The sequence below is a fragment of the Semicossyphus pulcher genome, unplaced genomic scaffold, assembly GCF_022749685.1.
Source record: "Semicossyphus pulcher isolate SPU_LCO1_2020_fin unplaced genomic scaffold, fSemPul1.0.p SCAF_1, whole genome shotgun sequence".
Taxonomy (NCBI): domain Eukaryota; kingdom Metazoa; phylum Chordata; class Actinopteri; order Labriformes; family Labridae; genus Semicossyphus; species Semicossyphus pulcher.
In genome coordinates this window covers 31,753,988-32,330,703 of record NW_027211603.1, presented here as the reverse complement: position 1 = coordinate 32,330,703, position 576,716 = coordinate 31,753,988, and the positions used below count along the sequence as shown (strand labels likewise).

Here is a 576,716-nt window from a genome sequence, read left to right as displayed (position 1 = left end):
TCCTGCTGGTTGGTTAAGATTTTATCTATTTCTGCTCTTTAAAATATGTTAAGTTTAGAACTATTTAAGATACAGATTCAGTTTGTCATTTTCTTTATGTATCTGCATACATTAAAAAGATGAAATAGGCTCATGTTCTCCCAGCCCACAGCAGTGTCAGACTGAAACAGTTGCATATATTCTGTATATCTAAAAAAAATTGGAAACATTGGCCTTTACCTTTATTATATAGGACAGTGGATAGAGTCGGAAATGTGGGAGTGTGAGGTGCGATTTAACTGTTGAGCTAAACCATCGCCCCATCATTTAAAGACCACCTCAAGTGAAAATCCAGTGTTAAACCTTGTAAACATCACAACCTTGTGGTGTTTTTCATGTGCTATAAGACATATCAGGGACAACATCAGCAGTCATCTCCATGGCTGGGCCTGTCTGCTTTTAAACTGCAGTGTACCAAGGACAGGCTGAACAACACGTTTTCAGATTGGCAGGTTTGAGATGTCACAAACCTGAGGAGCCAATCCCGTTGGACGGGTGACGCTATGCAGTTCATTATGTGTAACCTATGGCAACCACTGATATACGTGATATGCGAGCCAGCTGTAACCGTCATCGTAATTTTTGCAAACTCACTACTGACTGCTAACGTTACGTTACTACTACTAATTACTACATTTCAAGCTAGCTAAGTTTCAACAAGTTGCCACTAAACGATGGCAGAGACGTGTTTTGTTTTCGTGACAGAGGGGGCGGTTAAAAAGTTGCATATTGGGCGGGGACTATGTAGGGTTTTTTTTTTTTAATTGAGGGAGAAGGAGGAGATGCCTTGGGGGGATTTTTACAAGGTAATTAGACGTATTTTACAGAAACAAAAAGAACATATCAGACACAATTTATTATTTCAACTAGAGCATTTTCTATGTCTTAAAACATGACTGGAGCTGCTCTTTAAGTAATTTTAAACTATACGCAGTTAAACAAAGTGTGCAACTTGAGTTGTAAAATTATCTCAGAATTGGTCACATCACTACGACCACTCAAGCTGATGAGTCAAACAAACCGGGACTTTCATCCTGTAGACCGGGGTTCATGTTTCGTGTGAGATCAAAAGTCGAACATGAATTGCTTCAACTGAATTAAATTACATTACTTCTGTAACATGACCTTATTTTGTTCTTTTAGAGTGCCTTTATAGATCCAATAGATTCATGTCATGTACACAAATCTTGTGGCTGTAAGCAACATGAACATTCCCATGTAAGAAACCTTCTTCCTCTCTGTATCACTCCGCTACACCAAATATGCACCGAATTTTACAACAGTTGTGCGGTGCATCTCTTTGCAGCACCGAGGCAAGGGGAGTGAGAGAGGAGAGATTCTGTTTACTCCAAAAAGTACACAATATTGCTGGCAAAATGTTCAAATACCAAAGTTATCATTATAGTTATGATTCTTGGTGTGGACCACCTTTTTACCTTTAGGTGTTGGAGCTTAGTGCTGCCGTTAGCTGTTACCGTAAGAGCTAACGGGAAGGAACAGGGCAACCTCTGCATCGCTTCGCTCTTCAGCCCCTCACACTCCCACTCATCTGATCCCTCTTTTTATTTAAGGCTCTCTTTGTGGCTTTTTTCTTTCCTTCTGTTTTGCTTCTTTAGCAGTATATGTCGTTGTCGGCACAGGAAATTTACCGCAAGTTGCCATAGGTCCTGACTGACACAACCTCTGCAAGCGCTGCTGACAGAAGTCACATGGAAGCCGGATAACACTAGTTTGTACAGAGTCGCTGTGATTGGCAAGATACGTGGAAAGCTAACCCTGATTGTTTTTTTTGATTCAGGCCGGACACATTTTTTAACAAACTAAATACAAAGGGGCGGGCGCTCACAGTCACAGATCAGCAATCAACATCATTTCAATGTAATGTTGTAAGGGAAATCATCTGTTATTTTAATCAAATTCTTATGAAATAATATCGCCTACTGTCGTAAAAATGCCGTTTGACTTTTGAGTTTCAAAATGTCCCTGAAAGTATAATTAATGTACACCTCAGCAAGACATGGCAACCCCAGCCAGCTTCATATACTTGAAAATATAATGAGTTTATTTTTCTAGTTGCAATAGGATGGGGTCTTGAGTAAAGACAAATTATGAATGAATGTACTCCTCTGGCTTAAGTTCCCCTACTTGTGTGTGATCAAATAGTAGATATGGCTGATACATGAATAAAATGAGCAAGGAGGTTTAAAAATGAAGAAATTGAAAATGATCCTCAACGTTGGACTTTAATCACCGTGATGTCCCTGTGAAAGGTGTAGACAGTTCTACTCACACGGGCTCCAAAGTCCTCACAGACGGGGGTCCTCGCAGCCCACTGTGAGCCTGTTTGAAGTCCTATGACATACTTGAGAACCAGTGTCTGTGAACATCTGTACATGCTAACGTTTCATGTGCTTACCGTTAAATGACAGACAAATGTTAGTTGAATCAGTGAGCGTGTGGAAGAAAGGGAGAAGAGCTGATGGGGATAGATAAGGGTCCTGATGTAAGGGGGAAAAATAAAAAAGGAAGAAAAAATGACTTTTCATCTCTCCCTTTGCTCTTTATCTCTCCGTCTCTCTCTCTCCCCCACCTCCCGTCTGTCGTCCTCCCTGTGATCATTAGGAGGTTTTAATTAAAGACTAGAGGATTATTCTAGTGGCCTGCAGTCTTTCACCTTCTCTCATCATCATTCCCACTCCTTCTCCTCCATTTCCCCCCTCGCTCTGTGCTTCTTCAGGTTATGGGTGGATGTATCTGAGAGCCTGTGTGTGTCTGAGTGGGTGTCAGGGAGCAGCATTTGTTGAAGAGTGGTGATCAAAGCCTTCCACCTACAGTGCCACTGATCTCTTCCTCCCTCTCTCTCTCTCTCTCTCTGTTGGCAGCAGATGTCTTAAGTCTCTTTGGTGATGGGAGTTGTGTGAGTTAGTTTCAATATTAAACACAAGAGGATGAACTGCAGGGTTTGTTCAAACGTTCGTTTCCCAACTCCAACTTAATAAAGAGACTTTGTTCAAACATACTTACAGTTCTTATAGTTTTTTTACTCACATTTCATATATTGATTTGTTTTGCTTCTGGATGTGTCTTTCTATTTTTGCATGCCTTGAATGCTTGTTTCTATTATCATATTTACACAGGTATGCATAATGTGTCATAGATTCAACTGCAAGGGTAAGGTGGATATAGAAAATGGAGTAGGTTGGACTAAATAAACCAGAATATAGTGTTATAAATCAGCATGATAATAACTAACTATAATGACAGAAACCATGTTTGAGAAAAATGTATTTGACGTGTATTTTGATTTTATATTTTGACTCATGTCCCATCTGATAACATGGAGGAGGCGGGCTTTATGACCTATACTGCAGCCAGTCAGCAGGGGGCGATAGAGAGGGTTTGGCTTCACTTTTAGGGAGCTGTCATGTCGTCCATCTTTATATACGCTCTTTGGTCCAGACACATCAGGCCTACAAAAAGTGCTGGCTGGAGATGATGAAGGAGTGAGGAGGCGGGGCCTTAAACACGATAAAAGAAAATATTATACAACATGCTGCAGTTTTTTCTGGGTTCAAATATTATCACACTGGTTGGTTTTTAATGCTTCCTTGTGTTCTCCTCTCTGTGAGCCAGAAATCGCTGCCCTTCTTCTGTATTGGAAGATCTTCCGATACCAATGCACCTCGAGCAGGCGAGGACCGAGAACTGTGGAGTCCTCTGATGGAGCGTAGAGTGAGGAAACAGGTATATCCTATGCAGAAGTCTTATATTAATTGCCGTGATAGGCTATGAATGCCTAACTGGCTAAAGCTGCTGTACAGGAGGGTTTGTATAATTGTGTTGAAGGTGTATGAAAGCTGCACACAGAGGCTGTCAGTTGTGTGACTGATCCCAGCAGCACACACACCGCAGGGAGTGGACACACTGTCCTGTTAATACACATCAGAGTTTATTACATTACATGTTACAGTTTAGTGACAGACACTACCTCAGCCCTCGTGATTTTTTATTACCCAAAAAGCAATCTTACCCTAAATCCAACTTGTTTCATCAAATAATGTCGCCTAGAAGGGGCAGCAATCATCAGGACAAGAAAAAGAACATACACTCTTTAATCCCTCACAGTCACTTCAGCTGTCCCAAAAAGTTTATTTTTGTCAATATCCCACTGCCCCCAAGCCCGCCATCTATCTGGACTTCCACCCTTCATCAATTATAGCGTCCACAGCATTAGGGGAAGAGTACAGCAGACACCTAACCACACACATTTTGGCCTGTATGCTTGTTTTGTCCCTGAAATAAAGGACAGAAAGGAAGCAGAGAACAATAGGACAAAGAGAAATACAAGGTAAGGGATGGGTGGTGGTGGGTTAGGGTGCTGTCAGACGCTCCCTAAGGTGCAGACATTATAACACTGTGTCTAGGGGTGTTCTTTAAGTCATATGGTGTAATGGAAAGAAGCCAACTTTAGTTTATGGTTTTACATCAATCCAGAGTGATTTTTTTGTTGTTAAAATGGCAGTAAAAAATGGCACTTTGTGTGTGTGGGAGAAGAGACAGCCATAGACAAGTGTGTCACTGTGCGCTTTAGTATGCACGCATGAGTTTCATGTCTCCACACATGGTTGCACCACACCCTCACACACTTCCATGGCCAGGAGGTGTTTGTTTCTCTTTTAAATGGGCGACGCGCCATATGTGTGGTCATTAGTCTAAAGAGCGTCCTTCAGCCGCACCAGAGGACGACGTGTCAATGAGTAGATTAACTAGCCACTGGTGTTCCCCCGCTTTACTAAAAGACCTTGAATTATAGGAACTTTCACTTTGTTTCACTGCCATCAATTTTACAGAAAAATATCTCACAAATCACAAATGCCATGACTGATGTGTGCCTTCAGGGGGAAATACCCGAGCATTTGTTTAGAACATGCAACAAAGAAGAAAACAGACGGAGGTGTGGTGACGTGTTACTGCCAGGCAAAGAGGGAATAATTGGAACCGGAGTTTCAGAGCACAGGATCAATTTGTATGTTTGCCTTAACTCATGTTGGGTCTTAACACAAACCAATGCAGCGCTCTCTCATCCACTGAAGGTTTTTAACCCCTATTATACTGAGGCCTGGCTGACACCGTGTCCCACTGTAGATACACTAAATTGCCAATTTGGAACCTTATGTCTGCCCCAGTCCTCTGTGTCCATTATAGAGAATCACTAGTTCAGTGCCTCATCGCTGTCACACACACACGAAGGCACACACATTCACACATTTACTCGTTATACATATGAAAGCACAATCACACTTGCATTGTATTGTAAAACAGACACAGATAGTGTTCAAAGACAGGAGCTCTTGTACTCTTAGGTTTGTAAACATGCATTCATAAATCTACATCATCATATTTTAAATTATGGTGCAACAGAAACACTATAAAAAGCTTTCATCCTTGTTTGAGGTAAAACAAATTAAATTTTTTGACAAAATCAAAATACAGACAGGCAAAAATCACAAGCGGCGCCCAGTTAGTGACGTGTTTTCCATCAGCCAGCAGTGGTTGGTCTGCCAGAGAGGGTAGGCGGAGCTAAGCAGCTGCTTTTCCAGTCTCTGCAAGTGTTGCGGCTAAACAGTAATCTACTATGGCTGAACAAACAAAGAACAGATCGATGACAACAGATACAATTTCAAAATAAGTGTAAATCCAAAGGAAAATGCTGATAATCATGTAAGTATTTATTTTATTCTGTGGTGACTTGTAGCCCACGTGGACAAGGCATTGTTGTGTGCATTACACATTAAAACCTTATCACCAGCAGCAGCACCAGCATCATCTATATCACTTCAAATACTCTCTCACACAAATACAACACACAGCTTCTAAATCACATGTCCAACACTCATTCATTGTTCACCCTCACAAATATCAAAAACAATCATTTCTGTGAGTATCCCTGTACACACAAGTGCTCTTTCATAAACACCCAATAATTGAAAATACACACTTTTTTAAACCCACACATGGTCTCTGTCTCACACACACACACACACACATACGTGTTTACAGGATATATCAGGACCTATGAAAAAAAGGTGACAAGTGGGGACGTACCTTTCCTGAGGTCCTAGAGACCTGAGAATCAGAGTGTTTCCCACCCATTCCTTTAAGAACACACCCATCTGTTGAGAATTTGTCTAAGGCTATATTTTGGTCAGACCTGATTTTAATGTTACTTGTGAGGACATTGTCAGGTTTATGTGACCTATTACGCCCATAGCAACACACACTGATGTTTCATGTTTAACTGAATTGTAAGGCCATAGATACACACTAAATTGTCGAGTTTATGTGACTTATAAAGACCTGGTAATACAAAAAATAAGGCCTGTATTTGTAAATTGGCTGTTTTTACATGTTTGAAATAACTGCATGAGACACACATGTCATATTGAAATTAACATAGTAAACTTAGCTATTCAGAAGCTTTACAGAAAATTAAACGTTAGTGTGAAAAAAAGGTGAAACACTATGCCTTTCTTTATTTTATTATTTGCTGGCAAAATATGTAGATTACAGCATTAACCAAAAAAGCAAGTATTACAATGATTAACTACAAGAGGGTGCCCTCGTGATTATTACTTAACTTGTCAGTTGTACCAGGGGCCACTGTAACAGGGGCTGCCTTAATGAAATAATTCTTAGTCAGCTAATTGTCACAGGATTCCATCAACTAGTTGATAAGTTGATCAACAAATCTGTAATAATGTTATATTAATGTCCAATATATAATCTCTCTGAAGATTAATGCAGTTGTGCAGATGTATATTAAAATGTATTGCTTTTTAAACCAAATTATTTTGTGTCTATTGTTGCCGGAGTTGGGCTTATTATTTCCCAGTTATGACTAATGACTTAATGCATTAACAACAAATCTTTTAAGTCAACTTTGGACCTATTGACCAATTAGTTGACTAAAATAAGAAAGGGCAGCCGAAATCACAAGTTAAATAACTTTTTTTTTTTTAACATTTAACATTTAACATTTAACATCCAGAATAGACCAACCATCACCCAGAAACTTGAAGTGACTCTTTTTCTCCTCTACATAAGGCAGTGCAGAGACTTAGTAGGCATGGTGGAAAAGAACAAGCAACTGCTTTTTATGCCTTTCTATACATATATAAAAAAAAAGAAACAAACAAATGAAAATATGTCAACACATGTCAACATCTGACCCTTTGGCAGCTACAGCCAAGCTTACGTGGCATGCTTGGAGCTAGATAATAAAAGAAGATCAAAACAAAACTCAGCAACTTCGCACAATCATTTACAAAAGGCAGGGAATACAAAAAACCCTCTTAAAATAAATTAAAATTAAATTACCTTAGCCACAGCTGGTATATTCTAGCTCTATCGATTCATCTTCCTTTTTAATGCTATGATTCTGTTGTGAATGTAATATTTGATCGCAGCCCAATCTCTGTCTTTCAGAGCTTCTGGCTCTGCCTGGATGCAGGACTCACAGTCCTTTTTACCTGGTACTCTGCAGCTTGTTATGAAATGCAACATGTGCCGCTCAACAGCCTTCACTTCGACAGCTGTCCACCTACTTCTCCCCTTCCCAGCTGTCATAAATGGAAACAAAATAAAGGGTATTAACAATAGAACAATGGTTCTGCTAATGTGGAAAATAGGGGATATGATAGAAAATATTGTACTTTGTAATTGTAAGATTGTATCAGGCATTTATCTATACATTTTTGTAATAGAGTAAATTCAGAAAGATTATTTACCTTGCTTTCCAATGGAGCTCTCTGAGGAACTCTGGGATGTAACTGCTTGAGGTGCTGTTTTCTGCTGGGAATCTGGAAGAATAAATACGTTTTTCTCATAATGTATAGATAAAAAACATATCCACACACTACCATCCCTGTGAAGGCAAGAATAAAGATTTGTTTTTTGTCATAGGTTTCTTTTACTTCAAAAATGTTGTATTTATTTGCCAATTATATTTTACCATGTCTCAGTTGAGTGTTGCTGATATTCAAGTTGTCCATGGTGGTTGACTCATAAGTGCCCTCCATGCTGTTCAAGTTGGTTGAGGCAGAATTGTCCTCCATGCTGTCCAGGGTGGTTGAGGCAGAATTGCCCCCCATGCTGTCCAGGGTGGTGGTGTCAGGTGGGTGATTCTGAAGTGTCCAATCCCCACAAATCTCAGTTCTTGAGTCTTAAAAAAAACAATGAAATATTAGCAATAATGATGGTAACTTGGTAACGTTTTTATTAATTGTAAACAACCTAAATGTTAGAAAACGCGCAATTTTACATTAGATATAAATACATATTTTAGATGTACACAATATCTAACTGCAAATTCATGAATGTAGAAGTACTCATCAAAAAGTGGGGACATAGTGCAGCCAATCATAATGTCTATCTCTAGTCCCTACGATGCAGTGGTAAAATGTTCAGTACTCATACACATTCTAAAAACTACACTGAAATATGCCTTCACCAAGTTTAAAATCATGCAAATAAATCAATAGCGCTCCAGATAAAGATGGTAAAAAACACATGAATACATCATGTAGATCTCCTTTCTCTATCTTAGCTGTCTGAATCTGGTGCCACATAATGTGTTTTGTTCCTCTTTAAGTTGCTCTGCCCTCCTGAGGACTGCTAACCAACTTACAAGCTTTTCTTGCAAAACATTAATTCCCTCTCATCTACTGTTGCCATTCTCCACTGCTCTCTAAGTTGTCTCCTCATCTTCACTAATTTATCTTTTTTTCTGTTGTCCAGAACTAATTGGGTTCAACCTGTCAACCTTCTTTCTATCAATAACATGAAATCTTTCAGCATCATATTCATAATGTCTCATCTTCTTTTATTTAGATACTACTTGTTCTTTAAACCCATCTAACACTAGTACCAGGTCCCTGTTAACTGGCTTCTGTCTCATAACTGAAAGATAATACAACAAACTGTAAGAGTCAGGATGCCTTTGTGTTGGTCAGCAAGGGTGTCTTCGCTGGAATCATCATCACTCATGTCTACTTCATCTGGTTGGAAAACAGAAAGAAACCAAGTATTTAAATCAAACACTCATAAATGTAATATTGAGTGATTGGAAACTATATTTCAAACTAAATTTCACCATCAGGATTGATCTCAATATCATCAAGTCCTTTCCCCTGCAGGTCAGACAGTCTTCCTTTTTCCATTGCTATCAACAGTTTGCTGACTTTTGCAAGCTGCAGGGTACTCTCTGGAAGACGGTAGAATTCTCTGTGGACACGGATGTCATGTCCTAGAAAGGTGGCAAGTTGGTCCATTTCGTTTTCTTTTAGGTTCAATACTGTAGACAACGTGGCAACTTGTTTCCGCAATCTTGTTGAGGTGAGTGCATCTGGGTTCTTTGCACCACATTGGTTTGCATACTTGCGAAAGCAGTCAGAGCCCCTGTAATGGGAAACAGCATTTGGGCGTGCAAACAAGTACACATTTTCTTTGTGGACTTGGCACTCATTCCTGTTTTTCACAAGGAGGTCCATTGCAGCGATCATGTCCGGTGTAAGAAGCACAGGTACCATTCTTGACCTTTTGCCTCGAATCTCAACTCTGTCAAAGTGCTGGGCAAGCTTCCTCTCAAACTCAGTAAGGCACATCATAATGTCAGGGTTCAACTCTGTACGATTCCTGGTTTTGAAACCCTGGAGTTCCATTTTGGAAACTTCGCCTTGCCTTTTCCTGTTAAATAGTACTACCTGTGTCAAAGTCACTTGAGCAAGATTTCCAAAGCTTTTGCTATTGGGTCCTTCCTCAAAGTCTTTCATGTACTTAGCATGCTCGGCAGCAAGAAACTTGTGCAGCAGCGACACATCCCGAGTAAAGGGTAAAACCTGTGGTTTATTCCATTTGGCTTGTTGAAGTGTACCCAATGCAGCAGCTGAAATTGACTCCGTCCATCTTTTCTCATATAGAGTGGCAAATTGCTTGGCAGACTCTGCAACAACATACCGATTTGCAATAATGGCATTGCACTGCACAATGCCTGCAACTTTGGCCAAACTATGCCCTAATTTCAAAGCCAACGATGGAATTTTGTATGAGTTGCTTTCCAACTCATAACCAGCAACCGCTCTAACTGCTTGAATCACGTAGGGAAAGTTACTGGGCATAACAAGGTCTTCGGTGTTCTTCAAAGGTGTTAAAGCTCTTGCTGTTATCAGTAGTCGTGCCATCTCTCTCATTTTTTGGCGTATGTAATCGTTCCTTTTCTCTTGTGGTTTCCTTGCATTATACAATGACTCACCGAGACTAAGGATATCACTTTCATTCCTTACAACCAAGGAGATCTCATCTTGGTTCATTTCACAAGCAATCTTCCAAACAGCTTCATGAACTCGATCAGGTCTTGGTAAATTGAGGCTGATCCGTTTTCTCCCAACTTGAGGCTCTTCCTCTACAGGCTTCTGAGGGCAGTTTCTCACATGTCTCCATAGGCAATCTCTTGCATACAGTCCTTGACAAAACTTGCAGTGACGATAGTTCTCAGATTGCTTTTGTGTAGTGGGTCTTCGACATGCAACCATTTCTCCAGCACCACGGCTTGCCACGGTAGCATTATGATCAAAGTTTCCCTTCTTCTTAAGGAAACGCAACAGATCTCTTCTTTTACGGGATTTTTTATTAAAACTGAAAGCCTTTGCAACATCAGGCTGGGTACTGTGGGCAGATTCCAGGTGTCTTGCTAATTTAGAAATTGCCTTTTTACAATATAAACAATATTGCTTTTTGTTGTACTTGCTTCGTTTTCCTGCGTTTGGCAATGGTGCCACATTTATGGAGCTGTTCTCGTGTGATGTGTTCTCTGATGAATTAGGAATGCTAATTATCTCTGAAGTACAATGATCGCTGCTCATAATTGAAGATCTAACTCTTTTAGGCTTCTCTGGACCGATGGTAGTATCTCCACTGTGTGCAGTAGCAATCTCAAATGACATGTCCTGTAACACTTTATGTGAGATCTTTTTTGTGATTTTGAGTTCCCCACTGCAAGTACTTGCGTCCGAGGCATTGCCACTTGATTCCGGAACATAGTCAGCATCATCATAGTCCGTAGTATCTGAAGATTCACCATTCATTATATCTTGAGAGATCTGAAGGAAAATTGATATAAAAAAAAAGACTATCAAAAAAGTAAGATTGTAAAGTCAAGTCAGATACACATTTATTAAAAGAATTGTCTCTACTGTACCATCAAAATGTGCATAACACATTTGCCTCACATACCTGTCTATGTCGTACTGTATCGACAGTTATCCCTAATTCACAACACTTTTTGGTGTTTGATATGATGTCATGATGTATGATACCAAATGGAAAATCCAATGCATAAGGTTATGTGTAGGTATTACTCATCCATCGTCTTAAATTTGAACAAATATTTTGGGAGAAAAAATCTGTTGTAATTTTCAACCAAGGTGCATGAACTGGAAACGACACTTAGAGTCTTAGAGTCTTAGCTTGTATTTAGATACTCACAGAAGTCTTCATTCTGGTCATCAGACTCAAAGTTTTCTGTCTTTCCCTCTCAACTATCTTTGCGTTGGCCTCTTCATAACGTTCCTCACACTGATCATGATGCCGCTTCAGATTGAGCAAACGACGTTTGGCTCTAAGCTGTTCAAATCAAAAATCATGTAAAATGTTACTTGAAATTCTAACATTTTTCTTGGATAGTTACTAATCCAAGTTTTAACCAAAAAAGATAAACTATTTAACATAATGAAAAGAATGCAGCTGTCTTACTTGCTCTGCAGCATTCTCCTGGTGCAAACTTACAATTCCAAAGGACTTGCTGGCCTTAAATGAAATGATGAAGAATTATTTGCAATAACATAATACTACAACTGAAAGTATCAGAAAAGATTTGGAAACAATGTTATATATATAAAAATATATATATATATAAATATATATATATATATATATATATATATATATATCATCATATTATGAATAAAAAACGGTTGTAAACTCAACCAAACAAAGAGGGGAATTTGACATGAAACCTGATATTTAACATTATACTGATTTATTTTACAGAGATAGTTCTATCAAGCAGTATAATAAATCTCTTTTCCAAATGAAATTTAAAAAAAAAGGTTAAGCTGTGAAAGTTTGACATAATTTTAATAATTTAAAGGTCTCAATTAGAAAAATCCAAAATAAATATGTAATCATTCGTGAATTGGACTTAACATAGACATCTATTTAATGTAAACAGAAACAATCTTCAATAAATGTGTAATAACCTGTTTGGAGCTTGGAGTGGATCCCTCACTCTGTTCTAGCTCTGCTGATGGTTCAGCTGACATACTTCCACTTGGTGTCTGAAACAAGATAGAAGAATGATCTGTCAGAAACATTCAACATTATAATATTGATTGTATTTAGTTATTAAGTAATGATCAAACTTATTTCAGGAAAAATTCATGGTCAATATCCAACAATATGAGGAAATTGTAACACACACACACACACTCTACAGTCGTTGGGTCATACAATATGGGGACGTCCTCCCAAACACACTTGAGTCTAACACAAGCCAGAACAAGATGAGGACATGATGACTGAACACATGCAGAGTGGGTGTTCCTGACTCCTAATTTATGTTGTTGTTGTTAAAGAAAGATCAAAACCCTGTCACTAACGTCAGTGGATCTACTTCAATTAAAATTAATCATGTAACATGATAAGCAGTAGGTTAAATGGACAAACATCAACAAATTGATAAAAAAAAAAAACATTGAATTTAGTAAGAATAAAGATTAATTTCATGTTCTGAGGAGTAGTTATAATAATGATCCTATGAAATTATTTACTAATGATCATGCATATTTGAGTAAGAACTGATTCCTTTCCCCTGTCCATCAAAATCACTACCCAACAATATGAGGACATTGTAACACACAAACACTCTACAGTCGTTGGGTCATACAATATGGGGACGTCCTCCCAAACACACTTGTGTCTAACACAAGCTAAAACAAAATGAGGACATGACGACTGAACACATGCAGAGTGGGTGTTCCTGACTCCTAAGTGATGTTGTTGTTGTTAAAGAAAGATCAAAACCCTGTCACTATTGTTAATGGATCTACTTCAATTAAAATTAATCATGTAACATGATAAGCAGTAGGTTACATGGACAAAAACATCAACAAATTGATAAAAAAAAACATTGAATTTAGTGAGAATAAAGATTAATGTCATGTTCTGAGAGGTAGTTATTTCTATAAAATGGTAGTGGTCATATATTTCCAGTAAGGTATTCATAAGTAAGTTATGGTTACATTGACATTGGAAATATTTGACAGTTACTGTTTGTTTTAATACAATGAAAAAGCATTTCATTCATGAATTGGACTTAACTTAGACATCTATTTAATGTAAATAGAAACAATCTTCAATAAATGTGTAATAACCTGTTTGGAGCTCGGAGTGGATCCCTCACTCTGTTCTAGCTCTGCTGATGGTTCAGCTGACATACTTCCACTTGGAGTCTGAAACAAGATAGAAGAATGATCTGTCAGAAACATTCAACATTACAATATTGATTGCATTTAGTTATTAAGTAATGATCAAACTTATTTTAGGGAAAATTCATGGTCAATATCCAACAATATGAGGACATTGTAACACACACACTCTCCAGTCATTGGGTCATACAATATGGGGACGTCCTCCCAAACACACTTGTGTCTAACACAAGCTAAAACAAAATGAGGACATGACGACTGAACACATGCAGAGTGGGTGTTCCTGACTCCTAAGTGATGTTGTTGTTGTTAAAGAAAGATCAAAACCCTGTCACTATTGTTAATGGATCTACTTCAATTAAAATTAATCATGTAACATGATAAGCAGTAGGTTACATGGACAAAAACATCAACAAATTGATAAAAAAAAACATTGAATTTAGTGAGAATAAAGATTAATGTCATGTTCTGAGAGGTAGTTATTTCTATAAAATGGTAGTGGTCATATATTTCCAGTAAGGTATTCATAAGTAAGTTATGGTTACATTGACATTGGAAATATTTGACAGTTACTGTTTGTTTTAATACAATGAAAAAGCATTTCATTCATGAATTGGACTTAACTTAGACATCTATTTAATGTAAATAGAAACAATCTTCAATAAATGTGTAATAACCTGTTTGGAGCTCGGAGTGGATCCCTCACTCTGTTCTAGCTCTGCTGATGGTTCAGCTGACATACTTCCACTTGGTGTCTGAAACAAGATAGAAGAATGATCTGTCAGAAACATTCAACATTATAATATTGATTGCATTTAGTTATTAAGTAATGATCAAACTTATTTCAGGGAAAATTCATAGTCAATATCCAACAATATGAGGACATTGTAACACACACACTCTCCAGTCATTGGGTCATACAATATGGGGACGTCCTCTCAAACACACTTGAGTCTAACACAAGCTTAAACAAAATGAGGACATGACGACTGAACACATGCAGAGTGGGTGTTCCTGACTCCTAATTTATGTTGTTGTTGTTAAAGAAAGATCAAAACCCTGTCACTAACGTCAGTGGATCTACTTCAATTAAAATTAATCATGTAACATGATAACAGTAGGTTAAATGGACAAACATCAACAAATTGATACAAAAAAACATTGAATTTAGTAAGAATAAAGATGAATTTCATGTTCTGAGGAGTAGTTATAATAATGATCCTATGGAATTATTTACTAATGATCATGCATATTTGAGAAAGAACTGATTCCTTTCCCCTGTCCATCAAAATCACTACCCAACAATATGAGGAAATTGTAACACGCAAACACTCTACAGTCGTTGGGTCATACAATATGGGGACGTCCTCCCAAACACACTTGTGTCTAACACAAGCTAAAACAAAATGAGGACATGACGACTGAACACATGCAGAGTGGGTGTTCCTGACTCCTAAGTTATGTTGTTGATGTTAAAGAAAGATCAAAACCCTGTCACTAATGTTAATGGATCTACTTCAATTAAAATTAATCATGTAACATGATAAGCAGTAGGTTACATGGACAAAAACATCAACAAATTGATAAAAAAAAAACATTGAATTTAGTGAGAATAAAGATTAATGTCATGTTCTGAGAGGTAGTTATTTCTATAAAATGGTAGTGGTCATATATTTCCAGTAAGGTATTCATAAGTAAGTTATGGTTACATTGACATTGGAAATATTTGACAGTTACTGTTTGTTTTAATACAATGAAAAAGCATTTCATTCATGAATTGGACTTAACTTAGACATCTATTTAATGTAAATAGAAACAATCTTCAATAAATGTGTAATAACCTGTTTGGAGCTCGGAGTGGATCCCTCACTCTGTTCTAGCTCTGCTGATGGTTCAGCTGACATACTTCCACTTGGTGTCTGAAACAAGATAGAAGAATGATCTGTCAGAAACATTCAACATTATAATATTGATTGTATTTAGTTATTAAGTAATGATCAAACTTATTTCAGGGAAAATTCATAGTCAATATCCAACAATATGAGGACATTGTAACACACACACACACACACACACTCTACAGTCGTTGGGTCATACAATATGGGGACGTCCTCCCAAACACACTTGAGTCTAACACAAGCTAAAACAAAATGAGGACATGACGACTGAACACATGCAGAGTGGGTGTTCCTGACTCCTAAGTTATGTTGTTGTTGTTAAAGAAAGATCAAAACCCTGTCACTAACGTCAGTGGATCTACTTCAATTAAAATTAATCATGTAACATGATAAGCAGTAGGTTAAATGGACAAACATCATCAAATTGATTAAAAAAAAAACATTGAATTTAGTAAGAATAAAAATTAATTTCATGTTCTGAGGAGTAGTTATAATAATCATCCTATGGAATTATTTACTAATGATCATGCATATTTGAGTAAGAACTGATTCCTTTCCCCTGTCCATCAAAATCACTACCCAACAATATGAGGAAATTGTAACACGCAAACACTCTACAGTCGTTGGGTCATACAATATGGGGACGTCCTCCCAAACACACTTGAGTCTAACACAAGCTAAAACAAAATGAGGACATGACGACTGAACACATGCAAAGTGGGTGTTCCTGACTCCTAAGTTATGTTGTTGATGTTAAAGAAAGATCAAAACCCTGTCACTAATGATAATGGATTTACTTCAATTAAAATTAATCATGTAACATGATAAGCAGTAGGTTAAATGGACAAACATCATCAAATTGATTAAAAAAAACATTGAATATAGTGAGAATAAAGATTAATGTCATGTTCTGAGAGGTAGTTATTTCTATAAAATGGTAGTGGTCATATATTTCCACTAAGGTATTCATAAGTAAGTTATGGTTACATTGACATTGGAAATATTTGACAGTAACTGTTTGTTTTAATACAGTGAAAAAGCATTTCATTCATGAATTGGACTTAACTTAGACATCTATTTAATGTAAATAGAAACAATCTTCAATAAATGTGTAATAACCTGTTTGGAGCTCGGAGTGGATCCCTCACTCTGTTCTAGCTCTGCTGATGGTTCAGCTGACATACTTCCACTTGGTGTCTGAAACAAGATAGAAGAATGATCTGTCAGAAACATTCAACATTATAATATTGATTGCATTTAGTTATTAAGTAATGATCAAACTTATTTTAGGGAAAATTCATCGTCAATATCCAACAATATGAGGACATTGTAACACACGCACACTCCACAGTCGTTGGGTCATACAATATGGGGACGTCCTCCCAAACACACTTGAGTCTAACACAAGCTAAAACAAAATGAGGACATGACGACTGAACACATGCAGAGTGGGTGTTCCTGACTCCTAATTTATGTTGTTGTTGTTAAAGAAAGATCAAAACCCTGTCACTAACGTCAGTGGATCTACTTCAATTAAAATTAATCATGTAACATGATAAGCAGTAGGTTAAATGGACAAACATCAACAAATTGATTAAAAAAAACCATTGAATTTAGTAAGAATAAAGATTAATTTCATGTTCTGAGGAGTAGTTATAATAATGATCCTATGGAATTATTTACTAATGATCATGCATATTTGAGAAAGAACTGATTCCTTTCCCCTGTCCATCAAAATCACTACCCAACAATATGAGGAAATTGTAACACGCAAACACTCTACAGTCGTTGGGTCATACAATATGAGGACATCCTCCCAAACACACTTGTGTCTAACACAAGCTAAAACAAAATGAGGACATGACGACTGAACACATGCAGAGTGGGTGTTCCTGACTCCTAAGTTATGTTGTTGATGTTAAAGAAAGATCAAAACCCTGTCACTAATGTTAATGGATCTAATTCAATTAAAATTAATCATGTAACATGATAAGCAGTAGGTTAAATGGACAAAAACATCAACAAAATCATCATTTAAAAACATGCAATTTAGTGAAAATAGAGATCAATGTCTTGTTCTGAGGAGTATTTATTTCTACAAAATGGTAGTGGTCATATATTTCCACTATGGTATAGTTGACATTGTAAATATTTTACACTGATTGTTTTAATACAATGAAAAAGCATTTCACTCATGAATTGGACTTAACTTAGACATCTATTTAATGTAAACAGAAACAATCTTCAATAAATGTGTAATAACCTGTTTGGAGCTCGGAGTGGATCCCTCACTCTGTTCTAGCTCTGCTGATGGTTCAGCTGACATACTTCCACTTGGTGTCTGAAACAAGATAGAAGAATGATCTGTCAGAAACATTCAACATTATAATATTGATTGCATTTAGTTATTAAGTAATGATCAAACTTATTTCAGGGAAAATTCATAGTCAATATCCAACAATATGAGGACATTGTAACACACACACACACACACTCTACAGTCGTTGGGTCATACAATATGGGGACGTCCTCCCAAACACACTTGAGTCTAACACAAGCTAAAACAAAATGAGGACATGATGACTGAACACATGCAGAGTGGGTGTTCCTGACTCCTAAGTTATGTTGTTGTTGTTAAAGAAAGATCAAAACCCTGTCACTAACGTCAGTGGATCTACTTCAATTAAAATTAATCATGTAACATGATAAGCAGTAGGTTAAATGGACAAACATCAACAAATTGATACAAAAAAACATTGAATTTAGTAAGAATAAAGATTAATTTCATGTTCTGAGGAGTAGTTATAATAATCATCCTATGGAATTATTTACTAATGATCATGCATATTTGAGTAAGAACTGATTCCTTTCCCCTGTCCATCAAAATCACTACCCAACAATATGAGGAAATTGTAACACGCAAACACTCTACAGTCGTTGGGTCATACAATATGGGGACGTCCTCCCAAACACACTTGAGTCTAACACAAGCTAAAACAAAATGAGGACATGACGACTGAACACATGCAAAGTGGGTGTTCCTGACTCCTAAGTTATGTTGTTGATGTTAAAGAAAGATCAAAACCCTGTCACTAATGATAATGGATTTACTTCAATTAAAATTAATCATGTAACATGATAGGCAGTAGGTTAAATGGACAAACATCACCAAATTGATTAAAAAAACCCATTGAATATAGTGAGAATAAAGATTAATGTCATGTTCTGAGAGGTAGTTATTTCTATAAAATGGTAGTGGTCATATATTTCCACTAAGGTATTCATAAGTAAGTTATGGTTACATTGACATTGGAAATATTTGACAGTAACTGTTTGTTTTAATACAGTGAAAAAGCATTTCATTCATGAATTGGACTTAACTTAGACATCTATTTAATGTAAACAGAAACAATCTTCAATAAATGTGTAATAACCTGTTTGACGCTCGGAGTGGATCCCTCACTCTGTTCTAGCTCTGCTGATGGTTCAGCTGACATACTTCCACTTGGTGTCTGAAACAAGATAGAAGAATGATCTGTCAGAAACATTCAACATTATAATATTGATTGCATTTAGTTATTAAGTAATGATCAAACTTATTTTAGGGAAAATTCATGGTCAATATCCAACAATATGAGGACATTGTAACACACACACACTCCACAGTCGTTGGGTCATACAATATGGGGACGTCCTCCCAAACACACTTGAGTCTAACACAAGCTAAAACAAAATGAGGACATGATGACTGAACAAGTGCAGAGTGGGTGTTCCTGACTCCTAATTTATGTTGTTGTTGTTAAAGAAAGATCAAAACCCTGTCACTAACGTCAGTGGATCTACTTCAATTAAAATTAATCATGTAACATGATAACAGTAGGTTAAATGGACAAACATCATCAAATTGATACAAAAAAAACATTGAATATAGTGAGAATAAAGATTAATTTCATGTTCTGAGGAGTAGTTATAATAATGATCCTATGAAATTATTTACTAATGATCATGCATATTTGAGAAAAAACTGATTCCTTTTCCCTGTCCATCAAAATCACTACCCAACAATATGAGGACATTGTAACACACACACACTCTATAGTTGTTGGGTCATACAATATGGGGACATCCTCCCAAACACACTTGTGTCTAACACAAGCTAAAACAAAATGAGGACATGACGACTGAACACATGCAGAGTGGGTGTTCCTGACTCCTAAGTTATGTTGTTGATGTTAAAGAAAGATCAAAACCCTGTCACTAATGTTAATGGATCTACTTCAATTAAAATTAATCATGTAACATGATAAGCAGTAGGTTAAATGGACAAACATCATCAAATTGATTAAAAAAAACATTGAATATAGTGAGAATAAAGATTAATGTCATGTTCTGAGAGGTAGTTATTTCTATAAAATGGTAGTGGTCATATATTTCCACTATGGTATAGTTGACATTGTAAATATTTTACACTGATTGTTTTAATACAATGAAAAAGCATTTCACTCATGAATTGGACTTAACTTAGACATCTATTTAATGTAAACAGAAACAATCTTCAATAAATGTGTAATAACCTGTTTGACGCTCGGAGTGGATCCCTCACTCTGTTCTAGCTCTGCTGATGGTTCAGCTGACATACTTCCACTTGGTGTCTGAAACAAGATAGAAGAATGATCTGTCAGAAACATTCAACATTATAATATTGATTGTATTTAGTTATTAAGTAATGATCAAACTTATTTCAGGGAAAATTCATAGTCAATATCCAACAATATGAGGACATTGTAACACACACACACTCTCCAGTCATTGGGTCATACAATATGGGGACGTCCTCCCAAACACACTTGAGTCTAACACAAGCTTAAACAAAATGAGGACATGATGACTGAACAAGTGCAGAGTGGGTGTTCCTGACTCCTAAGTTATGTTGTTGTTGTTAAAGAAAGATCAAAACCCTGTCACTAACGTCAGTGGATCTACTTCAATTAAAATTAATCATGTAACATGATAACAGTAGGTTAAATGGACAAACATCAACAAATTGATACAAAAAAACATTGAATTTAGTAAGAACAAAGATGAATTTCATGTTCTGAGGAGTAGTTATAATAATGATCATATGGAATTATTTACTAATGATCATGCATATTTGAGAAAGAACTGATTCCTTTTCCCTGTCCATCAAAATCACTACCCAACAATATGAGGACATCGTAACACACACACACTCTATAGTTGTTGGGTCATACAATATGGGGACATCCTCCCAAACACACTTGTGTCTAACACAAGCTAAAACAAAATGAGGACATGACGACTGAACACATGCAGAGTGGGTGTTCCTGACTCCTAAGTTATGTTGTTGATGTTAAAGAAAGATCAAAACCCTGTCACTAATGTTAATGGATCTACTTCAATTAAAATTAATCATGTAACATGATAGGCAGTAGGTTAAATGGACAAACATCATCAAATTGATTAAAAAAAACATTGAATATAGTGAGAATAAAGATTAATGTCATGTTCTGAGAGGTAGTTATTTCTATAAAATGGTAGTGGTCATATATTTCCACTAAGGTATTCATAAGTAAGTTATGGTTACATTGACATTGGAAATATTTGACAGTAACTGTTTGTTTTAATACAATGAAAAAGCATTTCACTCATGAATTGGACTTAACTTAGACATCTATTTAATGTAAACAGAAACAATCTTCAATAAATGTGTAATAACCTGTTTGGAGCTCGGAGTGGATCCCTCACTCTGTTCTGGCTCTGCTGATGGTTCAGCTGACATACTTCCACTTGGAGTCTGAAACAAGATAGAAGAATGATCTGTCAGAAACATTCAACATTATAATATTGATTGTATTTAGTTATTAAGTAATGATCAAACTTATTTCAGGGAAAATTCATAGTCAATATCCAACAATATGAGGACATTGTAACACACACACACTCTCCAGTCATTGGGTCATACAATATGGGGACGTCCTCCCAAACACACTTGAGTCTAACACAAGCTAAAACAAAATGAGGACATGACGACTGAACACATGCAGAGTGGGTGTTCCTGACTCCTAATTTATGTTGTTGTTGTTAAAGAAAGATCAAAACCCTGTCACTAACGTCAGTGGATCTACTTCAATTAAAATTAATCATGTAACATGATAACAGTAGGTTAAATGGACAAACATCAACAAATTGATACAAAAAACCATTGAATTTAGTAAGAATAAAGATGAATTTCATGTTCTGAGGAGTAGTTATAATAATGATCCTATGGAATTATTTACTAATGATCATGCATATTTGAGAAAGAACTGATTCCTTTCCCCTGTCCATCAAAATCACTACCCAACAATATGAGGAAATTGTAACACGCAAACACTCTACAGTCGTTGGGTCATACAATATGGGGACGTCCTCCCAAACACACTTGTGTCTAACACAAGCTAAAACAAAATGAGGACATGACGACTGAACACATGCAGAGTGGGTGTTCCTGACTCCTAAGTGATGTTGTTGATGTTAAAGAAATATCAAAACCCTGTCACTATTGTTAATGGATCTACTTCAATTAAAATTAATCATGTAACATGATAAGCAGTAGGTTAAATGGACAAAAACATCAACAAAATCATCATTTAAAAACATGCAATTTAGTGAAAATAGAGATCAATGTCTTGTTCTGAGGAGTATTTATTTCTACAAAATGGTAGTGGTCATATATTTCCACTATGGTATAGTTGACATTGTAAATATTTTACACTGATTGTTTTAATACAATGAAAAAGCATTTCATTCATGAATTGGACTTAACTTAGACATCTATTTAATGTAAACAGAAACAATCTTCAATAAATGTGTAATAACCTGTTTGGAGCTCGGAGTGGATCCCTCACTCTGTTCTAGCTCTGCTGATGGTTCAGCTGACATACTTCCACTTGGTGTCTGAAACAAGATAGAAGAATGATCTGTCAGAAACATTCAACATTATAACATTGATTGTATTTAGTTATTAAGTAATGATCAAACTTATTTCAGGGAAAATTCATGGTCAATATCCAACAATATGAGGACATTGTAACACATGCACACTCTACAGTCGTTGGGTCATACAATATGGGGACGTCCTCCCAAACACACTTGAGTCTAACACAAGCTAAAACAAAATGAGGACATGATGACTGAACAAGTGCAGAGTGGGTGTTCCTGACTCCTAAGTTATGATGTTGTTGTTAAAGAAAGATCAAAACCCTGTCACTAACGTCAGTGGATCTACTTCAATTAAAATTAATCATGTAACATGATAAGCAGTAGGTTAAATGGACAAACACCAACAAATTGATACAAAAAAACATTGAATTTAGTAAGAATAAAGATTAATTTCATGTTCTGAGGAGTAGTTATAATAATGATCCTATGAAATTATTTACTAATGATCATGCATATTTGAGAAAGAACTGATTCCTTTCCCCTGTCCATCAAAATCACTACCCAACAATATGAGGACATTGTAACACACACACACTCTACAGTCGTTGGGTCATACAATATGGGGACATCCTCCCAAACACACTTGTGTCTAACACAAGCTAAAACAAAATGAGGACATGACGACTGAACACATGCAGAGTGGGTGTTCCTGACTCCTAAGTGATGTTGTTGTTGTTAAAGAAATATCAAAACCCTGTCACTATTGTTAATGGATCTACTTCAATGAAAATTAATCATGTAACATGATAGGCAGTAGGTTAAATGGACAAACATCATCAAATTGATTAAAAAAAAACATTGAATTTAGTGAGAATAAAGATTAATGTCGTGTTCTGAGAGGTAGTTATTTCTTTAAAATGGTAGTGGTCATATATTTCCACTAAGGTATTCATAAGTAAGTTATGGTTATATTGACATTGGAAATATTTGACAGTAACTGTTTGTTTTAATACAATGAAAAAGCATTTCACTCATGAATTGGACTTAACTTAGACATCTATTTAATGTAAACAGAAACAATCTTCAATAAATGTGTAATAACCTGTTTGGAGCTCGGAGTGGATCCCTCACTCTGTTCTAGCTCTGCTGATGGTTCAGCTGACATACTTCCACTTGGTGTCTGAAACAAGATAGAAGAATGATCTGTCAGAAACATTCAACATTATAATATTGATTGCATTTAGTTATTAAGTAATGATCAAACTTATTTCAGGGAAAATTCATAGTCAATATCCAACAATATGAGGACATTGTAACACACACACTCTCCAGTCATTGGGTCATACAATATGGGGACGTCCTCCCAAACACACTTGTGTCTAACACAAGCTAAAACAAAATGAGGACATGACGACTGAACACATGCAGAGTGGGTGTTCCTGACTCCTAAGTGATGTTGTTGTTGTTAAAGAAATATCAAAACCCTGTCACTATTGTTAATGGATCTACTTCAATTAAAATTAATCATGTAACATGATAGGCAGTAGGTTAAATGGACAAACATCATCAAATTGATTAAAAAAAAACATTGAATTTAGTGAGAATAAAGATTAATGTCATGTTCTGAGAGGTAGTTATTTCTTTAAAATGGTAGTGGTCATATATTTCCACTAAGGTATTCATAAGTAAGTTATGGTTATATTGACATTGGAAATATTTGACAGTAACTGTTTGTTTTAATACAATGAAAAAGCATTTCACTCATGAATTGGACTTAACTTAGACATCTATTTAATGTAAACAGAAACAATCTTCAATAAATGTGTAATAACCTGTTTGGAGCTCGGAGTGGATCCCTCACTCTGTTCTAGCTCTGCTGATGGTTCAGCTGACATACTTCCACTTGGTGTCTGAAACAAGATAGAAGAATGATCTGTCAGAAACATTCAACATTATAATATTGATTGTATTTAGTTATTAAGTAATGATCAAACTTATTTTAGGGAAAATTCATGGTCAATATCCAACAATATGAGGACATTGTAACACACACACTCTCCAGTCATTGGGTCATACAATATGGGGACGTCCTCCCAAACACACTTGAGTCTAACACAAGCTAAAACAAAATGAGGACATGACGACTGAACACATGCAGAGTGGGTGTTCCTGACTCCTAATTTATGTTGTTGTTGTTAAAGAAAGATCAAAACCCTGTCACTAACGTCAGTGGATCTACTTCAATTAAAATTAATCATGTAACATGATAACAGTAGGTTAAATGGACAAACATCAACAAATTGATACAAAAAAACATTGAATTTAGTAAGAATAAAGATGAATTTCATGTTCTGAGGAGTAGTTATAATAATGATCCTATGGAATTATTTACTAATGATCATGCATATTTGAGAAAGAACTGATTCCTTTCCCCTGTCCATCAAAATCACTACCCAACAATATGAGGAAATTGTAACACGCAAACACTCTACAGTCGTTGGGTCATACAATATGGGGACGTCCTCTCAAACACACTTGAGTCTAACACAAGCTAAAACAAAATGAGGACATGACGACTGAACACATGCAGAGTGGGTGTTCCTGACTCCTAAGTTATGTTGTTGATGTTAAAGAAATATCAAAACCCTGTCACTATTGTTAATGGATCTACTTCAATGAAAATTAATCATGTAACATGATAAGAGGTAGGTTAAATGGACAAAAACATCCACAAAATGACAACAAAAAAACCCCCCATAGAATGTAGTGAGAATAAAAATTAATTTAATGTTCTGAAGAGTAGTTAATATTGATCCTATTCAGTTAACAACCAGTAATCATGATTATTTAAGTGAGGATAAATGTACCCCCATAATTATACAGAGAAAATCATTATTTTATTTAATATAGAAAAAGAAAGAAAGAGATTCCTCTGAGTGTTACATATTTCAGTGAAGTAGGGCCTGCATCCACCCCTCATTACAACAATAACGCATTATCTTGACATTACCTACATAAAGTGATTACTATCTCATCTGTTAACGATCGCCTCAGTGCAATGTGGAGGGGGAACATGCACAAGAAGAAATACGTTCAATCAAGTTATGTATCTAATAATAGCCTAAAGAGATCTTATATCACAGAATCCATGAAGAGGATTTACTTACCAGAGCACGCCACGGCCACTGAGATCTTCCATAATCATAGGTAATTTCACTCCCAGCTTGGATGTTTTCAATGGCAAACAAACAAAGATGAGGTTTTCCCTGGACTGTCAACTTCTTCATTTTGCAATTTGGGGACCTGTGGGCATCATTTACCAACCGGCCCAGTGAGCCATCTTCCCGGGATGCATCAATGCTAAAATTAAAGAAGGAAACAAATGTAAGCTTTCTCCATAAAAACCATAATGCTGTCAAGAAAAAAAAAAGATCTTATGTAGGCCTTTACTTACCACCACGTGTCATTGTTCCATTCAAATTCAAACAAGAAAGCATTTTGCTTTTCTGTGTATTTCTTCTGCCTTTTGTCGCGGTCATATTTTGATATTAACTCCCCACGGTACTCGGTGACAAAGGATCCCTTTTCAATTGGTGAACAGGCAAATAAACCACGGCCTGATACAAAAAGGTAAACAATTAGTTTCAAGAAATACAATCCAAACTCAGTTTAGTTGCTGTTTATCAGATATTGACAAACAACAACTATGTAGCACACAAACATGAACATAGTAGTAATGTTCCACACCAACAGGTTGATGCCGCTGACAATGTGGATAAGACGCTGCTTTAGCTCAGGCAAATAGCTCAGCAGAAAAAGTCTCAGCATGTAGGATAAACCTACAGAATGTAGCAGAAACTATCAAAATTTAGATTAAAGCTACTGAATGTATCAGAGACCTCCACCATAGGGCCAATAAAATCAAGTGATAAAGTGATCTTGCTTACATTCAGGCTATTATTGATGAATGCTTCCTGCATCACTCTAATATAGGCGCAAGATTCAATTTTCATAAACTTCATTCACTTTAAGTCAAAGATTGGAAAAAAACTAACTTTGTCTCACTCAGCCTGCACACCATAATTCAGTTCACTGTATTGTAGCCAGGTTCTGTTTTCGGGTAAGGGTTAGTGCCAGTGAACTGTATTATTCACTGTGAGCACTGTGGTGTATGTGATGGCTGGTGATGAGGACTGGATCCCTTGTAGGCAGCCTAACCTGCTCTGTCTTTGATGTAATGCAAATATATTAAATGAAGGTTTGGTGCGTTCATTAACTGATGATCACATCAAATAGGAAGGAAGCCTACATGCTCCAGCTTTGATTCAGTCAAACAGCCCTGGTATCACACCTGTCTGACTTGGACACTTATTTTACAGTTCCTCCTCCAGTCAATTTACAACGTTTGGAAATCGGGCTACTGTTTTGCTAAAGCTTCAGCCAGAGGGGATGATACAGCGCGGCTGAGGACTTTAATCATGCGCTAAAAGTCTGCATCAACGGCTGCACCTGGCACATATATTTCGCTTTAACCCTGCTTGTGCTGTAGTTTTGGAGTTTGTCCTGTCTGTATCTACACGCTGAGGCTGTTTAAATGCAGCTGGGTCTCTCCTGCCGGAGTCTCTCCACCCTGCGCTGTGATGACAGGGGATGACACAGCGCGGCTGAGGACTTTAATCATGCGCTAAAAGTCCGCATCAACGGCTGCACCTGGCACATATATTTCGCTTTAACCCTGCTTGTTCTGTAGTTTTGGAGTTTGTCCTGTCTGTATCTACACGCTGAGGCTGTTTAAATGCAGCTGGGTCTCTCCTGCCGTAGTCTCTCCACCCTGCGCTGTGATGAGTGAAATAATACATTATTTTATCGAGTGTAGTTCAAACAAATGCAGCGATCTCTCTGGAGCAGGATCGATGTCTGCGTCTCCACAGATGCTGTGCACCCTAATTCTTACAGTTTCACAGAGTGTGTGTGGCCTTTTGGATGAGCAAAAGAACATAGTTCAATAATAAAATATCAGATCCTGACCAATCTGTCGGCATGTCTGTAGATTTAAGTGATAAATAAACTTACGCTGCTTTGCCTCGTGCGTAAATGCGCACAGAGTCTCTCCTAATGGGGAGACCCACTCATCGTTTCTGTGGCAGTGGGATCCCTGCACCTGCAGCCACCCGCTTTTAATCAGAATGTTGACGTTAATGACCGGACCCGCCCGACATCACCGTGTGTCCGGTGACAGCGAAGGGAGGGGAGATTCGGGTTGGAGTAACCCCAGCGCAGCATTTAGACAGTCTCTGCATGTAAACCCAGACAGGGTAAAATACATCACTAATATAATTGATGACCTAAGGGAGCTCAAGCGAAGTATATCCGCCAGGTACAGCCGCGTAGCTATTTAAATGGCCCTTGAACCAAACTACAGGCTACATGCTCCGAATCGTTCCCCGCTGTCACCTGTCCATCCATAGGAAATTATATGAAACATACCTTTAAAGTTATTGATCCATTTGACCTTCAAACAAGGCTTCTCTCCTCCGGACAAAATAAAGTGAATGGCCTCAGCCTCAGGACTAAGTCTGGCTCTCCTTTTTGACATCCTCCTCACTCCACGTTTCCCTTAACTAGCAAACACGGGAAAATGACACAATCTCAGCGAGAGGTCTGTCATTAGCTTATCAAACTTAGGCTATTAAGCTTACCAGCAGTGCAGAACATGATTAACGGGAAATATCCTGTGCTTAAGTTAAATTTAAGATGAAAAAGAGGTAAATCTAACTATACATCTAACTATACATTAGACAATAACTGTCTTAGTCAATTAAAATTAAGAGAAAATAATGAATTACCTGCACTCTCTCGGCTCCGTTGGCAGAATCCTCCATGTGGCACGAGTTCCGATGTTGTTTACACTGCCTTTAGCTAATTAGCTAACATTAGCTTACCTGGCTTATCATTGTAAATTTAAGTAATTAATTGAAAAAGTGGTCCTTTAAATTAGCAGGCTGGTGACTTATATAAGCAGTGAGTCAGGGAAGGATTTAATTGACTCAGACAATAAATTATAAATTATAAATAAAGGGGGAGTTCTGGATAAAGTATAAGTTTTTGCAGTAACGCTAAAACTAGCTTTAAAGGTCTGAAAGTGTGTGTTTGACTTAAATAAGACATATGAGGACCTGTCACTTAGTCACGTGACTAAGTGTGTGAAAAGTGTGTGAAAGTTCCGAAACTGACCGTTAGTTGGCGTAACGGCAGACGAGCAAAAACCATAAACACACTCACACACTTCATTTCATAAAATTGTGATATTTTAGGACTATTGAGATTTTAAGTTTAGGGGCATGTTGGGAGTCTCTACAACACTGTAGTAAGCTCAGAAAAATGAGGACCCGAAAAATGTCCTCATTTTTCCGCACGTCCTGATATTGTAGGTGTGTTATCATAAAATTGTCCTGATTTGTGATGAAAACAAGTGCACATACACACACACACACACACACACACACACACACACACACACACACACACACACACACACACACACACGTGGAGGATGTGGTATCCAGCAGATGCAGGGCCTTACCTGGGCCCTGCTCACCCTGGGCCTGTCACTGTATATGGACCGAGCCATTTATCATGTAATCTGGTGTGGAGAATGGACGGGGCACTATCAGCAATCTGCTATTGATCTACGCCTGGGGCCCTAGCTATTGTTCATCTGTAGCCCTCGACTGGCACCCAGCATTAATGAAAGAAACTAAACAATGCATAGAAATCAGACACCCCCCAAATCACCCGTCTTCCCTCCCTCTGTCAGCAGGAAGAGGACAGGAGCTGGTGGGGGTTAAAGGAGGGAAACAGCAGGAAAAGAAACAAAAGTTTTTTCTCTGTTCAGAAGAAAACTTTTGTTATTATGTTTCTCTTTGAAAAGGTGTGAGCAGGGGGAGAAAAACCCATTTATCACGTCAGAGGCGGCTCATATCAGCCCTGACCCTGAGCACCAGACGACGCTGTTGATATTGAAGACGCCTATTGAATAATGCTCAACGCCATCCTAAGCCTAGGAAATAGAGACGTATGGTAAATCGGTACGATTGAGAGCTCCCATGACCGTGGCGACCGGATTTTTGGAAGTTTTCCCTGTGAAAACTGGCACAATAATTATGAAGGTGTGATGCTTAATATCTAAGTGAGACATTGATCATTGCTGTCCTCTTTACGATTGAATACAGACTTGGAACGGGTCAAGGAGTCTATTTTACTGAACATGCATTGGGTTTTCTCAACGAGACTGAAGCTTAATTTACTTCAAATTATGTGACTTAAGTTTGGCAAATAATTATAAATATTTAAACTTTAAACTTTATTATCCCAGAGGGGAAATTATTTTTCACAGACTGTACAAACATACATAGACTCCAAATAAACATTGACAAAGTAAACAACCACTGTGCAAAACAATGCAAAATAAAAACAAGACATGACACTCTCAGTGGGGCCTGTTGTTCAGGGCTGCTATCACTGCAGGAATCAGGCTTTTCCCAAACCGAGCTTTCCTGCACCTTAAAGTCCGGTACCTGGTACTTGAGGGCAGCGGGGTGAGGTGGTCGTGCAGTGGATGTGTAAAGTCCTGTTCTATTGTGTTTGCAATGCGTGTAATGGCCCTGTTATTGCAGTCTGTGAGGTTGGGTGTGGGTAAACCAATGATTTTTGCAGCAGTGTTGGTGATGCGTGTTGATGGATTTGATTGAAAAATACAAAAAAAAAAGTCAGAACACCAAGAATTTAAGCGCTTGACATGAACTCATGCTCATCTGATAATTGACATTGTTTCTTTTTTTAAGCTCTTCATTTACGTACAAAACAATTTGTTGTTGTTAGCAAAGTTGTTCTTGGCATTAAATCTGATTAAAATAGTCCTAAGCTTGTAAAACATAATGGTTAAGGGGCTATATGTAAGATTTTATATGTATTCATCAGTCAAATATAATTTTTTATTGCCAATGTGTGAAGGGACAGTAGAGGAACTGAAAAATTGAGACCTTCCCCAACTTCCTTCATTGCCTCTAACAGCCTTTGGGCTGATTTTTATGTAAAGCACTCGGGACGGTTTTTCCGCGAAAGGAAGAGGATGGGATGTATCTGCTCGCTTGCCAGTACCTCTGCCGAGAGCTCATTCTCTGCTACAGTCAACAGTGTAAAACACGAGACAACGCAAGCTGTGAAATGGAGACGAATAATGCCAACAAACGACCGGCTCCCACAACAACACCAACACAAACTACACACAAGAATAAAAACAAAAAAAAGTTTAATATAGTGAAGCACGTCTGACCAAACAGGAATGGGATCGACGTCAGGGGGAAAAGTGGAGTCAACATCAGCAGGGCATGTGAATCATGGAGACCTTCGATTGCTTTTGGGGATCAAAATAGACCCACAACTGGCTTCCTTGCTATGCGTTGTAAGCTTGTTGTTAGGTCTGTAGTAGGTAAAACTTAGAAACAGGTCATAGAAACAAAATCTGCATGCAGCGTTTTTTCTCTCACAGCACAAACTTCATCCCAGCTCTCTCCAGCTGCCCTGCCTTAGAGTCATAATTCATACAGTGTATTTATGTTAAGAGCTAGTTAGGCAACGTAGCAAAATACTGTATAGTGGATAACATCAGCTAACTGACGCAGTCTCCCGGTGCTGATCTGGCTGGCAATTGAGTAATTTGCCGGCTTTGTTGGTTACGAATCACAATGCCGGAATCATGCAGTGTAGTTATGTTAGAGCTAGTTTGCTAACCTTAGCATGCTCGCTAACGTTATGATAACCAAAATGCCATCTGAGTGTGTATGTCAGTGCTGTCAGTCTAGCTTGACAAATAACTTTTTTGACAACAAGATGCCGGTCAACATGATACCAGTGAATGAACACGCCTCGCCAGTGAAAAGTAAAGAGAGCCGATGAGTTTCCAAGTCAAGTCCAGACTATTAAAAGAAAAAATACATTGAATGGATTTTTGCTAATTTGATCAAAGCCATGTTGGGAGGAAGTTTAAAATATGACTCCAATGGCATTTCTGCAGATGCATCTCAGTCTGAACAGCACAAGGCTTTGGTTTGGAGCAAGGTTGTGGATCTCAGTTGCTCATGCCTGAAACGTTGTTACTAAAGCACCAATGCTGAGAAATCAGTGATGTCTGGACACAGACAGATCTGATCCAGCTCCTGCAATTAACAGTGCAGACAGTCTTAAGGATTAGATTTGGAAAACATATTTTCCTGTAGTCTGAAGTATTTAGTGTCCGCTTTAAATTTAGGCGAAGCATGTTTGCATCATCATGCACATTAAGAAGGCAAGTCCCTTTAGAGTGAATAACCCATCATACACATGTAGAGACCCAGCATTTCAGACATGCTGACATGTATGTCCATTACTGGTGAATAAAAAGATGTTGCACCTGCAAGATATAAAAGTGGACCTGATCTGGACCAATCAGAGTCCAGTGTGTAAGAATCTGGGCCATTTTCCAGGCTCCTGTTTCCAGGCAGAAGAGATACTGATTTATCTGTGGAGGCTCCATTGTCATGTTGCAGGAGGAAGTATGCCAGCTACTAAAGCACAAGACCCACAGGACTCTGGAGTTCATCTGTCGCCCCTGTCATGAAATAGCAACATAAGACGTGCACCAAAATATACACCAAAAAAGATACAATAAACATTCACACAGAGACCAACACATGTCCCAATACACAATCAGTTTGCATTGAAAGGTATTTGGCTTTTTGTGTGTTATGATCTAACCTCATGTTCACCAGCTTGCCTTGTTCAGAGCTTTCAAATGCATCACCTGTGAATTAGTGGACGGAGATTACTTTATTCTCATGGACATGGTTCACCCTCAATCAGGCGAACCAAATCACCTAATTAGTTCAAACAGATGATGAAGACCAGGAGAAGCAGTTGAAAGCCCTGAAAAAAGGTTGCACACATATATTTTTTTTATATAAACAATGAATTAAATGACTTTGGGACTTGAAGTGACAAATTTGACCTCACTCATTTATGAGGCCCAGCAGGAAGCTGTTTTCAGTCAGTTAGCTCAAACCAGCTGTAAGCTACCTATTAACCAGCAAACACACAAAGCTACATTTTCGTCAAACGTGGAACCCATTGTCTATAGTCTGACATCGATATAGCCTCTGGGGACAATGGCGAACATGTCGGGCATGTCCGGTTTAGCCAGCGGTTAGCGATAAACGACTTCCAGTCAACACTTCCTTTTCCGCACTGTATTGTTCACAGTCCAGTTAGTAGCTTGAGAAGTGATCGTGTATTCATATCTAAAGTGAAGCAAATTTCACCAGTGTTGCCAACTTGGCGACTTTCTCGCTAAATCTGGCGACTTTCCAAATCCTCTTAGTGACTTTTTTTTTCAAAAGTGACTAGCGACAAATCTAGCGACTTTTTCTGGTGTTATTGGAGACTCTAACGTGAAAGCACGTATCGTTCTGAAGTTACTGTCCTCAACGATCAGCAGGCCGACACCACTCCGCGTCTGCAATGAATCGCGCATGCGCAAAGCCGCCGCTGATCCCGCCCTGGCTTACAGAGCGGGATGCAAGAGTAAATGATTTTTTTACAAATTTGGTATTTCATTTAACAATACAGGACAAAATCGATACATGTAATGGGTCTAAACAAAGCAATAGTCATGAAGTTATTTTGAGAAGTGATGGCCTATTTCAATGGCAAAATAAAAAAACAAACAAACCAAGAATCAAAAGAAGAAAGTTCATTTATAGTTCTAAACATATTTAGGGTGTTTTTTACTCACCTTCTGTCTCTCCCACGACGTTATTCCTCTCTCCCACAGCATCCATTACAATTACATGCAAATTGTCAATCATGCAAATTAGGCGATAACGTCATTTAGCAACTTCTAGCGACTTTTAGGGCAGTCAGTAGCTACTTTTCTTACTGAGGAGTTGGCAACACTGAATTTCACCCCTCCAGATATATCTGCACAGTAAACGTCCTTATTTCTTGGTTCATTAAATCCCCCGGAGGAGCTCCCGTTTATCTGTTTCTGGTGAGTTTCTACATCATCATGATGCAGATTAATAAATAGTAAAAATGAAGCTTTGTAAGGTCTGTCCTCAAGAGGACTCATTTGTTGAACGGAGATTGGGTCGATCATTTCTGATGCATTCGAGGGGGTCAGGAAATCTGAATGCTGGAAGGCTTTCGTGACACCGCATCAGGGAATTCATCTCAAGTTCCATTTTAGATCTAGAACGGGTCGTTAGCTGTTAGCATGCAGATGTCTGTTTATAGAGATTAATAAGAAGCTAAATTATCGTCAGAAGGCGGCTGATGGGAGCCTGGGTGTCATCACGGCACATTGTGTTCTGCCTGCTTTTGCTCTCCACCCAGATTGTTTACCTGAATACGCCGCAGCCTGCTGATAGTGATTGGTCAATATTACTCGGACAAAAGCGTACTAGAAATAGACATCAGGAAACTTCCCCTACTAAGATTCGGGCCAAAAGATTCTACATGTTTATGTTAGCGAATGTCTTAACATGATGGAGCTTTAGCTGCTAATCCCTCAGGATTTGATTAAGAAAGGGCTAAAGGGACATTTAATCTTGATATTACATGTGTCAGGTGGACAGAAACCTAGAATCTATGTCATTTGAATATCACTTTGTTTTCCTCTTTTCCTCTTACATTGAGTGTTTTGTCATTACAAAGCTTCGTCTGTTTGTGTGGTTGTAAACAACTCTCTCTCTCTCTCTCTCTCTCTCTCTCTCTCTCTCTCTCTCTATCTGTCTCTCTCTCTCTCTCTCTCTCTCTCTCTCTCTCATAAAGCAGTGTGATTGCCCATAGCATCACCATCTGCCAGCTAGCACGAGGTGAAACACTAAGCACTCTAGTGGGATGAATGAGTGATAGGAGCATAAGTGCTGCGAGTGTCTGTGCTGCCATTTTACACACACACACCAGACACACACAAACACACACACACACACCTATCCTCATGGTTAACCCTGGTGTAAACAGCTCAGTCTTATCATTGCTGCTATGACAGTCTCTTGGCAGAATACAAGATTTAAACCACAATTTATCCATGAGTGAGTCAGATCTCAAACTGGTGCCAGTGTGCATCTTGGTGGTGGTGGGTAAGGGTTCAAACTTCCTGAACAATGATTTTTGAATTTGTTTGGTTTGGCATCCACAAATTGTGACAATGTGAGTCAGTCATTATGATAAAATGTAAGCTTTGTTTTCCCTGCCTTAGAGAAGACAGAACATATATTTTCTTAGAGCAGACGGAGCTTTCTTCCTGTTGCTTGACTGTGCTGGTTGAGTATCTTGGTCACTAAGTTGGTGCTAAAAACAAAGTATCTCATAAATGGACACCACTGGATTGCCCTTTTTCATTCTGCTTTTGCATTTTGTCTTCATTTCTCTGGTGTTGTTATTTAACCCAGAAATATTCTGGCTTGTTTTGACCAGATTTTTGTGTGTGTATTCAAGTACAAGTTTACATATATTGTTTAAGTTATTTTTTAAAACATCTGTAGAGATATTTGAGATATTAGTTTATTGGTTATTGCATTGAGTAGATGCAGTGATGAAGGCCTTATGAAAGCTGTCAGCAGAGGTGATAATGAGACCACAAGAATTAGACATTAGTGAACAATGGGAGCACATGGTGGAAGGAGGGAAAACAAAATAATAATTTGGAAGTCCAAAGCAAGTCATTTTAAATACTGGGAACAAGTGGAAGTCTTATACCCCTTTCCCATCTAAAATTAACGTGTTGACACAGGTTTTTATAGACCCGGGAAGACCTGATGCCGATTCTCTCTGTTCCCATTGCCAGTGGAGTATCCTCCTGTCGGTCTATTTTCTGCTGCGTCACTGTCTGAGGTCACAAACGCACCTGAGACAAGGTTAGTGAACAGTGAAGATGTTCGGTGGTTAGGTCTTTATTGTATCTATTCCTCATTCAGTCTGTTTATCAAACTCGCCGGCGACAAATTTGGAACGAATCATGCCGGAGAGGGGGGGGAGATTTGCCTGTCAACACTGGTTTTGTGTTCCCATCAATGCCGAGGCGATAATTAACCGGGTCATTTGGGTCACAATTACAGCAGAGTCATTTGACCCGGGTCTAAATGGCGATTGTAGCCTTTCCCACTAAGCAAAAAAGCCGGGTGACCAGTGGGAAAACGGCTTTAGTCTTTCCTCTGGTACTAATCTAAGACCAAATTGTTACAATGTTGCATTTTGCTTAAAGTTTGGTTTGTGTTCACGCAGCAGCTTTTACCAGCACGGACCAAATGTTTTGATGCACGTAGAAACTGATTGTTCAGAATTTCCACGTGGGAAAAATCACTGAAGAAAACTAAGAGAGAAAGCACACTCTTCAATCACACTCAACACGATCGCGGACTTTTATTTTACTTTAAACCAACATCGTGTCACAGTTCGATCAATTCTATTCTCTCTTCTATTCTTCAGTTATATCCTATTCTATCGCTCCTCTGTGTCTGTCCTCTACTCATCTGCTGCCTGGCTGTGTGGCTGTATTTGCAAGTGTCAACATTAATAAAAAAATCCCACAATGCATAGTTTTTTTTGTTTGCTTCCTGTATTAGTTCCTACATTAAGTCCCATTATGTTCTCACCTGAATCGAACCGGACTGTGGTTCTAATGGAAACAGACCTAGCCCCGTCTTTTCTGGCCGACCATGGTCCGGTGATTTGGTCCGCACAAATGTTCGAATGCGTGTTCTCACCCGTCCAAATGAACTGGACTCTCCAAGTCAAGTCAGGTCTGAATGCATCCTTAGATTTTGGGTCTGTGGATTAATAAGAGCCTTTCCATTAAGCATAACATTTGTATGAGGAAAAGTTTCAAAGTGGGTGAGAACAACATTAAATATTCTCTCTGTGAATCCCAGCCGGTCTAACTCCACAACCTTGAAAGCCTTGGCTGGTCAAAACTATTCCAAACAGCAGACATGTTTCATTGGATGCAACACATTCAAATGGACTTAATCAAGTCTAAATAAGTAGAAATAAATGACATTTATATAACACAATGAGACAATCTAATACCACCATTGGATTATTGAATTTTCACAAGGTTTCTCTTCAGAGTGTAAACTTTAATCTGGGACAGCCAAAATAAAACTATGTACAGAGGCCTGCAGTCAGTCAGTATGTCAGAGATAGACAGGCAAAGTGAAAGGTAGACAGTCAGGCAATGGATAAGTCAGACAGTCTGTTAGTAAGGCAGACAGGCAGTCAGGGGGTAAGTCAAATAGACATAGAGTCAGTGAGTAAGTCAGACAGACATGTATCCTCCCCCGAGGGCTCCAGGGAAAGGGGCTGTGGGAGAGGCAGCAGCCAGGAGATAAGGCTCTCACGTGGGGCTGCTGTCGTGTAATTCCCCCTTTAATACAGCCGGGCCCTGGTTCTCAGCTCAGCCCTGATCTGCACAACCTCTCCTGAGACTCAGCTGTCACAACCCAACCCTGCCACGACTTTGAGCAGCCACACACACACTCACACACACACACACACACACACACACACAGAGGAAGGTGCTTAAGCGTTTGCATGAGTGTGTGTGCGTCTGAGAGAACGAGAGTAAGTTCTGAGCCCTGTGTGTCATTTTCCATGAGAAGCTCAGGCAGGCTGAGGCTAAAGCCAGACAAGTTCCTAGAGGGAGAGAGGATCAAGGCACAGCGAGCGCTACTCAGATCTGTGTGCTTACAGTATATACAGCTGTATGTTGACTGTCTCCCTGTCTAGCTGTATGTGTGTTCATGTGTGTGTGTGTGTGTGTGTTCCACAACATAGAGAAGCAGACAGACGAGCGCTGTCGGCTGCAAAAAAAAAAGAAAAAGTCTGTCCCCAAAAAAATATTTTCACTTGAGTCTTGGGTTCTTTTTCTCTGCACATTCATGAAGTACTGCAGCTGCCCAGCAAACCAGTCTGGGGTCAAATGAGAGCGCGTTGCTAAAGGGAATTTTGAGTTTAGCATCAAACAACACTGACTATTTTTTAGAAAGTTTGGCACACCGTCAACTAAAATTTAAAACAGCTACAGTATGTGTAGATTTTTGCTGTGATAATATCAGCTTTCAAATTATTCTTCTGGCATGAATCTTCGTTAGAAAGACAATGTGGGAAAAGCTATGAGTGGATAAAGAGTTGTCTGTGGACCAAATGATGGATTTTAGTAAGAACAGGCTATGCAAAGTTGTCCTGACTTTCTTTTCCTTAGCAACATTTTCTAGCCCCTCCTTGTGGATGCCCAGGTCATTCCCAAGCAACATGATTATTTCTCCAGCTTGTTCTAGTTCTACCATTAGATCTCCTTCAGGTCGAATATACCCAGAAAAAAACTACATAGGAAGGTGCCCAGAAGGCACTGTGATCAGAAGCCTGAACAACCTCAACTGTGCTCCTTACCTCTAATGGTGTGTTCAGATCAAATGTGAAGCAAATATCTGCCTCCTTGGCATTGCCCCCGTAACACAACCAACGGATATTTGCCCTACAAGATATGACTGAGGTAATGTCATGGTTAATTCTGTTTTATTTTTACATATTTTCCAGAAACTGTGTTTGGATTAACTTTACCGATGCATGCAACTACTTGAGGCTGACCAGTGCTCAGTATGATGACCTGTGAGAAGCAGCTTGGCTCAATTCTGGGATTTCGTGGATGACCATCATTGTGGATGGACACCAATACCAATTTATGTGATGGTGTCATGTTTGCATCTTTGCATTGACCTTTGTGGCCCAGGAAAGATTTGCTTTGGTTTTAATCTGAACACACCATGAGGCTGAGCCCCCCTGCAGAGGTGACTCATTTTTGCTCCTTATATCTGCAACCATATTACCGCATCACCATCCACATATCATGACCATAAGAAGGGGTGCAATGTAGATTGACTGGAAAATCAAAACGTTTTTCATTCTTCTCCAGGAAAGTCCAGGAAAATTCTTCATTACTGAGGACCCTGTGTCAAACCACCTCTCTTTACCCAAAGTAGTGAATTAAACCCTGAAGAAGTTGAACTCTGAATCACTCACCTAGGCCATGGCCTAAGACTTGGAGGTTCTGACTCTCATTCCGACCACTTCATATTGACTGCAAATCGCCCCAGTGCATGCTGGAAGCCTTGGCGTGATAAAACCAACACAAGCACATCATCTGCAAAGAGCAGAGATGCAGAGCTGAGGTCCCCTAATGAACTCTCTGGAGTATGCCCGCCTTGAAGTCCTGTCCGCAAAAAGTGAATCAGAATCTGTCACAGGGTGCGGCCCTGATGGAGCCGGAGACTCGCTGATAACATACCTTATTATCTAATAATAAGCAATGCCACAAAATATGAAGAAGCATGTAAACTATGACTTCTGTAACACTCACTGCACCAGTTCATGCTGGTCCATCAGTGCATGGCGTTAGAATGATGTCTAATAAACCTGAAACATAGAGAAATTAATAAGACAAACCACAAGCTTTTTTAAAACAATTACAGTTTTTACAGTTGAGCATAAAGAAAGCAGATGTGTATGTGTTTTGTTTTATGTTTGTGTGTGTTGTTGTGTGTGACGTCTGGCCCATTGTTAGTTAAAAAACAAATATAAACTTTCCTGCTATGAAGTCAGTTTACAGACACATAAGGTATGACTTTCATTTGTGACTCATTGTGTGTCAGTTTGTTTTGGGAGAAGAAATATGTGTCTGCTGCTTCATCTGTATTACTTGCATGTTCCAGGTTATTAATATGTCCTACATTTATAATCATATGTGACCATATTTAATGTTACATAGCTCCCTCTGGTATGGAGATATTACAACTGGCCAAGTCATCTATCATCGTCTCTCTGTTCCCCCCCCACACACACACGTGTGTGTGATCCTTCTGGTCAGCACTCACTGCTGCAGCTCACCGTTTAATTATAAACAGATCATGAAACCATCTCACACTATTACGCACACACATGTTCTTACTGCTTGTCAAAGCAAGATCTTCAATAGAGAGAGTTTTAGAATACTTATATTATTAGTGTGTCTCTACTACCACTCGTAAAATCATCGTTGGCTCAGAGGGGATGATTTCTGACAGTGTCAAGAGGTGTTGCCAGTACAAAGTTACTGAGTCGTGAATGTGTTCGTTTTTTCTACCAGAAAGTTGACCAGGAATGTCACTGTTTTGTTCCAACTCAGAAAGCATTGCATCAAAATCAGAGGGAACCTAAAACATCAGTGAACTTCTTCTGCAATGTTTGTTTTTATCTCATTTTCATTGCTAAAAAAATGTATTTTCCTTCCTGGCAGACCAGGGCACTTGTAATATAGGAGACATAACGTGTAACATGAGATTATATTTATGAACAGGAAACTTAAAAAAGTAGAAGGGTGTCTTTAGCACTCAAACATTGTGATCTCATCTTTGCCCATTCCATCCTATATTTCACTTAACTCCACACCTTCCTACAACAGTAAGGTATCACTGAAGGGACTCAACTGAAACCTATGGAATATGTAACCACCAAACGTACTTGCGAACACCTGTGCACTTCTGTTTAAAAGTAAGGTCTGGTCAGCCACTTTGTTTGCGCATTACTGTCCTGAGGCAGCTAAGAGAATTTTCATAATTGACCGAAAAGCTGGTCTACACTCAATGGCCGAGTACTTTGATAGATGGTAAGATGAGTATACATAGGCCAGGTCATGTCACACTCTGCTTGTGACACACACAGGGACATACAGTGGTGCTCTTACACCTAAGGCGGGCCTACACTAAAATATTTTTTCAATAATAATAACCTTTAGTTAATCAGGTAAGTCCCATTGGGATCAAGATTTCAGTTTCAAGAGAGACCTGAGTATATAATAGTACAATAAAACATATAACACACAATTTAAATGTACCATATCAATCAATAAATCACAATAATAAATATTATACGATGAAAGCCATAAAAAATAATCAATATATAAAAATCTTAACAGATGTTGAAAATGTGAGACCCCACACATGACCACAAATAATGATTTTTAACAGTTTTGTTCCTATAGTGTGTGGAGAGCACCAATATGACCACACACTAACATTCATTCACCAACAATTCACAAGTCGGTGCATTCACAAAAAATACTACGAATGAAGTCGTGGAGACGGCGTGAACATGGGCTGTGCATGCTACAGTGCAAGCTGTGCTTCCTCCTTCAGTCAGTTTGCTTCCCAAATAGCTATCGTTTCATTTCACATGACAGTCATAGACTGTATAAAAAGATGGACAGCATGACAGCTCCCTAAAAGTGAAGCCAAACCCTCTCTATCGCCCCCTGCTGACTGGCTGCAGTATAGGTCATAAAGCCCGCCTCCTCCATGTTAACAGATGGGACATGAGTCAGACTATAAAATCAAAATACACGTCAAATACATTTTTCTCAAACATGGTTTCTGTCATTATAGTTAGTTCTTATCATGCTGATTTATGTCCAGTTTAGTTATTTTTGATTAGTTATTTGATGCTGTATAGAGTATGATTGACAGCTCTGTTGACAAATACAGCTCCTACAGCCGATCTGAACCTGAGTCGCAGAGTGGAGGACGAGCGGCGAGAGGAGACGTAACTAAAACAATCACTACAGTCATTGAAGTTTACATATCTGTGAATGTTTGCTTCAGACCAACACATGAAGCTGTTCTGCTGTTAAACACTCCGGCGTGCGGGATCCTTGCTGTTTTTTCAAGTAAGTGAAGTGTGTGTTTTGGTTAGCGGAAGTGGCTACAGCGGCTCCACCCGCCAATCTCTACTGCGCAACTCTGGCTCCAAATGACGTCACCAGCGCAAGATGGCAGCGCCTATTACAGAGGCTTTTTTGCCATCACTTTCATATGATGAGAGTAGATGGAGACACGTCATCCGTCTATACAGTCATTGTTGACAATCCACAGACTGCGTACTCGGCTTACCTCAGGGTTCCTCCAACACAGCAGGATGTTGGAAGTCATGGCTGCGCAATTTCAAATTGTAAATATTACACATCTTCAATATTTACGATTTGAAATTGGTGTGGCCACAACGTTCTTTCAAGCAGAGGGGGCAAAGTAAAATCACTCTTAACATACCTCACACCATAGGAACATCTGGCAAGATAATCACAAAATCAGGACTTTGCTTGTGCTTGTCTGAAGGAGGGAATCTGCCCGATTATCTTGTAGTGTGTACCCTGATTTAATTAATATCAGTGCATTTGGTCATATGCTGTCAAATGAGAGTTGTTAATAGGACAGGGGATTCTGGTGATGACGAATGACCAGGACACAGCTCTCCTACCTTCTTCTATCTGCTTTACGGGAAGGAGCTTAGCACATTTTTTGCCAAGCCCTTACATCAAGCTCTTTGTGACACACTTTCTCTAAAAACAGTCCAAACACACACACACACACACACACACACACACACACACACACACACACACATTAGGTAAATATCTTATAGCACTCTAAACCTCATTTCTATTACTACTATACCACTTTTAAAAACATGGCTGAAATCTACCATTTTCATAGAAATGTGATGTATACAGGCGCACCTGTTGTTTTTAGGTGAATGGGAGATGACACTGATTCGTTTAATTCTTTCTATGATTTTTTCAGAAACTACATATAACTCCTTTGCATCTTGTACCTTACTTTGGCTTCAGATTATGCACCATTTAACAAGCAGAAGGAGGGGGTAGCAAATCCTAAAGTCACTAGCACCATGCACTTTCGATCATGCGCTTTAGATCATTTAAATAGGGCCCATAGTCTTTGTGAGAGGATCTGACAGTCAACCTTATGGCTAACCTGAGTATAATCTGTCGTCTCCCAACACACAGCCAAGTAAAACAAGAGGGAAAAGGAAAACCTGAGAGTAAACAGAAGCAGACACAGACACAGACGGAGCTTCACAACAAGCAGGATTGCAGTGGATGGCATCACAGAGCCATTTCCTCTCCCATCAGCCTCCATTGCTGCACGGAGGAAAGACTTGATTTAAATCCTACATCACCTTCCATTGTCTAGTCCATCACTAACACTTAAGACTGTGCCCACATTCCCCGTTCTCCCTTCCCTGCCCCACCTTCTGTCTGCTCTCACCACCACCATGTCCTTTTATCCAGCAATGATGAGCCTGTTTCCAGCGCTCCACTCTGATGAAAGGAGGCACATGCAAAAGATGCACACACAAGGTGGAAACGTGAAACACACAACAAGGGACAAATGAGACGATAGATACAGTGGGTGTGGACACAAAAACATGCAGACAGAAGCACAACTGCAATCATTATATCCTGTTCACAAAGTGTGCATGTGTCTGAGCAAGAAGGGAACAAATGCCAAAAAGACCACGTATTAAAATATTAAACAGTGATATAGTATATGGTCATTGTTCTCATGGAAAATATTGGCATACATTGAATCTACTGTAGCAATCTGCTTTTCACAATTGTCCCTGTCCCAGATGGACCCACCCTCGTAAAACCAATTCATTCATTCACCTTACTTCTAAAAAAAAATCTAAATCCAAGATGGCACAGTGCAACAAGCAAGCTTGTTGTGTGTTCGGCTTCTGTCTTCTTTGATTTCTTGTTCAGAGTTTGTGTTGTCTCTGGGGCGGCTGTGGATCAAGGTTGGCGGTTTGATCCCTGACTGCCTCAGTCGCATGTCAAAGTGTCCTTGGGCAAGACACTGAACCCCAAATAGCTACCGGTGGCATAGCCATCTGTGTGTGAATGCATAGATCCTGATTGGAGATTGGCATTTAGGCCTTTGCCATCAGTGTGTGAATGAATGTGTGAATGGGTGAATGTGACATGTAGTGTAAAAGCAGTTTTGAGTGGTCAGAAGACTAGAAAAGTGCTATATAAGTACAGTCCTTTTACCATTTGTAAGGAAAACTGTTTTGCAATCTTCATGAAAGCACAGCGCAATCCATTCCTGTGTGTCCTTCAACCTTTCTATTGAGTTCCATGAAGAAACAGCTTTATATGACTGACCTGATGGAACACACAGACTTGAATTTACTGGACTCTCATGACTCAAAGGTAACTTTGTTAAAATCAGAAACATATTTTGTTTTTTAATTATTTCCAAGACTGAACTGTACTGAATTGATTGTTTTTCAAAAGTACTTAGAAGTGAATAAAGACCATTAGATCTTTGGGGGTTTACTGAGGTGGAAAATACAGCGTGCTTTATCGGATTGGGAAACCATTATTGTTTTTTGTTTTGTTAGGTTTTTTTTACACCTGCATACCTATACTTGAATTGACAGGTACTTGTCATAGTGCTTTAATTTTTCTGTTTTACTTTTGGTTGTGTATATTTTGGTTTCAAGTAGTGAGAGTGCAGTCCTGTCCTTAAACCTTTGTTATAATAACTTTATCTAGGGAGGAACAGGTGGTGTTGAAATCATTTACTTATTACTAAAATCAACTCAATCATGTACCCATCACACATAAATGCAAACAGCTTTTGTGTTTTAATCTTGTGAAATGTTGTTGTATCATGAATATGTACTGTCTGGTAACTGTGTTTTTTAAACTTGTAATTGTTCTTTGTTTCCTGCCCAGGGACTACAGATGCTAATTAGCTTAAAGCTAACTTTGGTACAGCTAAGAAGCTAAGAAGCTGTACACTGTCCCTGTCAAATAAACGCATAAAATAAAATTAAATAATTTAAATAATATTATATATATTTAAATAATTAATAAATATTTTTTTTCGAAAATTCACGTCCTTCTCAATAACTATTTATAGAGGAAACTACACACATCATTTTTCTCTGCTGTTAATCACGTAGTTGTTTTTCTGTCTTTCATCGCAATGCATGATGATATTCTGTGCTTAGTTAATGACCATTGGTTATACATTTCACCATGCATTGTGGGATACATTGATACACTATAGAGGGTATAAAAATACATTACGGCCTACTCACTCGTAGTGGACTATTTAGTGAGTAGTTAATGCAATGTTTGGTGATTGGTCGCTGAGTTACCTGGGCCAACTGCAGGCCCCAACTACCTGGAGACAGAGAGAGATATGCACAGGATTTAGCAAAATGTTTTCTTCAATTTTCAAACATTGCTCTGTGTTGCTATAGGTGTCAATGAAACTGCAACTGACAGATACCCAGAATAACTCATTTTTAATATATTTCTGTGTGATTCTCTTACTTTGTCTATCCCTTACATTTGTCCAAACACAAACAACAGTAAAATGGGCAGCTGAACGTGCCAGATATTACACTCCCAGAATTCTCAGCTGCAGCCGCATGAGCGTTTTCTTCCTGCTCCAGCCTCATTCTAAACAGCCCGCAGAGCGGTGGTCTTTCTCAATGCCGGGTCATTATGTTCACATCCTTTTATCATTTGCATATAGACAGTCTCCACAAATACCTGTAGTCACAACAGCACGCTCTCCTCAATTTGCTGCTATATTGGAGTACACATGCGCACACACAAACACACATGCAGTACAAGCTAGAATCGGTGATTTGTTTGTGACCTCCAAAACTTCCTCTGCTTTCCTTACTTCTGTCTCTTAAAATGAGTCAGCTCACTCACAGATACAACAAAAGAAGAACTCACACACTCATACACACACACACATAATATACACACACTCCTCTGTCCACACAAACCTCGGACAAGGTGAATGGGAATTACCCAGAGGACCTTGCCAGCAACCTTCAGGCTGACACCGATGCCCTATGCAGCTTCAATAAGTGTGTGTTTGAGTGGACATATTCATGTGTGTTTGTGTGCGTGATGACAATGTGTGTCCTTTGAAATGTAATAGTGCATTTCAAAATGTGCTACACAAAGCACATTGTAAAACTTTGGCTTGTCCATTTAAGAAACATTCGAGTGGGAGCCTACAGGTCAGGAGAGCTTTTTAAAAAACATCACCTCTCTCTCTCTCTCTCTCTCTCTCTCTCTCTCTCTCTCTCTCTCTCTCTCTCTCTCTCTGGACAGCACCGGGGTATCTGAAGGTTGACCCCCCGTCTTCTCTCTCTCCCCCCATCCTCCACTCTGTCCACCGGATAGGGTCACCATCTTTTTCTTTCACCCAAAGATATTAGCTGTTTGAAAATGATAAATGTGACACTGGGAGAGAATCTGTTCAGGCTTTAATAATCAGAGGAAATGCTCACACACATCCCATCGCAAAGCTTCCACCAAACTTGACGACCTTCCAGCAGGTAAAAACAAATTAAACGCACAATGCTGTCTTTGAGTCAGATCTGCAATCTGAGGTTGTCTCAAGGACAAGCTGGCTTCAGGCTACTGTACACACACACAAACACACACACACACACACACACACACACACAAGGACACACACATGCACTCTGATAGAGCCAAGCCACACAGGAAGATTCTTTTCTTGAAACGAAGTTGGGATTTACTCTACTTTTTTCTGCAAATGTGCCTAACAATGTTGATGCTGTTACAACTACATTTAAGAAAGTCATTTTTATGGATTGATTCCTGCAGATAAAAACATACAAAGCTTGTGACTAACAAAACTTGAATCTTGTTTGACAGATGGATGGAAATGCGGCTTGTTTTGGTGTTGAAATCTCCATCAGAGGCACAAATGCAGCACAAAACACTGCATTGTGGGTCCAAATCTAGATTTTTGTTACTAATCTAAAAAATGTTGAACATGCTGATTTTGCTTTGAATTGTACACAGTACATCCCCAAATCGTATGTGTGACAGCCAAAGGAATGCAGGATTGTGTGCGCACACACTCAGAGAGGTTGTTTGAAGATAAATAGCATTAAGAGCTGGAAATACACAGTCTGTTTACCTGTTTGCTGTGTTCACCCGCCGTTGCCAACAAGCCTGTTATTTATTCTTTCATGTTCCCCGCTCTTATTTCATCTGGAGAACTACACCTCAGATCAAAAAGACAAAAGAACCAACCGGCAGGTTTTGAGATATTTACACATGTTGCTTTGTGGAGAGGATGGGGTATTTAGCACATGAACATGCAAAAAAGAAATCTCTGTGGCAATAACTATTTTTGGTCACTTGGGGGCAGTGAAAAAAGACATGTGAACCTACCCTATATATATATATAACATATCAGCCCCTTCTTATTTGATATCATAAATGTATAACAGTTGCCTTTTGACACATCCAGCAACAAAAGAGTAACATTGAAAATAATTTAGACTTGTTTGGATTTTCTTTGTAGCTCTGTTTATGGTCTTCACCAACTCCCCAGAAAAAAATATCTGTCCCCTGAGCTGCCAAATGCTGTGCTATGTTCACCAGGTAATTCTAACTTCATATGGGAAGGGGTCAAAGGTCAGTGACCGGGGAAAGATCACAAAGGACAGATTTGACGAACCAGTTGAAACAATTACCGACTTAATCATGTGCTTGATGTTTCACAGTAAAAAACCCAGCAAGTACTTTCTTTCAAAGTGAAGGTATTCACATTTTTTTACCATAATTATATGCCTGGCTTAAAAGATCATTAAGAACATTATAGGGGGATAAACTTACAGGAAATATGATTGAATTTTGGAAAGCCACTATGATTAATATCTGTTTTCCGAAATTGGAGCTCATGACTAGTTGTATGTTAAAGGGTTTGCTCACATGTAAAACCACTTGTAAAGCTTTGTCACAGACAGCCGATGATTGTTTTCAATGTTTGATTCAATCTGCCGTCAAAAGCATAGACTTAATAAAAGAAGAGAATAAAGCATCTTTGGTTTAAAAAGGAAACCAATGCAAAGTTGCCTTTAATCTGCATTCTTTTTAATTCCTAATCCTGGGTCTTCTCCACTGGTTTCAGATTCTATGTGAGTCTATCAGAAAATTAGCCTTCTACTTTCTTTTTTATTGTCTCAATTGCTAAAGTCAAGAATTCTTGTTTTTGTAAATTATGGTCCCTTTTATAATAAAATTGATGATTAAGCAGGTTATGCTTCAGGGCGTGGCTACCTGTGATTTACAAGTCCCTGCCAAAGCAACATAGTCAACTTTAATGTAACAATACACTAGAAATATAGTAGCTCCAGGCTCCAAAAAACTAAGATGGTCAAGATGTCAAACTCCAAGCGGTAGTCAACTAACCAACAGGAGAAAGTCTTTGGTTTAAATGTCCTTGACATTAGAAGAGTTGTCCCCCTCAGGTGTCCACAGGAGGGCCTGTCTTTGGGGTTTACCAGTTCAGCTTTTGGCAAGTGTTGACTCCATGTGACATAAAGACTTCTGTTGGTATTTCAGATCAACCACTGGCATTTTATGTGGGCAGCTCTTAGTCTGGTATTTCTAAAGAAAATATGAGTCTATATTTGTAGTAGAATATGTTTTTTGATTCTTTCCCAAAGTAATCAGTTTTATCTTTGGCCCCCTTTGGCGCCCTTGACGCTATTGTTGCATCTTAATTTTGTCTAATTAAAGAATCGAAACACCTCCTCAAGTCATTAAGAATCTTTACACATGTAAGCAAATAATAAATTCCAATTTTGTCAAGAAAGACCATGACCCAGTTTTGTGTACTGTCATGTGTATATTTGCTGGTATTGGTGAGGGCTGAGGGGGGATACTCCCTGTAATATTAAGCCTCACACTGAGGGATGGTGAGATGTTTCCTAATGAAAAGCTGCAGAAGAAGAGGTGGGAGTGTGTTTCTGTTTCCCACCCCAACCACCCACCTTCCACCCGCCTCCACCGCAATCAAAGACAAAGCGTGTAATAATTACAAGACCGAGACACAATGCGGTGTCGGTTGTGGCGCGGGGAGAGCTGAGCTGTAGCTATCACACTGGCAGATAAATTCAACGCACAATTATTCATCCGGGGACTATGGCATGTAGATTAATGAGTTTGATAACCCGGAGCTTTGCACTGAGCTCAGGCCTGCTGTCGTCATCATCCTCGCTTTGCTTTCTCTTCCTTACTCCCTCCAGCTCACTAGCACTGATAGAAAGAACAGAATGGAGAGGTGGTCATCAGGTGTCCACCAGGACACACAGATAAGAGAAGTCCTTTAAAAAACGGTTTGGTCCTCACTTCTACAGTGTGTTTGTATAGGGAGAGAACGTGACACATCAAATTGATCTGTTTATTTTTTATTTTTTTGCAGATGCTATGTACTTAATTTGATTGTAAAAGAATTTCTGGTTTACCTAATATAAGCTTCTGATCTGATACAAAATTTACATCACCAGCTGATCAGAAATACAATTACAATAATTCAATTTAGCAAACTCACTCTGTCAGTGACACAGAAATATCGACCTATATAATTTTTAAATCTAAAATGATATAAAACATGAGTCAAGATTAGCCATGATGAGCTATTGGTCACACCAGACAAAGTAAGGATGTAACAACAAAAGTGCATTAAATTGGGCATTGGTTGCTGGTGTACAGAGTCTAAAGTCCTCCACGCACTGATCGCAGGTTTGACTCCTGGTCTGCTGGTCATTTGGTGCATGTCATCCCCCACTCACTACTCCCCACATTTCCTGTCTCTTTTCGGCTGTCCTATAAATAAAGGCAGTGTGCATAACTTGTTGGTGGTTAGTATGTGTTGCTTGGATTTAAGTGTACATGTTTCTTTGTTGGTATGAAGTGTGTGTGTCTGTGTGTGTGTGTGTGTGTGTGTGTGCGTGTGTGTGTGTGTGTGCGTGTGTGTGTGTGTGTGTGTGTGTGTGTGTGTGTGTGTGTGTGTGTGTGTGTGTGTGTGTGGTGTGTGTGTGCGTGTGTGTGCGTGTGTGTGCGTGTGTTTGTGTGTCTGTCTACATGTTTATGTGTGTGGGGGGATTACCTTGGCACAATGGTGTTGAAGGGTTTCTGTCCCAGGACGGCCATAATGGATGGAGAGAGAGAGACTTCCCAGATGGCAGACAGAGGAGGGGATGACCTACACAACAAGCAACAACAAGAGAAAAACAAGGATCCACATGGGGAGCTGTGTGTGTGTGTGTGTGTGTGTGTGTGTGTGTGTGTGTTTAGTCGGGGGCTACCAGCAAAAGAAGCCAGCAGTAACTCCTTGTCTGACAGACAACGCACTGACAGTTTTCCACAATTGAAATCTCATACAAACACAGCTTTAGCCTCTCTGCCATCTCCCCATCACCCACTGACAACTTATTGTGGCTACTAATGTAGTTTCTTGCACATCACAGGTGTTGTCATTGGCCTGTATTTAGGTTTATGCTTGCAGACGACTTCACGCTCATTGGATCAAACTCTCAGATTAGATATGCAGGAATCAGACTTGGTTAGCAGTTAGCATTTATCAATCTAAGTTCAAATCACTGTTTTGTAATTGCTTAAGGTCTGAGAACAGTAAAAGAAAAGTATGTGAAATAAAATTATGTAATAAGATCGTCATTTTTTGTTTGGCTCTAACTGGAGCTGGATATACTGAGGAGCCCAATGAAGCTCCAGTGTGACCTTGAACTCTGAGTGGCTCAGGCACCCTGTAGCCCTCTGTACACCTCTTGCCTCAGTTTTTAATATGCAGGTCAGGTTAATAAATGTTCAACATCTAGCTGTGAAGAAAGCGTTCAAATTAGCGCTGATGAATACGCAATGTCCGGTTGGACTTTAACAATAAAGCATGCAAAGAAACATTTTAAATTTAAAGAGTTTTTGACCTGCAAAGATAACTGTCACGTGGATAATGTGTGCTTAAGCTTAGGTACAAAAAACATGTTGATTGGTTAAAAGTTTTGTGTGTGTTTGAACCATCACATGAAGTGGACGTTTGCACTGTTTATATGGTGGCACCTTAACAGTACAAGAAAACAATAGGATAGATGACTGCGTCTACATTTAAGCTTGAGGGGTTTAAGAGCATCTTATTTTGGCATATAGCTCCTGTCCAAGCTGCCGGATTTGACAAGGTGGGAGTGGGAATGGGCAGTTCTGTCACACTTTGCAAGAGGAAAAACCCTTCAACAAATAAATAAATAAATGTGTTTTTGTTCAGAAGCACACCGCTGAGGGAAACATGCAGTGGAGAAATTAAGATAATTGTATTTAAAAAGGAGGGTCAGGTTTAAAACTGACCTGGTGCTAATGGACTAGAAGGATTATTTCTTTCTGACAACTGCATTTGTGCCGGAGAGACCAAGGCAAACACACATGAATCAGTATGCATGTACACACACATAAGCAGCCACACTCAAACACACACCTCCTGTCAAACACACACACCATTTAAAGCAGTAAAGTGCAGTCTCATCGGAGTGGCAGGCAGACATCCTGAATAAAATGGAGTGGCATTAATATTAATACCAGTAAAGTGCCTTTATAATCAGACAGTGGCCTGTCAGCTGGCCAAGTGGGGCTGCTAGCATGTCACACACACACACACACACACACACACACACACACATACACACATAGCTACAAAGAAGTGTCGCTGACTTGGAGATGCACTCATAAAACCACACATATAACATGCAAACAAATAGACACACCATGTATTTCCATACCTTTCATTCTAAACACTGTATACTGGATACACAGCAACTTGAAAGTTATGCAGCTTTTCATGTGCATGAAAACACAAACATGCACACACACACATAGCACACACACACACACACACAATGTCATACCATCAGGGATGTATCAGGTCATTTGTGGATTTCTGCAAGGGCTGAAACTGATGCAGGTATTTTCTAAAGAAATACATAAAATTCTGACTTTATTACCTCAGTTTCTGCTGCTGTACTCTCATTCAAGTATAAAAATCAGGGTTTTCCTCTGAAATGTTACCTGTATTTGGGTACGCAAGAGGTAATAGGTCATCTAAATCAAGACAGAAAAACTGGGGTGAAGAAGCCAAAGCCAAAACATGTCCTACGCAACACAACAAATGCAAATGTAAACAAATGCAGTACAATCAGCAGCATATTTATACCGTAATTGCTACTGACTGTATGAACCAAACACAAATGGTGTCAAATAACAGGAATGTGTCAGATGGTTAGGTACTGAAACAAAGATTCCAAATACATAAAAAAAAGTCAAAATAAATGCATGAAAATGATCAACATGTCATAGAACGCAATCTAAACCAGAGATCAGAAAGTAGCGCCATCTGGGTTTCTTACCTTTTTCCAAAAAATGATCTCACAAAAGGATGAAAAAAAGCATCATTACTTAAAGTGTAAATTAAATACGTAAATTAAACTAATAATCTCAAAGATTTTCATTTGAATAAATGTCTGTTAAGTCACTATCTATCGCTGAATGAGGTAACACAATGGTGATTGAGCCTATGGCTCACTGATGAAAGCCTTTGCATTTACAGAATTATGGACTGGGTGTCTGTAGTGACTTTTGTGGAAAAAATCACAAGCGGCGCCCAGTTAGTGACGTGTTTTCCATCACCCAGCAGGGGTTGGTCTGCCAGAGAGGGTAGGCGGAGCTCTGCAACATATATTGCAAAAGTTAATATTGCTTCTGACTAACAAAACATGACCTCAGTGTAAAAACCTCAGAATATACTTTTCAGATCTTGCTAATGTTCTTTACTTCTTTTTTTTAGCATGGGGTATGACAGGAAAATGGGTGGGTAGTTTAACACAACATGAGGCAACAGTTTAATATCATGGACATTCAGGCGGGGTCTTTTATGTAAGTAGGAATCTGTGTGGCCAACAGGTACCCTCATGGAGTTGGGCTCAATCTATTTGTTGAATCACTAAATCTCATCTCATTACTTATTCCGTGCAGGAATGACTTTGGCGCTATAAGAAGAGATACAGTTTAAGAGTTATCAGAAGGTCAAGTGATAAAACAATTTTAACGAGGACTAGTTCATCCACACAGGATGCTTTAACACCTCACAGCTTTAGATTTAGAATCAGTTACAACATATTGTGCTCAAGATAAATAACACAACCAGACAAAATAAAATGTCAGATTTCCACACTGCGTCCCATTAAAAGGAGGGAAATGTTCAGTCATGAAAAAGCTCTAGCATTAAATGTAAAGTAAATTTACACCGAGGCCAGGGGGCCCTCTGACATGTTAAAGCTCCGCACACAGGTCCATGGATTCAGCAGTCAAACATGCGTTCCTACTAAATCTGTGAGCTGATATGCCTGAAACATAGCATATTCACTACGCACATACCTCCCACAGTAGGGACCAGACCTGGCTCCGAGGTTGTAAATAAAAGGCCGGCTGATGTTTCCAAAGAAGCTCCAAAGGGAGGCAGAGAGCTCCAGAGCTGGTGGTGTCCATAAAACAGTGAAATACTGTGAGAGGTGATGGCAGCAGCTATGAGACAGGACGCTCTGAGCATTTCCAGATGGACCTCACCACCAGCAGGCAGGAACACCCACCATACTGTGGAAAGCAGGAGAACAGGAGGATTTCAGGTATGCACTCCCTCTGGAAGACATCTTGTAAGGAGGTCATACACTATCTGTGCAATGAAACATTTTGTGGCCAAAGATAAAAGTGTAGAAACAGATTTGAAGCAAGTTGTTTGTAAAACGACTGTTTTGACACAAAACAGACCAGAACTAAAAGGACCATCAATCATTTCCTGACCAGCTGAACCAAACTACAAGGGTGGAAGTGTCCTTATATCACTATACTTACCATACCTTTACCATAAAGGTGGTAATAAGAAATCTTTAACATGAATCATTGTTAGCCATGCTAGCAGCGAGGCTCCAGGGATGTGAATCTGTCTGCTGGGTGCCCCTTTAGTCAAGACTGAAATATCTCCACAACTATGAAATACATTGCAATAAAATGTTGTGCAGACATTCTTGGTCCCCACTGGATGAATCCTGCTGACTTTGATGAACCACTAACCTTTTCTCTTGCACCACCATGAGGTTAACATCGGTGCCTTAGAGAGAAATAACTCTCAAGAGACGGATTAACATGGAATATATAATATCATATTTAAGGCCCCTGGTGGATACTTTATAGCAACACCCATTGTCTGTAGATGTTTAGCCTTGTTCAGTCATAAGCCTTGGAGGGCACTCAAATATACCTGTTTTGATGTTGCTGTAGGGTTTATCATCTTGACACATGACAAAATACAGTGTCTGTATTGGACTGGAAAATTCTACCACTCTATACCTGTCAAATCATCTGTCTGTGTATAAAACTGCACACTCCAAGAGTCCAACAACCTCAGCATTCAGCATTCATGTTCACTTTGGTTTGGACTGTTATTGTCTGCTGAGCATTTAGCTTCAGCTTGTTGCGTGTTGCTGTCATGACTTCTCTGCTCTGTGAGCCACAGCATGCTCAGTGCTGGCCACACCTGTATGTGTGAACATTTTGAACATGTTACCTATGGCTGGATTTGGGTTTGAACGTGCAGACATACAGTATAATATGTTTGTCCTTTTTCTTACGTGTTTAGCAAAACACAGCTGTAGTGATAAAGTTGTGTCTAGTATAAATGAAAGGCAAAGAGGAAGAAAAGAGGAGGGAGGGAGATGATGAGCATGTATTAGAGAAAGGGAGAGAGAGAGCATTTAAGTGCCGTGCTACTGATAGAATGTCAGCTCCAAAATGGTGCCATGTGAGCGAAGCACTCTGTCACTCTGTCTTTCTGTTACATGAAACAGATCACACTTAAACACTCATGCAAATGCAGGTCAAGTCTTTACACACACACTCACATGAACACACACCTGCAGGCCCACTCACACACAGTCATGCATAAGGTTTTAAAGAGCAGGTGCACATCAGCTGTGATGTGTTCCTGCTAAATGTCTCCTCAGGAGGCTGTAAATATTCTATCAGCCTGCCTGTCACTGGCCAGAAGTGAGAAATCATAATGAAGCATGAAGAAAAGATCATTCTCTATTCATGTGACAACATTAGCCTCTTTCATAAGCAAACTCAAATATTTATCAGAAGTGAAACACTGTTAAATATCATCAGTGGCGATGAAAAACGGACCCAAAAGATGACAAAGGAAGAAGAAAGAGAGCACACATGAAGAGAACGTTCCTAATATCAGCGCTCAGACTGGGTGTGGTGGCAGCATCCTGGTTGGCTGGTTTTTATTGCTTGTTATTAGATCCCGGCAAAACAATTATTAATCTTATATTTTTTTCCTTCTGCTTTTGCTGCTAACACAAAAGAATTAAAACAGTGCCCTTGGGCTGCACAGTCCTACTGTAGTGATTAAAAACAGGAAATTGTGATGCATAAACTATTAGACAAAGGCGTAATCAGATTCATTAATTTCCTTCATTTCGCAGGGCTAACGGGTTTTTCTTAAAGTCACACAGCCTTTAAAATAGAGACGCATGTTGAAGTGTGAACCAACAACAGGCCTGTGCAGAAAAGATTGATTTGATTCTCATGATTTCTCTCAATACTGATTACACAACATGATAGTGTGCAAACCACTGATCTTTCTGCAGCTTTGACCTGATGACCTCAGAGTCAGCTCCATTCAGTCCAACAAATGTTGTGAGTATTAGAGCTCTTATACAGTTTCAGTACAGTGTCCTAAAATGTTTATTATAATTTATTTTTATTTATAGAAGCTTTCAATGCATTTGAATAGTTTAACTTGCTTTGAGCAACCCAAACCGTCGTCCTGAAAAACAGGCCTCTGAAATGTTACCTTTGACTTTGGAAAAATATAATTCACTTGTAAACTGAAACATTTTGCATGTGGGTGCAAGTTGTAAATCAAGACACAGTTTTCAAAAATAATAAGAAAGAAAAAAATGCTGTATCCAGGCAGTTTCAAATAAGAAAGGGATAAGAGATGCATTCACATGGGATGAAAGACATCTTTTCAGCTTTGTAGTTTCACTGCAACCTTGAGATTTTAAAAAGATTATTTCACAAGTAAACTGAGACATTGTTGAAATGTCATTTCAGATGTGATAAAAGACAACATGATTTTTAACTGAATGACAATTACTTATGTGAAGCGAAGGATATCACATGGAACATTTTGATTATCATATATACTATTTGCTTCCCCCTTACATTAATTATGTAATTGTATTAATCTGAAAAATGCTGGAAACTACAGTCTTCATTTTGTGACCCCCTCGAAAGACTTAATTTTGCTATCTGTCCCCAAAGTGCATCTTGAAATGTCGGGAAAGGGTTTCAGGCCACTGCTCCTGCAGCTTGGAATCTGCTGCAGGAGGTTGAAGGTGTTGGAGGAAGATGCATCAGGTTGTAGATACTTTGATTGATGACTTTACGCCATGTGAGACTTGTGTTTGTAATTGTTGTGTGCTGTATGTCTGAAGCTTTGTTCAAATGTGCTGCTGCTGTCTTGGCCAGGACACTCTTGTAAAAGACATTTTTAATCCCAATGAGACTTTTCCTGGTTGAATACAATTTAAATAAATGAAATGTGTTGTAAACATCAGAACACAAAACAACATGTGGATCTTAATTACATGTGATTCATCTGGAAACCACACATGCTAATTTCATGAATTAATCATGTTACATTATAGGTCGCGTGTGTTTTTTCTATAGGGGCCAGCCATCTCATTATGAATTCTTGATTGCTTTATTTCTTAACAGCAGATATATCACCTTTTTGTTTTAGCATTAGAGTGCAATGCAACAGGAGGTGGGATTATTTGATGGTTTGTTTTATTGAAACTAAAAACTGTGTCCGGTCCGGGGATACATGCAGGCACTCAGGTGAGCATCAGCAAACAAAACGTGTCCAATCAGATCTGTTATAATTAATGTGAGTTCATTTTGATACAGTAACACACTCTCACTGTTAAGAGGAATACAGATGAGTGTGAATGACAGAAAGAAGGAAGCCCTCGAAAACCAGATGAAAAATTAGAGCTAAGAATGACCACAATCAATTCTGAAACACTGCACAAAATTAATTAGGTTTCTGCATTGAGAGCATGTGTGTGTGTGTGTGTGTGTGTGTGTGTGTGTGTGTGTGTGTGTGTGTGTGTGTGTGTGTGTGTATACGTGAGTATCATTTGTCTCTGTGCGTCTCCACTGCCACTCTGTTGAAAAGCAGGGAGGGGGTGTTCAGCCTGCTTTCTCACCCCACCTCATCCCTCTTCAGCCCAAATGATTAACTACAAATTACCGTGTGCGTGTGTGTGTGCGTGTGTGTGTGTTTGCGGCAGTGCATGGTTGAGAACCATACATGTATAAGTCATATGCACAGATGCAGACAGCTACATACTTGTAGGTGAGGTGTCAAATCCGTCACTGAAATCCGTTAACTTCTACCGAAGAGGCCTGATAAGTGACTTTGGGCACAGAGACAAACTATTCATTCAGTCCTTGTTTTAGTGCTGTAAACTCTCAGTGCTGACCTTCAAGGGAACAGAGAGCAGATAGTCAAAAGAAGAAACCGACAATCATAAGCTTTGTCTCACTATTGACTTGTCTCCTTTTAACCCCACTGAACTTCGTACTGCAAAGAGTCATGGTTTGTGACGTGACACAGGAGTCAATGGTGCTTAGATGTCCATAGGTCAACCATTTTGAATTTAAAAAGTCTTTGTGAGTGATTCAGGAAGAAGAAAATGTATGCTACATGTTTGTAAGGCTTGAAGATAGACACAATGCAAAACACTGCTTGTACAGGAAAAGTCGTATGACTGTAAATTCAGCCAGTTACAGGAGCGAGGACCACGAGCTAGCCAGCAGATTAGCATCCCATGCCTACTAACTCTCCTGATTTTCCTGCCCCTCTTCCTTCTGTTCTCCTGAATTTTTGTTTTGTCAGTGTTTCGCTCCCACATGAGTTAAAAATCTGCCCACAAATATATTTTTATTAGACCTAGTTTTACTTTTTGTGATGGTGTTCTTGTGACGAGGGGAGCCACTCACTCTCTCTACATGGCCTCACAGCAGTAGAAGCTTCAGCTCGCATTTATTGTTTGTTTCCTGATGGAACCATTAGTCAAGTTTTCGCGGCTTCATTTTTGTTAGGGTTTAGCTTGGGGTTTAGGTTAGAGGAAAGCACCCAGATCCTACGGCCTTTTGAGGGTTGGTATGAGAGTCTTCCCTTCTTTTTGTTTAGTTTGGCCCATCAGCTCTTTGTTTGGTTTTGGTTTGGGTATGGGTTTTTTTTGTGGGCTCATCTGACTCTTGTGTTGTGCTTCTGTGTTGTGTTTATGTTTGGCCTCTTTGTTTTGGGCCTAGATGAGGTCATAACTGTTGGCAACCACGCAAGTAGAGCTGCAAACCATTGATTTATTGTTAAGACCTGGGTACGGCGAAGCGGCTCAGTCTTGCTTAAAATTTTGCCCAGAGGGCCACACACAGTATTGCAGCAAAATATTAACTTGACAGAAGAGTTCTCTCCACAGGCCAGCGTTATAAGGGAGACATTTATAAAACTTTAGGAATGACACCTCAAACTGCAACAAGCTAAACTGTGACTCTTTCTATTAAGAATTTTGATCCATTAAGGTTCATGTGTGACGTCATCCCAATGTAAAGTCAGTGGGCCAATGGGAACTCGCAACTGGGGCCCATACAATGGGAGAAACACATACAGTATTACTGCATAGAACACATTCAGTGGGCTGCATACTCAAAAGGTAAACTCAGAAGCCAGAAGCTCTTTGCCGCTTGCCAGAAAGGAGATTCTTATTGGACTGTTTAGGTTCATCTCTGGGTCCAGTGTGCAGCTCATTATAATACTGAACATCCATGCTGCCAGAAAAACCTAAAGCTACACGTCCCGATGTTAATGAAAGTGACACGCACGCTTACACACACACATGGACAGGATAAGTAACTGACATGAACCTTCGTCTTTTTTGTTAAATGACTACACATGTATAGGCTGCACACACATTTACTAATACTTGCATACCCACACTCACTCTTTTCATTGCCATGTGCACACACACACACGCACGCACACACACACACACACACACACACACACACACACACACACACGCACGCACACACACACACACACTCAAAGTAGAAGGTAGTGTTCTCAGTGTCTCTCGTTCAGCACTTTGCTCTGTCAGTAAAGATATGCCACTTAAAACGTTGAACCTTCTGAAGTCCTCATCAGAGGAGAAGTCCACACTTTCATAAAGCTGAGACGCAATTAAATACAAAAAGATGCTTTTATTAACACAGCTCTTCAACACACACACACACACACACACACACACACACACCAGTCTCCTACCCTGTGAACTTCAATCCATCGCTGTAACTTGCGGACAAAAGGGACCAGAATTTCTTTGGAGTGTGTACGGACAAGAAAAAAAAACATGATGTCTCGACTTGTCGGGACGCGAGGGCCCAGACGGTTCCAGCGCTCAGGGGGCCTCTATGATCTGATATCTTTTTAATTAACGGTATCCCATTCAGCCACTTGAAGGAACAAAATAAAAAGGGAAAGAGGGAGAGACTTAAGTTTTGACAGCTCTAATTAATGTGCACGGAGGCTAAAAAAGAACAAAAAAAAGGGAAACAGGAAAAGACGAGCTCATCTCAGAGCGGACTGCTGAAGGATTCATTAGACAGGCCGGCCCGTCTGAAAGACATCAAACACTCCTCTCGCTCCCTCCTCCACTTTTTATCATTTTTTCTCTTTTCAGAGACTCATAAGACTTCATATTTCGGCAAAAAAGTGATGGAAGAAAATAGAAAAGGAGGAGATAAAAGGAGAGACGGAGGACAAGTTTGTGAGCGGGTAGGAGAAATGAAAGAAGAGGAGAGGAAACAGAGATGGGAGGATAAGAAAGACGGAGAGTTGGAGGTGAAGGAGGAGGTGGGGGGAGTGAGGGACGGAGCACAGAGCTGCCACTTCACAACAGGGGAGATGAATGACTTTTTACCTCTGGACACTGGGCCTTAATGAAACCTCCAGAGGCCAAACAATGGCATCTCTTACACACACACACACACACACACACACACACACACACACACACACAGGCACACACACTCACAAACGCAGACACTATTTGTAGGTATTCTCGCATGCACACTGCTAGACAAACAGAGACCCTTACTACATGCATAAACACACACACACACACACACTGGACCTGTAAACACTTGTGGTTGTACACACACAAGCTTTATCACACAAAAAACACACAAACATCTTCACAGACACACAAAAAAATACAAACAATAAATAACGACAAAAAGCACAGACATTCAAACACACACTTAGCGCAGAAAACACAATCAAACCTTAACAAATCTCTTTCTCTTTCTCTCTCTCTCACACACACACACGCACACACACTCTGGGTGGAGCAGTCAGACAGCAGTGGTTGGTGCTGGTGGTACTCAGAGTCAGGGGGCCACCTCTGGTTAAAAAGGTCAAAGAAACCCTCCCTTCATGAGTACAGTCTATACCTGCTCTTTTTGTAAAGTGTCCTGAGCTAACTTTTGTAATGATCTAGCACTATATCAATAAACATTCATTCATTCATTCATTGATCCCATAATAGCATCAAAGCTGCGTCCTTCTAGCTGTCTTAAGTATTGTTGCTGGTAATGATTTCTTTGTCTCAGAAATATTATTAGTTTGTATGTATTATACTATGTAGGTATAGTGGAGGATGCTTTAGAGTTTCCTTGTTGGATTCAAAGGATCCAGTGATTTGGGGTTTTGACCAACGTGAGACTTAAATCGTGAAATCTCTTCTTCTTGGATATTAAAGGAATAATCTCAAAGATTTTCATTTAAATAAATGTCTGTTAAGTCTCTATCGCCAAATGAGGTAACACAATGGTGATTGAGCATATGGCCCACTGATGAAAGCCTTTGCATTTGCGGTATTACAGACACCCAGTCTTTGACTTTTGCGGAAAAAATCCCAAGCGGCGCCCAGTTAGTGACTCATTTTCCCTCACCCAGCAGTGGTTGGTCTGCCAGAGAGGGTAGGCGGAGCTAAGCGGCTGCTTTTCCGGTCTCTGCAAGTGTTGCAAGTAAACAGTAATCTACTATGGCTGAACAAACAAAGAAAAGATCGATGACTACAGATACAACTTCAAAAATAAGTGAAAATCCAAAGAAAAAGAAACAAATTGGCGCTCAGATGAAGTCTAAAGAGGAAAGCGACCGTCAGCCAGGAAAATCAAGAGTTACAACGTGTGCTCCCGCAATTTCCATTTATCGCCATAGGTGCCGCCAAAGAGAATGAAACTGAGATCTTCAAGATTATAACTTTAACTGATCTTTTGATCTCTTTCCTGGCTTTACAGAAATGCAACATCAGATTACTTGAGTGGATTTTGTAACTAAAGGAATATTTTCTTTTTTTTTTCTCCAAAATGTAGCCTTACAGAAAGCAACGAAGGCCGACCTTATTAAACTGTTATTTTGTATTAACATTTCATGACACAGGTGGAGCGTTTTTCATTTTCGATGGAGTTACATTTTAATCCCAAACCCATGAGTTGAGTCTTAATTTTTATAATGTCTCCGTATTTATATATTTATCACACAAGGAATTTGCAGTATTTACATTTTCTTTTTAGTTCTAGTAGTGTATGTAATTGAACATTGTGTCTTGATTAACTGTACTTGTACTGTTTTGTAAATTATGTTTTATATCAAGTGATCACATGTAACAATAACAAAGAAACGATCTTATCTCTTTTACCATCTCATCTAATATTGTCCTGTGGATATTTCCCATGAAGTTGGTATCATAATTTGAATACTGTTGATCAATATAATTTGTTAAAAACAATATTTCTTTATTCCTTAAATCACCTCACAGTGCACTCCCATGGTACCTTCAATGCTCAAACTGTAGAAATAGATGGTCCTTTCAAAGTTCAGTCTCCAGGTCTCAGCCTGTCCCGCTCAGTTACGATGATAACCTTTTATCCATCGTGCTTCTTCAGAAGTGAGACAGCTGAAAAGTTTTGGGACGGCCGTGATTGATTCCTTCTAACTTCGCCAGCGTTCCTCAGACTACATTTGCAGAGTCAATCACCGGCCTAGATGATTTATTGGCACTGCTGGCATTTCCGTGGTATGCTGCCACCACCCGCCCACCACCACCACCTCCCAGTCCATCCATCCCTCCTTCTAATACCCTCAATTAATGCATCAAGGCAAGCGCCGGGTTATCGTTCCCCATCCTCCTCCACCCTCCTCTCCTGCACTCCGACGTCCCTCCATCCCTCTCCATCATTCTCAATTAAAGGCAGCTGCATGGGTAGCTCTTATCTGCTCTTATGAATATGCAGGCGCCTCTTATCCGCTCGGCAAGCGGCAGGTAAAATGGTTACAGGGCTCCACGCGCTGCATAGAAATGAGTTGTGTTTGTGGTTTGGACGGTGACGTGGTTTAGACAGGAAATACATTTCGTTTGTTTGATCCCTTCATCTGTGTTACGCAGCGATGCATCATGCAGTAAAGTTTCTTCTAACTGTGCTGATGGAAAGGGCAAAAGACAACTGTTCCTGTTTTCTTTCTGGTATCGTGGGGTGCACTTGTAACTCAGTTCTGCAGTTTGACACAGAGACAGAGAATGATGATTTTGCAGTATGTTTCTTATCACCTTTATTTCTGTTCATGTACAAACAAACCTGTATATGTTTTCACTACAGATCACTCTTTCTCAGTGCAAAATTACTAAAAGTACTCGAACATCATGCGAAACCAAGTGTGTATCAACTTTTGCATAATATAAACAGAAATGTACCGAGCTGTGTGACAGCGCTCTTTCCAGATAAACAAATCAGGGTTTTAGTTTTGCATTTAGCTAAAAAAGAGTAAGTCTTTTCTAAACCCAGAAATACTGATGAAAGCAGCTCTTAATTTTGATCCATAATTTTCAAACAAAATTGAAATATTAAAAGCAGTAATGGATTTACAGTTTGTTCAGTTTTACTCATTATTCCTCTTTTTTTCAGGCATAGATCATGTACAGATTTGTTGCCGGTGCATCCTGTGAGCATTTCTTTTGGTCACATGACGCATGTTTAAATGTTGTAAGTGGTCCGATGTGGGTGAAAGAGCTTCATGTACAGTTACACAACAACTAAAGTAAAACTGAAATAAACATAAAGTAATTGTCATTTGATTGTTCACAATGAACTGAGATGAAAAGACTTTCACATAGAAATGTAGAATAAAGATTTAGAAAAATGCAACTGGAAATAAATAAACTGGAGTTAATAATTTATAGAAAATGCCGTCTTTAAAATGTTTCATCTTCCTGCACTTATCCAAAAAAAAAAACATCTAAAGAGAGAAGACTGACATACTGTAGTTTCAAGCACAGATGTTGTAATCTGGTATCACTTCTCGCACACAGAGGACAAAGTGTTTATTTTGATCTTCACTTCACATGATCATAAAAAGCTGATTTCAAGGAAATTATAAATAAACATTTCATACGAACTGGCCTGTTTTTCCTTCTGAGAGATGAAAGCATCATCTGTGATTAGTTAAGATCTTTGTTGGATGAACATCCAGCATTCAGAGGTGCAGTAAAGTAAGCAAATGAAAGACAGAGATTTCCCCTTCAACAAAAGAGAAAGACGGCTGGCAACATAACTGACAACTCACAGTCATGGGCAACAGCACCATCTATAGGAAGATACAGCAACAGCAACAGAGATGAATATATATCTGTACATTCACACCTTCTACAATCATTAAAAAGACCTGATTGTGCAGTGGAGGAAGCAAGGAACAGATGCAGAGTGCAGAGAGTATGGGAGAAAACAGAGGAAAAGGAGAAGATCAGACGAGAGGACAGAAATTGCATGAAAAGGAAAGAAAGAAAAGAGGAAAAAAGAAAGAGAGCGAGGGAAGGGGGATGTTGAAGGGACAAAAATGAGGGGTGGAGAGCAAGGAAAGGAGGAACGTGAGAGGGGAACAACTAAGAAAATATGACCAAATGCTCAGAAGCAAGGAGGTAACAGATTAAAAACGTATGTTATATAAGGAAGAAGGAGCACATTGTGAAAGGAAAGGAGGGAGGAATATTAGAAAAAAGGAAGCTTGCAGGGGAGATAGGTCAATGGGGAAAGTAAGACAAGGGGAGGAAGTAGGAATAAAGAGACGGAAGAGGAGAAGGAAGGTGATGTGAAAGAGGAAGAAGGAAAGACAACAAGGAGAATAAATGCAAGAAATGGAGAAGTGGGACGTATGAAAATTGAAAGAGGAGTGAAGAAGGCAGGAAGGAATCCAGGAGGTGTTTTCACTTTGATTAAATAAAAACTTGGAGTAACTGTTCAATAATAAAGATATCAATGATCTGTATTAGTTGTATTATTAGCTCATGTTCTGTAGTTAGGACTCAGTCGGTGTGACACCTGAGTGAACCTCTGGCCCCCCTCTGTCTCATCCGTTTGCCTCATTACCCTGCAGACCACACGGAGGACTGTTCCACGTCAGGGGGAATACGGGAGGGAGGAGGCGGATGGAGAGGGCCTGCAGGCTCACTGTCACTCACATCAGCAGATGTGTCAGTGGATTTGACGTATGTCTGATCTGTATGTGACACACACACATCCATAAACACACGCACACACAGCCCTCAATGCTACTTCGTAGCCAAGGGCCCACCGTCGGCTACTCCCTCATTTCACACTGTTCACAGCTGTAGCCTCAGGCAGCCAACGAGCCGACCCCCTGCCTCAAAGCACGCACACACACACGCACACACACACGCACACACACACGCACACACACACACACACACACACACACACACACACACACACACACACACACACTTACAAACACTGGATCCCAATCCCACTAACACGCTGCGTTTAATGAGCAGCACACAGATATGTATGGACATGTTTGTGTGTTTGTTTGGAATATAGGCCAACGTGTTTCCTCTGAATCACACAAATGAGTAGTGAGTCCATCAGTGTGAATATACACATGCAGCAGTATGTTTGTTGTTTGCCGTCTGATCCACATGGTTCTGAGATCAGTGCTGACACATGAACATGCTGAAATATGATGATTCTATCGAAAAATCCTAATATTGCTGTGGAAATATATATGAGTGAGCTGCACTAATGGTTTACTACTACTTCTTGCTGTTGAAGTCTCAGAGATGAACTGATCTCACTAAAGAGCAGTTAGAGGTTAAAGGAAAAGTTTGACACTGTGGGAAATATTCTTATTCACATAGTTTGGTAAATAATTCCCCATAAAATGACAAACTGAAAGTCTTCGGTGTTTGAACTGATTTTTACAAACAAGATTCAACAATTGGGCTGGTGAGGAGCTTGTAGGTGGATCAGTGCTGATAACTGACCTTTATTGTCAATATTTTAATTATGTTAATTATTTTCACTATTTATCAATTCATTCAGCCACAAAATGTGACAATAAAAAAGACATCCCAATTTCAATGGGCCCAAAGTGAATTTTTAAAACTGCTTTATACATACAAAAAACAGTTTGATGCTACTGCTAATAAAATGCAGCTAGCTGATGACACAAATGACTTTGGATCAAAGATAATCCATTTGTGATGAAAACATGTTTTTGAATATCATTGCAGTGCTTGGCAAAGTTTATATAATGAAGACAGTCCAAAAAAAATGTCTTTGAGAACCTTTATTTTAAGGAGTAAGGATTATTATCTTCAGGAAAAACTGATTTTGAATAGTGAAAAATGCAATAAAAATAAATGGGATATCCTGACATTATCAAAAGCCTGGGGTACAGAGCAATGATTCTTATGATAATCTTATGCTATCCATAATGTAATAATATTTGATTTCTTTTGATGTTAAAAGAGTGAAGAAACTTTAGACCTGCATTAAGGTACAAAATATATTTTTTTATTTTATTTGTATTTTTTTTATGTAGAAAATGTATGTAGATATGTAGACACATGTATATGCTGTTTGATAATTTGTTTCTGTAAAAGAAATAAATACATGAATAAAAGATCATCCATTTGTTGCAGCTCTAAGGTGAATTTTCTTACCTTCAGACAGAGACTGGCTGTTTAAACCTGCTTCTGGTATTTAAGCTTAGCTAACTAGCTATTGCTGTAGCTTCATATTTACCATATATACAGGATATGGTCAATATATATCTATGGTCATGTCTATAGACATAACAGGGGTATACATTTTCGTATCTTACTAGTAAAGAAAATCACAAAGTGCAGTTCAATAGTTGGCGGTAAAGAAGAGGCAAACACATGCATTCTGCCAGTACAGATCCTTTCCGAAACATTACCTTTATTATCGCAAGATTAGAACCCAAATTCTCTCTGTGTCGTTAGCTGTGCATATTGAGCATGCCTACACTTTACATTCTGTTGAAGTTATTTATCAATTATGTAGTGCTTGCTCCTGAGAAATAACTAAGCTCTGCACTCTGGCAGAAGCTAGGAGCACAACACAGACATACAGTTGTCTGACAATTAAAGTTAACATGGTCTAAGACAAAGTATGTAATGTATATGTCCAGCCAATGTACTTGTCAAATACTTAGCTGTGTTCAACATCGAGTTTGTGCACACACAAAAAACTGCCATCAACACCATGATACCACTCTCAGATAACTTTAACCAGTGAAGTCTTAAAAACGAAATGAGTCATTTTCAGAGACAAACCTGGTAAAGTTTCCAGGTGTTGCAGATATTTTTTCGAGCATCCGTCTCCTCATTTAGGAACTGAACAAACTTTGTTCACACTTTCTGCTGGCTGACCTTTCTGTCCATCACCCCTTTCTCTCTTTTTCATCCAGCTAATAAGCTAATTATAAGCTAACTTTTGGAAAACTCTAATGAAAAGTGCGAGCAATAGTAGGAACAGGTTTCTTGGACAAACTTGTTGTTTTATTTATTTTTTAGCTTTGTTATGTCAGCTATCAGAGGTGAAAAAGGCAACATGAACTTTGTGATGTTCTTTTATTTCAGAGCTGCATTAAAACTTGCCGTGCCATTACTCCAAACATTTGTTTTGTTATACCTTCTTCTTTACAGAAGTGTGAAAAAGTTTAACATGTGCATTCTCATTTCTCAACTCAGTATACTGTATCATAATTTGCCCAGCAGTATATATTCATCTTCTTATACCCATCCACCCATTGTATATTCAGGGTCGGGGGGGGTGGGGGGGTGGAGCCTATCCCAGCTGTCATTGGGCGAGAGGCGGGGTACACCCTGGACTGATCGCCAGTCAATCACAGGGCTGACACACAGAGACAGGTAACCTTTCATGTTCACACTCACACCTACGGGCAATTTTAGAGTCACCAACAAACCTAAGGAGCATGTCTTTGGACTGTGGGAGGAAGCTGATTAAAACCACTAACTGAACCGGAATTCAGACCAGGAACCTTCTTGCTGTTAGGCGACCACTGTGCAGCCCCTCCTTATACAGTAACTATCATATCCAAATTCTTTACCTCATGGTTGATCACATTTGATGCCTTCTATTTTGTGGTAAATAAAAATACAATATTGCACACCCTCACTGCTCCTCCCACTCATTATTAGCTTCATTTTTCACCCCAATTAAACAGGCTGCCCTTTATGAAACGTAACCTTCCTCATGACGAATTTAACATCACTATTAAAGCTAAAGATGGAATCAAAAGAACCTCCCACCTTTTTTGTTTACGCATCCTCTCTCTGTCTTTCTCTCTCTCGCTCTCCCTCTTAAACTGTTCGTCCAGTCAGCAGTAACCTGGCTCTAATTAGCAGCAGGACTGAATCTCTAGACTGATTTCGTTCAGGACAATTTGTCCGTATTACTCAGGTGACATTCAGCAGTGTTTATTTACTAATTCAGGAAACAAATCCAGTTTCTTTCCCACCTTTCTCATATCAACCAGATACGAAACGTGGGACAACCCGAGCCCGTCGACACGATACCTTCTGTGTGTGAAGCAGAGAAAGTGTGTATAGTGACCGGGTTGTTTTCAGGACTGCTGCCAACAGTCTGGTTAAACAAAGGCTTTGACGTCATGCGTTAGCTTCTGTTAGCACTGCTTTTTACCTACACACAAGGTGAGTTAAACAATAACAAACAGTTAAGCTCCGACTTATAAAACCTCATTCGTACTTGTCCATTAAATCTAAACAAGGCCTACGTCTTGCACATCCTTCTAACATACAGAAAATGTGTGTGAACTAAAGTTATGAAGTGCGAAAAATTGTCCGGATGTCCTATTAGCAGTACTGCTGGTGCTGCTTGAGATTTGTAACTCTGCAATTGCTCCACCTGTTTGCGTGGTGCAGGCTAGGATATCCTCTTTGTTGATAAAGTTATATGATGTCCACTAGTCCTCTGGAGCGACAGCCAATTTTCGGGGCTTCCGGTGTAGCCAGCAATTAGCGACAAAATACGTCCAGCAAAGGATTAGGGTTTTCTTTTCCGTGCATCTTTTACAGTCTAACTAGTAACTTGAGAAAGAGAATTGAGTTCAGGTTAAGATACAAAGTCTAAAAGCAGATTGTAAGCTCCACTTGCAAGCAGATGTCTGTTTATACAGATAAATAAAAAGCTATATGGTTGTCAGCTGGCCTGCAGATGGGAGCGGAGAAGGCATTATTTGAGTTCCGCCACTTTTGCTCTCCACACGGACTGTTTTTCCCTACATACACCAAAGCCTGCTAACACATGATTAGCCAATACTACGCGGAGCCAATACAAGCACACTACAAACTGAAACACTTCCAATACCAAAATCTGGTCCCACGCCTACTGATGCATTTTAATGCAGAACCTGTAAATAGAGATTAGGTGGGAAATGTATGAAGCTTTCAGGAGTGGGGACAGGGACGGGTTTAAAGAGGTTTAAATACAGTTTTATCAAGGCAGTGAGAGAGGCTTAAAGACTTTACACTGAGAGACTTCAACAGCATTTCTTGCAAACAACTCTGCTTGGGCCTGCAAGGGTCTCACACAGATCACCAACTATAAACCTAAAGCTCCTCTACTGCATTAATGACTTGTGCTCAGCCAATGACCAGGGTTTGGGGAGTGGCCTGTAGATCAGGTCTACAAGCCATTTGAGAGACAAAGTACTTTGTACAGGATCTCTTGAAACCAGACTACAGCCAGCTATGTTAGAGGCTTTATGAGGCTAAACTTAGGCAAATTGTTGCCTTGAGCTTAATTCTAACTAATTTTAATTTGGCAGGTTTGGCTAACAATTGCTATGTAGCACTACAGCAGGATGATGGGAATGTCATTACTTTTGCAGGTAATCATTAATGTAACATAAGTTTCTGTGAGTGGCATTAAGTTAAGGGATAACCAAAATAATTCATCCTGAAGGGCACACGGATGTCTGTAAGTGTGGTGGCCATCCATTCAGAAGTTGTTTAAGTCTATAGGACTACACTGAAGTTCTGATGTGTTAGTGGTACTAGATAAATAAGACCAGGTCAAAACCTAGTACGTGGCTGACCGCTTCAGGTCAATGTGCGCTTTTGTGGGCAACACTGGAAGCGTGGTGTGTGCGTGACAGCCTCGGGACGTGTTCATTTTCATTTTAAATGCATGAAAACAGATGAGCGTCTTCACGCTGCTGGTGTGACATGGACGTATCTCGTGCGACTTACGCGCCGAAAATGTAGAGAATAGGAGGCTCGCCCATTTTTACCGCGAGCTGCACGTGCATGCATGGTTCTCGGCCAAAATACACGGTGAAAATGAATTGTGATGGATCCTACTAATTCTGACAGCATTATTAACATCTCTTACTCTTGTAAAAGTCACAGACCTGAAGAGAAAAGTAGGTCAATATTTCCGCTATGCTTTTTTCAAAGTAAAAGCCTGATCTGGAAGTCTGACTCCTCTCGTTTGTACCAATGACAGAGGCTGTGTCCGAAACCACATACTAACATACTGCCTACTACATACTGCCTACTACTTACTCAAACAGTATGTACTGCATACTGCCTACTAACCTGACTATTAGGATGCCGTTCGCATCATACTCAGAGCCGTCTTCTCCGTATCACGTGACTTAATCGTTTAAGTATGTCCAGTCTGATCTCTGGTCCATCTCCGCCATAGTAGAAGCTGAATAGCCGCAATGCATTTTGGGGCGGTTGAGTACAACCAGTGAGCTCCTGTCTCATACTCAAATATCCGAGCCGATCTAGTATACATCCGGGCATTTCTACTATGAGATGGGAACGCATGACATACTCATTTTGACATCATGGTTAGTAGTATGATAGTAGCTCTCTCTCTCTGTGGCTCTGAAAGTACCGTCACTCAATCATTCACTCACTCAGTTACTCAGTCAGTCAGTCACATGTGAAGGGCTGACCCCGGCAGTCAGCCAAAAAAAAAAAAAAACAGGGAATCACTAAAGTCTCAAGAATGTATCCTCTGCACCATGAACATATTTATCCAATATCAAATAATTTACTTATAGTTGTCAAAATATTTAAGCTTTTTTCACGTTTTAAATTTCAGCATTAAAATACTGGATTTAAAATACAAATAAACTAATACTATACAAATAAATGCAATTATGTCCTTTCAATCACAAAAAGGGGAATTGTTTTGTCCTCTCGAAAAAGAAAGCAGTTGTGGTGAAATGGTCAGTGAGGTCTGATAAACAGCTCTAACCTGGTCTGAAAATGGGCCCCATATTTCCTCAGCTTTTGAACTCAGAACACATAATCATACAGCCTTATTGAGCCATTAATTCAAAAATTGTCATCTAGCCTGTAACATAAAAGCCTGGGCCCCTGACCTGCCCACCTATGCCTCCATCCCCGGCTTTCACAGCACCTTGAAATATCAAATGCATATTTCACATTTCTGCACAATGACCATGTAAGCAACACACTCCATCTGAAGCTGTTATTGCTTATACTAAATCACACACGGCTGTGCAGACAAATTGGTCCAACCAGGATGGGCCGAACTGGGCAGAAGAAATAGTCTCTCAATGCTCGACAAACACACCACAGACAGGATATATCATCGCACACGCATCGCTCTGGTTTAAAAGCTGCAGAGGTTTTTTTTCTGAGGCCTAATGGAGTGTTTGCCACTATGTTTACTAGTCTTAAACATGTCATAAACATCGCTAATAGGGTCATCTCTGCATGTCTGGGGTCAGTGCCAACATCAGAGAGAGCGAGCGAGGAGGAGAGTCACAGCGTAGAGTGATAAAATCTTCACCACCTCGCAGCTTATGCACTTAGCGTCCTCAGTTTAAGCTGCGTACATATTGTATATCACGGATAATACACTCTGTGAAGGGGAAATATTGGCTGTATGTCACCTGGTAAATGTCAAATATTGACATTTATAAGGACAATTATGGGAATAGAGGAACGGACATTCCTTACAAGTGTCGCACTGCAATAACGTTCAAGGTCAAGGTTCAGGTTTCCCTTGGATACACAGCTGGGGTGATTATAGGATGTTAAAAAGGAAGGAAAATGAATGCATTCAATATTCACCTTCAGTGGTTATTATCAAGACTGTATAAGAAGTTTATTGAGACACCTCATCTCCTTTCGTGCTCTGTCATCAAGCTTGTTGCAATTACAGCCGTGTGCATGTTCCCTCTCTGTGTGCACATGCCTCTCCTCCAGCTCGTGTAGTGTGTCTAGACATGAATCCAAGTGGCCAGCGTGCGCGTCAGTGTGCCTGACTCATTAGGACACATTAACAGTGATTTCATTGGGGCTGACGCCAACGTCTCCGTCTCATCCCAAATGAGAAGGGACGCGCTGACAGCGTGCGCACACGAGAGAGAGGGATAGCTCCTTTGAAAGACGGAAAAAATAGTCCAAGCTGAAGAAACAAGATTGTGTGTGTTTTTTCTTCCTTTTTTCATCTCTAGATAACAGAATTGCAGTGTGACAAACTCAAACCCCTCGCTTTCTGCCCAAGGCCACGTTAATTGCATTAATTTGCTCTGACAATTGCACAACAGGAAAAGAAAAGACAAGGGAGTGGGAGTGTGCCTGGCCTGAGTGTGAGTGTGTGTGTGTGTGTGTGTGTGTGTGCGTGTGTGCGTGTGCGTGCGTGCGTGCGTGTGTGTGCGTGCGTGTGTGCGTGTGTGTGTGTGTTTGTTGCAGAACTGCTCTTGTCATTTCTCAGCGATGATTAAATTAGCAACAAGAGTTCTGTCTGGCTATAATCAATCATTACCCTCTCTCCCGTGTCACCCAATATCACCAAAACCATATTTCCCCCACTTGAGGACAGAATGTTTCTTGATTGTGTGACACACTGTCTATAAATATATCAGACGGGGCAGTCGCTCTGTGCGCTATTGAGTTTGAGGGTTTGTGTGTTTGTAGGGGGGAAACCTTTGTGTAAATGTGTTTATTGGGTTGTATTGTTTGGTTTGTGTGTGTCCAGTGTGTGTGTGTGTGTGTGTGTGTGTGTGTGTGTGTGTGTGGTCATCCAGGCTTCTTTAAAGAGCAAATATCTGTTTCAGCCTTTCCAGACACAGATCAGTGACCTGAGCACAGCGAGGCCTCAGCTGACCTGCAGAGCATTTAGAAGTGTCTTCAGCACAATATACATTCTAAGCACACAATGATTAATACCTGCAAATATCTAGATGCCTCACAGTCTCTTCGTCCTTTAAACTTATTTTTTCAAGGAAAAACTGGAGAACATACTATAGGTGATGCATGTAGAAAGGCAAGAAACAAACTTGAGCCCCTTTTACACTGCCAGTTCAGGATTATTACGCCTGTTACATTCCGACTTCTATGTAAAACGCACAGAGTCAGAATGGTGGGGCAAAGTTGCTCTGCCTCTGAGCTGGCATCGGAGGTACTATTGCTTGGTCCAATGTAAAATGGCGAAGGCGGCATGACGGCGGAGCTTTGTTATGGCGCTGTGGCGGAACTGCAGTGTAAAAAGGTTCTTTACATTAATTTAACGCTAAGTAAAGCCTTAATTTCTATCCATGCACGATTTTGGGGGCATGTTCCAACTCCAAAATCGGATAATAGGCTACCGGGATATACAGAGGACCAACCTTATTGTCCTACACTATGATTGGCTATCTGCCAGGTGAGAGGCGGGACACACAAAGTAACACTTTGACTAAAGGTCCTATAATCTGTATTTTATATTGACAATGGATTATTTGAAAGTGATCGGTTATTGTTATGTACCCACAGATAATTCTCACATGACTCTGTTTAGTGTTGACTCATGTAAAATGCTCTCATCAGCAACGTTTCCACCACAGCAGGCAGCTGCTGTTTTTAGTGAAAAATGCTAAATTAAACCTCTGTACACTTCCTGCCAGGCAGAGCAGACAGACAACGCTGACACCTCGCTGATGAAGCTACAGAGCCAGAATTTGGTGGAGACCAAAACATAGCTCAAAGAAATATGTGTATTGGACACCTTGGATGTTTACAGCCCGTAATGCTTCCTTTAAGTGGTAAAAAACAATTATTGAATGTTCACAGCAGGGGTTGTAACAATTCAGGACCAAACTGGGACTAGGACGCAGAGGAAAGTCCAGGACAGAAAAATAAAAACAGTAAGAAAAAGCTCTTTACTTAAACTTTTGCAGGTGATACACTGTTAGGAAGTCAGCGAGGGCAGAATAATCCAGCCAGGGCAAATCCACAAAAACGAAAATCCAAAACCGGGCAGGCAAACTCGAGGAAAACAAGGCTGGAGAGCATGAGCACACTGAGGCAGCAATGACTATCTGTCAGAGGGTGGTGGAAACACATGGTATACAGGTGAGATCAATTACAAATGAGACACAAGTGTGTAGGGGAAAATGGCGGGAAACTCAAAAAATGACAACAAGTACACAAAACACATAAAACATCATGACAGGCTGAACAGAATATCACAGGGGTACAGTAAGGATTTGGTTTTTTTAGGTATTGAAACATGTATGTGTCCTGTCCACTAGTTTGCTGTCTTTGCTTTGAGTTTTTAAAACAATACATTATGCAGTAAAGGCTGCATGTGGTTATTGAAAAATGTAATATGTAGGCTAGTTAATAGATGTTTTGCATATTTATTCCATATAAATATTTTTCAGATTTTTAGGATGCAATAATTGAAAAGGTGACATATTTCAAAATGCCTTTGTGGTTCTTTGAGGACATCTTTTCTATAAATAATCATTTTTAGACAGGGTTGTTTAATCCCAGGTAAACCTCATGGATGAGTATGAAAGTTACGACCATCGTACATTCCTGAGAAAATGTTCAGGTTCAAATAAATACAAATATATAAAGGTGGTCCAAGTGTCAAAATGATTTGAGACCTGGTCAAACGGGTTTAATATGGTTTGGATCACATATGGTATATTCCATCTCTTATAGATTGTATAGTTCGGGTCTTGTGTTTGTCATATTTTTTCTTAACTTGAACCCAAATCATTTAGTGCAACTAGTGCGTCCCTGCCAGCACCAGTGAGCTCCTTCCTGCTGAACCTGAACACGATGTCACATCAGAGCCGTATCCACTTGATCGCTGTGTTCGGGGTCATTGCTGGTGGTGCTGGGATAGTCAGACAGGGGCCATTGCTCGCCATGGTGCCGTGGTGCCGTGGTGATTTGTAAGCCGATTTGTTCCTTTATTTCCCCTGGCCATACACACGCAGTCACAGGGCCTTCACAGTCACAAACACAACCTCACACACACATAAAGCACGCAAAACACACAAAGGCCCTCCCAGAGGACAATCTGTTCTGAATCGCATTACAGCCATTTCCCATTCTGTAGGTGGGGACCGGCCCCAGCAGAAATCAAATATTTATCATGTTGTATTAACCCCCACTGCTGCCCTGCACGCACACACACAAACACACACACCATCGGCCCTTACATTGCCTCTACACACTGAATTCATTATCCTATTAGGCCATAGCTCAGGCACTGCGGCTGGTGTGTGTGCAAACAGATGCACATACAGGAGAATGAGTGTGAGCTGGATGTACACACACACACACACACACACACACACACACACACACACACACACACACACAGAAATTCTCATATCACCAGTGGCCTGCTGTTGTTGGGTCAGTTAGCTTTAATGCAGTATAAATAATATAAATCACATCTAGTTCTTCTATTGATTTCACATTACTGTCAATCTACTGAAGCGCTGATATTTTTTTCCCTCCTGTCTGTCAGCACGACTAAAAACACAGAGCGATTCAAGGACTTCTGCCTGTTTGGTCAAAATAAAAATGAGAATAAAGTGACCAGCAGTTCTTAATCATCCATGATCTCTGGTTTGACTGTTCTCAAAGTTAGATTCTGGGATTTATTCAACTAAAGTTTTCTTTCATTGGAATTGGAATTGTGTTCTTGTGTTTTTTATATTGTTAATGTGTGACTCCCTGTAACTACTGCATGTCGTGGTTACTTGAAAACATTAATTTATTTAAGGTTGAATAATGAATTTAATTAAATGTTTAATTTATTTATTGTCAGAGAGAGGCATAGAAATAAAGACACTTATGGTGGTGACAAAAAGATCCAAGACTTTTTTTAGTGCTGGAGAACGGCTTTATTAAGCATTGGGCAGTGGGACATCAGTCCACTGGGGACGTGTGGCTGATTTCAGTGTCATTACTTTCAATTTATTATCAATTAAGTGATAACTCTACAAATAGGGACCAAAAACACTTTCTGTTTATTAATTGCCTTTTAAAGTTGTCTGCTTCAGCTGTTGAACTCATCTGAATGTCTGGATTCAGCTGACTGTGACTTCCTCTCAGAGTCCCCGTCTGGACTGAGGAGGAGTCTGACATGAACAACTGTGAGAGAAAGAAGATACATGCACACCCAGGTTGCGCATAAGCAAACACACTCACCACTCTCTCTCTCTCACACACACACACACACACACACACACACACACACACACAATCACAACTGTCCTCTTTCTCTGGCTCTCCTGCCGGTCTTCCTCTCCCGCTCACCTTCCCTCTGCAGGAGCCGTGTGAGTGTTGGATACATGACCCAGCCACACATTGTTATAATCAATAAGCTGGTTGTTATGGTGATCAAACTGCATCCGTTTCTCCCCCCCCTGTGGCAGGTCAAGACTAATGTACCCTGTCAGTACATGTGATGATAAAGTGTCTTATTACCCAACAAGCAGGAATTTTAAGATTACTATGAATATCTTAAGGAATCAATCTGACTGTGTGCACTCTGCGCTGCTTTTGACCCAGTTGGCTGAATGTTTGTTTGATTGTGTGCAGGATGCCTGTGCTGCACACATGCATACATACAGTGTGTGTGTGTGTGTGTGTGTGTGTGTGTGTGTGTGTGTGTGTGTGTGTGTGTGTGTGTAGGTGTGTGCGCGCGTGTGTGTGTGTGTGTGCGTGTGCATGTTCTTTTGCGTGCATATTCCTGTGTGAAATGTGTTTGTGACCTGGAGGTTGTGTTCTTTTTTTGTTGTCTGCTGAATGAAACAAGCAGAATGGGGGGATGTTTGTGTACCTCTGCATGTATGACTATTTGTGTGTTAGTGCAGTTGGGGAACTTTCCTCCTCTTTGTCCTAAACTCTCCATACTGGAGGGTAAAAAGGCAATTAGAAGCAGTGAAAAACAACAGCGGCGTCTCCCGCCAACATCCATCTCCGTCGCACTGCTGCAGCAGCCAACTGGTCGGGCCGTCCACCCCTGTTAGCTGCGAGGTGTTAAGGACAGATTTATCGATGTAAATATTTTGACTCTTTGACTTTGCAGATAACTCCGACTTTACGACGCAATATTTCCACCCGTTCTTTTTTTACATTAGGTGAATATTGCACTTAAAACTCCACCATTTAATTATTTGCACCGGCCCAATAAACATGACTTTATAGCGTCCATAAATCAAGCAAACAAAAACACACTTCACACTGTTAATCTCACATATTCCACCATAAAGCAGCGTCTATAAAAAAGATGAGTTTTACACCAAATGTGCATCGCTGAATACCTTAAGTAAATGTAATAAATGTGGCAAGCATGTTGTGTAAATCTCCCACGCTGCATGTTGTTAATTTGATACATTAGGCAATAATTTGTTATAAATAATTGTTTATTAGCCGGACCGTGCTGTACTAAGGCCTAATGATGTGTACTTAGAAAGTTTTCAGGGAGGTTCCAATCAGCGCACAACTTTCCAGCAGGGACGTTTATTAAAGGGGAGGATGAAATTATTGCCATTTAACTATTCGTATAATTTAAAACAACTAATCGTTAAAAGGGGGAAATTAAGCCTTTTAATTGCTCCTTTAAACATGCGTTTAATGTGGTCGTGCAGGATTTTTCACATGTCTAAAATATGATTTTCTCCCCACAAAACGTAACATTAGCATGAAGGCCTGCATACAGGCTGCCTTTTTTTATAATCTCACAAATGAACTCTGAGCTCCTCTGTGCGTACGGCCGCGTTGGGTCGTAATGAAATGGAAAACAAATGGAATCTGCCAACCATGATGTTTGCAAATGTGAACAAGTAGCCCACCTATGGCCCGCGCTCTGCTATCTATTCACTTATTTATTAATTCACTTCATTTTATTCACCTGCTTTCGTGATCAATAAGTAATTAATTTCCCTGGCTGCGGGATAACAGGACCTATAATGTCGCTAATGTCGCTCCGGCCTCTGACTTTTCTGTTTCTGTTTGAAAACTTCAAATTTAAATTAGAAGCGGGAGAGGAAAGGCGATTAATAGAAGTCTCTCGCCTCGGTTTCTCTCAGAAGAGGAATGAACGTTGCTTCTGTTCTTGCTCACTGATAGCAGACAGCGTCTCATGATAATCTTGCATTGGTTTAGTTGGACAGGAGCCAAGCAGAGACGAGTGCAAGCGCAACTTTAAACTGAGTGAGTGCACAGTTGAGTTACTGTTAATCGCAGAGTCCTTTTTTCCTCTTCCACTCTTAAACGTCTCTATCTCTTCTCTCCTGAGCCTGAGATTTAACTTGAAGTAAAGATGAAATATAAGTATTCAATTTTAGATTACACCATTACTGCAATAAAAACCATTGTTTCTCTTGTCACTCATTTTGTGCATTTTCTAGCATTTATTTCATCCTCATTTTAAGCTCACTGAATACACCTTAAAAAGCTGCCAGTACAAACATTATAGACATGGTTACCATCAAAGAAACACTTTGTCACCAGTTGCACATGGCTTACCGATATAACCAGCAGGACCAAGGATTTTTTTTATCTGTGTTTAAAAAAACAGAGAGACCTGAAGGCATATGGACAGGAATATGTATTCCTTTACTGTTTAGAGTCCTTCTGACCCCCGAAACTCTTCAAGGCTGCTTTGGGCTGAAAAAAGTTAGGCAACCTCTTTCACCTTGGCTTACAGGATAAAGCCGACAAAAACCAACAATGTGTACGTCCATCTATCCGTACTCTCTGACTGCTCTGTCTGTGGCTCTCAGCCCCCAACCCATTGATAGCTACTCAAGGCATTGTGTTTTTTAAAAACTGCCCTTAAAAATCTTCTTTTATTATTTAAAGAGGCTCAGTAATTTCCTTAAACAACTGGACACTGGAGGTTTCAGCAAACATTGCTCAAACTAAAGAAGGTTCATTTGTTGGGGACTATTTTCATCGGTGGATGAATGCACAGTATGTGTGTTCAAATGAGTTTATTGCAAGCAGGGGATATGTTCCTCAGTGTGACCGGGTGAATCACTAAAGCTGTTTTTTAAAAAGTATTTGGACACCAGCGGAGCTCTGTGGCACAGAGAAACAAGTAGTTGGATAAATTATAAAAAGTGAATAGATGGTTTTAGTCTTTTCATATTATTTGTGGAGAGTAAGAAATGTACTAAATACTGTTGACATTGTTTATTTCATCTCTATGTATGTTTAGAAAACTGTATTACACATTAGAGGTAAATGGAGAGAGAACCAGCAGTTACACCACCATTCAAAACACACCGGCTAACACACACCGGCGATCCCCTCCACCGCAGCCCCACAGAGCGCCTCCACTCCTCCTTAATAACATGATTCATATATTTGATATGGCCCAGATAGATCATGAAGACACATTATTCTCATTCCTCAAGTGAAAGCATTATTATGCCATGTTGTTGTTGGTATGTTGTTGTGAGCGTGTGTTGGTGTGGAGGTCACAACATTTTTCTTCTCCAGGTGAACCGTGGCTGTGAGATCGGCCGGGGCAGCAGAAAGAGAAATCACACCGGAGAGGGAGGGAAATCGGATCAGCGAACACAATAAAGCAGCAACTCCAGAGAAAATGACCCGGGAAGCCGAGCCACATGCCCACCTCTCAGACCGAGTGTGTTTGTGTGTGTGTGTGTGTGCGTGTGTGTGTGTGTGTGTGTGTTAGAGAGTGGAATATATTTTAGGGGAAGAAGGAGTGCGATACATATAACTACAGGCTGTCGTTTTGTTTGCTCACTGCCGTGCTAAAATGGAGAACATACATCGTCTCTTATTGCCTTAAAAAAAAGAAAAGAGCAGAAAAAAAGGGGACCCACAATGCAATTCCAGTTGCCCTTGGGTGTGGCGTGGCGCTGGTCACTCAGGGAGTGTGCTGCAGGAGTCACATGGTTCAGATGGATCGCATCAATTTGCCACAAAAACAATAACCCCCCTCTTCTCTCCCTCCTTTATATTATATATTCTCCCTTCTTTCTCCCTCTTTCTTTACCTCCTTGTCGCCCTCAGTCCATCATCACATAATATAAGAGAGGAAGCAAATCCACGGCTTGACCTCTTTCTTCATCCCCTTTTCTTCTCGGCTACTCTCTTCTTTGAGCGTTCATAATTTTTTTTACATCTTCCTCCCCTTTTTTAGTTTTCTTTCTCTCGCTTTTCAAAAATTATACATTTTAAGTAATATAAAATCTATTTATTGATCCCTCCTTCAGGAACTTACCTTACCTCTCTGTTTCTTTATATGATGTTTCTCTAAAATGTCCTCTGGTATGTTAAAGGGGAGGTTAATATTTTCTCGTATGATTGATGTTAATTAATTTAGTAAAAAAAAAATCTAATATTATTTTTGCATCAATAATATGAAAACAATAATGTTCTATTCAAATGTTCTCTCTGTGTCTTTCTGTGCTGCACCTGTATCTACTACCAGCCAGAAGGTCACCACTGCCACCCTGTGGTCATCTTTGGAACAGCACCAGAGAGGTGCGGACTGTAAAACTGGTGCAGACGCAACAGTGCAAGTGAAGTTGTGACAGTTGTTTGCAATGCACCTGAAAAGTGAGGGAAACTATAAATTACACTCATTTATAGTATGCTCTTTGTACTTTGCTCCAGTTCTCACAATTTCTAATTAAAAGGCCATGGAAATGCATCCTGTCAGTCAGCTTGTTCCTCCACTATAGTGTGAATGCAACATATATAGTTTGGAAATTTCAATTTGATTGCCATATTTCTGAATTTGTTCTTTCTTTTTGAAATGTTTTCAATACATGTTTCTTATCACAGTTGTTGTGTTTTTGCTTGTATCCCTCTCAATTAAATAAAGTCAAACCAACACGTCTACAGTCGTCACAGAACGTTAGAGGTTTGAGCTCCTCATAAATCTGAAGATATTTTATTTCTGACCTTTAACTTTGATTATTGCTTATTAATTTACTAAGAATTTATATTGTGGGTATATCCCTAAGATTTCAGGGGCATGCAATAGAAATGCATTTACATGTGCTTTGTATGCAATTAGGAGCCTGTCTCCTGTGTTTATCTTAATGTACACTATAATACAACACTAATGATCTCGCCTTTAGCTTGGAAAACACACCAACTGTTGGATGGATTCAAATTTTTGTCTTGACTTTTAATATAGTCCTGTACCAAACTACCTGTCAGGTTTCTTATTCCAAACCAAGATCTTTTCATCAACCTAACTAAATATTATAGTTAACTAAACCTGACCAAGTAGTGCTGGGGCCTAAGCTCGCAAGTTCGTGGCTGGCTGGTTGAGGACACAAAACTACTTGGTTAGGTTTCGTTAAAGATCTTGGTTTGGATTACAAAGTTAACAATTAGTTTCACACAGGACTTTAACAGGAGTTTTCCTGGGTGAAGGTCCTGTGTTTGACCTATTGGCCTTCCTAGCGTTCAGCACTGTAGTACTAGCCAATCACAGCCCAGGAAGACAGGATCAGGAAAAGCTCCATAAGGAGAAAAACACAACTTTACTGGGACATGCTGGTGCCTAAACCTCACCAAACTGTGACTGTTTCATAACCATTACAGTAACAAGCACAGGAATTTAATGTGTCAAAATATCAGGTTTACACATGTGCTGAAGGTCATGTGAACCAATGACTGTATATATAGATGTACAACGCGTCTCCATCTGCTCCCATTGTGCGCAAGTGATGCCAAAATAGCCCCAGTGATAGACAGCTTCTTTGTGTTGGTCTGAGGTTAACATTCACAGGTATGGAAACTTCAAATGACTGTACTGATTGTTCTTGTTACTTTTTCTCTCGCCGATCGTCCTCCACTCTGCTAATTCTGAACTGATCAGCCGTATCTGTCAACAGAGCTGTCAATCAAACCATGTTTGAGAAAAATTTATTTAGCGTGTATTTTGATTTTATAGTTTGACTCATGTCGCACCTGTTAACATGGAGGAGGCGGGCTTTATGACCTATACTGCAGCCAGTCAGCAGGGGGCGCTTGAAATGTTTTGGTTTCACCTTTAGGGAGCTGTCATGTCGTCTTTCTATATATATACAGTCTTTGATGTGAACACGTGAAGTATGTGGAGTACGTGTGTCTACACATGTGAAACATTTATTTTACACATTGGAAACGTGAACATTTTCGCTGTGTGAGGCTTCACACCTCACATGTCTGTTCATATGAGGTTTGACCATTTCCAGAGTTGGAAGAGTCCAGCGGCACACTCAGAGGGAACAGTTGAGCATGGCTTTCCCGAGGTCCGGTTTTTGCACACCGAAAAAAATATGCCAATCCCAGAGGGGGGAACGCTGGTGATTGTCGGTGACTTAACCTGTTTTCCTCTGAAGTGTGTGAGGCTTCACATAGAAGGGAGCCAGTCAACAGCAGCTCAATTTTTACTTTGTTTCAAGGTCGATTCATAACCTCCTATTTCTGAACCTGTGACGTCATCTGTGAGGTTCCTACCGCAAAATCAGTGTACGACATAACATTAATTTTCTCCCAAAAAATGCAGGCAAACATCATGATTTTCAGCCTGTGTTGTCTCAAAGACGAAGTGTCAGAACACACAGGAAGTGGAGTTTGTGATGTGGTAGAGAGGAATGTTTATTATTATTTCGTTATGTTGTTGTTAAATAAATGTTTGATAAACACTGAACAGGATAACAAGGCAGGTATGGTGAGCACAGTATACCTGCTACTTAGTGCCAAAAATATATCAATACAATAATATTGCATTTAACTGACCGAAAAGCTGGAGCACAGACTTTTTGCACAGCCAGAAAGTTCCATAAATCCCACAGAGAGACATATTATTTGTCCAAATTTTGAATGAAAAAATCCCCAAAAGGCTCCAACAACACCAACAGGAGAACTTAAGTTCAGTGACTGTGTGTCTGTGTTGACCTCTAGCAGACAGCCTGCAGGAACCACCTGTCAATCAAGTGAGCTGGCCCCTATGATTTAAGACTTAAAGCTACTTCTGGTTTGTGTTGAATTTGGAGCCCCCTGTGGACAAAGCCATACCGCTAATCTCTTTGCGTACATGCTTAAAGTTATATGTAGGATTTTTCCTTGCATTTTGTGAACAACACATTCAAACTGGGCCCCTCCTCCTGGGCTCTTCGTCACCAGAAACTAATTCTCACTCTCTCGTACGAGGACACGCCCACTCTGCCGAGCTAACACTAACAGCATCACGGTTAGCTTTGCGCTAACATGGTTAGCTTTGCGCTAGCATGTTAACCGCTGATTTCCTTTGCGCTAGCATGCTAACCGCCTGTTAGCTTGTCCTACCCGGTTTGAGGCACCTACCTGTCCAACAGAAAGAAGGCCAACTCTGCATCGCTCTTTCGCCATGTTCGCCGGTCTGAATGGGGCCCAGTTACTAATTTGAACCACTCCCACACTCACCTATACGCTGTGATTGGCTCAGGGAACCACAACAGCGCCCCTCCTGAAAACGTCCCGTGCAAAGCAAACAACAGAATAGATGCAGAGAGAAGGGTCTCACAAGGGTCTGCACACACACTCACCAACACACATGTATAGAGGCCCAAAAGTGTTGATTTATATTATATTTGTTTAAGTCTATATTTTTTTATTTTTTTAGGAAGATCCTACTTATTATAGCTTTAAGAGGCGTTTTTTAACAAAACATCTCATCCTGCTTTCTTTAACAGTGATATGTATCACTCACTTTAAATGTTTGCCCTGGAAAATGTAAACAAAGGCAGCATGCAGTTAATCACTTTGTCTGACACTTACCCCCCATCAGCTGTGTCAGACATTAAAAATGACTTTATAGAAATAATCAATCTTGTCGCTGATGGTCTGCTTTGCTTTAGTAGGTCATACTGAGTCACCAGAATTAATTCCAGTCTGTTTCATAACCAGTGAAAAACTCCTCACAGGAGCTTTAATATAATTAAAACGAGTGCTGTAAAAATGGGCATTTTCCTACCTGCTGTAATTTGTGTTATTTCTTGGTTTATGGAGTCAGACACAAGTGGCCACTCGTGGAACTGCAGTTTTTTGCACTTCCGCACTGGCTTCATTTTTCAACACCAGAGGTTGAGCGCAACGACAGACGGCTCAACCAGGGAGGTGCCGCACCCTTGTGGCTCATTTGAGAATCACACCTTAAAATCACTGCTTTTACATAAACACAGATATTTGTATAAAATTCACACAAAATAAATAAATACAACTAACAAAATGGCAACAGGTTACTGTGTGTCACATAAAGATAAATCAAACATTATGGAAGAGCACAAATCTCTGGAGTAAAATCTTCATTAATTTTTCTATTAACAAGAAGTTACACGCACGGCTTTCATGACATCTCACAGCCTTCTTCTGCAGATGTCATACGTATATCTCAGTTATCATCAGGTGACCCAAGTAAAGGTTTTAAGAGTTTGTTGTACAGTTTGCACAGATAAAACTGTCGGAAAAGCTGCTAAGTGGACCTTAAGTTATTTTTTATTATATTCCTGTCATTTTGCTCTGTCCTACAACCCAGGGGCCTCCCAGACACACATCTTCTAGTAACACTTCCAATGCTTGAACAGACATGCAAACAGGTAAATAAACCTTTAAACAGGACATAAAGTGGCCAAAGATTTTTCTGTTTACTCTCCACATTTCCTCATTTCAGCCTGTACAGTGCGTCCTCTCTCGCCCTCATTCACATTCAATCAGTCCCCCCTCAGCCCTGTAGTTGGACAAAATAACAAACCCTGAAATAAGAACTTAAACTGAAGTATGACTTTAATACTTCAATAGAAATAACCTGGTTGAACATTTTGAAAGGAGCAGGCTCAGAGGCCCGAGGCTACACTGTAATGTGTGAGTGAGAGTGTATGGGCTGTCACTTCAGATTAGAGAACGGCCTTAGTGTGCCTTTGACAGAGAGGCAGCTGGGTAATAGGAGGTGGAGGGGCTCACAGTTCATACAAATCACATGTGAATGGAGGTAGCACACAGTGAAAGATGTCATTTTCTGTACAGGCTTGTTTTATACCAAAACGGCCTGAATTACAGTGTGTGTGTGTGTGTGTGTAAATGTGTGTGTGTCCATGTCGACCTGTACATTTCCTACAGTATATTTAACTTAGAAATTGTCATATATCAACTGAATTCCTTTGCTTTGTCTAATTTATTCATCAACATGTATGACAACCAGACAATCCTTTCTCCAAAATAATGAAGTTAAGTTTGTCCGATTAAAGTAATCAAATTTACTTTTATTGTTAGGCCACAACATCACGTCATTAAGATGGTAAAAAGGAAATGTAAATGTCTTTGTTTGTTCAGCCATAGTAGATTACTGTTTACTCACAACACTTGCACAGACCGGAAAAGCAGGCGTGTAGCTCCGCCTACCCTCTCTGGCAGACCAACCACTGCTGGGTGAAACGCGTCACTAACTGGGCACCGCTTGTGATTCTTTCCGTGAAAGTTGCCACAGACACCCAGTCTGTAATACTGCAAACGCAAAGTCTTTCATCAGTGGGCCATAGGCTCAATCACCATTATGTTACCTCATTTGGCGATGGATAGTGACTTAACTTTTATTTAAAAGAAAATCTTTAATAATCTTCATTATTACTTTAATATACATGTATGCTAGAGGAAACTACGCTGAAGTCAGTCTGAAATGAAACATGTTACAACATTTCAAAAATGCATGAAAACTGCAAGAGAGCAGTAATTTATTTAGTATTCTTGTAACATTGTTTTTAGAAAGAAGGAACTGTGGTAAAGGGGTGTGGTTATTACCTTGAGATACAGTACCTGTGCAAATTCATCAACAAGCAGAACCACCGCAGGCCATAATCTCCTCTCTACTCTCACCATCTTTCTATGTCACTGTAATCCTGTCTGTATCAGGTGGAAATATGTCGACTTCTGCCATTGATCAGGGTTAATGTGAAAAAGACTTTTGTTAGTGATCACAGTGCAATGACAACATGTGTTTGCTTCATTTTTGCTTTCAGTGCCTGATTCAGGGAAAATGCCTTTTCCTCAGTAATTACAAACAATAACATATTTTCAGTTTTAATGTTTTGTAAGCAGTGAAGTTACAGCTGTTTTAAGCCAAACACCTGTCTGTCTGACTGAGCTTTATCTCTGACTCCTGTAAGACAGGAGGATCCAGACACCTGCTGCTGCTGCTGGGAAAAACACTTTCACTGTCTCTCCCCCTGTGATGAAAGTGATAATCAGCTTCTTCCCAGGCACTGCTGCAGGATGGCCTTGGCTCGCACCATGTTGGTGCGCTGCTTTCTAAAATAAACACATCTAGGTTATAACATAGATCATTTAAATAAGACCTTCAACAACATTGCACTATTGACCAAATTTTCTGGCCTTCATTAATATTCACTTGTTGTGTGAATATCTTAATATGAGATAAAAGTAATTATGTACATAGAAGAACAAGAAAATATGAACGCATAGCACACACTATGCTCAGTCCCAGTTCCTTTCAAAATAAAACACAAAAACTGAATAATCTCTCTCACTTCAGGGGAAAATAATGTTAGTATACTGTATATGTGTAAAATTAATATAAATTCAACACTCAACTTTAATTAAGAGGCAGTGCTTTTCATCAGAGCTATTATGACTAAAATTAATTGTATAAAAGTCTCCCATATTTCCCTGAATTTTTTCAATCTCTCTCTGGTCATTATGTTAACTAAATTAAAGCAAGGCAGGACACTATTTCTTGTAACTACATTGCAGGTGTAGGGCAGTCCATACTTTCTTATCTCAGAGCAATGATTCTTCTAAACAAGGCACATACTAATCAAACACGCTGCTTTGCAGGCTGGTGTAAAGTGATCAGGATGGATATCCAGAATGCAGAGCTTTGCCTCATGAGGGATCTTTATAGCAGCTTTACGTGAGACCAGGCTGACTTCGTCTTTCCAGAACAGCTGGACCTTTTGGCATTCCCACATACAGTGTAGTACCAATATCATCAAGACACTTAGTGCAGTTGTCAGAAGTACATCATACTGATGAAGATGTATAGGTTTAGGTATAGGAAGGTGTCAGTTTCATTGTTGTGTCGTTAGTCCCTGTGTGTGTGCTTTTAGACATTTCCCACTTATTCTCTGTGATATCTGCTTTAAGATCATCTCTCCAAGAGCTGGGTCATGAGTGTGAGCTGTCCTTTGATTTTGACTGCAACATGACATAAATTACTGACAGTGGGCTTACGAGTGACTTACCCCTGTGTTTTCATCTTGTTGGACACTGTAATAGACCTGCATGACTTGTCTCTGCAGGTGCTTGTAAGGGTAACTGAGCACACCTGAAGGCCCAGGGTGTGGTCAGGTTAAAGTCCAGGCTGCAGCTACAGCAGTCTTTCACCCTCTGGCTGGCACTCATCCCTGCTACTGTGCTGCCATTTAGTTTTCATTATGAATCCTACAACATCGACAAGCATCCATCCTTCACCCATGCACCACTGACTCCGTTTCCACAGCTCAGGCATCAAATATTGAGATCTGTTCTGTTCTGTGATTTGGTTCATTTGATTTTAAAAAATGTTTTTGGTTATTGTTTGTGATGCTGTCACTCCCTTTTGATGTTCCCCTTCGAGCCAGGTCACAGAAGACCTGTTCCATCAACACCAAGGCAGATTGAAGCTGTTCTGGCAGCACGTGCGGCCCTTCACCTTAGTTTAGTATTTCCTATAATTGTTCACCTGTCTGCACATGAACTGTGTCATGGCATGGTGGGTCAGTGGTATCTTTACTCCAACAGGTTTGGCTAGAACATGAAAGTCCCCTGAGTAACACAGTTTGCAAAACACTTGGAAAAAATATTTCAAGGCAAAGATACTCAAACCCAACACCAGTAATATTTTTAATGTTTAATGTTTTTTCATGCTTCATGAAACATTTTTTTGTTTAGTATTTTTTCTTCCACTGAAACAAACACCTGATGATGAACACAAAATCATCTAAAGCCGCCCAGTGTACAGCACTGTAAATGGATACACCTGGGCCACACTGCACACCTGAGTAATGGCTTTGGGCCCCACAGTGTACAGGTTTGAGCAGCCACACAGTCCATGTTGCAGTTTTGTTGGGATTAGGCACAAATAAATACTAGGTTAGGTTTAGGAAAATAAGAGGCCTAGTGGTTTTCATTAAAATACAGTAAAACTTTTAAACTTTTTCTGCAGTATATTTTTTAGTGTACATATACAGTCTGTATTTTAATAAAGCTGCATAACCATGGTTCAATTAAAACTTTTTGCTCTGGTTAGACATTTGGACTGCAGTGAGGGTTTCTCTTTGTGGACACATGAGGTGCATACATAAAACCATATTATACTGTATAATATACTGTATATTATATGTTTAATGTTATTATTAAAGCAATTGTATAATTATGTAAGAATTTATGAAATTAGATCTTCAATGAATCAAAAAATGTCTCTCCTGTTAAAATAACTTTATTCACATATTGTCACTTACAACAGGTTTCAACAACAGCAATGACAAGGCACTAAAAGCACCAGGTAGACCACAGAAAAGTTGAGTACATTTAAAAAACAGAAATACAATAAGGAAAATAACAAAGTTAAGTTAAAAGAACAACAAATCAAATTCATTTGGGACAGCTCCAGCTATAGTTATTTAAGTGTTCCCGGTAAAAGCTCACGCACACGCACACATGTGTTAGTTAAGGAAGCGTAATGATGTGTTAGTCTGGCAGGAGAAATAGGTTCCCCATGTTCCCGCATGGTATTTTTTTGTAACCTGTTTTTTAGGACCCTAATGATGTCTAGTTAAGAGTTTTTCATGTTGCCGAGGTCAACTAAAGGCCAACAGGGTTCGTTTGGCGGCCATTTTTAAATTGGTGTCCATGTGAGTGGTGAAAAGCGTCGTTTTTCTCCTCCTCCTGAACTCTCCTCCTGAACTCCTGAACCAGACAACAAACAAAGACAAATTAACCCATTTTTTGGAAAGGTCATTGACAAGGACAACCAGTCTTTACTGGTGAGAAACAGGAAAATAACCATTTTTAGGCACATATATATATATAATATAACCTTTGCTATTTTGTTTCCCAATTGTCCCCGAATTAATTATTCTCTTATATTAATTCCAAGGTTAATAACTGGATGGCAATCACTCTAAGTGACATATGGCATCCTGCTTATACTAGCTAACTGAAAGCGAAAGTCATCAAAAACCCATGTTTCACTGATCATCATCCATACATCCATCGGACCGTCTCATCATCAAGCTCCACCTCATCAGAAGTGACCCAGCTGGATTGTTTTTTTGCAATATCTTTGCAATGAAAGTACAATCAAAACAAATACTTATATATTACACAAAAACACCCAGGTGAATCTGATGACAGCTTAACTTGCTTCAGTTCTATAAAAGGTGATCAATTGTCTCATTTACCACTAACAGAAGACTTACTGAGCCAGCTGAATCGCCTTATCGTATAAAGCCTATTTGTGATCTGCTGCCAGAAACACTAGATTGTGTCGAGTTGGAAACAACTGTATCATAGAAATTGCTACCTGAACTTCACATCAAAGCTAGATCGATTGAAAAACTCAAGAAATGCTATTTCAGACCAGCCCTCTGCAACACAGAAGTATTCTCCTTGAAAGTCAAAAACTGCATGCAGTGCATATTAAACCAGCTGAGAGGACTCTTTCTTCTTCATCAGCATCTGTACATCACACCACAGAAGAGGAATGAAGGTTAAAAGTTTAATGGAGGACAGCAGCTCCCTCTTCTCCCGGCCTCCGCTCCTCCTCAAAGAGGAGCAGCAAAGAGGGCTGAGAGGAGGTAGGTACAAAGGGGCCCAATGGGTTTAATGATGAAGACTCCGCTAAGAGGCAGAGGAATTCTTGTTGTCATCTTTTTTATATTTTAAATTCAAATTCCATCAAATTTGAAATTCAGTGATTTTTTGTTTTTCTCCCCCTGATGTACATCTTTCTTAAATGTTCTATAAAGTGAGAAGATATAAATAAGATTTTAAAAAAGGGAAAAAAGGGAATAACCTTAAAATAACCTTAAAATAATACCCCACCACAAAAAAACCCATACGAAACTAAAGTACCACCAAGTAAGAAGATATGATAAAAACTAGAAAATAACCAGCAAAACCAGAAAGTAATTACAGTCAAATCAAAAATGATTAGTACATAACTCATCACACTTATAACCAACTAACAACAAACAAAAGTTGGTACCGGGATAGTTTGCTCAGGCAAGTCAGAGGATGTTAGATGAAGGGGATATGAGGGGGGTGCATGAGGTTAAATGAAAGACAAGTAAATAAATATAAATAAAAATAGTATAAATCAAAGAAGTATAAATCAGGATTGTAGCAGTTTAGGAACCATTCTCGTCTTCAGAGCGGTTGCTGTGTGCTCCAAGTAAAAGCATAAAAGGAATATAAAAAATAAAAAACATTTTCAATAAGGTAATTAAATAAGTAAATTAAATTAGAAAGGACAGGAGAAAGAGAAAAAATATATATAGTCAAGTCAGTATTCATTTTAATATATAACGTAACTCATGTAATCATACTACCTAGCAAACTATATTAATTGTAGTATTTGTAGAAAATTATAATACAATAATAATAATAATACTATGAATAATAATGATGATAATAATAAGGATGATGAAGTTTATGTAGATGAATTGATTACTTCACATTTTATGAGTAGTACAAGAAGTGCCAAAAAATGGCAGATTCCTGAATCATCTCAGCCTGGAACTGATTTCCACGACTGGTTTGATGTTAAAGTCAATAAAAGAAAAACATCCAACTTGATTTCTTTGACTTTCAGTGTTATGAGGTTACCATATACATAATAATTATTCAGTCATGCTAATCATGCTAAATACTTGAGCTCCTTGGCATTTGAGTCACATGGTGACTCCCGCAACAACAAGAGGAAATTGACAATGATCTCAGCACAAGTCCAGAAAATCAGTTGTAGTAGTAATTTCCAACCGCAGCACAGTCGAGCAGGAATCAGCAGGCAGCAGCACTCAAGCTGCAGTTGATCTGACAGCTTATTGTGTCTTTTCTTGTCAGTTTAAAACATATATGTTTATTTCTTTTACTATATTGATTGCACAGATTAGATTTATTCTATAAAGATTTTAATTTGTCAGCAGTGTAAGTGTAAGTGTAAAAACCTGGAACATAATTGGACAATAATCCATACTTGCTAAACATTAGCATGTTAGTATGCTTCCATTAGCCTCATAGGGCCTAGCAAGGCTGAAGACTAATTTGTTTTGTGTAATAACTGCAGAAAAAGCTTTGTAAAATTCCATCTGTGCAGCTCCTCCAGTATCAGCTGTGGTTACATGTACATCAGTAATACACTGTAGCTCTGTTTAATGAAGTCGGCCTCAGATCTTCAGTGATAGCAACATTCAAGTCATGCACCCTGGTGACTGTCACAGGTAGAGCCATACCAACATGAGAATGAAAGACATTCAGCTACACCACTTATTAGCAAATATTTTCAGTTCACCAACACCAAAAGTCAGGTCAGCATTTTTCAGTGAGCCTCAGCAGGAGATCTTCCATTGTATCTCCAGTTCATTGTTCTTCTGCTAGTGACAACATGCGATGAAAGCATAACCTGGAAATACAATCGTCATTGATATGGGTCGTTGTAATAATATGACATTGCAGGGCAGTAAGGGTGAGTGTTACGACTATACCGTATGTGTATTAATGGTGAATGTGTAGATGGAAAAGGAAACAAGCTTCAAACTTGACCACCTATCAAATAGCTTTACACTAGAAGGGGGCTTGAGACAGACATGTGCATGGTCACACTAGCTGTGTCACAGTCCAGGGGCTGCAGCCTTCGAAGGAGGCAGTCCACAGAGGATGCTCCGTTCATAACCTGCGTAGACCGTTAAAGCCGGACTGAAATGAGACCGTCTGGTCTACCCTTGCGTCATCAAATGCTGCTCCTGTGGCCTAGCAACAGGTAGCTAGCAGGCTAACTAGCTAGCATAACTAACATTGCGTAAGTAAACCTATTATTTTAAAGATAATTTGTTTCAAGAGCCCTTGAAAAGCTAGCTATTTGATTGAGTAGAAACTTTTACATTTTAAAGTCCGCCATTTTCTTTGAATTGGCACATGATGCATCTTGTGATACGGTGGGCCGCGAAGGATGCACCCGATAGATCCTTCGTGGCTGGGGAAATGACATGCATTTGTCGGCCGCATCTGAAGGAGCCTTCGAATTGAGACAGTCTTTGACACACTTCTGTGATGCAATCGGCTTCAAATATGTCCTTCGAAGGCTGCAGCCCCTGGATTGGGACGAAGCTTATGCTTCACACTATATTTGGAACCACTAGCTCAATATATTAGACAAAAAAAGATATTAGCTGAATTACCATTAAAGGGGAAGAACATAAACTGGCCTGTTATGCAGACGACATTTTGATTTATCTCGGAGAACCAACACACTCTTTACCATAATTGATGCAATTATTTGGAAACTTTGTTAAACTATCGGTTAGTTACAAGATCAATATTGGCAAAACCCTAATCGTGTCCAATAATTATATCCCACCGGGAGAAATTGAGAGTAGCAAACAAAGCAAACTGAGTCTTTCAAATATCTAGGCATCAACATGGCTAAAGATTTGGCAAAACTATCAGAATACAACTATTCATCTATATATTAAAAAAATTAAGGAAGACATTTCGCAAGATGGAATTTAATTCCTTTCTTTAGACTCAGCAAAAGGGTTGAACCCAGACTGTTATATATCTATTTCAGACCCTACCCATAGAAGTCAACAAAAACCACCTCAATGAATTAGATAAAATATTATCAAGGTAAATATGGAGGTAAAAGATCTACGGTCCTTCTCAAAATGTTGCAGTTCTCTAAAGAAAAGGGGGTGTTGGGGTCTACCTTCCTTTAGAGATTATTATTTTGCAGCACAGATAAATTATAAATGCATTGTACTTATGTACGCTTTTCTAGTCTTTGAGACCACTCAAAGCTGCTTTTGCACTACATGTCACATTCACACACATATTCATACCTTGATGGCAGAAGCTGCAACGTAAAGTGCCAAACTGTCAATTACGACATTCATACCCGTTGGCTATGCCATTCGGAGCAATTGGGGGTTCAGTGTCTTGCCCAAGGACACTTCAACATCTAGCCTGAAGGAGCTGTGGATCGAACCTCCAACCTTCCGATTGAAAGATGACTGACTCTACCACTGAGCCACGGCAGCCCCAGAACCACCAGATGAGAGCTATGATTTGCTGGTGCAACCCATCATATAGTATAATGCTCAATGGAAACACATTGAAGAGAGAATATCTGGCATCCCCACGCAGGCAATCCTAGCTGATCATTTACAGACTTGCATAAATACTATAACCCACGGGTGAAACAGACTCTTCAAGTATGAAACACTATCACTTCAATAACATGACAATGTAAATTAGAGGGAGATATTGTAATGCTTAAATGGTGTGCATACGATTCAGACTTTACACAGAATCAACTCGATTTTAGATTTAAAGACTGGACAACTAAAGGAATGACAGCTCTATGCACAATGATGACAAAAGGAACACGGCTTAGTTTACTGCTTATTAGAGAAACAAGACTTATACCTGCTGATAAAAAATTGAGTTAATATGAAGGTGAGAAATGTATCCCAGACTAATGTACATCTAATAGAGCTGTTCAGTGTATTTTATTTTGTTTTATTTTATGTTATTTTATTTCAGCCTGTGGTTCAGTTTCCCACAAAGTGCATAGGAAGTGGGTTGAGATGTACAAACATATAGTAGCCACTAGAGGGCAGTGCTGAGCTAAAGAAACAGTTGCGGGCTTCCACTAAAACAAACACCTGCTATTTGTTAAGTGATGAACACAAAACCATGTAAAGCCGCCTAGTGTACAGCACTGTAAATACTAGCTCTAATGATAATAATTTGTGGCAATGTTTTGGATTTATTTTAAACATTACTTGGTATGAGACAGAGGTGTTATTGAAATGATTAGATAAAATAAGAGGTACCTGATTTTTTTCCTCATCTTTTCTCACACTTATTTTCTAAATTTAATTTCAGTCAGTCAGTGATATTCATATTTCAACTTTAGTTGTTGTTTTTTTTATTCTTTTAACTATAAGCTGAAATAAAAGCTATAAGCTATAAGATATGAAATGAAGGTGCACTGAGAACTCAGAACAAAACAGGCTAATCTAAAATAAAAAGTTGAGAGATGATGGCCTACATCTGTTTTGACAATGGAATGTTTAAGGCCACTTACACTTCTAATTGCAGTCACACAAAGCTGATGTTACTTCATTTTCTAATAAATAACATATTTTTGCATGCCAAAGTTCAACCATGTCTCATAGAAAAAAAATCCCTAAGAAATATCTGATACAGCCTACAGTATTTCACAGTTGGCTCCTCAATACTGCCAGAATGATTAAAACTTGTGTAAATAATCTAAAGCATTAAAGTCTGGTGCATTATTTTTCTTTTTAATGTGTCTTTATGAATGTTATTTGTCTTTGTCTTTTAAATTTCACTTCAACACCTGAATTAAGCTACCGTTTTTCGAAAATGCGACATCGTGTTTTGCACTTGAAGGCAGCATCAGGCCACCCTGTCAGTCAACGCTCCGCTTTGGTCACCTGACCCAAACTCCAAATCACGTGACTGATATTCCATCCTCGCCATTTTGCAATGTGGGAGACAGGGAGGCCACTTTTTCATGGCTAACGAATAAAACTAAGCAGTTTTATGTGTTGAGGACAAAGAGCGTCGAGATTTCCACGTGTCAGTGAGTATATTGTCATTAAAATACCGCCACGCGCTCCTCCGTCTCTCATTAACCCGAGAAGCTAATTAAAATGCCCTTGTGAATTCATGTGAGCAACTGCTAGCACTGTGTGAGACTCGTGTGTTTGTCTGTGGGAGTGTTTGCATAGCAGGCAGCAGGCTGTGAAGCTAACAGTGTGTGTCCTGCTGTCTATTATTCCATAGTCGCTTATTTCTCCATGGCAACGTCTTTGTAGAGTCTAAATGGCTGCGGCATGTTAGCTAGCATTAGCCTGTAGATTTAGCCAAGTGGCTCCTCGATGTTTCAGTGTGATTGAGAAGGCTGTGTCCAACTTCTTTCCACTGGGGAGTGAAAGTGGCTGAAATATTTTTAGACCCTGACATAGCAGGGGCTCATCTGAGACTGGACAAGGCACATGATGGTGACGAGAGGGTGCACTGAACACTGTCACATTTAAACTCATGATAATGTATCAAGTGTGCTAAAGATGTGCCTAGCTGTTATCTTAGCAAAAGACAAACGTTAAAGAGGGGGTATTATGATGTTTCACATTTTAAGACACATATAATTTTACAATTTTGGATGTCCATACTAAACGTGGGTGAAGCTTCAAATCTGTAGGTAAAAGTAGGTTCGAGTAATCCCCAGTCTCCGCAGCTCAGTCTGCAGACTGCTGTGAATGCCAGGTTTCACACAGTTTTTTCTATACCTGGCCAGTCTGAAAAAAATGGGCTTGTAGGGGCGGGGTTTCTAGGTGCAGCACAACTATAGTCCGTTTGGCTAGCCCAAATTGAAGTGAAATTGATACTTTTGGTTCAGTTTCCATTTAGTCTGGTTTGGTTTCACCGTGCACATATTAGGGCTGAACAAATAAAAATAGAAATTTGCTGAGGGGCGTGTTCGAAGGAGCAGGTCCGGAAATGTATTTGCGGAAGTGTTTCTTAGTGGTCAGGCATTTGGCATTGGGAAATGTAAACATGGAAATTGACACATTCAGAGATTGAAAGCGCCTCTCCCACTCATGTGTTACACCTGTCCTGTATCTGTGTACATCTCAACAAATGCCTGCGCAGTCAGCCTTTAATCCACTGTGGTTTGGTTCACTTCACTGCAATTGGGTCAGATTATGTTTTCACTGCAATCGAACCACACTAAGGTTTGCTTGGAAATGGTCCAGTTGTTTTGGTCCGCACCAGAATACTATTACTGCTTTCACAACTGCCCAACCAAACCGCACCAGGGGTTGAATCTCATCAGAGTTTGATTAAAACGGGCTAAATGCTGTGCTTATGAAAGCGCCCTTAAAGGGACAGAGCTGACCGAGTCGTTTCAGGCAGAGGCTGTATGAGGGCCTGCACAGAGCGTGAGAAAAATTATACTCCACAGGTATCACAGAGTGAAATATGAAGCTTGAAATTGAAAAAAAAAAAAACACCCCCGCCTTTAAGATATTTGACGTCAATCTGTTTATTTTAACTTTTCCGTTGTTATGATGAGAAGTTCATAAAAGAAGAAGCCTATTACTGTTGACTAAATTATTCATGGCTCCAGTCTTAATAACTCTAGTTTTCATAGAACTAAGCAGAGTAAAAACCATCACTACTGGCATGTGGTAACCGTCCACCAAACATGCGTCCTACTGTTTTGATTCAGTCATACAGATGCAGAAGTGGGGAAAAGAGGAAGGTGAATTGTGGTCAGAAAGTGAGAAATAGGAAAGAGTTGGACTTTCACAGATCAAAGGATTGAAACCACAGGATTTATGACCATTTGCCTCAAACTTAGTTTGTAAATACAAGCACATGGCCCTTCTGTCTGGAAGGCCTTATCAGGTCTTATCATGAAAGTGTTAAGCTATCACACTTATCAGGGTGTGATAGCTTTTTCTTCAACAAATATAAATAGGTTTCATTTCCCGAGGAATACCACATACTCATATAACTAATAAGAACAGTGGTCACTGTTAAACATACTTTCACAGTGCAATAGTAGCCTATTTACTATAAAGAGCCAGATTAGCTTGCGATAGTCTCACTTTTTAACACATAATGCTTACAAACAGCATAACTGTTAAAATAGACATGCCTATATATCAGTACAGTTTCAGTTCCTATTACTAAGGCAAAAAAACGTATATTATTTTAAACACAAGGCAATGTTGAAAAAATGGAAAAATATATAATTAATGCAATGTGGGTTACTGTCAAAATATGTCAGTGTACATTACTTGAAATTGTGGCACATTAAGATGATACTCAGTCACATTTAATATTTGTTATATATGCAGTAAGGATTTACAGGTTTTAGATATTGTCATTATTATTTATAATAATACAAAATAATACAAAATATTCATGAATCATAAGTTGCTTCTCAAAAGTATTTTTACTCTATATCACTTTATTGACTTCTGCATGAAAGTTTCCTATCACTGGCGCTTCTTTTTAGATGGAAATTAAATGCTGATCTAAAGCATTACCTTACAAACATTATTTTATTTCAAAATGCAAGAATTCTTCAAATTCAGGGAAGAAGACATTTATGTATTGTGGCAGCCTCCTCAACGTACTTGGTGATGTATTTACCCAGGAGTACAGCATTTTGTGATTGAAAGGTTTGCAATTTGTACCTGTTGTGAAAATTGATCCAAAGCTGTTGTAAAGCTGTTGTCTTTTTTATAAGCTTTTACTCCTGTATTATATTTATAATATCCATTATCAGTAGCATTTAACTGATGATGAGGTTAATATAAAAATAAGAAAACAAATGTATTGACCACTTTCTTGATACTGAGAACAGACAAACTACAACATCCATTCATTCCAGCTCCTAAAATGGAAAGACTGCATCTTTCAATGTAGTGTAATTAAAAAATGGAATAACTTTGAGTTTTGGAGTAGAGAAAAAAAAAAAAAGTCATAAATTATGGGCATTTTTCACTGGTATGTAGTAATTATTTTTTTCAAGATTATTTTTTGGGCTTTTTGCCTTTAATTGATAGGACAGCTGAAGATAGACAGGAAATGTTGGGAGGAGAGAGTGGGGGACGACATGCACCAAATGATCGGCAGACCGGGAGTCGAAACCTGCGATCAGTGCGATGAGGACTGTAGCCTCTGTATATGGGGCGCGTGCTCTCATGCAACTGAGCTAAACCAGTGCCCCAGTATGTAGTAAATTGAATAGGAATGGAAAATATGTATGCAAACTGTAGACAGACTGTTTATATTGACAAAAAAACAAATATCACTCTTAAATGTTGTTGGCCTCTGAGCAAACAGTTAGAATGTTTATGGCTAAACAGGTAGGCAGTCCTTGTGAATGCCACTCTGCTCCAACGCAGATTTAATCTGAAACATGCCTCCCTTCTTAAAAAAACAAGCCATCCCATGCCTGTTTGCGGTTGCGTTCAGCTTCTTCCCAGGCGCCTGGCATAGATATAATTCTGGAGGAATATTATATATAAGTTTTAAAAATGAGGTTTCCATTTTTAGACATACAGAATAATATCTGTTTAAATCTAGAGTACTGTATAGCAACAACAAGTAAACTCTCATTTCTTTGTTCCCTGTTGTCTGCCAGGTCATGGAGGAGACCAGCAATGGTGCTGTACTCGTCACACACTCCTCATCTGCCTCTCCTTCCTCCTCCACTCCCTCAGCACTGGGACCCCTCCCTCAAACACAATCCCAGCAGGCAGTAGAGGAGGACACCTCCCAGAGCTTTCAGCAGAAACAAGCTGCAGATTCTCTCATCCAGGTCATCGAGAAGCTCAGCAAAATCGTGGAGAAGCGGCCCCAGCGACGCTGCACCTTGGCAGGACAGAAAAGGGCGCTCCATGCCCTCTCTGCAGGGTTAGAAGGTGGTGCGGAGGGGACAAGGGGGAGCAGAGCAGGCTCTCCCTTAAGAAAAACAAAGAGGAACTGTAAAGAGCAGGAGGGCTTAGTGGATGTCAGAGTAGATGGCAGCATGGCTGACGGTACTCAATCTTCACCTGGGTCAGGTGACAGTAACAACAACAACATCACCTCCATGGTAACAGAAATAGGCGAGAACCCTAACAACAGCGACAACAAGCGAACAGTGACGTGCTATCAGTGCAGCCTGTGTCCCTATCTCTCCCAAACGCTGCCCCTGCTGAAGGAGCACCTGAAGCAGCACAATGAGCAGCACAGTGACCTGATCCTCATGTGCTCCGAGTGTCATTTCACCTCCAGGGACCAGAGGCAGCTGGAACAACATGTCAGGATGCACTTTGACAATGGTGGCAACCTGAAGGGAAATTCCCCTCTTTCTGATACCTACAGCGAGGACAAGGAAGAGGCTTTAAGAAATCAGGATGTGGACTTGACTGGGAACGGAGGCACAGAGCTAATCAAAAGCTCGATGGATGGTCCCAAGGAGCTACCACAGAAGAAAAAATGGTATAGCTACGAGGAGTATGGATTGTATCGCTGCCTGATCTGCAGCTATGTGTGCAGCCAGCAGCGAATGCTCAAGACCCATGCGTGGAAGCACGCCGGTCTGGTCGACTGCTCTTACCCCATCTTTGAAGATGAAGAAGAGGCTCCCACAAGGAGAGACACCCAGGCTGAAATAGTGGTTCTTTCCCCAGTTCTTCAAGAGAAAGGCCTGCCCACTGCCTTCAAGCTCCAGCTGTTTTCTGCTCCACAGGCTGTTGAGAACAAACAGGAAGATTTCACTCCGGTTTCTGATCTCAATGAAAGTCCAAAGACAGAGGAAGAGGAGGAAAGTGTGTTCCCCATCAAAGATCTGACCTCCGAGGAGCCCCTGGTTGAGGTTCAGGTGACAACAGAGGCAGAGTCTGAGATGGAGATTGATAGTCACCATGATACCACCTCTACAACAGACAGCCTACTGTCCTCAGCTCAGAAGATTATCAATAGTAGTCCCAACAGTGCTGGCCATATTAACGTGATTGTAGAGCGCCTTCCTTCAGCCGAGGATTCAGTCATGGCAGCTAACCCGCTTCTTCTCAGCCCAGACGTGGACAGGGGAAAGAGCTTACTGGAAGCAGAGGAGCAAAACCACGTGGTAACTGTGAAGGAAGAGGTGGATGTTGGTTGCAGTGCAGATTGCACTGGAGATATCCAGCCTTCACGAGATGATATTAAACCCTCTGTCACTAAAAGTAGTGACTCTCCCAGGGATGAAAACATCCCCCCAGCTGGTCGCAAGAGAACGCACTCTGAGTCTCTCCGACTGCACTCTCTGGCTGCTGAGGCCCTGGTAGCTATGCCTATGAGGACCCCTGAACTCACCACCTCTTGTGCCAAGGTAAATCTGAAGACCATTGCGACCCAGACACAGAGCCCAAAACTCTTAGAGGTGACTACAGCTGGATCGAAGGCTTCTGACATGGGGACAACAGCAAGTCTATTGGACTTAGAGCTTCATAGCAAGGGCAAGGAGGAAGATTTGGGGTCCCTGGGTCTGGGGGAGGGAGACGAGGAGGGACCTGCCGCTAAGGCTGGCATCAGTCTGTCACTGCTCACTGTCATTGAACGACTCAGAGAGCGGTCGGACCAGAACGCTTCAGATGAGGATATCCTAAAGGAGCTTCAGGACAATGCACAATTTCAAAACGGAGGTGTGGCCAGTGTGGTTACAGGGACCGGAGCTGGGGGCTACATGTGCACGATCCCAGGAGTGGATGGACTGGTTGCCTCTCCTGATGGTAGCCTGGTGGACTACATCCCAGGCAGTGACAGGCCATACCGCTGCCGCCTGTGTCACTACAGCAGCGGGAATAAGGGCTACATTAAACAGCACCTACGGGTGCACAGACAGAGGCAGCCGTATCAGTGTCCCATCTGTGAGCACATTGCCTTGGACAGTAAGGACCTGGAGAGCCACATGATTCACCACTGCAAGACCAGGATGTACCAGTGCAAGCTGTGCCCAGATGCCTTCCACTACAAGGTAAGAGGCCATCAGTGCTAACATGCAGCATTTTAATCCTCTGATTTTATGTTATTATTTATTATAATGAGTTTTTGAATTCAAAGAGACCAGATTAGAAAACAATTCAACAACAAATGCATCACTTTTGATTGACTGGACATCTTGTGGATGGTAGAGCCATGCTGAGCCACAGACTGTGTTGGAACATTGTTTTACCAGTGAATATAACACTAGCTTCAGGCTCATGCATACCTCTTTTAAATCAGTGTTTACCCACACTAAATTTCTGGACTCCTACAGTTCTTGTTATCATTGATAGTAATAGTCAATATTTTTCTAAACAGACTTTTTAAAGAAGCCGCAACTGAAATGTTTACATTAAGATTGAATGTGAATAGACAATATAGCCATGTTTTATATGAAACAATATAGACGCTTCTAATATCAGGGATTTTTCATATAATGCTGCTGTTTCAGTTATTTTAATATCTTTGGTGGTTCCTGACTATTTTTGAACATGTTTAAAATCAGTAAGAAGGCTTTCTTTTTTTTTAGTCATTAATTTCTAAGGAATTGAAAATCCAGTAGTTTAAAGTTTCTCAATAACCCAAAAAGAAAAGATGAGTCGACTTTACTCACCTGTGTGAAGTGATAGACAAGAGATGAAAGTTAAAGGAGCCTGGTGCAGCGCTGCAGTGAAAGTTTGCCTCAGTCTGATGAAACAGGCTGAGGAGGAAAAACTATTGATTATTCCGCTATCATGGGACTCCAGGGCCGATCTGCCGCAGAGATTATTCATCCTTCATCAAGTTCATCGTGTTATCCTCCAGATTTGTGAGTTAGGCTGAGAAAGTTTGTAGTTGTGAAGGGTAAAGGCTGGCCCGCTGATATGATATCTGCTCCAGAGGTGACAATAGTGGGTTAGAGGACATATTCAATCTTTCACTGCTCATCAGTCTGTTTTAGTATTTTGCTGAGACTGAGCATTTCTTGTTGGATATTTCAATTGAAGACAGAGAGTTTCAATATGAGTTCTTCTAAATGTATTTTATTTTGATGGGCTATTTAATTCACCTTGTCTAAATGAGCAGCTTTATTTACTCACATTTATCCACTTCATATATCAGTGAAGACAGACATCAGATTCCTTTGTTTTGTTAGCAGGCCCTACGTTTGAAAAGCACTTTTGTGTGTGTTGTCATTTCTTTGTGTAGCAACCCTATTGAATATTTCTGTTTTCTCCCTTTACTCAGAGCCAGTTAAGAAATCATGAAAGGGAGCACCACAGCTTCAGCGGTGATATAGCAGCTCTTACGCCCGTCAGTGAAACAGTGGCCATGGTGGAGGAGGCCGATCGGGTAACAGATGAAGGTAAGAAATGTTTTTATGTCTTCTGTGTGTCTTAAGTTTGGAAGATAGACAGATATTTAATAGACCAGCTGACACGTCATCATCCTCCCTTATCAGAGCTTTCCCTACATGCCGCTGTTCTTCAGTTATCACATATGATTTCTCTCAGTGTTTTCAGAAAGTTGATGTGTTTTCCTTGTCCTCTATCACAGAATGTGGTACACAGAAGATGTATAAGTGCGATGTGTGCGACTACACCAGCTCTACGTATGTTGGAGTGAGGAACCACCGGCGGATTCATAACTCTGACAAGCCTTATCGGTGAGTGCCTGTTTAAAGTTATTCTTGCCACTGTTGCCAAATGTTGCTAAGTACGGCTCATGGTGGATTCATGTTGGGTCTCTCTCTGAATCATATAAAAAAAAGAGTACAGTCTAGACCTGCTCTTTTTCTAAAGTTTTTCTTGAGTTAACTGCTCTAGGATCGGCATTATTCGGTCTTATATGTACGAGCCAGAATCGCTAGGAGGTATCGGAATGGTGAGTTGAAATCTTGACAACGACTTGACTACAAGCTGGTGCAAGAAGGCAGCCTGAGGTGAATGATGGCGAAAGCAAGGTTCTACGTAGAGACCTGCAGCTGTTCTGAAAGGCCCATTTCAGAGGCGACCTTTTTAAACATGGAATTCTGGAAAAACATGGAATTATGCAGTTTTCACTTTTTCACTGTGAACAATAAACAATAAACCCATGAAAATATGAGAATATCCATTCAAAAGATATGGCCCCTTTAATGAAAAGCTCAAATGACGACGTCACCTTAATAAGTCAACAGTGAGTTTCATGATTTCATAGATAAGATGTCTATAATATCAAAGACAACCACAGCAACAAAGCCTTGTGCTGTAGTTTATTATAGCAATACTCAAATATGGCACACACTGTAATGGCAACAGAAGAATCACACAGCTCAAAACAGAAAGACTGGGATAAGCCCTCAATGATCACAACTCTGAATAACCTTAATTTTAATGCACAGATCCACTCAACAACTCGATGATTAAACAAGCTTGACATTGCCCTCTGTGTATTTGCCATTTGCCTACAAAAGCTGTAACAGTAAAAGGTGCATGTGACAAATATATGTATCACTTCAATTTTATTATTTATTAGAAAAAAACTCACCTATTTCTGAGCTCTAACCTCGTGAACCAAACTGTTTACAGTTTGTTTTCATCCAATTCTCACTCAAATTCATGCTGCACATGAACAATGTTTTTTTTTCTCCTTCAACCTGGGCTCCATGTCAGAAGGTATAATCAGTATACTTAACTAAGCTGCCATAGTTTTAGTAGTTTCAGTGCATAATTTAACTTTATTTTAGACATTTGTTTTTCCCACTTAAAACTTGACTTTGTAGTTGTAGAAAACAAAATCTGAAACTGTGAAAGTGTCTTTGATTGTTTGAATATGTAAATTGTGGCACATGATATTTAGCACATTCATGAGGCAGATGGCAATCACTTTGCTTTGAGACTCATTGCGTCTTTCTTATCTGGTGTAAATTGTAAATCAATTAAACTGTTGATTATTTAGCTAACTTTATCCAGCCTAAACAGGGCTTTACATCTGCAATGCTGTGGGTCCAAATAATAGAAGTAATGTGAGTTATGTTATTTTGGCACCAGCTTGAAGTGTTTCTGTGCCTCCTTTATGTCCTGTGTAGTAGTGAAAGTGCAGGAAAATTAGCATTTTCAGTTTTCAGTTCCTGTTTCAGGCAGAGAGAGCTCACCAATTAACTCACACAGTAAGCTTTGCTTATTATGTGCTGCTTCCTCTGCAAGTCCCTTTTTCTTTAAAATGTGCAAGTACTGTACCTGTCATTTCAGAAATGTGCATTAGATGGCAGTACACCCCTGTTAATGCTCCAACTGGCAGAGCGATCTCGGTGTGCAGCCACACTCACAGTTACTCACTGTGTCTCTCTGTTAGCACTCAGCCTTTGTGTTAACACAAAGCTGCCATGAGGTGTGAACACATACGGGTGTTTACGTCAGCTTTCCTAACAGTATGGTGTCGTCTGTGCTCTAGGGTCAGATATACTAAAATACACACAGACACACACACACACACGAATATCAGGATTTCTCTCTGCTCTGGAAAGGTCAGTTGGCATTTAATTGCTGTTTCTCGGCAGAATAGACAACCCTTCTGTTAGCCAAAGGCACTGTATGAGAGCAAGTGGGAAGGTGGGAAAGGGAAGGAGATGAAAATATTTCTTAGTACGTCTTTGTGTGTGCTAAGGACATTGAAATAGGTAAATAACAGAACCGATTTTTATGTGGCCAATTGTCTTAAGGCCACAAAGAAAAGGGTTGTAGTTGCCTTTGACCAATAAATCTATGTCTGTTTATACTGTAATGTACGGTAACATGTGATCAATGCAGTAACATAAAAGAAACCTTTAATAAGAGTGCAGTGTAATATCTTTCAGAACAGCTGTGGGCTCTGTAGGTGTTTTTGAAATGAAACAAAGTCTCTGAGGATAAAGTGCTGACTGTTAGCTTTAAGTGCACTGCAGAAGGATAATGACAAGATGAGTGCTCTACATTGTTCAGCATCCAGTCTAGATGTAAACACCCTCAAATTAAAGCACAAAGTTAGCACTTTACCCTTATAGTCATTGTTTCACATCTGATGTGCTGCAGTGCAACATGAAAACAATGCACCATTGAAGCAGCTGTGAGAAGCATACAGCTACATAAAACACCTATGCAATGCTTAATTAGGAGATTGTAATTAGAAGAATTAGAGTAAAGGCCCCCAATGGGCAACAATTTATGTAATACTGATTGTCTCTGTTAGCACTTTAAATTTGGACAACATAACATGATGACAAAACCAAACCACAGACTGGACTAATGCTCATTTTTCACCATCTGTTGCAGCTCTGTCATTAGTAAAGAGTGCGTAATTGCCCATTAAGACTATGTTACAGGGACTAAAGCTCAATTTATATTCATTCCTCTATTACTAAAATCTAAAAGCTAAACATTTCCATTTAAAGTTCCCACTACACTGTGATCTCTGTGCTGTGTTAGTGTGCTGCTGAAACACTAAACACTATGATTCTCTTAGTGTCAGGTTAATTTTTGAAAACTTCATAGCTGACAGGAATCATGAACCTTTTCTCAGGTGAAGATGTGGCTTTTTGTATACAAAAAACGTTAATTTAGATGTTTAAAAAGCGAGGCTATCACATTTAATTTCAGAAGATGTATGACACACTTTTACAGGTTGTTAGTATACACTCTAGAATTTCCAGACCAGTAGCACAAGCAAATTTCTATTAGTGTAGCTGCCTTTGTTTTTATGGTAGTTGAAATCCTAATTTTTAACATCACCAACATTTGGCACATATGTTCAACACTCAGGTGAAAGTAGAGATTTCTAAGTAGGGCGGCTGTAGCTCAGTGTTAGAGTTAGTCATCTCTCAATCAGAAGGTTGGGGGTTTGATCCCTGACTGCTACAGTCACATGTCGAAGTGTCCTTGGGCAAGACACTGAACCCAGAATTGCTCCCAGTGGCATAGCCATCGGGTATGAATGGGCATAGATCTGTTTGGAGATTGGCACTTAGGCCTTTGCCATCAGTGTGTGAATGTGATGGCATTGCTGTGCAAAGTTAGAATACATTTTTAACGTTTACTCAGCTTCCCCATGGATATAAGCATTCTGTCAGACTGTTTGTTTACTTTTCCTGTGCTGCTGTCAATCATCTCTCCTGACTCCATGTGCATGAGTTTGGGCTTTTAGGGAGTTGCAAAAGCTCACTGCTCTCAAGATGAACTTGACCATCTGATCATTTTGCTTTGCTTCACTCCCCCAATACACCTGCACCTCTGCTCTCTGCACAGCTGCTGGCCCCGCCCCCCTCTTTCTGTCTGTCTTTCTGTCTGCTTTGTTGACTGCCTTCATCAGCAGTCTGTTTAATTAAGTTACAATAGTTAAATATTGTCTCTCGCAATTCAAAACAGCACGTGAGCCGCGTGTGCATGAGGGATGTTATTAATAACGATCGATCGATTGTTACCACATGTCATCTACACCTTTTTATAAGCTTTATAAACAGCGACAATCAATGCATTTACAAGAGGGACGTACGGAGATACACAATGTGATTATTTAGATTGCCTAACAGAAATGCATATGATTGTGTCCGGACAGAGAGGGTCCGATGTCGGACCCTCTTTTGCCGTTAGAACACTGTGTAAGGATTAAACGGGTCCCGCTGTTGTTTATTCAGTTGCCACGACTTCACGTGTGATTGATGTCCTGTGACTCCTGTCACTGTTTCAGTGCTCTTCCTCAACGAGGAGAGCGGGCGAATGACTGTTTATTTGGAGCGGATATCTCCATTGTTTAATTGCAAGTTCAGGACACATTATAGAAATCTGAAGCAGCGGCGGCAATACTTTTGCAGCGTGGGCCGCCCTTGCAAAATGAATGTAGCGGAAACTCTGTATTAACGGGTCTTACCTTTGCTGAACTTTAAACAGGAATCAGGATGCAGATTAGTAAGAAGTAAATATACAAGCTTTGTCGGGTCTGTCCTCAAGAGGAGAAGAAAACTACTTTTAAAATGCTCGTTTGTTGAACGGAGGTTGGTCGATCATGATGCATTAGAGGAAGTCGGGAATCTTAAGTTGCATTTTAGATCTAGTTTAGAGCTTTAACACTGATCCAAAAAGAATCAGGTTCTGGAAAGAACAACGCAAACAATAATAGAACATAGAACATGGAACAATAAGGCTTCATACTTAAATATGACCACATGTACAGAGGTAGAAATAACGGCCTGTCTCTAACATAAGCCTGCTTCATGTAAAGGCCTGGTACCCTCTGCAGCTGAGGTAAATAAAGGCCCCCTACACTGTTTGAGAATTAACGGTATGTAACTTGACCCGAAACAGGCAAGGCACAGGAACTAACAACATGCATATAAATGTTATTATAAATGGCTAATAAAAAATAACCCCCCTCATATTTCTGTTTCATATCTGCTGAAGTAATGCATGATCCCTTAAAATAAGTCTAAACAATAATTTCTTATTGCAACAATGCTGCAACTTTTCTATTTTTCTTCGGTCAAATTAGTCCCTTTGATATTCCAGCCTCAGCAAACCTCGCAGCATAAAGTGCACCTCTGTGTTTTGTGTGAAACTTTATTTTAATGCAGAGCAAATGGCCGCGAGTTGAGTGCAGCCTTTGTCTGCAGACCTTGTTCGGTATTTGCCTCACTGTAAACAACTACAAAGCCAGTTTCATCTTCCAACCGCAGCATCCACAGAGCAACGAGCAAGTCGAAGAGACTGTGATTTATCCTTTTTCTTAAAGTGGCAATTTCCTCTCTCTGTTGCTGTAAATCCGTTCTCTCCCTCCAGGCTGTAAAGAAGCAACACAGGCTGAAGAGGCAGCTTGTTAAACTAGCCGCTCTATCTCCATGTTCTTCTCATCTCACGTCTCCTTCCTTTCTCCATCTGCCAGGTGTTGTAGCTGTGATTTTGCCACCACCAACATGAACAGTTTGAAGAGTCACATGAGGAGGCACCCTCAGGAGCATCAGGCTGTGCAGCTACTGGAGCAGTACAGGTGAGAAAGATCAAACTTGCATCCATTACAGAGAGGGGTGATAAGTATGAGCCCTGGACTTCAGAGGTGAGGATGGAGAGCTGTACCTGTCCAAAAGAACCGGGGGTTATCTTAGTCTGTGTTGGTCTGACCACGTGCTCTCTGGTGATGCTGACAGCCTGTAGACTTTAAAAACAAGTTTCTGATTGCAGTGTTAGTGGATGGTGGGTGGAGAGAGTGATTGAGGGTGAATGCTCTGTCCTCTTTAAAATGTTAAACATCCTGAACCCTGAGCCGGGCTCCGATTGCTGATTTCCACTTCATGGGATACTTGTGCTTTATTATACAGGCATCAGTAACTGCTGGGCTGAAGTACCCATGTTTCTATATAGTATGAAGGGCCCAGGCAACGCGTTGCTGTGTCTTTAAAGGGGGACCTCAAGTTATTCAGCACAGCACTTTCATAAGACATTGTGACTTCAGAGAAACCGATTTACTATTAAATTACCAGAGGACATTTTCTCTTCAACTAAAGCTCAGTTCTTTTGGTCCCTGCCAAGGAAAAAGTGTCCTTGGAGTAGGGCTGCACAATATATCATTTTGCAAATGTGATGTGTGCACGTGCAATAGTCACATGGCAGGACGTGCAATAGCGAAGCAAATTAAGTGAAACGCGGTGCAAAACGAAAACTTGCCAGTTATTCGTGTCCCACTAATCCACATGAAAAGCCCATCTGATATCACATTAGTGCAGCTCTTCGTCAGAGCACAGAGTGATCACAGATCATGTGCGGGATGATCAAGGCAGACGCTCCATTACATGACGTGTCTTATAAGTGAGAGTATTCCCGTTAGGAACGGCACCTCGTCTCGGTGCTGTTTACGTTGTGGCTACGCCTGTTCACGGAGCGGACGTGCTGCGGAGTGTTTACTTTTAGCAGCTGCACATACAGCGCACACACGGCGTGAGGTTGTGTCTGCCGACAGGAAATAGGAGATGTGCGTTTAGTTTCAAAAAGTGACCTTCATCGACCTGATCACGCTGATTAAGTATACATTTGAACGCTGATAGACTTGTGGGCCACAGTTGCGTTACTTATACAGTATTTCATCCACCATTTCTGTTTGTATTTATTTTATAAAGAAAGGTGTTGCTCCACCTGAACTCTCTTCTTTGTCATAAGGCTGTCAGTCTCTGAACCAAGTGTGGAAAGAGTAGGAGGAGGGTTTTGTTTTGTTTGAAGAAAATGTGCTTAAAAGTCCCAAATAATAAACAGTATGATTGTTAATTGAAAACATGCTGTGCTTATCAGGTATAATTCACTTTTGTAATATCACAATAAACAAAACAATATTGCAATGTACGTTTCTTCCAATATCATGCAGCCCTACCTTGGAATGACCTTTTTGAAGGTTCTGTATTGACAGTGGCTCAATATAAACATGAACCATGGACTACATGTAACTCATTCACTCAATTCATCCTTTACATAGACCAGTGTTACCAGTAGTAGTAGCAGCATTAGAACTAGTAGTAGTAGTAGTAGTAGTAGTAGCAGTAGTTGAAGTACACCCCTGACAAGTAAATTGTTTAAAACAGTGCCGTTCCTCATAAGAGGTTTAATGTTGAACTCATCTACAGCAGGGATTTGTTGCCTAAACCTCTTAACTCCTCTCTTCCTCTCACTTAATACGTTCACTTAATACATTTGCTTAAAATTCACTGTAAATGTAAAAACTGTTGAATGATGGCAAAAGTGACGAATAACTGACTTTTTTTTTTCTAATTTGCTGTACATTTTGTGGCTTAGAGTCCCAGAATCCAGACAACAGACAATATGACTGCCAGTAGTGATTTCCTTACTTCTTTGTGGCCATTGATTGTTCTTTTAATTTGTTTAATACTGACTCTATGAAAAAAAAAAATACTTCTTTTAATTTCTTTACAAATACAGAGAGTAAATTGGATATGCATATTTTTTTAATTACACCAATTGTGAGTCTGACCCTTATTTAAGTCATATTTAGCTTCCTGTCCACCCCAAAAAGCCTTATCACATCTTAAAGATGGGAACTAATGGGGAATCTACACAGGTCCCGGGACAGGTCCTGGTAGAGCCGTGAAGACCTCTACTTGAGGCTCATCTTAAATCACAGCCAGTGTAGATTAAAAAATAGATGCTGCCGTGACGCTTGCGTGTTGCACATGTTCGTCTGACGCTACAGTGTTGGTGTAGATTCCCAGTAAGTATTTTCCTGCTGGACAAAAGTCTCTTTTGGATTTTTGCTCAATGGGATCAAGTCTCAGCTCTGCTTCGATGTCTGAAGTTGCTAGTATACCAAGAATATGACGGCACATTTGGAAGTATTGCAGCAGTATGATACAGCAGTCTGATGCGATATCATCCGCATATTCCCACTGTTCGGTTGAAAACTGAATTTTCCCTTCACATTTCTTCAATAAAACGGCTTGTTTTATGAATCACCTGTTCTCACAACAGTCAGCTGTGATGCCGTATGCTTGAGTATTTTATCCTCTATGATGTTCGCAACTTGAAGCATTAGAATCGTTCATGATGACACGACCCATAATGCTTTTCATCATGCTGTAAATCCAGTCTCCCCTCTCCACTCTCTGTCTCTCTCTTGAGCTCAGTGTCCCATGTGTAGTCTTGAGTCAGGATGATTCCTCGTGATAGAAAGTATGAGAAGGATTAGTAAAACCTCAGCACACATATTAAATCAACCTCGACTTGATCCGCTCTCACTCTGCTGCTCAACTTATCTCTTTTTTTGTCTCTTATTTTTCTCCTCTCTTTTAGGTGCTCCCTATGTGGTTATGTGTGCAGTCACCCCCCGTCACTCAAATCCCACATGTGGAAGCATGCCGGAGACCAAAACTACAACTACGAGCAAGTTAACAAAGCCATCAACGAGGCCATCTCCCAGAGCAGCCGGTAAACACATGAATTTCATCACCACTTCTATAAAGTGTCAGTTCTGTGTTTGCAAATTTCTACATAATAGCCACTGTACAACCCTTTTTAATATTAACTATCTAACCTCAAGGGCTTTAGAGTAGAGGTCTTCACAGGTCCAAAATGTCATACCCTGACCCAAATAGACCCGGAACCGAACGGGACCCGTCTTTTATTTGAAAGCTGGGACCCATGCGGAACCGAGAAATGTCGGACCCGACCCAAGCCGGGTGAAACAGACCTGATCAGCACCGACTTCACAGCTGATTGTTATTTACAAGTTACCGTTAGTCAGTTGTCAAAAGAAAACTTTTTGTCCTACCTAATGTGATGTAGCTTTCTCCCCTGTGCTTGGCCGTACATATAATCCATCATCCTTGCCAAAAAAAGTTCATAAAACGCATCGAGGTTAACTGTTATCCATGTCGTGTTGATAAAAACAACCAAGCTAATCCACTAGTTATTTCTTCGACCTCGACTATTCGTCCTTTTGAACAATGATAACAATTCTTTGCCATGGCTGCTAACATTAGCATTTGTAGTTTGCTATCATCCCTGTTGTCCGAGTCTGACCTGTGATCTGACCATTCACCTCCTGCACAAACCCAGCTGGAGCACTCGCTCGGACAGGTCATTGGTGCCACCTTGTGGCCAAAGCTGCACTTTGCTTTCACTTTGTCTTTCATCATGACCAGCGCTTTCTAATCATGTCCAGGTCTTCCCGGATCCACCTGGGTATTACACATAATGTTGAACAGACCCGGAACCCGGGGTTATAGAACGATTCCCGACCTGGAACCGGTTGCCCACATAAAACGTGGACCTGTGAAGACTTCTGCTTTAGAGCTTAAGCGGCATTGTTGTGTGCAGGGGCAACAGGTGGTTGCACAGGTTGACAAACCAGAAATGAATTTTTGCATAACCGTAATCACTCTGCATGTCCACATTCTGTCAGACGTTTAAACGAAGAAGGACTTCCTATGTGGTGTAAGCAATCATATGTGTACTCTTCTCTTTTTTCCTTTCCTCACTGTCTTTCTTTCACTCAGAGCTCCTCAGAAGTTGTCTGCAGTGTTGGAGCCGGTAGCTGAGCGCCCTGCGGTGGTCCAGCCGTCAAAGGACAAAGCAAAGGGCCCAGTGGAACCACTGCCAACTCCCACATTGACCACAGCAGCCGGCCTCCCCACTCCCACCACAGACCCTTCACAGTGGCCTGGTGACTCCCCGAGCCCCCAGGGTAAGGACCCTGCACAGCTCCAGTCTCAGTCCCAGAGCCAGACCCCTGCCCCCGGCCCTGGCATGGAGTACTGTGTGCTGTTGTTCTGCTGCTGCATCTGCGGCTTTGAGTCCACCAGTAAAGAGCGACTGATGGAGCACATGAAGGAGCATGAGGGAGACATCATCAGTATCATCCTCAACAAGGAGCAGCAGCAGCAGCAGCAGCCAGAAGCCCAGACAGCAGAGTGAGAGCTGCCGTGTCTCCCTCTCTTTATATTAACTCTGACCCTGCGCTCTCACAGCGATGTGCTGCACACACAAGTATTTCATTATGTTGTCTTTACCTCAAGGTGGCTGTTGTGGATATCAAGTTCTAATCATTTCATGTCTACTATATCATAGTAGTTATTCCTCAGAGTGGTCAGGCAGATACCTTTAACAGGGACTGAGGAAAATGATGAAATGATTTTCTGAGTAGCATATCCTGCAAAGAAAGATTTAGAAATAAACAAGAACCGTTAGTCGTTACTTAGTGTCAAATAATTTGACATTAAAAGACACAGAAAGGGACGAGTCCGAGCTCTAAACCAAGTAAAATTTGTCACGAGACAGGGACAAGTTCATACCTCACAAAACCAAGCAATCCCTCACCAGAAATGGGAAAACAGTTTGACATAATTTCCAGCCTAATTCATTTATTGACCACAAGGCAGCTCTTTTATTGCTACTGTAATATTTAATATATTTAATCCGACACAGTGGAGGCTCTCACCTAGTTAGGGAGGTACATGTGCCTAAAGGCATGTATCGCAGCTTGAATATGATTGAATATTTATCAGTTTATTTTTATGCATGTTAGTTTCTGTTGTGCCAATTTAAAGAGGCAGATGTTTAGTAGTTTTTGCAATTTATTTGTTTGTATGACTGACTGTAATTATTTCTGGATCATTTATAAAGTCTGGAGAGAAAGTAGTGCCAAGAGAGGTGGAAGGTGACCAGAGCAAAGTAGATATGGGACTCATATGACTGTCGTCAGGAGACAGGTTTTGGTTTAAGGCATGCCGACAAAAGGAATGGTACAAAGGGAAGTTAGCATAGTTACGGCTTTTAATTTAATGATACTTGAAAACAGGCTGTGTTGTATTGCATCTCACACGCCTGTTTTTCACCTGTGATTGTGGTGCTACGCTCACTTCAAGAGTTGTCATTGAAGGAAAAGATTGTTTTTTTTATAGCCCATGCAATTTATGTTGTACATAATAACATTTTATAACCTTTTTTCAGTGTTTTTAAAATATAAAAGTGTCAAATGTAACTTTAGATGATGACTGTCTTAGCTGACACACAGCTCTGAAATAAGGAGACAGATGTAAAAATAAAGTTTGGAAGGCGACACATTTTTGTGTGGAAGCAGGATTGTATTATAATTACTGATATCAAGTTATTTTTCATACAAAAAGTATCAAATTTAACACCAAAATCTCAATCTGTGCAGAAAACATTGGGGAAAATGTCACAGATCTAACTATCTAGTTATCCAGCGTCAAGTAGGGAACAACTAAAATGCTTCTTGCATTTTAATAAGTCAGATCAGCAGAACTCACTATACCAAGTAAATTCATCAGTATGCCGTCCCTTTCCGGCATCCACACAGACAGGCGCTGAAGAAATTAAGATAAAATGAAATATCCATAATTCATGCCCCCCTCCCTCCTGTGCCTGACATCACAGCTCGAAATTGTGTCTGCGTGTGTGAATCGTAGAGGATAAAACAAAATTAAATCTCTATCTCAAAGACTTGTTACCTGGCTGGGAATTCTCATTATCAAAGCCGGTCATTATTGCCTGGCTTTCAATTTACAATTCTACGCGTCAGAATGAAGGGAGATGGTAACATTCAGACTTCAGAGGCCCTCCTGTTTGACGAACAACATGCATGTGAATGAGCTGTGAGAAGACACACCCCAGTTCACAGGGACCTGCTAATAATCTGACTTCTTGTAATTATTCAACTCTCGACCTGAAGTCTGGTTAAACGTTCCCCATCGAGCTCATGACCTCTAGTCGCGCTATGAGCTATTTTCCTCATTTTAATGACCAACAGTGTACCACAGCATGTGCTAGAACTCCCGCATGTTGTATTTATATGCAATGCCTCCACTGCCTCAAGTTTGTGACAAGTTAACATTTACTTTAAGTCTATTGGGTTTAATCAAATCTGCAACAACCTGTTCTTTTGTCCACCTTTTCAAATTGTCAATCAGTTCACAGCCAGACGTCCTGTTTCAACTTATACCTACTTTTGCCAAAGCTGTTGGTGTAACATTTCCCTTTACAATAAGAAATGAATACCAGTATTTCAGGTGCACTCATTTTTCAGTTAATTCTGGTAGAAATAACTTATCTAGCTAATTTCTTTTAATAAGCTAATCTAAAACTTTTCTGATCTTGCTTTGTGGTGGCCATGTACTCATTTTTTTTACTTTAGCAGTTTTTGATGGGACTATTTTTTTTGTTATCAACAAAATGCATGAAAAAAAAAAAACAATACAAAAAATGCATTTGTTCATGTAGACTGTTTCCAGTCTCGTATACCTGTCTGTGCCACTGAGCTCAGGCGCAATGAAGACATACATTCATAAAAAACATGTCATAAATATCTAAATACATTTTTAAAACAGTTCGAATCATTTGTTATACAGTTTGTCATTGTTGGTTTTAGCAATTGTTGCTCTTCACAAGCCCTGCATCTAAATTTATTGGACTAAATTTATGGGATTGACATTCAGTGCACCAGTGTGGCTCACTAATGTGTCTTTAATAGATATAAGATAAATCAGTTATTTGGTGTCAAAGATAATATTTGTTTGTGGTTAGATAATTCTTTAATAATATATCCATGAGAGATATTATTTAATTAATCAGACTTACAATCTGGGGTCTAAGTGCTATCATGACAAATAGGATAGATGGCCAAAGCTACAAAGAACATTATCCATGTAGTTGAAACTTGCTGAACTCAATGACTGAACAGTATTACACTAGATGTTTTAGTTGGTAATAACATAGTAGCTTGACAACAATTAGTTCCAGTTGATGTTTTACAGCTTGCACTGCAGTTTCAGGCACATCTGGACAAATTAGTTAAACTATTATTAAACATGATTACAGAAAACAACAACAATAACAAAACTTAAAAAAATAATAATGTTTGTTTGTTTATCGGTTAAGAAAAAATCAACTTGAATGAATTTTGGATGAAAATACTGTTCAGGCGACAGCTCTAAGTGCATCTTGGGTCTTTCCCCTGGTGGTAAATGCATGTAGGTCAGGTGGGACTTTGCAGGCAGTGATACATCCAGTTTAGTGTCACAAATTGCAAAAGTGTGTCAACACAGGCAGCAGAGGATGCAAAAAGTGTGTGTTCACTATTTTCAGAGCATGCAGATCTCCTGTTCACCGCTCCATTTCCCTCATTCAGGTTTAATTTACACCACAAATACAGATTTGTGCCATATTTTAATTTATTGTGCCTTTTAGTTCAAGGTTATTTGTGTTAGAACTAGATTATTTTCCCTTTTTACAAAAACTTCAAATATCTTTATTTATAAATCCACAATTTATTTGATTAGGTCCCAAAATAGTCACTCTGTGAAATATTAAAGTGGAAACAAAAATGTGAATTATAATGGCAATGCTGGGTATGATCATGTGAACACATCAGTATGTTTTCCTTAGGCAAATCCACATTTGTGTTGTATTCAGCTGTTTGTTGGACAAAGAAACATCCATAAACTAAGAATGTGAATCAGCCCTTTCTTACATACTACCTTTTACCTTGTAATCAGCTCAGACTCTTGGTACTGTATTTTACTGTGTACATACTGCAGATGAATACTGCAGAAACTGACAACTGACTTTTTAAAAGATAAAATCTATTTTTTATTAATAATCTTGTAATGAAAAATAATTAGACAAAAAATCTAGTTTTAAATTTAATTTAGGCTCCGATCTTATTTACTCCCAGTGTTTTAAAGGGACTGACAGTTGTAAGCTAAATGTACCTGACTGAGCTGCGTACATTGAAACCAAAGGAGGAGAATTATAACATGTCTGTCCTGATCAGTGTGTCTATGCTCATTTTGTAATGCAGGTTCAATGTGAAATTATTTCAGACAGCAGTGTGACGGTTGCTTTATGTTTATTTATTATTAGAACATCACAGGCTTTATTATGTCACCACTTTGCCATTGTATTTTTGGAAATAAAGTCTGAAAAATAAAAGACTGTTTTCTGTCTGTCGTCATTTTTGTGAGATGCTTCTGACGGTTTAAAAGCTTTAGTCAAAATATTTTAATAATAAAAAAAAATCTGAATGTATTTATGTAAATATTTAACATCGTTAGAATAAGAATCAGAACTGACCTTTTTTATTCTAACATAGAAAAAAGTTATTAAAGCAGTAGATTCCATCCTTTCTTTCATGCAAGGCCGGTTTGTTCTTCACCTGCTTCGTCCCACCATAGAGGAAAGATCATTTGTGTTGTCGAAGGGCATGCAGACAGTTGACCTCTGGCAGAGACACAGTGTTTATTGACCCTTACAAGCTGTGAAAGGGTCTGGGTCAATGTTGGCTTATTCACCTGCAGGAAACTGCTTCCTGCCTTCCTCAGGGCACTGACTCTGTCATCTGATTGACAGAAGGAATGGGATATTTAATCTGCTCCTGAACTGCACATAATGTTAATGTCAAGGTAAAACTGTAACCGTCTCCTGTGAGAACAGTGTGAGAGCATAGAGCATGGTTCTCCTTGACAATTCTTTACACAATATAACAGCAGCAGTGAGGTCATTGTGTATTTTGATAAAGCCTTCACCTTTTAACCGTACTTTTTAAACACCTAATTTCACTGTTATGCAGCTCAAATTCATTAACTTATTTATTGATAGTCAGACAAAGTATATAAGAACAAAAAATAAAAAAGGACAAAAAAAATGTGAAAGGAGCAACAATAAAAAAATGAATTACAGTAGTATTAATCAATGGTCAATGCCCTTATATAATGCTTCTCTAGTTGTCTGACCATGCAGGGCGCTTTACACTGCTCATACACTAATTTAGCGCCATGGAAGGCAAGTAATAATCATTCACACGCATTTTTAGTGTTTGGTTCCACTGACACATGTAGTACTGAAATGTGAGTGTTTTTGTACTGCTTGAGAGAGGGGTTGATATATCATAGACTTTATCTTGTAGAGAGTTAATATAAAGTCAGATGAACTACAGAATGGATATGATCATGACCTTGATTATGTACCTGGACTCAAATTAACTGTGAGTATTCCACTTTAAGGATTCAAGTGATTTTTTTCCACTTCTGTCTTAGATGAAGTCGAATAATTTCAAGTATCATGCTCTTCAATAAACCTGCCAGATCCGGATTAACTGCGGACGGTATGTACTTGTCTAACCGGAAGCACTTTGGCAAATCATTTAAAATGTCACTTGAGGATTGAAAAGGGTCTACAGCTGGAGCAGTGTGAAGGGTCTGATTATAGATATTTCTGTTCTCTTTGGAAAGAGCATGTGACTAAATAAATTGTTTGAAATTAAGAACTGTGGGGCCTATTAATATTGAGGCCAGCAGATTTGCTGGGATCAGGAGCATCCTTCAAATGTTCCGACTTTCTAAGACTCAAAACAACATTTCTGCTTGGCCTCAAATATCATGCTTTCTCTCAGGAAGACTTTGGGCGAGATTCAAAGTATGTTCTTTGTTTCTATTGTTTAAATGAGGTTGTTAGTAGCAGGGTTATTATAGTTAACAAAAACTAAGACTAAAACTAGCAGTAGAAAAAGTAATTGTGTTAAGTGAAATAGAAATGAAAATAAAAACGAAGAAACAAAAACTAAATAACTACAATAAACAGTGCAGCACGAACTAAAACTAAATGGAATTGCAGCTAAAATCAGCTTCGTTTTCGTTGTGAAACCACTTTGGCCTATTCTGTTTGACGCAGGCCTAACAAAAAGAACCTAGAATGAAGATGACACAGTAACAAACTAGTTCCAGAAGGTGTCAGCAAAGCAACATAGCGAATGTCGGCTCCCGTAGAAACTGATGAAAGCTCCAAAAACTAGATTTTCTCAAAATGGCTAAAGTATCAGGCAGGAAGCGGCACAGTTGACTACGACCGCGTAGTAGACAAAAGTAAATGTATCTAGATGAAGGGTAACGGCAACATTTGTGGGATGCCGCTAAAAGGAAAATTGGGGACATTTAATAAACAATGGTTTTGTAAATCATATCTGATGTCATGCATTCTTTCATCCTATTTTTTTCAGCTTCTTTAAAGCGTTTGATGGTTATGAAACAGACAGACTGATTACTTTTTATGAGCTACAAAAGCAAACCAGACCATCAGCAACAAGACTGATTATTTCTATATAGTTAGGGCCCGAGCACCGAAGGCGGTGCGAGTACCTCTTGAAATTGAAGGAATTATTATTCTTTCTTTGTTTGTTTGTTTCTGGTGCCAAATGAATCGCATATTTGGCGGCTTTAACATGCCCCAAAACTCATCAAATTTGGACTGTGCATCAGGTCTGGTGAAAAATTTGATATTTTGTGGGTTTCGCAGATGACTGTTGCAAAATGGCTCCATAGCGCCCCCTAGAAATTTTCAAAAACGCCTCCCCATAGAGGTTACTTTCACCTAGGTGTATGAAATTTGGTAAGCATATTGAACAGCCCAAGACGCACTAAAAAGCCTCTTGCACCCATACCTCAAACCAAACAGGAAGTCAGCCATTTTGCTTTGAATTTCAAAATAAGACGTGTTTTTGGCGATTTACAGGGGTCATACTTTAACGAACTCCTCCTAGGGACTTCCTCCCAGACTTTTCAAAGTCGCTCAGTTTATTGACAACACATTGAAGATTAAAAGTTATCAAAAGCTTGAGTTTTTGAGAATGGGCGTGGCCTTGGCTGGGGGTCAAAGTCTGATGTTTTTTGGGCAAAATGCCAAAAAATGAAAATCACTGTTACTCTCACATACAGTCTTCTATCCTCTTCATATTTCACATGTATGACAAGAATCCCAGCCCCAACACAATTACAGGAAAATATTTCCCATCAGGCCTAGCGCCCGCTACTGGAAGCAGGAAGTGACATGTTTTACTCTACAAGCCCCTCCTCCAAGGTGGTAAAACATATTAACCTCAAATTCATGTCAGGAAACTCTTAAGATCTTGATTAAGGTCTGTGAGAAAACTTGGTGAGGTTACAACAGAGGGCGTGACCCTGGCGGCGCCACGAATATAACCTTCGCCATGATGCCTCGCCATAACATTTAGGCATTGATAACTCGTCCGTACTTCATCCTGTCTGCACCAAATTTCACATGCTTTATAACAGTCCCGCCCTGAATAGATCTACACACTCCTTTCCTTACCAATCCTATAGCGCCACCCACTGGTGACAGCCTGTATCAACTCTCATATACATTGTCCAATCTCCGCCAAATTTCACAGGTTTGATGAGGGTACTGCCCTGAACACATCTACATATACATTTCTCACTCATAGTCATAGCGCCACCTACTGGGCAGAGTCTGTATAAAGTGTCATATACATTGTCCAATCTCCACCAAATTTCACAGGTTTGATGAGGGTACTGCCCTGAACACATCTACATATACATTTTTCACTCAAAGTCATAGCGCCACCTACTGGGCAGAGCCAGTACTAACTCTCACATACATTGTCCGATCAGCTCCAAATTTCACAGGTTTGATGAGGGTACTGCCCTGAACACATCCACATATACATTTTTGACTCATACTGATAGCGCCATCTACTGGGCAGAGCCTGTATCAACTCTCATATACATTGTCTGATTTGCTCCAAATTTCACAGGTTTCATGAGGGTACTGCCCTGAACACATCTGCATATTCATTTTTCGCTCATAGTCACAGTGCCACCTACTGGTAAGAGCCAGTAGTAACTCTCATATACAATGTTCAATCAGCTTGAAATTTCCCATGTATGATTACAGTGTCGGACTGAACAGTTCTACATAATCATTTTTCGCTCATAGTCATAGCGCCACCTACTGGTAAGAGCCAGTACTAACTCTGACATAGATTGTCTGATCAGCTCCTTATTTCACATGCATGATAACAGTCTCGGCCTGCACAGGTCTACATATGAATTTTTTTTCGCTCATACTCATAGCGCCACCTACTGGTAAGAGCCAGTACTACCTCTCACATACAATGTTATATCAGCTTCAAATTTCACATGCACGATTATAGTCTCGGCCTGAACAGATCTCCATAGGAATTTGGGTGATGCTGACAGCAGCCCCTACTGGTGGACAGCCTGTGGCTACAGCACATCCTGTGCTTCATGCACACCCCGCTTCTGAGGTGCACCCCGTGTCTGCAGCACACCCCGCGGCCGCGACAAGCCCCAACGTGGCCACGGGTGCGAGGGCCTGTTCATCGCCGCTTGCGGCTTTAATTATTTTTGACACCTGAAACCGCTGGCAGGGGGTAGGTGTCAGGCGAGGCAACTAACTGCATGCTGCTTTTATTTGCATTTTCCAGGGCAGAAATTTAAAATGAGTGATAAATATGACTGTTAAAGAAAACAGGATTCGACCACTGAATCAGCTAAGAGATAAGAGGTACGACTTTGTCCACAGGGGGCAGCAAAATCAGCTCAAACTGAAAGTTCCTCAAAGGAGCTTTAAATCAAGGCTTTCCTCTAAATACCTGAAAAACTAAAACTTAATAAAAACTAAACTAAAACTAGTCAATTTCTCAAAATAAAACAAAAATAAAATTTTGAAATATGAGGTTAAGAACCATGTTACAGTAAGATTATTAAAATAAATATCTACTGTTTGAAGACAAGAAGCTCTAAGTAAGTATTCTGAGATCAGGGCTGAGTTATAAGTCAAAGCCAGGCAGGCAGGCAGGCAGGCAGGCAGGCAGGGGAGGTCAGACTGGAGAAATGGAGTCCCAAAGGTAGACAGGGGGGTCATAACAGACAAAACTCAGACAGGCATGGATAAGGCTGTACTGCTGGGGCAGAAGCACAATTGACAATTTGGCAGGGAATGGAAGGAAGTGGGCCAGTATAAATGCTACTGAGCTGGTACTGGGAAAGGAGGGACAGGTGGTTGATGGGTAATGGCAGAAACACAGGGGTTACTGCAGAGCAGGTGTGAGAAGCAGGATCTGAAACAACAGGAGAGTTTTTACACGGCAGGTGGAAACAGCAGACAAGGAAAATGTGAGAATTGTCTGTTTGTCACTGCTGTTTACTGGTGATGTAACCACTGAGTAAACGCACAAACAGATTGTCAGAAAAAGGCAAGTAAAAAGAAACAAAACAGACTGTGTTGCAGACAGTTTTAAGCAGTTAATGTGCATAGGACAAAGCCCAGCCATTAAATGGTTAATAGCAGATACTATGATAGTAAACAAAGATGATTTACCAAGCAAGGGCCCTGAAAACTATCACAGATGTAGGTAGCCTGGCTCAAAGAGAAATACATGCACCCATATGGTGTAACATAGGATTAAGCAGAAGCTGAGAATCAACAGAACCTAATAAAATAAACAAAGCCAGCAGAGCCTTTATGAGCCGTCTTAAGAACTGTTCAGAAGTCACTTGAGGAATAAATCCCCTACTATATTCTCAAAGAGAAAGCTTCATGTTCAAGTCATTTTTTTACGTTTCAATATGAAACACAATAACTCAGGGTCCCGCTGTGCCCCGATAAGCCCAGCAAGAACCTCCCATCATTTCAAACACACACACAAACATACAACCTCATGCACATCCTCTCATTTCCAAAGAAAAACATGCTTCTGTAATCCCTTTTGCTTTCACATAAAACCCTGACTGCACAAGCATGAAAAAAAAAAAAAATCACCCCAGTCTATTCATTTCTATACAGGATCACATTTTCCACCTAAATCTTTTAAGGTCCCGACATGAAAGTGGAGATCAAGGCAAAAAAACATGAAATAAGGCAAAGAAAGAAACCAGGGTGAAGACAGGGTGAGTGAATCAGTCTGAGGTTGGGTTAATTCCTGGTTGTTCTCCTCTTATGAGCCTTGTTTTTGTTGCACTGAGTGAAAAAGGAAACAGATTTTTGATCCCATGCTGACAAAGGATGTCCAATTGGGCACACTGGGAGGGACGGGGGTTATCTTTAATGGGCCATCTTCCTGCTGTCTCACTCCCTTGCCTGTGATGACAAGACTTAGAGAAATGAAAGGACACATTGGGAAGAGAGGGCATTAGTTAGTTAGGGACTGGGTATAAGTGTGCCCACAAGGAAATAATCCAACAACTAAAGGGCCAGGGTCAGAGAATAAGGCCATTAAACCATCTGTTTTCTCCTCCAATAATCCTTCTTTCCAACGAGAGTCAGGCCAATTTATTTTCTTAAATCTCTTTGATAATCTTCAGGTCTTTCATGTCAGCTTTTGCACAAACTCTCTCTTTCCATCTGAATGCCCACAGCGGACTCTCACTTGTGTGTTTGCCTTCTCAAGGGCGCTCGTCCACACAAGAAAGATTTCGATTGATTGACTTGTTTTATTTGTTTCATAGCTGAAGTTGTGTTTGTATGGATGTTTAGAAGTGATGGAGATTAGGCATATTTACACCATAATGTACAGACCACACATTTTCCACAGGGACTAATTGTTTGGTAGAAAGTACAGAAGTTCCCAAAAAAACTTTCCTCTGCAAGTTCTGTGAATTGTCTGTTTCTGTGAAGATACATCACTGATGAATTTCCATTGCTATTGGTAATTACAGTCACCTCCATTGTACTGAGGTGAAGGCAAAAATCTCTTTGTATCATGTTAATCTTTTTATTATTGAAATAATTTCCGGAGCTTCAAAGTTTAACTTCAAGCATGTTTTGGTTTGTTATTACTCACAATGTATTAAAAACGTTGTTTTCCAGTTATGATTAAGTTTGTTGCTGAAGTGGAGACAAGACCTGTCTACATGTCAACATATGATCTGAATGGATTACATTCAGTTTAGTTTAGATTCAACAAGACAAAGGCGCCCACTGATGAAAAGCCTTGGCATTTGTAGTATTACAGACTGGGTATCTGGTGCGACTTTCGTGATGCTTTTTCCATCACCCAGCAGTGGTTGGTCTGCCAGAGAGGGTAGGCGGAGCTAAGCTTTTTTCGGTCTCTGCAAGTGTTGTGAGTAAAAAGTAATCTACTATGGCTGGTCAAACAAAGAAAAGATCGATGACCACAGATACAACTTCAAAAATAACTGAAAATACAAAGAAAAAGAAACAAACTCGACGCTCAGATGAAGGCAAACAGTCTAAAAAGGAAAGCGACCGTCAGCCAGGAAAATCAAGAGGTACAACCGGAGCCAACCGTGGACGTCACACATGCAACACTGTCTGGATATCTGGGAAGTGTGCTCCTGCAATTATCGTTTATCCTGCTAGGTGCCTCCAAAGAGAACAAAACTGAGATCTTTGAGATTACAACTTTAAAGCTGTTGATTAGCCTGGCTTAGCATAGACACTATCTTGCCAAACGTACATCCAGCCTACCAATGAGTTATGTATTGCAGTTTGTTTACATTTTGTTACTTTTTTGTGTATTAATGCTTCTTTGTGTTTTCTTTACAGCTACACTGTAATAACAACTACTACAGCACAGGGGGTAGCATGCAGGGATAAGTAGAGTGGCCTTTTCAAATTCAAATAAGCTCAGTGAACACAAATACAGAAACCCTTCCTCAATCTTATAAAATAACTCTGGAGATGTAGAGACAGTTCTGCGTAGAGGGCAGGTTGGTCACATGTTGTCTTTCTGCTGACTGTCAGTTGTACTCTGTTGCTGTCCTATATGGTGGTTAATCCAAACAAGACAGTAATGGATGTACAGAGAACAGACTGGGAGATTGTGGTGTAGAATTAAAACAGATGCTCCCACGTTAGGTTACACTTCTCCAGCCTGCGAAGGAAGTAGATCCTCTGCTGGGTTTTTCAGATAATAATGTCAATGTCGGACGCCCACTTCAGATCCTAGGTGAATGTGGATCCCAGAAACCCGGGAAAAATTTCCACAGCAGACACACAACTGTTAAGAATGGTCATGGGGGCAGTGTTGGCGGATCCTCCTCAAGTCTGGAGAATTTATTGGAAGACATTTTTGGCATTTCTGCTTTATGAATGATAGAACAGCTGGAGGGAAACAGGAAAGGGTTGAGACTGAATCCTGGCTGTTGTGGTAAAGAATGAGCCTTATGGAAATATGGTAGTGCAACATGGCAGACTCCATAGAAGAGAACCTGCTCCCGAAATAAAGAACTCGTTTTGAGGAACGGAAAATCCAAAGATTATTTTATCCAAGTGATTATAAACTAATTAAAATATACTTACAAATATATAAAAATTTCTGCCAATAAATCCCCCTCTTCAATCAATCAATCAATCAAATTTTATTTGTATAGCGCCAAATCATAACCAGGGTTATCTCGAGACACTTTACAGAAAGAGCAGGTCTAGACCGACTCTTTGTTAAGTTATTTAAAGAGAGGCCCAACATGAATCCACCATGAGTAGCACTTAGCAATTCGGCACATTGGCAAGGAAAAACTTCCTTTTAACCGGCAGAAACCTCGAGCAGAACCAGACTCATGTTGAACAGCCATCTGCCTCGACTGGATGGGCCGAAAGTGGGATAGAAGGAGATGCAGGATAGAGACAGGCAAAGAGAGCAACAACAACATATGTTCTTGTTACCACAACAACATATGTCCTTGTTACATGAACAACAACAGACACATACTTATGGTTACAATGCCAATAATAGTGGTAGAATAGGGTGAAGATTGGCTAAATAAACAAATAAATAAATAAATAAATTAGCGAGAGAAGCAGAGTAATGATAAAGGCTGAGGTAATCGTAATTGTAACAGTTGAAGTCAACAGGTCTACTATTAGCATTAGCAGCAAAAATAATAATGATACTATGGGGAAGGCTGAAGGCTTACACATTGGACCTTTAGCAGTCGTTTGTTCAGAGGAGAAAGAACAGTAGGGTGAGCACACATCCTTGGAGGATGCCAGTGCTGATTGTTGGAGTACTCGAGGAAATTTTCTCTATCCTAACATGCCACTTCCTGTTCGTCAGGAAGTCTGTGATCCACTGAAGGGCCCGACTTGGGACAGAAAACCATAATCATAAAGTCAAAACAGCATGCTGAAACAGCATGAAGCTCTGTGTTACTGAGAGGGACTGCAGAGAGACTGCAAACCATAGCTGCTTTACCAACCACTAAAAATAGGGTAGAAAAAAGCTTTTAAAAAGGAAGATGGAGCCAAAAGATTGTCCCATTCAAACTGAAAAATAAGGAAGGACATAAAGCTGGCGAGGAAAAAGCTCTAGCTTTCTTAAAAATTGGATACAATCAAACAACCACATCTTTATAAAGAGTACAGGTGAGGGTGAAAGCCACAATCAGATCCTTATAGGAGCAGGTGCAGTGTTAAGGTTTTAATAAAAAGGCCTTTAATAGTTATACCTGGCTTGTTCAGGAGGCATAAAAAAACACCAGTTTCCACTAGTGATGGTCTTCATAAGAGTTTACTGTTAGATAAAGTGTGTGACCTTGATGTTTTACATTGTGTTGAGTGTATGTCGCTATTTAATCATCATTGTTAAAGTAGTAACCCTCAACACAAACCAAAAAGAAGTTGAATACACAAAAGACCCATCTGCTTACAGAAACTATATGGTAAATGGACTGTACTTACATAGCACTTTTCCAGTTTTCTCATCAGATTTAAGTATCTAAAATATTTCCCTTAGTTAACACATAGGATGCAAATATTGTTTATGTACAGATTTTAAGAACATTAAAATGCAATAACAAATTAACAAAATAAAATGGGGCGGCTGTGGCTTAGTGGTGGAGTTGGTCATCTCTTAATTGGAAGGTTGGCGGTTCGATTCCTGAAGTTTTCCAGAAGGAGGATAAGACCCCAACCTCATGTCAATGCCCAACAACTCTATCTGCATAATGTCCATATGATGGCCTACTATGATAAAGTTAGCTTCGTTTAGCCTGGTGCAAGAACTGAGGACAGGTGAACAGTGCCCATAAAACAGCAGTCCTCAAAAAACACAACTGTTGTTGTTGTTGTCAGAGTTATCTGTGATAAAACGTGTCAGGTTGGACAGGTCTGCCTTCTACTACAGCAGCAAGAACCAGTTTGATTGGTCAACCTACAACCATACAGCAACCATTGGACTGCCTAGCTTAAAAGCCAGGAATCCTATAATGAATGTCAGTTATGGTCTGTCCTTCTGCTGTTGAACAATAAAAGGCTTTACTGTGACCCAGTGCTGTGGAAAAAAAGTCCACTACCAGCATGGTCATGGAGTTTTTATAACTGGTTATGAAACAGATTGAAACTACCTCTATGACCTATTAAAGCAAACACGATCAGCAGGAAGACGATTGATTACTTCAATATAGTTCGATTATTTCTATCACGGCTGCCACCAGGTCAGTGTCAGACAAAGCGTTTTACAGCTTGCACGGCCTGTGTTTACATTTTCCTCATCAAATATTTACAGAGCGTGGTATGTTTGACTGTTAAAGGTTAGGAGGACGAGAAAACTAGAAAACACTACTTACACATGTACAGAAGATCAGCAAAGAGATAAAATGTACTGCTTTGTCCAGAGAGGTCAACAAGATCCACACACTGACAGTTGCTCACAGAGGCAAGGCAACCAGGTTGATGAAGAGAAATCTTCCTCTTTAGGAAATCCTCATCTCTTTTGTATTCTGTAGCAGATGAAACCTCAGCATTTACAGGGCTCAGGCACAGCTTCATCCCCCCTTGTAATGCTGTTAAATCTTGAGCTCTCAAGCTTGACTTTGTCACTTAACTCACACCAAATTGATAAATGGATGTCACTTTGAACTTGGTGCCATACAAATACACACTTTCTAGTACAAAGTAGCTACTGTACATGTATATTCTATCTTCAGTGACCTTACCTGCTTAGATTGGATTAGCTTGAGGTTGTATTTTTCAGTTGTGTTAAACTTGAATGTAACTACAGGTGTTTTATTTATAGATATTGAATTATCACCTTTCAAACAGTGTCACAAAAAAAGAAAAAATTACAAGATCTTTAAAGTAGATTTCAAGGCAGAGCCTTTGTGTTCACATCACATTTGATTGTTTGAGTGTAAAGCCAATTGAAAGAAAAATCTTCTGTTTACATGTGCCTTTCATTGATTGTTTTTCTCTACAGCACTTTTATTTCCTTTGTTGGACATAATAATAAAAATAATAATAATAATCATAAATTTTATTCATAAAGCGCTTTAAAAAGTACTCAAAGACACTTTACATGTTAAAAACAATAGCAAAGACAATAAGCAATAAACAGTATAAAACAATTAAGGTGCAAAAATTACAGTTAAATATGTATGTATAAAAAAGAAGACGATTACAACAATAACATAATGAGGGGTCACAGATTAAAAGCAGATTTAAATAGGTGGGTTTTGAGTAGCAGTTTTGAAAGAGGGGAGTGTCTGAGGTGTTGGGGGAGAGTGTTCCAGAGGGAGGTGGCAGCAAAAGAGAAGGCTCTGTTCCCCCCCAGGTCTGGTGCTTGGATTGGGTGAGAAGGGTAAGGAGGTTGGCGTCGGTGGATCTGAGGTCACAGGTGGGAGTGTATTGGTGAAGGAGGTCAGTGAGGTAGGAGGGGGCTATTGTGGAGGGACCTATAATTAATGAGAAGGATTTTGAACTGGATTCTATGATGAATGGGGAGCCAGGAGGGGTTAAAGGACTCTTATGTGTAGGAGCAGGTGCGAGAGTGGGTGAGCAGATGGGCAGCTGAGTTTTGGATGTATTGTTGTTTGTTGAGGACGTTTACTTACATGGGGATATGTACAAAATATAGTTTTATTTTTATTTCAATTTAACAAATTTTTACCAATACATTTTATTCAGCTTTTTTGATTTTACCATTTTTACCCCTCATTGTTTCATTTTCATTGTTTTTAAATATTTATTGCTTTTGTTTGCCATTTCTATGTCTATGTAAAGCACTGTATCTTGCCTCTGTGTTTAAAATGTACTATCCAAATAAAGCTACCTCAAATTTAACTACCACAATATTTCATCATATTCTATATTTGTGTTAGGCTACATTTTAATCGTATATTTAATTGCTGTTATTTTATGTCTTTGACTCCAGTTAGATAAAAGAAGACTGCCTAGTTATCTCCTCCAGTACCATTAACTATATCCTTGTGAACACGAACGACTCTTGATATTCAGTCACCTTTTTCATTTAGGCATATTATCAGATAGATAAATACTTTATTGATTGAAAATTAAATAAAAATAAAATTAAGATAGAATAAAAATAAAAATAACTGCAACATTGGCTATTAAAATGACTATATATCCTCCAGTTTATGATGATAAGATATCCTCCGGTTTAACATATAGATAGCAGGCCTGCTTTGGGGTTTTAATAATATACTGTCTCCACCGGCGCATTTCTTTCTCAAACATTTCATAAAAAGTGCTAATCTTGTGCTTTTATTTTGAAGGCATGCTCTCTCTTGTTCCGGTGTTGTCCCGTTGTCAGACAGTGCGGTAAGAAGCTGACCGATGAATTTTAACTGGAGGTAAAAAAAAAAAAAAAAAAAAAGAGGAGAGGAAAATGAAAGAGCGAGGTAGATAGAGAGAACAAGGGAGAGAGAGAGAGAGAGAGAGGGAGAGGGGGGAGGTAGAGGAGAGCCGTCGGACCATCCTACCAGCCGCTGCTGTAGAGGAAGGAGGGTGAGGCTTGTAAATGTACCGTCTTTGTTGCTGTCAAGACTGAAAGAAATGCTGGCGTCCATAACGGGTCTGCGCCTTCATTCAAAATGCCCATTCATCATGATACGCAATAGAAGTGTGTCCGTGCTGAGTACACAGTGCGAGTTTAAACCTGCATTACCGTACTTTGTGCTAGTCTGTGTATCACTATCCGCATCACTTATTGTAATATCCATAGGTTGTATTAGAGACATGTGCAATTGCTGTTATGGTTGGAGTAACCCTAAATCCGGTAATCTATTTGTGCAGTCGTAGTGTCGATAGATGGGAGGTGATGTTTCACGTAATTTTGGCAGCAGCGTGAGCAGGAAATGCCGCTGTGAGCAGGCCTGTCCATCCCATCTATCATGTCTGACTGAATGAAAGGCTGCAGACAGAGGAGGAAAACAAGCAGTGGTGCAGGCTAGGGACGCACGATATTGGATGTTTTGCCGGTATCTGATATGCCGATATTTTCCAACTCTTTTTGCTGATTAAGATACCGATATATTAGGCGCGTGTTTTTTTCCACCTCATTGCAGAGAACATTGTCTCCCCTGTAGTGAATTTGATATCATGCCTACTCTTATTGTAGTGACCCATTGGCAGATGCAGAAATAACATAATACAGTGATTTTTTTACAATGAACACATTCACTGGGCAATTTAAGAAAACTACTTAAACTTAGGTTATGTACAAAATGCCATATTTATTAGTATGTAACATTAAACAAATAGAAAAAAATACCTCAAAACAAATAAAATAAATATTTGGCACGCTTTTTTAAGGAATCTTAGAGCATTTACGCATAATTAAAGCGTTTTATCGGCAGAACATATCGGCAGATACCGATAACGCGCCGATAATATTGTGCATCCATAGTGTTTGTTTTGGCTGAGGGTGCACTATTGCACACGCTGTCTGTGTGTTTTTACTTGCTTGCATCATATCTGTGTGTGTTATCATCAGACTCACTCCTCCATCTGGTTGCAGAGTTTCAACATGACAGCCCTGCGTCAGAGGAAGGGCAGCAAGGGGAAGGAGCCCCCTCTCGGTGCAGAGTTTCAGTCCCAGCAGTCCAACTGTTGCTCTGATCATCATCCAGAGAGGATCCTGCACAGTGAGTGAACCCTCCTCCCGCCCAGCTGGGCTCATTTTCATACACAGTTTATATGCACATGGTCTAGTGACAGCAGGAAGTTGATGGAGGAGTGATGATGGCTGGCAGGCATTCACCCTGCTGCAGAGTCCTTGAGCCAGATCCATGTCCAGGGCCAGTGCTCTGTATCTATACCTGACCTCTGACGTGCTGTGGGGGCAGGTTGGGAAATTAAGTTCTCAGTATGGTTTTAATCAAGTGCTATTACACCTGATGTGATAGTTTGAACTGAGTTGCATCCTCAGAGCGTTCAGACATATGGAACTGACATTTTCTAAGCCGTTCTCTGCATTTCACAGATGACATATTTTTTCAATAATTTATATTACATGAATAACCTGATTTCACCTGTACCCCCGTAACATAAACCAACCTGGTATTTTGCATGGTGACTCAATCATTTGGCTTTCTACAGCACTTAATGCTAAATGCTTTAACTTAATGTGCTTTCACTGCTCTGACAAACCAAAATGTTTGTTGTTAAAAGGGTTTAATGCTCCACAATGTAGAGACAGAGGAGGAACAACAGGCCCTTTTAACAGTTGATAGCAGACATTTTGACTTCTCAAGCACAGGTGTTAGTAATGACATGAACGATGGCTCTGTCACATTTTCTCAGTAAGCCATGACAGACATTGCCAGTGTGGGTCCTCAGAAAGTCTTGTTGGATGGTCAAATAAGAAAGTCCTTCCTGCACCTTTCTGGAGTCCAGGCATCTCTGTATCTTTCTAAAACCAACAAAGTGCCATTTCTGTCACTTTTCATGGGAACAAACAAGTTGCAACACTATGAATGTCCTTTATGACACACTGTCTGAAAAAGTACTCCGTTATCCCTGTATTTATCCCTGTATTTATCCCTGTATTTATCCCTGTATTTCCTATGATGATACGCTTTTCACTCCCCCCATAACTGTAACCATTCAGAACAGGTTTGGGCACATTTGATTTCTGACGTGGTCGGACAACATGCATACAGGCTCGTTTGAGGATAGCTAGGGGGCACGAAATAAATCGGCCCAATTATTTATCTGTTTAGTCCGATATGCACCTACTGTATAAAATATAAATGTTTCCCCCACAACATATTGCCGTAAAGGAGCCTGAGTAAAGAAGATATGGAGCCCTTAGATGATTTGTCCTGCAGAGCACAGTCAGACTTCGTGGTTAACATTACTGTGACAACATGTCTTGGCCTGTGCGGATGTTTTTGACAGTTTCACAGGAACAAAAGGGACAGAATGATTGCAATTTGAAATACATGTTCTGCTAAAGTTTAGAGAGCTCTGGCACACTGGTATTAAATCATATCCAACCGCTCACTTCATCTTAGACTTTCTTACTCTTAGTTGTGCATAAAGTAAAGGCATAAAGTAAACTTCTTTTTAATTTACAAAAAAATGCATGGAATGATTGCTGCTTTTGGCTGAAAAAATGCATATTGTGCATCCCTTTAGTATCACATAACTCTGCACCTGCACAATACCTGGGCCCTGAAACAGCTAATTGGAACAGTCATCATTAATGTTATTACTTGCATGTGTGCTTCTCCTACTGAGACATCTCAAACTGTCTGTGTAGAAGCCTTTAATGGAAAGTATTAATCATGTTATGTTGGCTATTTTTTTTTTTTTTTTTTTTTACAATATTAAAGTTTCACTTGACAGCAACAACTTCAATTACACTTTACTCTTCTGCAGGTGATTGGTCATGGGGGGCAATAATCTGGACGTCAGTCGGTTGGTCTGTGTCTGTTGGTCTCGGCCTGCTGTGCTGTATCTACATGGCAACACTACATGAGAACGACCTGTGGTTCTCCAACATCAAGGTAAAGACCCTTATACAATCTACAGGACTAGCTATTTCTTTTTCCTTAAACTCTGTGGAAACAGCTTGTGAAGAGTCAGTGGGGCAGAGGTAAGGGTTAAAACAGACTCAGAAGTAAATGTAAGGTTTTTTGAAGTCTCTTTGGCACAACACATACAACCTTTTGTGTGATATTGCTTTTATTCAAAAGTTCTACAAGAGGCATAGTAGTAAAAAGTATAAGGAAGAACAGATCATTACTTTTGGTTTATTTAATGTTTCATTATGGCTCCACCAACAGGACCAGTTCCGGAACTGGACTGTTACCAAGCAACACAAACATTCTCCTGCACTCTTGCTACATTGTGTGTGTCTACAGGTTTCAGCAAACCAGCTACTTTGTTTTATGTCAGTTTAATTGTATGTTTCCAACCAGTGAATTAAGAGTCTGCTGACAGTTGCTTTGGTGGCCTGTGTGATTCTGAGGTACCAGCTTGATCAATTTAGACAAACTCTGTTTGCTATAATGTTAATTAAACTACACAACGCCTGGCTGTCTGCAGAGTGATATACGTAGTTAAGGGTCTGCACTCAGCACTCATGGAGCTTACTGTTGTGTAATTTACATTATCAGCCAATGAAATATTTGGAAGACATTTTGACAAGCACAGGTTTAGATATCAAAATAGACCAATTAACTGCTTCACTGTCAGCATCTTTGGATGCCGTCATATTTCCTGCTAGAAGTCAAATGTGTGGTGGAAGAAAAAAGATCTATTGCAGTGAAAGCAATGGTCCAGCATTCAGCTATGAAATGGTCTCCATTAAATAGTGTTATGTGGTTTCTATCAGGGACTTAATGTTGTTAACAGACCGACATCAGCTCAAGCAGTGTGTCTCATTTATGATCTCTCAATGTGAGCCATTAGTTTAGTCAGTGTAGGAAAGTTGATTATTTTTAATGATTTATTAAACCTTTGTCTTAACAGTTGGGGATATACTACTTTGTTAATTGCCTTTAGCAGCACAAATTTATTTTGGCAGATTTTTGAAAGTGTTCTAACATCAGAAAATCAGTGTTGCTGTCTACTGTAGTTGCAAATGTCAACAACCCATTTTAAAAACATTCATGGTGAATCATACCTAAAAAATTGTCCACTGATTATGGAACATAATGCACATTTCCTGTAGATGTCTCAGTGGTGTAATAAGATCTATAATCTTTTGGCTGTATGTCTCACTGATGATTTAAGTATTTCCAATCCATATCTGGAAATGTTGAAAACACACAGACTCTTTTAACTCTTTTATGAGGCACTTGTTAAGAAGCAGCAGTGATGGTTGAATTAATGTACCTGACACTTTTTATGGAGGTTATCTCAGGATTTGACATCCATGTGTAAGAGTCATCAACCACGTCACAGATGTGGATTTTTAAGATGGAAAGTGTCTCATGGTTTTAACATTTAAGAGCTAAAACATTCCACTCAAATTCTCTGCTTATCTCAAGAGGAAATGTAGCTTCCACATGAGTGCCAATCAGCTAGCCTTCTGATCCAGATTTCTCCGTAACATGGCATGCAGACACGTCATAAACACTTCATCCTGAAAAGGGATGATTGTTTTTCCGTGCGTTGCAGAGGGTTGATTTTCAGGCTTGTTAAATGAACCATATGAAGTCCTGAAACACGACTGGAAACTGGTGGTTTCACAGTCCTTTTTATGGTCTGTTCAGTGTTACAGCAACAGAACATTGTGCCCTGCCAGATCTGCTGTTATTTAAATCCCACCTCCAAAGCCTCCCCAACACCGTGGTTCAGACTGAGATATACATAGCAGATTTTAATCTGGTTGACATGGCAGAACAGATTGCTCTGTCAGAGTCAGAACTGGGGCAAAATGTAAATGAAGACGGCTGCTGTTTGTTGTTTTTGCCTGATTTAGCAGCGCAGTAATAGTCATTTGTTTTGGTAGATCTGTGAGTCAACCCAGGCAAGGAATACAGGTCACCTAGTGTGGCCTGGTTTTGTCTCATGTTGGGTGGTTTGCATGTGATGAAGGATTTATGTAAAAAAGGTTAATTCTAAAGGATTGTACCATGGCGAGGTGTGTGAGGTTTAACTGCCATGTATGCCTAACGGAAAACTGATGCAACAGTCAGATTTATGTCCATTTCATTAAAGCTGCTGTGAGGAACTTTCAGTTTGTCTTGAATTTGGCGCCCCCTGTGGACAAAACCGTACCTCTTATCTCTTAGCGGATTTTGTCCTGTACATGCTTAAGTGGTGGTTTTTAACAAAAAAATCTCATCCAGCTTTCTTTAAGTCATATGTATCACTCACTTTAAATGTTTGCCCAGGAAAATGTAAACAAAAGCAGTGTGCAGTTAATCGCTTTATCTGACACCTACCCCCTGCCAGCAGTTTTAGGTACTAAATAACTGTATAGAAATAATCAGTCATGTCACTGATGGTCTGGTTTGCTTTTGTAAGTCCTATAATCTATAATAAAAAAAAATTAGTTTCAGTCTGTTTTATAACCAGTAAAAAACTCGGGAGCTTTAAAAAAAACAGATCACAACCAAACTGTGTTCAAAAATGATTCAATATGGCAGTCAAAAACTAATCTTTCTTAGCTTCTTTATTACTTGTTGTGCTTTTGTGTTAAACTTTGCCTTTAATATAGTACAGGCAACACAAACATAACAAATGTCACATGAGCACTGACGCTAAGCTTACTTGGAGGAAGCTAGCATTAGCAGCTAGCAATGAAAGAAGTGTATTTTGTTTGCAGCTTTCTGTTGCCCAGCTCAATATCCTCTTAATTTGACACTTCAAGGGGATCTTTCAGAGGTTATTTTCCTCAGCAATATTATTTCCCCTAGGTCAGATGTTCAACGGTATTTACATGGGTCAAGATGTTGAAATCAATCACCTACTGAGTGTAGCTAACTGATGTTACATACCTTGAAACCTACGCCCTCAAATGTGCATCTGCAAGAAAGTTTCCTTGTTTAGACATTGATACCATATATTTCAAACTGTAATTGAAGCATCAAACTCTGTTTAATTCTTTTGCAATTTTAACTTTGAACATGTTGATTCAATTATATCTGGATTGTTAAATCTCCTGTTAGGAACTTTCAGTTTGTGTTGATTTTGGTGCCAGTGTGCAGTTAATCGCTTCGTCTGACACCTACCCCCGCCAGCAGTTTCAGGCATTAAAAATAACTGTACAGAAATAATCAGTCTTGTCACTGATGGTCTGGTTTGCTTTTGTTGGTCATATAGACTAATCCAAATTAATTTCAGTTTCATAACCACCAAAAAACTCCTCACAAGGGCTTTAAGTAAGTGGATTGTGGACCATGTATCTACATTTGTATGACATCCTCTGAGATGGAAAGATACTGTATATATGCCTAACCATAGCAGATCTCTTGGTGCTTAATGATAAAACCATGATAAAATAGTTTTATAGCAGTATATATATATATAGTATATATAATATAGTAGCGTGTATAAAATCAGAAATGTTTAGGTTTGGAAAAATATCAGAGTTCGGATTAAATCCTTAATATACTTCAACATTTTGGTGTTACTTGTTTTCTCCGCAAAGGGACCATACAACCATACAACATAGCAAACAGTTTCATTGTTACATTTTGGTAGAAACATTATTCTAATCACATAATTAACTTTCCCTTTTGTGTGGAACAGAAGAGAAAGTAAGGAGTCAAACAAAACAACTGAGCGGTCGGCAGCCAGGTGGCTTCTCGTGTGTGTGTGTTTGTTGTGTCTTGACCCACATAGAGGTAATCTGTGCAGGATAATTGGTGAGGTTTGTGTCACAGAGACACAGAAGCAGCTCATCTAGTTAATTGACTGGAATCCGTACGGACACTATTTGTGGTCCTGTGCTGGCTTCTTTCTGCTTGTGTGTGTGTGTGTGTGTGTGTGTGTGTGTGTGTGTGTGTGTGTGTGTGTGTGTGTGTGTGTGTGTGTGTGTGTGTGTGAAAGGAAGAGTCAGACAGATGCTTCCATTCATAATAAATGCAGGTCACTTTACAGGCCTGGCGAACATTTCCCCGAAATGTTCCCACACAAGTGGACTCCTGGCTGACATCATCTCACATTGCACGCATATGTGGATGTGCGTGTGTGTGTGTGTGTGTGTGTGTGCATGTGTGTGAAGTGTTCCCTTCTGTTTATGCTATAAAAGTCTCAGACAGTGTTCACACAGAGCTGGATAAATCTGAGCATGGAGTCTGACCCATCTCAGCGATGCCTGCCTGTTCGCTCCCCCGTCCAATTTGGCTGTTTGTACCAGGTATTAAGACTTTTGCTTTCCCGTGTGGTCGGACAACATGTACGAAATAGTTATTTTCACATTAACCAGGCCCTTAAACAGCATTAAGACGCACATTAAAGCAGCTATCACATTCATCTAAAAGAGGCCAATGTGTTGACCGTGCCAGAGAGCTGGCACAAAGGGCTCCAATAGGAAAACACAGCAAAAGTTCAGTTTAGCTTTACTTTTGCCATCATCCAGCAAAGCACTGGGTTTGATGACATCTGTCTGGCTGTTCTGCTCATAGACTATACTTTATATAGGAAGTGGATTAGCCTCCGTGTTTGAAAAGTGAAGCCAAGTTCCTTTAACCTGCATTTTTTCTAGTGGCCAACAGGGGGCGACTTCATTGGTTGCAAATAGAGGTCTGACTGTAAGGCAGCAGCTTATTACCTCAGTAACTTTGTCCTAATAAGTTTACAGTCTCAATCACTGATCCAGGGTCATTTCACAACTAAAATCTGTTTGTTTGAGCCGAATGTTGCGTTTTGCCTCCGGTTGGGTTTGTGTTCACACGGCAGCTTTTACCAGCAGACCAAAAGTTTCGATGCGCGAGGAAAGTGCTCACTGACTGGTCAGAATTTCCCTGATGATCATGTAGTAAAATTATGGTTCCATTAAGAGAAAATAGACAATAAAGCAGGACAGGCTTCAGGGCGTGCATGTGATCATTTGATTGACAAGTTGCTTCAACAGCGACCTGTCAACAAGGATAGATGGCAAGAGCAAAAATCCCAAACTTGAGGCTTCAGAACAGTCCACAAATTAATACGCTTCATGATGGCTACGACCACTTCTTCTGTACGGTCTATGGATCTACTGTATACATTTACTCTAAGTGATCACAGAGAGGTTAAGAGGCCATAGCTGTCTTCTTTCTCTTATTCCCTTAGTTTGTGGGCATGTATTTCCTTTTTCTGTTTTCCTACATAATGCCAATGCTTTCATAATTATTCACTTTGGAAACTGTTCTTAAAAAGATCTCAGTCCTAAGGTACAAAACTGCGGTCTCAGGAGGGACGCTGGGCCAAAAGGAAAGAAGAAAGATTACAGAGAAATGATGTAGTGTGCAGCAAACGCACCTTTGGATGCTTCAGAGGTCTTTCTCTCCCTTACTTTCACTCATCCACTTACTGTCACACACACACACACACACACACACACACACACACGCTGTACTGTGTGTCCAGGCCATGTAGGATGGAAAGCACCGTGAAACATGCTGAAAAGTAATTTCTTAGTTCGGGAATTCTGCCTGCTTTGAGTTTGTACATAGTTGTTGCCGCTGACTTGACCCGGCATGACTGATGGTATCAGAGTGTTTACAGTGCATTAGGAAGCTGTTGTTTAACATTATTTAATACCCTCACCCACTGTATTGTAGAGGGAGTGTGGCAGCAGTATGAGCCTGAGGTTACAGAATGTGGAGGGTTTACAAGCTTCTCTTTCTCTGACGCACCCACCCCCCCCACTCTGCTTATTATCACCAGTCCTCCTCTTACGCATGCAGGGAGACAGTTGGTTTAATCTGGCATCATGAATTCATCAGGTGTGAAGTCATGTCCACATTGGTCCCACTGCCTAATGGAGTTTATTTCAGACATGTGCTCACAGCTTGTCGCTGCTTCCAGATCCACAAACCCTCTAACAAATTCCCCGCATTTTCCAAATGATGTTCCAAAATGTTCCCCCGCTGCTCTCCACCCCCACTCCATCTTTTTCTTTTCCTGTGTGCATGTGTGTTTTTATAGACAAGAGGTCACCAGTAGTCAACTCTCTTTTCTTTCTTTCCCTCCCCCTGGCTGCTCCGATGATCTACAGCCCATCCTGTTGTTTGCAGACTTACTGTGGCTCAGTCTCTTTATTTGCTCTTCTCTTCAAACTCAGCGGCTGATATGTGGAGAAAGATTGCTTTTTGTTTCAAAGTCTCCGTTGGAGTTCAGGGGAGGTAGAGGTTAGTCTGTGTTTTGGCTCTGGGAGACGTAAAGTAGGGGGAAGAGGAAGGCATACCAATGCTGGACGGACCCCCGCTTGGATTCTTCAAGCACCACATCAGAGAGATGGGACTTTCTGAGAGACCATTAAAGAGAAATTTGGTAACAGAGAAACGGAGAGAGGAGCATCGGTGCCTTCTGAGGAGTGAACTAGCTTTCATGGTAATGAGCAACGGGTGAACTTGTTAACCAGGCCTATTCTCTTTGACCTTAATTTAAACTGAGGATTAGCCATCTCATCAGCGCACTTGGTGAAAAGCCAAGGCTTGTTTGCCTCCAGCTAACTCAAAAGAAGGATTGGGAAGGAAATCAGTTTCTCAATCCCTCTGAGAAAGCTTTTTGCATATTTCCTTTGGCAAGGAACTTGAAGCGATTAAAAAGCTAATTTATTTGGACCGACTTCAAGAAGAGAAGACACACCGCATTTACATTTTTTCGCCGTAATGGATTTGGATCAGTTGTATAGCTCATCTGAAAAGCATGCTGTTTATCTACCTGGATTCAGCTCATCAAAGGATCCAACAATTTATTGATAATCTCCGTCTTCTTGGGGCGATGGAGCTTCGTAAGAGAGTCAAGCTGAGCAAGCCTGAACATAATTTGGGCCTTTTTCAAGATGCACCAGCTCCAGGGACATGCAGCAGTAACAAGATGTGGGGCAAAGAAAGGTCTAATGCCTCACCAGAGGGGGGTAAAGGGGGGGTTTCTTTGCTGGGAGGATCCGCTTGTTGTTCCGGTTCAGACATTTTACCCCAGTGGCCTTGGCAACAGTGTCTTTCCATGGCAGCAGGGGTGTTATTGGCTGGGCTGCTGGCCCTGACTCAGGCCTGGTGCGTCAACGCCATTCATGAGAATCTGCTGTGGTTCTCCCAGCTCACGGTAGGAGATATGATACTGTTTTAATTTGAACCTTTAATTAACCACACACTCTGCAGACAAGCTCTCACTCTCTGTAACAGCTTGTGGTTTGAGTTTCATGGGGATCAATCGGTGCAAATAAAAAGTGTCAAACCCCCCAGCGGTCCAATCTCAGCTCACAGTAGGAGTAAGTGTGTGTGTGTGTGTGTGTGTGTGTGTGTATTGTATGTATTTTTCTTTTGTATTTTTTTTGTATAAAACTTTATAGTAGCTCTATGTTACTAAACAGGCAGATACACAGTGATTAATACTTCAAATAATAAGGTTTTTTTAGGTTTTCACTTCTCCACATCTTTTTGCTGATTTGAAATGAAATGAAAAAGTCAGCTAGTGGCTGTTTTTCCACACAGAGCAGGGCATAATTGACATGCCAGTAATCATCAGTGACCTGCTGTGATCTTGGCCTTGGCTTGTCCAGTACTTGCATGGTTGGTGGTTCAATCCCCAGTTTGATTGTTTCCCTTCCACAAATCACAGTATTGAATAAGACATAACATTTCTAGAGATATCTGGTTTGACAATTGTTTTCAGATATGATCAGCGATATACCAGCATTGTGATGTAGCAGAGCATCTTGGATTGGTTGACAGCCAATTTTAGACCATGTTATGTCACAGCTTGGCTTAAGGGCAGGACAAAGAGAGGACCACTCATGACTTTTAACTAAGTATTTCCTCAAACCCACTGCTGCTGGACATTAGAAGGCATGCAGGTTTAACACCCTTCTGCATTAGCTTTACTTAAGGAATAAAGAGATTACGAAGTCTGTTACATCAATGTGTGATGTTAGAAAGCAGAACACTCTACAGGTGTCTGTGAAAGAATAGTTAACAGCGGTTTAACTTTAAAGAGCAGGGGATGTATCTGGAGCTATGCTGGGAGTTGCTGAGGTCACTGGACTGTATTGTTCCTCCATTTTAGGTTAAACAGAATTAATTAGAGTCAGGGAGATGTCAGCGAGGCTCAGTCTGCACATGAGCACTATGTCCTGGGAAGAACTCTAATTAAACGAATTATGTGAATACCTGGATGGGTGGACCATGGAGGGTACTAAGGGTGAAGAAACTCAATCTATTTCCTATTAACTTTGTTTTCAGATTCAGCACTGTCATTGTGCTCACAGTGTCAGCGTTAGAGAAGTTCTTTATTTCTTCCTGCTTTTTCTCCACTGCCCAGGAACAATCCCAAAGAAAAGCCAAATGTGTGTATAAATGTTAAATATACAGTGTTTCTCTCTGTGTTATGGTTCTCCTGCTGTGCTCTCAGGACTCAGAGCCCTGCTGCTTATCACTGAATTAGTCAGCGAAAGGTTTAAAACAGGTCAATGAATTGAGCTAACTGGTGGGAACACCTGCGTCAGTGTGGGACATTTTTATCTACTGCTGGTGTGTGTAGTTACTCAGGTCTAGTTGCTTCAGGTCCTGCATATTTTTCATCCTCCTTGATAAGTAAAGAACCAAAGGCTGTCAGCTAACTCAAAACTGGGTATGATGATCAGAGGATACCAAGATCTGGAGTAACATGACGAGGAAGGCTGTGTATTGGCCAGAATCTTTCATTAAGGAAAGCAATGGTGTTCTGATCTTTAAATCTAGGTTAAAGTGGTCATCTTGAAGATCTCAGCTTCGTTCTCTATGGCGATAAACGGTAATTGTGGGAGCACACCTCCCAGATATCCAGACAGCGTTGCATGTGTGACGTCCTACCCTCTCTGGCAGACCAACCACTGCTGGGTGATGGAAAACGCGTCACTAACTGGGCGTCGTTTGTGATTTTTTCCATGAAAGTCACACCAGACCCCCAGTCTGTAATACTGCGAATGCAGGCTTTCATCAGTGGGCCATAGGCTCAAGCACCATTGTGTTACCTCATTCAGCAATAAATAGTGACTTAACAGACATTTATATAAATGAAAATCTTTGAGATTATTAGTTTAAATAAGTGTTTACAGTATAAAGACCACACCTCTATGTCTTTTACAACTGAGTATGCCATCACAACAGTGAGATCTGCATATTAACTATTACAGTTCCTGTTCCAACATCATAGCACTTTTTTACAGTCTGAGAAAAGGATCAAACATTTGCCTTTATCAATGAAAAAATAAAACCAACGCATGTAAACTCAATTAAAAGTTGATAATGTTTGAGAGAGTTGAGAGTTCAGCATCACAGAACCCCAAATCACGTTATTTAGGTGTACCCTTAGAAGTAAGGCTTATTACATTCAATTAAGTTGTGTTCATGTGCCTGTAGGGCGGGCCCACAGGCTACACTGGGACATTAAATGGTTGATGATTAGAAGATGAAACATTTTAAGTACAGAGTATATTTGAATGCGGCTTTATTGTGGGTTTTTTTTTTTAGCAATTTATGGTGTTTTTATAAGCGCTGAACTGTAATCATAAAACATAACTAGAAAAAGATCTCAATAATGGCATGGCAATAATAATCACAAATCTGCTATTTGTAAGTATATTTTGGGTTTTCCACATTCAACTGTCGGAGAACTATTTGACTTTCAGTTTTACAACATAATCAATATGTCAATATATACAATCAAAGTCAGAATTCCTTTTTGGTAAAGCACAGCTTTTATTACAACAAACTGAACATGATGGAAAAATGATTGACTTAAAAGTCTGCAGCTGGTTGTTTACTGTTTGTCACTATTTGTTTTTACCCTGCAGTGAAACACTAATCCCCAGAGAAGACATCCTCTGAGCATGCACGCACGCACGCACGCACGCACGCACGCACGCACGCACGCACACACGCACACACACACACACGCACACACACACACACACACACACACACACACTGTTAACTGTCTTGTAGTATTGTTATTGTTGGGGATTACGAGTGTATTAGCTGCTTTGCCTCCATCCTCCTCCATTTCTGTCATGTCTTGCCAAGGTTAGGATATCTGTTTTCCATATTACAGAGAATTCAAGTGCCTGGTTTCATAAAACCAAAATTCCTTTTTGCTTTCAGGAAGTGGAGCGGGAGATTTCCTTTCGGACCGAGTGTGGACTCTACTACTCCTACTTCAAGCAAATGTTGCAGGCCCCATCAATACAAGAAGGTATGCACAGATTTGGGAGCAATAACGTCTCCATCTGCTCCCATTGTACGTAATTGATGCCAAAATAGCCCCTGTGATAGGCGCTGCCATCTTGCAATGGTGACGTCATATGGGGCCAGAGACTGTAGAGATCGGCGAGTGAAGCGGCCGTAGCCCTTCCGCTAACCCAAACACACACTTAACTTACAGAAAAAAACAGCAAGGATCCCGCACACCGGCGTGTTTAACAGCAGAACAGCTTCTCAGTGTTGGTCTGAGGTTAACGTTCACAGGTATGGAAACTTCAATGACTGTAGTGATTGTTTTAGTTACGTTTCTACTCGCGGATCGTCCTCTACTCTGCTCACCCGGAACTGATTGGCAGCAGGAGCCGAATTTGTCAACAGAGCTGTCAATCATCATTTTGACAGCATCAAATAACTACTTGTCAGAAAAAAACACTTTGACGTAAATCAGCATGATAAAAACTAACTATAATGACAGAAACCATGTTGAGAATTGAGAAAAATGTATCCGGTTGTATTTTAATTTCATAGTTTGACCCATGTCCCACCTGTTAACATGGAGGAGGCGGGCTTTATGACCTATACTGCAGCCAGTCAGCAGGGGGCGCCCGAAATGTTTTGGCTTCACTTTTAGGGAGGTGTCATGTCGTCCATCTTTTTAAACAGTCTATGTTTGGGAGGGTAACTTTAAAAATGTATACTGATACAGTTACTAATTACTTGTTAAAAATGTAATCAGTAACCTAATCCAAGCATTGCAATTTTAAAGTAACGTAACTGATTACTTTCAGTTACTTCTGGATGACTTCAACACTAAATCTGCAAATAAAGACAAGAGCAAAGAAATGTTGCTACTTTTGTAATGAGCGAATGCCTGTTTAAATTTAAAGCAGTAATTATACACATTTAAATGTACTTTGTTAAGTTTGCTGTTCACACTACTTCACACTCAAACTTCAAGTAAACTGCCATCAACTTATTCCAGTCTGGAGCTTGTGTTTTTACCCACACCATCCCGGCTGCGGCATCACCAGCGTCACAAACTATCTTTCAGTAGTAGTAGTAGAAGACGATGGGTTAGCTAACATTTTATCTGGAATTCTGTGCAGCTAACGTTAGCGGCCGGTCTTACTTGTAAATGTTTCTGTAAATTAGATGTGGAGTCCTTGGATAGTGACAGCATTTTCACAGCCGGAGGGCAGAACTTGCACTGTGCTGCGATGTTGCTCCCATTTTCTCCTTTGAAGACAAAATGATGGCCACATTTCCCCCCAGTGAAAGCATTGTTTTCACCACAGACCATGGCAACCAGAAACTGTTAATGGTAACTTTGGGGAGTGGTGTTGTGCCGTGAAGCGTCGTAACGTGTGTGCGCAGGTGCATGGTATTATCAGAGACAGTCAGACGGACGGTTTGTAAATGAGACTCCAGATGTTACAGAGCATCTTTGGTGTTATATTGTCTTCAGTTTAAAATGTATTTTAAAATTGTAATCCTGCTAGTAATCCCCATTTTTAATAAATGTATCTGTGATTTAATTACCTCTTTTTTTCTGTAACTGTAACAGATACAGTTTCCTTTTTTTGTATCTTAATTACCTAACGCAGTTACTTGTATTCGGTTCCTTCCCAAGGCTGGGTATGCACTATGCTTGTGGTAATTTTGCTCACACCAAAATTGTTCTTTTATCAAATTAGTCAACTAGACTCAAAGAATCAAGAGTAACATAGATGGGGAGGCTGATATTTGGCTGGTTGCTTAACTCATCACTCAAACACTGATAAGAAGGCCTTGACAGGCCTGTCAAGCTGTGGTTTCTCCATTAGTTGAAGCACTGTGCACGAGTTTCAAGTAGGCCTAACTAGCTTACTACAAAATTAATGCTGCAGTACTTCTACGGCTAAGTAGCAAGTCTTGACCAAAGTACTTTATTTTGTTTGGTCATTGGTTTTAAAAAGCCCCATTCATGACTGGCACTGTTAAATTAGTATTTCATAACTGTGGAGCCGGTCATACATGCTATCAGAGTTTAGGCTAGTGTTAGTTCCTGTTTCTTAATCTTTATTGGATGTGGGGAAGTGTCCACTGCGACTCCATTTAGTGTAGCCTAAGAAAGAGGTACATTTTCCATACAATTGGAATTTTAAATAATAAAATTGAATTTATTTTTTATGGTTGAAAGCAAAAAGTCACAATTTGAAAATACAATCAACTATGCAAGATAGGCAGCTACACAGGGTCAATTTGAATGATATCACGACCCAATAAGACGACCTGTCTCTACTCTGCAATACGAGATCAAGCAGATTTTTTTTCTTTTTTCTGATATGACTCTCTCAGTATGGTTAGATTTTTCTAGCTATTATAAGTGTATCTAAGACCCTCTTACATGATTTGTGTTTGTGAGACTACTACACTATTAGCCATTAGCCAATCTTGAAAAGATTAACATTGTACATTGTACATGGATTAAGTCACCAGATGGCTGTCTCTGCCCATTCTTACGGGGAAAGGAAACTTTTTTAACCTCCATTTTCCAAGCAGACCCAACAAATCACTGCAGTTTTTATGACGCACAGTCTGGTCTGAGGGAAATTAGTCTAATTATTTTGTCCCCATTATCATGTAAAATTCCTAGTTGGAAACGGGCCTAATTTTCCACTGAGGAAAATAATTTAGCTGAAGGCTAATCGGTTGAGCAATTGGCTGACCTCCATTTCTGTCTCATTCTGAGTTTACTTTTTTTTCTGTTTTGGCAGAATGGCTCGATGCACAGGAACTACAGTAGTTTAAGTTTTAAGAGTGAGCCAGGGAGGAGAAAAATATAAGGTCGGAAGAAAGGATGTGGTGTTGGTGTAATGGAATAAATGGGAAATAAAAGATTGATGTGGGAAAGGAAAAAAAAGGATGGCAAGATGTGGATGTAGAGAAATGGAAGTAGCAATACAGATGCATGTATGGAAAGTATAAGTATGTATGTGGGTAAGAGGAATCAAAGAAAGGGAGGAAAGAAGGACATAAGGAAGAAGAAGGGATAAAGCCAACATGACCATTTGAAAGAGAGCGATAAAAATGGATGGATGAGGCAGAGTGGGTCATGTGTGTGGGTGGTAATGTGTACAATGTTTATGGAAAACAGGTCAGGGTTTTAAGATGTTCTGTGGCTCAAGCACTCAGCGGTGATCGGACTGGCCGGTTGCAGCCTGCAGCAGGAAGCCGGCTCTCTGCTGCTGGTTTGGTGTCACACTTTGTTACAGTCAAACCGAATACATAGTAATGATACTGCACCCAGTGCTTCATTTAGAATAATGATACCTCAGTCGTGCCATTGTCAAAGGATAATTTAGGTTTAATACAACCTGGCTCTCATTTTTATGGCTTTTTCTGTAATAATATCATTGTTCTCAGCACATAATAGCTGAGATAGAAGAATGCAGCGACATTGCTGAAAATATGTCACACAGAGCAAGAAACACGAGAAACACCTGCAGTTTATAGACTGACCTTCTGCTGTGTCTTACACCTACTCTGCTTGCTGTTAATTTAGTAATATTAACAACATTTGGTGTGAAGTGAAATTAGCGTCCTGCCTTAAGTTTGTCACTTTGGCCGTCGTTTTCTTGTTATTTGGAATCAGAAGTGACTATAGAAAGCAAACACAAAGTTGTCAGCTAATTCCAGCGCTAGCTTAGTTAGCAAGTGGCATCCAGAATTAACTGTAAAAAACAGGATTTAAACACATTTTTTTTACATAAAACACGAATAGCAGGCTCCGTAGACTGTCTTTCAGTACAACCAGATGCTACACGGGGCTTGTCAGTCACAGGTAGGTATCCCCCCTGAAGCATACCCTGCATTATCATCAATTTCACTCTAAATGTGACATCATGCTGTCTTGAAGAAGACTTTAAAATAATAAAAAATGTTTACTGGGGTTATAAATCAAGTGCGAAGTAAAGATATTTTCTCATCTGCTCTCACACAATCAGGCTTTCTTTGCAACCAGCGGAGTCGCCCCCTGCTGGCCGATAGTAGGAATGCAGGTTTAACTTCTGCATTTGCATATTTGCTGTTTTCAGTGGGTCGCAGATGTGTGTTTGAAAAAAAAAAATGTTGTGGCAAAAAGTCTAATTTATAGTCTCTTTTATTTTGAAGGACATTTCCTATGAAATGTGTGCAGTAGTAGTGTAGTTCATTCACACGCCATGTATCCACTGATTTGATAACCCGACAGTGGTTGCATTTATGTTGCTTTTTTTGGTTTATTTCTGATAAAAAAGGCTGCTCACTGAATGAAATGTAGAGGGAATATTTTCCTCTTATGCACTGCCTCCTGCTGGTCATTTTGGTTGGCTTTTATACTGTTGTGTTTTGTGTTTGATGTCTTGTTCCATCTCAAGTTCAAACTGCACCATTATTTCATTAACTAGATTTGAGTGGTCACATTTTTTCAGAAATTTGGGTTGCGATATGTCATTAAGGAGGAGGTGCTGGGTGCTGAGACGAGACCAGTTGAGAACCACTGCTTTAGAGGACTTTGTTTAAACATTTTAAATTTGGATTTGAATATCTTTTGCTATTTCTATTCTATGTTTCTTACAGTAAGCAACTGTAACTCTATAATGTCCCTGTTGTATCAATAAAGTATTTCTGATTCAGCATGTTTGGAAGAATTTCCTCTTACGCAAAAGTTCCTGCAGGAAGTTGATAGATCTCAAACAGCTGCTCAATTCAATATACTGTATGAAATTAGCTGTATTTGCCATGTGAAACAGCTCCACATGGAATGTCTTGTTTTATTTAACAGAAAAAAAAAAAGTATAAAACTGAAACCTTGACATGTTACTTACTGAGTGAGTGATCAGCTAATGTTTTTGGAGAAAAAGCTGCACAGTATTACTTGAAAGTTTTATAAATTCGGCAAATAAAATGATGTTTAAGGGCTTCCAAGGTTGAGCGCACTGATGGGCTCAGACATCCATTGTGCTCTAAGCGATTAAGGAATTAAATATTAGCAGAACAGTCTGTGGTTTCTGTGGCTGACAGAAAATTCAAACCATGCCATTGTTCTGTAAAAGCACCGTACACATATTTTCTTCTTTGGGGAACATTCACATCCCTTCTTCTGTGGTTATCACAAAGCCAATAATAATTGTTGTCAGTCGATGTCACTGTGAAGAACTGATGGCATTTTCAAAGTGTGTGTGTGTGTGTGTGTGTGTGTGTGTGTTTCTAGGCCTCTCAGATTTGATCCACGACAACTTGACAGAATCCAAGAGGACCATTAATCTCCTACAGCGAATGAATATCTACCAGGAGGTCTTTCTCAGTGTTCTCTACAGATCGCTGCCCATACAGGTAACACATCACTCAGCTGTCTGCTGTTTACAAAAGGCTTTCAAAACACTTACGATTAGACAGCCACTATTTCATAATGATTGACTGTCTCTGTGACTTTTCTTGTCATGTTGCCATGAAACGAAGCTTTCCCGTTAAGTGAAAAATGCAAGAATCAAATCTATATTGATATAAATCTTATGTGGATGTTTTATTTTGTCATTATTTTAAACCAAGTTCCTTTTTATGTTATGAATTACAGTCATTAAAAGGCTGTCAGTGTTGAGGTGCTGTGGCATTTTACATTTAGTCCATTTGGCTGACATGGCTCGGCACACTTGCACTTGTCACGCTGAAGGAAAGGTTTCTGTATTGGCATATCAATTAAGTGAGAAACAGCGACTTAGCTTCCTCAGCAATCTGATGGTGACAAGAATGCCAGGAAGTGAAATATCAGAGCAAACTTTGGAAATGCCACAGTGTTCCTGAGTGCTCCAGTCAGTCGCTGTCACTGTCGTCAACTCTGTGTGTTCATTTAAAGTGCCTAATGAACTAATGGTTTCTGTTTGTGTGTGTGTGTGTGTGTGTGTGTGTGTGTGTGTGGTCCAGTCATATCTGGAGCCTGTGTATTTCTACATTTACACAGTGTTCTCGCTCCAAGCTGTGTATGTGATCGCTCTGTACCTCACAGCATGGCTCCTGTCTGGTTCGTGGCTGGCTGGTACACTCACTGGGATCTGGTACATCCTCAACAGGTGGGTAAACTATTTTCAGACATGCACTTGACTTTTTAAATGTTAAGCACAGCTCTGCATAAGATGTCTTTTTGGATGCCATTCAGGTGAATCCTCCCTTAATGTTCCCATGAAAAGGCTGCCTACAGTAAACCTCGGGTGTGATGATAGACACAAATCCAGTTTTCCTGACTGAGTTATTTCAATGCATGTTTTTTTACATGTGTTTTGAGTAGCTTACAGAAATCTCAACACAAAGCTCTTATTCCCCATTTCCCAGAAGACAGTATTCAAGGCCCTTCAACACACGTTTGATCTGGGATCAAGCTCAATATTTACATTTAGGATTTCCTGGAGCACAAGAGAGAGCTTCAAGTGATAATCTCAAAGATTTTCATTTAAATAAATGTCTGTTCAGTCACTATCTGTCGCCGAATGAGGTAACGCAATGGTGATTGAGCATATGGCCCACTGATGAAAGCCTTTGCATTTGCAGTATAACACACTGGGATGTCTGTGGCGATTTTGGCGGAAAAAATCACAAGCGGCGCCCAGTTAGTGACGCGTTTTCCATCAGCCAGCAGTGGTTGGTCTGCCAGAGAGGGTAGGAGGAGCTAAGCGGCTGCTTTCCCGGTCTCTGCAAGTGTTGCGAGTAAACAGTAATCTACTATGGCTGAACAAACAAAGAAAAGATGGATGACTACAGATACAACTTCAAAAATAAGTGAAAATTCAAAGAAAAAGAAACAAATTGGACGCTCAGATGAAGGCAAACAGTCTAAAAAGGAAAGCGACCGTCACAGAGGAAAATCAAGAGTTACAGCCGGAGCCAACTGTGGACGTCACACATGCAACACTGTCTGGATATCTGGGAAGTGTGCTCCCGCAATTACCGCTTATCGCCATAGGTGCGGCCAAAGAGAACGAAACTGAGATCTTTGAGATTTCCAATTTAAGTCTAACCTTATTACTATAAAACTGGAGATACAGGGTTCCATGATTTAATAGCTTGTATTCACTGTCCAAACATTTTTGCTGTCAGAGACAATTTTGCTGAGCAGCTTCTCAAGTGGTTTACCTGCATTCTCTGGGCATATTATCATTTGGTCGAGCAGATTTGACCTCAAAGTGAAAAAACCCTGGTATCTTTCATGTGGCGTTGCACTGTGTTCGATACGAGGGTTCGGACAAAATATTGATACTGGAATATATCGTCGTCCTGAGCAGTGCAATGCAATTATCAATAGGCTGATGCCAAATAATATTTTAATTTACAAATATATGGTGCTCTAAATAGATTTTCCTGCAATTTGGACTCACTGCATCACTACTTCGTGACTCCTCGCGGCGCTTATGACATGAATGAGGGTAACGTGAATAAAAAATGAATTGGCCAAAGAAGAAGTTTATCAGATATCGCCCCCTCTCCTGCTTCATGGGTCAGGGTCAAACGTGCAAGTCTTGACTCCTCACCACACCTGTCGAGTTGTAACTCAGGTGTGCATTTGGAAGTTGCACCTACAAGTCCAAAGAGGCAAATAATCTACTTTAATTGAAACACAGTTAGGATACTGTTCTTAAAATTTGCATGAAAACGTTCTCACAGATATGACGAGTAAACCAACATTCAATAAACAAAGAAACTAGAGCATGCTGAGACGCTGCGACAGCCGAGCAGCTCAAACAATCTAGATCACATAATTTATTTAGGTATCCTTTAGTTTCATGTTTGCGTGGAGATTATGTCCGCAAATGATTGTCTCAAATTCTGGTAAAATCCTAACCCTTCTTTTTATAAGGACTACAAGATGTCTTTCTTCTATTCACATTGTTTGAATGCCTAGACATAGTGTTTTTAATGTTTCAATCAAAAGCCCCTTTTATGTGAAATTATATATAGTTATTTTATATATTTCTGTATCGTCATACATAATAGCAGTGGAAGGATTCCAGAAAGCATTCATAAGCAGTGAAATAAAGGTCTCATGATTTCTTATACACAGGGAAAATAAATAAGTTTGATAAAGCTCCTGAGGAAATAAATTCTGTGAATGAGTCAGTTTCAATAGATCCTTCTTCTTTTATGTCATGTGGGAATATTTTCAAAGATGCGTTTTTATTGAGGATTTTTTCCCTCAGAGCGGTATTCAAGTGGAAGAAAATAAATCGCCCTTAAAAGCAAGTCTCTTTAAACTTTGCTTCATAGCAGCTGCTTACCCGATGGAAATCCAGCAAAGGAGCACTTTACCTCCAAAATCAATATCATGTGAACAGAATATGAATTCAATAAGAACCAGAACTAAACTTTGATCTGTTCCAGCTGCTTGGATGCTGTCGGTCTGTGCGAATCAGGCAGCTGAAGTCTGTGTGTCACATTCAGTTAACGACAAAACCTGATGAAACATTATTGGATTTTTCATGATTTGATCTCAAGTGGTTTCACGTTGTAAATGATGCTTCCTTTACAGCTACATGGGACAGCATGCTTTCATAAAGAATGTATCGATCTGATTGATGACTGCCATGAGAGTCAGATAAGGTGTCCTATGTCAGCTTTCTGACACTCTGTGATGACCAGTGATAACACTTAAAGACCCGCTCCAGTGAAAATCAGGTGTTTAACCTTGTAAACATCTCCATGTCTCCATGACAGCATAAGCAGTCATCTCCATGGCTAGGCCTGTCTGCTTTTAAACTGCAGTGTACCAAGGACAGGCTGAACAACACGTTTTCTGATTGGCAGGTTTGAGACGTCACAAACCTAAGGAGCCAATCCCGTTAATGGACGGGATGACGCTATGCAGATCATTATGTGTAACCTATGGCAACCACCACCGATGAACGAGCCAGCTGTAACTTTTGTTACAACTTTTGTTTGTAATTTTTGTAAACTCACTACTGTCTACTATCGTTACATTACTGCTACTAATTACTACATTTCAGGCTAGCTAAGTTTCAACAAGTTGCCACTAAAAGACGGCAGAGACATGTTTTGTTTTTGGCTGCAATTTTACGAAAGGAGAAACATAGTACATAGTGGACTGGGACTACGCAGATTCAGGAATGTTTAATGAGGGAGGAGGAGGAGATGCCTTGGGAGGATTTTTACAAGGTAATTAAACATATGTTGCAGAAAAAACATGAAAAATAAATTATTATTTCAAGCAGAGCATTTTATATGTCTAAAAACATGACTGGAGCAGGCCTTGTGCCACAGATAATCACAGCCGTGATGGTATTCAGTACAACATCACAACCTCGAGTGTGTTATTGCTTTTATACAACAGTTACACAAGTGGCAAATAGTTGTAAACAGTAATAATAAACAAAAGATTGTTTTTTGCTTCACAAACTCAACTAGTTCCACAACTTAACTGAAACAGGACGTTCGTTGCCGAGCAACCCGAACATTCTCTTGCACTCTGTGTCTACAGGTTACCACAGATCAGCTGTTTTTATCATGTACATTTATCTGTTTGTTTTAATTTATCATCAACCAGGGAAATAAGAGTCTTCTGTGTGATTCAGAGGTACCAGCCTGATTAATGCAGACATACACGGTCCGCTGGGATTTATTACTTAACAGTATTCAGAACACCTGGCTGAGGCGGAGTGATGCACACAGTGAAATGTCCCAGTGATGATGTTCTATACATCGCTACTAATAAAATGCCTCTTGTCCATTCAGATTACTTGGTTGGAACAACAAACACATCTCTCTATGTGAAATCCAAGACTGTCCTCCTGGAAGATACTACATACAGAAAAGGAACATGTCGTTTTTGCGTCTGTCTGTTTGTGTACCAATTAAACAAAATGAGACAACATGTTAATATGTCAGATTTAGAGGTTGTTGGCAGCTTGATTTTGTTATCTTTGGGCAGAGCCTGGCTAGCTGTTAACCCCTGGAAGCGTTTTCCCTAAGATGTTGAATTATTCTTATAACAGACTGTGGTTAAACTGTCGTTATAGTAAATATACTTGTCTTTAGTGGGAGTCAGCTGTGTTTGCTGTTTTTGCATTGCTTGGCCTGTTCTTAAAAATGTGCAGAAAGTTGAAACGAGTTGGGAAAGCCTTCTGGCATTTTCTCCGCTGTCCTCTTGGATCAATACAGGAGGTGAGGCTTCTTCAGTGACCCCTGCAGACAGTAAAATGAAAGGTCGCTGAGTTTACAGCCTCAGAAAACTCACACAAAGAACAGCCATGATCAAAAAGCAAACAGCAGGGTTTGAAGTATATATATATTACTGCATTTAAAATTAAATTGGGGTAAATGTACTTTTTTGCAGCTATCACAATAACAACGAATCAGATGATTTTTGCTTTCCCTTTTTTTAATTGAATGGACAGGAGATGTGGGGAGTAGAGAGTGGGGGATTACATGCACCAAATGATCACAGACTGGGTGTCAAACCTGCGATCAGTGCGATAAGGACTGTAGCCTCTGTACATGGAGCGCCTGCTCTACCAACTGAGCTAAACAAGCACCCCAGATGTTGATATCTTACTTTAACAGAATCCTCTGGTTGTTTTGGCCAACACATATATCACGGAAAGTTGCAAAAAGTCAGTGCAGTATGTTTAGCCCTTCGTTTGGAGTAAAGTTTTAAATCAATGCTTAAAATTGATTTCTACCCTCCACCCATCTCTCCATCGCTTCCTCTTTCCATCCTTTCAGGGTGGATACCACTCGTGTGGAGTTCACCATCTCCCTCAGAGAGAACTGGTCTTTGCCCTTCCTGGCTCTGCAGGTCACCACGATCACCTGCTACCTCAGGCCTCAGCTCAGCGCCTTACAGCAGGTACACACGCGCACACACACAACCACCCTCGATCAAAGCCATCGACTGTCCTCACCACCAAAACAAATCCTTCTGCTGAATAATCTATAATCTGTAAACCTGGTAGCAGCACAGCATGAATGTGTATATATATCATTAGTTTCCAGTTTGAGTGTCTAACCTCAGTGTGTGTTTGGGTGTGTGTGTGTGTGTGTGTGTGTGTGTGTGTGTGTGTGTGTGTGTGTGTGTGTGTGTGTTTCCCTCTGCAGAAGGTGATGGTGTGGTTAATGTATGTGACCACGTTCTGTTTCTGTCTGACATGGCAGTTCAACCAGTTCATCCTCCTTGTTCAGGCTCTCATCATCTACACCCTGGACTGTGCAGACTTCCTAACAACTACACAGGTATGACTAGAGGAAGTGTGCAGTCTGTACTCTAAAAGAGCCCATTCATCAGGTTGAATTAGAGCTTTTTAGCTTCTTGGATCCTTTCCTCTTTGTGCTGCCCACACATGTGCATAAGTTCTTCTTGCTTTTGCACATTCCCACTCAGTCTAAAGCCTTTTTCAGTCTCTGAGGAAGCTACACGATAAGATCCTCACGCATTCAATTGTAGTGTGTCAGGCCATGCAGATGGTTTTCTTTTTTTATGCATCTGAGATTAATGCCTTCACTCCAATACCATGGAGATGAATGAAGCTTGATTTGTTGTCTTTTATTAAGCAAATAAAAGCCCCAAACAACAAGTTAAGCCGAAATTTGAATTTTTCTCTCTGTGTTAAATTAAATATAAACTATTTTTATACTTCAGTTTTTGTGGAAATTTTATACATTTTTCAGAAGATGACAAAATAGCTTGAGGGCAAATTTGCCTCAAGCCTCTGTGTGGGTGTTTTGCTGGGAGATGTTCTAGTTAATTTAGCGTGTTATGCTGTTATCCTACCAACATTCATAAAATAAGTTTTTTCCTCTTTTTCAACCACCACATACAACATTAGCTAACAATAGCCCCTCATACACTGCCAGTTCAAGGCGGGATTATTACGCCTCTGTCACGTTCTGTCTTCTGAATGGTGGGGCGAGGTCGTATCGCTTCTTAGCCGGCACCGGAGGTAGTAGCAGAGGCGTAATGGCGTCTGTGTAAACTGCGTAGCCGGCAGGGTGGAACAGCGCCATGTGTGTGTATTTGAAGCATGCGCTGTTTGTTTACACCTTCCGCACATTTTGCTTCGGAAACTCCTGAATGCTGTGTAAAAACACACACTGGGGCGGCTTTATGTGGGCGTTGCTTGTTCCAATGTAAAATGGCAAAGGCTGCATGCCAAGGGAGCTTCTTTACAACGCTGAGGCGGAACCGCAGTGTAAAAAGGGCTGGCGTTTCAAGCTGTTTTCCTCTTTGACATTATTTATTTATTTTTATTTATTTTAAAAGGGGCCGTGTACAATATTAAACATGAATGTTACCATCCGATGCATTGTACCAGAGTTAGCCTAAAGCTCATCAGCAAGTTACAAGACTACAGCACATAATACAGAATGACTCAGAGCAGTCAATTTAAACACACACACCCACACACAGTCTCTCACACCCACGCACTTTCTCATAACCACACACACATAGCAAAAAAATATGTTGCCCAAGTTAAAAGCAGGAATATAAAATCAGTGGTTACATAATGAACCTGTAACTTCCACTCAGGACGCTAGTTAGCCTAATTTGCTTTTGTCAGCTCTGATTCCTACGTGTTTCCACAGCAATGTGTGTTTCTGTGTGTGTGTTTCTCCAGGTGACCACTCTCTACCTTGTTCAAGTGAGCGGACTGCTGAGTGTGTGGCTCCTCCAGTTCTGTAACTCCATGATACTGGGATCTCTGGTCCTGAGCTTCATCGTAGCTGCACTCTTCATCAGACACTGCCAGGTCAGAGAGAGAGAGAGAGAGCGTGTGTGTGTGTGTCCGTCCCTGAAGTGTTATTATAAGAACAGAAAAACAGGAATGGCCCTACAGAGCATACTCTTTTAGTTAATCAAAGTCACTCCAAATAGGATCCAGACAGTTGCAGTAGCTTGTCTTCAAAACACAGGAGAAAGATTAAGTTGCATTCTGTCAGACGTGAAGAGGCCTGTGTGTGTGCTGCAGTCAGTTTTTGCAGAAGATAATTTCAATTTGTATGCTGGGGACACATTTTTGTGGCTGGGTCTAAATGTAATTTAGTGAAATCAGATCTTGTCACAGTAACAATTACAGAAACATTTAATATGACGGGATGAAAGTGGAATGGAGAGAGAGCGGGAGGAAGGTTTAGAAATGGGAAAATGAGAGAGAAATATTTCATGTCTGGTTTTAAATAAATTGTTTACAGCAACAACATGCTGTAGATGTTTTATTTAAAAGGTGGCACATACAATCCATTTGTTTATATTTTACAGGCATAGATCTTAATCAGACTTATAATATATTACTTCAATCTATACAAATCGGGGGAATTACAGGATGTTGACAAGCCGCCATTACTGCAGTGGCATCTCCCTACATCCGTGCGTAAACAATTTTCTACTATTACCATTACTTTCCATGTAACTTTACATAGACACTGAACATAGATTCACTGGCCGCGCAGAGGATCGAGCATATTATATTATTATTATTATTACAATAATTTCTGCCCTCTCTGAGGGACCTGTGGACGGCATTTTATTGTTCATCGTCAGATGGCTAATGAAATGATCGCGCATATAACATTCCTCAACTAGCTAGTTAGCATCATCAATTAGGAGCTGCATATCATTACAGACCTGTTGCATTAGCAAATAAATTGAAGATAGGAGCTGAATGAATATCTGTAAAAACTATTTGCCAGTATAACTAGTCAAGATTAAATGCAGCTGTTAATGTTTAAGCTAACTAGCTAGTAGAATAACGTTATATTACACAGCAGCACAAATATGGTTTCTCCATTATGTAATCAGGCTGTTGTTGTGACCGTTCTCTAATATGTTAAAAATAATGTTAAGGTTGCCTGATTAAGGTAACTTCAGCAGTTACTGGAGAACTGTCTCACATCTGTACTATGCTGCTTTCACAGTCAGCAGGCAGCAGCAGACAAGAAGTGGCCACTGCAGTTATGGCGGCTACACAAGATGGCACTATACACAAATTAGTTGCCGGATTAGTCTCCAGACTTTAGAATCACATTCCAAACTATTTTAAAATTAAAGATATAAAAATATAATGCAGTGTTTTACATTTTCAACACCTCTGACAGCAGATAAAGTGCTCAATGCATTTTGCAATGCAGTCCAGCGTGTATTCACTGTAGTAATGAACGAAAACTATTCAAATGATATCAGCTAAAGCTAATTAATGTAAAAGACCAAAATGAAACATTTGGCTGCTGTCTGGTTAATATGCAAGCTGGTGTCTATGCTCGGCCAAAAACCATTTGTGAGATAAAAGAAGCATCGCTGTGTAAAATTACTCTGATATCATAAACGGTCAGTGTGTTTTTGTTGATGAACCAGAGGCAACAGTCAGATCCTCTTTAGGGAAAAGATCTGGCTGCTTTACAACGACTTCATTGTCAGAATCTTCCATGTAAATTTTGAGTGCAGACCTTATTTGAATCATTGAGTTCTGATGATTTTTAAATTCTTGTTATGTAGTTCGAAGCTGGGAATTGATATCAAACCCTAACTCTGATCGCTGAAGAACAAACTGAGGTCGTTGATCATGTTGCTTGTAAATGTTGTAAATTGTTTTCTTTTAAATGAAAGTAAGTATATAGAAAACATGTATACATAACACAGTTTAGGTTGATTTGCGACTTAGTCTGCACTTAGAGATATACTCTAAACTTCATAGCCAAGACTTGAGACTTACCTCTGACATGGAAAACAATTACCGTAAAATACAGAATATAAATTGCACTGGATATGACGCAGTCTGTTTTTGGGGATATCCCAGAGGGAAAAAGGTTTCCTTTAGCTATTCATTGATAAAAACATGTATACAATTTTTTTATTTAAACAATATTTCAATTTATTTTCATTCAAAACACAGACAAATTACAGCCTACCATCTGTTTTCGCCATGTCCAGTTTGCAGTCCTGCTAGCTACCGATGCTGTAGCTAGAGGTTGCTAGCAGCCTACGGTAACGTTGATTGGCGATCATGACGTTGCATTTCTTTGACGAAGCGTTAGCAACAATCAAGGTAGTTCCTCGCTTAAAACAGTGAGGAAAGCACAAAACAGTACTGCAGCATTTTGTGAATAGGAGATGTTGTAGCGGCTTGGACCCGGAAACAGCGCCGCGAATAGCCGCGAAGCGGAGCCCGTGTCCTTTTGGCGCCCATGTTAATCGATTGTGTCGTTCACACCAGATGCGCTGCGGCGCGTACCTCCGCGGCCGGCTCGCACCCTGCAGCGATTGTTTCGGCGTCTGGTCTATTTTTTGCGCGAGCCGCGAGCGATCGCGTCAATCCTGGCAGGAAGTCACACATGAAACAACGAGAGAATCCGGTCAATTTTCAAAATTTAAACAATTTTCAAAATAAAACACCGCGATTGACAAATGCGATGTTATATTTGTGTGCTTTTATATATTTGTCAGTATCTACACACACAAGCACATGGACATAGACACAGACACAGACACAGGCACACACGCACACATACACACACACACACACACACACAAGAAAGACACAAAGTGGACTGGCTATAGGGGGTGCAGGCGGGGTGTCAAAACACACACGCAAACAGAGAGAGAGAGCATGATTAAAAAACAGCTCCAAATGTGAGTAAACGACAGCTGAGGAGCAGAGGCGCTTGTCGACTGGCGCGGAGAAATGCGCGTCTGGTGTGAACGGAAGTGCTCCGGCTCGCGCGCGATTTTCGTTGCGCGGCGCTTCGCAGCGCTTCGCAGCGCTTCGCAGCGCTTCGGCATCTGGTGTGTTCCCGGCGTAATGCGGAGATGTGACATCACCACTTAACAACCAACGACTTTACCTAGATTATAGCACCATCATCTGGGTAAAATACCGTAACACAGCAACATACTTCTCTGCATTTTCTACTGGTATATTGGTCGCACCAGTATGTAGGAGGCAGCCCACTTTTTAGATGAAAATAAAAGTATTAAAAACGTGTCTTATACACCAAATATTTACGGTACCCACCCCATGGTCGAAATATACTACTTGAAAATTTTGTGTGCAAAAGAAGTTGTGTGTGTGTCTGCTCTCCTCTTCTTTCTACACAAGAAGCTGCATTCACTTTATAACAGATGGCTGACTTTCTCTTGCTGCTGTCTGCTCCTGCAGTCTGGTCTGAAGACAGGAGGCCTGCTGGTACGTCTGGGCAAACTGCTTCTCCACAGCGCCATGGTCCTCCTCCTCACCTGCATCATCAACTACCTGGCCAAGGTGCTCCTTCTCTCCTTCTTCTGCCCCCATTCCCCCTTTACCCATCTTGTTTTTTAATGTATCTGTCTTCCCTTATTGTTCATTCCACTCTTCTCCCCCTCGCAGACTCTTTTCTCTTCATATCTCCTCTTATCTCCTCGCCTGTCTGCTCTGCTTTTTATTGTCTCTTTTTGTTCTCTTTACGTCTCATGTCTCTCCCTCCCCTCCTCTCTTTTGTTACTGGTTTCACTACACTCTACCGTCCCCCTCCTCTGCAGCCCTCCTCTCCTCCTCCTACATATCTTAAACTTTTATGTGTGATGTAAGGTAAACATATAATCTTGGTTTATTTACTTATTCATACATCTCAGCATGCTGATCTTCAAGCCTTGACAAGATGACCTTATCTGTGTGCGTGTGTGTTTGTGTGTGTGTTTGCAGAAAGCACTTCAGCTCAGATCAGATGAACACATCTTTAAATTCATCCAATCAAAGTTTGGCTTGGGGTCGACGAGGTATGAACACACACTCTCGCAGATGCACACATACAAACAGATCCACTCACTTCTGTTCCTGAAAACAGTCGCAAGCTCTCTTATAAAGCAGCAGCACACAGGGGAGTGCTCACAAACAGGCTGCACCCACACACACCTCTTGATTTGATCCAGCTTGACTGTATTATTCACTGAGCAGCAGTATCGTAGCACCTGAAGCGTTAGTGTGTGTGTGAATAATAGATGGGGGGGTAACGGCAGCAGGCCTCCCATCGATCAGATACTGTGTGTGTGGAGAGCAGCTCAGCCACTGGATAGCTGCTCCGGGGTGGCAGATAACACAGCTCACACACCCGACGCCACACAACTGGCCCTTCAATTATTCAGCAGGCTGTGGAAAAGGCAATGCTTACTCTCTATCTCTGCCTCCGTTCATGCTTCTCCCTCTCTCTGAGGCTTATTTCCTCTCTCCCACTGCTCCTTTTTTTATCCCTCGAGTTTTGTTCTTGGTATTGTGATATCTCAATTCTCAGTTCAATTACTTATCAGCGGAGCAGTTTATCAGAGGCAGTACTGCCAATGTAATGTGCCAAATGTATGCTCTTAAAAAACAACACAAGTTTATACTCTACTCATGCCATATTGAGATAATAAATTCAGTTTATGAATGTTTTTGTTGCTCTTTCCTGTTTGTTTGTTTTAGTTGGAAGAGTTCTTCTTTGTATATGGATAACTAACTGTTTGTGAGTGAATTAGACGGAGCCTAATCTCTATTTACAGATTCTACGTAGTAGAACAGTCTACATAGTAGAATCTGTAGGCAGGGACCTGGATTTCCGGGAAGGCAAGTGTTCTGGTTTCCGTTTGAACTACGCTTGTAGTCCGAGAAATATTGACCAATCACGTATCAGCAGGCTGCAGCGTATGCAAGAAAAACCTTGAGGAGAGCAAAAGCAGCGGAATGTAATCCGCTGTAATGCCATCCCGTCTCCCATCAGCATCATCTGACAATTATTTAGCTTCTTATTATTATAAACAGACATCTGCACGCTAACAGCTTACAATCTGCTCTAGTTCTAAAATTTAACTTGAGATGAATTCCCTTGATGCTGTGTCATGAAAGCTGTTAAGCGTTCAGATTTCCCGACTTCCTCGAATGCAACAGATTGATCCGACCTCCGTTCAACAAACAAGCATTTTAAGAGTTTTCTTCTTCTCTTGAGGACAGACCTGACAAAGCTTGAATTTTTACTCCTTGCAAATCTGCATCATGAAATTTTGAAACGTTGAAATTTTGGCAAAGGTAAGACCCATTAGTAACAAGTAAATCACAAGAAAACGGTTTCTCTTTCTGTAACAATGCAGCACGCGGAAAAGGAAGTCTTGACGGGAAGTTGTTTATCACTTACCGCCCGGCACGTTGACCGGTGTCCCCAGAGGAGTTTTTGTCAGAGCTCCTCGGGCCAAACCTGCAGTTATCTGGATCTAACAAAGACCTCTGAGAGTCATGGGAAATAGTTGTTAAAAGTATCAGGATTATCTGCTCAACTTAGGTACGGGTTCGAGGTTATTGTTGTTTCCATTTTCTTTCTTTCTTCTATCCCCATTACTTTTGAGTGGCCAAAATTGCACTATTTTCTTCACTGTTTCTTTGACAGGTTTTGGTATCTATATCTACTTTCAGCCAAAACAAACAAACAAGATGAGCTTTAAACGTATCCACTTGTTGAAGAGTAAACCACTGTATCCCAATATTTATGCCAGGTGATCCCTCAAAAAAGTGTCAAAGTGTCAACGTTTTTGAGTTCTACGAATTAAAAAGATTGTTTAAATTCCAATGAGATTAAATTATATTATAATTGAGTAGCAGAACTGATTTCTGCTTTCCTTCCCCATTACTCTTCTCAAAACTCCACCTCTACCAGCAACAGTCAAATGTTGCTCACACATTAATGCATCAGTAGTAGTAATGTGATGGTATTTAGGCACTGTCACATGAGAGGGAGTGATTTCGGTCGTAGGCACGAGGCTGCAGGCACAGCTGTGATGATGTTCAGTACAATATCATGACCTTGAGTGTGATATTGCTTTTGTACAACACTTATACAAGTGGCAAATAGTCGTAAACAGTAACAATTGGCAACAAACCTCTTTTTTCCACCAACCAACTGAAACATTTCAGACACAATTTATTATTTCAAGCAGAGCATTTTATATGTCTCAAGACATGACTGGAGCTGGTCTTTAAGCAATATCACACTCCGGTCGAAGGCCTTGTGCTGCAGATAATCACTGTCATGATGATATTCAGTACCTCATGATCTCGAGTGTGATATTGCTTTTATACAACAGTTACACAAGTGGCAAATAGTTGTAAACAGTAATAATAAACAACAGATTGTTTTTTGCTCCACCAACTCAACTAGTTCAACAACTTAACTGAAACTGGACTTTTGTTGCCGAGCACCCAAACATTCTCTTGCACTCTGCATTCAGAGGTATCAGCTTGATCAATGTAGACATACACGGTCTGCTGTAATATTAATTAACAGTACTAAGAACACCTGGCTGAGGCGGAGTGATACACACAGTGAAAAGTCCCAGGGATGTTGTTCTCTTTATCACCGATCATGGAAAGCCTTAGATTACTGGGTCTGAACCAACTGTTGTATAAAGAAAAATACACCATTCACAGGGGTATTGTGTGAATTTTTCTACAGAATGAGTTCTTGTGATTTATGAAAAAATGTAGGTTATTGAGAAACTAAACCAAACTCAACTAGAAGTTTCTGTGGCTGAAAAGATTTCTCAGTTATGAAGAAAACATGCAGACAACATGAGGCCACATGGACTAGTTATATATTCAACACCACAACAACAACATGCACTTTCAAGTGTAAGAGACTCAATAATCATGCACCAACATCCAGCCTGCATTCACTCATAACAGCTTCTTGTGTCACAGTAATAGAAATATGAAAACAGTGTAAGCAATGTGGAGCACAATATTGAACACTTGCATCCTTTAAAAGCATGCTTTTTATATGCCAGCCTCATGAAGTCCAGGGGCAATATTTCACATGTCAGTGGTTATTGGTTTCAAATTTTTTCTTATCATGTTGCCATTATTTCAAAATAAAAGTGCACTGTTAGTCAAGATAAGCTCACATGGGATTAAAAGAATAAATGTAGAACCGTGTTTAAACAACCAAATTAGTTTGATGACTCTAAAGAGAATATTTTAAACACCACATCAGCCTGGATTTGTAAAGCCAGAGCTGGCATTATTACAAAACTGGTAAAGTAAAGCTTATTAACTGAGGATCCTCAGCAGACTCATTGCTAGACAAGTGATTACCTTTGCAATAAGAGTTAAGCACCAAAGAATTAGAGAAAAAACAAAACAATACATTTCACTGACACTTTCAGGGGATAAAAAGTAAGTTAGAGTTGATTTTTTCCTTCCTCTTGTTCTATTCCTCCCTCTCTCTCCTGCAGGGATTTTGATGCCAGTCTGTATCTGTGTGAGGAGGCCTTCGGTTTGCTGCCCCTCGACACTCTGGAGCGCCTGGCTGGTACGCTGCTGCTGTACCCCTACATCCTCACACTGCTGCTGCTCAGCGGCACATTGGCAGTGGCCGCGCTGCAGAACCTGAGGTGAGTGGTGGACAATGGTTGGACAGGAAGTTAGTTAGGGAACAATGGAGGGGGAGAACTTTGTAAGTTCTGCTGTCTCATGAAAATCAGTATTTGGCAGCTCTGTGTTGGAGGCGATGCGTGGTAATAAACCTATAAAGTTGAAATGAGTCAGACAGTTGCGTGCATAATTTTTACATTTTCTTCCATTCTGTTGATGTTAATTATAAAGTAGAGTGAGCTCCTTCTCTGTACTTCTGTTTTTCTGTTAATAACATAAACTGAAAGCTAAAGACCAGTTTAGTCTGAAGTATGGAGGTGTGTGTACTTTGTACTTTCAGTCCCAACAGAAAAACATCTATTGACCATTTTTACCCTGTGACCTCTCTTAAATAGCACACCTTCGGCCCAAACACTTTTTTCAGATATATATTTGAATCTTTTTATGAATCATGAATCCTGCATATATAATAAAAGCTTATCAGGAAGATAATTGGACTTCAGGGGAGTTTTGGACTTTATTGATGCCTTGCTTGTTTCATTTGTAACCCTAAAGCTGCAGAGCCGTATTGAGTTAGTGCAGATTTATTGGGATTCAGTCCCTGAAGGGGTAAAACAAAACGCTTTAAAAAATATGAGGCATTTGGCATCAAGATGGCTATCATTAACAACCAAAAATCAAATACTGTGAAAGGCTGACATACCCACACTGAAAATACAACTGACTTGAAGTTTGACAATGAACCATAAAAGTCTGCTGTGATAGATTTTGTGCAAATGTGTTTAAAGTGATTATCTCAAAGATCTCGGTTTTGTTCTCTGTGGCGGCACCTATGGCGATAAACTATAATGGCAGGAGCACGCTTCCCAGATATCCAGACAGTGTTGCATGTGTGGCGTCCACGGTTGGCTCAGGTTGTAACTCTTGATTTTCCTCGTTGACGGTCGCTTTCCTTTTTAGACTGTTTGCTTCATCTGAGCGTCGAGTTTGTTTCTTTCTCTTTGGATTTTCACTTATTTTTGAAGTTGTATCTGTAGTCATCAATCTTTTCTTTGTTTGTTCAGCCATAGTAGATTACTGTTTACTCGCAACACTTGCAGAGACTGGAAAAGCAGCCGCTTAGCTCAACCTACCCTCTCTGGCAGACCAACCACTGCTGGGTGATGGAAAATGTGTCACTAACTGGGCGCCGCTTGTGATTTTTTCTGTGAAAGTTGCCCCACAGACACCCAGTCTATAATACTGCAAATACAAAAGCTTTCATCAGTGGGCCATAGGCTCAATCACCATTGTTTCTTCATTTGGCGATAGATAATGACTTAACAGACATTTATTTACATGAAAATCAAGATTATTACTTTAATGTGAAAAACTGTATCTGGATTTTCACTGTGTCCAAAAATCTGGTATACAGCCCTGGGGTGCTGAGATACACTAGCAGAATATAACTGGACAAGACTAGTCCAATAACATGACTCCCACCAATCAGAAAATCATAACACGGACAGAGTTAGCAAGAAATCTAGCAAAGACCACACCATCAACAGGATACGATTTAACTAAAAAGATAAATGAGATTGATGATGATGCTTGGACGTGGAGAGGTTGAAGTTCTTGCGGTCAGTGTTTTGGCGACGCTTCACTGGGAATTCGCCGTAGCACCCGGACATACCGAACCCCCTCAGACAGAAAGAAACAGACAAAGAGCAACGGTGGAAGGAGGGTGCAGAATGCTAGACCAAAAGAGGAGGAGAGAGGCAGGTGTGAATTCATGGGAATGCCAAAAGAGGCGTGGTTGAGGTGTGGTCCTGCTCCTGAAACTTTGCTATATAGCATCAACTGTCAACTCATTACAAATCTTGGTAAACTTGATTTTCATTCATTGTTGTAAAATAGATGGTCAAAGCATGTTAAACAAAACACATAGGGGTTTGCAACAAATGCCAGAAAACATTCTTAACCCGGTACAAGAATTTCAACACATTTGTTCAGGAGTTATGTGGTTTTGTGTCATTATGGCCTGATCATACTCATCGTGTTTTCTTTCATAACTTTTAACGAGGGGGGGAGCTCCAGAGATGACTGCTCTTTTACAGGTTATTAAAAGGTTTGTTACGTTACGTCAACGTCAGTTATTCCAAATCATTGCTTGCAGTTTATCACCACATTTGAGATATTAAAGTCTGACTTTTTCTCATTAAAGTAGTAACAAGGAAAAACCTAGTGGGCTGTACATAGTGTAAATACTGCAATTTAAATCAAGTAAGACTCTTAAATAATGCTAATGTTGCTGCTGTTGTCTAAATAAGCAAATCTTTCCAAAAAGTTGGATATTTTAACTTAAAGTTGATTTGTCAGTGTTGTGTTTACAGCTTGTTTCTGCTCCTCCCAGGGGCCCAAAAACATCCGTTAATGCATGTTTGACATATTCTGTCGTTTAAATGATCATGTTAATTCTTCTTAACTAATTCTCTTTGACCTAAATTAACACTGTGACCTTTGGGCTGTGAGCTTCATGAATCACAATTGATATCTAATTTGTTCAGGTTTATACAAACACAGCTCACGTAGTCTAATCCATACAGCCTTTTTGAACTTTTCCAAATTTACACTTAATAAATGGGTTTTATTGACACATGCATTACCAGCAATGTAGAAGGAAGAAAGTTAAAACATCTGTTCAATTATCGATGACTTTTAAAATCTTATTCCTTGTTAAGATTCAATCATTTAGTATTTGTTACCATTTCTGGTCCAGAAATCTGAGCAACAACATGACAGCTCAGTTTGCCACCTTGCATCAGCCAGTAGAACATGTTGGTCAAAGCAGGTAGTGAAGTGAAAATGTTTCAGTCTTTGCAGAATTAATGGACCTCAGATGGCTATCAGAGAGCAGAGACCCAGTCACCATATAAGTCACCTCCCTTCTGTCGCCGACGCCCCATCACTGCAGATTTAGTAACAACATTGTTGCTTCATGCTCTGAAAGACAGAATATTGTTCAGCTGCCCCTCACAGCTTTATTTGCCTGTGGTGAAAGGTGAGGAGACTCGTTGGACTAATAACATTAGCATATCATCTCGCCCTCTGCTGTTAAATGGCTTGAATACTAACCTCGTGAAGCAAAGGGCTATTTCCCTTTTCAGGAATTAATCTAATCCAGTTTACCACAGCACACGTAGAAGAAAGAGCCGTATTTGATTTGTATTCAAATGTTAGCAAGTGTCCATCTCATTTGGTACGAGAGGCCAAACCACGGGAGCAACATCATTGCCCTCCGGCCATTCTCTGTTTGTCTGTGTGCTGACTCCTGCAGACAGAAACAATCGTGGGTGTGCATCACTGCGTATCCGCCTGTTCTAGAAACAACTAATGAAATCTGAATAATAGCTGCTGAAATCTGAATAATCTGAATAATATCAATTCCACCCACCTACCCTTCTGCCTCTGAAGCGTCTGGCTGCAATGTTTTATGTATCACTGTTGTCTTTTGTCTTGCTGCCTTTTTTGTGTCTCAGCAGACCTAAAGGAGGTTCAGCTGAGGAGAGGAAAGGAGGCGGAGAGGGGCGAGCGGCGGCTTTTCGTCCAGATGTGGCTTATAATCTGATGCACACACTGTTCTATGGCCTGCTGGCATTCAGCACTATGAGGTGAGCACATGCACACATACATGCACACATGTAAATGCAGGATGATGTACATGCAGATTCACACTGGTTTAACTCTCAGACAGGGACAGTTCAAAGGTACTTGTCCTCCTGACGGTTGATTACAAGAGCTCTTGAGCAGATGCTGAAGTCCAAGTGCTCTCTGAAGCTTTTCACTAAGTGTCTGAGTGCTCCTCTTTAGCCCTGTTCAGCCATCCAAGCACCAGCACAGCCTTAGTCTTTCCAGCAGTGACACCACTCCCAGCAGGAGCAGAGAGAGTGGACACAGGTGGACAACTGATGATTAATACTCTGAACTATGGCTGACACACTGACATCTCAAACCTGGATGCGTCAACACTCGCACAGTTATTGGTACAAGACAAGTCAACACAAGCACACAATTGACCGCTGCTAAGCAACATTCACATGGATCACTTTTACCTGTCAAGATTGGACATTTGCAGAAAACAATGATAATAGTAATAAAATAATGACAATTAACCCTTTACTAAGCCCTCCCTTGAACGGCCACTGTCCAATCCTATGTTACAACCGTAACTAGGTGTGGGAGGCCTGTCAAGCTTTCAGAACAAGGAGAAATGCTGCAACGATGTGCATATGGAATCTGCAAGTCCGACAGCAGATATCCTCAAAGTTTAGAGGGGGGTGTCAAATTTTTTGCTTTTTTCAAAGCCAAAAACTCAAGAGGAGAATTCGGAAATAGATTAAAAATAGTGGAAGGCAGTCAGCTTGTCTCCGCTTGCGATACCATCACCGCTACCACCACCGATGATATCGGCACAGCCTTTATTTTACCACCCCTCGGTTTGTGTCATTGTTGTTGAAAACTTTCCCATTGTGCCTTTAGGAGATCCAGTGTATGGATCAAGCCGACGATATGCAAGCAATATCCTGAAGAGCTTTAAAAAAAAATGAAATAGTAGGATAATTTAGTTTTGCTAGCAATGGGCTAAAACATATTAGACAATAAAGACGTGGGGTGCCTGACGCTTTCATTGAGACTGGTGAGCCTCGATTTTTCTGTCCTCTTCATTCTCAACACTCTGCTGACAAATTATTTTCTGGATGTAGCTTTCAAATGCGTGTTGTCCTTTCTGTCTGCTTCTCTTTGGTATTTGGCAACTATTTTTCCAGAAAGTTGCTATTAGTTCCCTTTGAACATCTCTCACTGTTGTAGTTGAAAATGCCATAATGTTTACATGCCGGTGAGAAAGCTTGACAGACATAGCAACAGTAACCAAGGGGTGGCAGGACTTAGCGAAGGGTCAATTGTGCTGGAGACTGTTATTTTGTAAGCTGTTTGTTGTGTTGTTGAGTTAATCAGCTGTAGCTAGCTAACAATGTTGGCACCATGAGTTGGTTAAAAAACTTTTTTCCAGCTGGCTTTCATTTTAAAGGAATGAAGGAACATGTTGTGGTGAAAGGAGTTAAATAATTGAATGGCTTCATGTTATGCTTAAAGACGGAGACTAAAGCCTATGTGGCTTTCCGGACAAAAAGTCTCACCGGTTGACGATCAATGTAGAAGAAATAAAAAAAAAACCCAACAACATTGTGTTTGTATTGCACTGTTGGGCTTGTTAGTTCTGGATGTATTATTAAAAAAATGTAAGATCAGACTCCCTTTTTTCTTATATAACTACCTCTCAGTTTCCCCCGATCCAATACAGAGCAGGACAGAGCTGCACTCATTTGCCTGAACTCTGAGCTCATTTGTAAACCTACACGAGATGGGGTTTCAAAGATCTCTGAGCTGCTTCCCACGCAAAGCTGCGAAGTCTGGAAAAAAATAAAAAACCTTGATAGAAGGAGTGTGCCTCTGTGGAAACTGCGACCCACGTGTATGAATATTTCGGAGTCAGTGGAAATTGTAAGCACCAAAGGCAGCACCAGTTATCCATTCAGCCGGAGGCTCTTTTACTTGTGTTTTTGGCACAGTGACTACATGTCTCCGCCACCCATGCTACTCTGCAGATTGTGTCCAAAGGTTTCAAGTGCCAAAAAAGCCCACAGCAAATATCTCTATCTGGAGATGGAGACAGTAATTTGGATGTTTCCAGGAGTACAAGAAACATGTTGTTGGGCATGCTGTGCATATCTACTGTAAAAAACTGTGCAGCTAAATGGAAAAAGGCATTTCTACCAGATTTTTTTTTCTTGTACTGATTTTTTTTTTTATACCAGCAAGCAAGCAAGGCTTCCTCAGATTCCTCAAACAGCAGTTCTTTCATCATAACCTCCTTTATGATTAATCTCATTAGCCTTCCCTCTCATATTCATCTCTCGTCTCATGTTGCTTCTCTTTCTTTGGTGTGATTTTGGCACATATTTACACTGTGACCTATCTATCCAGTTCACCTTACTGCGTCGTCCATTGGCAGGTTCCCTGCGTGGAACAGCAGCAGCCCTGCGGCTCCAGTCAGAGATGCCAGCCTCTCGCTGTGGGGTGAGCGCCCAACACTGACGCTGGCGTCTTTTACCTTTGAACAGAAACATCTTTCTTCTGTGGTCGACTTTCATTTACAGCCACCTGTGTGTTTGGGCTCTCTGAGCTGGCAGCTTTCACTGCTGCTGTAACACAGTGGCTCTTGACAAATGTGGTCTTATTGGTCACACCAGATCTATGATTGCCAAACAGTATCAGCTCTCTGGCCTTGACCTCTGCAACAACTGCCTCGTTTTTCCACTCAGTGCAGTCTCTCTTTTTTGGTGAACACTCTGTGTTCTTTACAAAGTGATTTTTGCTTTTATCTTCCAGCATTTTGTTAAATGTTTTGATATTATCTGGTTCTGTTGACATACATTCTCCCATTTTGGTGTGTTTTAGGATTAACTTGTTGTTGATGCCATTTAGTGCATAAACTTCTCACCATGCTGTTCTCAGGTTGAGGTGTATTACAGAACCCAGTGACAACACTGTTGGGTGTGAACATAGGAACAAGCCTCACAAATATTCTGCCATCAATACAAAATTGCTTAAAAATGATGAGGGATTAGGGATTACGGTTTGGCTCAGCTGTTAAATCGCGTGTCCCATATACAGAGGCTACAGTCCTCTCTTCTGTCTCTGAATAAAGGCATAAACACGAGAGGTTAAAAGATACTAAAAGCAGTAGGTTGTGACAGAGAGATCTACAAAATTGAAGATGGCACACGAAGGAAACGCTGAACAGAGCTCGGTGTGGGATACAACAGTGTTTAAAGATGGTGAATATGAAAGAAAATGTCAGAAGAAAGCCTCATTCAGGTGCTGCAGCAATTCATGCAGTCCTGTTCACCTTGTTTCACTTCACCATAAGTGGAAATGTTCAGTTCAATGTGAGTTATAACTGCTAAATTGGATCATTTCAAGAAGGCTTAACCAGTACTGTACTGAACTGTAGAGAAGAAAAAGAATCATTTTTCACTAAAATCATTTGAGAATTAATATTTTGCGTCAAAGATTGATATCTAAATAGCCGTGTAATATGTGGCATAATGTACACTGTCTCTTACTTTATGTCTAATGTACGCAGTGTTATTGACTTTTAATCATGCTAGCACACCGTTGGCTTTCTAGGTCATAGCTGAGCTGAAGAACCCCATGAGCTGCACTGGGGGCTAGAGATATCGCCCATTGCTAAGTAGTGAACGATGTTCTCATTACATTGCAGTCTTATGGGATGGGAATACCTTTTTCATGTATTGGTCAGACCTTCAATCGTTACTGAGAAAGCAACCGTCAGAAGCGTGTCCATTAAAACTTGATAATGGATACCTAGTTGGGCATCATCCCTTACATATTAGTATAACTAAGCCTGTTGATCCCATGTGACTTAAGCACAAGGTATCAGTTTGCTTTTGCTCATTTATCATGTATAACATTAATGTACTCACATAAAAGGTTGAAGTATCAGGGCTTCTGAGCTGCTTGTCCAACATTTCATTTACTATTACTAACACCATTCAGGGTGTGGTACAGCTATGTGGTAATAATGCAGAATAAGTTTGCATACTTTCTTACATGTTTTCTTGTCAATGAACACGTTAAAACTTTGAGTTTTATAAAATACATTAATGCTTTTAGTTTTTTTGCTTCACAAACTCAGGCCTACATGGTTTGCACACTCACACTATCAAAATAGAATACAGCGTGCCTTACACAGTGGTGTACAGTAACATATTAGCCCATTGTCCTATTATCAGCTCTGTAGACTAAAATGCCTCTTTACATGCACTTTGTCAAATTTCACATTTGTAATCTGTGAGGAAATGACATGTATGATCATGTTCATGTTGATTTATTACATGTTAGAATACTGCACAGCACGTTATAATTTCTAATCCCTCTGATTCTGATGTTAAGCGAGCTTTGACAGAGCTAACCTAAGCCTGGCCGCTTTACACAGGTTTACTCAATGTAACAAACTGTTTTACAGAAGTGTATGACCAAAGAAGCTTTCAATCAATCAAATTGTATTTGTATAGCGGCAAATCATAACCAAAGTTATCTCATGAAACTTTACAAAAAGAGCAGGTCTAGACCGTAGGCAAGGCAAGTGTATTTATAAAGCACCATTCATACACAGAGCAATTCAAAGTGCTTTTCACAGTTAAAAAGAGAGCTTTAAGACAGAACATAATATAATAAAATATAAAAACAGGTCTGGTCAAAACAATGCAACCGTATATAATGTTTCATAATTCTTTTCTCATGGTTCCCAGACTCCTTTATTTCTCAACACATGTTAGTGTGTTTAACACACTGTAGTATTACCCAGAAATCGGTGTTATACATTCCTAAGTAAGTTCCCTGAACTTTCCTTGTACTCTTTTTTTAATTTATTTAGAGAGACCCAACATGAATCCATCATGAGCAGTACTTAGCAACATTTGGCACAGTGGCAGGAAAAACTTCCTACTTTTAACAGGCAGAATCCTCGAGCAGAACCAGGCTGATGTTGAACAGCCATCTGCCTCAACTGGATGGCCTTTGTGGTGTGCTGACGAATGCAAGAAACAGTCAAGTAGTCAACTTGTAACTCTGAATTATACCAGACTTAAGGTGCTCTGCAAAAGGAAACCAATTTTTCCTATTAACAGTTAGAAAAGTAAAATACACTGTTAACAGTTGGAAAAGACCCAGACTTGGATGTATAAGGGAACCAAAATGTGACAATGGCCTTAATGGTAAGGATATTTCTTCAAGAGACCAGAGAGAGGAGCACACCCCGGTTTGAAAGGAGAAAACAGCTTCTCATCTGTGTGCACATCTTAATCTTACCTCTGTCTCGTCTCCCTGAGCATTTATTAAGTGAGACAACACTCGTTCCTCATTGTCAGGGTGGAATTGTAAAATTGGGAAGACAATTATTGGGTACGACAACAACCCTCCCTGACCTGACTCCCAACAATAATCTGTAATTTTCAAGTCGTATTCATCACCAGCATCATCAGTAGATTCTCCGGGTTGAGGGCATGTCAGGCTGCAAACACAGGCTTAACATCAATGATTCATTATTGTGAAAGCATAACTAATCATTGTGAACACTGTCAAGAAATAATCATCCAGGTTAACATTAGAGTCATAACTTTTATTAAAAGATAATTGTAATTATTCAGTCCAAAGAGGAGGAACGTTCTGGTATTTGGTCTCTTAGCACAGTGCAGTAGTGATGTAACTCTGTGTGTGTAAACGCTGCATATTGTGTTCTTGCGCTAAGTCGAGTTTATCTGGTGGGCAGGATTTGGCGCGGCGTGTGATATATTGTACCTTTTAATACATATAGTTCATACAATTCATTCTGCTACACTCAGGATTTAAAGTGCTGATTGAATTCACACAAAAGGAGGAGAAGAAAAAAAGCTTTCCACAGAGCAGCAGCAGCCAGGCAGTGCAGAGCCTGACACGTTTGATTTCAGCACTTTCTCTAAAATGCTGATGAAGAGTGAAAGTCCAAAAGTGCAGAGAGCCATTCGTTTCTGTCAGACAGCTCCTTTGCATTAAAAACGTATTGAGATTTATTTCTGTGAGGCGGCACTTCTTTATACCACAGCTCCCTCTCTCTCCCTCTCTCTCTCGCCTCCATCTCTGCACCTGTCAACAATTTTTCAGCTCATTTCATTCTCCTGGCCTTCTCTCTGCGGTTCACCCCTTTCTGTTTAATCTCATTCATTCACTTTATTTCTTATTTGTTCACAGCTCTGATTCATGTGATTTGAACCAGAACTTGGATAATAATGGCTTGTTTTAGGCTCTCAATAAAGTTTAACCACAGTGGAACCTTTTCACGAAGTCGTCCTCTAAACCCTTATACGACTATTTGCTTCTCTCTTTGAAATTAAACGTCCTTAACTAGCTTGAGGGAACATCTAAGCATCAAAATTAAAGAGCAGCTTTTTTTTAATCCGTATAATCCATCTGTCCTTGTGTCATAAAGACCAAGTGCTTGAATGTTTCCCCTACACCTAGCTTCACATATGCTACCTTACTATCACAAAAAAACTGAAATTTAACCATAAGATTTGTTTTCTTTTGATGCTGATGTTGCCGCTCTCTCCCTCTCTCCCCAGGATGAAGTATATCTGGACCGGTCACATGTGTGCGGTCGCAGCCTACGGTGTGTGTGGGACGGAGCTGTGGACTCTGCTGCTCAATACTCTGCGCTGCAACACTAAAGTTCTGGTACGAACAGCTCCAAACACCCGCTGCACTGTTTTCTTTATCCAACTTTGAAGTGTGATACTTGAGTTTTAAACACATTTACTTCTGCACTAATCAGTCTTTTTTTGCTTCATTTATGGATGAAATCAATGTGCGTTATGTGAAAGGTGTTACTGTTAGTGAAGGAGACACATCACCACACATTTAACTCCTTTTAGCACATTGTTTACAGTACAGTTGCCCACAAAAACAACTCAAACATTAATGCTTTTGTTTCTAAGTGTCTGCTAGATGTATCTATAGTCCTCCATAGGCGAACAACTTTTTTCATACTTATTTTCAACCACAGTGCTGTGCTGCTGGCCACCATAAAGGCACACTGAAACATCGTCTGTTCAAATACACATTACGCTAATGTTTAAAAAGTGTAAAGAGATGTTTTTGTAACCTCCGTTCGTTAATCAGATCCTGTCTGGCTTTGGGCTCAGGTTGAAACCAGAGCCAGCTTTATCAAGTTAAAAGCTTGCCAATGTAATTTTCAGTTTTATTACCAATATTATTTTTGGTTGATATTACCTTTGTTTAAAACAATCATCTCCACAAGATTTTCATTTAAATAAATGTCTGTTAAGTCACTATCTTTCGCTGAATGAAGTAACACAATGGTGATTGAGCCTATGGCCCACTGATGAAAGCCTTTCCATTAGCAGTATTACAGACTGGGCGTCTGTGGCGACTTTCACTGAAAAAATCGCAAGCGGCTCCCAGCCAGTTGGTTGGTTGGTTTGCCAGAGAGGGTGGGCGGAGCTAAGCGGCTGCTTTTCCGCTCTCTGCAAGTGTTGCGAGTAAACAGTTAACTACTATGGACTACTACTACTATCTAAACAAAGAAAAGATCGATGACTACAGATACAATTTCAAAAATAAGTGAAAATCCAAAGAAAAAGAAACAAACTCGACGCTCAGATGAAGGCAAACAGTCTAAAAAGGAAAGCGGCCATCAGAGAGGAAAATCAAGAGTTACAACCGGAGCCATCCTGTTCTTTACATTTATGATGGTATTCTCCAAAGAAAATTCTCATCCTGTTCATTTTTAACCGTCTAACGAACCAAAAACTGTGAAACTGTTCTGGGAAAAATGTAAACAAAGACACTTACGGCCTTCATGCTGTCGATCACGTGATCGAAATCTAACCAATTGACACTGGAAGGCATTAAAAAAGACTAAAGCTATAGTGAATCTTCTAGCTGATGGTCTGCAAATAGGGGCATCAGTATAACAATGAGACTGCTTCAGAACCAGTTAAATACTCCTCAAAGTAGGTTTAAGATAGGGAACGAATAAGTATCTAAGCAGGCATTCAATGCGAACCCCTGACATTATTTTTATGGTCAAAACTGACATTTTCTGACATGTTCTAGTGACAACCAACATTATGTCCATTACCAGTCTCAAAAGAGCACAACACTGATCTCAAACACTCTTTAAAGACGTGTTGGTTTCCTTTTTTCTTTGAGTTTCTGGTTGGACATCCTCTGCTCTGCTCTGTGCTGCTGACATCGCTGCTGGGGCCACTAGGTGTCAGTGTGGTCATAACATGACACCAGCATGGATCAGATAAGAAAGGATACTAGTGAACAACTTTGCTCTGTCTGCTTATCTTTGTGTTATCTCATTCTGTGCTCATCTTCATTTTAAGGTATATCTGTGCCTGACTCCACCAGCTCTGCCTCTGATACGATTATATTCTTTCATTTCATTATGGCTGTTTTCTCTCCCTCGTTTTGCAGTTGAGGCTTGTCAGATATGCAGTCCCACTGGCCATGATCGCTTGCCTGTATTACAAGGTATGCCATTTTCTCTGCGGTTGATGTTCATCACTGTATTGGCGGTGTCATTACAAAGCTGAAGTCGCTTTGTACAAATTGTGTGCGGCGATATGAGAAAGGAACAATGCTTGAAATAGAAGTTTTGTAAGAGATGATAACAAGAAATCGGTTCATTGCAGGATTTTACAATGACTGCTTTCCTTTTATTTATTTGGCTGTTGGAAGAATCTAAACGGCGACCATATACGCTGTTATATTGAGTGCAGTAATCAGATGTAGTTTAAGATATATCAGAATGTCTGCTGCTCTGCTTTACGGCCTAATGAACGCTAACACTGGGTCTTCCATCACGTCTGTTTCCCTGCAGTTCTGGCCTAAACTAATGGAGGAGCTATCAGAACTGAGGGAGTTTTATGATCCAGACACTGTGGAGCTCATGACCTGGATTAGGTACACACACACACACACGCACACACACACACACACACACACACACACACACACACACACACAGACGCCTCTCTCTCAAATCCAGAGCACACATCAAATTGCAGCAAATCTGATTAGCTTGTTTCCGCAGATCAAGTTTCACTTTGCCTGATGTCCTTGATTAGTGCGTGTGCGTGCATGTGTGTATACTTGTGTATCGTTGCTTGTTTGCGGGGGAGTCTCTCCGATGAGCGATGAGAGCCGATGGGTTTCTATGAAGAAGACTTGGGGGTGCTGGAAAGGCCCCAGCTGTTGGCAGCGCTGGAGCCCTCCTCAGGGTCTCTGCAGCCGGGCTTTCGATCAAGAGCGTCAGCACGACAGGATCAGAGATGGAGCTGGGATTTGGAATGGCTGCGTACTGCGACTGCTGAGTGTGTTTTTGTGTTTGCACATCTGTGTGTGTCCCACATTTTCCAGTCATCAGGTTGGATGTGGGGTGTCGGGCTTCCTGTTGGTGTTGCAGTGTATATCACATACCATGTAACCATGCAAGCTCAATGTCTGGCAGAGGACACATCATGTTTCTTTCTATTTCTGTTAGTCTCCACTCGCTGTAATGTGAGTGTAACTTAAAATGGTGGCCAATCTGAATGTGCTGGTTTTACAACTATGAGTTAAGCATGGGTGTGACCGTGCTCAGCATTAGAGAATAGCATTACAAATGAACACCAGTGAGGAAGGCTCCAGCGTCTCTCGCAGGGCCGTTCCTTTCAGAGGGAGGGGCGCAATGCACGCTGGGTGTTGAAGGTATGTAGAATGGGCGAAACCATGAGATGTTTGTACAACTTTCTCCACAGCTATGGCGCCAATTTCAAATATTATTGCTTCTATCGATTACAGAGAACACCAGCTTTGACTGACAGAGGCTTTTTCCAGGGGGAATTGCTCCTTTAGGAATTCATTGAGCTTGCATTACATTTTTGTATTGAAGATAATGAATTTAACATACTTTTTCAGCTGTATGCAATTTGTTGTGTATGCAAGTGCTCTAGTTAATGAATACAAATAGCTTTGTGCTGTATACATGAATGCATAGATTATATACAGTAGAACCTTTAACCATGCACTTTGTGTTCAGTCCTGCACACAGAAGCATTTTTTCCTATTGAAAACAGACGATATCAGATTTAGCTCAGAGGTATTCAACATGTTTGTATCACACTGTTGTTTTTAATTAATCTTTTTACAATAATGTTAGATAAACAGCCAACGCTACGTTAAACAAACTGCTAATTAAAAGCATTAAAGTGCAAATCAGAGCCAGTTAAGATTGAGGTCTTTCCCGTTCATGATCACTGTAGTTCCCTTCTTCACTGAATTCATCATAATTCAAAGCTCATTATTTCCATCCTGTCATCAGCAGCATGATGACACTGAGTGGACCAGATGTGATTTTTAAGAAATGGCCCATTTTTCGTCTAATCCTATTAGACAGATAGTGGAATGGCCCAGAGAGAGAGAGGGAGATGGATAGCGACACAGAGGAGGAGAGGTTGGGGTTTTGAATGTACTTGTGCGTGTGACATGGGTTCCCTTCCCTCTGGAGCTAATCCCATTAGGCTCTGAGGATTAGGGGCTGCCTACAGTTACCTTGGTTGGGGATGAGAGCAGGGCGGAGCGCTAAGCTTCTTGCTGCTGCACTAATTACATTCCAGATGAAAGTGTTAAGAAGGGGAGGAGGGAGGGGGTTGGGTCGTCTTACGCGGCATTCTCTCGCTCGCTGAGGCTATTTAGTTCTGTATGTTCAGATCACGGGAGTTTTCAAACTGTGGCATAATGATGCGTGGCACAACAGAGATACATATAGAAAGGAGTATATTTCTGTGCTGGCTAGTAATTCTATGTAAAGCTGTCAGGAACCTGTTGTGGTAATTCTAGCTGCAGGGGATGTGCTGCATGTATGAATCATGTTTGATTAACATAGGGTGCAAATGTTCAGAATGGGCTGTGTTTAAATCAGAAGAAAAGTACAGATTTAGATCTGTTTTGTTGTTACAATGATGTAGGATAAAAGCTCAGACACGTCTCTCCATTTTTTTTCTAATTCTTCTTCCTGCAAAGAGTTTGTAAAATCAGAATGGGCATTACGTTTAGAGAAGGATAAATACTGTATGTTAGCTTTAATGATGGACTCAGAGATTAGGATCAGAATAGGCCCTCACTAGAGCTAATGACACATATCCTATGCCCTCGTAATTATAGCATTAATTAGGGTTTTCCCCCTAAGAGTCAATGATCTGAATCACTAACAGAGTATAAATGAGTCAGCCAAATCTGTTTCTCTTTTTTTTTCTTTTTGCAATGATGCAGCTCAAAAAACAGCATCATTGCACACAGGGAAATGCAGAACCAATGGCATGACAGGATGTAAACTTTATAAAGTGAGTCTAAGAGTGACCCTGAAAAGTTCACAAGGTGTTTACAGAGAGCAGAATAATCCACAGAGGTCTCCTCCTCTCTGAACAAATGGACCTGCTGATTTAATGTGATAAAATATGGAATAAAGCCGTTTCACTTTGAAATCAGTGTTTTTCCAATGCTGTTTGGTGGAGACAGGACAGCAGGCGTTGGGTTACTTTGCTCAGCTAGTTTTTTAGGCCATGTTCACATGGAGACGGGTTAAGGAGTAAACGCAAAAGTTTTTTGTCGTATGGTCGTTTCGTCCACACTGTGGCGTTTCAGGAGTCCGTATAGGCTAATTTTTGAAACCGCCTCCCAGAGTGGATAAATCCCTAAACGCCACCCTGGCGTTTCCGTGTGTACAGCCTATACGGATCTTTCTTGAATCGCGCCGCCTCCGTACGTCGCGCATGCGCTAACCCCACCACCACCAACAACAACAACTATGGCGGACTACAGTGTCGCGCTCGTTCTGCAGAAGCTACTTAGCTTGATATTGCTATTACAGCAAAATCTTCTTCTCCTCGTCTACCACTGCCAGCAAGAAGAGGACATGGAGAACAGCATATGCACATGCTCTTTGATCCACCGTGGAGAACAACCAGAAGGGCCATCGTCTTCTGCTTGTGCCTCTTCTTTGTTGTTACACTTATACACATGCTCTATTACTTCTTCTCAGGTTTGTTGTATTTGTGTGGCTGCATTACAGCGCCACCCACAGGCGGGTTGTATATATTACAGCGTTTCAGCGGTTTCGTGGGGACGCAAACATTTCCTGAGACGGCGCTGTGTTTACGGAAAACTTTTTCAAAACGAAGTCGGCTCCGTCTCCGTGTGGACATGGCCTTAGTTTGGATTCCTTAAGTATCTGTCATTAAATAGGTTTCTACCAGGAGCCAGGCTATCCACAGAGATCTCCCCTCCCCCAAAACAAACACGCCTGGTAATTGAAACCCGTGAAAATCTGTTTCTCAGATGCATCTCTGCACGGTTTCGAGATTCAGGAGCCAAACTGTAAAACTTTAGCTCAGTGATTGTGATGATGTAGTTACAAATTTGAAACACTAAGAATAATATATGGCTGACAGCCTTACAGGCAAAATCTCAGACTAGTGTGGGCATTGCTGTAAGGACATTAAAAAAAGAAGATAGTTGAATTTTGAAATCTTTTTTGAAGAGCCAGTTGGATTTGGCCGACATTACTCTGAGTCAGTTCAGTTCTGTGTGTTTTCAGCCTGATTGATGAGGGGATTATCATAATTCGCAGGGCAATCATTCATGACCCCGGACTCTGAAGAAGGTTCAGGTTAACACGATAACAACCAGTGGAGGTTCATCTTTACTTCGGACTGCCATAACTCACAGCCCTCCACTTGATAACAGCTGCGGCTCCACAGCTCAGCTGTAGGCTGATACTCTGTTTAAATGGACAGTCAATAAATCAATAGCAGTGCCTCCTCGTTCCACTGCCTCCAACTCTTGAGTTATAGTTGTGAGTGTGCAGTTTTTAAAGTCCCCAACATCGCTGCTGTCTCACCCTTGTGCTCTGCTGTTCCGAGTCTTCTTCAGTCTATATTGTCTTTTTCTCTGATTCAGTTGGTGTCAATCAATGAAGCTAATAAAAAATAAAGAAGATGTAATTAGGAGTAGTTTCAGGGCTCTGTACTCTGACATATCAACCTGAACGCTTGGCATGCAGAGTTCATGGTAGTAAAAGTGTTACATGTGCAGCATAGAGAGGAGCAGCTTAAGCTCAGGCACATGTTTAATATAAACTGCTGCTCCTCAGACTCAGAATCAGGGCTCACAGATAACCACAGCACATACTCAGTACTGTCACGACAGCGCGCACTGCAGCGCACTGCAGGCTGCAGCTGGAGCTGGCAACAAAGCTGCACGACACATTGCACAACATAGATGAGAGACAGGAGCTGGAACAGTACATTTGCTAATTATAATTGTAAGATTTGTTTAATTTCAGTGATGAACAGTCACAGTACCATTTTGTTTTTTGTTTTTACTTTTTCATTGGCACTGAGAAATTTGACTCTGTTTTTGTTGTTGTCAGCATCACTTTCCTCTTTCACGTCCTCTCTTGTTGTTTCTCACCATCTCATCATACATATTTCAACAAACACAGAGGCCATCACACCTGTCTCACAGAATCTGTATCTCAGTAGTCTGAACTAATATATTTTGCTTTAAAAGATTCCTTGTTTCTTTTCCCTCCCCTCCTCCTGACACTTCTCCTCTTCTGGGTCGAGATATACAATCTGAGCTTGAGAATTATGAAGGCTGCAGTGAAATTATTAATGAGAGCTTTGACAGCAGTTTTGCTGCAAATTCAGGAGGCTCTTCGAGCTACTCAGCATGACGACCCATTTTGAACCGGCTCAAATGAAAAAGTCAGCATATTTGAATGAAACACCGACTTTGTTTATCCCACAAATCCATACGCTTATATGAAATATGATGTTGTCCTTTTAAAGGACCAATATGGTCATTCCAAAAATAACTTCAATGCATTTTCTGATGCTCCCTCTTTGGATGAGGTCTGGTTCGGTTTAGGCAACTAAAAGCACTTTGCTTTTGGTTAGCATTACAGAGTCCCAACATTTACAGAATGGATATAAGGTAAAAGGCTACAAATCCAAATACTTAAATAATTCAGTAATGAATAATATTGTAAGGGGTTATATCTTTTAAATGGATATTCTCATATTTTGGGTGTCACATGTTTGGTTGTTTATTGTTCACAGTGAAAAAGTGAAAACTGCATAACTCCGTGTTTTTCCAGAATGACATTTTTAAAAAGGTCGCCTCTGAAATGGGCCGTTCAGAACAGCTGCAGGTTTCTACGTAGAACCTTGCTTTGGCTGAAATCAACCGATCCTCATTCACCGTCATTCACCTCAGGCTGCCTTCTTGCACGAGCTTGTAGTCAAGTCGTCGTCAAGATTTCAACTTACCATTCCGATACCTCCTGGCGATTCTGGCTCGTACATATAAGGCCGAATAACCGATCCTAGAATAACATGATCCCAGCCATGTTTTCTACAACTGTGGAATGACGTGGGGTCGCACACTGTCACTCCAAATACTGTTAGCCAATCGTGGCTAAGGTCTAACCTTTGAATGGCAAAACGGCTTGTTCGTTTCAGGAGGAAAGAGAGGCTCCGAAAAATAATGAAATTAAAATATGTAGACAACTTTCAAAAGAATCAAACTTTATGCACGTGATTCAAAAACACATCAGAATAAAAGAAAATTGATTGCATAGCTAACAGATGTCCCTTTTTAAAAAATAATTTCAGCACCAATAACTTCATAACATGAATTAAATGTTATTTTACTCCTTTATCTTTGACACGTTTTTTTTATCAACTCTTTTATTGTCCTTTCCCTTTTTCTTTTCCACATTTCTAATGCTTGTATTATAATGTGGCGGCATGGTGGTGTGGTGGTTAGTGCTGTCCCCTCAGAGCTAGAGGGTTTGTGGTTCGAATACAGTTTGGACGTAGGGGTCCTTTGTGTTCATGTTTCCTTGCGCATGCAGTCCAAAGACATGCTCGGTAGATTGAATCTATATTGCCCGTAGGTTTGAATGTGAGTGTGAAAGGTTGTCTGTCTCTATGTGTCAGCGTGTCAACCTGTGATTGACTGGCAAACAGCCCAGCCCCCCCGCGACCCAAAGAAGTATACGTGATACAGATAATGGATGTATAACATGTATGATTATAAGGTTGCAGTGATTGGTGCAGGGTTTGTGTGCGTGTATGTTCAATCCAAAGGGCTCATGGCTAGCTAGCTTCACTGGAAACACTGGCAGCTCTCCTGAAGGTTATCGGCTTGCCCAGCACACAGCACACAGAATATATTTGTCCATATTCAGTACATTTAGCACAAATCTGTTGTTTTCTGGGCATTTGGTTGCGGAGGTGCATGCACAAAGCTCTCCAAAATCACAATAACTCGGGCATATGGTGGATTTTGGCTGTTCCTCCTTCCTCTACAACTCTTCATCTGTTACTGATAACCATGCCTATAAAATTCCAACTTTAAATGTGGTGAGTCTGAACAGGTTAGACCCCATCTGCAGAAATGTAAGTACTCATGTACCGATGCCCACAAATGTTGTGTATGATACTTTGTTGTGAGTGTATTAAATATTCCCAGCCATTACACTGCAGGGGGAATGAAAGTCTCTAAATTGAGAGAGGCTGTAAGTATTTCTATGCAGGTTTCAGAGCAGTGATCACATGAATTAAATCTAATCATGAATTATCCAGAAGCACTGACAGTGTCTGTAGGATCTTACAGTTATTGAGTTTCTACACATCGGAGAGGCTGGATGTTATACACAGATTCCAAGTTTGTGCAGTTTCAAGCATTTCACAGGGTGAGTCCTGGAGCGCCATCAAAGCTTTCAGGATATCTTTAATTTACCGTGAGTCCAAACTCTGGAGAGTCAAATGTACAGTAGATATATTTTTTCCATCCAGTCAAGTTTATTAAAAACAGTAATTAAATAAATGCTTAAGAATAATGATGTCCAAAACGAAATAATAATGTCAATGGAGGTCCAGATGGCAGTGCAGCGAGGCGCCGCGCCTAAATAAATAAAGTTCCACGCAACCTCAACCAGTCCGTTTAGACTCTGAGACGAGATCCTCGAATAATCCAATAGAAAAGGAAATAATCCGATTCTCCTGATCGATGACATAATCCACATTAATGGAGAGATGTCGGACAAGAATAAAAAATAGGGGAAGACAGTCAACTGGTCTCCACTTGCGATCCTGTCTGGCCTTCGCTATCACCACCGATGATATCGGCACAGCCTTTATTTTATCACCCCTTGGTTTGTGTCATTGTTGTGGCACACTTATGCAGGATTTTGTTGGGCCTTCCCATTGTGCCTTTTAGGAGATCCAGTGTATGGATCAAGTCCACGATATGCCAGCAGTTTCCTGACGCGCTTTAAACAAAATGAAAAAGTAGGATCATTTAGTTTTGCTAAAAAAAACAATGGGCTAAAACATATTAGAGAATGAAAGTTATAGGGAGTCATAACTAAATATTAGCTTAAAATAACACAATATATTGACTCACGCTGCTGTGCAAGAACATTGTCATTTCTGTAAACAACCCTGGCAACCCTGATACGTATTATGTGTGTATGTATGTTTAACATACGTGAACAGATCTTCTTCACCAGTAAGCTCAACTAAAAACACAAGTAGGTAATCACACTGAGCACCGGTCCTTTCAGGTAACATAAGCTAGGAAAGTAGCTTACAGCAGCTAGTTCAGGGAATGTTTATCAATCAATCAATCAATCAATCAAATTTTATTTGTATAGCGCCAAATCATAACCAGGGTTATCTCGAGACACTTTACAGAAAGAGCAGGTCTAGACCGACTCTTTGTTAAGTTATTCAAAGAGAGGCCCAACATCAATCCACCATGAGTAGCACTTAGCAATTCGGCACATTGGCAAGGAAAAACATTATCTTGCGTACATTGCTGTAGCAACACCTTATAAACTCTTTCAACTTTAGCTTTCAAGCATCTCAGGCGGCCTCCAGACTGTTTTCTGGTTGCAATAAAATCATGCTATCTCTGCCTCCTGTCATTCCTGAGAGGGAACAGTCATTACAACAAAGCCATTAGTGATGGTTATTTCAAGTGTTAGTTTTAATTACCTCTGCTGTCATTCCTCTGGTTGTTTATCTGTCTGGATAAAGGTTAAAATCCTAACTCACATGAGGTCCCTGGATAAATCTAGTCCAGTGAAAATAATGCTCCTCACTCTCTCCGTCTGTCATTAGTTTTGTAGATCAGTCTCATCGTGTCCATCTGTCTGTGTAATTAAAACAGATTGCTTCATCCATTCTTGGGGAACATGTGCCACGTTTCATCTTTATATCAATCATTCAATAAAAAAGAATCCAGTTTTTGTCTCCCTCTGTGAAACTGTGTCTTCACCATTTTTTTAACATCCTCTGCTCGCGCTCGCTCTGACTCACTCTCTCGCTCCCTTAATTGTCTTCCTGTCATCCTGCTCCTTGTCGTGTTTTAAATTGTGTAAATTAGCAGCATTTGGCCTGCTGCTTAAGTGGGGAAAGTGCTGCTCTGTGTCTGTGATCTGTGTGTGTGTCTGTGCGTGTCTTCCTCTCTTTTCTAACTCATCCGGAGGCACTTCAGAGAAGGAGTCGGAGGAGGAGAAAGATGTCCTTGATTGAACTACACACCTCTCAATCAGCAGTGAGACTTCAGTGGGGAATTTATGGCCTGGCACATTCATAACATTCCCAATCCCTTTCTGAGTCGCACTATTAGTTGTCATCATAATTTCCACTCAGTACCACTTAACTGTGTGTGTGTGTGTTTGTGTGTGTGTGAACAGTCAGAGTGTTATCTCAACTCCTTGCAGGTGAAAGTAACTAAAATATTCACCATAAAAGAAGCTGTTGGATTACAGAACCTGCACACCCACACACTGTTTCGTATTCAGTTATTCTGAATGGTGGGGGGGGTTCAAGTTGGGAATTATGTGAATAACACATTGTACTAAAAGAGTATGCACAGGTGTGACTTTTAGCATCCCCTCGCTGTCACTAAAGATGTATGTAGACGGGGCACTGGTTTAGCACATGCCCCATGTATAGAGGCACAGTCCTCGATGCAGTGGCAGAGGTTTAAACTCTGACCCTTGGTCCTGTGCTGTATCCACCACCCTCTCTGCCCTTATTTCCAACTCTTTCCACTAGGGCTGTCATTATCCCCAAAAATCAAATTCGACGTGATAAGGAATTTGTAGTGGTACACTACTGGGTACGTAGTGGTACATACAGTGCTTCTGAGGTGCGTTGGCGTTGAGATGATCAGTCTCATATTGGTAGGCGTAGCTCTGTTTTGATTGATCTGTTTACGGTTGAAAAGTGCTACTACTATCCCTTCTATCTAGTATCCTGCCAAATCGGCAAAAAAAGCCAAAACAAACTATGCAAACTATGCATAATCAATTCTATACACCAGCTGAGAAATGTAAGACATAGTGCATTTACTGAGAAGATAATCAGGTAAAACACACAATCAGGTAAAACATGAGTGAAACACCTGTGCGGGTGGACCTTGGCTGTTCAGGGCTTTAAGATAAATGTAACTAGATTTGCGGCTTGAAAAAAGAAAGTTATAAAGAGTGGTTTTAGTCCCTCGGTGACTGCCGGTGATAAGTTCTGAAGGCAAATGTCGGCATGACTCATAAAAGAGCCTTTGCAGTTGTTATCACGAATCTCCAAGTACATATTTTAACAGGTGGATTTATTCCGATTTTCTTCACATAGTCAAGTTTGTATTGCTCATTTAAAACAAGCTAAGCTGATGGGCAAAAGAAAACAAGGTTAAGAGAAAAAATATTGATAATGTCTGGGAAAGATGAAATCATGAGTAATGTAAAAAATGTACTAAAGTTTGGAGTCACTGAAAGCACAGCTCAAGGCCAAGATGTTCTCTTTGGCTCTCTGAGTGTACACAGGTTGTGACACCCTAATGCTCATTTTCACGTTATTTTGGAAATATCTTAGAGAAGGTGTTTCAAAACAAATCAGTTTTCTTATACTGTCCATGGCTGCAACATCACTGTGCACACTCATGGGACTGTCTGGGCACGCAGGGGTCTCAGCTCAGGAAGAACATAATTTCTTATGTCTGATTATTCTGCACCCTCTGGACTTGGCAGGCATTGGTGCCCATACTGTCCTCAGAGAAAATGTGGCCCAGGTAGGCTCCCTGGGGGCGTAAGAGGCAGAATTTAGCAGGTTTCATTTTCAGGTTGCCTCGGGGAGTCTGCTAAAAACATGACCAAGCTGCTGCAGCCTCGATGACAAATGCCTGCCCAGCACACTGAGGTTGTGTGGACCGACAGGTCTTCCACTGTATGCAGGCCAAGACGCCGTCTATCAGCCGATGAAACCCAATTTTAAATGGCCTGATGTTTCTATCAAACAGTCCATATGTTGTGCAGAAGGCAGTTGCTCTGCCCGCCCTGGTAGTCAGTACTGCTTGACAGTAGCCTGAGGCGAGGTCCACTGTACTGAACCACTCAGCAGTGAAGGTGTCCAGTGTGTCTTGGATGTGAGGAAACAGGTGTGCGTCGCTCAGGGTTCCTTAGTCTTTGCAGAAGCATTTGACTTCAGAAAGTTGCTAATATTCGATTATTTACACAATCAGCATACACAAAGCTATATAAATATTAATTTGGAGCGGTGTTTCAAGCAACCTAACAAAGAACATACAACATAAGAGCTGCAAGGATTACTCTCAGACATTTGATCCACTGTTGATACATTGGTTACAGCAGTCATTTATTACACCTGTGCCTTTTCTGCAAAAGTAACAATGTCTTCGTGAAACTGATGTTTCCTAATCGCCTAAGAATTCCGATATGGCGGCTCGTGTTGCATCATTTTGTTGAAGTAATATTTAGTATCTTAGATTTGCTGCATAAATGTGGAAAAACCAAAAAAAAATACAAACAAGCCAGTACATGTTCAAAGTCCGTGGGGAGTATGACAGTGCCCTCTGGCATTTTCATATGACAGCTTAAACGTTAAATTAAATGTAACTCATCTTGGAGGGGGTGGCAGCTACTCCTTGGGATGCAGTGAACAATTAAATTCACACACTCACAGGGAGAGAAGACAGGCAGAAATGGAAATGACCCACTTCTACTGCAGGTCAAGAGGTCAAGACATCCGCCCACGCATCCGCCCAAGAGCATGTATGAATCGCAGAATCATAACCCATCGCAGCATAACTCACATGTGCACATCCACTCGAGCAAAAGCCTTCATTTCAGACAAAGCTTGTGGCTAGTTATTGTTCCACAAACACACTGTGTGCACACAAAGCATGCAAGATGAACAGCAGCGTATGCTTAGTTTTCTTTTGTAACTGGACTCTGTCAAGGACATTCATATCTATAATGGTGTTACTATTACTAATTACTGTGTATGTGTGTTGTTTAATAGGGTTTGATGATGAAAATGATATCTGTAGATGGTTAACAGAATGAAAGATCCATCGTTGCACTGACTGCTGTGGGTAAAGTAATTTAAATCTGTTGCTTTTTCCCACATAGCCTTTCATCGATTCAACAACCACTATGGTGTCGTGTTAAGGCTGATGCTGAGGGCTGCACTATATCTCCGGCTAGTCTGCACTCAAGTTCATATAGAAAATACCTGTCTTGAAAAAGTCATCGCACTTATCAGGCATGTCTTGGTGGCGATGTTAAGAATTATGATTAAGAGATTAATGGCTTTAATGGCTTTTCATTTGGCGAATACTTTGGAACCTTTGGAACCAAACACTCAATCTAATGACTTTCCCGTCAGCCTCAGTGTTATTTTGTGTTTGGTGCCAATTATGTAAGAGATAATTACGGACCAGGTGTCCATTATCAACAATTAATGGATGATGCACATTAAGCATTATTGTACCAATAAAGTGTTCTCAAAGAAAAATACGACCATGAATTTATGTGTATATGCATTTTGCAATCAAAGATAGCGCTGACCTGAGGTCATTGGGAGATATTCCTAAATATTTCTGGTTAGGGCTGCACGATAAATTATTTAACCGTCGGAAAAATCTGATGTGCACGTGACGTGCAATAGTCACATCGCGGGACGTGCGATTGTGAGGAAATTAACTGCAATACGTCAAGCTGCTACTTAGTACTACTACTATTGTTGCTTGGTGCAAAAGAAGTACTCGGCATTTTCATGTTTTCACTAATCTACAACAGCTGCAGAGTCTGTGTCACATGTAAACTGTGAACATGTATGCGACGCTGCTGCTGTCACAGATCTTGATAACGGGATGAGGCAGGCTTTTATTTATGCGTGGCGGCTTTTCAGTGCGGGTATTGCCTTTAACATATGCATCTCGTCCCATTGCTCGTTAACACTGTGGCCACACAATCGGACTGTCATGGTGCGGATGTGCCGTAGAGTGTTTACTTTTAGTGGCTACACCTGCAGCGCACACATGGCGTGAGGTTGTGTATGTTGACAGGAAGTAGGAGCCAATGAGCTTTTGTTCACACATTAGATTAACATTTCTAACCATTTCTAACAATATAAACATTGTTAGAAATGGTCGGTGACGCACCGTAAAGTAACAACTGCAGCCCGTAAGTCTTTTTGTATTTATTTTATAAAGAAAAGTGTCGCTCCACCTGAACTCTACTTCTTCATGCAGGTGTCAGAGCCTCTCTACCAAGTGTGCTAAAAGTAGGAGGAAGGTTTTGTTTTGTTAGATGAAAATTGACTTAAAAGTCCACAATAATAGAAAGTACGATTGTTAATTGTTTAATTGTAGGCCCACATGAAAACTCACTGCAGTTATCTGGTATAATTTCCAGTATTTTTTTGTATCACAATAAATGGCCTGGCTATGAGCCAAAAGGCTAACCTAATTATAATTTGCTGATGTGTTTAACAGCAAGACTACAGAACAAACCAACCAGCCATGCCATTGTCCCAAAATCAACATCAATATTTCCCCAAACAAATGATGGGTCATGTTTACTGTCTGAATCAGCCTGATGTAGAGAGTTGAATTGTAAATGTGGTGTGTGGTTAGCAGCTTACATGGTACATCAGTTAGTTTCAGTCAGGGGGCAGTGAACTTCTTACAGCCGGAGTTACAGCCGGCTGAAGTGTTCAGAGGACGAGGCACTGAAGGACTACACATGGTGATGGGATTGAGATTTTCTTTTTTTGACTGTTGCTATGGTTTCTTATTTTAGATACAGTCTGATAGCATGTAACCAGCACATTTATTAATTTATTAAGCAGGTGTCCATTGTCGGGGATGAATGTACATGATGCCGCTAATTAGATTTGAGTATTCATCCAGACAATGATGTAAAAAATACTGATAGACAGCAGTAGTAACAGGATGGACTCTCTGTTAACATTAAGGTTTGGTTTTTAAGTAAATCCTGTAATGAATCAGGCAAAAGTCGGGAACAGCTCTTCCTAACTTCAGTTTGTGTTTGATTTTTCTTCTAGCTTTGTGATGAAACCCTGTCACATGTTCAGTCATGTGGAGACAATATGAAACCTGAGGGTCAGCGTGTTGTACTCAATCAGTTTTATCTGTCCTGTGTGTAGGCATGGGTTGAGATTAAAAAGCACCCTGAGGTTAACATATCAGGTTAGAGACAACTGTGCGGACGTGATTTCATTATTGAGGCTGTTTAAGGTAAAATTGGTTGAATAAGAAACACACACAGATTAAAATGCACACACACACACACACCAATCTGTCATGAAATGTGTTAATACTCCAAGGCTTGTTCTTGTTTCTCGTCTGTCCTTTAGTGAAGCCCATATTTGTCTGTGTTTTGTTTGAGATCTAGATAGCCGTTGTCCTTGGAGCCACGTCTCTGAAAGAAACTTTTAAATGCCGTCAATATGTCCCAATTATTTGGCAAATGCAGAAATCAAAGGCATGTGGACTGAATAACAAAGGTAGAGAACAAACTCAATCAGGCTTATTTGATGACTAGATGCACCAGTGAATACCCCAAAAACTTTCATCTCTTTTTAATTGTCCCTTTCTATTGTTTTACAGTCCCAGAGCTCTAAAATACAGTGTAGTTCATCAAAAGCCTTGTTATGGTGTATATTGTCTGTCACAGTGAATGATGTGTCCTTCTTTTTGTCCACAGCACAAAGACCCCTAAGCGGGCTGTGTTTGCAGGCAGCATGCAGCTGCTGGCCGGCATCAAGCTGTGCACAGGCAGAGTTCTCACCAACCACCCCCATTACGAAGATAAAGACCTGCGGGAGAGGACCAGACAGGTACTGTAGGCTGCACTATGCTGTCACACAGACACAGGGGAGAGGAAACAAACCAGAGGGGCTGCAAGATAACACAAACACAACATATAGAATACTTTAGTTTTAATGTCAACAAATGTCGACTTTAAAAGTGAGTCATGGGGATTTGAATGCGAATTAGCAGAGTGGGAGTTATTACATTGTGCTCAGACATAACGTGAGGCAAACGCAAGAGGTGTCACGATTACAAAGAAAGTCACTGAAGAAACAGGATTAGATACAAATTAGCTAAGGTGGTATTTGATGCAAGAATTATCCATGCCAGTTGAATATGTTGAAAATTTGGCTGTATGGTTTATGATTTCTTTTTAATGACTAACTTACCCACACAATAGCACTGTGGCATCAGTTGAGGAGTTTATAAAGTGCAGGTATTTCAGTAAGAGATATGACTTCTGTAGTTGTTTAGGGTGCAAACGTGTATGTGGTTACCTGTCTAGATATTCTTGCTTTGTGCTTCTTTTTGTTGAAAGGGTTGTGAAAGTTGACCATTTGTGATTGCTGATGTTGTAGAGTTACAGAATATTAATTCAGAAAAGTAAATCCAGATCAGAAACGAGAAAGGGACAATAAAATATCTGACTCTCAAAAGCCTTCTCTACATCCAAAGTTAAGAAAGCTGATGGAACCCTCTGCCAATCAATCAATTATTCAATTTGTATTGAAATAGTGCCAAATCTTAACAAAAGTTATCTCAGGACACTTTATGAAAAGAGCAGGTCTCCACCATGAGCAGTACTGAGCAACATGGTGACATGGAAAAACCTTGGGTACAGAGAGAGATGGTGGAAGAGATGAATATAGTCAAACAGAGCAGCAACAACAACAACAACAGCAACAACAACAGATAATAAAGACTTATGGTTACAATGCCAATAATAATGGTACAGATATAATGTTAGCCATAACAAGCGAAGTAATAAAGTATGACTGATAATAATAAGTGTAGCAGTTGGAGTCAAGCAGGTCCACAGCAGCAGGCGGTTCACAACAACGACCCCCAGGAACCCTCTGTGTGTTCTCTGTCTCCCTTTGATAAAGGGATTCTGCCGTCTTGCATTGATGTCACCTAGTTTTCAGTCTCTGACCAAAAATATGTTTTCAAGTACTCTTAATGCTGTCCTACAGTTTGTCTTTTCTTGGTAAAGATAAAAATATGTTGATGACTCATCCTGCGCTCAGGGGCAAATCCTAATTTAGCGTCAGATGAAAGCCTCTCTAAAATGTTCATGTCTCTCTAACATGACTGTTTATTCTTCCAGTGACTCAGTGGAAAGACTACTTTTATTCTGATTTGGATGCTTTCTGACACATCAATCAGATGGTTTGGTCAGGTTAAAGTGAGGCAGTGAACAATCTCTGAATGGATGAGACTATCAGGTAACGTGGCCCAGTGAATCACCAGGTCACCTTAAGGTCAGTAACAAACCATAGAGCAGAAGGTCACTGCGCGCCTCTTTCAGCCTTCCTGAAATCATTGAACTGGCTCCGTTTCCTCGGAAACGGAGGTCATGAGAGACGTGATGCACATCGACCCAGACTCTTCACTGCTACAGTCTGGTCTTTGACATGAACTGAATGTGACCAGAGGAAACATTCAACCTAACTCAGGTTAACTCACGTAAACAAAGTTTCTTGTAAAGAATTCAAGACCCAATAGAGCCTTCACACATCCTCAGCTGGGTGAACAGTATCCTTATTTAGACAGATGTGTACCTGTATGTGTGTAGTACAGGGATAGATGCTCCCCTTTCAGGAAGTAACCTTCAGAACTGGTCAGCACTGCACAGTGTCCACTTGTTGTGTTCCTCAGGCTTCAATAAATTCTTCTGTGTGAGACATTCAGTCTCCTGGTCATGATGAAAGTCGCATCATTATCTCCTAATTAGCCTAAACGAGTTGCTAACTTGAGACATTTTCAGTTAGATTAGACACTGATTAGCTTCTTTTGTAAATATATTGTCGTCTTTTAAAAAGAGAACTGGATGTGTTGGGCGCACACTTCATCTGTGTGTGTCTGTGTGTCTACTCTTTACTCCTACCAGAGTTTAGGGGCTCTGTAACATGATGACATCTGACTACTTTTATGCACATCTGATTTGCTGATTTATTAAAAAAAACAGACAGACAAAAACAGATTCCTGGGAAATAATAGTTTATACAACAGTTTGTTCCAACCGAGTAATCTTATGGATAAGAGGCATTCCATGAGTGCTCATATAGAGAACAATATAACTGGGACGTTTCCCTCTGTATATCACTCCACCTCAGCCAGGTGTTCTGAATACTGTTAATTAACATGACAGCAGTGATATAGTGTTTGGCTGCACTTCCCACCTCTGGTTATCATTATGTTCTGGAGGGTATCATTTGGCAAAGAATGTAAAGTTTGTTTCCTACTGGATATCTTGTGAGGTTTCCTGCTGCGTCTGTAAATACTAGTTTTGTATGTAAATACTTTAGCAGTTATTTGCCAAAATTGTTGTGTTTGTTGTCAAATTTTAGAGAATTAGTCAGCTAGATGCATTATTCAATCCATCTGAAGTTTTCACCAAAGTCACAAAACTGACTTTAGCTTAGTTAGCTAGCTAGCTGTATTAGTCAGGTCGCATCTGTGTCATTTGTTAAACACTTACGGGGGAGTTCACTAAAGGATTGTGCAGCTTTTGCACCCACTAAACCTGTCCAGATGACACAAAAAAGCTAATTCTCCAAGCACACACAGAGGGTTGAATCCACCACAAAGTGCGCTGCAGAGTAAACAGTGTCTCTGTGCTCCGATGCCATTTGTGCTTATTTAAATGCAAACATTCAGGGCAAATTTGGCCCTTTCTATTTAATGAGCCTCATGGCAAAAAGCACCAAATTCACAAACATCAGCGCTAACAACACCACGCTGGTGGTAACTGCGGCGCACCTATTATAAGGGCTGTCACACTCTTGAGTTAACACTGATCATGACAACAATTCCACCTTTTGTAGATCAAAAAATGTTTGTCTGTTAAAACAATCTGTTTATAATATATTGTCAGAATTATTATAATCGGGAGACCAATCAGTCAGTTTGCCTGTGTGCCGGGGTTGAGCCTCACACAGCCCCGGCACACAGGCACATTTCGGAGCTGTTACGCTTGACGGGGATTATTATATGGACGAGCTGCTGTTAAAAAATGAAGCTGCGTTACGGACAGTGAAACTAGTAAACACCTGTCAAGTCAGGACTTAACAATAAACTGTTAAAGAGCTGCCCCCTCCTCTCCCTACTCATCATCGATCTGTGCATGGAGTTGAGATCCGTTAGTGTGCACTCAACTTCTGCCTGAGAGCGCAGCACCGTGCAGCAGAGAGTGGAGGTGCAGACAGCTCCTCTCCACAATCAGATGCAAAACAAGAGCAGACTGCACAGACCTGTGAAACTTTATGGGCGTGTTTGCCCTTGAATATCATCAGTGCAATTTGCTTTGTGAATCAGACCCTAAGAATATTTATGTAGCTATCAGCGGCCGCAATTCAATGAATTCGCTCCTCAATGAATTCCCTCCTTCATTTTACACAATTAATAAATCACTTTGCCAGCTATCATTTCATCTGAAAAAAATCTACGTTGACAACTATAAATAAGAAGCCTGTTTTGGTGAAGATTTGTTTGAGGAACCATTGTTTAAAAACTTGCAAGGAAGCCTGGGTGGTGAATGTATTTGGGCTGTATGAGAATGGGCAGCGTGGTACTCATGCAACAAGCCAAATAGCAATATCTCTTGACCTACAGTAGTGAATTACACAAAATAAAACAGTGTAATGAAGTTATGTTTGTGCTGGTAAGATATGTAGTGAAACAAAAAGAGTCAGAAGCTGAATTGCCCTGTAGTAGCCTCTTGTTTGACTGAGCGAACTTGGTAAAACAGGAGCGTTAAAGCGCGCTAAAGTTTCCGAGTTCATTTTGACCCTCAAAGATGTGTGAGGTTTTCTAACTGCCAAAGATGATATATTTCCCCTCAGTACTTTTTTTTTCTCGAGACCCTCTCATTTCTGGTCTTGTCTCTGTATTTTAAAATACAACAAATTTTCACTCACGTCAAAACTTTTTCATCTCAGATGTACTCTATCTGTCTTTGAGTGAACACACAGAGAAACTTTTCTTGTGTGTCTTTTTTGAGTTTTATTTTTGACTTTGTTGCAACTAATTTTCCTCTCAATATGACGCTGTGCTGTAAAATGTTATTTAGAAAAGCAGCGTTCACTGCCTATTTCCTTGTTTTGGTTTGTTTCCATGGAGAGTGTAAGGGGAGTTTAAGTCTTCTGAAACTGTTTATTTTCACAAGAGCATTTTCATTCTGCAGTTTAGGTGAACATGCTGATTCATTAAGTTTGAATAAGTCACTGTTCTTTAAAAAAAAGTCTTTTAAAAAGAAGAAAAAATGGAAAACAGGAAAATCAGACTTAAAAAAAGGAATCAGTATCTCACTGCACAGTTACAGTCAACTGTTATAGTCTAAACCCCCGTATTATCCTCAAATAAACCAACACATTTTACCCTTGGGGTCAATCTGACCCCAGGGATATTTGCCTCCAGAAAATGATTTACATACAATTGTTGACCAAGTCTTTGTGTCAGGCACTTTGTTTATTTGTTGAATACATAAATAACCCCTTGATAATGAAACTTATCGGTGAGTTGACCTGTTCTCTAGCGCCACCATCAGGCCAAACTTTTAAATTAGAATTAATGTATCTTGAAAAGTTTTCATACAAATCTTCTCAAATTTACTGACAACATTAATGACCACAAGAGTATGAACCCTATTGGTTTTGGTGATGATATGACCTTTCCTGTAGCGCCACCATCAGGTCAAACTTTCAGTTTTAGAGTTAGTGTATCTTGAAAATCTTTCATCCAAATCTTTTCTAATTTGGGGTGCACATTCATGACTCTCACTTAATGAACCATATTGATTGATGTTGGTGACCCCCCCTTTCCTCTCATAAACATATTTATTTAATTATTTTTATCTCCTTTTTTTGTAACATATTTGTGGTTAGTCACTATAAAGCCTCACTCAGCCCTCCTCTTTTGTTATCCCGGCTTGGGACCGGCAGATTTGTCATCCCAAGTACAATATTTTCAATCGATGGTGTTATGAAGAGCTCTAATGATGACTTGATGTCTTCAACATGGCTGATTGCATATCTGGTGGGGCCTGGAACCATTTTGATAATATTAGTAGCGCTAAGTCTACCCTGCTGTTGAAGTGGGGAGAGGGACCATATTATCTTTCCATGTTTGGAAGGGATCGTGTCTGCTGGTGGTTGAGAGACTACAGGAGGGTCAACACTCTCATTCTCATCAGATGAGAATGCCTCAGAATCAGGGTCCTCCTCAACACAATCCTCTGTCTCAGAATGTCAGAATGCAATGTCCTTGCGGGAATACCCCGCCCTCCACACACACACCTTCATGCCCATGGTGCGGGAAAGTTCTCATGAGAATATTGTTTCCGTCTCCCCCATGTCATGTTAGCACCAAAAATGGAAAATTGTGGTCCCTCTACTCACTTCAACAACAAGGTAGACGTGCTGCTAAGAGTGTGTCCCACCAGACACACAGTCAGCCATGCTGAAGACATAAAGTCATTATTCGAGCTCTTCATATAACCATCAATTGAAAATATTGTACTTGAGATGATAATTTTAGAGGGGATAATTTTAGAGGGGCATGTGTAGTTGGAAAGACTTGATTGTGATCAACTCACAAGCCTACATTGGCTTCCTCATTTTGGCAGGAGTTCACAAGTCCAGTTGTTTCCCACATGCCCACAGCACGAGAAGTAACAAAGTTCTGGTGGGAATATTTGTTTTCCCCACCCCCCTGTTATGTATCAACTCAAAAGTGTCAACTCTGCCTCTGCAGGTGTGGGGATGTTAGGTCACACACACAGGCAGACACTTTTTACACAGCTAAAACAGCTTGGGGTCAAATTGACCCCAGAGGAACACCAATGCCTGCAATATGTGTTCAGCACATTGAAAAAATATCATCATGATAATTTTATGCATAATCAGTTGTCCCCATCAAATTAGGAAAAGTCATGAAATATGAAGCAAAAAAACCCTATTATTTTTTGAATGATAAACATTGAATGGGGTCAAATTGACCCCAAGGATAACAGGAGGGTTAAGTTTACTTGCACAATATTTGATGCTTTATTTATTGGTCATTTTAATATACAAACTAGATAATATCTTGGTATGGGAATCAATGTCAGAACTTCTGCCTTTAACTTGTAGTTGCTCTGGTGTCAGCCTCTTTCCTGCAGACAGAGGATCAGTACTGTGTGTCTGCAGCTGAAGCCCCTCCGCATCACACATCCATCTCTCTCAGCTCAGTGCTAATGTCCTGTGTCAGAGGCCGGGGAACTCTCTGTACATGAGGGCCGCTGACCTGCAGTGATTGTGTGAATGAGTATGGGATCAGAAGATGCGCATCATGCATTAAGTCAGTGAAAAAAACAGGAACTATGGAGCCGAAAACTGCTGCGCTGTAGGAAAGAGAGGAGATAGTGGGGCTTGCATTTGAATGCATCTTAGTAATATATGGTAATGCATTATTAATGCATGTTTTTTTGTTTTCTATCGATGTAGATGCATGAGTGGAATTTTTTTTACCGTCTCTAATGGAAAGCTCTTCTTTTGTACCAGGCTGAGTATATGAAATGATTCAATTTGAGTCTATTTTATTACAAATATATATTTTAAAAGCATTTTATTTAATTCCTTTTACATTCACAATACCTGTTTTTATCACATTTACAGGAAGAGATAAATTCATACATTCATACATAGATTTATCTTTGATCTGCCACAAACACAGCCACGTACAGCTGACGGAAAACATGGTAGCAATAAACTTTACCATTGTAATTCATTTGTTTCTGCTCCTGCATTGAGTGTGTTTCTGCCTCATGAGCAGGACGTGATGTGTGTGTGTGTGGGTCATCTCGTGGATAGCCAATCCCGTGTTTTGCCTCCCAGCGGGAAGGCAGCCATGCTGAGCCGCTGGCGGGGCCTGAGCTGAGTGTGGAGCTCATTAATGATCCACGACATGGATGTAGACCTTTTGGGCTCTGTGTGTGTGTGTGTGTGTGTGTGTGTGTGTGGGTGTGTGGTTTTGAGGGGAAAACTGTAAATGCATTTTCAAACATTTGTCAGGAACTTAATGATGTTTCAAGTTCTTTTCTTGGATTCATTTGCGTGTCACTACAAAATAGTTCATTAGTGGACAAAGAACACAGAGTTCCTTCTTAAAAGTGTGTGTGTGTGTGTGTGTGTGTGTGTGTGTGTGTGTGTGTGTGTGTGTGTGTGTGTGTGTGTGTGTGTGTGTGTGTGCGTGTGTGTGCGTGCATGTGTGTGTGTGTGGTGTAGGGACTTTTGTGGGCACTATATAGTACTCAGTAGTGGTACAGTCCAAATATGTAAAATAAAATAAGATTGTGAGGGCAAATCCAGTGCAAAACATAGACTTTAGGGTGTGATTTCGGTTGCAGCCGAGGTCTTTATTGGTTGTAGAAACTGCCCTCATTTAAACCAAACCCATTAAAAGACTGCTGCTGGGCTGAGCTCTGTCCCTGATAAACATCTGTAGGAAAATTCACTTGTTACAGTACTTACTATTTGCATAATTAGTCCATTTAAATCTGTTGTTGTGTGAAATTGAAAGTTGTATTTTATCTGTGATGATGAACCATAGCTGACTTCACAAAGTTGGGATCTGTTATGTTTAACACTTGTGTTTGTTCTCCCTCTGATTCTGTTTCAGCCGTAATTGTTTTCATTCAGATTTCTTCAGTCAACATGTTATAATTAAATCGAAAACAGACTTTCATCAGAACTTTAATTCAGAAAATAAATGTGGCTGCTAATAGAGTTCCAGCAGAGAGGTCCAAACAATCTTGGTGCTAAATTACAAAAGCCAGAAGATCTTTAGGCAAAGAAAAGCAATCATAAAATCCACACAATCCTAAATAAATCCACTTTATTCTGTCTGTGTGTGTGTGTGTGTGTGTGTGTGAGCAGGTGTATCAGGTGTACGCCCGACGCTCACCAGAGGAGGTGTACGACATCCTGAGGGCCGCCGGCGCCGACTATGTGGTTTTGGAAAACAGCATCTGTTATGAGCGGAGGCACAGGCGCGGCTGCAGACTGAGGGACCTGCTCGACCTGGCCAACGGACATGTGGGTGGAATTTATTTAACATGACTCATCCTGACTGCCTGTGTGTGTCTGTGTGTGTGTGTGTGTGTGTGTGTGTGTGTGTGTGTGTGTGTGTGTGTGTGTTGCCGCATGTGCCATCTCCTCTGCCAACTTATGTGACTGGGTGAAAGCTCTCAGCCTCCGCAAAGATCAATAGTCTCACTTCTCGTCCGCACGTCACTGTCTCTCTCACTCACTGTCACTGTCTTCTATAACCTCTCCGTATCCTCTGTCCCCACCTCCCTTTATTTTGATGTCTCATGATGTGCACTGGCTATTGTGATTACCAAAGGCGAGACAAGCTCCAGTCTGGCTCAGTGTGGTGTAAGACACATGAAACAGTGAGTGTGTTTGTGATGGTGTAGATGTCCCACAGCAAACACAACATCTGACACTCAGACAGCATTTTTTAGGAACGCCCTGTTTACTTCTGTGTGTCCTTTTCTTTACCTCTTACTTTTTTTTCTTTCTAACTTACTTTTTTTCTGTTTGGTTGTCTCTCTTTCTGCCTGCCTGCTTTATCTATTTGTGTCTTTCTTACATTCTCATTTTGTTTTCTTTCTTTTTGGCATTTTCTTTTTACTTTCTTTTTCAATTTTCTATCTTTAATTTTTTATATACTGAAATTCCCGAATTAAAAGAGAAACTGCACACTTACACGTTTTTTGAGCTGTAATCTAAATTATATTGTTGTACTGTGATGAAACACATCAGTGCTGGTGTTAATACTGACAATTCTTACCAAATGTATAAAAATCTACTGTTTTCAATCAGCCCTGGACCTTGCCAGCCAATGGTGACGTAGAGTTAAGCGTTGAAAAAGAATGTTAATGCCTGTCAATCAGAGGCGGGCAGTACACTCCCCCGGCCCCGTCTTTGAGAGAGAATCTTTGAAACAGCGTTCATTTTCAAATATATCCTGACTGAGACATGTCATTCACTAGAGTTTACACTATTTTTGCTAGCACACTGTACATTAGCCTTCTAGCTAACGTTACGTTACCACTAAGACTGCGCCCATTCTCTCTTCAAATTTCAGAATCAGAAATTATTGTTACAGGCTGCACTTGCATTTCCTCGGCTCCGAAAGCCAGTAGGGCTGGAGTCAACGACTCGAACTGATAGGGCTCGGGACCACCACGGTCCTCCACCACCTTAAAGTGCTCTTCAGGGGACTCTGTAGGGGAGAAGTCCTCCACCTCAAAAGAGCCCTCTGTGGCATATGGGCCTTGTGACTTGTGTCGCGTTCCATTTTTCCGGGCCAGGGGAGGGGGCGTCACTGAGCTGCCGAACACCCCCACAACCCTCTCAGCCCCTTGCACACTTTTCATTTTTCAAAATTGTGCAGTGGGTGGAGTTATGGTCAGACCTGTGGGTGCAGTTACACACTATGCAGATTCAATAATAGCAAATACAAATGGGCCTTGTATCTGTAAAGTCACCTAGGACATGACATGACCTGCCTGCCCCGGCCATCTTTTCTTCCTGACTGATGTGAATGTGGATGTGATGTGAAAATGTTACTTGTTTTCTGTGGTTTGTTTTTTTTATGTTATTTGTTTTCTTTCAGGTTTCTTTCTAAGTTGTGGGAAAAAAGGAGGTGTAATGTTCAAAATTTAAATAAATGATGTGGCCTTTCAACCCTGTGAAAACTTTAAAAAAAAATTGTTATAATATAAACGATTAAGGACCAATTAAGCTACAATTAAGACGTATGGGAAAAAAATGTCCTAATTTATATTCATCAAGAGCATAAAAATGCCCATCAGGACTGTGTGGGTGCAGTTTGATCAGGTTTGATTGACGCTGAAACAACCTTAATCACGTTTTAATTTGTAGGTTGTTAACTGAGTGCACAGAAATATGTGTACTTTCTCAAGACCACTTCAAAACTTTGAAGAGACAAAAATTACAAAAAATTCTCATGTAAAGCAACAAAAACTGACATATGATGTCTGATAGTTTCTGCAAAATATGTTTAATTACCCTGCAAAAATCCTCCCAAGGCATCTCCTCCTTCTCCCTCATTAAAAATTTCTGAATCTGCATAGGCCCTGCCCACTATGCAAATTTACAACCGCCCCCTCCGTTGCAAAAACAGAACAGGTCTCTGCCTTTGTTTAGTGGCAACTGAAATGTAATAATTGGTAGTAGTAGCGTTAATGTTATTAGTCAGCAGTGAGTTTGCAAAAGTTCCGATGACGGTTACAGCTGGCTCGCACATCGCCGAAGTGGTTGCCATAGGCTGCACATAATGATCTGCATAGCGTCACTCCGTCCATTAATGGGATTGGCTCCAATCTGAAAGTGTGTTGTTCAGCCTGTCCTTGGTACACTACAGTTAAAAGCAGACAGGCCCAGCCATGGGCACACACGTGTGTCGAGCCATTTTCTTGTATCATGACTACTTACTAATGCCAAGTATCTGTATGTGTAGTTCAAGCTACAAGCCATCTTCACATGCATTTTAGGGGTAGCATCTTTACTATTAGTGTTAAAATAACTTAACAATTTACCAACAACTCATGTTTATTAGGAATCAATCATGTTGGCTCTGCCTGCAGAGTGGCTGTCACATCCAGCTGGCAGAAGAGCAAAATGAAATATGATAATGACAGGCCGTCAGTCACCCTGTTGGTGTTTATCTCCATCAAGTCTATCTCAAATGTGTTGATGATGTATTGATTGACACATGTCCCCATTAAGAATATACATTAGTGTAAACTGTCTGTCACTCTCCCTTCTGTTGATGGTGACGTCCTTGTTCTCTGTGCCGTCAGATCATGGATGGACCAGGAGAGAACGACCCGGACCTTGTCCCTGCCTCCCAACCTCGGTTTTGTGAGGCCATCAAGACGGACGATGCGGCATACTCCGCCATGTTCACCAGAACATTTCAAAATAAGACCTTCCATGTTTACAGAGTGAAGAAGAAACGCAAGAAGAGCACCAAGAGCTCGTCAGAGGCCAGCGAGGCTCAGTAGCAGGAGCAGGACTGCAAGAAAAAACATGTCAGAGGCCAGAGGGGAGAGAGACGGAGGAGAAGAAGAGATATAAGAGTCCTCCCTGTTCCTCCGTCTCCTCTCTGCACCGAGCCCAGCTGTGATCATGCCCATTATTTTTTAACACATGGCTCTGTGAACTGTGCTGTGAGAGCAGTGGGCCGCTTCAAGCTCGGGGCTGCTCTGTTTTAGTTAGTGGAGTGTGGAAGCACCTTTAGGAGTCAGACTCTGGGCTGTTCTGTCTACACCCATCCCTCCATCCCCCCTCACCCACCCTACCCTGCCCTACTATCAGCTTTCCTCCCAGCTCACACTGGTGCAGATGAACAGACCCAGAAACAACTAATAGACCTCTCAGCAAGATACGACACACCGCAAGCAAACACTAAATCTGTAGTTTAATATGAACTAGTAATTTCTTCACATCATCATGAAATGAACATCGGCCAATTATTGCTACTTCATTGTTAATTTCTATTAAATCCTTTTTACACTGCAGCTCCACTACAGAGCCGTTAAGGAAGCTCCACCTTTATGCAGCCTTCGTCATTTTGCAAAGAACCAAGCAACGCCGGCGTGAAGCTGACCCAGTGTGTTTGTTGTGGAAGCAAAAGGTATGTGATGTGTTAACAAACAGCACGTGCTTCTCCTACACACACACTGACGCTATTTCGTCTGTTAGGTCTCTGTTACTACCCACCATTCCGCCTCTGTGCGTTTTACATAGAAGACAAGAAGTAACAGAGGCGTCATAATCCCGCCTTGAACTGGCAGTGTATGAAGGGCTTTAGGGTTCAAAAGCATTTTTTCAATTAAGCATCAAAACAAATATTTTATTTTGTTATAACACAAAAAAAATAAGCTGCAAAAGTCAGACTCGACTTTAAAAGTTATTAAAGTTACAAAATTAAATTTCAGAATTCAAACTCAAAGATTGAAGTAGAAACACTCAATATATTGTATAAAATGTATTTTTTAATGTACAGTATCTTACACAAATGCTGTTGAGCTCTTCTTTGCCAATGAAAGTGATGTGAAAAAAAAAGGATAAGGTGAAAGCCTTGTTCAGCTTAATTACAAATCTGGGGACTTTGAAAGATTTGAACCTGATATGAAATGGAGCCAGCTAATAGAGACCAACTGCTAAGGTCTTTTCAGATGGGGGTGACACTCTGCCTGCGTACTCGCTTGGATCTCAGGGTCTCACTGCGCTCCTCATGTGAATAGACAGGCACACAAGCGCTCCATGAGTAAACGGCAGGGACTCTACGCGTGGTAACCATGTAAACGGCTTCTGTGCACTTCTGTATCTCTGCTGGTATAACAGTATTTTCTCTAAAGGCTATAACAACTAGTTAAATTAGCATTGGCTAGTTGTAACTTAAGTGTTACCAACTAACGTAACGTATAGCCTGGCTTAAAGTCAAACTATGTTACATTACCTGATGCATCCAGTCTTGGGCCAATGCTCTGCCATGCAAAGGCCCTCCTGTTTATGTCCCGGTAACTGTTTACAAAGTGGTTATATATACCTCGGGAACTCACATACATCAAGGATCAGTCTCTCATCCATTGTGATTTTTGTGGTTACTATTGCAAGTCGCATAGAGTAAGTTCAGGAACTTTCAACTCAGGCAGCAGGCGGGCGGGTGTGTGCGTGACACGAGCATGACCGCAACAATTTCAAAGGAATGGCCCGCGCCTCCCTTCCTGCATGCTCATTGAAAATGAATGATTAGGCATGTCAATAGCCCCCCGTCTGAAAAGAGTTCTTATACATCTTGGAAATTTGCTCGTTGCAACTGCTGACTTATAGTAGTTATACAAATATTAAAATTAGACATTAGTCGTCAAATAAACTAACAGACTATGATTAACATCAGCACAATACCAGTTTTTGAATGTGCTGTATATTGAACAGTGTCAATTAAACCTGAAGCTATGGGCTCTTGGAGAACATCCCAAATTACAAATAAGACATTGGAAGATCTTTAATAAAGAAATCACATTTTTAGTTTAGAAAAAATGTAGATCAAATTGGAATTGACCTACTTCTGGATTCATCTAAATGAGTAAAAGATTTTAAGTTGCCTAGCGCTGAACGTTATGGAATCGTTTGTTTACAGTCTCAGTAGCTGTTCAGGTCGCTCCAGAAAGTGGTTCAACAGATTAATTGTAGATCTATTAGCTAACAACTAACAAGCTAGCTAGCTGAGTCGTGCAAGCACTGGTCAGTGTCAATAGCTCCAAGATCTTTTTATTTTGTCTGTGCTCTATGGCATTTTGTCAACATGACTGAACCTTACTAAGATTAAAAAATGTTTGCTAACTGCCACGTTAGCTTGGTTGCTAATGGAACAAATATACAGTTCATTCAATATGAATTTACAGCATCAACTCATAAATGTCTGCAGTCCCCTTTGTGAATTAATTTATACTTAGTGGAGGTACCACGTGGATTAACTTCAACACAGCAGGCTAAACCACAGTTTAGACGATTCTATGAGTATTTCATTACGCCTTTTCTGGTGTGACCAGTCCTTTATGATTTCATCCTGTACACGTTTGATCCATTTAAAAGTTCATCATCAAAGTTTTCTCTTGACCTTTAAAATATGTGAGTGACTACACAATCCCAACTCAAGGTCCACCAGTGATGAAACTGATATAACTGAATAATCAAACTCAATCCAACGACAAGGTCTGACTGTTTTGGATGAAAGCTGCAGAAAAAGACGCAAGCTTAATCCAAAAGGCAACTGGACTTGGTTAAAGAGCAGCTAGCAGGTTGGACACCCCAGTGAATCAATGTGTAGGAAAATGATTTAGGAATTATATTTTCAACAAAATACATGAATTAATACACTACAGCTGGAGTCATTTTTGGACATTCGCCTATATTTCCGTATCAAAACAGATAACAGGATGTGACGTAACATAAGGGAGTCCCGCCGATTAATGAGGGGTTTAACATAAATTGATATGAATCTAAATACCAGTCTTGTCACTGAAGATGAAGAAATGGGTAAGTGTCAGCTTCAGTTGTCTGTTGTATTACGTATAGCCTTCTATAACTGTAAATCTTTACTACGTTTTACGGTTCCACAGCGGTGGGTGTGAGAGAGAGACAGAGTGGGAGAGAGAGCGGTGACAGTTTCCTGATACTTTGATAGGTGCTTGTGTGTCCCGTCCCGAAGTCCCATCTCTTCACCTGCACAAAATGCACCCAGACACGAAACCTCGCTCCTCGTTCCAATTCCTGTCAGGAAAAAGGTGGACTTGATCCCATCAAGCTAGAATTTGTGCAACTGGCACAAACACAAAAATTAACCGTCATAAGAACTGGTGAAATGCAATGTTAGACTACTGAAATAATATGTACACAATACGATACGACTGCTCAGACTCACTACCACCTACTTCTGCGGAGTGGAGGTGGAGTCGGACACCGCGAGTCCATCTCTACGTAGTATGACACATGTTCACATGTTGGAAAAAAAAAGCTTAACTGAAAACGGCCGCTTTTTCCTCTAAATTTGTGCCTAATGTCTTGTAATAATATGAAATCTGGGATTAACCGTTTCAGCTTAGAACTGAAGAAGGCTTTCTAATGAGAGGTGAAACGTCTTCAAGAAGTCCAGTTGCCTTTTGGATTAAGCTTTGAATCACCATGACCTAGATGACTGAGAACAATCACAGACGTGCATGGTGCAACTCCAAATCAGATAGTGTTTTTAAACCGCAACTTCTATGGTGACAAATACTTCCTGACTTTGTTTCTTTATTTTTTCGATGCACATTTCCTGACAATGTCGACTGTGTGATGGTGTCCTGTGTATGTGTTCAGCTGCTGGAGCTTATTGAGACAGTCTTACTCTGTTGGAAAAAGCCACCTTGAATAAGTTGACCACTAGCTTGTCTCTGCTCATTTGGCACTATTTGTCAAGGTTGCATTGATATATGTTATGAGTTACCCCTGAAAAGAAAGACAGAAATAATTGTGTTAGTTTCGATTCCTGCCCGGGTAGAAACAGGTTGTAACCGGTGCTTAAATGTGTTTTTGCTGTAAAACTGAGGTCAAAGCTGGTAGCAAGTGATATTTTTGACAGTGTTGTTGTTTTGATTGCTGTCGGCTCTGTGATTCTCATCAGCAGCAGCCTCAACCTTTCCGCTCTCTCTTCTCTCCATCACACACGCACACACACACACACTCACACAGAGCTACACACACACATGAATAATGTAAGTGGCGAGGAAATTGCGGCAGGCTGACAACGATGCTGATTCCCCGCCGCAATCCAAAATAGTTTGTAAAAGAGGGAGAGAGCGAGGGAGGGGGGCAACACTTGCATATCAAACTGAGGCTTTGTGGTTGGAGAAGAAAGTGAGGAGGAGCGGGAGGGCGGGGAGGACAGAAAAGGCTCATGTTTAACCAGCAGCAGAGGAGAGATGAGAGCGCATCAAAACACAGATTCACAATGATCTGAACCCCTTCTTCATTTTCTTTTTCTTCTTGTGAAGAAAGGGAAAGAAGAATGAGAGGAGGTGATTGAAAGGCTGGAGCTGTGTCGGTAATTATGGGCTGGCCAGTCACAGTTGCCTGCTACAAAGGCCTGTTATGTGGGTCCAACACACACACGCATACACACGCGTTTCTCCCCGGCTCCCTCGTCTCAGTCTGCCTATATTTGTACACTTGTTAATAAGGACCTCTGTCTTTGATAATCCACACACTCACAGATGCATGAACACTCCTGCACGCAGTTGTTGTGGGGATTTGATAACGTGTTGTTCGTTAACCGCGGCCTCATTGTAATGCATACCAATCGGATCAGTGTGCCATAGCAACACTTGTTCCCCTCCCCTCCTGCTCCTCCCGCCTTTATATTGGATGTTTAATTTAGGAGATGTCTGATTGCTTTATTCGAGAGCAAAGTGATTCCATTATGTTTGCCTAATAAGAGTGTACTAATGTCATATTTTTTCATCATTCTTAATTTCCATACATATTGGGATTAGTAGTTCATCCTGACTCTCGAAGCCTGCCTATGTTTTTTTTCTTAATGAAGGGGGATGAAGAAAGTTATTAACTTGTGTGCACATGTAGGATTCAGCTCGACACTCCATTCAGAGCAGTCGATGTTGCGGAAACAAATGAAGCCACTTACATTCATATTTCTGCTTGGGAAATTAACAGTTTGAACAGAGAAAGAGACGAGAGGAATTGAAAGAGGAAGAGAGTTTCATTCCCAGAAACCAGATAACAAAGCCAGATTCACAGCTGCATCTGTATTCTCTACAAATTGATTAATTTCCTTCTAAAATTTACGACAAGATGATCTTGCATTACAAACTTTATAGCCAAGGTGTGTGGACACCCCGTCACTGCACCCATAATATAGAACTTCCTCAAATCAAGCTCCCCTTAGCGATTCTGAGCACCCCTCGTTGCCCCCATGATGTACTGAAGCAGCTGTTCTTGTTGCCCCCCTCCTCTTGTAGTATTTGTAATAGTTCTGTCTTTATGACTCGTACCATGGTTTGTATCTTCTTGGGGACATTTTTGATGCTACTGTAAACCGCTAGAATAACACTTTAACTGTCCCTGCTATTCTTTCTGCTGGAATGAACAGAGCCGAGCCATGGGGAAGCAGTTGCTCCGTCAGGTTTTTTGACAAACTCAAAATGTTGAGTTTGAAAGAATAATTATAATTAACCCAGAATTACTTAACATAGTAAATAACTAGAAGGCTTTATGTAGCAAATTAATTTAGACCTCCATGTTGGGAGATTTACTACCCACCAGAGTTTGGAGAGAGTTTTAGTGATGCAATTCAGATTCATCCCAAAGGAATGGGTTTGAAATGAGGCCCACGTCATTAAAAGAAGGCTTTCAACCACAGACATACAGTATAAGAGGTGTTACAAGCCTCTGTGACATCACACATTGGTTTGTGAACTACCGTTTTGTAGTTTGGCATTTTAGCTGTGGCCATCTTGGTTGTCTGGAGACAGACCCTGGACCTCTATCCTGGTTGACAGGTTGCCACTTCAGCGACTTGTCAATCGCAGGTAGACACGCCCTAAAGTATCACCTTCTTTCTCATTTGTTTTATCTGAAAGAGAGCATCATTTTCAAAATGAACTTCATTGAAGCAGACTTGTCACTGAGACCATTAACTTGTTAGGAAAATATTTACTGAGGCTATAAAGTGAGAAGTTAAACAATTTTCTGACACTCAGTGCATTAAATCAGGTCTTTTTGTAACCAGTGGAGTTGCCCCCTGCTGACCAATAGAAATAATACGTATAAGGTATAACTTATTCTACTACTAGGGCTGCAAGGTGGTGCAGTGATTAGCGCTGTTGCCTCACAGCTAGAAGGTTCCTGGTTCGAAACCCAGTTTGGATGTAGGGAGATTGCATGTTCTCACTGCGCATGTGTGGGTTTGCTCCCGATCCAAAGACATCCTCGTTAAGTTCATTGGTGACTCGTAAGCGTGAAAGGTTGTCTGTCTCTGTGTGTCAGGCCTGTGATTGACTGACGATCAGTCCAGGCTTTACCCCACCTCTCACCCAATGACAGCTGGAATAGGCTCCAGCCCCCTAGGACCCTGAACAAGATAAGCAATGTAGATAATAGATGGATGGAGGCTACGTCCAATTAAATACAGTCCTTGCTGCTAACCACAACTGCACAAAATGTGTAATTTGAAGTGTATACCATCTCACTCTTTAGAGTTTTTAGTCATGATGTGATTTGGCGATGTTGCGAAGATTGGAAGATGTTGGATGGGGATTGAAAATATGTTTTTAGGGTTATATATATATAAAATGAGAGAGAATCCTGAGTAAAGCTTGATATTTACAGAGCCACGCGATGGGTCAAGCAAACAGCTTTGCTCTGTAAAGTTCTCACTTGCCAAAGTTTGGGTCAAATCATCATTCAGATAGAGTTGTTGTGATCAGTGTTCAGGGACATGTTGGAGCTGAACTTTGGTTAAAAATAGATATTTCGCTGTAAGAACATTTGTATTCATGATGAAGTGTAGCGATGATGCATGTGCCAGTCTTAAAAAAACATCCATCATTCTCTGTAAGCCTCTAAACAAATGATGCCACTGAGCCAGTGCCACGTACATACATCAAAACTATTTATGAATGTGAAGTTTCTACGTGGAGTTTAAGGGTCCAAATTAACTGTGTGATGAGGGAACATGCATTAGTAATTTTTTGTAAAGGAAACTGTAGCCCACATGAAGGCCACTCTGTGAGTCAACACTGAGCTAAACACAGCGAACTGATGCACCTTAAAGGCAATGTTATTGCAGAAGAGAAGCTTGTGACCCTGAACATCTTCATCTTGAGTACAAGAACTGTTTTATTTGATCAACAACAGGCGGTCTTATTTTAGTATTGTGGAAACCATCTTATCTGTTCATCTGACAGAAGAGTATTGTGTACTGTATGTGAGTGCCTTTGTCTTTTTTTCTTCCATGTTTCTCTGTTATTAAATCCACATACACGTTGTACATCTGCTTTTCTACTTAAGGTCATTTTTACTCCAGAATTCATACAAACTCTTAAATGTTTATTCTGCTATTAAAATTGTTCTCATTGTATGTTATCGGTGGAGGGAATCTGCAGGATAATTGGGTCGTGTTGAAATCTTTTCCGATGGCAGTGTTAGATATTAGACACATCTATGTTCAATGGCAGTATGATCAATAAAAGTATTTTTTTCCAACAATACAATTTCCTTGTCTTTTTATTATGCAAGGTCAGAACCTCTTCCTTTTCTTTCAGATGCAGTCACGACGCAGCAGTCTCTGGTGCAAATAAATGAATTTATTGAGAAAAAAAGATCAAAGCAAATACAAAACACTCACATAACTGTCCAAAGCTCATCACCACCGTCAGGATGATAAAAAAGATATGTTTGGTTTGATGTTTTTTCTCAGAGGCTGCACGTTTTAAACCTTTGCTGCTTTTCTTGACAAAAAAAGCAATAATTGTAATTAATTAATCTCTGTATTTACAAATGAGGTAAAAACATTAACTTTGTTCACGACATGTCTGCACCTGGAACACAACATTTAAGAAGCTGTTATATGGTACAAATGAATGGATGTGATGGTGGGGAGTGAGTGGCTGCTCCTTACAGCTGCAGAGAGAGAGAGAGGGAGAGGAGAAGCACAAAGCGTCTTCATCCTTCGCCTCTCTGCGTGGCTCAGGCTCGGCCCCTCTCTGCAGAGGAATACAAAGCAAGCATCCCCTCTACAAAATCCCCACTGTCTATAAAAAAAACAAAAACGTGTGTCTGACTTTCAGGCATCAACCCACAGTGTACTGCATCCTCACGTGACTACCGAGTTTTAAAAGCCACATTGTTTCCTCTGCTTTTGAGAAATTAACGTGTTTCTGGAAAGCTGCAATCTAGAGATCGACTCCTCTGTCGTCTCTTTAGCAAGTACCCGCAATCCTTTGGTTTTTGCAGCATGACAGCGAGCCATCAGCTCCTATTAGGATTAGTGGCCTGACATGTTTTCACACACTCCCACCCTTTAACTGCTCTTTGCAGAGAGGATCTGCTCTGCCAGCGTGAAGACGAATAAAAAAAAGAGAGCACAATGAGAGTGCAGCTGCTACTTCCTGCAGGAGCCAGCACCTGCGACGCCAGGTGAGGCCAGGTTGTTTTTTGGAGGATAGCAGGGAGAGGGAGGCAGATAGGGTGAGGACACATGACTTTTCTATTTAAACTATTTGCTGTGCGACAAAACATTACCCCCACCCCCTACAGCTACCTGCGGAGCTACCAAGCGGCACCTTTCACCACAGAACAGGCACTTGATCGGATGGTTCCTCCCCGCCTCTACTCCTCATTTCTCATCTCATCTCTGTTATCACGAGGTGAGGAGATCAGGTCCTTTTTCAGACTCTGTGCTCTGCCTGTTCCCATTCTCTGCTTTTTATTGTTCTTTGCCTTTTTCCTTCTCGTCAGACAAATTGTTCTGAGCGCTTCCACAAAAACAGGGAGCCTTTTTACCTTTTTGGTACGGGGATGATGTGACAAGAAAGCCAAATAAGAGGACGCTTTCTCCGTGCTGACAATTCACAGCTAGGATAACAACTGCAGAGTGATTATTCCCTTTATATCTGTCCATTTTCCAACAACTATCACACTGCTTCAGCCAAGAGTCGCTATTTTAGCGAGGAGCAATAGATGAATGTGTGTGAGGACTGTGTATGGCACAGGTATCATCATTATGGATCTCCCTCCTCCTCCTCCTCCTCTTTCGGTTTGTATTTATTGAGTAGTCACCTTGGAAAGCCGCTTGACATAGTTTGTATTCTACCAAGCAAATGTCTGTGAAAGCGGTCTCTCGCAACCACCACATTTGGTATGCCTGAAGAAGAGCGTGCACGGAACAGAGCAACAGAGCAAGTATTTCCTCCCTCCCGTGGTCCGCACGTCCGCTCCCATTTCTTTGTAACAAAGCTGTTTGAATTTTTCTGCACCCTCCCTCGGGTGAGGAGGAGCGGGCGGCGGAGGAGAGCGCGAATGAGAATAGGAAATCACATGAAGACGAGGGCGAAGTAGTAAGTAGAAAGCTTGATGTCTAACAACCCACGGAGCGGTGAAACTTGAAACACCCAACCAATACAGAATTACTCAACCCAGCAAAGACACATTACCAGAAAAAAACGAAACAAAATCTCAATCTGCAACCCAGTGATGGTCGAAGCACTTTTTTTTTCAAACATTGACAGAAGCTGTGTACAGCCAGGCAGCGAGAACACAATGTGTCCACTATATACTGAAAATCCAGACTCTGTGTAATAAGGGCTACTCAGTATGATCCCACTCATCTTCACTGTCTCTTCATGTAACCACACAGTGAAGTGTATATAGAGTCTTTCTTATTTACAAAGATCGAATTCAGCAGCAAAGTGCTAAAAAATACATTTCATGTGACATTGATTTTGCTCAGATATATAAAAAAAACTTCCCATTTCACATTGCAGGCCTTCATCTGACACTCAGTTCACAATGAGTGGTAGAAAAGAAAGGAAATTTGGGGTATTATTGGCTGTGACTGGAACGGATCTGTCTGACAGTGAAGCTGAGCTCCATCATGATGAGTAGCCCAGGTAGAGAGTGACGTTCTGAAGCCTTTAAGGTGACTGGCAGGTTTGATAACGTCTGCTCCGAGGTAGAGGAGCGCAGAGCGACAGCCTCTTTTCTCAGGGACGCTTTCATCTGTCTGTTAGGCCGCCGTGTTGATTGACGCTGCTCATCATCCAGTAAATACAACACCTCCTGTGTCAGGGTGAGGGGAGTGAGGGGTGTGGAGCGAGTCTCTCTGTCACTCAGTCTCTCGCTGTTTCCCGCCTCGGTCGCCGCTCAGCGTCTGCTAATTGATTGTTTAGGGTTGGCCCGTTTTCAGGGTCCTCTCAGTTCAGTCTGTGTGCATCTGAGCTCAGAGGTCGCTCGCCTCGGCTCGCTCGTACAGCGCACGCAGCTTCTCAAAGCGAGGCCCCCACTCCCCCAGTGTCTCCTCCCTTCTCCCCTCTCCTCCGCCTCCCCCATCTGCACTGCTCCCCCCATCCAGCCCCGCTGAGCTGAAGGAGCTAAGGGAGCCGGCTGGCGAGCCCCCTCCCTCGGTGGAGAAGACTTGCAGGGAGTCGAAAGGCCCTGTGTCTGGATGCTGGTCTGCATCGCGGATGATCTCGCACAGGTAGCGGGCGAGGTCCTGGCTGGAGAAGGAGAGGGAGCGGCGGGCCAGCTGGGAGGGGCGGGCCTGGCCCTGGGCGGGGAGTCTGGTGGGGGGGACGTCTCTACGCAGGCTGGTGGTACCGGTGGAGGAGGTGGATGCTGCTGAGGGAGGCAACGTGGTGGAGCTGGTCGTCCGGCTGAGAGAGTCCAGTGGCTGGGTGGAGGGCGGGGCAGGAGAAGCCTGGTGGAGAAGGTGGTGATGGTGGTGGGGAGGAGGAGGGTGGTGGTGCAGGGCTCTGGAGCGGCAGTACTGCACCGACTGGGCCGGGCTCGGCTGGAGGGACTTCTGCAGCTCCGCCATGTCGTAAGCATTCTGCACACAAACACAAACACATGAGGAATCACACACAGACGTGAACAAACAGAGGAGAAGTTCTGGTTAGCACAGAAGCTGTAAAAAAAAAGACAGATGAGCAAACAGCGAGTCTGAGTGAAAGAATGAATGTTTAGGGGAAGAGGGGGGAGAAAAAAATGAAAGGTGACAAAGAGAGTGCAGAAAAATGAAAAGAGAGCAGAAAAACAATCAGCTCTCCCGTAACGTTTACTGTGAATGTTCCACGTATTTAAGTTTCCAATCTGTCTCCATTTACTGTCTAACAGAAGTCCCCGTAATGTTCAGTATCTGTGTGTGTGTGAGAGAGACCAGGCAGATAAAACATATGAGCGGTGGTGATTCAGAGAGGAGACGAAGGGCTGCTCACTTTCTCGCCGTCTCTCATGTGCACTGGGGCATTGAGTTTAGGAGCCGCCGTTAGCTGCACATATACTGTAACAGCCAATCACTTCAGTGCTAATGTGATTCCACCAAAACTGTAACCACGGCAGCGGAGATGAGAAACTGAGGGATGTAGGAGGAGGAGGAGGAGGAGGAGGAGGAAGAAGAAAAGATACACACGGAGGAGGTGTGGGTCGCTTTGTAAAACTGATTATGTGATGAGTGGAAAGTGCTGTTTTTTTTTCCTCCGGAGAGCATTCAAACAAAACTCTCGAGAATAATCTGCAGCATCTGCTCCGCTATAGGGGATCAGGACTCTGCGTGTGTGTGTGTGTGTGTGTGTGTGTGTGCGTGTTTGTATGCGCAAGTGTTTGGCTGCAGGTAATTAACAGTACACAGGACAAGACCTTGAGGGTTTTGGGGTATTGACAAGGTGTGACAACAATCTGTGTGTGTGTGTGTGTGTGTGTGTGTGTGTGTGCGCGTGCGTGCGTGTGTGTGTGTGTGTGTTAGTAGCGACTTAGCGGCCACATGTGTTTGCTTCGATCAAAGCCGTGATATTATGCAAGCTCTTAAGTACTGCCGAGTGCTTGTGGGTTACAGTGGCTGTTGGAGAGGGGAGATAAGGATTTTGCGTGGGCCTAATTGAAACGCTGGTGAGCCTGACACACACACGGATTTTATTCCAAATTGAATTGACTGTATCCTCTATAAAGCTGCTACCGTACATCCACTGCTATTTCAAAATAAAGGTGAACTCAGAAATGATGCAGCTGAAAACATTGCTTCATATATATGGTGCATTCTGCTTTTAGTACAATGGAGAGTATCAGGTTAAAAAGGGTGCACTTGCAGGTTGTGTGTTAATGTGCGGTGTTAAAGTGAGTGTATCCTCACAAAAGATGTCTTTCCTATGCTTTGCCACAAGGGACAGGGAAGAATATGTGTGTGTGTGTGTGTGTGTGTGTGTGTGTGTGTGTGTGTGTGTGTGTGTGTGCGCGTGCGTTGTACCTGGTCCTCCTCTCCGCCTCCCTCCTCGTCATAGTTGAGGACGTTCTCTCGGATGTCCTCCCAGCCGTCGTGGTGGGCAGACACGTGATACACGCCCTCCTTCAGCCCTTTGTAGCTCCTCCAGCGGGTGTAGAGGAAAATGCCCAGCAGCAGCACTGCAGGTAAGACAGAGTGAGATGGAGTTGCATTAGCATTGCAAATTACCTGATTAAGATCCTTTAGCCAATTAAGGTGTGGCCCCAGAGAGAGGTGCCGTTTGATGGAGATGGCCTTGAGCATCATTTGCCAAAAAATGTGAGCTGCAAACTGATCAGTTTGTGGGGTTCAAGTGATGATGAAGGGTTCAAGGTAACAAGAGTTATTTTAGGGCTGATATATTTCAAAATAAGAGTTTTAAAGAGTGTTTGAGAAAACTTTTAATCTAGAGACCTGTTTGGGGCCAGCAGGGCTTAGTACAGAGTAAAAAACTTTTGAAGCATCACCAAAACTTTCCCTTTAATTATTTACTGGCTGATCTGGAGGGTCAAAGCTTTGCAGGGTTGGCACAATTGGAATAAGGGTAGAGACCAGTTTAATCTGGGCCGGTGTTTTAAGCCGCTGCAGCAAACCGTTTCAACACTGATCACATGTTGGGATGGCTAACATGTTAGCAGCAGATGTAGTATAACATTAGCATCAGTGTCATTTGGTCCTAGCTACATTTTTCTCCCCGATAGTCTGCCCTACTCTGCTGTGATTGGCGAGGAAAGCACAAAGGTCAAACACAGAACTTCCAGCCATGAAACACCATTCATTTCCCATGAAATGTCCCGTGAAATCAAATGCCAACATTGACTTAATATTTCAACCCAAACCAGGACCTTTACCTAAAACTCACCAAGCATGTGATTAATATCGTGAAACGTTCACAGTCTGGATCATGGTTCACGGTTTGGGTTAAAACAATAGATACATATTCAGATGGAGCATGAGCAGTGGTCTCCTGTACTGCTGGGTCACAGATCTTTGTGGCAGAAATCTCTGAAGATAAACCCAGTACTCGCCTTATAGGCAACAAGTACGAGCCAACCACAGCACAGTAGGGCAGGATTAGGTAGAACTCTATTGTGGAACACACTTTTAATAATTTTTTTTTCATCTAAAAAGTGGGCAGGTCTTATATACCAGTGTGACCAATATAACAGTATAAAATGCAGAGAGGTATGTTGTTGTGTTACAGTATTTGACCCAGACGATGGCGCTACAATCTAGCTAAAGTTGTCTGTTGTTAAGTGGTGAGTACACACCTCCACATTAAACTGTTTCCGGGTCCAAGCTGCTACAACGTCTCCTATTTACAATATGCGCTACAATTTACAACGCTTCGTCACGGACATGCGCCGTCATGATCACCATTGCAGCAGCCACCCTCACAACATCCATGTTACCGTAGGCTGCTAGCTACCGCTATCTGCAGCACCGTTAGCTAGCAGGACTGCGAACTCGACATGGTGAAAACAGATGGTAGGCTGGGATTTGTGTGTGTTTTGGATGTGTTTTAAATGAAAATAAATTGAAATAGTGTTGAAATAACTTGTATACACGTTCTTATTAATAAATAGTTGTAGAACACCTTTTTCCCTCTGCAAAACCCCCCAAAACAGACTGCGTCTTATATTCCAGCAGCACTTTTTGTCCTTTAAATTAAATGCTGATAATTGCTTCAGAAATAAAAAGCTCAATGTCAAAATACCTTAAAATATTATGTAACATAAATATAATTGGTTAATGTCAGGCTTAAATGAATTATAAATGCAATTCCCTCCAACACTCAAAAACAAGAAATTATGTTCATTTACACTCACAAGTGTTTAGGCTTTGTTTTACAGTAACTTAGTAAGGTCCCACAATGATCAGCTGCTTTTAATCTTTTGGGTTTTAATATTGATGGCTGACAAACACGCACGCAGGGATGCACCAGCAGACTGGAATGCTAAGTCCAAGAATTCACCTTCACATTTATTTTATATATTGACTGATTTGGGCAGTCTGCGCTGTGAAAATAGCACATCAAATGTTTTTAAACTGTTTATGCTTGAGGTCGAAAATATAAATTACATTTTGTAATTCTGTGAATAAAGGAATTTCCATTGTACGTTTTTTCTACACGTATATTGTATTGTATTTTTATTTTATTTCTATTTTCTTTCTAGACCATTTAAAGAGCATTTGACGGATGATGGAATATATTCGTACAAACTTGTGGTCAACTGGGTCGAAATGTTGCATAAAAACAAAACTGGTTAAAGGCGTCACTAGAGAGCCATCTGCTGTCAGTTTTAATATTTATTATTTAAATATTAAACACCATCATATTACCGCTTGACGTACTGGCTCGACCGGCCACTATCACATTTTCAATTACAGACTAATAAGCACACGAAGCCGTTTAAAACCATGATTCACACCCCCATCTTTACATCTGCCAATATCTGTGCGGTTAAGAGTAATTATAAGTGTGTGACTGCATGACAGGCCCTGTAGGCAAAGAACATCCTCCACATTATTGCCGCTGCCGTCTGCTGGATTCAAAGAATACTAATGATGCCCTAACCAACGGAAGCACAGACAATTAGTGGCCTGACGTTTTATTAGAGCTACCTACTCTTCCATTACTAATTGACAGCTTTGAAAAGTGAACTGTTCACACTCAACATGGATCCCATATGAGATAGCACGAGGTGTTCACGTTAATTAAAACAATGTATGCCGGGAGAGGAAGTGGAAGAAGAAATGACTGCTTCAGTTTCACTTCGAGGGAAAGTGTTGAAGTGATTTGACTTCAGAAGATTGTAGGCAGCACACACGCACACACACACGCACACACACACACACACACACACACTCAGTTGAACCAATCTGCATGTATTTCCCTCTGTAGCGCTGCTGTGACCTTATCAGATGTCTCACAAATCCCCTGTGCCTTGTCATTGTGCATTGTCTCATCTCGATCACCTCTTGCCTTTTTTTAACCCTTCACAATTCACTCATCTTCTATAATATTAACCTGCTTTACACCCACACAAACTTCTCTGTCATTAGTTTCTGTTTTTCACTTAAATTCAGCTGTGCTCAAATCAAACAATAGAATCAAAAGGATTTTTTTCTGCTGAACTACAAAAGAAGTATGAAATGATATTTAATAATTTACAACCACATGTCATTAATTGAGCTTGAATATTGTCTGAGTCATACGCAATCTTCGAATCTGTGAGGCTATAGACAGGAAAGCTGTGTTTAATCACATTTTAGAATAGCAGCAATCACAGCCGTATGATTTCACCTGGCAGGACTATAAATACCCCGCTGTTCAAATCTTATTAATCTAAGGTAAGACATCAACCTGAGAGGACTGATCTTAACACGTTTTAAACTCGCCTCCTTCTCTGTCGGCCTCTGCTTTTTCTTCATGCACATGTCCTTCTCCTACATCACAACTAAAACTCAACAGCCCATCCATCATGTAAGCACAGCAACAGACGGCACTCAAACTCCCTGTGAATTGATAACACCCCATTAAACAGCCCACCCTCTGACAACTCTGTAAGAGTAAATCCATTCAGCCAGAAACCAGCTGCACAGAACGGGAGGAAAAATCAATATTCATTTACTGTCAACTTGTCCCCCTCGCCACAACTCCAGCGTCTGGCAGATTTATGAGATGAAATTGTTTCAAGAGATTCACTGTTTCATTTTAAGAGTGGCATTATGGCTTTTAATGACAGTAAACAAGAGGGGATAAAAAGATGAAGGAAGTGAAAGGCAGACTTTTGTTCTGGCGGGAAACACATGTGGCTGTCTGCTGCAGAGCGGCCTCGGTGTTACAGCGGCAGTGAATTGGCAAAAACAAGGTCACAGGTTCAGTCCCATGCCCCGACTGCAAAGCTCCTCATTTACTGTGGGTTTGCCCCGAGCCTCCCAAACACTGAGAGAGAAAAAAACAAAGCAGTGTTGAGAAGCAGCTGGGAGGTTTCTAAAGCCAGTGATAATATGAGGCTTGAGGCCGTCCGGCTGGGTCATATAAAACACTACAAATGAGGGAATCAAGCAGCTGTGTGCTCACAGAATTCATTATAATATACTATAAAATATTCTCACTTTCTTCCTTCCATCAACAGTGAAAAGCACAATACCAAACAACAGGAAAAAATAACCAAGTAACTAACTTTGCATGAGCAAAAAGACCTACATGTAAGATCAGGAGGGTAACGGTAAATGGACTGCACATAATGTAGCCCTTCTCTAGTCTTCTTTAGACCAATCAAAGTGCTTTTACACTATATGTCACATTCACCCATTCACACACACATTCACACACTGATGGCAAAGGCTGCTATGCAAAGTGCCAATCTCCAATCAGGAACTAACTTAATTAAATGGGGGAGCAATGTGGGGTTCTGTGTCTTGCCCAAGGACACGTCTGGACTTTGGCAGTCAGGGATCGACGTTCAGTTGGTGGTGAAAACACAGCAACAATGTAAGAAATCACAAGCAGAGACGGACACTTCGTGTGAGATGATGGCTTTTTATAAGACAATTATTAATCTACAAAACCTTAAAGTGATTATCTCGAAGAGCTCAGTTTCTTTCTCTTTGGAGGCACCTATGATGATAAATGGTAATGGGACAGTGTTGCATGTGTGACGTCCACGGTTGGCTCCGGTTGTAACTCTTAATTTTCCTCGCTGACGGTCGCTTTCCTTTTTAGACTGTTTGTCTTCATCTGAGTGTCCAATTTGTTTCTTTTTCTTTGGATTTTCACTTATTTTTGAAGTTGTATCTGTAGTCATCCATTTTTTCTTTGTTTTTTCAGCCATAGTAGATTACTGTTTACTGGCAACACTTGCAGAGACCGGAAAAGCAGCCGCTTAGCTCCGCCTACCCTCTCTGGCAGACTGTCCACTGCCTGGTGATGGAAAACGTGTCACTAACTGGCCGCCGCTTGTGTTTTGTGTGATTTTTTGCACCAGACACCCAATCCCAATCACAGATTTTGAGGTGCGTTCACGGTAAGTGCGTGAGTGCTTAGTGCTGTCCCACTTTCAGATCAGTAAGTGTGTGAGGGCTCTGATGCGGACTTTTCAATGCCAAATTACAGACTTTCCATGAGTCCGCATATCTTCAGACTTCCCGCAGACTTTCCTGTGGGACTTACCCAGAGTTCATAGCGAACTTGGTGACACATACAGACGTGATTGTTCAGTTCCCCACATGTACATTGAAGTAGTATTCAATAAAGTCTGACCAAAAAAATAAAAAAATAAATGTTAACAATGCGAGCATGGACGGTGATGGGAACCGCAAATACGTTTATCTGTAAGTGACAAGTAAATATTTAAACAATTATGTAATTAATTAAACAATAATGTCTTTCTGACTTTTGATAGTTTGTTCAATAAAGCTATATCTTATCTTATCTTAAAATAGGCCAATGTAAACACTGTAAGACACACAAACACATGCTGCAGGTTGGCTTTTTTACTTATTAAATTTACTGTTCTATCTGGTTTCCAGGCAACGTGTGATGTCACGATAGTGTGTCCCATTCCTCATTTTTATGCAGTTCTCAAACCCTCACAGACTCACACACTGCACGCCTGATGCCATTAAAGTCTGTGAGTGTTCAGTGCTTAGGCTTTAGGGTGGAGAATGGGGTTGGGCCCCAGTCCGTAATACTGCAAATTGAAAGGCTTTCATCAGTGGGCCATAGGCTCAATCACCATTGTGTTACCTCATTCGGTGATAGATAGAGAATTAACAGACATTTATTTTAATGAGAATCTTCGAGATTATTACTTTAAGGCTACAAAAAAAGTGCATTAGTAAGTCAGTACCACAAAGCCCATATGTCCCGTCAAAAAATATATATGTTGTCTATAGACGAGACGTTGTAGCCTGAGCAACAATAAAATAAAGAAGCTGCAGCCACTCCCTAAACACATCATTCAGATAATACAACTGAACAACCTGCCTCTTCTTATAGACGCAGCAGAATGATTCATCACCACCGCAGACAGCAGACATGTTCAAACCTCTATAAACACACAGCAGCTGCTTTCCACAACATGAAGTGCACACACACCTCTACGTTAATTAAGGTAGATGCAACCTTTTGTTAGTTTTTTACCAACCTTAACCCATAATGACACAACCCTCAATAAATGTCAATCTAATGTTTTACTTTTATAGTTTCAATTTGTTTTACCTGTTTATGAATTCTGTTGGGTTTATTAAAAAAAAAATATATTTTTTTAAATTATTTAATTGGATTGTTTGTTTCATCTTCATTATCCCATGTAAAGCAGTTAGTAATTCTGTTTTAAGTACTGAACACAAAGAAAGTATTATTATTTATACATCTTAATATACTGGATCTCTCAAAACTCAAAACTTTCCAGAGTTCAGTCTGCGTTAAAAAAAGTGTGATTGGCACAGACAGAGAGAATGACGAGTTAGAAATGAAGTTCTGGTATAAGAAACATGAACAAACAATCCTGTAGGCTATGTGGATGTGCAAACAAGACACAGACTTCATTAAGATTTTCTTTGTCTCACAAAAAAGTTGGAAGGAATGATGTGAACAGAGGCCCACAAAGTAATGTGATGATGAGCTGCTGTGAGTTAGACTGGACTGCTGCGTGGATCAATACCCTCTGTGCATTAGAGCTATATGAGGGAAATACAGAGTGTAGTTAGTCTGAAACAAAGACACTGTAACAGAAGAACTGCCTGGTGTTTGGTGGTGGAGTTTTTGTCCGTGTGTTTAGAGTTGCAATCTGCCGAGTAGCGTGTGTGCGTGTGTGTGTATGAAGCAGTGGCTGGTGTGAGCTCCATTGGGAAGCGAGCGAGGAAGCTGCAGGTCAGGGTGTACAAGATGAATCTGCTCTGTTCAAAGGCCTTCTCTAGAGGGCAAAGGGAGAAATGGAGAATTTGATCTGTATTTCTGACTCTGTGTGTGTGTGTGTGTGTGTGTGTGTGTGTGTGTGTGTGTGTGTGCATGTGTGTGTAAGTCTGTGTTGACTGAGCCTGAAAAGAGAGATTATGTGTTTATTTGTTTACACTGCCTCCAAGGCCCCGTAGTCTCTTTGACCATCGCTCCTTTTTCTTTAACTTTCTCACTCCCTCCGCTGATCTCGTACTCCTGACGTATATTTACCCCCTCACGTCTAACAGCCTTCATCCATTTTCTTTTTCATGGCCTTTAACAACAACCACTACTATAGGTCAAACCCCAGGGCTACTCCTGGATCTGCCGCAGGATGCCTTGGGCTATCGGCACCACGTTTGAATTAATACGTATTCCACGAATCTCACATAAACAAACTCCCTTTCAACTGTCATTACTAAAGTCACAAAAAGCACTGGAACTGTTCCAATTAACTGATACTGAAGGAATATGTCCTGATTCCTAATTTTTATCTAATAAAGGGAAAATGTCTGAACTAGAGTTACTGTCTGGGGGTTGTTTGCGTCGATCGACCAGTGGCAGTTTAGAGTGAATGTGCAACTGTTGCCGGCACAGTTGTCCCCCCCACAAAACAAAACAATGGCACAAGTAGCCCTACTAGGATAAGAGGTCCCACCACATTCATTTACAGGAGGAACATTAGACCAGAGAACGTCTCTCTCTGTTTGTCTGCAGAGCAGGTGATTGACAGAAGACCCTTACAGTCAGAGAGGACAGATAGGAGTAGTGTGAGTGGAGCTTAACAGTCAATTGCAGGTGGCATCGTTCTCTTGGACAGACATAAAAATGAAAATAAACCAGTTGTAATAAACTTTTCTCCAGAATTGTGACTTAAAATTAATAAACTGGAAGATTTTCATTTAAATAAATGTCTGCTAAGTCACTATTTATCGCCAAATGAGGTAACACAATGGTGATTGAGCCTCTGGCTCACTCATGAAAGCCTTAATGTATTACAGACTGGGTGTCTGTGGCGACTTTCGTAGAAAAAAATCACAAGTGGGGCGCCGTTAGTGACACGTTTTCCATCAGCCAGCAGTGGTTGGTCTTCCAGAGAGGGTAGGCGGAGCTAAGCGGCTGCTTTTCGGGTCTCTGCAGGTGTTGCGAGTAAACAGTAATCTACTATGGCTGAACAAACAAAGAAAAGATCGGTGACTACAGATACAACTTCAAAAATACGTGAAAATCCAAAGAAAAATAAACAAATTTCGACGCTCAGATTAAGGCAAACGAAAGGAAAGCGACCGTCAGCGGGGAAAATCAAAGAGTTACAACCGGAGCCAACCGTGGACGTCACACATGTGACTCTAGCCCTTTTTACAGTGCGGTTCCGCCTCACAGCCGTAACGAACTCTGCCATCATACAGCCTTTGCGGAGGCAAAACGTGCGCGCGGTATAAACAAACAGCATGTGCTTCAAGTACACCCCAGGTGCTGTTCCACCTTGCCGGCTCCGGTATTTACCCAGACGTCATTTTGCCTCTGTTACTACCTCCTGAGATATCATTTTCACAAGAATGGGAACAGACTGACAGACAACCAGGAAACATAATCCCTCCAGACGTCAAGTGAATGTGCTAAGGCTCCCAAAACTTGTGCACTGCCCCTTTAATGAAGTCTGGATGCACAGTGATACAGCTATCTGATGAACAAGGAAATCCATTGTATCTTGAGCACTTCAAATGATGCTGAATGAGTGTCCTTGTAATGGAATTTCCAGTCAGGCGATCAATATCCGAGCTGCTCTGGAATGAGATCAGCGTCTATGCGTACATCAACACAAGTCAATACTATAGTATGGATATTAGGCTCATCACACTATAATTTTATTTACTGCAGCCATCTCTCCCTGCACAGGCGATTTATCACTTCTCTTCTTCTCACTGCTATTTTTTTCTGCCATCTCCTGACCCACACAAGTTGTTTAAGGCCAGAAACAATATGATGCTGCCAATAACCTTCTCTGAACCCTCACAGGTGATGAGAGGTTTTTGCTGGTTTCTAGCTTCAAATCATTATTTTGTGGGAACGTAACAATTCACTGTTTACTTGCAGGTGTCGAGTGTTTTATTTCCAGCACACATGCTGTTAAGGAACACAAAAACAGAAGTCCTCCCTCACTTGTGTGTTCATGCCAAAACAAAAAGGCGAATAAAGGTGTATTTCTATATATATATATATATATATATATTATATGTGTCACTTATTTAGCTGACAGGGTGGCAAAACCCTCCATTGAAACCTAATATTCTACTTCTTAAAGGTCATTGTTCTATATGTCAGCCTGGTCCACATCTCTTCTCTACCTTTCAGCGTCTCATCTTTTCCTCTCTCCATTGGTGTCCTTATTGATCTAGCAGTTTCCATTCTTTAACACACTGCTCCTCCTCCTCCTCTTGTGAAGATGGTGTCACTAGAGTCGCACTTCAATCTAGTTGTTTCTCAGCCACTTGTCTCAGAGCATTGAACTCTATTGTCGATCTGCAGGTGTGAATTCTCCCTCAAGGGCATGTGGAATTTCAGATCACCCAAAGAAGCCATGGATACAAAAGCTGCTTTTCCACTGCAAGTACTTTACCCAGAGACTTTAGGAGGTTATCAGTGTGTTTCCACCACAGATATCAAGCTCTAAATAAAGTTCCAGGGACTTTCCAGGGAATTTCCCCCCAAAGGTCCCTGCTTTAGGTCTTCTTGAAGGATGGGACTTGCAGTTCTTGAAATTTCTTATTGGTAGAGTATTCAAAGTTTTTTGAAGACCTTTTTTTACATAAGCAGACTTTAAGCGGGGTACACACTACAAGATAATCAGGACGATTTTGGGCCCGATTCCCCCCTTCCAGCAATTGTAAGCAAAATCCCCATTTTTTGAAAGATTATCTTGCCAGATGTTCCTGTGGTGTAAGGTATGATAAGAGTGATTTTACTTCCCCCGATCCGCTCGGAAGGCAGTCGTGGCTGCACCGATTTCAAATCATTAATGTTAAACATGTTCAATATCTATGATCCGTTATCCTATTGTGTGGGGTGAACCCCGATGACAGCTCAAGCACACAGTCAGTGGATTGTGGAACGAAACAATAGCCAATGGGGAAACAAGCTGACTGAAGAAGGAAGCACAACAACCACAGCAATGGCGACAAAAGCCAACGGGGAGCATGAAGTAACATGTACAGCCCATGTTCACGCTGTCTCCACCGCTTCATCCACAGTTTGTTTGTTTTTCTTCCTGAATGTTCTGTAAAAAGTCCAAAAACTCTCATTGCCAATTCTTCCTGTCCGTCATCCTCCATGTTTGTTTACTCTACAATCACATTTCAGAGTTTTGCGAGATTTCCACTTTTGAGAGTCGAGACTCTGGTTGTTGGTGAATGAATCTGTGAGTGTGTGGTGTGCTGTTTTGGCGTAATTGTTGCTCTCTACACACTACAGGAGCAAAACTGTTCAATATATGATTATATATCGTCATGTGTGGGGTCTCTCACATTTGAACATCTGTTAAGATTTGAAAAATCTTTTAAAGTGGGCCAGGCTTTACTTGCCTAATCTTCATGGGTCTTTAGACCTCGATGGAAACAGACAACAATGGGATGGGCGAAACCTTTCATCCCTTAAAAATGTACCCAGGGACCACAAGGCCTGGGTGGAAACGCAGCTTCAGAGATACTTTTGGCCACATTACTATCAAAATATACATGCAGCAAGAGTCCAACAGACCCTAATTAGTAGAATATTATATGGTGTTGCTGTAACGTAAATTCCGATTTTGTTATATATGTGCTCAAATTAACATCTTAAGAATAACAATGATAGAAATGTATAATGTGATTAACGTTCTTTAAATTAAAAATCCCACATGAAATGTAGGAACGCAGGTACCTTAATTATGACAAGCTTAGTTTACATCTCAAACTTGCTGATGCAATAAATGGCTGCTGACAGTCAGTCATACTGTAGACTATCAAAGACCAACAGAGCAGGTTCAGCTTCTATTTCGGGCAATGATAAATGATCTAAACTGAAGAGATGGAGGTGGTGGACGTTTTAAACAAGATAATGTTCCCTGTGCAGTTCAACCACTTTATCTCTTTATCTAAGGACACTCAGATGAAATGACATCAAGCAACTGGTCAATAAAAGCCTCTGATATTAAATTAAAACACGCTGTACACAATGAAGTACAACTGCATTGACCTGGAGCAATTGAGGACTTACTGAGCAAAGGTTGCAGACCATTACAATGCATGATAATTAAAAACAAACAAACGAAAAAACAAAACAAGTGTATGGTCATTTAAATCAATTTTGCATTAAAGATATGTATTGGGAAATATAAAATAATTTGTCTATGGGGGAGGGGTATAGTTGATATTAAGCATTTGAGATGTCAGATCATCTGAAGATGGAGATTAATGGTGAGTATTGAATACGTGAAAACAGTTATCTATGCCTCGGTCATGTCTTATCGTGTAAACTGAAATGTGGTCATAATAAGTTGTCCTTTTTGGTATAAGTGTTTCTGAAATTGATGGTAAATCATTTTAATTTGCAAAATCATGAAAAGAGCTGAGGAGAAATATCAAGAAGTATCATTTTTTGTCTCAGCCGTCTGTAGAAGTCTGTCATTTATCTGTGTTAGATTGACAGCAGCTGGCAGGCTGAGCTCCGGAAGGGGACGGAGAGACAAATAAAATAAATCCACTGTAGCTATGGCAAACAGGGTTAGGTGAGGACGACACCGACATAAAGACTGAGTTGAAATAAGGCAAGGTAAGTGTACATCCTGTTTTTTGTAGCTAATCAGGAGCAAATTATCTAACTAGCCTGAAACTGCATACATTTTTGATTGAGCAGGCTAATGGTTATAAAATGACGAATGTGAAAATTAACATGGTTACGGCCTCTCAATAAAACTCATTAACTATAATATGCTTTCTGTTAGACAATCAATAATACATCAGTAATAAATTATAACATATAAAAGCTATATGAAGATTATACAAGTCAAATATGAATATTATGTCTCAAGCTGAATCCTTCATGGAAAGAACATCATCCCTCTCTCTCTTTTTCTTGTGCATTTGTTGAAGTTGAATGATACTCAATGTGTTTGTGAGAGGAGATGACAAAGGTCCAGAGCATGCATCTTCCTGAATGCCTCAGACTGTAATCACTGTGAATGCACACATGAACTACTTCACCCTCCTTTAGAAAAGCAGACTCCCTTATCAGACTAATTATCTTTGACGTACAGTGCTCGAGTGGATGATAATGTACTTTTGTCTCCTCAGCAGTACATCCAGCTCCACGTGACCTTAGCAGCTTCTGATGTACTTTCAGCAGCAGAGATTTGCAGAATATTCTGCAGAATATGTGAACAGATCTGGTGGAGCACTTAATAAGAGCTGTCTATTCTGTGTTTAGTCAAGATTAAAAAGGTTTTGGCCCCTGAGCTTGTTCCTGTTCTGTCAGACCACTGGAGCACTTCCACAGCCAGCATTGACTTTACTTTAATCATTTAAGTGAAATTGACTGTTTTCCTTTTGGCCATTGTAATCTGATTGTCTGCATTGTCTGCTTGTTTTTCTTGCTTCAGTTTCCACCAGAAAAATCTGTTTCATCGTTTAATCTCTCCTAAAAACACTTTTATAAACAGGCTTTTATGTGAATCACTATGTTATCCTTTACTCCCCAATTTTTACAATATTTTTAGCCAACGCCATTTTTTTGACTGCCTTTTGTCTCTCTCACATATTACCCATCATTTTACAACTTTAGTTTAATTTATTTTATTGTTATGTTGTACATGTTTTTGTGTCAGATGTGGAAGCTTTCTTAACACAGCAGTAAGTTAATATATTTCTCAAATGACTGTAGATATTGAGGGACGCGTCTCCATCTGCTCTTATTGTACAAAATTGATGCCAAAATTGCCCCTGTGATACGTGCTGCCATCTTGAACTAACTATAATGACAGAAACCATGTTTGAGAAAAATGTATTTGGCATGTATTTTGATTTTATAGTTTGACTCGTGTCCCATCTGTTAACATGGAGGGGGTGACTTTTGTGACATATACTGTAGCCAGTCAGCAGGGGGCGAGAGAGGTTTTGGATTACTTTTAGGGAGCTGTCATGTCGTCCATCTTTTTATACAGTGTGATATTTCCATACAGCTCCTACTTCAGCTACAATACTATGCAACAACACACAACTTGAATGGAATGATGACATATAAATACACTGTACTTTGATTAATTCTGCATCCATCTGCAAGTTTTTTAGATAAAAATCTTTACCTTAATGGAAACGTAGAAACTACTTGGCAGTAGTTCAAATTAAATTTGCATGTGATAAGAAGAAGGGTGCAAAACTACAAGTAAAGTCTATAAAGTTATTCTACTTTCTGCATCAGTGTTCATGAGGGTCAAGTTTAAGTTCTTTTAAGATTTTATTAAAATGTATCAACAATATACATGAATGTACAATATCCACAAAAACAACAACAAAGACTCACAATCTGTACAAAACAAGACAAAACATACAACAAACATACACGTAACCCACACATGACACAAACAAACTCAACCTCAGCATCCTTATACCTGATTATCTTAAATTAAATCTGTTAAATACAAATAGACACACATGTACATTATATATAACATCCCACTCTATTGGGTACCTCCTCTTTTATCCTTTACTGACTGAACCTTCATAACAACATGATCCTTTAGATTCTGACCACTCGATTGCTCTGACCTCTGTGCCATTATTGTCCACCTGTGCTGCATTCTTACAAAGAAACAAAGAAAACAAACCAGGTTTGAGGATAAAGCTCATGTACTCAGCTCTAATAAGACCTTTTCTCCATATGACTTCAAATTGAATTATTTTGGTCCTTTTTATTGCTTTTGTCTTTTCAATGTTTCAATATTTACACAGTTCTTCATTCATGTGTTGTTGTGTAGGAGGGTTTGAATTTAGTCATCTAACTGTGTCTGAGAGGATCTACACGGACAGGCAGCCAACATTTCCTGGCCACTGGGACCAAACATGAATTTCATCTCGATATGTCGACAAATAATGATGATGAACAGTGGCAGCTGTGTATTTGCCCCTAAACACATCACCTCAGCCTCTGGGTTAGTGATGATGTTTTTAAGAAAGATCTGTGCATCAGTTATGTGTTGGCAAACTGAAATACAGTACATTTGTATGTAGTCTACTGTTATCAAGTGTGTTTCAAAACTACAGGAGAGGAATGTATCTCTTGCAGCTACAAATAAGTAGGATAAATAAAAAAAGGATATGCAAGATTAAAAACAAAACTCAGTTTAAACTAAACTTTATATTGTTGATTTTCAATTTTGTTTCCAATTTTCAAAAATTTTTCTTGTTTCCAGTGATAACACAAATCCTCTTTCGCTGAACAAACAATACACATTCCCTTTCATGTGAAAAAAATAAAACAGAAGTTCAATATTGATAAAATAGATTACAAGTTCCACACTGTGTATTGTGGAAAGAAAGAATGAAGGAAAGAATTATGAAATTATGAAATTGGATTTTAGGGAAAAACGAAACGACAGATCCAGAAACTCCAGAAAAAAGTTTGTCAATGTCAAATTAACCGTGATACATTATAATAACACAGACACAAAGTATTGACAGAGAGACAGAAACAAAGCCAATGACGAAGGAGAGGAGGTGCAGGTGAAGGGACGATGATATTAACACATAGCTGCAAACATGCAGAGTCCAAACAGGCAGAATAAAATAATTCCCATCGTTGAGTGCCAAATCAATATTCAAGCAACATGATAAATTCAGAGGGCCAAGTTATTAATCATTAATAATGTCAAGAGAGAGCAGATTGGACTTGGTGTGTAGCCGTGCTGACATTTCTCAACTAGAAACTTTGTTCTGAACTCGGAACCCCAGAGGAGCACCCATGGGAGGGTCACTGAGTCGGCTCTGCCAGACTCCCAGCCTCATCAATAGAAAGTAACAGAGCTTCGGATGACACTGTGCAGACCAGCGGTTTCAACTCAAGTACTATAATAAGAAGAGTCACTGCATCAATGTGATCTGCTATTCAAGAAACCAACATTAAAATGATGAAAGAAACATTTGGAAAATCCACAATTACATGAAGGGAAACATCAGTCCAAAGGTTTCCACCATGTTACTATATTTTGGATTGTCTGTGTAGATTTAACAAGTCAAACTGTCCATCATGCTAGCTTGTTAATGGTAACAACAGCATGCTCATGTTGCACAATGACACACTAACATGCTGATGTTTATTAAGTAATGTTTACTATATTCAGAATCTTATTTGGACATGTCTCCATGTGAACATTTGCTCATACATTTATACAACAGATGTTAAGACATTTCCCTCTGGACCAAAACAGGGGCTGAATCCACCCTCATTTCCTTCCCCAACCACACCGCCTCTCTATGAAACATTGTTACCACATATTGCTCCATAAAGCCCCACTGTATATCCTCCCTTTTTAAGGTTGACCACATGAGATTGGACAGTAAAACAGAATTAATATAAGGTCATTCTCTTTTATCTTAGTGTGGATTGTGTCTTTAATCTACACTGTTTATAACTTTCTCCTATTTCTCCTCAGCAGTGCATGAGGAGAGATGCTTCCTCCTTTTGTTCTTGCTATTCAAACATTTGGAGTCCGTATGAGAAATATTTGAAGAAGGCTTTCAAAAAAAACTCCTTCTTGCTGCTACTTAAATTTCAGAGTCATGAACGCTTGACCGATCGAGCGCGGAAAGCTACCGATTGACATTACTACCAAAGCCTCCGGAGCATTGATCTCAATTTCTGCAGGTTTAGGTAAACAGCACCTTATACGCCTACAAATCAAGTAATTAACACTTAAAACAGAACTGAGCCTCAGCAGGATCAAGGTCGAATGCCGCATTTAATATGAGCTCAAAGCCAAGTATACAGGGAGATATTGTGGAATGGAGATGAGAAGAAGAGAAGGAGAAATGATCATTTGAACTGTGTCTGTCTGGTCTCCGGATGGGAAGGAGGTGTCCTCTGAATCACCAATGAGAGCAGCAGACATGGCCAGCAGCAGTGTGACATTGACACCATCTTTCTCAGCACTTCGTACCTCCTGCTTTCTCCTCCTGCGCTCTGTAACTCACTGCCACAGCTCTGTAATCTTTTCCAGCTCCCGCATGTTTTTTTCCTTTTGGTTTTGTTTCAGTGTCCTGTTTTATTCTTTCTTCTCTGATCTTTTTTCATCTCTTGTTCTCTGCTCTGTCTCATACTGCTCTTTACTGTTCTGTTGTATTTTCCTCAATTAAACAAGAGGAACATGTCATTGTACTGACAACTCATTCTCTGTGTATGGCGCCGCCTGAGGCGCTTTCTCAGCAAAGGATCCTTTAGGAATAGCAAAACAGAGCTAAAGGTACGGGCACATGAATATTCAACAAGTAAGAGCAGACAGCCGGGGAGACAAAAAAAAGGGGAATTTAACAAAAGACAAACAGAAACCAGGATGTATTTGCAGTCCATCCACCCACGAGAATGGGATGTGCTCGTATAGTAGCAGCACAGAAGTTTAGAAGCTGGAGTCCTATCCTCTGATTCCTCCTGAGACTTCCTGACCTTTTGGTGAAGAAAGCCTGACTATAATGAAATCTATGGCCAGTTCATTACTAGCTTTGAGCTAAACAATACAGTTTGTTATTAAAGAGGAACAGGAGACTTATTTAAGGACTCTTTTATAGGCTTACAAACAAACAAACAGCCAACAGAGGCAAAGAGAAAATAAGACTACTCTGCCCCCACTGAGGTCTACAACTTTAAGGTTAGTTTTAAGAGGCTGGTCTCTCTTCTTCTTTAACTTCCTACCAAGAAATCTGCCTTCTCATGCATGAAAATATACCAAACTTTTGTTAATAGTCAATACATTTGAAGATTTCTAACAAATCGGTCGTACGTGCTACAACTTTTTAACCTTTACCAAACCTGATTGAAGAGAATCCTGCACTGGCTTCAAGTTTGTAGGAATTATCCTACTCTTACATGTTTTGCTCAAATAACACTAAGCTTGCTGCACAGCATCTTCAGACAGTCATCCACAAACCATTCAGCCAGATCTTTCAATTTATCATCACTGAGCCCAAAGTGCATCAAAATGTTGTAAACACCGTTGTAAAGAGCCACTGCAAACTCTCGCTGAATAAATCTCAAAACTTTATAAATACAATTTTAAAAAATGTTGCCATGACAGATGTAGTGCATCAAATGTCATCATTTTGTCTCAATTTCTGTTCTTTTTCTGAATTTAGAATTATATCCTCATACTGACCATTGCAGTCAATCAGTAGAAAATAATTCAGACATTTCCAAGTTGTTTGGATGAAGTAAATAAAATCTCATAGATCTATCGCTGATTGAGCCTATGGCCCACTGATGAAAGGCTTTGTATTTGCAGTATTATGGACTGGGTGTCTGGTGCGACTTTCCTGGGAAAAAAAACACAAGTGGCGCCCAGTTTGTGATGCGTTTTCCATCACCCAGCAGAGGTTGGTCTGCCAGAGAGGGTAGGCGGAGCTAAGCGGCTGCTTTTCCGGTCTCTGCAAGTGTTGAGGGTAAACAGTAATCTACTATGGCTGAACAAACAAAGAAAAGATGGATGACTACAGATACAATTTCAAAAATAAGTGAAAATCCACAGAAAAAGAAACAAATTGGACGCTCAGATGAAGGCAAACAGTCTAAAAAGGAAAGCGACCGTCAACGAGGAAAATCAAGAGTTACAGCTGGAGCCAACCGTGGACGTCACACATGCAACACTGTCTGGATATCTGGGAAGTGTGCTCCCACAATTACCGTTTATCACTATAGCTGCCTCCAAAGAGAACGAAACTGAGATCTTCGAGACTATCACTTTAAGGTTTTGTAGATTAATAATTGTCTTATAAAAAGCCATCATCCCACACGAAGTGTCCGTCTCTGCTTGTGATTTCTTACATTGTTGCTGTGTTTTCACCACCAACTGAACGTAGATCCCCGACTGCTACAGTCCAGATATTGAAGTGTCCTTGGCAAGACACAGAACCCCATATTGCTCCCCCATTTTATTTTATATTATATATTTATATTTTATATGTATGTTTTTTCAACTAGTACCATTTAAATAATTTCCTGTTTGCAATGTGTCGATGAATGCACAGATAACTTGTGCTGGAGTTTTATACTGAAGATGTGATGATTCCCAGACAAGTTGTAGCCTTGTAAAGGATGCTTTATTACCATTAAGAAGGTACGACAGTGATCACATTTTTAAAAAATGTGTACTTCATCTCATAACTCAGACAGACATTGCATTGGAACAGCATCTGGGTCTAAGAGTTTTAAGTACATTAATTGTCACCATGAGCTGTGTTTAACAGCCTTGGCTGCTGCAACTACTGCTGAGTTAGGCTGAGCAACAGGCCTTCCTAACACTGGCATGCAACTGTACCTTTCACCTCTCGCAACAGGGTATTTGCTTTAATTCTTTCCCTCCCTTTTTCTGAAGAGAGATCAGAGGAAAATGATCAGGGGGTGACTGTATAACCCACATGTCAGTAAGCTAATATTCTTTATCAGGGCTGTGGACAGGAAATGGTTCTGACATTTAAGATTCACCCATTAAATCCCATGTTTCGCCTTCACACATAGTAACGATTTAACAAATGTGCAGAGAAAATTATGTGTTTGTAGTAAGAGATGTAGATAAAGATGAAGAGCCCGGGCTAAATGGAGTGTCGTACTGTAATTATTACATCCAACTGAAGGTGGTGTTTGTTGTCAGGTCCCTGTTACTCTGACTGTGATAACAAAGTCCCGAGGGTCTTGCTATATAATCATCGCTGTACAACAAGCCTCTAGGTGTAATGTGAGGTATTAATTATCAGACAATTTTCTGTTACATGATTAACAACATGTGGTACACTATCATCACATGGTGTGTGTGTGTTTTTGTGTGAGCGAGTGAGAAAGAGACAGTGAGATAGGGTGTACGCTTTTTTTCCAAGTCTAGTTATAAGCTGTCTGCCGAAACGCATTTTATGCAGATGTTGGTTATTGAACTGAATTGTTCCTGCAAAGTGGAGCTGATACAACCCTCAGTGCAACTTGCTGGCTGACTTAAACCTGCAGTATAAAGGTTTACTTTAACATGGTTGCTTTAACCATGAATTCCAGGGGACTACTTTTTGTATTTACTTGTTTAAAGTAAATACAAAACTTTTTAAATATGAAGCTATATTTTAGGTATTTATTAAGTATAGGAGGGTCTACTTGTTTTCAAAAATGTATCTTTTTCATGATTTAAAGTGCCAATCTCTAAGAGACAGTTCCGTTGTCTTTGGCGGCACCTATGGCGATAAATGGTAATTGTGGGAGCACACTTCCCAGATATCCAGACAGTGTTGCATGTGTGACGTCCACGGTTGGCTCCGGTTGTAACTCTTGATTTTCCTGGCTGACGGTCGCTTTCCTTTTAAGACTGTTTGCCTTCATCTGAGCGTCCAATTTGTTTCTTTTTCTTTGGATTTTCACTTATTTTTGAAGTTGTATCTGTAGTCATCGATCTTTTCTTTGTTTGTTCAGCCATAGTAGATTACTGTTTACTTGCAGAGACCGGAAAAGCCATAGGCTCAATCACCATCGTGTTACCTCATTCGGTGATAGATAGTGACTTAACAGTTTGACTTAACATTTATTTAAATGAAAATCTTCGAGATTATTACTTTAAAGAGTGAGCACATCATTCAAAGGGTGGAGTTACTTTTTGTGCTATTTAATGGTTAAAGTCAGGGGTCTTCAACCCTGCTTCTGGAGAGCTACCTTCCTGCATGTTTGAGGTTTCTCCGCACTCAACACACCTGATTCGAATGTTTTCCTCATTGTCAATCCCCTGAGACGCTTCAGTTGGTTGATAACAAGCAGGTCATTCAAATCGGGCGTATTAGAGTATGAAGAAACCTAAAACATGCAGGAAGGTAGCTCTCCAGGAGCAGGGTTGGAGACCCCTGATTTAAGTGTTTAATCCTTCATGTTTAAAGGTCGTAGGGTGGAGGTTGGTGGTGTTACTGTAGGTGGTATAAAATGTCATCATGGTGGGATTTGTGTAAAAAAAACAAAGGAGACAAAGTGTGTAGTGCTGCAACACTGTGTCACGGTGTCACACTAGTCATTGTCTTTGTTCTTTAGCATCTTTGTTTGTTTGAAGAACGCAAGATGCACAGTTCACACACACAAATCACAAATTCAACACACACGCACAAACAAAAAAAATTGACCTTGCTCATGTATGTCCTTAAAACCGTACGTGCAACATGCAGTGCATGCAATAGCTACCTAGTAAGGCCATGAAGCAGATACAGATGGCAAAGAGGGAGCTGAAGCTCAGGCCAACGTCGTCTCGGTAGATGGCCAGTGTTGTCTCACAGTGGCGTCCTCTGTAACCCTCCGGGCAGTGGCAGGTGAATTTGGACGGTGACTGGGCCACGCAGGTCCCCCGGTGACAAGGATGCGTCGCACAGAGGGTGTAGACACATGACTTCTTAGTCCCGTTCGCTCGGATCATGTGGCCAGGAGGACATCTGAAAAGGGACGGATAGGAACAGCAAGAGGAAGCAACCAGAAGGAAGAACATCAGAATAACAGAAACATTAACTGTGTGTTGATTAAAATCACTTAAATGTGGATGACACAAGATTTGATTAGGTAAACGTGTGAAAATCCCTCAGAGGAAATAAAGAGGCAGTTACAGAAGCAGAGAAAACAACATCATGTAAATAAATAACAGAAAGAAGGGGAATAAAACAAATCATTTTTGACAGTTTCAGCATTAGAAGATAAAATGAAGATGAACATGAATATATACGGGGTAATGTTTATTACCTTTTCCTACAGTGGAAAAAGTTAATTACGCTGCTTTAATCAGTGATCTTGCACATGTGTTCACTTCAATAGAGAATGAACTGGAGGAGATGGAAGTGCTGACAGAGACAGTGGCAATAACTAGGATGATTTTATGCACAGAGGGGCACATTTTCTGCCTCACTTCAGAAAGCACCACCATAATTAAAAGCTCATTTGGGCGTAACAGCTCAAACAAACATTTTATGAGCCCATTAGTTCAGAATCCCATTCACTGTCTGCAGAGCAGCTCCAGGCTGCACATTTTGATGACATCAGAGATGAGTCTTGCCTCTGGTCTCTGCAGATTTGTTCATGCTTGTAAGTATTGACTCAACTTCACCATGAAACAGAAACGTTTAATCTAATCGGTACTGTAATTTATCTCATAACCATAAAACTAATCCAGACAAGACACTAAAGGGTTAATGTGCTGTGTCTTCTGCCAAACTCCTGTGAATTATGTTCATATAAAAACTATTTACTCTATTGATTTACATTAATTGGCAACATTCAGAGGCTTGGGGTCAATGAATCTCACATTGCTGTCCAATCTTCTTCTTGTAATTATTCACCACAATCTGCCTACCACATTAAGTTTATTTTGGGTGACGAGCAAGGATAGATAGTGTGCTGCCCAGCACACAGTTGCACATGCACATACTGTAGTGCATTAGTGATGTGATACATATATTTGCAGACATTTTGAGGTGAGTAGTGCTGTAATGTCTCATAGTATTACAACTGATCAGGCTGTTTTATGCTTGAATTTTATTCCTCACAGTTACTGTGTTTACATGCTTTCATTCACTTTGTTGTTGTCAACCCTCTTATATTCTCCTCTCCACAAGCTGCAAACACACACAGCAGATGCTGACCAATCACAGATCTTACAGTCCCCTCATAGGATCACAGCCCCCCTACTCTAAGCTGATACAAAAAATACAGGTTTAAAAATATATATAAATATTGTATGAGCCAATTGTACTGCCTGTATATGGAAAAAATGACTTGCAAAACAGTACATGAAAACACAGTACATTCATTTTTGTTGTGTTTTAACAAGGTGCTTCTCCTTGTTAAAACACTCAGATTGTCCTTTAAAGCAGAACAGCGTTTTTTGGCCCCTTTTGGACGGAGGAAAAGACTTTGCTGGATGTTAACAGAGACACCAGTTTGCTGCTCTGTCATGACATGGTGATAATCTGTCTTCAGACACTTTAGTATTTACTTGGGAGTTTGTTTTAACAGAAGCAGCTACCTGCTACCTCATGAAGACATGAGAAGTTTTGAGATGTAAAACCAAAACAGTGAACTGAAAGAAGCTTAATCGCTAACTTGAAATGAGGGAGAGGTGGGTGTCATACTCTGTGGGTTAGTCGCTAAGAGTGACTCCTTTCTTGTATAGTCACGTGATCCATTGCAAATATGAAAAAATCACTTAGCACAGCTTTGAAGATGCACACAACCTTTGGAAGATTTTTTTGGGGGGGCTTTTTGCCTTTAATCGACAGGACAGCTGAAGATAGACAGGAAATGCTGGGAGGAGAGAGTGGGGGATGACATGCACCGAATGATCAGCAGACCGGGAGTCGAACATGCGATCAGTGCAATGAGGACTCTGTATATGGGGCGCCTGCTCTACCAACTGAGCAAAACCAGCGCCCCGAGATGCACACAACCTTTAACCAAGAGTTTTAGTTGGCAAACCACAATAAGGCAAAAAAAAAAAAGAGTTTCCACTGAAAACTATTTGGGATATATATAGTATAATGCTGTAAATATGAATCATCACACATGTTTTTTACTGTCAGTGATTTGAAAAAATGCACCCTTTCTTTTTGTCTTTTAGATGTGTATGTTGCGTATGCAATGAACTATTGAACTCAGAGAGATATACAGATAAACAAAACTTCACTTTCGAACATGATGAATGCAGGCAGAGTGTAGCTTTGCAACCTGATAATCTCATGATAGGGATAATTACTTTTTGTTGGCTGAGGACTTCTTGTTTGTGTTACGCTCCATTTCTGTACAATTTCCCTCTTGTTGATTTTAATCTGTGCAAAAGAAGGAACACACTGTAAAATGGTTTGCTTCTAAACTAAATATCAGCCGCAGAACTGATTTTAGGGTTTTATTGATTGCATTTCACCATGAGCTTAAGTACATTCATTCCCACAGGAGTCCTCAGACGGGACTTCTTCTGGCAATGTTCGTCTAGAACTGAGACGAACTGTGATTTTATTCCTGTGAGGAGGGCTACAAGTTTGTCCAAGACCAGAGATGGTACCCTCTTTAAAATCCCTTTTAGTAGTTATCATGAATTTTCTCTCCCTGTCTTCCACTTTTAAAGTCTCTTGATAATGTAAGGAAAAACACCTAGCTCTTAGAAGCACAACATTTTAAAAGGTAATTAACCGTGGGTGGGATTATTATGTCATAACAAAGGCTCAGTGTTCACTATTCATTATGCCTGGTTGGAGTCTGTGTAGGTGTTGAATACTGGAAGGCTGTCAGTCAACTAGACATCAGTGCTTCTCTTTTCTTTGCTCCTCTTATCGTTGCCATTAGCGATGAGTAGAATCAGTACTGTGACGAGTGTCTTATCATTAACTACTTGAGCATACACGCTCACTCACAGTGATTAGTGACTGCTGGGAGTTTCTGAAAGGCTGATTACTTTTGGTTTAGAACAAGTTTTAAGTTTTAAGAAGGCCAGACATTAGAGACCCCATCTCATCTCATTTGCTTTGAATATGTTTTCATTGTAACGTTTAGTTGGAAAAGGCAAGAAAATGAGAAAGAGCTGCTTATTATTTTATTATAGGTTATTAATATGTTACACTCATTGCTCTTTTTTATTGAAACAAGGTCTCAAGTAAGCAATATAAATACAACAAAATCAAAGTGTAAGTTTTTATGTAGGTTTACGTTATGTAGTTTTTACATCTGTGGAGTTTTAGGTGGAATCCAACCCAGCATCAAAGTTTGATGACATTTTCAACAGCAAGACAAAAGCATTCATTGGACCTTGAAAAGTATAAAGTATATGTAAATCTTGTGGTTATAATCTGTTATATGTAGTAAAACACTTTATTGGCTAAAAGTAGTTCGTTGTTTCCTCATAAAACTTTTAAGAAACCTTTTTTGAGAAAAGTAATTATTCTTGTTTCCAGTGTTCCCTGTGTGGATTTACGTCTTAGCTGCTTCTGTGTTTTTTTTCTTTACGTGTGTTGTTTTACCTTAAGTTGGACCTGTTATTGGACTTTTGTTACATGGACTTGTGGGAAGTAAGTTGTGTTTTAATAAATCATCCATTGTCTGCACCTGGGTCCTCTTCCTTTTTCTGTTAAATACCTGAACCTTGACATATGTAGTATGAAGATTGAAACTTAAGCTGCATAGTCCTTGTAAAAAATATGTATATGGGCAACAGCATGTTTGGTTTGTGCTTTATTGTTTAAAGACGAGAACTTACTAATTGGTAAACATAACGACATGACAAGGTTAGCTCGAGTGAATTCTTCCCAAATCAAACATTGGGTAGCCAGAACTGCTTTTGTTACCTGAACTGAGCTTTTTGTAATATGACTTGTAATCCCACAAAATAACGCAGATATAACTGCATCTTCCTTCGAACTATATGATTATTTAACTGTTGCCCCCGAGTGCTAGGTATCAAACACTAAGGACTTACTGCCAACATGCTCTCTAATCATTTTCCTGGTGTTCAGGTCAAGTAGAGAAAAAAACAAGGCGAACAAGCAGGCCCGGGAGGGAGCAGCAGGCTGTGAGTGTATGTGTGTGAGTTATGTGTGTGTGCGTGTGTGTGTAACATGCATGTCGTGGAGAGGTTAAAAAACTGAGCAGGAGTGAGCAAGATGAGAGCTTTACAAACCAAGAAATGAGGGCCAGAGTGCGAGAATGAGAGCCATTGTAGAAGGGGGGAAAAATAGGTTGCTGGATGGATGATGTGGGTGAGTGGATCAGAGGAGTGAAAAAGAGGAAAAGGCAATATTAAAGCAAGGAGGCTGCACACACTGAATGGAGGCTGATGTTTCCAAAGGCAGAAAAATTGCTGAGATTAGTATATGTGGCCAAAAGCACTCGATGTTTGATTCGGTCTGTGCCACAGGAGAGGGTTGTTAGTTTGCTGCGGCTTTTCAATGCACGACATTTCCCATTTCCCGCTGACAAACAAACTAGCCCTCATACAGAAAGTCAAACAGCGGTGCATGGGAAATGTTGATCAAGCAGAAGTGTGAATCCCATCAGGGTCAGAAGGCCGGGAAAATTATTTATTTTCACCTCAACGTTTGAGGCATTTAGCTCAGTGACTGAGCAGATGGGCTTCACTTCCTTATTCATTGCCTTTTAACACGAGCAGCGGCTCCTGCTGTACGCGCTGGCTCGTGTGGGGTTTTAACTTTTAACAGTCTCTCGGAGGCCATGTTTAGACTGACAATAACGTTGCATCCTCTTTCATTATGAATGACACCACAGAGTACTAGGGGGTTTTGCGGCAAAACGTTGAAACTGGCTTTAGCTGCAGTGTTGTCTGCTGTACCCGAAAGCCACTAGTCCTGTTTACCTCACAAACACCAGGGTAGAGTGAAAAGTTATTCTCAATACTTGCCAGATTAAGTGTAAAGTGCTCCCTCAGTGTCATTTCCTTTGATAAGCCTTGTAATCGAGCCTCATGGTTTGTATTTTGACCTTAGATGAATAATATGTAGAAATACTTACACCAGCGGATTCTGCCAAACTAAGCCTATTTTCTGTTCTAATGATGTAAAGTGATCCAAATTAGTCATTTAATGCTTTTTGGATTGAGACTTTACACCCACACATGTGCAGTGTAAATATGAATCTGTGATGTAACATGAGCCACTGTGGGACTGACATTGAAGCTTCTCCACTGTCACAGCGCTCGTCTCAGTTTACATGACACCCTGCCCATGACTAAGAGGCCAAATGAGTTTTCTTGCTCATTTGTTTTTCAAAGACCACATATCAATTTCAAAAGAAAATTAAATTAACATTATTTGCGATGACCTTCAAGCAGTTTGGCAGTTGGAGATTGTTTGGCAGTCACCTCAGATTTTTGTCAATTCAGCGTGTGGTTTTTAATCAAGAAAGTGAGCAGCCAGGCACAATAAACATTAGTTGATTTAACCTTTGTATGTCATGAGAAAAATCCATGAAAAGACATTTATCCAGGCAATCAAGCCAAGAAAAAAGAAGATGATGGTCAGAAAGAAAGCTGTTCGGGTGAGACAGAATTTGCAACAGTCAATCTGTGATCCAAATCCATCCTTTCTTCTTTTCGTACAGAGAATCGTGATTCACACTTGCTTCAATTTTATCTTTTATTATTAATGAGCACATTCTGCTGCCGGTTTTAAAATAGCTGTAAGCCTTGAATGACAATATGTTGGGACAATGTTTGATTCCTGTTTGTTCCTATGCTGTATGCAAAGTGTACATCCATTTATATACACTGATCAGCCATTACATTATAACCACGGACAGGGGAAATGAATAACATTGATTATCTCGTTACAATGGCTCCTGTCAGTGGGTGGGATATGTTAGGCAGCAAGTGAACATTTTGTCCTCGAAGTTGATGTGTTGGAAGCAGGAAAAATGGGCAAGTGTAAGGATGTGAGCGACTTTGACAAGGGCCAAATTGTGTTGGCTAAACGACTGGGTCAGAGCATCTCCAAAACTGCAGCTCTTGTGGGGTGTGTCCGTCTGCAGTGGTCAGTACCAAAAGTGGTCCAAGAAAGGAAAAACGGTGAACAGGCGACAGGGTCAAGGGCGGCCAAGGCTCACTGATGCATGTGGGAAGCGAAGGCTGGCCCGTGTGGTCTGATCCAACAGAAGAACTACTGCAGCTCAAACTGCTGAAAAAGTCAATGCTGGTTCTAAGAAAGGTTTCGAATGCACAGTGCATCACAGTTTGTTTCATATGGTGCTGCATAGCCAGTGGGCACTAAGCTTCAGAACTGGATCCTGGAGCAATGGATGAAGGTGGCCTGTTCTGATGAATCACATTTTCTTTTACATCATGTGGACGGATCTGCTGCTCGTGCCTTGGTGCCAGATACCTCAGCACACCTTCAGAGGTCGAGTGGAGTCCATGCCTGGATGGGTCAAGGCCGTTTTGGTGGCAGAAGGGGACCTACACAGTATTAGTGGTCCTAATGTTATGGCTGTTTAATTTAATTAATTTATACAAACAATTGAATATGGACTATTTTATTCCATATGAATAAAATAGAATAAACATAGAGTGCTATGGCAATACTACTGTGTCTGATCTAGTAGATAACTGATGTGAGATTAATGTATAAATGATTCAATACCAACATAATAAATTGCCATCATAATTACATAAAGAGGTGTATGTCTAATATCTTTTTAGAAGTCAAGTGAAATGGTTATACATTCTTTTTGTTATTAAATTTAGTTGTGTTGTGCTACTCTGGTTGTTACCTGGCAGTCACTTCTCTCGTGGCAGCCTGGCCTTGTTTTCTGGTTGTTGTCTACATAAAGTGGATGGTAGTTGGCGGCCACATTTCCCTGCTTACAGCCCAATTTCCTCATGAAAGTGAAATATTTTTTTTATTCACAAAATGGTTACCATGAAATTGGTCACTCCCCGAGCTTTAAAAGAAATAAAGACTAAGGGTTGATTATTTTCTTCTACAGTTTTCCCACGTTCTCAAGTGGGTCAAGGCCAAACTATTATAAAGCACATTTATGTGGTTATGAGGAAAACAATACCAAGGCCAAAAGCTGAAGAATGGCTTCAGAGGTTGACTGAGTTGGTTTAAATGTGTCTTCATGCCTTTGTGTCAAAATGATGAGTGTGTATGAGGCACATCTAGGTGTGAATGTCCTCGACTATTCAGTTACTGTACATGTTGTACTTATTGGTTTGGCTGTGTACCTGCATTCGTGTACTCTCCACAGGTCAACACAGGTGAAGGGGGGGCTACACTGGTTCCTTTTGCAGGAGTCGGATGAGCACCCAGGGGCGAGGCCTTGCATGCTGATCTGGGAAACCCCATCTCGTAACTGGCTGTCCAGTGGCATGTAGCGGCCATTGAGGCGTAAATCCCTCATGCAGCCTGTTGGGAGAAAAATGAGAAAGAGTTCAGTGGAAGAAATACACCGTATAATTTTATTAGACTGAGTTTTTACCTTATGTACCAGGTGAACAAATGAACCACATGTTCCTGGAAGATTACCAACTCCTGTTGTTTACAGCATAAATCCACCCTGGTTTACAAGACCCAGACTCTGGCACAATCAATGTTCCAAGGTTTAGCAAATACCTTTTTTGTGTGTAAAAACTGGTGCACTGAATTTCTTGTTGTAAGGTTTTTCTCTCAGGAACATAGAATGCAATTCACACAGAATAAATCTCTCAAAACTGAGAGGCAGATTTGCATACAGGTTGGATATTGTATAATGTCTGTCTCAGGTGCACTGATAGCTGTGCTGTTTACATGTGTTACTGCTTCACTGGGTTACATATATTTACATATATATTTATAATTGGAGCAAATGTGTTTGCATGGCAAAACCCTGTTGAGTCTGGATCGTTTTTGAAGTTGAAGGACTCTTACTTAAATTCACATTTACATTTTATTACAGTTTGGATCTTCTTTCCATAGGTTTGACCATCACATTTTACTTTTTGACACTACATTGTTAGCATCACTTACATTTCATACTTAGACCTACGTCCTGGTTCAGCTTTTAACCTCTAGTCTGTCTATAGTTAAGTCAACTGATTTCTATGTGAAAGTTGAATATGTTCAGGACTGTTTTTTGTTTTTTATTAGACTTAGGCACCAAGCTGAGCGCAGAAGGAAGTGGTGAAAGAAAATATTACGTGTTGAGGGTCTTTATTGTTGACACATTAGCACCATTTTATGTCAATGTTAAAACTACATTTTTCCTTGACTTGTCATTCATTGACTTGTCTCTTGTAGCTTATTGTTTCAATCAATTAATCGATGGGTGGCTGATCTGCTAAGAGTACAAAAGGCTGGAAAACATGGGCAGTATCAAGTTGAGTAGCAGCAATGTTGACAGCAAAACAATGTCAAAGCCAGGGACAACACAGGGTTATTAGTTGTATTTATGGATGAGCATCAGCTAAGTCTTGTTAAGTTAGTGCCTCAGGTAGTGTGCAGCACCACTAGGATATGTCAGCCACACATGTAGAGATTTGTGCTGCTGCAGTGAGCAGGGACAAAACACAATTAGTTGCAATAGCTGTGATAGGAAATTCCTGTGAAATTGAATAACTGTGCCAAGTCACTTAGTCTGAAAAGAAAAGAGGAGGGGGCCCAGAACAGAACCCTGAGGAACCCCAGTTCAAGGTTCACACACAGTTTCCTCACTCAGTAGTCACAGGCCCTGCACTCCACTTCTCTGGGTGGTGAAGAGGAAGACCTGGTGGTTCAGTGTCAAATGCTGATGTATGGTCAAGCAGGATGATCGAGAAAGAGAGAGAAAGGCTGCTCTACCAGTGTGGAATTCCTCTGGGATGGAAAGAAGTGCACTTTCAGTTGAGTGGCCTGCCATGAATACAGACTCGATGGGGGGGGTCAAGAAGATTGTTTTGGTTGAAATATAAAGAAAGCAGAGTAAAGACAGCATGCTAAAGGTTTTTTTTGTTTTTGTTTGTTTTTACAATTGAATAAGATTCACAGATCTGTAAAACTTTACATCAAAAGTGTTGAGCACAGGTTTCCTAAGGAGTGTCAATCTAGCTGCTTTTGGAGTTTCATTGAAACAACCAGTTGTGAGGTTTTGATGTTCCTGGTGAGGCAAGGCGGGAGCTCAGGGCAAAGGAAGGAAAGGGGATTGCATCAAGAAGGCATAGGGTTGGGGCGTGGAACAAGAGTTAATACCTCTTGGATGAAAATTAAGTTAGAATTTGAAATTAGGAAGTAGATATAAAGGACAGGTAGTATTAGCGGGGTTTTTTTAATGCTAAGAAATGTAAGTCGCTTGGTAAAGGTCAGGAGCAAGGAAGTCAAGTGGGGGATTAAGAAGGGTAAAGGAGAGTTGTAAAAGCTAGGTCAGATTTTGGATTGTAAGACAGTTGTTAGCTGCAGTTAAGGAGGTATAGAAAGAGGTGAAAGGAGTCTATATGGCAAAGAGGTACAGAGCGCCTGGATTTGTACCATTTTCTTTTAGCTGCCTGTAGGCTGGTTCTGTAAACTGGGAATGTAGGTCTGGTGTCATCCCAGTCTTAGTTAGAGCAAAGAGGTCCAGAGGTTGCAAAGACGCATAACCAGAGATGAGCTCTTGTGGGAAGCTGACTGGCAGTAACACGGGCCCCCAGTGACGAGGTGTTGGGTGTGTGCAGACCTAGTGGGACAGAACAGTCTAGAGTTTAAAGTGATGTTGAGAGCAGCTGTGTGGCCTTTAGCATCTCCAAGAAGAGGAGTGCAACTTCTCTGCTTGTTCATTCTCAGTGCATAATATGAACAGTCCACTCAGCCTCAATTTCAAAAGGGTTTGAGCTGCATGAGATCGGCAGTGTGCAGAGATTATCAACAAAATGAGCAGTGGCCTCGCATACCTTCCTCAGAAGAAAGGGATCAATTGTGAGCATTTTAATAATGAACGTTGATTTGACTGACCATGCACCTGTTGGTCACAACATCGTTTGTATGTTTGATTTGGGTCTCTCAATGTGCTCTCAGGTCGGTGCACTAAAACAGTGTTTAATTGTGATGAATGGAATAATATATATACTTTTTTTTCAATCTTGCCTTCTCCTGTAAGGACACAATCCTTAATATAAATGCATTTTTGAGCATTGTTTTTTGTTGTTCACCTACTGCTAGCCAGCAATGGACCTGGATAAAAAATAAAAAAAATAATCAGCCTCGGCATTTTGGCTCAGATTGGTCCCTTACAACCGATCAAACACCACATATCTGTAAACCATCGTTTCAGCCCCCTTAAATACTTGTACTGTACTATTCCCCCAAACCAATACAAAGCTGAGAAGTAAGTTCAATAGACACATCTACCAGTGTGTACTCACTCTCACAACTGACTCCCTGGTGATCAGAGGACAAACTATCGTATGATGATATTTCTATAGTGGAGCTGATCTAACTAAAACCCAAAAAGAATGCACCATGTGTTTTGCTGAGGTAACACTTAAAGGTCTGCTATTCCTCATTTTGTGTAGCTCAGTGTTGAGTGTTGTTAAGGTGTTAATATGGAGCAACAGCTGCAATAAACTACAGAGAACACGTACTTATGGTGTTTATGTTCTCATCTCTTAATGGCTTACTTGGTGTGTTCAGACAATATCTCATTACCACTCTGTGTGTTTGCATTTAAAGCGGTGTATGTTTTTGCAAATAGTGACAGACACATAAACACACAACCAAATACACTTTCCCTGCCACAGTCTATCATGTCTGCCTCTTTTGAAGGAAAATGCTTTTAAAGTCCATTTAATAAACATGCATAGTCTTTTACTGCCTGAGGCACAGCTGTCCACACCTCTCACTGTCCAACTCCAGGGAGTGCTCTCTCTCTCTCTCACTTTATGCTAGCATCTCTCCATAGTTCTGACCTCTTCTCACTTATATTATCATATAGGATCAATGCACCCTACCTTTTTTTCTGCCCAAATCTCTTGACTGTATCTGCCAGAATTTGGTTTCATATGTCTGCAACAATGTAGCTTTTGTATTCCTCTCGGAGAAGGGTAACAGACAACAACATAATGTGAATTTACAGAATATTGTACATTTTGATTCTCTTATTGTAGACTATATTTTGTTTAATTTCGGACTCATTTGTAGCCTTTTCCTTTGTGTGGATTTATTCACAACAGAGAAAGTAGAGTTGGAATTGTTTCAGCTAACAGGTATACATTAAAATACATTTTAGGAAATAACTTTATTCACCTTCTCACGGAGAGTTACAGTATATCAGATGTCTGATAGCAGTCTGTATGTACAAATAATGTGAATCAACCCTTAGACAGGTAGTTTAGCTTAACCTATCACCGTAGTGTTGTCAGGTCTTTTAACATCTATCTTTTAACAGTGTTAATGAAATCAGATAACAGTCATTAACAAGTTTGTCTTAACTCCTGAATATCTTAAAACAAATGTCACTCAGTCAGAGTGCCGGATCTTTTGTTCATTAGCAATCTCGAAGATCTCTTTGGCGGCACCAGTGGCGATAAATGGCAATTGCACGTTGCACCTCAAGAGATCCAAATAGCATCCTTGCTGATCATGTCGATTGTTTTTCTAAATCTAAACGTGGAACTGTTTCTTTCTTCTTTCTAGATATGCTCTTATTTTGAAGCATAATCAATCTTTGTTTTGCATACTAACACTTCCTCAACTTGCTCACTTGAGTTTGTAAAACCAAGGAGTACATGAAATGCAAGGGCTTTCTTCAGTGGGCCCTAAGGAGAATCTACACAGGCAACAAATGTGAAGTGTATTTTTTCACATGTGTGTGTCGGGACAGAACTGCTCCAATGTCATTCAATGCTGCAATCTCCACCAACCGCATATGATGCGCGGGACAGGGGCGTAATACTCGAGTAACTTTGGGCTGCTCCGTTCGTTTTACGCGTCAAGTCTATTTTTCCCCACTGTCGCACGTCAGTGAAGCGTAGAAAGCGTAGAAAGTAAATGCATGCCCACAACCAAGGAAACCATGTTTAACGATGTGATCTCTTCATTTTAGCCAACTTTGATTTCAGGAATAGCAACTACCACTGGCTAACTATGAGACTCATCTTTTTCTTTAGTCGCAGCCAGTGAAGATTGCAAAAGAGATGCTGCCATGGCGCTTACGTGTCGCGCATGTTCGTCTGACGCTACGGTGTCGGTGTAGATTCCCCTTTAGGTTCCATCACCATTGTGAAAACTCCTTCAGCAAAAGATGGTGAATTTGAACTTTATACTAAAAAAATTTACTTTAAAGCAAGTATTTAAAAAAAAAAAACATTGCTCCACGGTATAAACACATCAGGCACAAACTTACTTTCATATTTAAAGGACACTTACATTTATTTCACTCACATAGAATTTTTCATTTGCAGTAGATGGTCTATACACACGTCTTTCTCTCCTCCGCCTTCTAGCCCGTCTTTACACCCAGCTTAGGGTACGGCTATCATCCCAGCTAACAATGAAGATGTATTTAGGTGAATTAGCCATTAAACTGTCAAATCAATCATTCATTCACACATAAAAACGTCAGAACTCTCCTTTGAAAAGAGTGCGTTTGAATAGATAAAAGGGCCTATTTCTGGTGGCACTTTCAAGAGGAATACTCGTTAAACTGACTTATAAGTGTATGCCCTGAACGCCACGCCAACCTTTTCACTTTACTCTGTGACACATATCACATTGTCTCTTTTTCCCACACATACACAACGACGGATTACATACAGTCTAACAGTGTTATATTTCCATTTGACACCGTTACATTCTCTTTAGAAAATGTTTGCATAATAAAAATGTATCCCAGCATTCATCTGCCTGGGATGTTCAGACTCACTTCAATGATGAGAAAAAAAAGAAAAAAAATGATCCCCTATTTTTGTAACTGCTCTGAACAGAATTATAACAACAGTCCTTGTCAAAAGCACCTAGTGATATCCTTAGTTAGCCGTCTATCAAGAGAAAACACTGGTGAAATCATTTGCCATAAAAACATTTATTTCCAAAGTTTAACCATTTCCGAACATATGTTTAACATTACAAGTCCAGGCCGGCAGAGATGCACAGCATGTCCTGTAATATTTCAACATGCAATCACTGTCCAACAAACTGGAAGAACTTCAACAGACCTATTCATCTGCTGTTTTGTGTTGCACTGAAACATGGCTGCCCGGATTGGTACCAAAGTCTCTTCAGCAGCTGGAAGGATTCCCACTTTAGAGGATCGCAGGCAAAACGGAGTGATCTGTTTGTACACTATGAGTGGTTGGTGGATTCTTTTTCCATGCAATGTAAAGTTTCTCCTGTGAGCTTGCATCCTTCTACTACACTGCTCGGTGTTTACATTCAACTGAAGGCTAACAAAAGGGAAATACAGCACAAACACACGTGCCAGATAGTGTTTGGAGTAGAAAAAGCAAGAATCCTCCGTTATTGTCTGCATCTTTAACAAAGCTAGTCCAAGCCATGAGCTCTGCAAATACAGACCGTTTGTAAAATGCCCAACCAGAGAGGAGAACACTTTGGATCATTGACCATGCCCCCCAATACCCTGAAATACTCTAATCATAATTTGGTCCACCTGATTTTGAAGCTCTTTTGGCCTGGTGTGAGGACATCAAAGAAGTGCAGATTCTAGGCAGGATCTTCAGATGTACTTCAATGACAAACACTGGTTCACAGCTACCATAAGATAATTAATGTTGGGAAAAGAAAATACTGGTGAAATACTGGTGTAAAGAGGCAGTGAGGGAGGATAAATGACTGCACACTGTGAAAGTTCATAAACAGTTCTTAGCCAACAACTCTGCTCCTGACTGGATGGGTCAGACAGATGACAGACTACAAACCTAAAGCCCACCCTAATGACCTATGCCTGGCCAGCGACCTGGGACAACTCTCTGCATCCTGGAGAGGGATGTCTGCTGCTTCAAAATCCCCACGATCATCCCTGCCCCCCAACAAATCAAGACTTAATGACTGTTGAACCTTTACCTTGACCACTGCATTCATTTGCGTTCCCACTGCTGTCCCATCTTAGAGCCATTACCAACCCTCCCCTGGTACCCCTGCAGTTTGTCTACAGAGTCAACAGGTCTGTAGACGATGCAGTCAGCACTGCTCTCCTGTTCATTGTCAGCACCTGCGCTCTCCAGGGACCCATACCAGGATCCCAGTTTTGGACTTAACACCATCATCCAAGCTTTGCTGCATTACAAGCTCTCCTAGTTGAGTGTGAGTCAATCCACATGCAGGTGGATCACAGACTACCTCTCTGAAAGGAGCCAGCAGGGCGAACACATATCAGACTCCATGACCGAGTGGCTCAGGAAGAAGAGCGGATCATCCACTAATCAGATGATCAAAATTGAGATCCCTAGTGAGTGTGTATGAATGTGTTGATGAGCTTCACATGGCACAGTCATTAATGTAGAAATGTCAGTGGGAGTCATTCTGCTTCCTTTACTCCATCAAGGCTGCGTTCTTTCGCCTCTGCTATTCTCCCTTTATACCAATAGCTGCACCTCCAGTCATCAGTCGGTGACAGTCTGGTGACCTGGTGCGGTGACAACAGCCTCGAGCATAATGCTCTAAAGACAGAGATGGTTGTGGATTTCAGGAAAAAAGCAGCCACAACCGACCCATCACCATTGTTTCCACTGTGGAGTCTTTCCGCTCCCTGGGGACCATCCTCACCCAAGAACTCAAGTGGGAACTGAACATCGGCTCCCTCATCAAAAAGGGACAGCAGAGGATATACTTCCTGTGGCAGCTGAAGAAGTTCAACCTGCCAAAGAAAATGATGGTGCACGTCTACACCACCATCATTGAGTCCATCCTCACCAGGGCAGGCTGCAGTGTATCATCCGCTCTGCACAGAGGGTGATTGGCTGCAATCTTCATCTCTGAGGCATGCAGGTAAGATTACTCATCTGTACTGCTCTTTACACCCGGTGTACATATTTTGTATTATATTGCCTTTTTATGTTTTATTCTTATTGTCTCTTTTTATCTCATTCTATTTAAGTCTCTGGGCAAAAGTACGGTTTAATATCTTTTTTACTTATTTTAATTGTTAAATGTTCTGCACCAAAACACCAAGTCAAAATCCTTGTATGTGTAAACCTACTTGGCTATAAACTTGATTCTGATCATCCACGGCTTCAAATGGGCGCTGAACATCAGTGGGAGATCGTCCATGTCAGGTTAGTTCTGATACTAACTGATTCTGCATAGATATAAGTACTACTTATGTTTGGATGTATTGCCAATATAAACAAATGAGAGGAAATCGCTGTGAATTTTACACACAACTTTGCCATCTCATATACAGTTCTGTCTCGATAAGTTTAGGGTTCCAGTGCATGTGTGAAAAGGGCTAGAGAAACTAAAAAGGAGAGTATGCGGAAAGAATGCAAAAGTCCAGCAGCTGCCCACTCCTGGTGGACCAGACTGGGGTCAGACAAAGAAACATGGTGGTTTTGTTAGAGATGTCAGAAACTGGCCAAGTGATTGCGCAAACATTGGTATGATTTTGTGCTTGGTGGTAAAAAATGTACCTTTTGTCCTTTTAAAAAGTTGTCCTTCAGCCTCTAGCTGCTCCAGCTGCTCCCATGCAGACTTACTTGTCCTCTCCCAAGTGTGAATGCAATGTGTATTGAACTACAATGACACAGAGAAGTGCTGCATGGAGCTTGGTATTCAGGTATAGTGTATCCAACTTACAAAACCTGTCCCTAGCACCTGATGTCTGAAAGTGCTTTTCTGAGAACAATCCTTTGATATGCAGAGTAACAACGACCACCGTTGAAAAACGTTTGCAGATCAAAAAACCTCAGAGCGTATTCCCAGTTCTTGTCAAAGGTTAATTAACATAAAACTCAGTTGCCCTCAAAAGTAAGAAAGATAGACACTTGCAGATTTTATAATGAGGTATGTGTACAGTATCACCTACCCTGGAAGCTCTTGTTGATTCCAGAGGGGAAGCTGTTTCCAAGCATCACCACAGTTGGGTCAATGATGATTTCCCTGCTTCGGCCCCGCAATCCTGTTACCTCCCTCTTCCCTCCGCCACCGTCCAGCCGCAGCGTCATCTCATTGTCGTGCCGATCTAGGAAGACCTCATGCCATTCACCGTTGTCGAGGCGATAAGTGGGCAGGGTTAGGTTGTAGTCCCCGTCACCGAGGTTGAAGAAAACACAGAGGAGGCCCTGGAAGATCTTCAGAGGGAAAAGAGGATAATTAGTTTGAGGTTTATTAATTCAAGTTTGACTTCCCATGTTCTATTTGTGTGCCAGATTTCAATCATAGTCATCACATCTTTTGATGTTGCCATTGGTTATAAAGAGTATTTTTACTTACTCTCAACACAGAGCAAATAAATATAATTAATCATTGGGAACAACATTAGCTTAATGAGTTTAATTGAAATGCACTGGGCTAACACACAATGATAGGGCTTGACATTAGCATGAACCGCAAGTCAAACACTGACAAACTAGTGGCAGCAGGCCTGTCATCAATTTACTGTGATGTTTCATTTGGATCTTTGCCAGGAACTCATTAGTATCCAATGTACTCTACTAGGAGCGTTTGTTGAGGCAGCTACTTTGGAAGCTTTCCTTCTTGCTTCTCCTGTACATTTTATTTTGGATTAATCATGTATGTTCTTTAGTGTGTACCACGTCTAAACGGAGGAGAAAGAACATTTTCTTCCACAATTGAACTTTTTTCCCCAGAAATCATTTGTTCTTTATTATAAGCACAACGTTAACAACAACAAGAACACATGGCTACACTGTGAGGTGACGCAAGTAGCGTGAATTCTCAAATATTGGACTTTATTTACCTTTAGAGGAAAAAAGTCATTTGTTTGGCAGCAATTTTCCAGCAATATGGAGGTTTTGGTGCTAAACGTATCCAAAATTACTTTTTAATACTTTGTTTCTTCAAGCCAAAACAGAAACCTGCTTTCTAAGGATTATCTACAAACCTTCCTGTGAACTGTTTCATTAAGGGCAATTTCCTCCCATAAAAAACACCATCTGTCCTCTTTGAGCAGTGAGGTGAACCCGTTACAGCAAATAGTTTTTTTTTTGCACTGTTTTGAGTGGCACAAATGGCATTCAGGTCCTTTGTTTTGTGGCAGAAGTCTTAGCAGCACATATTTGAAACCTCAGCAAATCAAATTGAAACTATCCTCAGGGAAAGATACTATTGAGTATAAATGGGAAAAAATGTTTAACTGACCCCAGTCCCAGTCTGAGGTTTTAAAGCTAATTGGGATCAGGCAAAAGAAAAGGTTTTACTTGGTTGGTAAAAGGCTGGATCAATAGACCAATTTCGCCAGCTGACCAATAAGCCAGATACGCTCCCAGGAGGTTGGCAAACAGGGAAAATGGGGGGAAAAAAGCAGTAAACAGACATCTCTGCTGTTTTATGCTCATCAAGTCTCAAGTAGGACCCTTAACAAATATTAATGATTCTATGTTTCAAAGGCCCCTAAAATTCTACAACATAAAAACCACCTCCACACCCCAGTTTCATCCACTCTCCATATGTTCTTACTTTAATATGACGAAAAAGCATTTGGGGGAATCTACTTGTAATTTGTGTTATTGCCATGGGCTTAAAATAAACTCTAAATGAGGCAGTGTTCCTAGAAAGCTGACAATTCATCGTTTTGTTAACTTGCACAAACATGACCTGCTGTCACTGCATTCAAGACACGCACACACACAGCCACAGAGTCGAGCTCCTGAAGGACATCTCGTTGAGGAAAAGTGTCTTGTGAGAAAGTGATGTGGGGACACTGAGAAAGACAGAGAGAAACGATGGACGAGAAGAGACAACGAGGGAGAAAAAAGCACTCGTCTCATGTTTACACAAGTTGTTTCTCTTCAACAGTTCCATTGGATTGGCTGTGATGCAAACCCAAATGTCTATCACTGAGCAATTTTTATTTAAACGATGTCTGTGTGTGCGCATATGTGTGTCTGTATGACAGAATGAAAGGGGGCAAGAGAGAGAGATAATAAGTCCAAAGGCCGTTTTAAGAAGGATCGGGTGGTGTGTGGGTCTTCCTCATTTCAATTTCAAACTGTTTCCTCCAAGAGTCCCACTGAGCATAATTTTCTCCCCTCCATCTTCCTCTGCCACCGCTGCCACGTAAACAGAGGACTGAGATGAGAAGGGCACAGAAAAAGAGACAGAGATACAGAGAGAGGGATGTGAGGAGAAAGGAGAAGTGGGTGGCTAAAATTACTCTCCAACTCCTTCTCAACAAAATAAAGACAAAACAAGTTTTTCGGTCGTGAACTTTGTGAAAAAGACAAAGCAGCCATCACTTGTCCCCTCTCACTGTACCTCTGCCAATTTGCCTGTCTTCATTTTTCTCTTTCATTGCTCTCTGCCACATCAAGCCCTTCTCCTCTGCCCATCGTTCCATTTTCCAGCCTTCAGTTGTTTCTCAAAGCAGCAAGTTAAAGTGCTGGACAGCTCCAAGGTTGCTTAGTTGGAGAACCGTGGCTCATTTCAAGGCTCTGTGATGAAGTATTAATTATATTTAGAATCCACTGGGGCAGCGCTTTTTAACCAGACGCTCTCACAGCCACCTGATTTTACCCCCAATTAAAGTTGAACGGAGCAGAGCAATTTGGCTCCTGCTCCGCTCCCTGGGTGGTGTGTGAGTGAATGTGTTCAATGGCGTGTGTGTCTTTGCAGGGGCGTCTAGGTGTGTGACTCCATTTTAGAGTAAACAGTCCCACTGCAGGGACAGTTCAGTTCCCCCAGATGCTTCCTGTGACAGACTGCCTGCGATGCCATAGCCTTTGGAAGTGCAGACATGTGCAGATGATGTGTTAATCTACCCTCTTCTCATGATTCAATAATGGTGTGCAAATGCAGAGTATGTGCTCTTATGACTAGCTCATGCATTTTTTCCTTCACCTTTAAGTATACTGGGAATAAAGAACAAGCTGTGCTCATTACTAGATATACTCTGCTTTACGTTCATACAAGTGTGTTACTGACTTCATGCGCCCATTTATTCCCACCTCTCGAGATCTGTACTAGGACATCGCTTTGAATTCTTATCAGCCTAAAGGCAAATGAGTGTAATTTATGTTAAATACTCCATATACTGTAAGTAAACAATTGAAGTGACAGCTTAATGTTGTTCTGATGTCGTGCATCACCATGTTTGTTAAAAGTGAGTTTTTCTATCTCAAGTAATTCAATGGTTTCTAAGTTTCCTGGTAGGAAGTATCTATTATGGTGCCATCACAGCAAAGATTGAGTTGACCAGCATGTCAACTGAGCATGCTAGTTTGGTCCTGATTGTCATAATTCAAAATATGTGTCATCCCCAGTCAATGTAACCTGCTCGATAAAATTTAGACTAAACTCAATAAGCAGTAAAAAGCGAAGAGACATTTAGCCTAGCACGATTATACGGACTTCTTTTCCTAAAATGATTTCTAGTCCTCAATGGTTGCTAAGCTTCAGCCATGATCACATACTGTGGGTGTGAAGAAACAAGCTGCAAAGCTGTTAACATACAAGTGAAATTTATTTGGGGATTGCAACGTGTGTTAACTCTGCAACAAACTTCAAGCTCTTCACCTGAAGCTGGGGGACTTCTCTTCATCTGTTGTTTTGTAATTCATTAAAATTGGTTACTTGGATCTACACCAGAGTCTGTGCTAGAGCTTTTCAGGGCTTTGAGTGTTATAAACCATTACACAAAGAAAAAATAAGGTTTCGGATTTGTATTATAGGAGGTGATTATTGATTGTGATCCTCGATACCTCTTTATTTTTCCTTCCTGATTTTGAATTTAGGGGGTTGTCAAGGGCCAAGACTTTTGGTACCCGCAAGGGTTATTAGTATGGGTTGTGTATGTTAGGGAAAAATATATTAAGAGCTGGAATGAGGAGTTTTTGTCTTTTTGCATGTGGGCCATGAAATGTCCAAAAAAATTTAGCGTAATGATCAGGTCATTTCCTGCTTTAATTACACCCAGTGGTCTCTCTAGTTGGTACCCCTGTGCACTTCAATACAAAGATTCTGTCCTAAAGTGGACTTTTATCATTTCAATAACTTTTGGTTTTCTATTATGTTTTACCTGAGGTGTTGTTTCAATCTTAATTAATAGCTCTGTGGTCACAGCTTTTGGTGGTTTTGTAAAAACAACCCATTATATTAGAGATGTTGCTGATACTCTGCCCATATCATGTATGTTAATATGAGGGACAAAAATGTATGTACGTGTATCTTTAAATATAATGTAGAACAACTTTAACTGTGACCCTATTTATAAACACATTTGCATTAACACATGCACAGAGGTGGGCTGAGTCAAACAGCGCCCGCAAGCTGGCTTATTACAGCAGTGTGAATCTTTGCCTCTGAATGTAATTGCACAGCTTGAAAAGCTTGCTTTGGTTTAGTCTGAAAACATCTACATTTTTGTAATTAAAGAATAAGAAGATTAAGACGAGTCTTTCCGCTAACTTCCTACGACATCAGATACTTGTAGGAGAAGACACTAGCAGCCCAAGCTAACCAATCACAGTTCTTTTGTTTAACATGTGGTGTTTAAGTAGCAGCACTTTTACAAACTTATAGTTCAAGTTTCGAGAAGGTGACCCTGCATCAACTGTGCACGCTGTAATTATTTTTCTTAAATCATAATTTGTTGCTGCTGTGTTTATTCAAAATGTTTAATGCTTTTCATTACAGTGTGTACATTTTTATTGGCTGGTGATTTATCATTGAAGGTTGCTGCCAGAATGTGGGTCACTCTCACATGAGGTAATGACACCGAGGAAGAGTAGAGGCCGAAAACAATCCGTTGTTGCCCTCACAGACTTTATCAATGGTTCTCGAGATGCTACATGAGTGCAGACTGTTTTCATAGAGTCTGAATTTCCCCTCTTCTATTTGCACTATGATCCTCTGGATGTGCCAATAAAGTCAAGTCTCTTGAATGAAATAAATCCAATACAATATAGGGCTGCACGATGTTAGAAAAAACATTGCGAGAACTTTTTGTTCTGCGATTTTTATTGCGATTTTAAAAAATACAGGAAATTATACCACAAAAACGCAGTGTGTTTTCATGGCCATATTAACAATTAACAATCATGCTTATTATTTAACACACTTGGTTCAGGGACTGACAGCCATATGAAAAAGTAGAGAGAGCTCAGGTGAAGAGACGTTTCTTTATAAAATACATACAAATAGACTTGTGGGCTGCAGTCACGTTACGTCATCTAGCATTTCTAACGATGATCACATTTTATCAGCTTTATCAGTGACAGTAACTTTTTGTGACGAAAGCTCACTGTATCCTTTTATCAGTCAGCACACAACCTTATGCCCTTGGTGCGCTGCAAGTATAGCCGCTAAAATTAAGTCTGCTCGGTGAAAAGTCCGTTTATGTAGCCACAGCGTTAACCAGGTGCCACCTCACATAACGCAGCGTCTGCCTCGATTATCCTGCTGACATGATCTGTGACGGACAGCAGCGTTGTGTGCTTGTTTACAGTTTAGGTGACACAGGTTCTGCTTCACAGCGCTCAGTTCACTTTGTGCTTTCATAAAGGGATGCACTAATGTGAAATCAGTGAATGAAGTCAAAGCTGAAAACTCTGACGATGAAACTTGTACACTGTGTTTTTATATCGACTTCTAGCACCTTCTTTACTGAATCTAATGATCTGTTGAATAATCTGTGCTCTATAGTGCTAAAATTTATCTTCATTCTGAATTTTCTCATAATATTCCCTGATGTTTAATATAGTATCTCGAAATACTAACTACTGTGTACTCCCCAGTCCCCTCCCTCCTGTAATATGCACAAGCTGACAAAAGCAGCAGACGGAGAGGAAACAGATTCCAGTTAACTTCCCAGCCAAGAGGGACTTTTGGATGTCTTTGTTGAACTGAGACCAATGGTCCAAACGGAGTTTATATTGGAGCCATAATTCAACATAATTAATTTATGTTATGGCTCACAGTTTCTTGTCGACATGAATGATACGTTAAATATTACCAAATTTGACACATCATAAATCTTAAATTACCGGGAACATTGTTTCTTGTTTTTTTTTGTTGTTGCTTTTAACCATTGATTGATTCCATCCCAATAATGTCTGTGTAATGTCTTCAAAGGAAAGTGAAAACAAATGAACAAACAGAGATGGCGACAACCCTGAGCTGAGATTCAGGAAGCTCAATAGTGAGATGAGAAAAGCTGAATTGAGACAAGGAACCAACAAAATGAGGCCAAAAAACTGAAATAGGGAGAAAAAAAAAAAAGAGTACAGTTTGACAGAGCTCTCGAGTAATAATTAAAGCTCAGACTTGTCAAACCAGGTTACCATCAACACACGATTAAAGTTCAACATTATTCTACTTGAGGACCATCTATTGTCTCCATTCTTCCTCTAACCACCTACCTTTAAATAGATCAAATCTATGGCTCACTCTAACATAGATAAAACATACTTTACAGTTGGTTGTTCTTCTTAGTCAACTTTCATGCAAACTGTTTTTTTTTAATTGCAATTTCCTTCATTTCCCAGACTGACTCTGAAGAGCTCCAGGTGTTTTTCCAGTTTCCAACCTTGATATAAGCTGATATAACACCAAGTTTGACTGATAATACACAGCAATCAGCTATAACATTATGACCACCTGCCTAATATTGTGTAGGTCCGCCTTTTGCCAAAACAGCCCTGACCCGTCAAAGCACGGACTCCACTACACCTGTGAAGGTGTGCTGAGGTATCTGGCACCAAGACGTGAGCAGCAGATCTACCTCTAAGTCCTGTAACTTGCGAGGTGGAGCCTCCGTAGATCAGACTTGTTTGTCCAGCACATCCCACAGATGGATCAAGGTTTGGAAAATTTGGAGGCCAAGTCAACACCTTGAACTCGTCGTGTTCCTGTTCCTCAAACCATTCCTGAACCATTTTTGCAGTGTGGCAGGGCACATTATCCTGCTGAAAGAGACCACTGTCATTAGGGAACACTGTTTCCATGAAGGGGTATACACTGCCTCCGCCAGCTTGTCTTCTTCTAATAACCCAATCCAATCCACTTTATTTATAAAGCACGATTTTAACAAACACAAGGTTTCCAAAGTGCTGCACAGCAAGATAAAAAACACAATAAATAACACAACAGAAGCACAATAAAATGATGAAGGACACAATTGGATAAAAGTAATATAATAATATAAAATCATAAGATCAACACACTACATGGTGTCAAAAGCCAGAGAAAAGAGGTGGGTTTTAAGAAGAGATTTAAAATGAGACAGTGTGGAGGCCTGTCTAATGTGCAGTGGCAATTCATTCCACTGTTTTGGAGCTGCAACAGCAAATGCTCGTTCACCTCTGAGCTTAAGCCTAGCTTTAGGGACTGTCAGGAGCAGCTGGTCAGCTGACCTGAGAGAGCGGCTGGGAGTGTAGGGGTGCAGCAGCTCAGAGAGGTAAGGTGGGGCAAGGCCATTCAAGGCTTGAAAAGCAAATCAAATAATTTTAAAATGAATCCTAAAAAGGACGGGCAGCCAGTGGAGTGAAGCTAAAATAATGCTTCTTCATCTAATAATGCACCCTGGTGCCATGTCTTCCCCAGGTATGCAACACATAGCACCCGGCCATCCACATGATGTAAAAGAAAATATGATTCATCAGACCAGGCCACCTTCTTCCATTGCTCTGTGGTCCAGGTCTGATGCTCTCGTGCTCATTGAAGGCGCTGTTGGCGGTGGACAGGGGTCAGCATGAGCACCCTGACTGGTCTGCGGCTTCACAGCCCCGTACAAAACAAACTGTGATACACTGTTTCTTCCGACACCTTTCTATCAGAACCAGTATTAACTTTTGCAGCAATTTGAGCTACAGTTGCTCTTCTGTTGGATCGGACAACACGAGCCAGCCTTCACTCCCCACGCATATCAATGAGCCTTGGCCAGACATGACCCTGTAGCTGGTCCACCGCTTTCTTTCCTTGGACCACTTTTGGTATGTACTGCATACCGGGAACACCTCAAAAGAGCGAACAGTCACCCATCATCAACACACTAGCACAGGCAGGAGCCACATAGCCACAATTATATCAGATATCACAATACACACAGTTAGACACAGATTGACAGGAGGGCAATAGATGGCTAAGGAGCCGAAGATGCCTCTGCGACAGTAATTCACAATGCTTCACAGAGGGTAACATCTGGAGAAGGAGCTGAGCTGTGTGAGAGGATCTGAAATGATTTCATGTTCTCTGTTTACAGTTTGTATTTGGTGAAGCGATTTTACAGCTGGAGGTGGGATGCCAGTGATTTTAGATGACTTGCTTTTAATCTGCTGGAGTTTGTCATGAGTTTTCCTCTGATATTGTACCAGACTGTGCACAGTATAAGACAAAGCATTAGTGCTTAGCAGAATGCTGGGATGTCTTATACGTCAGTTATAAAGAATAAACAAAATTATAACATTAAAATGGGAACTGCATCGTGTACAGTACATTTTGTTTCTCTTCTGAGTTGTCACTAAATCTGTATCAGCAGTATATGTAACAGCAATAGAACTTTAACTATACTTCAATTTGCTTTGATTTACCAAAATGAATAAGTTGGTGGGTCTCCTGTAGATACCTACAATTAAAACTAATAATGATAATCTGCTATAATCTGCTATAATCTGCTGAAGCTGAATGTTCCTTTTAAAGCTGTCTTTAAACATTTGTTTATTCTTGTGCCTCTGGTAGACAGTGAGTCTGTGTGTGTCCATGTGCCTATGCACTTGTGCATGGTGGGTGCAAGGTAATTTTTATATATGTGGAGTGTTTTACAAGTGTTCTTAAACTCATTTGTTGAATTTTGTTCTTGTTTCACTGTTACGCAGAGTTTACCTCTGTATGAGATGTGCTATATGAATGAAAATGAATTGAAATGCACTAAAAGAAATGAAAAAAAAAATGTTCCATTTACATCTCTGAACCAAAACTGCAGTGTCTTAAACACAGAATAACATGAAAGAGGCTTTGCATATACGACAAGAGCAGCCTTCACCCAGAACAGGGCTCAGAAAAAGGAAAATGCAATATCTTTCACTAACCTTGTTGTTGTAATGCAAGTCACACACAAACAGCAGAAACAAAGAGCTCCTCTCATTGTGAGTTTGCAGCCAGCCAAGAGTAACGCATACTAATTTCTTCCTCTGATTAAAAGCAAACAGAACTATTAAAGTGAAAAACATAACCCTTGAAGGCAAAATGGTTATTTTTCTATCAGAGGACATTGCGGGGGTTCAGTGTTTTACTGAGGGGAGGGGTGGGCTTCATGAGATTACACACTTTCATGCTGTCTGCAACCAGAAATAAATGCACTATTTATAGTGGATAAATGATGTGAACCCTCTCCCCATGTGGCTGTGCTGCGGCTGTGTGACATTTAGGGGGAAATGTGGGAATGGGTGAACGGGAAGTAGGGACAGATGGGTGGCAGGCGGGGATCAGAGGAGCAGTGGTGGTATGGATAACTATCATCATTTTAGACAGCGATGTTTGATCAATACCTGCGGTCGCAGTGTGGGATGAGACACAGCAGGAGGAAAGAACTGGGAAGGTACGGCATGATCTCAGAAAGTAAGTCAGGGGCGTAAAGGATGAGAAAACAAAAACCAGAGGGAGGGCGGCAAAAAAACAAATACTAGAGAGCTATTCAAGTGTGAGAGGAAACCAGAAGAAAAGAAGAGCAAAAGCATTCAAGCCTTCAAGACAAAAAACAAATAACACATTTAATGCATTCAATCCTGGCAGTGAGCTTTCATCATGAATCTAAATCATTCTTATTACAAATACACCTCAAAACACAGCTTTCAATATGAGACGGCTATCGACCAAACAGCCGACTGCTATTCTAAGTCCAGCCAGCTACTCTATTAACATTGTTTGATGGTATTTAAATTGTTTAGATTAATGTGTTGTGATTCACACTGTGTTTACACTTTTCGAGGACTAGCCTTGGTTTAATAACAATGGCAGCATGAAAATAGAAGAATGTTCCTGTCTGTCTGACTCTGTCCTGCCCCAAATGAATGTGCTCTACATGAATGTGTGCGATCAGCTAAGGTTCTTGTCCTGCCGAGAAGTGAGCAAAAAGTCATCTTCGGTGTGTGACAAAATAACTGACAACAAAACATATTAAGAATTGCTTTGATTGCTAAGACAGAGGACTCCACCATTAGATGGGCTAGTTTGGAGAAACACCAGTGGCTGCAACTTTACAACAACTTGATTGATGCACACTAATATTTAAAAAGTCCAATGAAAGCGCTGCATTTTCCATGTAGGCTTCAAAGAGATTTATGGCCTTTATGGATGAAGGGATAAACTAAATTATCTCATTTACATTTGCCTTCTTTTTTTTCACAAGCGAGCCATGTTTAAGTTGCAATCACACATCCAACAGGAAATGTTATACAGTATACATTTTATCCATGTTTAACAATGTGGTTATCCTGCCATTGACAATATTGTCCCACTTCATTTTTAACAAAATGAATGCTCATACTTGTATATATGTGTACATGGTGAAATAGTGGCATTAGAAAGTTCCTGAACTCACCAGATGTGGGCTTCTACATACAAAACAAAAGCCCAAATACAGGGTGGGTATGCCTCGTTACCCACTTATTGGCTACTGCATATCCTGGCGGAAAGATCCGCTATAATAAAGATTCTTCTTTTTCAGATAAGTTGAGAAAAATGCCATCCATTAAAGCCGGAAATCAATTCACATTTGGAGCTTATATGGTACAGTATATGGCAGTAGATGATTTCACAGAAAGATTTAAAGGGTGATATGTTTGCATGTTCTCCTTGTGTGTACTCTGACATACTCCCACAGTCCAAAGACACGCTAGTGAGTTGGTGACTCTAAAATCGACCATCTGTGTGTCTGTCTCTGTGTCAGCCCTGTGAGTGACTGATGGTCAGTCCAGGGTGTACCCCGCCTCTCGCCCAATGACTGCTGGGATATGCTCCAGCCTCCCTGCAACCATAAACAGGATAAGTGGTAAAGATAATAGATGGATGGATTTGTATTGTGTATGATACATAATGTCTGTGCAGTAGGTATGGAGCTTTAGGTAGGGCATGTTTAGTCTTCTGCTTACACTACAGCTCAGTCAGTCAACAGTGGATGAATACAGGCATTTGTGTAAATTCACAGGTAAATGTCTTGATTCAACAATGCAAGCTGTTTTTGCTAAAATACTCCTGGCTTTTAAAGACAGCGAACCAGAAAAAAAAGGGACATGTGAAGTGCTGGCTGTAGCTCATCTTGTTTGTGTAGACAGAACAAAACTTGTCATGGCAGTGAGTTTTGATAGTCTGGTGATTTGCTATCACGACTCAAAAAGACAAAAAGGCAAAGACAGTTCCTTTCTAAAATGAGGGACCCACAACACTTCTTGTCAATAACTTGCTGAATTACCATGAATGAAATGTCAGCTCCCTTTCTAGTATAAATCAGTAACGTAAGAGCTACATAAACTCTTTCACTTCCATAGTGGAAGCTTGTTAGCCTTGCTTGCTTGCTTGCTGATATGAGATTCTTACTGATTTCTCATCACTTTCTGTTAGGGATGGGTCATGAATTTTGAATATTCCAATACTCATTACTTTATAAATACTCGGTTCAAGCGATCTTTGTCTCTTCTCAAAAAGATAATTTTGCATTGTTTTGACCGGCACCTGGTTGTGATGCGGCACACAGCCACCAGACGAGGTGGCTGTAGCACATCTGAAAGCTGTTTACTAGCCGCCATTAAATAACAAAAGAAGACGAAAGCATTGTGTTGATAAAGCTGGTGTGGCACTGTGAGATTCTGAACCCGAAATACAGTATATGCAGAGGGCCTTTCTCAAACCGGACACTCCGTTGCGTTGTGACCTCAGTTTGACATCACACTCACAGCTGAAAGGAGCACCCTTTGTTTAGGTAAAGGGATTACTTCCTCACTCGCCTCACTCTGGTGGAGACGGGAAATTTGTGTAACCATGGTTTCATGTCACACAAATAATAATAAAAGTTACATAAACACCAGTGAGGAAGAGTCATTAAAATCACACCACATCATGAGGAAAATAAACTTCAATCTTCCTTGGCGACATTTCTTATCTGTAAATACAGTTTTCAAACTCACGTTAATGACCTGATGAGTTCCCTACTAGCATAAAACGCTTCAAACTTTTTACTTGTTTCATTTCTGGAAAAGAAATGGGTTGATTATATCCTGAATATAACGTTAACGTTGAGACTTTAAGGTTAGTTTATTATTTCATGGTTGTCTTATTTAAAGCATTTTTCGTTTCTACGTAACGGGTAATAACACAGAACTTTTATTCTCATCTCATGACGAACAAAACAGTGTTGCATCTGGTCAATAAGTCAGCATAAGTGCAGACCCGCTGGGGAAGGTTTTCACAACCCACTCCCACTGCACACTCAGAGGTTTTGGACAGCACTCAATGTGGTGGAAGCTCCAAGCAAACAGGCAAACAGAGTTGAAGTGTGCAGGGAGAAGGAGTAGGGGGTGGTTTGAGAAAGGCCCAGGGACTTCTGCAGCCGTCAGAGCTCTGTGGTAATTCTCTCGATCTTCGAAGAATTGTCTATCCCAGTGAATATCGAATAGTGTTTTTGCTTGAAATGCCCATCCCTACTTTCTATCTTAGAAATAAGTATCCCCCCTAAATGGTGAAATGCTCCTTTATTGAGACATGCAGACAGCTCAGTCCAATCTGAAACAACTTGTCACCTTTAATGACTTTGGCAGGAAGATCCGGGGAAATATCTGCAACTTGTTTAGATCTGATTGTTTCTAGTTGCTTACTGTCTTGTTTACAACCTGGCTGCTAGAAACAACAAAAAATGAACAGACAAAATGCCATATGTTTCTTTGCAGGGTGGAAAGCAGAGGAAACATTTTCACTGTTTAAAATTGAGCAATATGACAGACTTGTTTTTGCACAGAAACAAAAGAAAAAGAGGCAGTGAGATTTCACACAATCTTCCATCACAGTCTACCATAGACTTGCACACACACACACACACTAACACACACACACTAACACGCGCGCGCACACACACACACACACACACACACACACACACACACACACACACACACACACACACACACACACACACACACACACACACACACACACAGCAGCCTTACCTCTAGTCGTATGTATTCACTCTGCTCCTTTGAGATCAGGTTTAGGATGGTGCTGCTGTGTTTGCGGGTTCGAACCAGGACTTGAACCCATGTCCTCCGCGCCGACAGCGGGGAAGCCAACTGGTAATGCACGTGACTGTGGCCATCGAAGGAATACTCTTGGACCTCTGGTGATGGTACACACACAAACACAACAGTCAGCGTGCTATGACTTGGAATAAACAAAATTAAAGTTTTAAATGTAACACAAAGACTTCATACAATTAAAAGGTTCTTCACTCCAGGAGGACCTGACCTTAAGTAACTTCAGCTAAGTCAAACTAAACTCCCCTCTATGCAGGGAACTGGTGGCAGGACAGACTATGCTAAACACACATGATAGAATATGTATGTGTGGTTTAGCTGGGGTTATGCTTGGTTCTTCTTTCTTTGACCCATGTTCCCAGAAGTGGATCTTGTGCACTCCATGCAGAGTTAACCAAGCACACCTAAAATGTTTTCAGAGCCGTTCTTCCATCTCACAGCATATGCAAGTTACATTTCCCTCCGTCTGTCACTTCCACACCTCTCCTTCTTTGTCTCTCTTCCATGTAACTTTGACAGAGCTGAGTGGTTCATAACATCCTCCTTGAAGGCAATATTAAACCCCACATTTTTGATTTCCTCTATGCATGCAATATGCCGCTGATCAACCATGTCCATCCAATACTCTGTGTTTATCAAGGCCAAACTGCCCTGAGTGTGAGACTTGTGGATTCCAAATCAAATTAATACCATCAGTTTTATATAAATAATATTACTTTTCTAAAATAAGTGTGTTTATTTAAAACTTGGTCAACTTTTTGAAGCAACAGCAACTTAGGGAAAAATGGAAGAATGTTTTCTTTCTGAGCAGTTTTGTGACTATTTCCTTGATCTTTGTAGACACTATTCTGCCTTATATAACAATATTATCACGTTATCATCTTAGGGACAATAATATATTTAGATACTGCAAAACTATATAAAGCAGAAAAAGAATAGCTTTGTCTTTCTTTCTAGTTATAATACAAGCCATTTTTTGTTTGTCTTTTCAGTCGACAAAAAATGTATGTGAATTAGGGATGGGCACAGATATTCGAATATTCGATTATTTTAAATGACGTTTGTATTCGACAATAGCTGTAGCTTATGGATTTCAGTTTTTTTTTTACCTAAGGTTCATTAAATATCACTCATTAGCTTTATCAATCATATATTGTTTATTAAACGTGTATATCAATGTCATTTAAAATATGTAAAAAATAAAGAAAAGTATGCCTGGCACAGCAGCTAACTTCATTATTTAAATCTCCAGAAACGCCGCCAGGATTGGACCGGATCACATGGCTGTATTCTCCAGTGCGTGCATAACGGACATTGGCAGTATTAATATCTGTGGGCACGATTGTCGGTGCCACAGTCTGCGGTTTATACTAAATTGACTTCTTAAATATACCTCTTCGTTGCGTGTGTGTGTGTGTGTGTCTGTTCCTGCGTGTATTAGAGAGAGCGCACATCAGAATGAGCGCGCATGATGGAGGGCCTGGTGTCGGTCTCTGTTTTTGGCCTGTGTGTGGCTCGAGCAGAAATCTCCCTGAGGTGAAGCAGGTGTGTATAGAGACAGAGATGAGCATGTCCTCGTCTTCTGGCATCACCAGATCGACACCAAACTGAAAGCAATATCATGATGTGATGAGACGAGGGAAACTTTAGCTTACCGTCTCTGTCCTAAAAAGCCTTTTGGATTATATTGAATTACCATGACCTGGATGACTGAATACCTTCACAGATAACATAGTATTGACTTTATGAATTGAAAAACTTGTTCCATTCAAGCACATTTGAGAGAGTCCTGTTAGGTTGCTTCACCAAAAGGAGAACTAAACTAAAGTCTACTCAGCCTGGCAGAGAGCGCTGCATCAGCAGAAAGCATCTCTGGAGCTGCTCTCCTCATTCTGCAGGAAGTGACAACAGGTGGTAAAGGACCAGGGCGACGGGGGTCATTAAAGACAACGCACAGGAGTTCACAAGAAGCTGCTTTATTCAGTATATAATGACCCTTATATGGATGCAGCTACGGGCCTGCCTGCTGCCCTCTGATTATAACAAGAGTTACGTGGCAGTAATAAAGAATCCTCTACGGGAAAGGGAAGTTCTTTGCCTGTTTATGCTTGAATTTTAAAAGAGTACATCCAAACTGCATAAAGTTTGCCATTAAGTATTGTGTGTGGTTAATGTTACAAAGACATGGACAAGAGGTTGCTGATAACATAAGTAATTAACCCTGGTTGGTTTGATCAAACAATGTCTTTCAAGCTTTGTTCTCTTTTAGGTGACATGTTGCCGAAACAGGAGGTACACACACTTTGTTTATGAGGACAGTCAGCCTCGCAGACTGAAACTTTACACTGCAAATAAAAAACAAACTGGGTTTACCCGCTCCACATCACTGACGCTGCGAGAGAAAACAGCCTGTAACCTCTTAGTGTCTCATTTTATCATCTTTAATCCTCACATAAAAACGACCATCATGTTTAGCTGGACTACATCTGAAGCTATAAGCTTTGTGACACTGTGCTGATTGTGATAATTATAGGGCTTGTAAATTCACATACTTACAATAATCACCTCACTATAACTTATATATAGCCAGGTATATTTAGAGGCTGTTTCATTTAATAAACTGCAGTGTTGTAGCTAATTGTGCTTGATACTTTCCAGCATTAAGTCAGAGGCAAAATATCTTTCAGGACAGTTATTTTGTTTGCTGTTAAGGACTTCATCCACCACAAATTTTATGTATTCCTTTAATACACAAGTCCAAATAAGTTTGGCTTACCCTCCTCACACTGGTGTCCTGTGTATCCCGGCACACACTGGCAGCTGAAGGAGCCCCACTCGCCGTGACAGCGACCCCGCTGGCCGCAGGACGGATAGCCCATGTTGACACAGCTGCTGTCGGTGGTTAGGCAGCCCGGAGAGCTGGACTGAGAGTCAGCGGGGGAGCCCAAATCATACAGCTGAATGGAGGAGATAGAGAAGAGGAGATAGAGGAATAATGAAAGGTGGAGGTAGGACGGATGGGGCATGAGAAGGGAACAGTAGACAGATGAACAAAGGAATGGTGAGAAAGAAGAGAAAAGCATTAAAAAGGATAAGCATTAAAAGAAGAGGTAGAAAGCTGAGTATAAATGAAGCAGGAAGATAGGAAGTTAGAGGACTCGCCAATAACTAAGTAGCTTAAAAGCAGGAGACAAAAAGTCAAAGTGACAGCAGAGAAAGAGGCTGGAGAAGACACGGGAGAGAAGGTATGTAGCCATGAGGAGAGCCACAAAATAAATTCAAACAGAGTAAAAATGAAAGATTTCAGGAAGGCATCGTTCAAATATGTTGAAGGACGTGAGCTCAGGGATACACTTTGGCCTTTTCATCTCTCTCTTCCTTTAATCTCTCCTCCCACTGTGATCAATACCAAACACTGGAGCAATGTTCTAACGGACAAAAAGCATGGCCGGCTGCACAGAAACCTCAAAGGACGGGGGAACCTTGAACGCACAAGTTTGTGTCCCTCACAAAAACATGTCATAAAAGACATTAATATGTTCAATCCCCTCTCTGCCTCACCCCAACTTTATGAATTCTGTTGGTGCCTATGTGAAGAAGCAGGAATGCGACTGATCGTAAAAACGGACAGCAAGTCATGCCACCCGGGAGCTGCTGATTGGCTGTGACCTCCAGCAAAGAGGCGTCTTATTGGTTGCTGACCTTTAAAAAAGCTACAGCTCCTCTGTTTGCTTGGTTTGGACAGCTTGTGTTGATTGCTGCGAACAGTTACACTGACATCAGCAATCAATGACTGAAAGACACATTACAGAGTCTGCAATTGACTTAACTGTGGATCTGTGTCACTCTCTATGTGTCTGAGCAAAAGCACCCAGACTGATATGAATTGAAGTAAAAAAAACAAACGCCTGCTTCTGCTTAAATTACAAACTGTTGTTTCAGCTGAGCAGGCTGACACCCTGCACACAGAGAGAGAGTGTAGGTCGCCCTGTTTGCCAAGATTGATCTCAGGTGTTGGGTATAAAAATATCCAAGTCCAAAGGAAGTGAAATATTCTCACCGGGAGCACGTCGGTAATGTGCGAGCATTTGAAGAGGAAGCATGTTGGATCTGTGTACTTGATTTGATATACTTTTTATATCAGCACTTTGTCTGTCCTTGGTTTGAATAGACAAAAACTTAATATCAGGTGTCTTATTCATCTTTTGTATCAGTAGGAGTCAAATCAGCAGCGAAGTTTATTAAAAGACATATTTTTGAATGTAGAACTCATAATGATTGTCTTTATTGTTACTTAGAGCACGTTTAAAAGAACCTCCAACTAAATGTAAAAGCTGATAGCTAAATTATAGCCATTAACTAATTGTGCAATTTATTATCTGATTAGTCGATTAATTGTTTCACGCAGGGGCACAATGACTGGATTAATGATGTTATTCAGGTAGTATAGGCTTGTCACTGTACCATTCACAAAGTGTGGGGCAGTTCTGTATTGACTAGACGCACCTGCCCACACTGTAACACCACCACCAAAGGCCCATCTGGTGACAACAGTGGCTGATGCATAGCACTCTCCTTGACATCTCCAACATCGTTGGCGGCCATCATTTCTGCTCAACGTGAATCGACTTTCATCAGAGAACAGCACTGAGGCCCACTGGTCCCTCGTCCAGCGTAAATGCTCCCTGGCCCATGCAAGACGATGACGCCTGTGCCTGGTGGTGTGGTCAGGTACCCTTGCAGGTCGTCTAGCACGCAGACCACGCTGATGTAAACGGTTTTCGAATGGTCTGACGTGACACTTGGGTGCCTCTCACCTCTCTTAAATGTGCCTGGAGTTGAGTGGCATTCATCATCCGGTTCCGCAGGGCACTGTTCACAATGAAGCGGTCATCAGTGTGGGATGTGGCCAAAGGACGTCTACTTCTATGCCTTTCTGTGACTCTTCCAGTCTCTCTGTATCTCTGTTGCAACCTGCTGATGACACTCTGTGACAGTCTAAGCTCAGTGGCCACTTCCGTCTGAGAAAATCCTGTTTGAAGCCTCACAATGGCGAGGTACTGTTGATCAATTGTTAGGTGTCGTCTTGGTCTCATGATGTCAAAATGTGAACAGCATGATGAGGAGGACTGTTTAAATACCAATTCTAATTGAACCAGGAAATGTATTGGTCAATTCATGGATCAAACACCTGTTGTGAATTTTGCTGTTAAGCTCCTTGTTAGAGAACAGTAAGTTGTGCAGAAAGCACTGAAGCATTGAACTGTTGGACATGTGCATTCAAAAGTTTAGAGAAGGTCACATTAAATTCACCTGTAAAGGTTATAGTACATTTTAGGTTCATCCTGAAATTTCATCCGAAAGCCGAATATCCCTAACTTTTTGTGAGTAGTGTATATTGTTATCGAGATATGAACTATCCTATATCATTATGTAGGATTTTGGCCCTATCGCCAAGCCCTATGTTGCAGCCCTACTATGGACTGGACATCGATGAAATGTAAAAAGCTTGGCTCACAGACGGGGCCCTTTAACTGTAGCCAAAAAATAATATAAATATCAAAAATCTAATTTTGTGTTTGATACTATAAAAATCACTATGTTGTCTTCAATAATATAATTTATTTCCATTAAATTGGCTTTGTTTCCATACAAAGTGTTTCCAATGTGTGTCTGCAAAAATGGTTGTAAGATCGAAAAGCACCTGAAAAATACAGGCAGCAGGTTTTGTGTCTAAATATATTCTGGCAACGGATGTTTTCAACTTTGGTCCATAACGTGGTGTATACTCTTTTAGTCAAACTTTTAGCTGAGAAAAACCTACTCCCACTCAGAGCTCCCAGCATTCATGAAGCCATTACCCCTGCAACTGCAAACATCCATACTTAAAAATGGAGTGACAGTTTTGTCAAAACCAGAGAAAAACTTAAAGCAGTAATGTAACACTGTGGGCTGAAGGGAGAAAAACAAGTAGGATAATGACAGGGCGAGGATGGAGGGTGAGAAACTGACGATTGTGAAAGACAGCCAGAGGACAGAGACACAACTCCAGAATAGAAACAATTATTATAAAGTGAATACACTCCTCCTGTCTCTTTTAATGGACACATCACATCTGACCCAACCTTTAGTGAGTCTAGTTTACTCTCCTCTCTTCATTCACTCAGCCATGCATCACTCTTAATTATGATTAATGGAGGTGACATGGTCCTGACAGGCTGTACCTCTGTCTGGCTCCAAAACACAAACATGCTAATGTAATAATAAAAAACAAACATGTGTAAAGAAACAAGTAAACATAAAGCAAGCATGTCTATCAATGTCAACTACCTCTACCACACAACAAGCACTCACACATCAAGAGAAACAGATGATGTTGCTATAGTAACAAATGTGACACATTAGCAGTCTGTGATAATAAGCACAACAGCACCAAATGACAAATTACAAAAAAATAAAGGAAAGTCACACAATGCCAGAACACGTCCATCAACATTATTAATCACCAGTACGCCTACTGTTGCCTGCTCTGTGGAGATGTATTATCCTCATGTCCACCCACACACATCATGCAGACTTCTCTCATTAATACATAACATTTGTGCAGCCTCCTGTGATGTCTCCACAGAAGGTACCACACATCAGCAACACGCTTTGAGCGATGCAGCAGGAGAAATGAAGATCCTTTTATGTCCCACCTCTTGAGATTCAACAGCTTAATCGAGCTTTACAGGTCTACTGAATGGTTACAAATAAATGGTGTTTAAGGAGGCAACAAGACTGAAATGCTACCTTCAGCGCCCCTATAGGTGAAACTGATCAGACTGTACCTTAAAAAGGAAAAAAAATACTCATAGCATCTATCAGCTGTCAGTCACTTTTGTGGAGATTATTATACGTTTCAAAACACACTTGCATCATGAGCTTATATGTAGTCTAATAAGTTAGTTTCTATTTAGTACTGCAGGAGATTTTAGCTGGCTATGACCTACGTAAGCAAACCGTCAGCTGCAAGATTTATTTTTTCTATAGTGTTATTTTTTAACGCCTGTAACCGCTGCCAATGGATCAGTGTCAGACAAAGCGATTTACAGCGTGCAAACTGGAAGTGTTTTTTGACAGTTAAAAGATAGAGAATACTACCTGCGTATGACAAGATCAGCAAATAGATTCCTCTTTGTCCACAGGGACAACAAAATAAAAGTTTCTCACATAAGCTTTAAAGACCAGCTCCAGTCATGTTTTAAGACATAAAGTGCTCCGCTTGAAATAATAAATTGTGTCTGATATGTTTTTCTGCAAAATACGTTTAATTACCTTGTAAAAATCCTCCCAAGGAATATCCTCCTTTTGCCAGATAACAGGAGAAAACAAAACACTCTCTGCCATCGTTTAGTGGCAACTTGTAGCAGTAACGTTAACGTTAGTAGTCAGTAGTGAGTTTGCAAAAATTACAATGGTTACAGCTGGCTCATGCATTGCAGAAGTGGTTGCCATAGGTTGCACATAATGATATGCATAGCGTCACCCCGTCCATTAACGGGATTGGCTCCTTAGGTTTGCGACGTCTCAAACCTGCCAATCTGAAAACGTGTTGTTCAGCCTGTCCTTGGTACACTGCAGTTTAAGAGCAGACAGGCCCAGCCATGGAGTCGACTGCTTATGTTTTCCCTGATATGTCTTGTAGCACATGAAAAACACCACATGGAGATGTTTACAAGGTTAAACACTTCACTGGAGGGGGGGTTTAAGTTATCAACAGGTTCAACAACACTAAGGCCCCCTTGCAGTTTGGCAGTTAACTCCCGCCCCAGCACGCTGCCGTTTTTTTTTTTTTTTCACAGTAGTGAACACAGCATGAGCGGTGGAAACGGGAGTATAGTATCATTACTAAATTTGTATCCTTATTTGTTGAAATTTAATCCATGGTGACTGGCTAGTTGTTGTAGCGGCTAAACTGGCATGTCGGCAGACTACTCACAAGCTCATCTGCGTCGATTAGATGCGCAGAGGGTTGAAACAGCAGTGCTCTGACAGCCAGGTCAGCTTCTTCTTCTGCCGATCACTGTGATTTTTAAAACAACTTTGTTGTTCATAATGTATCGCTCTGTATGGAAAGATGAAGAGGTGCGTCCCTAGGATGTATGGATAGTGAGTTTAATGTGTCCCTTTAGATTTGAATGCGCCAGAAACGTTGGACGAGCACCTAGCAACATTACTGGGTCTATATTTAAAAACAAAAAAGCGGTGATAATGCAGTCATGCGGTTACCATCACAGCCCTAATAAATACGCAAGTCAGGTTAAGTTTGTCAGTATAACTGTCAGGAAAATATAAAAAGCAGACCATTATGTGTGTACAAAGCAGTTTCTGTAGGCCTGCAGTATATTCAGTACTAATTTCACAACTCTACAAATGCGTTACAAGGTGCTGAGGGTCCACTCTGCACTCATTTATGGACATGAGTGTTTTTTTCTATGGCTTTGGGTTTATAAATGTTTAACTTTGGGTAAACACTTTCATTTTTTACCCAGTCGTCCAATCATAGTGTAGGAGGGAGATGAATACCACAGAGACCGTCACAACCATCATTGTTGTTGTGCTGAACAACAACAACGGTGATAGATACTGTAAGTCAGATCATTGGGCTTATGTTATAAGACTGACATTACTGACTTCCTTCTCTCTTTTGGCTGGCTGGTAGGGCTTAGTCATTAACCCAGGAGTGAATGGTATTTTAATGTTAATGCATAGTCGTGTTATTCTGTTAACTTTATAGAGCTGCTGTTGAACTGAGAAAGTTTTCTTGTCCTTTGCTGAGATATGATAAGCAGACTATTTTCACATTTGTCTTCTTTTATTCATCAGCAGCACAACTGAAACAAGACTGTTTACAGCAAACACTGTTCGGTCTCATTTTATGCAGTTCTATTGTATACAAGGTTAGCTGTTATTTATGCCGAGATGGTTTAGATAAAATATGTGACTCAGATTTAAATGAAGACCTGCTCAGACGCACTAAAAGGCATGCAAGGGCTTATCATAGTTTTAAAACACCACTGTTTCTCGGTTTCAAAATAGGGACATGCTTTCATTCAAGATCTCCAACTAAGAGTGGCTGACACAGACCAGCAAGATCCGCCTCTACAGTCCCAGCAGTTGCTCATTTCTCTTATACAATTTCAAGTCACTGTTGCACTGTTCAACATGGCTGCAAGCAATACTGCAGCAAGAAGCAGCCTGTCAAAGTTTCTGTTGCCTCCTACGAAAGTGTCACAAAAGAGGAGAATTCCTGCTCCCCTCCCACTCACGCTCTTTGTACAGAGAATTCAAGAGCCATGATCAGATTGCAAGCATATATTGACTGCGGGGCACATTCATAACAGGTATACATTAGGTGTATTTATAAGTTTTGAACAGATGCAAGCAATATCAGGTTGAGACTTTATCTCTAGCAGCTTGTAACAAAGGTAACATCTGAAATAATGAGAGTTATGCATCATCTATTTTGATAATTGAGATAAACATCTTTTACACATCGTTCCGTCTTCTCATTAGTAGGAACAGTCTACAAAGACCCTGTTGGTTTTGTCCAAATACCAGTTTGCCAGGTATCACTGGATAGTTTTTGACTAGCAGGGGCACATTTTCTCACTTAGTCAGAGTTTTATTTTGCAGCCAGGGTAGAAATTGCAGCAGAAAATACAATTTTAACCAAAATTTCAGGCTTTAGAAGAAAGTGGCCTCACAAAAAGCTGTCATACCCGCGGCCTGTGTTCATAGAGAAAGGATTTGGGGTTTTGTTGGGGTTGGGCTCAGATTGTCATGGTTGAGGATGGGGTCCTTGACTTTTTTACTCCAACAGAGCAGTAGAAGGTTACTTGAAAGTCTTGACTTGAAGTCAGACTGGGTAGGAGTGGAAAGGTTCATATTCTGTCTGACTGTTGGAGTGCACATGTGTTATATCTGAAAGCGCTTTGAGGTTACAGTTGAAAGCGTAAAAAACTTCTCTTACATGGCAAAGGGTGCTGTGAACGTTGAGACCTGTTATTAATCCATTTATCAGCTAGAGTGCAGGTGTGAGTATCTGTCTGCCTGTATTGTGGCGTGCTAATGGTTGTGTGGTTGTGTGGTTATGTGTTTGTGTGTGTGTGTGTGTGTGTGTGTGTGTGTGTGTGGTTCAGGGTTACCTTGCTGTCCACAATGAGGTTGCGGATGCAGCCGGTGAAGTGTTTGTGCTGAAGCTGAGGGTAGATGTAGGGAATGTCCTCGTTCACCCCGCCGAGCTGGAGCACGTGGCTCATGTTCAGATGTCTAAAACACACAGAGGCATGGACACACAATTATAAAAAGCAGTCATGAACAATCAGAGTTTATAGTACACATAATTTGGGTACAATGGTCGGAAGTATTCTAAATCCAACGGGGTGGGAGTGTCGACACAGTGGAATTAAATACAATTTCCCCACAACATTAGTGACATTTTGCAGCCACAGCTTTAGCTTTTTACCAGCTCTTTCAAATCAAGCCTTTCTAACATTGAACACAGGAAACAAAACTGAATGGATTATTCTGTAATTCGAAGCAATCAATGATCAAATAAGTTAATAAACACAGAGACTCATTTATTTATGTATTCAGCCACTTGGTGAAGCAGAACAAGATGTTTTTTTACAAAAATATAGACACACATCACAGACCTAAAGCACCTGATAACAGTACTTTAAATGAACTGAAACAAGAAACTGAAAGTTTTTATTTTGCATGCCAGTGTGCAACAAAGTTATCCAGAAGATACCTGACTATTAGAGTTGATATTGTGACTAAGATCGATCAAGCTTACTACAATGTGCTGGGATATGAGGACATTGTGGGGCCTTATAGACCAGTAGGGGGTCTGGGGGAGGAATTTATTTACCATACTTAGCAAAATGTGAAATTCATGAGTTACCATTAGTTTACTGTGATATTAAAAGGGTTTTTCTTCATTCATGGACACTCACAATAAACTTTTTAAAATAGAGTTTCTTTGTCTCTTTCCTCGCTCTCTCTTTCTGTCATATGCTGCTGTCTCTCTTCCCCTCCCTTTCTATTATATGTTGTCTGTCTGTCTGTCTGTCTGTCTGTCTGTCTGTCTGTCTGTCTGTCTGTCTGTCAGTGGAGCAGAGAGAAAGGTTGGGAGTGAAGGTGTCAATCTTCCAGTTTGAGGCTTAAGCAAGTAAGTCAAATTGTAACTGTTTTAATTGATTTTTATTGCTGTAATGTTTCTGTGATTGATTGATTGTGACTTTTGCTGCTTTAATGTGCCTCTACAGCATTGGAAATGAAGAAAACCTCAATGTCCTTTCATCAAAAAATAATGATTTGAAATGAAATGACTAACAAGGATGGTGAAATGTACAGTATATGAAACTTGCCCATGTGCTGTGCTGCTGTACATGTTCAGTTGTGAGTGCTAAAAACTTATATTGTTAAGTGTGAGTTTATCCAAATGCGGTACACGAGTCAAAGGTTTCACTTTCTAGCAGCAAGAATGTAGAATAACAAAAGTTTATTTATTGTTGTTAATTTACATGTACTGTTTATGGCATAAATATTTGTCCAACACCTTTAATGAAGGTCACACTACTGCACGATGTTAGCTAAAAAAGTAAAGTCTTAGGAGTAGAATTTTGGTACTTGGATGTGATTAAAATCTAATAATAACTCAGACTAAGGCAATAAGTTAATATTTAACAAAAAGGAGGATTTTGCTCTTGCTCAGTCAAAGTCAGGGTTATTCAATACGCTTCATGCCCCTATTTTTGTAACACATCTGTAATCAAAAAAACAAGTGTACATGCATTCATTAAGTGTCCATGTGTACCTGTCAGTGTTGGGTGTAACACCTGTCACTTCACAGGAGGAGTGGTCTTCAGTGGTCAACCAGCTGCCCAGTCCCTCCATTTCCATCACGGCTGCTCCTGAACAGCGATCCAGGGTGAACCGCACTTCCTGCAGAGAACACACAAATAAGTACATGCTGTATAGAACTGATATTATCAGAGACACCGAGTGCATTAATGAAGCCCCTACTCCCCTGCATTATCATGAGTGCACCCCCTGTTGCTGTCAAGTGCTCTTTCACCATTATTACTATAGCGGGAGCTGCCTCTCTGACTCACATTTCTTTCATTAGGGCATATTACTGTGCCGCTGCCTGCTAGGTTTCTTGTTATTGCACAAACAAAAAACAAGATTTCACATCTTAACCCAACATGTTCCAATAATTGAGAAACTGGTGTATTTACAAGGAAAGAGAAAGGTGCAAAAGTAGAAAACCATGACAACCTGTTTGTAAACAGCCAGAGTCATTTATTACATTCACTGTTTAACTGTCATTCAACATGGGTATTAGAACAGAAGTTATTTTAATGGACTGTAATTGGGTCAGCCTGTAACTTTATCTGATTCTTTTTGTTTTTAAAGATTTTTTTTTGCCTTTTTTAGATGATACAGCTGAAGACCAACAGGAAATATGGGGCAGAGAGAGTGTAGGATGACATGCATCAAATGGCCATGGGTCAAAACCTGTGGCCAATGCAGCAAGGACTTTGCCTCTGTATATATGGTGCTTGCTCTACAGACTAAGCTAAACCAGCACCTCCTGTAATTTGTGTGTTTTGAATGTGTTTTAAATGTAATTTAAAAATAAATTAGTGTTGAAATACTTTTATGCACGTTTTTATTCATACATAGCTGTTGAAAACCTTTTTCCCTCTGGGATACCCCCAAAACAGACTGCGACCTATATTCTGGGTTTTACGGTAATACACAAATTGTGTTCAAATAAAATTTAAGTTGTATTTCCGAAAATCTCTCATTATGTGAAAGATGCCCTTCCTAAATCAAAGTGTTTATTGAGTCAGATAGGACGACATGACAGCAAAGGGAGATTGGTGACAGAATACAGAAGGTGATGTTACATTATTAGATAAAAAAGGATGTTTCCCCGGACGAGAATTGCTTTAAGACCCTGAAACATCTGAATGAGCAGAATAAATGTCAGAATAACAAATACTGAACACTGCTATTTACTGTGCCAAACTACAACAATGGAATCATTAATCTGTCCTAACTCATAGCCATATTTTTCACTCTGTTCAGACATGTTTGACAAGTTTTAATTTGACTTAAAAACCATCATCAACAGGAGATACATGTGGGGGGAATCAGCAGCTAATACCCTATAATATAAACCAGCTGTGCCAGCTGATTGCTCAGTAGCATCAATTAGGTCCATCATGTCACATTAACAGTGTTTGTTTGCAGAATTAATCATTTACACAAACTCTATACACTAACATCTTTATGCAGCAACTTCAGCTCTTTCCACAGATTCATGGGGCTTTACATCCATCAAAGGCTATCTATAGAAGGTCAATGATCCTGTGTTTGTTCCGATTACTTCTACACTACATTGCATATTGTCCATGTACTGTGCATTAACTCTTTAGGCTATGTTGTATTTAATTAATTGCTAAACTTTGTTGTACATTGAACACCGCTGATGGTGAGAATTTGGATCCTGAATAGTCCTGTAAATCTCTAGACAGCAGTTCTGTCCTTGCTGCTTTGAATATTGCATTGTCACACACAACAGCAGCTCATAATACCAGGTCACACAACCAGGTTGGATAAGCTGCTGCGTACAAGTCAGGACAAATGAATAGATTCACATGTGATTAAAAATAATACCGTTGTGATGCTGAATAATCCCCGTTGTAATCACAAAAGTCCCAAGGCTTTATTGTATTCATGCAATTCAGAATAAAGCTTCTGTATTACCCAAAGTCTCAGTGCATTCACATATTCATTTGGCTGCGCTCAGCGCTGCGCAAATGTAGTCTGTGTTTATGCAAGTGTCAATGTGAATCTGACCTTAAAGCTGTTTACGGTTCTGTCAAAGTTATTGTGTATTTCTGAATTGGTAAAGAACACACACACAATTCAGTAGCAGACACAAGGTTCCTGATGGAGCGGCCTTCATAAAAAGGATTAGCGTGTAGTTAAGGGAGTGCAAGCAGCATTTCCTTATTGTGAAAAGGGGGAGTTCGGGAACATTTAAGGTCTTTGGGTAACCAGTTTAATGAAGCAAATGGCAGCATGATAAAAGTGTTCTTATTCAGTTTTAGGTTTAAAGAGATGCAGCAATGAAAAGGCTTTTGTTTTGCAAGAGTGCTGACAACAGTTGGACTCAGTCCTGTGCTTTTACTCAAGTGGTCCTCATCTACATTCCATGAGTTTCAGAAAACTGGCTTCAGACGCAGCCTGTCCAGCTGCTTAAAGGTGTCCCGAGCTCAGAGGGAGACTCTGAGGCTGGAAGCTTTCAGTCTGGGTTATATCAAAGACTCTAAAAATAGGATTTCTGTCTCCCTGATATTGAAGAGGGGTAAGAAGTATAAGACAGTAGTTATGTGGGAGTCCTTGGGGGTGAAGAGCCCCAGGCGGGCCTCAGTCAAACGAAGATTAGCTTAATTTCACTCTAATTAAATGCAGTTGAAATGATCCTGGGTAGAAAATGTCAAAGGAGGGCTATTGCAATCATCCATCTTCCTCTCACCACTATTATCTCCCTTTGCACTGTACAGAACAGACCGCTCTACAGCACTTCATCACCAACTTACATCTTCCCCAATTTGCTCCCTAATAATCGTATGTAACATGCTTGCACAGGGCCTAATGGGTGATATTTACAGTCTATGACATGAGGTAAGCCTGGAAGGTTACAGTGGATAGAAGTGTAATTTGTGAAATGTTAATCTCGTACAACAATGACAGGACTCACTAATTGATTGCACCGAATAAGAACATGTAATTGAAAATGTGACTTGTTAATGTTGGCGCCATCGAATAATTATTACACCAAGGTTGTGAAGCTCAGCAGGATTTTTTGCTGAAATTCAACTCATTCAGGATGCCCTAATCTTTGTGCAGCACATTCTCCGGCTGCTGGTGTTAAGAATTCATTCACAAGCAATATTCATTTATTGGACTCAAATTAACCAAGGTTTCCAGTGTTGCTCTGACAGTTGGCCATAAAAAACCCCAAACACATTAAATTGGCCCAAACTTTAGTTTGTATATTTGCATGCAAGCCAGGGCTTTGTTATTGAACTGTTTAATAAGGCAAGAATGTATGTATTTCCCCTGCAAGATGTAAACTCAACTACAGCAGAAACATTTTTCTTGCATCTGATTCATTTCAGAAAAAACTGACACCTTTAGTCACACCTGCATACGGACATATTAAGAGGAACTTCAGCATCTAACATAAACAGCCCCTTAATTTTCTTTCCCTGTGAAGAGTGCCATACAAAGCAGTTTATCCTTACATTGTCTATACAACTAAATAAATCTATGTCCACAGCAACAGAAACAACATTTTTTTTTTTTTAGAAAGCTAAAAACAAGATCTTCATCACAAGAGTTGACCAAAGAAAAGTTTTTTTTTAGCTGTAAATCTTCAGTCAAATGCAGACTGGATGTATTTTCCTTCTTGGTGGATGTAGGCTGCATCAGGGAGCATTAAAGTTGAGAGCAACTCACAGTTTATCTTAATAAATACAGCTGCCAAACCCAGACAGCTTCATGACTACCGGCTTGCTGCATGAGTTGATCTCAAACTGTGGCCAAAGGTGTTGGAGGATGTTTGAACAGTGTAAAGCTGCCACCTCATCAAGCCAACACAGGTGCAGTTCAGAACTACAATGTGTTGAGGAATGTTAACCTTTCTGGCACACGCACACGAACACGTGCACGCACACGCGCACACACACACGCACACACACACGCACACGCACACACACACGCACACACACACACACACACACACACAGAGTGTCTAGTGTCCTCTACTTTATAAGTCATATTTGTTCGAAGGTACCAATGTGCTAATCCAAAGAACATGAGGTATTACACCAATCAGCCATAACATTATGACCACCAGCCTTATATTGTGTAGGTCCACCTTTTGCCGTCAAAACAGCCCCTACCCGTCGAGGCCTCATGTTCCTCAAACCATACCTGAACCATGTTTGCAGTGTGGCAGGGCCCTTATCCTGCTTATCCTTGGTCTGCTACAATGTTTAGGTAGATAGTACGTCTCAAAGTAACATCCACATGAAGGCAGGACCCAAGGTTTTACTAGCAGAATATTGTCCAAAGAATCACACTTCTTCCTCAGTTAAGCACAACACACACCTGGCCATTCACATGATGTAAAAGAAAATGTGATTCATCAGACCAGGCCACCTACTTCCGTTGCTCTGTGGTTCACATCTGATGCTCACGTGCCCATTGTAGGTGCTTTCGGCAGTGGACAGGGGTCAGCATGGGCACCCTGACCTGTCTGCGGCTACGTAGCCCCATACCCACAAACTGTGATGCTCTGTGTGTTCTGACACCTTTCTTTCAGAACCAGCATCAACTCTTACAGCAGTTTGAGCTGCAGTAGCTCTTCTGTTGGATCAGACTACACGGGCCAGCCTTCGCTCCCCAAACGCATCAGAGCCTTGGTCCCCCATGACCCTGTTGCCGATCCAGCGGTTTCCTTCCTTTGACCGCTTTTGGTAGGTACTGACCACTGCAGACCGGGAACACCCCACAAGAGATGCAGTTCTGGAGATGCTCTGACCCAGTTGTCTAGCCATCACAATTTGGCCCTTGTCAAAGTCGCTCACATCCTTACACTTGCTCACTTTTCCTGCTTTCAATACATCAACTTTGAGGACAAAATATTTACTAACATATGCTACCCACGGACAGGAGCCATTGTAACAAGACTATCAATGTTATTCACTCGACCTGTCCATGGTCATAATGTTATGGCTGATCGGTGTATTTGACCACAGCTGAGCATAAATGCACCCCATATCTTCTCGATGACAGCTCATAGATAATCATAAGTAAAACTGAAGTGACAGTGAAATCCTTTAATTTACTTCCTAAGCAAGTCTTTGATTAAACAAGTTGTTTATATAAATGACATATGTAAATTTCTGGCAACTTACATCCCTTCAAATTCAAAGGTATTAAAGCAGGAAAACATTTCTTGATTTTAGTGATTAAATTGTGAGAAAAACATGTTTTTCATCTGCCTACAGCTCAGTGAGGAAATGTTTCGTAGCTAATATTCTAAATAAATGTTGGTCGAAGTTAATAGGTGAAGTGTCCCACCTTGCTGTTGCTGCGGACATCCAGCCGATGCCACCGCCTGTCTGCCACGTTCACGTTGCCTGGCAACTGTAGCACAACTGTGCCCGAGCCGTGGTTGATTTTCAAGGTGGGGGTCCCGTCTATTAGCTCTAGATGAAGAGTGGGGGAGAAGGAGAGACAGGGAGAAATGGTTAGGAGAAATATTAAGTAACTAAGAAATCAACAGTTTTGTTGTGAATCTGCAGATAACCAATACCTGGGGCTAGTACCCAAGTCTCTGAAAAAAACAACATTTCAGTTGACTGACACAGTCCAAAGAATGTAATGTTGTACAAAGTGTCATATACAGTGCATACTGACAGTGTGTTACATAACTTTCTCCATTGCTAATATAGTCCCTGTTCAATGAGGATTATTGCACACAGTCTGCGGCGATGTCAACAAACATCGTACAAAAGTTATTACATTCTATTTTCTGACTTACTCAAATGGGAAATTAAAAGTTAATGAAGTGGTTAAGACTGCTTGTGTGCTCGGCACCATATGCAGGGAATTACGGGAACGCATGTCTACCAATCAGCATTGGTAATCCATCATCATGCATGCTGAAATGTAAAAAGTCCATCAGCATCATTGTGTGTCTGCTATTCACTGTGGTGCATGCAGTGACTCATTGCTTCATGCTACACCAGCTTGTGTTTACAACAAAGACTCGCAACTTTTAAATGTTCATGTCTGGACTCCATTATGACCAATCACTGACTGATTTTTGGTCCTTTCATGTTTCCCACAGAGCGCTCAAATATTGTCCTTGGTCTTTTTTTATGAAGTCAAATCGAAAAAATTATTATCTATTAGACTTTGAATTTGTAAAAATGTTATTTTTCTTGCCAATTAAAAGTCTGCCACAGTCAGAAGCTGCACTGAAATCCTAACATGACTATCAGGCAGCTGATCATTACAATAAGGACTTCTCCACATTTTCATTTGTCTTTACTTCTTGTTCCAGTTATGAAGAAAGGCAATCATATGGCATAGTCTGACTGCGACTGTGTGCAGACTTTACAAAAATGTTTTAATGATGTGGTTTTTAAATTAATGCGTATGTCAAGACTGCAGTACGTCTCTGTTGGCTGTATTCAATTAAATATTAATAAGAGGCTGTCACAGTTCATGTCCAATAGCTCATTGTTCCCAAGTTTCCCTGCTGCCACCTTGGAGCTACTTTCCCACACACCCACCGCCTGAATTAGAGATTCAGTTTCAACTCAAGCATTTGTTCTTATGCTTCATGTTGAGGACCCCCACTCGGCACTCTCCTGGTTAACTCTGAGTGCCAAATCTGAGGTGGTTACAGTATATGTTACAAATATACTTAAACTACAGTAAGGATTTCACTCACTTCTGCACTATGACATTTGTCTTCATGCTCGAGTCAGGAGAAGTAGAAGAAGTCAAAAGAGGCTGACAAGCATCAAATTCCCTTCTTACTGCTCTTCAATCCGCTTTGTGTCTGACTTCATCTGAGCTTTCGTCATCCCTCTTACTGCCTCTGTTGCGATGTCAGTCTATCAGCACTCTTTCATCTCTCGACTCTTTTACCTCGTGCATTGCTTCACTGTTTCATGAACTTTTTCACCGTAACTGACACTTTTACATAGCGGTGCTTTCAAATAGTTCACAAACGCTTTCTACTGATATCTTACTTTTCACTGTGCCATTGTGTCCTTTCAGGCTGACTTATAACCTATTTAGATGTATTGATCCTTTAACCAGAGGTAACTGGTAGTGAGTCATTGGACAAATACCGTTGTTGTGTACGTCTTTTCTCTACTCTCAGTGCTGTCTTTAGAGGAAAAGCTACACCAATGGTTATCCAACAGTATCCTCGTCAGCACTGACTTCTTTTTATTTGGGACTAATTGTTCCTCTGAATGCTTAAAGTAATAATCTCAAAGATTTTCATTTAAATAAATGTCTGTTAAGTCACAATCTATCGCTGAATGAGGTAACACAATGGTGATTGAGCCTATGGCCCACTGATGAAAGCCTTTGCATTCGCAGTATTACAGACTGGGTGTCTGTGGCTACATTCGCGGAAAAAATCACAAGCGGCGCCCAGTAAGTGACGCGTTTTCTATCAGGTGGGGGTTGGTCTGCTAGAGAGGGTAGGCGGAGCTAAGCAGCTGCTTTTCCGGTCTCTGCAAGTGTTGCGAGTAAACAGTAATCTACTATGGCTGAACAAACAAAGATATTGATTTGATATTTGATACAAAATGCACAAGTAACAGTGTGTCAGCATTGGTTGTTGTGGTTTACAATACAGAAAGATTTACCTATGATAAAGTCAATCAGCATTGGGTAAATTTGTTTGGCTAGGGCTTGAATGTAACACTCCCATTTGCATATTAAAGTCATAAACTCCAGCGTTAATGTCTGTGTGTAATAATGTTATCACCCGCTCAGATGGTTTCATGTCATGCACTAAACTCGGTCTTCACCTTGAGTTAGATGAAATGAGGTGTTGTAGAGCACATGGGATGCTGCTCTCCTCTAATTGCCTTGTCAAGGCTGAGATGCACCTTTGTTGAGAGTGTCCCACACTTCATTGTGCTGCCTCTCATATTGGCGCCGTTTCTCTCTTAAAGCCACAGTGAGAGCAAGTTTGTTGTTGGCATCCTTTTTCTTGTCACTTTACCTTTAATAACCTGCAAGTTGATTGAGTCGGCTGCAGGTGCAAAATGATTTGCTGCTGAACTTCAGGAATATTTCAATACATTTTCATATATTGGCAGAGGCCAGACAATTGACTAAAAAACAGAGAAGAAAATAAATCAGTTAAATCCAAAGCCTCCCTTCTTTGTTAAACTTCTCATTGTCGTCTTTCGGCTTTACAATCCCACCACATCTCAGTTAACCTCATTTATTCATTTTTCTTTATCACCATCAAGCCTGGGAACCTTCACCGTTTTGTCTTCTTCATCTCACACATCTCTGTCTTTCATTTTAAATTCTTCAGGCAGCCCCCTCCCGTACCTCAGGGGATACTTCTTTCTTGAACACCACGTGTGGCTAACACTATCCCCTCTACCCTTTCATTTACACCAACCAGATGTGTCGCAAGAAAAAAGGACCTTTGAGCACCTGCACACCTCTACAAATAAATGTGTGTAAATGCATACGGACACTATGCTTAATGTCAGCAGGTGCACACGCACTCTGAGTCAAAGAAAAAAAAAGAAGACAGTTCAAATGTAGATTGACCAACCGATTGTCTGGTACACCTAAGGAGCCTTCTTGTCATGATTGACTTGACATTTTCCCAAGAGATGAATACACTTCAGGGTCTAAAAGGAGGAGCGCATGGGATGAGTGAAGCTGCAGAACAGAAGAAGAATGAAGCGAGGGAGAGTGAAAGGAAGCTGTAAGAGAAAGAAAAAAGGCTAAAGGCTGATAGAGGATAATATGGAGGAGAGGACAAGTGAAAGATAAGAGTTAAGGGGAAAAAAGTGGTGATGTACAGGGGAAAGATCAGGAGAAAGATCAGAGAAAGTCAAGATATGAGACGGTAGATGACAGGTGGGATGGACAGAGAGAGATAAATGAGAAATTAACAATTAAGAGTAAGCAGAGGGAAGAAAACAGAAGGTGATGAGTGGAGAAGATGGTGATGGATCACAGAGATGACACATAAAGCAGGTGGAGGAAACAAAGAAAGAAAAGATCTGAATTGAGGCTATGCTGCACTTATCCTGCTTAATTAAAGGAGTGGGAATCAAGGTTGTTCTTTGTAGACTGGCTTATTTGTATTTGTATAATTTCTGTTAAAGAACTTAACAGGTTGGCAGCAATTATATGCGAGTATGTTTAACTGAATTATTTATCAAAGATGCCTCGCAAAATCAACAATGGAACAGGGACAGACTCTTAACAAGTGTTTTTTTTCCAGAACAAATGTAATGTTGGACTGGAAGCTGGACAGATTATCTTTTTGTCATAATCTGTTACATTTCAGTGACAACATCATCATCCCAGGGTCACTGCAGGATGTTATTGTATGTGTCCTATAAAGGTTCGGAGGGCCGTGACAAGGTGTCCATGAGTGGTGACAAAGTCACCATATGAATGAAAACAGGCCGATACTGACCAAGACTGTTACTTCACTTTGTTAGCCACCTCAACAGGTTTTATGAGATGCATACTGTATAACAGTCCTGGTGGATGACTATCTAGTAAATATTAAAGACTAAAACCAACAATGATGTCATCATGCTAACTAGTAGCAAAAGCTAGATTCCAGCTATAATCCTTTGCCTTATAACTGTTTTCTCAACACAAGAGCTAGAGAAAAAGAAGCAGATCAGGTATCAGCCAGACATGACTGATATCCACAAAATCAATATGTAAGGGATAATGTATAGTGAGCAGGCTGTTATCACAGAATGGGACCCTGACAGGATGAGCAGGACACGAAGCGGAGGGGTCTTGTCTCAGCCTGACACAATGTAATGATTTGTAAATGATTTTATTCATTTAAAAATGATTATCTGGGGCGCTGTTTAGCTCAGTCTGTGGAGCAGGCGCCCCATGTACAGAGGCTACAGTCCTCGTCGCACTGATGGCAGGTTCGACTCCCGGTCTGCCGATCATTTGGTGCATGTCATCCCCCACTCTCTACTCCCAACATTTCCTGTCTATCTTCAGCTGTCCTGTAAATAAAGCCAAAGGCCAAAAAAATAATAAAAAGATTATCTTTTTGTTTTCTGTTTAAAGATAGTGTGTTACACTCACAGTGAGAGCTGTGTCTATAGAAACGGCTAACTCTATGGCCTTCTTAAAGTCGAGGTGAAATGAAAAATGTCATTTTAATCCTTTTAGATCACATCCCCGGTAATATTGTGCATCTATTTGACAATATAGGCCAAAAAAAAATACAGAAAATACATTTCTTCGTATTGTTATATCAAAATCCGATAATTTTTTCTTCCGGTAAAACTAAATTTCACGCGTGCTTACGTAAGTTAGCACCAAACAATTTCAACCAATCAATCTGCAACATTTAGCCGCAGAGCACCAAGAACGCTCGGTCAGTTAGCTAGCTACTGCGCTGTGGAGAACGTCTGTCTACGCCCACTTCTCAACAATCAAATCAAATCCATCTAATGATATGTCCCGCCTGCACGTCCTGTTTCACTCGGAAATACGTCACGATATGGAAGCTAGATACTCTCGAAATGCCGTTTCAGCTCGACTTTAAAATGAGCTAACCTAGCTGCTATCACTCACATTAAAATTAGCTAACAGAGCTGTTTTTACTCACATTAAATGGAAACATTTCCACTGATGGTGAAGTAAGGTAGACAGGACTGCAGGAATCAGCGCAGCACCTGATTGAGGTCTCATCACTGTCAGAGTCTGTTGACATTTTCTTCTCCATTCACCGTCTTTAAACACCGTCGTATCCCTTACTGTGTCCTGTGTAATGTTTACTTCATGTGGCTTCTTCAGTTTTGCAGAACTTTGTCGTGGTTGCAGTTTTTGCATCTTTCGATGGATTGATATGATTGCAGTAAGTCTGTTGGATTGTGTGATTATTACCAGCAACAGTCTGTACTTCATAGTCTGTCATTGAGAAATAACAGACCTCAGAATGCCGTAATTAGAGCAATAAAAGTATTTCACACAGCCATGTAATAATACTTGGTAACTTAATTCAAAATCCTACTGCATAAAACACAGTTCATTGTTTCTGTAGCTAGCTTTCTTCTTATTATCATTATTATGTTTTGGTACAGTTACATAAAACATTCAGAGAGTTACGCAGAACCAAAAACGTCCTGCTGGGAGTGCAGCAGGCTGACAGGCCAACTGGGAGCATCTTCATAGGGGCCTGCACACCTTTTAAATGCTCTGGGTCTACCAGGGTTAGGACAAGACTTTGCTCTTAAAGGGCTCATCCACACGACCCAGCTTCTTTTCTGCTACTCATACGTAATTCATTACCTCCTAGAAAGACAGAGCGAGAGGGAGAGAGAAGCAGTGTGTATGTAAGGAGAGCTTGAACTCCCACAGTGTTGGGGGCTCTTAAATAAGAAAAATGTCCTCCTCATCTGACGGCCTGAGGATACACAGGAGTCAAACCGAGAGCATATGGACTGCATAAACAGCATTACAAATCACACTGTTTTACACATACACCCACCCACCGACACATATATACACTAATACCCAGAAAAGTCAGCCTGTGTTCAAATCAGCAGGCAATGCAGCGAGTGCAGAGCAGAGAGCTTCTTGTATAAACGATCTGTCAGCTAGCTAGCCAGCCCCGCAGCCGACGCATATTGGATCTCCGCATCCAGCAGCAGTTCCTATTTGAAAGCTGTTGCAGTGCTGAGCTGGGGGGTACTGCTACATAACAGCTTTGTGGAAATTGAACGTAATGCCAAAGTGAATCTGAGTGTTTGTGTGTGCTCTCGCTTGCTAGAACCCTTTTCTTCCATTTATTGTCTTTATCCATCCAGCAATCCACCTCTCATATAGTAGCACCATATGAAAACTATACAAAAGGATGAGAACATGTCCCTTTTTGTTCAAGTGAAGAAAACACACACAAATCCTTATCTGAACCCCTGCTGGCAAACGTTCTTCATTGTGCAAGCCAGTTGTGATTACACAAATTTAATTTGTTTTGTTAATTTGTGTATTGATTGGACAAGTGTTGGCCTCTGGCTGGTAGTCTTTGTGTGTGTGTGTGCCCGTGTGAAAGAGAGAGCAAGAGAGTGTGTGCGCTTGCTTTCTAAAGCACCTCAGAGCAGGTCTAATGCTTCCAGCCATGTTTGTCATTTACTGTTCATCTTGCAGAACACAAATCAGTACTGTGACAATTAATCTCACTAATCCGGCCGAGGTCAAAGAGTGCCATTGTTGATCGAGCCAGGTAGTCATGATGCTATGTAGGCCAGTTATCTTGTGGTTTTATTCTCCTACTTCTATCTGACAACCTCAATAATTACTTAATAACCTATTCTAACAAATCCGTATCAAGCTTATTTCCAAATTATTACATGAAGCGATGCAATACACTGGAGAAATTTGAAGGAAGGACATTTCAGTTCTTATGCCAAGATAAGAGGACTGATACTAGCCTACGCTGATGTCTGTACTGTGTGACACTAAATGTGTTTCTGTTTACATAAGGACTAGAAGTTAAACATAACAAAATATACCTAGATCTCTAAAACTCACTTATCATTATGTTAGATTTTGTTTCATTAATCTGTACAGCACCAAAGGACTTACCTGACAAATTGTAGTTAAGATAAGATACACTTCATTGTCCCCCAAGAAAAACTGGACTTGGGAAATAATGCTGCATAGAGCCGCAATCACACATTACAATACATTACAACTGAAACATCACAATAGTACACCAGACACTTTAGCAATTAAAATACAACAAAAAGAAACCCCTATGTGGTAACAGGGAGTTATATGATGGACAATAACATGGTTAGGCACTTGAATTTCCTTGCCTGGCAACCTTCAGGTGAAAATAAGATTCCAGAAAATCTTTGACACCAATAATTTTTCCAGTCTATCAATAGACATAGATGAGCTGTTCCGCTTGTTTCCACTCTTTATACAGGCAAAGAAGTGCATTTTTAAAATGCTTAACAATTATTTAAAGTTGTGATCTTGAAGATCTCAGTTTCGTTCTCTTAAACGGTAATAGCGGGAGCACACTTTCCAGATATCCAGACAGTGTTGCATGTGTGACGTCCACGGTTGGCTCCGGTTGTAACTCCTCGCTGACGGTCGCTTTCCTTTTTAGACTGTTTGCCTTCATCTGAGCGTCCAATTTGTTTCTTTTTCTTTGGATTTTCATTTATTTTTGAAGTTGTATCTGTAGTCATCGATCTTTTCTTTGTTTGTTCAGCCATAGATTACTTTTTACTCGCAACACTTGCAGAGACTGAAAAAAGCTTAGCTCCACCTACCCTCTCAGAGATTTTTACTTTAAGGTATCAACTCAAAGGATTGGATGTATAATTGTTAGTAGTTAATGGATTTCAACAAAACTATACATACAAATTCAAAACAAATGTCTTAAATCTAAAATCTAGTAGTTTTTTTGTCTGCTTTTTGTATTTTTAAGCCATATATTGACTTGTCATTTATAGGGTTTACTGGTTAGTTACCGCCATTTCGAAATTCACTGATATTGTTTACTTTACATGACATAAAAATTATCAATAATTAAAGTGCAGGAGACATTGCTGTCCTAAACCTGAGCCTGTGACCTCTGAAATGAACTGATGGTTATTTTTATGAACTTTTATACTTTTCACAGGTTAGAGAACAAAACTACGAGGACTACTTAAAAGTACCCACTGTTATAGTACTCGAGTCCAGGACTCGAAATCTGTTTTTTAGGACTCGTGACTCCACTTGGTGATGACTTGGACTCTGACTCGTGCGTTGACGGCATTTCGACTCAGAAAACGGAGAGGAGGACTTGGACTTATTTATTGATAAGGACTGTTTTGAATAATGTATTGAGTTTCGAGTGAGGGCTGTCACGTGCCTTTATCTACTTGAATGATTACTTGCCGTCTTGTTCAGCAACAGTTTCGGCTGCACTCCGCTGCATTACGTGTGTCGCAAATATTTTAGAGTTTATTAGACACCTGCAGTGATCGCACCACAGCAGAAATGAGGAGTGCGTCTCCCGGGTGCGGTGCGCATTTACACACGACACTCTGGAGTTTCCTCCATCCTGTCAAATTATAACAGTTTAAACCAGTTTAGTTTTGCTGCTTAAATGTCCCACGATATTTGCTGCAGTGACATTACTGTACACATGAAAACAACTACAACTGTGTACACAGCTTCTCTAATCTTTTAAAGTTAATAGTTGAAGAAAACATTCATACATCAATACAACCTGAAAGCTGCTCAACATCATTTATAATAATTTATTGATCATTTGGCTCATTGTTTTAACAAAAGCACTGTCTCTCAGACCTGAGTACAGTATACACATGGACTCACAGATGATAGAGAGTTAAAGCTAAGCTTAGTTTTATCAAAATTAAAACTCGTGGACTCAGACTCCGATTCTTCTTTGGTGACTCGGACTCGACTCGGACTTGGACACTGGAGACTCGAGACTCGACTCGGACTCGAGGTTTGGTGACTCGACTACACTGAAAGTATCACAGGGAAATATATGAGGAAGTACTATTTCTATACGGTCAAATAATAATAAATTTGACATGACTGTGACATGAATGTGATTTAATCTTTCTTCCACACAATGACTTAAAGTCAGTGTAATAGAGGTATAAATACCTTTAGTGTAACAGTATGACAGATCAAATCCCCGCAGGGAAACCCTCCCAGAGGTGATAAAGGATGATGGTGACAATACGAAGGTAAATAGAAGCAAGAGAAAACCATTAGGACATAAATATATCCAGAGAAGGATTGATCCTCAACTAAATATTTTCCTAACACAAGCCACTTGTCATTTGTCCCTGCAGCTCTGCAGACAGGTCTTTACTTATACATGTTCTTATTTCTTTAAATCACCTCCTCTCGTTGTGGATCTAGTTATACATGTATTTGATATCAAGCAGAGTGGGCAGCTCTAAAATTAATATGCAGAGTAAATACAGAGAATTACACGAGTGTGGTTGATGTGAACTGTAAATGCCACGTAGTTATTGTAAACTGCAAGTTGTTAACTTATGATAATGCTCAGCAAAATTAAAATGCAAATACAGTTTGCTGTAAGTGCTGGCTTTGTGTTATGTTTTTCAATAAAAGCAATTAAATTAACTGATTCACTGAAAGCCAAGGTCCTGATCACTATTAGAAGTGTTTGCACACAAAAGCAGCAAAGTCTTGTGTGTAGCGGATGATCCGATGATGAAGAATTATAATCATTAACTCCTTAACAAAAACTGAATCTTTTTCTTCCTGTTCACATGACCTCTGGGTCAATAAACACAAGTGAAGCCAGCTAATTTATGGCTCTTGTAGGAGGACGACTTTCCTTGATTTCTGGCTAACATCAAAAGACTCACTCGAGCAACAAGATGGACATATCCAAAAACTGTATGAAAATAAAGAACTTAATGATTAAAATGTACATTTACTAATATGTTATGCGTAATAATCAACTGAAGAAGTTACTGGACTGATGCTTAATGTTGATTGTTGATTCTAAATGTACAGAGAGGATGAGTGGCTATCTGCCCACTCTCCCTCTCGTCCCCCCTTTGCCTACAGACACTACAGTTCTGTGACTCTCTGAATTTCAGTTGTTCAAGAAACAGACAATTCCTAAACCTAAAGACCGAACCCTTAATTAATACGTATTCTATTACCTCAATTATTTTACATTATCGTGTTAGACTTATATTTCTGTAACATGTTAACTAAAGTCTCTGATAGGAATGCATGTGCACATTAGTGCATAAACCTAGGGAGGATGTTTGAGCAGACGTCCTGACACCTCCTCATGGGCTTTGCATTCAAAGTCATAAAGATGACAAAAGCGATGCTTCCCGGTGATATCCCAGGTCCCCAGACACCTCAGGAAATGACCTTTCAGAAGATAAAGGGGTTAAACAGCAACAACCCTTATACCTCTCTAATGGGCCATGGACCCCCTAACAAGGGATTAACAAATAAACACTTTCTTATGGACTGAACAACGCTCAGACAAAACAAAGTGAATCAACAAGAACTGGTTGAAAAGGACACTAATTGACAATGGTTGCCTTTCCTGTGTTTTGTATATTGTGTGAATTTATCTGCCTGCAAGATCTCTCTGAGCACCTCTGCACGCCAAAGGACACAGACACGTTCCTGTGGTAGAGGGAGCATTGATAAGACTATTAAAGTTATTTCACTCACTTGGTGAACAAAAGGGTATACAGATGCATATATATAAAATGTATGTGTACAGGTATGCATATTTGTCTTAACAACTAAGGTCATCATCTATGTGGTTGTTGAAATCGTTGAATACTTTTATTTCAATTGATGAAGTTTTATTCGGTGAGTGATATTAAGTATTTGGTCTTATTTCAAAGGAGAGAGAGCAAAACTTTCAAATATGGTAGAATTAAAAAGGTGAAGCGAATTAATATTAAGTTTGTTAAAGTTTAACTGAAAGACTCAACAGATGGTTTATGATGGGGAGTGGTCAGCAGCTCCCATCAACGCAAAACACCCCTATAACAAAGGATAATACCCAAGGAGAAAGGATAAGACTAGGTCTTCTGCTGTGGCTCTTCTGCTGAGACCCCAGGACTGATGTACTGATGTGATTCTCCCTCTCTCTGGCCTAATGGCCGAAGGCCGGAGAGAGGGGGGGTAAAGCCTGCCGTCTGGCCGCCCAAGGCCCGCTGCAGAGTTCTAGCCACGCTGAGCATGTTGGAAGGGGCATCCAACCAACCCGTGAAGGAAACTTCTGATTTCGGAAACAATTAGAACTTTGATTCCTGCCAGCCAGGATCCCTTATTGCTGCTTGTGCTCTTCGCCTCTGGTGCCTTGATGCTGCCCTGCGGAATGCTGGGCCAGAAAACGCCACCTGCTGCGACTCCTGAATCCTGAATCCTAAGTTGCACTGAACTTGCCTGAGAGCCAAATCTTGCGACTATTGAGTAAAAGCTTTTGAATGAAGATGACGTTAGAGACAAAGACTTAGAGCGGAAGAAACTTTGAATATGGCAAAGCTGCCATTATGACCCCCCTCAGCCAAAGGACATGAAGAGATGCTCCAGCTGCAGCTGAGAGAGATGGAGAGACACAGACTCAAAGCCTGCAGTCTGCAACGTGGGACCCAAAATGCTGAGGCCGCCAGGAAGAACTTCTGCTGCTGCCACTCTGCCCATCGTCAGGTGAACAATACTATTTCAAGTGTTAAGAGTTGATGTCAGACAACTGATGCTAAATTACCAATTGAGAAATTAATCAAGAGATTTAATAAGCATTAGACCTAAACTAGGATCCTTAATCAAAATTATAGTTAAACCTAATATTAAATTGCTTCACAGTCTTCCATGATGCTCCTCAAACTCTCCACTGCCGAATGGTGTTTTATACATTCAATCAGTTGATAAACCTCCAAAGATACGGTCACTGATTTGACTTGACTTAATGTCAATCCTATTTAGAGATTGTTCATTGTGCAACCTATTCATTGTGCTCACTCATTTATTCCTCATTCATTCATGTATTTTCTATTTAGTAGTTTAGTCATGTAGTCAGTAGTTTAATAAATATTTCATTTTTAAAGACCTTGATTCTGTGATTTGTGTGTGTATGAAATGGTAAAGTCACTGTACACCATGGCCAAGAACCTCGTAGCAACCCTGAGACCACAAGCCTAAATTAATTAATAACTATAAGTTTTCCCTGTTTTGTCAAAATTGGGTGGCGTCCAACATTGAATTTAAGGCAAACCTAAACTCTGTTATTTAGTAATGAACTAATCGTTTCTAGGAGCCGAAGATGAGTGCCCTCACTTTCCTTCAGCTTTTACACCGATGTCTGTAATAACGATGCAAAACTTTGAGTTATGGATTATTGTTACATAATTTGATATTAATTAGTTGTTAATTATTAGTCCTTTGAGCCGCTACATGTGTTTGTGCAGATGATGATCACTTATTCTAAAATCATACTCTACGCTCAGGAATAAAATATTTGTAGCATATTGTTCAATGAAATTAAATATTATTTTTACTGCTTGTCTTTTTTCCTTTTAAATGCGTATGAGCTTCATGCATGAAATGCAAACCTTAAAACAAACAGACCCTGAATGTTGGCAAAGATGGATTTTCTAATCTCAAAATACCTTTAAAGAAATTTAAGACTTCACAATTTAATAAAAGATTTTTACAAGCAAATATGAAAGTAAATGGATTTACAGAAACACCCAATGTCCTGATCTTACCTGGAACACAAGAGGTCACCTCAGGTATGAGTATTTTTAAACCCTACACACACACACACACACACACACACACACACACACACACACGCACACACACACAGGCTACACGCTACAGCTGTGTGTTAGAACCATGTAATCTCTTCTCCCCCAGCAGCCAAAGATTGGGTGCCGTACACAGCTATGATCCCAGTGTGTGTGTTTGTGTGTGTGTGTGTGTGCGTGCGTGTGTGTGTGCATGTGTGTGTGTGTGTGTGTGTGTGTGTGTGTGTGTGTGTGTGTGTGTGTGCGAGTGCTTACACCTTCTCTGGACTACTCAGCAGGGCTGGATTGGTACAGCTGCCTTGCGGCAGGATAAAGGGCGGATGAGTGTGCAGCTTTCGAAAAGCAAACAGGCATCTCAATAAGAACCTGGAGGTCTCTGCGTGTGTGGAAATGTGTGTGCGTGTGTGTGCGTGTGTGTGCGCGTGTGTGCGTGAAGCAGTGGGGAATATCATCAGGCCTGATGGGAAGCATCACTTAACAAGGTGTAATAACAGGGTGAACAAAGTCTTGCACACACACAATAGTGAAACGGTCCATGAGAAATCTCCGGATATATCGAGCGTCTCGTGTGCCACTTGACATTCATAAATGAAAAATCAGTTCAGGTTGTAAAAGTCTCTTTCGAAGCCACCTGGTATTTCTTTGTCCTCTTCTCCTGCCTCTGTTCCTTCAGATCCATATTTTACCTCTTTCACTCCAGCTCCCACTGTATTCTCTATTATTGTAATATCCTTTCCAAACTACACTTACAATATGAAATCATGCCACTGGAGAGGCGCAGTGCAGCTCTTGTACTTATAACATATTCATAGGACCTTTGGCTTTAAGTCCATGGCATATTTTTTTGAGGAACCCTTAGCTGTGTTGCGTGTGGGTCGATTAAACTTAACAGACTAGGAAAAACACTGCCAAAAGCTGCTTTACCCTGCCTTTAGGAACCATTAACTGTTATTATTAGGGAAATGTTATCTCATGATGGTCCTTTAGGATAATTTTCATCAGTTAAAGTTGAATATTACACATCAGTATCTGTAAAGTCTTTTAAACATATGCTCAAACTCAATTAAAAGGGAAAACATTATGGGAAAGTTTAAATTATTGACATGAAACAGTCATCCCAGTTTAGTGGTCAGTAATCAGGTTCAACACCAACCCACTATACTTGCATTTTGGGTGTTTTCACTCAGACTCACTCTGATTGCTTGCAGCATACCTGTCCTGCACACAGGTCTAAGAGACTCAGGGTGCTTTCACAGCTAAAGTCTGTTTGTTTGATTCGAATCAAAGACCAAATTGTTACAAAGTTGCATTTTACCTCCAGTTGTGTTTGTGTTCACACAACAGCTTTTACCAGCGGACCAAAAGTTTTGATGAGCGAGGAAACTGCTCTCTGATTGGTCAGAATTTCCACGTGGGTAAACTCCCTGAAGTAAACAGAGAGAGAGAGCTCACTCCTCAATCACACTCAACATGATCGCGGACTTTAATGTTTTGTTGTCGGAGTTTCTTTACTTTACACCGACATTGTTCCACAGGTCGATCAGCTCCACTCTCTTTTAGTTTTTCACTTAACAGTTTGAAGACTCTGTGTTCTTGTGCGTTTCCACAAGCGTTTGTGATATTGTTTGGTCAGCCCATATATGCTGCCTGGCTGCATGTCTGTCTCTGCAAGTGTAAGCACCCGTTAACAACCCACAATGCACAGTGTTTTGGTTTGCTTCCTGTATTTGGTCCTACTTTAAGTTCGTTTATGACACCTGAATCAAACCGGACCGTGGTTTGGAAACAGACAGAGTCCCATCTTTTCTAGCAGACCATGGTCAGGTTGTTACTGTACCAGAGTTTAATATCGGCGTTTACACCAACCTAAACGGACCGCACCAAGGGGACAAACACTCCAGGGTTGAGTTAAATCTGACTAAACAAGGCTGGAGTGTTAATTTTGGCAGCTAATTTAGATTTAGTCTTCATACGTAAATTCTTATTAGTTTTAGTCACATTTTAGTCATTTTTACCCTCTATAGTTTTAGTCTAGTTTAAGTCAACAAAAACCCAAAACATTTTAGTCCAGTTTTAGTCAATAAAAAGTCACACTTTAGTCAAAATGTTTTCTCTCTTGAGAAAATTGTCTCAAGATGGAAAACATTATCTCTGTTCTCGTTTGTACCCGTTTGCTTCAGGTAAAATTAAGACTTTAAATTTCAGCAGATCATCCAGTACATGAAGAATGAAGACACAGCATCTAAAGATTACTTATCATCATCGTTTCTCATTTAAACAGTCTGACTGAGGCAGACAGCCAGTGAACGCTCCTTTTTGAGCAGAAGAAGCATCAAATGACGCAAAAAACACCCTTTTTCTGTGAGCGTGCACAGAGCCTGAAGCAGAAAGCCTGGGTGACACAGAGGAAGTTCACAACCACCTTCATGATACCCGTTATCTCCAACCGGGTTAGCCAGTTATTTTTTTTATTTTTATTTTTTTTGCCTTTATTCATAGGATAGCTGAAGACAGACAGGAAATGTGGGGAGCAGAGAGTGGGGGATGACATGCACCAAATGGATCGGCAGACCGGGAGTCGAACCTGCGATCAGTGCGACGAGGACTGTAGCCTCTATACATGGGACGCCTGCTCTACCAACCGAGCCAAACCAGCGCCCCCGGGTTAGCCAGTTAGAGGAATGCAATGCTTGTATTTTGACAGACAGATTAGACATCATTTTAAATGTCCAACAGCCTAACATTTTAGTCCCATCTCTTTAACGAAAACAAAACATTCGTGTCGTCAGAGTCTTTATTATCAACAATTTATTTTTAGCTTCTCAACGTATCATCTTCATCATGGAAAAAAGGTCGTTGACGAACAATTTTCGTCATTATTTTGTTGAAGGAAATCACTGCTTCACTGCATACTACTTAGTTATTGTGTTTAATTGGTCATTTGGTACAGCACTGAAGTACAAAGGCAGGTCCGGTATCAGTATCTACTGTTGAGGACACTTTATGGTGAGGGGCTTTGTCTTGTCACTGTTCCTTGAAATCCATATTTCACTTTTCTTGCTCCTGCTCCCATCCCACAGTATTCTGAGACCATTATTGAAATAGTCTCTGCAAAATACACTTTCAATTTGAGGTCATAGCGCCGACAGACTAAATGCACATCTTGAACTCGTAACACAGCCAGAAGACCTTCGGCATTCAGAACACTCCATTTGCAATTACGCATCTATTCAATGTGTCTCTTTTAGAACCAACGTGAGCAGTGGATCTTTAAATCTGTGTTCTTAGAAAAGCCTGTCCCTTTCCCTTGTGCCTTTCTTAACATATCTAATTAAAAAGTTGCTGTTTTGGTTCAGATGCTGGTCAGGGGAAACCAATGTAAGTCACTTTCACATCTTTAAAATAAACAGTGGGACCAAATGATTGCTGTGCTTTCCCAATCAATCCTGCTCTTCACCATTGTTCTTCACGTTATCTGTTTACTTTATACTTTTGATTCTTGCTCACCGCTGTCTGAAAATCAACAATCAACCATGGTGCCCAAGGACAGTGAGTGACTGAAAGAATCATTTAGTTCAACTCAGAGTGTACAGTATAGTCAACACTGTACTCCCTTTATCTTACTTTATCTTTCTCTCATATCTAATAAGGTTTAAAAATCCTATTTGAGCTTTGTACGATTGGTGGGGTTTACGGTTTGTCGTACAGGAGGACTACGGCAATATATGGTGGCAATATTATGCCTTTTATTAAAAATCAGATATAGGCCGCTCAATGTTGTTCATATGAAATATGATGGAGGTTCATCCCAGACTGTGGCTGGTGAATATGTTGTTTTAATATTTGTATATCAGATGGCTTTGTGCATCGGGCGTCCAAGCAAAGAAATCCTTTACTGCGTGTTGTGTAGGGTGATTAATATTAAGAGCCAAAGAAAAACACTGTAAAACTGCTTCACCTTGCCTTAAGGAACCATTAGCTGTTCTCATTAGGGAAATTTTGTTTTCTGATCATTTTTGACAGTTATAACCAGAGACTGAACTATCATTAAATAGAAACGTTGTAAACAAACCCCCAAAACAGAGGGGAAAGGTGAAATAATTGCCACAAATTATGTTTGTGATAAACATCCATCAAAGATCATAGAGCAACAATCTCGTCGCTTGTTTACAACCTGTCTGATCGTTTCATTTTGCCAAAGTGGGAATCTGCCCTCAGAGCCAAAGACCTTCAGTCTCAGCCTCACTGCATTATTTTGCTACCGTGAATAATTGCACGTTTGTCAAACAGTACAAAGTACAAAACAAACGGAAGGATGGTCTGGTATTATTTGCTAATGCTGTGGACCCGTCATATAAAGGGGCCTTTTATCGTATTATTTTGATTTATATCGTGCATACAAGATGCATCCTTGTAAATGGAAAGGCTGCATAATATATATGAAGCTTTGCGTGAGCTCATGCAGGACACGGAAGTCATACGCCCCTAGCTGACTGCTTGAATCATCTGATTGAATTATTATTTCTAATCAGTGACACACCAATCACAGCTGCTTCTCACAACAAGGCGGTCCATTTAAATGCAACTTCCTTCTCACTCATCCCTGCTACACCAATGCTGCACAAACACTGCTGCTGCCTGTAATGTTCTGCCTCCACCACCCCAGCCTCCACCTTTCTAGTCTGAAGCCTTTTGCCCACTCTGTATATCTGGGAGGGTTTTGCATTGCGCTTCCTGGAAAGCCATGGCATGCTGCTCGGCTTACCAAGGGAGCAACTTTAGAGCAGAGCCATCAGCGCCAAGCATAACTGTATTTCTATTTGGCAATAAATGGTTAAATCTATGACGAGAGTGTTCCTGACTGAAATAGATTTTGTTCTGTCAATCTACCACAGCCTTTTTTCACATGCAGCAGGATGTAGCAATTCGTGTTAGAACAGCACTTAACACTTATTAGACCTAATAACTTCCAGACAGTGGAGTTTATGGGAGTTAATTGGCGACTAACAGATAATTCTACCTCCCAGGTCAACCGGGTTATACCAGCTTGACTTTGTTGTAGTGATGTTGCTGTGTCCCTAAAAGTCCAAATGGACATGGTGGAGGTCAAGGTTCATCATAGAGATAAATAGGACAAATGATCACGTACTAGACGATTAGAAGAGCCGGAACAAATTAATGAATCATCAGGCTGTTCAGTACATTCATACACCTACATATTCACATTTTAATACAGTTATACTAAGCTCCAGCACAGTCCAGGCTTGCCGGTGTATTTGTTACATGCAGTAGCTGAACCTTGAAACAAGTTAATTAGAGCTCTAAATATGTACAGCCTGACTCTAATTAGACTGTGCACTGACAAATCAGCCTTAACTCCACAAACTCATTAACTCGTTCACATCCAGAAACACATGCTGACTGGCTTTGAGATGCACACAGAGCCTCTGACACCAACCAAAGCTGAAGAAATAATTCAGGATTCACCCTGCCAACCTGCTTATTACACTCACACACACACACTAACACACAAATACACAACACGTCCTGCTCTCCAGGCAGACCTCACCTCCCACACATATTACTTTGGCAGTGAAGGAACAACAGCTCCTTCCCCGAGAGAGAGGACCAGTGCAAGGGAAGAAGTAGCAAGGGAGACAAGGAGGCGTTAGTCTCTCAGATTAAAACACTAAATATACTGAAATGTGCAAGACATTTTGTTCTCCGTTTCCGTCTGTCTATAATTCCTGCCTGCCGCCCTCAGTTCAACTATCTTTATTGTCTTCAGACTTCAATAATATTGCCTCAGCAACGAGAGAAAAGACCTGCAAATTCCCTTAAGAGCCAGAGATGTAAACCTGTCGAAGCTCAGTTTACATAGTTTCAGATCTTTCTGACCAAAATCCATTGTATATCAAAGTGAGAGTGAGCAGTGTGTGTATGCATGTGTTATGTTAAATGGGAGTCAAAGTAGTTCATGTCAAAATGCATGGCGTGTCAGCTTTAATAAGATGAAAATCATGCAGTGTGTTTTTGAATTGTTCCAGAGTCACTGTCACTGCCAAATCCTGAGGTCGTGGCAAGTTAATACACAAAGGGAATTAAACCTGAAAAGGATCTTTCTTCTTGTCTAGTAACAATCCTCAGGCTGCAGGCTATGAGACAAGGGGAATAGGGGGTGATGTATTGTGTATTTCTCATGGTTGTTCACTTTTATTGTACATCTCTGTTTCTGCCTTACCTAATGATGACAACATGTGTGATTGCTTTAAGTTGTCATTTCAGTCTTTTTATCGCTCTAAAGACCCTGGTTACATCTGAAAGTGACACACATAAACTCATCTGCAAATATTCACAAAACAAAGGCTCAGTCATTATAGCTGAGGGGCAAGTTGGTGAAATGCTGTAGCTAATGGGCTAATGCTAACACACTAACGAGCCAAGAACACGCTAGTGCTATTAAGTCACCAGCTGCTTCTGTTTTCTTTCTGTTTTTAATGTTTTCCCAATAGGCTACTTAACTTTTTACTTAACATGTCATTTTGTTCTTGGTATTGTACATCGTACCATTAAATAAAGTGTTATTGGAAAGGTTAACAACTCCGATAGAGCTAACAAGTTTTAACTCAACTCAGACATGAACTTGCACCCCATTTAGACCTAGTGTTAAAACGCTATCTTTAGCAGGACAAATAATCGGGCGGGCGGTGGGGGATTGAAGCTCTGGGTAACTGACTTAAATGACTTGAAAACCCGACTCTCTTTAGTGAATGACTCATACAAACTTGAGTTCCTAAAAAGAGTCAGACCTCCCATCTCTACTCTGGACACACTCTTTCTCACTGGTTTAGAGGTATTGGTCAGAGTGTATTAATGACCAAATGGATGCCAGCACGTTGTTTTAATTGTGTTTTCACAACATAAGTTCGAAACACACTGGGCCTCATTTACGAACAGTGCGTACGCACAAATCTGTGCTTGAACTGTGCGTAGGCACGTTTGACGCACAAATCTGGGATTCATCAATTTGTTCTTACCTAAATTTCTTCGTACTCTGCGAACAAATGTAGAACTCCCTCAGACCATGCGTACGCACAAATGATGAAAGAAATGTCCTAGGAAATGTTAACACACACCCTTTTAACTAAATGCATACTATATTAAAACTTCATTTATTGAAAAAAAGGCTTTAATAGACAACAATAATTGAATTTACTAATGTATGGACCAAATGTAAATGCCGTGTCATCCTCATAATTTATTGTCATATAATTAAAATCTTCAATTATAGCAGTTGAGTTAGTTTATTAAGTTTACAACAGAGTAGACCATATGAAAATGTTCATATTGAAATGTAACACTTTTGTTACAATTGTTTCTATTTCTGCTGATGTGAAATTTTTCTTTTTACCTTTTGAGGCCATCTTTCACGTTCTTTCAGCTTCTCCGTAACACCTCTCTCTTCATGCGGCACCAAACAGATGTCCTTATATAGAGAAATAGAGGCGTGGCAGTATGCTGATTGAAGATCGCGGACACGCGCCTGTCAATTTAGAATGGTTCTGATTTACCTACATACGCACGGTGGTGAGAACAAAATTGACTGGTACGCACGTGTCATAAATCCGATGGTGATTTTGCGCAAGTGCTTATTTTTTGCGGAGAGTTAGAACATTTCTGCGCAGATATTAGTGAATGAGGCCCAATGTGAGCCAGACTAACACCATGTGTGATCATGCAGATCCAATCATGACACATCCACACCTTGCATTAACATTTTTTTTAATTATCTGGATAATGTTTTCAGATAAAGATATACCAGGTGTAAATAAGGTCTAATGTTCCAGTTACCATGGTGGCTAGAGGTACAGTAAGTTCACAAAGTTTTTAGTGAAAAGAAATAAGTTGTAACTTCAACTCCTTTGTCATAAAAGCCATGTCTGTTTTGTTGAGTCTGACTAGTTTCCAGAGCTTCTTCCTGCTAGGCCAATTATTCCCCCTGGCATTTTGTTCTTAGTACTGTACATCATTTCATTCAGTAAAGAACTTTATTTTAGAGGATAAAAAATTAATCTGAGACATTTAATGTGACATTTAGCAAAAGACGCTTTCTAATGGAAAAATGTTTCTTCAAGGTTCATTCAAAAGATGGTATTTGTACAATCAACGTCTCATGATTGTCTGCAGATGGTTCCTTCTTTTTTTAACATTAAATAAAATGTGCAACACAGCCAAGAAGCTGCAATACAATAGCTTCCTCCATTCCCAACTCTTCAGCTCTCCATTCCCTCAACGGTCAGCACTATAGGACGGCTTATCATTGATCAATGGTGAAAATCTGCTTAAATATTTTGTTCAAATCAGTCACTGAGTTGGTTATGTTTGCACTTGTATTACTACCATTAGAAGTTGCAGAATTTTGATCGATTGTGTTTAGCTACATGTAGGGCTTTGAAAAAGTAAAGGATAAACAGTTCTAAAACAATCTTATTCAACCATATACCCATAATCTGCAGCATTTAACCTTTCATCCATTACTTGTATCAGCTTACACTTCTTTGTTTGCTGGCTAACAAGTTTTGGATGGTAACACAAGAACCACAGCTGAAAAAATCTATCAATATATATGAGATTTTAATCAAATGATAACCTCTGTCCTGATTTCAAACTACTCATATATCTCTGGCATCTGTAGAGCCCCCTGGGGTAACTGTATGCTGTTTAAAGGCTAGAAAGATCATGTAATGTATGCAATATTGCCATAGCAGTTCCACAAGAATGAAAATATAAAGTGAGGCCTATTCCCTCCAAACTCGTCCTCGAGTTCTTTGACCTCATAATAATGTTCTGTTCTGAGGACATGTACCTGCTGGTTCAGAACACTTAAATGAATGTATTTAAAAAAAGGAACACTTCCTCTTTCCCATCTCAGTTACAGCTGTCTTCAAACGATGAGCAGTTTTGAGTCAGAGCAGGAACAGACATGTTATCGAGCTTGAAATGTCTCCTACCTATGGCTATGAAGTCCTCATAGTCCCAGGCCTGCAGCTGGGCTAAGGGGCCGCTGTACAGCAGCAGTCCGTCAGCCACGTCTGTGATGAACTCCAGCGACACGTGGCTCTCAAAGCAAGGCATCATGGGAGGAAACCAGGCATATCCGTTGCCTTGGAAACTGTGCTTGTTCTGCTGGCACTCAGGCCCCTCGAACTGAGCTGGGCATTGGCACCTTGGGGAGAAGAGGAAATTATAAGCCAAAATTACATGAATTAGTGAATGTAGATGGCTGAGGCTATTTTCTATGACATTCTTTGACAATTTGAAAACCCTTTTCAGTTCCAAAAATATCAGAGCCCTCTAAGTTGAAAACACCAATCTGATCCCAAACCCCCTTCCCCTTTTGGAACCACTTACTGTATTAAGGTCTTTCAACTATTCTATCTGCACTCTCTTCCAGTCTAGTTGTTTTCTCGTCTCAGACAGCCTTCCCCTTCGGCTATCTCTCTCTCACTCCCTGTGTTTCACTGATGCAGATCTTCTCATTAGTGGCAAAACCACAGGGAGAATCACTACATGACTGGGAAACTCCTCTCTCCGTATTTCCATACATCCAAGAACTCATTTGCCCGATCGCTTCCTGTCAAAATTTAACCTCTAAACTCCCTCTCCAACAAAGTTTCAGCCTTGGGGTTTTTATTCATATTTTTTAAAATCTTTATCCACACTTGTCCCAGCACATTTTCTATACTGAATTTTAAACTGTAGTACCCTGTTGCATCCAGTTGGGTTTAATGTCCAACTGTAGGAAGAAACAACAGTGGTAAAATGAGAGCATAGCTGATTGGACTTTGTCTTTTTAGCACAACCCAAACCCACGACAGGTGGAGTCCCTTTATAAGCCTAGAAGTTCTTTTATTTTTTTCTTGGATTTTAAAGTGGTATGTCAGTAGTGACATAAGTAAATTAATATAGAGGGCTAAAAATAATTTCACTAATTGGATAATTGGGGTGAAAACAATTGTTGTTAGCAGTTGCAAACATATTTAGGTTTGGACTGAAATGCTTTGTCTCCTTGTGGCCACTGCGCTGCACATGCTAGCACTAATAATAAATCTAACCATTTAATCTTTTGCGACTTTAATATTTCACAGAAAGCAATAAGTCCAGACTCCAAGAGGTGTCAAGAAAAGGCCATGTGATAAAATAAATGTGTTTTCCTTTTTAAATGCTGCCTATTTTGCTGTTATTTAGTTGAATAAATCGAGAGACTTTGCCAGTATATATCTACACATATATGCACACATTAATTCCACTACTGAAAATACTTTTAGACATACCCTTTATTATTTCTCACAGAGCAAAAATATTTTGTGACTCCAAAAGGAAATAGAGCATGGACTCTTCCTTCCAATAAAAAAAGAAATCACACCTCATCTCCATTATCAATGTAGAGATGTTCATGTCATTCAAGCTGCTGTGTGCCTGCTAGGTATCTGGGTATGTAAACTCAAAAGGAAAATGAGCTGTTAAAAAAGGACATCAGTATCAGTATTGACTTTTCACACATCTGTTCAAATGTATCAACACATTACAGAATGTGAAAAAAGTAGAGACAAATTCCAGACGATGAACTCAACAAACGTATTGTTTCGTGATTCTTTAGATGTCATCATGTGTGTGTACGCGTGTGTTTGTGTGCGCCAGTGAGTGTGTGACGGTGCCTCTGTCAAGTGAAATCACAAACTGTGGTTTTCACTTTATGATGTTTACATACAGATCTCACAGCAGCTTTGTGGGAGGGGGGGCTGACATTTAAGATGTTGTCCTGTGTGCAAAGGGAGCTCAGCTAACCTTTACAGCTACTGTATACATTTTCATTAGGGAGCGGCTTTGTGGCTTCTTCTTATATTGTGTAGGATTTGTTTTGAAGGAGATTGAGAGACTAAAAGCAGAAATTAGTTATTTGCGTTCACAAATTATCACATCTCCAGCATTAATTATTAAACATTTGTATATAAACTTTGTTTTTGTAAGAATGCTTTGTCGAGCGGGGAAGGGATCCCACTGTGACTTCATTCGGATGAGATAAAGATATTATGCTGAGCCTGTCAATGACAGTAGTGCTCTGGATTTTCAGCAGGAATTACAAACAAATCCATAAAATAAAGCGTTTTCCGACTCAGAACAATGTTTTTAAAGAAGCACAGGCAGAATTCCTTGTGATCACCTTGCTTCCGTGCATAAAGAATCAATTTAACCAGCCAAACAAAGAACAGGATGTGGTAGATATATTGTGGAAATGATCCTGTACGTGTACTAGTGTACTCTACTTTACAAATGCGCACCTTTCATGAAGCCAAAGGGACCTTACAGTGTTGCAGAGCGACATGGAGGAGATTATATAGAGAAGACATTCCTGTTAGAGCAGATAAAACCTGATGGTTTATTAATTGTGTTTTAGATACCAGAACTATATAATTTACTACAAAGTACATATCTAACCATGCTGTCTGCATCCCCCATTCATTAATCAGCTGAATCAGAAAAATACACAAAGAAGTGGAATTACAGTTACAGTTCATCAACTGTTTTTTTGTTTTGTTTTTGGACTTTTATTTAATTAGGTACATTTCATTTTAAAGGCTCTGCACATACCCACAAGTATTGCTCTTATTCACTGGATTCTTAATATGCTGCCTCTTAGCCATCCCCGTTTTAGTAGCTGTAAATGATTGTGGAGAGAAACCCTTTTATTCTTTTAGCCAAATAAAAATACCCCTCACTATCCACCTGTTGTAAGCAATGATCAAATATAGGAACAGCACACATTGCCTAATTGACAACCTTAAACACAAACACACAGCTTAGAGAAACAATTTCTGTTCTCCTCTGCTCCTAATATGTGTTTAGTTGCTTTTTTACTCACCTCAACTGCTTCAAGTGATTTTAAGTTTTATCTGTGCAGATTGTGAAAAAACACACAAACGTGTGCTTGAATAATCAGAAGCATCCACACACACGCGCACACACACACGCACACACACACACACACACACACGCGCACACACACACACACACACACATACACACACATACACACACACACACACACACACACACACACACACACACACACACACACACACACACACACACACACACACACATACACGCCCAATTGGTGTTCTGTAGACAGCTCATTTCTCATCCAAGTGTTACTTCTTGTCTTGCTATATTTTCTGCCTCTGCTCTCATACAGGATTGAAGAGAAAAAACAAATGTGAGCGCGCACACACACACACACACACACACACACACACACACACACTCCCCAACACACCCACACACACTGAACCAAATCTGAATTGAATTGACATTTTGACCTCTTTTACACTGATACACTAAAAGAACATTATCTGGAGTCCTCATTTCATTTATTTACTTAAAGAGACATTGATTTTTATATCTGGACTTGGAATGTGAAGTGCGTTTCTCTTGGTTTTATTAAGTTTTTGAGACTGAAAGATTTTGCATTTGAGTTTGACCTATAAGCCTTTACATTGATTATTATCTGGGTTTAAATACAAAAAGAAAGTAGTGATAATACTGAACTGAGTTTGTGCTTGATTGATTGGTCTGTGTTTCTTTTTATCTTGTGATTCTTTTAGTAGCAAAGGTAATAAGCTACCCGGGCTATCTCCCCAACTTGTTTATATTAATCATTTTGTGACAGAGTAGGATTGTGATTATTCTCCTGTCTGGCGCCCAACTATAATTTGGGAATACTTGGGGTTATCCTACGCTACAGAATTGGTGCCCAATGTGGGGCAAAGCTGCGATTTTGTGTTTTTTTAATGTACCCTCTTTGTTGGTTTTGGAGGTTTTGAAGTGAAAACACCTTGTATGCTCTTCAATGTTCTAATGTTGCTTATTATTTTTGACTGCTATCGTGGCTACGTTGTTTGAATTGTGTGTAAGGTGGGAAAGTTTTCACCTGGTACAGCAGTAACTGTCTTTCATGACAACAATCAGTTAGATAACCACACACACATTTCATTATGGCCAGTCAACAGGCTGCTTCAAAGGCCACCCTCAGTTTCTCTCAACATAGAAGCTCCTGATGTTCAAACATCAATAAACCAAAAATATATAAGAGTCACTTCAGCTTCCTCTCCGTATTCAATATCTTAGTCTCAATGTGAACTTCCAGGAGTAATCCCTACACCTGCCCGGGACTTAAATCAAATTGCAGCTAAAACCCAGGAGGGTTGGGACAGGATTCATAAAGCAATGGATGAACAAGCTCAAGCCATAAAAGAACTGTGTTTGAAAGGTAGTCCAGATTCCACAAATGAACAACATCATCGCCAACTTTTCCCAGGGATGACATCCCATAAAGAAAGCATGGAAATGAAAATGGATACGATAGTAAAAGTAATCAAAGCAGTTGCAGAGGAGGAATTGAAAAATTCTGAAACTTCCCTTCTGTCAGAGATCCGCTTTATGATGGAGCAACTTCAAGTAGAAATTCAACATGAGCTTAAATGTTTGCACAGAGATACTCAAGAAAGTGTCAGCAGGTTATCACAAACTATTGAAGCATGTAACACTGAGATAAAACAATTGACAAACATTGGAAAAGTGGAGGTGAAGAGTAAAGATCAGCTATAAAACCTTGAACAGAAAACATCTTGTTTGGAAAGAAAACTGGAATCTCTAATGGTAGAAGCCACATCTACCTCCTCTTCTGCAAGTTCTAGCGCTTGTCCAGTGGACAAACTATCCACAGCTGCAGGTACAACCCCACCTATTGTAATGAGTGATCACTCAGGTCAATCTTCCCTCCCTATGGAGCGCCTAATGATGGTTCTGACCCGCTCAGTTACTTGTCCAAATGTCATGACTTTCTTGCCCTACATCCATTATCTGATGCTTTTCGAAAAGTACACCAGGGTACTGCTCACGATTGGTGGGAAATCGCTCAATCAAAGGTAACCGGTAATCTATCAGCTTTCCTCTCTGAAGATTGAGGACGAGCTAGCTGAACGTGTACGAACCAGAAGACAAAACGACAATGAAACAGAGATTCATTGATGAAGGCAAACAGTCTAAAAAAGAAAGCGGCCGTCAGAGATTTTGCTTTCTCCTATAGATTTCTCTGTAAAAGTTGGAAACCCTCTCTCACAGAAGCTAACATTGTTAAAATGATTCTGAAAAACATTAAACTGCTTCTTTCTAGTCAGCTTCAAGGCAGAGTTGACACTCTTCAATCTAACTGAAGATTTAGTGCGCCTTGGTCACCAACTAGAAAATGACCATGGAAAGCAGTTTGAATACAACCAGAGAATGGATGCTAAAAAATACTAACCCCATTCCCAGAAATGCCACCTCAGGTCAACCTGTTGACAAACCCAGACCCTCTGTGTTGTGATAGAGATGTAAAGGTGACCACCCCCCTGGTTCCTGTCCATAGTACAGTTCACCTGGCACTTACCTAATCCTTACAGGCAAAAGGCACCCAAGCACCCTCCGTGGGCTCAAAAACCAAAAGGGTTGCCTGGTTCTATGGCAGTTGTAAAATCTAAAAACCCTGTACAATTGATAAATCAACAAACTCAGGAAGCATCATCTGAGTCCAATTCAGAGACTACAGGCAATCCACTTGTCTACTCCTCTAGTCCTCAACAACTACTTGTACTAATTTCAATAAGTACATGGCATGGAAAAGCCATAGCTGACACATTAGCCAGTTACACCCAAATGAGAAAAAAAAAACAGTTTGAAGTCTTTCACTAATAAGCTCTGTTCAACCTCCCATCCTTTCTTTGGAGCCTGCGTGAATGGAAGTCAAAGATTACATCAATCGTGCTGTGTCTGACGCTCACTTACAAGATGGAGAAAATAAACAATTACGTCAGCTCCTTGAGTCTGATCCACAGGTATGTACTAATCATCCTGGAAAGACTGATATTTTGCAGCACACAATCTATATCGCTAACTGTGTGCCAATCAAGCAAAGGCCTTACTGGATTTCCCCTGGTAAGCAAGAACAAGAAGATCATTAAGAGAAATGATGGTGGCGGAGTTGTTGAACCCTCTCATTCTACCAACTAAGAAACATGGAGGTCACGTATTGTGTGTAGATTTTCGGAAAGTGAATGCACAGAAACCGATGCCTCTACCAAACGTCAACAAAATCCTTGAATCCCTTTCTGGGACTGCCATTTTCTCCACAATTGACTTAAACAGTGGATACTGGCAAGTGCCCATGAATCCCAACAGCACAGCAAAAACTACCTTCGTCAATCACTCTGGATTATATCATTTCAATGTCATGCCCTTTGGCCTCAAGAATGCGCCAGCCACCTTCCAAAGGCTAATGAAGAAGTCTTGGGAGGCCTGTGGGGAGAAATCTGTCTGGTCTATCTAGATGACATCAGTGATTTTTTCGTCATGATGAGGAAAGCATAAAAGAGTCAAGACAAAGGCAACTGAGAAATTACAACAAAAACCAACGCACTGTGGGATTTAACCCAAACAAAGAGTGTGGGTTACAAATTTCTCTTAGTCAAGTGCGAAGGAGAAATTCACAGCCAAGCTGGCCAAGAAGTGGAAAGGTCCCTATCGTGTGGTTCAACAGTTTGGACCCCTAAGCTACCAAGTTGTTTTGGAGGATACAGGACAGGATATAGGAGCTGTGCATGTCTGCAACGTTAAACCCCTTTACCCTAGTGCTGAGGAGTGGAGTATCTGGAAAGAAAAAAGGTAGACAGAGTACATGCTTAGAAGAAGAAGATTTCTTAGGTTTCTCGGACTGATAAAGATCGAAAAGGAACAAATCTCTGAGCCACCACTAGCGTGGTCTTGTCCAGTAGGGAAAGAGTGTGGGAGGAGTGTAGCAGACAGGGGGAAAAAGAGAGACAAAAATGCAGAACAGCCCTTTTCCACCTTGACTGGAGAGGAAGGAGGGGAAGGTGAGGTCACAAATTAATCACACATGTGAGTTGGGGGAGGGGTGATCATCTAGCAAAAGCAGCATGGAGGAGAGAAGAGAGGAGATAGAGTGGCTGAAGGAGGAGATAACTTTAAGTTCAATCCAGTTTTCAACAGTGGAATATAAACCTCAACTGAGCATCAGAGAAATCCAGGAACGGGTTGGATTAGGAGAACTTTTCTGGACAAAAAAAGCATGGATGGAGGTGAGCTGATCCCTGGAGCAGGTGGGGTGGATAATTTATGTGTGTAAGATTAGATACCAGGAAAACATCCATGACTGAATTTCCATTTTGGCAATGTCATCCTAATTCTCTGCACGAGAGACAATCTGAAACATAGTTTTAGTCACAATGGCCAAACCCTACAATCCTCTTAAGGCAGCTTTGTTTTGCTCATTAGCTGTCTGGTGGGAATTGTGTTTGTTAACGTCAGACCAGGGAGCTGTAATCCCACCCCCAACCCCCATCTTCTCCCTAATCTCATTATTAATCCAAGCCCCTCGATTATCTGCATGTTCTTCTTTCAATCTTGGGCTGTAATCTGTTTGTGTGTGGATGTGTTGGGGTGGGGTCATATCAGAAAGCCTGTGGAGCAGAAAACTATCCTAGAGCACTCCTATCTTGTATTAGCACTTATCTGATCTACATGATTTATTCCTTCTCCCTTCTCTTGTCTTCTGCTTTCTCTTTTTTCTACGTTCCTCCTTTCTCTCTCCTACTCTGCACTTATTTTCCCAATTTCAGTCCCTCTTGTCTTCCTTTACTTAGGCCCATTCTTGTCTTCAGCTTTTCTGTTTCTTTCTGTTTCACTTGTCAGCTTTACAACCCTCTCTTTGCTCTTTTACTTTTGTAATTGTTTCGTTGCCTCCTCTCTTCTGCCTTTCTATCCTCATTTTCTCAATCCTTGACATCCCATGTCTTGTCTGCCCTCCTCTTGTGAACCTGGTAAATCACACAACAGATGCTACAGAGCTTGGGTGCTGTGGAGTGATTGAAAACGTGACAATCATACAGCAACGGTGTCAAGGGATTCACACCTTTACCTGCTTTGCCTCGTTCTCACCCTGTTATCCGTTTAACTGACACTTGACAAACAAACATTTCCCACACTTTCATTCTGGCCCACATTCACTTTTCATACAAGACAAGTAGCAGCTCATATTTGAGAGACAGCAGAAGCTGCAATGTATCATTCACATTCATAAACACCTGTTTATCAGAATAAATTGTGTAGTTTTGTTTGTGTTTCTTTTGCTCTCCAGCTAATGGATGACATTTAGAGCCATGTAGCCAATAATATATAGCTGTTGAGACGTCTGGTGCTTCAGCATTGTGAACAACTTAATAAATGTAGCTTAAAGTAATAATCTTAATTTACATACATTTACATTCATTTAAATACTTGTCTGTTAAGTCACTATCCATCGCCTAATGAGGTAACACAATGGTATTTGAGCCTGTGGCCCACTGATGAAAGCCTTTGCATTTGCAGTATTACAGACTGGGTGTCTGTGGCAACTTTCACAGGAAAAATCACAAGTGGTGCCCAGTTAGTGACGCGTTTTCCATCACCCAGCAGTGATTGGTCTCAGATGAAGGCAAACAGTCTAAAAAAGAAAAGCGACCATCAGCGAGGAAAATCAAGAGTTACAACCGGAGCCAACCGTGGACGTCACACATGCAACACTGTCTGGATATCTGGCAAGTGTGCTCCTGCAATTACCGTTTACTGCCAAGGTGTCGCCAAAGAGAACAAAACCGAGATCTTCGAGATTAGCACTTTAATAAACAAAGTAATGCAACATTTCTGGCAGATTAGATTAAAACAGAATAAAAGGAGAAAACCATCCACTTCTTTCATAAATGTGTGTGAGTGTGTGTTTGTGTGCATGTGTGTAATCCAGGGATTTTTAACGTGGATCCGGCCAGTCATCCTGCTCTGGTCCAGTGGTGAGCCACATTACACGCTTGCTCCAGCCAGCCAGACTGAAATCCTGCCCTTTTCACTCGCTGCTTCTAATTAAATGAAGCTGAAGGGTAAAATTGACTTCTACAAGACACAGAGAGAAAGCTTAGCAGACACGTGTGTGAGACTTCATGTTCATCTGCTCTCACATATTCAGAGGGAGAATGTGTGTGTGTATGGGGCTGACCACGTATGCATGTGTTGGTGCTTCAGGATTAAGAATTTGAGCATGTTAAGCAAAGAACACCTGAAGCAGCAGCTGCTTCTTTGATGTTGTCTAAATTCTATCAAAGTCTGATAAATGTGTATGTGCTTTGCTGGTTTCCTGCACAGCTGAAACCAGTAATTTGTTGGTTTTTTATTTCAGTCATTTTCATAATTTAATAGCCTCCACAAGGTCATGTATTGTTAAAAAGTTACATTTAATTGCACGTTTTCTTGTTTTTGTGTGTGTTTTTTATGGATACTACAGTACACTGATTCAAGTGTGCACTGCTTACATATCACATGCACCAATGACTGTATATATAGATTGACCACGCGTCTCCATTGGTTCTCATTGTAAAAAATAAAAGCCTAAAGAGCCCCAGCAGAACAGCTTCTCTGTATTGGTCTGAAGCAGACTTTCACAGATATGGGAACTTCAATGACTGTAGTGATTGTTTTAGTTACGTCTCCTCTCGCCGTTCCTCCAGAACAGATCGGCCGCAGGATCCGGATTTGTCAACAGAGCTGTCAATCATCCTTTTGACAGCATCAAATAACTAATTTAAATAAACATCAGAAAAATGAAGACTTGGACGTAAATCAGCATGATAAGAACTAAATATAAAGACAGTAACCATGTTTGAGAAACATTTATTTGACGTGTATTTTGATTTTATACTTTGACTCATGGCCCATCTGTTAACATGGAGGAGGCGGGCTTTATGACCTATACTGCAGCCAGTCAGCAGGGGGTGCTAAAAATGTTTTGGCTTCACTTTTAGGGAGATGTCATGTTGTCCATCTTTTTATACAGTCTATGATATGCACACTAGACATCTTATTACAGCTATAACACATTTTGTAACTTGATCAATTTGTAAAATGGCAGCATCTTGCCTCCTTAGTGGTGGAAATTCCACTTTGTATGTGAAACTAGAACCACTGCACGAACAGTGATGCACTTTGTGCCATATTTGTAGTTTCACCCAGCAACAACAGCAACAAAATGAGAGAGAAAGATCCATGTTACCTGTAAATTCAGTCTAGATAAAAGTGACAGAAGCTCCTTGGACAGGTCAATAACGGTCCTCTCACTGTAACCTGGTGTTTGCTAGTGCGGGGGGTAGTCCTTGAGGTAGAGAGCTTATTATTATGTAATAGGTTGAGTGTCTAGAGTATACGAAGCGTATAGGATGGGAAGAGGTCAAAATAAAGTAGAGAAGGTGCACTTTCTCTAATTTGGTCACTGGCCTAGCGGGTCTGAAGCCTTTGCATATTTGAAACAACACCCTGCAGATTAAGGATTTGAAGATGATGCTTCTTCTAGACAGGAAAGGTTGTAAGTTTTGTTTGCTAGGCAATAAATTCAATCCTGCAGCATATAATGCCATGTTACACCATCTAACAGAAGCTGCAGCTTTGTAATAAGTTAATATCTGAACCTTCTTTGCATTTCAAATATAATTTTCTTTATCTTTTTACCATTAAGCTTGCAACAATGTAAAGAAGATGATGTCAGCGTTATTAATGAATCAGTGTTTGTGTGAGAATTGGCTCTTCATTTCATCATAACAGACATTTTCTGCATGGAGATACAGTCGAGTCACTGATAAAAGCTTAGATCCAGACATTGGTGCGTCCTTTAATTGGTTGCAAAGAGCCCTTCACTTTCACCGCTGAAGATCGAGCCTGAGGATACACTGAGCATCAGGCTGCATTACACAAAGTTAAACAGGGTCATCATGTCTCCTCCACTACCAGAAGCACTGGAAGGAGCTTATTTCGTCATCATGTTTGTAGTTAAAAGGATTTGTTGAAACGCTCGCACCCAGCTTTTGGCCTTGTTTACAGAGTGATTTATGCTAATGACGATGCTCTCCTTCATTTCACTATTTTGCCAGGAATTAGAAACAAGAACTGGAAATATGCATGACAGCTAACATGCTACACTTTTCATCTAATACGGGGTTGTTTCTACGTTTCATGCTAGAAAAATATAACTAAAAGACTCAGCCAATAATGTAGTGAAAATCTAATGCTCCATCAGTGAGTCAGACTCTGAACAGTAGAAAGGCAGTTGCACCTCGTCAGCATCAGCAGCTCGGAGGTCTGCATTGACAAAGGTCTTTTAAACTTAATGGCAAAAATACAAATGCTGCAAAATGTGAGCCTGGTCCCTGAGCAGTTAATGTTAAATTGAAGCATGTGCTTTTATAAAGGGAAAGTGGTGGAAATATACAGCAGTTTTAACAATGAACAGATGGATAAAGGAGCCATGAATAGTAATGTAAAACTTTTATTTGAGGCGGTAAAGTGGAAAGGAAGATAGCTTTGTTAATATTCTTTCACTAGAGTGATTTGGTTGCCTAAAAAATAATTATGTTTCAGAGTTTGTCATTTCACAAAACCTTCAGAGACTGATGGAAAAACTGAGAAGAAAAGGCAGCAGCACGGAGGCAGAACAGACGCGACTCAGCCAAACCAATTCAAAGTCCTTTGTCCGTGCAGGTACACATTTCCTCTCCTTTTTTCCTGTAAAAGCAACAGTTATATATAGTGATTTAGGATTATTGAAAGTTTAATTTAAGGTTTTAAGACTTTTTTGAGAATACTTTTGTAGAAATTTGCCCTCTGGATTTGACCCATTGTAATTATAACAAAAAACAAGATTTGTCTCACTCAGGCGGTGTCCTTCTACTATTCCCTTGGTACATCTGCGAGACATTTTTGTGTCTATATTCATCGATGAAAGTGGCTTCTCTTTCAACATGTCAAAGATCAACCCTTCTACTACTTATGCTACTTATGAACTTCATGGAGGTAGTGTACAGTTGGGCTTTGGCATTGGTATAACAGGGTGAATGCAACAACCATGTAAGAGGTGAATTGTTTTAATAAGCAAAGGGCACATCCTGGCATGAGTATTGGGAATTTGGAGATAATAAAGGTACACTTATTTTGTACAGAGGACCATGTCAGACTTTCTCTAGCTCTAGCAAGTTAAGTAGCTTTCAACAACATTTCTATGAATCCAAGAATGTAAAAATCAGATCATTAGGAAGTGCGTGGGAAGAGTTTATAAACAAATTCAAGGTTTAGTTGAAGGTTTGGTAACAATAGCTCAATATGAGCTGAAAAACAAGAGCTGAAATGTTTTCAGCTTCCATCTCCTGCAGCGTACATAAAAGAAACAATGAACCAGTTGTGGCCAGTTATTTTTCCACCTTCATACCAGAGCCCCCCTCTGCTCTCATAGAGGAGATCAAACAGCTCTCAGTAGGTGATTTGTTTTGTGTAACTCTGTTTCTTACAAATAAAGCTCAAATTAGAGAACTTTGTGAAAACTTCTGGGCCTGGTCACAAGTATAAAGTGACATCATCCAAACTGTGGTTCACCAGGACAGAGCCAAACAGGAAGAAAACATTATCAGAGGCTTTATTTCCAGCAGCCATAGTCCAAATAAGAGAAGAGAAATATTAATCATCTCATCTGAGTTGCCTTCAGTTTTTAAAATGCACTAAGCAGCAACAGGTGGTGCAGTACGTGCCTCACAGACTCTTGTTTGCCCTGGTTTGAGCCCTTTGCATACATACAGGTCTCACATACCTGCTGGAGGTTGTTGGGCTGTATGCAGGATGAAAAGGATACCTGCAGACACCACTCAGGGCTGGTGTTCTGTCGCACATGTTTTTGATCAAAACGTTTTGGAGTTCTCTAATTTCATTTACAGCTAATTTCTACATCTTGTCTCTCTAATCCTTCAAACAGTTGAATCAGAATCAGATATACTTTATTTATCCACGGGGGGGAGTTCGGGCATTACAGTTGCTCCAATCTCGATCCCATCGGCTATAGTCTGAGATGATATAGCCTTGGGGACACCGGTAAATGTGACGGTTAGTATTTGATACGACTTCCCGCCAAGATTTCCTTTTTTTATCTCGGCAAAGGAGAAGTGCTCACTAACACAGATTTAGACAAATTTCTGAATAACTTCTTTTGTGTACATAGAAAAAGTCTTAGATCTTTGAGTTCAGCTCATCAAAAATGGGAGCAAAAACAAAAGTGTTGCGTTTATATTTTTGTTCAGTGTACAACAGATAGCTATTAGCGTGCAGATGTCTGTTTATAGAGATTCATAAGAAGCTAAATCTTCGTCAGATAGACGCTGATGGGAGCCGGGATGGCATTGTGGCAGATTACGTTCCGCCTGCTTTTGCTCTCCTCACAGACTGTTTTTCCTGCATACGCTGTAGCCTGCTGATACGTGATTGGTCAATATCAATCGGACTACAAGCGTAGTTCAAACAAAAACCAGAACACTTGCATTTCCCGGAAAATCCACGTCCCTGCCTACAGATTTTATTATCTAGACTGTTCTACTATGTACAGTCTGTAAATAGAGATGACAGTTTGTTAGGATATTTTAGTCTGACATCGTTCTTTCAGACAAATTCAAAAATAAAAAATGAACCAGATTTTATAAAATTCCCTTCCTGTGATATCATATTCACAAGAATGGGAAATACATAAGCCTTTGACCTTCACCTTTTACCTATGAGACCCGGAATCGACTCATTTTGCCCTCGAGTCCAAGTGGTCAGACAAATTGAGACATCGCTTTCACAACAATGATACAGAGGGACCACCCCACAAAGAAAATGCCTCCTACCACGGCTGTCGCTGGTGCGGAGGCATACGTACACCTGTTCATTCGATTTTTTCAAAATAAATGTTGCTGATGTTCATGAGCACATAAACTACAGTCATGTTGTACCCTAATGTTTGTGATCACATGACCAGACAATTCAAAGGTGAGTGAACATTAAAGATTAGATTAACTGCCACAAACATGCTTAGTGGAACAACACCTTCTGATCCTCGCTGCAAACACCGTCAACACATTCACATCTGCTATTCCTCTGATAGACGAAGACGTATTTTTAGCTGTAACAGCTTTTAACAGCTTTAACAAGGTTCAAGAATTCCCTTTAGCATGATTAAAGAGTCTACCTGCAACTTTGTTTTATTCATTTACCTACAGATGCAAAACACCTGTGAAAACAACGTACTCTGTTATTAATGAGCAAAATAAGTATGAAAAGACTTGGGATTTCAAATTAAGAGCTGGGCAGTTACGGTGTTATTAGAATATTTACCACCATAGCATTAAATAAAGGTTTCCTTTATTGGCACTGTTGTTTGCTTCATAGGTCTTTGTTAGCGTAATATTATTATTTACTGACATCATGCGTGAGAGGGTTTGTCTCTATACTAAACAGCATAAACACACCTGTGCACAGTTAAACACCACAGGCATGTTGCCTTCATCTCCAAAGTCTCAGAAGCATCTGCTTTGAGATTATATTCACTTCTGAAATTCCATTTTAATTCCTCCCTTCACATCCCTCTCCCCCCTTGCTCTCATCATAAAATATCACATCAGTCTTCATTCACAACGGCTACACATGCCTTTAGCTTCTTTAAAGTTCGGGCATTAACAGAAAAGTCAAACTGGAACCTGATTTACTACAATAAACCTCCTGACGAAACAGCACATCATTCATTGTAAAGCTTGAGAAGTGTGGAGGCCAGGTGGTACATCAGCTAAGCTACAGCATGGGGAATTCTTCATTTCTGTCAGAGCTCAAATGTTGGCAAAGAACTACCACTACAAGATGTTTACTGATCTTGATGCACCAAGAGAAAGAATTCAAACCTCAGGGCAGGCCTGCTAAATCAATGTGTGCTTTCTTGATGACAACATGAGCTACTTGGGATTTCTTCATAACGGTTATGTCTTGTCCCCCAGCTGGATCCTGTAGGATTAGCCGAGCAGAGCAGATGCTGACAAACACACTTATGCATAAGCCAGACAAACACATCTCTAATGTTCTGAGATTAATCATTAATCATAATCTTTAATTACTATTATTTTAAGCTTCTCAAATAGCAAAGAAAGAGCTAAATTACTGCAAAAGTGAGCTAATTCCAACATTAGAAATCAAAGCAGTCTTCCAGCAGGGAAGGTTATCTCAGCAGTTCACATCAGATAAGTCAGACCTATCAGCCCAAACCCCTGATAAACACAATCTCAGAGCCATTTCATGAGACATTTAAGTTGTTAGGTCTCCATGTAGGTCAGTTCTGCTTCAGTATAGAGACCTTGCACAAGGTTTTTACCCTACAAAGGGTAGACAGAAATGTTTGGTCCTGCTTTTAGCTTTTAGTTTGCACTGACCAATAAAAAAAATTGTAAATATGAAATTATTTTTTTAACATAATGACTTTATAGTTAACTTTTATCAGTAAGCATTAACACTGCTCCATCAATCTCGGATCCCATCACCTACAGTCTGACGACGATATAGCCTCTGGGGACAACGGTGAACATGCCAGGTGTGGAGCCAGCAGTTAGCAATAAAAGGACTTCTAGTCAAGACTTCCTTTTCTGCATGCTGCATTGTTTACAGAAAAATAAAGTTTTTCATTTCTGATGCATTCGAGGAAGTCGGGAAATCTGAGCACTGAACAGCTTTCATGACACAGCGTCAATGGAATTTATCTCAAATTGAATTTTTGATCTCGAACAGATTATTAGCTGTTAGCATGCAGATGTCTGTTTATAGAGATTAATAAGAAGGTAAATCATCATCAGATAGCTGCTGATGGGAGACGAGATGTCATTACGGTGCATTAGGTTCCGCCTGCTTTTGCTCTCCACACGGACCGTTTTTCCTGCATACGCAGCCTGCTGATACGTGGTTGGACAGTATTACTCGGACTAAAAGCATACTACAAAAAAAAAACATGTAGCGTGGCATCAGGATGGGCCTGATCCAGGCCTGACCTGGTCATATGACCCCACCAAGAAGAGAGCTAGACCGCTAGTTCTGCTCTGGATCAAAGTGGACACTAATGGAATCAGAGTGGGGTTTACAACCCTCTCCCCTTGTTTGTTCAACATTCCACAGAGACAGGATGTACATTTTGCGAACGAACTAAGTTGATTGTGGCTTTGTTTTATATATTTGTATTTAGAATAAAATGTGTATGATTATTAACCAAATGCTTCATATTTAATCTCATTCTGTGTATCATAACCCAACGATTTTTGGAGTCTACACGCAGCTGAGAGTCCAGATGTATCGAATATGAGGGGGTTATATAGATGAGATTAACTACTTTAAGTTTAGGAAGAAATAGTTAATTTGATAAGAACGTTTTAGACAAAGCGGTGGTCAACTTTTCACCGTTTTGCTTGGATTCTGCCCTCGGGAGGAGAGACCCTTTAAATAAGAGACGACACCCCAAGATCTCTCTCTTACGCTCTTACACTCTTGCTTCTTCCTCTTTTCCCTGCATCCTCTTCGACCTGGCAGCTGACGAGCGCCACACCCTGCCTCCGGACTTTTAACCCTTTCTTTATCTTTTAAGTTTTGCCCCGCGAGAGGGCCCAGAGCCTGTGTGCGCCTTGCGAGTAGACATTGCTCCAAGTAAACTTCAAGCTATTTTAGCCCTGTGTTCCAAGAACTGAAGACAACAGCTTTCTCTCTTTTTGCTCCAATCCTTGCGCTCTGACAAGCCTCAAACCCAGAGCCCAGAAGACGCACCCAGCCTCCATCCAGTACCAGTCACAACACGGAGTGACCTGCACATCGTCATCTAGAGAGACCGAACTGGCTTATCTGAAGCTCCAGGCCACGCCGGTCCGACAGCCCACAAGCCTCACCTACAGCGCGGTTGACCCTCTCCTTCATCAGAGTAGGTCTAACTCTGCTTTACTGTATATCGGAGTTGATGTGGTAGTATTAAGGGTATTAAGGGTTAGAGTAGAACATTAGCAAAGATACCTCCCAATATCTCAGCTGCTGCACCGTGCTCCCTTTACAGGTTTCATTTTCAGTCCATCTTTCATCACATTCATCCTGTTATTAATCGTTTTCATGCTCATCACCATATTCATTTATCTCATGTATATTTAGTAGTTTTGTTAATAAATTCTTAATTTATAAAGATCTGGTTTTGTGTTTTGTATGTGTGAAGTACTAAGCCTCTGTACACTGCGAAAAAAACTCAATTCTAGACTGTAGCAACCTTCAGATCATGAGATTTAATTAAAATAATTAGGTAACTAATTATAAGTTTTCCCTGTTTTATCAAAATAGGGTGGTGCCCCATTAAATACCTATGATAGGTTAAGTCTTTTAATTAAAGCAAAGTAATTAAGTTAAATTCTCGTCAATATAGAGTGCAGGCATTCTATGACTAGTCTAATTAATTATTAAATAATTAATCAACCGATTTACGCTACATTAGCCAGCTATTCAATTAGACTTGAGTAGAGACTGTATATATGTATAACTAAGCATTTGCAAACCCCTCCATCCTCTCTGGCTCCTACTTCTTGGTCACCTCTGGATAAAAAAAAACCAACAAGATGAAAACAGCCAAAATGTCAAACTCAAGGTTTAAAATCTGCAATCAACAAGCCAATAGGTGACATCACAGTGGCCAAGGCCATTATTTATATAAAGGTACGGGTATGTGTACAAGTCTATCTAGTGGTAACTTTTATGTTGTGGTGTATGGGGTGAAATGTCTTGTGATTGTGCTGTAAACCAATTCCCCCAAGGCGACAAATAATGTATCCATGTATCCATTCTTTAGACTTTTACCATCCCGAGCCAGGCAACAACTTAGAAGTGAGGAAAGAAAGGGAAACAGAGAGGGAGACACTCCAGTCACAGAATAAAAAGAATAGCCTGAAGTGTTAAATGAGTTCCCCACATGGTTTCAGCTTTAATCTCTGAACACACAAACACAAAAAGAGAGAGAGCGAGGCGAGAAAACACATAAGTGCACACAGAGAGCATTGTAGTGTACAATCATGTCCAGAATTACCCTTTGCACTCTTTGTGATTTTTCCATCACCAGCCCATTGCTCCTATTGTCCCATATCTCTCTCTCCCCCACTCTCTCTGCTGGTCTCCTGAACCACAGTTACACGCTGGGATTCACTGAGAAATAAATACTAGAATCAATTCGTCAGTGACTCTCAGGGGAAAAAAAGGAAGTACATAGCACATATCCATGTTTGAAGAGTCAAGATAATTTGTCAGTATAATCAAACCACATCAAACCAACCACACTGATATGTAAACAGTTTCGGCAAATTGCATAATTGCATTTATTTAATAGTTCTGAGTAATTTCAAGTAAATGATTTGGGAACTTAATGGCATCGCTGTCCCAGTTTATTGACATTTTTGTTGTGAGAATTTCAAAAGGAGGAAAAATAAACCAGACTGCTTTCATCTGCACAAATATATTAGAGACATTAATAGCTTGTTACCGCTGTCTGCCCCTTAGGCTCAGTTTTGTTAATTCATTAATTTGCAACTCACCTGTAGCCGTGCTGAGTGTCCACACACATGCCACCATTGAAGCAGGGGTTTCTGGGATATGCGTTGCAGGGCTGGTGGGACTGCTCTCGGCCTGGACAGGAGCACACAGCTGTGGATTCCACCGTGACAGAGACGAGGCTCATGGTCCCACAATCCACCACTGTGGGTGTGTCCCGAACATTCAAAATGCTGGTGCAGCCACCGGCCCCGGCACACTCTGAAGTCGGACACTCGTCTACCCGGACCTGGAATACGCTGACCTGCAGGAATGACTGGAGCTGGATGGAGAAACAGAAGAAACCAGACACTAGTTAGAGAACTGACAGGGTGGAACACAAGGTGAAGGTAGAGCTTTTAGAGCTACAGGGAGTTGAACCCTGAGTATCTCACTTTAAACAGGCACTTCCTTTACCAGTGGGAGGTGCATTTGTAGCGGCCATGATCCCCCATCCACCCACAAATTCAACTTACTCATTCAATCAGAGGGCACAAACATGCCAGAAGCACCACAGTCTCATGAACACGTGTCTCTGCAGAAAATGTTTTAAATAATTGAACTTCATTATTATTTAAACTTATGTCAAAACAAGAGTAAGCAAATTTTAACACAACATAGCAAACATTGATACATGCAAATCAGGTGAAGCAAATTAGAATAATTTGTGCATTACTCAGGTTTAATATATTCAACCTGATTGAGAAATTCACGTGCAGCTGTTTTACAACAATGTCCTGACATTCCAGCGTTGCACCAAAAGGAGTTGACCATAACACCTTTCAAGTTACAAGCAATTTTAGAAGTTTGACTCTCTAGTCTTGCATCATACCTGACAAATAATAAATTCAGACTCTTTTTCAGCTCGACTTTGTTTTAGTTAAAAACGTCCATTTCAGACACCATAGCTGCTAGTTTGAACACTAGCTAAGAGTGAGACATGAAAGATCAACCTGTGGCTCCACATGAGTGTCTATATCTTTATTTTCATTTTTTGGATATTGTCAGGTTGACTTTGTTTTAGTTAAAAACACCCATTTCAGACACCATAGTTTTACATCTCAAACTAATCTAAGGGCACATTCACACCTAAAGTCTGTTCCGAATCAAGGACCGAATTGTTAAAAAGTTACATTTTGCCTCGGGTTTGGTTTGTTTTCACTCTGCAGCTTTTACCAGCAGACCACAAGTTTTGATCCGCGGGGAAACTGCTCTCTGATTGGTCAGAATTTCCAAGTGGGAAAATCACACTCAACATGATCACAGACTTTAAAGTTTTGTTGTCCGAGTTTTTTTTTACTTTTATCCGACATTTCTCCACAGATCGATCAGTTCCATTCTCCTTTAGTTTTTCACTGAACAGTTTGAACACTCCGTGTTCTTGTGTGTTTCCACCAGCATTTGTGAAATTGTTTGGTCAGCACATATTTCTATTTCCTCATCGCTCCCCTATGTCTGTCCTCTACTCATCTCGCTGCGTGTCTCAAATGTCAGCACCTGTAAACTACAATGCACAGCTTCATGGTTTGTTTCCTGTATTTGATTCTGCTTTAAGTCCGTTTACGTTCTCACCAGAATCTAATCCGGACTGTGGTTCATTTGGAAACGTTCCGAGACTTGTCTTTTCTAGCGGACCATGGTCCGGCTGTTGGTCTGCACCAGAGTTTCATTCCAGCATTCATACCACCTAAACAAACCACACCGAGGGGACAAACACTCCAGGGTTCGGTTCAATCGGACTAAACAAGGCTGGTGTGAACCTGCCCTCAGTTTCTGATATGTATAAATTGCAATACAGCATGTAAATGTAAACCAGGTACTTCAAATGTGATATATAATAATCTTGTGCAAAAGAGGTTCTTCCAACGTAATAACTGTCAATACTACTGTCAATTTAACTGCCACCATTACTTCCTGCCTACTTCTGTTACAACTATTGTAATATTGTTTTTCTATCAATAAAGTTCTATCTTATCTTATCTTATCTAAATGTGGGTCCAGTCTGAATGGAACAAACGGCAAGATGGCAAGACCTATCCCAATTTACATTACAATTTACAACTTAATACTGGATTTTGATGACATATTTGATGGTTATATTGATTTACTAGTGCAAATTAATAGACCGTGAAATGTTAAAAGCACTTTGTCAACCCATGTTTCTTTAAATAAGTAAACCCATCCAGAAAATTACATGTAATCTAGCACTTAACACTTAACATAACACATAACATTAGCACGCAGTGTACCATAATAGCAGAATTTTACTGCAAAAGCATGCGTAGGTACAGTCTGACTAATCCAGTTTACACAGACAAACACACACACACACTGGCATACACACCAACACACGGATAAACAACATAATGCTAGTGTGGAAAGTGCATCCAATGTGTGAATGTATTTTAGTACAGAAGGCAGTCTAAGAAACAAAGCTGTTTTCTTTCTGCCTTAGCTCCTGACATAGTGGGCTATACGGTGATGAAGCAGAGAGGAAACTGTGCCTCTCTGCGTGGAGCAGTTTGATAAAGCATTGTGAAGGAAAATTAAATTGAAATTCAATATGTACTGTAGTGTTGTTATGCACTGCTGTGCGTGTCCGTTTATGTGTGCTTGCATTAGGATGTGCTGTCTTTAGCTTGTAAGAGATACAATGGTCAAGTGGATTACCAAGTTTACATACAAATCAGTGAACTTATCATGCACAGGGGCTCGCATGCATACAAACAATGACACCCCAGCACACACACGTGCACACACACACAGAGCGGCAATAACACACACTCTATGTGAACAGTGATGATGCAAAAGAGGCTCACTTCATGTTTAATGTTCTGGACTGATTTGATCTCATTCAGTGTGACTGGATTGTGCTCACTAAACACGCAGGTCACCTCTATTCCACTTATTCCCTCTAATGAACTGAACTGCAGTTACTGTTACCTTGATACAGGTTAACTTTTCTGGGTCAGTGTTGTTTCTGACTGTCTTGCATCAGTTAAACTGTAAAAGCTGTTCATTTGCAAAAAACAATATCAGTGGTTTTCCATTCATGTCATCAACACACCTCATTGACTTGCAAAATGGAAAAATGCCTCTTTTCATCGGTTTCCTTTTCTTGAATGTGACTTAGGAGTATGTACAGCCTTTTGCAGATGAAACTGTGCATGGAGGGGCTGTTAGTTCACAGATCCCATACAACAGCATAAGAGCTATTTCATCTAGAATATTTATGCATGTACTTACAAAACTAGACCTAGCTAGCTCGTACACCCTGTGTTGAGACAAAAACATTGAGTAAATAACCACAAGTAAAAGGAGGTTTTGTTCATTGTAGGGCTGGATACTGGCCTATAGGCGATGATAAGCACAAGACGTGTGAAAAACCTTAAATATCTATTTCTTATTAACTTTTATAATGGAATTGAGCCAGCTATGTACCCTAAGTGTCTCTACACTGATCAGCCATAACATTATGACCACCTGCCTAATATTGTGTAGGTCCCCCTCTTGCCACCAAACCAGCCCTGACCCGTCGAGGCATGGACTCCACTAGACCTCTGAAGGTGTGCTGAGGTATCTAGGACCAAGACGTAAGCAGCAGATCCTTTGAGTCCTGTAAGTTGCGACCATCAAACTGTGATGCACTGTATGTGCTGACACCTTTCTATCAGAACCAGCATCAACTTTTTCACCATTTTGAATTACAGTAGCTCTTCTGTTGGATCAACCACACGGGCCTGCCTTCACTACCCTTTTGTCTTATTACCGGTTCTCCTTCCTTGGACCACTTTTGGTACTGACCACTGCAGACCGGGAACACCCCACAGGAGCTGCAGTTTTGGCGATACTCTGACCAGTCATCTAGCTTTGGCCCTTGTCAAAGTCACTCACATCCTTACACTTGCCCATTTTTCCTGCTTCTAACACATCATCTTCGAGGACAAAATGTAATGTGGTCATTATGATATGGCTGATCAGTGTATATATGAACCATCGCTTCTGTGTTCTTTGTGTTGTTGTTTTTGAATGATGACATGATAAAAACCAAACCTAAATGACCGAATTCAACTACCCTTTGAAAGGACCGATTTGTTGGACAGTATAGAAAGTGCAAAAAGTGATTACATTGCAGGTTGGTGTAACGGGGACCTCACATCAGTGCTTTTAAATGTCAAATGTACTGTACATACATGTAAACCTTAATGTTGCTTAGAGCATTTCTAGGAGTCTAAGGGGCCATAGCAAGGTGCAATATGGATGCAGTGTATTAAAAAAAGCGTAGCAGAGACCAGAAAATCAAAAGGCTTGGTACATGCTGTAAAATTATACAAAGAAAGCTTATTTGGGTGTTTTTTTTCTTCTACTTATTATGAATAATTGTCAGCATTGGGATTTATTTTATGTGACTGATTCAAAATGACTGACTGAAGTGCATTATTTTAACAGTATTACTTTAATGTAAGAGTTTGTGTTCACTCTTATTATGCAAGGCAAATGCATCACTGATGGACGGATTTGAAAAAAGGAGGTAAAGTGAGGTCAATGGAGTTCCTCTCTAATGTAGGTCATGTTCTTTGCTGTCTCCTTCCCAGCACAGGATAATGGATCCTTCAGATCCTTGACATTAAAAGCCAATGAGACACACACATGCAGAGTAGAAATATCTGCAAAACAGAGGAGGGAAGAGACGTGGAGAGGAAGAGGAGGTGGGGGGGGGGGGCAGCAGATGCAGGAAGCACAGACAAGATTTCTGTGGATAGAGAGGTGTGTGGTGCAGTCAGTGTCACAGAGACTGTCAGGTAGTTATAAAGCTTTTCACCTGAAATAACTTCAGAGTTTACACATTATACAGATAAATTACAACACTGATCTCATATTGTTCAATGGCTCCCAAAAGAGCACTTTAATGCTGCTAGTGATTATTTCTGAGTTTGCCAAAAAAACATTTTAGATTCTTACAAAAGAAAAACACATTTATATCTCCTTCCTTCTTTATTGCGTTTATTCTTCTCATCTTTTAGGAGGTGTCCTCTGAATTGTGTTCTTCTATGTTTTGTAGTCCTGATAATAAGTGTGTGCAAAACCAAATAAATACATGTGTTACTCTAAATATGTTATCCTGCGTGAGAGTCTCTTAACCCCCCAAGCGTCCCAAATGTTGAGGGAATGTACAGGGAGGCATACATTGAACCTTTCAAAAGGCAGAACAGTGTGTATAGCAGGCAACAAAGGACCAGAGGGACGCTTTGTTCCTTGGGCTTTTGTTCCGATTGCACTGAGAAGCCACCACAATCTTCTTGGCTGCCCTTGGGGTCACATTAATATAATGACAAGATGAACCTCGGTATCAGAGCACCATACCAATGATATTTAAAAGGTCCAAAACCAAAGGAGTATCATTAAAAGTCAAGTGAAGCATGCTGGATTGAAAACACTGAGGGATAACTTCCATTATTGAGGCAGAGCATGGAGAAATGGAGAGACGTGGGGAATGAAGTTTTCTCTTTTCAAATCTCCTACTTCTGAGGCATTACTGGAGGATTGAGAACATTAATAATAAGTGCTGCTTCATCTTCCGCCTCCCGCCCACCAGCCCCCCCCCCATTTCCTTTCTCTTTCTTTCCCGTCCACCAGCTCCCCAAGCCCCCACCTCACTCTCTCCGGCTCCCATTCATCCTCTCCATCTCTCCATCGCCACGCTTCACATCTCATTCTGATCAATGTCTTCAGTGGAGTACCTGGCTGAATTCAGATGAAACGCTGGCTGCACTCCTCACAAATCACACCTGAAAGCCACAGTGACTCCTCTGCTAACACATCTTTCTCTTCCTCTCTGCTTCTCTGTGTAGCCATGATTATTCTCAAAACTTCATATTCTTTGTTATACGTAAACTTTGCCTCTTTTCTTCCTTGACAACAGGACACATGGAAAGAGGATCACCAGGTGAGCAGCTAAAAAAAGAGGCAAGAGGTTGAGTGTGATTATTGACCTGAACTGTTTTTCCCTTTCAGACAGACACAATGCAAATACACACCAGCTCATCATTTCCTCTGAGGACACTGGGTCAGCTCCCTCCCTGCTGGTGAAATTCTACTTTCTATGGTTCAAGCTGATGCACACACACAGAGGCACACACAAACACAGGTCTTCTCCTTCCATTCAGACTTCTGAAACGTGAAATGAGGTCTGACTGAGGCCTGTGGTCAGGGAGCGTCAGTGTGATGAAGTGAAACGTCTGTGTTTTTCTAACTCTCTTCCATATAATGATGACATGCTTCTCTCTTCTTTGGATTGCCCTCGGCTTGTCCTCTCCAGTGTGCTACATATTATTTATGAAGAATGTATTGATAACAATAGAAAGATCTATGTGATTTTATTCACACTTGTCATTCGACAAAGCTTAGAACTGGTGGGGTTTTTTATCTTCTCGTGACTGCAACAGCCAAAGTATTACACGTATAATCCACACTGTGCATTCCTGTTCTGAGTCAAATTGGGTTGGATTTAAAAGGATGTTCCACACTCGTGGACTATGAATATACTAGAAATAACTGTTCCCCCCACCCCCCCAACGTTGGCCCAGAAAAAAAACTGTCCAGGACAATGGTCTAAATCAGGCCATTTCCCCGTGTCCTAAAAACCAGAAATGCCTGTGTGCTTATTCTAGGAGGAGGATGATCCGTAGAGACCAATATATATCAGTGACACAAAAAAAGAGGTAAAAAAAATGTTCACACCAGGTGGCCCATTTAATAAATTGTACAGGCGGTTTCTGTGGCAGTCTGAGGTGGTCTTTGGGGGAAAAGGGGAATGAGATTAGGCACATGAATGAGCCATTAATTAAAGGAATATAGCCATCGGAAACATGCCACGATTTGGGCAAGATGGAAGTTTTTAAGCTACATACAGTGGAACACAATGGCATTCAGTGTGATTCTCTATGGGAGACAGATTGAAAATAGCACTTTTCAATACGTTTTGTATCAATCTAACATATTAAAGTCAGAAAAGGCAGAGAGAGTATACACTGATCAGCCAGAACATTATGACCATCTGCCTGATGTTGTAGTTCCCCCTTTTGCTGCCAAAGCATCCCTGACTCCACTAGACCTCTGAAGGTGTGCTGAGATATCTGGCAACATGACATTAGCAGCAGATCCTTTAAGTCCTGTTCTTTGTAAGGTGGGGCCTCGATGGATCAGACTTGTTTGTCCAGCATATCCCACAGGTGCTAGATTGGATTGAGATCTGGGAAATTTGGAGGCCAAGTCAGCACCTTGACGTCGTCGTGTTCTTCAAACCATTCCTGAACCATGTTTGCAGTGTGGCAGGGCACATTATCCTGCTGAGAGAGGCCACTGCCACGAGGGAATACCGTTTCCATGAAGAGGTGGACTTGGTCTGGTACAATGTTTAGGTAGGTGGTACGTGTCAAGTAACATCCACATGAATGGCAGGACCCAAGGTTTCCCAGCACATTGCCCAAAGCATCACACTGCCTCTGCCGGCTTGCATTGTTCCCATAGTGGGAAGGCTCCATACGCTACAAACTGTGATTCACTGTGTCTTCTGACACCTTTCTATCAGAACCAGCATCAACTGTTTCACCAATTTGAGCGACAGGAGTTAAAATGTGTTTCATCGGACCAGGCCACCTTCTTCCATTGCTGGACAGGGGTCAGTATGAGCACCTTGAATGGTCTGCAGCCCCATATGCCACAAACTGTGATGCTCTGTGTGTTCACAGCCTTCACTCCCCTCATGCATCCATGAGTCTTGGTCACACATGACCCTGTTACCGGTTCACCTGTTTTCCTTTTGGTCCACTTTTGGTCCACTTTTGGTAGGGACCACTGCAGACCGGGAACACCCCACAGGAGCTGCAGTTTTGGAGATGCTCTGACGTAGTTATCTAGCAATCACAATTTAGCCCTTGCCACTAAGTCACTAACATCCTTACACTCGCCCATTTTTCCTGCTTCCAACACATCAACTTCAAGGACAAAATGTTCCACTGCTGCCTAACATATCCCACCCACTGACAGGAGCCATTGTAACGAGATAATTATTGTTATTCACTTCACCTGTCAGTTTTCATAATGTTATGGCTGATCAGTGCATATGTGTGTGTGTGTGTGTGTGTGTGTGTGTGTGTGTGTTTTTCAACCACTACGGTGATATATAATTAGTTTGGTGTGAGTAATCACCTAGGTATTACTGATCCATTCCTCTGATTTGAAATATTGCTGTATATAAAAAATTATAAAATAATGGTTGTGTATCTCTCGACTGCATGGGTTTAATCTCTATAAATAGATTCTAGATAGATCAAAGCAGAACCTGAAAGCCAGGGATTTTGGGTGTGGGAAGAGTTCTTGTTTCTGTTTGTAGTTTGATGAGTACTGGCTCCTACTATCACCCCACAGGACTTTGGTTGTATGCAGGAGAAAAGTCAGTGTAGAGAGTGGAGAGTGCAAGAGGCGGAGAATATTGAATGTAAAGCATCCCTGAAACCTTTGGCTATAATCTGACAACGATTCAGCCTTTGAGATTATCTCTACATACCGACGAATATTTGAATGTTATGTGAAAAAAACATTACACTTACATTAAACTCAACTCATAATCAGTGTTTGGCCACGACAGGTCAACATGCATTGTACTTCAGCAGGAAGTATCTCAACATATGTCAGGTCTTTGGTCTTATAGATCTGTTAGCAACTGATGTTCTCTCTGTTGAGCCAAAACAAGGAAGCTAGAGACCCATGCTGACACTACCTCAACAAAAGTTTAAATTGCCAGCTAGTTTTTATTCTTTCAAACTCATACAGTGACAGCAGTTACTCAGCAATGAGTTAATCAGTGTCCAGGTGCTAGGCCTTCAAATGATTATTACACAATTTCATGTATGGGTTTTAAGATATCAACTGTATGACTCATGAGAAGTCTTAACTGATGCTTATTGGATCCAAGTATTTTTCATGAGGTCTAGGTCAAACAAAAAGCTGCCTTGTGTAGCAAAACAGCTGATTAATGGAAATAATTATCTGTCAGTCCATGTGATTTATGTTCACAGCTCTTGACCCGTTTAGAATGAGACATTTTGAGGTCTGAATTGACTACAGGTATATTGAAATACAGCAAATGTAATTAATAATTAATTAATAATTTCTATTATTTCCCACTTTACTTTAGCACACACATTCTGAAATTAAACAATGACTGCAGTTAATGTGGTCACTCTCAACTTTAATTGGGGGTTTTCACATCCACATCAGATGAACCGTGTAGGGACTGTAGGCCTGTAAAAACAGCCCCCCAAGTGACAAAAAAATCATATTGATTATTTCAGTTCATATAAGTTTTTAAAAGTTCACGACCCACAAACATCAGCATAAATCTATCTGCACTTGCTGATTATTTGGGGTTTTTTTAGCTTCTGTCCCCTCTTCAAGAAGTGAAAGACATGATCCTTTGAACTGAGGTCAACAAGCACCTTTGTTTACTCCTCTGTATGTTTAAGATCACAGTGCTGTCAAATTGTCATAAAAATCAGAAAGCTATGTTGAAAAAGCGCGACCAGTTTTGCACTGTGAACTCATTGTGCAATGATCTCAAAAAATCTTCACACTGAATGTCGGCACATTAACCTCAGAGAAAGTGTTTAATTTTACATCAGATGCGCTGTTGAAAAGCCAAAACAATAAAACAAAGTGCCTTAATATTTTCTGAGTGCACTAAAGGTGTGATCACACTCAAAGATATTTTCACACCTGCTGTACATAGAAAGGTTGAATAAAACTCAACACTGCTTACAACATAACACTTTCATTGGGACAGGTGAGAATGGCTCTACCAAAATCCGGTGGAAAATAACCAGCACTGCCTTGTGAAGAGAGCTCTTCTCACATGCTTCCATACCCAGGGGGGGATCATTCAGACTCAGTGCTGGCACTTCAAAAAAAAAACAGTGTAGTGGGCATTTTGCACCTGCTTTTGATCTGCTTAAGGTTTCAAGTGTCCCACTAAATCCCTTTTCCTCACTCTTCCAAAGCATACTCCAACGTCCAAGTATGTCGACAGCACAGCAGACTTGGATAATCATTTTGTGCTCAAAAATAAGCAGAAACAAATGAGCAAACAGGACGCTGATTGCATCACATTATTCTCAGTGAGGTGTTTCTCAGGTAGCTAAGTAGCTTTAGTTGACTGTCACATAATTAACAATAGTCAGAATCTCCTAGCTAAACAGTTATGCACATTACTGAAGGGCATCTCTATAAAAAAAACAGACTCTTTCAGGATAAGAGTCTGAGAATCGGTTCTTCCTGTCAGTTTGTGAAACTAATGTTAGCTCGAGCTGCTACAATGTGGAGCTGTCAGCAGAGTCATTTAGGGGGCATCTGTCAGATATCATTAAGCTAGTTTTACATTGTAAGAGTGACTCACTGGTGGTTTGACACTGAAGCCCTGAGATTGTTACCAATTAATATGCCCGAAGTTTGAATGACATGAATGCTTTCTAAGAATTTAAGATCAAATGAAGCTAAATTGTTCAATTTTGCTATTTTAATTTGACTTCTCTCAGAACCGGGATGGTTAGTGTTTATCTTGCCGCACTGGCCTCAGATAGTCCTTCCTGTCATAACACATTTGATAGTAGTAACTTTCATAATCATAATAGCACAGCAGTCATTGTCCACTGCTGAATACCAAGTAGACTGTCAGGTAGCTGTAACTTCTGTTTTCAAATAATAAATAGGTGGCACTGTGGTGGGTGGGTGGATAAAGCAGCAGTGCTTTGTTGAAAAACAACAGCAGGAACAGCAGTCTGAATAAACTACATGTGATTGTGTGCAATTTAAAATGATTAAAGGGGACCTATTATGCTCATATCCAGCTCTACATTTTTACTCTGGAACTGCATTAGAGAAGCTTGGCATGATGAACAGGTCACAAAACCCCTTTTGAACGCATACTACCCCTTTCTGCAGCCCCTCAGTTCAGCCTGTGAAACAAGCCATTGTAGCTCCTACCTCTTTAAGTCCACCTCCATAAAAACATGTGAGCCCAGATTCAACCTCTTGATGTTTCTGATAGCAAACTGGCAAAATGGCAACCATTCACAAGCTCAAGCCAGAATCTGACCCAGAATATGAGCGGGGATAGCATGGACATCTATTGCTCCAAAGAATACAGCAGTGAGTCTCTGTTTTCTTAACACTGTGCTCATTACCTGCATATGCTGTGAAATAATGGTGGCTTTTGCCCCTTAATCACAAGACAAGACTGTTTATATATGTGCCTGTGAAGTAAATTGGCAAAAATGCTGACTGAAGTGGAAAATGTCTTCTGTCAGGAAATCAAAGGTGGAGGTAACTCCAGTACTGATGCCTCAAGACTGCAAAGCTTCTCCCTGCACAATCAGTTGTTTGTAGTCTGCAGTATATTAAATGCCTACTACCACTCAACTAGACTGTTTGGCAAGTATGTTTTCATACATTTGTCAAGAAACTGTAGTGACAGGCTTTTGGCTCAGGATAAACTCTTTTGCGATGTCAGCTTTTTGCAAAAGTATAAAAGGTCTTATATTCAACCCAGTAAGAGATTACAATCACACTGCTGTGCTTCCTGTTGGTGTCAGCCTTTTTACATGTTTGTTGACTCATCCATGCTGAAGTGTTGTTACTATGGCACGGGCACTGAACTCACAACCCTGCACTTACAAAAATGTCAGTCAAAATATAAGGCGTTATTATGTGAAAATACCATCAAAACCTGGCATCTAATCCAATCATTTTTTTAATGTTTTAGCCGTCCATGTTGAACTTTCGAACAACATGGACGGGGTGTCTCTCATTTACAAGGATGGGTATGAGAAAGCCAATGATTTTAGATAACTAGTGGCTACTAGGGACTTTAACTAACAAAACATATATATAAAGTGTTATGTTTTCAGAGTTATAATGTATTGTTCTTGGGAAATAAATCAATATAGGACACAAAAGCAACAGCTTTGATTTTACGCATGACAGCTTCATACAGATGTCAATAGTCAGCTGTTCTGAAAGGAGTTTATTATACAGGATGAGTCCAAAATATTTGACACACTATGTCTTAGTTTTACAAGTGATTTCTTTGTGTACTATGCTGTGCGTAGAATTTTGACTGTCAGTCCTGCATGCAGCAAACAGAGATATTGTTTTACATTTTGACTGAGATGTTTGATTTGTTGGAATTTATCTCTAACTGGCCAACACATCGCTGGAAGCATAACTGCTGCCTTCAATCAACAAGTGTGAAAGCAGAGAGAGCTCATTTGGGATTCTGGGAGTTATTCAGTGTGTGGCTGGTTAGACTATGAGGATGTGCAAGTTATCTAAGGGATGATTTTGATCAATCAAGCACCAAAATGGGACAGTCATGAACAGATCAACAAATAAAAGTATAACGAATGACAGGAAGTTAGTATCACCATGGTTTCTTAATAGGGTTTAAAAGCTTAAGAACTCAAACAACAACTCACCTTTTGTTTGTGAGCAGCCAGATAGCCGTGCATTTTTTCAGGCTGGAGGAAGGAGGGGCCTCCGTACACAGCAAAGCGAACATCCAGCATTCGTTCCTTCACATCCATCAAGCTAAAGATGTTGACATCCTCAGGTGGAACGGAGAGCATCTCAGACAGGAAGTCCACCAACAGCTCATAGCGACTCCGCTGCTTCCCTCTCAGTTCAATGAACTCCTTTGCTGTGATGTCTGAAGAAACACACATACACACACACTATTGAAATCGTTGACTGTGTAGAAGTGGCCTCATTATTTCCACCCCTGCTCAAGGATAAATCCAATTATTTTCAAACTGGGCGCAAGTGCTAAGCTAAAAAACAGTGTGCAACACTCCAGACTTGAGCTGTGATAATAAATTATTAAAAATGACTCACTGTTTGTGACAAAATCTTTTAGTTGGATGTCATTGTGTGTGTACTGATAGCATTGTGTGTGTGCTTGCAGGTGAAGGTAGTGATTAAGAGTTGGATTTCAATACCCAACTGTGCCTGTTGAAAGTAAGTAAACTCTTGACAATGAGTAGTTGAGTGTCTAATCATTCTCAGCAGCATGCTTTTGAAGAACAAATAAATCATGCTCAAATTACATTTTTCCACCCCAGTCCACTTTCTGTTGTTGTCTGTCGTCTTGTTTGTTAAAGGGACACATATGAAAGTTATGTTTCTGAGAATTATCACAAAAGCAGGATCAACTTTAAGCTTAATGTGTGTTGTGTCAATTTATCATTGTATTCTTTTTATGTTAAACTTAATGAGTTTCTGAACATTTCATCTTTTGCTCTTCTGTTACTTGTTTGTACTCCTGTAAAATAAGACCAAAGGCATATTCTGTTTCTCTTGCTGGCCTCCAGCTGCACCCTGTAGACAGGGAATTAATCATCACATTGGCAGTTTCTAGACTAACCACGTGGCGTCTAAAGCAGTTCCTTTTCTTTGTTCCACTATTGTATACAATAAATGATATGCTGTAACTGTGTTCGATGCCAGACTCTGCAATCATGTGTTGAAAGCAGACTCTGTCCTTCTAGCTGAACTATATTCACTCCGTGACTCCAACTTGTTAATAAATTCTAATCTTTTTCTCCAGAAACATTATTTCTCACCAGTAAATTATACATTTTTGCGACAGTAACAATTTACCTTTGTCAATATAAAGATCAGATCTTATGTGTCATGACTGAAATCAGGCTGAACACAATCAAAAACAAGCTTCCTTCATAAAATAGCTTTAGGCCGATTTTACCCCTGACCCACTCGTACCCAGACACCCTTGGACATCTTGCCTGGGTCCATTTGTTGCACCAATGTTTCACACTGAACAGAGGCCGTTTACAGATAAGATCTGAACCTCCCTAACCCCTGCCAGGCACAGGTGACACCGTGACAAAAACGAAAGAGCACGGACGATGGACGTTATGTTAAGGGAAACTGTGCTGTGGAACATTGTCTGCAAGATAATCTTATAATAGCATTTCGTCTTTAAGTATTTTTACTTTCTAATGTAGTACCCTTCAGTAATTTGTAATGATGGTAATTACTATCTCCACTCTCAGAACTTTTTAAATTTTGTTGTTCCCAAAGTCAGAACCGAATTTGGAAAGAGAGCCATTTGATTATCATGGAGCAATCTACAAAATGAACTTAAACTGTAAAACATAGTCCCACTAAATGAGTTTAAGTCCAGGCTGTCTGTGTGTAAATGTTTTATCTAATCATTTGTAATGTCAGTAAATCTATGTGCTTTTATGTTGATGTGTTTTAATTGTTGAAACCTAGTTGCTGTTATTCTTGGCCAGGTCTCCCTTGTACAAGAGATCTTCTCAATGGGACAAGTCTCATTAATTAAAGGCTAAAAAAAGTAGTTTCCAATTCTCCAAAATAAACATCTATTACAACTATTACATCTTGTAGTAAATAGGAATAAAGCACATCCAGCACAACCACCATGTCAATGGAAACCTGCGAGTGGAGCTCATCAGTCTAGCTTGAAATGTCCTCCTTATACACCATGGATAAAGAATATCATCCTCATGATGGAGATGAAGGAAAAGTCTGGAGATTTTCCACAAATAGTTGGCAGCTTTATCTTCAGACAATCACCCAGTAGTTTAGATATTTAACTTTAACCAACCAGCTGACAGACCAACACTGGCCCACCACACTGCACATTGCATCCTTTGAATCTCCTAAGCGGGAAGCGCCAGGTTGAAGTGGCTCTCTTTCAGTAAGAAAGATATGAATTGTCTTCACTTAGTTGCTTTTAAAAAATGTGTGCTTTATTGTTAATGAAGGAGAACATGACTAATGTTTCTCCATCACAGAAGAAGGATTGCCCACAGATGGCCAGATAACCAATGATGGATGCATATTGCGTTTTGTTTTCTTCCAATGAAACTCAACAACCTCAAAGGGATATAATGTATGTAAAAGATGGCTCCCTCACTTGGAGAGGTTGCACTGGGGTTTAGTCACTCCGCTAAGTTTCCGACGTTTTTTTCTGAGAGAAAAGAAAGTGAGTGGGAGGAGTGACAAATGGAGGGAGCCTTTTATCCTTTATTCCGCCTCTTGTAATGCTCTGCTTAACTTTATGTGTTGACAGTCCAGACTCTGTTCTTTACAACTGGAGAGTTAAATGTTGACTTTAAAGAAAAGCTTGCAAGGAAATAATCCAGTGTGAAATATTTCTTTTTTTAGCTTCAACAAAGCAGAGAGTGAGGGCAAGTGGCACTGCATGAGTGTGAAAACATTTAATGTTTAATTATCTGTGCCGAGTATTGTTTTGCTCCCTGACCTACGCCAGACGAGTCGGAGCCAAATAATGACGGGCTGCTTCAGGCTTGTGTCAGGTTTGATTATAAAAAAAAGTAAAGACGACTGAAATTCTGTCTTTATCTACCGGGCTGCACCAAGTGTTCACATCCATGCATGTCATACATTGTAAGAAATTTAAACAATAAAGCAAAGAGTGTTCCCTTCCCAATGTCATTTTAATATAAAACATGAGGGAGAAAACCAAAGTCTTAAAACCGATGTGGTTTCAGCAGTGTCAGTTAAAAAAAAACAAGTCAGTATGTTTGAAAGTTATAGTCTTGTTAGGATGAACTTCCTCCTTTTGTTTCCTCAGTCAGTGTTTCTCTTGCTGAGCTGCAGTGGTCGGGTAGTGACAAAAATGTGGAGTTTGTGCCAAGAAAGAATGTATCATTGAAAAATGCACAAGGACGAGGACTGTGGATTTTTCCCCCATTTCTGACATTAAAATCATATTAGCAACAGATCTGTCTGCCCAAGTGCGGACCGAGTGCTGTTTGAAAAAAGTGAGATTTTACCTTGAAGACTGATTCCAAGGACTATCAGAAACTGAAGACTACGTCACAAAAATGTCTTCATGATCAACATTCTGAGAACCAAAGTGGTTCTCACATAGATGGAGGTACAATAACTCACACACATAAAGGGCTGGGCAGGGCGATTAGGTTTGTGGGTGTATGGAGGGAGACAGAGCTCAGGCATTAAGAGACAAGACAGGGGGCTCAGAATGAGCTCAGAATGGGCTCAGCGGATACAGCGAGAGGGATCGAGGCTAATGTCAGCTCCAATCAGTCAGTCCGGCGGGAGAAACAAGGACACAGGCAGACAGTGAGATAGTCAGGAGGGACGGGGGCTAGGAGAGAGGGGAGTTACTCCTAACGCAGAGTGGCAGCCTTTGCACCTGGCTTTGATCCAGCCTAACAATTCTCTGCTGCGTTCTCCTTCCCAGGGGCTTCATTGGAGTCGGGTGTTGAGGCAGTAGAGCACAGATGCTCTCCTGCTGTAGGCTTGTGATTTCACACAAAGGGGCACAAATAGGAAAACATATCCTACTCATGTGGTAATATAGTGTTGTGAGAAAGACTGAGATAAAACACTGAGACAAAAACACTACCATGGTCAGCTATGTCTGCAGTTGGTTGATGAGAGTCTAAGGCTCACTGAAAGACAGTAGAGCTGTGTTGTTTAAACGGGGTCTTTATCAACCGGGTGATAATTTTTTGAAGTCTCAAACACTATCTTGATCATCATTCAACAACATACTTTCATTATATTAATGGCAGGCATCAAGAAAAACTATATATAAAATTGTCTTCCGGCTGATGATCCGGGCTGGTTTTGTAGTGAATGTAGAGGCAAGTTTCAAAACCAGCTGAAATCTCCACATAATAGGTTAAATGAAATATTTGGACAAATTATAGTTTTATAATTTGTAACAGTTTTAAAACAGAACTGAACTAGCTTCTGAGATGTGTTTCTGCACCTGCCTCTCTCATTGCATCACAGAAAACACAGCTAGCTAATGAAGCTAGTAGAAACACATGGATAATTAGTATAATTGTGTGCAGATGGAGCTCAGATGAAACAGGAATGTTTCCTACCTGAACCGGATTCAATGTAGAATTTGTTAGTTAAAACAAACACTACAATTCATGATTTCCTTTAGTTTCCTGATGTTACCTGATGTTAGTGAAGAACAGAGAAATGTTTGATCGTTCAGGCCGTTGTTTTAAAACAAATGTTCTGTCAGGACCACAAACAGTGAATGAAGTAACAGCTGGTGGATACAGCTTGTTTCAGACGAGAAGGTAGACTTCAGATTAATCTCTGCTTATACATAAACAGATGCAGATGTTTTAACTGAGCTACTTATCAAACTGACCGACGGAAGGAAAATAATTAACAACAATCATCACCAATGTAGCATTTATCAAATATACGTCAGATTATCTGGTTCCTGCTTCTAGTATGTATTTATTTCTTTTCTCAGTTTTCCCAATACCTTTATTTGTATTTAGTTATTTTGATATTTCATAGATTGATTGATTAATTGAAATAAAAATAAAAAAGACTGATAAACTGAGAGAGCAAGGAGCAAGGAAAAATACTGGATCCTACGTTTTACATAATGCACCTCGATGTAATCTTTTGTAAGACCCTCTTTTCTGAGTAAATACCCACATATTTTCAAGCTCCACATCTCAAGTTTGTAGCTTCTGATTATTGTTGTTGTTCTTTCACCATAACCTGATGACACCACATTTCATACAACAAGCGCAAACTCAATGTGCTTAAGATTAAAAACATAGGTAAAAAATCATACATCACAAGCATATAAAATGGGCAAATAAAACTAAACTAACACAAAACGCACAAACAATGGCAAACCCGGCACACCCCACCCGAGACCCACCCACACAACCGTCCACAAACAGCCGAGACACGATCGACCAACACCCAAACCCTCCTTCACTAATACACTCCCTCTGGAACTCTCTCCCCCATCACCTCAGACACTCTCCCTCACTCCCCTCTTTCAAAACTGGACTCAAAACCCACCTTTTCAAATCTGCTTTTAACCTGTGACTGATCATCATCTCACTGTTGTAACCCTTTTCTTTTATATACACATTTTAACTGTATTTTATGCACCTTGATTGTTTTATACTGTATATTGCTTTTACTGTCTTTGCTATTTTGTTTTAACATGTAATATGTCTTTGAGTACCGTTTAAAGCGCTTTTATTATTATTATTACTTCAAACCTGGCTAAAAGCTTTCGAGAAAAGATGTTTCAGGTCTACTTTTCAAAGAAGACATGGTTGTAGTAGATCTTAATTTTATTTGTAGAAAATTCCAGACAGTGGGATCATAATGACTGAAGGCGCCATAAGCACTTTTGAATGTGGAAAATCTCTGAAGTGCCCCTTTGACAGATAGTGAAAATAATTACTGGTTGCAAATATAATTGAATGCTTTGTTGGTGTGATGTGCAGAAGTGAATCTAAACACCTTCCCCCATCTCTTAGATGTGTTTCTTTAAACGCTTCAATGAGATTATTCCTTCTCTTCATTCTTGCATTTTAACAGATGTTCTCATTTTAACATTCATAACATCCAGAGGGAAAGGATCAGGAGCAATATTACTGATGCCTGATAAATAATACACATATAATCTCTGCGAGAGAAAAATATATAAACCCAATTTCTGTTTATTGATCCCACAACGCAACATACCTCAGAGGGCAGATGAATGGAAATAAAGGGCTCTGTGTTTAGACCCTCTCCCTGTGTCATAATAAAATCTATATCAGCCTGCTGTATGAACTGTATGTATGAACTCCTCATGTGCATCTCATTGTACTTTCCCCCTGAGCAGTCTGCTTTTCACCCTCAGCTACATTTCAAGGACTTTTTGTTTATCACATTTTTTACCTTTCCATCGATATTGAGAAAGAGAGAAGGAAAGTGAGCGAGCCTTAATCTCACCAAGGCAGATTTAACCAGCGCTTTCTTTGTGCGTCCTTATTGCATTCCACATTTGTTCTTGAAATGGGATTTAGAATGTCAAGGAGGGTGTAAGTAATGCTATAAGTAGAATATTTTCATAATCCCCGAGACTGAGAATCAATGAGACTGTTTACTCCAAAGCTCCACATGGAAAAATAAAATCCTGGAAATGGCTTCGGTTACACATCCTCCGCACACACTCGCACAAACAAACCAACGTTATGGTTGCTTGCCTACACCTCAGGATGATCTCAAAGTCATTAATCCCTGATATTACATTTTGTTTTGAAATACTCAAACTCACATTTTTTTTGTGGAATCGTACACTGCTGAAGTGCAGGTTAAAAGCATGAGTGGTTTTTACACTTCACAGCAAAGCCTGACCCCAGTGCTCTCTAGATCCTTAGATTAAGCCCATCCGGTACAACCAGGGCTAAACTCTGTTTACAGATTCTACATAGAAATGTAGACTCTGTAGGCAGGGACGTGGATTTTAGGGACGGCAAGTGGTCTGGTTTCCATTTGTAGTACGCTGGTAGTCTGAGTAATATTGACCAGTCACGTATCAGCAGGCTGCGTATGCAGGAAAAACAATCCGTGTGGAGAGCAAAAACAGGCGGAACGTAATGCACCGTAATGACATCCCCGCTCCCATCAGCATCATCTGATGACTGATTTAGCTTCTTATTAATATCTGTAAACAGACATCTGCATGTTAACAGCTAACAATCTGCTCTAGACCTAAAATTCAACTTTAGATAAATTCCCTTGACGCTGTGTCACAAAAGCCGTTCAGTGTTTAGATTTCCCGACTTCCTCGAATGCATCGGAAATTATCGTTCAACAAACGAGCATTTTAAAAGTAGTTTTCTTCTCCTCTTGAGGACAGACCTGACAAAGCTTCATTTTTACTTTTTACTAATCTGCATCATGATGTTGAAATTTCAGCAAACTTCAGAACCGTTTATTTCAGTCAATCACAAGAAAAACAGGTTCTTTTTCTATAAACAATGCAGCATGTGGAAAAGGAAGTCTTGACCAGAAGTCGTGTATCTCCAGAGGCTATATTGTCGTCATACTATAGCTGATGGGATCCGAGATTGAACCAGGGCTGATTAGATGAGGGCACTCTGCAGCTAACAGCCCTTAATGATAATGATGTAGCCATTTAAAAATACTCAATGAAGTCATCTTACCACAAAGATAAGTTGTTGACAAACCTAACCTTATGATCGTAAACTAAATGGACGTAAAATACAGATTTCAATAACAGAATTGAGAGATTTATTCTCTTATTCATCTTAAGCACACATTTGCTAGTCCACATGTTGCGGACCGATTCATCCCCCTAAACTAATATTGAAATGTTGGCGCCAGCTGTTCTGCAGCATACTGTCTCTGGGTTTGGTGCACATTAATTTACCTCAGCCCTGTTTTCAGAATGAGAAGCAAATCCTTTTATCGTCTTATATGAGGCTTGACTCCCTCTTCAATCCTTTCCTTTCCTTCCTCCCCTCCCTCTCCCCTCACCCCCTTCTTTGGATTGCACCCTCTGGCCTCCCCCCTCTGCTTCTATTTCAATATCTGTGAAATCATAAAAATCCCTCAGCCATGTCCCATTTCTCTAAAGCGAATTTAATTCTGAGCAGACAGCCGATGCGCTGTACATCAGGTAATGATGGATGCTGCTCAACATGTGAGGAGAATGTGCTGGCTGGGCAAAACCTCTCTACTAATTATTTTGCCGGCATAAGTAATAGAAACAGGCCTTTGCTGTGTGCACTAACGTCATCAGGGAACTCCATAATTCAAGGGAGGGGGATTAATAATGGCTGTAATCTTTTGCTAGGAAAATATCTTTAGCTTAGAGTATGACGGTCTTTTGAAACTCTGCAAACACCTACAGCAAACAGTAATCAGAGCTCATTAATTTTCCATGACTAGAGAGGAGCCTGAAAATAATGACCACCTTCTCCAACAACTCCCTTGTCAGCAGTGCTAAGTTGAGCATAGTTATTGTTTTTAGGCAACATTAAATTTTATGGGCTAATTACAGAATGGTATTTCTGAGTGTCCTTCCGGTTGCAGCGATAGCCTGAGTGTGACACGCCATCAATCAGAGGGACAGCAACAGAGAGGCTGTAGCTAATGTTTGTAGCAGCTGGAAACTAGAGCGAGACTGTTTAATAGGTGGGCCGATATTTTGGCAGATATTGACCACAGATATAGCAGTGTCATCGTGTATGTTTTGGTTTATGGGCTCATGTTTAAGAACATAGGATCCAGAACATACAAGCAATACTGTGCATTCCCCCCTCCCCAACATCGTATGAGCCTCAGAGGTTCCTTATGGTCTCTCCTTGAATTAGGGCTGCATGATATATCGTTTAACAACCGCAATTGCAATGTGTGAATGTGCATTTGTCACATGCCTGTAAACTGTAAACAAGCACGAAAGCTCACGTCTTCTGCTTCCTGTCAGCACACACAACCTCACGCCGTGTGTGTGCTGCAGGTCTAGCCATTTAAAGTAAACAGTAGCGGCATGTCCGTTTGTGTAACCATTGCATTAACCAGCACTGAGACGAGGTGACGCCATTAACAAGAATACTCCCGCTTATAAGCCACCCCTCATAACGGAGCCTTGATCATCCCGCCGACATTATCTGTGACGTCAGCAGCTCTGTTCCGCGAAGTGGCTTATGAGTGAGAGTATTCCTGTTAACAGCGTTACCTCGTCCCGATGCTGGTTAATGCTGCGGCTACATAAACGGACATACGAATGACCCTCTAACGGAGTAAACTTGCTTCATTGATTTGAACCGGGCATACTGTGCTTGTTTTAAGCTGTTTTCATATCTTAGATCATATTCTTAATAAATTCAACTTGTTGTATTACCTCTCAGGGAAATAAGTGTCATCTGATGGTACCACCACTTAAGCCTGAACAGGACAAAATGAGCAAAGACATAAGAGGTACGGCTTTGTCCACAGGGGGCGCAACAATCAAAACAAACCGAAAGCTCCTCACAGGATCTTCAAAAGCCTCCTGGACTGTGTAACACCAGAAAGAGTGACCTTTTTTTGTTTAGGTCTAGTTATACCAACTCAGCTATCTTAATTACAACTAAAAGAATCTCACTTGCATGATTACACACACACACGCAATATAATCTATCAAACTGGGGTAGTGTAAAATATCTCACTCAACAAGGAACATCAGTGAAACAGCAAGGACCAAAAGACCAGAGACAAAATGAACACTAAAAACAGACAGCATGAGCTGTCTGTGAACACCAGACCAAAACCAAACAAAGCAAGGGAGGGGATCAAAGGTCACTGACCAGGTGTCAGTACACAGACAGAGAGGCCAAGGAGAACTCTCAGTGACACCAGAAACTATTCTTGACCAGACCCAGAGGCAAGTGTATGAGTGTGTGTGTGTGTGTGTGTGTGTGTGTGTGTGTGTGTGTAGTGTCACTCTTACCTGCCAGGCGAACAGACCCGGAGTTGTAGATGGCCTCGTCTCTCAGCTCCCTCACATGCACGGTGACGGCAGAGACGGCATCTGGCCAAACTTCATCGGACACGCGGACCTGGAACTGATAGGTGCCGGGTGGAGCATTCTCCTTGATGATCAGGAAGCCTGTCCGCTTGTTCAGGATGAAGTAACTGTGGGACAGAACAAACACACAGATGCCCACATCAGTTAGTGCATTTATATTTTAATACATTTGTTCTTACAAGTAACAAGCAACCAGGGTCAAAGACTGGATTGTGTTTTGCAACATCTAATTTCCCAACACGCAGACAGTGTGCTCGCTGCATGTCCCAACATGAGCTATTAACTAATGGCTCGGAGCCTGAGGGGGTCAAGCTGCTAAATCTATAGGACCGACTGCAGCTGTTGTACTGATTAGTCATTAGGCTATTACAGTGAGACGGCAGAGACAAGTAATTTCTGTGATTTGCTCGTCTAAGGTCAGCATGGTAACAAGCTAAGTGGAAAGAAATGAGCACTATGACTGCATGGTTTTTGTCTAGAGGGTCAGAGTAAACCAGACTTGACATCAGTATTATTACACATGATATCTTCCTCAGCTGTCCAGTGCTGGTGTCAAAGCAGGACAGGTCCTGTTTACTGTGGTGCTGCTCCAAAGGCCTGATCTTTAAATGCAAGGATTGGTGCAGACTCAAGCCGCACTACCGTGTCTTGCTTGCTGCTGGCGTATTAAAGTGATGGAGTTAGCCCTGAAGCTAGCTACAGCTTTGGCCTGGGAGCAGAACAACAATATTTCTCCTCCGTGCTTTCTGACTGGTAGGGACGCTGAAGCAGAAAAGGTGAACAACGGCTTGGCTCGTTGGTTTCCTCCATTGGTTTGTAGAAGGCAGCATGTTATCGCCATCTGTTGGCACACTACTTTAAACGTGAGAGCATTCTCGGACTCTGGAAAGAAGATTACTAATTTGTTCGTGGGCAGGCGTTATCCACTGTGCTCCAGTTTTAAATTCCATCACATCATTACAGTTCAAACTATCAATATTTCAACAGGTTTGAACAATATATCGAATTTCGATTGAAAAGCGACAGCCTTGATATCTATGATACAAAAAATATCAAATTGTCAGTTTTAGAAGTTTCTATAAAACAAGATGTATATGTATTACCAACGTTCACTGCCAAAAGAGGAAGAACTGTGCTCTTAGTGTGTTGATCGTGAGGTGAAAAGTCAGGGTATTGAGGTTGGGGTAGTTGTAGGTCATGCAAGATATTCATGCAGGATATTGAAATTTTTATGAATTTATGGACCTTCAGTTCATGTTCAGCTTGTTCAATCCTAACCCTTTTGTTTTGTTCAAACCATAACCATGTTACCCATGGGAACTGACTCCTTCCAATGCCAAGCATGATCTGAATATATTTTTATCTATCTATTTATCTACCACAACAGATGTGTATTAAATCTAATATTTAGTACAGTAAGAGAAAGAAGATCCAAATAATATCGAATATCGAATATATACTTAAACAAATTATAATGATAAGGACACAGATTAAAAAAACACAGGCATGCACCATCTTTGAAATATTTACAAAAGTGAAGTTGCAATGTCAGCTGATCTGATAGAGTGAGTGTGAAAGGAAAGTGCTGTCTGACAGCAATCATGATAAAATACATAATAAAGAGAACACTTGAACTTAAACTGATTTTTAGATTGGACTTTTTCAAGTGGCTAAAATACTTTTTACTGTAAACCCCGTCCACAGCAGTACATGGCTCCATGACTGTTCTCCAGACTGCTACCCAGAACAGGGGCCCTGCTAACCGCCATTCACTGTAGGTATACACTGAGTATTGAGTACCATAAAATTCAGTGTATAAGATGCAATTTTTATACATTTAAAATTGTGTTTTGAATGTGTTTTAGATGAAAATAAATTAAAATGGTGTTGAAATAACTTGTTTACATATTTTTATTAATAAATAGCTATAGAAAACCTTTATCCCTCTGGGATACCCTCAAAACAGACTGCGACTTATATCCCCGATTTCACATACCTCATACAACTTCAATTCAATCAGAACAATTTCTTAAGCATGGTAGAATCAGAGACCTTAAACCACTCATGGTTGTACAGTGATGTTACAGAGGGGAGCTCTACTCTCACTGGGATTGTTGACAGCATTTATGAAGACACATTTACTCTGGCTTGTTATCAAGTCTATTCTTAAATAAACATTAATTTGAGAGAGATCAAACACCAGCAACATTATATTTTCAAATGGCAACAGAAGCAGTATATGCGGCAATGAAAGGCTGCTACTGGCTGCTAAATGACGTGTAGTCTGCCAATCTGTGGATTTAGCCAACCTCCGTGTGCAGAGAAATGCTCACACTGTTGAGTCTGCTTTATTAAGACTGCAGAGGAACAAAGCGCATCAGAGTAAAGTAAAGACTGTATTTGAAATGGGCTTAATTTTGCTGATCCATTTTAATGTACAGAGATCGGTACCATAAGAGACCCTTAAGATCAACTTGGGAAAACAAACTTGGGACATCTTTAATTTTCATTCATGGTAAGCTGGGATTCTTGCATTTGTCAACATGAATATTCTTACAATACATTTTTGTCAGCATAATCTACCTCCAGACCTAATACCTGGAAGTCAGAACACAATTTCTGACAGGAATTAGCAGCATATAAATAACAAAAAACAAAACAGTCTTGACAAGCCTTGACAGTTGGGAAGGTAAAAATACTTGCCAGCAATTTTATCAACCAAGATATGTTTAATAGAGTGAAGCTGTGTGACATCTAGGCATAAGACAAAAGTTAAGTTTAACACCCTTTTCCTGGTGGGATGCCTGCAGTACCTGTTCCAAATGTCAAAGATGAAGACAGACTGATACAAACACTCCTTCATCCCCCTCAGCCGTGTGTTTTACTCACTGTTTTATTCGGTGTTTTAGTGTTTATTCTGTCTTCTGCGGTAAACCAATTTGCCTCAGAGGAAAATAATAGAAAGTGAGCAGAGACAATGCATCAGGGAGAGAGAGGAGAGGGGAAAAATTAGACTGACTAATAGGCACAAAGTCATGCGGGGAGGCAATTTTACTTGGTCCTCTCTCCATGCTCCCCTTGTACTGTAAATGAGCTCATTCAAGTTTAATTACAGAGGAAATCCAAGGCAGCACCTTGGCAAATCAAATAATAAAGCACTTGTAGACACAAGGGCCACATTAACTCATTTTACAGCATATGCTGTAGTGTGTACTCTACGTCTCAGGTCCAGCACTTAATTTTAGGTTTCGCTGGAACATACTGTATATCTTGAGTAAATCTACCGATACCTTTGGTTGTTGGCTTCTTCTATTCCAGTCAAAGTAGGATACTTGTACTGAACCATCCTTTTTATTTCAACAACATGGTAATGTACATGCTAAAAATACATAAAAGACATCACAGGGTTTTGAAATACATATACAGAGCTCGACATAAGCACTGGCCCGGTGGCCCGACGGTATGTTTGTAACCCCCTGGGCCAGTAGATAGAGCATTTAACTGGCCCGGTGTGCCAGCAGGATCCACAAGCCCACAATGTACACAATATAGTAGCCCTCCTGAGATTCACAGTCCTGATGGACGAGATTGATTACTTTCTACCCAGAATCCTGCGGTAATCTCCATTTGATGTCAGCATCATGGCAGGCACTGCTGTCAACAACACGTTACACGCTAGTCGCTGCACTCGCAACGGATCAACTGTCATTCTAGAAGACATTAATTCATGTAAGCAAGCTACCGCGGACTACAAAAGTGTTTTAAAAAGGCCCTTTCTCGCGGTCAAATGCCAGGAAGAAGGGTAACAGTTGAAATAAAAAGCAGAATGCACTGGGCAATGAAAAAAAGAGGAAAAGATAGGGGTGGGTGGTAAACCAGTTTCAATACCGTCACCGGTGTCACGTTCTGCCACTGACATGGATTTTGCAATACCATCATTACCGGGATAAACACACACGTTTCGGTTTTCGTACACACACGAGGGAGATTTACACTGATGACCCACGTAACACCCATGGCAGTGTTTCCCACACATAGAACATCAAAAATTCATCTGATATCACTTAAGTGCAGCTTTTTATGAGAGCACAGAGTGAACTGGCCGCCGTGCATGCAGAGTCTGTGTGTCACCTGCCTGTAAACTGTAGATATGCACCTGCGGAATGACCGAGGCATTATGACAAATTAGTCATACAGAAATATGAACTTATCAAAAAGAAGAAATTAGATCAAATTATAAAAAGAAAAGACACATCAGCATTATTATTTTTTTCATGTCTTCCTCTCTATCAGAGTCATTTCCAAAAAAGTTTTAACACAGCATCAAAAACAGCCAGAAAACGATATTTTTTCTACAGAAAATCTTAAATCTTAAGTATTGTTTTTTATCACCATCAAGCAAAATAAGAATATTTTAAATGTGATCAATCTGGTGAAAATGTGCAAATACTTCATCCATAAGCTGTCTACCTGTGATTACAGGGAAAAGTGCAAAAAGAAAACATTTAAGTGCACTTTGCTCTTATTTGCCAGAAAAAGATGCTTGGCATCTTTTCTTGGTTGCAGGTTTATTCATGTTTATTGTCTGGTTCTGAGCTGTGGACATTCAGGATGGAGTGAAGGTGTGCATCAGTTGCTTACACAGGTATGTGCTTCCAATCATGCAGAGTATTCGAGCAGCTTGTAGGCGGAGCTTAGGGCATCGTTTCAGAGTTCTATCAGCTCTATTTGGATGTTTACAGGTGCTCTTTCCACGCAAACTACAAACGGATTACTGAGCAGTTCAAATTGTGACCCCAAGTTTCCTTGCTGCATCGTAGTCTCCCACAGGGAGGTCCGTCCCTGAAGCTCAGGGTTTAGTGGAGTGAAAAGCTTCGTTACATCGCACAGAAATGCCAACTCACACAGCTGGTGCTCGCAGGTCTTGATTGGCGCGCACACTGTTGCAGTCTATTCTGGGATTTGTAGTATCAGCGGTGTGCGTGCTGTATACCCGCGGGCCAGTTATGATAGACATATGATATTATCTCGCGGGCCAGATATAATTGTACGCCTGCGGGCCTTGAGTTTGGAACCCTTGCTTTATATGGTAGAGAAAACCCTGCATCAGTGTGAGCTATGACAGGCTCTGTATTGTGAGTCAGTGCAGCAAGAGATGAGACAATAAGTTCTTAGATCAACTTCACTTTAAAACACCTAGAGATGAGAAGTGACAAGAGATAATAATTCTACATATCAATAGCAGTCAGACGTATAGGCTGAACTTTGACTTCATGAGAGAAGGAAGAAAACTTTGTAATTCTGGATTCAGGTGTCAAACAGTGCTGGAGTGTCACAACATGAGATTTTGGAACTTGACAAATTAAATGACAAATGCAGAAAGGGCATCGGGAGTCAGCAAAAAAGCGAAAGTAAAAAAAACAAAAAGAGGCTGAGAGTTTGAATCTTGTAAAGTTTGAGTGACTTCATTAGTCGACCATTCTTGAGAATTGGTCCCAGTGTAACAAACATCCGACCTTTCTCTCTGAGACAATTTCCCTCTAGGGTGTTGTTGCTTTGCATTATTTAAATGTCTAAATCAATCACAACAACAAAGCATGTGATGGAGACACATTGTGTGGCAGGATCAGCTGGGAAATGTAACCTGGCTCAGGCTGTCTGTTTTTGTCTTGACAGACTGTAGAATACTTACAGTAGCACAGCTCCATCATCCATCATTAATCAACAAAGATTTCAGGCCATCAAAGCCTACAGAGAAAGTGATAATAATGGCTTTGGGACTATGTTAAGCGCATCCTTCATAAATTCAACAAATGAAACACAAAAAGCATTTTATTGACCTGTACTGTACTCTCTGACTTAAACGTAGTTGTTGCTTCTAAAATGCACTCAAGTTCTTCCATAACAGAAAATATAAATTGCTTCATCGACAACCTATAAGTCACTCATCTTGCTTATCAGGCTACTCCATTAACAAGAAGTCACACAATCTAAATATGCAGGATATTAGAATTATTAGACATCTCTTGGAAACAGAACATGTGTATCCATCACTTGCACCCACTTGAAATAGTTTATGACACCGTGCTGATTAGGGAATACTAACTAATGTGGCTCAGAGGTTGAGTGGGTCGGCCCATTTGGAAGATTGCTGCTTTGATCCTCAGCTCCTACAGTGTACTTTCAAATTTGTGGTGGTTTTGCTCAAGGCTGATAAGACTGTTGTATTTAAGTTTACAAATCCTGTGTAGTACAGTTGACTTTTCTCTGTGTTTTAAGCCATAAATGAGAGGAATCCTGCATGCAAGTATGTATAAGGGATCACATTATTTACCTTGGCACATGTCCTTCAAAGACATACGTCTTGTTGTCCCAGTCGTCAGGGTCAGGAGAGTAGACCTTTCCAAGTACGGTCGTTGGCATTCGGCCTGAAGACAGAAAACGCATCAGTCTATGATTTTAAACAACCACAGCATGTATGCTTTTCGGGCAAAAATACTCCTCTTGGCATTGTTTTTATTTTTTGAAGTTTACACAGGAACTTCCGTGAGATTTGAATCACTTTTCAGATGGAAACCTGGTGAAAATAGCACACCTTATATTTGTTCAGAAAACTTTCAGGGTTAGAACTGGTGTGTCCTCTCTGCATGTGAATCTCCCCTTTAATAATGTAATTTTCCCAAATACAGACAAACTGCATCAACATGACAGACAACAAAACAGACTGTATATCAAAATTAAAGGTCAGAATACTGTTCGCATGCACAATGATTATTATCGTGCATAGAGAACTGCTGTTGTTCCCCTTCAACTCCCAACTCTGAGAACCATGTGGGAATTTTTCTGAGGCTACCCTTCAAATCTAAAGGCTGACCTTGACATGCTGAATCTCTGCTAACAGTTTTTGTCAGTCAACTTTTTGTGGCAAAGACAAACAGCAGGCATTCATGACTTTTAATGACAAGGACTGATGTTTTATATTCTATTTTTCCAGTTTGTCACATTAAATATGTACTTTAATTCTTAACACGTGAAACAAGGTCTTTTATTATTTTGCTGTAAAACAATGCATGGCATATGTTCTGTATCTAAATCACTGCACACTGATTAGGGCCAAATTGGCTGGCAGTATGAGTTTCACCTGTGAAGCTTTACCACTTAATTACCCCTCTTATGTGTCCTTTAACACAACATCCTAAAGTTAAAATGAATTTCTCACCTCTGTGACTATTGATGAAAATCTTCTTCTCCCCCGCCACATGTGCGTGATCATTCTGGTCCCCAATGGTCACCGTCAGCGTGCTGGTCACAGTTTTGGCTGGGCGGCCACTGTCGCTCATGATAATAGGAATGAGGAACTCCTTCTGGCGCTCTCGGTCAAATGTCCTTAGAGCTGTTAGCGTCGCTGTGCCATTGAGGTTGTCCTGGAGGTAGAAATCATTGCTGTGGCGATACTCTGAGGGGACAGTGAAGTGGAAGGGTGGGCCGTTCTCTGCAGAGTCCCGATCCACAGCTCGGAGGAGGGTTGACGTTTGGTTCATCCTTACTACCTAAACAAGGAGGGAGAGCATGAGGTGCTGTGATTCACTAAGACTGAATTTTTAAATCCATAACATATAAGATTGATATTTCTCTTTTGCTTCTTGTTAACTTCCTTATTTCACTAAACTTATAGCATTACATCTTGGCAAAGTTGGGATGAGCCCTGTGATTTGCTGGTGATCAGTCCAGAGTGTACCCCGCCTCTCGCCAAATGACAGCTGGGATAGGCTCCAGCCCCCCAATAACCCTGAACAGGATAAGCGGTATAGAAAATGGATGGATGGGTGGATGGACGGCTGGATGGATGGATAACTAAGACTATATAACTGTATTCAAACACCAGGCAACAAACCAATGATTGTCCTTTCGGTGGCTATGTACACTTCTTATATATACAGTCTATGAAACAAGCACAGCTTAGCATACCTGTGGTCCAGCCACGTTCTCAAAGACTACAGGGGAGTATGCCGCCTCAAACTCTGGTCCGTTATCGTTTATATCCAACAGAGGCAGCTGGACTGTGGCACTGCCTGTTAGAGGTGGGACCCCATTATCTGTTGCTATGACAACCAAGTGATGCTGGGATATCCTCTCCCGATCAAGAGGCCGGGCCACAGAGAGAAGACCAGACTGGTCAATGGTGAACAGCCCCTCAGGATCTGAGTCCTCTGATAGGCTGTAGATGATCTCCCGGTTCTGGCCCGAATCAGAGTCACTGGCCACTAAATGTGCCACACTGGTTCCCACAGTGATGTCCTCAGGCAGTGGGGCGAGAGACAGGAAGTGTGGGATGAAGACAGGAGCGTGGTCATTATAGTCCTCCACCTCCACCACACAGTGCAGAAGGTTGGAGAAGTCCAGGTCTTCAACCTGAAACAGGAAACGCATACAGTTTCACATGACCAACATGCAATATTTAAATGTAAAGACCCCAAAGAGTATCTACCAGCATAAGGCTGGGCTGCAATGTTTCCAAGGCATCCAGCATGAACCATGACTGTTGATGATTATGAAAAACAGCTGTGCATAGTCAGCAGGTGTTTTTTTCTGTCAAGAACTACTTTAAAAGATAAGAAAACACATTTAATTAACTAATCCGTAGTCATGAGCACCTTGTTATTACATATAATTGTTCTTTTACAGAGAAATAGAGACAAATCACACAAACCACATTTGTATCAATGCGTTTGCTGAATCTGAATAAAACCTTATAGAAGTTTTGTTTATTTTCCAACAGCTACCTCTCAGGGCCACCAACATAAAGCGTTGCATTGTGGAGCTTTAAAGTCTGTAACAGACATATGGCACCTTCTGTTTGACTGGCTTCCTAGCTTCCTCTTCAGCTTGAAATTCTTTGTCTTAGATTTTGACAGATGCGCCGACAGGTTGGTTTGAGGGGTTTATGAGCGCTGAAGAAAAACAAATAACTCTGATTTTCCCAAATCTATCCCATTTCCATTTCTTTCACCAATTTTCAGAACTTTGTTGGAACATTTTGTATGTGAATATACCAAACTTCACATGTCTAATATCCATCTTACTAATACTTCACTGAAGTCAGGCACTGAAGCTCTGCACTCTTGAATCAGGCTCTACATCCCCATTACACATGCTGCATAGCCTTCACTGAAGGCTCCTTCCACAAAAGTGAAATGAAACATTATGAATTAGTGAATGAAACATGATACAGAAGCTGAATCAATGTAATCTTTAAGAATGCAAGACTGTGTGGTTGAATGAGGCTTTTGGAAGAGCTTTCACATACCTTCAGTGTGAGATTGAATCTCTGCTCGCTGTGTCTTTCATAGTCCAGGCGTTTCTTGAGCCTCAGGGTGCCTCGCTGCTCCTGCTTGTGACTGACCATGTAGAACTTCTGCTCTTGGTCTCCAGCCACAACGCTAAAGGTCAGCTGGGCATTTTCTCCAGTGTCTCGGTCTTCTGCAACCAGCTCCAGGACCTTAGAACAAACAATATATGAATGCACTATAAACGTAGAGTGCATAGGCTTGTATTATCGTGTATTAATGGTCAAATTCTGGAAACATTAATGTAAATCTGCTAAATGTTATGACAACATTTTGTCTAAAAAAGGGGGTGGAATTGTTGTCTAAAATGTGCAGGGCAGAATTGTCTAAATAAACAGGACACAGATATGTGTTGAAAGGCAGATGATGTGGCTGTTTGCAGCTGGTCTTCACAGTTTCTTACAGTTAGATAAGAAAACCACCCACAGATACCACCAGCTAATCAAGTTGTCACGGCTTATGTGTTACAAAAAAATGACCTACTTACACAGCCAGCAGACATAGAGGAACACTGGACCACTGGAGTATAGACTGGCTACCTTATGAATGTCCTTAAGTCCAATGTTAATCATCAAAACATCTCACCTCTGCTACAGGTAAGAATAGTGGTGAGATTTTATATTACTGGAATTGTGTCTATTTGCTCATTTCCCCTGTAAGATGTCCTTGTAACTGTCTTCCATAAAGCAAATTGTTTGTTTATGTGGTGTAAAGGGAGCTAAGCTGCTCGACTGTGGATACACATTATAACAACTGTGGGAACATTACCAAATGTAAAACATCACAACATATCATAAAACATGTTCCAATATTTCACTTTGTTATGTGGTTATGTGGACTTTGTTATAATGTCACATGTGGCCACAAGAATGGCATCAACAAGGCTGATTGGAGTCCTTGTATAAAGCTCGCTCAACACATCCAGTTTCAGGTGGCTGCTAAGTAATCCATATTATATTTTACCCACAGCAAACTAATCCTTTAAAGACCAGCTCAAGTCATGTTTTCAGACATATAAAATGCTTTGCTTGAAATAATAAATTGTGTCTGATATGCAACATACGTTTAATTACCTTGTAAAATCCTCCCAAGGCATCTCCTCCTTCTCCCTCTTTAAAAAGTCCCAAATCTGCGTAGGCCCCGCCCACTATGTACTACGTTTCTCTTTTTGCAAAATTACAGCTGAAAACAAAACACGTCTCTGCCATCGTTTAGCGGCAACTTGTTGAAACTTAGCTAGCCTGAAATGTAGTAATTAGTAGCAGTAGTGAGTTTGCAAAAATAACAATGACAGTTATAGCTTGCTCGTGCATCGCAGAAGTGGTTGCCATAGGTTACCCCGTCCATTAACGGGATTGGCTCCTTAGGTTTGTGACGTCTCAAACCCGCCAATCTGAAAATGTGCTGTCCTTGGTACACTGCAGTTTAAAAGCAGACAGGCCCAGCCATGGAAATGACTGCTTATGTTGTCCCTGATATGTCTCATAGCACATGAAAAGCACCATATGGAGATGTTTACAACGTTAAACACTGGATTTTCACTGGAGGGGCTCTTTAAGATAATAAAACTAAACTTTGTGAATCATATCAATATTTAAAGTTCATCCTTTGTTTTTTCTTTCAAATTAAACTGCTATCAGTAGCTTGACAGATGTTTTTACAACGCTACATTTATACTTGGGTACTCTATTTGCTGAGCTTGTAGCTACATTGCACTTTTTTAGAGGATGTAAGCACACAGTTGATGTCTTCAGTTCATCATAAATGTAAGGTGTTAGTTATTGGTTTTACTGTGAAATCTTGCAATCTTGCATTTGCAGAAGTCATTTTAAATAAACTGAATATGGATGAGAATATGGTTAAATTAAAACAATGTAATAAAGCGATGCCTGCTGAAGACATAAGCCCCTCCTGACCCACCTCTGCATTGGGCTCTGCACTCTCAGAGATCCTTGCCATGCAGGTGTGGTCGGTGAATCTTGGAGCGTGGTCGTTCACGTCCTTTATTTTAATGGTAGCAGTTCCAGTTCCTGTCATCCCTCCTCCATCTCTGGCCTCCACGACCAGCAGGTAGGACTCCACCTGCTCTCTGTCCAGCCCACCCATGGCCACAGTGATGGTGCCTGTGGTGGGGTTGATGGTGAACATTTCTGAGAACGTAGGCACTCCTCCCACCTCAATGTTAGTTGCATCTAAACTACCCAGAATCCGGTAAGAGAGCACGGCGTTCTGCCCGACTGCTGAGTCGTCCAGGTCGGTGGCTGTCATCTCCATCACGGACGTCCCCACTACAGAGTTCTCAGCTACGTCTCCGTGGCAGCTTGGTGCGCAGGTGAAGACAGGCGCGTTGTCATTGATGTCCCACACATTGATGATGACGTCGGTGAAGCCTGTGAGGCCTTCCCCGCCCTCGTCTGTAGCCAAAACGACAAAGCGCCACACAGCGCGCTCCTCGCGATCCAGTGTCCGCTGGGCGTAGATCTTTCCTGTGACCTCATCAATAATGAATTCACTCTCTGCACCCTGGCCATGGAGGGAGTAACGCAGGGCCTCCTGATCAGCATCCTTATCTGGGTCAGAAGCTGTTACCTACAACATCAAAGGCACAGCGAGACAGAGAGGGTTATGAGAGTGTAATCACTTTTTACACTATTTAATTATTGAAATGCTGCTGACGTGAAGTGATATCTTGACTGGAAGCGCTTCACAACTGTACTGCGCAGTTATGAACTCTCTGGTAGGTAAGCCTGGTAATGATCCAACCTGCTCAACCCCAATCCCCACTTTCTCTGCCTGCTCCCTCTCACTCACCCTGAGCAGCAATTACACCCTGGGCAGGCTAAAGATGTTTCAATTTAGATCAGTAATTGCAGCGAGATGTAGAGCCAATATTAACTTGTGTTCATTTAAAGAGTAAAAAATGTGCTCTCGCATATGTAGAGAGGGAAGAGAGCACCAAGTATATTGTATAATGTAATACAGAAGTGGTAAAAATTAAGATAAATTATTCTTACTAGTTAAAGTGAGGTTTAATATACAACTGTGCTGAGCTAGATGTACTTAATGGCACAATTTGCAGAAGTTAAAATCTCTGATTAATTATAAAATACATAGCTTGAGGGTTTAAGCTTGAATGATTTCACTATGGATCATATCCAGCCATGGATGCACTGCAATTATAGGGTATTCCATTACAATCTATTTTTCTTTATAATGTTTTTGGCTGCCGGTCTTTAGCTCTCTTTAGAGGTAAAGAGATTAAAGAAACAGAATTGAAAACCTAGTCCTAGTTAGGTTTTTTTTTTTTTTTTATTAATTTTTTATTGAAAAAAGGTTGCAAAGAAAAAACATTACACAACTTATATTTTGTACCTGATTCACCCCCGACCCCGGCAACCAATATACGCCCCCACCCCAGATCTCTCAACCCTAAAACAAAATTTTAACAACATATAAAGGTCGATCACGCTGTGTCATTTCTTTAACTACCTTGTAAGCTGCATTGCATGCCCGGAGAGTCTTAATGGAAGCTCCATGCAATCGGGCCACGAATCACTCCATCAGGGCTATTTCCAGAAGAGAGCTGGCCCACTGTTGCCAAGTCAAACGAAATGGCGGTTGCCATCTTAAGGCCAACAAATTTTTTTCTGCAGTGAGACCAGCCCATAGTATACGCTTTTGCTGCATAGACATTTTTAAATGGTATAAAATGCAGAGAGGTATGTTGTTGTGTTACGGTATTTTACCCAGACGATGGCGCTATAGTCTAGCTAAAGTTTGCTGTTAAGTGGTGACGTCATATCTCCGCATTAAACTGTGTCGGGGTCCAAGCCGCTATCTATTTACAATATGCCACAGTGCTGTTTTTCTTGCTGTTTTAAGTGAGGAAAACTAACTTGTTTTTTGCTAACGCTTCGTCACGGACATGCACTGTCATGATCGCCATTGCAGCCGCCACCCTCACAACAATCAGCTACCGCTAGCTACAGCACCGGTAGCAAGCAGGATTGCAAACTCGACATGGCGAAAACAGATGGTAGGCTGTAATTTGTGTGTGTTTTGAATGTGTTGAAATAACTTGTAGACATGTTTTTATTAATAAATAGCTGTAGAAAACCTTTTTCACTCTGGGATACCCCCAAAAACAGACTGCGTCTTATATTCCAATGCGATTTATATTCTGGATTAAATGAGCAAAGTCTGTTTTATGAGCAAGGTATATATTGTTGCTATAATGAATGGTAAATAGCATGATTACACAGATAATATGCTGGATAAACAGATGCAGATGTATCTCTATCACACAGCTGGATAATGATTAGACTGTACCTGTAACACAAACACCGGTGAACCGTCCAGCTCCTCAGTGACACTGCCGTAGTACTCGTTAACTGTAAACACTGGAGCCTCGTCGTTCTTGTTGACCACATTGACCGTCACCGTGGTGTAATCCTCCCACTTCCCATCTGAGGCCAGGACGTGAAGCTTGTACCTGAGCACACATTTTGGCTTTATCAGAAGATTTCATAAAATAAATAACAGTTTGACAAAAGCTTAAACTGGGAGCATAGTTGATTTAAAGTATTAGATGAGGAGTTTAAAGCTATAACACATAGTGTTAAATATAATTGAGGGATTCAGGTATTTCAGGTAAAATCCTTCAGCAAGCATTAACTGGAGTCAGAAAGCAGACCTTTGTGACTCAAAGGATTCCTGCTGGAGTGTGTCTCACCTTTTGTTCTGTTCATAGTCCAGAGGCTGGGCGATAAAGATAGTGCCCACCTCTGGTTCCACATCAAACACCCCTCCTGTGTTCCCTGATGTGATCTGGTAGCGCAGCTTAGCGTTTCCACCTGCAGCAAGGAAAAGGATGGAGGTTAAATGAAGAATGGCAGTTCGTACAAATGAGTTTTAGTTACCTACAATGCAGTGTATAGTAAGTAAGTAAGTGGCTGTGGAGTTGTGTTGAATAAATAGGCCAGGAGCTTGTCTTGTATTTGAACCATGAAAGAGCTTTGGTGAAACCCTGACCCCCAGGGACTGTAAGAACCCATCCAGTCCATTGCTGCCTGTTTCTGCCAATCCACCAATCTGTCCTCCTTAACTGAGATAGATAGCATAAGCCTGCGTTAGCCTAAAGGCTTAACATGGAGTCTTTGGTGTGATCAGATACGAGTCTTTGAACATGCAGCCTCTGACCTTCTAAAAGTGATCACTATACCTGCTGCATTACAATGACAAGAAATCAATGACATGCAAAGAAATCTTTTGCATTGAAAATAAAAGTTTGATCTGACACCAGTAAGTCTTCTGCTTACTAAATAGCATCCAGGAAACATCTTTTTATTTCAAGTCAAGTATTGGTTTTAACAAGAAATATTTCAAGAACACATTTGAGAGTCGATTTTACCGTCAAGTTTTGACACTCGACAATAGAAAGAAAATGACTTTTACACATGAAACATTTCCCTTCCCCTTCCCATTCGTAAAATGAATACCTCGACTCACAGCACAAAATTTAAACGGCGTCTGCACGTTCTGAAAATCAATTATCTCTCAAAATGTGACTATCATGCCTTTTTTGGGGTTAAAAGCTGATAGTAAGGGCTTCTAAATAGTTTTGTATTTTTTTTTTGGGGGGGGGGGCATGTCAGAAAACTTGAGCAAATAAATATTAATAATTAACTTAATAACTTAATGCAGTTCACATCTATTGAAGGTCTTCATAAGAAAGAAAAGGAACACAGACAAAAATATACAAGGCTCAATTTCCGTGGAGTGGACAGATTCTGGATGGTAGAACACGAGAGATTTGATGGCTAAAGGCTACAACAAGTAATTGCTTATTCAAATACAACTGTTTTTATAATGGCTGGGTTCAACAGAAGAGCAGAGGGCATCCACAGTGGGTACCTGCAAGGTGCTGTGTGCCGGAGCATGAACACTTTGTATTTGCAGCTGGTTATTAGCTTTTTGCACAAGCAATAATTGCGATGGTTTCATTACCATATTTACTTAGACAAACAGCACAACCGTCCTTTCAATGGAAAATGAAAAGTGTCTGTGAGTGTTCTATCTTAAAAATGTTGTTTTTGTTAAAAATAAATGTCCTATTATGCGGCCAGGAATGAAACCTGTACCTGTGAAACCAGAAAGATTTGGTGTCTTTTATTGGAGTCACAGTTAAAGTGAACTTATTGGCAGGGAAATGCAAGAGAATGAAATTTAATGGTGTTAATATTGACACAGAGGTACGCAGAGATTCACATAAGTAGCATTTATATGGTTTCCTACACTATATACAGGCAAGGCTAGACTATGACAGGGTTGTTTATCATGAGACATGGCACAACGAAAACTTAAACTCAAAACAGATCATTTGGCGTGTCTTTGCTTTGTCTGCCAAAAGTGTGTAAAATTAGAATCTTTAAACTAGAAAAGTCGCAGTTTTTCATTCAATAATTAATATCCTATTGTTCCGAGAAATCATATTGCTGTAAAGTTTCCCCTCACCTCTTTCATAAAGTTCTCTCACTATCTCACTTCATTATCTCCATTCTTTCTAAGCTCCGTGAAGCATTTTTAATAAACTCTTAGATGCTGATCAACAAACTGTTCCCCTTCAATGCAATTACTGGTAAAGCCAAGGTCTGCATCTCAATCACAGATGCATCTACCACCCCTCATGTTAATATGAGAGGGAAAGGAGAAACCTCTGAAGACGAGATGAGATTCCCAGCTTATTAGCAAGATGAAAGTCAAGGAAGGAGAGAGGAGAATGCACTAATCCAGATCGTTTTGTACCGTCTGTCTGTTGGCAATTCAAATGAGACATTAGGGGATATATGCAATCGCATCCCCTCTTCTCTCTCGCCTTCTCTCCTTGTTCTCTCAATCTCTGAAGAATTTTCAAAACTGCTCAGACCCAAAGGACAGAAGAACAAACAGAAGATCTAAAAACAAAACTATTAAATAAACAAACAAAGAAAATTAGAGCTTTTTTTCCCAGTTGTACCAATTTGAAAACTCTTTTCCTCTCCCTCGGTACTTTAGTTTAGTTTACTGAAAGTGGTGTACAGTCAAGAGAACAGGGAAGCAGCGCACGTGCGCGTCACTAAAACCCAAGAAACCAAACGCCCCACCATAAAAATGGGGTTAAAAAGGAGTGAAATCTTTTGTACTTCCTTTAAAGTTCTCTACAAAAATAGATGTTTATATATAGCACGTGCTAATGAAAGGTGCTAAAGAAAAGGGTTCCTTCCTGCTATGCTTGGGAATCATCTCTTTAAAAATAGCAATTTCGCAGTAAGGGTAGTTCTGACTCACACACACACACACACACACACACACACATAGAGACACACTTATTTCATGTGATTTACATGTGTTAACCCAACGTCGAAGATTTTAATTTGTCTGTTGAGTCACTATCTATCGCCGAACGAGGTAACACAATGGTGATTGAGCCTGCGTGTCTGGTGCAACTTTCGTGGAAAAAAATCACAAGCGGCGCCCAGTAAGTGACGCATTTCCCATCAGCCAGCAGTGGTTGGTCTGCCTGAGAGGGTAGGCGGAGCTAAGCTGCTGCTTTTCCAAAAATAAGTATAAATCCAAAGAAAAAGAAACAAATTTGACGCTCAGATGAAGGCAAACAGTCTAAAAAGGAAAGCGACCGTCAGCCAGGAAAATCAAGAGTTACAACCTCAGCCAACCGTGGACGTCACACATGCAAAACTGTCTGGATATCCGGGAAGTGTGCTCCCGCAATTACCGTTTATCGCCATAGGTGCCGCCGAAGAGAACGAAAGTAAGATATTTTACATTACAAAGGAGGTGACAATTAGTAGAGTTGTCCTTGCAACTTTTAATACGACAAGGACACAATTTACTGCAATGATTTGTCCAAAGCAATCAATATTTAGTAGAGTGAATAAAAGAGCTACATACTGGGGCTTTATATTTGGTTTTAGAAATGATAAAGGTCCCACATTGTCAAATTCTGCCTATGTATTAGATGTGAGATTTGCATAAAACATTACATTGTCCTTATTAGTGGCAGCAGCATGAAATGACTTCTCTGATTTCTTCCTGTCCTCCTTCACACGCAGGCGTCTCATACTCAGACAACTAAGAAAGAGAATAAGTGTGTTTTTATGATCTTATGTGCATGTCTGAGTCATTGAGGGTCATATTCCCACAGCATAAATGCTCACGGCAGGCCTCTGCACTATATGATGATAAATGCTGTGTTTAGAGAAGCATCTGTAAAAACTGCATGAGCTGATATCTGCTGAAATGTATAATGAAATGAATTCTGTGAGGGACATTTTGACAAATTGTGGACAGAAAATGAGAGATGATCAGACCTTTATGAGTGTAGATATTGATTTGCTCCGGCTTTAAATCAGGATTCTCAACAACTTGAGGCAGAATTCATTGGGAGCTTTTGTTATGCAGACACGATAGCGGCAGGTTCTACGTTTACACCATATCAGACTCTTCCTGGGTGACAATCAATAGGTTTGGATGATGATAACAGCTTAAAGTGTTGGTATCTTTTGCAATCCAGCACTGACTGCTGTCTCTTGTTTTACACGAAGGTCTTGTTTCACAATCTGGACAAGTGCAATTTTCACAGGTGAAGCATAACAGGCAAGTAATGGCTCCCAGATGTCTACTTTCAGATCCAGCGGAAGGGAAAAAAATTAACCAATTCAGCCTGAACCTACAGAGAGGTGCAGTTATTGAAGTTCAGTTCAGGTGACAAAAGTACCTGGATGTTAAAAACTAAAAGCTCTCATCAGTAACCACAGAGACACAGGTCCAATTTCAGCTGTGTTATTTTATCAGCTTTCACACGTGGATATTCACCGTGAGCTATGAGCAGGGAGTAGTCCAGTTTATAGTTAAACCTTTTTGCTGTATCCATCACACACACATATATGTAAATATATTATATATTATCCCTTTTCTGGAATGCTAGATGCAAATCAAATCAGATACATTTGCAATCATGTTTTTTGATCGAGTAATCTCTTTCACAGAAAGATCTGCTGCTGAATCATCACTTAAACTGTACGTCTTCTGTTCTTCCTCTCGGATTTCTGCTTTAGTATTCAGTAGTTTTATCTTTCTCAATGAAATGAGAAAAAAAGAGTGAGTGAGAAATGGTGTCTGGCAATGACTAAGACAAAAACAATCATTCACAAGACAGAGGAAAGCTTATGGACGCTGTAAGCTACTGAGAGCTTCTCTGATGTCAGTCCGTCTTCTTTATACATGCGGAAAAAAACAAGTCTGCTGTTTCACTCACACCAAAGAAGTAAGTCACATGAAGTCTCATACAAAACAGCAGCATTTGCAAGTCCAATTTTAGTCTCATCATTTCTAAAAATAGTCACAATATGTACCTAGATAGATGCATACTGGAGCACCGGCTGCTGTTTGAGAGCTGCTAACTAAGCCCTGGGCTTCCTACTTGTAAGCAGCGAATGACAGCAGACAAACAACAAAATGGGTGAGAAGCAATGACAGACTTTATTACTGAGTTTCTGAGAAGTTGGTGAAGAGAGCTGAACAGCTAGGAGCTTAAAGTAATAATCTCGAAGATTTTCATTGAAATAAATGTCTGTTAAGTCACTATCTATCGCTGAATGACGTTACACAATGGTGATTGAGCCTATGGCCCACTGATGAAAGCCTTTTCATTTGCAGTATTACAGACTGGGTGTCTGTGCCGACTTTCGTCGAAAAAAAATCACAAGGGGTGCCCAGTGACGCGTTTTCCATCACCCAGCAGTGATTGGTCTGCCAGAGAGGGTAGGCGGAGCTAAGCGGCTGCTTTTCCAGTCTCTGCAAGTGTTGTGAGTAAACAGTAATCTACTATGGCTGAACAAACAAAGAAAAGATCGATGACTATAGAAACAACTTCAAAAATAAGTGAAAATCCAAAGAAAAAGAAACAAATTGGACGCTCAGATGAAGGCAAACAGTCTATAAAGGAAAGCGACCATCAGCGAGGAAAATCAAGAGTTACAACCGGAGCCAACAGTGGATGTCACACATGCAACACTGTGCTCCCGCAATTACTGTTTATCGCCATAGGTGCCGCCAAAGAGAACGAAAGGGATCTTCAAGATTACCACTTTAAGAGAAGGATATTTCTCTTAGTTAGTTCGGACAAAAGGAGAGTGATAACTGGAGTTTTTCCACACATCTCTCACTTGTGTCTGCTTGAGCTGGAGAGACATACATTTTGATCACAACGCTGTTTAATTCAGTGTTTTAACTGATTGTAATTACCGGAGCTTGGCGTTTGTTTTGGAGAGGAGGAGCTCTCTGCCTACTACACAATATTCTTTAACAGCAGTTCAGTTCTTGTGTCACTAAATTCAAACACGTGTATTAACTCTGCTTTAATGGCTGCATAAAGAGCCATCAGCAACATGCCAAAGTCTTCAGCAGAAAGTTTTGCAGTGGACTCTCATTTAGCTGAATCTTGATGTCAGTTGCATCACCCCCTTTTTACAGAAGCCCTAGACACTAACAATGAGTAATTCTCATATGCTTTTGTTATTGATCTGTGACTACCAGACCTTCTCCGATCACAGTCCCACCCAGCTTCCAGATGCCTTCTGACTGTGTGAGCCACAGTGCTCAAAGACACTCTGTGAGAGACTCTTTTCATTCCTCAGAGTAAAAATAGTCTCTTCGTTATTGTCTTGAGCTGACATTTGCTTCTGGCTATTAGAGCTGAGTGTCTCTGCATGTTTCATCACAAACATTAATCATCGTATTTCAGGATCATGGACTCGCTGAAAAGGTCAACTACTTAGGCCTTTGTAACTAATATAGGTTATTAAACAATTGGAAATGGAACTAAAATTAGCACCCTGTGGCTGCTTGCCTCCGCCAACCAGTCAAGTTCCAGTTGTTTTAGTTAAATGAGAGACACAAAAGTCAAATTTCCTTGTACTTGTTCCCATGCCTGTAGTATCTGATAAAGCACAAAGCCGTGACACCAGACAATGATACAAATATGGATGTTCCTGCACAGAAGCTACAACTTCTATGACGTAGATTCTTCTCATAGATGTTAAACACGGCAGCAGAGAAGACCTTTATAGTCACCACTGAGTAGGGATGTAACGATACACTAAACTCACAATTCGATACAAATCCCAATACTGGGTTCACGATGCAATTTTCTCATATTCATAAAGAAATGTAATATCCTTTTTATTTTTTTAGGTATTATAGTTTATTTATTGTGATGTAAAAAAAACAAATTATAGCCTATAAGATAAATGCAGTGTGCCATAATTCTCATATATACAATTAACGAGAAAAAATCGTTCTATTTGGCTATTTGGGACTTTTCAGTCTGTTATCTTGAAAACAAATTTCTGCCGCACGTCCGCTCCATGGATTGTCCGTTTATGTGGCCACAGAATTCACTAACACCAGGGCGAGGTATCGCTGTTAACGTAGCTGACGTTGCCTGTGACAGCAGCAGCAGCATCGCGTGCTGCACAATTGCCACGGTTAAACTATTTATATAGTCCTCTATTCAACTGCAGATGCAAAAGACGCGATGATGTCTAACAAGAGCAGCCAAAAGCAGATATCGCCCTCTGCTGTTTAAAAAACAGTATTGCGATTCATCTCTTCATTTGACTAGTCACTTATATGTATCGATTTTTAACTGCATTGCGAGGTATCGTTACATCCCTACCACTGATTCAAGGTGAGCACCAAGAAGGACTGTCAACACTTCAGTATCCTATGGCATGTTAAAAATGGTCACATTGTCCTCCTTTCCATCCGCGTTACGGACTTGAATGATTGATTCTAAGGACATCAACGTAATTGCGGGCACTCTTCCCAGATATCCAGACAGTTTTGCATGTGTGACGTCCACAGTTGGCTCCGGTTGTAACTCTTGATTTTCCTGGCTGACGGTCGCTTTCCTTTTTAGACTGTTTGCCTTCATGTGAGCGTCCAATTTGTTTCTTTTTCTTTGGATTTTCACTTATTTTTGAAGTTGTATCTGTAGTCACCCATCTTTTCTTTGTGTGTTCAGCCATAGTAGATTACTGTAGAGACCGGAAAATCAGCCGCTTAGCTCCGCCTACCCTCTCTGGCAGACCAACCACTGCTGGGTGATGGAAAACGCGTCACTAACTGGGCGCCGCTTGTGATTTTTTGATAGAGTGTAGATTATTACTTTAAGGCCCTGCAGAGGTATGGATATAACAAGAATTGGACTGACGGACATAAGACCCATATCCCGAACATAATCATGGTTTTATCTTAGTTATTGGTGTGAAATGTTGTAATTCTAAGCTTGTAAATTTTTAAGCTATGGCCAACAGCATGTTTTATGACAGCAAGTTGTGAAAAATAAAGAAAACACCAGCCATGTCAGAGTTGCAGTCAACTTGTCCTCAACTAGTCAGTGAAGCCACATCTTAACAGTAAGAAATGTTTGACTGGAGTGGGGAAAAAACAGTGTTGAAGTCCCAAATGGTGAAAGTACATGTTTAAAAGCTTGAGAGCTTCTTTCTTTGCCTTAAATTGAAAGGTTATGAAAAATGGGTTGCTTCAAACTCGCATATTACTGCGTTTTTCATGACTTCAATACGTTTTCTAGTGCAATTCATTTCATTTCTTCTCAAAGTAAAAGGGGTCAAACAAAAGTGAAGAGAGAAAGTTTTTCTTGAGTGAGGGAGAAGAGAAACACCTCAGCAATGTACTTCAGCAAATGTGCTTATTATGGATTTACAGCACCAGCCGCACCAGCCGCACCATCACTCCTACACTTTTAAATTCTGTATCTACATCACAAACACACACGTTCACATTATGCATATTCCTTTATCCATGCCACCCACCTTCGTCCCCGTCAATGGCACTGACAGTGAGGATTGCAAAGCCAACATCGGCATCCTCATCCACATCCACTTCATAGGACGCCTGGGCAAACGCCGGCTTGTTATCGTTCACGTCACTGATAAAAACTCGAACATATGCCGTGTCTGAAAATAAAAAGACAGATACAAGGAGAGAGAGAAAGAGACAGAGGAGAGAGGCGATTATAAACATGTGGTTGTTCTTATTCTGTCAACGTGAACACGAACATCTGTCTGTCTCTCTTGGATACCAACAATTTAGTCACTTTTCACCAGCATGTACCATACACACACACACACGCGCAAACACACAGACACAGATGGGAAAGTAAACACTTCTTCATGCCCACAGACAAACAAAAATAACATCAACTTTTTCCTTCGAGCCGCTGTCTTAACACCTTTCTGTTAATTCTATCATCTGTCTCCACTGTGTCTGTCTATTTTACCATTTAATCCAGCTGCTTCTTTCCCTGCAGCATCCAACCGGAGGCTGAAGCGGAGTACAAAGCACCCTGGGGGCATTGGTGTAAGGCTCGATGGTTGAGCAACCAAACATACTACGCTTCCTTTGATATCAGTATCAAAACAAGCGTAATTTGCGATACATGCTTCAAGAAGAGATAAATTATTAAAGCCAGGGCGAAAGAGATGGTATATAGTTCATGGCACAGATAGCAAACTAATGCAGCCTAACACGTCGCAGATGCCAGGGCTTTGCACGTGTTCAGAATCTGTGATAGAGAGGACAAATACAGAACGTGTCTGAGCAGATGTAGCAGCCCTCCTCTCACCTGCTTATGCCTCCTGCTCTTGCATGTTTTCACACTTGTACAGACATGTATGTGTAAAAATCACACGTCTAACCCCACCCCACACAAGAGTTTGTAATTAACAAGATAGCTTGTTTACTGTTTGTGAAAACGTGTTATTTATGGTTATTTCAGTGATCTCTTGGCAACATTTTGCTGTTTCTAGTCTGCAGCGTCTCTTGCTGATTGTTTGTCAATGTGTAGATGTGAAAAGTTAAATACAGCACATACTAACATGCCCTCCTCTCCTGTACTGCCTTCAAATCTTCATTTTTTTTTTTTTTAAATTTCGTACTCGCAGATATATTTATTTAAGCAGAAACATGCCTTTTAAAAGATCAACATAGGCTTCCTGTTTGAAAAATAAACAAATAAAATAATCAGGTTATGGTAGATCGGACATTCAGCGCTCTGAGAGAGCTGTGCTGTAGGGTACATTTATTAAACACAAATATGTCTTATGTAATAAAATCAACATACCTACACCTGTCTGTTACTGTGGGGGCCCCGGCCGGACTGGGAATTTAATTCTCCGCCACCATTACCACACGCCACACAGTTGTTGTAGTAGCTTGTTTCAGTGAGACTAAAGTTAATTATTAACGTGTAAAGTGACGTGTGCATTCAAAGATGCTCCGTAACAGGAGAGTACGTGCAAGAGCTTGTGAGAAAGCCACGGTAGTGCTGATATGTTTCACACTGAGTATTAATTTTAATAACCAAATATTTTTTTTTTCATTTAAAAAAAAAAAGATATTTCTTCTTCATTTTAATGATTTTTGCAGAAGACACAGGAGGGTGTGCATCATGGGAATTTTGAAGGGCAGTGTTAAAGTTTAAAATAACTGAAGACACAGACACATCCTGTAAGTAACTTACTATTACTCACTTTCACTTTCAGTGCAATAAGAGGGTTGTTAGAATGTCCATGTGATCACATGTACGAGGAGTTTAAGGCGACAAAAGATTTCATCAGAGTGACGAGTTAAGAACTTGAATAAGGGTGGGTATAGATTTAAAAAAGGTAATTAATTCCTGTGAAGTGGAACAGATGGAACTGTGTCATGAAATACATATTTGAGGAATACAAGCTTTTTATTTAGTAACCATGTATATAAAGTGATCTTAAACAGATGCTAATAAAATTTTGAATAAAGTAATTATAAATGTACACCATGAGGTGTTGATAGAGTTCCAGCCCAGTTCAAGCACTAGTCATTTACAGTATATATCCTTAAGAGATTTTCAGTCTGCATCCATTGAGTAGCCAAAACATATTTCTTGGACAGGGAGAGCAGAATGTGATCATCTGTTACAAAAGGAAGCTGGACATTAGGGCTGAACAGTTAATTATGGGCTACAGCAATTTTGAAATCGCAGGAGGCACAATAAGGGTGAAATGTGTATTAAGAAAACATTTTAATTGAAAGATTGTGCTGCAGAGGTGCTCTGGCCTACACGTCATACACAGACGAAAGTATCGAATATCTTCCCTTGGTACAGATCCCTGCAGAAATCACACCATAATCACTTAGTCATATTTTTCAATGAAAATTAGAATAATTATGTAAAAATTATCATTCCCTTTAATATCGCAAATCATATCAGAATCGCAACAGAAGTCAGAGTTAGAAGTTAGATATTTTTTTCAAAACCGTTTAGCCCTACTGGACATGAGAGAAAGTGAGAGATTAAACCAGATTAATATAATTTACATTGATTATTTAAAATGTCTGGATGAAAATTGTACTCTGTATTCTGCCTCATTTTTACTGAGAAAGACTGCATGACAATGTGGTATGTTGCCATGCTCGTATAAACTCTGTAATTTCTGTAGTTTTGGTGTATTTGAGAATAGAAATCACAAACCTTTTAAGGCCTGCAACTCTTCAAGATGCGGTGAGATGCGTTTCATTACAGGTATAACAGATTGAGTAAAATTGGCTCATGCTACATCCACATGATTTCCCTGTGGAAATTGTTAAATCAGAGATAGATAACAATTGCAATTACATGCACTTGCGGGTTTGTGTTTTGATGTGTGCATCTGTATAAGTATCTGCTAATTTAGTAACCCATCCTTCTTCATGCCAGCTCATTCAATATTCATAACACAAAAAAATAAATAACATTAACTTACTCCCACAGCTTCCCTGTGGTCTCTGCTCTGCTTAATATTTAACTTGTGTTTGCATTGCCACAAATGTCAGAGTGAGACAAAACTAGAGTGAGGAGCTGTTTATAATCTATGAGCACATTTATTAAAAATATATCCTGGTCTGTCTCGCTGTTTCTTCAACACCTCTCTCCATCCATCCATCTGCCTCAACATCTGTTCATCTTTCTGTGTGTCTCTATTCTACCGTTGAAGCATGTATGCATTTCATCTGGCAGCAAATGAGAGAGAAATGGAGAGATGGAGGCAGTGAGGGAGCAAGAGAGACAGACTGAAAGAGAAAAATGGCCTTTGGTCCTTCAGAAGGGAAAAGATGAGCAGATGTGGGAGAGAGACAGAAAGAGGAAAACAGACTTTATTGCTGTCTTCAATGAAGATTTGGAGCCTTAAATTAAGTCTACTGAGCAGCTGTCTGCAGCTCTCTCCCCCGTGGTGCTTGTCATCTTTATACCAACTGGATAACATCTCTAATATCAACAGAATTGGAAACACGTCTGCTATTAAATCAGTCTGTTTAAAAATTTCACATGACAGCTAAAAATTTAAAAAACAGGATATTTAACTCTACTTCTAATGAACTACTACAAACGATTAAAAAACATCAAACGGGTAACAACAGTTTCAAACATCCCTGCAGCCTGGTTTTGAAAAAAATCACTGTTAATATACATTTTGTCTCGTATTGAGAATTGTTTTCCCTTATGTGCCTCCTTATGTGCATTGGTAACAACTGCAATCAATGTTAATGTTGTTGCTTAAATGAAGAAACAACAGTATCACTTGATACATGAACACAGATACACTAATTACTTCCATTTAGTGGATTTAGCTGCCAAAGCCAAAGCGAGCAGTTGCATAATATCAAGCCTACAGCCATGCAATCTGAATCGACCAACATATACAGAAGTTCTGAGTGACTCATTGATGACTTTTTTCTATGTAAAATATTATGTTTACAATAAAATTGTTCCTTGCAACATTTTCCAAATTTAAGACCATAACCCACACAAACCTGAACTAGACAGATGCACTACAGAGTTTAAATCTGTTTCCAGAAGCAACAGCATAAAAGCATTCGGCTGAGCAGTGACCTCGCCACAACTGGTCTGGAACATTCAAAAAGTCTAGTCTGGAGTGATGAATCAACTTTCAGTTAGAAGAATAATGTTTAGAAGAATAATGGCTGTACAGTAAAATTTGGTGTATAAGACCCATTCCAATTTTGTTTTTTTTCTACAAAGTGGGCTGTGTCCTATACACCGGTGCGACCAATATACCAGTATTAAATGCAGAGAGAGGTATGTTATTGTGGTATGGTATTTTACACAGAAGATGGCACTATCTGGTTGTTAATCTCGGCATTAAACTGTTTCCGGGTCCAAGCCGCTACAACATCTCCTATTTACAATACGCTGCAGTGCTGTTTTGAAAACTAACTCACCCTCACAACAATCAACGTTACCGTAGGCTGCCAGCTACCGCTAGCTACAGCACCGGTAGCTAGCAGGATTACAAACTCGACATGGTGAAAACAGATGGTAGGCTGTAATTTGTACATTTATACATGTTATTTTTTTTTTAAGATTATTTTTTGGGCCTTTTGCCTTTATTTATGGGACAGCTGAAGATAGACAAGAAATGTGGGGAGTAGAGAGTGGGGGATGACATGCACCAAATGAATGGCAGGCCAGGAGTCGAACCTGCCATCAGTTCGATGAGGACTGTAGCCTCTGTACATGGGGTGCTTGCTCTACCAACTGAGCTAAACCAGCACCCCTGTATACATGTTTTTATTAATAAATAGCTATCAAACCCTTGATAATATATATAAACCCTTTTTCCCTCTGGTATACCCCCAAAAACAGACTGCGTCTTATATTCCGGATTTTACGGTAATTAAGGGAAATCTTATTGGTTCAGCATACATCGATATTTTGAATTAATAATGTTTTCTTGCAACTTTCAAGTAAATGTTTCGGTAACACCCTTCCTGGTTCCTACTTGATGACACCATGCAGAAAACTAGATCCATAAAGAAATGTTTTTTCCAATTCAGTGCAGCAAAACCCTGAGCAGGACACCACCCAACAACTTCATGATGAACCATGATGCTGACTGCGAGCCATCCGTTATCACCTATGATCTCTTGTCAACCTCACTCACGCTCCTGTGACAAAATGTTGGTAAATCCCTGAAGACCAATTAAAGGTGGAAACAGAGATCGGGGGGGATATAGCAGCAGTTTGCACGATAATACGATTTTTGGTGTACAGGTATCAGAAGTTGTCTGTAATCAAAATATAAAATGTTTCATTCCAATTCTGACAGTTTCATCTCGATATACTGCAGCAGCTTTTTACCAGTGACTGCTAAAACACAGCAGCAGTTCAACCTAGCTACGTCATATTAGCTTTTATAAGTCTCGTTCTCCACACTTAGGTAATATACCTAAACATACTAGACAAAAAACCCCACAGCAATCAGACCTGAACCATATAGTCAGGGTTGTTAGTTGCAGAGTCAGGCTTACTTACCAGAGTTGGGCTGTCCGTGTTTGCCTGGCCGTGCTGACTCTCTGCCATCCACAGACTGAACCTCCAACAGGTACGAGCTTTTGGTCTCGCGGTCAAACACAGTCTGTGTGTAGATGAATCCCAGCTCGGGGTCAATCCGGAAATACTGATGGTCCCCACTTCGATCCTCCAGCAGGGAGTAGGAGATCTGGGCAGTAGGGATTTGGAGCAGACATAATTGAACAGAGGATCAGGTGCTAAAACACCGTTAATTACTGCTAAGATACCCAGCAAGGAAGAAGACATTATAGATACTAATAGACAGAGGGAGACTAAACATAATACATACCCTTGTTGACTGACCAGCCAAAAGAGCAACATTACCACTTATACCAAAGTGTGTGTGTGCATTTGTGTGAGGCAGTTTTCACCTTGCCATTTTGACCCAGGTCGAGGTCGTTGGCAGAAACCTGGAATACTAAAGCTCCTGATTCTGCCCCCTCAGTGACCGAGGCCTCGTAGATGGAGGAAGTGAAAAAGGGGACGTTGTCATTTACATCTGGAGAAGAAAGAAGGTAGGAAGAGAGAGTGTGCTCAGGATACACAAAATAAGTATTTTTGCATTGTTTGTCTTGTGGTCACAGAGAATTGATGAGGTCCTCATACGGCCCAAACCCAGCAGCACCAGGCAGCAACATTTCCTAGAGCTGCTTATTACCAACAAGTGGCGTTGGCAAAATGATCAACAAAAATAGTTAGTTGTTAGATTTTATAGATGGATCCATAAAAACTCCTAAGAATCACTTCAGAACAATTTAGATACTCAAAGGACATGTATTGTTTCTGGTCTAGTGCACTCTCCTCATTGTGGAAACAAAAGTTGGGCCTCATTTGCGCGCTCATGCACATAATTTAAGAGTTACTGCTGTTCAATTAGCTTTGTTTACTGACAATCTTCACAGTTTGGAATACAACACTTACTGAGTTTCTCTACCTCAACAGATTTGAAAAAAAAAAAAGAATAACAAGAAAACGTTTTAAAATCAGACACAGAGCTAAGCAATGACTTTCATGGCATATTAGAATACACAGAGCATCAACCATGAAGGAGATGCATGTTCACTACAAATGCTGCTCTTTTTATATCTTTTAATCATAGTTTTTAATAATAATAACTGTACTACTACTCCTTTGAAGCAGTGATGTTACAGTTGTGACATCCCGATATATTGCATTATTACTAGTCCCTACGCTTGACGCGGTAGTTGGTGTTTCTGGTGTTACGCGGTGTTCAGGCACCTACGGATTGCATAACTCCCCCACCGCCCACCGTAGTTTTGCCTTTTTTGGGCATATAGAAATAAAAAGCAAAAAATTTAATATAGACACACACATCCCCCAGTGGGTGCTGGATCCAAAACAATCAAGCATATAAAAAAAAAACAATAATCCGCACATCAGAGCTCCCGCAGAAAGGTTTATTCAGCACAAAGTGACGTTTCGAGCCAACATGCTCTTCCTCGTATAGAAATAAAACCCATAGATTTCATTTTTTCAAATCAGTGCAGCTCCCACGTTTATTAAATACTATAGTGTATATTCTTGCTTCAATTAGAAACTGCAGTATCCACTTCATCGCAGCAGCAGCACAGAGAGTAGCAGCAGGTGTCAGATGTCAGCACGATAGGGGTGTAACGGTATTTGTATTCGTCCCGAACCGTCACGGTCCGGACGTCACGGTCCGGTGCATGCAGTCATACGAAGAATACGTCAGTCTGAGAGGAGAAACAAATGCAGTCATACATGGCAGTATCCACACTCTAATCCAGGGGGCGGTAATGCGCGTAAAACTGTTTTGCAAAACACCATTTAACAGCAAATGCAGAAGAAGAAGCAGAGCAGACTCTATCTAGCAAGCTCAGACGACACACAAGAGCTGGTAGACCCGCCTGTTACATTTAAATCAGCTGTGTGGGGAAATTTCGGGTTCCCAGTTGACTACAACGGTGATGGAGTGCGAGTGGTGGATCGGACGAGGACGGTGTGCTGGCATTGTTCGGCAGTTGTGTCAGTGGAAACACATCGCACATGCTTATGCATATCAGACGGCATCACCCAGATGTGCCAATCACCGAAGCTATTGGCATTTACATTTCAACAGCTATGCGCCCTTATGCAGTAGTAGAGGACCCCGGCTTCAAGTATTTATTAAAAGTGCTCGAGCCTCGTTACAATGTCCCCTCCCGTGCACACGAAAGCCAGTCCGCGGTCCCTGCCCTTTACAGGCGTACATGAGCAGCGATAGTGCACGAGTCGTCCGCTGCATCCACTGTTGCACTAACAACTGACGGATGGACTTCCCGTGACACCGAAAGCTATCTCACAGTGACAGTGCCAGTGACTATCGCACACTTTATCAACTCGGAGTAGGAAATGAAAAATATACAGTGTACTGTATGTTAGAGTTCCTTATTTTTATAATGATGTTAAGTTATTAAAGACGCCTGTTGGCATATGCTAGACTATATGCTCTACCTGTTACTTCAGTTCATCCCTACAACTATACTAAGGATGTTTTAGTTTTCTCTCTTTTGTTAACTGTTGACAGGCTGCACCAACTATCTCAGGTAGTTCTAAAGGACCCTCAGACTAACTTGCACTACCGTCCAAAATAAATGAAAAGAAACCTAGAACCATGCATTTTGGGACTTCTTGTTACTTTTTTCCTGTTGTACCAAACTCATACCAAACCGTGACCCCAAAACCGAGGTACGTACCGAACCGTGACTCCTGTATACCGTTACACCCCTACAGCACGAGGTTACTTGTCACATTCGTTTCCTACATTTGTTTGGTTCAATAGTGTTTGCCAATTTTAAATTGTGTACTCTCTATATTATTATTATTATTATTGTTTGTTGTGCTTTTAAGCCTGTGGATTTTTGTTGTTTATCGTCGCCTACAGCCTGGAGTTTAGGCTTTGTTTAGAGTCTGTTTTCTTATTTATTCCATTTTGTATTTGGTTCCTATTTTAATTTGTTTCCTATTATTTATTTGGTTCCAGAGTGTTTGCCAATGTCACTTTTTTTTCTTTCTTTTTTTTAACTATGCAGGCCTATATTATTTAAAATTTTACATATCTAATTTATTTGTGTAATTTTATATTACAGCTCAGGTATGCGTGCCATACGCTGCCACCAAGCCGTCATCCGCCTTGTTTCTTTTATTCATAAAAGTTCGAGACTATTTAAATGTTTAATATTGTTTTATTGTTGTTGTGTTTTTCACTAAAAAAATAATAGTGAAGCAACCTTCTAAGCATTCGTTTTGTTCGAAATAAAGGGAGCTCTACAGGTATTGAGCGTCATCAGTTACTTTTTTTTTTTGTCCGGTGGTGTCACAAGTTTATTAACCGGTGGGAACATGTCCCCACCGTGGCATCTCTACTAGTCCAATAAAACCAATAATATTTTCTGATTTGAATTCATCTGTTGTGCCTATCAAGGACAACATTTAGTTGTCAGAAGACTTTGAACTGCATGGAAATCTATAATCTAAACATAACGCATCATCTATTACATGGGTCACAATCTTGAAACCTTTAAAAAAAACTGTTCTTTAGTAGTTGTACTGTCCTGAATATCGGAGCAGTCACATCCACACTAGGAGTTCAATTATCTATAGAAAGGAGCTTTAGTGATATTAGCAAAAAGAGCCTCATATTTTTATAATATTGCTGCTGCTAAAAAGCATATTTCAAATTTCATAATGCTGACCCTTCAGATGAGTTGAATTTCAGGTGTTCCTAAACTGGTGAGGTGAAGAAATACACCAAAAGCCTTTTTTAGTCTACCTATTCTTTTTACTTTTTACTTCTGTTTACTTGTTCCCAACACTTTATCACTTCAGTTGCAGCCAAGTTTCTTTAAATGAATTACTTGGCATTGTGCCTTAAATCCACCTTCCTTCATCCAATCTATATATTATACCACCAAAAAAAAAACTGGTCGTAGGAGTTACCGCCTGCTGTTTCCTGCTTTCCATAAATGAGCCTGTCTGTTTTGCTTTGTTCCTTGACCATTTCCTGCTTCCTGCAACTAAGAAATGAAGGCAAAATTACCAAAGATGATTGGACCTTGTTATGCTGGTGTAAGTGGTGCTGCAAAAGCACATCAGCATTTTGACCAGAAAGTTTCTGGGAAACACCAAAATCACAGAGCACATCTTCCCAGTCCTGGCTGCACTGCACTCACTTTGCTGCATTTCAGACATCGAACTAAGATCTTGCTAATTAAATGTAAAACTCTTCATGGTCTGAATACCTCAACTATTTGCCATACTTAACCAAACTCTTCAGATGTGCTGACAGAGAGCCAAATGTTCTGCACTCTGGCCCAAAACAAATGGAGATTGTTCTTCTACTGTTCAAGCTCCAAAAGAATGAGAGCGCCTTCATGTCAGTATTAGGTCTGCTGATTCAATGCGGCATTAAACAGTCTTCAGCAAAAACCTAAAATAACCTAATCATAGTGTAAATTCCCCTCTCCCCAGTATTTCCTGTCTCTCTTTGGCTTTCATTATTAGATAAATGCAAAAATGCCCCACTGTCATGAAGCTTCATCTAACAAGGCACTGCATTGGCCAAGTGCTCATTCCTGGTACATGTCTTTGTCATATGAAAGCTATACTTCTCCTGTTTACCTGACAGTCATTGTTATACAGATAAATTAACTGCCTATGTGATAATATTCCATAGTTGAAAGTTGCAACATAACAGTATTTAACTGCAGAGCAGTGCTTTGGCATCTGATCAGCCTTTAAATTCTTTGATCTGTTACTGAAACTCACAGGTAGCTGAATAGAAAAACTCCTGCCAACGCAGCCTTTTCTTTTAACACAGGGCTGTTTAACAGCATCAACTATGCGCTGCTAGAAACTCATTTTTAATCAATTCGTTTCGATTTTTAAGCTTTCCTGAAAGGTCTCTTTGTCTGTTGTGGGTAAACTGAAAGTACACATATTGCAATAAATAGTAGAGAAATTTCAGTCGTCCTTAGATGTTACCATGTAGGATCCTGGACAAGAGTTGATGGTTTTGGACCTTCATCCAGAAGTGAGCCTGCAGCTATTGGAACAAAGGTGGTAATCTATATCCCATTAATTTTATGTTAAAGGTATAATAAGTAGGATTTTCCTAAAAAAATAAAATACAGACTTTTACAAATATAATATAATATAATATAAATCATCACTTATGGCATACCTCTATAAATGTGTGTTGGTGAGTACACATCTATTCTGTTTTCTGGAGGGGCGCTGTCGTGGTTCCCTGAGCCAATCACAGCGTATAGGTGAGTGTGGGAGTCGGACAGGTAGGTGCCTCACACCGGGTAGGACAAGGCGGTTAGCATGCAAGCATAAAGGTAACCGGCGGTTAGCATACTAGCGCAAAGGTAACCATGATGCTGTTGGAGTTAGCTCGGCAGGGTGGGCGTGTTCTTGCACAAGAGAGTGAGAGTGAGCTTCTGGTGACGAAGAGCCCAGGAGGAGGGGACCAGTTTGAATGTGTTGTTTGCAAAATGCAAAGAAAAATCCTACTTGTTATACCTGGTCATTGGAAGTCTACTTCTTAACATCGAACTTGTTTACTAGTGCATTTGTTGGAGACACAGCCTGCAGTTTGTTGCTTCATGTTAGTCTGCATATAGGTTAAAATATGACAAGATAGACCTTTTATTTATCTAGAGGGAAACTGTTGTGCAGCAGTTGTAACACAAAGAGTGCAAATATATAGTCAAAGAACCAAACAAAACTACAGAGGAGAGTCTAGTTAGCGACTTAGGGCCCTGTTGTGATGGGAGTTCCAGGCGCCTTTCAACAAAAATAACTATAATGGCATTATCTATAAGGTGCATTACCAACTTTGCACTATGCCAGTAGTGATGTAAACAGGTAGAGGTTTATACTGTAGATCTGACAGCTGATGTATAAATGCCATTGTTGCTTTTGTGGTTATTTTTAAAGCTCTATTAACATCCAGATAAGGGTCAACACAAGCTCTAGTCCAATCAATAATGGACACAAAATGAGTAGTAGTAGTTCCCCTGAACCACTACAAGCAGAGAAAGATAGAGTTACATGCTACAGAAAGATAAAGCAGTCATCAACAAGAACATAAACTTAAGTTTGCCTGAAGACAAATTTAAACAGCTGATTTGAGGCTAGGAGAAATACAGAAGTGACTTGAATAGAGCAACACATTAAATCTGCTCCATGTGCCATTTTACTTTCTACCCTTTCTTCTGAGAAAATGTCTTAATCTATGAATTAGAAATGGGGCCTTAAATCCATTACAGACCCCCCTGCCTCCCTCTGCTGCGCTGCCTCTGGAGGAGTCAAAGAGCTTTCTTATTAAGACAGATAAGGAGAGGAGGGGCGAGCGGCAGGAGGAGAGAGGGGGAAAGTTAGGAGAGGGACGGAGAAGCGAGAGGGTCTGTTTGAATTCATTATTTCTCACTGGATTAATGTGTGAATTATGTGAGCGTGCACGTGTGTATGGGCATGTGTGCATGTTGCAGGGGGATTAAATGCAGGGGGAGTTCTGGGCATGTGGGTTAGGCAGTATAATTCTGAGAAGCAAGGTCAGGGGAGAGCAAACAACACCATTTAGCAGTGATGGTGGTGATTTAAGCCTGGTTACCAGAGGCTTACAAATAACTGAAACAGAGTAACACCAGACAAAAACAATCCTATTTAGAAGCTCCATCACAGATCCATCAAATACTGATAGAAATGATTGCAGAGAAAGAGGTGAAAGCATGATATTTTTGGACAGAGATGAAAGAGAACAGACTGTCATTCTGTGCTAGGTTTTTTCCAGAGGGCGTGGGGCAGTGGGGTTAAGTCTATATGTTGTACTCTTAAAGCTCATCACACTCATAGCAGCTGGCCAGCCCTGCAAATAATTAAGGTTTGTGCAGATTTACAATCCAAGAACTCCAAATGAAAAATCTGAATACGGCAGGACTTTGAGAGGGAGAGAATCAAGAGCATTTGGGGAGAACAGAAGGGTCAATCATATTGTTTTGCTCTCTAAGGCCTTGTTTATGGAACTGCTATTGTGTTGGGAGTGCCTCGGCAACCGATTGGTTATAGTGTAGGCTGTATGGCAGTATGATCACAGCAGTCACTGGTTTGATTCCAGCTGGCAACCATTGTTGCAATTCATATCTATCTCTCCCCATTTCCTGTCTGTCTCTCCACTGTCACTGTCCAATGAATGCAAGTAATGCACAAAATTAAAAAGTATATATATACTACATTATACCGGCAGATTAGAAAGAGCCAGAACTTTGACAAAAAAACAAACAAAAACAAAATTACACATGAAAGTGAGAAGAACATGAGACTACAATGCTCACAATGCATAATGTGTGTCATTCAGGAACTGAATGCGCACGGCGCCTGATGCTGCTCTTGACCGAGCTTTTGTTATTTATGCTCTTAAAAGTCCATTAAGCCCATCTTGTAAATTAATGAAATAAAATCCTTTCTTTTCATCCATTAGCTTATAGCCCAGCCATCAAAAAAATAATCATCAAACACACATTATATACCCTTATAGAGTCACACATAGTCAATGACTAAAATACTTTTTTGCTTGATTTCTTGCTGCCAGCGCAAACAAACGGTGTTAGTGGACACAGGCCCTTATGTTTAGAAGGAATGCAAAACTGTTACACAAGAAATCAAATAAGTTCAGGGAGAGAGGGAATGAAAAAAATAACTTTAAACCAGTTACATTTGGAGATTGTTAAGACTAATTCAAATGCATAGAAAACAGCTTAAAACAACACTCACCTGTTACATTGACATAGACCGTGGTGAAGGCAGCCAATGGGACAGCAGCGACATTCTGAGCTCGAACTCGCAGCATGAAGTTCCTGGTGGTTTCGTAGTCCAGGGGCTCTGCCACCAGGATGGAGGCTGATCCGTCCTCTCGGTTTGGGGTCAAGTAGAAGCGAACCGGCATGTTGGTCTCTGGGACCATGCCGTCCTCCAGGTTGTAAGTTACCCTGGGATCGCCGAGAGGGGAGGTGGCTTTGATGGTCTGTTTGAAACACAGAGGGGGATTGATGGTAAAATTTCAATGTAAAAGGATATCTATATTTTATCCTGCATACAACTGTGGTACTATTAGTGAATGTTCAGCAGTGAGTAAATGCTCCCACAAAAAAACAATGGACACCACAACTCCACCTGACAGCCAGCTGTTTTTAGATGGAATTATGTAAAATAAAACTACAAAATGCAGCTACACTGACTTTCTGCGAGTTGTCTTAGTGGTCCTCATACTTAATAACTAACCAAAATGATGTTTTCAATTTCAGTATATGTTACTGTTATTCTCTCACTTTTGGATTTAATATCCATTTAAGTGATAGATGACCAACAGAATAAAATCTCTAAAACTGACAGCATGTTTCCAATTATCATCTCTGAGAGCTGGAAGAGATGCCGAATGCCAGCGATGATCCCGAGGACAGGGATGGAAATGAGGACTGCAGCTGCTCTGCTTCAATGGAAGCGTGTATTCTGAATACTGAAAAAAGATATGCCCAAATTGAAAAATAATATTTTAAAGCCAATAATAATGAACACTAAAACGTTAAGGCAGTAAGTCTCAAACTGTTAGGCTAGACAACAACCCGCTGAAATCCTGTGGGATCAAAGGGAATGCACTCTTCATTCGGCATTCTCCCTAAACTAATTAAGGAGAGGCTACTCGAAGCTGACGCCTTAAACACCCCAATTAAAATCAAAAATGCCATCTTGGACGTGATGCGGCTTTTCTGTGGGTGACCTAGCTGTTTCTATGCAACCTGCAAAGCCCAGGAGCTAAAATAATGAGACACCCTATCAGGCATGCAGAATTGGCAAACATGCCAGACTATTGTATGTGCTGATGAAGGCCATAAAAACCTCAAATTTCCATGGTAGAGCTATAATAACCTGCAGAGAGTAATTGCATCTTTGCATAACAGTCAAATCAACACTAAACTACCTTCTTGATTAATACACTGTACTGTAGGGACCATGCTCGCTCTCTTTCACAAAACGTGTACATGTTTTCTCGTGTAAAGTGCTCCTCTCTGCCCTTTAATTTCTTTATTTCAATCTTTCCCTTTAAAATGTTCATCAGCAACTTTGAGATAATTGCTTTCATGAGATCCTTCAAAAGCATTGTAGATTAGTTGAAAATGTGCTTGCAGCCTTAAAAGGCAAAGTCCATAATCAAATACATCATAACTGCACACAACAACGCTTTACCAAGGGAATTCATTTTGTATGTATTATTAAGATTTTTCTATAAAACCTGCCTCCACAAACAGGGTACAAATAAATATGTTTTAACGCTAAAGCAAACCATGACACAGCAAGTACTGTAGCTAATGTTAGCTAGGTTGTGGGGTTAGCAAACTGTTGCCGTTTCCCAGACTAGCACACCGACTCCAGACAGTAATACTCACTGCTCTCTCCTGCTACTATAACATCACAACAACAGCATATTTTGGCAAACTAAAGAGTAAGCTGAATGTCTGTGAGCAGTTATTATGTTGCTTACCATGAGAACATTTGTTTGTTTTTTTGTCATACAAAGATAGGATTTGTTCTAAGTGCACACAGAACAGAAAGCTGCGGGACTGTGAGAAGATATTAAGATATTTCCTGTTTTTCACATGTTTTTTATTGGATTAGAATTGCACACCTCACCTTCATTTTTTTATTTTTATTGCTGTGGTTAAACTTTCCACAGTGCATGCTGGAGCTGTTTGAAGCACCTCTCTGGTATTATATTTTAATAAATAGTCAACCCTCCAATTTTAATGCCGCTCCTGTATGGCCTCATCAAGCTGCACAGAGCAGATGAGCAAGGCAGGAGAGCAGACTCAGGAATGCACTGAGAATCAGGTCAATTGTTAAAGTGTTAAAAATCCCATACAGACATATGAAAAGTATTTAACAACATAGCCCAACACACAAAGCCCACAAAGAAAGGATGAAATCCTTAAGTTTGAGGGAAAGCCAGCCTCTCAGCATCTCAGGGGGGGGGGGACCCCTGCATTATAAGCTTTTGTTTCTAAACATTAATGGAGATTATCAGAACCAAAGGCTGCCACCATTAGCCTCTGGTTTGAACAAAGAAGCCAATGCACAAGTACCTTAAACTAGCATTCTTCCTAATGGCCTGCAGCAGGCGATTTAACTGGTTGCAAGAAGAAGTCCAAATGTATGAAACCAGATGGAAAATGTATCATTATTCTCCGATAATGTACAACCTTGGTAAACAATTTCCTAGTGAGTTTATAGTCTCAGTTCATATATTCAAGTTTTCATCAATTCATCAAAGTGTTTATTTTGTTAATTGTAAAATGCTGTTGCCACTTTTGACTGACAAGCACCAATAATGGTCACAAGCTGGCAACAGCCAAAATGCCAAATTTGAAGCTTTAAAAGAGGGGGCGACGCTCCCTGTAACACCCGCTAGAGTGTTGCTCCTCTTTTAATAGAGGACATTTATCGAGGGCTGACAAAGACACGGGCAACCATTCACACTCACACTTTGAATGGCCATGTCTTTTCTTTTAGCTTATTATTTAATCAGAAAATAACACTCACAGCTAAACTCTCTTTTTGTGGTTTGGGTTGAGGGTCTTTCATAAGGGCACCTCAGTGTTGGTAATGTGAGGGAGCCACTGCATTGTCTCTTTACATAATATTTGTATAAACGTACCACGATGGGTGTGTCTCTGACAGTGTTTTCCGGTATGACCATGCTGTAGCTGTCCTTCTCCCACTGAGGAGGCTGGTTCTTCACGTTGGTGATGGTAACGGCCAGCTCCACTGAACTGCTCCTGTTCCCTCCATCTGTGGCCACAATCTCCCTGGTGATGTAGGTCCTCTGAGGCAAAAAGTCCACACAGATGAAGAGCAGATACAAGAGGAGGCAGGAGGTCACTTCATGGTGTTTTCTTATGTTTCAAATTAGTGTTACACATGAATAATAACAGCTTCCTCTAAAAGCAAAAGCATTGTGATTCCAGATAAGACAACTTAGAAAGCATTTAATTTCCCACACTTGTGTGTGCAGGTCGGCTGTAATCTGGTCAAACCCAGCACACTTGAAGATAATTGTATTGATTGAAAGGGACAGCCCACTGTGGAAGAGCAGTTCTGTCATCTTTACAAGAGCAATTACCTTTAGCCGCTGCAATCAGGATAAATGACCCGTTTAAGTAACAAATTAAAAGGACTTAACAAAGAGTCGAGCTCCCAGTATTTACTTTTTCTTTTGTTCATGGCCTTCTGCTGTATGAACCATGTGATGAAGGCCACTTGCTTTTTATCAAAGGAGCTGCTTTTCACAGAAACAGTCTTTCACATAACTGGCTTAATGTAAAATCATTTCAAGATCTTTTGTAATTATGGCAGATTTAAATTCTAATCTTTGTTCAAAGCAATCAGGACAACTGAGTACATCACTGTGGCAAAGGCTAATATTAAGTGAGTGTGCTTGTGCATTACACTTGGTGTCAGAGATTATGTTTTCTCACCTGCTACTCTGCCAGGTCACTAAACCTTTTTATTGGCTACTTTTTTTTTTTTTGCCTGCCACATCTGAAATCTATGGACAAATATTTTTATCAGAATCAGCTTTATTGGCCAGGTATGTACACATACAAGGAATTTAACCTTCGCTAAGCCCCTCACTTGAACGGCCACTGTCCAATCCTACGTTAGCAATTGTAACTAGGCACGGGAGGCCTGTCAAGCTTTCAAATGCCGCAACGGTCTGCATATTAAATCTGCAAGTCTGACAGCCGATTTCCCCAAAGTTTAGAGGGGGTTGTCATATTTTTCGCTTTTCTGAAACCAAAGACGAAGAGAGATGTTGGACATGGATTATAAATTGTGGAAGACCTCACTCGCAGCTTACTCCATCAAAGATCAACAAAAACTCTTTAGTTTATGCTCCAAGTTAAGACACTAACTAATTTGGCTGGGTTAGCATGTAAACAAAGGAAGACGGTTGAATATTATAAATTAATCCAGCTCCAGTGTATGAATCAAGCCCCCGATAAGCGAGCAATATCCTGACGCGCTTAAAACAAAATTAAAAAGTGGGATCATTCAGTTTTGCTAGCAATGGGCTGAAACATAATAGATAACGAAAGTTATTGGGAGTCATAACTAAACATTAGCTTAAAATAAAACAATATATTGACTTACACTGCTAATGAACATTGTTGTTCCAGTATATGATTAACTAATTAACATGAATTGTCAAGACGTGGGGTGCCTGACGCTTGCATTGGGACCGGTGAGCTTTTGCCTCAATTTTTATGTCCTCTTCATTCTCAACACTATATTCTGGATGTAGCTTTCAAATGGGTTTGTCATCATTTCTGTAGACTTCTCTCTGATATTTTGCAACTATTTTTCCAGAAATGTACTATTAAGGGCTAATTTAACTCTGGTTTAACTTTGCTTTCTAAAGGACAAGCATTTAAACATTAAATACAACATTAAAAACAAGAATATATTAAACTAAAATCTACAAGCCTACATTAAACACTAAATATTAAACTAATATGTACAAGCTACGTGAGACAATAGTGCAATGATGAGGAGTGCAAAGGATGCTGCCTCTCTGGTGAATGTGACCAGAGAAGGGGAGCAGAAACCCAAACAAATAAACAAAAACACGAAACCGTTAAGATATTGAATATATCATTCACCCCTGACAATTTTCAACCCCGGCAACTGCTTTATAAAATGAAAATTATTAATAGTTTTGGTCCCAGATGACATGAAATCTTAAAATACCACAGTTAATATTTACTCCAATGTCATTCCCTCATTTTATTTTATGCCGTTGTTTTCATTAGTGAGTTTTCAAACGTTGGTATGTTTGAGTGAACTTTTTTCAAAAGCACAAATACTGGCATGAGGCCAGGTGTTCAAATAAGATGCGAGGTGCCGAGGACACACACATTCGTTACTCTTGGCTCTAGAAGATGGCGAGTTGTTGCTTTTTGGGCATTTATAATTGTGGCACTCATCCGAGCCACGGACTTGTTTGTGCACACTATGTGGCAGTTTCCCCCTATTGCTTTTTCATGTTCTGGCCAAGATTGTTTTTCTTACTGGTAGTGAAGCGAAGGGTTAGAGGCAGTCAAGTGAGGAAAATATCAGCAATGTTATTTCTCCTGATGCCAAAGAAAAGGCTACAGTGAAGACATTATCACAGATTCGGTCTGCCTGTCTGCTGCTGCCCCTCTCACTGTCAGCAGCAAAGTGCTTTAATGCAAATATCCTTGCTTTTCTGGCCATGCACTGGGAGAGGTATCATGTTGTTTTAGTTGCAATGTGCGGTTCATTGCTACCATCTCATGAGCTCCTCAGTAAAATTATTAAACTACATAATTTCCTTGAAGTGCTTTTGTGCCATTTGGATCTGCCCCATAAGCTTGATTTTCACCAAGGGTATCCAATCATCTTCATAACAAACACCCACATATTCTTACAGCAGAAACACTGCCAATAAAGTCATGTAACTTTTTAAATAGTAACCTGAAACCATCCCAAAAGTGGTTTGCTATTATCTGTTTGTACAGTGTGTATATACCTGAGAAATGGGCTGGTTGACGTATACCCAGCCTGTCAAGGGGTTGACCCTGAGGTACTCCGGCTGTTCAGTTGACATAGAGTACATGATGGCTGCGTTGGTGCCAAAATCATCGTCATGAGCTGCCACACGCAGGAAACTAGTCCCGATCATTGTATCCTCACGTAGGAAGTCTACAGGAGAGGAAGAAGAATAGTGCTTTATGCCTCAGTGGTTCTGTTAAACCAGAATTTGTCGTCTTTTATACTGCATTTGTCACTACAGTGGGAGAGTGAGCTCAGTGCATTGTAGCTTAAGAAAACATAGACATGAGAGAAATGTCATGACTTGGAAAGCACATTTACAAAAAAAGCTGGGAACAAATAAAACACAAGCTGATTTAGAAACACATTGACAAATTTGACATCACATGACAAACACAGAAAACACAGCAAAATACCAAAACACTTCAAGTAACGCAGAAAAATTCTACTTAGTTAAAGTGGTAATCTCGAAGTTCTCATTGTCGTTATGTTTGGCGGCACCTGTGGCGATAAACAGTAATTGCAGGAGCGCACAACCCAGATATCCAGACAGTGTTGCATGTGTGACGTGCACGGTTGGCTCCGGTTGTAACTCTTGATTTTCCTCGCTTTGCTTTTTAGACTGTTTGCCTTCATCTGAGTGTCGAATGTGTTTCTTTTTCAGCCATAGTAGATTACTGTTTACTCGCAACACTTGCAGACACCGGAAAAGCAGCCGCTTAGCTCCGCCTACCCTCTCTGGCAGACCAACCACTGCTGCATGATGGAAAACGTGTCACTAACTGGGCGCCACTTGTGATTTGTAGTGACTTAACACACATGTATTTAAATGTAAATCTTCGAGATTATTACTTTAAACTAGAAAATAGAATTACAGAACACATTTTAAACATTAGCGAATGCCTAACGTTCACTGCAGCCAAAATCTCTATAACATCAGGATCTTTGCAATAAACTCTGTGAGCTCATCCCCATGCTCTTTAGTCTTTATTATGAAAAAAAGGGAAGATGTTTTATTTATTTTGCTTATTTTTCATCCATGTGCATTCAAAGCTCAATCCAAAAGGCAACTTCAAGTTCTTGAAGACGTTTCACCTCTCGTCTGAAAGCTTCGAACTACCATGACCCGAATGACTGAAACCTTCTCAGACATCCATGTGCATGTGTTTTCTTACTGCAAGTTGGGTTGATCTTCAGTCTCCATCTATCAGTGTTAATTTTCGCTTTTTGTACTTACACTCATATCGGATGTTCTCAAACTTGGGACTGTTGTCGTTCTGGTCCAGGATGAGGATGGTGAGCTGACAAATCCCGATCAGGGGGTCAGCTGCCTGGTCAGTGGCCGTCACCGTCACCGCGTATTCTCGTTGCCGTTCACGGTCAAATTTCCTGGCTGTCACAATTACTCCTATCGATACAAAGACAAGGAGGCTGATCAAACAGCTTAATCCTACAAATGCATTGCTTGGTCTAGTGTCCCCAGAGCATTTGTAATTTAACATTAAAACATTAGCATTAAATGATTTCCTCTGAGCTAAACACTAAAGACAGCAGAGGAGATGAAGAGCAGTTTGGGAAAGGAAATTGTCATCAGTAATTATCATCAAATCCAACGAGAATTATATTCTATTTTATTTTTCCACATTTACAATAACTACCCCATTGGTGTGTTTTGTTTTGTTTCTGCTAAACAAACAGGTCAACATCAGACTGTTATATACTATATAACAATATCACATGAGAGGGAGTGATGTACTGAATATCAGGTGATTATCTGCGGCCTCGTGTCTACGACTGAATCCCAGCTGTGTTGATATTCAGTACAACATCAACCTTCGTCACAACCTCGAAGGTGATATTGCTTTTATACAACAGTTATACAAGAGGCAAATAGAAGTAAACAGTAACAATCAACAACAGATTATTTTTTGCTCCACCAACTCAACAAGTTCCACAACTTAACTGCTATGGACTTTTGCTGCCAAGCAACCCAAACATTCTCCTGCACTCTGTGTTTACAGGTTACCACAGATCAGCTGTTTTTATCATGTACATTTATCTGTTTGTTTTAATTTATCATCAACCAGGGAAATAAGAGTCTTCTGTGTGATTCAGAGGTACCAGCCTGATCAGTGTAGACATACACAGTCTGCTGTAATGTTAATTTAACAGTATTCAGAACAGCTGGCTGAGGTGAAGTGATACACAGGAGTGAAAAGTCCCAGTGATGTTGTTCTCTATATCAGCACTCACCGAATGCCTCTTGTCCAATCAGATCACTTGGTCAGTACTATCAGGATCAGCATATAGTATGAACTGTTAAATGTTTGGAATAGATTTGGGACATAGTATATTTAAGATCCTATGATTTATTAAAAAAATACATCAACAAGTTAAACTTTAATATTTGAAAGTATTTTCCATGTAAAACAACTTTAGATGCACTGAATTGGACATAATAGAAGTAACAGATGGATTAATTAAATATTTTTTAATGACTTTTTGTTCACTACCCCTATTGGAGTTTATTTTGTCAAAGTTTTATTTCACAGTTTTAGTTTCCTAAACCTCTAGCCAAACGTACTTGAAAAAGTAAACTTAAGTAAAAAAAGAGTAAAATAAATAATTGGTTGGATTCCAAATGCGAGGAATGTCTGAGAAATGTCTTGAAAACAGGTGAAAATGTAAGCCCTGACCTTTCACATTTTCTTTTTTCTTCTCTTTGTTAAATGTGCTATTCACTAGAAATTAATCAAACCATACTGACAGAATGAAACAGGTTTTCCTGTTCCAAGGTTGCTTGAAATTTTATTATTACACTTTTTTAATATAGCAGTTCTCAAAAAAAGGGAATATAAATATTGAAATGTTTAAAAAATTAACAAAAATTATATCACAGCCACTAGTCTTTAAATTTTGCTTCTTTAAAATGAGCTTTAAAATTAAAGTTACTATACACTTGTTTTTGTCTGGTAAAAAGCAAGCATCCAGACTGGGTCCATTTTAGGAATGTGTGTTTGAGTTACAATTACATGTTGTGCCACTCCTGCTTCTGGTGCAATCTGGCAACACGAACTACTCTGCCAAAAACTCTGGCAGCATTCCAACCATATTCCAAAAGTAAAAGCAGTCTCGCAGATTATCTTAAAAAGCAAAATGAGGAGGGGGCTGGAGGGGAGGGGGAGCAATGAGGGGTTCCAACAGACACCCCCTAGTGAGAGCAGTGGGCACCTTGTGGTGCTCTGAGTAGGCTACGCAGCGCTCTCCCACCATTTGACAGTTACTCTAGCCTGAAAATAAGCTTCTTGATTAAAAATTACTCTCCGTGCATCAATTAATACTAAACAAGGAAAACTACTGCAGCTTTTGCCCTGTAGGCAAATATTGTTGTTATGTCAGCTGACAATTAAGTGGTTGTTGCTGCTGGCTGATTACACTCTAATTTAAAACAGTTTACCCTGCCCTTGGTGTTTTGTGTTAAGCGCTGCTCCAGCACACTGAGATGGAGCAGAAACAGAACATAACATTGTGAAGACAGGAACTCAAATAAAAAATTGCACTGATTAAGGAGAAGGGGTGAATGTGAATGCTACTTACTCCAATGACAGGGCCTGTGACCAGTTTAAAGTGATAACATTAAGGAAAAGAGTGGTGACTACATTGCCTCTGCAATGCAAACTAATGTATGAAAAATAAGACAACTATTTATCAGCATGCAAGGCCATTGATTAAACCATGTTACAGGAAAAAAACCAAATGGGTTCGACTAAAATATGGACCCCCTGTTGCCTTGTTGCACCATATTGAACATAATGTATATTTGGAAAAGGAGCAATCCTGCATCCCCACTCCTCTGCATGTGGATGTTTGCGGAAGTGAAAATGAGTGCATGTGTGTGTTTCAGTACCGGTGTCTGGGTGTATACTGAAGGCAGGCACAGTGGAGTCTTTATGCATGAAGCCGTATGTGACCCTGCCATTGGAGCCCTCGTCAGCATCCACAGCATGAACCTGCAGAACGAACGTCCCCGCCGGCTGGTTCTCCAGGACTGACGTGCTCTCTCTGTACTGCTGACACTGAAGAGGAGGAGACAGCGGGCAGAGAGGACAGGTGGGAGGAAGAGAGGATCGAAGCATTATAAGTATGGAGAAACTTAGATCAATATTCAGTTCTACAGCAACTATAGGCAAGAGTGTGGGGGAGGTGGAGGTATTTATTTTCAAAGGACAGATTAAAGACTATTTTCTGGTGGGACAAATAGTGTAACATGAACACAGAAATATAAAGAAACAGGTAGGCAGCCATGTTTTTCTACATTTGCTTGTCCTTTGTGAGGTAGATGGAGTGGGTTCAGGGGTCTTGGAGCCTCTCCAAGCACCCATTAAGCAAAGGTGCTGAATAGCTGCTTGATGACGGGCTTACCGTGGCTCTTGTGTTGTTGTAAACACGAAATATGCTGACCTTTTGGCACCTGGAATGTTTAGTGCTGTCCAAAACATGTCTCTTTAATCCAAAATGTGGGCAACACTTCACAGGAAGTGTTCAGCAGCGTTACAGAAAATAGCTACAGTTTTATTTAAGAAGGATGAAACTGAGAAAATAAATGCACAGGTAAAAATGTTACAAGAAAAATGGAAACACTTCCTAGAATCACTTATTTATTACATACTATGTAATAGTGCTGTCAAAACTGGCCAAAAAGGGCCGCTGGTTCAGCTCAGTTGGGAGAGCAGGCGCCCCATATACAGAGGTTACACTCCTTGATGCACTGATCGGGGGTTTGACTGTCGATGATTTGGTGCATGTCATCCTGCACTCTTTACTCCCAATATTTCCTGTCTTTCTTCAGCTATCCTATAAATAAAGGCAAAAGCCAAAAAAAGTAGAACGGACATTCAGTGCTCCGAGCGAGCTGTACTGTGACAGGTATATTTATTTAAACATAACAATCGATATACCAACACCCGTCTGTTCTGCGGGGGATGAGAATCTCTTTCTGGCTCGGGCTCGGATTTGAAGTCTCCGCCATCATTACCAAACAATACACAGTTGTTGTATTAGCTCGTTTCAGCTAGACTTAAGTTAATTATTAATGTACAAAGTGACGTTCTGTGCATTCAAAGATGCTCAATAACCAAGACAGTGGGTCTCGTTCATGAAACGTTAGTAAATGTGTGTGTAGATTTGCACATAAAAGCCTACACTACTAAAAACCTACTCCGGATTCGTGAACACCGTGGGAAACTCAGATCTGATGGTAAACACATGTGAATGATCATGAACGCCAATCCATCGTAAAGAGACAGCGCGCTCCCGGTAATCAGCTATTAGCATAAATCCACGCCCATGAATTGCCAATGACCACCATATAAGGAGGTGTAGATGCATACAGTCGACCTGTCAGTCATGGCGCAAACAAAGGAAGAGAGAGAAAGAAAAAAGAATTTTTCCGAAGCGGAGATAGAAATAATTTTGGGTGAAGTGGAGTTAAGAAAACACATTTTATTTTCATCTGTTAGCAGTGGTGTGACAGGGACAGGCAAAGCGAAGGCCTGGAGGGAGGTAACAAATGCCGTTAATGTTGTCTCTGTAGTCCAAAGAACTATGTCCGAGGTGAAGCGTAAACGGTTTGACATGAAACTGGAGGCAAAGAAACGCATAAGCGCCCACAAAAAAAATACATCAGCCACAGGAGGAGGAGGCTCACAGTCACAACTATTAACTGCAGACGAGCGCATTGCTGGCATAATTGGGGAGACCTCTCTTTCAGGAATTATACCTGACGGAGACAGCGACATGCCTCCACTGGAGTCAACATCAAACCCAGATGGTAAGGTGGTAAGTGGTGTATAATAATACATTAAACCATCACTGATAGCTTAGTGGTCAGTATAGTTTAACCTAGGTCGTACAGTCTCACCAAACAAACAGAAGATTCATTTGTGGGGTTTTCTCTCCGGATTGAATGAAGTGGAAACGGGAAACCAGAAATGTTATATTGTGCGTAATGGATAAAATCTAAATCAGTGATGGCTGTCGAGTGTAGAGCTATTTAACATTTATTTTAACAAAGGATACGGATAACATATAGCCCACAGCAGTTTTGTATGTATCGTCTTCAAGTTATTTGAATCTTAATAGCCTAAAGCTCTGTTTTATACAGCTCCAAATAAGTCAGTCTGCAGCCAACGTAAATTAAACATTTTTTAAAATCAGATTTATTAAAGGTTTCTTTCAAATGATCAAAGAGCCACACAAAAAAGAAACAAAAAAACAAACGTGTTGTCTCAAATAATTTTCTAAATGTGTTATATTTTAATCGTTCGTCATGTTTAGGCTATATCACGTGTTTCAAAGGCATCTGCGTATTGTGTACATAACAGAGCGCAATATGAATTAAAATTGTAATTTCCAATAGTGACAAGCATTATTTATGTGCATTCTTAAATTTACACAAGCACTACGTGTGGTCAGCAGCATGTGTAGATTTTGTTGGTAGCTACGAAAAGATCGGAGCTACTTAAATATTGATGAATGCGGAGATGCACGTAAATTTCCGTCTGCGAACAGTTTACACACAAATTCGTTCTGCTCATGTTTCATGAATGAGACCCAGTGTGTGCAAGGACATACGAGAACATGCAAGAGCTCTTCAGACAGCCACAGTAGTGCTTTTTTTTTTACGTCAAATACTAATTATAATAGTCGAATATTCCGATTCAGACAACTTTATTTATCTCAAAAGGGCAATTCAGTTTTTACAGTCACCCAGACCATACATAATTTCTCTGACATACTCCTGATGCTGCTGAATGTAAGTAGATTAATTAAATTAATTCAGTATGTAATACAGCCCTACAGGTTTCCTACAAAAACAAGTCAATAAAGGCACCGTCAGCAAACAGGGGGCGCCCTGGTAGCTGACGTCGGTAGAGTGTGGGCCCTATGTACGCAAGTGCAGCGGCCAGGGATTGATTTCAAATTTCTGCATGTCACCCCTTCCCTTTCCTTTCTAAATAATAATCTTTCTATATAATAATCTTTGGAGAAAACAAAGCCATGCAGCTGATTTTCCTCCCCATCAGTGAATGCAGTAGTTACCACAGGTCAGCACTGTAAAGATGGTCATAGTGAGCATCCACTCATATAAATTAACACAAGAACCGCCAACATTCCAATCATCCTAGAACCACCATGGGGGGTCAGCATACGCAAATACCAATTTCTTGAAGCAGATTGGTCGTTAATTTTCATAAATTTTTTTAATAATAAGTAATACCTGAGACAAAAAACATTTAAAATTAAGTTTATGGGTTTTAATAATATAACAAAGCTTCATTTTATAACAGATTGATGAACAGATTTTAAAAAAGGCTCATTTCAAAATATATATTACAATTCCTCAATTAAATACAACAAAATAATTAACACAATTTTACATTTTGATTACTGTAGAAGAACATAACCTTAAATTTAAATACACATTTTGGATAATAGGCTTAAGTTGTGACCTGAGCGCTCACTCGCTCACTTTCTCTCAGCCGCTCACACATGCGCACCACACGTTCACACAAGCACAACATTTATAATAATAATAATAACAATAATATATCTAATAATTTTAAGAACATTTTAAGAAAAATATAGAACGAACAATGCATAAAGCAAACCTGAAATCAATATTTACATCAAAACTCCACACACACACACACACACACACACACACACGCACACACACACACACACACACACACGCGCACACTATACACGATCAGCACACATGCTGTGGACTTTTCCAGTGCACTTCACACTGCACGTAGGCATTTCAGGCAGATCTTTTTTGCTTTATTTTTTTCACACTCATCATCTGGTGAAAATGCGAGTCATCTACCTCATCCCCATCCGATTCCTCCTCCGTTATATCTCCCCCATCTGACTCTCGGTCACTCATGGCTTGGAGCAATGCCAGGGCTCCCTCCACATCCATCGTTCTTTTTCTCCGGTCCATGTTTCAAATCCAAAAATAGCTAATATACGTATTATATATATATATATATGTTTAGTAATGTGAATGTCTTCTTTTCATAACTGTAACAATAGGCGTTGCTACAGTGGCTCAGCTGTCCGAGAGCCGGTGTCACTGACAGCTGAGTGACTGCAGCTTGCCCCAGCTGTTTCCATGGGGGGGTCAAAATGACAGCGGCGGTATAAATGTTAATAACTTTGTATCCCACAACCCCAATAATTTAGTAGATCATTTATAACACAATTTTGGGAAAAGTCAGGAAATTTGAAAATGTCAGGGTTCTATTGTCGAAAAGTTACATGCATTTGAAAAAGTGAGGGGATAAAAATGACCCCCTTGGCGGTTCTAGTGTTAAAACTGGTAAGAGGATATGCTGGAATCTGATTCTACACGACTGTCATTGTGTGGTTTCCATCTAGAGCACTTTTAAGAATAATGCCCTGCTACATAATCCCCTGAATTTAAAAGACCAACATGAAACATTATGATTAAATATCTTCTGTTCTGTGTTCAAATTGGGGATAAATCCTAGTTTTCCTGAATGATGAAAGGAAGGAAGGAAGTTTTAAAATGTAACCACATGACATTAAGCCTGGTCCCCATTACTAACCACATGAATTTTGGACTCTTTATATAAGGTTTTTGGTGTGATGTCAGGTAGCTGCTCCGTGTTTGGGTTCTCAAAGATTTTGTCAATCACTGAACCTGTGAGAGACACAAAGAGCTTTATCAGCCTCATTTATCAGCTTCCTGGGTTTCACTCACTCTCTTTTCCTCCCAATTTCTCTCACTCTGGCCTTGTCATCTTTTATCTCTATCGAAATCATCTTCTTTTTTTATTACTGTCTAACTTCAGCATCAATTTTAATGTGCCACAGACACTGTGGGGGGGTTGGAGATGGTAAAGATATGCAGATTTGCATTCACCAACGCACTTAATCAGAAGGTTCAAAGGGAGAGCTTTGTGTTTGAAACGCCCAGAAAAATCTGAATCATCCCATGGAAGTGTAGAGCTGTCATTCAATGGCAATGAAACACAGCAATAAGTCACCGTGCTTTGCCGCAAATTCTGTGATATGAATGGACAGAATCTCAAGGTGCACACAGGAGTGTATGGTTTGGTGACTCTCAGCAAACAATGGGATTATTTCCCTGCGGAGTTATCTGTTACAGGAGACCTGGGGGAGAATTCGCCAAGACTGAATTTACCACTAATAGCTCCATAAATTGCGCATCATTTGCCCCCGCTATATTCCCCTTCTCAAGGTCGGATTCACAAAGCAAATTGCACTAATGATATTCAAATGCAAACATGCCTACAAAGTTTGCTCTTGTTTTGTGTCTGATTGTGGAGAGGAGCTGTCTGCACCTCCACTCTCTGCTGCGCTCTCAGGCAGTAGTTGAGCACACACTGATGGATCGAAACTCCATGCACACATAAATGATGAGCAGGGAGAGGAGGGGGCGGCTCTTTACATAGTTTATTGTAAAGCCCAGACTCAACAGGTGTTTACTAGTTTCACTGTCTGTAACGAAGCTTCATTTTAAAAAAGAGCGCACAACAGCAGCTTGTCTATATAATGAAGCACAGAGACACTGTTTGCTCTGCAGCGCACTTTGAGGTGCATTCAACCCTCTGTGTGTGCTTTGCGAATGAGGCGAAGTCTTTTTATGTCACTGGCACAGGTTTAGAGGGCACAAAAGCCACCCAATCCTTTAGTGATCCCCCCCGGAGTTAAAAACATGTTGATTAAACTTACTCTGAAAACACAGCTCAAGATGGAAGGTGAGGTCGATTGGTGGCTTAGTTGGCAGTTATGTGAGGATCGTCACAACCATCTGGCTAAAGAAGGGGCTAGGTTTGAGATAAAAGCTCTGGATATGCAAGATAATACAAGTTCCTATCCTTTGGTTTAATGGAGACCAAAAGAATGAGATGGTAGATAAAAGCAGCCGAAATCAGTTTCCTTCACTCCTCACCGTTAGAGAGGGGGAGGAGTGAAGGATTTGTTGTAACAACACTGAGGGATAAAGTAACACTTTCTTTTCCGATACTTATTTCAAAGCCTCAGCTCAAGGTACTAAAGGTTTACCAGTTTAATATCAGTGCTGGTTCCTGGCCATGTTGACGTCTTGACATTATTCTGTAAAATATGTCAAATTAAGTTGGGTTCAAATATGGAGACCTTTATACAGAGTAAGTTGTATCCAAAAACAAATATCTGTTCAGGGTGGGGGTCTGTAATATATCAATTTAGTAGGCCCATAGTCTATTATGTCAGTTCGAGGCATGATCTTTGTTTAACCCTAAACTAAATGGGACGGATCTGTTTCGTTTAAGTTTGGTTAGATTAAGACACTAAAACTAATTGTCATTGTCAATTGTTTTTAGGAGTCTCCTCCTTTGTATTTTATTTTTAAAATCTAGTCAGGCATGTGCTCCTGCCCTTCTTTTCCTCCACAGTATGTTATAAATATCCGTCCTGAGTATGTTATGCTCCAACAAATGCACGTAAATAAACCAATAATACAGTGGGCCACAGGGGTATATAAGGTTAATAAATAAGTGTAACCAAATGCCTGTGTGTGTTTGTGTCTGTAGTCTGATATCCTTGCCACAGGGAAATGCAGGAGATTGAATCCAAGAGATTACCTCTCTGTATCTGCAGCTCTGTGTGTGTGTGTCTCTTGGTCCACTGATCCAGCCCTGAGTTCCTGAGAGGCTACACTACGTTATGAGATTGTGCATCAAAGGAAGATAAAAGAGCCTTTCTGCTTCACTGTCCTGCTGCTGGCTGTCAGTGACAGAGCAAACACCAACTAACCTCGGATGTCTTTACTAACAGAAACTCAACACACTTTTTCTTTTGTACTTTTTCTCCTCAGTTTCTTTGTCTAACTTTGGCCAAAGACGCAGAAAAACACAGCTGTATTTGTCCAGGATTTTCTCGTCCATCCATCGTTGTTTTTCTTTGTTCATAAATTTATATCGGCTTCGTTTGTTGATTTCTTTTCATCTTCAGTTATCCTTCTTATCTTTTTTTTAAATTCTCTCTTTGACTCAGGAGAGCGATGGTGAGTGGGGGGCTCTGGGGTTTGTTTGTCCATTGCAATCAGCATCATGTCAGCAGAGAGAAGAGTGAATCATAGACTTGGAGTATGATGCCAGCAGGAGATTCCTGAGAGAGACAATTGAGCACACAGAGCACATAAAAAGCTGTGGACCAGGATTCCCCCGCTTCTACTATTCTCTTTTCTCTCGGCTCCCATCTCGTCACCCCTCTTTCCGTTTCTTCCTACTAAGAGGTGAAGCTGAAAGGAAAACACTTGGCGCCCATTTTCCCCCCAGAAGAGAGTGAGCAAGGTTTACTCAGCGAGCCCACAGTCCTAATCTTGGCTTGTGATACCTCTAGGGGCCTTGAAAAGTCACCCTATTTAAAATTGAGACATGGGTAGAAAAAAGCAGGTGGAGACGCAGCGCTTCCACAGTGGGTCAGCCGGGATTTCTGCCACATTCCTCAAAGCTTTAATTAAAAGACTGAGATGATGTAGGAGAGAGACGGGAGAGCAGAGACGTGGGTCAAGCCGGCTAATCGCTCCTCCAGAGAGGAGAGATAGAAGCTAATAAATAGTGGAGATAGACAAGAGAGGGAGACAGAGGAGTGATGGAGAAGAGGAACAAACAGAATGAGCAAAGAAAAGGATGGAGTGAGAAGTCAATGGGATGTATTAAGAAGACAAGAAAGAGGGGCAACAGATTGCATGGCAAGAGGGAGAGCAGATTTCTCACTGTGTCAAACACAAGCCGATAATAAGGAAGACAAAAACAAGGTTGCTCGCCTTACCTTCTCAAAGACAGGCTTGTTGTTATTCACGTCGTCCACTCCCACTATGACCTGCGCCGTGGCTGACAAGGCCTGAGGTCCGCCCGAGGCGTTGTCATCCGTTGCTGTAACGTTGAGGACATATTCAACACCTTGTAGGTGAGGGGGAGGGCTGGAGCGCAGACGGATCAAACCTGCAGCCAAACATAAGGACAACAGAGTTTAACCCACTGTGTGAGCTGGTACCGACACAGAATTTTTAAACTTCAGCGGCATATATGTTCGACCTTAAAGAATGAGAAGAAAAGAAGCACTCAATAAAATGCTAACAGTAAGAGAAAATTCAAGAGATAATACACTTCATAATATCATAATATTTTTACAACCACCTGTTTGCCAGATATAATATTGTTTTTTAACTACATACCAAGACACAGATTGAAGTTTGGTATTTATAAACCTGGGCCCTATTTGTACAAATTTGTGTGTCAAAATGACTCATAGGAACAAAATCGGTCCAGTAGATGTCCTCCGCTGTAGCCGCGATACAGCCGCAATGGCTGCAACATAATCCCCTGGGGGATTGCGCCCGATCAAAGTATGTCGACTAAAATTTCTTGTTTTTACCTTTTTACTTACAGGCTCAGATTGTTACTCCAGGTGTCCGACAACATTACAGAAATTATCCCTACAAAGATTGGCCTTTTTTTAAAAGAGTAAGATCACGCGGGTGGTGAGAACAGGATGGTGGAAACGTGAGTTAGAGTTGGAGAGAGGACTTGTTTACGTAGAGCAGGGGTTCCCCAACTTTTTGACTACACGGACCAGAGCAATAATATTTTTGACGGACCGGGGGGGTTCAACACGCATATGCATAAATCATGGTCACATGCATGGAAATACAGACAGATTGTATCTGTACTGTATTCATTCAGTGAGGAGACTGCATGAGAGGGAGGGCGCGATCCATATGAGAAAAAGAACAAACATTTTGTCTTCAGTGTTAAAGCTATTGGGTCACTCTGACATAATAATGTTTATCGATATGTGCAACTATCTGTGTAACTGTAGTGTGCAAATTTGTGTTTTATAGTTGAGAACTTTAGATCCAAGCCAGAATCACCGGAGCGTCAGAGGCAACAGCCCTGAGGGAAGAGAGCTGTTGGACAATAATTGTTGGGTTGGTAGATCAATCTGTGGCTCCTCCTGTTCACAGGTCAAGGCCTCAGCGATGCACTGGACCCAAAAGAGATCGTGTATATGCGTGGCCCTTTGGACAAAAGTGCCAAATGATTGTAACATGTTTATGTATTTATTGAGGCCATTGGCTTATGTTTCCTATTTCCTTCTGCAGACATCTGAGCCAAAAGAAAAAATTACCATGACCCATTTACAGTTTGTGTTCTTTGTGTGTGAGAGCTATTAAGACAGAAGCGATGACAGCTCTGCCAGACAGACTTCTATTCATGTTTTGATTAGCTGGAGCATTTCAGATGTCCTTTAATATAAACCAGTGACCTTATTTTGGCATCCCATTTATGAGCGATCCTCTAAATGTAATGCAACTTTAGTTTTCTATACTTATAAATTCTACGTTGGCTGCAATGGCATCACCTTTACAATGGCAGGCACAGCTCATACTCTATACAGAGTAAGATGTATATTCAAGGCTGAGCTTAAACACACACAAAAGGATCCTTCACATGAAAACTCAATGACATGGAGAGCAAACAAAAGCACAATGTCTTAATGTCCCTTATTGTCAGTACTAGAAGTCTTTTCATTAAGCTGACCACTTGCAAACACGCAGACAGCATGTGTTTTGTTGAATAGAGGCAAAGATAGGTAGAGCAAGTGTAGTATTGTAGGCAAAATATATAGTCAAGTAAAATAATAAATGGACTGCACTTATATAGCGCTTTTCTAGTCTCCCGAACACTCAAAGCTGCAAACATGTCACATTCACCCATTCACACACACATTCACACACTGATGGTAAGTGTCAATCTCCAATCAGACCATGCCCATTCAGGAAAAGCTTTCTTCATTTAGAATGATGCGGAAAAGTCCCCTGTCTTTAGGTTGAGTCACAACCTTGAGAATAAAGCTGAATAAATCTAAAGCTTATAAGACCGTTTACGGTGAGATGTACTGAATGATTACAGTGGAGTGGTTTGTCACTATAAATGTGGTGAAAATAGGCTCCACCATGTTAACCTGCCTTTTTGATGAATTTACCAAGCACACCTGCAGTATATGAGAAGGAGATGTTTGGATGATAAAAGTGAATCATATGTGAAAGCTATATTTACCATTCTGTAATGCATAAAGGACACTGATTCTAATTTATCATGGGACAAGCTCATTTTTTAATCAGTATCCTGAACACAAGGAAATGCTTTGAAATGATCTCTGTATTGATGACAGAGTTTTACAAATGAGACATTCAACATGAAACTGTCTGACTGACTGTGAGCCGTTTTGCCTTTTTGAGGTACACAAGAAATGATCCATAAATGAAAAGTAATGGATTCTACTGTTGGAGATCACCAAGGCCATGTCAAACATGTTTTTCTGCCACACAATATCATTTTTAATTTTGCATGCCAGTGCGCAACATAGTTATCCAGAGACCTGGTTATTTGATTTCATACGATGAAGATCAATCAAGTGTGTTTGGATATGAGGACATTGTGGGGCCTTATACACCAGAGCAATTTTATTTATAAAAAGCTCTTTTTGGATGCAATTTTATGCACTCTTTATTTGGATTCAAAGTAATCATTGAATATTTAAAAATATGTACCTTCACAGTTATTGACCAGACTTGGAAAAATGTGAAATCCATGAGTTACCATTAGTTTACTGTAATATTAATAGGGGTTTTGTTCATTCATGGACACTCACAATAAACTTCTTAAGAAGTATCTTTGCTTCTTTCCTCGCTCTCTCTTTCCATCAAATGCTGCTGTCTCTCTTCCCCTCCCTTTCTATTATATGCTGTCTGTCTGTCTGTCTGTCTGTATCACATGTGTGATTAGTCGAGGAGGGCGAGCTAATTAAACAAAAGAATGTACATTATATATTTGACATAACAACACCTCTTATCCTCCCCTCTATTAAAAGATCAAGTTTGAGTTTTTCCCACTGGGCCTAAACGCATCTCTCCTCTGCTCTCTTGTAACTTGTGTGAGGAAGGGCGCACTGAGTGAGTATTTGAGAAAGTAAGACAGAGAGAGAGAGAGAGCGTGGCAGAGTGACAGTACATGCGAGCGAAGCAGAGAGAAAGGTTGGGAGTGAAGGTGTCAAACATTGGGGCTTCATTAAAAATGTTTCTGGCTCAAACCAGCGCCCCAGAATGCGGCGCCCTAGGCAACCGCCTATATCGCCTATACCCTGAGCCGGCCCTGGAGATCACTTAAAACTACACGTGTGTGTGGTGGACGCAGCGCTCTCTACACCTCTAAAGTGAAATGATGAAATATTCAACACAATCATCACAATACCATCAAAAAGTTAGAGCCAGTTTGAAAATAACCCACACCATCCTTCACAAACTGAGTGGTGTTAAAAGAGCATACAAGCTTCCTTTGTAACCGAGAAGAAAAAAGCCAAGTCGAGGGGAGGAAGTTTCTGGTGGACAAAGATTCTCTTATTTCAACTCTCGCTTCGGGAGAGATTTCATTAATTATGGCAAAAAAAAAAAAAACATATGAATAGTTAAAGTGATTGGTATTCCCTTTTAGCAGCTTATTCTGGCATTCCATTTCATCCTCTGCATCTCTTTCTCTCTCACTGACTCTCTTTCAGTCCAGTGTAGGCGTCTCATCTGCATCCCACTCTCTGCTCTGAATGACTCTCCTCCACTCGGTATTCATCTCACCCTTTGGTGCTCTGTTTACTTGGTGTGTTCGTTTGTCTGAGCGTGTGTGTGTGTGTGTGTGTGTGTGTGTGTGTGTGTGTGTGTGTGTGTGTGTGTGTGTGTCCGTGCGTGCGTGCGTGTGTGTGTGTGTGGGCTAAAAGTGCGGACACACTTATTACATCCTCTTTATCTTCAGAGGCAGGGGCAGGTGCTGTCATGTGTTCATTTGCTTGTGGTTTCACAAGAGACCCTAGAATAGGAATCATATGTACACTTATTGTAGATAACGCATGTGTGTGTAAACTAACCAATCCTTCTTTCTCTGTTTACCAGACCGAGAGGAGCTGATGAGACAGATTACAGCCAGGCCACGTAAGATTTGTATTTTATTTTGTTTTTTTGTGTGTTAGTGCGTCCTGAGCCACCGCACCATCATGAAGAGAAAAGTGATCTGTAATGAGTCTTGCAAGTGATTGACTTAAGAAACAGTGTGAAGCAAATGAGAACAAATTCTCCTCTACTCAGGTTAATGCTGTAAATCTAATTATCTCTTTAACTACACATGTACAGTATGTACCTTATGTTTCCCTTTGAGTGTGCATGTGTGATTTGCACAAGAGATGGAGGATTGCCATGGAGGGGGTGTCTGCCTCGAGGTGTTTGTCACAATGGCTGGTTCCTTGGCACTACTGTCCATGGTTAAGGGTATGTTAGTGTGTGCATTTGTGTGTGTGTGTGTGTGTGTGTGTGTGTGTGTGTATGTGTGTGTGTGGGTGCGGGTGCCTGCGTGCTTGTGTGTGTGTGTAAGAAGGAGATAAAAATAGACAGAGAGGTGGTAAGATGATTCCAATTTACAGCCGTAGAGGTGTAAGGGGAGGAAGCATTGCCTGAAGGAAGACGTGTCACAAGCATTGTGTCAGATTCATATAAATGCATAAATATATTCTCTCACACACCTACACAGTAAAAACACACAAGTGCACATAAAAGCTTATGTTCAGCAAAGGTTGCTGCAGAGGTTTATGCAGAGTACAATAAAGTCCAGTAGTTAGTTTTTCCATGCCAGACAGCATGCAGAGCAGCCTGAGGGGATGTTTTGGAAAAGCTCGTATGGACATGATTAATGTGCCTCGAAGCTGTATTTTGTGTAATGTTTTTTTCATAGGGGCAACAATGTGTTAAGGGAGTCTGGATTCCGAGGTTTAAACAGAAATGAAGCACATGCATGCAGTTTTAAGCTGTTTTCTGTTGTATTAGTCTTTCAGAGTTGACCCAATTTCCACAACATGCTGCACACAGCACAGTGTTGACATGCTCTGACAGCCCTGAATTCTAATATCCTTTAAAACGGTGAAACACAAATGCTTGAAAATATTGACAGTACACAATGTGCCTAAATGCCTAATGCTCAAGTGCCTGAATTTTGACATTCGCAGCATCAGCAAACAAAGTCTTGTGATCTTGTGACAGTGCCTTCTTTTTACCTTTAATCTCTCAAAAAAGTTAAGGACAGCATATTTTAACTGCTTATAAAACTTTTGTGTGACATAATTGTGATGCTTGTAACTACGCAAATGTAACACACAAAGGAAGCTGACGGGAAAAAGGAAGACAGCAGATCGTCGAGCAAGCTAAAGTGAGGGAGCAGTGTTAGCAAGAACAAAACTGTACATCAGAGAAATAAATATCTGCTGTTTGTTTCACAGGGTCTGTACTTTAAAGCACAAATAAACAGGCCAAACACCTGCACACCTTTAAACAGATCTACTGCAGGTGTCAGAGTTTGTATGAACCCAGTGGAAACACACGTTTCATCTTGCTGTGGCCTCTCTGCTCTGCCTGTGCGTGTTGCTAAGCCCCGCCCTCGTCTGGGTTTCAAACAGAAACACAGACCTGCATGCTGTTAGCAACACATCCCTGTCCAAAGGTTGAAGCCCAGAAACGTCCAGAATGCAGCAAAAGAACAAGAAAATAATAAAATCCAGGCATAGGTCAGGGCATCAGAAGACACAGACACTGCCCGCACTTACAGTGGGTCATGTGATGATAGAGCTGGATGCTTTTTTGCATGAGTCTATACATTGTTTTTCTAGGAAAATACTCATTCATAAATAAATTATGTGCACAGTCAATCCCTCCTACATTATTAAACACACAGTATCACAGTGCCTTGCCTCTATGTTTGTTATTCCCAGTTGGTACACTGTCAAGCTCTCAGGAAGTTCGTCTTTATCCCATCTGAGGTTTGTGTTAGTGGACTGGGTAATGTACAGACTGGTATTCCCTTGTGTAATGTAAAATTTGAATGTAGGTCTTAAAGCATAGACTAACTCACAAGCTGAAGCTGGTGCCCTAACCAGTTGTTTCTTGCAAAATTTTCCAAACCCCACTGACCAGAACTGGGCATTTGAACATTTGCTACTGCTTTATAAAGCATTAAATCCCTCATGGTCCATTAGGGGAACCACAAGCTGTCTTCTATACAAAATGTATAAAGATAATCTAAGCAAACCAAAGCCTGTACCATGACCAATTATATTGTATGTGCTGATCATGTTAAGAAAGAGCTAATTATATAGGATCCACGACGAGTGTCTTCGTATCAGCCAATCACCTTTAACAGCTTAACGTCTTTACACACATGAACTTAACAGGGTGGTCAAATGTACTTCATACATCTTGCCGATACTGTGAGCTCCAGTTCATTGGCCATTAGGGTTGCTGATTGAATTGTGTCACCGTTAAGTTTTTGTTTGTTGTTTTGACCAATTCCATAACAGTTGTTTGTTTGACGCCTTGATATGTGAGGAATATACACATATATCTTTTGAAAATCCCCGACTTATTTGGCTTTTTGACTTTTATCTGATATATGGCATTCCACGGTGACAGGAAACATAAGGACACAGGAAGGGTTAAACATGCCACAGTGGTATCTAGTCAAAATAATACTGGGGATGTTTGAACCACTAAGAATCCACAAGGATGCCAACAAAACCCTTAAAAACATACAAGGTGAAAAGACTCTTTTTCCTAAACCAGGATCAGGATTGTATTCTGTGTACACATTAGGCAAATGTACAAGAACTTTGGACTTTTAATATACTATGTAAAAATACGAAAATTATAATTCAAATAAGAAGAATTCAAGACTATAAAAATCTCCTCACTTTTGCATGCCTCTGTTCATATCCACTCATAGGTTTCCCAAAGAACGTGGGATATACTGTATGTGCACAGTAAAAATATCTGCATAACGCCGTGTAGGCCTTTACTAAACAAGAATGGACATGATGTCACAGAGATCATGACCTTTCACCACCATAATCAGTTCAGTCCAACAGTCATAGTGGACATTTGGGCCAAATTTGAGGAGATATTGAGTCTTCTAGAATTGGATGGCCAGGTGGATGGACGGCCAGAAAACATAATGCTGCCAGCAATGGCTGTCGCTAATACAGAAGCGTATAAAGAAATCAGCTTTTAAAAGAAAGCTAGAAAAAGTTAACCAAAATTTGACACAAACTTTTAACACTAGAACCGGAGACTGAGTGTGACCAGGTCCCGCCTGCCTAGACACCCTGAGCTCCTCACCGCAAAGGTCCTGAATTGAGTCGACTGAACAAACACCAAGACACACTCAAAACAGCAGTAAGCGGTATATTTATTTAGTAAAATCTATACATGGTAAATAAGAAAAGCAAACAAAAGTAATTATAGTCTTTGGTTTGGATATTGCTTATTGCCTCTGAACCTCACAGAGAGAGTAAAAGACAAGAGGGACCGAGAGAGTGAGCATGTGTGAGAGAGAGTGAGAGAGAGAGAGAGTGCACACAGGAGACATAGGATTTTACTTATTACACAACTTCTATAGTCCGACAATAAGCATCATTATTTTCATTTCTTATTGTTTTATTTATCCAAATTAAAACGCTGAAATTGATGATGAGGGATGGAGAGACTTGATCTCTGTGCGTAAAAAGGACAGCAGGGGCAGTGCTTCATGTCGTTCTTTTGTTGGACAAACGTGATCATTTCCGCCATCTTTTTTGAGTATTTCTTAGACATTAACAAGTGAAAATAAGACATTTTACTCTGCTTATAGCATCCCAGGTGCAACCTGTTAATAGATCATCTCGCTTTGTTTGTGGGGGCTGGGTCGCATGGTTTCCTTGCATGCACCGATAGAGATGTAAAGTGATGACGTCATTGGCCCATTAACGAGAACAAAAGGATACAGGTGCTCTTGAGCGTCGAGATGCTGGCCGGTCCATGACCATTACTCCCATTATGCATCCCTTTTATATAAGAAGAGACGTTTTACCAGATGCAAACTTCAGGTTCATAAATGAGCTCATTACCATTTCAATATTGAACTAAACATCTATCGAGCTTAGCTACTGTATGAGACTTGACCCACTGATGAACTGTACACTCGAGGCTGCACCACAATTCTGCTTGGTCAAAACCTCTGGCTGTACGGTCACTTCAGTACAAACTACAAAGTCTGTATATGTATTCACTTCCTTCTTTCATGTGGGCCTGGCTTATAGTTATGGACACTCTTTAAAGTTAGTGTTGCTTACTTTCAGTTCGGTTTCAGCAGGTGAATCTATTCAGGTCAAACCCCACCACCTGGACACCTTTGCTCGGATAAAAGAAGCTATTTGCCCCAACTGTAAAACGGCCGTCTGGATGATTTGTTCCCAATTTCTCATTATCCAAACCCAAATAGGCTATTGTACTGCGTGTGGCTGGGGCTGATAGGGGTTGCATCGTAGAATGGGCCGTCAAGAGATCATGGTAAATAAAAAACAGAGGTACAATGAGACTAAAATTAGAACAATTGTTTGCTGCAGACAGGGCATCAGAATTGGGTCAATACACTGTCCAGTCCGGTCTAGTTTTTTTTAGTGTCTAAGTGTCTGTGTTACCTTCTCTAACCTGTCCTTGTTTTTAAGTTCAGTGTGTCTGTTTAGTACGTGTGTCTGTACACTGAGAGTCAAATTCCTTGTATGTTCCCACATACTTAGCCAATTAAGCTGATTCTGATAAAAACTGGTCACAAAACATAAATAAATAAATAAATGAACCACTTACTTAAATGCAGTTCTTTCAAATATTACAATTTACATTAATTGACTTAATCTTACGGATAATTTTATAAACAGCAAGCAGCAATAGATGATAACTATACAATAAATGTAATGTATGGTAAGTATGGTAAGTGTTAAGGATCTTGGATCACTAGTTTGCAGTAGAAGCAGAATTTAATATGTCCAGAAGTAGTGGACAGAAATAGAAGCATTATGTGTCGTTGCATCTGGATTTATAATAACAAAAAACTGCACTCTTGGCACCAAGAGCCATGGATAAGAATTGAAAAACCATGTATATCCATACCAAAGATGCATTAAGAGGGTAAGCACTAGTCCACCCCTCTTCTGTCTCTCCACCCACGCTACTCCAACAGCGCCGGGGAGTGCACTCATGCTTAATGAATTGAGACAGAAGGCCAGATAAATGTGACCAGTTCAGTAAAGGCAGTGGGCAGACACAGAGAGAGGCTGCGTCCTGCTCGCTGTGTTACACAGCGAGCACCGGAGGCGCCATGTAGTCCGATCCCGGCTTTACTCTCCCTCTGGTTGGCATAAACATCTAATAGGGCCTAAAAGCCTTAGATGAGCGCAACACATGCTGCGTAAGTGGTCGAAAATGGGACATGGAAAAGGTTTTAGGACATTGCAAGAACAAAGACCCCAGCGAGCGTCTGTTTTAATCTATAATATACGTGTCCCTGTAGTGTGGGTCATGGCCATGTGTGTATATATATATACTTTATGTCTCTCTTTGAGTGTAACTTGGTGTATGTGCTGACCTGTGTGTGTTTCAATGTTAACATACATACATGTTTGGTTCTTGGGGGTATTTCTATTAAGATGTATTCCTGTATACAGTGTTAAGTGGAATCTACACAGGCGACATATTTGAAGCTTATTTTTGACATGCGTGTGTTGGGACAGAACTGCTCTAATATTATGCAATGCTGCAATCTCCACCAGCCGCGCATGCAGCGTGGGGGCGGGCGTAATGCGCAAGTCATTTTCTACTGCTCCGTTCGTTTTATACGTCAAGTCTATTTCCCCCCGCTGCTGCGCGTCAGTGAAGCGCACAAAGCCATTGACTGCTATGTAAATACATGCCCACAAACAAGGAATTCATGTTAAACTATGTGATCTCTTCATTTTGACCAACTTTGATTTCAGTTTCCTATTGAAGTTACTGATACGCTAGATGAGATAGATCTGAGTATACCAATCCCATTTGACTTTTACATCCTACGTAAATACAGAATTCATGCACTATTATAAAATAAGGCTATACATATTTTGGACTGAGAAAAGTTTGTCTTAAATTATTGTGCCAAGCATCCTGTGCTGGTGTAGATTGCAATATAGATGATGCCGTGATACTTACGTGTCACGCACATTAATCTGACTCTACAGTGTCTGTGTAGATTCCCAGTAAGAGAGGGTGTACTTTTACATCTGCACATATTTTTGTGTGTGTTTTACTATATGTGTGCACCCATGTGTGTCTCTAGTGGCTGTACGTATATCATATTATAAATTATATTATATTATATTATAAATAAACTTGACTTGACAACGTGTATATCATAAATGTCTTATCTATGACAGTATCCCATCATGTCTATGACAGTATCTGTTAAATTTTATGTGGTTTTTGCTTGAGAGTGTTTATTGTTCAATAACAAAAGTACACTGAATTTGAATATGTGTCTTAGTTTGTGTGTGTATGTGTGTGTGTGTCGGGCTGCTAACAGGGCCAGCACATATCATCGCAGATCAGAGATCGAGAAGATGTTTCCTCGGGGGTAAGTGAGCAGCCGTCACTTCACATGAAGTGCAGCCGGGAGGGCGTAAGTAGAAGGATGAGGCAAAGGGATGGATAAGAGACGAGGCAGAGGACGGAGGACAAAGTGGGGGTGAGGGTGCAGGGGTGGAAGGAGAGTCATGGAGGAAGTGCTTCCTCCAGTTACCATCATGCCAAAAAAATTGCTGGATTCAGAGGAGGGGGAGGAGGAGGGAGTAAAGACAGGGGAGGATAGACGGAGACACAAAAAAACAGGCAGTGGCTAATAGAGAGACTAGTGAGAAAGAGGGAATAACAGTATATTTGCCCGAGTGAACCACACAGAGGAATGAGGGCAAAACAAAGTGGGTTTGTTGCATAAAGCTGGGATCAGACACAGGTCAGCACATCAGACCAAACACAACATATAGGAGTGGAGCGGACCAGGGGACAACCTTAAATAACAGAAATAAAACAAGACAACAGGGCGACAAATGCCTCCCCATCACTAGTTATCTAGGAGTCTTAACTGAAAACAAACTCACCTACTGCCTCCCTCTAAAGGAAATACTCATTCCTGAAATGCCATAAAACTTAGCTGAGAAAAAAAGTAGTTGATGGAAACCCGTTTATTGGCGCCAGCATTTCCCCTCAGCTGTCAGTAAATACTTCCTCCCCTCCAACAGAGCGGCTGTTTCTGTATTTATGGGTTTTAATAGGAAGAGCGTGATCATCATATTGACTGGCCTGCTCGGATCCTAATGGACGCCTTAAATCTCTGGGAAACACACTGTATTCTGGGGTGAGTTACAGGCAAATTAACATGGAGAGGGAGGCCGGCAGGGCTGCTCCTGCCAGAAGGGAGGAAAACAATCGCTTGAATGATTGTCGGACATTTAGGATGAGTTGGGGGGGGGGGTAGGCAATGAGAGGGGAGAAGAGGCAATAAACGATTTTCATCAGTAGCACAGAGAGAGAGAATGAGATGGGTTGGAGAGGGTGGGAGGAATCCAATGTGTTCGCCTTCCATTATAAGAATCATAAAGTAGTTTTAATGACCAAATATTGGGCTCTTTGAAACAAGATATTGGATCATATTACAAGCATTATGGTGTCACACTTTGGCACACACACTTTGGTGCAGACAAATTGTGTAGTGCCTTTGGAAGCATCTGCATTAGTCTCCATTTTCAAAGTGTGTGTGTATGTGTGAAAATGACTTGTCAGTCGATTTGCTCTAAATCCATCACTACAAGAGGTGTGCTTGAAGACAGGGAGTGTGGAAGTGACAGAGGAAGGACACAGCAGGTTTGTGCTGCACAAACAGAATATCAAACTTTTCCTCATGTCTTCAGTGTGCATGTTTAGTGACTGTTTAAATCACTGTAATGTTGAATATCTACTTAAATTCTACGTAATCCAGTTACGGTATGTAACACAAAGTTTAACTGTATTGTAGAACTAAAACATGTCATCAAAAATCCAACAGAAACATAATCTACAATTTACTGTTAAAAGGATAAACCTGGTGATATGTAGTGTTTCTTATGATCAACAAATCATAAAAAACGCATCAGTGCATTTCTTAATAGTTAGTCTTTCAGAGCGCTGGTTTAGCTCAGCGGTTGAATGTGCATCCCATATACAGAGGCTATGGTCCTCGATGTGGTTGCCCCAAGTTCAACTGTGATCCCCACTCTCTCTCCCCCTGTTTCCAACACTATAATATAACAATAGTTACTTTGCCAGCATGTCCTCAAACCCAATTGTTCATATTGAAGACATAAAGTTTTAAAATTGGTTCACAAATATGAGTTAATATTTTTAAAAGGTAAGTGGCGTCCTAAAACAGTTGGTTTTAGCAAGCATTGGGTGGCTCCATATCAAGTTGACCTTGAGCGAGATACTGTATGTAAGTGCCTTACTTGTCTTAGTCAATGCAATTATTTGTTAAGAGAAAAGAGGTTCTTCAGTATGTCTTCAGTATGCCACTTTGTCCGGCCACCAGTCAAAACCAGAAGATGGTCATTCAAGAATCATCTAAAATACAAATAAAGCAGTGCTGGTATGAGATAACTTGTCTTTGCAGCTCTGAAAAGGAGTAAAGAATAGTTTTTGTTGTGTTACCATTTTCACATGAAGAAAAATACATATTTGTTGCAAAAGCAAGTAATGAGGGAAGCAGGACGGTGTATGAGACCGTCTGAAGATAAACTGCTGTGGGCATGGTGTTGTGTCATTGATGTGTTTCAATAATTACTGGACAAATAAGGAGCTTCATGGTACAGAATTACATTTAGCTATGTCAGTTTCAGGCTCCTGGTATGTTCTGTCTATCATGCATCTTTCTTCAGTCTCCAAAGCAGCAACAACTCAGGGCACTGATTTTGGATTAGGTCATCACTGCAGTAGTTGAGTATGGTTTGGGTAAAATCAATAAATATTCAAAGTGAATGCACTCATTAGTTACAGCCCATACTCAGTATTGCCTTACAACAGGGTGTTTACTGCAATGAAAGTAATACTATTGATTAATATATAAATGGCTTCATCAACCAATGTGTACATATTACCAATAAAATGAGTGATGACATCGGCATGCAGATTAGCATCCTCGTTGAATTGAAAGAAACAAATCTGTCCTGCAAAAAGAAGGTATAAACCATCGAGACGAAAGACCTCTACCTTTGCCTTTACACTAGTTAGTCAGACGAGGCAAACTCAGAATAAAAAGTCGACCTTCATGACCAATGATGAGAAGAAATTTTGGTCAATAAGACTAAATGCAAATGAGAGCCAAAAAATCTGAATGGCAAAGCGAGCTTGTGCTAATCATCTGATAACTGATGGATTCCAGTTAAAAGCTTCAAATCTTCTCCCTGCTCCATAAAGTGACCGCCACTATCAGCTGACAGTGAATGTCATCACTGGTGAACAGAGCAGATTGTGCCTTGAAGTTTTGAGTAATTGAATTTGTGAAAGTCATCATATTACCCTATAATATGATATGCAGATTCAGAGGGGGTTGCAATTTACAAAAGGGTCGAACTAATATGAAATTGCCACCATCCCCCCTCTTACCGCAAGCACACAGACACACAAACACAAACACACTGCGCATCATTAACGCAGTTTCCTATTTCACATTGCTTCTAGCATCGCTGCTCCTGCCTCAGAGGACGCTGAGATGTGTGACTGTAAAGCTCTCTTGATATTTTCTTACAAAGGCGCTGAGGAAATGCTCCTCACACCCACTGATTATCTCTGCGTCTCCATGACATCACCTGTCAGGACTTAAATATCCTTGACAAAGCTTCTTGCAGTTAAAAAGGAAGGCTGGTGAGGCATCCTCATGCAAAGAATAGTGGAGGCGATGATGGACATAAAACTATACTATATGCACTACGAGAAGCATATTCTTAAGACCCTCTGGGGCACACTTGACAAACTGCAGCGCTTTTACATTTATACAGCGTACGTAAATATAGCAGGGACGGCAGACAGCAAAGCAGGGTGAAAACAACGGAGGAAAAAAACAATCTTAGAGGACATTTCAGGGTTTGTGCCAAATCTATGCAAGTGAATAGCACATTGAAAACAGACCTCTGAGCAGCTTCAAGTTCTGAGATATTTTTCCAACTGTTTGAAGCAGTAAGGCAAAAGTAATTTACAAAGCACTAGTATATTAAGGGTATAGGAGACTTAAGAACAGTCTGCAGTTTCTGCATCAACATACAGACAAGCAGTCAGACGAAACCATGTGCCAATGTGGAGCAACAGAAAGCAGCCCAATATCTAACAGGGTTATGAGCTCTTACAAACTTGTCTTCATATTGTTGCTATGAGTGAGAATCACAATTTTTGTCAAGAGGAACATTATTATTAGAATGTTGAAATGTTATTCTCTTATTTGATATTTTGGGGAGGTTATAAACAGTGCAAGACAAGTGATTAACAGAATGATGACATGAGAAGGCAAGAGAGAGAAAAATCAATAAAAAAGATTGGAAAGCTAGAGTAATTAACACAAGGAACGTGTGTAAACATGAAAAGATACATTTAGAAGTTACATGCTTTTGTACAATAGATGCTAGTAGGTGTGTCTGCGTGTTTGTGTACGTGTGTGTATCTGCGTCTGTGTCTTAATAATTTAATTCATTTGTTTTTTCCATTTCTGATGTATTCTCATTTTCTTCTTTATTAAATTTTTTTTTTTTCTCCATTACTTCTTTCTTCAATGTTCCTCGCTGCTTTCTCCCATTCAAGGCTGCCCCAGGTTGCCAGCCTGTTGCAGGTCAGAACCCCTCTAGAACATTCTGTCTGTTTTTGTGATGGAAAAGGGACTAAATGTCCTAAGGAACAAACATTCATTAAAGCTCCTGTGAGGAGTTTTTCGCTGGTTATGAAACAGATTGAAATTAATTGATTACTCTATATGACCAACAAAAACAAACCAGACCATCAGCGACAAGCTTGATCATTTCTATATAGTTATTTTCAAGGCCTGAAATCACTGGCGGGGGGTATGTGTCAGATGAAGCAATTAACTGCACGCTGCCTTTGTTTACATTTTCCAGGGCAAACATTTAAAGTGAGTGATACATATGTCTGTTAAAGAAAGCAGGATGAGATTTTGTGTGAAAAACCACCACTTAAGCATGAACAGGACAAAATCAGCAAAGAGATAAGAGGTACAGCTTTGTCCAAAGGGGGCGCTAAAATCAACACAAACCATAAGTTCAGAGGAGCTTTAAGAATAATTTGAATGTGAACTTATGTGTAGAAATGAACAAGATAAAAACAGACAGGTTACTAAAAAAAAACAGTCTTACCTTTTTGGCTGTCAATGACAAAGTTGCCCTCCTCGTTTCCGGTGGTGATCTTATACGTGATCCCGTCTCCATCAGGGTCCTTCGCCAGCACCGTGGCAACAAGTGTGTTAGGGCCTGCGTCCTCTGAGACAAACGTCCGATATCTGATCAAACACACAATCAACATCAAGCCTTAATGCTGCAAATCAATTACATCTTAAACAAATTTAAACCAGTAGTTTAATGTTTCGGAATATCACAATCATGAGTATCTCTCAAGTTAATCCATTCACACACCAACCAAATGTATTTTCATTGGTGGGATTTTTTTGTTGTTATTAAGTTGAACAAAAATGAACAGGGATGGCTTTATATACAAATATGTTGTCTATTACAAAACAATTAAATATCACAGCTTCAGCCATGTTGGATTGAGATTTTTTTGCATATTCTTGTTCAAAATAAGAATTTCATCAACTGTTGAATCGCTGCAGCCACAAGATGCCCGAATATGACTTTCTCTAGGGTTAAGTTGCTCTAAGTTGTGATGCTCGTCACTCAATAATGAGAACTTAGGACCTGACCTCCAACAAAGTCAACAACTACATGTGCCACACACAATGTTAAATGTCATGTGTTTCTGCGAGAGGTATCTTTCCTAAATAAATCATTGCCAGTTTCCCCACATCAGCTAGTAATTGCTTTCACCATGAGCCCCAGGTGTTAATCAGTCCCTGAACATTTGCAAGAATACAAACCAGCAGAGTCGTAAGGAGCAGCATACAGAACAACCACAGAGCAGCAAGGACTATAGATAAGATGAAACCTTTCACTTTAGATACACTTTGTTAATCACAACACCTCATATGTACATAAAGACATGCCCAGCTCTACACAAGCATCACAGACTTCTGACCACCGTTCTTCCATCACACCTACAGTCAAAGAATATATGCAACCTATTATTAGAGGTAAAAATATGAGGAAGGGCTGTGATGGTGGAAAAAAAACCAAACATCCTCTTCCTGTGATTATTATTATGGCTCTCAACAAAGCACTTTTTCTCGGCTGTGTTGGCCACTGGTCTGCATCACAATCCTGCAGGACATTCAAAATGGAGGAGCCCTAATCAAATTTAAGCGTGTATATGTCAGTTGCTGGCTTCTAAATCACTTGACAAAGACCAATTTTGCGGGAAAATAGTGCATCCTTGACAGCAGCTTAGGCAGGAATGCTTTCACAACTCTGTTTAAAGCTTGTAAGCCTTTAAGTGATGCTTTCCTGAACATATACAATACAAGCAACTGCATTATAAGCTTGTCTTTAAGAATAGAGGCATCAAACCAGAAGGCAAACATAGTATTAACGTATTTGATACACAATAAATAAATAAATACATAAATACATAAATACACTAATAAACATAACTCTCTCATTAAGTCATTCGCTTACACTAGGCAGGGACAACAAATAGATGTATTAAATGGGTGTATTTGATCATCTCTCAGTAGTTTACTTGATCCTCGATAGATAACACATTATAGCCAACATACCTTGAAATACATTTCTTATCAGACCCTGCTGACAGAACTGAGCTCAGCCTCTTGCTCTGAAATTCTTCTTCAGTTTTGTCTCTGTATCCTGGAGTAGGCCTTTGAACTTCAGCTTTGAACTCCCGTTTGGCCGAACACATACAGTACAACTCCAAACCACTGATGTGCTGGAGAGCAAAACTTTTCTTGAAAGGCTGGCCTCTCTACCTTGTTGACTTAAGTTCACACTCTCCGTTCTCAGGAAACATTTCAGCTGCCTTCATGGGAATGGCAGATAACAGCAAATAATGCAACATGCAAGCCTATCTGGGTCATGAGTCCAACATTAAGAAGAACCTTGGCACTAGGATAAAGACATTTGAATGAATACAATATTACTATAAAACTTGAATGTAGTCCTTCCGAACGTGTTTACACCAACAATGATCAACTGAAGATAAAGCTTATCAAGCTAATAATCTGACATCTATTGAATTTAAATTTGAGATTAGTTTAGAAATGTACACACTTATACTCATATACACATGCAACAAGCTATACCAAATAAGTAAATGAAAAGTGGTTATGTCTTGTTTTTAGATATGAAGCAGATAAGATCATGGGCAGGTTCTTTAAGACCACTCCAGTAAACATCTCCATGTGGTGTTCTTCATGTGCTACAAGACATATCAGGGACAACATAAGCAGTCATCTCCATGGCTGGGACTGTCTGCTTTTAAACTGCAGTGTACCAAGGACAGGCTGAACAACACGTTTTCAGATTGGCAGGTGTGAGACGTCACAAACCTAAGGAGCAGTGTGACGCTATGCATATCATTATGTGTAACCTATGGTAACCACTTCGGTGATGCGCGAGTTAGCTGTAACTGTCATCGTAATTTCTGCAAACTCACTACTGACTACTAACGTTAAAGTTTTTTCTTCTAACTACTAATACATTACATTACTACTACACTACATTTCAAGCTAGCTAAGTTTCAACAAGTTGGCACTAAACGATAGAGACGTGTCTTGTTTTCGTGACGGAGGGGACAGTTGAAAATTTGCATAGTGGGCGGGGACTATGCAGATTGGGGAATTGTAATGACAGAGAAGGAGGAGATGCCTTAGGTCAGGGGTTTTCAAAGTATGGCAAAGTGAGCCTCCCCTGAAAGAACAAAAAAACCTCTGTGAAAATTACTCGAGTATTAAGCAAGCCTCCCATGCAGCATACGCCGCTGCTGGAGATTTCAGCATTGAATAACACCGGTTCTGTCCCGACACACGCGTGTCAAATATAAGCTTCTAATAGGCTGCCTGTGTAGATTCCCTGTCAGTCTCTACAGACTGCTTGTTCTCAATATGACATTGAGTTAATATGGTCTCATACTGTCATTTTGCTCGCTCTGTTTCTGGTTTATTTTTTCTTACGCTGCGCCTCCCCTGAAGTCCTCTGGCGCACCCAAGGGAGGCGCACCTCACACTTTGAAAACCGCTGCCTTAGGTAATTAAATGTATTTTGCATGTCAGACACAATTTATTATTTCAAGCTTAAAACAAGACTGGTGCTGGCCTTTAAACAAATTGAATGACTTAAGTTTTGATAATTGTATTAAATTGACTTATCTTAAACTCATCTACGTATGCCTACATAGTCAGGCCCCCGAAGATGCTCAGTGATGCGGTCTGGTGATTCTTGTGTAATGGTGTTTTATTGTATTATAGGTTTGTATCTTGTATTGCCCTGTCTATAGTATTGTTGAGATCTAAGGTCTGTGTTCTCACTGTACACATTTGTTTTAATGTATTTTTTATTCAATTGTTTCATTCTAACGTAGCTGGCACCCGTCCCCTAGTGATGACGAAGCCGCCGGCATCAGGCAATGACGTTGCATTGTTGAGGTCTCCTGCTGGAGGAAGTCTAGTAGGTCTATATGGTGGACAGAGCAAAGTGTTTTAAGTTTGGTTTCACTTTACCAAAACCATTGCTAGCATTTTTTTTTTATTTTTTTTTACATATATGTTTATTAGTTTTCCAACAGGTAATACAACACAAAACAAAACAAAAAACAAAAACAAGACAAACATTTGGCTCACATACATATTCAAATCCATACAGCATTCTGAGCTATGATACAAACCCTCTTGTGAGAATGGTGGAAACATTCAGACCAACATATGACAGAAAGGGTTCCCATGTTTTACGAAAGGCATCATCATTGCTGTGAAGTTGACATGTCAAATGGTCCAACACAACATATTCAAATACAACCCTTTGCCACTGAGCCTTAGATGGAGCTTTATCTGTGATCCAATTCAAAAGAATACACTTTCTAGCACAAAAAGCAAGTGTCTGATAAAGTCTTCTTTTAAATTTGTCAGTGATGGACATGTCAGATATACCAAGTAGCAGGTATAAAGGGTTATTATTACTGTTAATAGACAGAATCTTATTAATTTCCTGCCCTATGACCTGCCAAAACTGCTGTACTTCTCTACAATCCCACAAACAATGTGTCAGACTACCAGTTTCTATCTTACACTTGGGGCATAGTGGAGATGTATTAGGGTTGTATTTATGACGTTGAGAGGGAGAGATATGAACCCTGTGTAGGAGCTTCAGTTGCATAGCTCTCACTCGGTTACAGACATTCAGTATTTTAGCACTTTTCCAAGCATCATTCCAGTCATCATCTGTTATCCTAACATTAAGTTCCCTTTCCCATAAGCCCTTCAGAGAGGAGGTGTTTGTGATGTTATACTCCTTAAGGATATTATAGAATTGGCTAATAGAACTGCCAGATTTTTGCAAAAAGAGCTGTCTCTCTAGGCGTGAGATATCCTGACACTGAAGGATTGAGGTATCCTTCGTGACAAAATCTCTCACCATTGCTAGCATTACTGCTTGTACGTCCTCAGTGCAGTCTCGGCGTCCCAGTGACTCCGATAACAATGCTGCAGATGGGATTAGCCAAACTGAAGATGCAGTTAAAACCCATGGTTCTTATAAATAAGAAAAATTATTCAGTCACTGTTGTTAACTAGCTGCGGTTGTTTGCACTTCTAATTTATGTTCCAATTTAATCTATAGACAAGAACTGAGTAAGAGTAAATTTTGAGTTGCCATGACAACAATCATAAGCAATGCAAATATAGTTTTCTGGCTATAACATTTACTGTTAATGTTAACTGTTGTTACTGTAGGGAGATGACCACAGCCCTTAACTCCAGTTACAACCCTCTTCCAGAGGTACATTATCAGACATCCTAATAAAAAACATGTCTTTATTTTCTGCACCAAATAATGGAGAGAGGCATCGATAAGAGTATCGATAAGTATCGGTATTGATAAAATCCTAATGATATCCATTACTACATGTCCCTACACATATAATCAACTAATCAATTAGGTGGCATTATCTTTTAATATCAGGGAACAGGGCAGACCATTAAAATCAAGAATATGCCATTGAAATGTGTTAAACTCAACCATGCGTATAATCTCCACCAACCCACAGAAAATATATTTCAGTGTTCATTCATTGCAGCAGTTGTTTATTAATGAGTCACATGTGACTCACATTCAAAATGCAGGTCTAGCTCCACTGACAGCTTGACATGAATATCTGTCACTCCACCCTAGTGATGAGACCTATTTGTTTTTCACTGAAAACAAGGTTCTCTCATTACGTCTGGAACACTGTGATCGTGTTTTGTCACTGACGTGTCTCTGCCTCGACAAGCGTTGCAGTAACTCTGCCTGGGAAGATCAGTGATGTGCCACTCGCTGAATCCGTTCGCAGAGTGTTTTGTAATTTCAGCTCACACTCTGCAAGCCGCACACTTCTCTGCAGATCAATACGCAAGTCAGGCAAGGGGAGATGCTGTGCTGTGTTTCTTTATTATGTAGTTCTCCAGGAGTACATAGGGCACATTGATCAAACGGCTTCCACTTGTGGTCTAAGGAAGCTATTTGAAAGATCATTAGATAATTGCTTGTATTTATCTCACCTGAAAGCCAGAAAGAACTAACTCTGCCTCGTGTGTTTCTGCCTGCAATTTGATGGCAAAATTACAGATTCTGTCTGTGCAGTTGAATTTATGCACAACTCTTCAACGCAGGCTACTAAGCCTCTTTTGTCCTGAATCCCCAAATTACCTCTGCTTGTGCATTACAGATGCAGACTGAGTAATCATTATAGTTTCAAAGGGAGTTGGCTTACAATTAGGCTTATGATTACAAGCAGCCTGAAATGGCCACAGCAGCTGATGTTGGCCGGTATTGGTGTGCAAGACTTGTGAACTTTTGCAGGACTTCCACCATGAAAGAAAAGCGTTGATTGATCAGAGGCGCACTTGAGGGAAAAATTGAGCTGTTATTACCTACATTTTCACATCTACCTTAGCAACAGGGAAAAAAACCTTTCAACTTTGTCTCAGAGAGTCCCTGTGCCAAAGGTGTGATAGAACAGATTGTGAGTGCCTACAAAAGAACGGACTTCACATATTTAGTCTTGTAGTTTCTACATATGTCATAGCCCAAACCCTAAAAATAAAATAAGAGATAAGATGTGGGAGACTTGATTATGTAAAAGTCGACCATAAAAATGGTGATCAGAGCATGACCGTGCTCAAAACTCAGATATATTGCAAAATGTGTCCTGTGCAGCATGAACACCGACCTATACACATATTCCTGGGCATTAAATTTAATTCTATTATTCTAATGTGTTTTTGAATCACGTTGGTGAAGTTGTTTCGTTTCAAAAATTGTGTACATATTTTAATTTAATTATTTTTCAGAGCCTCTCCTTCCTTCTGAAACAAACAAGCCGTTTGTGTGATCCCACGTGGTGGAGCGGCCGCACTGCACTGTCACTCCAAAGTTGTAGAAAACATGGCTGCTCTAGGATCGGTTAATTCAGCCTCATATGTACGAGCCAGAATCACCAGGAGGTATCGGAATGGTACATTGAAATCTTGACGACGACTTGACTACAAGCTCGTGCAAGAGGGCAGCCTGTGAATGACGATTGGTGGATTTCAGCGAAAGCAAGGTTCTAAGTAGAAACCTGCAGCTGTTCTGAACGGCCCATTTCAGAGGCGACCTTTTTAAAAATGTCACTCTGGAAAAAAACGAAATTATGCATTTTTCACTTTTTCACTGCGAGCAATAAACACCCAAACATGTGAAACCCATGCACAATATGAGCATATCTATTAAAAAGATATGGCCCGTTTAACACAAGCATCATAGACAGAACACACAACACAGGACATAAAAAGGTCCATTGCTATGTGAAATTTTTCAGAAGGCACTTTTAAGGTTAATCCCTCTTGACACTTATATGAACCTAGCTCTAACAAATACCTCCCTGTAATGCTTTTAAACAGCTGCTCGTAGGCGTCTATCTACTGTATGACTGCCTATGTGAGTGTCTGAGGGAGTCAGTGGAGAGAGAGATCAGGACTGAGAGAGAGCAAAAAGCCCAGCACTCAGGCAACAGTGAAATGCCTTTTGCAATCACATTTGGGCTCCACCACAAGTCTAATTTGGCCAAATCAATGCAGCAATCAATTGAAAACGGCCTCAGACATACACCAGCACACACTAATTACTTTGAAACAAAAAGTAAAACAAAGAGGTTGAAGTTTGTTTTCATTTTGTTGATCATGGGAGAAAGCAGATGCATCCCTGAGGCCGGTGCCTGATGTCAGATGTGAAATTAATAACGGAATTTAATTATTGAGTTCATTTGGTGTATCCAGATAAGGCAAAGGTAGAGAATGGAGGAAAGAGAGGGTGTGTGTGCTGAATAGTCGAGGTCGGGACTGTCAGAGGATCAACCCATCTGCAACTGTGCTATTTATTTGCTGGTATGCCTGCTGTCTAATCCCCTATTAATCAGCACTTACAATGGTCTGTTCCCATTTGTTATTTTGTATTCATTCATGTATGTTATTGCATGAGCAAGCAGAGTTGGTGCTTAGATTATGTCCCTTCTTTTGAGTATTCATTGGGAGAGTTATCAGTAACATCCCCACTCCGAGCCAGGTGCCAGGTTCAGGTGGGCTGGGGCCTGTAGTGAGCAGCAGTTGAAGCACTGAAGCAGATGTGGCTGCAATAAAAGAACTGAAATAATAGAGCTCTAACTTACTGTCTAGCCCAAGCAAACACTGACAGCTTCAATATGCCATCCTATTATTGTGAACCAATGTTATGACATTTGCTTCTGCAAGTTTGCTGCGTGTGGAGTTTTAAAAGCTTGATCTCTTGAATGTTCAACATGTTGTTTAAAGGGAACCCCAGAGATTCAAACATGATCTTATTGGGTGCATAAAGACAGACAGAGCGGTATACATTCCCCTCCAAAACTATTGGAACAGCGAGGCCAATTCCTTTATTTTTGCTGTACACTGAAAACATCAAAAGATGAATATGAGAAAAGAGATCAGCATTTCAGCTTTTATTTCCAGGTATTTACATCTAGATCTGTTACACAACTTAGAAGATAGCACATGTTTGAACCCACCCATTGTTCAAGTGAGCAAAATTATTGGAACATGTGACTGACAGGTGTTTTTCGTTGCCCAGGTGTGTCCTATTACATTGATTATTCAAACAATAAATAGGACTGAATGTCTACTCTCAGTTTCAGCTTTGGGTTTTGTCTGAAGGTGTAACCAACATGAAGACCAGAGAGCTGTCTATGGGAGAAAAGCAATTTTGAAGCTGAGAGAAGATGGAAAATTAATCAGAGCCATTGCACAAACATTGTCCATAGCCAGTACAACCCTTTGGAATGTCCTGAAGAAGAAAGAAACCACTGGTTTACTGAGCAACAGACATCGAACCGGTAGACCAAGGAAAACATCAGCAGTTGATGACAGAAGCTTTGTGAGAGCTGTAAAGAAACACCGTAAAACAACTGTCACTGACATCACCATCAACCTCCAGAGGGCAGGAGTAAAGGTATCACAATCCACTGTTCGCACAACACTTTGGGGACAAAAGTACAGTGGCTACACCAGAAGATGCAAACCACTCATTAGCAATAAGAACAGTAAGGCCAGATTGGAATTTGCCAAAAAAGCAGAGGCTCAAAACTTCTGGGACAAAAACATTTATGGACTGAGACAAAGATTAACCTTTAGCAAAGTGATGGAAAGGCTAATGTGTGGAGAGAGAAAGGATCTGCTCATGATCTCAAACACACAAGCTCATCTGTGAAACACGGCGGAGGTAATGTCATGGCTTGGGCTTGCATGGTTTCTTCTGGGACAGGCTCATTGAACTTCATTGATGATGTAACACATGATGGCAGCAGCAAAATGAACTCAGAAGTCTACAGAAACATTTTGTCGGCCAATTTAAAGAGAGATGCAACCAAACTGATCGGGAGATCCTTCATCTTGAGGCAAGACAACGACCCAAAACACACTGCCAATACAACCAAGGAGTTCATCAGGGGAAAGAAGTGGAAGGTTTTAGACTGGCCAAGTCAATCTCCAGACTTAAACCCTATCGAACATGCATTTTATCTGCTAAAGAGGAGACTAAAGGGAGAACCCCCCGGAAAAGAAACAACAACTGAAAGAGGCTGAGGTGAAAGCCTGGAAAAACCTCACAAAAGAAGAATGCAAAAGTTTGGTGATGTCAATAGGTCGTAGACTTGATGCAGTCATTTCAAGCAAATGATTTGCAACTAAATATTAATTATTATTCACTTCTGTACTAATCTATTTCAAGTCTGTTCCTATACTTTTGCTCATCTATAAATTTGGTGTTCTGTTACAAATGACGCTATCTTCTAAGTTGTGCAACAGATCTAGATGTAAATACCTGGAAATAAAAGCTGAAATGACCTCTTGTCTCATATTCATCGTTTGATGTCAAACCTAAATGTTTTCAGTGTACAGAAAAAATTAAGGAATTGGCCTTGCTGTTCTAATAATGTTGGAGGGGACTGTATGTCGATATTTGAACTTTCACATACATACTTCCAGGTTAAGGTTTAATATTTGGGTATTGAAACATAGGCAGCTATGAGATAGTATACAGCATCTTATTCTATCTTATACATAATGGTATTATTATATATACGTGTGTGAGTAGAGGTTGTAAGAGAAACCCCATGGTGAAAAGCATGAAATTAAAATAAAGATAATAAAAAAAAAAAAAAGAAACATAGGCAGCTAATGTGAGAACTGCTTCATGCAAAGACATCCATTTTTGTCTGTGTGTTTGTGCAGGCATGTGTTTGACTCTATGTCATCCTGCCACAGTGTTATGTCTGTAAAGAAATAGTTACCTTAGCAGTTTGGTTTCTGGTTTAGAGGATAATAGAATTTATCTGAAAAAAGGTTATCACTACATTGTTAACCAAATTTGTTTGCAGTTGCTACTTTTAAATATTAGATTTGTCAGTCACTTCAGAAAGGTCTGTCTAAATGAGGTTAGGCATGGAGTGGGGTTTTTTAGAACTACAAATATTTTGTATAACAAATGTCCTTCATTATGCTAAATGGTAAACGCTGTGGATTTACAAAGTGCTTTCCTGCGACTCACTCTGTCACTTACAATCTGGGGTTCAGGATCCAGCTCAAGTGCTTGCTTATTTTGTTTAGACATATTACCCTGTCTGTATCGCTTCTTTTAAAGAACAAACAAGATGGGCTGAAGTCATTGACACACTGGGTCACAAGAGGCAAAACACAAGGTTTCTTTTCAAGTTTTAGTTCACAAAGAAATAAATAATTTGATCTGTGTGTTATTATTGAGACAACTGTCTCTGCTTACATATACTAAAGTCTGAAAGTAAGTTTTCCTCTGACTTTAACTGCATGAGATTGTTATCCGTGCTCTATGGAGACTCTGTCATTGTTCTTATCAACTTGATCCAGAAAATCAAAATACAGGGAATGAAAAAATAAAGCTTTTTAAATGGGAGGAATCTGATTTGGAGGAAACAGTCTCCCAGAACAATAACGGGTGATGCCTGAGCGAGATGGCAGCAGACAGAGACATCAATATATCATGGCATGTGTATAAAAACTTTTAACTTAAAAAAAGATAGCATAGGTGTTTTGGGTCATCAGAGTAATTCCATATTTGGCAAAAACATCAATCAAGAGGTTTTTTTTTATTTCTCATCTCCTTTACCAACTCCCTGGACCCTTCATATTGTCATCTCCTGTAACAGATGACACTGGCTGGCAAAAACTTGCACACGGTATGTGAATTTAATAGCACCTACAGTATAAACAAAGTTAAACAATTGAAAGCTAAAATCATCCGATTATAAGTGGAAATGTAACTGGCAGGTAGTTCAAGCAGTGGATTTCTCCACATGCAGGAGCTTTGTGCATGGGGCTGTAGTAAGAGTGATAAGGTATGGTAAGGTATGACGAGTCACACAACCCAAATGACTACAGCATTCATTTCAGTTATGAATTAGACAGTGTGTTTATCTCATAGGCTATATATAAGCAGTGGACTTTTGCTAAAATGCCAGACTTGAGGCTTCACAACGGTAGTCAACTAAGCAATGAGTAACATCCAAGTGGCTGTCACGATCTGTACGGACAGGTCAACATGGTAGCAACTTGTGCCCGAAGCACGCCTTGCTATTTAATCATCAAATAAACAAATAATGCTTTATTGAACAAGAGTTTATTGAAGCATTTAACACCAAAGCATTACCAGAAATTGGCCCTACTTCGCCATCGATTAACTGCTTCAGTAAACACTTTTCTAGACTTCCATAACAACCATAGTTTTGATTGATTGCTTATAAAATGTGCATACGGAATAGTTGAAATTTGCATATTCGAAATAAAGATAAAAATCAATCAGTAATTAAAACCCAAATATCCAACCAGTGTCAATAGTAAAGCAGATATCCTCAAAGTTTAAGTGGGGGGTGTAATATGTTTTGCTTTTACAAAGCCAAAAACTCGAGAGGAGAGATGTCGGGACATGGATTAAAAATAGAGGAGGACAGTCAACTGGTCTGCGCTTGTGATCCTGTCTGCCCTTCGCTACCGCCACTGATGATATCGGCACAGCCTTTATTTTACCACCCCTTGGTTTGAACAATTGTTGTTGCAAACTTGTACAGGATTTTGTTGGGCTTTCCTGTTGTGCCTTTAGGACATCCAGTGTATGGATCAAGCCCGTGATATGCGAGCAGTTTCCTGACGCACTTTAAACAAAATGAAAAAGTGGGATCTTTTTCTTTTTCTGTCTCTCTTTCGGTCTACTTCTTCTCTATTGACAAGCATAGCAACAGTAACCCAGGGGGTCATGACTTAGCGAAGGGTCAATCCCACATTGGTTTCACTTTCGCTACGTCAACTTCTTATGAACAGCTTATGGTTTTGTCTGTGAAGGTTCTCAGTCATCCAGGTCATGATAATTGCTGGATGACTGGATGAATAAAAGAAAAAAAGAAGATTATGGTTTTACATGCTCCTATGTAAAGGGCAGCTATTAATATGTTTAGCTAACGAGCTTTCTTACCTACAGTTCACTGCTAAACCAACTGTATTCCCAAAGATAAATATAATTATGAGTAAATCATGAAGGATTAGAGGTTTTAACAGTAGGAAAGAGGCCTGTTCAGGACAGACAAATCCAATGTATGGGAGCTTATTGCAACGCTGGTACAAGATGCTACTGTATCAGAGGCTAAGAGAATGTTATGGCTTTGTCCTTCTCTGTATTGGATCTGTTTACCCAATCATAAAACTTTTTTCTTGTTTAAAGATAAAAATACTTACAATAAACAACAAATCTAACCTTGGGGTTGATACTCCCAGTAACATTAAAACAATATTCCCTAGTTTTTGTACACGTTTCATTATTTTCTTAAAATATTGTAATAGGTTGATTAACTAGTTCTATCCATCATTGCATTTAAATAGTCGTTCCTTTGTTTCACCTTTGTAGATCTTTAAATGGTGACGTTTTATCTAAACACTCTGGTCTGTGTTGCATCTTGACACAGCACTTGTCTTAATTTCTTGTTTGTAACGATCAAGTGCAACACCCTTTTGTGTTCTTATAAGCCAGGTGAAGGCTGTGTTTCCAAGGTTCAAGGTGGATAGAAGCACAAGCAAGAACATTGCAGGAAGCCTCCCAAGACGGTTTCCCTGGCAACAGGCAGGTGATGGTAGGTACAGTAATAGGGTCCTGATGGCAAAGTGACAGCACATAGATGAAAGCGTCTATTCTGTCGCTCACCGGGGAGCGAGAGCCATGCAGTGAAGAGGCAGATCTGAGAGTTAGAGTGTAGAACTCATGAAACATGAAAAATAAAACTTGTTCTCTTTTTTTTCTCCTCCATTCTTCCTTCCTTCCTTCCTTTCACTTATAAATCAAAAACAAACATTAACACCACGGCTAGTTTCTAAAAAAAAAAAAAAAAAAAGAAGCAATGACTCCCTCTCACTGTTCAGTTTAATTTTTAGACTTGTGGCCTAAATTCAGTCTGGCAACCACACACACACACACACACACACACACACACACACACACACACACACACACACGCACACGCACACGCACACACACACACACGCGCAAAGAGACGGATGGTCATTATTGCATGCTTCCAACTCCAAGAATCGATACAAATAGGGCAGATTTTCTGCCTGGATAATGATATCTTTAATGACCTCTCTCCCCCTTTTTCCCTCTCTGTTCATCACATGCATCACATGACTCGGCACACACATGCACAGTCTGCTACACGCACACACAAACACACACACAGAGAGGCAAACACAGCATGTCTACAGGGAATGTAATGAATTTTATCTTTATAAAATTCATCTTCCCAGACTGTCCCTGCTGTATCTGTTTCCACAAAGACCAAACAGATGTGTTTGCTCAATCCCGACTTTCTGTGAACGTGCATATAAATATTTGTGCAAGCATGAACATGTGTGTGCCTGCATGGGTGACTGTGTGTGCCTGTGTGTGTGTGTGTGTGTGTGTGTGTGTGTGTGTGTGTCTGAGTAATACATCATAGATTGTCCAGTTGTGTTTTGTGGCAGTTGTAGTGGAGGGTTGAGGTCCACAGAAGACAAACTGACTGATTATTCTGCTGTCGCTGACAGTAAATCAATATAACCACACACACACACACACACACACACACTTATCCTCTCCCGCTATAAACAACATAAACGCATGCACATCAGATGCATGATGCATGAATGCACTCTATAACTATATCAGTCCGTCCATACCAACACCCCACTTTGCTGGGACGTTCTCAATTACTGAACACGCACACACACGTAGGCACACACATGCAGGCACAAACACGCACACACAGAGTGCAGGCTCACGGCCTCCTGAGGGTGCTGGTGGGCACGGCTGATTGACCCTGCCTCACCAATCTGCCCAGCTCTCTGCCAGAAAATCAACCAATTAAAAGATGCAGGCAACCACAGCAGCACTGTGTGTGTGTGTCCCCCACACACACACACACAGTGGGGGGGGTGAAGCACTGGAATTGTGGGTAACGGCAGCTGGGATGTTGAATTGGGAAGCAGCTGTAAGGAGCTGACCTGACAAGGCAGGACACACAGACACACACATCGGGACTCTTACCCACACTCTTTCAAATAGCTTTGCTCGTCTGTATTTTAAATGCAATTTATCTCAGACCACCACTCAGGTAGAAAGTTGTGAAAGGCCTAAATCCAAAAACGTCTGCAGTTCATTTTAATTACCCCTTTTCTACAACAACATGATGCATTACTCTGTTAAGTGTTGCATCAAACTATTTATAAGGAAAATCTATCATAAAAATCTATCAAAAATCCATTAGGGAATGAACGAAAGAATAACAAATCCCAACCATTTCCTTTGGACCTAGAGACAGTCATTTTTGCAGACAATAGATCAAATCAAACAAGGGCTGCTTCTCATCATCATTTGCTAAATCTTTTAATGTTGGTGCCTGTTTCTTGAGACTACAACTGAAAATCCACATGTATGCAGCTGTTAAAAAGTGTGAACACATCAGAATCCCTAATAGTTCTCATGCAGTGGATAAAATGTCAAAAAGGAAAATAACCATAAAATTTGGTGTATAAAACGCACATTGTTTTTCATCTAAAAAGTGTGCTGCGTCCTACATACTGGTGCAACCGATATACCAGTATAAAATGCAGAGAGGTATGTTATTGTGTTACAGTAGTTTACCCAAACGATGCCGCTATTATCTAGCTAAAGATGATGGGTGTTAAGTGGTGACGGTTTTTAGCGAGGAAAACTAACCTGACGCTTCATCACGGACATATACCGTCTTAATCGCCATTACCATAGACTGCTAGCTACCGCTCGCTGCAGCACCGGTAGCTAGCAGGATTGCAAACTTGACTTGGTGAAAACAGATGGTAGGTTGTAATTTGTGTGTGTTTTGAATGTGTTTTAAATAAAAATAAATTGAAATAGTGTTGAAATAACTTGTATACACGTTCTTATTAATAAATAGCTATAGAAAACCTTTCCCCCTCTGGGATACCCCCAAAGGTTTTTGGAATCAGGGTTGAAGCACCTGAAAGCTCTGCAGACTAACCTTGTTGGATCATCCTGGCATTTAAAGAATCTAATTTAATCTAGAGATATTGAACCTGACAATTTGCCTTCAGGATTATTTTACAGCAGAGTCCAAGGAGACGACCGCTTCTTTGTAACAGTGTGGCCCTGCTCACCAAATTGACCCTAAGCCGTTCCTCTCTTTTACAGTTAAGCTAACCTTAAGTTTCTTTGCATTTAAAACCTCTTTCCATATCGTTTTATCACTACCGAACAATTGTGTGAGAATCAAGAGTATTTTCCCATCTCATACATACATATGTTGGGAGAACTCAGGCGCCTCGTCATTGACGTTAGCCATCCGTATCCGTACTGTAGTCGTGCCGGTGCGAGGGACCTCCCCCTTGTCGACCGCCATCACTACAAACTCATACAGATGGTTTGGCCTCTCATAGTCCAGAGGCCCTGCAGGGAAGATGGTCCCATGAGGAGAAATGGTGAAGTCTGGACTCAGGGTGTAGTAGGTCAGCTCTGCATTCTCCTCTGAGTCGCAGTCGTTGGCTGACACTGAAAAAGAATCAAAGAGAGGGAGAACAGGAAAACGTCAAAGGCAAAACTGGAGATTTAGATGCCAACAGTGAGGGACTGACTAATACAGTTCACAGTTCATTTATGTGATGAGCTGTGTAATGCAACATTTTGTTGGTACAGTCAAACTGAACACATTTACAGAGCATGTTTCGCTTGATCATGGGAAATTAATGAATGCAGCCTACATGAGCATGGATGTTTGCAGTCTCGCAACACGATCATAAAATTGGTAAGGACGTAGAAAAGGAGATAAACATTATTGTGACAGATTTGTTCGATAAATGTGCAGTTATTAAGTCCTTGACAAACATCTTAGACTTATTAAAACTCAACCAACTTGCAATCCATCTTTTCTTGTCATGATTGTATTTTATCTGATAACTCTACAAGTTAATGAAAATGCAAAACTCAAAAATGTTCAACAAAGCAGGGTAATTTTATGATTAATCGAGATAGAATGACTTTGTGAAGAAGAGGTTTTGGTGGCATTTTTTTGGAAACTTGAATTTTGCTGTTTGATCAGCTGTTAGAAGCAAATACAGGTAGAGGGTTAGAGTTGGCATCTATAAAAAGTTTTTCAGGTGTCTATATGTAACCAGCTCTTTCAACAGCAATCCAATGTCCTTATTTAAAAGTCCAGAATGGAAATCATTTACACACACTACAGCATTATTGCACAAACTTACAGGTGAGATGCCACATAGTCACATATTTTACATCAACAATAAATGTACGCAAGGGCTGTTTCCATGGGCAAGTGTGTTTTTAACTGAGCTCTGATGAAAAACACTGATACTAATGCAATCTCACATCCCATCAGCTATAGTCTGCCGATGATATAGCCAATGGGGAAAACGGTGAGCATGTCGGGCGTGTCCAGTTTAGCCAGTGGTCACGATTAACGACTTCCAGTTAAGACTTCCTTTTCCGTGTGTTGCATTGTTACAGAAAAGGAAACTGTTTTTCTTATGATTGACTTTAATAAACGTTCATCTCAACATCATGATGCAGATTAGTAAAACGTAAAAATTAAGGGGCACGGGTTTAGCGCAGTTGGTAAAGCAGGCGCCCCGTATACAGAGGCTACAGTCCTCGCCCCAACTGATTTGGGGGATGTCATCCCCCACTCTCTACTGCCGACCTTTCCTGTCTATCTTCAGCTGAACGGCTTTCGTGACACAGCGTCACAGGAATTTATCTCAAGTTCAATTTTAGATCTAGAACAATTTGTTAGCTGAACTTGCTGCAGATGTCTGTGTGTAGAGATTATTAGGAAGGTAATTAATCGTCAGATGACTGAGCCGGGATGTCATTACGGTGCATTACGTTCCGCCTGCTTTTGCTCTCCACACGGACTGTTATTCCTGCATACGCCGCAGCCTGCTGATACGTGATTGGTCAATATTACTCGGACTACAAGCGTAGTTCAAACGGAAACCAGAACACTTGCCATCCCTAAAATCCATGTCCTGCCCACAGAATCTACATTTCTATGTAGAATCTGTTAATAGAGATTAATACTAATGTGATGCAAGCTCACTCAGCCCTATTTTTCATGTTTTCTTTCTTTTCCTGTCATTTCTTTATTCTTAAAAAACCTATCACAAATTACTCGCAACAAACGTCATTTTTAAGCGAACAAAACAAACAAATTTATGTCATGGAGGCGAGTGAGAGAAAATGCTTTCTGATGCAAACAATCACATTGCTCTCTTTTCAACGTAGAAAAAGATTTGTCCTGTGTATTTGAGTAAATGGATCTCAACATGGGATCAGGATACATATTCACTTTTCATGCTATGTGAAAACTGGAAAGGAAGTGATGCTGCAACTGTCTAAAATGTTCAATTCTATAACACAGGGGAGTAAAGTGTTACTTGCACGGCATGCATTGAAAGGATTGTCATTTTGCAACCATTTGTGTTTTTAAATCACACATTGGGAATCCATGCAGCCAGGACTCGCTCGGCCTTAAATTGATTGCCTTGCTAAAACTGAAAAGACCACAAGGGATTTGAATAAGCATATTTTCCGCTAACAAGTCATTTCACCGTCAAACTCTCAATTCTCCAATTCACCTTACATTGCATTTGGCTCAGGTACACATAGTTATATAAAAACACACCGAAACAACCATGCACCTGAATAAATACATACACAAGCCTGCACACACAAACTCTTCAGATAACAAACTGTACTTCTTTATTGGCAAAAAGCCTTGGGGAAACTTTGATACAGTGGTTCTCAGCTGGTCTAGCCTCAGGACCCACCACCTCCTTAATGACAAATCGCATTTGTTAACCACTCAAAGTTATTTAATGAAAAAGGTGCAGACTGACAAAATGTCACAGTATGTATGTCAACATCACAAAACACAAGAGTATAACAGTCAACCAAAAAGAAAATATTCCCTCTACAATTTATTCAAGTAAAGCTCCGTCCATCAGCACTGGTTCTTTTGTATTTTGCCTTCGTTTGGAAACCACTTGAACATAGTGGCCTGGCTTGTGCATGATGTTTGTAGCGTTACGCATATCACAGAATCATTAAATAAGGTTACTCAAGCTTATATTACTTTAAATCAATCAAATTAAGTTTTCTCAAGAGTGTGTGTCGAGTCATGTGATGCATGTGATGAACACTTACTACAACAGGAGCAGGTCTAGACTGTTCTCTTTGTTATATTTTTTAGAGATTGGCAACAGCGGCAAGGAAATCTTCCTTTTAACAGGCAGAAAGCTCGAGCAGAACCAGGCAGACATCTGCCTCGACTGGATGGGCCGAAATGGGTTAGAGAGATGCAGGATAGAGACGGGCAAAGAGGCTTTAAACTCTTTAAAATACTATTTTTCAGCCAAAGGTTTGTCAGCTGATGGTTGATAAGCTTAAAATCCCCAAAAGACACTGTATGCAGGATGTTGAATCAATAAACAGACATATGCATTAGTTTACAGCTCCAAAAATAGCATTTCTACATGTTCTAAGTCATATTGGGCTCATTTTAAGAGTGAGAAATTGCAATACAACACTGAAAACTGCATCAAATCAGGTGTGGAAATGGCATTTTTTTGGCCAGAATTGGCAACACATTTTTCACTTATTCAATATGGTGTCCGTAATTTCTCTTATTGAGATTTATGCCAGCCTGGAGAGTTGGATAAAGTGAATTTACGTTTGTTTACCCTGCTCTACAGTCCTGGTTACAAGGAGTGACATTTCTCTGAACAGCAGCTGAAATGTGGCTGTTTTGCTGCTTTATAGTGATGAATAACCTCTCATCCAATGATGACGGGTAGAAAATGAACTGCAGTGCTAGTGTCTGCCCAAAGTCCCATCCCATGTGGTCGCCAAACACATGTCATATGTGAGTCAATATTTAATTTACTAAGTAGAGATTTGTACTCTTCAGAGCACCGTTTGAGGATGTATTTATCAGGAAGTCTCTCTGTAATCTTGAATCAGCATTGTTGTGCTGGCATCTCCACATGGGGGGCACAGAACATTTCTGGCTGCGCCTCCCATGTATTTCTGGCATAGTAGTAATTCTGTACTGAAGACAGAAACTGCAGGAGCCTCAGATCTCTACAGAAAACCAGATAATTGGCTTGCTTGGAATATTTTTTTTTCCAACTTGGCGAAACACATTTGTCCACTCTCACGATGGAGCTGATTATGGGATTACTAGCACATGATTTAGCAGAGTGATGCTGGACGCCTATTTCTCCCTGCTCATTTAATTTAATACTGTGCAGTTTAACCTGTTTAATCAAGTAAGGGAGAAAATAACATGATTATATTTCAGGAGGCTGGGCTGTGCGGTTTCAGGTGCAGCTTCTGAAATTTAATGAGAAAAACAGAGGTGTTTTTGGCAAGGTGCAACTTGCGTGAGTAATTTTCCACCTCATCAAGCCCAAAAACTAATTGCCTGTGTTCAAATCTGAAAATTGAAAACTCTGGAATGGTGTTGGATGCATATAATGTTTCAGATATCAGGAAGAGTCTATTCATAAAACACGAAAAGATCATTTTATCTATTTTGTTACCAAATATACTCCCGTAAGTACAGAGAATCCTCTCCCAAACCAAACCTGCTAACACTTACATCGCAGGGACACACACACACACACACACACACACACTGCAGCCCAGCAGGGTGAAACTTCTCGCCTCCCTTGTTGCACCTGTTGACGGCAGCAAGCCGAGTGCCTGCTGTGCCTCCTACACCATGCACCTAACTCCCTCACTCACACATACACTTTCTCCCTCAATCACTCACTAGCATTTGCTAACATTTCCTTTGTTAGTGCTGTTGTCATAATAATTATTCAGCCAACACTCAGTAGAGTGATCCTTAATTATTCACAAACAATGTATCCATTAAATGGCCTGTAGACTGCTGTGCTTGTAGCCAAACTAATGGTGTGGCTCTAGGGACGGTCAGTCGGTCAGTAGCAGCACAACTACAGGATGCTTTTCCATTAAAGTTTTATACAGACAATGTTGGTCTCCGCAGCATGAAGTCAAACTTCAGTGACTCTTTTCATCTAGTGCTACCATCACAACAAAAGTTACACTGAGTCGAATTCTGTGCTTTAAGACCAAATAACTGAAAACAAATGACATTCCCATCAGCCTCAGCTGTACTCCGTGTTTAACGCCCCTTTGAGGAGCTTTTTGCTGGTTATGAAACAAACTGGAATTAATCTGAATATCTCTATATGACTTACAAAAAGCAAACAAGACCATCAGTGAGAAGATTTACTATTTATATCATTCTTAATGCCTGTGACTGCTGCCACTCGGTCGGTGTTAGACAAAGCAATAAGCAGCACGCTGCCAAAACAGCCTTTTCTTCTCCCATGGCAAAAACTCATGGTGAGTGATGCGTTTCACCTAAGAAGGAGGCAGGATGAGATTTTTTATCAGAAAACACTACTTTCACCTGTACAGGACAAGATCAGCAAAGAGATGGATAGTAACGCTTTGTCCAATGAGAACAATCTAGTTATCTAATCTAAATCTAATTCATTCCGCCTCCTGATGCCAGTCAGGCAACAAGAAGAATAAGTCTTGACCCAGAAATAGTTACCCAGATATCCACTGGCCATACTCAAAATCCTGAATTACTGGCTGTGCCTCAGAGGCTAAATCTATGTCTGACCATAGCTGATGGATTCTGAGATTGAGCTCACAGCACCAATGTGTCTGTGCCTGAGCACAATGTCAAAGAGCCACATACGCAACTGTACAGTCTTAGGTCCAGATCAGACAGAACACTTTTAGCAGTTGGCTTTGTAGTTGTTTTCAATGAGAGGGATGCTTTTTGCGCACTGCTTTTGCGTTGCTGAGTACCTCACCTTTTTCTGCTCCGTGGGCCTCGTGTTTTTGGAGAAACACTCTGAGCACCTGACGGTTAGGTTAATGACAGCTAATGATTCGGTGGTTGCCTTAACAACAGTAAAAAAAAAAGGAGCGAGCGGCTCTTTTTTTAACCATAGGCTTCAACAGAAAAGGCAGTGCTGTGCGCCTCACGTTTTACAGCCTGCAAAACACTCTGTCTGATCGGGGCCATAGTCTGCCATCTTATCACCATATCCACTTCCTTGAGATACTAATGGCATGTAATGTACATTCATGAACTTAGAGTGTATGTTTTCATGTATCTACCTGATCCTGTAGATCTTTAACTATGACAGCAGATTAAACAGTCTCCTCATGTTTACTAAAAGTCCCACTGACTTCTGTCATATTGTGTCAACACGGCACTCTGACTTAATTAAAAACAAGGCATTGTCCCCTTGGTTAACAGTTTTCACGTGTTTAAATAATCCTCTTATCACTCAACTCGACTTTATTTATGTAGCATCTTTCATGCAAATATTCAGCCTAAAGTGCTTCACGTACAGAACAGAGAATATATTTTCCATCTGTTTGTTCCTTAAATCTTTATTTAAAAGTGTATCAGATGGTCAGAGGTAATGGTTAGAACTTGCTGCTCTCGCCTTGATCTAGTAGCCGTGTTAGACTGAACGGCTCTTACATTGGGCTAATTGAATTGTTTGTGTGTTTGTATTGAATGGATGTAGTATTCATCATGCTGCGGCCCATAGCTTTTCACTGTGTGCTTGTTGTGGGCCTGGTGAGTGCTCTCTGCTAAATGTTTCAGCTGGCAGTGATTGTTTTCTGCACTTGATTCCTATACAGCATGTTTTGGGTGAACTTACTGAACCTGCTGCAGACTGTTACACATTGTATCACAAAGCACTCTTCTCCCCTCTCTCCTTTCACTCTCCCCAGTACTATATTGGCAAAGCAAAGAACATTCCTGTGAGCAAAAATAAACATTTAAAATACTATGTAATGGGCAAAAAGAAGATTAATATTAGGTTCAAGAAAAAATTAAATGGATGTATTTTCCTTACTTGTGCTAATCTGCTGATTTGATCTTTTTCCAATTTAAATTTGTTCCTTTTGAACTGCGTCTTCGTGAAAAGAAGCTGAGAATAATAAATGACTTGGTTAGACATTATACAACTCTGCCTCATAAGCCATGTGGTTCACAGCATGTTTGACTGTCCTATAGTGACCTCCTCACTAATATTGTTTTTTATACGGCAAAAGTTTTGACCTCGACTTCTTCTTATCGTTACCGCTTCAAACAACACAGACAAACCACTGCACACACAAGGACAGCTGTGGCCAAAAGCAGCTTCTGCTCCATTGTTTTTCTTCTTGTTAATGTCCAACAAGAGCAGGATGGGAAATGATCTCAACAGATAACTAGCTGTGAGTAATTATTTATCTTGTCGAAAGTGAAAGGTCTACATATAATTATAATTCTATTTTGTTATTGTTCATAATTGTCCTAGGCATTGTTTATCTATCACTTGATTACCCCTGTACTTTACTTTGAGCTGCAGCTGTAACAAGTCAATTTCCCCCCAGTGCGAGATCAATAAAGCATCTTATTATCTACATATCTTAGTGGTTGTATAATTTAGTGTGACACTGTTTGTTCTGTAAATTACTTGCATGCATCCCATTTCACCCATTATTAAAGTAACAATCTCAAAGATTTTCATTTAAATAAATGTCTGTTAAGTCTCTATCTATCGCTGAATGAGGTAACAAAATGGTGATTGAGCCCACTGATGAAAGCCTTTGCATTTGCAGAATTAAAGACTGGGTGTCACAAGCGGTGCCCAGTTAGTGACATGTTTTCCTTCAGCCAGCAGTGGTTGGTCTGCCAGAGAGGGTAGGCGGAGCTAAGCAGCTGCTTTTCCAGTCTCTGCAAGTGTTGCGAGTAAACAGTAATCTACTATGGCTGAACAAACAAAGAAAAGACCGATGACTACAGATACAACAAGAAACAAATTGGAAGCTCGGATGAAGGCAAACAGTCTAAAAAGGAAAGCGACCGCCAGCGAGGAAAATCAAGAGTTACAACCGGAGCCAACCGTGGACGTCACACATGCAACACTGTCTGGATATCTGGAAGTGTGCTGGTGCAATTACTAGGGATGCACTGATCGATTGGACGGCAATACAAATCGGCCAATACTACTCTAATTAGGGGATCGCTAATCAGCCGATCACCTTTCAAAGTGCGGATCACTCCGGCTGATTGCGTGACATAAAAATTAAAAGCAACTTCTGCGCACCACCAAGCAGATTCATTATTTTTTTCCACAGTGACAGCGAAGGCAAATAAAACATTTGCTTGTGTGTAATCAGGGGAGATTGCTTGAGAGGCGATTGTCATTTGGTTTTGCGTCTTTGCCTCGGGCAGAAAACGTCTCAAGTTCTGAGGCTGAACTTACGCTCTGTTGGAATTACCAGCGCCACTTCAGCCAAGTTTAGAAGTCAAGAACTCAACGGTTGCAAGCACTCACTTTACCAGGAGGAAATCCCACAGCATGCGCGCCTCCTGCTCCAGTGGTGCAGCGTTACCGCTTTGTGACCCACAGTGATCACAGACACTGACGCGCTCCAAAGACAGCAGTCCATTTAACACACTAGAAACTCAGTTTTCATCAAACCGAAGAAAGGCTTAATATTTTTCCATCATTAAAATAAATCCGTCATTGACGGAAGTATAATTAGATGAGATCACACACTGCAGGCATGATACACACGTGAGCCTGTTGTTAAAGTTGTAAAAGTTCCTTGTTTGCTGTTGAAGGTCGACCATGTTTCGACACAGGCCTGATTGAATATTGCTTTTTGTTTAACTGTTTGAAGAGATTAGGTTCATTTGTTCTTAAAACTAGTCGTTCTTTAACTGATAAGCACAGAATACTTCTCCTTTCTCGCGTTTTTAAACTTTGGGTTTTATTATTAAATCTTCTTTTGCAATTGTTATCTTTAACATTGTTAGGCTAAGTGTTTCAGAACTGTCTCTTGTGGACACAGTTGATACGGAGAGCCATATTTACTGTTTAATATGATTGCAGAGCCTGCAGGTTTCAGCCTATATATTTGTTTATTTGCATTATGTCTACATATGTGCAACACACTTAGTGTTTATTAGCCATTGAAGTTGATAACTGCAGTGTTCAGAACAATTAAGATCATAATAAATACATTTCTCTCTGTGTGTTATGATTTTTATATTCTTAGAGAGGTTGAACAAATGCATTTAAATCTGTGATCAGATCGGTGATCGGCAGATCTCACTATTAAAAAATCTGTAATCAGTATCAGCCCTAAAATCGTGATCGGTGCATCGCTAGCAATTACCATTTATCGTCATAGGTGCCCCCAACGAGAACGAAACTGACATCTTTGAGATTACAACTTCAATGTCCAACAGGTGCATGATGGGAAACGAGCTCAAGATAACTAGTTATTAGTAATTATTTATCTTTCAAAAAGTGAAAGGTGTACATGTGACGAATATATTCATTATCATAATTCTACTTTATCATTGTCAATATTCTTATTTATTGTCCTTTGCAGTGTTTATCTGTTACTTGATTACCGTTGGTCTTTACTTTGAGCTTCTACTTTCAAACTTTATTAAATTACCTGTATTTGAATAATGGTGATAATTACGGTGATGAGGGTAACTTCAATGGTCACAACATATATAATCAAGAGAAAGGACAAAAGAGAGAAAGCAACAAAGCTTTGTAATATGAATACAACCCAAACGTTTTCTGCCTGAAGCTGGAGATCATGAGCGCGACCAACGAGGTGTCATAAGTGTCAAAATGCAGCCATTAATAATTTAAGTACTGCATTCAGCCTTTTATTTCCCTGCATTTTGTTCTGTTCAATACCTGCAGCTCAGTTGCTGTTTCTGTAGTAAGCCTGCGGGAAGTAAACCTGTTTGTTCAAAACAAATGGATGCTTTAAATGTAATAGAGAGCTCTTTAGCTGCTTTGTAAAGAAAATACAGTTTTAGTCATGTGATTTGGATGAATAAGTACCTTTTTTTAGATATTGCATGTATTTTTAATATAATGGCACTTGCAGAAGGTGTAGAGGAAAAGAAAACTGACATCCTTTGCTGTAACTTTTGTTGGCAGTCTGTCAGAACCTTAAAAAAGGCTTGGCTTCACAGACTTTAAGTCGCACTGTGACAGATCACATTGTGATAAGTCAAACCCACCACAGTCACCATTACCATTTCCTCAAATAAGATGAAACTTAAGCAGTCCCCGGGTGGAAATTGGGTCGTTACAGAGAAGGAGAGGCTGGAGCAGCTCCACTGATGGGAGTGCCGGTGATTTCACGGCTGCCAGTGCAGACAAGTACCTACTCCGTTTCCTGACCAGTCAAAACACATGAATGTTAAAAAAAGCTCAGGCACTTTTATTTTGTTCTGAGAGCCACTACAGCAGGGCTTCTCACCCATTTACATATCACAGAGCCCACACAGGCGCACACAAGCCCACTGAGCTGCTTCAGCTTTACTTGGAGAGACCTGTAAGGTGAGATATGTACTGTTTTTGATGGAGTCAACACCTTTTATATAGAGAGAAAATATAACTGTTGATATTGGTTCAACCAAGACTGGCAAAAACACACACTACTGCATCATTTTCCCCTCAATAACATGATGATTTATTCTCTGTTGTGTTTATCAGGCCTGTGTAAAGACAATCTTAATTAGAACTTTTTCAACGTTGCATGGGAGTTTTTCATTAGAGAAGAGCATTGCAGTGGTTTTATCCGGGACAAACTAATGGGAGTTTAACTATGACAGGGGAGTTTTGACTGGGGAAAAAATGTCTTACCTTGCAGGAGGGATGTTGCTGTTGTGACAGTCTCCGGTACCCCGTCTTTGCTGTAAATGGACTGTAGAAACTCCGGCACGCAGTCGTTTTCATCGATGATCACAACTCGCACCTGAGAGACAATGAAAGAGGGAGAGGAGGAGATGACTCAGTGATTAAGTGACATGAAGTCTAACCTTCATCACACATTTTTAATTAAATGTGGCATGAGAAACACTCACATTCCTGATATATCTAGTCCTCAATTCCAGTGCAGTAAGAATGTTATACATAAAATCAACAGTCGCAATGGTTTGAAGTCATTCAATTTGCTTCGTCTGCAAAGCCTTGTGTACCTTTCTGCTGCATACTCTAAACCTGGTACAAATATACATGCATAAAACACATGGAGCATTTCACTTAGATAGAAATAGATAAAACTGCAGAGGGTCTGCATTTCTGATCTCATACACGTTTCAGTAACACTGTTGTTGTATCCACATGTGCTAAAAACTGCCCAGGCAATCACAAGTGGAAAAGCTGGAGATTAAAAGTCACACTGGGTTGGAGTTATGAAATTTAAAATCTGGGATTACTTCTTCAGGCACCGTCTGGAATTGGTTTTCTTTGGGACCAGAGTGCTTTTCATCTGAGAGTAACCCAAATTAACCCTGTCCCTAACCAAAAGCAGGCCTTTGCCCAACATATTCCAAAAGCGTGCCCTGATCCTGATCCCTGTGGTTTATTTACCGCTCCTCAGTGAGGGAGCTGCTGCAGAGTCGGCACTGCGCTCCCTTCAGTAGATCAGCACAGAATGCAATGTGGTGCAGTTTTCCAGAAGCCCTGAGCTAACAAATGAGACTGGATCAGTGTGCAAAGATGAATTTGTATGGTGTGAGCATGTAGGTGCGTGTATGTGCGTGAGCCCCTGTAATGCTGCTCAGTTCATTAGGGACATGAAGGCAAACACAGCATCTTCCACCAGATGTTGACTGCCTGCTCGCAGCTTTCAGGAGGAATAAATACAGACATGCGTTGGCAGGAGGGCCTCACTGACCCCCCCAGCCCCAGTGCCGCTCTTCCATATGAACACAGCAGTCTACAGACAAAAGATCACACACAGCCACACACACTGTGCGTGGTGTGTAAATACCACTGGTATTAAGTCCCAGTAGGTAAGATGAAGTTCTGTAATATCAGTTAATCCTTCAGCAAAGATCAGCTGCGACGCAATGAACAACAAAAAAAAATCGGACAATGTCATCGCCCTGAAGTGATTTATGTGTGTTTGCCAGTGACTGTTAATCTTTGTTTGCTCGTGTGTATGTGTGTGTGTTTGTGTGGCACATTGACACAGTCTATGTGCCAGTATGACAGGAAATGGCGAGGGCTGGGCAAGATATATGAACGTGCAGCGTGTGTGTGTACAAGTCTGAGGGAAAGCAAGATTGAATGAGAAGAGAGGGGAAGTCAGCCGTAATAAAGCAAGATGAGCTCAAACACACACACACACACACACACACGCACACACATACACACACACTCCTGAGGCAGCTGCAGGCAGGTCTCAGGCTGGTTAGGTAACTAATGGTGCCGATGAGCTATCACTCCTGGAGGGAGAAACTTGGAAACTACCTGCAAATTAAAGACATGCTCAGTGACTCCGGTCCACACAAACACACCACCTCGTTCGCCATTTTGAAACACTGAGACGCATTTCTGAAAAGCAGAAAGAAATCAGCCTCCACACAGAAAGGAGACACAAGTTTCAACACTAATATTATTTCTACTGTGTTCTTTGGAAAACAAATTAATGTTGGTGTTTTTCCTCCACTATAGGACACTTCCTGAGGTGATGTTTACAGGATTAACATGAACCATTTATGATAAGTAATGAGTCATTCAGGGGCATGATTCCTGATACGAGTCGAGTCCGAGTCGAGGCCCCATTATCTGAGTTTGAGTCTGCGTCCTCAAGGTTTAATTATGTTAAATGCTACTAAGCTGAGCTTTAACTCTCTATTATCTGTGAGTCTTCATGTTTATACTGTACCCAGGTCTTAGAGGGTGTGATATTTTTAAAACAATGAGCCAAATGATCAATAAATTATCATAATGTTGCACTGCAATTATGTTAAGCAGTGCAGCTTTCCGGGTGATTTCTTCATTGTGTTGTATTGATGTATGAATTTCTTCTTCAACTATTGACTTTAAAAGATTAGAGAAGCGTTTTTAGTTTTGCTGCTTAAATGTCTGTTTTAAACTCCTAGAAATTGACAGAACAGAGGAAACCCCAGAGAGACCTGAATAAACTTCTAAAATAAAACGGCTCTGAAGGAGCTCAGGATTTGTAAGGAGGACCGCTGTTCCACTCCAAACTATTTCCCTGTAACCTCCACAGACTGTGGGACCTTTTGGATGTGTAGAAAACACTTTTCATTTAATTATAATTGGATACTGACTGATTATGTCTGCGTGTATTGAGAGTTAAATTATCAATTAAATAACAGCGCTGTGTGTCGTGCGTAAATGCGCACCACACCAGGGAGACGCACTTCTCGTTTCTGCTGCGGTGTGATCACTGCAGGTGTCTAATAAACTTAAAAATACCTGCAACCCACCCGCTATTAACCAAATTTAAATTTTTAAGACCCCGTTAGCCCAATCCACAGTGACATGATTGTAATCACCACAACACACCCAAAAGCAAAACGCACAATACGTGGCGCCTCTCTAGACATCCTGGCAGGAACAAGACGGTGAGTGAACACGCTTGCAAGTGAACACATGCCAGCTCTCGCTCGAAACTGAGTAAATTACATTTCTTATCAATAAAAAGGTCAGAGTCCTCCTCTCCATTTTCTGAGTCCGAATGCTGTCAATGAGTGAGTCAGAGTCCAAGTTATCAGTGCTCGAGTACAAACCGAGCCACAAGTCCTGAAAACCAGGTCATAAAGCCCGCCTCCTCCATGTTAACGGATGGGACATGAGTCAGACTATAAAATCAAAATGCACGCCAAATACATTTTTCTCAAACATGGTTTCTGTCATTATAGTTAGTTCTTGCTGATTTATGCCCAAGTGTTCATTTTTCTGACAAGTTTAGTTTTAATTAGTTATTCGATGCTTTAAAAAGGATGATTGACAGCTCTGTTGACAAATACGGCTCAGGATTAGCAGAGTGGAGGACAAACAGCGAGAGGAAATGTCACTAAAACAATCACAACAGTCATTGAAGTTGAAGTTCATAAAGAAGCTGTTCTCCTGTTAAACACACCGGCGTGCGGGATCGTTGCTTTTTTTTCGGCAAGTTAAGTGTGCATTTTAGTTAGCGGAAGTGGCTACGGCCGCTTCACCTGCCGATCTCTACTGCGCAGTCTCTGGCTCCAAATGACGTCACCATCGCAAGATGCCAGCACCTATCGCAGGGCCTATTTTGGCATCACTTTTGTACAATGAGAGCAGAAGGAGACGCATTGTCCATCTATATATACAGTCATTGGTCTGAACGTGTCTGAGGAAATCTGCTGCATTCCTAATGATGCCACTTTAGTAAATTCATAACATAAATTTCACAACTTTCTTTACATTTTCCAGAAGCAAATACTTGCATGTGCAATGAATGGACAGAGCTGTGATAATAAGAGGAAAATCAATTACCATTTTGAAAAAGTCAAAGCCTCAGAACGAGGCAGACCGTCATCTCTAAAGTGGGAAAAAATGGACTCTCCTGACATATTGAGTGAACTGTGTGTAATTACTGTTTGTCTGTTGTTTTTGGGCAGGCTTGTGAAAATACTGTGAGAACATGTTTCTATCAGAAAACCATGTGCCTGGTTAGTGAAGCGTACACTGTCCCCTACAAAGAAACATTTAGTTTTGCTTTATTTCCCCTCTTTAGCCTTAAGCGGTCTGTGAAAACATATGCCTCAACTCTCTTTGAATGCGTTTTCTGCAGTGTGTGCACAGCAGCTTTTTGCCATTTTAGCTGCGTTTTCAGTGTTTTCTGCTTCCATGTGAATGCTCTGATGGAAGATGCTGACTGTTGTATGTTTTCTGCGCAAGAGTGACTTACAATTCATGAGACACACACACAAACACACACAAACCACTCCTACAGATGCTCTATAAGGGACCCACAGCCCAACTGTTTATTTTATCCAGTGGAGGTTTGTTTTCCAAGTCACTGAGGGATTAAAGGAACTGCTTTGCAGTAATGAGCATGCAGTTTCCTTTTATTAAACCTAACCTTAAAGGATACATCTCCGGGATTGAGGTGCAGCGTTACTTTGCTTGAGAACTGCAGGGGGTACCTTAGTTTTTAGGCATGAAGCCAGTTGCGTTACGGAAAGACAAATAAAAATCAGAGATTTGCTGTTCAAACGTTGCAGCAATACAGCTGAAAACAGAAGTGAAATACACTGTGAAAACGATCCTGCAAAATACCGCCTGTATCAACCAAGATTGCGTTTAGAAGCTGGTTTTAAACCCTCAGGCTTGGTCCTTTTTTCGAGAGTAGAAATTTGCAATCAGATGCATGAAGCAAGCACACTTCATCAAGTGTTTTTCACTTACAATTTTTGGTTTAGTATATCAGACATGCCAATATTTCAGTGTTATATTATATCCCTTTTCACAGTTTTTTCTTGTATGAAAGGGTGTACACCACATTCTTATCTAGTCCATCAATAACATGTTCTGTTGCTGTCAGCATGTGCTGTAATGGGGTAAACATTAGAGTAAGTCAGGGCTCACTGTTTATTCGACTGTTTTTCTGTTTCACTTGCATTTTACACCGATCAGCCATAACATTATAGCCACTTATGACCACTAGCAGGTAACATTGATTATCTTGTTACAATGGCCTCTGGCAGTGGGTGGGATATGTTACACAGCAAGTTTGTCCTTGAAGTCCTAGACGGCTTGGTCAGAGCATCTCCAAAACTGTAGCTCTTGTGGGATGTTCCTGGTCTGCAGTGGTCAGGACCAAAAGTGGTCCAAGGAAGGAAAAGCGATGAACCTTCGACAGGATCAAGGCTCACTGATGCATGTGAGGAGAGAAGGCTGGCCCGTGTGGTCAGATTCCAGCTACTACAGCTCAAACTGCTGAAAAAGTTAATGCTGGTTCTGATAGAAACACACTGAGCATAGCAGTGTGTTGGGTATGGGGCTGCAGACAGGTCAGGATGCCCATGCTGACCCTTGTCCACCGCTGAAAGCGCCTACAATGGGCATGTGCACATGAGAACTGGACTACAGAGCAATGGAAGAAGGTGGCCTGGTCTGATGAAAGACGTTTTCTTTTACATCTGGGGAAGACATGGTCCCAGGATGCACTATGGGAAAAATGCAAGCAGGCGGAGGCAGTGTGATGCTTTGGGCAATGTTCTGCTGGGAAACCTTGGGTCCTGCCATTCATGTGGGTGTTACTTGTTACTTGACACGCACCACCTACCTAAACAGTGTTGCAGACCAAGAACACCCCTTCATGGAAGCGGTATTTCAGAAGTCTAGTGAAGTCCATGCATCGACGGATCAGGGCTCTTTTAGCGGCAGAAGGGGGTCCTACACAATATTAGGTAGGTGGTCATAATGTTATGGCTGATCCGTGTATGAGCTACTTCAGTTTGAAGACACTGTTCAAGTCTCTTACTGTAATTACTTTTGAACTGAAGTTAATTTATGATTCAATTTCACCTTTGAAATCGGCTAGTTTTCACCATGTTTAACACAAAAAAATACCAGTTCCTTCAATTCGTGCTTTCAAAAGAGTTTAAATTGAATCCAGATAGCAAAAAGTACATTTGGTTTTTATGTAGCTGAACCTTAAAAAGGCTTTAAGTAACTTTTTTAGTAAAACAGTAGAATAAATATTAAAGCATCTAATGTGAAGTGTGTATTATGCATTGTCTCCATAAACAACATCGATAAACCACTTAGCTTTGGTGTAGCTATTCAGCCCTCCATTATGCTCTCTGTTGTTCCAACCTGATGGAATGACTGCTTCTTCCTGAGTAGTATTACAGTATCAGAGGTCAAGTATAGAGGCTTTAAAGCCAATATAAAGCTCAGAACATTTATAAAAGGTTTACTCTGTCAACAAGATTACACTACACAACTCAATTTTCCAACACTGAGTGAAAACACTGAACACTCAGCATTTGCCAGGAAAAGGTTGGAGCCAGAAGTACAAGAAACCCCTATTTATTTAACAGTTTCACTCTTTTTAAGTCAACTTCTTTCTAAAGTGCCATTAAGTGACCCAAATCAAATATTGGTGCATCACATGCAGTATGATCAGTAGTCAACACACACAAGGGTTGGGTGGCATGTGGTTACATTGACTAGAAGGTGTGGGACTTCAGAGCTGAGGGGACTGAGGTTCAAAAAGCTTTTACCAGGCTCCAGGCCTGAGGCAGACATACAGCTGAAACAAGGCATGATCGTGGGCAGACAAAGGTACAAATCATCTACCTGCTAATTTATCAGCTTTCATTACATCTCTCGTTACCTCAGATCTACATATTCTTCTGTAATCCTTCCACTTTCCTCTATCCCCCTCTCTCTTTCCATAAAGAGGCTCTTGGTGCTCTGTAGTCCACCGAGGCCCAGAGCGGAGCAGGCGAGGACAGATGGTTCAGCAGGACATGTTTTAGCCTGAGGCCAGAATAATGATGGAAACCAGAGCAGATGCATCGCTGCCTGCAGCGGTCAGCCACTGTTCTCTCTCACTTCCTGACAACACAAGGAAGTCAAGGGGAATTCCAGAGCAGTCGGACCAGACAGACAAGTCTATTTAGGTTTGACTGGAGACAATGCTCATGTTTTCAGACTGCAACTGGACGTGTACAGTTGTCTATTAAGTTCTAAGCTCCTTTACAGTCAATTCAGTTGAAGGGCATCAGAATAGCAGCCCATAGAGCATTGATGAGTTCAAAATGCCTCACATTAAAAATAGAGAGGCCAGCCAGGAGGCCCCACAACCAGGTGATGATTTTGACTGCAACATTCTCAAATATTACTTTTAACACAGCGACTGTAAATCAATAAGATCACATAAAAACAGCTTTTCAGCCTAAATGCACATCTAGCTGAAGTATGTCTCAGAGATTTTATGACTGTGTGGTTATTTTATTGTCTGCAAGATGCATCATAATCACCGCTCTTCAACACAGCTCAACAGCTGTCATCCAGCAAATCACTGCACCACTCCTGCAATCGTCCCCTAAGAAGCAAGTGACAGAAACTTGAGATAGAGCAGATCAAAGTCAGATGTGTTGCTTTAGAAACAAGTAAAATGACATCACCCCACTGTCAGGAGACGTGTAAATTTGAAGAATTGTCACATATTGTTTGCAGTATTCAGTAGACTGTAGGACTTGATGAGACAACCTTGTAAAGTCACACATCTTTGAGTCTTGAAGACCATCCAGTCATTGGATGTGACAGTAGAAATGGGACTCATGAGACACACACACAGAAACACACAAACCTCAGCTGCACTGCTCATGCTGTCCAGGCCCTCGCTGGCCCGCACCAGTAGCAGGTAGCGGTGCTGGTCGCTCTCATAGTCAATAGGGCGGGTCAGGCTGATTTCCCCGGTTTCTGCAGTGATGGAGAAGAGACTGCTGGGATTGATGAGGAGGCTGTAGCTGATTGGTTTCTCCTGGAAGGACACAGCAGGTGTGACCAGGAAGCTGGGGAGACATGAAGAAAAAGGAGCATTGACTGAAGGTAGTAGACAAAAGAGAACATTTAAGCATATAGGGCTTTAAGTTTGCACACTTTAACTTGTCACAGTTATAGCGACAACCGCCAGTTAGACTGCAGGTTTTTGCTTGCATGTGAAGTACATGCCAGAGTACACACCCACTTCCCACTGCAAACGACTGTTTGAGCTGCTGTTAAAGCGGTGGATATCTTCCTGTGAAAGAGACATTGAACAAGTAAAGGAACTGAGGGGCATGAAAGTGACGATGAAAGTGAACTCCAGTTTTGCTCCAGGGATTTGGGGCTTGAGGATTGTTGTTGCAGCTTTTCTAGAAGCGTCCTAACGGGACATCATGTATCTCTTAAAAAGCATTGGAGAGACACTGAATAAAGAAGTTTAAGATTAATCATGGTTAGATTATCTTGGTTTTTACTGGTAATTATGACATATCCTTTTGTTTTAAAGAGGGGGAGACGTTTGTATATAATTCCACTGACATTAAAAACCTTGTGAACTATGAACCCTGAAGGAAACGTAACAAACAAGCTGAGCTACAAGAAAAAAGCTGCATAATGACAGCTGTGACAGACAACTTTAGCACATTTAAATTAACCACTTGAACCAATGAACAGTCTAGTTTATGCAGGCCTCCATCACTATCACGATATCCAAATGGAGGCCTAATCAAACTATGTTTTTGATGAATAAAAGGTATTGATCAAAAAAACTCATTTAAAGTAGTGATCAAAGATTTTTCCATAGCGCCCAGCCCTATATGCATGGATAAATAAATGTCTCCAAACATCCACCTATGCTAAAGTGAAAGATTCAGCCTTTTCCAGAGTGGAAACTTAACACATAAGCTGAATTGAAAAACCGGTTAGGCTTTGGTAGTACGTTAAATAAACCAATGATGAATAATGAAAGAAATAGAAGCCTGGTGGAAGTAATGATCCCAAAAATTTGCATTTAAATAAATGTCTGTTTAAAGTCCCTATCTGTCGCCAAAAGAGGTAACAAAATGGTCATTAACCATTGACACGTTTTCACCCAGCAGTGGTTGGTCTGCCAGAGAGGATAGGCGGAGCTAAGCAGCTGCTTTTCCGGTCTCTGCAAGTGTTGCGAGTAAACAGTAACCTACTATGGCTGAACAAACAAAGAAAAGATTTGATGACTACAGATACAACTTCAACAATAAGTGAAAATCCAAAGAAAAAGAAACAAATTGGACGCTCAGATGAAGCAAACAGTCTAAAAAGGAAAGCGACCGTCAGCGAGGAAAATCAAGAGTTACAACCGGAGCCAACTGTGGACGTCACACATGCAACACTGTCTGGATATCTGGGAAGTGTGCTCTCGCAGTTACTGTTTATAGCCATAGGTGGCGCCAAAGAGAACAAAACTGACATCTTTGAGATTACAACTGTAAATGGAAAATTTGAGCTGAGTAAATGTGTGTACAGTTCGGAGGTGCAGATCTGAACAAGAAAGCAGGCTTCAATGGAACAAAGCAACGACTGGGCTATACAGTTCAAATCATCGCCATGGTATCAAAATTATTTTCCTAAAATCTCATTTCTACATTAAGACATGTCAAATGTATGAAAAATTACATTACAAAAAAACATGTCCATTGCAAGAAACTGTAATCAAGTTACTTAGTTATCAACTAATGGTTTGAACAACAAAAAAAGTGGAGCTATGATGAACATTTTCTTCTTACAATTCCACAGATTAACACACGACTGAATCATTGCCAAGACCTTGAGGAGCGACTCAAAGTCAAGTACAGCAGAGGAGAAGAAAGAGTTCATGCAAGTGTCTAACAGCAGAGTGAACTGAAGAGTAGACAAGAGTGCAGTGAAGTCAAGTACAACTCTGGCACGAAGTATAATAACAGAGCAGGTGTGGAGGCATACAGGTAGGAAAGATTTAGCTGAAAGGAGTTTAGCTGGTATAAACCAAAAGTGCTATCTAACCCATAAAGGATGTTTCTGATTAAATCAACATAAACAATCAGCTGAAATATCGGCTTTCTGCGTTTGCAGAATGCGTCAGTTGAATAAAATAAGTGGAGGTGATAGAGTGACTAATTCAAGGACACCTGTCATAAATGTATCACTTTAGTCAGACCTAAGGCTTTGTACGAGTGTGTGTGTGCATCAAAACCTGAAGGCAGTGCTTTAACTTGTGTTCTGCATATCATACATGCTCAAGGCTAAATGTGTCATTCTTACAATACAGCAGTCTATTCAGCAGTCTGTTAAACATAAAGACTTCCTTGTGTAGCCACATAAAGACATAGAATATGTGTTCTCATCAAATGATGAGTTCATCTGTTTCAGTACTTGAGCTTTGTAAAACAAATGTCCATCTAAGTGGATATCAATCAATATAAATGGTAAGAAGATAATTTCTAAGAGGAATGTGTATGTGAAAATATGTCTGAAGTCTAGAAACCCTCTCACGTAGAGGTCTGCTGGAAAAATTCAGGTAAAAAAAAAAGAAAAAAAAAGAAGGTGTCCAACATCTAAACTCTGGCTAAACTCCAGACATAGACCACTATTTTTCATCCTTGAGTATGTGTAATTGTAAACTCACGCTTGTCCTTCGGGGGTGTTTTCTGGTATGGCAATGGTGAAGGAAGCATTGGTGAACTGTGGCGGTCGGGCTCCAGCCACCACAGAGATGACAGCAGGGGCGCTGCGGCTGCCCAGCCGGTCTGCAGCCACCACCGTCAGCAGGTACTCCCTGTCCCGCTGCAGGGGGAGGCCTGTGGTCCGTACCTGTCCACTCTTCCTGTCCACCTCAAATCGACCATCACCTCCTGCAAATAAAAGCAATATTTTAGCTAATTGAAGTCCAATTTAATGTTTTACTTTTATAAACATAAATCATTTACCAAGCTCCAAGTGGACGGAATTTAGCTGGAAAAATGTGGTCTCATCACACATTAAAAATAACACACATGGGAGCCAATCACAGCCAATCATATTTTTTGGACATGTCCAAAACTTCAAACATTCTGGTTGAATATATGTTCAGCTCTGAGAAAGACTTTGGGTTATGGAATCCCATATGATGTAAAGATCCTGTACCTCGGTTTAATGAGAGAGGATGTTATTATAAAACAGGACTGTTATCTGTGTAAAATATTGTATACTGCTTGTAAAGAAAGCAATAACAAGGAAATGGCATAAACCTGAAGCCCTGAACCTCAGCAATTGTATAAAAATGGGAGAGGATGACTTTCTCTCTGAGACTTAAAGGAGCAACCTTTTCTATGAAGTGGGAGAAATGGACTGTTTTTGCTGCAGAAGAGGGGGGTGCTATCTTCTTGCGACTGTCTTTGGACATAATGGACATTATATATGTAGATTTTTTCTCAAGTTAAGGTGCCCCCACAAGGTGTGTTCTTTTTTTATATTACTGCTTTTTTATATTACTGCTTTGATTTAAGGTTTTGTTCAACCAACAGTCGACACCCCAAGGACACTATACTTTCCATCAAAGATGCAAAGAAAAGCAGCTAATCATTATATTTAAGAGGGTTGAACCAACACAAGTTTCGAATTCTAAGATCAATCCATTGGTTGACTTGGCCCAGCAGAGGAGAGCCAGCTCCTCAGGTCAGGACTCAGCTGTCCACCTACATCTAAAAGGACAAAGGACACTCCTTTGAAGACGGCAAGGTTCACATCATGGCCAGAGAAGACCACTGGTTTGAAAGGGGTGTCAAGGAAGCCATCTATGTTAAACTGGAAGAACCATCCCTTAACAGAGGTGATGGCCTAAGACACCACCTATCACCCACTTACGATGCAGTGTTGAATTATCTGCCCAAACAGCTGAGATCACACTCAGGATCATGTGAGCCTAACGACCCATCAACACCAGTGGGTACTAATTACACATCTATTAGCATACTAATGACCTACAGAGGCTTATATTTCTAGCTCTGTCCACCAGTCAGTTTAGAACTGAAGAAGCCTTTCCGATGAGAGGTGAAACGTCTGCAAGAACTTCAACCAAGTCCAGTTGCCTTTCGGATTAAGCTTAGAATTACCATGACCTGGGTGACTGAGTATTCTAATATATTGCTCGAAAAAAAAAAGGCGCAAATGATATCCTTGGAAGATGGCGAATTGAAGGAAACATTGAGGATGGCTCATAGTAAAAGGATGTTTTAAAGTAACTGGGGATGTACTTCAATCAAAGGTATGAGAAAGAGTGTTTCTCCGTCAAAAGACAGAGATGCAGAGGATTACATCAATATGCAAGTTTCTGTGTTGATCTGGATGCTTTTTTTTCCCCAGAGTTCTTTCTGTAGTTGTTGAGAAGGCTTTCAGCAAGACACTTAACAGCCCCCATAGGTTGGAGCTCAGAGACAACCAGTGCAAAGGGCTGCAGGGCAAGAAGCTGTGTGAATACTGCTGCCTTCAAGAGCTGTCAGTAATATCATAAATTCAGGCTGGAAATGCACAGCTATGGCCATAAATATGACTGGACAAATACAAAGAGCAGACATACTGGAGCTGGTATGTTAAAATGTATGACCTGTATGTAACATAACACGGTACAATGACACTTTTATCCAAACTACACCGCATTCACAAAAATCATTGTTTTTTTAATTCTGGCTGTGAATCAACCTCAGTAGGATCCCTTCTATCACACAATACTGTGTTAACACAATCAATGACAAACATCAATTCAAATAAACAAAAAGTTTAGTTCAGAGATAAACATCAATGTTAGTGTTAGGGTTAGGCTATGTAATTGCTAACGTGATTCATCCTCCGTCAACCCCATGGGGAGAACTGGAAAGCAGTCTCTTTAGAGGCAGCGTTCCACAATGGGCAGAAAAAGTCATTACAATGCACACAATAAGAAAAGCAATTATTTTTCATGGGAGAAATGAATTATATCACACCGAAAAATAACTGTGCGCATGAAATACTCACTGGCTCTGTAGCAGCTCAAATTTAAGAAGCAACACAGACACACTTGTTACTGCATGATCGAAAACATTTCAGAAGTGTTGGTCATGAAGAGTTTATTTCCTTTGTATCATACGCACTAATGATTAAACAGTATTGATGCTACACCATTAATATAAAATTTTAAGGTCAATTCTGAAATTCAGATTCAAATTTTTATTGGTCACATACAGTTATACTTAGTATAATACGTCGTGAAATGCTTATGGTACCTGTCCAGCCAAGGAAATATGGCTGTGACGGTATTGAATTTTTCTAACAGCGGTGAAACACTGACGCCCCCTTGCAGTTCGGTGGTTAACCGCTTCCGCCTGCCCGTTATTTCAATGTTTATTACCATCTTTGAAGCAGCACCAGCAGCAAAGTGCTTCCCGACCCTTACTGTGGTGTAAATTTCTTTATCCTTCATCCTGATCAAATGACTCTGGAGACTCTGAGCTGCCTGTGCTTACATGCTTGGTTCCACGCGCACATATTAGTGCTGATCGTTTACCTTCTTCCTCAGCATACCAGCCATTTTACTAGCCTAGTTTTTCCATTATCCCCTACAGAGAGAGAAGTAAAGCTGAACCTGTCTCACTGCAGAGAGCACTCAGGTCCTACTGCTTTCTGCGTGCTGCCATAGCAACCAGTAAAAATGACGTGTGGCGTCTGTATCAAGTAGGGAAAAAAAGGGTGCTTCATTGCAACCTGATAAATAATCAATGTACGGACTTCTAATTGACAAAAAAAGCTGTGATGACCATCACTGGGTCCCCCTTATGTCTACGATTGGCTTCGCATTACAGTAGTATTGTGGTCATGTGGTTACTGTCACACCCCTATTCTGAAAAAGAAACACCTTTGGTATATGTCTAAGTTGTGTTGTGTCTTAATGTTTCTATTCATGGTTACCAGTTATGCCAAAAAGATTTGATGGTGCAAGTGTGAACCATCTAGATTTAAAGTTACAGTAAAACCAAAATAGATGATTAAATGTTTTTATCACACATTGACAGCTGATTGTCACCTACAGACCGGTATCTAGGCCAACAATGACGATGAAGTCATTGTCTAAGTTTTCTTACAGGTAGTTTAGAGTTTGTCATTTTCTCAGAAACATAAATAATGTATATTGATGACTCAGCGAGCACTCAGGCATATACTTATTTTGCCTCATCATCCCATGATGCATTGGAGGATTGAGCTACTTCGCTAGATTGAGCTAGTTCCTTAGCTTCTTGCTAGTTAAGGAAACGCTTAAATAGGCTAGACGTTTCACAGAACTGTTCCCAAATTTCCCCCCTGGGGATCAATAAAGGATTATCTTATCTTAACTTAAAACCCCTCATGTCATAGGATGCAAAAGAAGGCTTTGTATTCAAACCAAGTGATGCCTTTCATAGAGTTACATATTGTCCCTAACTGACAAAAGAGCATTACTTGTCAAAGAAGAAACAGCACAGGTATAATTGATCACTCCCTTTTGTTTAAGCATCCTATTATGCAGTAATCAGGGGGGCTATCGGGTTGTGGCTCAGTCGTCTTTCATTCGGAAGGTCAGAGGTTTGATCCCCAGCTCCCTCAGGCCACATGTTGAAGTGTCCTTGGGCAAGACACTGAACCCAAAATTGCTCCCGGTGGCACAGCCATGGGTGACATGTAGTGTAAAAGCAGCTTTGAGTTGTCGCAAAGACTAGAAAAGCACTATACAAGTACAGTCCATTTACCATTTATCATATGCCATGTCAGTGAAAAAGTGTGCAGCAACAGGGTCAACAGGCTCAACAGGCTCATCCATCTACCATAACCTCAAGGTAATGATTTGGGGAAAATATATTGCTGTGAAATGTTACACAACAGGACATGTCAGAAGAGTAGGAGAAAAACAATGACCTACCATCAGACAGGAAGTACTCCACTTCACCATTGTTGCCTTCATCCCCATCCAGAGCATATAGTTTGTAAACCAGAGAACCTGCAGGGGCATCAGGGGAGACGACAGCCAAGTAGGGGGCAGGAACCATGCTCCATTCTGGGACATTGTCGTTTACATCAGTCACAGTCAACTCCACTCTGACCAAATACCACTCTGGACCTGAAGAGAGAGAAAAAAGGAGAAGATTGTGATTAAAGTCAGTTGTTGTGACTGGCAGATGGAATTTAAGACGTATACTATATTTATTAGATGTTAATCAGCATTTACAAGTTTAATTTCAAGTTTAAAAGGAATGTTTCTGGGTTTTTGTGAAGAACATATTACTTAAAACGTATGCAAGCTGTAAGCTAAAAATGTCTTTCTTCAAAGCAAAGTTCAAAAACACCTTTTATCACAACTACAGTCATATTTTCGCAAGCTGACAAAAAAAATCAGAGCATCTGTGTGTTTACAAATGTATGATGCATTTGTATTTACATTAAACCAAATAAGATGCTTAAAGAGCAACGTGCAGGTTATATTTGTTACTCCATTAATACTCTCTTGTCTGAGCGGTCGTATTGTATTGTGTAGATATTATTTCAGTAGTCTAACATTGCATTTCACCAGTTCTTATGAAAGTGCATTTTTGCATATGTGCCGGTTGCACAAATTTAAGCTTGATGGGACATCGAGCCCAAAATTCTCCTGACAGGAAGAGGAATGGAGCAAGCTTTCGTGCCTGTGTGTTTTGTGCAGGTGAAGAGACGGGACTTCGGGACGGGACACATGAGCACCTATCAAAGTTTCAGGAAACTGTCATCTCTCTCTCTCTCACACACACACACCAGTGTGGCACTGTAAAACTTAGTACAGATTTACCGTTATAGAAGGCAATGCCAATTTCAACTGAAGTCAACACTCGCTCATTAGTAACTGTAATGAGTAGGTATTAATACTCCCACGTACTACTACTCATGAATTGTTATAGCCTTCCATATGTGACTTTACAACATTGTGATGTGAGCACAGTGTTAGACATCGCTAGCCAACACCAGTCACTCATCACGACACCTGCCCAGTTCTCCTCTGGTTCTCGCCGCACTACAGCTCATTGTCTCTTCTGTGGCCGTTATTTCTCCTCACCCTGTCCTGTTCCTGGTCTTTTTGACGCCTAACAGGCTCATAATTATCAGCCTCCGGTCCATCGCATGCATATGAATTAACAAGTTTTTCATCTTCATTGACAAGTCTGGCATTTAGATCCATATTCGTTCATGTTAGACCCGTCATTAATTGGCGGGACTCCCTTATGTTAAGTCACATCCTGTTATATCTTTTGATGCAGAAATAGAAGCCACTGTAATGTATTAATGTATACATTTTGTTGAAAATATGATTAGTAAATCATTTTCCTACACATTGATTCGCTCTGCTAGCTAAATTAGCTATAGCATCTTACATAAACAAACAACATATTAGCTGCATGTCGTCTTTGTTCCCGTTAGCGCTGTTCTTTCCTTTGAGATGATCTTACAATGTTTTAAGCACCTTTATCACACACAGACACACTGGAGGGCTTGGTGACAGATTCAGACTAAAGATGTCAACCAATGGTGTGAGGGATTGTATCTGATCCTTGATCCATACAGATGGTCCCAACAGATCAGCACGTGAACAGCAGATTCATTGCCAAATGTGTCTGAAATACAGTTTCAACTGCTGCCAAATCTCAATGCAAAATAGCAGTGGCAAAAGACATGACAGGGTGTTGTGTTTTAGTCTGAACGGCAATTATTAGACGTGTACAATCCTTGATGACCCTCCATCGATGCAGGGAAAAACATAACTGGCAGCTTGGAAAGAAGAAAAACTTTTATAAGAGCAGCTGCTGCAACGGTGCATGTTAAAGAGACATTAGGCTCGTTCCAGATTACTGCCGGTTTACCTCGACAACAGGCGAGAGCAGCCGATTGCAGTCGGGGGAGGATGAGGAATGTGGAAAGCATTCAATTGCCAGTACTTTGATAAAAAGCGTTTGGTGTCTGACAGTTCATGAAGTTTAATGAATTATGATGAATAAGGCAGAAGTCTCATCACTTCCTTGTGGGGGGTGTCAAAGCTTTTTTCAGCCAGTAGGCGCTTCACTCAAACCAGAGCAAGTAATTTCCCATCATGCATGGAGTTGTGCAGTCAGTGGAGAGCAACAGGGGTGCCTGGCCCCAAAAACTGCGACCAACTCGCTCCCGCGAGACTTCCAAGCCGGGTTTTCAGAGCAAGTCGGACCACATTATAACAGTCATGCAATGTGCTTGGCAAGGTGGCGAACAATTCTGCGCAGGCCTTGCTCATCTCGAATTAGCCTATTCAGTCCTGTCTGTCACATATCCAAACTTAAACCAACTTCACCGCAGTGATTGACTGTTACATACAGTGTATGTCCCACAGAGATCAGCTGTATAAATGGGGGGGAAAGCCCAGTCTTCTATTTATGTTTTTAACACAAGGTGTGCACAGTCTTTTACATAGAAATGGGTCATAAAGTGTCGATATCTCACAGTATATTGGATGCTGTGGATCAAACAGGGCGTCCAACTTTGGGATTTGTGATCAACAACTGGTGGTTGCTTAACTTTAGAAACTTTCTCCCATAGTCTATCAATATGTGATGTTACCGTGATGCCAGTAGCAAATGCAGCACACGCATTGCAGGTGTAGCCAGTATACATTTTTTGTTTTTCTATTTTGTTTAAACAAAAAAAAAGACATCCAGTATTTTCTGCTCAACTGCTCTTAGTAAATCACAGTGGCCTCTATTCAGCTGTAATCTCCATCTATCTTTCCTGCATGTTTCATGTGAACAACAGACACTAAAGCATGATCATGAAGAAGCTGAGGAGGGCATCTCTGCATCTAAAACTAGCAATTATAATCAGCGCTGCACTATCTGCACCCATAGTAAACAGCAATCATATTGACATTGGCAAAACACGGTAAAAAGGTCCAGCACATAGCTCATCAGCACACCCACACACACTCAAACACACAAAGATGCAGCACACGGCAGTGTTTGCTGGCTCACACTAGGAGGGCAGAGGAGTAATTTCAGGGCTGGAGCCGGAGGATTGCTCTCAGTTTTGTCAGTTAAGGTACCTGTTGAAAAAATTGCTGATTGTTATTTTGGATGGTTGTACCCCCAACAGTCCTACACATATTTACAGCGAGTCTGGATGATGGATACACTCAAGCTTTATATTTTACATCCTCCAGCTGTAAATATGAATGCTAATAGTGAGAAGAGAGAATGCCTTTTTGTGTATGAATGATTTAAGGACTAAAGGGGGATAGAAAGAGGAGAAAGATAAAACAAGAGGGTGCAATCATGTAATACAGAGCACAGCAAGAAATCTGACTTGAGTGATTAGTTATTAGTCGAGTGTCGCATGAACAGGATTAGGAGTGAAACGCAGAGGCTGAGAAATGACCCTGCGGTTGTTATAGAAACAGCAGAACAACCAAAAGAGGAAGATCTAAGAAAAGAAAGGAAAGGGAGAACCATGAGAAAGCAAGTGCATAAATCAATGGCATTAGAGAAAAGAGGGAGCGGGGGAACGCTAGAAAGAAAAACATAAGCGGACATCAAAAGAAGACAGAAGAGCGAAATTAACTAGGCACATCTTACAAAATATATAGCACTCCACTTGACTCTGGAGTTCAAACCATGTATTTGTTGTAATCTCTCACTATCTCTCTCTCTCTCTCTCTGTCTGTCTCACCCTCTCTTCGTCTCCCTCCCTCCCTGTGGTCGTAACAGATTCAGAATTAATTGGCAAAAGGACAATGCAGCTTTGGGGAAGAAGGGACGGCATTACCCAGATAATAAATCACTGGGCTAATATACGGAGCATTATGCCAAAATGCATCTCACACACACACACACACACTCCTCTCTCACTAATAACGATCATCAGTGGATTAGTGGCTAATGAAGGACCACTGGGAGATTCAGCTTGATGCTAATGCCATCCCTCACACTAATGCAGCTCTACGTATCTCATGATATGTTGCAATCCCAAGAAACAGTGGGACCTGCAATTACTAATAGTGCTACAGAAGGCTCCTCCATGCCCACCGACCTCATTTGCTCCAATAGGTTGTTGTCCAACTCCAAGTGTTGCTACATGTTCATTTCCTCACAGCGATATCTTGTCATCTTGTTCTCAGAGCATATTCTGTATGAGGAGGGTCCTGGAACCTCATACACAAACAACCCTGATGAAAAAATAAAGATGTGTTTGCTACTTTTTCTTCATAATAATGGATGTTTGTTAGGATCAAAAAAAACAAGCTGTGGTCAAGGTCAGATAACAGTTACAAAATCTATTGCAAAGGCTTACTAACTTTTTGGTGGTGCCAAAAAAGCCTTCTCAAACCTTCAGCAGACTTTGTCACAGATATTGTCACTGCAGAAAAAGCCCAAGTGGAGATTTTCTTCTTGTTTATATTAGTCAGTGTTTCCCACACAGACAGAATTTACAAATGCTAGTTAGGTTTTATGGTGTGGCTTTAATACCGACTTCCTCTATATGCAAGACCTGTAAACAGACTTTGTTGTGTCAAAGGAGGTTCCCCTTTAAGCTTTCATTGTTTGTTGAGAAAATGTAATGGGAGTGGTGAATTATTTAACCCTCTTATGGTGCTTTCACACCTGGCAGCTTTGGTCCGGACTCTACTCTGAAAATCTGCTTGGACAGGTGAGAACATACATTCGGACTCTGGTACGGTCCAAACTACCGGACCATGGTCCACTAGAATAGACGAGACTCGGTCCAGCTCGATTCAGGTGAGAACACAATGGGACTTAAAGTAGGACCTAAAACAGGAAGCAAACCAAAACACTGTGCATTGTGAGTTGTTAACAGGTGCTTACACTTGCAAAGACACCACGCAGCCAAGCAGCAAGATGAGTAGGGGCCAAATGTGGGGGAGCGACGAGGTGAGGGCTCTAGAAAAATGGGCTGAACAAGAAAATTTCACAAATGCTTGAAACGCACAAGAACACGGAGGTGTTCAAACTGTCCAGTGAAAAACTAAAGGAGAGTGGAGCTGATGGACCTGTGGAACAATGTCGGTTACAAGTAAAAAAAACTGAGAAAGTGTGCTCTCTCTCTCTCTCTCTCTCTCTGTTTACTTCAGGGAGTTTTCCCATGTGAAAATTCTGACCAATCAGAGAGCAGTTTCCTCACGCATCAAAACCTTTGGTCCGCTGGTAAAAACCACCAAACTTTAGGTGTGAAAGCAGCCTTATTCACCTCTAAACACCTGAGTGAAGTGAACTCGTCAGGTCAAGACACAATGAGGTTTTTAGAAAATGTGGTATAACTTTTGAGATAGATTAGCATTAGCAACACCACTTCCAGCTCAAAGAGTCTGTTGTGACTGTAGATTGGGTTAAGGAAGGACTGATTTAACAACAGACTATTAGTCTAAAAAACATGTTTTGATCCAGAAGTATTACAGTCAGTGCTGGATTATTATTATCAGGTTGGACCAGATATAGCCTTGTGTCTTTAGAGCGCTGTCTGGTTACAGAGTCTCTAACAAGGATGTCTGATCTGTATATTAAGGTTATTTCATTTCAGATTTCATTTGAATTTCCGTTGCTTGTTACACCACAACATACTGCATGTCTGGATTTTATCATGTAGGGAACCTGCTACCTGAATGACTATAACTTAGTGATGTAACAGTTCTGACAGAAAGGCTGAATCTGCGAAACAAATGACCAGCCTTTGCTACTTTAACCTCTGTGTTGGCTCTCTAATCTGTGGAAAACTAGAAAATAAGGGGTGCCAAAGAGAGCAGTAAAAAATACTCAACCTTATTGCTACTTGGCGAGTTTCATCATAAACTTAAATTTACCTTAGACTGCAAAAAACCTAATTTCACCTGCTGGTTAAGTTGAACTTTGTCTCGCCTGTGGGAAAGTTCGGTTTCACACTGCTCAACAACAGTGTATGTACAATAGAGTAATGTGATAAACAGTATGCAGAGAGGGTTTCTTTCATTGATCTCTCTGGAAAGCTGAGCTACCTGCCGAATGCATCAACGACTGCCTTTCCTCCACCCAGCCAAATATAATTTTACAGCTGTGCTGCCTCTACCTGCTTATTATACCTCACACCAAGTTACAGAGCCGGAGAGCAGCCTCCTGTAAACACAATTTATGGCCCTGCATCTGACTCGTGGCTATGGTATAACCAGAATCTAAAAGTAAGCCCTCACTTGTGGGTCAGAACTGGATGCTGTGAACTGAAGCAAGTAAAGAAATCAGCATATTTCAGATCTCAGACTTAAAGGGTTTCAGCTCCTCCAGTCTGTTAGTAGCCAGCTCCAACACAGAGCGAGTCACTTCCTCTCTTCCCTAAAGCTACTTTCTCCCTGCTCATTCAGAGTGTAATGCTGAGACTGAGCATGACAGCAACGCTTATACAAAAAGTATAAGTATAAACATATGCACAATATAGATAATTTACAAATATTACAGTTTAAACAAATAAACAGAACATTTAAAAGAAAAATAAATGAATAGAGGAAAAAAAACAATCAATAAAATTTTTTTTTTTATGAGAAACTGTGTTTTGGTCTCAATGCTGCTTATCAAAGCTTAAAAGGAGCGCAGATACAATATATTGTACTATTATATTGTTGCAAAAATCAGTCAACACGATAGAGAGCGAGCTTAAGACAAGAAACTCTTTGCAAGTCACACTCAATGGACTAAATTGCAAGCACTTGCATCTCCTATTGTTCAAACTTTGAACAGTCTCATAAACAGAGACAGACAGGCACTGCAGTCTGCAGCAGTTTGATGTGACAGACAGCAAACTGTCCACCCCGCTGCGTCCTGCTCAATTCTGTGCACTGTCTCAGCTGAGCTGTGAATCGTAGCGAGGTAAAGATAAAAAACACAGTTCTGTTGGCGCTCTCAGTCAGTACACCCATTATGATTTAAAACTTCCAATTTAGGCTCCTTTCAGGCTTACATTGATATATAGCTCATGCTCATTGAGGCTGATAAAGTTGTAAGTAATAAAGCAATCACTAAGTGTTTGCAGTTAAGGGAAAAGTGACTCAGTTATTTCAGCTGCATCATTGCCCTCTCTTTCAAACCAGAATGAATTCTGATGAGGATGACAAGCAGCTGTTTCAGGTGGCCTAGATCCAGTTCACCTATTTCATTACATACAGCTATCCATATGTAGCTTCCATCATTGTATGTCCTTTACTGTTAGATCTTCCGTGTGAAGCCAGTCTAACTATAATGTATTTGCATACATAAAAAGGATGTTTACATAATTTGTGAAATATACTGTATATGATACAATTTATACTGTTTATATACTTTCAGATCACTTTAAAGTGCCTCCCTCTATAGTGCCAACCTATACACCCATTCAGAAAAAGGAAAAGCAATAAAGTTGGTCAAAAAGATACTGTGGCGAGCTAGCATGGACAAGAAAGTTGGGAGACTTAGATTTTCTCACTTTAAACAACACCTGTGCCTCATACACCGCTTGACTACAGGTGGTGCTGTTTTAATCAAGACAGAGCCATATAATACATGGACACAGGTCATTAATCAACACATGAGTCTTGGTCATGGTGGCTACATTGCTAGATAAACTGTAATGATTTCCTAGCCACACAAACACTGGAAACAGATTATATAACACCAACATAACCACAACAATCAAAACATGAACACACTGTCATTAAAACACACTAAAACAATGTGAACATCATCAGTCCCATAATGCTTTGTGCCTCACACGACGGCCCCCTCCCTCTGGTCGCTACAATACATCTAGTAATCTGTTGATGAAATGAACTGTATCTCATGCAACTAGAATTTAAAGCATAAAAGAGATTGAGAAAAGTTTTCTTTTATACACTTATATACAAATTTACTTGACATCAACACAAAACTGGCCTGAGACTTTCTGGGCAATGCACAAGATAACCACGGCGCCTGAAAAGTTTGGGCAAAACGATTCTGTTTGTGCAGCCAGGTAGTAAAATGAACACTTAGTTTGGACGGGCGCACCAGATACATAAACCTGTGTGAGTGCAAAGCTGAAAATCTGTTTATGTACAGGACCAAAATGTGCTTTTCTTCGTGTCACTTTTACTGAGCTATGCGTATGTGTGGTTGTGTTCATTACATTTAGGTCAATATGGAAGACGTTTCTACAGTTAGCCATTGGATGTATTCATTCACTAACTAACACCTTTCTGATTCACCAGTCTTCAAACTTGGTTTGTTTATTTTTCAACTCACATGTACCTGGTATCTCCACCACCATTAACAAACATTAAATAAATAATATTAACTTTAGGGATAACATAAACAACTAAATTAAATTTGTATTCAAAACACAGGAAAGTTAATGATGCAAGGTAAAAAAAACTAAAAAAAACAGAAAACACTGAACACGAAAAGGCAGCTAAACGTAGCCTAGTTTAAGCATGACCCTAACTGACTATTTGTTTTCCATTCAGTCTACACACATGTACAAATGATGAAGTTTACAACCCAAAAAATGATTTTATATTGTGTCCTTTTTCTCTTTTGAGCCTGCCTAATATCACACATGATTCACTCTATAAACATTCTAGGCACCCCTAAATGAATTAAGCTCCATAATCTCTGTTGAAAAATCATTGGCAGCTGGATTTTTAATGATGATGATATCAGTTCATAGCTAAGAACACATATTCAGCACATCATCAACACAACCAAGATACACAGTACTTCAGTAAACTCTCAAAATAGACTGGACATAGACTCGAGCAAAGCCGTCAAGATGGAAAAACAATTTTGGGATTGCTTCCATTATCTCTGTCAAACAAGAACACAGCAATGAGTCATACGATGCCTTAGGTGAAGCGCAAAAAGTGACAGCGCCAGCTAGATGGGCTTTTTCAAGTAGATGTAAGTGGTACTGCAGTCTGAGTCAACATTACTGAGAACTAATGAAGTTAGCTATAGTGCAAGGAAGACAACAAGGAGGTGATGAATCTGTCTGTGCATGTCTATATGTAGTGTGCATGTATGAATGATTAATACTTAAACATGTATGCAGAAGGGAGTGAGCATGTGAACCCAACAGGGTGATGGAGCTTGAGGATTTCAAATAAGAAAGCACTCCGTTGACAACAGATGCAAACACAGACCCTTCTTCCTCCTCATCCTCCTCCTCCGATGACCCCAATCAGAACCTTTCTAACTTTCTGCTACCTCATTTCCTCAATATGTCTCTCCCCCGCCCGCTCTACATTGTGCTGACAGCACTGAAGGCATAATGTGGACCTCCTCATTTCACTGCACCCCCTCTTTCTCCGTCTCTCATTTAGCATTAACATGCAGCACGAGCTACTCCTCTCCTCTGGCCCCTGAAGAAAAGGCTGATATTACACCCGACAACACCCGCACCATGTGTGTTTGTGTGCATGCATGTGTGTCTGTGTGTGTGCTACACATACTCACGCAAAAAGGGAGACGTAGGGTGCAAGAGAGACGGGAAAGAGTGGAGGAAAGAAACAGAATGAGAGAAAAAGAAAGAAAGAAAGAGAGCGTGAGACAGGATAGAAAAGAAGGCCAGTTAATTAAATGTCCTCTGTGAGGATTACAAAGGGCTATTTGGCCCTCACTGGTAACTGTTCCATCCATAATCTGTTTAAATGGAAAGCTGCCGCCGTCTTAGTGACTTTTTCACATTTTTACATGGCAATGCCAATTAAACTGAGGGATGAGAGGGGGAGCGAGAGAGAGAGGGAAAATCAAGCTTTAGTTCTTACACTAATTGCAAATGATACAAATGGTTAGCCAATAGTTTCACTGCTTAGTCTTCCAGCACAGCAACTTATAATTGAAAACCTTCACAATGCCAACATTGTGCTCAAACAAACACACTGACACACACAAGTCAGCATGTACGCCAATGGAGACAACACCTTCACACAAGTGCAACACCTAATTTAGGAAGCCATGGTTTCTGCTAAGGCTGGGCAACATCGATTGGAATCAATACTACAATTAACACATACATCATTAACAAATTTAATTTAGGTTGCACTACTTCGTATAACATGTTATCAGCAATGGTTGACATCTGCCAAAAAAAAAAAAGCGCTCAGAGCACAAGGGTTAATAGTTTTGATCAATACTGATGACACTTGGATGATTACAGTACAGAGCAACCAAAACTTCAGTTCACAGTAACTAGGGTTGAACAATTAATCAACTATTAATCCAATCATGATTATGGCTTCCCACAATTAAATAATTAGTGTACATTTTAATCATTAAAATGTACGCTCCGCCTGTAGAAAACTCTGCTGCATATCAAATCAAACGTTTCCTAAACTAACAACCACTCCCCCTTCACATTTGTGGGCATGTCATGACATGAGTGCCGACCTTGCAGCAGCAGTTTAGAGTGTTAGAGTAAACGACAGAGACCAGTGTTTTGGTTCAAAAATTAAACATGTTAACTGGTGACTTTCAGCCGAATGCGTCTGTGGTTGTCGTAGTTACAGAAGCTGTTTACATCTTTGAAGTGTTGTTTGTGCAAACATGTCATGAAGGCTACTTCATGAATGCTGCTTGTTATGCTAAAACATGAAAAGAGCCAGTCAGTCGTCTCTCAATCGAAAGGTTGAGGGTTTGATCCCTGACTGCTACGCCCACATGAATGGGCATAGATCTGATTGTTTGTTGTGATGTCTGAATAATTTGTGCTGATTGTTTGCTTGTGTGACATCCTCCACAATGTGATTTTATGCGTCACGTTTTAACAATTTACACTACTCATGCCATGTCTTTTGTACTGTGATTTTATGTGTCGTGCTTTAACTGCTTGTGCTGATTGTCTGCTTAAAATTGTTGCTTATATGTCCTACTTTGCATGATGCGGTCTTATTGTCTCAAGCTTTTTTAGCCTGTTTAGCTGTTCATGTTTTGCCCTTCCTGTTCTGTTTTTATATGTTGTGTGTTTTATTTGTTGTTTTAATGGTGGAATTTGCACCAGGCCGAGGGACAGCAGTTGTAAATTAGCCTTTTGGCTAACACTGGCACTTTTACAGTAATGTTGATTAATGTGCATTGTCCCTGAGAATAAACCAATAAATAAAAGAAGTTGGCACACCAGTGTGTTAATGTGTGCATGAATGGGTGCAAAGATTGCATGAAACTTGTGTCTGCCGCAAAGCAACACAACTAACTCATTCAACCACCTGAACAAACAGCACAAAGAGCAGTACGATGACTGTATGAAGGCCAAGTGGAATAATGCCGCTACTCCTTGTCCAGCATCCACAACAGTGATGCTTGTACAGCGACACCCTATCCACCCAACTCCCATGTGACATCAAATAAATGGAGGTAACTAAAATTGATAAATAATCGGGATTATTAATCATTATCATCATTTGGGCCAGGATTGTGCAGCCATAGTAGCCTGAAGTTGTCATAAGACACACGTAATTGTCAACATGGCTGCATAAGCTAGCACTGATAAAAGTGACAAGCTTGTTCACAAACTATTCTCCTCAGTCATCTTAAAGTTTGTTTTACAGTCTTTGACCTCCAGCAAGCCACTGTCCACTGTAAAGTATATATAACGTTTGTGGCAACTAAAGGCAGCAGCAGCAGCAGCACAACTAATTGATTCCAGCATCTCAAACAGAGGCACGCGGCTGTGTGGGAGAAGTGTGTAGCACAGAGTTTCAAAAGACACAGGCTGCTCAAAAAACACCTGCTGGAAATCAGTTACTTCTACCGGCATAAAATCTATTCAGATTTTAATTTGAGATTTTACATCTACGATGGTGAACAAATTGAAGCATTTAGCTGTTAAAGGGCCAAATATCTCCCTCAGGTAAAGGAAAGATGAAAGGAAAGTGGACAGGAACACATATTGAAATTAATGGGTTTGGTAATCTCGTATCATCTTTCATACAAGTTAGGTACAAAATGTCTAAGATATACCGTGATCCTGTGACTACTTGGATGATCACAGATCTTTAGCACGTCCAGTGTCATCCACAAAGTCCCTGTACTTTCAGGAAATACTCCCCCCCAGCAGGGACTTTTGGGAGGTAAAACAAACTCTACATGACTTTATTTAGGGTCCTCCTAAAGTCCCTGGAGAAAGGTCCTGTGCTGGAAACACAAAATGTCTTACCAGCTGTGAAACCAGCTATTGTTTAAAACATCACACAAAGCAAAACAGAAGACAATGTGTCCCCTATTTAACAACCTACTAATTACTGAAGCCTTAAATTAGCTTAGAGCAGTCTAGCTCAGGTCAACATATGTGTGGAACCATGTGAGCTAAGTTCAGTTCACAGTTCAGCTGAGGTAATCTCTATTATCTCTGGCCTCAGTAATTCCTTTAAAGGTGTGCTGGGATTCAGTGGGGATTACAACCTTCTGTCTCCTGTCTCCTACACTTGGCCTGACCACTCAGTGCATAGCAGAAATTAATGTGAAAGTCAATGCAGCAATTTTTAGCAGAAGTTTAAGAAGCAGCAGCTGTTCAGACAGAGCCAAGAGCTCGGAGGGAGGCTGGCTAATGCAGTTGCCTTTGGTCCCAAATCTCATAGTATCAAAGTCATTTGCTAACAGCAAAATGTCAACTGAAAGGGAAAATCTTAACCCTAGCCCCAAACCAAAGCTGTGTTTGTTTTTCTCCTTGCTTAACCAAAGTTTTGTTCATCCAGTTCATGAAAAACTTGTTTTGGTCGCCTAAAATTGCAAAATTGTACCAAAAAACTTTGAACAAAAACAAGACTTTTGCCATTATGTTTTGGGTGATGAGGTTACGAGTACAGTGTGTTTATCATTGCACTGCAGCAGTGCCTCGTTGAAGACAAAGTTGCTTGTAGTACTTTTTCCTTTTCCCATTACAAGCTGCTGCCAGGTTGAAGGTTTCCTTGCCTGGTATGAGTCCAACAATGTCTGCTTTTCCTACAGGCCTAAACCAATTTACACCAACACAATGTTAGAGTTACTCTGGCATACACTCTAGAAAATCCACCAGAAACTACAATTTTGCTTTCTATAAATACATGCTGATGAGATTTATTTATAGCTGTACACAGTATGTGGGCGGAATAGTCTCCAGCCAATCCATTGGAGATTGGGTTCAATAATCAAGCAATTTTTGAGGGGTTAGTATCAACTACATAAACCCTGATCCCTTTCCTTTCCTTGATTTGTCTGCTCCTGTTACACCATTTCCAACAATGAGGCTGTTGCCTAATGCACTGCTGTTAAAAAGAGTGATACACAGACTGTGGCAGAGAGCCATGCAAGCAGAGCTGCTTTGGCTAAAAAATAAAACGCAACAAATAGGTTACAAAATTTGACAGCTTGTTGAAAACTGCAATTGGACTATATCAGCATATACCTGAGTACAAATCATCTAGGCCACATACCACAAGAGATGCAGACCTACATGACAAAATAATAAACAATACAGGCCATGCAGTATTCTTAATGCAGAGACATTCATCTTTGAAAGTGACTCTGGGAGACATGTTTTCCTAATGATGTATCAATATAATATTTTTTTAATCAAATGTTAAGTTAGAACAAGTATACCCTATGAAGTTAACTCAAAGCATCCCACAATGCATCATTAAAAGCAGTGCATAACAGATGGTCACAAACCAAGTGCTACATACTGTATGTTCTTGCAGAGAAAGAACAACGCAGAGAAATTTACATATCTCATAAAGTGTTATTTTAAAGCGAAGGAGGGGGATAGAAATAGAGCATGTCGGACTCCTGACAGTATGACACAGGCCACCCTAACTTCAGTCTATTAGCTGCTTTAAATACCAAACACTAAAATTGCTTTACCATATTTAATCTAGTGGTGACGCTGAAGAACAACAAACCAGAGAACAGCTTTCCTCATCATCCCCTTCAAGGTGGTGGCCAAACTCAAGAAAAACACTGAAGGTCTGCCGTATAGCCAATGTTTTGGTTTTTTTTGGCTACTTAATGAACATGGCTGTGCAACATGGCATAGACAAGAGCATTCAGTCTCTAAAGAGCTCAGTCAAAGCAACAAAAACTCATATTTTCAGATGATTACACAGTAAAGAAAACTTATTTGTGAATATTATACGCATAAGCTGGAAAAAGGAAGGTAAATTCGATCAGACCACACCATTCCTAGATTTGTTTTTGTCATTACTTTTGTTTTAAATATTTGATTTTACGAAATCTTTTTGCTTTTACATACCATGATCTAACATTAACAACTGAATCAGGCAACAATCTCATTAACTGCCATCAACTTAATCTACTGTATCCCTTAAAGACACAATAGACTCACTGAAATTAGTTTTCATTTCCCCAAGTGGCATGAGCTGTCACAAGTCCTGCTGCCATTAGAGCACACAAGGTTTTAATAATGTTCAGCCCTGTAGTATAACTTCAGTCAAAGACACAACCTGCCCACTACTTGAGCCTTTTCATTAAACAGAGCTCAAACATTGTGATGACAACAATACCTGACTTAGTTAAATGCACAAGGTTGAGCTTCTCATGTGCAAGACTATATGGCAGAAAAACCTGGATCTAAAAGGCTGTTTTCACGTAATCTTGCATGCAAATTAGTCACGTTACACATTTCTGTAAAACATCATAGATTTATGAAATATAAATCTGGCCACACCCTAGAGGACAAATGTTAATGTTCAGTGCTCTGTTTTAATGCATGCTGCACTGCAGTTATATGAAGGTATAAATATGGTTCATTTATGGCTTTTCAAAAATTAGCTATGCGTTTGATTTTGAATGGTACTTATGACATAATTTCTACTAAATGTAGCTCTAAAAGAGATCAAGCTTTTGTGCATAATGTCTCAATAATTTTGCCCCAAATAATAAATAATATGTCCTCACCCTGCTCATAATATAGACGGAAGCTCTGCTTAACTTTGCCTAAAACCAACAACAAACCCAGCAGGTAAAGTCTAGCTAGCAGGTGACGCAGCATCTTAATCACACTTAACACACACGTGCACTCAAGTTACCGTCATCAGCCGGCGGATCATCCCTGCTATCTGGTGACGTTTCTCCGCCCTGGCTGATGATGGAAATGTCGAAACTGAAAAACAGTCTCTTTGACAGAAAGCTTCTTCGTCCAGCGTTTGCCCTTCGTTTCCATTATGACCACAACTTGTTATGCTTAAAATAATCCGTGGTCTTCTCTTGGCACTTCTTGCGAGCTCAGACGGTTTACTTCTCTAGCTAATTAACCACACACCTGCCGGTGACGCGACTCGTTCTCAGGGTGCGTTAGATTTAGGTTACCCTGCGTGTCCCCGGGTGGTGCCTCATTAGTGATGAATAATGTGCAAACCTTTTCACACAAACTGATGATTTAATCATGTAACACTGTCGTTTATAATCACCTGTAAGATTGACACCCTTTGTTTTAAAGGAATGTTTGTTTGTTTTTTACCTTTACTGCCAGTTTATTAGAAGAAATGCATCTTCCCAGCCTTACATGGAACCTATATTTTAGCTTTGTGCACATATATAGCTTAATGGGTATCTACTAGGCCACTGCACTAGGATTATAATCTTTGATTAAGTAATTTACTTATTATCTTTCAGAACCAACATTAAAATGCAAAATAATTAAGAAAGTTAGCTTTGTTTTTGTTTTCTGAAGTAGACTAACATGCACATGTTAAAAAACAGTAAGGTTAATATCCAAACAACTCTTTGGGAGCCTAAAGATTAAAAAGTCAGATTAACGGTTTGGCTAGTGCAGTTTGATTACCACTATAATTAGCATCAAAATCATTATATTACAACAAACACAAACAGACCATTGTGGATGTGATTTTCTGCCTGTAACTGTTTTTTTTCCAAATAGCATATTAAAATTATGAAGCAGACTGAAATCAATTCAGATTACTCTATATTACCTACAAAAGCAAACCAGACCATCAGCGACATGATTATTTATATATAGTTATCTTTAATGCCTGAAGCTGCTGTCGGGGTGTAGGTGTGAGAAAGCAATTAACTGCATGCTGCCTTTGTTTACATTTTCCAGGGCAAAAATTTAAGTGAGTGATACATTTGACTGTTAAAGAAAGCAGGATGAGATTTTTTGTAAACACCACTTTAGCATGTACAGGACAAAATCAGCAAAGGGATAAGGGGTATAGCTTTGTCCACAGGGGCAGACAAACCGAAAGCTCCTCACAGCAGCTTTAAGCCTTTAAAGCATCTTTACTGTTTTAGGGCTGCAACTAGACAAATGCAGTACTTATTTTTGATTATTCTGCTGATTGCTTTCTTCATTCAATGAAGTAATTGTTCAGTAACATTAAAAATATATATGAAAACTAATCGTTATTCTTTCCCACAGCCCAAGGAGGAAGTACAAATGTCTCGTTTTACCTAACCATGCAGTAAAGTCTGAGCCAAGAAAAAAATGCTGAATTGAAGGGAAAAGTAGTTAATGAAACTTCTCTCATAAACCAATTGATTGATCAACAAACCATCACAGTCCACATGGTTTGTATAATGCACATCTCATGTTAATTTTTGTTCTTTTAATTAAACAACAGTGAAATTCATACTACACAGATGATTTCAGCTGTAGCCCCATTCCTCTGGTGGTCTCTCAGATTAGAGAGAGAAAAGGGAGGTTGAACCAGATATTATTTCCATATTCTGTCTTTGTACTGGTTCTCCTGTCAAAGTCTCTCTGCTGATTATAGAAAATGGGAGTTAATTGTTTCATCTCTCATCTGCACTCTGTTCCAGCAGTTGCAGAAGGCTAGTAGCGGGGGCTGGGAGTCTCAGAGATAATGAGAGATAAAACCATGATGGATCTGGCAACCCGCTTGTTCGAGCTCACTGGGAATGGCACAGTTGCAAGCCAGCGCGTGCTCTATGAAAAAATGAACTCCAGCCCAAAACCTTGAGGCTGGCTTAGTTCCATCTGTGAGAAAAATAAATGGGAAAAAAAGCAGAGAATGAAAGAGGAACTGGGAGGGAGAGCGAGTGATAGGAAGAAACAGAGCAAATTATGTGTGTGTGAGAGTGTGTGTGTGTGTGTGTGCATGGTAAAACTGTCATTAGGGCGACTTTCCCAGGGCCTTGTCTGTGTTTCCATTAAATTGGTTATTTTGGATGGTGAAATGTTTTATATGCCTGCACACACACACACGCGCGCACACACTCATAGTAGTGAGGAAATGAACCTAAAAGTACATCACACATTATTCTGAGGCCTTGATGTGTTAAGTGTTTGACTGTGTGTGTTAGCTGGAGTGAAGTACGGCACAGATATATGACTATTATCATTAAACAAGGGATAGGAGTGGAGGGGGAGGGGGGGTGCACGTTCAAGTGAAACGGCACGACTCCTCCCTTCACTTTTCCGCAGCACCATAAAGCCAACAAACAGCACAGCATGAAAGCGGCTAAACGGATTATTAACCGGATTATTAACGAGCAGGCGTGAGAGGATTAGCCGTGTTTCTTTGAAGTCAATCTGAGGAAAGAGAAATTGACTTGGAAAGCACTTCCTCCCTTTTTCTCTCATTCTCTCCCTCCCTCACTTTTGCTTTTTGCTTTCCTCCCTTTTTCTATTTTGGAGTAAAGGAAAGAGAGAAATAATGTCAGACACTTGTTAAAGTGTTTTAGATTGAGCAAACCCACGCTTTGGCTGCAGACTCAGATGTATGAGAGCTGTACACTGAAAACCATCTCACTTACTTTAACACTTCAGTAAATGGAAGGTATTTATTTCCAGCTTTTATTTAGCCTAATTTATATCTCCTTTTAATCACATTTTCTCAATTATGCTGCTTTGGTCCGACTATTCAAATGAAGAAACCGTCCTTGAACATCAAGATTGGTTCCAGCTGAATGACACGCTCTCAGTTTAATGTTTAGAAGCACTCAGATGTTCAAAACATTGCTGTCAATAGATATACTTGTAACTAGATCATAAAGAATGTGAAGAGACATACTGTGCCTATAAAAAGAAGTTGTTGTTATTTTATTTATGCCCACACAACAGTTGGTTTCAAGTGTTTCAAGCTTTATGTCTTTTTCCCTTTGGTGTTTAATGGCTGGATTCCTCGGATAACAACAAAGGGAGGACAGATGAATGTACCTTTAGTTGTGTCTTCTTTTAAACACAGAGGTTCTGATATACTGTATCTATAAAGGTTTCGGCATCAAGCAATCAAAAATGAACTGGAAAAAATACAACATCAATGTGTTGCTCTCGGTGGAAGATTGTTTCTGTTGCAGTGGAAAATCACTTGCTGGATTATCAGGAGAAACAGGGACACTGATATTACAGAAAGATGTTGCTGCAGATTTCCCTAAATTAGATTTTTGCTGTGGTCATCTCAAAAGAAACATTCACCTCAATTATATATTAGTGGAATTACACATTTCAAAGATTAGTATCTAAAAATCTGGACAAATAATCCAAAACAACAGAGCAAATCTTCCCAGCAACAAGTAAGAGAATATGTTTCCTTTTTATTGGTTTGTTTTGGGTGAATTAATCCTTTAGACCCACAAAGAGGGCTTAGAGAGAGACGTTATGGTCACATGCATCAGACTATTGTTTGTTTTGATGCAGCTGGTCTGAAATCTCCACGAGGGCTGATGAATCAAACCTTAAAAGCTTTAAAAGTCTAGTACGAAGTCCTGTTGTGCCTCTAATCTTTTATCAGACCAGCAGCCCGGCCAGGAAACTAAACCTTAAATTGTAGGGAAAAGTGTTAAGGCCAGATTATTTATTTATTTTGCATTGAGAATAGAGTCAAACTCTTACAGTAGAGTAAAAATGTTAATTATATATAGTCAACCTTTGAGTACTAGAGCCAGACATAACAAAAACTAGCTGATACCTTGGGCCATCACAAGATGATATTGACCACTCCCAACTCGGGCCCGTTTGGCCTCAGGGGCCACAAAACACCTTTTTTGCTTTTGGCTAAATGATGCCTGGCACATGGTACTGCAATTGCATAAATAGTCTTACAGGTATGAAATTTGGCAGGGAGTATCCTGAAACGTATGGGAAAGTAACTAAATAGGATTTAGGGGCTTGCTGCCATCGTGTTTAGAAAAATCACCCACAACATTTGCAAAAAGACAAAAAACGACTGTCCAATTGACAAATTCTCGTCCAAAATGATGATTTTTTAGCACATTTTGTTAAGATTCACTTTCTCACATGTATAGAAAAAAATGTTTACCTCAAAATGTAGAGAAAAAAACTTTCTCCTCTTCCTATTTTTTTTCTTATACCTACGTCTTATTCACTTACATAGAATTACCACTGATCATTATATGGTTAAAAATGACACAGCAGGATCTCTTTTCTTCACTGATATATGGACATCTTTTCTTGAGTTTTTGATCAAAGCTTCAAGAGGAAGCTCTTGAAAAAACTCAAAACAACAAAATGTAATCACAAGTAAGAAACACAATGTTGGTGAGATTTTAAGAGATCAAATCATCGTCCTCCAGCTGACAGAGAAGTAATCGTATAAACCCGTGCCTCTCAACTGGTGGGGCGCAGAGCTGTTCTCAGTGGGTTGCAGATGTGTGCTTGAAATAAAATTGTTACAAAAAGTATATGCTGCGCTTTTATTTGAAGGACATGGGTTTCCTATGACAAGCGTGCAGTAGTAGTGTAGTTTATTCACACTCCATGTATCCACTGATTGGGTAATCACAGCTACAGATACATTTACATTCTTAAACTTGATGAGCCTGAGTTTATTCTGTTGAAAAAAGGCTGGTCATTGAATGAGGGGATATTTTCCTCTTATGCACTGCTGGTCATTTTGCTTGACTTATTATACTGTTGTGTTTTGTTCCGTCTCAGGTCCAACCTGCACCATTTTCATTAAATAAAATTGAATGGTTGAAACATTTCAGAAATTCGGGTCGCATCATTTAGGTGGTGGTGGTCCAGTTGAGAACCACTGGTATAGACTTTTACTGATAAGATAAGACAACAACATCTTACTGAGTATGAGAGGGATGTGTATGTCTCTATTACTTAAAATCCTATCTAGAGCAGCTCTAAGTAAGGACTCTGGCGGCTCCTCTTCTGCAGCTCTTATATGATTCTTATTTTTTCACCCCAAACTGGAGCATCGAACTGGTGAGTCATGCATTCATGTTATATCACAAGTTCGAACTCATTATCACATCTTTTTCCTTCTCCATGTCCGGGGTGAGGATATATGAGAAAATAATCCCACGCATCATATCCATGTCACTAATTAGCCTCATAATGTATATTTATTTAATTTTTTATAAAGCGGTGTTCTCATTACCCCGACACTGGCGCTAATCAGCACTCTGATGTTCCTCAGTGTGTGTTGGCTGTGTGTGCGTGCACGCGTGAACAGTGTTTTTAGGTCATCCTAATCACCTCCCACTCGGAGGCTTCAGGGCCCCGTGTTGACCACTTCTGTCCAAGAGGAGCACATCACCCAGGAAGCAAAGGTATACAAGGTTAGCAGGGTCACTGCGTGTCATCCAACACTTCACTGAACTTTAAAATAACTCAGAGTAAAAGCAAACATCTCACAGAGCCACACAAGCCTGCGATCTGTACGCACAAACAAACACACTGAACACTGAGGAACACTTTACTTAAATTGGTCCTCATTAATCATCAGTGCAAGATGATTTATTATAACTGAACAGGATATAACACCAAAGTTTAGCCAGGTGAATATTTTATGAGGCACCTGAATAGCTAATAAAATTCAAGTGAAATTAATGTAAATGTTTATAAGATATTTCTCTGTGCTTCTAATGACTTTATAATCTGTTTAGTGCAGATTATTAAAACATTATGCTGTATATTGTGATCATATATCATACAAATTATTGTACAAAACACTGCCTTTGAGTACCAGTAAACTTCCGACATAACTATACATAGTCTATTTAATTGCATATGAAATATTTATAGGTTTCAGCCAATGAAAATGCATTTTTAAAATGTGACATTGGCCTGATAGCTAAGTGGATTCTGTTTAACCAGTAACTGTCAGGTTTTAATACAGGGCCAGCACGGCAGACAGACTAAGCAAGCAGAGGCAGAGCCAACGTTTTCACCTTTTAAGATTTTGGAAGAAGTCAGCATTCTTACTTCTTAGTGAGGAACAACGCAAACACAAACTAATCTTCCACCACAAAAGCAGTTTGGTCTCATGTAGTTTTCCACAGATTAGAGAGCCAACACAGAGGTTAAAGTAGCAAAGGCTGGTCATTTGTTTCGCAGATTCAGCCTTTCTTTCAGAACTGTTACATCACTAAGTTATAGTCATTCAGGTAGCAGGTTCCCTACATGATAAAATCCAGACATGCAGTATGTTGTGGTGTAATAAGCAACGGAAATTCAAATGAAATCTGAAATGAAATAACCTTAATATACAGATCAGACATCCTTGTTAGAGACTCTGTAACCAGACAGCGCTCTAAAGACACAAGGCTATATCTGGTCCAACCTGATAATAATAATCCAGCACTGACTGTAATACTTCTGGATCAAAACATGTTTTTTAGACTAATAGTCCTTTCTGTTGTTACATCAGTCCTTCCTTAACCCAATCTACAGTCACAACAGACTCTTTGAGCTGGAAGTGGTGTTGCTAATGCTAATCTATCTCAAAAGTTATACCACATTTTCTAAAAACCTCATTGTGTCTTGACCTGACGAGTTCACTTCACTCAGGTGTTTAGAGGTGAATAAGGCTGCTTTCACACCTAAAGTTTGGTTTGTGTTCACACAGCAGCTTTTACCAGCGGACCAAAGGTTTTAATGCGTGAGGAAACTGCTCTCTGATTGGTCAGAATTTCCACATGGGAAACCTCCCTGAAGTAAACTGCTGCTTTTCCAGTCTCTGCAAGTGTTGCGAGTAAACAGTAATCTACTATGGCTGAACAAACAAAGAAAAGATCGATGACTACAGATACAACTTCAAAAATAAGTGAAAATCCAAAGAAAAAGGAACAAATTTGACGCTCAGATGAAGGTAAACAGTCAAAAAGCGACCGTCAGCGAGGAAAATCAAGAGTTACAACTGGAGCCAACTGTGGACGTCACACATGTGACACTGTCTAGATATCGTTTGTATGATCTGATAACTCCATGTTGATCCCGGGGTCACCTCACAAAAACTCCTCGATCATCACAGTTCCTTACTCAGCCCCAAAAGGTAACCAGGCTTTTGTGATTGCTGTTCATGGGCATGGGAACAGTCCCTCCGTCCACTTAAAGTCCTGCTCCTCCAATGACAACTGTCAATCAATTAAAGTCAATTTTTTATTTTGCTTTTAAACCTTTTTTTTCTTGAGACATGATGAAACATCCTCTTAATGCATTGTATTCTGTTGTCGACCTTATCAATGATAGTTTTTCACTCTATTATGTGTGTTTTACCACATAATAGACTACATAATTTATTGTTGCCGTGTACATTTTTTTTAACGGTGTATATTTGCATTTATGTAGTTCTTGACCTATCTGCCTCAACACTAAAACAGTCTGGGTCCTTTATGAAGGCCGTGACTTGACTTGGCTTGACTGATAACCGGTTTGAATAGGGCAGGGTTCAGTTTAAAACAAGTGATGTCACATACTTCTGTGCACCAGTCAGGATGTAGCAAAACTGAATCTTAAATGTGCATACTGTTTCCTATGCTGCCATGCCTCTGTGAATCAAATCTGATCAAACCTGACACTTCTGATGAGGTCAATCAGCAGAGTTTAACTCAGTCAAAAGGTCCTTTGTTGTGTGCATCAGAAAATATAGCAAAGATCTGACTTTACACTAAAATTTTAATATATTCTAATTGTTATGTGGGGGGAAAGATAAGCAAGCAAAATTCAAGCTGCAAGGGAATAACCATCTGACCAAGCCAGTGATTTCAGAGAGATCCTGGTTATAGGCCTATCTAATTATCCCACTATAGTGTCATATGCATTTCACACAGTAAGCAACTCCTCTCTACAGTGTATGCACGGCTGAGGCCAAAATCCAATATATCAATGAGGTCTCAGTTTTCAGCGCCTGAGGACGGTGAATCTTTGTTTATACTCATTAGTCAGTATTGATTTAAGACCACCGGAGTGAACGAGGGGCTCCGAGTTTGATTTCATTGTTGAGAGATGATCTGAAAACCGCTTCACTGCACCATATTATCAAAACATGTTCAGTCCACTGCTGACGGAGATTAAAGCACTCTGCCATTGTGTCAACCTGGCACTTCTGAGAGTGGATAACCGAGACCACCTCAGCTCAGCCCTCCCTGCTGTGATCCAAGATTAGTCACCTTGCAGAGTAAAGACTTTTTTAGAGTTTAGCCCGGTTAACCCTCGGCTAACCGGAAGTATAAAAGAGGGCTTATTTAGCCCCCTTAAGCCAGCTGGAAAAAAGGAGCTGTGAATTTGTAATGTGATCGGTGCTGATGCGAAAAGCCCCCTGAAAATATAGTCCACTTATTTACTGATGCTGACTTCCATTTCCAGCGTGCTATGATCGACTCCTGCCTCCAGCTTTGACATCTTCACCCAGGCTGGAGGGACCTCAGCTCACTTGTATCTGTCCAGAAGAGATGTGCTGGGTCACAGAATCAGCATCACTCACATCATGAGACTTTTTTTTTATAATAAACATCATCCACATCCATGTCAGTAGGTCTCTCTGCCTCTCCATCTGCATGGTTCGGAGCGATATCATGTTTGTGTCTCAGTCATCTGCACAGACTGATGTGAAATGGCAAGTCGTCAGAGCGACAATTCGCTGAGGGCGAGGAGTGTCTGTCATTACAGAAGAGCTGTTCAGTGTGTGTTTCAGGCCGCAAGATGCTTGTTTGTGTGAGTGAGTGTACATGCAAGTGTATATAAGGACAACAGGGTCTCCAACAAAGCTCATGTGTGAACTATGACCTCTGGCACAGCTGGAGCCCTCCAACACACTCCAACACACACACAAAGCAGAGTTTACTGAAGAAGCTGTTGTACACAAGCACAGTTAACTTGTCCTCATGTATGTTTGAAACAATCGAGTAAATTCAAAGCCAACTACCTCTGAAGCCAGCGTGCTTGTTATGTATGCCTTGCACAAAAGATTGAGAATAAGCAAAGACTGAATCAATGAATGAAACAAATAAATAAACACTTTTTAACACGTTTAAGTGGCATGAGTGGAAACAAAAATAGTCCCCAAAGCTATACTCAGCAAGTGATTCAAGAAGAAGCAACAACTTATGACCAGGTCCAAGTAAATGTAATTGGTTGACACTGACTGATGCCACACACAGATTATTAATGAGGCCTGTTCACTCATCCTCAAATCAACACAAATAATTTAAATGTGGGCAAACTTCGTGCATCGGGATCAGTCAGTCCACCCTCTCACATCTTTCTCAGTATGTGCAAAACGCTGCTGCTAGATTTTTAATGGGTACACAAGCATATCTCCCCATATTATTTGTTTTTTAAGTCGTTTCATGGATTGGCTCCCTCATACCTCTCAGAACTTTTAATCTCTTATACCCACCCTGAGCACTGAGCAGTCCCTGCTGGTCGTCCCACGGGCTAGGCGGAAAACTGTGGGGTGACCGCGCCTTTCTCAGTTTTGGTCTCCCATTTGTTGAACACATTGTCTCCTGATATTAGACATGCCAACTCGATTCAATGATTCAAAGCACAGCTCAAAACTCACTTGTTTTCTTTGGCCTTCGAAATGACCTTAAATCATTTAAATGTGTTTTTAAATTAGTTTGTCTATATTATTCTTTGTCTACATTGTTTTATCTGCCACTGTCTGTCAAGCATTTTGGTCAGCTCATGCTGTTTCAAATGTGCTTTACTATATACTATACATTTGACTTGACTTGACTTTGCACTTTGATCTATTGTCCTTCATTTCTGAGTGATTCTGGACGGACAATTCTGAGAAACTTGAGCTGTTTCCTCGAGCAGATGTTGTTTGTAGAGCTCGAGATAGACAAGTTTTTTGTTTGCAATGAAAACTAGGAAGACCTCTGTAGCCGGCTCCTCACCTCTGCTTGAGGCTAGCAGCTCAGTACATACCACAGCAGACTGACTGAACTGAACTAACTAAATCATCTGCAGTGCTGGAGCATTGAATGTAATGGAGGCACCAGGTTTTGTCATGATACATTATTTCTGGAATAAAAAAGAAATCTCAGTTTTTGCTCTAATGATCTAAAACTTCCCTCAAAACTTTCAACCATCATGATTCTATAATGTGACAGGATTGCAATGCTTTAAAGACCACTTGCAAGTGGCTGGCTGTAAGGAGACTCTAAATGTCGCTGTCCATGGTGCTGAAAATGTGGATGATTTTGCCTATACTCTAGTTGTGTGTACAGATACATAAAAAAGGCCACTAAACATAAACGACACAGGCAGTATAAGAGATTCTATCTCCTTATAGTCGTCACATTATGTACAGTACATCATAAAAAAGCAGCCTAATGTTCATTCAGTCTCCGAGCTTCTACCTTTCTTGGTTTTATATGACACACATTACTTGGTGAAAGTAGGCATAAAAACACCTGATGTGCTTTGACTGATGTGTCTGTTTTGAGACCGACTTTAAGCAAACACATTAAGCCCTAAAGCACAAATTAGGAACAAGCCTCAATCACATGGTGACAGTTCTTATTAGCTTTGGCAACAGGAGGAACATCTACAACTCATGCAAGTGTTTTCACTCTGTCGGGGACTTAACGCTCTTATATCAGAACTCTATCAGGAGCTGGAAATTCACTGTCAAAAAGACAAATGACTGACAACAAACAGAAAAGGAAATTAGGTGGAAAAAGGTGATCAATAATAATATCATTAAAGATGTTTGGTAGAAAGCAAAGGGACAAAAACCTTTGTTGTTTATGAGATTCAAGGCCACTCTGACAAATAAGGATAGAATGAAATATACAATGACATTGGCAGAAAACAAAGTGTAGTAGCCAACACTTCTCTCCATCAAAGAGCTTAGCAGTCATCACTGTGACGGCTATGATGCACATCATTGCTGTCTGGGCGATGACACCCTTACATGACCGAGAGGAGGAAGAGGAGAAAGAGAGGAGAGAAGGACGCTAACAGGGATTGGCAGATGTAAATCCGCCCACAGATACATAATTCAGGGCCAGTTTGAGAGAGAGATCAACAATTCCTTTGAAGACTCGTCCTCTATTGGTTCAGTAGTTTGGTTCTGAGCCTCCCGTTCAGAGGTTTTCATTTGGTTTTTGTGATTCTTGATACTATTAGCCAAGATTCAGTCCACAGCCCTTTGAAGCTCCTTATTGAGCCATTATGACTCCCTTTCTTCATTTTGTCCTTGGACTAGTAGGAGCAGCCCACACTCTCAAAGAGCAGGCTGGGTTTCTGTTCAGGTGACAACAAACACCAGCATTGATTTCACTGCCGCCAAATTAATGATGAAAGACAGAACAGGTGTGAAAGGGACATTCACCTCCCGTGGCTTGTAATCTACTTACTCATCTCTCTATTACCACTACTCTTTCTCTCTCTTCTCTCTGTCCGGCTTTGTAAGCCAGCAAAGGAGGTAAGCGGCTTTGTTTGTGTTGGTAGATCAGCGTGTGTGGGCTTGTCTAACCTGTACCTTTGTAAGACCAGGTAAAGAGTGAAGACATTTATGAATAGAAGACACTGGTCATCATTTTCAAGGAGATGTTTTTGTTATATGACTTGAATGTTTACATGAAGATGAGCTATCACAAGGATGCCATAGAAGATGGCAAAAGTTTATTATTTACTTTATTATTTACTCAAGTAGAAGTACAAATTCTTTACCATGAATAAAATACAGTCTCTGACACATACTTGAAGTATAAAAGTAAAAAATGCACCACTAACAGGGCGCCAGACACCCAGTCTGTAATACTGCAAATGCAAAGGCTTTCATCAGTGGGCCATAGGCTCAATGACCATTGTGTTACCTCATTCGGCGATAGATAGTGACTTAACTGACATTTATTTAAATGTTATTGTTCAAGATTATTACTTTAGCAAACGCTCCAATGTTGAAATTAGTCGGATGTGAAATATCTCTGAATCTGCTCTGACATCATCGGCCATGTTGGCTGGGTCATGGCTGAGTTTTCCTCTCTGGTCTGTTTTGTCTCGATATGTCTTTCATGTAACTTATGGAACAACTGTCTGCTGTGATGCTACAAGATTTGCACTCATAAGTAAGCCAAGGGATGGTCTTTTCTATGTGTTGTTGTACCATCCATTAAGGTTTAAATGTGGTGATGTGGGAAAGTCAGCATTTAATGATGGCAAATAAAAAAAAATTAAAAACTCAAGTAAAGTCTCAGATACCTGAAAACTGGCTTGGAAGAAGTAGGAGTATTTCTACATCTAATACTACTTATCTATTTTTGAGTTAACCTGGTTCTTAGGAGCAAAATAAGCTATTTACGTGGTTGTAACCACGTATTGCATGTTGCTATGGAAATCCTCATACACATAAAGGTTGGTTATGTCCCACTTTGTCCAAGAATAAATGCTAATGCTAAAATATACAATGAATAAAACCTATGGAATCATCTTTTCAAAGAATCAGCTGCACTTTTTAAAAATACATACAATCAGTGTGACTCCAGTTTAAGAAGACAATGATGTGTATAAACTATAAAATACAAAACATGATGCTCTATCATAACTTTACATGACAGAGGCAGTGCAAAGTGCAAACACATACAAAAATAAGCACATGCTACACAAACACTCTCACACACACAAACACTGTCACACACACACACGCGCGCGCACACACACACACACACACACACACACATATAGTCTCTCGCTCCGAGTCCCTGAGGAAATGGCCATCACTGTCAATTAGGATCATTCTGCACAGCGGCCGATGTACTTTACTGCAGAAAACTGTTACAGCCTCTCGCTCTCTTGTTATCTCTTTCTCTGTCACTCTCATACAGTGAAAAATAAAAAACACAAGACACACACGTTATGAATAGCAAAACCTCCTGGGACACTGAGCCACTGACAGCCCATTACAATTCCAGTGAGACTGGAGATGGTTTACAAAAATGCACAGTCTACCATCCAATCTACCCAGGGAGATGTGCAGTGTCTCCGCTTAGCACAGCGAGACACTGGAGGCACTTTAATATATTTTAAATTAAATTGTGACAATAGTGCCGCGCAGTCCGTTCTGGACACTGACAGTAAAGACACTTAGATACACTTACATTAAAGCTGCACTAAAGCAACATTTCATGTAATGATACACCCATCACAGAGGCCTAAATCACTACAAGAGCCGGCAACACTAAACTGATTTGGAGCAGATTCACTCCATTTACACAAACAGATATCTGGTGTCTGAAAGCTCCGTCACGCTCAAACTGACTGTAGCTCCATCACGAGAAAGATGGACTGAACACTGTGAGAGCGTCTCAGGCGATTGTTTGAACACCGGGCTGGTTTGATACCACGTGGACACTTCATGTCCTCTGACGCTCCTTACTAGATCTCTGCAACACAGAAATGTTTCCACTTAAACTCTGAAACATGAAGGTCTTTCCTCTGTAGTAGCACGATTTGGTGACCTTACATTAGTGTTGAAAGTTAATTTACTTGTACATTTTAGAAGTTGTGGACTTGAATTAGAAAAATATTATAATATATAAAGATAATATATAAATATATCAACAGAAAACGTTTTTTTCTGAGCATTCAAATTTTAAAAGATGAGGGTGATTTTCTCTTTGCTCCCATTTGAAGGTTGTTGTATATGTTCTCACTGTTGTTATTTGTGATGTTAAAATGTACTTTTGCACCTTTTTGGGTGAAAAGAATCCTTTTTATAAAGTTCATCTGTAGCATAAGTTGTTTTTTAATTAAATAAAATCCTTGGTTACTTTTCTCTTTCACGAGTCACCTCTTTGAGATTCATTGAAAATATAACCTCATATAGTCAAATAACCTTGAAAGTTTATTCTTTCTGCAGTTGCAAATCTATAATAGTCTAAAAAGACACTGCAATAAAAAAAAGTTAAATTGTGCCCAGGTAACCTCCAACATATAAGAGAACTGCTTTTTTATCTAAACACTTGGTGGAAGTATTGCTTACTTGTGCTTGTTTCTGCCACATGGTGATTAAAGCTTCAGAAAGTCAGCTGAAGCAGACTGGGTTTGTGTATTTCCTCTCACCTTCCTCTCTGTACCCTGCAGTGTGTGAAGTCACAGCCACATACTGTATTACCATAATTCTGCATAAACGTGATGCTTTTTAACAGTCTGTTCTCTGAGTAAGCTGAACTTATAAGTTGCATTTAACTTTTTACCCCTTTAAAAAGTCATATGTTTGCTCATTACTTGGAATCAAAAGTATTTGCTGCTAATATTAATAATATTATAATAATAATAATTGTTACGTGTTGTATTACTGTGTATTACGCGTGTCATTACTTCCCCCTAAAAGAGACAAACACCTTGATAAACCAAACTATAAGCTTCCTCAGATCCGATGTTTAGTAGCAGCCTCGCTGTTTAAAGTTTCACATTGCTGTTCTGCTGTGGCAGCTGCTTCAGTAAGTTACATGTTGCACATTGTTTGCTGCTCGCACAAAGTTTAAAAATTACTACGATGTGATTTGTATATGACTGAGACAAACTTGAAATAACGACAGTGTTGTCAGATGTACGATAATTATCGTATTTGTACGATAATTTTGCCCTCTGTACGATGTACGATCAATAATGCCAAAAAAGGCCAAATGTACGAGAATTTTGTCCTTTCAAGGAAACCCACAATAATGGTTCAGCGATGCATCTGTCACTAATTGCATCTCTGCACGAGCGCGGCTTGCAGGCAGCTTCCCCGAATGTGCGAGGATTTATGCAGGGATATGTATGGCCATTTAACAGCACCAAGCATGGGGCACAGCAGTTTCAGGAGTTCTTCCATGTTGAGCCTCATAAACTTCTTAAGCCATCACAGACCCGCTGGCTCTCTCTGCACCAAGCCAAGTGCGTGAGGACTCTGTTGCAGACTTTTCAACACCAAATTGCGGGTTTTCCTTTGGTAGTTACCCAGAGTTTATAGTAAACGTGGTGATCGGGATCGTCCAGTCCCCTACTACATGTAAACAAATGTTGGTATATTGAAGTAGTATTCAATAAAGTCTGAACAAAAAAAACCTAAATGTAAACAAAGCGAGCATGGACCGTGAAGGGAACCGCAAATGTAGCTCAGCGTAAGTTCAAGAAGGAAGAGTGTTTATACTCATTCATTCATCCATTAGCCACCATTCATCATGTCTCGTTCTCTCTCTCTCTCTCCCTCTCACTGTCCTTACTGTCTGATGACAATCCATCTCATCAGTGTCCAAATCCAGCTCCTATGCTCATCCTGTCTTCACCATCATCACCACCAGCACTAACTAGACTCCATTAGGGGGTGTCCTATCCTGCTCTTGGCCTCTCTACCCCTTCAAGTACATGAAGACATCACGATGGGGTCTAATCGCCAAAGACTTTGCACATTTCATTCTTTCCAAACTTGTAAATAAATAACTGTTCAATTTTAATGAAGTCTCTCCTGACTGAAATACGGTTATCTGTAAGTGACGACATTTAGTCAATCACTGGTTATTTATAGCACGTTCTCAGAGATGTTTGTGTTTTTCGGTTGAATATTTGCAAAGGATTAACAATAACGCCTTTCTGACTTTTGATAGTTTGCTAAAATATGTAAACACTGGATGGTGCATCGTGTTTCCAGGCAACATGTGATGTCATTCCTGATTTTAAGGCAGATCTCAGACCCTCACGCCTGATGTCATTAAAGTCCGTGAGCATTCAGTGTTTAGGCTTTAGGGTGGAGATTGGGATTGGGCCACTACAGCCTACCCGGGACAAAAATGATCCCGTTCTGCTGACACAGTAACACAGCTTGACTTGATTTATTATTACTGTTTGAAAACTGAAATCACTTAAACTACTTGTTACCAAGGCAAAGGGATACAGTATTGAAGATTACATTGGCAGTATTATACTTCACGTCTATTTATCATCCTGTTGCAGAAGTATATAAAATGCAAAATGTGTGGTGTAAGGACCATGACAGACTGAACATGTACGACTACATTATAGTCAATATTAATGTTTCAAAATTAAAAGGCGGGTGAGTTGTTGTACCTCCATATCTATGGACAAGGATTATGCATATTTAATGTTGAATGAACCAACACTTTAAATGAAATGTTTGTAACTGCACATAGTGACTTTTATAGCTGCCCATTATAACATCTTTTACAAGGATTAGCAGCAACAACTAGCTTCTTGTTTTTATTGTACAGCACTGTTATAGTTTATATAATGGACACATTATAGTATATGTGGCTTATTTCACACTGCATATAAGGTTGTATACACTATATTCCTTTATTTGCTCAGATTGCACATACAGTACTCTGTATTCTATTGATAACATAACTCGAACGATTCAACAGGTCAGACAAAAAGTCAAGCGGTAGGAGGAGGAGACAATGGATGACAAAAATAATACAGCAGACTGTCAGACGAATGGGCAGAACAACATTTACTGCCATCTCTACTGAGGAGCAAAAACAGCGTCCTCAACACACACACACACACACACACACACACACACACACACACACATACACAAACGCACACACATACAGTAGATAAACATAGCCACAAACCACATCATTGTTCTTGCCTTCTTCACACTCCATGAGCCTTTCTTTCCTCTGACACTTCTCGCTCTCTCTTCTCTCTCTCTTTCTGTCACCTCCTTTTTTCATCTGTCTATCGCCTACCCACTGCATCGAAACACGCACACAACACACATACACACATACACACAACTCGATGTCTGCGCTTCTCCCTTTGAGAGAAGGGCAGGGAGGAAACACACAAAACACCATGCCTCATCGTGTCTGTGTGTTAGTGTTTGTATGTGTGTGTGTGTGTGTCTGCTAGTAAGTAAACATGCAGTGAACACTGTGAAATCATGACAGCAAAACACAGAGCCAGAGAAAGAGAGGGAGAAATTGAGTCTTCGCAGGGAACTAAAAATGTTTGACTGTATCTATGGGATGCATCACAACCCCTGCTGCAGCGAGAAGTCACACTACAGCACACACAAACACACACACACACAATACAGCACACACACACACACACACACACACACACACACACACACACACACACTACAGCACACACACACTACAGTACACAGGTGTAGGGGGGGGACTGAGCCGGACTTAAATTGTATTTCATTCTTCTCTTAGTTTTATCTTTGACGCCCACTCTGTCTGACTTTCACATAACAACAACAATAATAATAGTTGTTACTATAATTGTCCAGCTAAACAAAAATACAGGACTTATTTTTTTACGCATTTCAGGAATATAAACAGTAAACACAGACTATTAAGCTCAAAGTAAATAAGTAAAACTAAATTAAAGAAGACATAAAAGCAGGAAATAAGCCGACAGGTCATCCAAGCTAAATGACAAAATGAGAGCTTTGTCACTACCGTCAAAACAACCCATTAGCATATTCTCTGAGCTCTGATGGCAGAAATTATGAGACTGTCTGTGTCAAGAATACAACCATAAAGGTCGACTGTGAGACAGCTAAGTATGACCCCTATTGATTTTATAGTTAGGTAGTAACCTCCAGTGCCACAGCAGTTATCACTGGAGACAAGGTGGGGGTCAGGGGATGTGGAAGAAGAATTTTCAGACAGGAGGCAAGAGTTTGACTCCCTTTTAAAAACTAAATATCCATGTTGACTTCTTTAAAATAACGTGTTTCGCTTAACTTACTTATTTTAACTTATATTGTAGACATTAAATAACTACACAAGTATGTATCTTAATGTATGTACTTATAAGTGATTAGTTATTATTATTATTTTAAATGTGGGAAAAAACAGAAGCTAGAGGGAAACTCATCCAATATAAAATAGTACACAGATATCACTGGACACTAACTAGACTTAAAAGCTAGCCGATTCAGCTCCACGGTTAATTTGGCGACCCACGTACAGAGGCTACAGTCCTCAATGCGGCACTCCCGGGTTCGACCCCCGCCCTTGGCCCTTTGCCGTGTGTCATCCCTGTCATGACCCAGCTCACAAGACATGACAAAAGAGGGAAATACATGGCTTAAATGATTCAAAAGTAAATATTTATTACAAAATAACGGACTGAAAAGACACAAAGGACAGGAGGTGTGTAAGTCTGTTAGTCTCTATTCTCTCATTTTCCACACTATCCACTGTCCTCTCAACAAGTAAAGGCATAAAAGGCCCAAAAAAGAATCTAAAAAATATAAATAAAAATGGAAATTGTTGTAAGAACAAACTAGGCACATATTTACACATGATCTGGGAGTGCACCATGGTGCATCCACTCTGGTGTAAGGTTTTGGAGATATTGGGAAGTTGGCTTGGCTCCACTCTGCCTGTACATCCATGGCTTTGTCTCCTTGGTGACAGGACAATGGTACCTAATGTAACTAACAATAACTTCAGCATTTTTAAAGTTGGGCTTAAAACAGCTGCAACATTCATACTGCAAAACTGGAAGAGCCCTTGGTGTCCCACTGCAAAGGAGTGGACTGATGAAATGATTAAGATCTCATCATATGAGCCCATGTTAGGAAGAGTTAATGCTGTGGGGAGGACAACATGTTAGGAAGAGTTAATGCTGTGGGGAGGACAACGGCGGTGTGGGGTCAATTCTGGCTGCATGTTAAATTGAAGTTACAATAGAATGATAATGTGAATGATTGTATTGTATGTTAAAGAATGGCTTTCATATTCTGTATAAATGTCCAATACTTTGTTGCGCCATGAAATGCTGCATTGCTTAAAAATAAGTAGTTTTGTTGCCGAAAGGTTATCAAACTGTGGCTGTTAGACAAAGTTACAACATGTTCGTCCATTATGGAAGTGTAGGAATGAAAACGGCATTGTCACTGTTAGGGAAGCTTAATGAGGAAACATTTTAATGTGCTGTGCTAGGGGGCAGGAACAAACAACCTATGTGATCAGGGTTTGAGGACTTGTTGGAACTTATGACCGTTCTCTGATCTGTGAGCTGTGTGGTTAGTGTTCAGTTTGGTTTAAGAATTAAAACTCCTTGGTTAAAGGATGAGTTCTCAAAACAACAATTATCTGGCTTGTGCTTTGAAGTGGAAAAAAGTCACAAAATTTGACTCAGACTGTCAAAGACTCCAATTATCGCTTAACTTTGAAATGCATTTTTGCACAAAGCAAAGACCAGGAATTTTGTCTCTCTTCTCTTACATTGCATGTTAGAAAGTGATCTCTTCATAGCAACAAGCACCAGGATTAGAAAAAGCAGCGAGTCACAGGCACACAGCTGTCTGACATATCAAAGTCAGAGGCTTTGTTGACCCAGCCATTCACCCCGACCTGCACTATAAGAGCTTTTACAGTGTGCAGTTTTGCACTGCCATAGCAACATCATGCAGCTTCCTTCTGTGCTCCTGACAGACAGCATTCATTATTCACACCGTCACAGACAGCTCTGCTCAGGCAAATATACTGTATAACATACTGTTTTTAGCTTTTAAACAAGCAACAAATGGTGGCATTTTTCAGGACAGTGTGACAGAGAGACAGGCAGGGTGTTTTTTAAGGTTCTTTTTGGGGCTGTTTTGCCTTTAAAGGATCGGGAACCTGCCAGGTGGGCAACCCAGGTTATTTTTAAAGATGTTTTGAAACAGCCAGTCTCAGCTGCAGCCCAATGATGGGCCCTCAGAGCACCATCTAATTGGCTGCACGGACAGTGGCTTTGACAAATGGTAAGGATAAGATTTGAATAAATAATGAAAGCCCCCCCCCCAGTGAAAATCCAGTGTTCAACCTTCTGAACATCTCCATGTGGTGTTCTTCATGTGCTACAAGACATATCAGGGACAACATGAGCAGTCATCTCCATGGCTGGGCCTGTCTGCTTTTAAACTGCAGTGTACCAAGGACAGGCTGAACAACACGTTTTCAGATTGGCAGGTTTGAGACGTCACAAACCTAAGGAGCCGATCCTGTTAATGGACGGGGTGACGCTATGCATATCATTATGTGTAACCTATGGCAACCACTTACCTCTGTAATCGCCATTGTAATTTTACAAACTCAATACTGACTACTAATGTTAACGTTACTACTACAAATTACTACATTTCAAGCTAGCTAAGTTTCAACAAGTTGCCACTAAACGATGACTGAGACGTGTTTTGTTGGACATTTGCATAGTGGGCGGGGAATATGCAGATTCAGGAATTTTTTATAATTAAACGTATTTTGCAGAAAAAACATATCAGACACAAATTATTATTTCAAGCAGAGCATTTTCCCTAAACATGACCGGAGCTGGTCTTTAAGAGCAAATTTCCTAATCCAGCAATTTAATCTAAAGGTGCTCAAGAATTAAACTTGTTTCAATGAAACTTCCATCTGAATATCACCACACCAATCACCACCTATCATCAGGTATACAGACAAAGATTTTTTGTCACTGTTAGCTTACTGCAGTGACACAAAACAGATTTTTCTCAACAGAACTTGACTTGGGAACAACTCTGTGCTAGTAAGACCTCTTAGTGTGTGGGTGAGGAAATATACTGAGCCAAAAGCACAGTGTTTATTATGAAGGGAAAACCTGACCATTTCCATCCTGTTTCCATTGTCACTTTTACAACTGAAAGCAACTTTGAATGCTTCTCTGCATGTCGGCCTCTCACACATGAGAGCCAAATTGTCTCTCTGAGATAAGCAGGATACTTATTTTGGTCATTACAACTGACTGTGGCGAAACACAAACTCAAAGCCAGGTTTATTTTTCTGTGTTTATTGCCATTTATTTCATTTATGTTGGGAAGGTGGTCCATTTTTTTTTAACAATAAGAAGTTACATAAGGTTGAGAATCCCGGCTTTAAAATATGTTACTGAATCTGAAAGCTTTAGAAACTGAGGCAGAGCTTAGAGGCCTTGACTGTAAAATCCAAGTAAGCCTTTTTTACTTTTACTCTTGAACCAGGATGTAGTCTGAACAGTCTTAAGATCCCTGTGTGAGCATCTGAGTCTGTGCTTTAATGTCTATAAAAAACTATTATCTCAATCTCTAGCTGTAAGAATCTGTCAGTTGTTTTACATGATATATTACTGTAGTTTAGTTGTTTCTCATCTCCCTGGTTTAAAGTGGACTGGGCTCAGATGGTAATGGTAGTTGACATGTCCAGCTCTGCCTCTTAGGTCATGATTTCCCTTACACCTTACACCTTACGTGTTTCCCATCCGTGTGATTGTCTGCCCCGCCCTGACCGTTTCCAGCCGTGTCTCATCGTCTTCCCCTCACCTAAGTATTTAATCTGTGTCCTCTTCCCTCTCTGCCAGTTTGTCTTCTGCGTCAAGCATTCCAGCCTTTAGTTCCCACTTTGTATGACTCCTGGGTTTGATCATCTAGCTGTGTTTTGGACTTAGCCTTTCCCCTGTCCCCTTAGCCTTTTAAACTTTAGTCATGCTCTTGAGTCCAATCATCTGAGGATCCCATTGTTGTTTGCTTATGTAGCCAGCACAATGTCAAATGGATATATTCAAAATCCTCCAACAGTCCTGATGAAGCAGAGCTGTTTTTTAGTTTAAACTGAAAAATACCATTTCTGAAGATGTTTTTTTTGAAAACTTTAACTTAAATAGTTTTTATTTAGACATGAATACATAATGTGACCTGGTAACCTTTATGATTTTGTAGCTTTTAGAGGCTTTGATGTGCCCATGCACCAACCGGGATTTCAGCATTGAAATTTGGTCGAAAACAGGGTGTAATCAGTTCTGAACGTCAACCTTTTTTCAACTGGCTAAAATGCGGTTACGACATCAACGTGCAGAAACACATTTTTGTTTTATAATGTTGATAATTTGTTCATTTTAGCGCTGAAAGTTTGACGAAAGTGATGATTGTAGCGAAATTTCTCCAAAGTCATTTTGAAGAGGTTGGTAAAATCACGTCAACACAAAGACACATTTAATTTTTCATACAAAAATCATAAACATGTGTGATGTTAATAAGGATGTTCAGAGACATCGTAAAGGGAGAAGTTTTAAGCATTCTCCACAGAAGAAGAAAAAAGCAGACTGAGCATGTGCAGATACTTCAGCTGTGCAGCTCTGACTGTGAAGGCAGGACGAGCCCTGGATGCTGATGTTCATTAATACCTGACGGACAGGTGTATCTCAGGAGATGCCGGTGGAATGATGGTTATGAGTGCTTGACCCGAATGCAGCTATCGTCTGATTGAATCCAACTCCGTTTATACAGTATTTTTTTCGATGGTTTAAATTAATTTAAACGCTGGGAAATAAAAGCGAGGAAAGGGGTGATCTGGTATCTTTGAAATTTTAAAAGCCAAACTGCTGCATGTTATACCAGATTATTTTTGGATTAACCTCAATACAATAAATAAATGTAAATGTGACGATATAAAAGTTTCTATGATCTTAAGAAAGGAGAGACCTAATTCTTGAGACACTCCACCATCGCAGGGAACCTCCGCTGCATCCCCTCCCCCTCCCTCCCTCCCTCCTTCCCACTATCCTCCAGCAACTCTTTGGCACCACGACCACTGATCCCAACACCCCGAGCCAGCTTCCCATTTTCGTACCATCGACCCAGATAAGTGTGAGTGAGGACTATTGTTCAGAACAGCAGCCTGTGTAATTTCACCATTAGTCTCAATCAAAGACAAACAGCCTTTGGGCTTAGGACAGCGTGTGTATGTGCGCGTGCTGCTGGACGTACTGGTGTCTGAGACAGAGTAATAAGACTCCCCCTCCAACCACCAGCACCACCACCAACTTCATCCCAGGGGCCAGACAGCTGAAGGAGAAGAAGATGAAAAGAAACTGAAAGAAGAAATAGACACAGAAAGCAAAGGAAGGAAGGAAAGGAGAGGAAGGCGGAGGAGGGGAAGAAAGAAGAGCCGAGGGATAAAAAGGAGAGATTTAAAGAGAGTTAAAAACAAACAGGGAAGAGGCATACATTAAAAAAGTTGAGGTGGAAGGGTAGAAGAGGAACGGGGGCAAAAATGTGAAATGGAGCACCTTAAAACCATTATGTTTACACACTGGTGTCAGGAAACACTCCTGCACACACGCACCACTGAGAATGGCTGCTAGGCATTTGGCATCTTAGTGTTGCAGGATTGTGTATCTCCCATTTCTCTAAGCGTTGCACCATGCAGCCTTAATCTGTTATAGGCTCCTGCTTATAACCTCTCCTCACACAAGCATAAACGCACACCACATCTCCCCTCCGGCTAAGTAGTATGTAGGTGCCATGGGAAATTCAGATGGATTGCGTGCAGCTAACACGCACGCCCGCTAACAAACAATCAGGCGGGCCTTGTACGGGGATGGACAGAGCTTATGCAACCTTCAGGGATTTAGCCGCTCCTCGGTTGTATTGCAGCTTCCAGGAGCCCGGGGATTTGATTTAATAAAGGGATTTGTGAGCTGGGAATGGGAGCAGGGTGGGAGGACGGAGGGAGGAAGTGAAGGAGGAGGCGGAGGAGGTGGCAAAAGAAATGGCACACACAAAGGAGAGGATGACGAGGATGATTATGGCTGGATGAATGATGATGCTGCTGCTGCTGATAGTGATCATAACACAGACTGGAATAATGATGAAGGCTGTTTTAATTACAATGGCAGCTGTGAGGATGATGATGATGATGCTGATTTTGCCAGTGGTTGTGATGACGATAAAGATGATAATGATGATGGTGAAGATAATGATGAGAGGGGTTGGATGAAGATGAAGGCAGAGGATTAAAAGTCAGCGGGAAATACATCTAACAATTCCACACAGTCACACACACACACACACACACACACACACACACACACACATGCTCCTTCACAGACTATTTTATTGTCTTGTATTTATGAATCTGATAAGCAAGGCAAGTTCTTCACAACTACTGGATTAAAAGACATTAATAAAATATCATAAACTTGTGTATTTCCCCACTAAATCCTTGTTAAAGTGGACTTCATGTTAGACTGAGAGGGACTATATCAGCAGGATGTTCAGACAGCATGTCATTTCATCTTCTCTGCAATCATTGTTCCTCTCTTGGCAGCAGGGACTTCCCATCAGCCCCGTGGGCTTGTGGATACGGACAAATTGGATTCTAATTCCAAAAATTACTGACAAACACAAACACACAATTTTTCTCTGTTCATGTCCTGTCAAAAATAAATGGAAGTATAAATAAGCAAAAAAAGGTTTTATTCATTTAGATGAAACATGAAGCTTGTTTACAGTTGTACATAACAAGTGGTTCGCATGTTTATGACTATTCTGGCAAATACACACTTTAAAGTTCTGTTTGTCTTGAATACTTAAAACAAGATTCTTTCACTGTAATATCTCGGACCGATTGTTTGTCATTGTGATTTTTCTATATATTAAAGTGGTATGGATAAAGTTTTCTCACACAATGCCCACTGGGTCTTACAGATTGTTTATTGATTCCAATAGATGGACAACGTGTCTCCATCTGCTCTCATTTAAGCCAAAGTATCCCTGGGCGCTGCCATCTTGCGCTGGTGACGTCATTTGGAGCCAGAGTTGTGCAGTAGAGATCGACGGGTGGAGCGGCCGTAGCCACTTCTGCTTAACACAACACACACTTAACTTACCGTCAAAAAACAGCAAAGATCGTGTTTAACAGCAGAACAGCGTCTTGTGTTGGTCTGAAGCAGACGTTCACAGATATGGAAACTTCAGCGACTGTGATTGTTTTAGTTACGTCTCCTCTTGCCATTCGTCCTCCGCTCTACTACTCAGGAACAGATATTTTGTCAACAGAGCTGTCAATCATCCTTTTTACAGCATCAAATAACTAATTATATGTAAACCGGTTAGAAAAATGAACAGTTGGATGTAAATCAGCATGCATGATGCAGGCTTTATGACCTATACTGCAGCCAGTCAGCAGGGGGCGATAGAGAGGGTTTGGCTTCACTTTTAGGGAGCTGTCATGTCTTCTATCTTTTTATACAATCTATGGTTGATTCTGATTGGTGTAATTTTTGTATTTTTCTCCTCCGTGTATCAATGCTTTTAATTACAGCCATAGCAGATTTGTCCTGCAGCTCTGGGATCAGGGGGAATGAATCAGATGAAACCACTTGAACAGTTTACATCTGTCACCATCTGTTGAAGAGCCAACACTGGTAATATCTGCGAAGGTTCTCAGAAAGCTTTATCCAAAAGACAACTGGACTTGGCTGAAGAGATGTATAGTCATGTGAGAAAAATCTATTTGCAGTTGCCTTTTGGATTAAGCTTTTGAAACACAAGATTTTTTTAAAGTTTAGTCTGAATTCTGTTTTTATAAATGTGGTCAAAGCACGGCCGTGTTCCCTCTGGAAACAGAATATTCTTCCCTAAACGAAAATGAATGCATTAAAAATAAAATGAACTCCTTGTGAAAAATATGACATCTTCTTTTATTCTATGTTAGCACAGTGAGTGAGTTACTGAACATTTCTGAATGACTTTTTGCTTTGTTTGGAAAATAACTCTCAGGTTATTATCCAAAGGTCAGGTTGTGATATGTGACTTAAAGAAATAAATGCTTTATTAACCTGTAAATTACACTTTTGACCGCAGATGGCAGCTGCTGAACAAAACACTGGATCTTGTTTGTAGCCAGAAGCACATTACTAAAAATTCAGCATTCAAACAAGATGATGCATCAGTGAGTTGTACAGGTAAAGGTTAAATATTTAATGAGTTCCACTTCCATATCAGAGCAATACACGTCTAAACAACCATAGATCAGGCATCAGATATAGATACATGTTCATTTAATAAAGCAGTCACACGACCAGTCTTATACAATATATATAATGTCTAAAACATCACTCTAAGAGGAGATCCAATCATTATCATCTGTGGACTCTGCACACACTCACACACACACACACACACACACACACACACACACACACACACACACACACACACACACACACACACACACAAGTTAGGAAGTCATTCTTCTTTGGTGTGTTCAGGAGCTCTAACTCTTTATGGGACAACAACATGAACACTGCATTGTACTGCTCAGAATGAATGAAGGTAACTGATTATGGACGTCAAGTCTCTATAGGCAAGTTGTGTACCAAAATGTTCTCAGACTATCAGAGTTGTTAATCCAACTTGAAAGAGCCTTGCATTGAAGTCATTTTTCCCACACATGTTCACATGAATGCTGTCTTATCAGGCATGATACATTAAAGACCTGTTAGGGTGGACCATAGCTGAGCATGGCCTTTAATATTCCTCACACTGTTTTAATATGAACAAAACAGTTCTTGCATATCAATCGTGGTTTTTTAATGCATTTTTAAATGACTAAGTGTTAAATGCCACAGCAGCTCTGTCGCTATAGCGTGAGACCAAACTGCAGTGTTTGTTCTGTGATTTTCATCAAGGCTGTGATCTGATGATGGAGGCTCTGGTCTACTTTTTAATCAGGTTTGTTAATCACCTTTTGATAAACTGATTTACATAAACATCACAACAGCCACTCGCTTATTACCATGTGGTAAACATGGCAATTTCCTCAAGAGGCTTAATCACATTGATCAAACTGCTTTAGTAATAATGAGCAAAGTTGTTGCTGCTGCTTTTCTGATATGTGTTTTCTTATTTAAAGCAGGATTATAGATTTAATGAAAACACATGAAGATAATGTATTTTATTTCATCTTTAATCTTTAGGGCAGTCAGGCAGTTTATCAGTCTATCTGTCTATTAGGACAATACATTGCTATTTCATCGTTATTGCAATATTAGCTTTCACAATAAACACATCCGACAAAGTCTAAATTTATCAAAAATGATAAGAAAATTTGTTTTTTGTAAACAAGTCATGCTTTCGTACTAAGCATTCGAATATTTTGACCGTTTCAAGACCTGGGTATAATGGCCTTGCTTTGACACCATTTGGATGCGATCAGATGAAGCCCAAGCAGCTGTCAGTTACCCTCAGATTAATTGGTGTGAATTAAGAGGTGGAAAAAAAATCTGCTTTTTGGATTTATTTTGGATTCAGGCGGGAGGTGTTGTGTAAAACATGCAGAGGAGCAGATAGACATAGAAACTAAGGGCCTGATTCACTAAAGGATTGCACGGCTTCTGTGCCTGCTAAACCTGTGCAAATGTCATAAAAAGACCCTGCCTCATTCTCCAAGCACACACAGAGGGTTTAATGCACCACAAGGTGGAATTGTTGTCATGATCAGTGGAAACTGGGCGGTGCTGTTAGCGCTAGCTAATTCTTGCCACAAGGCTAATTTACATAGAAAGGGGGCAAATTTCCCCCGATCTCTGCATGATGACTCATTTAAATATGCGCAAACAGAACCAGAGCACAGACACTGTTTGCTCTGCAGCGCACTTTGTCATGAGTTCAATCCTCTGTGTGTGCTTGGAGAATGAGGCGGAGTCTTTTTGTGTCATTTGCACAGGTTTAGCGGGCACAGAAGCCGTGCAATCCTTTAGTGAATTCCCCCCTAAAAGTTATAGCTAATATGCGCTCTTTGATATTTATTGCACTTAACGTTATCATATAATTGAACAACATACTCTTACATCGCAGAGTTTTCTCATATCGTGCATGCTGCTGTCAAACCAATACTTGGTCCAGGAAATGGATCGAATCATGAAAACTATCAGGCAGATTTCCTTTTAAAGTAATTCAGAGTCTTGAAACAATGGCTTTAATGATGGTGATAACATCCTGACCTTCCTCCTTCTCATTAACCGTAACATTAAAACCTTCGCCAACACACTGATTCATGACTAGATATATTAAATAAAAGAAATAACTTTCTTTCTGACTATCTGGACCTTGAGTCTGAAATAAAGTTTCTGAAAACTTTTGAAAATAAAATTGGACGGGTCGGTGCCGGCTGTACAAAAACACAGTAGTCGTTGACCTTGTGGTTACATTTACTGTTAGAAAGAATCGTACGTTTTCCAATGGGAGCATGTGAAAAAGAAAATGGATCGCAAGTATACAGGGTTTGCATTTGCTTATCTGTGAGTGTGAGACAGTGTGTGCCTCTGTGTACAGTGCACCTTCTACAGCTGGGGAAGGGGTTTCTGGTGTAATTGTGTTTGTGGTACAGAGGGAGACACACTGACTGGAGGCTTGTTACAAAGTTGGAATGAGCTGGAAGAAACTGTAGATGGAACTGTCTCTCACAGTGTGCACATGCAAGTGTTTGGGTCTGTGTGTGTGCAGGGCTCCGGTGTAATTTGTCCATGTCAGGTTAAAATTATCCCAAAAGCTCTCCTCTCCTCTCCTCTCCTCTCCTCTCCTTCTCTTTCCTCTCCTCTCCTCTCCTCTCCTCTGCACTAGTCTGCATCATTCCCAGGCTTGCGCATAAACTTAATGTTCATGATGTACAAACAAAATGCAAATATAAAAATAGGTTCCCTCCTTTTTAAAACCCCCAGTTAAAAATAAACATATGTTCTGCATATTATAACAATGTTTAACAACAATGTAGTCATTAGAAAATAATGTGCAACAACACATTATTCTCAGCTGTAAATGTTGTCCAAGTCAACTAACCCCCTGAGACACAACTTGTCGATGCCACTGTTCTACTTTGTTCCCTTGGCTTGTAGGTGTTGTCAGCGTACTGTTTTGTAATGAATGACCGTCTCACCTTCCTCAGCATTAAACCCATTCTCACTCCTAAGTTGTCAGATGTGTTGGCTCAGTGGCAAAGTGTGTGTCAAACTTTAAGCTGCTGTGTTTGTTGAGTTGGGAGTGAGGACAGAACGTAACAACAGGCTCAGGTTCAGGGGAAACCTGGGACGATGCTGACTCTTCCACCAGCCCCCACTGTTCTTCATATGTTTGTATGTTAAGAGCCTTTGACTAGTGCTCTCATATTGTTCTCCATTTTGACTTTTCTTTTTTTCTTTCTTTTTGACTTATTTGACTTGGGATTACAGGAAAATCATGACGTCAGAAACTCTGAAAACTTTTGACAAGAATTGTGGGGAACTACACTGCTCAAAAAAATAAAGGGAACACATAGTCATTACAATGTAACTCCAAGTCAATCACACTTCTGGGATATCAAACTGTCCAGTTAGGAAGCAACACTGATTGTGAATTAATTTCACCTGCTGTTGTGCAAATGGAACATACAACAGGCAGAAATGAGAGGCAATTAGCAAGATAACCCCTATAAAGGAATTGTTCTGCAGGTGGTGGCCACGGACCATTTCCCTGTCCTCATCCTTTCTGGCTGATTTTTGCATTTTGCCAGTGCCCTCACCACTAGAGGTAGCATGAGGCGGTGTCTGCAACCCACAGAAGTTGCTCAGGTAGTGCAGCTCATCCAGGATGCAGTCTCCCAGCACAGTGTCAAGAGCATGGGGGAGATACCGGGAGACAGGCCAGTACACCAGGAGACGTGGAGGGGGCCGTAGGAGGACAACAACCCAGCAGCAGGACCGCTATCTGCTCCTTTGTGCAAGGAGTAACAGGACGAGCACTGCCAGAGCCCTACAAAATGACCTCCAGCAGGCCACTAATGTGCATGTTTCTGCTCAAACTGTCAAAAACAGACTTCATGAGGGTGGTATGAGGGCCTGACGTCCACAAGTGGGGCCTGTGCTCACAGCCCAGCACCGTGCAGCCTGATTGGCATTTGCCAGAGAACACCAGGATTGGCAGATTTGCCATTGGTGCCCTGTGCTCTTCACGGATGAGAGCAGGTTCACACTGAGCACATGTGACAGACGTGACAGACTCTGGAGATGCCATGGAGAACGTTCTGCTGCCTGCGACATCCTTCAGCATGACCGGTTTAGCGGTGGGTCAGTGATGGTCTGGGGAGGCATATCTTTGGAGGGCTGCACAGACCTCCATGTGCTAGCCAGAGGTACCCTGACTGCCATTAGGTACCAGGATGAGATCCTCAGACCCATTGTCAGACCATATGCTGGTGCAGTGGGCCCTGGGTTCCTTCTGATGCATGACAATGCTCGGCCTCATGTGGCTGGAGTGTGTCAGCAGTTCCTGCATGACGAGGGCATTGATGTTATGGACTGGCCTGCCCGTTCCCCAGACCTGAATCCAATTGAGCACCTCTGGGACATCATGTCTCGTTCCATCTACGGACGCCACGTCGCACCACAGACTGTCCAGGAGTTGACTGATGCCCTGATCCAGGTCTGGGAGGAGATCCCTCAGAAGAACCTCCATCGTCTCATCAGGAGCATGCCCAGATGTTGTCGAGAGTGCAAACAGGCATGTGGAGGCCACACACACTACCGAGCCTCATTTTGAATTGTCTTGAGGAATTTCCACTGAAGTTGGATCAGCCTGTGATCTGATTTTTATTTTGAGTAGGATTCTGAATCCAGACCTCCATGGGTTAATGATTTTGATTTCCATTGATTATTCTTATGTTATTTTGTTCTCAACGCATTCCACTATGTAATGAATAAAGATTTTCAACTGGTATCTTTCATTCATGTGTTGTTTAAGTGTTCCCTTTATTTTTTGGAGCAGTGTATTTTACTGTAGATAAAAATGTTTCTTTGGTGCATTCTGTGTAAGGCCGGAGATATACTTGCTTTTTATGTTGCGTTCGAGTACACAACCGACTGCGTCATGAATGTAATTGTTCATGTACTTGTCTATGCACTACATGTGTTACTGGAGGATACCTCTAGAGGGCGCACCAGACAGCTCAGGCCGTATGCAACTACCGTATGTGCGGGATGTAAACAACAGACATGCCAACAATCGAGGAGGTTACTATGATATCAATTCTGAGATCATGCCAGAAACAGATGCAGCTTTTGTGTATTCGGTGGACAGAACACACCGTCGGCACCGTCCCTACTCTCAACATTTTCCTCTGTGCACGGATGTGAAACGGTCCCGGACACGACTTCTAAAATGTAACTTATCTGTCTCCAGCTATTTTGACAGGAATGTGTGTCTCTGTGCAGTGGCAATGACACACAATGGATATTGTGGACTTGGGCTACCAGCTTGTCTTCAGAACTATCTTTTGTTGTCCCTGCTGCTGTGTTGACCCTGTCACATCCTCTCTTCCTCTACACTGCCCCTACTGTTCATGTGCAGACCGCATCAGCCGATGCTCCAAACAGGTGGAGGGAACGGGTGAAAGCCCATAAAAAAATCTCCAGCTTAAACATGTGTGGGTGCATGGTATATCTTTAGGACGAACATTTCATCCACCTGTGCTGCCAGCAGCTCGATTGGTGCGCAGCTGGAATGATCTACCAATCAGGAGAGAGAACCCGCTGACTCACCCTTTAAAAACCTGTGCAGGTAATTATTCAAAGCAGCTTCGACCGAGATCAGCTCACCTGTGCCTCTCGTGCTATTAGCCTTTTTGCTGCCAGTATTTTTTTTGTAAATTGTTGTAAGCTTCCTAAGAGTAGCTCGTTCTATCCGGACTGGGACAGGTATTCGTTTTCCACACACACTCATGTAGGATAATTCATTTCTTAGACGCACTAGGTTTAGGGGTGCTGTTTCACTTGTTTCATTTCATTAGTTCGGTTTTATTTCCGTTTATTTGTTTCACGTATTAGAAAGATAGTGCTTTTACTCTAGAGTCCTCCTTTTGTTCTACTTATTTATTGATTTGAGCAGCACCCACAGGCCCTTTTAGTTACAGTCTGCCCCACTTTTTTCTTATTGTCAACCAATTTGATAAATAACTTTTGCTTTTACCAAAAACAAGTGGTTTTTATGTTGCTTCACTTTCACCTCGGGAGCTGGGTCGTAACATAAAATAAAAATTATATCTTGTACGCTGTGAATATGTTTCTTTTGAACTTTTTGTTTTGCTTAAATAAAGTGAAGAGATGTCACCTCTCCTGTGCTGCTCTTTGTCCTGTAAGTTCAGCCTAATTGATGCAACACACAGTTTTCCTCCATTGCTCCATCTCCCATGCTTGTTTCTCTCTTTTGCTCTCCTCCTTCCTCTCAGCTCCATTCTCTCCTTATCCGCTCCGACATATGTCCAGTGCTCAGCAAACCTCCTCTCTTATAGTTCTAGCTCTTTGCGCTCAGCACTTTTCCCCTCTGATTTTCTTCCGTCTCCAAATGGTGGACTTTTTTGAAATCATTATGTACTCTTTGTTACCCTTCTACAGACCATTTCCCTTCTGATGCTCTGCATTGGAAACGGTAGAAAATTCAATAAAGGGAATTTAATGAAAGCTTTGTGCCAAGGCACAAGCTGCAGTAAGAAAATCCATCAATGTATCCAGTAAAATAAAGCTCTCCATCACATTACACAGAGGGGAAGTCAAGTTACAAATGACAAACAAGCAATTTTATAAACTACATCATATTTCTTGGATTCATTTTCGTGTCCTTACTCAGAGGCTAAAGAGAGACTAAAGAGTTCAGAGGCTAAAGAGAGAAACTAGACTGTAAAGTTTGCATGCTAACATGCCAGTATTAGCATGCTTACACTGTAAGCAGTATTAAACCTGATCTTGTTACTTAATTTAATGTATGTAATATTTCCAATTTACTGGTACCAAGTTGTGAGTGCAGGGTTATAATTAAAGGTCAATTGGGACTTAACTCGCCCAGCTCAGTGGTTTTAACATTAGCTCTGGTGACTGCAGGCAGCACTCCAGGAGTTCAGTCCTCACTTTAGAGCCGGGGGGGGGGGGATCAGACATCCTCTAACACTCAACCAAACCAGTTACAAACCTGCCAAGAACATACAAAAAATTACTTGCACTTAAAACCCTGCGAGTTCCCAGTTGTCTGGAACGCAGCATTAGTAAACTTACTATTGATAAGTACCTCGTACAACCCACAACATTTCTGAATATCCCTTTAAGACTGTGATATATTTCACAAAAGCCCTCAATGTCACCTTCTGTGTCGTGTTAACTACTTTTTTACTTCACATTCACTTCAGTTCTTTTCACAGTGATAGAAACTGACATCATGAATGCTCTGCACTGTGACTTCTTAGTCTAATTAAAAGAATATGCAGAGAATTCAAGTTCAATAGAGACAGAAAGAGAGAATAAACTCACTCAGTGGCATGAGATGGAGAACACAATCAACCCTCACCTGTAAGTCACAGTCAGTGTGAGGGTAAAATGAATGTAAAGAATCTGAACAAATCCCTGCACAGCTCAGCAAACAGCGTCAGTGTGCACTTCAGATAAACGAGTCAGAGCTGAAACATCTCAAATATGAGTTATACAATTCATGGTGGAGACATGAACAGCAGCTTTGTACTGCTGACAGTAGTGTTAGGTTATACACTCTCGGATCCCATCGGCTACAGTCTGAGACGATATAGCCGCTGGGGACAACGGTGAACGTGCCGGGCGGTAAGCGATAAACGACTTCCCGTCAAGACTTCCTTTTCCGTGTGCTGCATTGTTACAGAAAGAGAAACCGTTTTCTTGTGATTGAATTTAATTAACGGGTCTTACGTTTGCTAAAATGTCAACATCATGATGCAGATTAGTAAAAAGTCAACATGAAGTTTTGTCAGGTCTGTCCTCAAGAGGAGAAGAAAACTTTTAAAATGCTCGTTTGTTGAACGGAAGTCGGATCGATCTGATGCATTCGTGGGAAGTCGGGAAATCTGACCACTGAACGGCTTTCGTGACACAGTGTCAGAGGAATTCATCTCAAGTTAAATTTTAGATCTTGAACGGATTGTTAGCTGTTAGCATGCAGATGTCTGTTTATAGAGATTCATAAGAAGCTAAATCGTCATCAGATCACGCTGATGGGAGCCTGGATGGCATTACGTTAGGATTAACTTTGCTCTCTACACAGACTTTTTCCTGCATACGCTGCAGCCTGCTGATACGTGATTGGTCAATATTACTCAGACTACAAGCGTAGTTCAAACGGAAACCAGAACGCTGGCCTCCCCGGAAACCCACGTCCCTGCCTACAGATTCTACTATGTAGACTGTTCTACCATGTAGGATCTGTAAATAGAGGTTAGGTTAGAAAGTATGAGCACGTCATGTTGTTTTCTCTTCCTCACACTGAGAACAAATCAAACGACTGTGGACACATTTTTGTTTTCATCACTGTCTAAAATATCTTAATCAATTTAAGATATACCACAATGTTCATTAACCAGCAGTCAATGCTACGCAAATATACAGTGATTCATTCACTTCCTTCAGATCCTTTGAAGTGCATCTGCATGTGTCTGTGTGCATGTGTTCTGTTATCCTGACATACATATGACACCAGGGTTATACCTCTTTCATATGCACAAACCTGCACAGCATTGCACACAGTAATAACAAGTTACACATCTGCACTCTGATCATGTCCCTGCAGGCAGGCGTACAATCAAAGTTTAACGAGGCTGATCCATCAAAACCACCGATGCACACACATACACACACACACACACGCACACACACACACGTATCACACAGATAATCTCGTTCCATAACTCACCAACTGACTTGTCTTGTAATAGACAAACCATGCGTGATGAACCTACATGTACAATTCCATTTCATATTTAATGTTGATGCTCCTGTAAAGCAGGAGAGGAGAGGAGAGCATGTAAGGAAGTCAAACATATGTACATAAATAATAATAAAAACATTTATTTTATGATATCACCTCAAATCATTCTAGCTCTCAAATCCAGGTCTTCCATACAAAAAAATGCTACTTTGAGTGCATGAACACTTACAATTGCAACAAATTCCAATGATAATGACTACCCAGGTGGAGTACTCATTAAGGTCAAAAGGTCAAGTGTGAAACGATGGACAGTTCAAACCTTCGGGGGTCGCCGTCTCTGCTATTAGGCAGAAGAGGCAGACACAGTGCCTGATATGGTAAATGGTGAATGGTAAATGGACTGTACTTATATAGCGTTTTTCTAGTCTTTGCAACCACTCAAAGCTGCTTTTACACTACATGTCACATTGACCCATTCACACACACATTCGTACACTGATGGCAGAGGCTGCTACGTAAAGTGCCCAACAATCAGATATCACATTCATATCCGTTGGCTATGCCACCGGAAGCAATTTGGGGTTCAGTGTCTTGCCCAAGGACACTTTGACATGTAGCCTGAGGGAGCTGGGGATCGAACCTCCGACCTTCCAATTGAAAGACGACCTCCACAGCCGCCCCTGATGGCGGCCTGCTGACCACCTCACCTTAAAGCTACTGTGAGGAACTTTCATTTTGTGTCCATGTTGGTGACCTCTGTGGACAGAGTGGCGCATCTGATCTCTTTACTTATTCTGTCCTGTAAATGCAGTAAACGCACACTAGTCATGTTTTATTAAGTCGACACTACCCTGTCAAGATGAATGACCTACACAAGTATGTGCATAGTGTACACATTATATGGCTGTGGTCGAACAGAAGTACCTATGTTAAGACATAGCACAGATCTTTATGTCATGTTCAAATGGTAATGACGATGAAAATGTGATTGTCCAGCCCTATGATACAGTAACATGTGCTTTCTTTCATAGTCAGTGAAGAGACACATAGATTTTACTTGGGCAGGCTGCCCAGGTATATTATTGCCATCCCAGCTATTTTTTGTGACCCATTTTAGCTAATTTTATTTTTTAAAATGCCTGGCACACACTCAAAGATTTTACAAATATTAACAGATGTTGAAAATGTGAGAGACCCCACACATGACGATATATAATCATAGATTGAACAGTTTTGCTCCTATAGTGTGTGGAGAGCAACGATTACGCCAAAACAGCTCACCACACACTAACAGATTCCATTCACGAACAACCAAAATTGGAAATCTTGCAAATCTCTCGCAGTCAAACGCGACTTTAGAGTAAACAAACATGGAGGACAACTGGCAGGAAGAATTGCCGATGATAGTTTTTGGATTTTAATGATAGTTCATGAAGAAAAAAGAACAAAGGGGAAGTGAAATCACTCTTAACAGACCTCACACCACAAGTGCCAAGCTCCGCCGTCATGCAGCCTTTGAATTGGACCAAACGTAAAGCCGCCCCAGTGTATGTTTTTACAGCACTCCGGCGTAGGGCTGGGTGATGTGGCAAAAATCACGATAGAGGACTTTTCATATCTCAATAATGATATTTATCACGATATAGCATGTGTTCTGGTAATTTAACAAACAGTTAGTCCATGTGAATTAACCACATGGTAAAGCCTATTTTTGGATAATCCTGAGTTTAGTCCTTTTCTACGTCCATGTTACAGCGCCTCCCTCTGTGGTTCACTCTACGTTCCCCTATAGTACAAAGATTACAACGTTATCAAAATGATGTAAAAGTTAGCAGTAAAGCAGTTCAGCCGCTGGTTTTGATAGAGGCCATCACAATAGAGACGATATAGTATAACACATACGAAATACATTTTCATATTGTTTAAACAATATATTGTCATGTTGCCCAGCCCTACTCCGGCGTTACGGAAGCGAAACAGTGCAAGTCTGCTGCTTCATGTCTATATTTAGAGCTATTCACCACATCAGACTCATGTAAACACAGATGCAATATTTGCATTCAGCATGTGAACTACAATCTTTCACCTTTCTAACCAGCATTAACTAATGCAAACACATCAAGGAGAACTGATGCAAGACTGAAAGAATGACACTGGCACCAGGTAAAAAGTTGGTTGGATAATCTCTCAACACATAAACCATCTTGGCAGGTGGAAAATTCTTCCTATTCCCATTTGGGAATAACTTTGCTCACTAGTCAACTGTGCACCATTGCGTTTTAAAATGAGGTTTGCATATAACCAGTCTGAAATAACTTTTCTTATTATGTTGGAAACTTACTCTGCTGAGGCAGTTGTTTGTTAAATTGTATAAAAGAATCCTCAAAGCCTTTCAGAAAGAAATAAGGCTCAACAACTAACTTACTTAATTCCCTTCCAGTAAACAAAAAGCCATTGTTACTGTGTTAGGGAATAGTTCAACACTATACCCATGATAAAAAGTGTTTTGTGCTTGTGATTGGCTCATTGCATTAAGGTGTGGGAGCGATTGCAGAACAACTCGGGGGTCCTTCATACAAAGGTCCTTAAATATACTGAATGAAGCAGCTCACACTGTAGAACTGCTGTTTTATCTTGAGCATCCTGTTATTACATATTGTTCACAGCAGTAACAGCAAAAAGGTCACAGGTAACAGTATCCAGTATACATATCCAATAATACAACAGCACAGACATAGCGTGTTTGACCTATCTGGTTAAATCAGCCACCTTCACACCTCCTGTCCATCTACTGCAGGGGCTAAGCCCTGCAATGCAGTGTGATTGGTGCTGAGACAGATCTGCAGCTTTAAATTTCAACAAGAGATTTTCATTAAATTTCACTTTAAGGAAAACTCATTACACTGGAAACGCTTCTGTTCTTTACTTCATTATAAGGTATTTACAGGTAAGAAAGAGCCCTACAGCCAGTCTGGAATTAGCATTCACTCAAAAACATGGTTATAATTATAAGTTCTCTATTGCTTAGAGGCCAATTACTCACGAGGGGCCGCAGGCACTTGCGGCAAAGCCAACACACACGCACACGCACACGCACAAGCACAAGCACACACACACACACACACACACACACACACACACACACACACGCACACACACACACACACACACACACACTTAGAAGGATAAATTAAAAACGGCACCTTAAAATTGCAAGTTACCTCACCTCTGACATATCCAAGCATAGTTGGGGAGTGATAAATTCATATTTTACAGAGAAACAGCTTTCAGGCAGGATGAAGCTGCAGCTGTAACAGATCTAATCAACTGTTTTTCTGCAGAACAAAAAAGACAACTGAGTTTACAACTGCACTAGTGTCCTGGTTATGATCAGGTTTTTAAAGTATCCTGGTTATGCTTTGTGCATGTGAACATCATATTGTGTTTCTTCAAATCTGGACATGCCTTTATCCTGATTATAAGAAACCTTAATATGCTGCCTGGAGCGCTCAGATAGATACTAGATCTGTCCAAACAATCTTTATCTTTGTGGCTGAAATGGTGATAAATAAAGACACATGCACACAGGTGATCAGAAACTTGTCATGTATACAGGGATATGAATAACCTGGTTTCTCGTGTACCAGGATAAGGCTCAAACCTGGGATGCTAATGAGCATTTAAACTCAGATCTATAAGCATGTAGAAACTGGCAGTGATACAATGTCTATGTTTGAGTATTTACTTGATGTAAGTTTGTCATATACTCCTTCACCACCTGGTCCCAAGTGCCAAACTTAGAAGAAAAAGCGCATTTGATTTACTTTAAAAATTCATCCACGTATCCATTATCTAAACCGCTTATCCTGTTCAGGGTTGTGGGGGGGGCTGGAGCCAATCCCAGCTGTTATCGGGCGAGAGGTGGGGTACACCCTGGACTGATCACCTGCGGCTGACACATAGAGACAGACAACCTTTCATGCTCACATTACGGGCAATTTATGGGGCTTTCACATGAGGGACCCGGCCCTGGATCCAAGTCCACTTGACCCCAAAGTCCAGTCACTTGATTAGAAAAAAGGTGGTCTTGAGTATGGTCTATGTGTACTTGGGTATGGTGCGCATCAGATGGACGGTTTTTTATAACTTCTCCTCCGAAATCCGTGTATTCGTGCAGCACCGCTGATCTCATCCTCTGAAATGCACGGCCATGGCTGATACCGTAGGAGTCTACGTGAGAGGGTCGTTCTTGAGATTTTCTCCAAAAATTGAATAATAGTAGGCATAGTGCAAAGGTCAGCTCGATCGTACGGGCTTGGGTTCATGCAATTCACACGCTTTTCTACACAGGAACGACAACATAAACAATGTTACGTAGTTGATGATCTCTTTGTTTACTGCATTACTGCCACCTTCTGCTTCAGAGTCCTTGGGTACAGAACGAAATTACGACTGTGAAAGCTGACCGGCGGGGGAGAGGAGAGGGGGGGCAACATGTCTTTGGACTGTGGGAGGAAGCTAGAGGGAACCCACGCATGCACGGGGAGAACATGCAAACTCCACACAGAAAGGCCCGCTTCATCCGAACCAGGTTTGAACTAGGAACCTTCTAGCTGTGAGGCAACAGTGTTAACCACTGTACCACCATGCAGCCTTACTTTAAAATAAAACATGAACATGAAATTGACAAGTGTAGAATCAGCGAAGAATCAGCGAACATTACTCATGCTGATTGTTCACTTTAGAGAGAAGAGCGATTATAAATGAAAAAGTTTCCTGGCTCTTCTTTGTTGATCTCTTTTCAAAACCATATTTCGACTGTGAGTCAGCTCGGGGCACCACAAGCCAGTACAGACAACTGATTGACAATCTTGGTTTTGATATGAAAAAAGACTCTGTTGATGGAGGACATAATGTGCCTTTTGTAACTCCTCAGAATCCTGTCTGCTTTGAAAATTGAATAAAGCTTTAAGGCAGCTTGTCAGAGTTAAGGCACCTCGTGTATTATTACTTTGACAACATTGTAAAAGTTAAAAAATGTTGTAGTAAATGGAGATTGCATTCCAGCCAAGACGATAGACAGATCGTGGCAACATAATCAAGGCCATCCTTCCACCTCGGGAGAGAGCAACAAGACAAAAAGGATCAAATCTTCCTCTTGTTAGAGGGAAAAAAACAACCTCTCCTGGGGCTAGTCAAAGACATTCCCTTGGGCTGCTGATGGTTAAAATAAGGTATTTATTATACAAGGAAAACCTTGATATTTGTGAATAGCTTTAGAAGTTCCAAAGAGCACAATACATAAAGATTTAAAAGTTTCCTTGTGACAGAATGAGAGCAGTGATGAAAAGGACCTCAATTAACAACTCACGCCTTTTACATTGTCGAGCTCTAAAGGGACGATTAACGAGGCAACCTGACAACAAGACACGTTTCACTGACTATCAATGCTTCCTGCTGGCCTACAATGTGCACATGCAGAAGAATGCTTGTGATGCAGTATTACATTGTTTACTGAGGTGATGTAATAAATCTGCATATTTATGTCAGCTCAGTTAATTACAGTATGTAGGTTACTTTGGTGAAGCAGATTGAGGCGTGGGAGGGAGAGTTTCAGGGGGTCCCAGGGGAAAATCAATCCGTCAGGAGATTCATCCATTATATCATTCTGTAATGTCAGATGACCTGTCGTAATTTATGAATGGTCATAACCATGGTATCAGACACTATTACTTTCCTTCTGCTGACATTTAGAACATCATAAATAATGCTCAAGTGTTTAATATACACGATATAATGAGCAGGAAGATGACTTTCTACTTTAAGTACCTGACACAACAAAAAGAAAAAGGGAGGGGTCAAAGGTCGTAAGGAGAAGTATTATTCCCTTATTAAAACATTTAAAACCAGTAGAAATCATCAGGTCATCTTGGTCCTCTCTGTTTTATTCAATTAATGTAATAAAGTCAAAATATGTTCAGCAAACTAAAATTCAGTCTGGTCTCTTCTCAAGTTGTCAAATATAGACTCTCGTCTCTCTGCCAATACAGATAACCCAACTCGTATCTGTGTTCTTTTTTTTTCCAAAATTAAAAATCTATATTGAACTAAGAGGTCAGGGTTTGCTTTGGTGGTAATCAAACTGAGTGGGCAGCTTGCAAAGACTTAATGAATGTTACTGAGAGTGACTGTGAAGAAGAAAATCTGACCTGCAAGGTTTTGCCCAATACAGTTCATCCTTTAGGAATTGCGTGTACTGTACAAGCTCAGCCAATCAAATCTCAAATGGCTCTGTGATAAAGGCTGTCCTTTCAGCCTTCTGTATGGCTGACTCATAAGGATCTAGTTGTATATTTGTAGTTGTGTGCTCATAAAACAAACGGACACACCGAGACATGTTGCAAAGGGCAAACAACACAGCCTGAACTCAGCCACAATGACCTCCACACTTGTCCTTTCCTGGTTCCTATGCAAAAGGTCAAGGATAAAACTTCCTTTTAATCAGCGTACACCTCCAAATAGGTTATAGAAATCAGTTGCCCTCTCAGCTCAATAGGGAAGCAGCAATGCAACCACGATGGACAACAACATAAATGGACTCCTGGTAGGTTCAAAGCCAGAAACAGCACAGCAGCTCAGTGTGAGGGGTCAAGGAGCATCTCATGAGACACAGCAACATACGTCCATGCAAGAAAGGTTAAGCTGAAAACTGACTCTTCTCTAAGCCCAACACAATCAGAGGATAATCTGACTTCTACACCTTAAAAGATAGAGTGAGGAAATTGGAGTAGCTGGAAACAGTAGTATTCCGTTTCAACCACAGCAAGAGATCATCTCAAAGGCCTCGACCTGATCCTCAGGAAGCTGCTCCACGCTGGACATTGCATTCTGTGCCAAGACAGGATCACCTGGATACAGAGTTTTGAACTGACCTGTATGGATAGTTAGAGATGTTTGTAAATTTTCCTCTGCATTTTCACGATTGGACGTCTAACATTCTGTTCTCTACACCAAGACTTGATATGTAGGCCCATCAGGTAGAGGGTGACTGTACCAAAGTGCAGGTGAGACTCATTTACAGAAAAATGGAGTTAAAATGGCTAAAAAGACTATTTACAGAGGTTGTTACAGACATTACCTGTTCTTTAAGGGTAAATGAGGGATTATAACGGTGGTGGGTGACATGAAGCAAAAACATGTCACCTAATACTCCTAACGTAATGTATCAAACCTTCATTAGACTTTACCCAAGGACAGACGGTCCAATGTGATTCATTACATAAATGACAGCATGTTCATACACACACACACACACACACACACACACACACAGGAACAGAGCCTGTTCAGTGATGACGATAACGACTTAGCCAATTCATTATCACACTCATAAAGGTTTTTCTTTTTTAATTACAGCGTCATGCTGATGGCTTTATGACATTTAAAAAGACTCTAATTATTCTGCACAATGTGGGGACCATTAGAGGGGATACACCAAAAGCCATTTTAACATTTAACACGCCTTGTGGTGCCATTCACAGTTTGGCGTGCGGCAAAAGATAAAAGACAATGACGCCCAGGGAGGATTTATTAATTTATTCCGCACACAAAAGCACAAAGATCATCGTCAAAGTAAAAATGTCTCCAAAGTTTAAAAAACCTTGAGTTTGAATCACAAAACAAATCAAATGAAATCTTTTGATATAACAGGCTATTTAATGAATCAGCAAGTCACTACAGTACCAATGTTTTATGTTGCATATACATATTTGAGTTGGTCCCCATAAGGGACAAAGGCGACTATGAATCAGTCATGTCAGCCAGTACCCCTCACAACTACTGTGTGACTTTCAAGTGACAAAGGCCGGTACCAGCCACAGTAATTATTAGCTGTTTCCCAATCCAGGGGCTGCAGACTTTGAAGGCCGTTTTTGAAGGCCGATTGCGTCACAGCGTCGCGTCGAAGGCTGTCCCAATTTGGAAGGCTCCTTCAGAGACAGCCAACAAATGCGTCCTCCTATCCTGGGCCATGAAGTATCCATCGAGGGCATCCTCCGCAGCCAAACATAACCCGAGATTCATTGCACGCCAATTCAAACAAGATAGCTGACTCTCAAGCGGCCGAAGAATCAACTTTTAAATTTAAACATTTTTGGTTTCAACTCAGTCGAATAGCTAGAAATACACGTTTACAAAAACAAAAGGGTCCTTGAAACAAATTATCTTTAAAATAATTGGTGAAGTTACGTGACGTAAGTTATGCTAGCTAGTTAGCCCGCTAGCTACCTGTTGCTAGGTGACAGGAACGGCGTTTGGTGATGCAAGGGTAAGGGCGGAACAGCTGGTGACGCAAACAGGAAATCCTCCATACGCCAGACCGTCTCATTTCAGTTCGACTTTGGCGTTCCACACAGGCCAGACCGCCGCCTTCAAAGGCTGCAGAACTGGCCTGAATTGGGACACAGCTATTGACTCATGTCCATCAGAGACAAAGGAGGAAGTCAATTTAAAAAGGTCTGATTAGAGAGAGCATAAGAGGATGGTGGGACAACAAAATTCAGACTGGAAGATGGGACACCAATGTTCATTTACATGATTGTTCCAAACCTTAACCATGTAGCTATAACCATGATGACAAAGGACCCCATACTTTTGATCTTGTTAACATTGGTGGCACCTGTAAGTAGTAAAAAAAAGGAGTAACTCAGTAAGTCTGTTTACTCCTCAGCAGAGACAGAAGAAAAAAGTACACTGCTTCTGCCTGTTCTCTCTGGTGGACCAACCAGGTCTGGTGGACAGAAATGATGTGTCCAAACCCGTGTCATAGAACCAAGACTGCAAATGAACAGGCTTTTATTGGTGAGCAATGGGTTCAATCTTAACATTTCCATCCATTATCTATACCGCTTATCCTGTTCAGGGTCATGGGGGGCTGGAGCCTATCCCAGCTGTCATTAGGCGAGAGGCAGGGTGCACCCTGGACTGATCGCCAGTAAATCACAGGGATAATCTTAACATTTATAAAACAGAAAAACGTTTACATTAAAAGTTCTTTTTTGAATCCAAACCTTTGACTCCTTTCCTTGTCTTAACAAAGTTACTGTTTTGCCTAAGGGAGACTAAACTTAAACCGCTGATTTCTCCAATTATAAAACCTACTGTCCAACAGAGTTTTGTTGGCAGACACAACAGGCACAGACAAATGAGGCCGTCCTGCTGTCAGGGTCTCAGATCAGAAACCTCTTTAATGTATTGTCCCAACAGCATGTTGCAAATGATGAGTTTTGTTGTTTGACAAACAAACTAGGATTTGAATACATGAAAGCATTTGAGATAATTTGAACGAAGACTAAATAGCGACCAGCAGCAGCTGTGTTTAGGGACACAAATGAGTCATTGCAAATTAACTGACAATCCAAGAGACAAACTAAGTAGACACTAACAGCTGTACAGGCTTAACCTCCATCTCTGCTGTGAAGTGCCAAACACAAAACAGCAACATGAATGAGGTGAAATGAACATGTGAACATGGCGTCACCACCTGATAACACAAATGTACCTTTTTGTGGAGCTTTACACAATAACGAGAGGTTATGCTGAATGCAGTCGGAGGCAGAGACAAAGTTAATGATCGTGTTGCAAATGTTGGATTCTGACAGAAACAGCTGCTTCCTCAATGGACATCTGTTGGTGCAGGAACACTGATTTCAGCTGCTGTCTTTTTTCACTTATTACACTATGTACTGTACCTAATGGAAGCTGAGTAAGAAGCTGTACATACATAGTGAAAAATAGAGTGCTTTCTACCCAGGAGGCACCGACGTTTGTTCTGTTTGGAAAATGACATCTCACCACAGTCAACTGCACCTTGTAAACAAGTCATTCTGAGGACAGGAACATGAAATCTTTGTGTGGGGAAAAAATGGCTTATTAACTCATCACTTAACATGGTTATGGCATGTTTTTATCAAAGGCTTGCACTCTCAGATAGACCCTTATTATCTCCTCAAAGGATAATAACTGCAATGAATTCCTGGAAAGAAGAGTGTGCTTCAAAAGAGACTAAAAGAATGACCCCAAATTAAGAAAATGGAGGATGAAAAAGATGACAGGGTCGTGTTAGGAAAATAATTTAAACCAGCAGAAAGACATCATTTAATTTGGATCAATCACATCAAACACACACTTTATTTCACTAATATCGCAGCAGCAGACCAACAAGTCAAAGTGTGTAATAAAGTGAGGGCCGTTTAATCATTTGATCTCGCCTTTCAGTTGATTATCATATCGAGCTAATTTTTCCAGAGATGCTGGGCAATCGCTTTGGCAGTGGACGAGTAGGATATCACAGATACACGTAATACACACACACACACACACACACACACACACCACCTACACTTCAGAGAGCAGTGGGAATATGTAAATGTAACTGATGTGACTGGTTGTAGGAAGAAAGTGTAAAAACAAAATGGATTTTTAAAAACAGAGAGAACGACTGGCGCTTCAGTGAGATCCACAGTCGAATGTGTCTCCTCTGATTGCTTCTTCACACAACATCTCTCACGGAGGAAGGAAAACAATCCGCGAGACAAGGCCAGCGTCAGAGAGAGAAGCAGCGAGAGGCTCGGTATAATCAGACAACAGATGCAAAATGCTGTGGGACCAACTGAACGCACTTCAAACAATACATGTAAAAAAAAGAAAAGAAAAAAGAAAAACACAACCATTGTCACCTGGGGCTGTTAAGCAATGTGGCGTCTTCCTAAAAAAGAGCACGAGGCTTTGATGTTCAGAGGCGACTGCTCTCTTGATTTACTGTTCCACGAGTGGCTGATATTATCGGAGAAGACAGATAAAAGGTCTGCAGGGACTTTGACAGGTAGACAAGTGCTGTTTAACAAGGCAATCTACAGGGCAAACGGCTCGATGCTTGCTGACCGCATTGACTCCTCTACCTCTGCGACAAACGTCTTTGAACTGGCCTCACACACACACGGACACAGAAACATGGATTTATCCCCTCGTACGAGCCCATTAAGTGTCTGAACCGGCTGTGTCTGGGAGGCTGGATCAAGGACGTTTTTTTCCCCCCTAAACCACGAAAAAGAGCTAAGTTGTAGCTGCCAGACGTGAAACTTGTATTTACGCTTGTAAGGTACTTCCCAACACTCGCTAAGCACCGCAGGGTCGGCTCAGGGTCACAGCCAGAAAGCTTATTATGGCATCAATACAGGCTGACACAGTGTGAGAGAAGCACAGGTGTGTCGGTTGGTGGTAGCAGGCCAGGATGTCAGGATAAGGGTCTGTGTGCAAGTCACAAACGTAATATTGTGAGCAAGTTCTACCATAGCTGAAGAAATTGTAACGTATTTTGAACCACATTATTGTGCTATTTTTTAACTAACATCCAATCCACGCGACCACGTAGGTCACTTGTTCCTACCCTCCAATATGACCTACAGGAGTGTTTTTACGTGATGAGCGTCCCTACAGATGGCAGGAAATATGTCCCACCTTCACCATCAGAAAGAGACAAACAGTTTGGTTAGGTTTAGGCACCAAAATTATTTGGAAAAAGATTGTGGTTTGGGTTAAAGTAAGTACGTAATTGGTTAGTTGAATTACATAGTTCATTATTGACATTGTACTTCTTGATTAAGCGCCGTAAGTGATGTTATGTATGTGTTTTTTTTCCAAAGTAAGTCATGTTACAGCCTGGATGGGTGGATTGAAAGTCTAAACCCAAAGTCCAATGTCTCAAGTGCTACAAGAAGGGGAAAAAGCTGTTATTCTTCAGTCATTACACGATGACTCTTGCTTGGTAGCAATTAAAAGTCGACTAAGTAACTGGGATATTGTGCTGACCGGTATTTGGATACCCATTCTCACCGATCCTAGCTAAACACTGATTTTCAGTTGCCACAACAGCAAAAAACGTAACCCTCCTGTTTGGGTCAAATCTGACCGATTTACAACTTTCATCAGTCATAAATATTGTGTTTTACATTTGATTGCCTCAAGGGCTTATGATATCCTCCACACTTGTGCCATATAGGAAATGAATGGGTAACAATAGATTGTGTTCATCCATCAGATGGAAAACATCCCCATTCACACCCACACATCCACACATTCCCCCACAAGGACAACACATTTCAAAATGAACCGTTTTTGAACCAGATGAAGAGGAGATGGAAGTTGAACCAGAGATAGAGGAGGATGTCTCAGAAATGGATTTTGAAATACATTTTCAGTGTCTATTCTTTGTATATTCACAGCAGTTATTCATGTTAAACACTCGTCTGAGACATTGTTTACAGCTTAAAAAGGTGTCTGGTGATGATTCATGGTTTTTTTGTTCAAGTAAGAGCGGTTAAAACAGACCAACACCAAAGTAAGGGGCGAGAAACGAATACGACAGGAGGGTTAAGTAAACATTCACTTTTGGTTTTAGGACAGTCCCTTTTGTGCTCACTAATGTTTGAAAGAGTCACCTTTCGTCAGGAGGACACATCTGTCTTTCCCTTTCAATATTATTTTGCTTGTGTTCTACTTATTGACTGTTCCAGCTGACGCAGAAACAATCATCAGTCAATTGTTTTGTCGGCTGGATTCACAATGGGGACTCTACCCTCTGGCTAACCATGTAGATACCTTTATGAGGAAAATGGCAAGGTTAAGAAATATCTCATAGCAACTGCCACTGAAGCCTCTGAGTCCACTAAATGTGACAAGTATGTCAACCCAACCCAGTAGCCAGACAAATTGGCATGAGGAAGAGGAAGGCAATGAGGACGAACCGCGACGGTGCAGAATACAAAGCAGAGAGTCAAAGACCTCAGGACTTGTCTGATATGGAGATGAGGTTAAAGTTTCTAAGAAATGGATTTATAAGCTCCTGAAAAAGCATTTGAGCCAACATAGGACTCCAAAAGTCTTCATTAAAAGATGAATAAAAAATCTGTCAAGGTTGGCAGCTACTTAAAGAACAATTACCAGAGAATTCTATTCACATTTAACACATCGACTCTGGTTTTTACATTCAGCAGACCACGTTGTGTATAAATTGGCTTCAACTTGACACAAGTAAAATTATTTCTTTCTCCGTTTTAAACTCTCTGCTTCTCTGTGTTCCCTCAAAGGTCAGTACGGTTATGACAGTTTGCAAGTGGTCAGCACTGCAAATAGACATTTCAAAGCTCCCTGAATTTTATCCAAAAGAAACGTTTAAACTAACTTTATCTCTGCGTACCCGACCGGAGCGCAGTTTCTCGCATATTTCCACTGAAATATTGATTTTGGCTCAAAATTTGGCTGTTTTAAAAGCTGGTGTGCTTTGGCCCCTATGCTAAAAGTCTTTTCATCATCTGTTTATTCCAACATAAAGAGGAAAAAAATAAAAACATCCCTATCTGCTCAGAAGAGGATTATTTTCCCTGTAAAAAATGTATCAGACTGAGAGTGTAGAAATGTAAAAGCTTTCATTAGCAGGCTGCAGGCTGAATTTCACACCACAACAAAGTACATGTAAATTTCACAAATTGTCACTTGATAAAAAAAAAGCAGCTGTTATTGCAGTCCTTCAAACAAACTAAGTGTGCAGCCGACAGAGGCGTATTTGGTCGTGTAAGCCTCAGATTGTAGAGTGACTTCCTGTAATGTGTGAGTGGGCGTACGCATACATGTGTGATGTCCACATTTCACCATCCGTGGTAATTTATTTCATGCTTATGTGCTCATAGCTGTGTGGCACACATGTGCATGTGCACTCAAGCGTAAATGTGTTCATGCCTCCACCCCATCATTCACATCTCTGCGCTGGATGTGGTGATGAATGACAGCACAGCAGCCATTACCTAGTCCGCTTGACACAGAGGGGTCACGGCGTAATGTAGATCCCACCGTGGCGCGGCTGCTCCATCAGTCACGGTCGGCGGGTCAGACGGAAAGCAAGTGGGACACGCTTGGGCCTCAAACAGATAAACGACTCCACCGCAGCATGCAGGCGGCCATTGTTCTGCTCTGGACCATTGCTTTCCTCCCCCCCTGAATGGCTGGGTGCGGGGAGGGGCGGGCTATTAGCTGTAGGTGGCTGAGATAATAGACACATACAGTACAAGCACACGCACAAGGACAAATGTGTGTGCGAGTATGTACACTGTAATTTTCTCCTGACAAGCTGGAGAATAAGTCGTCAAAATAAATTGTAATGACTGACAACTCATTCCCCGCAGAGGGAGGAGAGAAGAAAGGGGGGCAGGAGACAAGATGGAGATGAGAGGAGAAGGGGAGGTTAAAAGAGAGAGGGAACATGAAGGAATAAGAGAAATGTAGCACAGCAGAAAGATGCAGAGGAGAGGGAAGATGGAGCAGAAAATGAGGGGGGAAGAAGGGCTGACAGAGGAGAGGAGTGCAAGGAGAGCAGTGACTACCTCTGAAAGGTCAGAGTCTCCTCTCTTCATTTGTCTCCCTGATTGAACTTGCCAATTAGCCGCAGAGCGCTACACGCCACAGAGCGGGAAACAACCTAATCAGGCCTGGAGGGAAGATAGATAGAGACAGACTGGATGGGGAGAAATTTGAACAGTGTATTGTTATATAGTAACCATTCATTCACATTATTGGAAAGCCACTTTATTTCAATGGCTTAGCAATGTCCGTGTAAGTGATTCACGGTGGTGTTGTGATGGATTTGATTGAGACCAGTTTGGAGCGGAGCAGACTACAGGCAAAAGAGAAGTAAGTGGAAGGAAATGAAAAAAGGAGAGAGAGAGTGATAGTGAGGCAGGCCAGGTCTTTAAACACTGACAGGAAGACGGACAGGAGATCGATGATGAGAGGATACAGTCTGATGACGTAAATTGGCACGAGGAAGAAGGCAGGAAATGAAAGACGACAGAGCAGAATGTAAAACAGAGAGACAAAGAGCTCAGTGACGGATGTGGGCGAACACTTCTGGACTGAAGCCACAGGTGGCTCGTAATGTGAACACAAACCGACTCTATTACAATACAAAAGTTTCAAAGAACTTCTGTCAGGAGTTTCTAAAGAAGAGTTTTGTCAAAATAAAGCTCTTCAGCTCTCCAAGGAAAGTGTAATAAAATGCTTTCAAGGCTGACAGCTCCTTAAAGAACAATTCCAGCCGTTTACTCTTAAGCTATTAAAAGCAGCCACTTTCATTTCCAACTCATTTGTGTTTTTAATTGTGCTCTTGTCTTGTTTAAAGCACATCGCAAGCATCAGCTGCAGTTTTTACAACAGTTCAAGCCAATGTTCAACAAGCGTGCAGGGAGAAATTTATTGTATGAGAGAAAGAGGAAGCACTTTCTCCTCCAGCAGCAGCAGCTTCAGCAGCAGCAGCAGCCAATAACCTAAAAGGAAATGCAGCCAAGAGACAGAGGATGGTGTGTTCAGTGAGGAGGCGTGCGTCTAACTCGATGTGGAGCGGAGAAGCTCTTGATCTCTGCCTCGTGGTGTTACTGAAGAAGCAAAAGATTGAGTTAAAGTGGCTTCTCCAAAATGTCAAATGTAACTTATTCTTGCACCTGTTAATACAGGAATAAAGCAGGTTCACTCAGCCAGAGCCATTGTGTCCTCAGTTTTTAGCTTTGCAAGCAACATGGCTCATTGTTTAGGGATTTACTATGTGTAAGTTTATTTCCCTAAGTTTCAATAAATAGTTTATTTTTGAATATTTTGTTATTGTTATTTAGTTTTCTTTTTTTCGTTTTTGCTAACATTTTCTTTCTTTCTTTTTTTCGCGCATGTTAAATATCTGCACAGGACTCCACTGCTGTTGATAAAAATCATCTTTTCTTGTGCCTGGCTACTCGGCCAACCCTCACAGTTTTAATCCAACATTGGAAATTTGTATTTGAAAATACTTTGAAAGATGTTTGGTGTAAGGCCAGCATAACAATACCAGCAGGAAAACTAATAGAATATTTTGTTTGATGAGCATTGAACAAAATGCTAAACATCAGAATGTTATTTTATAAAGCTAAAGTTAGTGTTTAGCTCAAAGCACGCCTTCACCCTCGCACGCCTTTATTGAAACACAATATATGATTGTTTGTATCGTATATGGTATAAAATATATGAAGTTACGGTTGAGTTCAGTTAATCAGCCTCCATCACTTTACAGTCGATGTTCTTTCAAACCGTTGATATCTAACTAGCAAACTAGTGAATGCTGGTGCATTCATCCCACTCAGACAGAATTCAGAAATGAAAAGAGAGCTGAAGATTAAACAGTGAAAACAGCAAAGATCCAGAAATGATGAGAAAAGGGATGAAAAAAAAAAGGATGAACACAAAGAATAAAGACCAAAGCAAAAGATGAGATGAATTATTGAAAAATCTCTCAGTCCCAACTCTCCGTCTCTCATATTCTGTTAGCCATCTTACAACTGCATCATCATGAGCTGGATCGGACACCGACCGGAGACGGGGAACAAGGAAGAGACACACAGAGAGACACACAGAGACACACACAGAGACAGACAGAGAGATGAGGGAAGTTGAATCAGAAAATAGGATTCACCAACTCGTCTGTTTCCTGCTTTCATCACATCATTCTCCACCCGTTTCCACTTGTCTGTTACTAGATACTGTGTAACATACAAACACACACTCATACACACACACAAGAAGTCATTGATGGGCACTAAGCATTGCTGTGATCTCTCAGTCAGTGATATCGATCTCCCCCAACTGGCACCCTCTCTCTCTGTCTGCCTCTGACACACTCCCACACACACTGACACACACACACACACACACACACACACACACACACACACACACACACTGACGCACACTGATCACAATGACAGAACAGTCTCATCCCGTCGCGCTGCTGGAGAACAACTGTCAAGCAGATAATTCGGTGACACATGTTTGTGTGTCTGCACGTATGACTGCATGTGTGTAAAGGGGTGATACTCCTACGTTGAGTTAAAACCCAAACACAGGCAATCAAACGCTCCCTCACTTCCTCTTTAATCTTTTCAATTTTCCTTTGCCGTTACACGAATGTATTACAGCAATTAACAGCCCCCTCCCCTCGCTCTGTGTCTCTTCCTCTACATTGAACACGACTGTATAGCAGTAATTAAGAGTGTGTTGTGTTACACACCACTGCTAATCCTGCGGAGCCAACTCAATCCACTGTGTTAGCAGATTACTGCTCACGGCATGGGCCCTTGTTATCGCACACACACACACACACACACACACACACACACACACACACACAGAAATACCGCAGGCTTCCCAAAATACACACACAATGAATTGTTTATGTGCTAAAGTGGGTCTGCTTCTTCTCTGACACCTTCAGGCATATACGGTGTCTGCAATTAGATTACCCTGACTGTGCAATTTAGGATGACAAGTGTTCCCTAAACCTGAGTGTGTTTGTAAGCCTCAGTTTGTTTGTTCACACTCATGTTTGTGTGCAGCTTCACAGAAGCCTCTGGCATTACCAGGGCCCATGTTTTTACTCTTTAAGGTTAAAGGTCTCATGTTTGATTTGACCTCTTTTTCTTTATCATAGGAAAAACATACAGTATGCTTAGGGTTAAACACAATGAGGTTTAACTTCATAATAATGTAATTTGTAATCATCCTTCCATTATCTATAGCGCCTATGCTGTTCAGGGTCGCAGGGGGGGCTGAATCCTATCCCAGCTGTCCTTGGGCGAGAGGCGGGGTACACCCTGGACTGATTGCCAGTCAACCACAGGGCTGACGCATAGAGACAGGCGACCTCTCACGGTCACATTCACACCTACAGGCAATCACCAATGAACCTAACGAGCATGTCTTTGGACTGTGGGAGGAAGCCGGAGTACCCCAAGGGAACCCACACATGCACCGGGAGAATATGTAAACTCCTCACAGAAAGGCCAACTTCATCCGAACCGGGGTTTGAACTACGAACCTTCTAGCTGTGAGGCGACAGCGCTAACCACTGCACCACCATGCAGCCCATGTCCAATCAATGCTGATGTAAAATCAAGATCAGTTGTGTCAATCAACTGTCAGCCTACATGTACCAGGATGCATTGCGGGTGAGGCCTCCCGCTCGCTCCACTGCCTCCCTTTGGCCGTATACGATGGCTTCTATAAATAAGGGTGAATATCCAGCCAGCCACAACACAGTAGAAAGTAACCTAACTAGTTTGTATAAAAGTGAACGTAGAGACTAAAAGTCCAAGCTGTAATGTAGTTTAGTAGTTATAAGATGGTGCCAGAAGAACTACGGAATATTCGGCTGCCCCAAAAACATCAGTGAAAGGGTCTTTTAACTCAGCATACCTCACTTGAATAGAAAGAAATAAGGTTGAAAATCTGCGAACAATCCCTTTAAGGTAAGGGAAGCATCGCGGTCTCGGCCAAGGGTTGGGGAAAAATGGTGGCCATGGTTTTAAAAACCTGTTGACTGTCAGTAGGAAACAGGAAGCAAATGCATTTTTGCCTTGTCATAATTCCTATGGCTGCTGGAGGGATTAGAACCTTAACATGCATTATTTTGGGGCATCACTGAAACTGCTGTTTATCTACAGAGCAAAGTAGACTCTTGTTTGGTACAGATACCTTTCGACACTTTTTGTTGCTCTGTGTTGGCATTTTAATCCATTGCAACTCCTTTATATCCACGCTAACAAAAGACCCTGTTCTCAAAGAAGCAGCAACCTCTCAACTTTATCAACACACACTGAAAGCCTTTCAAAGTTTATTTCTAAGGACGCATTTTAACAGGTGAACCTTTGAATAGTCCTTGGGCTTCCCGCTGACTAAAGTGCTTTACGGTTGATCACCTCTCAGTTACCTTCAGTTTATTGTCCTCTTTTCACATTACCTTTCCTCCTTCCTGGAGTAATGCACGTCAGAGTGTGTGCTAAGAGAAAGTACAGTATACATGTATTTTTCCATGCCTGTGTTTTGTTGACACGAAAATGTGTGAGAGAGCATGGCCTCACTGAAACGGAGTGAGCAGGTTTACTCTTAGTTAAACAAATTGAGATAGCACTCAGACAGCATTGAGCTATAGACCAGTTTACAGTGCTTCAACCAAGGCTGTAATAAAACACCCTGAGAACCAAAGTGTTAATATGAGAGGTATTAAACTAAAGTGTTATTCAGTTTATCATGAAATATATATATGTTTAAGAACATGTTGCATGGCAAACTCTCTAGTTGCACTTTTGTGTTTTGCAATGTAGTCAACACTTTATGATTTAAAAAGGCATACAGGCTTATTTTGGTAATTTAAAGCAAGTAGTGTGACTGTGCACATTGCCAGACAATATTGTTCAATATCAGCATTTTACAATCTTATATTGTCTCAACAGCTAGAGGGTTCCTGGTTCGAGTCCAGGCTCTGATGAAGAGTTTGCATGTTCTCCCTGTGCATGCATGGGTTCCCTCCAGGTAGAGGTCTTCACGGGTCTACCGGAACCCGAGGACCCAACATTCAACATTATGTGTAATACCCGAGTGGATCGGGGAAGACTCGCTGTGATTAGAAAGGGTTCATGATAAAAGAGTTGTGTGTGTCTGTGTGTGTATTCTAACGTGCAACAATGTGTCATTCACATGAGAACGTGGGGGAAATAAAGTGGAAAACAACATAAGAATGAGTTGAGTGATGTGTCACGTGACTGCAGGTTCAGAGAAAAGTTGTAATGATGGATACCTTTGTCGCTGATGTGGACAAAAAAGCAAAAAGGAAATAAATACAATGAGGTAAAACCTTGTTTATGCAAATTGGTGACAAAGACGAGAAGAAAGTAAGCGCAGGCGGGGTTGGGTCTGACATAACTCAATTTAGGTCCCAGCTTTCAAATAATAGACGGGTCCGGTTCGGTTCCGGGTTGCACAATTACACGTCTCTTAGGGTTTGGTAATCTGGCTTCCTCCCACAGACCAAAGACATACTCGTTAGGTTCACTGATGACTCTAGTTGTCTGTCCATGTGTCAGCCCTGTGGTTGACTGGCGATCAGTCCAGGGTGTACCCCGCCTCTCGTCCAATGGATGTTGTCTCAACGACATTTATGAATGGAATGAAGTAAGGGAAAGATATGATGGTATGGTTCATAAAGAGGTGAAGGTTTATGGTCTTTGACCTCTACACTTTTACTTTCTGCTCTACAACAATGAAGCACTTCTGTCTGCGTTGGCATTAGGTGTCCAAAAATGGACACAATCCCTAGAATACTAAAAGGCTGGCTATTTTCCTGCTCTTTTCACTCCTTTTCAATTACTTTTCAGCATGGCGCTATGCCAGCTTTGTGGTGGAGAAAATACCCAGAGGTGATTGTCCTTTTGGCCCAGAAACAGTTCAGTGATTTTAAACGAAGAGCCACGCAGGATTAGCAGCAGAGCACAGGCACAGATTAGCTGCAGAGGGAGTAGGAGTGAGTTTGGGAGCCGACATCTCTACAATCACTTCTGTTCTGGATGGAAATTACACAAGGACAGTGTGTATTTAGTTAGAAAGAAGAAAACAGTTCTCATGTAATATTCATCAGCGTCTTATAGCACTGAAGAATATATATGAACCAAAATAATGACAGCAAAAGCAATGCTCCTCCAGTTTTGGTTTTTCACCCCTGAACCTGAAGTGACACATTCACACGTCTTTCAATCTCTGACACCAAAATGACACCGTGCAGCTACAGATACTTTCACCCTTTCTAGTAACTGTCCTCCCACTAAGGTGCACTCAATCTCACAGTGAGTGACCAAAGACACCAAAATGGGAGCTGACAGGAAAAGTAAAACCTGTGAACAGGGGACAAATAGGTTCTTTCCCTCTCTGTGCTTTACTCAGCGCATGGCACGGCTCTGTGCGGAAGAAGTGACTTGAGAGGAGACGGATGTTTGTTGCCTCAGAACTTCCTCTCCTAATTATTCTATTCATCCTGCTCCTGTCCCATTTAAGACTGACTCTTTGTTAGAATCAACCTTGGATTATTTGTGAATTAAATGATTTACAAAATGAGTAGCCTAGCCTGACCTGAGGTTAACAAAAATACATAGGAACACAGTTAGACAGACAAAGACAGGAAAACAGGAAAAGCATTTAAATTCCAGTCAGTTTTCAAATTAAAACATGATGCAGACCAAAGACTTTTTAAAAGAAGTGGATATAGCCTCGTGTTTCAAAGTCAAAGCAGGGGGCGACTCCGCTTGTTGCAAAAATAAGTCTGAATGTATGAAACCCCTGAGAGGAAGATTTTGTAAACGGTCCAAATTTAGACTAAAATACACATTAACACAGGGTATACTTCTGAATGCTAAGGGCCCAACCTGGAGGCCTTACAAACAGGGTTGAAACTTGGAATTCACTAAAGGCTTTTGCGCCCGCGAAACCTGTGCAAATGACACAATAAGACTCATTCTCCAAGCACACACAGAGGGTTGAATGCAACACAAAGTGCGCTGCAGAGCAAACAGCGTCTCTGTGCTCCGGTTCTGTTTGCGCGTATTTAAATGAGCCATCATGCAAACACTTGGGGCAAATTTGACCCCTTTTTATGCAAATGAGCCTCGTGGTAAAAAGCACCTGATTCACAAACAGTGACAATAATTTCACAGAGTGAAAATATTACCGTCTGCAGAGAGAGCAGTGTTATAAGGGCTGTCACGCTCTGAGTTTACACTCTTTTCACACCTTTTGTGTGAGCAAAAATGTATTTGTCTGTAAAAACAATCTGTCAACAATATATAGTCATTATTATTATATTATGTGTGCCCTGGCACACAGGCACACAGACGGTCTGGAGCCGTTACGCATGATGGGGATTATTATATGCTGTTGTGCGCTCCTGCGTTTCAGTGAAACTGGTAAACACTTGTTGAGTCTGGACTTTACAATAAACTGTAAAAGAGCGGCCCCCTCCTCTCCCTGCTCATTGTGGAGTTGAGATCCGTCAGTGAGTGTGCGCTCAGCTGATGGCTGAGAGCGCAGCACCGTGCAGCAGAGCGTGGAGGTGCAGACAGCTCCTCTCCACAATCAGACACAAAACAAGAGCAAACTGAACAGATCTGTGAAACTTTATGTGTGTGTTTGCGCTTGAATATCATCAGTGCAATTTGCTTTATGTATCCAACCTGTCGTCCAAATATGGTCGCTTCTGGTTAGAAAAAAACAGGACCAAACTTAAGAGGGGTTTGTGAATCATTGGGTAACGTCACAGAGGCTCAGTCCTTTTCTTCTTCTCTCTATGTTGCAAACAAAAAACTGTATATGTTGATTGTACTCTACATCAACATATAATAACTAAGATGGCCCAATAAATCACAAGTTAATCGTTTTCACGACATGAGAATTCGCAATAAACAGCCTAAAGGTAATCGTTATCGCAATATTGAATTTAATCGCACATCATAGCCCATGGTGAAAGCACAAGACACAAGGAGAAATGACATTATCATACACTAAAACCCTCTGTGTGTGTTTGAAGGCTGGTGGAGCATAGCAGCGTCACAGTCGCTACGTCACAGAGACCAGCCTGGTGGAATCCCTGCGCTCCACTGCATGCATCCTCTCTACCGCTGTAATACTGTGAGAGCTCATCAGCTCTGACCTTTACATATTTCCTATTGTTTGCTTGTATTGTTGCTGTTGTAGCAGCAGAAGCCCCCCTGAAACCCCCACCGGAGGAGAATGTCAGCTAAATTTATGAAATGTAAATCAAGCGTGCTCCTGCAGAAGCAGCGCTTACAGAGGTCTCATTTAACTGATTTGCTGCTGCACTCTCCCCGGCGTGTTGGAGCTGTTTCGCGCTGACGGATGATCTGACAAACAACGTCGTACATGATGCCAACTCCACAATCTGCAGAGGCCGCTGTACTGGAGTGGATAGATAAGAGATCAGGCACTTGTAGGACATAATTGTGTGTGTGTGAGAGAGAGAGAGTGAGTGAGTGAGAGAGAGAGTGGCCTCCAATCTTTGATTCCCAACTTGTCTGTCTGTGATCAGATGAACTGTCTTGCTTTGGTTCAGACAGGAAATCAATGGCAGAGAAGCAGACCAATCACTGCTGCTGTCCGGTGGCCCATACAAATGTCCCGAGTGTCCATTTTTTACACTCATATCTTTATAAAAACCTCTTTCTCTATTTTATAAATGAGACTTTTTGTTGTTGTCTCTTTTTGTATACATATGTGTATTTTGCACTTTTATATATCAACATGTCTATCCTTTAATGCATTGTTGTGTGTCTGTATGAATGTGTGTGTGTTTGTTTGAGCAATGGTGTGTGGAAAGGCGTTAGAAGACATATTCAGACAGCATCTATTGATCTGTTTGACAGTCTCCTCATGTCTTTAACATGCCGCGGGATTGCACAATCACTCACATTGATAGCATGAGCCACGGCGAGAAGAGGAGAGAGGGAAAGAAATGAGTCTGCCTTGATAGAAAAAAAAAAACTGACGCTGAAAGAATAAGTGAAGAAAAGGTGAATAACGTGGGCATATATCAGCTACTGTGGTAAAATGTAATGGGGTGGGAAGAACGGGGAGGGGAAGGGATCGGTGAAAAACGGGAATGTGATAGAAAAAAAACAGCCGGTGTGGACGGTGGGAGAGATAGACAGTAAAGAATTGAGGAGGGTTTGAAAAGTATACAAAAGGGAAAAAAAGGAGATAGAAGACGTGAAGGAAACACTTAAATCATGTCGTACATTGAGGGGAAAAAGGGAGAGCTGCTTAAAAGTGAACAAGTCTTTGTGACAGACAAAAAAAAGGGATAGAGAGCGGTAACAAGGAGGCAGACGAGGAAATAGAGCTCTCCTGTGTGCTCAGCATATTAGAGGAGGTGCTGCGAGGTTGCGCTTCACACACACACACACACACACACACACACATACACTGCCACATACTCGTTTGATCCAAACACGCGTGTACTGACCCTCCCACACACACTCACAATTACAGACACACACACACACGCAGACATTAATTGATCCCGCTGCAGCAAAAGCAGGCAGAAAGGCAAGACACGAGGAAGCTACCCTGTGGCCTCTACCCACACACACATAAAGAAGCTACCCATATTACAACATCATACACGTCAATTTAGGGAGCAGCTGCAGAGGTAACAGGACTGAACCATGGTGGGGGATGTTCACAGAGGAGTAGGAGGCATGGAAGAAAGAGGTTATCAATGTACTAACACCCAGTTCCTTTCTTGGTATGAATGCTTCTGAGTGAGCACTGCAGGCTCCTGGATAGACTCCCAAACTCTCTGTGAGGTTCGTCACATGCTCTTTAAATTCTTAGTGATTTTACTAAAATAAAAATCCACACAGGTGATGCAACTGCCAAAGGCTGTTCATCTCCCAGTCGGTTTGAAGTAATTATTTTGAACCCTCGAGCTATTTTCTCCTCAGCTGAATGTGTTTGGATAAATAGAGTCCTGAACAGTCCAAGACTTTGTTGACAACATTGTCAGACAGGTAGGGAAAAGGCTTCGGTCATTTGTCTTTCTTTATAAATGAAGGCTCACTTTATGCATTAAAACCTTTGTGCGAATCCCATAGACTGTAAAAATAATGGACGAAGCCACCATGACGTCACCCATTGGTTCCTCGACTGCGTACATGAAGCCTCAAGTTCTGGATTTGGCAAAAGTGACCATATTGGAAGAGCAAGGGGCCAAGATATCTATAGACTGTGCCTGCATGTGGCTAATTCATTAGCTGGTGAATAAGTTAGTTGTAATAATCACAAAGATTATCATTTTAATAAATGTCTGTTAAGTCACTATCTATCGCCGAATAAGGAAAGACAATGGTGATTGGCCCACTGATGAAAGCCTTTGCATTTGCAGTATTACAGACTGAGTGTCTGTGGCGATGTTTTCCATCACCCAGCAGTGGTTGGTCTGCCAGAGAGGGTAGGCGGAGCTAAGCGGCTGCTTTTCCGGTATCTGCAAGTGCTGCGAGTAAACAGTAATTTCCTATGGCTGAACAAACAAAGAAAAGATCGATGACTACAGATACAACTTCAAAAATAAGTGAAAATCCAAAGAAAAAGAAACAAACTTGACGTTCAGATGAAGCAAACAGTCTAAAAAGGAAAGCGACCGTCAGCCAGGAAAATCAAGAGTTACAACCGGAGCCAACCGTGGACGTCACACATGCAACACTGTCTGGATATCTGGGAAGTGTGCTCCCGCAATTACTGTTTATCGACATAGGTGCCGCCAAAGAGAACGAAACTGAGATCTTTGAGATTATTACTTTAAATTTGTGTTTCTCACAGAATGATATTCTCTTTGGGGTGGTGACTGACTGCAGTTGTTTGTTTATAAAGAAGTAGTGGACTCGTAACGGGTAACTTAAAATATCCGGTCATCTCATCACAGTCCGCAGCAATCTCTCTGGGGAAAAGCCAACAACTCCTGACTCCTGCACTGCCCAACGAATAAATACATGTTTAATAAACACTGAACAGGCTAACAAGCCAGGCATGGCGAGCACAGTATACCTGCTACTTAGTGCAAAAATATATTAATACAATAATACTAAAACTTAACTCAGGAAAAGCTGGAGCACATCTTGTTCTTGCACAGCAGATAGCTCCATAAATCACAAAGAGAAACGGATTTTTGCATGAAGAAGTCCCCAAAAGTCTCCAAAAAGGCTGCAGTTTTTTGCACTTCTGCATTGGCTTCATTTTTCAGCCGAGGTTGCCGCTTGGTGAATCCTGCCAAGCAGATGCACTTCCCCTAATCAGTATCAGAGTAAACAGGTGATAGTTTGACAGTGGTTTGACTTTCAGGGAATCTGAGGGAAAACAAAAGCAGCAGTGAACACACTCTGCCGTACTTTGTTCAAGTGCAATTAAACCTGTTATTTCAACTGCTTCCTCAAGTACCCCTTATCACACCTGAGGTGATGTTACACAGTTATATCTTTGGGGCAGATTTTGAAACATAAAAATACTGCAATTTTTTGCAGGAAATATCTGATCACTGGAAGCAATTAGTGACTAGAGAGTGAGCTTGTCTGGCAGGTTTTAATCAACCAATCAAAGACGTATCTGCCAGCAGCCCATACTTTTTATGAAGCAGTCAGATGGTGCCAATTGGTAAAAGAAGACAGAAGTATTCACAAATGAAATATGAGAAGCAACCACAGGTGATTTGCTCAAAACGATGAAGCCAAAGGAGCATTATCTGTTATTCTTTATGTTTCAACTGTTGAATTTGTCATGTCTGATTCCCCGTTGATTTCTTTTGTTATTCTCACTGCCAGTGTTGGCAAATCCTGCTTGTACATTGGGGATTGTACCGCGAACACTATGCCTGTAAAATGTGAAAAAATCAAAAGCAATCCATTATCAAAATAATGGCAACTGAACATCTTGATAAGAACATGTGACAATAATTAATGGGGGCATTTTCAGTTGTTTCATTTCCTTTTGATTGTGTTCAGAGTCACTGTTTCCCGTACCGAGGCTTTATCTTTCAATTAACAAAACGTAGCCGGATACAAATCAGTGTTTGTGTTATTTCTTTCTTGTGGGCCTACCACCATCAAGGTTTGTTTTTCATCACCTGAAAAAGACTTCCACTGTGAAATAAAAAAACAAAAGTTGACTTTCACACAGATCTGCACTCATTCACCTTTCAATTTAATTCCACACTTCAGGTTGAAGCAGTCATTAATCCATAAAACCTTGACAGGCTGTGATATATTAAAATTAATCTACCAGATTCTCAAATCACTGAAGTATTATACAAGCGCTCCGTCTGTAAACAGAGGAATAAAGCCTGCCCAGATTGGTTCTTACCCAACATCCATTTTACAGTAGCATTTACGAGCTTTAAGCCAGAGTCCATTACAGCAACCTGCTATTTTCTGCACTTTACGTTAAGCTGTGGAGGTGAAATGTATAATTACTGCAAACACAGTCAATTAAATCGCCAGCTTCACCTTTAGAGGTGCTGAGCGTCAGAGATGTTCTTGAATTAATACTTAAAGCTTTAAATTGATACTTAGAAGTAATTGTTTAAAATGAGTTTAAATGTGACGACGTGGAGGGGAGAAAAGAGACAGACGCTCGGGGAGCTACATCACAATGTGGATTTAGTATTAATACCTGCAGGCACAAGACTCTTACATCCATCTCACTGATTTACATTTATAATAGTGACATTTTAGTAATAAGATGAAGGTCGCTGTGATCAAACACTAAAGTTTAAACTGTGCAATAATATTAAAATATGTTGATTATGAAATGGCAACATAGATGATGATGCTGGTGGTAAAACATGTGAACGCTGGACCGTAACTCAGCGGCACGCGCCTGGCATAAAAGGAGCAGAGGTGGAATTGTAAAACAGTCCCAATTCCATTAAAAAGCTAAGCACAAAGCTAAAAACCCAATTTATTGCTCAGAAATTGAAATTGATCTTGGCACAAAATGTTGCTGCGAACTACAATGAATTATTCATAATGAGTTTTTGGAAGACGCAACTATGGAAATGGTCTCACACATTAGTAAGGGAACCAGAATCACAGGTATCTCTGTCCAGCTTTATCTGTCCTCCAATGGACGTGAATTAATAATGAAGTCATTAATATGGTAGATTTGCACAACTGTCTGTCACGAGATGATGAGATAATGGAGGCACATATACTCTACCAGCAGTCATTTACAGCTTATTCACATATTAAAGCACTGTTTGACAGATTCCAATAATCAATGATTTCAATATGACAGGTGTTTTTCAGTCATTATTAATAATTTAACATTCAGTAGGGTTAAGGCCATGTGGTGCGCTTGTCTAGCTGCTGTTGTTTGTTGCATCTATTTTAATTGAACAGCCCAAACCCACCATATGCTCCTTTAATTTTCAAACAGCAGACCTGTGCCTGAGAACAGGCCATTTTTCCTCGACCTCTGGTACATCTACACTGTGAGGCTGCCAGCGCTGCATGCCGTTGCACACCAGCCTCCTGGGCTTTGGTTATGGAAATCAATTTGTGCTTCTTCCTCACCTTTCCCAGCCTTGATCATTGCTACACTCTGTACTGAAGCCAGCTAACTAACCTGTTCACCTGTTGTCTTCTTATTGGTTTCCAGTATCGGTTTCAAAGCGGACCCTGGCTGTGGCCTGAATTCCTGTTCATCAAATAATCAGGCTGCAATGAGACAGTGTTTTCCCCAAATGTACAGTAGCCAGAACCTGGTTATTGATGCATCAGTTAAAGGACAGCTCCTAACTCGGTGCATAAGTCTGCTCATGTGACTGGTTTATCTGTAAAAGGAGCAGATTTAACATTTAAACATTTTTTTTTGCATTAAATGTGAGAGGAACGAAATTCCCCCTCTGTGAATGAAAGACACATAAAAAGCAGAAGCTCTATGATACTAACAACGCAGGTATGCTCAGTTAGGGATACTTTAACTGTGGTGACATGGGTTCATTTCAGGATTATTATGATATGATAATGTCATGAATCATGAATATGATATGATTATGATAATATGTTAGGTATTTTAGCTCTTGGGATAGCAACAAGACTGCAATACTGATATATGAAGCGGCTGTGGCTCAGAGAGTCGGTCGCCCTCCAATTGGAAAGTTGACGGTTCAAAGCCCGGCTCCTCCTACATGCCGAACCTATAGTTGACTAGAAAGACACTATAGACATACATACATGTATCATTTATCTGAACAACCAGTGGAAGGGCTTCCAGGAAGGTTTGGTCTTTGGTCTCCAGAGTTCATATCTATACCCTGAGCTTGTCAACGAGCATTATCATTAGGTCAAAAATATGAAGGAAAGATGCATAAAAAGACAAAACTGATAAGATTACCATAACTAATAAAATTACCATAAGCATTATCTGTGCACATTGTTAAATGATCATTTGCAAATATTTGCATGCTAAAGTAGGTCTGAAAACTTCAGCATCTTGTTAAGACTCCACTTCACTTCAGCTGAAGTTGTTTTACTCGAGGCCTTTTAAACTCAGGGTGGAAGGAGATCATCTTCACAGTTGAGACAATCCAGTTTGAAGAAAGCCAGCAGTTTGTTTGATACCTGACAGCTGCGTTTTTTCTATAGACTTTAGAATGTGTCTTTTGTTTGAGCAGCAGAAGGTCCTTAAAATGAAAAGCAGTCATTTTAGGAGGTAATTTTGAAAAGGTAAGAAATTGAAATGGCTGCTGACGTACCCAGTTGCTCATATGACATTCAACGATGGGAAAGCTTTTAGAGTTTCATTTGAACAGTGATGGATTGCAGGTCAGGGCTGAATCAGGGTACAAGCCTGTCTTGAATCATTTTCAAGCTCGGAGAAGGTTGGCAGCCTGTCCTGGCCTCTGCAGTACATTTTGGATGTGGATGCAAATCTACCAAACTGGTGTGTGATCAGGAAGAAAGCACTTTTCTTCCAGAACAAACGATGCAAAAGCTTTACATGTTCATGGCTATGACAGGTGGTGGAAGGAGTGAAAAGTCTATTAAAAAATCACTTCCATCCTGTTTAACTTCTGTAAAGCAAAACAGAGGCAGAGTACACAGTACAAAGCTATAAAGCAAGAGCACAAACAGCGTCATGGTGGTGTAAAAAGACTAAAAATTCCTTTGGTAGGATTACCAAATATATTTCCAATATGATCAGACATAAATATTACATTTGTTTCAAAACACCTTTAAGTTAACAAGAGTTAAAGATTAGCAAAGGCTAAAACTCTGTAACAAATACACTGATCAGCCATAACATTATGACCACTGACAGGTAAAGTGAATAACATTGATTATTTCGTTACAATGGCACCTGTCAGTGGGTGGGATATGTCAGGCAGCAGGTGAACATTTTGTCCTTGAAGTTGATGTGTTGGAAGCAGCAAAAATGTGAGTGACTTTGACAAGGGTCAAATTGTGATGGCTAGATGACTGGGTCAGAGCATCTCCAGAACTGCAGCTCTTGTGGGGTGTTCCCAGTCTGCAGTGGTCAGTACCAAAAGTGGTATCGGTGAACCAGCAACAGGTTCATGGGCAGCCAAGGCTCATTGATGCGTTTGAGGAGCGAAGGCTGGCCCGTGTGGTCTGATCCAACAGAAGAGCTACTGCAGCTCAAACTGCTGTAAGAGTTGATGCTGGTTCTGATAGAAAGGTGTCAGAACACAAAGAGCATCGTTGCTTGTTGTGCATGGGGCTGAGTAGCTGCAGACCGGTCAGGGTGCCCATGCTGACCCCTGTCCACCGCTGAAAACTTCTACAATGGGCATGTGAGCATCAGAACTGGACCATGGCGCAACGGAAGAAGGTGGCCTGGTCTGATGAATCATGTTTTCTTTTACATCATGTGGATGGTCGGATGCGTGTGTGTCGACATGGCAGCAGGATGCACTGTGGGAAGACGACAAGCTGGCGGAGGCAGTGTGATGCTTTGGGCAATGTTCTGTTAGGAAACCTTGGGTCCCGCCATTCATGTGGGTGTTACTTTGACACGAACCACCTAGCTAAACATTGTAGCAGACCAAGTCCACCCCTTCATTGAAACAGTTTTACTAATGGCAGTGGCCTCTTTCAGCACAATAATGTGCCCTGCCACACTGCAAAAATGGTTCAGGAATGATTTGAGGAAAATGACCAGTTCAAGGTGTTGACTTGGCCTTCAAATTTCCCTAGTCTAGTGGAGTCCATGCCTCAACAAGTAAGGGCTCTTTTGGCTGCTGGTCCTACACAATACTAGGCAGGTGGTCATAATGTTGTGGCTGATCGATGTATGCTTCATTATTGGAACTATGATTAATTGAATCTTTCCTATCAAATAAAACAAAAATATTCAGCTTCAACTGACACTTATTCAGAACTTAAACCTGTACTAACACTGTCACTTCCCTTTGTCACTTACACCCGACTGTACTTTTTATGTTATTCATGAAATAAACTGAATTCTTTCAACTTCAACCACAGTTTGAATGACAAACCATCACTTCTACGTCCTTCTGTTGTTCAACCTCTTTTTCTTTGTTACCCACTTTTACTTACAAACTTATATTTTTTAAAACCGTAAGACCTCTTTTCTTGTAGACATTTCCAAGGTCTATTCACATTTCTTTTAGTACCCGTTCTTCTTAACAAACTCTTAACTGAGCTTTTGTATATATCATTTACTGGAACCAAAGTGAGAGCAACAGCGTTTTCCGTTTGTCTGTTCTCACATCAGATGAAACAGTAACCCTCCATCAGCCATTCAACTGAGCCAGTAGAACCCAGCAACACCACATTCAGAGTATCTCAAGCTGAGATTTGGGATTTCTACAAACAGCGGTTGGCAAAAACGTTGGCGAAAGACTTGAAGGAACCGCTCTGAATGTGAGCTAATGAAATCTCGAACTGAGTTTCTCTGCCGGCTCTGAACCAACTAACAGAGGCGCCAAAAGTGAAGCGGATAAAAAGAGCAATCGGAAATGCCTCTGGATGCTAAATAATTGCAAAGATGGCAGGGTGCAGACTTTTAAGTTTTGATGTGTCTTAATGAAGCATTTACACAAAAACTGTTAAAACACAACAACAGGAATTCCTGGGCAATGAACAGTGAAAGTGTGCTGTAAGATGAAGTTTAGCAGGATGAAACTCTGGATGAGCTGAACTTAGTGTGACATGTTATGTTAGATAGAAAACGAAGGAAGTGGAATCAGTTTGTCTACAACTGGTTTGTGTGCAGGGTTAATGTGGGTAACCATGCATGTGTACTCATAGTGTCGTCATATACATGTGTGCATAGAGGCTATTTATGCTCTCAGAAGGATGATGCATACTCTGTTACATCCTGATAAACAAAAGATGAGTAACATATGTAGCTACCAGGCTTCTCTCAGTGCCATCTGTCTGCATAGGGAATGCTAATTTGGCAACTCGGAACTCTCAATCAAGCTAATGTTATAGTTTGTGTGTGTGTGTTTGAGATGTCAAATAAGTGGATGTAATGCATCACTATTTCTACATTCATGTGTGAGCGTTTGGTTTGTGAGTGGCAGGGATCTGTGTGAGATCAACTGACAGTTGTCCTGATTAACGCCAGCTGTTACTTTTCATTAATCAGTATCCAATACAAGCTAGAACACGCATGCACACACATTCTGCACACGCATACACACACATGCATGCACACATACAAACACACAGCAGCTCACTGAATTCACTGAAAACCAGAGCAAGGGACCACACACATTTGCCTCTAAGTTCCTAGAAATGGGAGTCTTGTGAGCGAACGGCTGGTTGATTTCCTGGAATTCATTTTTCACCTGTCACTAAATTGATGATGCGCATCCATAAATCATAAATGTTCTGGAGTCATTTAAATATATATTCAGATGATAAAACTGTCTTTTATTTATAACTCTGAACGCACCCTTGACTTGTACAGTGTTTTGCTTTTAGAATAAGCACAGTCTTACCAAATAATTATTATAGTGACTTTGAAACTGGTCTAATAGACACAGATCCCAGCCCGTTCTCACTGCCCTTCTCATTAAGTACAGCAGCTTTGTCAGGGTCCCAATGCGTCAAAATACTGTGTGATGCTGTATAGGCACCCCTCTGCTGTCAGTTCTGTTCTGTTTGGGCTGTTGGTCGTTCAGGAGACATGGGGTTTGATTCAAATGTTAAGCAAATAATACATTTTGATGACCTACTTTTAGTTACATCATACTGTGTATGGTGCCTTAGATACATTATGCACTTAAGGTACAAAACTCAGTTACTTGAAGAGATAATCTCGAAGATTTTCATTGAAATAAATGTCTGTTAAGTTACTATTTATGTCCGAATGAGGTAACACAATGGTGACTGAGCCTATGGCCCACTGATAAAAGCCTTTGCATTTGCAGTATTACAGACTGGGTGTCTGTGGCAACATTCGCAAAAATCACAAGCAGCACCCAGTTAGTGACACGGACAAAGAAAAGATCGATGACTACAGAAGAAGAAACAAATTGACGCTCAGATGAAGGCAAACAGTGTAAAAAGGAAAGCAACCGTCAGCGAGGAAAATCAAGAGTTACAACCGTAACAGAGGGAGCCAACCGCAGACGTCTGGTTAAATTGGGAAGTGTACTCCTGAAATGATCATTTATCACAATTAGAGGCGCCAAAGAGAAAGTAGTTTAAAGCCTGTTAAATCTGTTACTGTCTTGCAACGTTAAACACATTGCAATAATGTATGTATACCTTACGTGTCATCAGCAAAATTTGTGAAAGTAATCACAATATTTAACATAATTTTGTTGTACCAAAAGGTTACCCCAAGTTTCTTAAATGAGTCATATCTGGCTCTTTAGACCACAAACTACATGCAGTAGGTAACTTGTTAAGTAGGTGACAACAGAGAGTGCACATGCACTGTTAACAGTTCTGGTATAGCACAAAGGATTCTCTTTCACATATCACTGAACAAACACGTCTTTAGGCTTGGCATGAGAGCAACAGGAAATGATTAGAAAAAAAAATGCCTCCACCCCTCTTACACTTCAAACATCTCTGCACTGATGGTGGCACAGCAGTGACTGATGCTGCAGTCTGGCAGCTCAAGCTGAATTTGAAAATACACTTCACATGAGTCTGTGTAAGCGATGTGTAACACATCTCTGACTGAAGCTAAAAAGTGTCAGATGGCTGTGTATTAATACTGCAGCTATTTCCAATTTGGAGCGACTCTGACAAACACCATTTGTTATATTAACACAACTTGGTTCATCGGCCAATTTAACCGACTCTCAGCGGCTCACATGGTAGACAACATGTTCCACTACTACAATGATGTCTCTTTCAATATCCTACTCAAAGAAATATATATTTTTTTTTTACATTTTTCAGTTTGTTTCATTTTCACAAAAGAGACCAAACTTTATTATACCTTAACGATACATTTTGTCTACACATACAAGCCAGCTTACAAGGACTTGTAAGTAAGCTAGACCACAAAGCTTATCAGACATTCAATTCCAACTTCACAGTTGTCAGGAGAAATCTGGATGAGACGCAAGAGAGCAATGGAAAATCTTTGTGGCAGGAGACCCGTTGAGTACGTGCCACTTTGTTCCTCCCATCTGAGTATTTACTTAAAACAAAGTACATTACTAATACATCCTGATATGACTATTCAATTTGGAAAAAGGTAAAACGGATTTCAAGAGTCTCTTGTGTATGTGATGTAGTGGTAATGGCAGGATATACGACTTTAAGGACAGGAGACGGTTATACCTGAAAGGAGACATAAGAATAGAATAAGATGTGCAGGCTGCTCTCATTCTGTGGTTGTTCTTATACCAACAGAAAGTCATGCACAATTAGCCATTAAATTGTGAGCCACTAAGACCAACTGATCCAGCTTTCAAGCAGGTTGGAGGTGGTCAGGTGAGGCAGTAAAGACGTATGGAACAAAATTCGGGCCTGGCAATTTTTATCTGGACCTCCCCATTTTTCTCCAACATACACAGCGCAATGTCGAAGGGGGGGTTGATAATGGATGATCCAACTGGAGGGAGAGACAGATGATCCATTACATGACGGAAAAGATGAAAACACAAGCCAAATGGTACCTTAAGACAGACGCTTAAGGTATTCCTGAAACATATATTCAGGTTACTTTGTAATACTCGCTAAAGGGTACCATGAAATGTGCACTGAGGGTACCTTGAAACAGAGATACAAGGGTATCTTAAACTTCAACTTATGGGTACCTTAAACTATACGCTAATGAGTAGGCTACCTTGAAAGAGGCGGTTAAGGGTACCTTTCAACAGATGCTAAAAGTTACCTTGAAACAGATCCTTCAAAGACTCTAACCTGTGGGTAAGAAAAACAGTGCTTAGCTTTTCAAAGAGATTATACAACCTGCTGATAAATGACAACAAATTGCAGTGGCGTGGCTTTCCAAGAGGGGAAGCTCTGAAGGAGGACTTGTGTGAGACTAACTAAATTAATCATTCCACTAATTTACCAAATGAATCAATTAATTAATCAGTGCACCAACAGGAGTCACTGCAGTCAAAGAAGTGTCATACTGGCTGTTTTAGAGGGGGAGGAAGAGCCTTTGGGAAAATTAATGTTGCTTTTTTTAGGTGTTGGCACATTATTAAACGACTTGTGTTTGACATAAGGTGCTTGGTGTGCATAAAAAGAAAAAGGATTAGGTTTAGAAAGTGAGGAAAGAAAGCTCTCTAGATGAGATAAAGAGCATCTGCACATTAAAAAGACTTTGGCAAAGACGACAGAAAAGAAAAAGGTGTGCCACATTTCTTGTGACCACAGTAAAGCTTGTTTTTGGGACAGGGCATTGACTTTTTACCCTCATCCTAACTATCCCTATTCCATGTCCAACTCTAAAACTGCCCCAAATGAGAGCTGAGTCCCCAATGTGAGTGACACAACCAGACACACACAACTAGACAATGCTCCTTAAGCTCAGCAGCAAACACACTCAAAGGCAGACAAGAAGAAGTGATCTTAGAGCCCAATACAAAACACCACTAGCCTCTCTCTCTCCCTCACGCACAGACGTCCATCCTTCGAAGAATCATGTCAGAAGCTCTCTCTCTCTCTGGCTGTGTTAAACTGTGCCTCCACTCAGACTTAAATCTCTGGAGTGGGAGTAAAAATACAAGCGGGAAAGTAAGAGAGTGAGAGAGAGAGGGAGGGAGAGCGCGACAGAGAGACAGACAGAGAGAATGAGATGGGATTACAGGGATAATGCGAGCAGATGGAGGGAGGTCGGGGCTCCATCAGGACTCTCCACTCCAAACGGATTAAAAGACTTCAACCGAGCCACCGACAACCAAACGGATGCTGCGCTCCTCACGCCTGAGACACCGAGCTGAGCCGAGCCCCCCCCCACTGCCACCCGTGGCTAAGCCCGGAAATGAAAACTCCCATCCTTCAACATGATGCAGTAAAGAGTCAGGTCATGGGAATATATTTCAACCCCCCCCCCATCAACTTCATAAAGGTTAGGCTTTTTTTTTTTTTTTTAACCCATCCATTTAGATATCGTTTTGGCTGATCCTCCTCTTGAAAATTGGTATTAACATGAATGCTGTTAGAGCAAAACACATCAGCATTCAGATATAGATGCACCCAAGGCACAGCAAAGATTCAATCACAGAAACAGAGGGATTCACATAAGTAATAATATGTAATGTGTCTCTAATCTCCAAATACAATAAGCCATTTTACACTTAATATAAAACTCATCCTTATTGTATCTGGCTGGATTAAGCTGGATTACACATACTAAAGCACTTTCTATGCACTAAACTTTCTTCTCATAAAAATGCAAACGACAATTTTCACAGTCTCTCATGTTTAGTATAACATCTTTTAAAATTGACAATAAACCCTCACTTTGTTTTGTTCCTCCTCCACCAATATCCTGGCAATTCATTCTTGACAGGAACGTTATTTGAGCTGTCTCCTGTGTGTTTGATTTCCGTTAATTTGAAAGAGAAATGTAACACCGCAGTCTGTCAGAAGAGATTAAATTAGTTTCACTTTTGACAGAGTACAGGGGAAAAACAGCTTCCACAGACACATTTAATTGACTGGTGGAGTTTGTTATACTTGCTTAAATTAAAAAAAAGTTTGGTGAATTTAAGATGCAGAAAGTCCCAACTGAAAGCTTCCTTGAATTCGACCAGCAGCTTTGAACGTAAATTACATCTCGAGGATCTTTTGGAGGACACTGCAACAGTGACATTTACCATTGAAATGTATGGCTCTCTGTCACTATTGATGCGTTTAGAGGGCAGTGATTGTGACAAATAACCGGCATCGCTTTAGGAGTAAATTAGCGTTGTGTGCCAAGAGCCGGCTCAGCTACTTTTCTGCATCAGGATAGTTCACATTACCAAGACCAATAGGTCGAATTGATTGGGTCACTCTTCCAGTCAAATGCTGTTAACTGGGCTTAATGGAACAAGGTGTAGAACGGCGTACTTCCAGTCATGAAAGAAGTTACCAGAGCCAGGAACTTGTGCGTTTGGGAGCCAAGGGGGGGCTGGGTTATTTAAAGCAGGTGTTATGGTTGCAACTAACACTACAAAATATATTTACGACACTAAAACAAGAATTATCCAGGGAATATAATTCAAATGCGTGTAACAAAATGTAAAACTGAGACAGTAAAAATCATCAAATCAAATGCATTCGAAAAATAAATTACAACCACCAGGAACAATTAAAATCCAAATCATAGTTACCAAACCATCTGTTGATTTAACAAATAGTGAGTAAAAACTATACAGTATAGCTAGTTCCTCTACCGTTACTATAGATACAGCAAGACAGAGTTCTTGCTAGTTAGCAGTTGCCAGCCAGCCGAAGCTAATGTTAGCCTGAGGCACACAGCACATGGCAGAAGTAGATTAGGGGAGACCGGGGGCAAGCCATGACAAAACCTCATATACTAACTAGCAACATTTGATCAAAGTTTAAATTCGCAGTCATCTAAACTTTAGACAGCAGAAGAAAAAAATACTGTACGACCAAAAAGTAACATTCATACCTTAAAAATCATTTTTTTGTTAAATATTTCTGCTGTGGTGAAGTGATCCTGCTCCTTTTTAGTATAAGCAGAGAAAGGATCCGACTGAGTGTGTGCAGAAAGTTTCTTATTGGAGGAATTAAGTGTGTGACAATTGCCCCCTGTTACAATTGCCCCTGGTCTCCCCTACTTGTAAGATGTTAACTTACAATGTTAATGCAGCTCCTTCAGACAGCCCTCTTTATCCTCCATGTTTGCCATTACAATGTCCTCCACCATGTTAGCAATTAGCTTCATGGAATTTGCATCATCCACTTTCCCTCCTGTTTTTTAAGGTAAAAGTAAAGAGGTCCCAAACAACCAATACGGTTTATTTCATTTTAATGCTTGAATCAATTTAAAATATAAAATGACCCCTACATTAAAAAAAGCTAAGACTTACTTTATTCATCTTATCTGGAATAGACCTCCAGTTATAAGGCAAGATAAGCAGAAAACGTCAGCGTCATCATCACTCGAGCGTCATTTCGGAAAATAGAATGAAATGATTGTCAGTTCGGTTTTTGTAACACATAAGCAAGCCAGTTAAATGTCGCTTTGCCCCTCCCTCCCGCGACCATTAAGATGGCAAGTCTCCGACTTTTCGAGAGGACACATATTTTCACTGTATTCTAGTCCCCAGTGCTCAGTGTCACAGTCAATTAGCCCAGTGTATCATTCCTTCAAAAATGCATATAAATGTAACAGTGGCTGCACGTTCCCTCCCTCTCGGTGTCCCTGCTCGCGCTCTGCTCTATCCGCAGGTGATAATTAACCTGTTGGTGCAGTGTCCGTCGCGCGCCGCGCTTGTCCCCTGACATTCCAGCATCTGTTGCTGCTGGCAGCGGCAGCAGACACATTCGCTTTGCCCTAATTTATCCCAGCACATGAATCATCATCAACACTGATGAATGTCACTCAGTTTAACCTCTATTGTAAACACCGCGCACTCTGATACAGCTTACACCCAGACTCCCCCCCCCCCGGGCGAGCCTGATATCTTTTCTCATCTTCATAAATGTGAGGCCGCCTGGGAGCTTTGACTGCGTAAACTGAGTTAGCAAGGTCCCTAAGTGGTTAGCACTCACTCGAGGTGGCACTTACAACAGCCACAGGATTCAGGAGAACCACCACAGCTGACAGCGTGTTGGTTTTCACCTTTTCGTGTGCTTCCTCTCACATCAAATTGCTGCTAAATAGAATAGTTTAAGGCTTTACAAACAATGCTCGTGCACGGACTCATTTCACCCCAGAGGTTAATAAAACAATTATCTTAATCTCAATATTTTATCCAGAATACAAAACTATTGTCAAACTAGTGTAACTTGATGATCCAGAGAACGTTTATATATATATATATATATATATATATTGTTATCAAGCTGTCAAACTCCGCTTGCAAAGTACTAAATGTAAATAGGTATGACTTAAAAAAAAGTTTCCCTGCATGGACAATATCAATAGAACAGAAGTAAGTTTAAGCTCTTTGTAAAGATACTTTCCCTCTTCGAGCGTATTTATGCACGAATGCAAAAGTTAATTCCACAAAGAAATGCAAAGAAGTCTTCCTCATAAGATTTAAGACAAATAATATCAACACATCACAAAACATGACTCGCGGTGCACGCACACGAGACAAAAATGTGCGCTCAAACCTTAATGTTCATTGCTGCGTCTCTCTCTCTCTCTCCTCCTCACACACTCTTTCACACAAACTGACACACCGGCTTTCGAACTCTCACACGTGCGCTCTCGCTGTCTCTCTCACCTCTCTTATCCTGAACTTTGACAGTGATCTCCAGCAGCGCCTCAGTCTCTCGGTCCAGTCTCCGTGATATGACTATATCCCCGCTGTCCCGGCTCACGCTGACCGGGGAGCTCTCCTCGTCGGGCTCCACGAGCTCAAAAGCCGCAGACTGAAACCTGACCGGGTTCAGGTTCAGCACCACTGAACCGATCCCTGCATCCTCGGACACGTTGATCAAAACGGGGCTGTCTGGTTCCAGGACGGACCTGGACTTTCGCTCGTGTACTTTAATTTGCGATGTAGGTTTCCGTTTCCCCGATTGCGGGTTTGTCACGGGCCACTGCCGTGGATTAATCTCAACAGCTATGCTTTGGCTCGTGCGAGGTGGCCACCCACGGTCCCGGGCAAACACTTCAAACTTAATCGGTTCGTCCAGACCGAGGATGGAGTCCACCAGGAGGATTTCTCCGGTTTTGGGCACCGCGTAGAAACTCCCGTTTTTGGGCAGCGCGAAGTAGATGAGCTCCGCGTTCTTGCCGCTGTCATCGTCCCGCGCGCTGACCGTGTAGATGGCCGTGCGCAGCGCAGTGGCATCGTCCAGGCTCAGTTTCACTTCAGCACCGGGGAAGGTGGGCTTGTGGTCATTGGTGTCCAGGACGTCCACCTTGATGGACGCCACCTCAGCAACCACCGGAGACTCCTCTTCCACATCCCGGGAGAGTCCCGCGCATTGCCCGCAACACAAACCAAGACCCAGAGTGTATTCAGCCCGCTCCTCCCGGTCCAGAACCCCATAAGTCTTCAACAAAACATGCCCCCGGTTGTGGTGCGCAAATACACGAAAATTCTCGCTCCCATCTCCAAGGAGTTTAAAGTGTGCTGCCACTGATCCGGATTCCCCGGGACCGCACAGCCTGATAGAGTTCAACCGCTTTAACGGGACGCTCAATCCGTTGACCCGCGAGCCTGGAGACGAGTTCTCAAAAACATGCCCGTGAAAGAACGGCACCTGCTCCACGGTCCTGTTCCCAAAAGCGCACGAAACCATAAAGGGTAAAAACGCGACCCAAATCATGACTGGGTATCTCATTAACTCCACTGCTCTAAAGCGCTCGTGCCACTCCAAAATCCATGGTTGCAGTCCATCCTTGGGGATATTTCTCCTCTTTCCCGTTATGATCCAAAACTTCCATGAAATTGTAACGCAGAGATTTGATGCCACAGCACTTCATATCGGTACAGGAGAACTTTGTCTGTGTTTGCGTTGTGCGTCCTCCTGCTCTCCTGCTCTCCTGCTCTCCTCTGTGTGCTGTCTCACCAGCAGAGCGTCTGCCTGTGCGCGTCCCAGGAAAAAAAAATGCTTCTTACAGCTCGAGTGCGCGCTTACCTCCGTTCCCTTCCTCGCCCTCTTTTGCGTGCGTTGTTTTCGAGCGATCTCACACTTAATCCATCTTGCGTTTCAGTTGCTGCAAACCATGTACAGCCGGCTTTGCTTTGACATGGATGAGAGCTGTTATTATAAGGAAATCAGTTCTCTTTTCCACTCAAATGCACTAGGGAGACGGGGTTCATCACGAGGATATCATACAGACCCGACTGTTTTACGCATGCTTTGCCAAAGCATCCAGCGTAATGCATCTGTTACAGAGTGATGCAGCGGGAACCGAGTCTCTCATCGGAAATGAACTTCTCAGCAGAGGGGCTGTGAGTCGAACAAACTCGTGCTCGTGCGCGCGCTCACACACCCACGCTGCCACAGCCAACAACGCGCGTGTGTGTGACTCTGTTTGTGTGTGTCAAGGCAATCCTCGGGGAAACAAGTCGACCTCCCTTCTCCCTGTGATCAATGTCCAGTCTTGCACGTCCAGATTCATCACTCCTCTTTCCAATAACACGTCAGGCTATTGGATTAAAATAATGTAAAAATCGATCATCTTAAAACGCCTCCAGGGGGGAGAGAGAAAACAAATGCTTGTAGCTGAAGGTTGGAACTCAGAACAGCTCCAGAGCTGTCTTTACGTCACAGAGAAGGGCCCTATTTGAACATGTTCATCATCCACTGTGTTTTATTTTGGACCTTTTGGTCTCCAGAAGTCTGTGAAAGTCACAGCAGGTCACCAGCAAAGTAAACAACATTTCAGATTTAATATAACAGATATTCATTTTAATATATCAGCTTTCACTTTCATATCTCCCACCTGCAAGTCGACAGAATTCAATATGAAATCGACAAGACCCAAAATCTTTATTTGCATCCCTGCTAATAAATCAGAGAGTGTTTGTGGATCCAAAGCATGCTGCATGTTCATTAACTCATCCAAAGCAATGTTTGAACTCCTACTCACTGATACACTGAAACCTGCACAGTTTTCAAGTTTAGAAATCAGCAGCACAAGTTTTGGGTTCTACACTGAAACTATGTTCATATATTTAGTCAAAGTTGTGTTTTGTGTGGGAGGGGATTTCCAACTGTGTTTAATAACATTTAAAATCAGTGTGTGCAGGTTTTCAGCAATGAATAAAACAGTTTAATGTCAAGGGATACATACAGTTAAAAAATAGGATGTCCAATAATGTACCTCAGAGAAGGATATGGTAGATAAAGCCATTAGCTTGACTTAAAACTTCATCATTATATTATATATTAAGACCTCAGGCAACTATGCAATGCGTCTGTACCAAACAAATGACTATAAATGAGTATAAATGTTGTATAATGCAGCTTGTGGGCTTGGCTGAATGTAATGTTTTTCCCCACTTGAAACACATGAAACCCGCAGGAGAGCTGTAATGATTTTACTTGTTTCAGACTGCTTCACCTGCACACACAAATTCACTTTGAATGGTGGAAAATGCTGATCATGTTGGAATCATATCACTACTAATTAGTGTTTATCTTTCACCACAGGCAGAGTTTCCCCTTTGTTAGAAAATAACTGACAGTATTAATTCTTAAGTATAATAATGAAACCACATTTTAATTACACCTTGTAGACTTAAGGAAACCATTTTCCCTCAGATTGTTTTGTTGTGTCTCAGGGGAGTTTGTAGATTCATAGATTAGTTGTGATGTAATGATCCCATAAAACACATTATGTCTAACAGACCACTTTTTAATGATAATACATGGTGTATTATTAAGCCTTCAGTGGAGAAGAGCATGTACTCAAGTACCGTACTAAAGTACAATCTTGAGGTACTTCTACTTTATTTGATTGTACTTCACTTATTCCACAACTGTAGCTACTTGTTTCATTTCTAGATTTTACACAACAAACATCTGATCAGTTTGTACAATATGATAGAAGAAACATAACAGTGTATCCATCCATCTATTACCGCTTATCCCAGTGGTTCTCAACTGCTCTAACCTCAGGACCCACCGCCTCCTTTATGACAAAACAACCCAAATTTCATAAATGTTTCAACCACTCCAATTTAATTAATGATAAATAGTGCAGTTAAGACCTGAGACCAAACGCAACATCACAGTTTGTCAACCCAGCAGGTGGCAGTGCATAAGAGGAAAATATTTCATTAAATTAGCAGCCTTTTTATAACAGAAATAAAAAGTCTAATGCAAATGCAGTTTCTATCGGGCTCATCAAGAAAGTATCTGTAGCTGTGATTACCCAATCAGTGGATACATGGAGTGTGAATAAACCACACTACTACTGCCCGTCATAGGAAACCCATGTCCTTCAAAATAAAAGCACAGCTTACACTTTTTGCCACAACTTTTGATTTTTCAAGCACACATTCGCGACCCACTAAAAACAGCTACGCGACCCACTTTTGGCTCCCGACCCACCAGTTGAGAATCACGGACTTATCCTGTTCAGGGCCTTGGGGGGGCTGGAGTCAATCCCAGCTGTCATTGGATGAGAGACAAAGAGATAAATCTTACAAGCATGCCATTGGACTGTGGAAGAAGCCCGAGTACCGGGAAGGAACCCGTGCAGCCTTCTACACAAAGAAGTATTGTATCCCTGTCCTAATTATCTGACTAAAACAAACCTTGTTTGATTGAAAGATTGACTCATTAATTTACCATATCCACCTGGTAAAATGATTTATTCGATTCATAATAAATCTAAGAAAATAAACTGCCTTTGGACATGATGTGCCATGTATATTTAAACAATTCTAGTCACAAGTCTAGATACATTTTGTGCTAGGTCTTTGGGTCGACCTTAATCCCCATGCTGTTTTTTATTGTATTGTGCAGTACAGTTTTGCTCTGTATTGTGTTATAAAGATTGGGTTTATCCTTTGTTCCATTCAATCATATTTTGAATCTATTAATAGACAATATATCAACAGATATTTCTGTGTAAAGTAATATATTTCATATGAATCACATCATCATAAATACATTTCCAAAGGAAAAATAAGCAGAGGCAGAAAAGAAAGCGACAGACAGAGATAGATTTGGTCAGCTGTTAAGCCCGACTGTGGAGTAATATTCCTCACTGTGGCGGCGACAATAGCCCAGCGAGCACCAGACTGAATCATCATCTCCCTCTCATCTTATCCTGTCTGGGTGTGCATCTTTGCCGGATTTAAAATAAAACTCAATATGTAAAAAGCATCCCCCGTAGCGGTGTGCTTATTCATATCGCCGTCCTGAGTCTGTGTCACATCAAGCTTCAGCCGATCAGTTCTCTGGAAAAGTCACATTATTCTCGTCAGATATTGAAAGACATGAGCATTGAAACCATATGGCAACTCTAGTCTGTTATGATTACCCTGCCTAGTGTCATTGCAGCAGAGCTAAAAAATAATTCGAAGTTATATGATTGAAAAACCACTTCAGTTTAGCACATGAAGGAGGTTTTGCAGGTAGAGCGTAAGGTCAAAACACTTGGTGTTTTTAAATGTAAGAGACTATCTTCTGAAAATGTTTTGCAAATAAGAGCACCATGAAGGAAAGCCAAGGTATTTGAAAGCATAAAATGTACCTTTTAAACTGACTTTTCATGATGTGAGCTCTCTTAAATGTGTAAAAATATTACATATCACTATGTTTACTATTCATCAGCCAAATCACAGAGTGATGGACAGGATTGTTTTGTGATTGAAAACAATATTTGCTTGTGTTTCCACCCACGTTTTTAAGAATAAGGCTTTCATTATTTAACATTCTTCAGATTGTCAACAAATCCAATACCCACACGCAGTCCTCAGTCCACTGGTTCCTAGTAAACACATAAAACAGGTCGCTAATATACAGTTTTCTGAAAAGGCTCAGTGACTTCCTAAAACAGCATTTTGGCTCTTGGCACACATTACTTAAACTCGAGTGGAGAGAGGAATTATTCAGGGCCTATTTTCTGTGATGAATACTCATTTCCCGATCTCGTGTATTTCAGGGAAACAGGAGGATGTATGTGGGATTAAGTCAAAATAAATACATGGCTCGTGTTCATGGTAATGAAAGACCACGTCACCCGGTGCAAAAGCTTTACAGAAACACCACAGGATGTCACGTTTTCCAAACGGGATCAAATGTGGACACGCGATCACGTGTGATCTCATGTTTCAAAATTTGAAGCACATGTGGAATTCAAAATGTAATTATGAGAAAAAATATGTCCAGAGGCCTGTCTTTGCAAAATGTTGGACAACAACACTTTTACTTCAAGCTCAGTGGGGAGTAAAATAACTTGTATGTAGTGCTGTTTGATGCAGCGTTAGCTCTGGTTCTATTCATTCTGGAGTTTTTATCCATTACTTGATAATATGATGATAAAAACAGGCCAGTGATCACAAATGATGTAATTACATTATCAGTCCCAGAAAAGATCTTATTTGGACATTTAGTAGGGTACAAGCTTATTTTTAAATGGTAACTGGTGTGCACATATAGAATCTATATGTAGTCCTCAAAGTGCTTTTACACTACATGTCACATTCACCCTTCCACACACACAGTCATACTAAGTGCCAATCTCCAATTAAGGTCAATTAAGGCAATTTGGGGTTCAGCGTCTTGCCAAGGAAACTACGACATGAGACTGCAGCAGCCGGGGATCAAACCCCCTACCGTCTATCTGAAAGACGACCAACTCTTCCAGTCAGCCACAGCCGCCTCCTCCAGTCCCCCCACCCCCCAATCTCTTTATTGGTTTTACACAGGAATAAGTAATAACACAATTTACAGAAGTCTTGACAGTGTTCTGTGGTTATGAATTGCCCACCGTCCAGCCCGTTCCCATCCTCCTAAACTTCCTCTCCCAACCACACCAGCTGGTTCCCTTCCCACTTAGAGGACAGACCCCTTCCCCACACACCCAGGAACCTCACTCTCACACATGCATACCAAGACAGGACATACAGGGCACAAAAGAACAAATAAAATATATACAGTATCTATAAGATAAAATTAACTGTGTCACCAACTGTGATTAAATTTGAGGCAGCTGCGGCTCAGTGGTAGAGTCGGTCGCCTCTCAATCGAAAGGTTGGGGGTTTGATCCCTGACTGCTACAGTCACATGTCAAAGTGTCCTTGGGCAAGACACTGAATCCAGAATTGATCCTGGTGGCATAGCTATCGGGTATGAATGGACATAGATCTGATTGGAGATTGGCACTTGCATGTGAATGTGACATGTAGTGTAAAAGCAGCTTTGAGTGGTCGCAAGACTAGAAAAGCGCTATATAAATACAGTCCATTTACCGTTTGATCAGGTGCATTCATATTCCCTTCTGTCCCAGGAACAACTCTGTGTGAACATTCAAAGGTCTTCAGAAGTGAATCCAGATGCAGAGTGACATCAGATCTACTGAGGCTCCATCATTCTCTCTTCCTTCTGATCGTCATTCTGGCCCTGCAAACATTGTCATATTTAGATCTCTTGGCTGCCCTTGTCATAAAGTTTTGGCGTCTGAGACAGTGAGCACTGAACCTGTCATCTTCCATTCATTATCATGACAAGTGACAGGCTGCGCTGAGGATCATTCAAATCCATGCAGACCCACTAAATCTCAATAAAGTGGAACGTCAATCTGGCTCTGGCTCTTCTGAGCAGTTTTCGCGTCTGGGGTTTGTCCCCCTAGAACAGGAACAAGCTGTTAGATTGACACTACACACACTCCCCTAACTGCTATTGATTATTCCGCCCGCCCATTTTAACAACCTACCCAGTCTTAATTCTCTTTCTATCTGCGTTTGTCCTCCTCTCACACTGTCTTGCTCATTGCAAAACCAGATTTCAATTAGTGGATTATCAGCGTTGTCCTCTGAATCAGGCTTTTCTTCAGCAGCTTCACGCCTGTTGTAGATGAGCACACATAGGGACCAGAGAACAGATCTAGTGATGCCGGGGTTTATAGAGTGCTTGGCAAAGAAAAAGGAGAAAGGTGCGAGTTCATTATCCAGACATACAATTTCTCTCTCTCCCACCTGCAACAGGCTCGCCATCAGGGGAAATATCTTGATAGGACGATAAAGAAAACAGAGACAGGGAATATGTTCAATAGCGCTTTGGAGAGGCGCCAATTGGACTTTGCAGCAAACACAATCTGGAGATCCACAGGGCTGTAAATTGGCTGGGTGTAATGTCGGTGTGTGCGCTCGTGTATGTTGGTGTGTGGGTGTGTCAGATACGGATAGGGACATTCAGCACGGTAGCCTGGAGCTTTAAGTCTACTGAGCAAACAAACACATACACAGTTTCAGATTCAAATCCTCGTTGTTTGTGCAGATGAGACATAATTTGACGTAGTTTACATCCAGTGTGTTGAAAAAGTGATTGTTTTTTTTATGCAGGGGTCTTGTTTATGACAAAACATCAAGGCTACCTGAATCAGTGGATAGAAGTTATGTTTACCACGTCCTGTAACTCTGCACAAAACCTCCATATACCTCACTGTATAATTAGATTTTATTATGTCTGTAGTGTTTTCTAGTTTATTTCTAGGGTCTATGTTCTGTAAACATTGCACCGATTAATATATTTTATACTCTTATACTTTATACTTGGGGTAGACGGGAGCTCAGTCTGTAGGACTTGGTTTAGGAACCAGAGGGTGGCCGGTTCAAGTCCTGGTACAGACCAAGCATGGAATTGGGGCTGGAAGCTGGAGAGGTGCCAGTTCCTTTCCTGCCCTTGATCAAGGCACCGAATCCCCAATTGCTCGGGGCGCATGTGCATGTGCAAGCCCTCTTACCCTGACATCTCTTGTATGTCCATTGGTTCCTTATTGTGCATGTGTGTAGTTCGGGCCTTTGTGTGTGTAGCATGTTTGTGAAAACAGAGTGAAAAAATTGAATTTCCCCTCTGGGATTAATAAAGTATTTTTTCTTCTGGTTTGTTTTAATATATCCTGTAATTGTTGAGTTTATTTTTCTATTACGTCCATCTGTCTGTCCGTCCGTCCGTCCGTCCGTAAACCACACCAAAAAAAGCCAGCAAGACTGACGTAGAGAATTTCATTTTCATTTTCACTTTATATGCGCCTGCAGTTAATGACTTACATGCTCAGTTTAGTTCATAAACTCCTATGGAATGAATCTAAATGCCGATGACATAACATACTTATAATGTAGAAACACAAGAAGAACTGACCCGCTTCCTGACCTGCTCTCACTTTTTGACAGAACAGACCTAATTAGAGTCTGATATCATCTTCACAACCTTTTGTGGACCTCCCAGTGATGTGGAAAAATCCTGTCACCCAGGCATCACTTTTTCCTTTGCATCAACCTACTCAAGCCTGCACACTGGACAGGAGACTCTTCACTTCACAGCACTCACACAACACAGGAAGCAGCAGGGTGACAGTTGTGTCACTGCTCAAATAGTGAAAAAAAAATGGCTCATGTCCATGGGTCTCACTCCACCTTAACCTCGGCAGTCCCAAGGGGCTGGCTCGCTACATTCACCTGCCTCAATGTGTACCCATGGGGTTTCAACTTACAAGTGTACTGTAGAAGAAAGTCAATTAGGTTCAAAGTCAATTGGACTCAACACACCAACCTTTTTGTTTTTTATTGGCAACACAGAGCAGCAGGGCTTAAGAGGAGAATTTGGCAAAGATATGAAGCTAATGTTTACCTGGATACAAACTAGAGATGTAAAAATAGATGGTCTCTGAGAAGACATAGCCAACCTGTTGCAGCCCATGTTGCACTGTTTGAATGTGCAGACTAAACTAAAGTAAACTAAACTAATCTCTGTGTAACACACTTGCTGGGTCAACTCGGTGAGAGAGCATTTAAGACTTCCTTTGGGTAAAGAGAGCCGAGGATCACGGAGCATGATGCTAGCTTTGCGGTCACTTACTGTAAAACACAGCGTATAAGACACTTTTAATACATTTTAATTCATCTAAAAAGTGGGCTGCGTCCTATATAGCGGTGTGACCAATATACAAGTAGAAAATGCAGAGAGAGGTATTTTATTGTGTTACGGTATTTTACACAGACGATGGCGCTATCCGGTTGATAAGTGGTTTCCGGGTCCAAGCCGCTACAACGTCTCCTATTTACAATATGCCGCAGTGCTGTTTTGTGTTTTCCTAAATTTTTTTAGTGAGAGAAACTAACTTGTTGTTGCCAACGCTTCGACATGGACTATGCACCGTCATGATCGCCATTGCAGCCGCCACCCTCACAACAATCAACATTACCGTAAGCTGCCAGCTACCGGTAGCTAGCAGGATTGCAAACTGGACATGGTGAAAACAGATGGTAGGCTGAAATGTGTGTGTTTTGAATGTGTTTTAAATTAAAATAAATTGAAATAGTGTTGAAATAACTTGTATACACGTTTTTGTCATAAATAAATAGCTATAAATAAACCTTTTCCCTCTGGGATACCCCCAAAAACCGAATGCATCTTATATTTCGGTGCGACTTATATTCTGGATTTTATGGTATATGGCGATGGGCAGAGAGACTGTTACTCCATTGGAAGCCAAACTGCAGATGGTCGGGACGGCCTCAAAAGTGACAAGATTGATCTGAAGCAGCCTGAGACATGAACAACTGCTTCAGCAATGAGACCTTAATAAAAGAGCACAACTGCTGTCTGTCTATTTTGTAAAACATGAGGTTACCAAGACAAATGAAACAAGTGGCACCTCCACAGTTCTGCACACTCCAAAATATACGAATCATCCTCGGTGTGCAAGCAGGAGCACAAGGTGCCATTGAGACAGATCCAGGCTTCAATCATCATTTTCCCTGATCACGGGCCAGCTGGCCAACCTAAACTAACTGACCGAAACCGCTCATTTCCTCAGATCGGGCTGGATAACCTGTCGGATGAGCAGAGCTGTGGTGTTAGACAGGCTTTAACTCTCTGAAGTTCTTTTTTTCCTCTTCCACACAGCTACTTTGGCTATTCATCCCACCTTTGCTTGTGGCTGTTTGGAGCAGTTATAAACACTTTTACCCTGGGGAGTGACAGGTCATAAGAACTAGTTTGCCTCAAGCATAACCCAGCTGTAGTTTAGCACCCATATGTCTGTTAGTGCAGCATCTAAAGAAGCCCAAAGACAATGCACAAGAACGTGTAGAGAATACGCAACATTTGCTAATCACCAGTTAACATCAATCATATGTTAATCAATTCATATGTTAGTGCTCCTCTGTCACAAACCTGTCTCTTGATACAGAAATTAATGAACCTATTGGCCAGGTCCCAAATATGTGTGCAAGGCTTGCCAACAAAATGATGTGATGTAAAAGGTTACTACCAAAAGTGTTGAGTATCTGTGTGTCTGAAGTATTCTACTGTATGTTACTGTGTTGTGTACACTGTGTGCCCTCAAGAAAATAGAATGTTATGGTCAACATGTAAGTGCATGAACAACAAATAATTTTGAGGAGTTGCATAAAGTAAGAGTAAGCAGAAAAAGTGTGGTTGCTCTCCTCACAGGTCCCTTCATATCAGCTGGCATGATCTGTAAACATAGCTGCCAAATCTTTGGAAGAACTTATAGAAGAAGATCCACTACCAATAACCCCGAGCATCAAGTGCAGTTAAGCTGGCAGAGGAAAGATGTTGATATAGGAAAGCTGCTAATCGCAAACCTCATGCAGCTTCCAACCTCAAGCAAAGTTGGATGGCTGTTGCTGTGTGTTTTGTGAAAGAAAGGAATAATGCCAGGTGTCCAATATCAGGTTTTTGCAGTTTGTGTATTACAGGTGCTGTCCAGTTGTGTTCAGAGGACGAGGCACTGATAGACTGCACTCAGTGTTGTAAATAACTTAAAGATATAATCTTGAAGATTTTCATTTAAATAAACGTCTGTTCAGTCACTATCTATCGCCGAATGAGGTAACAGAAAGGTGATTGAGCCTATAGCCCACTGATGAAAGCCTTTGCATTTGCAGTACTACAGACTGGGTGTCTGGTGCAACTTTCGTGGAAAAAAATCTGCGTTGGTTGGTCTGCCAGAGAGGGTAGGCGGAGCTAAGCAGCCACTTTTCCGGTCTGTGCAAGTATGGAGTAAACAGTAATCTACTATGGCTGAACCAACAAAGAAAAGATGGATGACTACAGATACAACTTCAAAAATAAGTGAAAATCCAAAGAAAAAGAAACAAATTCAACGCTCAGATGAAGGCAAACAGTCTAAAAAGGAAAGCGACCGTCAGCGAGGAAAATCAAGAGTTACAACCGTAAAAAGGGAGCCAACCGTGGATGTCTGGTTATCTGGGACCTATGCGCCCCAATTGCCTTTTATTGCCATAAGGTGCTGCCAAATAGAACGAAACTGAGAACTTTTGAGTTTCTCTTTCGTCAGCTGCATCCCAGTTATAAAAGCTTTCCTACTCTGCGAATATGTCCCTCATTTTTGTAATTAAATGTTAGCTCTGTAATGGGTTTCATAAACTGTACATGGAGGCTGTGATTCAGATACAGGCAGAGTAACCACTGCTTTAATTTAGGATGGTGAACAGACAGTTTCAGGGAACTACTTTGAAGGTTACCATTGTTTCGAATGAATTGACCCCCTTCAGCCAATCCGAATCAAGTATTCTCCCCTGACCACAGTATAAAAGCAAATAACTGAAGAGCAATCAGTCAGAAAAACTGTACCCCACTCAAACTTAGTGGTCCACTTAAGAGTGCACATTTACAGGCAAACCGGTCATCATACAATGTCAAGCAGTTCCAGGACACAGACTCACCTGTGCTTCGCTTTCTGTCAGGCTGCCGCTGCTGCTCTGTGCTGTCAGGCAACTCTTAATGCTTTATTCAGCTACTTTCCTTCTACCTCTTACTACAATGTTCTGCTTTTAAGTACCACAGGGGGATTACACACTCCAGGTCAAAATCCAATGCAAGTGAAGCAGCTAAATCTACCCGTCCCTGTTGCTGTGTTTACACCATCAATGAAGCTTTTAATATGAATTTGTTAGCATATGTGTGTAGGAATTTATGTATTGAGTCAGGTCTATTTTTACCTGTTTCTTAACACATCATTACTAACATGAATAAAGAATATAATCCAGACAAAAGGGATATCATTATAGTACCAAATGGATATGAAGCATGCCATAGGAGCGGCGGCCAGGAAGGCTGTGAAAATGAACTGCGCTGCCTGTCAGGCTCACTGGGCAGGGTGTGGAAACTCAAAGCTCCCCAAACCGCTCGGACTACTAATAGAGTCAGAGAATCATAATTCCAAACTCCCTGTCCTCTCACTTCGAAGAACAGAACAGAAACTCAATTCTGTTTTTACTTCCCTTTAATAATGCATGAAAGCGAATAGATTCATTCTCCCCCTCTGTTCAATATTTAAGTGCACAGGCTACCACTGATCCTCAGTGAATCTGTGCTGCTTCTCATGCTCCATGGAGTGCCTCCTCCGTAAGTGTCCCGATATCTCTCTCCTGCCTCTCTGACACGGTCTGAGTCAGAGGAGTAATACTGTATGGATTACCTAGTAAAAGGAACCCATATATCAGGGCGACTGGGCCTGCAGATAATTTCCTCAAGCCTCGCTATTGAGGATCAGCCAGGAGAGGTATTAAGGAGAGGTGTAGTTAGGCTGGTGAATTGAACCCCATTACAGCTGATCATGTCTCTCCCCTCACCTCTCACTCTCCTTTACAGTATCTACAATATCTTTACTCCTTCTACTTGATATATGTGCCCTGTCTATGTGTGCACATTTAATCCTTTTTTCCTCCTCTTTATAAGACATTAAGAACTTATATCACTTTCCACTTTTGCAGTGCTTGTATCACCTGAGTTTCAGACTTTATACGTGATCAGATAAAACTTATGGTCTCTTTGGGGAAATTGGGAGATAGCGTATCAGTATATAGGTAAAATAATGGAAAGACGTCTAGGAAGAGAAAAATAAACTAAACAGAAGATAGATACGAATATATATGAAAATGTTCCCATTAACACCCTTTCATGGATAATTTCCCTTTGTGATAATGATGGCTGCACAGAGAGGAAAGCTGCATGTACTAAGGAGGTGATGCAAAACTTCAGAATGGAGCTGGAGTAAACTTAGAGAAGTACCAGTAATGGGTCATGTAGAGTTTGAGTGAGTGAGAAGAAAAAGGAGGAAGCCCTTTGTGGCTGTTCCCATTAATTCAATGTGACAGGAAGAGTATGTACAGGAGGCTCCTGACATATATGAAGTCCTTATAAACATGAAATGGTATACTTGTTACTTCCCAGAACAACCCATATGATTGTTAAAGAGCCACTCTTCTGAAATACTATGTACTGCACTTTTATTAAGGTGGGTTTAACAAGGATTGTCAAAATGAAAGCAGCACGGGTCGAGATATCTGGACTTTTATTGTCAGGTATAGCTTAGACCCTAAAAACACTGGATCCTACATGTTCCTTGATGTAATTCTAGGCGATATTTTCACTAGGCCTTTCCTGCCTAGTGATGTTTACACCTCTGAGACTTCTCATCTAAGTTTGACTCAAACCTTCTAACAAAAATTGTAATTCTTCAAGCATAAAACAAGAAAACTGTGGCTATTTTGCCACTCTCCATAAAGCACCCACTCAATCGAGAGAAGACATGAAATAACTGTTTTCACAGAATAAATGATACTTTTGATCAAAAACAAACTGAACTTGATGTGTAAAATTAATGTGGCCCTTTAAAGCAACTCAAAACCAAAAAGATGAAGTTAGGGAAGGATGTTTCATTTGGTTATATTGTTAAGAATGTGTTTTATATCCAATCGCATTAAAACTTAATGCTTTCCTCAAATGCCTTATTGATTATACTTTATAATACAGCTTTTTCCAACAGGGTCACCTTTATGTTCTTTATCTCACTAATGACAACAGTCCATACTTACTGTGACTGTGTATTCAACCACTGAGGCATTACACCAGTTTTACTTGTTATGACATAATATTTAATTTCTTGATTGTTTTATTCCTGTCGTGTCTGTACTCAGTGAGGGGACAATCATAGACATGTAAAATTATACAATGTTACAATGTTACAATTTCATTTAACAGACACTTATGTCCAGGGCGACGTACATCTGAGACAACAACAAGCAACGATCAAGACAGGAGGGAACAGAGTCAGTAAGAGCCAATAACCGGCTTCATGTGTGACTGGACACTAGTGCTGTCAATTGTGACGCCCAGGTTCCAGACTTAGTGGGTATGAGTTCAGTTTGTCCAAGCTGGATATTGATCTGTTGCATAGAGGTACTGGCTGGGATGACAAGAGCTCAGAGCTCGGTCTTTGATAGGTTGAGCTGAAGGTGGCGTTCTTTCATCATAGACCCTTTTGTGTTCTGAAACACACAAGAGAGATGGGAAGGGTCCTTTAATCTGGGTTCTAGTTCTTAGAACGAAGTTTGCAAGGACTATTTTCTGCTTCTTCAGAGAAGGTACTCTCCAAGAGGAACCTTGAGTTGTGTGACGTGTCATCATCAAGTGTACATTGATTGGTCAAACACATGAGCCAATGTGCACACGCCAGCATCATCTTTAAAAACTTTTTTTAGCTTCTAACCGTAGCTTTAAAAATGCACCAGATCACAGATAAGTGGACCAAAAGTGAAGTCAAAATGTTCTAATCTTCTCTCCAATTCTGCTTTCACGGTGACACCTGTGACTCACAACAACACACAGATGTGACCATGGTGTCCTCCATCTTGTTGCTGTTGTTGTACGTGGCGCTGCCATATCAACTACTGGCCGGCTAAGCTCACCTTAGCATCCTAAAGGTGATGCAAATTCATATTTAAAAAAGCCCTTGAAGGTATGTAGTTCTCACTGTGCGTTCACAATGAACATGAATAGACGTGAATCTGCGGCGAGATTCCATACAAGGTCAATGCAATGACGCGAGCAGACGCGAATTTGCGTTGGGTGGCGCAAATGACGCAAATAATCACTCCGCAAATTCGCGAGTTGAAAAAATTTGACTTCCTCTGCGAATTTCTGTCACGTGGTGTAGCAAAAGCCTATCAACATCTAGATTCTCCTTATGTCGTTGGTAACCATGGAGATAAGCCCCGCTTCCTCTCCTCCATTCCGGAAGCGAAGGGCGAATATTAGCCTGTTTTTTAAACACAAATCTTGGCGGTCAAATTCGCGTGAGTAACGCAAGGCGACAATTCGCTTCTTGTTCAGTATGAACGCACAGGCAGGGAAGTGCACAGATCCGAGGGACTAATTAATCAGGTCTCATATTTTTGTATATTCTAGAAATGTATCATACATTGTTTATTGTTAGATCTGCAGGACATTCCAATCAATCAATCAGTCAATCAGTTTGTATCGATATACTACCAAATCACAGCAAAAAGTATCTCCTGACACTTTACATATAGAGGAGGCTTAGACTGTATTCATTCTACGTGTACTAGAGTAGCACAGTACTACAGTACAATGTTAGAACAATAAAGTTAAATATGAAACGTGTGTGTTTAATGTCAGGTTTGCCTTTACTCTCCTTCCCCTGAATATTTGAGCTGCGTGCATTTAGACTGAGTTTTGTTTACAGCATCAGAATGAAAGTGCTGCACAGAGCAGTTTGTTTAAGCTGTTTGTATGATTGCTTTATCAATAGTTCCTCATTATAATCTTCCAAACACAACAATTTATTTAGCTGTGGAATTTGTTTTTTCTACAAAGATAATTTGTTTATGACTCAACAATCAAAACTGACCAAACCAATTACAGATGCAACTCTGCTTAATCAGATCCGTCTGCAATTAAAATGACTTTTGTCAATTTGAAAATGCTACTTACTGTTGCCAGACAAAATGTTTGGAGTGAACTGATGCAGCAGTAAGCTGCTATTTTTGGATGAGTTTACCAACAGATATTTGTGTGCTTGTTCTGCAGCAGCGTGGTGTTGGTTGCACATGATTTCACATGTAACACACATGTGTCCTGTTGGGATCTAATCAATGAAAAAGGGCAGTTTAAAACAGCCTCAAAGTAGCTGTGTTTGACAGATACTGATGAGACTGCTACACTAGACAGAACTATTTCATTATCACATGTATGGTAACACATACATGTTTAATGTGACATGCTGTGCCCCTCTCCCTGACCCTGTAGTGCATACTGCACCACTTTAACACCTTCTACATAAAGAAGGGGAAATGTCCTCTGATAAATGCACATTTAAGCTACATTCATGGCCTTGTGCTCCTCTTTCCTGTGCTTGAATGACTTTGATCATGTTCATTTACGCAGAGGTATCGCCCTGTTGACAGTCTGGAGAGAGCAGAGCTCATGGACACTGAGTTCCCAATTGTTGCTATAAAGAGTGTCTCCAACTGTTGTGATAAACATGTTTTGCACATGTTGGATGACTGTAATGGGACTGTTATGGTGATTCTCTGATTCTAAGTTCATAAAGCCAGCCTTTTTTTTTGTTGACACATTTGTGATTTTGAGGGTAATACAAATGTTAGCTATTAAAATTAGTAATTAGCATTTTCATTTCAAAGACTAATGAAATGATAAATGGTGCACATTAAGGGTCATTAATGCTAGTTCTTGCACCACCTGTTAAATAACTTGCACCCCAAAAGACATCAAATACCATCCATCCATTATCTATACCGCTTATCCTGTTCAGGGCTCAGCCTGGACTGTTGGCCAGTCAATCACAGGGCTGACACATAATGACAGACAACCTTTCACGCTCACATTCACACCTACAGGAAATTTTTAGAATCACCAATTAACCTAACAAGCATGTATTTGGACTGTGGGAGGGAGAACAACCGCGCATGAAGGGTGAGAATATGCAAACTCCACACAGATAGGCCCCAATGTCCCCACGGGGATTTGAACCAGAAAAACCTTCTAGCTGTAAGGCGACAGCGCTAACCACTGCACCCCCACCAAATCAAATTTTAAATATATTAAAATATTGAAGTTGAGGAGCAACATAGACGATGTGACGGCATGACAGTGAACAACCAGCTGATGTAGCCTTTATCCATCTTTCAGCTGCATCGCTACCAGCACCTAGTGGCTAACGATGTTAAGTAATTAGGAATTAGATCACAGATACATTTATTAAAAATGGGGACTACTAGCAGGATTACAATTTTAAAATACATTTTAAACTGAAGGCAATATAACACCAAAGATGCTCTATAACATCTAGAGTCTCATTTATAAACTGTCCGTCTGACTGTCTCTGATAATACCATGCACCTGCGCACACACCTCACGACACTTCACGACACACAAGTCTCACAACACCGCTCCTCAAAGTTACCATTAACAGTCTCTGGTTGCCATCAACAGTCTCTGGATGCCATGGCCTGTGGTGAAAACAATGCTTTCACTGGGTGGAAATTCCGCCATCATTTTGTCTTCAAAGGAGAAAATGGGAGCAACATTGCAGCACAGTGCAAGTTCTGCCCTCCGGCTGTGAAAATGCTGTCATTGTCCAAGGGCTCGACATGTGATTTATAGAAACATTTACAGGTAAGACCGGCCGCTAAAGTTAGCTAACCTGCCGTCTTCTTCTACTACTGAAAAATAGTCTGTGACGCTGGTGATGCCGCGGCCGGGATGATGTGGGTAAAACACAAGCTCCAGACTGGAATAAGTTGATGGCAGTTTACCTGAAGTTTGAGTGTGAAGTAGTGTGAACAGCAAACTTAACAAAGTACATTTAAATGTGCATAATCACCGCTATTAATTTAACTGGCCGTTCGCACATTACAACAGTATTGAAATGTCTTTGCTCTTGTCTTTATTTGCAGATTTAGTGTTGAAGTCATCCAGAAGTAACTGAAAGTAATCAGTTACGTTACTTTAAAATTGCAATGCTTGGATTAAGTTACTGATTACATTTTTAACAGGTAATTAGTAACTGTATCAGAATACATTTTTAAAGTTACCCTCCAAACCCTGGTGGCTATGCAGCGCCTGCTTCCTCTCTCCACGTGTAAATCCTCATTTAAGTCATGTATCCTGATTTGTCCAACAGGAACAAAAAAAAGTCCTAAAACAGTCTCTAAATCCTAAAAGAGAATACTCAAACACTTGGTTTGGAAATGTTCTGGTCTGTTGCTCTACAAGAGATCTCAAAGCATAAATATGTTTTGCACATGCAAAAACTGTTTCGAGCCTTGCCATTGACTGGCGATATAGATGATGGATGAGTGGATGAAGAACTGTTTTAAATATATGTCACATCAATCTGAAAGCAGCGTTTAACTCTGAGCCTGTTACATCATGAAAACCATACACAGACAGACAGACAGACAGACAGACAGACAGGTCACAATTGTAACCATGCAGAAAATTCTATTTTAATCTTACAGTAAAGGTTCTTAATATATTCCTGACAGACCACAATGCATTGCTTCTCATTAAGTATCTTTCAGTGATTTGGGCTTACCTGGGCCTCTGGATTGGTTTTAAAGCAGGTCAGGAGGATGCAATGCTTCACAAATGCAAATCCTCACATTCACTCAAGGACAAACACGACACATCGCTTGGAACTTTTTGCATATCTGACTTTTCCTTGTATTTCAACTTCCCTGAATATTTCCAAGTAACAGTGTGTGTATGGGGGAGATGTATTTGGGCCAGTGGGCTCCAAACTTCTCAGGGACCATCACCATCATCCTCATCATCATCATCGCTGTGATGGGCCTGTTGTTCTGCCTAAGTAACTCCATTTGGCCAATTAGCCCTTGCCGGGATGTGCTCCTCTATTATTTTTCTCCCCTCCGCTCGGATGAAACAATGTCAAGCTGAGGCATTTGTTAGCTGATTATACTACCGTGACATTCAACCACATGACTCTGTTCAGAGCGACAAAACCTCATAAAACATGTAGAGGAACGAGAGTCGACAGTCGCTGATAGATTGAGGGGGAGAGAGGGGGGCGAGACGACAAGAGGACTGAGTGCGTTCGCCCTTGGCTCCATGCTGCAGTTTTTACAATAACAATTAGAGTGTGTGAGATATAAAAGCTAATGATCAGGTCTGTCATATTTGCATATGCAAAGAGCAGCGGGCTGATTGCTCGCACCAAACGGCACTTAGAGAGCATAATTAGAGAAGTCTGGCGGTGGTGATGTCGACAGCCAGAACAGTGGAGAGATTCCCTCTTAATGAGGCTTGTCACGGTGCGCTCTGCCTCCAGTCTCTGCTCCGTGATCTGACACACACACACACACACACACACACACACACACACACACACACACACACACACACACACACACACACAGAGAAAGACACACACTTTAACCCCTGTCTGTAACAGTCTGTAACCCAGTAAGGAACACATTCTACTTTGCATATGGATCTACATGAAAGTCTTACAACTTCTCAAGGGAATACACACACACACACACACACGTTTGAGGGAAAATGAGGCCCACGTGCAGACAAATCTATACAGACATTATATTCGGCTAACTGATCTCATCAGGATATTCAGTCTAATTACCCGACATGCTGACATTAAACGCAGCTTCTTTAAATGTCTCACATTTCTCCTGCTGAAGGGAACGGTGTTTTAGTTTTATATGGAGTAAAATACTGCATGGCTTGTTGCAGGAACTTTTTCATTAGTTCCTAGATTTTCCTATTACAGATTTGTGTCTTCTGTTCAGTGGTAACCTGCACGACTTCTGCTGTTTATTCCAAACAAACTTTAGACTAAAAACCTGTCATTTTCTCAGCAGCCGAGAATTTTTCTGGCTACCAGACTCATAAAGCTCTGTGGATATTCGCTGCTTAATGACTGTGTGCACAACAGAAGAGGAAATCTGCACATTTATAAACTCCTGCATTCGCAGCGTTCTGTGTGAAGTTTTGTAAACACGCACCAGCCCGCCTCCCTTTCCCATAGTTGTCATTTATCGATGTACACACACACACACACGCACACACAGAGACATAGCATTTTATCTAGTTTCAGCTTTATACAGGCTTTCACTGTCTCTTGTCCGTCCAGCAGACTTAATTACAGCCTGTTTTGTGTCAGCATGTGCATGCTGTGGAGGAAGGTAAAGTTTAATAAGTTACTTATTTGGACACATCTGACAGTTTGGAGGCCATCCATCATGAGTTGTTGCCGTCTCCTAAAGAATGAGTGAAGTGGATGTCCCGTTTTACTGAGAGAAAATGTTAATAGGGCCATGCAGATGTTCTTCACTGTTTGGATACTGACTGCACATTGTTTAATGCAAACAACATGTTTTGAATTGAATAATTATTTGTATCTATCTATACTGTGCAAACGTTTTAGGCAGATGTAAAAAAAATGCTGTAAACTAAGAATGCTTTTAAAAATGGAAGTGTTCATCAATTAACAAAGTGCAGTGAATGACACTGACACTTGTTTACATGTAGTAGGTATGGCTTTTTGGCTGCAACTCCATGAAGACCACTTCTGGCCAGACTTCCCTGGACAGTAGATGGGTGTACCTGGGTCCTACTGGTTTCTGCCAGTTCTGAGCTGATGGCACTGCTGGACATCTTCCGATTTGGAAGGGAAAGACGCTCGATGTGTTTTTCATCTGCTGCACTAACTTTCCTTGGCTGACCACTGTGTCTACGATCCTCAGCGTTGCCCGTTTCTTTGTGCTTCTTCCAAAGAGCTTGAACAGCACATCTTGAAACCTCAGTCTGCTTTGAAATCTTTGTCTGGGAGAGACCTTGCTGAGGCAGTATAACTATCTTGTCTCTTGTTGATGTGCTCAGTCTTGCCATGGAGTATGACCTGTGACATGACACTGTCTTCCACAACCTCACCTTGGTAGCAGAGTTTGGCTGTTCCTCACCCAGTTTTAAGCCTCATACACAGCTGTTTCTGTTAATGACTGTTTCCACCTACATGTGAAATTGATGATCATTAGCACCTGTTTGGTATAATTGATAGATCATACACCTGGCTATAATCCTTCAAAATCACTGACTTTGTGCAAGTGTACCTGCGGAAGTATCGCTTTTATGGAGTACACATTTTATTATGCATGCTTTTTTAGAGTTATTCATGACATGGTTTTATTTATAACTTGATTGTTATTGACGTTTTATTGTTTTAATGATTGCTGTGTATTTGGCTTTTATTGCATGCTTTTAAACTGAAACTGTGAGCATACTTCCGGCCTTGAAGGACTGTTAATGTTGGATTACCTGCAGCTGTGTAGCCCTGCTTTAATTGACAATTTTGCCCACCACTGAGAATGGGAACATGGTATATGTTCTACGGCGGTTAATGATAAGAATTAAATGTTGTGTACACAACGTACTGGCGGAGTGTCTCTGTGTCCATAGGTGGTCTGTACTGTGGTGTGTGAGTGCGGCCAAGGAGCTAAGAAGAAGCCAAGGAGGCAATAAGTAAGGCGAGTGGCTCAACCAGCAATATCGCAAATTGGTCCCTCCTTGTTTTTAGTGACTTTTAACCTCGTTTTAAGTAAAGGACTCTTGGCTCTCCTCGCCTTTTTATTGGACTTTTCACCTTTTTAACCCACTTTTATCAAAGACATTTTAAGACTTTTTAACTGTTTATTTTAGTGGGTTTTACTGGTGTTGTGTAACATTCAGCCATGAAATAAAAATTACTGTGGTTGCACCAGTAACTATTGTCTCCTTGACCTCTGTCAGTGTTGCTCTCCCACCCGATCATTTCAAACGAACCTACTCCATAGAATTTAAATCCCTTTCAATTTCTCCATATCCATTACTCCACCCTCCCTTCAAATCTCATCACAAATAAACAATTATTATTTAAATTTTTGAAAGCATTCTTAGTTTACAGCATTTTTTCACACCTGCCTAAAACTTTTACACAGCACTATAAGACTATAAGACAAAATAAAGGATCTAATTAGCCAGAATAAGTGAAATCCCTACTGAGTGAATGTACAAAAGGTTTTTAGGCTAAGAGGAACAGTGGGGAAGGCCACACTTCAAACACACGCTTGTGTAACAAGGTCTTTTGTACCTTTATCTCTTGCTCTCTTGTTTTTCTTAGGACACATCTTCTACCTGGTTACAGTGTATTTTTGATCCGGAGGACCTCCAAACTCCAGAATGTAAAGTTCAGAGCTCCTCCTTCTGTGGGAGAGAATGGTGTCATTCCTTTATCTGACTGACTGAATACACTAACCTGTCCCTTCATTGTTTCATATTTGTATTGCCTACATCTTTATATCGTCAGTCCCAACATGTGAATATATAGATTTTAACTTGCTCTGAAAAAGAGTTGTTTTAAAAGTGCTAGCTGCTAGCTGAAATGTGCTATAAACCAAGCTAACTTAAATTTTGTATATATGTTGTATATAAGATATCAGGCATTAATTACTGCAACTCCCTACTGGCAGGCCTTCCTGCATGCACATTCAAATCTCTACAGATGATCCAGAACGCAGCAGCGAGACTGGTCTTCAATCAACCCAAAACAGCACGTCACTCCACTGCTCATATCCCTCCGCTGGCTCCCAGTCGCCGCTCGCATCAAATTCTAAACCCTGTTGCTCGCTTACAAAACAGCAACAAAAATGGCTCCTGCCTACCTGAATGCCCTCATCGGTCTACACTCCGTCCCGCCCACTACGCTCTGCCAATGAAAGGTGCCTGGTACTCCCATCACAACAGGGCCCTAAGTCGCTAACTCTTCTCCTCAGTAGTCCCCAGCTGGTGGAATGAGCTACCAAACTCCATTCAGTCCGCAGAGTCCCTTTCACCTTTAAGAAGTAGCTAAAGACCCAGCTCTTTATGAACACCTCTGACCTTAATATATTAATGTTGATTCTGCTGATGATTATTAACAAGACTAGGTCAAAACTTAGTATGTGGCTGACCGCTTCAGGTGAATGTGTGCTTTTGTGGGCAACACTGGTAGCGTGGCTTGTGCGTGACGGCTGTGGGACGTGTTCATCTGAAATGCATGAAAACAGATGAGTCTTCACAATGCTGGTGTGACACGTGCGCCGAAAATGTAGAGAATGTAATAGGAGGCTCGCCCATTTTTACCGCGAGCCGCGTTCAGTTCTCGGACAAAATACACGGTGAAAATTAATTGTGATGAGTCCTATTGATCTCTGAGAGCAATATTAACATATCTTCCTGTAGTTAAAGTCACAGGCATGGAGAGTAAAGTAACACTCAACACTTCCGGAATGCTTTTTCAAAGTAAAAGCCTGATCTGGAATTCTGACTCTTCCCGTTTGTACACACTTTTCATTTGAAGTGTTTCCCAGGCCATTGTTGTTATTTTTTTTTTTTTACTTTATTTGGCTCTAAAAGTACCGACACTCACTCACTCAGTCAGTCAGTCACATATATGTGTCAGCAGTGTCTATTTCCCTGTGTGTTTATCAGGTTTGCCTCACTGTATGTTTGGTTTTATTCCATTAACATTTTGCCACCGTTATTATTTTGTACAATTTCCCTGTGGGAGGAAATGAACAAACTGGTTAATATGTGTTTCCAAGAATAAATGGTGGTCAACCATAAAGAGAGAAGCTGATTCACCTCTGATACTTCCTCAACGACTGAACACACTGGCCCCGCCACTCTGCCTCTGCACCTTTTATATAGAACTGTGAGGTGGAGAAAAGATGTAACAGCTTTGAACAAACTGTGTTAATGGGGCTTATGTCCCTCTTGTCTCCACATGAATGCTCCTCTTTATACCGTCCAAAAGGACATCTCTAATCAGTCTCTCCAGGATTATGTTGGCTTTTTGGGGGATTGTTGCAACTTAAAATTCTTTCATCTCTATTTATACCTTTGCTGCTGGTTTAACAGGGGCTGTGTTCAAGGGGCTAAGGTCCCTTTCAACACATGCAGCAGCCCACGGGTTACACTTGATGCCTCCTCCATCGTGGTCTTACAACTCTTTTGAAGTCAGATTGACTCGATGTTTATCATTTAGTCCAGCCTTTCCCAGAGAATCGTCAGTAGTAGAAGAAGGTTTGACTGGAGAGACAGAGAGCGGAGTTGTTCATTAACATTTACAGCTGAGAGGGATTTAGAGAGCAGCTCCCATCTGACTAACACACAAGAACCAAAAGAAATACACCAAATAGACAAAGTAAGGCAACCAAACCATGAAGACTTTTTTACATGAAGACTGGTCAAATGTAACTTTGCTGCATGAATGGTTGGACTCATATGGGTTTCTGAAGGTCAACAGCCACACTAATACCTCTTCCTTTATTCAAAGAAAACCAATGGTACTCCAGGAGCTCTATCCTCTGGGGGGCACCTTCCTGCCACAAGATCGATTTCTCTCTCCCTTTACCTTTATCAATCTGTCTCTCCTACCCTTTACACCCCCTCCTTCTCTCCATCCATCTCTCTCTCTCCTCCACCTCCCCATTTATTCTGCCTTCCCTCAATCTATCTCTATCTGTCTCTTTTACTACTATTTATCTCTCTTTTCTCCCCTCAATCTATCTCCCTCCCTCCTCCTCCACGTCTCTGTCTCGGTTAATTAAAAAAAGCCTCATTTGAATCCGTTCCCGGCTCCTACACTGCAGCTTCCGTCGCCTCGGTCAAAACTAGAGAGCATCTCATCAGCTTTATGAAGATCAATCCGCCTGTCCTTCTTTTCTTGTGTTCGCCTCAGCAAGAGATTAACAGATCATCCCTTCCTCCCACTGAACACTGTCTGTTTGTCATGTTAAGTCAAGACAAGAGGTGAAGGGAAAGCAGATTCAGGGGTGCACAAGCTTTAGAAGTTGGGTGGAAAAACTTAAAACAAGCTCTTAGGGGACCTGATGAATCCTGAGGATGCTCTATCTCCTGTTGTGTTTCTTCTTCTGCTGTGATTTCAATTCAGGCTCCACAAGCAGCAGAAAAACTAAATAATAAGTAGTTATTCCAAAGCAAAGTTTTGACTCCACATTTCTGTCTGTTTATTGATTTCTTTCTCTGCTGTTTCCTCTCTTTATTTTGACCTACTTCTCATTATTCATCCCTGCCTGACAGTGTGTCAACCTCAATATTCACAGACAGAAGATTGCTGCTAAATTGTCTTTTTCATACATCAGTTTGTGGATTGTTAGAGAAACTGCTTTTACAGAATGGCAGCCTTTGACAATGTGCGAACTGTACTTCTTAAACAGCAGGAATACATGTAAATATATTTGCTTAAAGTGTGTGTGAGTTGTTATCAGGCAGCAAGGTGGATAAGCTGCTGGTTCACTTTCATAGTTGTGGCTTTTTCATGATGTTTATAATGATGTAAACCAACGGACTGATTGATGCCAGCGGGGTGGAGCGGGAGGCGGCCTCTGGCTTTGAGGCCTGAGCAGAGCTTCATCAGAAGGCTGCAGCTTTGGAGCTGTAGTTACAGAAACAAAAGCTCAGATGTGATGAGAACTGTCAGGTGTGTCTGTAGTTTAAAAAACACACTTGTTGAAACAGGAAGGCCGGGATCTCAAACATGACCTTTCCTATTGACATTATCAGAAAGTGTGAAGTAGCACTCAGGCAGTCAACTAGGTCAAAGTGACTAACGCTGTGTTACACACGCTGGAGGATGAGAGCAGCATGTCAGCAGAGCAGCCTGAAAAATAAACAAGTAAAAGAATAATTTAAGTCGGCTTCATACAGCTTTCTAAAGAGCTGCCCGGCTAAAGTTTTAGATGACCCCTTTCTTGGCAAGGCAAATATATCTAGATTTTTACCGTCCAATTCCTCAGTTGTAGAGGGCAGAGACATGATCACATTACTCCTTTTAAAAGTTAGACAATTTGGGAAACAAGGTTATTTTCTTTCTTGCTGAGAGTAAGATGAGATGATTAATACCACTTTCCTCTCTGAAGGCTACACTGAGTATAAAATCACAGCCAGCAGTCAGCTAACTCATCTCAGCACAAAGACCAAAAGCAGGGACACGCAGTTAAAAATGACAAATAGCTGTTCTAAAACCTAAAACCTTAAAGGTTAGACATCGGCTACAGTCTGACGACGATATAGCCTCTGGGGACAACGGTGCACATGCCGGGCGTGTCGCCAGCAGTTAGCGATAAACGACTTCCAGTTAAGACTTCCTTTTCCGCGTGCTGCATTGTTTATTGTAAAAATGAACCTTTGTCAGGTCTGTCCTCAAGAGATAGAGGAAAACTACTTTTAAAATGCTCGTTCGTTTGTTGAACCGAGGTCGGACCAATCATTTCTGATGAATTCGAGGAAGTCGGGAAATCTGAACGCTGAACAGCTTTTGCGACACAGCGTCAAGATAATTCAGCTCAAGTTGAATTTTAGATTAGACTAGAGCAGATTGTTAGCTGTTAGCATGCAGATGTCTGTTTATAGAGATTAATAAAAAGGTCAATCAGTCATCAGATGACGCTGACGGAAGCCGGGATGTCATTACGCCTGCTTTTGCTCTCCACACGGACTGTTTTTCCTGCGTACGCCGCAGCCTGCTGATACGTGATTGGTCAATATTACTCAGACTACAAGCGTAGTTCAAACAGAAACCAAAACACTTGCCATCCCTAAAATCCATGTCCCTGCCTACAGAGTCTACATTTCTATGTAGAATCTGTAAACAGAGTTTAGACATTTTGTAACCATTAGAAAAGACCAGGTTTGCTGTTTCCAATCTTTGTGCTGATTTTACACTTTATAGACATAAGAGAGGTATCGATCTTCTCATCTCACTCTCAGCAAGAACTCAAATCAGCAAATGTTCCAAAATGTCTCTATTATTCCTTTGAGAACTGACAGGGCATTTTAGATCCACTTGCAGACGTCGGTTCAGTGAAAGTGAGTGATGCACCTAGAATTAAAGTGGATTAGTGATGTTGGCCTCATTTAATAATGTGTCACTTTAGGTGACAAGTCTGCAGCTTAACCACCAGCAGGGGGCCCACACCTGTCTGAACCAAGATCTACTTTTACTCTCGAATGTCTAATTTAGCAGTCAAAGTGGAGAGCCGTATTACTGATAGCCTTCATGTGTTTTTAACATGACACAACAAAAAAAGGATAGAATAAAAGGCAGCTCTCTAAGTTGGAAAGTGAGACAGCTGGCACTGGGACATGGCAGCTAGTTTGTCCTTTGCAGGGCAGTAGGAGCCTCACTGTGGGTCTGTACTTTGACTGGATGGTTTTTATGTGAGGAAAGGCAGACCCTCACAATGATCCAATAAGTTATGTTGAGTTCAAGGCACATGTTCTGATGTTCAAGATACTATAACTCCATTTATGGCAGGTGTTTCCCTGGATTTGTTCTCAAGTTTGATGTAAAAGACGGACATTTGGCTCTTATATGAAAGGGTTAAAAGTCACTGCATCTTGTCAATGACAAAATGGTGAAGTTTGAAATCGTCTCTGCATGGACTTTGACATTCACATTTGTACTTTTGTCTAGGTACCTCCTGCTGCTGGGGCTTCCATGTCATTAGCACACCATTAAAATGAGAAAAACACTTGTGGTCGGCACATAAAGGGACTCTATCGGGCTCTATCGTGTGAAAGCATGATCTATTTTCCCTAAATGCAGTGACAGAGAGTTTGCTATGGAGATCATGTGTTGTCAGGGTTATTCATGGTAACAATGTTCTTCTGCTCTGTAATGCAACAGTTCTGTTCTTCATGTTCTCCTTGTGTGAACACGTGACTGCACACGTGATGCACATGTCATCTGAACCTCAAAGTGCAAATGAAATTAAATGAAATGTTTATTCAGAGACTTCTGTCACATCAAGAGATGACTAAATGATCTGCTCTGATCATTTGGTTTCACCCCACACAGCGGCCACTTTTTTGCATTATGAATGGATGTAATTGCGTCATCAACAATTCCTCAAAAACGACAACTGGTTGGTTTTTCTAACCACTAACACAGGAGTGTTTCTGAAATGAGCATCTCTATTCATGGTAGGCAACAGGTTCACAGACCTACCAGGGATGTGCAGTCAGGGTAGTGCCCACTCTGCCTATTATCTGCCTATTAGTATTATTATTGAGAGTATTTAATGTATGTATAATGTCTATAAATTACATTTTATAATGTCAAATGAAGCAGTTGTACAGATAACTAATGAAGGCATCAATATGAAAAAAGAAATAAGATGTGTTTTTAATGCCCATTTATTGAGAATGCTGTGGGGAAAAAACGATGTACATGCCCACTTCAATCCAGTATTCTACAACATTTACAGTGATAAGCAGGGATCTTTGACTATCCCAGACTTAACCAACCTACCTCAATGAAAAAAAGGTGTTTTTAAATGCCAGGCCTAAATTGTGTGGTTTAATCAGTTCTTCTGAATCATCTCTCCTTTCTGAGAGAAGGGACACTTGCATGTCCCTACCTGTTGCTGACCTCACCGCACGCTACTGAAATCTGTGCACACCAGTTCCCGAAAAACATGAGCAACATTGTGTGAAGTAGTGACTTGGTGAGGTTTAGGCTACAACACTTGTAGGTGTATTAAAACAAGTTGGTTGTTTTGTTTTTAAGTTAGTTAAATGATGTAAATGAACTGATGTCAAATTGTTGTCACTGAAAGGGCTTGTAGAGTACTAATACAAGTAAAAATCCAGCCTCACGAACATAAAGCAGTGTCTCCGACAACTATATTTGTGTCAAATTGCCCACCAAATCAATCAGTGTTCAACTTTCTCCAAAGGCACTGACTTTCTTCTTCTTATTCAGATACACCTTTATGTTCAAACCTACCTCTGCTTAGGTCTTTGACCAATACATAGCATGAAATCTCTTGTGACACATTAATGGACTGTTAAGGCCAGATTTTTTTCCCTCTGTTGGTCTGCGTTTTTGTTTGCAGGCTTTGAACAAGTAAATCTTGATGTACACTGGCTGTGAGATTTACAGTCTGGTGCTGGAAACAGTAACTGTGCACAGTTGGTCTGTTTAAGAGCATTATCTTTATCGTGAGAACAGATCCATCATGTGAGAAGACTATAAATGTAGACCTCCTGATAACCATTTGAAGAGTTGTTTCTGTCAGGGTCCTAGTCTGTCTTCCCCGTGTTTCCCTGTGTTTCCCCTCCCTTGTGTGCCTGTATGTTCTCTCTTTGTGTGTCAGTAGGAGCTGGGCGTGGCCTTGCTGACTTCATTCTCAGAACAAGCCTGCACACCTGCCGCTCATCAGCTAATCAAGCCACCAACACTCTGCTCTGTATGAAAGCCTGGTTGAGACTGTCATTCCTCGCCAGTTCGTCCCTTAACCACATGTGGTTTTCGACTAGGCTGATCTTTGAAAGGTTTTTTTGAAAGTTTTTTGACCGTTTATTTTTGTGCTGACTCTGTGTTTTTGTGCTTAGATCCACCTTCTCCTGCCGTCTCCACCGTCTCCGCGCCAAGCTCCTGTCCTCAAGCCACTCTGGTCTGCCTTGCCCTGCTCAACTTCAGCCTCTCAGTCTGGAATAAATGACCTTTTGTCAACCTGCATTTTCCAGTGTGTTTGCTGTTTGTACGTGGGTCCAACTTTTTGGTTACATTATAACAGTTTCACTCAGAGAATGTTTGTGTTTTAATCTTGCTGTGTGTTTGCTATCTTTGCTGTTACGTACTCCACTTGATGCAAAACAAGTGCTGATGTCACCGGCTGCTAATGAAGCAGGTACAGGCACGTGCATTTCACCTGCACGGTCGGCCACACTTCTTCCTGAACTTGACGTGAAAATGATGTGAATGAAAGTAAATTATTATGCAGAAAAATATATGATGATGCTCAGTGAATGCTTTAAAATGATCCAGCAATAACATGAAAATGGCTTTAGGTGCTAAAGTTTGTGGTGCAACATGTGAGTGTTGTGTGACACAGCATCAGGAAACCAATCAGAAAGCTACTTGAACATCAAAGGAGAGTTATCTGCTCCTGTCTGTAATCTGAGAAAATATTGCACCATAAAAACACAGAATGTAATCATGAGTCAGTTTCTCTTCATCGAAGATAAATGTCTGTAAATGTCTTAATTCCACTCTAGATTGTGTTAGTCTATGAACACAATAATATAAAATAAGAACCACAACTGCAACCCTGTTACACAATCACAGAACATTTTTTCTTTGGGAGACTGGTGGTTTTCATTTGTGCAGTCGTATGAAGAGGCACGTTTCTGAGCACAAGCTCTCCAGATTAAAGCTTTAACATGCAGCCCCAGTGAGTGTTGTTGACCTTGACCTTTCAGTGCCTCAGACGGCCTGTGTGTGTGTGTGTGTGTGTGTTTGTGTGTGTGTGAGAGAGAGAGACACAGATAGTGGGAGCAGCCTGGATCAATAGGCATGGAATATTTTCTTCAAGGTAGAACATACAGTCTTTTGAAAGTGGTAGGTGAGGCAGCTTTATTTATACAGCACATTTCAGACACAGAGGCCATTCTGTTGGCAAAGACATGCATAAGGCATTTAATAATAATAATAATAATAATAATAATAATGGAAAAAAATATTATATAAAAGGAGATTGAGCACAACAATTGCTAAAAAATAAGATTAAATGTTGAAATAATGTGTAAAACACAGTCACAGTGCAGTGCAAGTGTAGTAATAAGTTGTAAGTTGCCCCAAGTGCCAAAAAGGAAATAAAAGTGTAGTGAAGAAAAAAAGTTTTCTCTGTTGTACCATATCAGAAAATGCTTATGCCAATCTTCTGCTCTCACTCCTGCAGTACAACAAACTTCCTGGATGTTTCAGCCAATGACTGTATGTAAAGATGGACGGCCCATCACCAGCTCTTCTGGTACAAAAAAGAAGCTTAATCGTGTGCATATGGAGTCAGAGTCTGTGTAGTAGAGACCGGCTGTTGGTGTCGCGGTTTGATGTAAGCTAATCAAAACACACACTTTACTTACCGAAAACACTTCATCACTCACGACGTTCACAGATATGTAAACTTCAATGACTGTAGTGATTGTTTTAGTTACGTCTCCTCTCACCGTTCCTCCTCCACTCTGCTAATCTGGAACAGATCGGCTGCAGGAGCCGTATTTGTCAACAGAGCTGTCAATCATCCTTTTTACAGCATCAAATAACTAATTAAAAATAAACTTAGACATAAATCAGCATGATAAGAACTAACTATAATGACAGAAACCATGTTTGGCGTTTATTTTGATTTTATAGTTTGACTCATGTCCCATCTGTTAACATGGAGGAGGCGGGCTTTATGACGTATACTGCAGCCAGTCAGCAGGGGGCGATAGAGAGGGTTTGGCTTCACTTTTAGGGAGCTCTTTTTATACCTCCTGTATCTGCCCCCTCTGTCCTCGTGTCAGATCACCACTCAGTTTTACTTCTTCCTCACCAAGAAATATGTGTTTGTTTGTGCTCGGTGGTCTGGCAGATGCAACTCCACAGCTGGTGTGATTCTTTTTACAGAGCGCTGTGTGGAAATATATTGAACTTTAGAGGCACAGATCAGCTGATTGCAACAGTTGATGAATCTTTGCAGTGGTGCCCCAGCCACCAGAGCTGCACGCCTGCTCGCTCTGCGAAGGGACTTTTGTCTTTGCTGCTCCATCTGCCCGTCGCTGCAACAAAGCATCGGCCTCTCCATTAGCTCTTTTCTGCTCGCAACACTCAAGGATTTTATTAACAGCTCAACAAGAATAAAAGAGCTTGATGTAAATCTATAATGGAAACCTTTTATTCCCCCTTCTCTCTGTTACCTGCTTCCTGCAGCTCCTGTTTCTCTCTTTTTACACATTAACACACACAGATGACACAGTGTGATACAACATTACACATGCATGACACACAAATCATGATACAGTTACATACAAACACCCTCACGACATGCAGCTGATGCAGGCGGCTCTTCAGCACAGGCACTATTTGCCACTTCCTATTTCACCGCTGCTTGCTCTAATCTTAGCCTGCGGTGCCAAATGTATTAAACCCACTAGAATATATACACTCACATGGACTGCTGTTTTTTCTCCAGCACAAAGCAGGAGGACCATTTTCATATGTGTAGGCTGAGGAGGCGAGCTTTCTACATGTTTCATGCTGTGGGAATATAAGCACCACATGGCAGTCAGTGTAAGAGGTGGGTAGTAAAGAAGTACAATTGCCGTTAATGTACTTACGTGGTTTTCAGGCATCTGTGCTTTATTTTATTTATTTTTCTGACAACTTTTCACCTAAACTTTCTACATTTTCAGAACAGCTACTTTAGCTTCAGTGCAATCGAGGGGATTTATTGATATTTTTGTTTTGCTTCATCGCTGCCTTTCCAAAATCCAGACCAATTTAATCTTAAACAGATGGGACAATAAATCAGAGAAAACACAATCATGGCCTATCAATAGGTGTAAATCAGACCAGAAGGATGAAACAGCACGAAAACGACTTAAAAAAAGTATCAAGACAAAACAGAAAAGAGGGGACCTTGAGAAAGGTGTCTAATGAAAGTAATGTCTGTGACTGACAGGGAGGACTTTTAGTGTCCCTCTGCTCTGTCATTGCCACCGCTGCCCTGCACCAGCACTGCGCTCATACTTTCAGCCCCACCACCATCCCAGCATCCACCTGCAGGCTCCAGCTAGGGGGGGTTAAGATATGATCTCTTCACTCCTCAAATTTCTGCATGTAAAATAAATCTGCGAGGAGTGATTTATAAGTGAACACAAGCTATGTTTTGCTGCAGCAACATTTCAAACTATTACAAACATTAGCTGTCTGACTGCTTTTACTTAGTGATGTGCGAGTCTTGAGTCAATCGTACGAAATGAATGACTCCTTTTACTGAATCTGGAGTCACAAGTCCTCATCTCCACTAACTTGTTCACTGACTCCACCCTCCTACTGCTTGTTTCAACTCAGTACTTGCTCCCACAGTCCGGCTCGCTCCCTGCCCTGAGCTGAAGGTCTGACTTGAGTTACGCAAATCACTCACTGAATCACTCACTCAGTACCCACTCTCCCACAAAAAGCACTTTTTCCGCACACAATCATGGGACAACGAGTGTCACAAACTCCGTGAAATGACTGGCTTTACTATCAGAAATTGATCAATTAGGTCCAAAAACAATCAGAAGGTCTACAAAATTAAATTTTAAATCTCCATTAATTTTATACTAAACAGGAAGTTAGCCTGGTTGGGTGACGGATATATGCGCTTGGGCCGGAGATGGATTCAAGCTCTGTGTAACTGACTCAAGTGACTGAAGTGACTTGAGTGACTCACAAACCTTGAAAGAGTCACTCATACAAACTCGGGTTAGTAAAAAGAGTCGAACCCCCCATCTCTACTTTTACCAGTCTTTATTGAATCCAAGTATCTGCACTTGTAAAGAAGAACATTTATGCTTTTACCACCTCTGACTACATTCACATCGATTAAATAATGTAGGTTTTATATCCCAACATTTCTATGTACAGCTGCTGGAAACTTGAGTAGTAAAATCAAAAAATATACATAATTCACTTGGCACTTCACTCTTTTTTTCCCCACATGCTGCATAAATAAGTGACATAAAGTCACAGCATCATGTGTTGGAAGCAGGAGTCGTAGTTAGAGAGCAGCCTACACAACAGTCCTGCAGCCTGATGAAGGAAATAAAGTCAAACTTTCAATACATTCATTCTGATTTGCTCATAAAAAACAGGCTGTCAGATGTTTTTTCGTTCGACTAAATGGTTTGTGTTCCGGCATTAAATTTCACTCCGTCTTAATGTCAGTGTATTTTGGCATTAAGTCAGACCCAACATTTTATTATGAGTGTTTGACTGGCAGCTAGAGAAGCTAATAAACATAATTGAGCTCTATCTGCTGCTCTCAACACCGGGGGGTTTAAGGTGATGGAGAGTGTTGTCAGGGTGTTAGTTACCACCTTGGCTTTCAGCACACAACCTCACACTTCCAGAGCCGTATCAGCTCATTATCCACACATATGCATGTATACACACACACACACACACACACACACACACACACACACACACACACTGCAGCGTCCGCAGTAGAGGCAGTATACTGATAGTGTTGTACAGAGAACTAATGAGAACATTCTTCAAGTCCATAACCTTTACCTGAGAAACTGTGTGTGTTTGTGTGTGTATGTTTGCGCATGCCTGCATGTGTATGCGAGTGTGTGTCCCTGCCCCTGCCCGATATCTTGACAGGTGGAGAATAGGTTGTCATTCAAATTGAAAAATAACAATAGGTGTTTACGGTTTGTCAGCAAATTGAATCTGTAGTGGAAAGTTAAAAAAAGGAAAAGAGAGCGAGAGCTTTTTCTTCCTCTGTGTATCAGCTCGGCTGCGTGATGAATCCTGTTAACAACCTCATCAAGTAGACCTGCTCCAATACAGTCATTAATGTCACAATTAATTGGCTGGTTGACATACCATTATCTGAAATAAACAGGTATTTCAACAACAAAGTTATGGATCTGTGCAGCCCAGAGTGTTTATTTTCTTCTCACTTTCTCTGCATGGATCCATATTTTAACAAACTTCTAAATAAACTTTTTATTCTTTTTCTGCATATTTTGAAATAATGAAGCACAACGCAGGTGATCCAGTCAACTGCTGCGTGAGCGTGTGGTCTAAAAATTTGATATGACAACATCAAATGCCACAAGCATTTAATCTGCTCTTCAAATTGTGTTCACAGTAACAGTTACATTGTTTTTTAGGACCCACACACTGTTGGTTATCTTTCACACCTACAGAACTCCTGTCGAGCGGACAGTTATAAACATCACAACATGTGATTGTTTGAAAGCATAAATGTACTAAATGTTGTTACTAAAATAAAATAACCATGAGATATTGAAAAAGTGCTATATTATTTTATTTTAGTCATTAGTATGTAATAATTTGCATACTGCTTTTCTCCTTAAGAGCTACCAATCCCATATTTGGCTCTGCCCTGCGTGTCTCAATGGTAAACCTTTGTGTCCAAAAGTGGCATTATAAGATAAAAAAGTCATAAGTAGAAACTGTATGAACAAAAAGGACTTTGGGGTGTATTTGCTAAGGCTACCAGGCCTAAGCTTGTATTTGCGAACTACCACCACGTGTGCCAAATTTTGTGACATAAAACATCTGACACCTTCAGACCATTGCAGACTTAACTACAGGCAGCGAAAACAGCTCCCACAAAGTCAGGGCTTACAATGTTACAATGTTACAATGTTACAATTTCGCTTTTGTCCAAAGTGACGTACATCTGAGAGTTAATACAACACAAG

At 40.5% G+C, this 576,716-nt stretch overlaps 3 protein-coding genes across 3 annotated transcripts; 2 read left to right on the top strand and 1 right to left on the bottom strand.

Annotated features, from left to right (window-relative positions):
- Positions 1 to 93,886: 93,886 nt before the first annotated feature.
- Positions 93,887 to 115,330, top strand: znf507 (zinc finger protein 507). Its single transcript, XM_069664434.1, has 7 exons — positions 93,887 to 93,953; positions 97,536 to 99,896; positions 101,132 to 101,249; positions 101,441 to 101,549; positions 106,775 to 106,879; positions 109,681 to 109,815; positions 110,886 to 115,330. The coding sequence occupies exons 2-7, from the start codon at positions 97,539 to 97,541 to the stop codon at positions 111,301 to 111,303; spliced, it is 3,243 nt and encodes a 1,080-aa protein (XP_069520535.1). The 5' UTR covers positions 93,887 to 93,953; positions 97,536 to 97,538; the 3' UTR covers positions 111,304 to 115,330.
- A 22,496-nt stretch (positions 115,331 to 137,826) lies between these two features.
- On the top strand, positions 137,827 to 199,847 carry dpy19l3 (dpy-19 like C-mannosyltransferase 3). The gene is made up of 17 exons (XM_069660955.1): positions 137,827 to 138,150; positions 141,186 to 141,276; positions 146,518 to 146,639; positions 147,228 to 147,373; positions 152,031 to 152,154; positions 152,403 to 152,537; positions 153,920 to 154,051; positions 157,454 to 157,555; positions 157,976 to 158,049; positions 161,527 to 161,685; positions 165,184 to 165,315; positions 171,889 to 172,000; positions 173,771 to 173,827; positions 174,177 to 174,259; positions 188,445 to 188,577; positions 196,687 to 196,845; positions 199,644 to 199,847. Exons 1-17 carry the CDS (start codon positions 137,827 to 137,829, stop codon positions 199,845 to 199,847), a joined length of 2,289 nt encoding a protein of 762 aa, XP_069517056.1.
- Positions 199,848 to 207,698: 7,851 nt separating this feature from the next.
- On the bottom strand, positions 207,699 to 542,204 carry LOC138589795 (neural-cadherin). Its single transcript, XM_069660252.1, has 37 exons — positions 541,136 to 542,204; positions 452,011 to 452,208; positions 447,733 to 447,958; positions 444,913 to 445,117; positions 437,442 to 437,553; positions 426,927 to 427,176; positions 411,544 to 411,686; positions 395,995 to 396,167; positions 388,031 to 388,199; positions 385,361 to 385,531; positions 384,101 to 384,273; positions 381,206 to 381,373; positions 378,271 to 378,520; positions 370,842 to 370,969; positions 370,432 to 370,618; positions 364,892 to 365,035; positions 356,731 to 356,851; positions 356,328 to 356,490; positions 353,919 to 354,587; positions 351,959 to 352,150; positions 350,620 to 351,063; positions 349,871 to 350,201; positions 348,986 to 349,079; positions 342,574 to 342,758; positions 332,729 to 332,958; positions 320,204 to 320,481; positions 301,643 to 301,857; positions 279,640 to 279,767; positions 274,289 to 274,416; positions 272,613 to 272,736; positions 265,199 to 265,379; positions 262,339 to 262,505; positions 249,033 to 249,297; positions 240,292 to 240,472; positions 232,770 to 233,014; positions 212,369 to 212,523; positions 207,699 to 210,955 (listed from the first exon to the last, which is right to left on the bottom strand). Exons 1-37 carry the CDS (start codon positions 542,202 to 542,204, stop codon positions 210,347 to 210,349), a joined length of 8,871 nt encoding a protein of 2,956 aa, XP_069516353.1. The 3' UTR covers positions 207,699 to 210,346.
- Positions 542,205 to 576,716: the final 34,512 nt, after the last annotated feature.

Excerpts from the sequence above, each read along its gene's own strand:
- dpy19l3 (XM_069660955.1), top strand. The coding sequence starts at position 137,827 with ATGGAGCTTCGTAAGAGAGTCAAGCTGAGCAAGCCTGAACATAATTTG. Across the intron at positions 154,052-157,453 it reads TCTTCATCAGACACTGCCAG|TCTGGTCTGAAGACAGGAGG; the intron begins GTCAGAGAGAGA and ends CTGCTCCTGCAG. Across the intron at positions 196,846-199,643 it reads TCGACCTGGCCAACGGACAT|ATCATGGATGGACCAGGAGA; the intron begins GTGGGTGGAATT and ends CTGTGCCGTCAG.
- znf507 (XM_069664434.1), top strand. The coding sequence starts at position 97,539 with ATGGAGGAGACCAGCAATGGTGCTGTACTCGTCACACACTCCTCATCT. Across the intron at positions 106,880-109,680 it reads CAGCTACTGGAGCAGTACAG|GTGCTCCCTATGTGGTTATG; the intron begins GTGAGAAAGATC and ends CCTCTCTTTTAG. Across the intron at positions 109,816-110,885 it reads GCCATCTCCCAGAGCAGCCG|AGCTCCTCAGAAGTTGTCTG; the intron begins GTAAACACATGA and ends TCTTTCACTCAG.
- LOC138589795 (XM_069660252.1), bottom strand. The coding sequence starts at position 542,204 with ATGAGATACCCAGTCATGATTTGGGTCGCGTTTTTACCCTTTATGGTT. Across the intron at positions 342,759-348,985 it reads TTTGAAGGACATGTGCCAAG|TTACTTCATCCTGAACAAGC; the intron begins GTAAATAATGTG and ends TCTGTCCCACAG. Across the intron at positions 279,768-301,642 it reads TGAGGACTTCATAGCCATAG|AGCTAATAGACGGGACCCCC; the intron begins GTAGGAGACATT and ends CTCTTCATCTAG.